Genomic DNA, 567142 nt, shown 5'->3' with positions numbered 1-567142 from the left:
AAACCACATTCCTGTTTATACCTTTGGGGAGAATTGCTTGGAAAAACTCCAAATATTATGGTGGGTTGGCTACTCTTAGCAAGATACTATGAAAGAGAAGAACTCAGGCAAGGAGAGTACAGTTTGCACAGAAAAGATGGAAATGAGTAGAGTTGTGTTAAGGGAGGTTAATGGAAGAATGAGAAAATGTCACCAAGGGCAAAAAGATGTCATTAGAGACAAGACGGAGATCATCCAACCCTATTATTCCCAATTACTTTGTATGGATGCAAAAGTTGGACAGTGAAGAAGACCTATAGGAAAAATATTGGTTCATTTGAAATACGTTGTAGGAGAGCGTTAGTGATACCCTGAACCACCAGAAAGACAAATAAGTGGGTTCTAGAGCAAATTAAGTTTGCAACATTGCTGGAGGCCAAAATGACAAGACCGAAGTTATCCTACTTCGAGTACATCATGAGAAGGCCCGGTTCTTTGGAAAAGACAATAATGCTGTGGAACACAGAATGCAGCAGGAAATGAGAAAGACAAAATATGAGACTGACTCTATAAAAGAAGCCAGAGGCATGCGTTTCCAGGGGCTGAGCAGGGCTGTTGAGGACAGGACACTGTGGACATCACTCATTCATTGGAATGTCACTCATAGGGACAGCACTCATTCAGAGCTGACTCATGGCACCTAACACACAAGGGAGTTCTCTGAATGTGGCCTGTGTTCTAAAGTTAATGTATATCCTTCCAGTGTTGGAAAAGACGAGAGAGAGGAAAGCACAAAACACAGGAAGCAGTAGACACACCAGATGGCACAGGAAAGGGGAGACATCTCAGATGGTTACAATGAATCCAGACTGGAAAATTCAACATGGTGTGGCCTGGGACAGGACAAGGCCCCATATCCCTGTTCTCTCTTTTATCCAGAATGAACACATAAGCATAGTGAAAGTCAATAAAACTATTGCTCTCTTGATGGAATCCACAATATTGATGGTGTGTGTATGATAATGGTAAGGAAGTGAAAAAGTGATTCCTTATATGAATGCTTACACTGATCAATGATGCCTCTCTTCGCAAGAGTCATCTGATCCCCATAGACTGTGACAGAAGAAAACTGTGTATCTGTTAAATTGAAATAATTCTCCAGTAGATATATCTATCATTTTTATATTATATATACACACATGCATGTTATATTGCTTGAAAAGATACACAAGAATCCAGTCACAGTGGTTGCTTCTGGAGAAGGGGATTCAGTGGCTGTAGAAAAGGAGCACGAGGGAGACTTACTTCCTTTTATTCACCTTTGAGCATATTATGAATTTAAACTATGTATATACATCACCAATACCACACACACAGAAAGAGAGAGAGAGAGAGAGAGAGAGAGAGAGAGAGAGAGAGAGAGAGAGAGAGAGTAAGAACAAAGTTTTGAATAAAAGTACAAATGCACATATCTTCTGACCTAGTTATTTTTCTCCTGGGAATGATTTCCTACAAATATAACCAAAAGTATGAAATGGTGAATGTTCAGAGTCACTGTGTCATTGCTTTTATAGCAAATAATGAAAACAACTTAAATGAAGTAACTTAATGTCCATCGATAGGGCACTGGTAAAATATTTGTGCAACTTAATACTATGCATCCACAAAAAAGAACGAAGAACACTATGTATGATAAAAAAAAAATGCTCCACAACATTATTAATGGAAAAGGGCAAGTGTTATTGCATGCTCTCATTTGAGTTTTTAAAAAGTGAGACAATTATAGTATATATAATTATGTGTATTTTTTGAGAACAAATATGTTCATTACTTTTACAAAATATTTCTGAAAGGTAATAAAAATTGCTAACACTGGCAGTCTCAGGAATGGAGGACTTGGTGGCAGAGGTTCAGGGGTGGGGTGGATACTTTTATTCCAAGAATTCCACAGATGCTTTCCACATCAGCAGCATCATTTATATCAGTGTATATACTTGTTCCATAGACAACACGCATGTGAGCGCCTAAATTAAGGCAGTCAAAAAATATGTCACTGCCCAGACTTACTTCCTATAGAAGCAGCATCCTTTAGAATAAAAATATCTGCATCTAAAAGCCATTTCTGCATGTGCAGTTTAAAATGAATATGTGCATGGCCTTTTATGTCAATCCTGTGAAACAATATATTCAGTTTTCAGAAATATTTAGCATTAGTCTTGCTAACTTCAGTTCTTTTTCATCAAGCACATTATGTGTGAATAAATGCTGCCACCTCTGACCTCATTCTGCAGTGAATCAATTTATTACGAATTTCTTTTATTTTTTTAATCACAGGTATTTTCTAAGAGCATAGAGGCTGTGGCATATCCAGAGAGATTGTTCTTCTATAATTAGAACCACTCTTTCCACCTAAAAAGATATCCAATTTCTTTTAAAAATTTCCTCCTGTCCCTCTCAACTTCCTTCTCTCCTGTTCTCTCCTCCTTTTTTTTCTCTTTCTTTCAGCACTAGTTTCCTAAAGAGAACATCTATTTAAATCCATAGAGTGAAGAACGCTCCATGGTCAAAAACCTCAAATGACTATGATTAAGAAAGTTTTCATCTAAAAAGAACTGAACACTGATGGTTTTTGCTCTATTTAACATTCTTTCTAGTATGTCAAAGGGCGGGTTGGTCTGATGAGGGTTGGTGGACATTGTTGGCTCTGGATCCTAGTGCTTATCTGCATTCTGATCAGTTTGGAGACCAAACTTTTGCTTAAACTAAGTTGAAAATAGTCATAGTTTTATAGTGATAGACCATTAGAATAGAAGGGAGGGTTGGACAAAATCTAGGTCAGTTTCTTTGTTTTACAGATGAAACTAAGGTTGAAGGACATTAAGTGATTTCCCAAAGGCCACGTAACTTACTATCAGAGTCAAATCTGCTGATTTTCTTCACCACGGCACATTTCAGCAGGAAGAAACAAACCCTCCAGGAAAAAGGATCTTGCTCTTTTTGTCCCTTATCTATGTTTGTCTCCTACTTGTAGTAACCAGTGTTTATGAATAAATCACCTTCTGGAGGTTACTAAGAACTAGAAAATTATTGCCCTCTTAAGAGCTAATTATGATATTAACCAGCATTAGCCTCTTTAACTACTGAAAATTTTCCTTCAGCTGATGAAAAGTTCCTTTCACTTTGGTGGTCAAATTATGTTCATGTGGGCTGTATTAACAGGCATATTAAGTCTCGTGCTAAAATCGTGACATTGGCCAATGGTATAAACATATCTAGAGAGAGGAAAAGAATTACAACAGAAGAGTTTTGACTGCAAATAAAACAGGAGCAGGGGAGTCAATGTAGATGTTGACCTGTAGCCTGCTCAGAGCTGGGGAAAAGGAGGCTAAGCCAGGGTGTTGAGAGTTGCATTCCCATTGTCAAGGTTCTACTTTAGGGAAAGGGTGTTCCTTTCTTGAAATTTCTTGGTTTTCTTCTGACCTCTTAAGACACTGTTTTTTGTTTTTTTAAAAAAATATATTTTTTATTGATTTCAGAGAGAAAGGGAGAGAGACTGACTCTATAAAAGAAGCCTCCTGCATGCCCCACACTGGGAATCGAGCCCACAACCCGGACATATGTTCTGACCAGGAATCAAACTGTGACTTCCTGGTTTACAGGTCGACGGTCAACCACTGAGCCACCCCGGTCAAGCAGGACACTCATTTTTTCATCTACTTGATCCTTCCTGCTCTCCCATCTGACTTCTAAGTGAAAGATTTGCTGAGACCTATACATTGTCTTCTCACTCAATATGTGTCCCAAGATGATCTCATTCATGCTGTTCAATTCCCAGATTCATTGTCCTACCTAGATCTCTTTTCTGACTGAATCTATCATCTATCTATCTATCTATCTATCTATCTATCTATCTATCTATCTATCATCTTTCTAAATTTCCAATTAGATATCACAAGACTGTCATAACCATGTCTATAATTGTGATTATATATATATATATATATATATATATATATATATATATATATTAGAGGCCTGGTACACAAAAATTTGTGCACTCGGGGGTAGGGGGCCCCTCAGCCGGGCCTGTGCCCTTTTGCAGTCTGGGACCCCTCGGGGCTGACCACTTGCTGGCTTAAGCCTGCTCCCTGGGGGATTGGGCCTAAGATGGCAATCAGCCATCCCTATGGCAGCCCGGCAGTCATCGGAAGATGTCCACTTGCCAGCAGGGAGCAGACCTAAGCTGCAGTCAAATATCCTTAGCACTGCTGAGGAGGCAGGAGAGGCTCCCACCACCACCGCTGTACTGGCAGCCATCAGCCTGGCTTGTGGCTGAGCAGAGCTCCCCATTGTGAGAGCGCACTGATAACCAGAGGGCAGCTCCTGCATTGAGCATCTGCCACCTGGTGGTCAGTGTGTGTCATAGTGACCAGTCATTCCCAGTCTTTCTGCTATTAGGGTCAGTTTGCATATTACCCTTTTAGTATATAGGATAGAGGCCTGGTGCACGGGTGGGGGCCGGCTGGTTTGCCCTGAATGGTGTCCCGGATCAGGGTGGGGGTCCTGCTTGGATGCCTGGCCAGCCTGGGTGAGGGGCTGATGGATGTTTGCAGCTGGTCACACCCCCTTCAGGGTGGGGGTCCCCACTGAGGTGCCTGGTCAGTCTGGGTGAGGGGCTGAGAGCCGTTTTCAGGCTGGCGGGCGACTGAAGCTCCCAGCCTCTTTTTCTTTCTTTTTTTTTTATTCTGGGATTTATTTACCTTCTATAGCTGTCACTGGAGCTGAGAGTTGGCTCCAGCTCTGAGGCCATTGCCAGCTGAAAGCAAGTATCTGGGTTTCTTTAGCTTCTATAATTGCAACATTGTTGCATCCGGAGCTCAGAGCTGGGCTGTGAGATGCGGGGAACCTTGGCTTCCTCCATCACTGGAGCAAGCAAGCCTCATGTTTGCTTCGGCTGCCTGGCTGCCGGCCGCCATCTTGGTTAGCAGTTAATTTGCATATCCTGCTGATTAGCCAATGGGAAGCATAGCGGAGGCATGGTTAATTACCATGTTTCTCTATTATTAGATAGGATATTAATATTATTTTTTACAGAATGGAAGGGAGAGGGATAAAGAGAAACATCGATGAGAGAGAAACATCGATCAGCTGCCTCCTGCACACCTCCTACTGGGGATGTGACCGCAACCAAGGTACATGCCCTTGACCGGAATCGAACCTGGGACCTTTCAGTCTGCAGGCCAATGCTCTATCCACTGAGCAAAACCGGTTAGGGCTATAATTGTGTTCTTGATCTCTCCACTGTAACCTCTCCCAATCTGCAATTCCTTTAGATTCCTCCAACTCAGATAATGGGACTTCCATTGTCCACTTGTTCAAATCAGAAACTTAGCTATCATCCTTGAAACCTCCCGTTTCTCGTTTCAATCTCTCACCAATTACATTTTTATTTCTTAAAGCCAACAGCTGCTTTTGTTTTCACTGTCACACTCTTGGTCTATGCCACTCACTTTTTCACCTGGAAGATTATGATAGTCTCCTAATTAGCCTTCCCATGCATTCATTCTTTCACTTCAATCTATGTAGCAAGTGAGTGCTTAAAAATATTGATTGCATCAGGCCACCTTTCTGCTTAAAACACGTCAATGCCCCCTGCTTCCCTCTTCATCTTCAGCTTGTAACTCTCTCAGTACAATCCCACCCCAATGCTGCCTTCCTCCTATGGACCGAGGGTTTCCAGCCTGAGATACTTAAGACACTTTATTCTTTCTGCTTGGAATTCTTTTCCCTCCACAACTCTTCTCTTCCCCATCTCTCCAAACTTCTAGTAATTCTCTAGTCTGTTTTGAAATGTCAGATCTCAGAAAGGCATTCTTAGAAAGTCAACCCCTTATCTATAAAATCTATTTAAGAATACCTTGATATTCTCTTGTATAGCTTACTACTTTTTCTTTCAACTCACTAATTTCAATATATAATTATAAATGTATTTGTGTGATTATTTCTGTCTTCCAACACAGCTATTTCATTTTTCTGTCCAACAGTCAGAATAGTTCCTGGCAAGCGGTAGACAGTATTTGTTGAATGATGAATGTTAGCTGTAGAAATTTTTATAGTTTAAATTTCATTTTTGTTTACATGGTTCTAGTCATAGAACCATGGTACCCTTTTGGTTTTGAGTTGTCTCTCTACATAGCTTGATAACTGGGAGAGAATGCGTTGATCATTCAAGTGAAAGATATTTCTTAGTTTAAAAATTGATGTTTACAACACACTTTCATTATAAAACACACACACAACCACACACACACACACACACACACACAAAAAAAAAAACTAGGAATAGGAGAAATTAACATAACAAAATTCATATATTAAAAACCCACAGCAGACATTATACTCAATGGGGAAAGACTGACAGCTTTTCTTCTAAGATCAGGAACAGGACAAGAAAGCCTGCTTTCACCACTTCTATTCAACATAGTACTGCAAGCTCTAGTCAGAGCAGTTAGTCAAGAAAAAAAATAAATAAAAGGCATTCAAATGAGAAAGGAGGAAGTAAAATTATCTATTTGCTCATTATATGATCTTATATGTAGAAAACTCTAAAGATTTCACATACCCCAAAATTCTGTTAGAAATAATGCATGAGCCCTGGCCAGTTTTCTCAATGGTTAGAGCATTGGCCTGCACATCATTGAAGGGTCCTGGGTTTGATTCCTGGTCAAGGGCATGTACTTGGGTTACAGGTTAGATCTGGGCCCTGGTTGGGGTGCATGCTGGAGGCAACCAATCAATGTTTCTTTCTCTCTTACTCTCCCCCTCCCTTCCACTCTCTAAAAATCAATAGATTAACAAAACAAAAAAAGAGAAAGAAAGGAAGGAAGAAAAAAAGAAAAGGAAAGGAAAGGTAGGAAGGAAGAATATGAATTCAACAAAGTAGCAGGATACAAAGTCAACACACAAAAATCACCTGCACTTTGCCCTGGCCGATATGGCTCAGTTGGCTGGGGTGTCATCCTTACACCAGAAGTGGCAGGTTCAATTTCCAAGCAGGGCACATACCAGGTTGTGGGTTCCACCTCCACTTGGGGAGTGTGTGGAAGGCAACTGATCGATGATTCTCACATCGATGCTCCTCTCCCTCCCTCCCTCCCTCCCTCCATCCCTCTCTAAAGTCAATTTAAAAATCCAGTTGCATTTCTATACACTAACAATGAACAGCCTGAAAATCACAAAACAACTCTCTTTAGAATAGCATCAAATATACTTAGAAATTAACTTAACCAAGTAGATGAAAGGCTTGTACAATGAAAATTTCAAAACATTGCTGAGAAACATCAAAGAAGACGAAAATAAATGGAAATGCATCCCATGTTCGTCGATTGGAAGGACCAAAAAGAAAAAGGAACATCCCATTTTAATTAAATACATAAAGTGAATTACAGAATTAAGCACCTAGAGTAGCAAAGTTGTTTTTTGTTTGCTTGTCTGTTTATTACTTATCCCCCCCCACCTCCCTCCACTCTCTGGAGGAGTAAAGTTTTTCAAAGTTGGATGTTAGGAAGGAGGCGGTTCTCTTTAATGATGCATTCTATAAGTTGTCTCCTTGATTTTATGTTATCTTCTTAATATTTCTTCCTCCAAATATAAGCTTTGCAGTATGCACTTGGGATATCATAAATATTTATAGTTGGGAATAGCTGCAAGTGACAGAGCTACCAGAGAATATATGCTGTTAAGTTTGTGGAACTCTGAAACAATATGCAGAAAACACTTTAGTGTAGTAAGAAAGGATATGCCACTATTTCCAATTCAAAACACTTAACAGAGTTTAATGTTGTGTTCCTCGAATCATGCAGTGTAGAAAAATGTAACGTTCTGAGTGCTGAGTTTATTTTTCAGGGCTCAGAAATTAATGGTTATGGGAAACAAGTACATAATAATAATAATACACTAAAGAGCTGGAACAGATAACATTAAATCTTAGTTTATACATGAAAATCCTGAAATTGATAAAAAAATGTTTTCTTGTGTAAGAAAAAATCCCATTAATTTTTAAACATTGTCTACACATTTTGGTAAAGACTATTTTTATTCTCTTCATAGCCTTTTTCCTCTTTGAAAAACTTAGTTTCATTTGTATGTTTTCCATGTTTTCTTTTTCTATATTAAAATTACTATCCTTTAAAAATCCATTGTTACTTATTGGCAATATAAATAATTTTGTGCTTTTCAATGACACCAATGTCATGTTCCAGTTGTTTCATTTCTTCTTCCAGCCTCTGCTTGCGGATCTTCTTTGGTAAGGAATCGATGAAGACGGAGAGGGACTGGAACTCCTTATGCACCTCTTCCCAGTTCTTTTTTAGCCCCTGCAAATGGTAAGGGAAACTGTAACTACTACCGTCAACTGCCAAAGTAAAGTACATTGTAAAGCAAACTAAATAATAAGAAGACTACACTGGCAAGCAAAATAGAAATAGGTTAAAAAACCCAACTGGCAAAAGTGACTTTTAAAATGATATGTATTTATCAAGCACTTGGCCACAGTAACAACAAATACTGTACAGAGGCCAAACCCTGTCCTGACTGTGTGCTCAGATCCCAGTGGGAGTATTTATTTGCTCTGTTTTTAATGTTACTGTACTTGTCTTACCAACAAATATGCACAGGCAGAGTTATGAATAGTATAAAACTAAGCTCACAGGAAATGCTTTTTGGTAAAAACAACAACTTAGAATTGATACCCTCAGACATTAAAAAAACATTTTTGAACAGAAAATTATTTCTTAAACATTTTTAAATTTTTTTCTTTAGAATTTTCTTTTCATACCACCATCCTCATTCTTCAACAGAAAAATCACATCAAAAGATTTGATTCTGACTTGCATGGTCTTATTTTCTTGTAAATGGAATTGTACAAAATACCAAAATTCAATTTCACAAGATATTATATTTTATGTCTCTTTCAATGAATTAGAATTCCTCCTCCATAGAGCCAAGGGATCTATACTTTCCAGTAATGTATTCTAGAAATTACTGAAATGTCATTAAATGTAACACACATGCTAATTTAATAATGTAGTTAATTTTTATATTCTCAGTAACCAACAAATTCAAAATTAGGGATCTCTTAGGAGCAATAACAGTTATTTCTATCTCAGTGTTGTTACAATTTCTTATCACAGTACACTGAGGCCCCACTGACAAAATGGTATTCAACTACTAATTGAATTCATGCAATAAAATTTTGTAAATTAACACTTTATTTTATTCACTCTGGATGCATGTTATTTTTTTTTTTTTACAAACAAAAAAGTAAAACTGAAACTACAATAAAAGTATTGTCTTGATAATATGGTCCTTGAAAATCGTGACCATGCATTTAAGTTTATGAGATTAGAGGTGTCTTATATAATAATGCCTTCATAATAAACCCTTATAGTAAAAAATTAATCTTATCCATCAATTAAATGACAATGTTCCTACAGCAGGAATTTTCACCTACCCTTCTTAATATCTTTGGGGCTTAGCATGATACTGTATGTGAAATAAACATTTTAAAAATGTTTATTGATGATTATTAAGGAATTGTTAAATGTTAAGAATTTATAATGCATATGAACCCATTTCTCAACAGAAATTAATGTGGTAAGAAAACCTTTTTTTCTGTTTCTAAAAGGTCACTAGAAATGACTTTGCAGAAAGCTTTCAAAAATAATAGGTTAAGTACTGTTTTTACTTCTATAAGAGATGGGATGACTATAGAAGAATACAAGTAGGTACATAGTTAATAAATACAACCATGCTCACATCCCTAATATTTTAAGTGCTTCAGATAAAATCTTGTATCAAACACTCCGATGTAAATATTATCTTTAAGTATTTTTTCAAAATAAGAAAAATACATGTAAAATCTAACATCTGGATACGTTAAAAATCTCAACATTTGTCTTATAGAAAACAAAATGATGGTCTGTAGAGTTTCAATTATTCTAGAGCTCCATCTAGTGAAAAATGTCTATTTTGTGGGTATTATTTTTAATAATTCAGGGACATGAGAATAAAAATAAAAATGTTTTTCTTCTCTGTAGGCATGTTTGTTGAAGAAGAAGGTGGGCTTCCTTACAACACTAACTACTTCAGGAAATAACAGACGCTCACCAAATTGGAAACAAATACTAATCCCTATTTCAACTTTTGGTTTTCCCTGAAGAGTCATCTTTGCTGCAAGGAGTTGTCACCATAACTAAAAGAGAGCCATCGAATTTGAAAGTCAAAGTGCCTGCTTTGTTAATCATTGTTAATCACTGGCGGCAGACCTTTCTTTAAGAGGTGTTCTCAAGAGTTGCATGGAGCCAGAAGTTTCAGGACCCTTACCTGCAGCACTCCTTCCCTCTCTTCATCGGAGAGCCTTTTCATGGCTGCTTTCCGGAGGCTTTCCTGGACGTACTTATCATACTCTTCCTGGGCGTTTTTCACTTCCTCGTTTCGCTTACATATATATTCAGGTGTGACACCGTAATCCTTACAAGAATTTTTCAGGGGGGAAAAAATCAGTATCCTGAATGCACTCATACACGTGGGCATACCAACCAATGAAATGGTATAGACTTAAAGCCTTTACTTACAACACCGCAAACTGGCAAAATTCAGCGACTTTCCCTCTATTGGGAACTAGTTGATTCTGGTCTTTTAAAACCATTTGAGCTGTTATTTGTGGCAGCTTGTTTTCCCTCTTCTGAATGTTTCGAGACCCTGCTCTTGGCTGATGACGCAGCCCTTACTTTACCCCTAAGAGCTGGCTTTTCTTTATTGCTTGTACTACTTCAGCTTTTACCTTGAAATATCTTAAATATCTTGAGGTCTCCTTCGCAAGGTTTTGTTAAATAAGATACTTACTTCCAAGGCATCATCAAAACCAACTCTTGAAAGATACAAAGCACATCTGCTTTGCCAGAAAATTGACTTGGGACCTGTTTGGGGAGATGCAAAATCCTGGGCTGCTTGCAAAGGCTGACAGTGAACTAGTCAGCTGTTATTCTCCCAGATCAGTGAATATGTGTGATAGATATCACTATTTTGAGAAACAGAACTACTCCTTGTTTATTCTTCAAAAAATTATTTGTACTTGGTGCTAGATATATTTGTGAGTAAAAAAGGCAATGTTTCTGTCCTCATGGAATGTGCATTCTACGGTGAAAGAAACTCACCAAAAACAGGGTATAAAATAGGAGATTATATATATGCTAGAGGCCCAAAATTTGTGCGGGGGGGGGGGGGGGGGGGGGGGGGGCGGGCAGGAGTTGGTGTCCCTCAGCTCAGCCTGCATCCTCTCCAATCTGGGACCCCTAGGGGGATGTTCGACTGTCGATTTAGGGCCAGATACCACAGGGATTAGGCCTAAACAATCTGGGACTACTGGCTCCCAACCACTTGTCTGCCTGATTGCCCCTAACTGCTTCTGCCTGCCAGCCTGATCACCCCCTAACCACTCACCTGCCAGACTGATCAATGTCTAACTTCTCCTCTGCCATCCCAATCGCCCCCAACTGCCCTCCCCTGCCAGCTCAGTTGCCCCCACTGCCTCCCCTGCTGGCCTGGTCGCCCCCAACTGCCCTCCCCTGCTGGCCTGGTCACCCCTAACTGCCCTCCTCTGCTGGCCTGATTGCCCACAATTGCCCTCCCCTGCTGGCCATCTTGTGGCTGTGGGTGCCACCATCTTTGAGGGCAGGGCAATCAATTAGCATATTCCCTCCTTATTGGCTGTGGATGCTGCCATCTTTGCGATGGTGTGAGGGCCAATTAGCATATTCCCTTTTTATTAGATAGGATATATATATATATATATATATATATATATATATATATATATATTCATTCCAAGGTAAAATAAAAGTTAAAAGGGGGAAAGAAAGAATAGGAGCTATTTTAGATAAATAACAAAAATCAGGAAAGACCTGTCTCAGGAAACAGTTGTTGAGAGAGAAGGTAGTCATTAAAACTATTCAGAAATATTCTGGTTCTTCTCCCTTTGGGCATTTGATAGGACAAAACTTTCCTGCTCCCTTTGAAGTAAGACATAGTCATGTTACCTGACTTGCCCAATGTGAGTGGAAGTGACCTCAGTACCTTTTGGGTAGAAGCCTGAAGAATTAATGGGTGACTTGCCACGTTCTGTTTCTCTGGAATAGTGATGGGAGATGTTTGGGGTTGCCTGGGTTATGATATGAGGATAATAAGCAGAGCTTTCAACAACCCTCAGTGGACATGTGGCACAAGGAAACTATACAACTTAGTTTGTTTTAGTTACTGAAATGTTGGAGCTTTACCACAGCATAACCCAACCAATTCTGCCTGAATAAGGGATAGAAATCCTAGTTGTGAATGTGTTCTGGAAAGTTGCAAAGCACTCGACAAATAAACTCTAAGAGCACAGTATTCTTGTTAATGAATAAACAGTCCAATCCATTCCAGAAAACACTGAGGGAAACACCTCATTATAGTTCAGTACAGTTACTGAGGGTCATAATAATGATTTTGTGCCATAAAAAAGATTAAGTTATATTTGGCATACTCTGTTTAATAAAGGGAATCATATGATACATTTTAGGAAAGTCAACTATCTCACAAATAGCTAAAAGCTTCAGTGATCTGAAATATTCCTATGTGTTGAATCATTAAAGAATAATGCATACTATTGATAATAATAATTGCAAATATTATAATATCTACCCTTCACTGAATTTTTATTAATGGCCAGGTCTTATGTCAAGTGCTTAATATATTTTATATCACTTAATCTTCACTCTAACCCTGTGATAAATTAATAACTTGTTTAAGATCATAGAGTTAAGTAAGTGGCAGAGGTAAAATTTGAAATAATCCCTTTACTACTATTGCTATGTGCCTCAGGCAATCATCCATGCCTCATGGCACAAATGGGCAAATATTTTATTTGGAACTAAAACATGAGATTTATTCACTTTTTACAAATGACCTTGCCCTTAAAAAGGACTTATGATCTCACTCACCAATAGCAGATTTTTAAAAAACATAACTGATAAGTGGAAAGTAAGTTGACACCAGTAATAGATTTTTAAAAAACATAACTGATAAATGGGAAGTAAGTTGAGTAAGTCCATCATGAGCCCTGATTGCTCAGCCAGCAACAAGGGGACAATAATATTGTGGTGTTTGGATGGCTTGGTAAACAAGCTCAGGTAGACATACTTAATATTTTTCTGTCTCTTTAATGTATTTTTACTTCTAATTTTCTGTTCAAGGCAGAAAATACACTGAAGTGGACAACTTAGGCAGAAGGCGCCAGAAGGAGGGGCAGACTATATGGCAATTGGTGGTATGACTATCAAAGGAGAAGGGTTTTTACGTGATGGTGGAGAAATAATGGACTGGAAATAGCTTTGAAGGGCCAGGAGAGTGAAATTTCTGTTTTCCACACCCTATGGGACAAGGGCTATGTGCAGGCTCCACGGCCTTAGGAGGAGGAAGTATCCGGAGAAGCCTAAAATAACTGAATCGGCATGTGCTACTAACTCCTAGATTCCTGCTAACATCTTCCAAAGGTGCCTTAGCCTATGGCATGGCAATTTCTCAGGGAACAAGCAGTGTCCTCTGACAACAGCCTTGAGGTTCCTGTTTGATTTTGAACAGGCACAGGATTTCTCATGGTAGATCACCGGATTACCTCAACACAAGCCCCCTCATACATCAACGCAATTTTGTTTCTCTTTTTTCTCTTCCTTCCTTTCTTCCCTTCTTTCTTTTTTGCCATGCCTTATTATTATTATGCACTAGTGACCCAGCGCACAGATTCATGCACATTGAAAGGAAATTAATTAGAAGGTGGCCAGTGGGGCGGGACTGGGTGAGATGGGCCAGACACACCCTGGAGCCAACCTCCTTTGGTTCCTCCCTGGCATCTGCGGAGTGAGCGGGGTCCTTCCAGCAGGTGGGGTGCCTCAGCATGTCCTGTGGGGATTGGGCTGAAACCAGCTCTCCCACATCCCCCGAGGGGTCCCAGAGTGCAAGAGGGCACTCTACAAAGTTGCTGTCGTACAGAGTGTGAAATGCAAATGCAAGTGTGCAGTAAACCAGATTTGGGGCTGACAGTGCCCCAGCAACAACATAACCCACGGCCGAAGGTTGAATCGTGTGGCCCCGCAAGGAATTGGGCTCCCTCCTCTCTGGTTTCGGGGTGCGTCATCCACAAACTGCCACTGCCAAGTCACTGCAGATTGGCAGCCCCTGCATTGAGTGTTTGACCCCTGGTGGTCAGTGCATGTTATAGCGACTTGTCGGACAGTGGGAGGGGAACTTAGCATATTAGCCTTTTATATATATAGATTATTATTTTTAGGGTTTTGCGCTCATATTTGCCATGTGTGTTTTGCACTCATATTACCATGTGTGTTACAAGTACCTTTATGCTCTATACTAGAGGCCTGGTGTAAAAAAAATTCGTGCACTTGGCGGGGGGGGGGGGGGTCCCTCAGCCTGGCCTGCACCCTCTCACAGATCAGGAGCCCTCAGGGGATGTCCAACTGTGGTTTAGGCCCGCTTCCTGTGGAGGGTGGGCCTAAGCTGCAGTCTGGCCTCCCTCTGTGGGGGGCGACCCATGGACCAATGGGGAGGGGTGGGATGGTTCTGGCTGGTTAACGGCCGGCCCCATCCCCCCGATGACCCCTCTGCCACCGCTGGTCACCGTCACCTCCTGATTGCTGTCCCCTCCCTCTGCCCGCTGGTACCCACTCTGGCTGGCCTGGTGCCACCTGCTCACCAGCCCTGCCCCCGCCGACCAGTCAGTCCACCATTTGGTCGATTTGCATATTAGGCTTTTATTATATAGGGAGTATACAAAGTAAAATAGGTTTTGTATAAGGTATTTTTTGGTAAGCTTTTTCAATTTTAAAGATCTTCTATATTTAAACAATTAAACCCAAGCTTCTATAATTTTCACTGATGAAATTATATGTTCATCTGATTAGTGCCTTTTCAAATAGAAATGAAGGTCCCAGAGGACTATTTTACTGGCCAGTACTTTCAAGGTCCGCTTTATTTCAAACTAAAAGCAAATGAATACATTCAAGTTGAAATAATGTGAATTAGCTACATTACGCTGATAGGATGGATGGCTCTAGAGTTGTTTTACTCTTCATTTCTCTCATTCTGCTACAAGACACTGAAACATCCTAACTAAATCTCAGGCTCTTCTGAAAGGTTATTCTTTTTAGATTTATAGTAATGACTGTCCTTTTAATGACGGTCCACCTAAAATTATTACATTTTAGAGGATGTTTGTTATAATTATTAAATATATCAAAAATTAAAATTAAAGAAAGATAATTAGTTTTCCTCTACTGAGCTATATGGTATTCATTTCAAGATTTGCACCAAACACAGATTTCAGGAGACTGAGAACTGGTAACCTAGATAACTTGTCCAGTGAGAGCACGATTACTGAAAATATGGACAATTATTGTGAACATTATATTTAAATTATTTGAATCTCAGGTCTAAAAATAATATATCACAAGGTTACCTTTTTATTGATGTACTTTGGAACTAGTCCAGAACTTTCAAGATCATGCTTGTCTCCAGTTCTTTTGTCAACGTAAATTGGTTTAGGCTTTTTAGCCACTCCCATGATGACATCGGCTGCGTTTGTATTGATAAAGTTTTTTCCACTCTGTACGCCCATGACTGGATGATCAGTCCTCAGTGGCACAGGAGGCTTTTTGGTCCCAAACCGATCAAATTTCTTTTCTGTGAAATATAATATATCCTTGTTAATATTAAACTATAAACATTGCTACTTAGTGCTATCTGTAACATCTAGATATTTTACCACTAGTATATTGAAGTTTTATTACAATATATTCAAATGTTTAAGATAAAAAATCAGTAATTGTAAGTGTAAAAATAAAGTGCAACTTAATATCTCGAAGAACAGTATAAAAGTCTAAGGAAGAAGATAAGCACCCCCCAAATATATGTTAGCTAACTATTTTAACTAGCTATTGTGAAAATATTTTCTTATAACGATTTCAACAACAAAAGTTCAGCTTTCCCATTGAAAAAAGTTCAAACTTTAAAACTTTTTTATGAGTATTGTCAGTATTATGAATAATTGTTTCTTCAGAGGAAAGTTACTGTAAAATCACCACATAAATAAAAAAACTTGATGTATTGAAAGCCCAAGAATCTATTTTTTTCTACTAAAACTACTATTAATATAAGGTACCTAACATACAGCTTAATAAATAAAGCATTACCAATATAATTGAAGTTTCCTATTCACTCCTCCCTGGTTGCAGCTCACCTAAAATAACTGCTATGCACATTTATTTTATTTCTCTATACCAAATTCTCTTCATTAGCTGCAGGTGAAATTGTCCATTTTTACATAGTCTCTTCAACCTGACCAATCCAACTCATCTTTTTTGACAGAGCCACATCAAAATGGCTTGTAAATATATTAAAATGTAAAATAATTACTCCCTCCCCCCCAAGGGCCAAAGGCAACAACTCTCTTGAAAAACCTTACATCTTAACCCCATCACAATTACTAGGGACTTTGACTTTATTTATTTCTGCATTGTTGGAGCATTTTATGAGCTTATATAACTTTTATTATTTATTAAAAAAATCCATACAGGGTGGGGCAAAAGTAGGTTTACAGTTGTAATACAAATAAATAATACAATCATTAATAAATAATAATAAAAGAATCATCTCTCAGTTTCATGTATTCACAACTGTAAACCTCCTTAGCCCTACCCTCTACTTATTACTAAAAACAAACCTATGGACTAGATTTACCTTTTGTTGTGGGCTGAATTGTGTTCTCCCAATATTCATACATTGAAGACCTAACCTCCAGTATCTCACATTGGGACTGTGTTTGGACACAGGATCTTTTTTTTTTTTAAAAAAAAAAATACATTTTATTGATTTTTTTACAGAGAGGAAGGGAGAGGGATAGAGAGTTAGAAACATCAGTCAGCTGCCTCTTGCACACTTTCTACCGGGGATGTGCCGGAAACCAAGGTACATGACCTTGATTGGAATCGAACCCGGGACCTCTCTGTTCGCAGGCCAACGCTCTATCCACTGAGCCAAACCAGCCAGAGCTAGGCACAAGATCTTTAAAGCGGTACTTAAGTTAAAATGAGGTCATTAGGGTGGGCCCTAGTCCAAGACACACTCAGGGGGAAGGCCACCTGGAGGGACAGGAAAAGACTGCCGCCTACAAGGGAAGAGACACCTTAGGAAAAAACACCCTGACAGCACCTTGGTCTTGGGTCCAGCCCTCAGAATTGTAGCAAAATAAACTTCTGTTACCATGAAAAAGAGTGATAAAACCTACTGGGCGGCGCAGCTTTTTCCTTTGAGTGTTTCTTCAGGAAATCCTTTGGAGAAGGTACTTCAACTTTTGGTGGCCCCATAGTCTTCATTGCAGTTTTAACTTTTTTCATGTCCTCTTTCACAGCTGTCTTAAAAACTGATATGTACCTAGAATTAAAAGACGTTGCAGCATTTATATGTCTAGTAAAAAGTATTTAAAGTTTAACATAGGATGTACATTTCTAATTTAGGTAAGTCTATATTCATTGGAAAATAGCCAAAAAGCATAATTATCTGAACCCTGTCTTCAGGTTTAGTCAAAGCTAGAGAGAAGCTTTGCCCTAAGGAAGAGTTGCTGGGCTAAGAGGTTCATAGTATTTCCTTATTATTCTTTGAACATATGAGGCACCAATAGTGATTTTCATCTGTGTGTGTGTGTGTGTGTGTGTGTGTGTGTCCTCCTCTCTCCCTCCACCCCCCCCCCTTTTTTTTCTGATCAGTCTGGCAAGGGGTTTATTAATTTTATTGCTCTCCTCAAAGAACCAGCTTTTCATTGATTTTCTCTAACGTTTACATATTTTCCATTTCAATAATTTTCTGCACTGATCTTTACTATTTCTTCTTATTTTGGATTTAATTTGCTTTTCTTTGTTAAGTTTTTAAGGTGCAAGTTTAGATATTTAACTTTAAACTTTTATATTTTCCTATTATAAGTATTTAAAGCTATAAAATTCCCTCTATGTATAGTTTTTAGCTGCATCCCACAAATTTTGACATGCAATCCTTTCATTTTTATTAAGCTCAGAATACCTTTTTAATTGCCTTCTGACATCTTTGACTTATGAGCTTGTTTAGATTTTTTGATTCTCAAATATTTTGGGATTTTTTCAGATATCTTAATGATTCCTAATTATTAAAAAAGTGTACTTTGCTATTGTTGGCTGGAGTGTTCAATAAATGACAATTAGGTCAAACTGGTTGGTAGTGTTCTATTAATTACTGAAATCTCTGACTATAATTGTGGATTTGTCTGTTTCTTCTTATAGTTCTACTAGAGGCTCGGTGCAAGAAATTCATGCATAGGTAGGGTCCCTAGGTTGGAGCCTTCTGGCTACCAGCCGGGGCCTTCCTTCCCTGGCTGCTGGCCAGGCTTCCTTCATTCCACACCACCCCCTGGTGGTCAGCACATGTCATAGCAAGCAATCAAACTCCCGGTCGCCAGGTTGAACTCCCAAGGCGACACTTTGCATATTAGACTGTTATATATATAGACTAGAGGCCTGGTGCACAAAAATTTGTGGAGGTGGGGGGGTCCCTCAGCCCTGCCTGTGCCCTCTCGCAGTCTGGGGCCCCTCAGGGGATGACCACCTGCTGGCTTAGGCCCGCTCCCCAGGGGATTGGGCCTAAGATGGCAATCAGACATCCCTCTGGCAGCCCGGCAGCCCTCGGGGGATGTCCACTTGCCAGCGGGGAGCAGGCCTAAACTGCACTCGGACATCCTTAGTGCTGCTGAGGCAGGAGAGGCTCGCACCACCACCGCTGTACTGGCAGCTGTCAGCCTGGCTTGTGGCTGAGCAGAGCTCCTCCCATGTGAGAGCACCCTGACCACAGAGGGCAGCTTCTGCATTGAGCGTCTGCCCCCTGGTGGTCAGTGTGTGTCATAGTGATCAGTCATTCCCAGTCCTTTTGCTGTTATGGTCAGTTTCCATATTACCCTTTTAGTATATAGGATAGAGGCCTGGTGCATGGGTGGGGGCCGGCTGGTTTGCCCTGAAGGGTGTCCCGGATCAGGGTGGGGGTCCTGCTTGGGTACCTGGCCAGCCTGGATGATGGGATGATGGCTGTTTGCAGCTGGTCACACCCCCTTCAGGGTGGAGGTCCCGCTTGGGTGCCTGGCCAGCCTGGATGAGGGGATGATGGCTGTTTGCAGCTGGTCACACCCCCTTCAGGGTGGGGGTCCCCACTGGGGTGCCTGGCCAGTCTGAGTGAGGGGCTGAGGGCTGTTTTCAGGCTGGTGGGTGACTGAAGCTCCCAGCCTCTCCTTTTTTCTTTTTTTTTTATTCTGGGATTAATTTACCTTCTATAGCTGTCACTGGAGCTGAGTGCAGGCTCCAGCTCTGAGGCCGTTGCCGGCTGAAAGCAGGTACCTGGGTTTGTTTAGATTCTATAATTGAAACTCTGTTGCCATCACTGGCCACTCTAAGCTCTGAGGCCGCGCTGGCTGAAAGCAGGTTTCTGGGGTTTGTTTAGCTTCTATAATTGCAACATTGTTTCATCCGGAGCTCAGAGCTGAGCTGCGGCAGGCGGGGAACGTTGACTTCCTCCATCACTGGAGTAAGCAAGCCTCATGTTTATGTTCGCTTCAGCTGCCTGGCTGCCGGCCGCCATCTTGGTTGGCAGTTAATTTGCATATCTCCCTGATTAGCCAATGGGGAGGGTAGTGAAGTTATGGCTAATTACCATGTTTCTCTTTTATTAGATAGGATTAGGTTTTGTTTTATATATTTTGACACTGCTAGTAGGTGTGTAGTATTTAGGATTACCATATCTTCTTGAAAAACTAACCACTTCATCATTGCTTTTTAATGCTTTTTAAACCTGCAAAAATGTTGTATTCTAAAATCTCCTCTGTCTGATATGAATATAACCACTCCACATTCCTTTGATTTGTGGTGACATAGTATTTTTCCATTCTTCAACTTTTTACTTATTTGTGTCTTTATTTTTAAAGTTTTTTTTTAATGGAGAGCAAAGAATTTTTATTCTTTCTAACAATCTCTTTTACATGACATGCTTAGACCGTTCACATTTAATATGATTTTTATATTCACATTTAAGTTTTCCACCTTGCTATTTGTTTTCTATATATCCCATTGTTCGTTCATCTTTTTTTAAAAATCCTGCCTTATTTTTATTTATGTTTGGATTTTGTTTTCTTTTGTGAAAATTCTAAGGTTTACTATAAATATATATGTTTAACTAATCACAGGCTACATTCAAATAATGTTATACCACTTCACATGTGGTATAAGAACCTTATAAAAGAATACTTGCATTTATCCCTCTCCCAATCTTTGTCCTAATGTGGTAACATATTTTACTTCTATATAGGTTATAAAACCCACAATCATTGTGGTAATTTTCCTTTAAGAATCTCTTTAATCATATTTTAAAGAAATTTTAAAAGAAAAAATATTTATACATATACAGGGTGTCCCCAAAATGTATACACACTTTGATAATTCATTCCAATGAATTAAATCTGAAAAGAAAGAAATGTCTGAGCTATCAGCTGTTAAAGTGTGTATACAGTTTTGGGGGGACACTCTGTATTTCCCATTTTCAGTGTTATTTCATTGTGTAAATTCACATTTCATTGTGTAAATTCACATTTCTGACTCAAACCCTTTCTTGTGCATTAAGAACATTTTAACTTCCGACTTCTATTGTTTCTGATGAGATATTTGCTGTCCTTTTTTTAATTTTTTTAAAATTTTTTTATTGACTTTTTACAGAGAGGAAGGGAGAGGGATAGAGAGTTAGAAACATCGATGAGAGAGAAACATCGATCAGCTGTCGCCTGCACACTCCCCACTGGGAATGTGCCCGCAACCAAGGTACATGCCCTTGACCGGAATCGAACCTGGGACCCTTCAGTCTGCAGGCCGACGCTCTATCCACCGAGCCAAACTGGTCAGGGCTGCTGTCCTTCTTTCTTCCTCTTTATGCAATGGGTTTTCCTTTCCTATGGCTACTTTTAAGATTTTGTTTCTTTATTATTGGTTTTAAGAAATTTGATTGTAATGTCCCTTGGTATGGTAATGTTTTTCTCCTTTTCTTTTTTTTCTTCCTCCTCTTTCTTTATTATGATTCCTGGATTTAGGGATTTCATTAAGTCTGCCAAATTTTTTTGCCATTAGTAAAATATTTATTCTGTTTACCCACCGCTCTCCTCCCTTTCTGCCATTCTATTTACACTTATGTTAGGCAGCTGATATTTTTTACAGGTCACTGATTCATTTTCCTTTTCCATTTTTTTTTCTGTTTTATTTGGTATTGTTCTATTATTATTATGACTTCACATTCCACAATATTTTCTTCAGTTTCTTGGATGCTGTTAATCAGTCTTCTATTGTCATTTTAGACATAGTATTCTTTATTCTATAAGTTATATTTGGGTCTTTTTCAAAATCCTTTCATTTTTCCCTGCATGTTGCTCATGTTTTCCTCCTCTAACTCTTTGAACACACAGAGAATATTTAAAATAGTGGTTGTCATATCCTTCTCTACTAATTCTCGCATTGATACCAATTCTTTGTCTGTTTGTATTTACTGACTTTTCTCTTGGTTATGCATTATATTTCTGTATCCAGAAGAGCTTTGGTCTAGTTCTAGTTTGGCTCCACTACTGAGGCAATATGAGTACACTCCTCAATGCCCTGTGTCTTAGGTGTTTCCACTCTGGCTGGTGGGAATATGAATTTTATTTGGCTCTGTTGCCTTCTGTTAGTTATTTCCCTGGCCTCGGTAGTTTCATCACATACTTCCATACCTCTCTACCTCTCTCTTTCTCTCTCTCTTCCCTCCCCCCCCAACCCTCCCACCCCCGCAGTGCTTTGCTATGAATTCTACATGCCTTGTCTTGTCCTTCCTGAACCTAAACTCTGTCTTCTTAACTCAGGAAAACTGCTAGATTTTGTTTCAATTCCTCTTCCCTGGGCTTTGCCCTATAAATTCTCTCCAGAGAATATGTTGGGGCAATTGTAGGGCTTCTTCCCCTTTTCTTAGGGATGACTGCTCTGTGCTGCCTATTGTCCAGTATCTGAAAACCATTGTTTTATATATATTTTCTGTTGTTTTAGTTGTTTAAGGTGAGAAAGTAAATTCCATCCTTGATTGGAAGCAAAAGTTCACCACATTTAGCAACTTGTATTCTTTTCGTGCTCATGTGGATACGTTTGTTGGAAGAAACATGAGGTGGTTTCTTTCTTTTAGGGGCCTTTCATCAATCTTGAACTCAATGCCCAGGAACCAATATGGTCCACACTGAACAAACTCATTAGATAGATAAGGTTCAATCCAAACCTGTGTCTTAAAATTTCCACAAAAGTTGGAATTATCAGATATGATCTTTTGGTTAATAAAATATTCCTTTGGGGGAAAAAAGAAGTAGGTGTACTTTCACTACTTTTTAATTTGCAGTCTTGTGATTCAATACATTAGCTTGTGTGAGCTCAAAGTTTACCCATCTGTTATAGAAAACAAGGTATTAATATACATCTTTATTTTTCTAAATTATAAAAAAGGGCAACTAATAGAATGTCAATTACATCTCAATTTTAAAAATTAATAAAAATCTAGGTTCCCCCTTCTCCTCAATCCATTTCCAGAATATATTTTGTTTTCTGTATTTCTATTTATGTATAAATTGTAACTTAATTTTAAAAATTTAACATAATGTGATCTTTTCCCATATTAGTACATGTAAAGCTTATACTTTCTTCTCAATAACTACATTTTATTCAGTTTTCTGGATGGTGTGGTTTTATTATAAAGATCTAGAAAATGACTTTATTAGATAATTGGCCATACATTCTACCTTTTATTAGATGTGAGTTATAAATTATTCTAAAACGAAAATTATCATCTTCAAAAAACATACCATAATTGCATTTATTTTATTGCTAATAATCACCACTTAGTGAGTCATATCAACTTTCTAGATATACATTTTAAGGCAGTTTATCTTAATTACCACTCAGATAAATACTGACCAAAATTTGGGACAGACCCTAACCGGTTTGGCTCAGTGGGTAGAGCATCGGCCTGCAGACTGAAGGGTCCCAGGTTCGATTCCGGTCAAGGGCATGTACCTTGGTTGTGGGCACATCTCCAGTGTGGGGTGTGCAGGAGGCAGCTGATGGATGTTTCTCTCTCATCAATGCTTCTAACTCTCTATCCCTCTCCCTTCCTCTCTGCAAAAAAACAATAAAATATATTTTAAAAAATTGGGACAGTTTGATAAAGCTTGATTGAGATTTTTTTTTTCCTAATTCATTAGCTTGTGTATTAATGGTTAACTACTTTTCTTTTCTTTCTTTTTTTAAATTTGGGCCAATAGTATTGCAACGTTTCTCTGTTGCATAGAACTTTAAAACCTAGACTACATTAGAAAATCCTTCCAATTATTTCTTGAAGAGAATTTTGTCAATATACATAAAAACATCTTAAGCCTATTTAAAGGCACTGAAGTGATAGTCTTCAGTTCAGCCTCATGACTATATCAAGTAATTCGATTTCCATAAATGGATGTCAAGTCTACTCCTAGCTTGGTGGGTTGTCAAAGCTATGCTTAGTTGACATCACATATATGTGTCATTGAATATAATTTTGATCTCGCTGCTGCTCAATACTTATTGCAAGCTGATGAGAGAAATAATAAATATGGTAGATTATCCAAAGGATATGTAGTTAATGTTTTCACTTAGATCTGTGCTGTACAATACAGTAGCTACCAACCCCATGTGGATATTGAGCACTTGAATTGTGGTTATGTTATATTCTTAAGTCATAGTATTTTAGATATATTGAGTTAAATATGTCATTAAAATTAATTTTACATGTTTTTTTTCTACCTTTTAAATGTGGCTATTAGGAAATAAAAAATTACACATGTGGCTCACATTTTATTGGATAGTACTCATGCAGAGATCAGAAAAATTACTCACTGAATCAAACAATATAGTGATATAATTGCATATATCATATCCAGACACATCATATTCATGCCTCTATGTTGCTTTTGTTATGTTTTGGCATGTGGCCACTGGTCAATAATGAGAATAATATTAGACCTATGAAACTCAGTGTATTTAATGTAAAGGTGCGGCTAAAATCTTTATTACATTACACACATCGTTTCTCTATGAACCAAGGAAGACGTATAATCCTGGCTTCATACCAAGATTACTTCTCAGCTACTGCTTTGCTTTCGTCTTATGGAAAATGTGACTTACACTGTAAGTGACCTTTAGAGGATCATGGGAAGCATGTTTTTCCTTTGTGGGTTGCCCAGTTTCTAGTTAGCACTGAATCAAATTTATACCAGACTTCAAGCAAACTTACAATATTTTAAAGCATACATTTCATGTACAGGAATTTCATGCTCATTTGTGGTATTATTTTATTTTTCTATCATTATTTTTTATTTGCTTTGATATCCTAATTTTAATAATCTTATTACATTATAATGTGGAAATGTGTAAATAAATACTAAACGCTATCTAATACATGTTAAATTATCTGAAGACTAAAATATAGATGCTATTGAAGCAATAGGTATTCATTAGGTTTGTTTCAATTAGTTACTCAGATTAAAAGCAGTGTGCAAACTGATTAAAGTTATATGCTTTGATGTCAGACTTATCATTCAATTTAGCTCTTGTTCATCCTAGCTGCCCTAATGTTCTGGGCCTGAGTTTCTCCTTTCCTACAACTGAGCTAATACTACTCATCTCATAGGGTTCTTGTGAAAATTAAGTAATGATTGTATAAAACAGACCAGTTCCTGGCACATTATAAACACTAATACATCGAACATATTATCATTATTTTTATTAGTGGTATTCTTATTGTTACTATTATTACTGGATATTCATCTTGCTTAAATAAAAAAACACACCTGTTTGACCTGGGGGATAGTCTACAACCAACAAGATGGCGGCCGGACGCCACGGAGCTGGAGCAAGCAGGAGGTGCTGTGGCCAGCCTGCAAATAGCCATCACCTCCTCACCCAGGCTGGCCAGGTACCCCAGGGGGGGACCCTCACCCTGAAGGGGTTGTGGCCAGCCTGCAAACAGCCATCAGCCTCTCACCCAGGCTGGCCAGGCACTCCTATATAATAACAGGATAATATGCAAATTGAACCTAACAGCAGAACAACTGGGAATGGCTGGTCACTATGACCCACACTGACCACCAGGGGGCAGATGCTTAATGCAGGAGCTGCCAGTACAGCGGTGGTGGTGCGAGCCTCTTCCACTGCTTCAGCAGCGATAAGGATGTCCAACTGCAGCTTAGGCCTGCTCCCCGCTGGCAAGTGGACATCCCCCGAGTGCTCCTGGGCTGCCAGAGGGATGTCTGACTGCCAGCTTAGGCCCAATTCCCCATGGAGTGGGCCTAAGCCAGCAGGTGGTCATTCCCCAAGAGGTCCCAGACTGTGAGAGGGCACAGGTCAGGCTGAGGGACCTCCCCGAGTGCACAGATTTTTGTGCACCGGGCCTCTAAATATATATATATACCTATATATATACATACATATATATATATATATATATATATATATACACACACACACACACACATATATATACATATATGTATATATGTTTGTCAAGAATGAATATATATATAAGCATGAGAAGTGCACTTGGGTAAAAACCCACAAGAGATGAAGAGAAGTATTATTATTGTGTAAGTCCGCAGAGAGAGATAGCCAGATGAAAAACCTGAATATTGACTTCCAGCACTAATTAAAAAACTGCCCAAGACCATATATTACAGAATGGGAATTTTAGCATAAAATTTCATTATGCTAAAACAAAAACATTTGGATATTCTAAATTTTCTGTGAATGTAAATTCACTTAAAAGAACTATTGTCTTCCCCAATTACTGGCTGTACTTAGTAAGCAAAGAAGGTAAGAACCTCAGAAGAAAGTTACTATGTCATCTAAAAATTTCATAATAGTCAAGATTGCTTAGCAAACTCAGATACATAACTGGACTTTAAACAAAAAGATGTTACAAACCTTCAGAAAATACAGTATAACAGCATTAAAATGAAATAAAATGAAAGGTAGTCCAAGAAAAATGCAAAGCTCCAAAAATGAAATTCTGACTACATGTCGGAATTATCCCAATGAAAACCAAAAAGGCATAAAAAAGGAAACAACTACTGGGTGCTTATGACATTAAATATTTCATTTTCAAAATGCATGTATACAGAAACTCCATGCTGGTGAGCCTGATGCCAATTTCAAAGAGCTTCTAAAAATTCGTAGAGCAGCAATGATAGCATGAGCCACTTGGAGTTTCAGATCACTGAAATGAAGATCTTTTGTTTTTGAAATGGGAAAGCAACTTTCTCAATGTAATTTTTATGTTTATTACTTATTTATTTAATATATTTTTATTGATTTCAGAGTGGAAGGGAGAGGGAGAGAGAGACAGAAACATCAATGATGAGATGGTATCATTGATCGGCTGCCTCCTGCATGCCTCCCAAGCATGTGCCCTTGACCGGAATCAAATCCAGGACTTTTCAGTTCACAGTCCAATGCTCTATTCACTGAGCAAAACCAGCTAGGATATGAAGATCATTTTTAAGAAATATAAGACTCAAAAATCAGGAAAATATTTTAGACATCATATACACCTTGATGTTAGTAAAGCCTCTTATTAAATCCTTACTGATAAGGTAGAGAAATATGAACTGATTAATGAATGCATTTGGATGACTGACTGAATCCTCAAAAACATTTATTGCTGCCAGTCTAGAAAGAAATATCTAGTGGCCTATTAAAGTGCAAGGTACTAGCCCTATTCAATGATGGATGGAGATATAAAAGACATTGGATCTGCAAATGTCACAAAGCTGGGAGGGATGGTTAAGAGAGTGTATGAAAGATTCAAAATTCAAAACTATCTCCATAGATTAATGATAAGTTTAGATAAAAAAGAACCAGCTACACAAGTATAGGATGGGAGAGACTAAACTTAGTCATAATTCATGTGGGAATTTCAATGTGAAACAATGATAGGACGTGACTGCCATCATGCTAATGGATGCATAAATAAAAGTATTGTGCATCAAGGAAAGCAGATCAGAAGTCAACATTCAGGCCATATTGGAATATTACTTTCAACAAAAGGGAAAGAGAGAATGATTAGAGATATTAAGTAACGAGTTATCAATAGAAGGGTCACACATTTGGTGATGATCTTGGAAACCATCTCATACATCATGAGCAACTGAAGTTTTGAAAACTGATTAATGGTTTCTCATTGACTTTAACATGTGTTGTTGTTTTTTGTTAATCATCACCCAAGGATATTTTCCATTGATTTTCTTTAGAGAGGGTGGAAGGGAGATAGGGAGGGGTAGAAGGAGTGGGGAAAGAAAGAGAGAAATAGAGGGAGAGACAGAAACAGAGAGAGGAGAGAGAGAGAAAAACGTCAATGTGTGAGACACACATTGATTGGTTGCTGAAACCTGAAACGCAATCATGCCTTCACCTGAGAATCCGAACCCGAGACTCTTCAGTGCTCAGGGCCAATGCTCTAACCATTGAGTGACACCAGTCAGGGCTGACTTTAACATTTTTATATCTTAAGTCCCAGCTTATAGTTCCACTGCAAAAGGTTGCCCTTCACCCCACTTTGGTTACATATATCTACCTGGTAACATTTATTTCATTTAGCATATCAATATTTTAATGTTTATATTTTTGTTTGCTAAAGAAACTAAACTCTGATGTATGGGAGAGCACAGTACAGTCAATTTTTGATTTCTCCCAGGAATCCAACTCTTTATGAAAGCTGGACAATCACCTTGCCAGTCTTGCAAAGAGCCACTGAGAGTTTTCTTGAAGCTGGATTTATAACTCAGTAATACAGATTAGCCTTATAGCTTAATACATTTCTTATGGTTATGTAATTTTACTATCAGTAAGGAGATTCAGACAAGTTTGTGTTAGTGTGGTGAGAAAAAAGTGTGATTAATTATGCTCTGTTTTTTTTTTTATGAATTAGCGGTTTTCGTGCATGCCATCAAATTAAAAACTCCTCATCACTGTTGCTGACAGTGTAGGCTGACTTAACAGAGAAAGTTGTGTGGCATCACATTTAGATGCCTTCTAGTCCCTTCACCATGAGTTCCTTTTTCCTACACACTCCTTCCGAGCAAACCAAAATGTTTGTGCTGTCACTGCAACACTCCCCAAGGGCAACATTATACACCTAATAGGGGCTCAGTCAATGCTTGCCAAATGAAGAATGATCGTTCCTATAAAATTTCTTGAAAAAATCACCTAGATGCATAGTAAAGCTTTTAAATTTACCAAAGGACAGAACACCTGTCTAATACCGTATCTTACCATTCAAATTCAGTCCTCTATAGAAAACACAACCTACCAGTGGGTTACAGAGAGGAGGAGCTTTATCTTGTACAATATATAGGAATTTTGGACCAAAAGTCCATTTACCAATAGTTAATTTGAACACTCCTCATAAACTGTGCACCAGTATCATATCTTCTTACTTTATATTCCCCTTTCCAATTTCTACTAGATTCGAAAAACTAATGGAAGTCAATGTAGGTACTGCTCTGGTTAAAACAAAGAAACTCAGGCTGGTGTTGCTCAATGATTAGAGTCTCGTAGGTGCACCAAAGGGTTTCCAGTTCAATCCCCAGCCCAGGTCATGGCACATTAGGGAGGTGATGTATCGTTCTCACATGGATGTTTCTCTCTCCTCTCTCCTCTTCTCTCTCTCTCTCTCTCTCTCTCTCTCTCTCTCTCTCTCTCTCTCTCCTTCCCTCCCTTCCTCCACTCCCTTCCACTCTCTCTAAAAAATAAATGGAAAAAATATCCTCGGGTGAGGAATAACAAAAATATAAAAATTAAAAAATGGAACTTCTTACTGAAGATGTAAATATTAGTAAAAATAATTGACCATTAGACTGAAAGGGGCCATAAAGACTCTTTTCTTTTACAGATAACAAGTGAAAATTTATTCATGATCCCAAAACCAATTAGTTGAAGCCCCTGTTTGTTTTTTCTCCTAGCCCAGCACTCTTTCAATGTGGTTTTCACTTAAATCAGGAAAAGGAGAAAGGTAAAAGACAGCCAAGTACTAGAAGAAATGAGATTTTCTCTATTACCTACTTCTTTTCTCCCCATAGACTTAAATAAGTTCTAAGTCTCTACACAGGAGTGTAAATGGATGTTTAGTTTGTGATGACCTTTTTGAAACTGGGGAATTTAAGAGGTCCTATCACCTATGTAAAATTTTTAACTGAGTTACATATTTTTGGTTCTCCATCCACTCTTCCTTCCATCTATAAGACCCGTAAAAGACCTTAGAAACTATCCAGTCTATTTTGTTTCACCGATCAAAACATTGAGGCTCAGAAGCAAATTTATATTTGACAATAATCTTGGGGGAAAAATAAGTACTACACCCTTAGAAAAAGAGCAGTCAGAAATAAAACAAGGAACTCCTGAAACCAAATATGAAATATCCTAACACAGGATAATAAAATTGTGATATTTTTCAACAAGAAATTTCACACTATTATATACCACCTATCATGTGTGAACAATCAGATAAATTATAAAAGTCACATGCCCTATTACAGGAGACTACCATAAAATGGCACTGGATTGCCCTCTCTGAATTTTGAGATACTGAGTAGCTAGATTTTGCAACCTTTTTTTAAAGAAGTTATCATTCAAGGTTACTTCATTGAGACAAAAGTATTTTTTATTTCTTTTTAAAAGTCATATGATGCTTTGATTAATCCTGAAATAGAAGAATTATTCCGCATTCTTGTTTCACGCGATAATCTTGTATTGCCCACATACCTAGGAGGCGGGGGAGGCTCCTTCCAGTCACTGGGTATGAGGTTGTAAATGCTCTCAGAAGGGCATGTTGGATCCATGGCCACCAAACGGCTCCTCAAAACTACTTTTTATTTTTTTAATGAAAATACCAGTATCTCTGTTCCTTTCTTCACTGCATCCCCTTTCCTTTCCTACTCGCTTGCCTTCTCAAGGAACTAAGGTTTCTCTCTTTCACACAGTTCCCCTTTGACCCCTTTTTGCCGTCCTCTCTTGGGAAGAGGATACTCTCTATTCCTCTTGGGGTTGCTGAGCGTCTAGACCGCGCGCTTGCCATGGAAACAGTTACTAGGCAACGGGGAAGTGGGCGGCCCCACTGCAAACCATGCTTCCTCTCTCCCGTCACTGCAGCTCAATTCTTCTAACTGGAAAGCTCCATGTGGAAACCACCGTTTATATGTGCCTTTGGGAGTAATGGGGTGAAAAACGGCGTCCCCATAAAAATGTTGCTTTTTTCTGTCTCTGTATATGTGGAGAAAGATTCAGACACAAAAGGACAGCGGGCGCGCTGAAGTCACACAATAAGGCTCTTGTGCGCAGGTCCCAATTCCGGCAGGGGCGGGGCCAGCGGCTGAGGCCACGCTGACGCACGGCCCACGTGGAGAGCCGACCAGGTAGGGGCGGGGCCGGGGTTGGCTCGTAGGTGGAGCCTGACGAGAGTCACGTGCCTGACGCTGGGCGGCTCCGGAGGTGGGTGTGGCGCGCGGGAGCGCAAGGCTGCACCGGCGCAGGCGCAGGCGCGGGGGCCGCGGCGTGGGGGCGGTCCTGGCGAGGTCTTGGGCCTGCGCTGTGGTCGGGGGGCCGGGGCCGGAGGTGTGGGGATCGGTCCCCGGTCCCGTAGCGACACTGACTGCTCCTGGACACGCCCTCCCATTTCTTTCTCTTTCCCCGTCTTCTCAGTGTGATTTTCTGGGTGAGTTATGAGAGGAGAAAGAAAGGGAGGCCATAGCCACGGGTCCGCTCCCATCGCATGCCTTTCTCCTCTCGCGCCCGCCCCTTTCCGCTCCTCGCCTGTCATCACCGCTCCTTTCTCGGCGGCCCCGGTGCTCGGCCGGCGGTGCTCGCTGTGCGCCCCGGGCCGCCAGGCCTGCGTCCCCCTGTTGCGCCCCGCCTCTCCCCGGCCTGCGCCTCCCCAGTTCTCTGCTCTTCGCCCGGTCTCCCCCGTGATCGGCCCTCCTCTTGGGTCTTTCCCCACAGTGTGTGGGCTTGTTAATAAACGAGCAGCCTGAACCGGAGGAAGCCTTTCATATGGGCCCTGTAATCCCCCCCCCCCTTTTTTTTTTGGTGTCCTTTTTTGAAAATCGTTTTTGTGAGAAGCGGTTTTTGTCCGTTCTCAACCCATTTGGTCTTCCATAAACCAGCTCATACATGTGTGGCCGCTGGGAGAAACTGGTTTAAAAGCTTTTGCCATCCCAGTCTCTAAAAGACATTTTGGCAGTGGGATGTGGGAAGGAAGACAGCCTGGACCAGCCTGACAGCGGCCACTCTGCCCGAAGAGAACAAGATGCTGGGATGGAGAGCGCGCCAGCTTGGGCCGTCTCCATCTCAATGTTTTTGTTTTTTTGCGTTGCATGCATAAAGAAAAGTTTTGTTCTCTATACATGTTAAGATTGAACGAAGGCCTCACAGTGATAATACCATTAGCCCAATGGATAGTCACTGGCCCAGACTTACAAATTTTCTAATTAGAAGGGACACTTGGGGTGGTTTATGGTAACCAGTTCCTTTAGGGGCCAGGAAGGGCAAAGGAAAGCGCTTCTTCAGTGAGTAAGTACCGACTGGCCTCAGCTAATTCCAACTTTCTGGAGTTCCTGAATACAGTATTTTCACTGTCAGTGTACTTATTGCACCCTTAAAATTACTAAATAGAATTTAAGATCTCCTCACTATAGTATATTTAGTTTACAATCATGATGGAAGTTGTTAAATCATCTGGTAAGGACCTTTTTTTTTCCTTAGATGCTTGATCTGTAATTCTGCTTGCTTTTTAAAAAAATATATTTTATTTATTTTTTACAGAGAGGAAGGGAGAGGGTTAGAGAGTTAGAAACATCAGTGAGAGAGAAACATCGATCAGCTGCCTCCTGCACACCTCCTACTGGGGATGTGCCCGCAACCAAGGTACATGCCCTTGACCAGACTCTAACCTGGGACCTTTCAGTCCGCAGGCCGAAGCTCTAGCCACTGAGCCAAACCAGTTAGGGCTGCTTGCCTTTTTTTTTTTTTTTTTTGAAAGTATGTTTACAAAGAATATATTTTTAATTTCTATATTTCCCTCAAAACGGCAGTACTGTTCAAGGAAATGCCCATGTCCAATATGTCCACAGGAAAGTAGTGTTGGTATACCATCAGAGATCATGCACTTTTTCTCTAAAGGGCTAATTAATCAATATTTAGGCCTTTGCAGGTCAGATGGTTTCTGTTGCAACTACTCAACTCTACCATGGTAGCAGCCAAAGGCAGTACTAAACAAAGGAACAAATGATAGCAAAGTTGTGTTGCGAATTTGGCCTGTGGGTTGTAGTTGGCACAGACCCTTGTTACAAATGGTTTCACATAAAAAGTAGGTGTTTTTTGTTTTTTCCTAAAGATTATTTTAATCTACTTAGATGAATAAAATAGGTGTAGGTGGGAATACGAATATGATAATTGGGAGGAAAATAAACGCTTTATAAAGACAAATATCTTTAAAATATTTTTCCAAGTTATAAAGTGGAAAAGTGGACTGTAAAGTCGAATTAAATACTCAAGACCATTGAGAGGATATCTAGCAGCAAAAGGAAACAACAGGAAATGCTTAGTTGGCTTTGATACTAAGATAAACGCAATGGTGAGTAGGGACCTTGTAAAATCCCTGTGATTACAGCATGGCATTGGATGTGCGCTCCTTTCACCCTCTCCACCTCACACTGTCTATGGAAGTGGGAGCTTGTTGAGAGGATTTTTGTTCAGAAGCAGCAGAGCTTTACCCCCACCCACCATTAGTTTATATCCTAGTGTATTTTCATTTGTTCTTATTACTTGGAAAATAATTCAATGCTATAAAATGCAGTACTTTTAAAGAATTTTTAAAAACCTCAATATCTTTCTTCATAAGATAGTGGACTAGTTTTAGTCATCTGAGAAATTTAAATAGAGATTGCATTAATATAGGATGACAAACAAGTTCATTGAACTGTATAGCCAGTTCTCATCAGGAGATAATTTTTGAAGTACTATGTCTTATTTTATTATGGAGGAGACTATAATAGCAAATATTTTAAATGGGTGAAAAATGTTGAATCCTTTTGACTAAGTAGGATTCTGACAATTTCCCAGAGGAATTGAAAACTAGGTAATTTTATAATGGCCAAGAGATTTGGTCTTTAAATGTTTTTGCTTTCTGACTCCTATGTGATTGACTTTCATTCAATTTCAAATAGTTTTGTCTTTTGGCTAAGGAAAAATGTCCTCTTCGTGACCATTATACTAAAAAACATGCTAACAGAAGTAAATGAAAAAAATGTCTAATAACATGACTTTCAATCATAAAAGAATGATATACAGTTGATCCTCACTTTTCACAGGTACCATATTTGTGGATTCTGGCTAAAATTTATTTATAACCCCAAATTAATACATGCAGCACTTTTGTAGTCATTTTCAGACATGCACACAGTGGTGAAAAATTTGAGTTGTCTGATGTGCATGTTCCATGCTGGAGTCAAACAAGGTGACCCTCTGCCTTCTTGCTTCAGCTCTCATACTGTAGACAAGTGTCCTTTTCATGTTCTATTTAGTGCCACATTTTTCACATTTTTGTGCTTCTCGTTGGTGATTTTGCTGTTTAAAGCCCAGTGCTGAAGTGCTGCCTAATGTTCCCAGGCAACAGTACTATCAGTGCCTTACAGAGAAAATGTGTGTTAGATTAGCTTCATTCAGGCATGAGTTAAGAGGCTGTTGGCTGTGAGTTCATTGGTAATGAATCAACTTAATGTTCAATAAGATGTCTTTAAACAGAAACACATATAAAACAAGGTTATGTATTGATCAGTTGGCAAAAAATGTTATGACCAAAGGCTCACAGGGACCTAATCCTGTATTTCTCAGAAGCAGTGGTTTAATATTCACTAATTCAATATTCCTGGTGACTTTATAGAACACAAATACCATGAATAACAAGAATTGACTGTATGACTTAAGTAAAATTCTATTTCTAGATAAAAGTTACATCCATCTTCTCTTGTCATCTGGATTGCTTGCAATGGATGTTGAAGTCCTAAAATTAGTTTGCGGCTAAATGTTACAAAAGCAAAATTAGTATGTAGCTTAAGAATTCATCTTCTTTATTTTGCTTTAAAAAGATAGTATTTGTTACATGTTCTAACACTTAACCGCAATTTTTTTTCTTTTTTTAAAAATATTTTTTATTGATTTTTTACAGAGAGGAAGGGAGAGAGATAGAGAGTTAGAAACATCGATAAGAGAGAAACATCGATTCAGCTGCCTCCTGCACACTCCATACTAGGATTGTGCCTGCAACCAAGGTACATGCCCTTGACCGGAATCGAACCTGGGACCCTTCAGTCTGCAGGCCGACGCTCTATCCACTGAGCCAAACCGGTTAGGGCTTAACAGCAATTTTTCTAGAGTCAGGGAGATTTTTATGATGAAATAATATTGATACAGAATTAATAAATTGAACGGTCATGATTCTTTTTTCCTTTTCTCTAATCCTCACCTGAGGATATGCCTTTTTTCTGTTGATCTTTAGAGAGAGAGGAGGGAGGGAGAACCATCATTGCCTCTTGTATGCACCCCTTTAGGTATGTGCCTGACTGGTAATTGAACCTACCACCTTTTGGTTTATAGGACAACACTCCAACCAGCAGAGCCACCCAGCCAGGACCGTAATTTTCTAATCTATTTATTTATTTATTTATTTATTTATTTATTTATTTATTTATTTATATACTTTTATTGATTTCAGAGAGGAAGGGAGAGGGAGAGGGAGAGATAGAAACATCATTGATGAGAAAGAACCATTGATTGGCTGCCTTCTACACGCCCCCACTGGGGATCGAGCCTACAACCCCAGCATGTGCCCTTGACCGAAATCAAACTTGGGACCTTCAGTCCACAGGCCAATTATTTTTCTGCACTTTAAATATTTCAATTGGGCATTGTAATAATAGAATAGTCTGCGTGGAATTTTGTGATACTGTATGCAGTTATGATTAACACGAGATTTCTTCCATTATAGACTCTACTTTTTTGCAAAGATTGACTTTGTCTCAGCATCTACAAACTCTTCATCAAGATTGGTACGTGTGTATCATATGTTTACAAGTCACTGGGAGTTAAGCACAGTACATAGTACAAGTTGCAAAGCCAAATAAGGAAATGTATTCCTTCTCTTGACAGTTGCAATTTAACTTGTAAATTAAATTCAGTGTTAGTTTAAAGTGACTTAAATGGTTAATTACAGAACAAAGTTTGAGTAGAATTGATAATCAGAATAGTAAATGATTGAAACTTTTCAGAACGTATTTAAGCCTATCATCTAACATTTAATATGGCTTAGTTGCATTTTGGTTCTACTATAGAATGTGTGAAAAGCCCCACTGTGTAGTGGTCAAATTATCTTCATCAATTTAAATGAATGTTGCAGAGGTTGTTAACTTGCATTTTACATGTGACTAAATTTTTGACTTGTCTGGCATACATTTGTGTTTAATGGTGAGTATATTTCTAAAAACAGGAATTTGACCAGTATCCAAAGCTGCTTTGGATTCCAGAATAATTTTCCCCTCTTGTCATTGATAACATTCTTGAGGTTTTTTTTCTATCACTCTGGAGTCTGGAATTTGAATTAAGTCTCTTCACTGATGATGTTTATGGGACAGAGACCAAAGTGGTGGTCTCATGCAGATAAGGTTATAGATATGTGGCCTTTGACCTTGCTGCTGATCATCACTTTAACTATTTGCAATATTATACCTTTCATTCTAGCTTATTTTAAAAGGTCTTCACTATGAAGAATATGTAAGAAAGATTCTTAATAGTATGCATAGAAAAGGCACATAGAAATAAAATATCATATCTGTGCCCTATAGTTTGGAAAATTATTTAAGCATTTTATAAGCAAATATTTTATTCTGGTTTCCTGTTGTGAATACTGTATCTAAGAAATGTATGAGTAACATAATTGTCTATAAACATGTTCATATAACTAAAGAGAAATTAAATATAAAAATAATAATCTTTTTGTGAATTCTAAGCAACCAGCATTTCAACTTTAAATAACCCTTATTATATGGGTTATAAACCATAAAACAATTTTCATTACAGGAAAAAGAAATACTAATTTGATTTAGTATATTTTTTCAAAAAGCACCTATGATAATGGCATTTTCTGAATAAAGTTTCTGTTGCTTAATTGCTACAAATTATTAAAGTTTGATTATTCAGTGTCTTGAGACTTGAAAAGATTTTTAAAGATGTAATATGCAGTATATGGAAAGTTGGATTCAAATATTTTTTTAAATATCCCATAAATTTGGAAGATTTTCAAATAGTGTATGTACTGTGGACATGGTTATATTCACTCCTGTGAGGATTTTAAGTCTGTTGAAATTAGTAACCAGATGTCCTTTTTTTTTTATGTTTTGAAAAGGATTAAAGCCAGTTTTTAGGTTGGCTTTGGCAAAAAAAAAAGTGAAAAGAGAATGCTCCACTTTAACCGATGTCAACATCTGAAACAAATAACCCAGAAATGTTTTTCTTTTATACATGTTAAAACGGATAAACATGCACAGCTATATCTTTCAAGAACCTTTGCACTTGCAGAATTAAGGAAGTCATGTCACTCAACTCACTCTCTTGTTGGAGACAAAAATATTATCCTGATGGGACTGCCTGGAGCTGGGAAAACAACAGTAGGCAGAATAATAGGGCTGAAACTAGGTTGTTGTGTCATAGATGTGGATGATGATATCCTTGAAAAAACCTGGAATATGAGTGTGTCTGAAAAATTACAGGATGTTGGTAATGAACAATTTTTAGAAGAGGAAGGAAAAGCTGTGTTAAACTTCACTACATCTGGAAGTGTGATTTCCCTTACTGGGTCTAACCCAATGCATGATACTAGCATGTGGCATCTGAAGAAAAATGGAATAATCGTATACCTGGATGTACCTCTAATAGATATAGTTAATCGTCTAAAATTAATGAAAATAGATAGGATTGTAGGTCAGAATTCTGGGACAGCTATGATAGACTTACTTAAATTTAGAAGACAGTATTATAAGAAGTGGTATGATACCCGTGTTTTTTGTGAAAGTGGGGCTTCCCCAGAGGAGGTAGCTGACAAAGTGCTTAATGAAGTTAAAAGATACCAAGATGTGGACTCAGAAACATTCATTTCAACAAGACACAGTTGGCCTAAAGACGGTGAGCAGAAGGTTTCGACAAAATTCTTCAGTGAAGCTGTGATTGAGGGATTGGCTTCTGATGGTGGACTCTTTGTTCCTGAGAAGGAATTTCCAAAATTAGACTGTGGGGAGTGGAAAAGATTAGTAGGAGCAACGTACATAGAAAGAGCACAAATACTGTTGGAAAAGTGTATACATCCTGCTGACATACCTGCTGCCAAATTGGGAAAAATGATTGAAACTGCTTATGGGGAAAACTTTGTCTGCTCAAAAATTGCCCCTGTCAGGCATCTTTCAGGCAACCAGTTCATCCTGGAGTTGTTTTATGGACCAACAGGATCATTTAAAGATTTGTCTTTACAGCTTATGCCTCACCTTTTTGCACACTGTATTCCACCCAGTTGCAATTATATGATACTTGTAGCAACTTCAGGAGACACAGGGAGCGCTGTCTTAAATGGTTTTAGTAACCTTAATAAAAATGACAAGCAAAGAATAGCTGTGGCCACATTTTTCCCTGAGAATGGAATAAGTGATTTTCAAAAAGCACAGATAATTGGCAGTCAGGAAGAAAATGGTTGGGCAATGGGTGTCAAGTCAGATTTTGATTTTTGCCAGACAGCTATAAAAAGAATTTTTAAAGATTCTGATTTTACTGGTTTCCTTACCGTGGAATATGGAACAATCTTAAGTTCAGCTAATTCCATAAACTGGGGCCGATTGCTTCCCCAAGTAGTTTATCATGCTTCTGCATATCTTGATCTTGTTAGCCAAGGCTTTATTTCCTTTGGAAGCCCAGTGGATGTCTGTATCCCCACAGGAAACTTCGGTAACATTTTAGCCGCAGTGTATGCCAAAATGATGGGAATCCCTATTCGAAAATTTATTTGTGCCTCTAATCAGAACCACGTTTTGACTGATTTTATAAAAACAGGACATTATGACCTAAGAGAAAGGAAATTAGCACAAACTTTTTCACCAGCAATAGATATTCTTAAATCTTCAAACCTGGAACGACATTTACACTTGCTGGCTAATAAAGATGGACAATTAATGACAAAATTATTTAATCAATTGGAAGAGCAGCATCACTTTCAGATCGAAAAGAATCTAGTTGAGAAACTTCAGCAGGATTTTGTAGCTGACTGGTGCTCTGAGGGAGAGTGCCTCGCAGCTATTCACTCCACCTACAATAATTCCGGGTATATTTTGGATCCACACACTGCTATTGCAAAAGTGGTTGCAGATAGAATGAAAGACAAAACTTGCCCAGTGATTGTCACATCTACAGCTCATTACTCAAAGTTTGCACCTGCTATCATGCAGGCCTTAAAGATTCAAGAAATCAACCAAACGTCGTCAAGTCAGCTTTATTTATTGAGTTCATACAATGCATTACCTCCACTACATGAGGCTTTATTAGAGAGAACAAAACAGCAAGAGAAGATGGAGTACCAGGTCTGTGCAGCTGATGTGAATGTCCTGAAGAGTCATGTGGAAAAACTAATACAAAATCAATTCATATAAGTTTTCTGAGTAAAATAATTTTTTTTTTGTTAATAACCATGCAATAATAAATCACAAGAATTGATTTGGAGTACAATAGCCTTTTTATTTAGCTATGTCTATATTATTACCTTTTGGAATTTCAATAGCCTAACCTCTAGGACTGAACTTTGTACCTCTACATGCTCCTTGGATCCTTAATCTAAAAGTGACAAAAAGGTAGCATAGTGCACGGACCCATTGTGCTATTGTGCTGTACTCTTTACTCATGAGGGATGCATCAGTTTCCACTTCCCAGCCCCACTTTTAGGTGGACCAAAATGCCTGGTATTTAATTTGGCAATTAAAATATTTAAACACAGTTGTTAATACTAGTAAACACACCATTACTAGTTCTCTTCTGATGAGAAAGATAATTTGCCGCTCAAATGGCTAATTTGTATGGAGGAAGTAGGTTATCTGCTAAGATAGAGCCAGTGTTTTTAACTCAGAATCCGTTTGGGCCACAAATAATTATGTGTATGTGACACCATCCAAATTAGATAAGTGTTCTGTTTTCCGTTCTCCTTTGGATGTTTATAGTTAGAGTGACGTAGTTTGAAAATCAGAACACATGATTTAAATCCAGGATGTAATAATCAACAGAACTACTTCAAAGTGGATTCAGAAATAAAATGACTTACCTATTTCAAGAGAAATTTTTTCCAAAATTCAGTGTATTTGGATAGTTTTATTAGAAGTATGTTTATAGTTATAGGTACCAGTTTCCCTATATTATTTGGAGTCCATTCTTCTATACCTATTGTCTCCCTTTTCAATGAGCATTGTTTTTTTTTTGACAACTAAAACCACACACAATTGATGCACATATTTACTTTTTCTTTCTTTGTAGTAATAATACGTTTTAACCATACATTTGTGAATTTGCTGGATGTTTGATTTCTGAATTAAAGATGGTCACTGAAAGGAACTATTAGTGTAAGGAACTGCTCTCAACCACAAGATGGCATTCCTAACATAATTTGTCTTTGCTGATGAACATTTTACCTCATTTTTTGGTAGAGCTAGCTCCATGAAAAAAACAACATAAAAATTGTAAGAAAAAGTAATAGCTTAATGAGCATGAATAATTTTTTTAAACATGCAAACCAATTATGTGTTAGTCTTGGCTCTCTGTCTGAACTTCTAAAAAAGCAGAGGTTTGTTGGAGCTGGGCAAAGGGGTGTGGAAATTAGGGACATCTGTAATATTGTCAACAATAAAACCAAGTTCTAAAACCAAAAACTGAAACCAGGAGCAGTTATAAGAAAATAATAGAGGTTTCAAAGTTTACTCTTAGTTATTTTATCATTTGCCTTTAAGGCTATTTGTTTCAGTAGATGGCATATTTAGAAAATACATCCAGATGTTCACTATGTGGATGAGAATACGCTTTTTCTGAAAGAGGGTAGGACAGTGTTTAATGAAAGACAATTTCTGCCCTCAGGAACTGTAGTTAAGGAGACAACATAAAAATTAAATCATGTACAACACAAAAGAGTTATTGCAAGACAGTCCATGAGTAAGTGAAACATGAGTGGTATAGTCAACTGTTGTAAGATTTAAGGAAAGGATTACCATGGGATAGAAAAGGTTTCAGAGGACATAGAAGATGTGGTGAGTCTTGAAGGATGGGAAGACTTTCTGGAAGAAAAGGAAGAGGAAATACATTGTAGGCAGAGACAAGGGAAATAGGTAAGGTAAAATGTCCAAGAAAGCATCTGCATTTACCTGTGGTCAGTTTGTTCTCAGATTCTTTCACTTTTTCTCAAAACCAACTTTGATCCTTTCCTCTCAGCTAATGAGCTTACCTCATTCAAGAGGAGGAACAAGCCATCAGATATGAAATACCTTGGTTTCCCATCACCAAATGTATAAATCTGCTCACCTGTTTCTATCCTTTTCTACTCCACTTTGATTGAAATTAGGTAGAGTCACACCTCCTTTCACAGGTTGACCTCTTCAGGTGTGCCTTGGACTCTGTCCTTCAGAATACTTAAGTAACATCAGTTTTAACTTGTTACATCAGTTTTCTCCTTTCCCGTTTTTTCAACTTCTCCTCTCTAATGTAAACTTTTTATGCCATTCAGCTCTCTTTTCCTGTCTTGAAAAGCATAAGAGCAAAACAAAATCTAAACTTTCACATATTTTCCCTATTTTTTATTTATGTCCCAATCAAGGTCAAGCCTCTTCAAAAAGAATTGTCTACATACAGTTCTCTACTTTCTTTACTCCAATTTTCTCCAGAGTATGTACAAAGTATATATTTAAGGATGAATAATACCCATGTAGTTACTGCCTCTCTTTAAGAATAAAACATTACTCATAATTTTGATACCCACTATAGCTCCTCTTTGATACATTCATTTCCCTCCCCAGAGGTACCACTATCCTAGATTTTCTGTTCATCATTCCCTTGTTTGTATTTGTAGTTTTGCACTGCTTAGTTTTGCATCCTTTTAAGTGTTACATAAATGGAGTCATACTATATGTATGCTTCCATCACCTTTTGCTGAAAAACTAAAATTCATCCACCCAGATGAATGAAGCCACAGTTCATGAATTTTTATTACTATATAATATTCTATTGTATGAGTAGCACAATCTATCCATTTAACAGTTAATGGACATTTAGATTGTCTGATTTTTATCTGTTCTTGTATCCAATAGGCATACTGTTTTTTTTTTTTAAATTTGTCTTGAAGGCTAATGAATATGGACTTCCAAACATTTGTCATTCTAATGACATGTAAGAATGGATTTCATAACTTATTATTAAAATAAAAATTTATGGTTTATGAAATGAAAATGATCAATTTTTAGGTTATGGTTATAATTTCTAGCTTTTACTACCTTAAATTATTTTTAAATGTTATAGTGAGTTTGTAAGATTTTTAAGAAGAAATTAGATTTTTAAATTATTAATGAAAATTGTAATATATGTTTCCATCAAAATAAAGTTTTGAAATAGGTAAATTGTTTCATAGCAATTCACTTTCAAAAATAGTTGGAGCAAATACTGTTAAAAGCCATGAAATCCTTTATAAAAATTTTATAATTCAGACTATTTAATGGTAGTGAAAAAGAGCTGTTTTTCATGTGAACCTCAATCCATAGAAACATAAATAATACAGTTTTTGTCTCAATCAAGGAACATGGATAGGACCTACAGAATAACTATTTGTGTGAGCCCCATCTGTGTACTCCACAACCATAAAATTGTTAGTTTTAACTCTTTGAAACTTTGAAAACAAATAGCCTCTTCAAAATCGAAGTTAGAATAAGCTCTCTGATTAAAAAAAAAAACCAATAACACAAAGTCAAGAAAGTTGCCAGTGTCTTGGGAAAGGTACCTGTCAAAAACAAGAAATCAGATTGTATAATGTATAGCAATACTCTGATCAATTAGCAATATTTTGACTGAAGCCCTACATACAAAATTTGAGTTTGTTTCCTAGAGAAGGTTGCATTGCTCAAGTTAGCTATTTTTCTTTTTAAGCTCTCGTTCTGAGTTCTTGTGACTTTCTTCATCTAACTGGCAATAACAATTGTCTAGAGATGTCACTGCACTGAAATTATGCAGATGTGGCATTACTTTTTCAGTTATCATTATAGACTTCAATAAGATGCTTTAGTGGCTATAAAATGCAGAATTACTAATACTGGTTAAATTATGTAAATATTAGGGGAAATTATAATTTTAAATTATATAATTCATAATGAATTGTTTTAAATAATTCCTCATATTTGTTAAGTCCTAAAAGTAGTCAATTTAATACCATCTAATAAATTTAATGGTATCCTTGTGAGAGTATTTGTTTTTTATTTGAGAGAGAAACATTGACTTGTTCCACTTATTTATGCATTCATTGATTGTGTTCTGTATGTGCCCTGACTGGGATAAAACTCATAACTTTGGTGTACCAGGATTATGCTCTAACTAAATGAGCTACCTAGCCAGGGCTTTGTGAGTGTTTTTTTCTTATTACTGATCGTATGAGTTTGACTAATCTAGATACCTCATATTAGTGGAATCATACAGTATTTAACTTTTTGTGACTCTCAGCACAGTGTCCTCAAATTACCATTCATGTTGTACCACATTTTGTTTATGCATTCATCCGTTGATGGTCATTTGGGTTGGCTCTACATTTTGGCTATTGCTATAAACTTAGGTGTACAAATATCTCCTCAGGATCCTGCTTTCAATTCTTTTGAATATATACTCAGAAGTGGAGTTGCTGGATTATATAATTCTCTTTTAACTTTTTTTTTCCATAGCAACTGCACCATTTAATATTCCCATCAATGGAAATTTGTGTTATTTTAAAATTATGTTTTAAAAAAGTTATATATACACCTAGTTTTTAAAATCCAATAGTTTTAAAAAGCTACAATGAGAGAACCAAGATGGCGGTGTAGGGTGTAGACCTGTGCGTGCTGCCTCCCACAACATCATTGAAACTACCAACTATAGGACAAACAACTACCACTCAGAACCATGGGAAAGTTGGCCCAGTGGAAGTTCTACAACTGGAAGGAAAGAAAGAAGCGCAGTGAGACTGAGTAGGAGCTACAGAGTCACGCACCAGGCGGGCTGCAACTGGATGCGCAGTTTTTTGGGTTTTTTTTTTCAATCGGAAGGGATTACAAACTCTTGAATCCACTGGGCTTGTTCGGGGCGGGTCTCTGAGGCCCCAGACCCCACAGGGAGAGGCGGCATGGCCTCGCAGTGGTTGGAAAGCAAGGGAGGCTCTGGCACGCAGCTGCTCGCTGACACTGGGGGATGCGAAGTCCCGGAGTCCCGAAGAGGCGAGGAGCCGCGGAGACACCACCATTGCTATTTGCTCTGCCCTGACGACTCCCTGAGACTGCGCCCTACTCAATTTACATTCCCATCCAAGCTGTGCCAGGGGCACAAGAGGAAACGCCTGTGCTTTTACAAACTCTCGAATCCACTGAGCTGGTTCAGGCGGGATCATGAGGCACCAGACCCTAGGGGGAGAGGCAGCATGGCCTTGCAGCGGTCAAAAAGTGAGGGAGGCTCTGTTGCGCAGCTGCTTGCCGGCACTAGGGGACGCGAAGTCCCAGAGTACCAGAGAGGCGAGGAGCCGCGGAGACGCCATTGCTATTTGCTCCACCCTGGTGACTCCCTGAGACCCCGCCCTACTCAATTTACATCCACATCCTAGCTGTGCCCGTGGCACAAAAAGACCCACCTGCGCTTTTGCAGCATAACCCAACAAATTGCAGACTTCAACTCCTCCCACCCATAAGAGACACACTCAAGAAGCAGATCCAGGAGAACCAAGAAGGCGGCGTAAGGCACAGACCCGTGAATGCTGCCTCCTACAACAACATCGAAACTACCAACTATAGGACAAACAGCTATCATACAGAACCATGGAAAAGCTGGCCCAATGGAAACTCTACAACTGGAAGGAAAGAAAGAAGAGCATTGAGACTGAGTAGGATGTGCAGAGGCACCAAGTACAGAGCCCAACCCAACAAACTGCAGATTTCGACTCCTCGAATCGAAAAGGGACACACTCAAGAAGCAGAATCAGGTTCAGAGGAAGCCGGAGCCAGACCCAGCTGGGCCGGCGACATGGAACCGCTGTACCAGCAAACGCACAAGCACGTCCACCAGATCCAGTCTCACATGGGACGCTGGGAGATGGCAGACAAGCAGTCTGTGCACTTAGTAGAAAACGAAATCCAAGCAAGCATACCAGATATTCAGCCACCAAGAACGCCTGGAGATTTTGTCCAGCAAGGAGCCGCCCAACAAAAGACAGAATGCCAAACTTCATGTTGCCCCAGTGAGGCCGGGATAGCCCAGGTGAGGTCGGGATGGTCCCAGTGAGGTCAAGATGCCCCCGGAGAGGTCGAGATGGCCCCTGTGAGGTCGAAATGGCCCCAGTGAGGCCGAAACGGCCCTGGTGAGGTCAGGACGGCCCCAGTGAGGCTGAAACAGCCACGGTCAGGTCGGGACGGCCCCAGTGAGGTCAGGACAGCCCCAGTGAGGTCGGGACGGCCCTGGTGAGGTCAAGACAGCCCCGGTGAGGTCGGGACAGCCCTGGTGAGGTTGAAACGGCCCCAGTGAGGTCGAGATGGCCCTGGTGAGGCTGAAATGGCCCCGGTGAGGTTGAAATGGCCCCTGTGAGGTTGGGACGGCCCTGGTGAGGTTGAAACAGATAATAAAGACCAATATAAACTGATGAACAAAAATAGATGCAGAGGTAGAGCAGCATTGAACAGACTGTCAAACTATAGTGGGAAGCCTGAGGAGGGTTTGGGGGGGGGGGGGGGGTTTAAGAGATCAACCGAAGGACTTATATGCATGCATATAAGAATAATGCAATAGACACAAGACACTGGGGGGGGGGGGGGTAAGGGAAGCCGGGGGAATGTCAAGGGGGGGGGGGAAGGAGACATATGTAATACTCTTTGTAATACTTTAAGAAATAAAAATTATTTTTTAAAAAAAGCTACAATGAATCAGTGATCCCCTGTATTTATCTTTCTCATACCCACTTCCCAGAGTATCCTTCTCATACCCACTTTCAAATCAGCTGTTTGCTCTGGGATTTTTTCTTATTTCTTGATAACATGCTTAACTGCTAATCTGAATTTTAGCTTTAGCTATTATCTGTTTACATTCTTGTATAAAAGATATTTCTCCTACTTCCACTGTCCTGCCCCACTAACCATTCATTTCCTTACCATAGCCTCTAAATATGAATATATTATCATTTTGGGTTAGATCAGTATTAGTGTTTGCATTATTACAACTATATTATTCACAGCTAAATTATATTATGTATTATAATTTTTGATTTTGTTTTATTTTTGGAGTTTATAATTATATTTATTTCATTTGCTTAGCTTCTTAAAGATACCCTTTTGGAGCCATCTGTTTTCCTATTCCAAAGCAAATTGGTTGATCTCTAGAGCTGTTACACAACTATTAACCATGGATCTCTATCTCTGCTGGGGTTCTTGATCTGGCATCTAGAAGAGTTCTGGAATCTGGAGAAAGCTGTGCGTAGATTAAATAGTCCAGAGACGAAATATAATTTTGAAAGGCATTTGGGGGTCAGAGGAGCCTAGTTTAAAGGAAACTAAGATCTCCTTGTCTCAGGACCCCATGCTTTTTTACTAACAATTTGTCCTGAGGCAAGGCAGAGATATACACTTCAAAGGGTCAGGATTTCGTATACAGAGTCCATTGTCAGATCTGGGGAGAATTAGCCTACGGCTGTTCAGGTGTTTGGCCAGTAGGAGGCAATAACATGTAGATTAAGATGCCCTGAGCTGTCTGGCAGCCAAGCAATCATCCCTTTTCAGGTTTGGGAAATGCCTTCAGCCATTCCCAACAGGTGACAACATATGTGACTCAGCCCTTGTTGAGTCCCCAAGTTCCATCAACCTTTTGATGAAACTCTTGTAATTATGACATGCTGGAATTGGCTTCTGGCATATCTCCTTTCTGTTCACATTGTCTTTTCATTTTTGTCCTTGTTAGATCCAATTTCTTACTCTTTCTTAGTTTATTTACTAATTTTGGTAGAATCTATCCTCCAGTAGTTCTGAGATAATATGCATGGGATTGTTATTATTTGAGAAATTGCTTGTCTACAAATATATTCCATTTCAAACAAGATTGATAGTTTTTCTAGGTATAGAATTATGGGTTAGAAGTCATTTTTCCCTCTTGGGATTTTGAAGCTATTGTTTCACTATATTTTAGGTTCTATTTTTGTTTTTGATAAGTTTACTGTTATTTGATTCTTAATTTTAAAAATACAACCTTTTAAAAGAAGCTTTTAGGATATTCTCTTTATGGTCTAACATTTCATGACAGTGTTTGGGTCTTTTTGCTTGTTTATTTTGCTATTGGAGCTCTGGTAAGCCTTTTCAATCTGGAAATTCACATCCTTCAGTTCTGATAATTTAAAAATATATTATTTTCTAACTTTTTTATTCCTTCCACACTGTTTCTGTTCTTTTTCCCTCAAACTCCTATTTTGGGGATGTTGGAAATCCTGAAGTCATCTTATGTGGTATGGAAGATTGATCATAAAGATAATGGCCAATAACCCCTCCAAACACTATTCACATTCTGAGCCTCACATTAACAGGTGAGCTCTATTATCTTTCTCATGGAATCTGGTTTGGTCTTATGAGTTGCTTTTCCAATAGAAAGTGGCAGAGGTGATGTTTGAGACATCACGGCCCAGGCTATAAGAGGATTGGACACTTCCTCTTTATTCTTTTTCTTCTGTAAATAAGCTTAGAGTAGAGTACTCAATAGTGAGAGGTGATGTGGAGAGAGGCCTGGAGAATGAGAGGGCATCTTGGACTACAGAGCCTCAAGCAGTTTTAAGTCAGAATGTACTTATGTGACTGACTGCCCTAAGCAAAAGAGGAAATACCTATATGCTGAGCCCAGTCAACCAACACATTTATGAAAAATAATAAATTGTTTTAATTCATTGTTTGGGGTGATTTGTTATGAAATAGTAAATAACTGATACATCCTCTAATTCTCTAATACCTTCTTTCCCATTTCCCACTTCTTTTCTATTATTTAAATTTATCCATACATTCTTTATAGGAGGATTCCACTTTCTGGGTTTTATTTCTCTTTTAACTCTTCTATTGAAAGTTTAATTTACATTATCATGTTTTTAATATTCAACAGCTCTTTTTTCTCTGGAAAATTTTAATAGCTTTCTAGTCTTATTTCAAGGATGTAAACATCTTTTATATTTTTAAGAAATTTAATTACGTTTAAAAGTTCTTTTGAAATTTGTTTTTGTTTCTCTTGAAGTCCACTTTTTGTTTTGGTTTCTGTCTTTTCCATTGATACATTTCTTAAGTGTCTGGTGATCCTTTTATGTTTAATTTTCAAGTAGTAAGAAACTGAAAATTATTTCCTTGATGAAACTTGTCAATTATTGGACTTCACTATAAGACAATCTGATTGGGTCATTTTAGTGGATACTCTCAACTCTATCTATAGGGCTTTTCTTTGGGCCTGATTAGATTTCCTGGAAAGGAATCCTGGAGGGAAGAATACCGTGCTCTAGAAGCACTCCCGTAATCTTGCCAGCCAGGTTTGAATGCATGGTTTGGATGAGAGAAAACAAATGTTCGCCCAGCATCTGCTTCTGTTCCTGTGTGGGGGAGGGGAGAGGGAAGAGGAGGGGTGCTGAGACCAACATGAAGGCAGGCAGGGGCTCCCGCCCCTGCACACGGAAAGCAGGCTGGGGTGCCTGCAGAGGTGGTATGGCAGGGTGAGGGCTGCGGACACTGGAGGCATACTTGTAAGGTGCAACAGCCCGAGGAGCAGCAGCAGCCACAGCAGCGCCAGGTGCTAAGTTCTGCACAGCTGTGGGAACACCTCCAGACTGGCAGCTGTCCGTCAGCCCCACCAAAGTCCATAGGCAAGTGGTCTGGGCACTCAGACCCGACTCTCTGAGCAGTAATAGGGAGGCCACGAGAGGCCGGAGCATTAGCAGTTGGAGCCAGATGGCAAAGAGTTGGATGAGGCCCAGACTGGTGGATAGCACTTGGCATTCCTTGGAAGCCTTGAGGTCTCCCACCTTGCTGCCAGCGTGGATTAGGTCTCATTTGTGCTAACTGTTTAGGTGTGTAATATGGAGGCCTTTCCTAAGCCTGTGGAACTACTGGCACAAAGTAGCCACCAGCTGCAGGCTGGAACTGACTTAAGATGACATTGGCAGGGAGTGCTCTCATTCCGGCCACCCGCTGCATATACTGGTTGGTCAGGTGAGCCTTTCCCTCTTCCTTCCTCTGGGCCAGGGTGACATACAGTGGCTTGGAGCCCACAGTGCATCCATTCATCTCAGTGACTGCCTTGGTGGTCTCTTCAGGAGATGAGAAACAGACAAAGCCAAACCCTTTGCTTCTCCCATCCTCCAGCATAACCTTAGCCCTGGTGATGGATCCGAAAGGAGAAAACTCTTTCCTTAACTTCTCATTACCAATGGTGTCATCCAAGTTCTTAATGTAGAGATTCACCCCCTGATACCGACTAATTCCCTCTTGCTTCAGCTGTTCAAATTTCCGTTTTAACTCGGCCTGCCGTTCCACTTTCTTCTGTGCACAGCCTACAAAAATGACTTTCCCTCTGATTTCTTTTCCATTCATCTCTTCCACAGCCTTATTGGCATCCTTGTGTTTTCCGTAACTCACAAAGCCAAAGCCTTTGGATTTCCCAGTGGGATCTCTCATCACCTTGACACTTAAGATCTTACCAAACTGGCTGAACAGCTCTTTCAGACTCATCATCATGCACCTCTTCCCCAAAGTTTTTGATATACACATTAGTGAACTCCTTGGCTTTGGCCCCAAGCTCAGCTTCCCGCTCTTTTTGAGACTTGAATCTGCCCACAAACACTCTGCAGTCATTGAGGAGCATGCCATTCATCTTCTCAATGGCCTTGTCTGCAGCTTCTTGGGTCTCGCTGCTGCTCCCTCTTAGGAAAGGGAAAAATGATTCAAAGCCAAATAACCCCTCATGAAATTCAGCTCAAGGTTTGAAGACTTCCTTGCTTGTCCTATGGATCTCAACGCTAAGAACCACAAATTGCAAATTTAATAGGTCATTTTGTATCAAAAGTTCAATTATGAAGCACCTAGAATTTTTCAATTAAAAGAATATATTCTCTGGGTTCTGCTATGGCTCAGACAGTGTTAACTTTTTTTTTTTTTTCCTGTTGTGGGTTTTGATTTTCCCCGCTCCCCCAGAAATTGGTTTTGTTTATCCAAGTCTTTAAGTTTCTCAATAAAGAAAAAACTCCATTAAAAAAAAAAAAGAATAACGTAATCAGATCAGAAAGAGGCTATGGGTTATTGCTCAAAATGTAGATTTTTTTTTTATTTAGGAACCTCTCCCTATTTTTAGAATCGTATTTCTGCCATCACCTGGGCCTGGTATGCCAGCATTTGAAGACTCCCTAGAATAAATTTATAGTCTTAATCAGCAATCACCCTGCTATATGAAATACAGTTTTTAAGACCAAATTGCTTTTTATACAGATTTTTTAATGAATTATCTTGTTTTTAGCTCCATATTACTTCCCCCCCACACCTACCCCCAGTTTCAGAGATAAATGGTGCTTCTAACTTTTGAACTGTTTGGGGGTCCTTATGTGCTAGTCAGCCTGAAACACATGTTCGATGTTCCCTAATCTCTTAAAGTAGTAAGCAGTAACTCACTTGGTTTCTGGGTTTCAAACTGTACTGCTGCTGGTGGTCTTTTTAATCTGCTGTTTTGTCAGTTTGTGACTTAAAAAAAAACACTGCCATTTTAGTGGTGCCAAAAAGCAACCCACTGATGTGACCTGGGTATTGTTCCTGCTAGTCTCTAAAGTTGATTCTCTGGCTTTTTTGGAAAATTTTTGTCTAATTATCTTTTAATAAATTTATTTTAAGCTTAAACTCGTTCAGCGGTGACTATTATTTGCAATGAACAACTTTGCCTAATATGGTATTAAGTGATGATTATAGGTAGAATTTGTGATATTGATACCAAGTGCTATAGAGTAGTTAATATCTCTCTAAATCAGGGGTGGGGAACCTTTTTCTTCCCAGGGCCATTTGGATATTTATAACATTATTCGCGGGCCATACAAAATTATCAACTTAAAAATTAGCCTGCTATATTTGGCCAAACATTTAATTAACTCAACCCTAATATCTTGGCAAGGCCAGACCAAATGATTTTTTGGTCCTTATATAGCCCTCAGGTTGGACATTCTCCACCCCTGCTCAAAATTGTTTCATAAAGCGTAAGTATTTTAGCCAAGAAAAAAAAAATGTGGTCAAATAGTTTTAGAAAATGTCATATTCCCATGTCTCCTTTTTATAGATTTATAATGCATATTAGCATATTAATCCTGCTTTAAGGAAATTTGTTCAACTTTGTTTAAGCCTGTTTTCCCAAACTTACTTTTCAATTGAAGTAAAACTTGTAAATATTTTGCTGGCTATGCTTCAAAATTGTTGAAATAGGTAAATATAGGTTGGGGAATTTGGAGAGGTTTAATGGGTCCAAAAGTAGTGCCTCTATACCATTTTTTTCTATAAATCAATAATTTGATCCAACCTATTTGAGAGACAAATAAAAACTAAACAATAAGAGAGTACAACATAAAATTTGCAGCTACAGTAAAACTTAGAAATGTAAGGCCTGAAATATATTTAATATGTGTTTATATGTCTACTTATGTCTATATTTATGTATCAATGGATATATATGAAGAGAAATGAACAGTTAAAGAAGCTAGAAAAAGAACAATTATCTCCACACACAATATTAAGTTAAGGAAAATATCAATCAACATTCATGATTGAAATTCATTCCTTCATAAATCATAACCATAAGTTGGCTATAGATATAAGAGGCAAAATTAATGCATTCTGTGAAAATCAATTGGTTATATAAAATTACAAGAAAGTATTGTATTTTTATTATTATTTATAATTTTGTGATACATTGTTTAATCAGCAAAATTCATAAACTTATGTATACACACAACTTTTTTTTCAAAGAGCCATTTACTGCTATTTCACTAAATATATGGCAATACATGATATTACCTTTCTAAAATCTGAAAATTCTTGAATTCCAACATGGGCCAAGGAGCATGACTCAATATCGCCATTTAACAAAATTTAAGATAATTTATATTTGTTTTGAATTTTACAAGGCTCAAGTCAAATAGCAGAAGTTTCCAGAAAATAATTTTACTTGCTCTTGATATTACCTTTTTTCTGAACTTTCCAATCTGCTTGGGATTTTAAATATAATTGATTGACGTAATATTTAAACAACTGCCAAGTCAACATGGGTCATTTTCAGAAAATACATCATTTCTTGTAATGGCACATCTGTGTAGGGTTCTCCTCTATTAAAGTAATGTTACTTGATCCTGAAAGACCTTAATAGCATTTTTAATAGTACTTTGTATATTTTCCAGAAAAAAGACTCATCAGGTCAAAGGTACCCCTTTCCCCCTTCAGTGTTGTAGGCTACTGTGAAGAAATACAGAACATATTTCTCTTGAGAAAAGTTGAGTATAATAATATTTTACTGGCAGCAGAGAGAAGGAAAATATTAGTTTAAATCAGGACAAGACCATGAACTTTCTACTGGCCAGAAGTAGTACCAAAATAAAATGATATTTTAGAGAGAAAATCAAAGCTAAAACATCCTTTGAAATATACAGGTCATTCTTGTCAAAAAGGAATAAAAATATCTGTATGAGCCTTATAATTTTGAAAATGATAACATATGTATTATTTTATTTTCCCAAGATCTCTGAAAGGGTGATGGTACCTTAATGAAGTCACCAGAGTGAGAGGTCCAGATGTTAAATTTTGTTCATGTACACATAATTGATCAGTTTTAGAGATCCTATCTCCTGCTAATCACACGTAAACAGAGCAATATATAAACTAGAATGTAAATGTATTGACTTACAATGGCTGATATATTTTTCCAGTGACTACAGATTTTGTCTTTTCCATCTAGGACTCTTTATTCCTTAATATCTAAGAAAGGAGCAATCTATAGTTTACTTGGTAAACATGAAGTGAAACCAAAGAGAGAAGGGTAGTTTTAAAGACTCTTTCACTCAAAATTATCTGTACTTATTCCACAATAAAGAATGCCTCTTTAGTAAACAGAATATTCTTATCTATTTGACTTGAATCATTAGTCTCTAGACAGTGCTAGATAAATATTGCTAAATCTTGAACTTTGGGTGTCAGTTCATTATACTTCAAGATCACACACTTTGACTAAGCATGCCCCTTTTTCAGATTTGTTACAACAAATTTTTTAAAAAGGTCTCAGTCTTGGTCCTTGGGAAGCATATGGAGGATCTAGATAAGGAATTTGACTTGTTACAGATTATGTGATAAATATGCTAATCAGAACCAGACAGAAACATGGTGTACCTTCGAGAAAGATAACTAGATATTTGGTTCCACTTCAAACTGATGTTCTTTAAGCATTTGTTCTGTTTTGGGGGAGAGGGGAGACCACAGTTTTGCAAAGATCACCACACCATTAGCACAGTGAGGGGAAGCAATGGAGAGGGACCTCTGAGGGCAAACGATACCCTCTCCTGTGTTGTCCTAATCAGCTCAGCTCTGACTATGAACTTGCAAACCCTAACCAGCAAAACAAAGACACAGAAGCTACCCAAACACCCTCTTTCCAAGGCGGTTTAGAAATCATTTATTACTATTCAAGCATATTCCTGATTTCTAGAAGCTTGTCAAAGCAGTCCTTCTAAACACATATAGTACTGATAAACACATTTTTTTCCTCTTTGCAATGTTCCTAATGACATGCTTTCTTAAAGATTGGTCTCCAGGACAATTGCCTGGGTGGCTCTCCCCTAATCCACCAGGATTGTGTGGTTTTTTTAAAAATTTATTTTATTTTTATTGGAGAGAGAGAGAGAGAGAGAGAGAGAGAGAGAGAGAGAGAGAGAGAGAGAGATATCAATGATGAGAGAGAATCATTGATTGGCTGCCTCCTGTGCGCCCCACACTGGGGATCAAGCCCACAACCTGGGCAGATGCCCCGACCAGGAATTGAACCATGGCCTCCTGGGCTGGGCCAGGATTATGTTTTAGACCTGAAGCTATAAGATGGGAGCCAAAAAGATAGATATGGAAATCAGGCTGAGGGATTAAAGAAGGCATTCTAGAGGAGATGATTGCATGTGAACCGAAGTTGAAAAGACAAGTGATAAGTACATAGGTAAGTTGGTTGGCAGAGGAAGTAATATGGCATGGAGTACAGTATGTATTGTTCAGTTTGCCAGGAACAAAATGTGTAGGTATGGGGTTGTCAGGATGAAGCTAGAAAACCAGGCAGGATCCATGAGTCTAAACTTTTCTAAAGCTATGAGGTGTCACTGAGAGATTTTAAGTAGAGTGCCATGATCAATGTTTTACTTTAAAAAGATCATGGTGGCAAGTAGGTGGGGGTGGAGGCATTAGACCAGCTGTGGGCAAACTACAGCCCGCGGGCTGGATCCGGCCCGTTCAGCTGTTCTATCCGGCGCGCGGAGCCGAAAGAGCGGAGGGTTCTCTTGCTCTCCCCTCCGCTCCTTCACCAGCAGCAGTGTTAACATGGCAACGTCGGGAAACACGGCCGCAGCTCCTTCTTCTGAGTCCAGTTTAAGAACCCATTGTGGCCCTCGAGTCAAAAAGTTTGCCCACCCCTGCATTAGACTCTTGGAGCCAAAACCTTTTAGGAGGCCACAGCATGGACTGAGGGTGTGGAACTAGAAGAGTGGGCAGTTTCAAGACATATTTAGAAAATTGCTTTTAAGATTTGATGACAGATTATATGAGAAGGGTGTGAAGAAGGATTCTGGGTTAGAAACTAGATGGGTGGTTTTACCATTCACAAAGATCAAGAATATAGAAGAAGGTGTAGATTGGTGATAAATAAAATGGAGAGGAGATGGTGATTGTTTTGTATGCCTAATTCTTTGGACATATAATTTTCACTTTAATTTGCCATCACATCTTAAAATAGTCTCTAAACCCTCTTCAAAGAAGAGAAAGTAAAATGACTCAATTATATGTGAAAGCATCTGGGGATTCTGAGTACTTTTACCTCTAAACAAATGCTTTTTTATTTCCTCCTTAATTTCTTGTCTTTCTCTTCTTTCCTCCTGCCTTTCCTTATCATGTCCTACAAAAAATAATTTCCTCAACCCTGCCCTTCTATTTGTCAACATTCCCACATTGCAATCAGGATTTACTTTGTTTCATTGTTCCCTGAGAAACCACCTGTTTATTCATAGTATTTATGTGCTATTTATAATCTTCTATAGTTAACTGGTTAAAATCCTGACTTTCTTTCTTACAAATGTTTATCATTTTAAAACTTAATTATAAATTTCCTTAGAAGTTCAAATTATTTGATACCTGCCAAGGTATCAATATTTTGTTGTCTAAAAGATAAATTCTTAATTAATTGACTTCTTGGTATACTTCATTCTGATCATTGGCAATAAACTAGGTCCCACAATAAATTATTGAATATTAAGCTTATTGGACAGCCTTCTTATGTAGGGACATTTTAACTTAACAGTCACTTTCTAAGGTATAGAATATTACAGGATATTTTATTTATTTTTATTTTTTAATATTATTTATAGTATTTCTTTTTTAAGCATTTTTTATTTTTCTATTGTAGTTGACATATAATACTATATTAGTTTCAGGTGTATACCCCAGTGATTAGACATCAAATACCTTACTAAATGATTATCCCAGTAAATATCATACCATCTGACACACGTATAGTTATAAGAATATTATATTATATTCTCTATGCTGTACTTTACATTCCCATGACTATTCTGCACCAACAAATTTGTAGTTCTTAACTCTTGTACCTTTCTCACCCATATCCTAAACCCCCTCCTATCTGGCAACTGTCAAAATATTCTCTATATCTATGAGTCTGTTTCTGTTCTCCTTGTATATTTTGCTTTTTAGATTCAATTGTTGATAATATGAGTTTATTTGCATTTTATTGTTCATATGTTTGGTCTTCTTCTTCTTCTTCTTCTTCTTCTTCTTCTTCTTCTTCTTCTTCAAGAAGACCTGTTAGAATTCACAACTAAAAGAAGAGATGCAGAGAGGAAGTTTATTTTACTTTTCCTGAAGGGAAAGGGCCGGTGCATTGCTAATCAATACAAGGGCAGGTAATAAATGGTGGCCTGCTCTTTTAAAGGGTAATAGCTGCTGTTGCTAGGTGATAAGGAAGGGAGGGAGATTTGGGGCTAAGATAGTCTGCAGATGTCCTAAGGAGGTGTCTTATCAGTGTTTTTCCCAAGCCAGAAAAACATGTTTAGAGTAAAAATTATTAAGAGTTCCAAAGTGGCTTGTTTGAAGAGGAGACAGGAAGGGAACTTTTTAACTAGAGACTTCTTGGTGCAAATTATCCCTGAGTTATAAAAATGGCAGGGAGGAGGGGTATGCAAGAATGTAGCCTTGAAGGTAGCTTATCTTGTCTTGCCAGCGTTTGAACAGAGGGCTGTTTGAATCCGAGGAGCTAACAATCTTGGGGGTTAATTACCAGGTGATTCTCATAAGTTGTGGAAGGCTACAGCAAGTAAAAAAGAGGCCTTTTTCTTATCCTCACACTCACAAAACCTTTTAACATTTCATGTAATACTGGTTTGGTGGTGGTGAACTTACTTCATCTGGGCTCTGATGCCCATTGAGTCCACCCCTTGAGTGTGTTGTTTAAAGAGGTGGATTGGTGATGCTTTGACATGGTCTGAATCTATCCACCAGGTGCACTGACTCTGGGGCCTCCCAGGAGGTACAGGCTAAGATCAGCCACTGCCTGTGCTCTGCCTGGGGCCATTGCAGCCACTCAGCATGAGCTACAAAGTGATCTGTAGATGGCTGCTTCTTGTGTTGGGTTTGTAGGTGCCGAGGTGAGGCCAAGTTTTGAACGAAGACCAGCTGCTGCTAGTGCCAGGGCTGGGGACTCTTAATGAGAGTCCAGATGCTTCTTGTTTAAGAGATTATAACCCTTTGAGTGCTGGGGAGCACGATTGCGCTCCTCCTGTCTTTTGCCAAAAGTGCCGGGAGCACTATTGGCAATTTTTTTTCTACTAGTATTTTATAATACAATCAGCAAACAATATATGTCAAAGATGAAAACAAATGTAGTAAAGGTTTCCTTAAGTTTTTGAATATGTAACTTCATTTACTTGCAATTCATAATTTTTTTTTCCTAAACTGCTGTAAAATCAGCAAAAATGCCTTGGCAATTTTAGCATAGTTCCTAGGATATTGGTTGGCACTCAAAGGGTTAAGAAAGTCTGAAGCATGAGCCAAGACAAGCCATTCATATGGAAACAGCTTGGGTGGGCCTGCAAATTGGGTTGGGGTGGGGGTCTCAGGGAATCACCAGTGAGGGACAAACAGTATGGGCCAGGTTGATGGAGACTCAGATATGGCACCTGCTTGCTAGCTCTGGGGGATGGGGTGAGGGTTACAGAAAAGGAACAATGGCCTCTGCCAGCACTCTTTTTCCTGGCAGAAAGCTGCCATCCCAACTCTTTCCCTGATGCCAGATAATTCAATTTATTCTCATATGTCCCTAGTTCCTTTCAAGCTTTTGTCCCAGTCAGTGGTTCTCAACTTTCTGGCCCTTTAAAACAGTTCCTCATGTTGTGACCCCCAACCATAAAATTATTTTCATTGCTACTTCATAACTGTAATTTTGCCACTGTTATGAATCATAATGTAAATATCTGATATGCAGGATGGTCTTAGGTGACCCCTGTGAAAGGGTCGTTCGACCGCCAAAGGGGTCACAACCCACAGGTTGAGAACCACTGCCCCAGTGCTGGAGCTCAGAGGGAGTAAGTCTGTGCATGGGCCCTTTAAGAGGAACTGCCTGGGATTCCAGCAGCCATATCTCACTGAGCCATAATCCCTGCTGGTTTTCACAGCCAGAAGTTATGAGGTACTTCTCTTCCTGGCACTGGAACCCTGGGCTAGGGGTCTGGTGTGGGGCTGTGATCCCTGCTCCTCAGGGGGGAATTCTGCATCTAAGATATTCCTCCTGGCTTTTATCCAACACACGTGAATGTGGGACAGGTTCATTCATGTCTCCACCCCTTCTGCCATTCTTGATTTTACTTCTTTTTTATATTCTTAGTTGTAGGACTTCTGTTCAGCTAGATTTTAGGCCATTGTGAATGATGGTTGTTCTGTAGTTTAGCTGTAATTTTGATATGATTGTGGGAGGATTTGAGTACTATATTTACCTAGAGTACCTATCTTGACTAGAAGTCTATATTATAGATTCTATTTTTGTTCAATATATACTTCAATTATTTTATAGAGCAAGGTATCATAGGAAATGATGGTTTCCCTTAAAAAAAAAAAGATGTTGTTTTACATCTTTGGTTATCAGGAAAAATGAAAGAAGTCTGGTAGTTGTCTGAAAGATTCCCATGAAATATATGCTTCAATCGACATAGAACAGTATTTTGTCCCTACTCCCCTGTGTTATCATGCTGATTGGGCCTACCTGTTGTGATGTCCATTTATAATAATACATGAATCAGGAATTAGACATTTGCTTAAATCTTAGGGAACTTGGGTTTACAATGTAAATATACTGTTACTACAGGGACAGTGAGCACCTTTCTCATCTATACAGGCCTCTTGTTTTTAAATCTGTAAAATGGATATATTCCTGTTATTAGGATCAAATAAAATAATGTGTTTGAGTAACTTTCAAAAGAATACATTACATTATACTTATAGGTGCTGTTACTTTTACTGTCTTAAATTTTGAGAGAAAATATTTTAAAAGAATAGTGGTCTCTAGTAGTAGTTTCCTTTTTGGAGAATGATTTTAATATATTCAAGAAGAATCCTTATATTAAGTTGATTTATAAAATGAATGCCAGTTATTGACACTGGAATGGAATTGGGAGAATATAATTTTAAATGCACACTTCGTTTCAAACTATATGATTTTTGTTTTTGTAGTTAATGAATGGTATCTGTTTCTAATAATATCTACTATGTGGAATGACCTGAACTTACATTGCTTGCTAAGAAATCGAGATGAGAAAGATTCCGTAGTTGTCAAAAACAGTATGAGTTATTTAAATAACAATGTGCCACCATTTTTCTTATGAGCTCATCCAGTGATTTTCTTATATCAGTTATTGTATTTTTCAATTCTAAATCTTCTCTTTGCTTCTTTTTGTTGTTTTTATTTATCTGCTGAGATTTCCCATTTTTTTGACGAACATTTTATATGATGCTATTCAAAAATGATAATATCATGAAAGACACAGAAGACTGTGGAATTGTTCCAAGTTAAAGTGCCGGGGTCCAACCCCAGCAGGTACAGGGGTCCCCAAAGGTGTGGACGGAGTCGGCAAAGAAGGAAGGACACGGAGACAGCGTTCAGTTGATCAGCAGCCTAGCCAGGATCTCCAGCCAGGATCTCCAGCCAAGTTCTGGTCTGGATCTCCAGAGAGGTTCTGCTTAGGATCTCCAGCTAGGTTCTGTGTCCATGTTCTCTTGCTAGGTTCTCCAGGTTCTCCAGCCAGGTTCTGTAGCCATGTTCCCTCGCTAGGTTCTCCAGCCAGGTTCTGTCCAGGTTCTCCAGCCAGGTTCAGTCACCAGGTTCTAGTCAGGTTCTTTTGTCAATTTCTGTAGTCAGGTTCAGTCCAGGATCTTTTGCCATGTTCTCTCCAGCAAAGTTCTTCTGTCTGTAGGTTCTGTGTGGGTTCTGTCTTCTAAGTTCTGTGTGTAGGTTCTGTCTTCTAAGTTCTGTGTTCTAAGCTCTGTATTCTAAGTTCTGAGTCTTGCTGTCTTGTTACATCTGTATTTATACCAGTTGATTCAATCCTATCAATCTCTATTACAAAGGTTAGGGCGTTTCTTATCTTCATTCCAGGGAGTAAAGATTATGTAGCTTAAGCACGATTGTTCATAGTTAAAGTGATTAATTACCCGCCTGGCACTTAGTTAAGAGGTTTTATTCCCTCCCTAACTTCAGGGGAAAATCCCTACCTGGGGAAACAACCTTTCTCAGAGACCTTGGTTAAAACACATAGTGCCAAGAAGGTGAGCAAACATTTTAAGAACAGTATGCCATATATGCCAGGTCCCTTGAAACAGCAAGCATGGACCGGCTCCCGGCATTAAAGGACACTAAAAAGATGTGACAACTGAATGCAGCCTGTAATCATAGATTGGATCCTGAACCAGATAATATTTTTCTTTTGATAAAACAAAACAAGACAAAACATTAGTGGGCTGACTGACAAAATTTGATTGTCTATACATTAGATAAGAATATTATGTCAAGGTTAATTTTCTGAGGTTGATCATTGTGCTGTGTTTATATAAGAAAAATAGTTGATAATAGAAAAATCCACACTGATTTTTTTAGAAGAAAGAGGCATCATATCTGTGATTTACTCTGAAATGTTTCAAAAAAATTTACTCTGAAAAAACAGAGATAACACATAGGGATAAAAATACCTGCCTTGTTGGGATGTGAGGATCAATCATGGCTAGTACATAGTAAGCACCACAATTCTTTACTGTCACCAAAAACATGGCCCTTCCCTAGGATGAGCCTAAGATAATTTATTCCATAAAATACTGAAATCTCACTGTAAATTCCTTTAAACAAGTTGACTTTTCACCTAATTTTTCTCTGTTGCAGTCTAGCCAAAGAGTTTACTTACTGAAGTACCTAACGATCTTTGTTAAATGGTTACTATACTTGAAATTCAGTCCTTATATGTTAGTTTCAATCTCCGAAAATTCAGTGTTTAAGTAGGTGATTTTTTTTATTTATGTGGAGAAAAAGTGAGAATTTGTTATTTGTAGGCTAATTTGAGGTTTGGGCCAAACAAGAAGACTCACTTTGCTTTTTACCAAATAAAATTAGTTTTGGGCAACAAGATTTGGGTAATTGTCTCGAAGCTGCTGACAGTTAGGTATTGTCTACACAAATTCTTATAGTTTAGGGAACAGAAACCCCCATTTTTCCTCTTATAAATTTAATCCATTGTAAACACAAACTTTCAAGGTTTGTTCGGGGATGCTAATTACTTTCTTCTTCTATTTTTCCATGATGAAGTTATTCTTGGATGTCAGCAAGCAAGATTAAACTTCAGGAGCATGTGAGGCCAAAGGGAAAATGCTTTTTTGTTTTCAGTCTTTCTGGGTCACTCAGTATTTGATTATCTAGACTAATAATGGGCAGGGGAAACATGAATAATTAAATTGTACAGACAAGCTCTTGTACCTTATTTTGGCTGAAGGCTTCACTCTTGTCAAACTTTTTTCCAGAAGAGCTAACAAGTAGAGTGGTTAATTTCCTGTCTTGTCTCTATTTCCTTTGTCCTTTCAAAAAAGTATCAACAAATGACAAAATGTCTCCATCCCAAATTTTTATTCCCTCTGCCATAAAGGTGTATTATTAATAATGCGAAAAAAGCCGAGATCCTTGAAAAGATAGACTTGGTTATTCTAGAACTTTCTGATTATAAAAAGGAAGACAGAATTTGAGCCTGAATTTGGCATCTGGCTTTTCCTTTTCTTGATCAGTCTCCAACCATGTTAAAGGCTATTTTCCTCTTTCTTCCCATTACAGGCTTTTTTTGGCACCTCAGAAGTAACGATGGAAATAAACATTTAACAGATGGTCCCAGCGGTTTCCCTGACATACACACATAGTACACAAGGAAAGCGTAGCCAATGGAGGCAATTATATCTTATTTTAATTGATTCTAGTTCCCTCAGAATATTCACCTAATCACATATTTTTGTTGTTGTTTCTGTCTTTTATCTCTGTGGTCCCTTGCATACAGTTTTTGAAACATTCTTCAAGGTCAACACTCTGTGTCCTTTTTTTTTTTTTTAAATACACTTTTATTGATTTCAGAGGGAAGGGAGAGGGAGAGAGAGAGAAACATCAATGATGAGAGAGACTCATTGATCAGCTGCCTCCTGTGTGCCCCACACTGGGAATCGCCCCACGTGGGGGATCAAGCCCACAACCCGGGCATGTACTCTGACTGGACATCGAACTGTGACATCCTGGTTCATAGGTCAACTCTTGACCACTGAGCCACGCTGTCCGGGCATCCTGTGTCCTTTTTATCCCTATGTCTACACCACGGAAAAGTGGTGTCATATTGTTAATACAAATGGCTTCACCACAGCAACTCCGCAGAGGGTCTGTGGAAAAAAAATTAGGAATATTCTCCACATCTGCATCTGGTTCTCTCATAAAACCAGAGGTCATAGGGTGGAAATGAGCCAAGAAATATTAGCAAGAAGTGGAATAAAGGAATGAGTTAAGGGAATATAAGTGGAAAAACGAGAAATTCCACTCAGGGACAGCCCAAGAGGTACTATGTTAACTGATAAGAACTGGGAATCTAACTTCTCCACATGGCCTGGAGAGGACATATGGGCTCAAGGCCAGGATGTCCACAAACATAAGAAGGGCACACAGTCTTAGCTATAGGAAGCAAGGCCAAATTCTGAATCTGAGCATTTCAACGCATGAAGGGACATGCAACAGGTGACCAGGCCAGGGTCTACATGAGGAAGAACAATCAAGCAGAAGGAAAACTAAGCAAGGCCCTAGGCAGGGGGCTCACAGGAGGCAGGAGATGCTGAGGAGAAGCAGAGTCCTGCCCAGGCAAAGGCCCAAAGCAGCAGCAAAACCAAAGCAGACCCATGAGCCAAGGTCTGAGATCACTCTTCTCAGCCCTGCCTTTATAGCTGGGAGCAGGCCAGGCAGGGCATGGTGGGAACCCAGGAGAGGCAAGGGATTCTGACAAAGTTGTTCTCAGCTGTAGGACCTCTTATGGTCTTGCTGGCACCAGTGACTTGAGTAAGGGTTAAACATAAATTTTTTATCGTGAAGATACAGACCCACTTGGAAATGTCCAGGGTCATAGGAGAAAGGGAGGAGATGGAAATGGAAATAGGAAGGGAGGAGGAGTGAGAAGGCACTCAGTGTTTTCTAAGAGGTCATTAAGAAGTCTGGCTTCCTGGGGTGATAGATGTGCTAACTAAACTTGTGGTAATCATTTTGTAATATGTACATAAATCACATTGTTATAGTGTACATGGAAAACATACATATTATGTGTTAATACTATCTCAGTAAAGTAGGGGGCGAAAGAGAAGGCTGGCTTGGAGTTACAGTAATTATATTTAAATCCCAACTCCACCATTTGCTAGCCAAAGTTGGATCCTAACTCATAAAAACCTGGGCAAGTTATTGAACCTTTGTATGTTCCACCTGTGAAGTGAGAATGATAGAGTATTGTTCCTCATAAGGTTGTTGGGAGGATTAACCATAAATTGCTTAGAAGAATGCCCTACACAGAGTAGGTGCTCAATACATGTTAGCTGCTGTTTTTTTCTTTAGGTGTATTCTCAGAAGATAGTTATTGATTATCCACAATGGGCTATGCACTTTGCTAGGCACTGGAAAAACTGTGGTAAACAAAATGCACATAATCTCAGCAGTTAATAAATGAACAGAGTTTGAAAATCTAGGTAAAAGTCTGTAAATAAAAAAATTATGGAAGGTAAAAAATGTTGATCTGACACAAGATGTCCAGAAATTATTTTTCCCATTAGTTACATCATGAAAATAGGAAAGAGTAAGAGTATTTTGGAGAGAGCTGTGTCATTATGAGAACCATATTATGGACAGCAGTCCCCCAATCCAAGACCCCCAGCAGATGCCTGAAATCGCAGATTGTACTGAACTCTATGTGTACTATGTTTTTTCCTATACATACATACTTATGACAAAGTTTAACTTATAAATTAGGCAGTAAGAAATCAACAATAACTAATAATAAAATAGAACAATTATAAAAATATGAAAAAGTAATTAGAATGTAGTCTGTCTCTGTCTCAAAATATCTTAGTGTACTATACTCACCTTTTCTTTCTTTTTTCAAAGAGATTTATTTGTTATTTACTAGGTACTGTTTTTTGTTTTGTTTTGTTTTGTTCTGTTAATCCTCACCCGAGGATATTTTTTCATTGATTTTTAGAGAGAATGGAAGGGAGTGGGAGAGACAGAGAGAGAGAAACAGCCAAGTGAGATAGACACACATTGGTTGCCTCCTGCACATGCCCTGACCAGGGCCGAGGATCCAGCCTGCAACTGAGATACATGCCCTTGACGGGAACTAAACCCAGGACCCTTCAGTCCCTGGGCCAATGCTCTATCCACTGAGCCAGGCCAGCCAGGGCTTTACTCACCTTTTCACATAAAGGAAGGAAGCGTTTTATGGCTTCTCTTTGTTATATCCAAATTGCCAGCATGACTATTTTTGCACTTTGGGGCCATTATTAAGTAAAATAATGGTGACTTGAACCAAGAACTTCAATAGTGTGATGGTTGAAGGGCATTTTATGATAAAGGTTGTCTTATTAAAATTAAATGATCATTGTGATATAATAAAATTATTTCTAATTTAGTTCAAATTTTGTACATACCTTTTATGATTTATATAGTCCTATATATACCTTGTAGATACAGATTTTGAAAACTGGGCATTTTATTTATAAACTGAATTTATAAGCTTCTACACTACAACACCATACTAAGGCTACATAAACAAAAGTATAAAGTTAAATATAATTGCAAGTCTTGCCTGAAGGATGAATGATTTAAATATTTTATAGTTCTTCCAACTTCTGAAATCTATCTCTTCCTTTGGCTCCTGGATTATTAACAGAGAATAAACATGTCAACAATTTCACATAAAATTTGAAATGCAAATACTCCTAGGAGAAGCAGTAAGTATGTTTATATTCCCACAAAGCCCTGTTGGGTCCTTTCCTAAAAGTTTCAGAAAGACTGCCACGCTGTTGAAGCAAGCAGGGCAGAAGCAGGGGTGTCAAGGTGCTGGAGACAAATCCAGCTCATCTTTCTACTTAAAACCCGCAGATCCACTGAATGGATTCTATAACTCACTCTTATGACACCTAGCGGCTGTAGCCATATCTGCATCAGCAATATACACATTTCTAAAATAACATTATTTTTGATTTTTCAAAATGGAAAAAAATTACTTTGAACTGAAAAGTCACAGTTTAATCACTGAGAACAGGGCAGAAAACCACTGTCTTTTGTCATTGATTTGAAAGCTACCTTCCTTAGAATTCTTTAAAAAAAAAAAATATATATATATATATATATATTTCAGAGAGAAAGGGAGAGGGAAAGAGAGATCAAAACATCAATGATGAGAGAGAATCATTAATTGGCTGCCTCCTGAACACCCCCCACTGGGGATTGAGCCAGCAACCCAGGCATATGTCCTTGACTAGAATTGAACCTGAGATCCTTCAGTCCACAGGCTCTATCCACTTAGCCAAACCAGCTAGGGGGCATTCCTTAGAATTCTTGAGTAGGTTGTGCAAAAGGGGATGGAAAGAATGATCAACTCCTTGATGAGGTCCATTGCTATATAACATCCATCAGAGAGCCTAATGAACAAGTGAGAAATGGTTCCCTTGGTTTAACAATTTAATAAGAGGAAAGAAACAAAAAGTCAACTGAAATCAACCCTTTTCATCTGCAAAGTAGAGGCCAGTATGCCACAGGCTGAGGTTTGCAGATTGCGATGGTAGGTGGACTCGCTTGGGCCTTTCAGATGTTTCCTTTGTCGTATCTTCTTGTTCAAGTACTAAATATTCTTATTTGTTATATAGAGGTGTACAATGCTAGCTGAACATTTTTAAATAATTAGTAATGCTCACTTAGTAAATACATTTTTACCAATCATGGGCTTAATAAAGTACTGGAGAAAATAAAATGGGAGGAATCAAAACTGCAATCCAGCAGTAATTTTCTATCATCGTCCACCCACAATAGGTAGATTCAGCAGACAGCTCTGTGAAGCTAGGTGACTTAAGGTTCATAGGACAAGGGTAGTAATATTAACAATATTATCTTGCTTTCTTTTACTATACCATAATTTATTTAACCAATTTCCTATTGTTAGACACTTTATCTAAAATATTTTGATTATTGCAAATAATTCTGCAAGGAGCATCCTTGCACATAAACCTTTGTACCCAGAACTGATATTTTGTTTTAAAATTATAATGAAAGTAGGGGCCCAGTGCATGAATTCGTGCACCTTGAAAGGGCCTGTGGGCTGTGAGGCTGTGGTAGGTACAGGGGTTGGTCTTGGCCCATCCTCCTGGCCCCCACCGGCCCCTCCCACTGTGGCCCCCGGTCCCCTGTCTGCCAGTAGCCCTGCCCCCGCCACCGCCGCTCCCACATGCTGATGGTGCCGGCCCCGCTGGCACCCACTGACGGCAGGGAGCAATTGGGGCCGGCGCCAGCAGCAGGTGCAAGTGGGGCTGGCACTGTCAGTGGGTGCGAGTAGCGGCTGCTCCCCTGATCACCCCTCAGGATCAGGGTAAGGTGGAGAAGCCCTCAAGGGCGATCGGGCCTGGCAGCCGCCGCTTGCACCCACTGATGGCACTGAGCAATCAGGGCCAGCAGCAGGTGTGAGTGCCTGGCAGGACTGTGGTGTGCGGGAGCAAAGAATTTTCAGTAACCACCAGAGGCTCACCCTGATGATAGCGAACAGTGCCCCGCCTTGGTCTGGCGCCCCCACTCACCTGCTCCACCATCCCTCCGCGGCCAATGCCCACCATGTTCCGCACTCTGCCGCCTGCTGCCGATGCCCGCCATGTTCTGCGTGCACCCCCTGGTGGTCAGTGCACATCATAGTGACCGGTTTTTCGGCCGTTCAGTCTATTTGCATATTAGGGTTTTATATATATAGATTAACACACACACAAAAGCATCCTATTTAATAAAAGAGTAATATGCAAATTAACCATCACTCTGACACAAAGATGGCGGTGCCATAGCCACAAGGTGGCGGCACCCAGTCTTCTCAGCCCTGCTGGAGTCCTCCAGTCCTGGGGGGCAGCCACTGAGAGCAGAGCCTGTTTGGCTGTCACTGCAGCGACCTGGGAGTGGCCAAGCAGGCCCCACAGACAGTGCACAGCAGGGCCCGCTTGGCCATTGCCAGCGGCGACCCAGGAGTTGTCAAGTGGGCCCCGCAGATAGCAGAGAACCATGGGGAGCAGGCCTAAGCCATCAGTAGGACATCCCCTGGGGGCTCCTGAATTGGAAAGGGTGCAGGTCAGGCTGAGGGACCTCCTCCCCGCCCCCTGTGCACAAATTTCGTGCACTGGGCCTCTAGTATATCATCATTAAAAACACTCTTGTACCTACCACTCAAGTTAAGACATTAACTTTTACTGATATAGTTAGTATCCCCATGCATTCTTCTTCATTCCATCTCATTTCTTATTCCCAGTGGTAGCCGTACCCTGGCATCACTATGTATGGTCCTTCTTCATTCCTTTATGCTTTCACTACATGGTGTGTATCACTAAGCAACACTTATATTAACTACTCAATATAAATTTCTCTGATTGCGAATGTAATGCATGTTCATTGTAGAAAGGCTGGCAATATAGCAAAGTATAAATAAAAATACAAACAAAAGTATTGCCCCAAATACAACATCATGAAATATTATCCATTGTTAGTATTTTAATCTACTTGGCTCCTCTTAATACATACTTTGAAAAATCAATTGGGTTCAAAAGAATTACTTTAAATTGAATGGTGCTTTTTCATTTATAAGATGCTTTGTTTCCCATATTAATTCCTGAGTATCTCTGTGAGTCAGGTGATATTTTTGGGTAATTTATTTTTACCTCAGTTCTAGAGATGAAGAACAGAAGTTCTGAGAGATGAGTTAATATCTCAACATCTGTTGGCTACCAAATGAAGAACTGGAACACATTTGTGGGACTTTCAAGTCCAAGTCACCACCATTTTCCCTCATTAAATTCCCCAAGAATCAATGCCAGTGATTCCTTCTCCTTTCCCTCTGTCACTTCTTGTCAATTAAAATGCCACCTTTCATGTTTATTTTAAATAGAGGTTGCATATGTGCAAAAGTTCAGTAGGAAGAAGGGATAGTGTGATTTACCTTAGATGTTACAACTCAAAAATAAAAATAAAATAAAAAAGTCTTGACCTAGAGCAGTGATATTGAACCTTTTGAGCTCGGCGTGTCAGCATTTTGAAAAACCCTAACTTAACTCTGGTGCCGTGTCACATATCGAAATTTTTTGATATTTGCAACCATAGTAAAACAAAGACTTATATTTTTGATATTTATTTTGTATATTTAAATGCCATTTAACAAAGAAAAATCAACCAAAAAAATGAGTTCGTGTGTCACCTCTGACACGCGTGTCATAGGTTCGCCATCACTGACCTAGAGGGTACTATGCTAAGTAAGATAAGATGAGAAAAACCAATACCGTATGATTACACTTACATGTGGACTCTCAAAAAGCAAAGCAAATGACAAACAAAGCAAAATAGACTCATAGATACAGAGAACAAACTGTTGGTTACCAAAGGGGAGGGAGGATGGGGCAAAATGGGTGAAGGGGAATAAGAGGTACAAACTTCCAGTTATAAATGAAATAAGTCACAAGAATGTAATGTATAACAGAGGGAATACAGTTAACAATATCATAATCACTTTGTACGGTTATTAGACTTATCATGGTGATCACATGATAAGGTATATAAATGTCAAATCACTATGTTGTACACCCAAAATTAATATAATACTGTATGTCAGCTATACTTTAATTTAAAAAATGATCCTGGGTCTTAGCCTTTACTGCCATGACCCCCTCCCTTCTTAGCTGAGGCCTGTATTCTGGGTCTAGGCATAGCTTTAACCAGATGCTGCCAGAAAGGTCTACATTTACAAAATGTGCAGAAATTGTTCTTATATAGTAGAATCTCTCTCCACAGAAATGAACTCCAGGGAGCAAATAAATTGGCAAAAAAGAGACTTTCATTAAGATGATTCTAGATTTGGTCTAAGTTGAAATAACTTTGTCAGAAGAGTCTACAAAAATACTGATGATAAAAAATTTGTATTTTAAAATTCATTAATATTCTTTTTTGAGTGGCTGATATAAGGACACAGCAAAGATTTTTATGCACCTTTGCAGCTGTTTTTCTTTTTGCTTTCATTAAAGATGTCTCAAAACATTGTGATTCATCTATTCCTGCAGTGCTATCAATCTTCTACTGTTCCATTAGAGAACTTCAACTGACGCAACTCCAGCATGTCAGGTGGAGGACAACTCTAGAAATTCTTATGGCATAGTTGCTTTCTGTTGGTGTTAGTTGTATTATATAGTTTATACATAGAAGTTGACGAGGATATGTCATCATCATCATCATCGTCATCATCATACGAGTCATACAGGGTAATTACCATATTCCTGGCACTATCTTTAGACTCCTTCAAGATAAATATTATCTCCATTTTAGAAATGAGGTAACTGAGGCTCAGGGCAGTTAATCAGCTAGCCCGAGTTCACCTTGTTAGTAAGGAACAGTCAGGATTTGAATCAAACCTGTGCTATGCAAGGAGGAATGCATTTGTGAAGCACTCTGTCACTTAGGCGCAGTTAGCTAAACAGAAATGACACCTGACCTGCCTTAGACCCCAGGAGTTCCCAGTTCAATGAGAAGAGGAAGCCACACATAGAAAGAGTTCCAGTGTGAAGCCAGTTGTGTGATGTTCATTTTGTCCTGATTTTCTCAGTGTAGGTTTATACTCTTTACAGCAGACCTGTACAAGTATAAAGAGATATTTATATTGAGGATGTGCCAGCTTTCAACCCCTCCCTCGTAAGGAGCTTTGTCTATTTCGTTCACAGCCGCATCTCCGATGCCTAGACCGCACATACCACTTGGCAAAATAAATGTCAGTGAACACTGACTGCATGAAGCTATATTTCAGTGGGAATGGAAGGATATGCTAGCTAATGTTGACACAGGAGAGATGGAAAAAGCCTGGATGAATTAGCCTGTTTCACCCTTTTGTCTCAGGCAGCCTTGGGTGAGTTTCACTGGGCTGAAATAGATAAAACCCTGTTACCAATATCTGGTTGTCCGAGGTGAGTGGGTCTTTAATATACACAACCTTTTATCTGCTGGGGCCTCTCTGCCTCCTGAAGGTGGGTAGCCTGGGAAGCCTGCAAAGCCAATTTGTCTACAAGGAGAAGCCAAAGTCTAGGATTCTGTTGCGTTTAATCCAAAGTGTTACCAAGAAGAGAACCTAAGGTGACTCAGAGTCTGTGGTGTAGCCCAGCCGGTGTGGCTCAGTGGTTGAACATTGACCTTTGAACCAGCAGGGCATGGTTCAATTCCTGGTCAGGGCACATGCCGGGGTTATGAGCTCGGTTCCCAGTGTGGGTCGTGCAGGAGGCAGTCGATCAATGATTCTGCCATCATTGATGTGTCTGTCTCTCTCTCCCTCTCCCTTCCTCTCTGAAATCAATAAAAATATATATTTTTAAAATGTATGGTGCAGCCCGGCCAGTGTGGGTCAGCAGTTGAGCATTGAGGAACCAAGAGGTCACCAGTTCAATTCCCTGTCAGGGCACATGCCCGGGTTTTGGGCTCAATCCCCAGTGTGGGGAGTGGGGGAAGGCATGCAGGAGGAGCCAATCCATGATATTTCTCTCTTATAGATGTTTCTATCTCTATATCCCTCTCCCTTCCTCTCTCTCTAAAAAATCAATAAAAAATGTTAAAAGGATATGGTGTATACAGACTGGGTGCCAGTCTCCTGGGTAATTTGGGCTGGACAAAGCTCCAGGTGAGGAATGCTGGTCTCCATTCTCAACACACACTCCATCAGGAGCCCAGTATACCCCACCCAGGAATTGGTCGAGGCTGTCCAATTTCTAAAAATAGATCATCAGCAGAAACACAGTGCTCATCCTCATCAAGTAAAGTCGAGTAATGAGAAAAATAACACTTGAAAGAACTGAATGAATTGAAAACCCCATTGCCCTCCTCCCCTTGTACTCACCACATCAAAAATATGATGCCATTTTCTCAGAAGGAATTTTTCCAAATTTTGTGACAATTTTTTTTCCCAAATTTTCAAACAGCTTGACTGGAGGTTGAACTCGAACTGATGGAAGGTAGTTGGCAGAGAAGACAGCATTGCAAAGGATGCAGTGCGACGATGCCAAACTTTCATGTTTCTTTCAATGAGACAGGAAAGTCTCTCATGTCCCCTGATAGGCTGGCTGCTTAGATGCAAAATCTTTGAGCTCAAGAATATCAGTATCACCTGGGGACCCACCCAGCCACCTGCTCTGTCTTCATGCCACATGACAACCAAGCACCATGGGAAGCTCACAGATGCCAGATTGTGCAGCAAGGCCCTGAGTCTGAGATCAGCTCTTGTTTGCAGATGTGTGGTGGACAGCTGCCAGACACATTCAGGTGAGGAAAATCAACCTTATTCCTGGGTCAGCACCAAGAGCCATGTCAGGCTTCCTCAGCCTGCTCCTCTCCTGCAGCCGCCTTCCCTTTTGGGGGCAGGGATTCTGTCCCTTTTTGTTTTCTCCATACCTGAGCTCTGGAAGGAGAAGGAAGAAGGCAGCAGAGAGCAACGCTAAATCCTCCCAGGAATTAGCATTCTGTTCCCCCTTCTGTTGCTCACTGTCAGGCCAAGTCTCATGCTCCCTCCCACATTTCCAATGCACAGAGGAAAGGAAAAAGCTTTGGTGATCTGCAAGCTGGGGGTGAACTTTCCTTCGGGTCAGGAGGACCTGAGCAGCTGGGTCCTTTTCCAAGTCCTGGATTTGGATTAGATGAGTCTCAAACAAAACGGTCATAACAACAAGTATCTCTTCAGATTCTCCAACTCTATTCTCTTTCCTACCTGCAGCCTTCCCTTCACCTGTCATCCAGGGAGCCAGTGACTTCTGACTGCAATACGCTGTCTGCACACTCTTCCCCCCCTCCCTTCTTATCTCTGCAGGATGAGAAAGTTAGTATAAGGTGTGGTTAGATGAATTCACACCCCTGGATTATAAACCAGCTGTTCACTGCTATGTTCCCAATATCTAGAATAGTGCCTGTCACATGGTAACCACTCCGTAAGTATTTGCTGAGTAAAAGACTGCAAATGTGCAAAATACCAAGAGATCTGTCAACTCTCTAGGGCAGTGGTTCCCAACACGGGGCATGTGGTTCCCACAGAGGGGCAATTTGATTATTAAGGGGGGCAATTCGAGAATGAGTTATTAACAGTGAATTTTTTTGCATTTCTTAAGATTCTAGGGGCCTCATATACAGTATATAAAAATATATATTGTGACATATTTATGCATTTCAGTTCTCTATTATATGTTTTGAAACTTTATTTGCTATTTTTTCATAACACTTCATAGAATTATTTTTTTAAAAACAATTCCTTAGTGATTTCTTCCTCAGTACTTCAACTTGTCCTTTCGTTCTTTTATTTTTCTCTTTCATGGATGCCATGTTCTCTGGAAGCTTGTTTAGACATAATGGCCTTTTAGGCTTCTTCCATGTGAATAGGAGTTCACTTTTTGAATAATAAGTATTACATGTCATGGGGGGTGGGGAGGCATCAGGATTTTAAAGATGCTTAGGTGGGGCATGGCCCAAAAAAGGTTGGGAACCACTGCTCTAGGGGGATATTTGCACAGCAGAATAACAATAACTACCACTGGTTAACATAATAACTACCACCCTTATCTGCTGTTTGTAAGTCATTTTTACATGCTCAAAGGACAGAATCTCTGCATTTCCAACAGCTCAGTGGTCTCATGTTTGATGTGTTCTTGTACCCAAAGAACCTCACAAATGATGCCATTTTGAGAAATTCCTTCACTGCTTACAAATGAGCCTATTCCTGCAAATCTAATCAGTCTCCTCTTGAGCAAATGGGCCTTTTTGCTCTTTCCTCACATTCCCACAGAGGTTCTTTCATGAAGGGACAGAAAAAGTAACTAAGCCTGTTGTGTTTTTTTTAATAGACTGCTCTGGAATGTTCACACAGCCACTCCCTGTCTGGAAAGTCTTGGGCCAGCCTGTTGCAGTTTTTTTCCTTCTGTTTTTCCTCTTGGTGTGTCCCTTCTGAGTGTGTTGTCCTGTTTCTGAGGCAGGAACCTGTCGGCAAGCAAGGTCGGGCAGTGATGGCACCTCTGGAACTGGCTTTCTGGTAGCTGGTGACCCAGCGGGCCTGGCCTCATCCATTACTAATTGTTGACACTTGTGCATGAAGGAATATGTTAGTGACTCACCTTCATCAGGCCACTCTCTGGCCTGGACAGAGAAGACAGGCAGTTCCTCACATCGTGGCAAAAGAGAGCCCCGCACCTGGGCTGCAGGAAAATGACACGAAACAAGGAGCCGGGACAGGAAACATCCTCTCTCTCTCCATCCCCCCAACATCCCACCACCTGCACCCTGCACCCTACCCCAGTCTGCCCTATAGCCCACCTCCTGCCATGCCCTCTCTTCCTGAAGCCAGCGCCCCTTCTCCCTCCTCGCCACATGCTCCGACCACATGGGAGATGTGTCTTTCTCTGTATGTAACTTGCTTTCCGCTCCTCTGTGCTTTTGTATGTCATTCCCTCTGCCTCGAATGTTCTTCCCTCAAGACTATTTTGGTTTTGTCTTACTTAGTTGCAAAGCCCAATTCAAATGATTTCTCTCCTTTGAAACTTTCCCAGCTCCCCTTTGTGACTGGGAAGTCCTTTGTGCGAATCCACACTCTGTAAGGCAATTATCATATTGTGTCACAGCTGCTCTTGTATATCTCAATTTCCAGTGGACTTGGACTACTTGTTCATCTTTGGATCCACTTTACCTAACCAGGGGCTAACAGGGGTGGGCAAACTTTTTGACTCGAGGGCCACAATGGGTTCTTAAACTGGACCGGAGGGCCGGAACAAAAGCATGGATGGAGTGTTTGTGTGAACTAATATAAATTCAAAGTAAACATCATTACATAAAAGGGTACGGTCTTTTTTTTTCAATAGTTTTATTCATTTCAAACAGGCCGGATCCGGCCCGCGGGCCGTAGTTTGCCCACGGCTGGACATATAACAGACGCTCACTAAGGGTCCATGAGCCAATTGTGGAAGGAAGCAGAATACTATGCAAGGGACACATGGCCCCAGCTCAATAGGTGGATGCATGCACACAGATGATTTGAGTCCAAAGTCTGTAATTTGGAAGGTTTCCATCCTCAGAGGTCTTCCAAATCTATTCACTCTTCCAAGCACAGTGTTGTCTGGAGAGTACGCTATTAGCAGGGCAGCAGATTTCCTCAGCTGCCATGCCTGCACTGTGTCAATAAGAATGTATAAAGTATCTACTCAGTGCTCAGTTTTACAACAAATGGAGATTCCAAAAAGTTAGGAGATGTCATCTCTACTCCTATGGACCATAAAGCCTAATCCCAAAGGCAGCATGGCTGAGAGACATATAAATCAACAGTGCGATTGCTTGGGAGGATCATTAAAATTCTTCAGATAAAAAATTCCCTCTTCTAATTTCTCTGGATCTTTCTATATAAAGTTATTCATGTTAGAAACAGCTTGACTGAAAATCAGTGCTTGCAGTTAAGAGCACCTGTTCTTGAATTTCATATTGAGGTGTTGATTCCTGGGGCAAGGTGGAATCACGTGATGGAAACTGGTTTTGGCAGCGTGGGAAGGATGAAACAGAGGCACAGAATAGTTAAGAGATTCTTGGAATAGTTGAGGCAAGAGGTCATAGCAATCAGACAGGACTGCTGCAGCAAGAATAAAATAGAAGGGGAGGGGGGTGCGGGGAGTGGGGAGAGACAGTATGGCTGTTGCCAACCTCTCCTAAAGCTACAACAACTCTTACAGAAGGAGGGAAGACTAGAATTGTGCCAGGATAAAGAGAGGGTATCCAAAGAGATGGAACCCCAAGCAAAATAGGGATTGTCTATCACTGAAGCTGCTATTGTATTTGAATGTAGGGTATAACATAATCACATTGTGTTTAGATTCTCCCTGGCAAAATTTAATTTGTTGAATGTTAAATTGCTTATGCTTCATGGCATTGGTGATTATCTCAAGGCATCCAAAGAAACCAAGAGCCCCAATTTACCAGAATTATTAAATCTGATCTTGAGTAATCCTCCCAGGCCTGAATCTAACAACAACGATGGGTGTATTTCTAAATAGAAACTTATAATATTTTTAATATTATTGCTTTTTAAATAATAGCCATAATGTTCATTGCAGAAAACATAGACAATCCTGCAAAGACGGGTATAAATACATATACCAAAATTACCTCTAAACTCACAACCCAGAAGTAATTACTAACATTTTTTTGTCTCCTTTAGTGTTGTCTAATGTTTTATATATCTGCATTTTTTTTTCCAAATAAGAATCTTTTAACCCTCTCTCTTTCCAGGGGGCTGGGAGTATGTGTGGGAGGAGGTGAGGCGGAAACCACAGGAAAACTGAACTTCTACTTTCTAAAAGTAGACCTCTAGACCTCAAATAACCCTACTACTCATCTCTGTCTTCTTAGTCCTGGAGGAAATTCGATCCCTATGCCTGCTGCCTGCTTCTTGATCTTCCCCACCCCTCGGTCCCATCGCTCAGTCCTTAATCTGTAGGTTACAGGAGTGTTGGGAATGATTAGACTTGATGGGAAGAGGCTACTGAACTCGATATGTTAGAATTGATCTTGTGTCAAAACCTAAAATCAGATAACCTTTGACCCACCTTTGGGGAGATGAATGCTCTGTGGCTCCTGGAGATTTTTCAGCACTCTCCTTCCCTGGCATGACTAAGGTGCCTCAAAAATGGAAGTTATAGGGTCATAAGAGTTGAAAGGTCCATGTGTAGGGCACTGTGCTGTTAAAAAACCTTCAAGACTGAACGGCTTTCTAAAAGACAGGGTTATTGAGCCACGTGCTCAAACTAAACCAGCAGCAGCAGGGCTAGATGGAGAAGACAACACGTCGGCTGTCCTGTGTTAACCGCTCCTCTATACATTATGCAGGGAGAAGAGAGATATAAGCTGTTTTGAAAGAATTGTCACTGGCTATAGATAAAGGGGGTGGGGGGAAAGAAGTGGGTTCTGGGATAGGTGCATAGTCTGTAGGGAGGAAGAGCTATTCTTTTGGATTAGTTGTGGTCAGTAGTCTGGAAAGTTCATGGGGAAGCAGATGTGGTGGTGCCTGGTGGTCTTTTCAGCTAGTCTCTCTAAATGATTGTGGAAATAGCCACCTGGGAGTTAATTCAAAGTTCCAACATACACTCAGGGAAGTTATCAGCATTTTGTTGTTAACTGATTCACCTCTGGTCTCTTCTGTCCACCCTCTGGCCTGCTGTAATTTAATTGAGGCCAATCCCATCCAGTTTAGGCATCTCCTCCCTAGCGTTACTGCCAGGTGACACCCAACCAGGACCAAACATGACCAGGAATAAGGAACTCAAGACTGTTTATGTGCCACTGCTGGAAATCCCAAAGGGCAACTAATTCTGTCTTTATTTTTAGCGAAAATCCAATTTGACATGAAGTGAAGTGATGGAAAATTTATTTACTTTATTGTGATATTTTTGCCCTCAGCGATAATTCTGTTTTAGGCTGCACTGAAAGATACAAGCATTTTAGAAAAAGGGAAGCTCCATGAGCCTTCTGAAATTGTATACAAAAGCATGTGAGTCTGTGCATATGTGCTCTCTTCGCCACCCCCCCACTCCCCCGGGAATTGGGGCCTGAACTTTTATGGGATTCTGTAAGTCCAAAGGTCCCATGCTGTTCTGTGTCATCCCTGCAGTGTGCTGTGTCAAGTTAGGATGCCACACTTACAAGAATTCAGACAGGATCTTGTTCAGATCTTGCTCATCGGGAGCACTCGTATCCCTGCCTGGTCAGCTTGTCACAGGGGTGCCAGGGCTTTGTCTTGGGTCTGGAATAAGCCCCCTTCCCAAAGAAGAGCCCAGGGGATATGCAATCTGCCTGAAGGCCGGCCAGGTGGAAGCATGATGCGATCAGGCCTTTGTTTCAGGTATGCTCTCATCTCTCAGATGTGTCAGCCTGTCTGTGCCGTGACTTCTCCACGTCAGCAACACCCAGCTATGGAAAAGGCATGAAGGATAATGGGCCTGTTTGTAGCTTCAGAGTGTGTCACAAGGGTTTCCAGACAAAGAGGAACAGAGGCTCACACATTCCTCACTCATCATCTGCACACCCGTCCAGGAAAAGGAAATGACTGGGGCCACATCACTCAGAGCGTGTCTCCACTTGTCCTTGTGACGATGACCTCAAACATACACAAAGGGACACTTTTCTCTCTTGTTTTCAGTAGCAAGCCCTTTCTAGGAGTTACATGTTATCTGTATTGATTTACTTTAAACTATTTTGGTATCACCTACATCCTGAGAGTAGTGAGGAGGCATTTGAACCCTAAGCATACATGGACATTCTAAAGGTGGTTAGTTAGCATTTGAAATACTAATTAGGGATCCACACTTCAGAGGGATCAACGCTTCAAATACTATTACTGAAATCTCCACCACAAAAGGTGTTTCATTAGCGTAAGGAATGTTAGATTTTCATTGGTGGTATTCAAGTCATGCAACTTGGCAACACCAGGTTTCAAATAAAATAAAAAATAAACTAAGGCCTACATGATTATACTCAAGTTTTTCCTGCCCTGTGTAGGATCCTTTGAGAGTTTTCATAGCTTTGGAGTTAAATCCAAAATTTAGCAATTCTGCATTGCTTGGCTGTGGTTACTTATGTAACATCAGCAACTCCCACTTCCGCTCATCTGGTTTTGCTTCCGGTACCCAGTCCCACCAGCATGGCTCAAGCAGGTCTGGCTATTTCCCTTCCTAAGACCTTATATACTATTTTCTTGGCTGGAAACTCTCTTAGGTAGAGCTCTGCTACTCGGTGTGTGACCTTGTGTCAGGCATTTATTTCTAAGTCTCCAATTTCTCATCTAAAATGAGGGAAAGATCATGCTCTACTAAATTACTAAGGATTAATAAGATTATATCTGTAAGAAATGTAGATCAGTGCCTGGCACATGGCAAATGTAATCACTGTTTTTATTGTTAGTCCAACCTGCTAACTCCAACTTGATCATCAAAACTCAGCTCAAGTGTCTTCTTTTCCAGTGGGTTCCTCTGGTCACATCCTAACCTGAAACCAAGATAACATTTCCCTGTTCTAGGCTCTCCCAAAGTCTGGCCAACCTTTATGGAAGTACATACTCTATACTAAATATCTTCTGTGTTTATCTCCACCTAAAAGTCATTAGTTCCTTGAGGGCAGAAACTATGCCCCCTCCCCTCTTTTTATGTCCCCAGTGCCTAGTATATACTAGATACTCAATAAATGTTTAATAAATGAATGAACAAATGCAAGAACTAATTAGGGATGTGTGGCTCCATGAAGATACATCTGGAAGGGGTCTTTGAGAATTACCATCCAAGAGGCGAATGGTAGTCATGTAGAAGAGAAGTTTGGCAATTACAGATAGGATTCAGCTCAATATATGGAAGCACTAATGTGCCTGTTCAAAAATAGAATGCGTTGCTCAATGGTATTGCTTTCTCTGACGTTATTTTAGCAGAGGTTAGCAACATGGTAAATTAGATTTACCCATGGGATAAGAGATATGCCTATAAGATGCCATCTAACATTCTGTGACAGTCCATGCCAATTCCATATAAGTAAAGCTTTGTGAAACATTCTCAGATGAATATTTAGTCATTATGGCATGTTGTTTCTATATCTTAATATCTTTAACTCTTCTCCTAAGTACATTTTTTAGTTTTCAGATAATCTGTATCTCTTTTTAATCGATTATAGTCTGTATACATGCATTTGTCTTTTTAAAAATTGGTAATGAAAATAAACTTTATTGCATCAAGCAATAAATACATACAAACATGCAAACAGTGTTAGTCATTTTTTTTTTCCAGATGTCTGGATCAACTTACAGGAAAGGCAGAATTGAAATCTACATACAGTCTTGGGGGAAATTTTCAGGGGTCCTTGTTAGGTGAGGTTTGGTAAGTTGCTCTTTCTTCTGTAGTATTTATAATGTTTACATTACATTTCAAAACACTAACAGTAATGTAAATGCTTAAGCAAAAACCATTAAGCAGAATTATACTGTATGGCAAATGGCTACTAGTAAAGCAAGCTGCAGTCAGTATGCACTAAAAACAAAACCCTTAAAAGTTGTATTATTTTATAATGACAAGCAAAGAACAATTCGAGTCATATCAATTTATTCAAAAGAGAAACACTGGTATGTTGGAGGCAAACTGCAGTTTGCTATAAGATAGGTAACTCTGTTGTTCATCTTTTAAATCAATGCTTTTAAAAAAAACACCTACCTAACTAATATGTAAACCCTACTCAATTGCAAAGTCTCTTCTCCATCTTAGTGACTGTAGGTTCAGGACCTAATGAACCAGGGAGGAGGAAGGGGAGAGAAACCAAACTGTTTCCATTTTGAAAACAAGTTTCATCTAAACAGGGGAGATGAACTGGAACTTCATGGAAGAGATGGAAAGCCTTCTCGGCTGAGAGGCAGCTGGGATCTGGCGATCTGTTCTCCTCTAGCATGGATGGTGCCTCTTGCTGCCGTGAACGTGGGTAGGATCTCTTTCCTCAACTCTTCCAGGATGGCCAGCAGCTCGGGATATTTGCTCTAGGACACCTGGCTGTTCCCAGTGTGTAGCCTAGAGATGGTGGCAGGTAGGCACTCAGAAGCTGGCGATACTGTGAGGACATTGCTATACGGGTGGAAGGCGGGTGGATGCTCCCAGTGGGGCAGAAGGAGGTGGCAGGCAGGTGCGCGGTCAAGTTCAGTTTGTAAGACAACCCCCAGTGGCCAGGCATGCAGGTGCAGCAGCAGCAGTGACAGGGCCAGGGAGAGGCAAGTCTACCCCCCTCCCACCACCCAACCCCCACACACCCATAGTCCTCAGCATCTGCAAAGCTACTGCACATTTTTGTTGTTGACCATTTGGGAGAACCAGCAAATATGGCTCTGTACTTACCTTATATGTATCTAACATTGGACAATCTACACTAATAAAAGAGAAACATGCAAATTAACCATCACTCCATCACTCTGCTACACCCATCAGCCCATCAGGAGTGAGTATGCAAATTAACCCAACTAAGATGGTGGCGGCTGCGGAGCTGGAGCGAGCAGGAGGCTTGGGTTGCCCTTGGTGATGGAGGAAGCCAAGCTTCCTGCCTGCCCTGGCCGGCCCTGGGCTATGCTTAAGGCTACAAAGTTTCAATTATAGAAGATAAATAAATCCCAGATACCTGCTTCCAAAAAAAAAAAGAGAAAAGAAAAAAAGGAGAGGCTGGGAGCTTGGGTCACTGGGGGGCGTGGCCAGCCTGAAAACGGCCCTCAGTCCCTCACCCAGGCTGGCCAGGCACCCCAGTGGGGACCCCCACCCTGAAGGGGGTGTAGCCAGTCTGAAAACAGCCCTCAGCCCCTCACCCAGGCTGGCCAGGCACCCCAGTGGAGACCTCCACTCTGAAGGGGGTGTGGCCAGTCTGAAAAAAAACCCTCAGCCCCTCACCCAGGCTGGCCAGGCACCCCAGTGGGACCCCCACCCTGATCCAGGACACCCTTCAGGGCAAACCAGCTGGCCCCCACCCATGCACCAGGCCTCTATCCTATATAGTAAAAGGATAATATGAAAATTGACCCTAACAGCAAAATGACTGGGAATGACTGGTCACTATGACACACACTGACCACCAGGGGGCAGACGCTCAATGCAGGAGCTGCCCCCTGGTGGTCAGTGAGCTCCCACAGGGGGAGCTCTGCTCAGCCACAAGCCAGGCTGATGGCTGCCAGCACAGCGGTGGTGGTGGGAGCCTCTCCTGCCTCCTCAGCAGCGCTAAGGATGTCCGACTGCAGCTTAGGCCTGCTCCCCACTGGCAAGTGGACATCCCCCGAGGGCTCCCGGGCTGCCAGAAGGATGTCTGACTGCCAGCTTAGGCCTGATCCCCCGGGGAGCGGCCCTAAGCCAGCAGGTGGACATCTCTAGAGGGGTCACAGACTGCAAGAGGGCACAGGCCGGGCTGAGGGCCCCTCCCCCCATGCCCCCAGAGTGCACAAATTTTTGTGCACTGGGCCTCTAGTTTTATTGAGAAAATGATATAGTCTGTGAGACTTTTGCTTGGCTGTTGGGAAAGAATTACAAATTATTTTAAATTGCTTATATTAAATAGTTTGAATTTGGGTCCATTTACTGAAAACACAGGGATGGCTGAGGAGGCCATTTGGGCTTTAAAACCAGAAAGACCTTTAACAAAAAATGGCTTTAAAATAAAAATCAGGTAAATTTTGAGCTGAACTAAACCTCTAAATTCACACAGTGTCACTGAATGCTAAAAACAAAGAAACAAACAAACAACAAAAACAACAACAACAAAAAAGCATTAAAAACTTCAGAGAATAGTCAAACCCAAAATAAATCCAGAGCCCAAACTACTTTTTCCAATTTGCAGCAGCCAATTAATCACTGAATATTCTCAGTCATAGCTTGTGTACAAACTTCATGTAACCAAAAATTTCCCATGTTGCCTCTGGGCAACTCAGGGAGGAACACAGAACAGAGCTTTGTACTAAGCAGAGATTTTGTGAAAAGATTAAAAAAAAATCTAATCTCCTCATCAAGAATGATCCTGTCATTTTTATTAGTTGGCAACACTGGATTAAACATTTAGCAATTTTTTTTCTGATTCTACTTTGGAAAAGCAGAGAAACTCGCATTGCCTTAGGAAAGAACTACATCATTCTAAGTATTTATATCCTATCAGCATTTTTTCTTCATTACTTCATGGTTTTTCTCTGCATCAATTGGGCAAGTATCTAAGATAGGATGAAAACTATGCCTTAGGATTAAGAAGAGTCTTTTCAGCACCAAGTAGAATGAAGACAAAAATAAGCAGCTGAAATATGACCCTTTCAGTAAAATAGGTTTGAATAGGTTTGAGAATTACCCAGTTTAGCTCCTTGCTTTGGTCAGATGAACAGAACGTTGGCTGTATCTTGACTCTACTTATCGACCTGTAGGTAAGGTTTACTAAGAAGTCTCCTTGGTTTTAACAACATATAAGTCTGCTATTGTTCTTTGTGATGAATGTGACAATTGGTTACACCTTGTAGATCACATTAGGAAGACTAAAATTCCTAGCAAACCTATAAGTAACTAAGAGGCTTTGTAGCCAGGCAAACTAAGCCATATAGGGTTTCTGCAGGTATTTCATTATTTGAAAATATGTACCATATGGTGCTTAGGACAGACTCACGATAAACTCTGCTAAGTTCTTTAAGAAATATCATGTTGGCCTGGCCAGTGTGGCACAGTGGTTGAGGGTCAATCATGAACCAGGAAGTTGAGGTTTGATTCTAAGTCAGAGTGCATGCCGGGTTTTGGGCTTGATCCCCAGTAGGGATCATGCAGGAGGCAGTCAATCAATGGTTCTCTCTCATCATTGATGTTTGTATCTCTCTTCCTCTCTCTGAAATCAATAAAAACGTATTTTTAAAAACATATCATGTACGTGAGTGTCTCCTTATTTGCTTTCCACAGTTTCAGTTTCCCATAGTCAACCAAGGACTGAAAATATTAAATGGAACATTTTAGAAATAACAAGTCATAAGTTTTAAATTGCAAGCCATTCTGAGCAGCAGGATGAAATCTCGCTTCTTCACGTGTAGCCCCACCTCCACCAGATGTAAATCATCCCTTTGTCTAGTGTATCCACATTGCAGACACTCCCCAACCATTAGTCACTGAGTAGCCCTTTTGGTTATCAGATATAGTGTCATGGTATTATAGTGCCTGTGTTCAAGTCACCCTTGTTTTATTTAATAATGACCTCAAAGCACAAGCGCAGTGATGCCGGCTGGCAATTTGGATATGCCAAAGAGAAGCCCTAAAATGCTTCCTTTAAGTGAAAAGGTAAACATTCGTAATAATGAAAGAAAAAAATTGTAGGTTGAAGTTGCTAAACTCTGTAGTAGGAACACATCTATCTGTGAAACTGCCTAATTTATCAATTAAATTTTATTTTAAATATACATGTATGTATAGGAAAAACACATAGTATTTAAAAAGTTGGTACTCTCTACAGTTTCAGGCATCCACTGAGGGTCTTGGAATATATCCCTCATAGGTAAGGAGGGTGGGAATACGGTATAAGGTTGATAAAATAATAACACTCTCAATCTCATTGTACTGAGATTCCATTTTCCTTTTCTAATACTCCATGTCAAAAATAGAGTGAATAAAATGACATCAAACATCCCAACATCTAGATAATGCAATTAATCTTATAAGGATGCCTCACTCACAACTATGTGTATACTTTTTTAATGGAATAATTTCAAGGAATTTTAAGTGAATATCAGGCTCACAATATTTTTTAACCAGAGAAGTAGTATGAACTATAAAAGAAGCCACAACTGTATTTTTATCAATTCTTCCTTTTTTGCATAGTATAGACTTAGAAATTCATTTGTTGTCTAAAAGTTTCCTTATTTATAAAAGCAGTAGGAGGAGAAGAATACCAATAGTCAAAGTCTGGCTGAAAATTTACCTTAAGATCTGATATAATTCTATATGAGGAATAATATATGTCTTTGAATTTAAAAAGTTACCTGAGGGTAATGCTTCAGATGTTAGAATTTTCTTAGATTAAGCAATCCTGTGAGAAAGTTAAGTATACAATTACCTGTCACCTCTCCTAAATACCGAAATCAAAATAGCCTTGGCATTTAAGAAGATATTCTACATAGCATAACATTTTGGGAAAAAAGCACATCAGTGTATCTTTAAGCAGAGACATATCCAAAATGTCTGCTGCTGGGCACTATCCCACAATGTATGAGTTACATGCTCTGCTCCTTCAGGACACTAGGATAGTGACCATACAAGCCATCTAGATCTTCCCAGTTTATTTACTGTTCCTCGAAAATATCTTAAGTTGAATACTAAGTAAGAAACCTAACCCCACTACTTAGAAACACTTTACTCTGTAGTAATTCTTTGTGTCTTGTTACCAATGTCCTCTATGGCTATAGTAGTATCCTTTTTACATTTTTAAAATTGATATTAGAGAGAGAGGAGGAGGAGGAGGAGAGAGAGAGAGAGAGACTTGTCGTTTCTCTTATTCATGCATTTACTGGTTGCTTCTTATATGTGCCCTGACCTGACCAGGGATTGAACCCACAACTTTGTCATATCCGGATGATGCTCTAACCAACTGAACTAGTGGGCCAGGGCTTCCTCTTTACTTTTAACTGTTTCTTATACATGCTTATTAGTGTCAAAATATTTAAAATAGAAACCTCAGTAAATTCTTTTCACAGAATAATTTCACCCCTAAAACCAGAAACATTTTTCAGGCTAGGGAAGGTGCAAGCTAAAATGTCTCTGTAACTGTAGAAAACCATAATGGCTCCCTAAGTCACCTATGTGGTTATATTCTTTAAACTAGAGGCCTGATGCACGAAATTTGTGCAAGAGTAGGCCTTCCTTTCCCTTGCTGCCAGCATGGCTTCCCTCACAGAGGGAGGCCCCGCCCACCTGTCGCAGCCTGCTGGTTGGTGGCCTGGGCCTCCCTCTGCCGAGTGATCATGGAGCTATGGCCGGGCCCCCGACCAATCGCATCGCACCCGCCTTGGCTGGCCTGGCACCAGTGGGTATCATAGCATGGTCCCGGATGGTTGTTATGCTGTTCAGCCATTTGGTCTATTTGCATATTATGCTTTTATTATATAGGATAGGGTTGGGGAAAAGGAGGTTAGAATGTGAAATCTTTGAACATAGTTTGGCGACTTCCACTGATTCTGGGAACTCTGGGCATACCCATGAACATGACTGTTCTATATGAAACACAATACATATGAAGTTACCCATAGAATTGTAAGATTCAGTGCATCCTTGTATATTTTTGGCACCAAATATCTGAATTCTCTTTCAGTCCTGCTGGGTAAGAAAACAAAAGGATTTGTTTCGGAAAACCACTATAGACTCTTGGGTACAAAATGGTGGCTGGGGTAGGGTTAAACTGTGTGTGTCTATGTAATTAGATTTTAATAATCCTTTCTTTACTTACAATGGTACATTGATTACTTTGTGTGAGGTAATTTTTTTTTTCATTTTAATGAAAGAATTGGGGATATTTTCTTTGAAGAAAATGAAGGTCTAAAGGATGGGGGCGGGGGAGGATGTAGGAGGGATTAGATGGCTGTTTCTAATAGGAAAGATCTGTCCCATTGCAGAGGGATTTGACTCTCCTTCAGAGATATAGGGATGTTAAGGGCAGAATAGGCATTATCATAACGAAGAATATTTTAGTTAAAAATATGGAAGAAATTTCTACCAAGTCTAGCTGCCCGAAGTTGATTCAACTGAATGATGACTTTGCAAGGATCCTGTAAAGAGAATTTATGTATGCATCAGGGGGAGATGGCCTCTAAGATTTCCCACCATAATGTTGGAGGATTCTATTATTCTAAATCTAAAGAATACTTGCTCTGTTGAATTTCATGTGAACGAATTTCTTTTAGAACTTGAGCCAGATATTAATCATGTGGCTATTAGAAGAGTGGCTTCTGGGAAGATTTACTTTTTCTCCTGTACATCCTAAAGCCTTGAGTGTGCTACTCAGTAACTAGTGTGCTCCAGACTAGAGGTGACCAGGCCAGAGATTCTTTGAATGACTCAAGGGAGACAAGATATATTTTTTGGTCCAGCGATGTCAATGACATTTATTATAGCAACACATTCAAAAGGGAAAATTAACAATGAGGAAGAAATATCTGTGAACTCAAAATGTTATATTGTCTCATTCATCACTAGAACTCAGAAGTGGCAGAAGAGTATGTAATGATAATAAAACTAAAGTTTATTCTAACAATCACTAATATTATTGTTGAAGTGTCTGTTATTTCAGAGTTTTGTTTCGTTCCATCTTTATAAAAATTTTATGAAATAAGTACAATTATTAACACTGTTTCATGAATACAGAGGTGTTAATTACTTCCCAAGTATGAATAACCAGTAAATGACATACCTGGAATTTGAACCCAGATCTGTCTGTCTTCACTCCCACTGTCTTAACCACTATGCTCAGAGGAGACTGGGGCCTCCCAGACATCCTGGGTGACTGACTCCCAGGTGGCCCTGGATCAGGCTCTCTGTGGAGGATCTTTGACCAATGACCAAGAACTTGAAAATAGAGCACCAATCCCAGATCACACAATCTCTGAACTATTTAAAACTTTGGAAATAATGAACATCATCTATGTATTAATAATAATGTATAAGGAGGAAATGAAAATATTAGGAATTCATGATTATTTAAATTATATGGAAAAAATTGAGAGATCAATATTTCACATAGGCAAAGACATTCTGTTCATTGTATTTAGTAATGTAATGTTCTTTATTTTATCTGTGGACAAAATAAGAGACAATTTTGAGAGAGATTGTCTGGGTCCAATATGCAGAATAAATTCCTGGAGGAGAACACTGTAAAGTTTAGGAATAGATTACCAAGGAAAATTGGGACTTAAAAAACATTACTAACCTCTGTGAACTAATCTGTGCTTTGACTATAGGAATGGCTACATGATAGCCAAAAAAAAATTCAGTAGAGGGGAAAAAGCAGGTGAATTGTTTTTTACTATCATGTAATTCAAAGATTTTTTAAAAATTATTTTTGCTTTTGAACTAGTTATTTGAAAACTATGACCCATCTCACTTTTTCCTAATGACTGTGCTGTGACGTCAATGGCACATTGCAGAGCAATGCATGTTCACATTTTAGTTTTTTTCACTGCTGTTAGCCAATTTCTGAGTTGGAAGACGAAGTAGAGGTTATTTGGGTTGTCTCCTGCGCCTCTTGCTGCTTTTGGATTATGGATCCCAGTTTTCAGACTAAAAGGTATGAATCTCTCCAGTCATGTGCTAAGCCCAAGTGCCTTAGGGTCAGCAATGAGCCTGCCTCTGCCAGCAACACAGACAAATCAGCATTTAAACCTTTGGGAAGCCGTTGAATATGTGATGTTCCCTTACTGATTTGATGATTCTTTCATTCCAGGATGGATGGGTAAAACACTAAGGAATACTTTCCAGCATGAAATATGGATGTCATCCAATCCTCTGGAAAAGTTGACAAATCTGCCCCCTAGGAGTTGTTGGAACTTGTGAGCGAAGGAAGTGAGATGTGCAGAAGGCCCTACCGCTAGTGGTAGTGGTTCAGAGCCTTTTCCTAATGTGCTTTCTGTTTCTTCAGCTGTAAAATCAGATCAATGCTAGGTGCTGGTATAGTTATGGGATTTCCCATTATGTGGCATTGTTTTACATTTCCAATCAAATACATATTGCTGGAGAATTGCCTTCCAAATTAATAATAATTAACTCCTAATTATGGAACATTTACTGTATGCCAGGTACTGGACTAAGTTCTTTAAAATACAAAATCTTGTTTAATATTTACCCCCAAACTAAAGTAGTATTATTATCTCTAATAATAAATTTATTTATACCGATTATTAATTTATAAACAAGAAACTGAGGTTTAGAGACAGTGAGTAACTTGCTCTATGTTAATGAAGCTTGGAAGAGCTAGTAGGCATCTGGCCCATATTGATCTGATTCATTAATGTGGAATATTACTATTGCTTTATCTTCTGCATTTCAAAAGAGAAAAAGGGAGAGGGAAGGGAGAGGGAAGGAGAGAGAGACAGAGACAGAGAGAGAGAGAGAGATCCTATCATGTCCAGTCACTGCTCCGCCTAGCCAAGCTCTTGCTCGATGAAGCAGGTCCTGGCCTGATGCTGTACTTACAATACTTGTTTTGTACAGTAGGTGCCATTGGTGCCTCACGCAGATCATCTTTACCAGCCAGCACACCCACCTTGTAGCTGCTAACAACTCACAGCTGCCCCTTTCTGGAGAATCTTCCCTCCTCACCCTGGGGTCCTTATGTAGCCTACTAATAGACCCTGGCAGATGACCAATGGGCACAGAGCGGCCCCTTCAACTCAAGGTGCAACTTGTGCTCCAGGGTGTCCCATGGGAACCATATGAAGCTGGGCTCCTGTTAAGACTGGATTCTTGCTTAGCTTCCCATCCCCAGACCCATTCTTTCCCATACCCCCCTGTCTGGAGAGCACAGTGATCATAAATCACTGGAGTAAGAATCCCCATTTAGGCTCTGCTAGAAAATCTGAGCTAGTTCTGCATTTTTCAGTTTTTCTCTTATACTCTTTACTTTTTATTTAAGGAATTCTATGCCTCTGAAGCCTTCATTTAAATAGAATTTCTTTCTGAGCTTATTTATGTTGATTTTGTTTGGAACTAATCCCGGTTTCTGCCTTTTCCGTTGCCTTGGGGTCATCTTAGTTTGAAGGTGTGCTACCAGGAACATTTGCTGTAATCTGGGAGTCGCTGGGAAGAGGTTGTTCCTGCTGTCTGAGTATGGACATAGACGTAGAAAACGGCTTAATACCTCTATTTGGGTCTCTGATTCTGCCATATGCTTACAAACGTATTGAGATCTCTTCCCAGAGAACCCATCATACAGTTCCTATTTAGTGTACTGTGGTTGCTAAAGCTCCAGTTCCCTGGGGTTGCCAGGCATATGAAGGATAGTTGTTTTCCCCCGTCTCACGGTGTCTGAATTGTCTTTTTTTCCCCTGGGGAAAGCACCTTCTGGTGGCTCCCTCTTTACCTGGCTGCACACTGGCTCCTCAGTCAGCCTCCAAGGGGACTGATAATTGCACCCAGGCACTGTGGAGAGGCTGTTATGCGTTACCCTGAAGCAACAACACAGACAGCACTTCTTTGAGCTAAAGAAATTATAAATAAAATAAAAGTGCACTTTCCAAAGGGACCATTCTTACAATTTGAAAGAAAAGTTTCTCTGAAAAAAAAAAAAAATCCCAGCAGAAATATTGGCTGTTGAGGGAAAGTATCTGTTTTGGGAAACTGCCAAACGGATTAGACATTTAGCTCCTAGCAGTTAATCATTGACGATTTCAAGTACAGGCAGATAAACAAGATCCACCACAAAGAGATAAGAAAGTTGGAGAGCAACACAGGAACATTTACAAGTTCAAAGTCTAGAGATTAAACTACCTGGCCAAAATGACCAATTTTATGGTTTCCATGTCCTCCACAGTGTGGGCCGTGGCTTGAGGCAATGTGAGGACAACAGGGAGAAGGCTTTCAGGATTCATCCTTGGATGGCACCAATCCTTACTAAGCTGTCAGGCCTTTTGACATTTATGATAGAACTCTGTGTCTTCTACAACTTTCTCCATGTATTTTTTTACTCATTACTTATAATCTTTGATTACTTAATCTCATTAGCTTCACAGGTCTGTCCATTGATAAATATTTAATTATTTCCCCAATTTTCATAATCTTTCTTTTCCCAGTCACCATATTTCAGACCCTGAGAACCATTTCTCATTTCACACAGCCAGATGAGATCCACAGGACTGGTAAAGTAACTGGTATAATTGTTATTTAGACTTCTGTGATTCGATAGCAAAATCTTAGGCATCATATGCATATTTTCAGATATCCCTAGTCAGCCATTCTAGTTTTCTCGCCTCTTCTCAGACCATTCTTCTTCCAGACATTTCTCTCTGGATTGCCCATACCCTACCCAAGGTCTTGAAAAGAAATGAGCTCAAAGAAGGACTTCTTACACCTGAAAGTGACACCTCTAAGCTTTCTTTCAAATAATAACATCTGTTTGAAATACCTCCTCATCCTGGTGCTATTTTCCTGCTAATATCACTTTACCAAGTAATGTTCCCTTTCTCCATGCCAAATATATCCACTCCATGGTATATGTCTTTCTATGTATAAAGTCAGCCATTAGTAGACATTTAAAAATGACCAAATGAAACCTATGAAATACAGAGAACCATTTAGAGCTTATTAAACATTATTTGGAACATTCATAATCTATGTGCATTGAGCTAAGCAGAATAAAACTTTAAATGGCGACTAATTTTTCTGATTTCTCTGCCTCACAAAGCCATCGAGCTAATATCTCAAAGTCCATATATTAATCTGTTTCTATTGAAAGGGCTTGTGTTCATTAGGCAATGTCTTTAATAATGTTGTCTTTTCTTTTTTTTTCTGATCCTGGAGAACAGTGACTGGCTGGGCCCAGTGCTGCCCTCCTACCAGGGAGGCAAGTGAAATGAGTCCTTAATATCCTAATGCCACCTGTTTCTCAATCTTCCATTCACTCCCTCTCCCCTCTCCATGTTGGCCGGCATTCTCCTTGTTCTTAAATCTCCCTTTTGAGGATTACAAAAAGTAAGCTATCACTTTTCTCAGGAATGTAAGATAAATTCTTTGTGATTATAAAATTAGTAAGTATTCATATAAACAAGTGTTTTTTGAAAATACAAAAAATTAAGACAAGAGTTATAAGTCCATTTGTAACTTTCTCTTTCAGAGATATGAGTCATAGCATTTTGGAGACTTGTTTTTTAAATTAAAAAGGTAAAGATAATTTTGTATATCACATCCACAATGTGCTATATTTTACTTAACACAAACTTGCAATCATTTCTCATGTCATTAAAGCTATAATTAAAGCATGATTTTAAAGGAGTCATCACATTGCATTCATGTGGTTTCATCAAGATTTATTCTACTGTTCCCTTGGTATGGAACATACAGTCTCTTTTTTATGTAGTATTGTAAGTAATACCATAATATACCTTTTGCCCACATATCTGTGGTGTTTTAATAGGGGATCGTGAAAGACCCAAAGAAATGTCTCTTTAACACTAAATTGCAGGAATTAGTTATAGGGAAGACTTATAATTTTTAGGGGAAAAGGGAATCTTGCTTGATTTGCTTGCTTACAAACTTAACTACCTTTGAATTTGGCCAAAGTCAGAAAGAGATGAAGCAACTGCCATTGACTTGTTACGCATGCTTAGGTTATCATTGAGGTCAGTTGAACGTGAGGTGACAGTTGACCAGTTGTCCACTAGTAAATAAAAATCACAGGTTCCTAGCTTCTTCTTCCCCACACATCACTCCAAAATGGATGTAAGGCTGGCCTTCCTGTGTGTGTTTATGTTGAGTGAGTGTTCCCTTTGTCTACTTTAGACATACATCATGTAGTCAATAACTGTGTGTTGAAGGAAGAGCTAAATCACGAACTAAGTGTTCTGCAAAGAGAGACATTTTTGAGGCAGAAGTGACATCTTCATCCCCTCCCAGCCCATCCTTCTGTTTGTATTTCAGAGGACTGCTGGTTTTGGTCATTTTGTTTTGTGTGTGTGTGTGTGTGTGTGTGTGTGTGTGTGTGTGTTTTCCCCTCCCCATAGCTTTCCAAAGAAGGACCCTGACTCCCTCTAGTGGATGTCAGCACTAGGCAAATAGGCTAATTCTGCTGGGCAAGGTCCTCAAGCCAAGAATCCGTGTCCTTAAATGCCCTCCTGAAATAATGGGAGCTGTGTTTCCGAAGGCGACTCGTCCCACTGTGGAGAAGTGATTGTCTCTAACAGGCCATCTGTGTCTGCTGCTGCCACAAGACAAGACATCAGGGAATATATTTTTTTTTTCCTTCAGGGAAGTGTCCCAGGCTTTTTTTCTTTTAATTAATTCAGTAATCTACTGAGTTGTGTGTTTTTTTCACCAGTGTTAGCAACTTGTCATGCTGTGTCATGGGCAAAAGGTATTGCTAATATGAACAGAGTCCAGAATAAAGCAGCAGGGAACCTGAGAAAGTCAGACAAACTATTGGAAAAAGTCATAAAATTACTTTGTTTTGCTCTTTTTGTAAATGTAAAAGTTTAGGAACATTGAAGAAAAATAAGAGATTATTACAAGAGTTACTGACAAATTACTTATTAGGGGCTCCAAAGTCTTGATGACATTCTTTTTCATTGGTTATCCAATTACCTCAGATAGCCACATTGCCATTTTAAGAATAAATTGAGAAGCTTTCATACAAGAATCGTCTAATTCTTGATTGATCTTGTTATGTGCATATAGAAAGAAGTCTATATCCACCTGAGGTGACCTGGTTCCTGACAGAGTACCCACCTACCTACTACCCACCTACCTACTTCCTCCCAGCTTCTTATCAGCTACGTACCTCCCTCCCTACTTCTTACCTCTCTACCTCCTGTCTACCCACCTGCCTATCTCCTACCTACCTACTTCCCTACTTCCTACCTACCTACCACCTAACACCGTCCCACCAATCTACCTACCTATCTACTACCTATCTACCTAAGGCAAGCTGCTCAAATACTCAGGTCTAGATTTTCTTATTTGTAAAATTAGAGGATTGAATCAGATGACTTGTAAGCAGCTCTTCCTGTATTAAGTTGGCATGAAAACAGCATTTAGCCTCTTCTCAGTGAGCAACCTAAAGGAGGATTCCCTTCCTCTGGCATCCACCATCAGTTTGCTAGTGATCTAAGGAGAGTTCCAACTACAAAGCAGGAGACATTTTCTTTTTCTAAATTGTAGCTGAAGTGTCCCCTAAATGTTCCATTGCTGTTACAAACAGGGCATCTGAGCATCTCAATCTGTACTCGCTGGAGAACAGATAGCCTTCTAGTATTCAGTGTGCAGTGGGGGAGAAAATGTCCCCATTTCGTGGGAATCTCAAGAATGAGCCTGCTGTACTGGAATTCTTTGCCGCTTATTTAAACTGAGATCAGAGTGAACACCATAGCTCTGACCTGTACAAATACAATAAGCACTTCAGCCCAGAAACAGTTTTGCCTCTTTTATTAGGTTGGGCTTTCATATGTGTTTGAAGAGGAGCTATTTATGGGCTTGCAAACAAAGTGCTGGAGGAAAGGAATTTAAAAGATGTCCTTGAGCGAATTCAGGGGGGTTATTTCAAGAGGCTAAATTGCACATTAACCCTTCACCTTCGGGCACACACAACCTCCATGCTGCCTGGGAGAGACAGTCATCCAGGGGCCAGGTGGAGACATACTCTGCGGCCTTGAGAAAGTCACTTCCTTAGAGTGCTGGCTCAGGCTTCGGAAAATAAGAAGGCTGATGGTGACCTCCTGACCAACACAGAAGGAAAAGAAGTTCAAGATGGGAAAGTCTGTTGTGGGCGAAGTAGGGGCCCATTGATGCTGACTAGCTTATTTTCAGCTTGTTCCTGGCTTGGTGTTTTCTGACCTTGGTCATGGCAGACCTGTAGAAAGAATGCATGACTTTTATTTTTTTTTTTTAAAGTAGCTTACTCTTGCTCTGATATGCCCAATGTAATGTAAAACTATAGCTGTATATTACATCATAAAATCAATCTGTTGGACAAAAAATGCAATTAGCCAGGATGGCGTTTATTTGAATGCTGACAGAACCAGTTTTCTGCCTCTTAGGTAAAGACAGTGGACACTGACTTAACAATGTCATCTTGTTTTTAGTTTTTTCTTCTACTGATCACAGTTTAGTCCTTTGACGACTCTTAAAAGGAAATCAATCTTTTCTTTGGTCGCTTGGTTACCTTTTTCATCGTGTGAGGAGTGAGATGGTTGAACTTCCTGTTAGAACAGGGCAGTACTGTGTTTCCCAAAATACTTGCACGTGATGTTAATAGATGTTACTCTAGAAAAAGGTTCGGTGATCAGATGACTTTAGTTAGCATTTCTCAGAGTGAACAAAGCGATCTCTGTTCTCTGTGGAACCTCAGTTGACCCTGCTGCTGTGCCATCCCATGACTGGTGATAGAAGGAATGAGAGCATCCTTGTGCCCCTGGCGCACGTAGACTTGGAGTAAAGTGGCTGATCTGTTGCTAGGGAGTATGTGTCCTGGTCAAATGATTGAAGAATGCTGCATTCAGAGGCACCGGCACCCACTTATGCTTGATCTCCTGCACTCCCAGGCTGCCTGGTATACATTCTGCTGCCACCAAGTTGCCCTGTGCTAAAGAAGACCCTGCTCCGGCTCTCCTCCAGCTGAGGCTCTCCCCAAAGAACAATGGAGCTGCCCATCGAGAGCCTGTGGTCCCTCTCCTTCCAAGACCAGGTCTGAGGACTGATGAACTTCCAGTGGCCCATAGCAGCTCTTGGAGGAAGTTGGTGAGCTTGGTGAGCTAGCATTGTTCAAAATTATACTTCAAATATCTATGCCATTATCAAGCACATTTTTCAAAGAGTAAGGATAAAACATTTTTAAACAGCTTGTTAACCCATCAGAGAAATGAACAGTTTGGGTCTGTACAAAGCATTGTGGTTTGTTTTTTTTTTTAAAAAAATATGTTTTTTATTGATTTTAGAGAGAGAGGAAGGAAAAGGAGGGCGAGAAAGAGAGAGAGAAACATTGATCCGTTGTGCCCTGATCTGGAATCAAAAAAGTGACCCCTTTCGGTACATAGGATGGTGCTCACACAACTGAGCCACAGTGGCCAGGGCCAAAGAATAGTGTTTTAAAGCATAGGTCTGTAATTTGCAACATTTAAAATAGATTAGCTTCCCTATAAAAGCAGCACCATTGTGACATTTTAACCTTAGTGTTCCTCTCCTTCTTCCTTACCCTCTCCTTCAACAGAATCCACACCAACCTCCTCATAATCCTTTTCAAGGGCAGCCATGTCCTCACAGGCCTCAGAAAACTCTCCTTCCCCCATGCCCTCACCCATGTGCCGGGGGACACAGGCATTTTGGCACACCTCAGGGCAAACTCGTGGCCCAGGCGAGCCCAGGCCTCAGCTCCAGCTGTGGTGTTGCCCAGGATGCACACAGCTCGCTGTACTTTGGCCAGGTCTCCACCAGGGACCACAGTGGGAGGCTGGTCATTAGTGCCAACTTTGAAGCCAATAAGTGGATGCTGCACTTAGTCTTGATAGTGGCAATGGCAGCACTGACATCTCTGGGAACCATGTCACCAGGCTACAATAGGCAGCAAACCCGGTATTTACTGTGGCGAGCGGCACATTTTACCACCTGGTTGGCTAGCTCACAGCACTCATTGGTGATCTCTGCTACAGAAAGCTGTTTATGGTGGGCTTTCTCAGCAGAGATGACAGGGGAACATGTAGCAGAGAGAGTGGATGCGGGGGTAGAGCACCAGGTTGGTCTGGGATTCAGTCAGATTAGCATTCAAGGCTCCATCAGACCTGAGGGAAGCAGTGATGGAGGACACAATTTGACCTATTAACCTATTCAGAGTAGTATAGGGTGGGCACTTAATATTGAGGTTTCTACAACAGATGTCATAGTTGGCCTTATTGTCAACCATGAAGTACAATCAGAATGCTCCAGGGTGGTGAGAATGGAGTTTTAGGGCTCAACTATAGCTTTCAAAACCTGCAGGGCTGGGTAAGTGGAGAACTCAAGCTTGGGCTTCTTGTCATGGAGACATTCCATCAGCAAGGAGGTGGGCCCAGAACCAGTTCCCAAACCAAAGCTGTGGAAAACCAAGAAGCCGTGAAGACCTGTGTATGGGGCAGCCGGTTTCTGAATTCAGTTCAAGATGAGGCCAGTGATCTCCTGGCTGATGTGTAGTGTCCATGGGCATTATTATTGGCAGCATCTTCCTTGCCTGTGACGAGCTGCTCAGGGTGGAAGAGCTGGTGGTAGGTACCAGTGTGAACTTCATCAATGACTCTGGGCTCCAGGTCTACAGACATTGCCCTGGGCACCTGTTGCCAGCACCTGTCTCACTGAAGAAGGTGTTAAGGAGTCATTTCCCTTTCAGTGGTCTTGTCACTTGGCATCTGCCCATAGGGCTGGATGTCATGTTCCAGGCAGTAGAGCTTCCAGGAGGCATTGCCAATCTGGACACCAGCCTGGCCAACATGGATGGAGGTGCACTCACACATGGTTGCTGTTTTGAGGCTGCCAAGAGGGTGGCGGAGAGGAAGCGGAGAGACTGTTGCTTCATACAGCACGGCTCTTAGGCATTTGATGAAAGAGAACCTGATTTAAAAATTTTAAATGTTTAGAGATATAGTAGACAGTCCTCCATTTTTACTTTTATCGTGGTCTCTGAAAACATTAGGAGTAGGCCTGCCGTGGAACATTTTTATTCTTTCATTTATTCATTCACATATTATTTATTTATTTATTTATTTATTTATTTATTTTTTTATTTAAATCTTTATTGTTCAGATTATTACATTTGTTCCTCTTTTTTTTCCCCCCATAACTCCCCTCATCCCAGTTCCCGCCCCACCCTCCGCCCTCACTCCCCACCCACTGTCCTCATCCACAGGTGCATGATTTTTGTTCAGTCTCTTCCCGCATCTCCCACACCCCTTTCCCCCCCAGGAATAGTCAGTCCATTCCCTTTCTATGTCCCTGATTCTATTATAATCAACAGTTCATTCTGTTCATCAGATTATTTATTCACTTGATTCTTAGATTCACTTGTTGATAGATGCATATTTGTTGTTCATAATTTGTATCTTTACCTTTTTCTTCCTCTTCCTCTTCTTAAAGGATACCTTTCAGCATTTCATATAATCCTGGTTTGGTGGTGATGAACTCCTTTAGCTTTTCCTTATCTGTGAAGCTCTTTATCTGACCTTCAATTCTGAATGATAGCTTTGCTGGATAAAGTAATCTTGGTTGTAGGTTCTTGGTATTCATCACTTTGAATATTTCTTGCCACTCCCTTCTGGCCTGCAAAGTTTCTATTGAGAAATCAGCTGACAGTCGTATGGGTATTCCCTTGTAGGTAACTGAGTTTCTTTCTCTTGCTGTTTTTAAGATTCTCTCTTTGTCTTTTGCTCTTGGCATTTTAATGATGATGTGTCTTGGTGTGGTCCTCTTTGGATTCCTTTTGTTTGGGGTTCTCCGCGCTTCTTGGACCTGTAAGTCCATTTCTTTCACCAGGTGGGGAAAGTTTTCTGTCATTATTTCTTCAAATAGGTTTTCAATATCTTGCTCTCTCTCATCTTCTCATCTTCTGGCACCCCTATAATTCTGATGTTGGTACGCTTGAAGCTATCCCAGAGGCTCCTTACACTATCCTCTCATTTTTGGATTCTTTTTTCATTCCGCCCCTCCGGTTGGGTGTTTTTTGCTTCCTCGCATTTCAAATCATTGACTTGATTCTTGTGCTCCTCTGGTCTGCTGTTGGGAGTCTGTATAGTATTCTTTATTTCAGTCGGTGTATGCTTAATTTCTAGTTGGTTCCCCATCATAACATCGAGGGTCTCATTAGTTTTCTTGTAGATCTCATTAAGTTTATCGGCGGCTTCTAAACAGTTCTTGAGAGACCTTAAAAGTGTGGTTCTGAACTCTATATCTTCCATTGACAATTTTGTCCTGTTTCTTTGTCTCCGCATTTTGATATGCTTTCTTGGTGCACCCCCTAGTGGTCTTTGTGCGCAGTCTTGTAGTTAAGCCTTGATTGTTGTAGCTAATACCAGGGAAGGTTTGACCTCCAGGCCAAGTGGCTGTGAGAGTCAGCTGTGTCTGCAGTGAGAGAACTTCTGTTCTCTAGGGAGGTGCTAATCTGGCGTTTGCCTGAGGCTATCCGGCAAATGCCTCTATGCAGGGCTTGGGCGGGGCGGGTCCCACAGAATCAACAGGGTGGGCCGGAGAGAGCAGTTATGGCGGCTCTCAGTCTTGTCCCCAGGGGCTCTGCCTCTCTGAGTCCCAGCACCCGCTGCAAAGCTCAGAGAGAAAGCTGCACTCGCTCTGACCGAAGCCAGACAGTCCCGCTTCTCCCGTTTTAGTCTGGGTCCCTAAAGACTTGCCCGTATCTGGAGCTCAGAGTCTGCGACTCCCTCCCGATTGAAAACGCCAACCGTGCCCTCCGCCGCCAGCCTGCTCCGCGCACTCCGCACCTCAGAATTTGACTTCAGCACTGCGCCTCCTCTGAGTGTCCGTATGCGTTTCTCTTTCCTCCTAGTTGTAGGACTTCCACTCAGCCGGTGTTCCTGTGGTTCTGGGTGATGTCCCTTCCGTTTTTTGGTTTCACTTTTGAAGTAGTTGTTCAAAGCAGCAAACTCCGGCGTTAACCTATGCCGCCATCTTGGTTCTCCCCTCATTCACATATTATTTGATGTCTCTCTCTTTATTGGTATCTCTATTTTCATCGTGCCTTTCTTTTTTACTGTTTTAATCATGGCTTCCTTTTGTATTTTCAACAGATTTATTCTGGCAAGTTTGAAGTCGTTTTCTGTTATTCCTACCATCTGTTTGCTCTCACAGGCTGTGTCCACTATCTGTCCAGCATATGAGTAATACTTTTCTATTTCTTAGTATGTCTTGTAATTTTTTGTTGGAAAGTGGATATACTTCTTCCCTCCCCCACCCAGAGCTTGTTATTATTATTTGCTTGTTTAGTTTTTTAGTGACTGGTTGGATTATTTAGAAGTCTCACTCCCCTTCTTCCTACCTCCACCTTCTTACTTCCCCCTCCACCAAAATATAAACACAATGTTAAGCTTCTGATGTTGCTCCTCAGGGAAGCACAGCTCTGGGTTTGCCCACAGTCACCTGGGATGACAGTGGATTGAGTAGGGCTTTAGTCTTCTTTTTCCCTGACCACTTCCAGCTGTTAGACTTCACTATTGCTGGCTGACTAATTGCTCTATTGTTTTCCACAGTATCCTAGAGACATAAAGTGCCCTATAGAAAAATCCAATTACATTCAGGTTCCCTTGAAGGAAAAGTTCCTGTGGTCACTGTTTAATCTTTCTTCTGACCCTATGAGGAGCCTGCCCACATCTCCTACCTCAGCTGTCTTCAGAAAATTAGCCTACAGTTTAACCTCTATCTTCACCAAATCCACAAACCTCCTCCTAATTTCCCAACCACAACATCCACTGTTCTTGAGAGCTCCCTTAGGCTTAAAATTCTCTACACTCTGTTGCAAATGAAGCTACTCGTTCATTTGGGAAGATATTAGGAGCTGTTTTATGACCTGTTTGTCCCCAGACAAAATCTCTGAGCCAGGGCTCTGGAGCTGGGAGTAGGAACAATACACCCTTTTTCATGAATGGGACCGTCCATTTTGGGAGTTGAGCACTGGGTGGATGGGGTGGTGGAGTTGAGGGGGTTAAGGAGCAGTAGTCTGAGGTGTTCTTAGAGTACCTCTCCTAGTGTGGGACTACTGCCGCACAAGCCAGGCGAGGAGTGATGGAGGACCCAGTATTCTCAGGAGTATTGTAGTGAAGGTAAAGCCTGCCTTCCACAGGTAGCTTAAGGGAGCTCCAGTCTCTCCAATGCCCGTGCCTACAACTTGGCCCCAGCAGCAGGAAGTTGAGGCAGAATGAGAAATGTTGATGTCCTGCTCCTCCTAGGAAACAAGCCCTCCAATCTGGAGCTGGGGGCGAGGAAGCCCTGTGTTCTTGGCTTCCCAGTGTGGAGGAGAGTCCCTGCCTTGCTGAATTGGGAGGGGGCAGGCAGGGAGTGGCCTTGGTAACATACTACAGACTCCCTTTTCTTATGGAATTTTTATAGAATTTTCTTACATAGACTAGAGGCCAAATTTTTGTGCACTGGCAGGGGAGGGGAGGTGGGGGGGGGTGTCCCTCAGCCCCACTTGTGCCCTCTCACAGTCTGGGGCCCCTCGGGAGATAACCACCTGCTGGCTTAGGCCTGCTCCTCTGGTGGCAGATGGCAGGCCCAATCCCTCAGTGCCTGCCCTGCCTCCCGGGTCACGCACAAAGCAGGGCAATCCGGGGGTTGGGGCTCCGCCCCGGGTCGGGTCACACACGGGACACCCCAGGCAGGTCTCACACGGGATGCCCAGGCAGGCCGCTGATCACTGCTGCCCCGCCCAACCACCCTGGGTAGGGTAGCACACGGATGCCTGCCACCCTGGGTCGCAGATAGCAGGCCCGGATGGCGGCAGGGCAGGCAGGATGACGCTGTCCCGCCCCACCGCCCCGGGTCGCAAATAGCAGGACCAGATGGCAGCGGGGCAGGTGGAATGGCGCTGTCCTGCCCTGCCTGCAGTATGCAAATTAGCTGCCATCTTTGTTGGCAGTTAATTTGCATATCACGCCAATTAGCCAATGGGAGGCATGGTCAATTACCATGTTTGTCTATTATTAGATAGGATGTTCTCTCATTTACATATGCCTTTAAGACCATCCCCAGGGGCTTGAATGACTTTAAAAAACTATTTTTTACAAATTTCACTGGTAAAATGTCTGGAGAACTCCTCAGTTCTTCATTTAAATTTATTTGGACATTTTATGGAGCATCTACTGTATGCCAGTTGCTATACTAAGTGTTAGAAATATAGTAGTAAACAAAAGGGACACAGTCTTTTAGCCAGGTGCTTGACATGTAGGGAACTCAATAAATGTTTGTCAGATAAATAAATGACTAACAAATAAAAGGTTTTGTTTGTTTGTTTTTATGAGAGATCTGGGATATTCTTGAAACATCTTGCTAGCTGAGTTTCTAGACATTCAGAGGCACTAGGAGTGTTATGAGGGCAATGCCTGTCTACAATAGCTTTGTTCTATTATGCTGTTTGCACAATTTTCTTTTAATCCCAACCTTATTAAAGGAGTATGGGTGGCAGTTGCTATCACTATTCTCTGTTTCCCTCCCTTTCCCTCTGCCTTTGCAGACCTTTATTAAAGATTAAAAGTGTGCCCTTACCACATGGCTGCAGACTAGGTGCTACAAGGCATATTCTTGGCATGGTCCTGGCCAAAAGAAACCCTATTTGAGGCTATGCAATTTCAGAAGACAAGTTTGTTCTCATTGCTGTAGAATTCTCTAAATCAACATTTCTGTAGATTTCAGAGAGAGAAAGGGAGAGGGAGAAAGAGATAGAAACATCAGTGATGAAAGGGAATCATTGATTGGCTGCCTCCTGCATGCCCCCCACTGGGGATCAAGCCCACAACCCGGACATGTGCCTTGACAGGGAATTGAACCATGATCTCCTGGTTCATGGGTCAACACTCAACCACTGAGGCTCACCAGCTGGGCTCTAATTCACATATTCTTGCAGCATCTGTTAGTGTCCTTTCCACAGATCCACAATGTTATTTCTTCCTAATTCTTATTGTTCTCTTAGGGAAACACTACAGAAATGCTGGGCTGATCTGTATAAGAGGAAAAGTATAGTATCCAGTCCCGGAAAAATTTTGCTGCCTCTGCTCTGACCATAGCACCAGCACTTCGTGAGTGGAGGGATAGTCTGGTCAGCTGCCCAGGAGGGTTATGTTTGGCTAAAACATATTTGAGTATTGGAAGCTTTGTCAAAATATATGTTCTTGCCCAGGTTGCAGGCTTGATCCCCAGGAGGGGGCGTGTAGGAGGCAGCCAGTTGATGATTTTCTCTCATCATTGATGTTTCTATATTTCTCTCCCTCTCTTTTCCTCTCTCTGAAATCAATTAAAACAATACAAGGAAATATATGTTCTTAACCCTGAGAACCTCTCAGAGTCAAGTAAGTGTAGAAGTGTGGGGTAGGAGGGAGGTGGATAGCTAATGGGACTGAAGGAGGACATGGGATGTGTATAGGTTGAAAAGCTCTCCCCAGAAACAGATAATGTTAATGTCTTGGAACCACATAGATATTCCTAGAAGTTTGCAGATCAAGACTATGATTTCAGTAAATTCCAAAACAAGCATGTCCTGTCTGAAGCTCATTTGTCTCTATTTTTTTTTTCATTTGTCTCTATTTTTGCTCTGAACTTAGGTGTAAACAGACCCAGTAAAAAGTTATTTCAGTGCCCATGAGAAGTGCTAAATAAGCAACCCTGGAGAAAAACATCCTCCATGCACAAGTTGGGGCAAGGAGTCTCTTCTTGGCACTTGAGAAAGCCAGGCTAGGAGGGATTGAGCTTGCTGTTGGGCCAACTTTCCTTCAAATTACCATGGTGATCTCATGCTCCTATGTCTTCATTTTTACATTAAAGCATTTCTTCAAATGCATAATAAATAAAACTTACTTTTAGATTTTCCTAATGTATACTTAAGTTGAAAAAACTATTTTGTCATTCACATATTCATTTACTTAATTAATTTATTCAACAAGCACTCATTAAATACTATGTGTCAGACACTGTTCTAGGCATTAAGATAAAGATGAATAAGATATAGTTTCTGACCTTAGGAATTCCACAGTCTAATAAGGTTAATAGGTCCTAATACACATTATTGCAATTGGACAGCATACAGAGAAAAACAGAGGAGTCTTTGAGAATACAGAAAGACAGAACCTAATTCTGACTGGGTGAGGAGTGTTTCCAAGGAGGAGGGGACAGTTAAATTGAGTTTTAAAAGGAGAGTAGGAATTAGCCAGTTAATAGAAGGTTGGGTAAAGGCATTATGAGCATAAAGTCGACCTATACAGACACAGCGGTGAAAAATCTCACCACGTGTTCAGAGAGCTACAAGAGCTGGGTTTATTAAGTGCAACATGAGGGACAAGAAATAGGCAGTTGCATCCTGGAGAGCCTTTTTATGGCCCATTAAGGAGTTTGAACCTTCCTTTCTAGGCAAAGAGGAGCTATTGGAGCATTTTATACAGTGAAGGATATGGTCTGATTATTGGCCTCAGGTAGAATAGATTGAGGGCTGGGGACAATATTAAAGTCAGGGAAACCAAAAGTCTGTTGGTTAATAAATAGATAGTAAGGGTTAGATTTGAGGAAGAGTTTGGAGTTTAATCTGTAAGAATTGGAGATTGATTGAATGCGGGCATGTGGGAGAGGAAGTAATCAGTGATTGTCAAACCTAGGGTCTTGCTGCCAACCTCACCTTAAGAGTGCTGTGATAAGCTACCCATGGTCCTTCCTACTCTCCCAAATAGCTTGTAACAAATCACAGAGCCTGGAACTCTGTCTTTCTATGTCTTTATGTCTTGAAGATTCTTTCCCTCCTAAGAACCCCATAATAAACTGTTAAAATGACTAAGAAGCAAATACCTTTAACACTTGCTTATGTGTTGAAAAAAAATTTTCACATTGTGGAACTAGATCTTTATAATTACTTTGGGGGCATTTTTCTTCCTCTGGGGACTTTTCACACATGAACCTTTAAAAGATCTTTTCTGTACTCTTTTTGAAAGGAGTAGATGGAGATGGAAAAGCAAAGGTATGTTGCCCTTAGCAACGTGACTTGAAATATCATAGCTCCACTGACCAAAAATAGTGACTTAATTAAAGGGTGCAGAACATTGGCAGCCTACAGGGGAAGGTCGACCCACTCTGGCTCCAAGTACCATAAAGAGGGTCAGCATTTCCAGACTGGAATAGAAATCTGCCTTAGGTATAGGTTGTTTAATTAATAAATAATTCAAAAAATGTTCTTTACATTACAAAGACAAACACAGTTTTTGTTTTCCTGAGGTCATATTTGAATTGAAGGAGAGGAGAGAGAGAGAGAGAGAGAGAGAGAGAGAGAGAGAGAGAGAGAGAGAGAGAGAGAGAAAGGAAGAAGAGGAGGAGGAGGAGAGGAGAATTTCAGATAGTGAAAAATGTTATGAAGAAAGTAAAAATCCTATATAATAAAAGCCTAATATGCAAATTGACCGAATGGCAGAAAAACCGGTCACTGTGATGTGCACTGATCACCAGGGGGCAGACACTCAATGCAGGAGCTGCCCCCAGCCCGCAGGCCCCAGGCCAGCCAAGGTGGGTGCCAGCGGGGGTCCCCCCAATTTCCCCACTGGTTGCCCCACAGATTGGCCCTGATTGCTGGCCTGAGTGGGAGCATTGCTTAATGGATGATTTTAGTGCCCTGGATTTCCCCAGTGACATTACTGGTATATTTGACTTTTTTTTTTTTTTTTAAAGCATGAATGACTTAAGTTCATTCATGGGTTCTTTTTAAAAAAATCTCCATTGTTGAGAGTATTACAGATGTCTCCCCTTTTCTCCCCACTGCCCCTGTCCACCTGGTTCCCATCCCACCCCAAGTCTTCACAACCCTATTGTCTGTGTCCATAGGTAATGCATATAGGCATATAAGTTCTTTGGTTAACCTCTTCCCGGCCCCGCTTCCCCCTTCCCACTGAAATTTGGCAGTCTGTTCCATGTTTCCATGCCTCTGGTTCTATTTTATTCATCAGATTGCTTGTTTGTTTATTATTTTTAGATTCAATTGTTGATAGATGTGTATTTATTGCAATTTGTTGTTCATTTTTTTTATCTTTTTTCCCCCTTCTTACTAATTGCTTTTTTTCTTCCTGATTTTTAAGGTTCTTTCTTTGTCTTTAACCTTTGGCATTTTAATTATGATGTGTTTTGGTGTGAGCCTCTTTGGGTTCCTCTTGTTTGGGACTCTGTGCTTCCTGGACTTGTACGTCTATTCCTTTCGCCAGATAAGGGAAGTTTTCTGTCATTATTTCTTCTAATAAGTTTTCAATATATTACTCTCTCTTCTCCTTCTGGTACCCCAATAATGTGAATGTTGGTATGCTTGAAGTTGTCCCAGAGGTTCCTTACACTATCTTGATATTTTTGGATTATTTTTCTTTTTGCTCTTCTGATTGGGTGTTTTTTGCTGCCTCCTATTCGAAATCATTGATTTGATTCTTGGAATCCTCTACTGTTCAATCCCTGTAAATTACTCTTTATTTCAATTAGTATACTAGTATGCTTAATTTCTGACTGGTCCTTTTTCATGTCTTTGAAATTTTCACTAAGATCCTTGAAAGTCTCACTAAATCCCTTGAAGCTCTTATTAAGATCCTTGAGCAACCTTATAATTATTGTTTTGAACTCTGTATCTAGTAGTTTGTTTGCTTCCATTTCATTTCCTTCTTTTTTCTGGAGATTTCTTCTGTTCTTTCATTTGTGACATTTCTTTGTCTCTGCATTTTGGCTGCTTCCCTGTGTTTGTTTCTATGTATTAGGTAGAGCTGCTATGTCTCCTGGAATTGGTAGAGTGGCCTTGTGTAGTAGGTGTCTTTTAGAATCCAGTGGCTCAGCCTTCCCAGTCACCTGAGCCGGGCACTCTAGGTGTGCCCCTGTGTGGGCTGTGTGCACAGTAGTTGGGTCTTGATTGCTGTTGTCATCACTGAAAGGAAATTACCTCCAGGCCAATTGGCTGTGAGAACCAGCTGTAACTACAGTAGAAGAGCTGCTGTGCAGGAGACACTCGTCTGGAGCAGGACTTGCTTCAGTGGGGTTTGATGCTCACTGAGTCTGCCCCTTGAGTGTGTTGCTCATTGATGTGTAGATTTGTAATCTGGTATGGTCTGAAGCTGTCCACCTGGTGCACTGGCTCTGGTGCCTCCTGAGAGGTGCAAAGTCAGCCACTGCCTGGGGCCACCTGGCAGGAGCTACAGTACGATCTTCAGGTAGCTGCTACTTGTGTTGGGGTTGAAAGTATTCGGTGAGGCCAAGCTTCTTGGACCTCTTATTGATAGACATGAGGCATGCTGATGCTAGCTGCTGTTTGTTTGAGAGATTTAAGAAAATGCTGAAGCCTGAGCGAGGACTGTCAATTCGTATGGAAAAGCCACTGCAAACAGCTTGGGTTGGGCTGCAAATTGGATGGGGCAGGGTCTCCGGGAATCACCAGGATGGATCAAATAGTGTGAACCAGGCTGATGAAAACTCAGATATGATTGTCAGTCAGCTCTGTAATGGGGGAGGTCTCAGCACAGGAACAATGACCCCTGCAAACAATGACCCCTATCTGGGAGAAAGTCGCCCCTAAGTTCTTGCTCCAATGCCAGGCAATTAAGTTCCTTTCCATATGTCCCTGAATCTCCCTGAGCCCTTGTCCCAGTGCTGGAGCTCAGAGGGAGCAAGTCCATTTAAGTTTGTGCACCAGCCCTGTCAAAGTAACTGCCTGGATCTCCAGCAACCTCTGTGTCACTCAGCCACAATCTCTGCTGGTTTTCACAGCCTGAAGTTATGGGGACTTTTCTTCCCAGCTCTGGGACCCTGGACTGGGGGGTTTGGTGTGAGGCTGGGACCCCTTGCTCCTCATAGGAGGCCACTGCAGCTGAGATATCTCTCCTGATTAAAAGTATGCCACACATGGGTTCAGTGCCTCCACCCTTCCTACCAGTCTTGATGTACTTTCTTCTTTACTTCTCTAGTTGTGGGACTTCCATCCAGCCAGCTTTCAGGCAGTTCTGAATGATAATTGTTCTGTATTTTAGTTGTAATTTTGATGTGGTTGTGGAAGGTGGCAAGTACTGGCATTTATCTATGCTGCCATCTTCGTTCTCTTATATTTGTTATTTGGAGTGGATCATATTTTAACTGCCTCCTTTATACAACAAAACTATTTTAACATTTATAAAATCAAAAGAAGAAGAATGCTTGGAAAAATATATCATAAAATTTCTCTTTTCATGAACATTGCTTATATATCCAGGCTAGGGAAATAAATAAAGCCTAAAAAGAAATACTACAGTACAAAAAAAGTAAGAAAATGGAAAGATCTACAAAAGTATAATTTAAGCACCTATGAAATAATATCACTAATATTAAGTTTTTCCAGAACTCATTGTGTAACTTCAAAGCAATCATCAATTAAACTGAATAAATTGTATATTAAAAGACAGTATTAATATTCAGTAAAATATTTCATATATGAATTAAAGTTTTCACCTACAAGAAATTATACTGCATAGTTTTCACTGTTTCACAGTTTTAAAATTGAAATATTAAATAAAATTTAAAAAGTCCTTACAGGTTGTCAAATAGAGTGACAGGATTGAAATTCAAATCCATCTTTGAAATTACTGTGCTATCACTGTTATTTATAACATACTGTTTAAATGCAAGAACATGTAGTACCTTGGAGATTGCGGACATGAACTTTACCCAAAGCAAACACAAGATATTCTGAACTGGGAGAAACTTACTCTCCAAAGGAACATGTGTAACTGTGTTGGCATTACAGGGCAGTTATATAACCAGGATTTCTCTGAATTAAATTATAAATAGAATACAATATGTATTAAAGCATAAGTTACAAAAATGTGACCATATGATACATATTATCAATATTAACAATAAACTGCAGCAATTGCTTGAAACTTAAACCAATTAAAGATTTTTTTTTAGGGGAGGGGTATTTTATCAATGACATTGTTTAAAATTGCTGATGCAATTTTACAATAAAAGTAATAATAAAAGTAAACTGATTTTGGTCAGATTTCTTACTGCTTTTATATTCTCTACAGACAATGTGTCACCTTTTCATCTGTACCCTGGGCTTGAGGGTTCTCTTGTTCTTCTGCCGGTGATGTGCCACTGAATTTTCCCCAAACTCCTCTCCCTCCTAACTACCTGATGCTTAAAATTCTCTAATTCCTTTGGTGAAAAGCCTTTAGAATGCAAATATCCTAAGTATCACTTGGACCCAGTGATCATTTTCACTTTAACCAGAGTTTATCAGAACTTATCTGAGAGTTCATTCGTTCATTTATTCAACATGTTGAATCATCCCACAATATGGGCCAATGAATATAGCCAGGCTGTGTCCTAAAGGAACACAGTTTTGTGGGAGAGAGACATGAAGCTGCACTTTTCATTCAGTGTGATCAGGGCCGGAGTCTGATTGGTTGTTCACAGAGAAGCCACAGCTCTGTGAGGGGCTAGTGGAGGGGAAGCTAATAGAGGAGAAATACCTGGGGAAGGAAGGGTCAGAGGCGGAGGCCCAGGCCTCTGATCACTGTGTTTAGAGCCTGTGTTTGCAGTCACAGTGGCTACGCATCACTGCAGAGGTGGGTTCTGCTGGCGCTGAATACTCTGAAAAGGACTCATTTCCGCCTCAGAGGAAGACAATCAAAAGGAAATTGTCTCATAGTGTGGGGAGGAGAGACAGAGAGATTGTGTTATCCTCTAGACCAGTGGTTCTCAACCTTCCTAATCCTGCGACCCTTTAATACAGTTCCTCATGTTGTGGTGACCCCCAATTTCATTGTTACAAATTGAACATAATTAAAGCATAGTGATTAATCACAAAAACAATATGTAATTATATATGTGTTTTCTGATGGTCTTAGGCGACCCCTGTGAAAGGGTCGTTCGACCCCCAAAGGGGTCTCGACCCACAGGTTGAGAACCGCTGCTCTAGACAAAGCAGAACCACCTCTTCCTTCACAAAAACCCCCAAGGTGCCGCATACCGTGACTCTTCTGAGCCCTGTTTCCTGAGAGGGGCTCACATACATTTTCCATTAATTAAAGCACTACTTCCTCTGCATGGATGCTGGCAAGAGTTTCCATGAACCGAGGTAACTAAACTCCTGCCAAACTGTTCATCTTGTACCTGTTTGCATAATGCGCCTCTTCTGAGGTCAGACTTGGGAGAACAACTGATTCTGTGACACCCACGCCCAGGAGCTGATGGTTAAGCTGTGGTGTGCGCATGGCTGATGTCAGGGAGCAAGGACAAACTCTAACAAGGAAGCTGGAGTGAGAGAGTTCACCTTGTTTTATGAATCTTGGAGCTGTTTTCTTAGAGGCCGCGATGAAGAGAGATGCGGAGGGAAGGGGTTTAAATCAGAAAAGTCTTGAGAAGTCCTGTGCCCAGTAATCTCAGGTCAGTGCTTGACTAGACTCTGTGACCAGGGGCCAAGCCAACATGGAGGAGCCAGGCTAATAAGCATCTGACAACACAGGCGGGACACATATCAGAAGCCAGGCTCCCCACGGCTTCCACAAAGTAGAGGAAGGTAACCATCAGACTGGCTTCCACCACTTTATCATAAAGCAAAAGGGAACCACCTGTTTGATAAAGCCACAGGGGCCAGTAGAAAGGGGGAATGCCACTCACTAGCCAGATGGTGTGGAGAGGGTGAAATTTCCTGGGACTTTGTTTCCTCTTCTGCAATATGGGTTGGTCTTTTTGATCCCTAAGGCCTCTCTTCCTGTGCTGAGAAGCTGGCCTTAACGTTCAGTCCTGCCCTGGGGTGGAGAGCAGGAGGGGCTTGTGGGGGAAAGAATGGGCCAGCTGAAGTCATCTGTGTATGTTCTGACAGGCTGATGAGCACTGAGAACCGTGTTGTCATTTGTTCATGAAGGACTTATTCTTTCAGCATATTAAGGCTTTAAAAAAAAAGAACAATATATAGTCCTTGCTCTCAAGGAGTTTATAACTGTGAGAACAAGACTGATATATATAGCAAATGGAAAACGAATATTCAAGATTTAAAAGCAGCTTCCGAGCACTCCCAAGGCAGCATCATATGGAGTAGTACCAGCAGAGTGTTCAAAAGAACAGCTTCTTAGAATTCGCAGAGGGACTGATTACTGTGTGCTGATTCATTGCTCTGGAAGCTCCCACCAGGTAACACTTCTAGAGCTCTTTAGAGAAAATGAAAGTGACAGTAGTTGGAAACTGGAATAAATGAGGCCAAGGTCATAAGAGCCATGCTTTATTGCAAGGATTTAAAAGATTGTTTCTCAGCCACACACTGTGTCCTCTGTGCTGGGCAGTGAAGAGAGCCTCTGTGCCCAAGGCAGGGGTGAGGAAATGCCAGAGGCCTATTGGGAGGCCCCCCAGGACTGCTTGTTGAGATGAATGGAATGAAACTGCAAGGTTGACAGATCAGTGCCCAGCCTCCTGGCCCTACACACCTGCTCCCAGGACCAGCCTTCCTCTCCCCACCCCCACAGTGCTATCAGCTTTAGCTCATTTAAAAGGCCCCTTGGCTCACTCAGTCTAGCCCAAGTCAAACTGTTACTGCTGTAAATTAATCCAGTTATTAATTAACAGCAAGGAGCAAAGGGAAGGCTGAATTTTATCGGCATGCCATTTGTGCAGCTTTGCCAGGAAGCTGCAAAGTCACCAGTCTATTCTCTGCAGATCCTTGGGGGGGAAGGGTCTAGACAGAGGAAGAGTAGACGCATGCCCAGTAAAGTCTAGGGGATATAGGGAAGGTACTTTTCTGTCAGTCACACCTGGGAATTGGTCATTGACCAGAGTAGGTGTGGCCACTGCAAGAGTGGGAAGATTTGAAATACTTAAACTCCCAAACAAAAGAGTTCTTTTTCTTGGTTTAAACTCTTGGGACTCTTGTTGCAGGGACTATATATACTCTCTTGGCTCCCCTGCATTCGCCCACATGGTCCACAGCCATTTGGACCCCCCACACAATGGACTGATGGACTGTAACTAGCCTAATGTTGTACGGGACCCAGCTCCACCACAGAACGGAAACTTTCGATGCTGGGTTTGCATTTAGCTCTGCTGAATCCCCAGCTGCACCTCTTCCAGGACTGGATTAAGGGAAATGGGACTTTAGAAAGCGAGGGATGTAATTCCATGCAAATAAAGCTTTCTACTACATCTCATTCTCCCAGGGGGCCTCTGGAAATTCTTATTCCAGTGGTACCCTCAAAAGCCCACTCTCACTAGCAACGGAGAAAGACCATTCACGATTTCTCCAATAACACAAGGACCTCACCATGGGAAGTACATCTGGTTCTATTGGGGCCAAACAAGTCAGAACCTGAAGTTTCTCCCCTGTCCCTGTGGTGGACCCAAAGGTAATCTCTCTCTCTCTCTCTCTCTCTCTCTCTCTCTCTCTCTCTCTCTCTCTTTTTTAATATATATTTTTATTGATTTTTTACAGAGAGGAAAGGAGAGGGATAGAGAGTTAGAAACATCGATCAGCTGCCTCCTGCACGCCCCCTACTGGGGATGTGCCCGCAACCAAGGTACATGCTCTTGACCGGAATCGAACCTGGGACCCTTGAGACCACAGGCTGACGCTCTATCCACTGAGCCAAACCGGTTAGGGCCCAAAGGTAATCTCTTATCTCTTCTTCCTTCTGGGTATTTGATTCTTTCTGCTCTTTTTCCATAGCCAGACATTCCCTGCCTACCTATCAAGGTGCATGTGGTAGGAAAAGGCTGTTCCAGCCCCAGCTTCTTGGATCTCTAAGTACAAGGCCCAGGATCATGTCTCAGGATTATGATTCAAATTCTCAAGACAAAGAATCTCTTAGCTCACCATGGGTCCCATTTCTAGCTTGGATCCCATCACCTGTGGCCAGAGGACATTCCAACCCTTCCCCAGGGCCTTTGGGGAGCGGCCAGTTTTCAGAGAAGGATGTGTAGATAGCCTTTCCTCCAAGAAGCCTCTACATATGCCTGCTGCCATCAGGGCAGATCTCATCTCTAATTACTCACAGGCAGAACAGTGTCCTCTCTGGCAACACTGAGGCCGAGAACTGGGCCTACAGCTGTTTCTGCAGTCCTAGGGTCTAGGACCCGGCCAGGAACACGATGCCTGCAGCATTTTAGATATTCCATAAGCTTTTGTAGATGGAGGCAGTGAATGATTGGTCAGTTCAGATCACCTGGCCAATGAAAAGGGCAAGGAAGTCAGCACAGAGTGTGTCTCATGGAACTGTGCTTTATTCCTAAGGTTCAGTCCCCCACCCAGTCCTACAGAAGACCAAACGCTACTGGCTTCAGAGCAGAGTGGCACTTACTGTGGTGTAATATTCTTTTCCTTTATACACATTTTCTATTTATTAACACAATTCTTCTTCAGCACATAAGTTGGCAGGGACCTGAAGAACCAGAGCACTTTGAATATCTGCCAAACTGTCTACCCTGTGCCTCCTTGCAGGCATGTAGGGAAATGACGCTTGGATTCTGCCTCCACAGGAATCTCTGCACCTTTGCTCTTCTTTCCACATCACGGTGTTCACTCGGATCCTGTCCCAGTGTTCAGTATGAGTCTGCAGTCAATGAGGAGCTTGTTATAAAAGGGAGGAGTTATCAGGATCCTATCACATTCAGCTCCTGTGTGGGTGTGTGTGTGTGTGTGTGTGTGTGTGTGTGTGTGTGTGTGGTGGGGGGAGTGTTAACCCCTAATCACTCAACAGAACCCTCCACCCAAGTTTTTTAGAGTTTCCATTGACAGAAAGCTGTCTCATCATTATAATGGTGTAGACATGGACACTTCACCTCAGCCTAGCCTGATTCCTTGATTCCTCTCTCTCATCCTTTCTGGCGAGTTGTTCTCATTTCACAGAGCTCATTTTGCTCAGAGTGAAAACTTGTTTTAACCAAGATGCTATAGTTCACATGATTTAAGTTTGGATTGTACTTAGGGGGAAGGGAATGGCTGGGTAGATTGAAAGCACCAATTCCTCCTCTTTTAAAAAAATGTAGTAAGTCCAAACTTATAGACATTATTCTCATTCCCATTCATTTTGAAATAAAGGATGTTGAGAAGTATTTGCACAGGACACTCAGTTCCTCCTCTGGGAGAATGCCCTGGTTTGGGGCATTTAAGGGAGATGAGGTCATGGTCAGGTGCTGAGATTCACACGGGGAGGCATCCTGTGACTCTCAAGGGTACTTGGCTCTGATTGCAGGTGCATTAAAAAAATCTCCTTCTAAAAAAAACCAATGTTTTATATTTATAAATAAACTATCAGAATTATTAGGTACAATCTAGCACTTTTGGGGATATGTTGTGGATGTTTTAAAATGGTCAGAATTCTCATAATTGTTGGCTGAAAAATCTCCATGGACATGTGGTTTTCATTAAGACAACTTCACACATCATCCATTCATAACACATTACTGACTCTGTTCCTTCTATTAGCAGCTGGAAAAAATAATGGAAAGTTGAACTTAAAATGAATTTACATGTTTATTTAGCTTGGCGAATCAGTTGCGGAAAAAATGTTCCCAATTCTTAATAGGTACTCCACTTGATGGATAAGGCAGGTGCCCAAGACAAGGTGACAACTCAAAAAGGCACCTGGCTTATGATAATGTTTATCAAAAACATGACAGGAAAAAACAGATTGGAATATTCTATCTGCCAACAAATTAGATGCTTTCAAGCCTGGAGGCAGCTGACTGACAGCCTGTTTAAACTGTGGCTGCTTATATAATAATAGGACCATTTTGTATTCTTGATAATGCATGTAAATTTACCAGTAATACATTCCTTAGGCTGTGGTGGACGAGAGGGCTAGCTTTGAGTACAAGGGAACCTGGAGAACCCTGGAATGGAATCTGAAGCTCTCAGAGGGAGTGCTCATGATGCTTATACATTCTCTTTTTATTGTAAACTAGAGGCCCGATGCACAAAATTCATGTGTGTGTGTGTGTGTGGGGGGGGGAGTCCCCTTAGCCCAGCCTACACCCTCTCCAATCTGAGATCCCTCTCACAATCTGGGACCGCTGGCTCCTAACTGCTCACCTGCCTGCCTGCATGATCACCCCTAAGTGCCCCCCACCCCCCGCAAGCCTGATCACCCCTAACCACCTCTGCCTGCCAGCCTGATTGCCCCTAACTGCCCCCCCTGCTAGCCTAATTGCCCCCAATTGTCCTCCTGCTATTCTGGTTGCCCCACGCAGCCTGCTATTGAGTCGTTTGGTCATCCCTCACTAATCTCCCTGCTGGCCTTGTTGCCCCAGGCAGCCTGCTGGTCGTTACTGTTACTGTGACAGCATCCAAGACAATTTGCATATTCCTCTATTATTAGATAGATTATCTACGTTGATCTTTCAGTTCTTTTAATTGACATTACAGCTATCAACTTTCTAGTTTATAATGGTATTTTTAAAAATTGAAGACCTCATTTAAATGGAATTGTTTACAGTTCTGGTCATTGAACGTCTGTCTGAAGTTGATTCAGAGTGCCTCCATTTTCTTTTCCCCAGATATTCCAGAGGGCCTCAAGTTCATTTTACTAAGTTGAAATCAGTGACCTTCCCAAGATTGCTTGGAACTGTGTTGAAGGTAGTATTAAAGGGGCGGGGGGGTGGGGAAGACAACGGATCCCAAATGGAGTCGCTTATACTGAGCCCCACATCAGCAAACCAAGACTTAATATATAACTGGCCAATATATGACAAGCCGAAAGGAGTCACTCACACAAATTTGTGTGTTTCCACAACGCCAGGGTTACTTGGAAAGACCTTCTCAATAAGCCAATAGAGTCATACTCAGGTTATACACAGAGAGGAGTGTTCACACAAAAGAAGTGAGCAGAGCAAGCATTGGGCATGAAGTCCCAGTCACTGGCGGCGTCTCAGGTGGAGAGACGGGTGTCATCAGTCTCAAGCCAGGTGGCCACAATGGTGGCATGTCCTGTGGAGTGGAGGTCTGGCAGGGCTCCGAGCATGACAGTGGTACAGCCAACCTGAGCGCTGGTGGTTGAGCTCTGAGTTCTTATAGCCTACAGGGGATGGAGGTCCCGCCCATATTCAGATGGAGTCCCTTATGGGAGTGCTCAGGCTTGTGGTTCCTGGCCCCTCCTAAGGGCACTCTGCTACACGATTACCTCAGTCCTGACATGGCACCTGACATAACTGTCATGCTGACAGTGACTCCATATTGGGTTGTCAAAAGTGGCCGTATGTCTGCTTTGCTCTTGTTCTCTACAGTAATCTAACTGCAGTTTCAGCCTCTCTTGGAAATGTGAGCTTTACCTAGTCAATCTGGAATATCCTAGTCAGGACTAGTGAGGTAATCTGTCTGATAGACCTCTTCCATCCCCCAAGGCAGCGGTTCTCAACCTGTGGGTCGCGACCCCTTTGGCGGTCGAACGACCCTTTCACAGGGGTCACCTAAGACCATCCTGAATATCAGATATTTACATTATGATTCATAACAGTTATGAAGTAGCAACGAAAATAATTTTATGGTTGGGTCACAACATGAGGAGCTGTATTTAAAGGTCCAGAAGGTTGAGAACCACCGCCCCAAGGGAAGACGAGCTCATCCACTCTTTCTTTGTCCCTGTCCCCTCTGCCTTCCATTTTTCAGCTCCTTATGGCTCCTTTCTATCTGCTAGATAGGATGCTGCCCTGTTCATGAATCGTCGAATAAAGACAGTCACATACATCTTCAAATTTGCTCCATTGAATTTTTGTTATTTAACAATAGATATTGTCATTCCCATTTTGTAGAGGTCACAGAGAAGTTGTGACCTCCATCCAGTTGGTTTTGGGAGCAACAGGTAGAATTTGCTTTTTTGATTTCTAGTTAAGTACTTTTTATATCCCTGTCGCTAGATTGCTACTTGGTGATGCTTGATAAGTGCGTAACTAGACCAGATGAACGTGGGGCAAATAGATGCAGTCATTGGTTGAAACTGGAGAAGGGATGTTGACAGCTATTTCAGATGTTGTCAGGGAAGGACCCAGCTCTGTTATCTTTTCTTCCAGTTCTTTTCCTCTGTCCCCACACAACACTATCACTAAGTTCCTGGTGAGGGGTTTTTATCCTTTCAGCCTGCTGCTGCTCTTTGAATACAACAGAATGTTAGAGATGACAGTCAGCTCAGAGAACAGCCAGTTAAAATGTTCCAATTTGTGGAAATTTTAGTAGGAATTAGACCCAGAGAGTTTAAGCCATTTGCCTGGTGAGGCTGTAATTCTCATATCTTGTTAGTAGCAGTGCCTGGGCCTCTATACACATCTTGATTCTTCACTGTACTTTATTTTCTAGTGATGGTTATTATTACTGCTAGTTTTGGTACTTACTACATGCCAAGTGCTACAGATGCATTTAGTTGCCACCACAATCCTTAAAAGGGGTCACATTGTACTCATTTTGAAAATGAAGGAGGCACACTCAGTGAGGTTAAGTAACTTGGTGCAACTGGCAAGTGAAAAAGCAGGCACTTCGGTTTATAGAGGAGGCTGGAGAGCTCATGGTCTTCGCACTTACTTTCCATCACGTTACACTCCTGTTTGGAAGAGAATGATACTGTCACTATCAGAATGGCCTACATATCTTATCACATATTTGCCATCTATTTATAGAGGACTATTTTGGAACAAAAACACTGAAGCCCAGGCCCCTCCTGCAGATATTTTGATTGAATAGGTCTGGGCTGGTACCCAGGGGAAGTTTCTAAAAGCTTTCCAGGTAATTCTAATGTTCAGCTAGGATTGCGGGCGACTGTGGATGTTACTACACTTGATCTTAGCCAAAAGGCCGAGAAGCGATGACTGTGGATGTTAAAGACAGAAGAAACCTTATTGTCAATGACTGTTCTGGAATCCCAGCTGATCATGGGTTCCTGGGTGGAGCTTGTCATCATCACCATCCTACTATTGGTATCAGCCATACTCATACAATTAAAAACAGGTTAGTGCTTTTCACCCTTTCACCATGATCTTTGCATGGATCTTTACTTTGTGGAGAAATCCAATGACGCCTGAATTTGTCACCTTCCCTGGCTAATCATAAGGCTCTGGAATGTGGTGTGGTATGCCAGGCTCGGTTGGAATCCTAAGTACCTCCTTCATCTGCACCTCCACTATTTTGCTGGTGACCGCTGGACACAGTTATGGAAAATCTAAGTGGCACTCAGGTCTCTTTTTAGGATAACTAGGGGAAAGCCCCCTTCCTTGGGATGATGGCGTGCTGAGTTTCAGGTAGCAATGGATGTCCCAATCTCTTCTATTTTTAATTTTGACCTTGACTGTTAAGCTTGTAAAGTCCTTATGGGCAGATCCCTTGACCCTAAAATTGTACTATGCATGTGTACCAGGGAACAAGTTAGGTTGTGATAGTGTTGAGCAGAAACATGACAGAAGCTATGAGCCATTGTTAACTTAGAACCTTAGTTCTAACCTTTTAAGGGAAAACTGTGCATTATGTAGCTTTCATTCAGCCTGCTGTGGGGAGGAACAAATGGCAGCTAGTAATTTTGTTCATCTTCTCCATTTCATTTCCACTTTTATCTCCAGCCAACCAGGCTAGAATTGGTCAGAAACAACTAGCAAAATGACCTGTGATGCAGAGATGCTGACCACCCATACTTCTAAATCTCTGGGCCAGTGTAGCCCAAAAAGGAAATCAAAATTACTCACCCACATCAAGATTTTAAAAAGTTATTGTAAAAAGAAAAACCAGACAAATGAATTTTCTGGTTCTCTTGGGCCACGCCCTAATAAAGAGCCTCGGATGGTTCGCCATGCCCCCATGCCCATTGGTCCAGGAGTGCAGCCTGGCATGCGAGACCCTCCGCCATCTGCCTCCTCTTTTCTCCAACTCTCAAACCCACACTCACTGTGGTTCCAGAACCTGTCTTGCTGCCTCACCCATCTTTGCCTTTACTCAAGATGTTCTTTCTGTTTGTACTTTTCTTGCCCTTTTTGTCCATGTTTTATTGAGCTTTTCGTCCTCAATGAAGTATTTCCTGATACTCCCTTGCCCTGTTGATCTTCCCTTTTAATCAACCACACAATACCCTATTCAGATTTCTATCTGAGTACTTTCTTATACATACTAGAGGCCCAATGCATGAAATTCATTCAGGAGTAGGCCTTCCTTCCCCTGGCTGTCGGCTTTCCTCTGGCACCCGGGACTTAGGCTTCCCTTGCAGCCCCCACTTGGTCTGGAAGGTCGTCCAGAAGGATGTCTGGAAGGACATCCAGTCTAATTTGCATATTATGCTTTTATTATTATAGATTGATTTAGATGGCTAGTTTACTTGACAAATCCCTGAGCTCCTGTGTTTGCATATACTAGGGCCCTATGTGGCACAGCCACTTTGTGTGACATCTTTTTGCCTCAGTTTTCTCATCTGTCTAAAGGAGATCATAATAGGATTGTGGAAGTGGTTAAAGAAGGTGATGCACATAATAATGCATAATAATATTAATAATGATAATAATTTCTATGCCTAGCACATACAACAAGAACAATAATAACTAGCACCACAGCACTTACAATGTGTCAGCTTCTATTCTAAGTGCTTTACATATGTTAACTCATTTAATGCTCTGAATAATCCTATTAAGTAGTTGCTAATATTATCCCTGTTTATAGGTTAGAAAACAGAAGCACAGAAATGTGTAGTTTTCCCCAGATCACAGAGCTGGTAACTGATAAAGATGGGGTTTGATTCTGGGCCATCTGGCAACAGAGCCCGTGAGTTTAGCAGCAATGCAATACTCCCTCAACTGATCAGTATATTTACTATTATAACTAAATTTACTATAACAGTAAATTGCAATTAGGTATGAATATGAGTAAAACCTATGACTCACTCTCATCCTGGAAACCAAGGGGCAATGGGTCAATCCACAGGGAAGCCTGCAGGGCTCGGTCTTAAAGGCCCGAGCCAGCCTGAGGCTTTCCCTCCAGTCCCATAGTAGCCTGTGGACCAGGAAATGGGAAGGAAGCCTCTTTCATTTCCAGGGAGGTTCCAGGTTGTTTCCAGTTCAGCATCTGCAAAGATTGTGTCTGTTACCCTGACCCAGAAACTGCTTAAGAGAAGGTTTGAATAAGGAGCAGAAGTTTACTTGAGAAAACAAGCAGGAAATCAGTGTGGCCTCTTTGCCTGGCAAGCACCTCATCCTCCCCCCACATTGTCTATCAGAGATGAGGTGACACGGTCTTTGGTACAGCAAACATTTGGCCTGTCCATTGGCGCCAGGGAGAGGAGAAGACACATTTCTAAACCTTCTTCCCATCACCTTTCTGGATCTTGCATCCCAGGTGGTGGTACTCTGGGCTTTACCACTAGGGAGTGCCAAAACATTTCAGATAGCTCCCAAGCAAGGGGCCTCTCCGCACATGAGCCCTGTTCTCTGATTGAATGGATTCCTGGTTATAAACTCCAGGTTATGGTTCTAGCTATACTAAGCATCCATACGGAGGAAATCCTACAGGATTAAGTGAGGCCAGCTTGAACCATTCCAAGAGACTCAATAACTCTTTTCCTCACACTGCTGCCAACCTAACGATCCCTCCCAATCCCAGTCTCAGACTCACCCTTGTATGGGCGGCTCTCTAGCTGGTGTGGGTGGGTAGGTTTGGGTCCCGACTTCGGCCCTGCTTGTTGTAGACTGGGTCACGGATGGGGCAGAGGTGCTGGGAGTGGACATCAATCACTCTTGGGATCTTTCGCTGGATGTAGCTTTACAGGATGTTTGGTGAATACCAAGTTGGCTAACTTTTCTTTATTTCTCTCACATATTTGTCCATATCCTGTCCTGTTTCATCAAAGATAATGGCAGGGAAACTCGAGGAGCTGATGCTAGGGGGAAACCAGTGGAAAGGCTAAGCAGAGCCAGAACTAGAGTGAGGCAAGTGAGGCCTCCAGGCAGCCCTGTGCTGGCACAGCCTGAGAGCAAGCAAATGCTTCCTGTTGTTTTGGGCCCCAGGCAACCTTTTCCTGCCCCCCAGTCCCAGCCCACAGTTGCCAATGTGGGAGGTACCCAGCAGCACTGAGAAACAGCCAGCTACTTGTTTTCTCTTATTCTTTTAACCTCTCACTCTACTTCTTTTTACCTCCATCCTCTTAAACCTGTATCTCATCTTGCTCATTCCTGTTAATTGGTTGATAAGGATTAATGAGGACGTCCTAATCAGGGGCTTCTACAGTCAAAGTAGCTAACATTTAGTCAGTGCTTAGTATGTACCAGGCACTCTTCTACTTGTTTTTCAAGTGTTGGCCCACTTGCTTCTCTCAGCTACGTATATTATGATCAGGGCATCTACTTTATAGATAAGAAGGTTGAGGCACAGAAAAGTGAAAACACTTGCCCAAGGCCACACAGTTAATCGCTGGTGGAGCCACAGTTTGAATCCAGGGAGGTTTTCACCCCGGAGCCTGTACCCTTAGGCATCTTACTTTACTTGAGATACTGAAAGCTTCAGGGATGCTCAGCACTGGACTGCAGGTTTCCAAAGGGCAAAGAGGGGCTGTGATTTGATGTTTTAAAATGGGAACCCAGAATTCACAAGTGATGTCTACTTGGCACACTGGCCAGGGCCGAGCTTTGGCTTACATTGGGGCAGATTGCTTCCTCCTGAACAAATGGTTTGGCATCTGTGCCATTGGTTTATTACAACCCTGCAGGCTGGGTTTGCTTCTATCTTATTCCTAGTCTGATCTGGCTCCCACCACATTGTGAACTGGAGCAGGAAGAAATCTCATTTTATTCATCTTGGTATTTCCCCAGCCCTAGCGCTTGTGCTTAGTAAGTACTCACTCAATGCCGGCCCATTAGCATTAAACTCCGTTAGCCTGTGCCGGCTTCCTTGAATTACGGGCCCTGATAAAGCTGCCCTTCTGGGACAGGCAGGCCGCCCTGTCCTGCTTGCCTCCGACCTTTTCTCTTTTTCCCTATCTACACCGACAGGCCGCATTTTAAAACATTTATATTTACCATGTGGGGGGTGGTTCTCTCTGATAACTGCAACGGGGAACATATGCATTTTTGATTACTCTGCTTCTTATGAAGGTATGTGAGTAGAAAGGACTAGAGCATCTACCTTTCATTTCTAATTGGTTGACTTCAATTTAAAGAGTGAACCAAACCCTATTATTTTACCTCAATCTATTTATTCGATCATTTCAGATGCTTTTCTCTGTCATATGCTTCTTCCCCACCCTCATATCCTTTTGTGAGCATTGCAAATTATTCATTTTGTTCTTCAATGTCTGATCCCCACCTTCTTGACAAACTGAATCCCCATCCAAATATGAATTTAAAGATCGAGACCCATGGACCAAATGCTCGAATCCCAGGCGCCTGTGGGTCTCTCCTAAGCAAGTGTTATCTCTGAGAGGCCATAGGTTCCTGGAAAAGGGCAGGCCCTGCTTCGGAAAGGAAATTCAGTCAGACCCAGAGCAACCTGGGGCCCCTCATCTGACGCAGAGCAGCGAGAATTTCAATGACAAGGCTGACTGAGCAGAACTGCTCCCTTGCTGATTTGTGGATAAAGTGGCCTCACCAGCTGCTTGCGATTGTTCTAGCCCATGCCTGCTATGGACAGCCACACTGTCTTCATCTCTCACTGCCAGTATGCTTCCGACACAATAAAATTCCTAAGTCACTGCCTCCATACGGTCATCTCTGATCAATCCCAAAGATCTCTGAGTCTTTCTTTATTCTGCATCCCGTCATCATCCAAATCCCAAAATGTAATTAAGGGCTTTTCCAGATTTCTTCAAAAGAACTGGAATATTTTTAGAGTCATTTCTGAAATGGCTGGATTTGTGAGGATCTAGAAGTCATACCTACGGTTTCCTACAGTAGTAGATTTTAAACGAAGTTTGGCTTTTAGATTATAGTAATACCTGTGAATCTGTTGCTTAATAAAAGCTTCCCAGACTCTCTGTGTATGATGTTTTTCTTTCTAAAGACACCGGCCTACAATTCCTGGTGTCCTCCCTTTTGCATAAGGCTGTGCTCAGGTGGACAGTTGACAGCCCAGAGTGAGAGTCTCCCAACGAGACCCTCGACATTTGTCTACATGTTAAAAGGCTCCATCAGAATCCAGAAACACTTCACCCTACCGCATGAGGCTTCACTTTTGCTGCTCAGTACAGACACATTCTTCTAGCTTTACTTATGCAACTTGCCTTATTGTGCACCTGCACTGCAGGCTGTGCAAACACTACCTGTGCTGGGATTTCAGCACCTAGGAATTTCCTACTATGTCCTTTTACAGACTTTCCACTGGCAGGCCTGGGCTGGCATCTCAAACAAAGCTAGCTTCTTCCCCCTAGGGCAGCGGTTCTCAACCTGTGGGTCGCGACCCCTTTGGCGGTCGAACGACCCTTTCACAGGGGTCGCCTAAAACCATCCTGCATATCAGATATTTACATTACGATTCATAACAGTAGCAACATTACAGTTATGAAGTAGCAACGAAAATAATTTTATGGTTGGGTCACAACATGAGAAACTGTATTTAAAGGGCCAGAAGGTTGAGAACCACTGCCCTAGGGCCTCTATGCTTCTAGAATCTAGAGGCTTTGCTGGGGTGCTCCACAAATGCTTCCACTGACCAAATTAAATCTGGCCAACAGGAATGCTGGAGGGATGGTTAAATCCACGAGAGCATTTAACAGATACTGCATTTGAAAATGATTTTTTTTTCTGATCTTCTCATGACAATGATTGACCTCTTTGAATGTTTCTTTATGTCTGTGAATAGGTTATCAAAATGGAGCATGTTTGTATACAAGTTCTTAATATTGGCAATAGAGTTATTTTAGTTTGTTATAGAAATAACCCCAATTGGGAAAGGTAGCTAAAAATAAAACCACAGTATGTAACCAAAGCATAATCAATTAGAAGTAATTTTGATTAATTCATTTATTTTTCTTCAGAGAGACATGGGAACTAATAGGAAACGGAAGGTGGGGAGGGCCACTCATCAAAAAATGTTTTATGAAATTTGCTAGCTTCTATTTTAGGAAGGTTTACAACGACACTGCTAACACAGACAAATGGAGGAAGAGGAAATGTGGCTCATTAGTTGGAATTTTTCAGAAAGGCTGATTGATAATATTTTCATGTATTTGAGATAATCAAGGACAGAAAGCAATGTCACAGGATATGAGTTACTCCCCATGACGGTGGGGAATGCAGTTGATAAATGGATGCCTGTTTCTGTCTGTTGTGCGGTAGGTCTGTGATGTCCCTCCCACACACAGTCCTTGATCTTTCTTCCTCTGACCCTTTCACATGAGTGACTCCTTATTGGTTAGGCCTTTTTCTCATACTCTTTGGCTGATAAGCTAGTCATGCTGTACTTACACAGAAGACAGTGCTAGATAGAGGCACTTCAGGGTAATGCATTCTCCTATTCTGAAGGGACTGTAATGTTATTCAAGACAGCTTATTAAGTTGGAGTGTTTCCATACAAGTCACCAGTGGTCTTCCTTTTACAGATTCTAGAGGGCAAAGTCTATGTCACCAAGCCCAGGTAGAAAAGTCATTGCATTTCACACAATAATGATGGCTGGTGCTTCCAAGTTGGGTGGCTCTTCCAAGCCTCAGTTAGCCCCATTTATGTGCATGAGATTAGATAGAAATTCAGGCTGTGAGTTGTCATAGCCTGGCTCATTTATTATTTTGCTTAAAAAAAAAAAACCAATCACAATAGCAACAACAACATATTTCTATTTCTCTTTTTTAAAAATATATTTTATTGATTTTTTACAGAGTGGAAGGGAGAGGGATAGAGAGTTAGAAACATCAATGAGAGAGAAACATTGATCAGCTGCCTCCTGCACACCTCCTACTGGAGATGTGCCCGCAACCAAGGTACATGTCCTTGACCAGAATCGAACCTGGGACCTTTCAGTCTGCAGGCCGACACTCTATCCACTGAGCCAAACCGGTTAAGGCCATATTTCTATTTCTGCTTGTAAAAGTAATGATTCTGATTGTCAAAAATATGGTGAAACATAAAATTAAAATCCCACAAAATGTCACTGCTATTAAATTTTGGTGCCTTTCCTCCCATACCTTATTGTCTGAAAACAAAAATATAAGTACTTGATAAAGTTTAAGTATATATGTATGTACATATACATGTAATTTCTATTAAAAGATTGGAATCATATTCTACATACAATTTTGTTTCCTGCTTGTTTTCACTTAGCATAAGTTGGCATTACCTGAAGTCTTTAAATATGTAGCAAAACCATAATTTTTAATAGCTGTATAATAGCTATTATATGTCCATATATGTCTGTACCAAGGTTCATTTATAACTGGTCTTCTATTGGTCAGTATTTTTAGAAAGATAAGCACTGGGCCAAGTTATAGAAGCACTTCTGGATGGAGATATATATATATATATTTACCTGTTTCTTTTGAGAAAGGTGATTACAATTTAAAAATTCCTCCTATTGTGTATGATAGTCCCACTGCACCAGTGTGTGTGTGCATGCATGTAAACATACCTATACAAATAGATAAAATGAGATACATAAAAATATCTGATATCTGATTTTTTAAATTAAAAGAATTTCCCCAGCTTTATTGAGATATTATTGACATAAAACTAATGGTGTCTGATATCAACTTGCATATTTGACAACTAGTAATATTGAGTACTTTTATATAGATATTTGGATAGATCAAATGATCAGATATTGACCTGAATTATTTTCATTTTCCCAGCAGTTTTGTAAGGATGTTAAAACAAGATTTTATATGTTTTGTCTTTATGGGTCTTCTTATAGCAGCTGATATAAAACTAGCTTTGCACAGACAACAGTAGGTACTCTATATGTATACTGGGAAGAAATGTAAATCACAGAACTATTGTAAAATTTAAGAACTAATCAGATCATTATAAGCAAAGCACAGAGCAGCTGACGGAGAAGCATGAGCATGATGGCCTAAAGCAGGGAAAGAAATCAGGGTATCATTAGAGCACTCAAGACTAAATGCCAAATGTGAGAAGGAAATTAATAATAATTGTCTCCATTTCATTTATATTATCCTATTCCAATGAATCCAGATGCCATGGTGAGGTAGGCAGTTAACCGCAGAAGCTTAGAACACAGCAGTTAAGAGTATGGGCTTTGCACCCAGGGCTGGCTTTGGGCCAGGAATTTTCTACTTATTCCCAAGTGACCTTAGGCAAAGATTGCTTAACCTCTCTTAGCCTCAGTACCATTCAATTCTGTATGAGAATAATAATATCTGGGTTGTGCAGATGAAAAGAAAGGATTGACATAAGCCCTGAGCGCAATGTCTGATATACATTAGGAAGCTGATGAATAGTAGCTGTAACTGTCATCACCTAGTACAAGATGCTAGTGGCACCATCTGCAGTGTCTCAGTGTCATTCCCGGACAGTAAAGTGATGGTGAAGTAAATCTAATTCATTCTCACACCTGTTAGCTGGTGTAACTCACTACACACACCCATGATGTTTCAAGTGATGCTATTTTTCTGAACCCACAAAGCAACAAAAATAACCCAACTAGAGGAATTGCAATAAAAAAAGACCAATCCAACAAGACACCATATACACCTGTAAGAATGATTAAAATTAAAAAAGACTGACCATAACAAATGTTGATAAGGGCATGGAGAAAATGAAACCTGTATACTCTCCTGATGAAATGATTCACTCTGGAAAACAAGTCAGCAGCTACTTAAAAGTTAAACATGTACCTATGATATGAGCCAATCATTCCACTTCTAGAATTTTACCCCCAAAACAAAGGAAATATATGTTCATACAAAGACTTGTACACAGAAGCTTCTTGGTAATAGCCTAAAACAAGACACAACCCAAATGTCCATCAACAGATGAGTGGATAAACAAATTTCAATACATCCATACACTCAGCGGGAAAAAGGAATGAAGTACTGGTACACAAATAACATGGATGACTCTCATGATAATTATGCCAAATGAAAGAAATAAGACTCTCAAAAAAGAATATACTGTCTAGTTTTTTAGAATAGAGTAGATGAGTGGATTAAAAAACTGTGGTACATCTACACAATGAAATACTATGCTATAGTAAAAAAGAAGGAATTCTTACCATTTGCAACAGCATGGATGGAACTGGAGAGCATTATGCTAGGTGAAATAAGCCAGTCAGAGAAAGATAAATATCACAGAATCTCACTAATTTGTGGACTATAATGAACAACACAAACTGATGAACAAAAACAGATCCAGAGACAGAGAAGCATCAAACAGACCGTCAAACCTCAGAGGGAAGGTAGGGGAGGGCGAGGGTAAGGGGGAGAGATCAACCAAAGGACTTGTATGCATGCATATAAGCCTAACCAATGGACACAGACACTGGGAGGGTGAGGGCATGAGTAGGGGGGTGAGGAGGCAATGGGGGGATAAGGACACATATGTAATACCTTAATCAATAAAGAAAAAATATACTCATTCCATTTCTATAAAACTTCAGAAAATGCAAATTAATATATGCTGACAGAAAGTAGATGCTGACAGCAGTTGCTTAGGTGTGGGGGCAGGAGAGGTGGTAGGAAGAAATTAAAAAGGGGCATAGGAGTCCTGAGGGTGATGGATATACTCATTTTATTGGATTGATGCTTTCTAGGGAGTATGCATCTGTATTAGATACATTACTTCAAGTTATGGGATTTACCAGAGGGAACTCAAGAAGAGAGACAGTGATAAGGAAAGTTATGTAGAACACATGCAGATCAAATGCCTCCCAATGACAAAGTCACTGTTGAGAGTGATAGCAGCCACCCATTTGCTTTCTTTATTCATGTTTTTGTCTTCCTGCTCCATAAACACTATCCCTTCATGGAAAAGAACTAATACCCATGTAGTCCTTCCAGAAACCACGAGAAAGGGCTGGGCTCCCAGAGATGCCTCTGACCTAAGAAGGACCCTCCCAACAGAGTGGGGGTGGGAGCCCAGAGCTGTACTGGCTCTTGCAGCCCTTCTGCAGGCCTCTCCCTCCTTCATAGCTTGGTGGGCAAGGGATCTGGTTGCCATGGTAACTTCTAGCTGCCATTTCAAGCTAGCGGGAACATTCCCTAAGACTCCTCTCCATCTGTGTGTCCTTGGCGATTTCCCTCCCTTGTTGAAGTAGGTGGGTGACTTTTTCCAGGGATCTCCCCTAGCTCATCAATGGTATAAATGGGCAGGGGAACTGTGTTCTCATGGAAGCAAGTCCTCTAGTTCTTCCAGTCAAAGAAAGTCTGGCTCAAGGGATGGGCCTGGTGCTCCCAATGGCAAAGTCAGCAAGGAATGCATTATCTTAATGGTTTCAATGCAGCTTTTCCAAGAGAAGGCTTGACATTGTGGGGTGGCCACTGGGGGATGGGCAGGGAGTTTGGCTGAAGCGTCCTATTCCCAGGGACCTCACTGCCATGGTCACCTCCCCAGTGGCACGAACTCAGGAAGGTCTCTCACCAGTTAAGCCCCAATGTCACCTTTCCAGTCTGTTCTTGCTCCTCTCTGCTCCCTTTTCTCTTTTTCACAAGCCGCAGGGATTCTGCTGGCTTTTCCTCTCCAAGGGATAATTCTGTGATTATCCCTTTCCCTGCTCAAGACCGGTTTCAGGGTAGGATGCTGTCTTTGTCTATGTTTACCTTCCCCTGCTGCCTGCCAGAATTCCACTCACACACACAAATTCCCCTTTGAAAAAAGGCAGGTATTGTATGCAAGATAATAGGGCTAGAGGGGAACTATAAGAAAAATAATCATGAAAGTCGAACCAATTTTATGTGTTGTAACTGTATTCATCCATGTGAGGGCACCCTTTCCCTTCAGCCCTCAGATTATTTTTCTATTTCTGGACTTGGAGCCTTTGATGGGAACAAAGGTGGCTTTGGTGTTCAAACACCTGGATTGGGATTCTGTTTCAAGCTATTCCTATTAACTGAGAAATCACAGGCGAGTCACATACCCTTTTTGGTTGTCCATTTTCTTCTCTGCAGAAGAAAAGAGTAAAGTCTTCCTTGCAGAATTGTGAGAATCGAGGGAGATAATAAGGATGAAAGTACGTTGCCAGTACTCAGGCATTTTACAAATCTTGATAATTTTGATAATTTTAATCCTCATGGAATATTCTTAACTGGTTCGTTCATTCAATATTCATTCAACGAATGAATCATGGAGCTCATTGTAATGAGCTCTGTTAAGGCAGATTACACAATCTACAGGAGGGTCATTTTCCTCATCTATGCAATGAGATAGCCACTGTCTCAAAGTATGATTTTGAAGATTACATGAGGTTCTGATCATAAATGTATACAACAGTGCCAGGCAGCACTGTTGCTCAAGTAATACCAGTTATTGTTATCGGCTGCCTGCTGCCTACTCCTCTAGGTTTCTCGTTGGAAGTCTTGAGTCATGCAGCTGTGACTCACATCTTCCTCTTTCTGATCCCTACCACTTTTAAAGGCTGAGAATTAGCAAAGAAGGGAGGGACGATCAAGTCCCCTCTGCAGATAGGGACTATGTCCAGGACCAGGGTTGTTTGAAATGACCAGAGAGGCTGTAATACTTCTCAATCCCCTTTACACTTGGACCTGAATTTTGAAGTAGGCAGATATTGTTTTGGGGAACCTTTCTCCTGGTTTCCTCTTCTTCCCTACTTTGAGCCTTTCTGTCCACACGGACTGAAGGTCAGTATCCCCTGGATTCTCGGCCAGGCCTGCCCTTCCTCAAGTGGTACCACCAGCTCTCTGACCTTCTCTGGGTCCTTTCTTTCTCTAAGCTCACCTGACCCACTGTCAGCTCTTCCTTTCAAGTATAACTCAGTGTTCAGCAGTCTAATCAATAATTTATAGATAAGGCATTAAAGAGTAATGAACACTCAAAACACTGTCCCCCCAGAAAATATATTTGCAGTTCAACTGGGGCTTTCAAAGGCTTCACTCCTAACCCTTTTGTAAAAGCTTTCATATCTACATCAGCCTGCAGGGACTGAGCCCTCCCCTCCCTGAGTCACCACTAAACTTAGAGCATTTTAGATTTAACTGTGCTTTAATTATTTCTTGTGCCAGTCTGTTCTCCCCAATGAGATTTCTCAAGGGCAAGGAATTTTCTATACTTCTTGATATACTACTGACCAGAAGTGTTGGGCATAGACTCTCAGAAAAAAATTACAATTGATTTATAATGGTGAGAATTTCCTCAGCTAGAATAATGTCTTCTAACACATAGAGTTATGTTTGGAAAGTTGAATTCAAACAACTATTTGGGGGCGAGGGGGGCGAGGAGGTTGTCTCTATATCCTTTCTAAACAGCCACCCAGGATGATTCTACTTAAATGAGGATATCATTTCAAGAGAGTTCTTGTGGTGGCTTTGTATAAATTTCTATCCATAGAGGCAGATATGGACCTGCAAATATACTTTATTCAAACTATATAATTATTTCTGATAAACCACTCGATAGCTTAGTTCCAGGAAGTCCAAGTTTAAAATAGGTCCTATTAAGGGAAGTGATGCGTAATGGAATTGCATCTTTCTTATTGATTAGATATATTTAAGACATGCTTTTTGTTCAAAACCAAAGGACAGAAATATAAGAAAAGGGTACTCTAAAATAGTTAAGTCAGAGAAATATAGCAGGTAAAGGAAAAAGAAATGTTAAAATTAGCTAGGCCATCTCAGTGTATAGAGAAGTTTTTTTCCCCCTCACTCTGAGCATTGGGAAGGAGAGAGCTCCTCAGACGTAGGGCCCCTCCAGAAAAAGACTGCTGGCCTCTAGTTCCCTGGGTATAAATTAAGGAAATGTTAATGATGTTACACTAGGTGCTATCAGCTGTCACAAGGATATGTAAGTATATAGCTGTTCTCAAACACTCAATGCATCAGATTCTTTTTTTCTGGGGATAAATTAAAATTCCCTTTAAAAAGCAGTGCATGAGTTCATAAGGGCCAAAGTAACAATGTTTTGTAATGCCAGGGAGACTGGCTTTCCTCTGAGGGCTGTTTGCATAATTGAGTTATGCTCAGTCACGTCATTGGATGAAAACAAGGTAAGGAGGATTCCAGGGTTAGTGCTCCCTCCAGGAAATCGCTTGGAAAAAAGCAGGTACCTTGGGTTATCACATGGGGACAGAGACTTGGAAAGGAAGAGACGTGGCCCCTGGTTGTCCTGGTCCCATATTCTGAAGGTGTGGTGATAGGACATGAAGTGGGTGCGATTGTCGGTCATTCAGATCCCCAAATCCCCCTCAGGACTGAGGCCTGCAGTCCCCTGATCTCCAGGAGTGTTGGCTGTTAAAAGTTCATGACTGAGCCCTTCTCAGGCAATCGCCAATAGCTTAAGAAAACTGCCTTGCTCAAGGCCAGGCTCTCTGTCTGGGGGAAGGTGCATCCAACTCCTTGTTGGCAGAAACCCAGACCCGACCCCTTTTCTGGCTATGAAGGGCCATGCAGCTCTGCTGCTCCCGGCATGAGCGTGGCTGAAGCCAGCGTTAAGACTGAACTACAGTTCTATCTGTTGTCCCTCTTCCTTCCCTCCATCGTGAGTGTTGATCCCAAGAGCACGCCCCACAAACTTCCTCACACAAATCTCCACGTGGGAGCCTGTTTTCTGGAGCACTCAAACTAAGAACAGTTAAAAATTTTTGAACTAGGATTGGGACTTTTCTGCCAGGGAAGTTTACCTGGGGTCATACAAACTTAGGATTTTAAAACTTGACAGGGCAACTGACAGAGGAGCAACTTAGACCCAGAGAGATAAAAGGACTGAGGCCACACAGTAGATACCACAGTATGGCCAGGTCTGGAACCCAGCTGAGATGACCCCCAAACCAGGGTTCTTATCCACGTGGTGTGGCCACCCTGATGAGAGGGATGTGGCTGATCAGCAACTGGCAATCGACTTGCTCCCTTCAGAGAAGAGAGTGATGAGAGATACTGAGTTCAACGAAGGGCCTGTTCATTCCTGGAGAAGTGTTCTTATTTGTGTTGAGGAGGGGCTGCAAGAAGATGTGCTAATTTTATTGCTGCTGACCTTCTTCTCCCTTTTTTCTTTTGATGCTGAGCGGGCTGTGTTATGAAATCGGTAATGACTGTCACAGAGATCAACGAGGAGCTAAATAACTCCCCAAGCTTCTCTGGCTCAGCTGGCCCACAATAACAGTCTTGGCAAGGAGGCTGCTGCCAGCCCCACAGCAGTGAAACAGTCCTGAGCCCAGGCAATCGCAGCTAGCATGTGTACCGAGCATTCCAATGACGACACTCTTGTTGTTTAGGGATCATTCTTACAAATGCTTTACAGGCACCGATTCATTTCCCCAGATATCACTTACCATATTGCTGCCTTCTTTTAGTGAATGAGTCGGAATCTTTCCACTTTGGGAGGGAGGGTCCCCCTGTGGTGTATGTTGTTGCTTTCCTTTCAGGCAAAATCCCCTCTTCCTGCTTCCTAACACAATGTTCATGGGCGGGGTTGACTCCAGACCACCCCAACCTCAGCCAAAGTGGGAGGAGGTTCTGGCTGACCTAAACCAATCAGCATAATCTCATTCCTGTTGCCATGGTGACTGGTTTGGAGATTACCTCCTTCCTATTTCTAAACCTAAGGCAGTCAGACCCTGACATTGCCCTAGTCTCAGTGATTAGTTCCGAGGGGTATGAGAATGAGAACTAAGTTGGGTCAGTTAGAGTGGAAGACTTTTGGTGGTTGGAGAACTAAAAGTTTCTTCACTTCCAAAATGGTGTGATGCGGATATTGGAGGCTTGAGGATGAAGTCAACACACACAAGAAGGCAGAGGGGAGACAACCACTAGGATGGTGCCAGAGTTTTGACAAACAGTAAGTGGATTTCACTCTATCTCTGGAGTTTTCAATGACACATGCAATATATATTATATTATTTCCTGTGAAGTTTGAATTGGGTTTTCTGTTTCTTGCCATCAAACACATGTCCCTTGATATGCTATAGAGGCCCATTCTGTACACAGGCCCCTCTACTATGCAGTCCTAATCTGGACCTTCATAAGGAAGACCAGTTTCAAATGGGAAATAAAACCCTTATCAAGAAGAAGTCAAAAGGCTAGCTCAAAGAGTCTCCGTCAATGGATTTTTACCCAATACTTTCAGCTCAATTTAACCTGGGACTCAAGGCCTCAAGTTGTAGGTTACGTGTATTGTTGGCCTGTCTAAATAGTGAGCTTTTCTAAGTAGTTTGTAGTATCTGTGAGGGCAGGGGCAATGTATTTTGTAACTAGGATGTAATCCTTCAGTGCTGAATAAAATGTTTTGCATCATGTAAGTGCTCAGAAAATGAGAGATGAACTCAAGTAAATTCAGCTTTTGTCACTGTAATCAGTACAACTTTTAGAAATTGGGGAGAAAGGACACTGCCATTGTCAAGTTTTGGAATATAAAGTAATTGTCCTTGGCCAGACTCCTCCCCTTTTAAATTACCAACAACTTGCACAGGGTCTGGCCCAGAGCAGGCAGTCAAATATTGGTTGAGTGAATTTGCTTTGACTTTGTAACCACAGGCTGAACCGGTCACTTAACAATTCTACTTTTCTATGTCTTCACACTCCTATTTTATGCCTTAACCTTTTTTTCTCTTAACATATCTTTCTTACAAACTAATTCTCCTCCAATAACTTTGAGACAAAAGTGACACACACAAAAAGAGTGAACCTCCTTTGTATTTCTACCATCAAATCTTTACACCTCCTTCCATCTACACTCATTTATTCATCCATGTAACAGATATTTACTGAACATTTACAATAGCCCGGCCCAGTGGATTCAGAGGCAAAAACTACAGACCAAATCTCTTCCATGTGTATTCTAAAGGGAAAGTGGATACAAATAGTTAAATAAACAAACGGTAAATACATGTTCAGTTAGTGATTATGTACTATGAAGAAAATATATTGGGGTAGGGACCAGATAGGAAAAAGGGTGTGTGTGTGTGTGGGGGGGGGTGTGTGTGTGGGGGGGAATTATCTGGGGTAGTCAAGGAATGTCTCTTTGAAGAACTAATATTTAAACAGGGATCTGACTAATAAAGAAAAGCCATATTAAGATTTGTGACAAGAACAACCTGGCAGGTGGAATAGCAAGTATAAAGACTCCGAGGTGGAACACGTGTGGGTTGGTGTAGGAAGAACAATGTAACTGGAGCACAGTGTGGTTCTCTCTCCAAAGTCTCAAACCTGCCCTTTTAACTCTATCGCTACTGTCACTAACCCTTCAACCCTCACATCTGTTTCCATCTTGTTTTCCCACCTTTAGAAAATCTGTCCTTCATAAAACAAACAAAATGATCTCTAAAAAATACAGTAATTAAAATAGCAAGAATTCCTGTTTAAAGCTCTTCAATACCTTTTAATTTGGCTTTGAAATTGTAGTAAGATGCACAAACATAAAATTTACCACTTTAATAAATTTGAAGTGGGAAACTCAGTGGCATTAAATGTATTCACATTATTGTGTAACCATCACCACTATCCACTTCCGGAATTTTTCATAATCCCAAACTAAAACTCTGTACCCATTAAACAGTAACTCTTGATTTTCCTCTTCCCCACAGCCTCTGGTAACCACTATTGTACTTTCTATGTCTATGAATTTGATTATTATGGGTACTTTACATAAGTGGAATCATACAATATTTGTGTATGGCTTATTTTATTCAGTATACTGTTTCCAGGTTCATCCATGTTGTAGCATCTAGAATAATTTCATTTTTTAAGATGAATAATATAGCACATTTTGTTTGTCCATGTATATGTTGGATATTTTGGCTGTTTCCATCTTTTGGCTATTATGAATAATGTTAGAATGTTGGTATACAAATATTTATTCGAGACCTTACTTTGTTCTTTGGGGTACATGCCTATGAGGGAAATGCTGAGTCATATGGTAATTCTATGTTTAATTTTTTGAGGAACTGCCATACTGTTTTCCATAATGACTGTACCACTTTATATTCCCACTAGCAACGTACGAGGATTTCAATTTCTCCATATCCTTGCCAAGACCTGTTCCTTCCTTTCCTTATTTTTCTTTTTAAATAATAGCCATCCTAATGAGTGTAAAGTAGTATCTCATTGTGGTATTCATTTGCATTTTCATAATAATTACTTATTTTGAGCGTCTTTTTTAATGTGCTTATTTGTGTATCTTCTTCAGAGAAATGTCTACTCAAGTCCTTTGCCCACTTTTTGAATTTGGTTGTCTGTTTTGTTGTTGAGCTGTAGTTCTTTACATACTGTAGATATTAATCTCATCAGATACATGATTTGTAAATATTTTTCCCATTCTGTAGGTTGACTTTTCACTCTCTTGATAGTGTCATTTGATGTACAAAATTTTTATTTTGGTAAAATCCAATGTACCTACTTTTTTGTCACCTGTGCTTTTGGTGCCATATGCCAATATGACATGAATAGAAATTATGTCATATTGTTCTATAAAAATGCTTTTTAAAATTAATTGTAATATGAATATTCATCTTGTTCATATTTCTTATGATTTTTAATAGAATAATCTAGCATATGCCCTATGATTTATTGAATAAATCCTTCAGCTATATACCCAGAAGTGGAATTGGTAGAGTCAAATAAAAACCACTGCTTCCTCCTTCCAAGTCAATACACAGTGGATCATATGGTAGGTCTATTTTTAACTTTTTGAGGAACTTCCATATTGTTTTCCATAGTGCCATTCCCACCAACAGTGCACAAGGGGTTCCTTTTTCTCCACATCCTCACCAACACTTTTTTCCCCCTTACATAGTATTTCTTTTATTTATAGAATACTTTTTCAAAACTTTAAAATTGTTTGACTCATAAGCTATATTTATTTTTAATATTAATACTAGTAATGTCAGATTATTATCTTCTGTCTCCCATAAAGTTACCAGCCATGAATTAGCACTTGAATAGTTCGAGAACAGTCTTCCCAGACTGAAAAAGCCCAGCCTCTAGGGGTCTTCTTCACAGATGTTGACCCAGGTTTTGGTCAATTTCTATATAGTCCTCAAAAGGATATAACAAATTTTAAATTAAAAGGTGAATAAGGTCACATTTGGTACTGAGCTTCTGCTTATAGCAGTTTCCCCCGTTATCTGCCCTCTTTCCCTGAGAGGGCTCTACCTCCTTGGAAGTCCCTGCATCTATGGTATGTCCCAAGTCAGTTTGCAGACTAAGGCACACCAGCCAAAAATTCACATCCACACCCAGAAAACAAGGAAGTAAAGAAAGGAAGGAAGGAGACAGTGAAGAACAGGGGAAAGATGGGAGGAAAGAAAAAGATGGCTGAAAATACTCTGAAATGCCTTTGTTCTCTTGTCTTAGTCTGTAAACTCTTCCCAAGACAGGATCTATTCTGTCTTTTCATCTTCCTTTGTAGCACCTTGTAAATACTCTTGATTAAAGTCAGCTCTTCCCTTTTCCATGTTAGATTTTTCTTATCTTTGCCTCCTGAACAGCAATGTTTGGGAAGCTGGTGCTAGAGCACCCCTTAGTACTGAGCAGACATAGGGGAGCTTGGGGGCCCCAAAGAACCAGAACCCTTGTCATCCTATACATCTGCCTTTTGTCTGCCTGCTTTTGATTGGCTGGAATACTGCTAGTTCTTTGTCATAGCTTGGATATTCCTACTTCTGAAAATGTTTTCTCATGTTCAATTTCCAAATACATGGCCAGAGAGTCCCCATCTGTAATTTCCCTGAGCCATTCCTTTCTTTAATTTTCACATTTCTCTTAGTTTCCAGGATCATTCATTATTGTGCGCTTCCCTGCCCCTCCCCCACACCTATTCTTCCTCATTCTGGGGTGTGAGCAATGGCTCACGTCATCCCTGGTCCCTCATGCCATCCCTGGCCTCTGATGCATCACTCTAATGACATTGCCAACACCTACACAATTCTCCTATATTCCCTCCATTAGTCATTCCTTTGGTCAGGGCTCTTAAGGTCCTTCTAAAATTCATAAATGCTCTCTGGGAAGGTGGTACATCTAGCCACTTTTTAGTTATTAGTTTTTATCATCAGCTAGGTCCAGAGTGTAGGGCTATGAGGTGACTTATAATAAAACGGTTGGGAAGTATGAAGCAATGCTTTGGAAGAGATGCTTCAGCAAAGATTAAGCAGCCTTGAAGTGCTTCCAAAAGGAAGTAGGAGATGCTGACAGAGGTAAAGAGTGACTTCAAAGCCAACTGCCTAATAACATGGGTGGGGAGAATGGGGGGGTGATCATTCCATTGTTGCCCTTCATCTCAGACTGATTGATTTTGGCAAGGCGGGTTCTAGTTGACCACATAACTTATTGCCCAAACTAGGACACTTTTAAGAAAAAAACAGGGGAACTCTTAAGAATTATACAGGATCAATAGCTGTAAACAAGGATTGTTCTGGCCAAACGAGGACACGTGGGTCCCCCTAGTTACGGGAGGCAGTGGTGAGGAATCTCTGCAAGGTTTACTAAGGCATTTTGCATTTTCCACTAGGAGTCAAATAAAAACCACTGCTTCTTCCTTCCAAGTCAATACACAGTTGCAAGACAATTACTCATTTGAATTTTTAAAATGCACTGATCCATACTGATATATTCTTGGTTCAAAGTAAAAGGTGAAATATTTTTACTCCAAATGGAGAGGTAGATCAGGGCATATTGTGAAAGGCCTAGAATGGCATGCTGAAGAACATCAACTTAATGCTGCCTGCAAAAAGAAACTGCCAGGGAAGGCTGCAAAATGACCTGGGGTTTACAAACACCATCCTCGGGGCAGTGGAGAGAATGGGTGGGTATAGCTAACACATTAGAAGTGCAGACACTTTTGACAGAAATTCCAGCATGACCATGGTCCAAGTGAAAGTGCTAAGGACTGTAGTGAGAGCAGTCATAGAGGCCACAGAGAGAGGTGGCTGTATTTGAAGGACACTGTGGAGCTAGAATCAATAACATTTGGTAAATTACTGGATGTGGGGAATGAGAAAGAAGAAGGAATAAAAAATGACTCAGGTTTCTGGAAAGATTGACTAGATGAAGGGCAATGTTATTGGTCCAGATCAGGGACCAAGGAAGAAGAACCAGATTGGAAACAAGATACGTTTTCTTTTTTTATATAAAATTTAAAGAATGTGTATTATGTACCACCTCACTTAATCTTCTCAACAGCCTTCGGAAGTCAGTCTTGTCATTTCCTCCATTTTACAAAGGAGGAAACTGAAGCAGAGAGAGGGGTTCAGTGCCTTGCTCTGGTCATCCGGCTTATGCATGGTGGAGATGGGATATGAAGGAAGAGCGCTTGCTTTCCATCACTGTGCCCACCTCTCTGAGATGGATTTTGAATATGTTGAGGTGGTGGCAATCTGGGGCTATGTATTTGTTGATATAAATAAGGTGAATGAAAATCCATCTCTTTTTCTGATATTTTTTTTTTTCCATTTTATCTAAGTGGGCGCATTTATCAAGGCTTGACACAGAGTACCATTCTTTTCTCTTTCTAGATTATGTCCACTTTCATGGCTGCAAATGCCACATTGATGGGACAACTACAGAGCATTGATCTCAGTCCTGTGCAAACAGTTGCATATCGTCAGTTGCCAGTTAAACTTTCCTAATTGCCTTACTGCTGTCATAAAAATATTTAAGCCTTAATTGAGGATCTGTAACTAACGTGTTAGGCTAATCTGGAACAGTCACATATCTGTTCAAAGCTTCAGTTTTTCCTTCAATAGAACAGGTGGCTTAAAGTTGAATATCTATAGTACAAGACTTTAAGGCCCGAGAGGAGCCTTAGCTATCTAATTATTGACAGGACCACTTTACTCTGCCTGAGGTCCCTATAGTTAGTGTTGTGCTGGGCTTTCCCCCTTATTATATGTTAAGTTGCCTGAGAGCAGAAACTTATCTTTCTAACCACTTCCCACCAGTCCTTTTTAACATACCAGACACTAAAAAAATGGTTGTGATGTTGAATTAAATTCCCGCTATCCTTGGCATATCCCTGTAGTGGAAGGCTGTATAAGATCTATAATTCCATTTCCCCACTTTGAGTTCCACCCTAAACCAGAAGAGAGAATCTACAAAAGATTTAGGGACTAAAGGAAGTTGGTGTAGGAGACAGCAAGTCAGGAACCAGAACCAGGCGGTGGTTCTCAAAGTGTGGTCCCTGGATCCACAGCATCAGTTTCACCTGGGAACATGCTAGAAGTGCAAATTCCCAGGCCCCTCCCCACACCTACTGAGGCAAAAAGTCTGGGAGAGCGGCCCAGCAATCTATATTTTTTAAAGCCTTGGCAAGATTCTCCGCTAGAGAATAATTAGTGAATCAACCTTAGGTCTGGGAAGGATTTCTTGGAGTTAGCCAGAGGGAAGAAACTGTAACCTTAGGATATGCCTTGTTCAGTAGCAGAGCTGAGCAAGCCTGACCTTGGGGAATGTGGTTCTATTACAGAAAAAAATTGAAATCTAAGATACTTTTCACATTAAAGAGAAGGGCTTAGTTTATAGAGGGTTTCAATCTGTTGAATAGAAACTTAAAGAAAGAAGAATCCTGAAGAAATTGGAATGTCAAGAAACACTCAAGATGACACAGCCTCCTCAGAGGACAGCCAGATGTTACAGCTGACACAAAAGCAAAGCAGGGGCCAGCACTTTGCACAGATATACAACACGTGCATAAAAACGCTGATAGTCTTCAATTTGGTCCCTGTAAAGACACAGAAGAAACGGGGTTGGAAAGACTGGGAGGGAAGAACTGTGAGTTTCAAGAGAGAATAGAGGAACTTACATGGCAGGCTTCACTTAGGACTAGGATGTAATGAAGCCAGTTATATTCATGCCAGGTTCACCCAAGTGCCCATGTCGGGGAATTGACTTTTCACAGATATTAGGCCTTGTATTAGGCTTCTCCACAGAAATAGAACCAAGGGTGTGTGTGTGTGTGTGTGTGTGTGTGTGTGTGTGTGTGTGTGAGAGAGAGAGAGAGAGAGAGAGAGAGAGAGAGAGAGAGAGAGAGAGAGAGAGAGATTTATTATAAGAATTTGGCTCACTGATTACAGGGCCTTGATAAGTCCAAAAATCTAATGGAATAGGCTGGCAGGCTGAAGACTCAGGGAAGAGTTGTAGAGTTGCAGTTGGAGTTCAAAGGCCATCTGCTGGCAGAATTCTTTCTTGCTCAGGGGAGATCAGTCTGTTCTATTCAAGCCTTCTACTGATTGGATGAGGACCACCCACATGGAGGGCAATCTGCTTTACTCAAAGTTCATCAATTTAGATGTTAAAACGTTAATCTCATCCAACATCCAGCAATATCCAGCAACATCCAGCAACATCCAGGATATTTAACCAAATATATGGGCACCATGGCCCAGCCAAGTTGACATATAAAATTAACTATGACAGGCTTACACCAGGAAAGCTGCCTGATTCCAGGCTGGTGGCAGTGGTGCTAGTGGTAAGGAATGCTATTACTGCATGGGACAACTGAGGGGAGCAGAGGTCTGCAAGGGAGCTCTTCATGAAAAGGGTAAACTACTTTATTTGTGTTCTCTCATTTCTTTTTTTTTTTTTTTTTTTTTTTTTAGAAAGAAGGGGTTTGTAATTTTATTCTTTCTCATTTCTAATAATAAGCTATCTAGTACATTAGAGAAAAGGAATGAATTATATTAATGTCTACAAATAAATCGAGGATTATTTCTTAACTAGAGGCCCGGTGCACAAAAATTTGTGCTCTGGGGTGGGGGGGGCGTCCCTCAGCCCAGCCTGTGCCCTCTCGCAGTCTGGGACCCCTTGGGGGATGTCCACCTGTTCCCCGGGGGATCGGGCCTAAGCTGGCAGTCAGACATCCTTCTGGCATCCCGGGAGCCCTTGGGGGATGTCCACTTGTCAGTGGGGAGCGGCCTAAACTGCAGTCTGACATCCTTAGAGCTGCTGAGGAGGCGGGAGAGGCTCCCGCCACCACCGCTGTGCTGGCAGCTGACAGCCTGGCTTGTGGTTGAGCAGAGCTCCCCCTATGGGAGTGCACTGACCATCAGGGGCAGCTCCTGCATTGAGTGTCTGCCCCTTGGTGATCAGTGTGTGTCATAGTGACCAGTCATTTTGCTGTTAGGGTCAATTTTCATATTATCCTTTTATTATATAAGATAGAGGCCTGGTGCATGGGTGGGGCCGGCTGGTTTGCCCTGAAGGGTGTCCCAGATCAGGGTGGGGGTCCCCACTGGGGCGCTTGGCCAGCCTGGGTGAGGGGCTGAGGGCCATTCTCAGGCTGCCCACATCCCCTTCAGGGTGCGGGAGTCCCGCTGGAGTGCCTGACCAGCCTGGGTGAAGGGCTGATGGCCATTTTCAAGCTGGCCATGCCTCTGGGGACCCAAGCTCTCAACCTCTCCTTTTTTTCTTTTTTTTCTGGGATTTATTTATCTTCTATAATTGAAACTTTGTAGCCTTGAGCAGAGCCTAGGTCTGGCTGAGTGGAGCCCCTGGCAACCCAGGCTTCCAGCCCCTCCTTGAGCAGAGGCCATGGCCAAGTGGAAGCAGGTATCTGGGATTTACAGTGGGGCCTTGACTTACGAGTTTAATTTGTTCTGAGACCGAGCTCGTTATGGAGCTTCTAAAGGAGCTCGTTAACTCAAATTACTCTATCAACTCAATGCAAAAAATTGGCCGAGAGATAGCTGGTATCTCAAAAAACTCTTTAGTCAGGACACTCGTAAGTCAAGGCCCCACTGTATTTATTTTCTATAATTGAAGCTTTGTAGCCTTGAGCAGAGCTGAGGGCTGGCCAGGGCAGGCGGGAAGCTTGGCTTCCTCCATTGCCAGGGGCAACCCAAGGCTCCTGCTTGCTCTGTGGCTGCCACCATCTTAGTTGGGTTAATTTGCATACCTGCTCCTGATTGGATTGTGGGTGTGGCTTGTGGGCGTGGCTTGAGTGTAGTGGAGGGATGGTTAATTTGCATGTTTCTCTTTTATTGTATAGGACTAGAGGCCTGGTGCACAAAAATTTGTGCATTCAGGGGGGAAAGGGGGTCCCTCAGCCCGGCCTGTGCCCTCTCGCAGTCTGGGACCCCTCGGGAGATAACGACCTGCTGGCTTAGGCCTGCTCCTGGGTGGCAGAGGGCAGGCCCAATCCCTAGGTGCAGCCCCTGGTCGGGCTCAGAGCAGGGCCAGTTGGGGAGTTGGGGTGCCGCCCCCTGTCATGCACAGAGCAGGGCAGATCGGGAGGTTGCGATGCCACCCTCAGTCACGCTCAGGGTAGGGCTGATTGGGGGGTTGGGGCACTGCCCCCTGTCACACTCAAGGCAGGGTCGATAGGGAGGTTGCGGCGCCACCCCGTCACACACAGAGCAGGGCCGATCAGGGGGTTGGGGCTCCTTACCCTGTCATGCACAGAGCAGGGCCCATCAGGGGGTTGAGGAGCTTCCCCCTGTCACTCACAGAGTAGGGCCCATCAGGGGGGTTGGGTACCGCCCGCTGTCACACACAGAGCAGGGCGGATCAGGGGGTTGGGGCGCCACCCTCTATCACCCACAGAGCAGGGCCGATCAGGGGGTTGGGGCGCTGCCACTGTCATACTCAGGGCAGGGCGGGTGGGGAGGTTATGGCTCTACCCCATCACACACAGAGCAGGGCCCGTGGGGGGGGTGGTTTGGGGCACCACCCTCTATCACCCACAGAGCAGGGCTGATCAGGGGGTTGGGGCGCTGCCACTCTCACACTCAGGGCAGGGCCGATGGGGAGGTTATGGCTCTACCCTGTCACACACAGAGCCGCAGGGCGATTAGGGGCTTGGGGAGCTCTCCCGTATCCGGCACAGAGCAGGGCTGATCAGGAGGTTGGGGCGCCTTTCCCTGTCACAAACAGAGCAGGGTGGATAGGGAGGTTGTGGCCCCACACCCTGTCACACACAGAGCCGCAGGGTGATCAGGGGGTTTGGGAGCTGCCCCCTGTCACGCTGATCCCGGTGCCGGGAGGCCTCTTGGCTCTGCTGATCCCGGTGCTGGGAGGCATATTACCCTTTTACTATATAGGATAGAGACCTAGTGCATGGGTGGGGCTGGCTGGTTTGCCGGGAAGGGTGTCCTGGATCAGGGTGGGGGTCCCCACTGGGGTGCCTGGCCATCCTGGGTGAAATTATGGCTGTTTGCAGCTGGTCACACCCCCTTCAGACTGGGGGTCCCCACTGGGGTGCCTGACCAGTCTGGGTGCCTGACCAGTCTGGGTCAGGGGCTGAGGGCTGTTTTCAGGCTGGCGGGTGACGGAAGCTCCCAACTGCTCCTTTTTTTCTTTCTTTTTTTTTTTATTCTGGGCCAGCTTTAGCTCTGAGGCTCCAGCTCTGAGGCTTCCGCTGCTAAAAGCAGGTATCTGGTTTGTTTCGGTTCTATAATCGAAACAATGTGTAACTCCAGCTCTGAGATCCCGGCTCACTGAAAGCATGTTTCTGGGGTTTTGTTTAGCTTCTATATTTGTTACAGTGTTTCTTAAACTGCAGGCTCAGAGGCCGGCAAGGCAGGCGGGGAACGTTGGAGTCCTCTGTCACTGAAGCAAGCAAGCCTCATGTTAGTTTCAAGCTGCCTGGCTGCAGGCCGCCATCTTGGCTGGCAGTTAATTTGCATATCTCCCTGATTAGCCAATGAGAAGGGTAGCGGTTGTACCCCAATTACCATGTTTCTCTTTTATTAGATAGGATTGTCTGAGACACCATATCTAAATTTTAAATTTATTTTCTCCTACTATTCTCTCACTTAAGACTGTCCCAATTTCTAGATCTTCTGCCTCACTACAATCTGATGACTTTTAGGCATTTCCTAATTACTCTTCATTTGTTTTGACTCTATTTTCCCTGCGTTATTTCTCTCTTTATTGCCTATAAAAATTAACAGTGATTTGAACGATTTTAATTTTTGGTTATTATGAATAACGCTGCTATGAAAATTTATTTGCAAGTTGTTTGTTTATGTGTACACTATGCCTTTGGAGATATTCCTAAAATAGACATACATGGTATATACACATGCTCAATTTTGTGAGCCTATCTAATACAAGTTTCCTCGAGCTGTGTCTCAGAATTCAAGTTGCTCTACATTCTTACTAATACTTGGTATTGTCAGTCCTGCCATTCCTGTGAGGTTGAGGTGAGTATTTTATTGTGGTTTTAATTTGCATTTCCCTGAGTATCAACAAGTTTGAATTCCCTTTTATATGTTTGCTAGCCATTTTTATATCTTGGGGGGGGGGCAGGAGTTGAGGAGGGGGAAAGAAGTACCTATTTTAGTCTCTTGCTCTTTTTTCTTTGGGGTTGCCTACATTATTATTAAGTTTTGTCTTTATATACTTTGAATATAAACTCTTTGTGGATTATACATAATATATACCTTTTCTCGCTGTATTTCTTGCCTTTTTACTCTTAATTCTATCCTTTGATATACAGAAGGTCTAATATTTAATGTTGTCCAATTTATAGTCTTTTTCTTTATGGTCAGTGCTTTGTATCCTGTTTAAAAAAATCTTTCTCAACTCCAAAATAGTGGAGGCTCTGTTATATTAGAAACCTTCTTAGAAATGTTATGTTTTACCACTCACATTTAGATATACTCTCCCATGGAAATGATTGTATGTAAGGTATGAGGAAGGGTCAAGGTTAATTTTTTCCAATGTGCTCCAGGTTGAGGTCCCTAGGAAACAGAATTATAGGCATTGAGATTTGTATGCAGGAGTTTTGCTGGGGTAAAACTCTTAGGGACAACCTGAGAGGGAGCAGAGGAAGCAGGGTTGAGTGGAGGGAGATGCTCAGCAGGGAAGATACAGTTGCATTAGAGACCTAAATTATTCCCAAGAAACATTCTTGAGCTGGAATCATCCTTCAGAGACAATCTAGGCTAGGGTCAGGATTTTGGATGCTTGCATAAGTCAGTCATTGGTTTTGGGATAGCCTCAGAAGGAGAGTATAATCTTAGATGAAGCAGCTTCATTGGCTAAGTGAAATTCCTGAGAGAGATGCAGATGTAAACCACCATAGCCAACCTTCCCAGCAACGGGAGAATGAGGATCTCAGTCCTAAAGGTGGCCCTGAGTAAACCAGTTGACACAATTTATTGTTTTGCAGTGCCACCTTTGTCATACATTAAGCGACCATATGTGTGGCTCTGATTTTGAACTCTATTCTGTTTCATTGATCTCTTTGTCAATCCTTGAGCTATTACCACAGTGTCAATTAATGCAGCTTTATCATAGGTTTTGATATCTGGGGACATTTAGAGGAGAATTGACATTTAAGAAATATTGACTCTTGTAATTCAGAAACTTGATATATCCCTTCTCCTATTTGGTCTCCTTTAATTTCACTGATGTATTCCTTGCCTTTTACTCGTAATTGTATCCTTTGATATACAGAAGGTCTAACATTTAATGTTTTAAATATTAAGGTTTAATATATGTAATATTTTGCAATTTTCTATATAGAGTCCTTGAAAATATTTCTCTTCCATTTGCTGCTATAAATGAAAATTTAGTTTTAAGCTATTTAAGTTGGTATAAAATAGAACTGATTTTTTATTGCCCTTGTATCTGGTAAGCTTATGAAATTTATTTATTATAATTCAAATAATTAATCTAGATTATTTTGGATTTCATACATGCATAATTATTTTGTCATTGAAAATGACAGTTTTATATCTTCTTTTCCACTCTTTATATCATTTAACTTCTTATTTTAGAAACTCAAATATAATGATGAATATCAGGTTTAATAACCAGCGTAGGTAATTATAGCACAATTTACTTAATTAATATTCAATTGAAGGACACTTACATTGGTATTTTTTTCATAAATAATGCTGCAATGAGTATCTTTTTTTTCCACATATTTTGGTGCAGTCATCTCATTCATTCATTTGAATGTATTTGGAATAATCCAGTCAACAATAAAATTAAATGCATAAAAAGTAAATTTAAAATATTTTTAAAGCAAATATATGTAGTTGTCAGAAACTTTTCATTTGAGTTACAATGAGATCACACTTTTATGGAAAAAAGTCTAAGGTCTTGAAAGTCTAAGGTCTTGAAAGGTAAATTTAGAAAAAAGATGTGGGCATGTTTACTTCTTTGTATTTGTGTTCTAAGGGACACTGACTTCCTGGGATTCTAAGAATCTTATTGTATTTTTATAAATCTCTTTTATAGTGTAAGAATTATCTGATCTCTTGACCTAAATAAAAATATGTTTTTTTCAACACTTTTTTTGATATTGCAAAAAGAAAGCAGAAAGAGGAGATAGAGAGAAAAGGAGAAAGAGAGGGAGAGAGAGAGAGAGAGAGAGAGAGAGAGAGAGAGAGAGAGAGAGAGAGAGAGAGAACTAAATAAAAAATGTACATAAACATTGAGACTTTCATCCCATCCCCCTCCTCCATTTCAAGGTAACGGCCGATAATTCATAGCCTCAGGGCAGGTATGTGGCAGGTGAAAAGCAGTATCATCTGCAGGACGGTCTCAGTTTAGTTTAAAAAATGTAATTCCAATGAGAACAATAATTTCCCAGAAACAAAAGTTCCCCTGGTCTAGTATTAGAAGAGGTTTCTAATCCCAGAGCAAACCTGGCCCAGGTCCTGTGTTTGGAGATGCCCCACATTGGCAACAAGATCTGAGAGGAACGTTGGCAGGATGTTCACAGAAGGGTTGTCAGATTTTAAAACACAGGACATCCAGTTAACTCTGAAATTCACACAGACAGTGACTCACTTATTTTTTAAGCAGACTTAATTCACTTTATTTTTCTTGCATAAAATTATGGTGGCCACAGCTGGAGCCTGGGCTCTCTGCACAGAAACTCTGGTGTGGGTCTTTACAAGAGGGTCAGTGAATTCCTGAAAGGAAGACTTGGTGAGCAGGGTCTCTTTCCAGAGGTCAGGGGTGGGATAGGCACAGGTCTTTGAGATGGCATCAAAGGTGGCCTTGGCGAAGTTGCCCAGGGTGGCAGTGCAGTGCCTGGCCGAGGTATAGCAGTCGTCAATACCGGCCATCAGCAGCAGCTTCTCGGGCACAGGGACCGAGACAATGCCAGTACCCCTGGGGGCAGGGATGAGGCGCTCCAGTACAGAACCACAGCGCCTGCCACCTTGCAAGGAATGGTGTGGGGCTTGCCGAGCTTGTTTCCCCAGTAGCCTCGCGGCCCGGGGACAATAGAGAGCTTGTTCAGGATAATGGCTCCACAGATGGCAGTGGCTACTTCCTTTGAGCACTGAGCACCCAGACCAACATGTCCACTGTAGTCCCCAATGGTGACAAAAGCCTTGAACCGGGTCCTCTGTCCAGGACGTGTTTGCTTTTGCACAGGCATGATCTTCAAGACCTCATCCTTGAGGGATGCCCCCAAGAAGAGGTCAATGATCTCAAACTCCTTGATGGGCAAGGAGAATAGATAGATCTCCTCTAGGGATCTGATCTTCATGTCCTTGACCAGGAGGCTCAGCTTGGTGACGGGGATCCACTCCTTGTCCTTGTCCTTCTGCCAGCTCCGCGGCCTCGGCCCCTGCCCCGACCCCAGCCTCAACCCGGGCCCTGGATGCCGCTGCCAAATCCTCCACAGAAGCCACCTCGACCTCCTATTCCAGCCTTCCGCTCCGCCCCCCATGCCTCTGGGCCCTCCCGCAGCACCAGCGTTATCCATTTGGTGTTTCCTCTGAAAAGAAGCCAATGACTAACTTTTTTGGTACGTGTTCTAAATATTTCATGGAGCATACTTACACTACAAAATTATTTGTTTATCTGAATTTTGTTTGTTTGTTTTTGTTCCATCTGGGAACCCTAGATCACAGGCACCTCTGAGTTCAGCTTTGCGTAGAGCACAGAGTCCTGTGGCCCATGGATGCCTGGCAAGTATCAGAGAGCTCTTGGGTCCATACAATCAGGAACAGTGGGAATTTGGGTGGTAAGTAGAATAAACAGATGACTGAGGATTAAGTACCCACACTCTGTCACTGTGTGAAGCCCTAATGCTCAAATCCAACCTGGTGTGAGAGAGGTAGATCTTTCCAGAATGTCTGAGGGTAAATTTCTGATTTGTTTATGAGGTAAAATATTAAAGTAAAAATTATTCTTTCCCCTAGAATATTTAAAAACCATATTCCATTTACATCTGAGTGTATACACTAAGATTCTTACCTTGTGATACTATAAAAACAAAAAAGTTTGGGGTTTCAAAATGTGGGTGATTAGCTTCTTGACTCCTGTTTCCCAGTGGTCAGACCTCAGGAAAAGGCTGTTTGTGTAGGGCAGGAGCAAAACTAAGGATTGAGGATGGAGGCCTGGCGACAGCTGCCTACTACTGCGTCTGAATATGTCCTCATGTGGCTCCTCTGAGAACCCGAGGTTTTCCCCTGAGTTGCTACTGAATCACAGAGAGATCTGCCCAGCTCAGACTCACAGGGCATGGACCCTGGCTTACCCTGCTTAGTCACAAGTATCCCTCCTCCCTGCCACCTCTGAGCTGTGTGATGGCAGTAGGAGATATTAGTCAGTCTTGGTCCTAACGAATGATCAGGATCTGCAAATTCAGCCCAACCGAATGAGGTTCCCCAGGGAGCCGTCTGTGTAGGAGGTGAAAAGCAACCTCCAGCCGTAAATAGTATTTATTACTACAGAATTTCACTCAGCCTCTATGCAGCTCTTCTGATCCTGGTGAGTTTAGCTGGACCACAAGCTGTTGCAAAGACTTCTTTTGTTCCAATGCCTTAGAACCCTAGCCTAAAGGTAGCCAGGTTGTTTCCTTAGCCATTTTCTTCTTGGCTCACACCCCAAACTTTAATGCCTTACCACTCCTATAGTAAGAAAAAAAATTCCACAAAAGTGAAACCCAACCAGGAAAAGACAGCTTATGAGAGATAACTTTGAGATCTTAGAAAGATCTAGAATGACTAGGCTGACAAGCCTACTCAATGCCACTTTTTCCTTACCTCCCATCTGATTTCCTGTTGACTTTTGATTGGAAACTGTTTTAATAGATTTGTTTTGGTGAGGATGTTGTGTAGGAGGTGCTTCTCTCACTGAGAGGGGGATCCTGAGCTCATATTTCTACTTCAGTTGCTCAAATGACAAGTTTAAATAAGGAAAAAGAATCTTAAAAAAAGAATTTAGTCCTGACCAAATGGCTCAGTTGATTGAAGTGTCATCCCATGACCAAAAGTTTGCGGGTTCAATTCCCAGTCAGGGCACATACCTAGGTTGTGGGTTTGATCCCAGTCCAGACATGAACAGATGGCAACTGATCAATGTTTCTCTCTCACATGTTTCTTTCTCACATAGATGACTCTCTCTCTCTCTCTCTTCCACTCTAAAAATCAATAAAAACATGTTCTCAGGTCAGGATTAAAATATACATATATATTTAAAACATGAATTTAGGGGGTACATTGTGCAGAGACAGATTTCTTTAAATCTTCTTCACTCTTCACACTTCAAAAATCAACCATAGGCAGCAAAATCTTAGACATTTCTCATAGCAATATTTTTATAGAGACATCTCCTAGGGCAAAGGAAACTAAGGAGAAAATAAACAAATGGGACTACATCAAAATAAAAAGCTTCTGCACAGCAAAAGAAACCATCAACAAAACGAAAAGGGAATCCACTATATGGAAGAACACATTTGTCAATGATACATCTGATAAAGGGTAATATCCAAAATATATAAGGAACTCATGCAACTTAACAAAAGGAAGACCTAAATAGACACTTCTACAAAGTGGATATACAGATGGCCGAGAGACATATGAAAAAAAGCTCAAAGTCACTGATCATCAGAGAGATGCAAATTAAAATGACAATGAGGTATCTCCTCACACCTGTCAGAATGGCTACCATCAACAAATCAACAAATGACAAGTGCTGGTGAGGATGTGGAGAAAAAGGAACCCTAGTGCACTGCTGGTGGGAATGCAGACTGGTGCAGCCACTGTGGAGAACAGTATGAAGTTTCCTCAAAAAATTAAATATGGAACTAATATTTGACCCAGTGATCCCACTTCTAGGAATATATCCTAAGAAACCCAAAACACCAATCAGAAAGAATATATGCATCCCTATGTTCATTGCAGCACAATTTACAATAGCTAAGATCTGGAAATAGCCCAAGTGTCCATCAGTAGATGAGGGGATACAAAAGGTGTGGCACATTTATATCGTGGAATACTATGCAGCATAAAAAAGAAGAATCTCTTACCCTTTGAGACAGCATGGAGGGACCTGGAGAGTATCATGCTAAGTGAAATAAGTCAGTCAGAGAAAGACAACTATCACATGATCTCACTTATATGTAGAATCTAAGTAACAAAACAAAATGATGAACGGAGTGGATCCATAGACATGAAAGCATGGAACAGAGTGCAGTATCTTGGAGGGAAGGTGGGAAAGGGTGGGTGGGTGGTAATCAACCAAGGACCTTGAGTGCATATATGCTTGGCCTATGGACACAGACAATGAGGTGGTGAGGGCCTGGGGCAGGGGGCTGGGGTGGGGGTGGGCTGGAGGTGGTCAATGGGCAAAAACAGGGAACATATGTAATACTTTCAACAGTAAAGAATTATTTTAAAAAATCTACTCCTTAGCACTGTGGCTCAGTTCTCTCCTGATCCTGTCCCAAATCTACCTTCATCCCAGGAGGGAATTGGCATGAGGATGGGAGAAACCCAACTCCCCCGATAAAAATTGTAACACAAAGCCAATAAACTGGAGGGGAAAAAATCATAATTTGCAGAAAGCTCTGTTCTGATTTTTAAGATTATGCCAATTCAGAAATCATTTGGCAATGTAGAGACTATTCCTGGGCATTTTTTTTTTTCCTGTGAATGACTCTTTCCCATGATCTGCAGGTCAAGTTTAGAGACAAATTTATGATGATCAATGAATGAAGTCTAAAGTCCTCTACTATTTTTAAAAATATTTTATTGATTTTTTACAGAGAGGAAGGGAGAGGGATAGAGAGTTGGAAATATCGATGAGAGAGAAACATTGATCAGCTGCCTCCTGCACACCTCCCACTAGGGATGTGCCCGTAACCAAGGTACATGCCCTTGACTGGAATCAAACCTGGGACCCTTCAGTCCGCAGACTGATGCTCTATCCACTGAGCCAAACCAGTTAGGGCTCTACTATTTTTTAAGAGGTATTCTGTGATCTGGCCTTTCTCACTTCAATTCTTAATTTACTTGAAATGAGTTAAGTAGTAAAAAGTTATTAATAATGCCTAAACATTATTATGTTGTACTATATCTAAACACTATTATGTTGTACTGAAAATATGGCTATTTCTCTGGGTTGCTTAATACATCTAGTTGTCCTTCCCACCTTCTCTCACTAAACAGTAACTTGTTTCAAGTTTCTCGATGTTTAAAAGAAGCCCCCAGGCAGTGCTTATCTCTGCTTGTCTATTGTCAGAGGGACATGACCTGATACTTTTGACTTCTAAATGAAGACAGAATGAACACAGAAATCAGGCTTTCCATGTATCTGGCTATTCTCTTCTCCCAAGAGGACTAAAAGAAGGCTCTCTAACCCAGGTTCTGTGGGAGGTCAGCCTTCTTCCCTGAGTTCACACCTTACATCCTTTTTAGGGAAGGAGAACTGAAGCAGTGTCCTGTGCCCTTCTGGCAGGAGAGAAGCTCATAAACTTTATTTTTTTCTCTTTCCCATCTTTGTCTGAAGGAATCCAAGAAATTGCTATTATTGTCAAATATGTGAATGGCTTATTTACTACTTATATGTACTCTTCAGGTGCCATAATTATCATAACACACATCATGAAATATGTCAAATTAAATTTGTGATAAGTCTTAGAATTTCAATATTACTGTTTTTGTTTGAAATCAGGATAATTTCATCTGGAACAGGGCTGCTCTGTCACTAATTAAAGCTGGCTTTCTGGAGAAAAAACCATTTGTTGTGCCTCTGCGGTTTTGGTGTGCACCCCATGCTGGAAGCTGCACTCCTCCCAGTGGGTTCACAGCTTCTCATTTCCTCACCTTCTGTTCATGATTTATGAATCAGATAGAAGATGATGTTGGCTCCATCTGGAAAGTGGGCCAGCTGGTCTTTGAGGTGACACAGTTTAGAGACTGATATGGAGGGGAAAACAGACTTGACTCTCTTACAGGGAAATCAAACTTCAGCCTGAAGAGCTGCCATCAAAGATGAAGGGTCAGTAGAGCGCGAATAACGCTTGTTATTATCACAAAGACTTGGTTGAAGGTAGGCACTGAAAACCTTTCCTGATCCCAAATACCTCCTCCAGAGGCCTGTCAGGGCACTGACACTTCCCACAAGTGGACTGTTGACCACTGGGGAAAGTCAGCCAGAAAAGATGACTGTGTTCTGAGTAATATATTGGCACCACTGGAGCATTTGCACCATTGCTTTGTCAGACTTGTCAGCCCAGTGAATTGTAAAGGGGGAGGGGGTTATACAGCCCACAAGGATCATTCATTTGAGGACAAGGCCATAGACATATGAAAATTAATAGTTATTTATTTTATTCCCTCCCTTTCCCTTTCCTTTCTTCAGCTTCTTTAATAGAGCGTAGGATCTACCATAATCTCTGTTCAATACCCTTATACCTTCAGTCAATGGAAGGCCTGATCGTCTACTTAATTATTTAAAATAGCCACTTGTGAATCTGCCACCTAGTAACCACTATTCTGTTCCAGACATCAACCAACCTAAGGTGCTCAGCCATCTCCCTGAATCTTGTGTTCATGATTTCCTTGCTTTCATGTTCATATGTGTGAGTATTCACCTGTTCTCATGTTGAGGAACACTTAGGTTTATCCAGGATTTTGCTATTTAAACTGTGATGTTATTAAAAGTCTTGTACATATCACAGGGTATACATGTGCTAGAGTTTCTTTTGTGTGTCTATTAAGAGTGGAATAGCTGGATCATAGTCGAGGTGAATTTTTCACTTTATAAGATAATGCTAGATTATTTTCCAAAATGATCACACTAATTTACAATTTTACCAACAGTGCATAAGAAATTTTGTGGATCCACATCTCTTCCATCCTTTCAACATCTAGTGACAATAACTTAGCATTATTAGACTTTTTAATTTTTGCCAATCATATAGATTTAACTTGTATCTCATGTTTTGATTTGCATTTCCACAGTCACTATTGAGGTTGACCATTTTCTTCATATGCCACATATGTTTCTACTCTTTTGAAATTTCTGTTAATATCTTCTGCTCATTTTCCAATTAGGACATAACCACTTTTACACTGGTAGGCAAGAACAGTGATTTTTCTAAAAGTAGAAATAGCTTTTAACCTAAACTTGGGATTCTACTCCCAAATGGAGGTTGCACAAATTATTTTATATATTGATATTATTCTGACACTAGAAAAATCTTATTTGCATCCAATATACAGAGGGTGTTAATGGGTAATGTTCTTGACTCAGAAAATGACAACCCTGATTCAACAACTTTCAACCATCTTGACCATTATCATCCTGCTTTCCCTCCACTTCCAGTTCAAACCACTGCCATCTCTCACATTGACTACTGCAATGTGACTAGTCTCTCTGCTTCTATCCTTGCCCTCTCCCACTCTATATAGCAGCCCCCTTGATTTTATTACTCCTGTTAAAATTCTCCCATGACTTCCAATTGTCCTTGTAATAAAACTGAAACTCATTACCACAGTGCACATAGCCCTATGTGATTCGATCCTTGTGTTCTCTTTCCCTCCTTCTTTTCTTGGCCTTTAACCACACAGTCACTTTTGCTGTTCCTGGGACAGACGAGGCTTGATTTTCTTTCAGGGCATTTATGGTCATTATTTTATGTTGGGAAAGTTGTTTTCCTGGTCTTCCCATGCATCAGTCTTTCACACCATTCACTTTTCTATTCAATGCCATTTAACCAGAGTTGGTTTCCCTGACCTCCAATCTCTAGAAATTTTCTAATCCTACTTTGTTTTTTCCTCACAGAACTTATTAAATTTGAAAATTCTGTTATTTTTCATTTGCTTACTGTTGGTCTCCTCTGTGGAATGTAACCACCATGATGGCAGAAATTTGACTGCCATATCACTTTTATCTAGAGCAATGTCTGGCACATAGTAGACCCCCAATAGCTATTTATTTGTTAAATAAAATAAAATAATGAACTGTATCAATGAGGAGGCCATCCACTCATAGATGTTTACAGATAGCATTAAATCAGTAAACATAAATTGTATCATACAAAATAGGTCTATAAGAAGTAAGATGATTCTGGAGAGAATCAAAGGATGATTCTAGAAGATCAAATGAATTGTGGAGAAAAGGTAGAGATGGTGTTTCTTTGAAAACAAACTTCATTGAAGTACATTTCACACATTACTCATTTCAAGTGTACAATTCAATGATTTTAAGAAACTTTACTCAATAGTATAGCTATCATCATCAGTTTCAGGACATGTTAATCCCCCCTGCAAAATTCCTTATGACTATTTACAGTTGATTTTTTTTCAGACTGAAGATTTTTTTGAAATGTAAATTCTTTATTGTTTAAAGTATTACATAAGTCTCCATTTTCTGCCATTGACCTCTCCCCAGCCACCCCCATGTCCCAGCACATGCCCTCCACTGACATCAGTGTCCACTGGTTATGCTCATCTGCATGCATACAAATCCTTTGGTTGATTTCTTTCCCTCTCACCTCCTGCATTCCCTTATAGGTTGGACAGTCTGTTCGATGCTTCTACATCTCTGGTTCTATTTTGTTTATCAGGTTATGTTGTCCATTATGTTTCACAAATGAGTGAGATCATGTGATATTTATCTTTCTCTGACTGGCTTATTTTGCTTAGCATAATGCTCTCCAGTTCCATCCATGCTGTTGCAAATAGTAAGAATTCTTTTCACTCTCTCACTCACACTCTCTCCCTCACTGCCATCCTCCTGGCCATCATTTTGGAATCCCCTGGAGATATTTTTTTAGTGTGAAAATATCATACATATAAGATACTCTATAATGTATATGAATGTCTTAAAAAAGAGTATCTACATATTTATTATGCAGTTTAAGAAGAGAACATTCTTGTTTTGCATTTTTCATTCCCTTACTTTACTCTATGGTTTTATGGCACTTGGATGTGCCCTAAGTAATATATTTTCTAAGTTTTCATTTTTTTAATTGAATTTATTGGGGGTAACATTGGTTCATAAAACCATACAGGTCTTGCTCCCATTTCCAGGTTCAGGCAATCACTGAACCTTTTGTTTCTATAAATATGCCTCTTCTGGACATTTCATAGAAACACAATATGCGGTCTCATGTGTCTAGTTTCACTTAGCGTAGTGCTTTTGAGCTTTGTTCATGACATAGCTTGTGTCAGCAGCTTGTTCCTTTTTATGGCTGAATAGTATTCCATTATATGGCTGTACCACACTGTGTCTATTCACTTCCTAGTTGATGGACCTTTAGGTTGTTTCTAGATTTGATACATTATGAATAATGCTGCTGTGAACATTCACATGCACATCTTTGCATTGGATGTACATTCTTAATGCTCTTGTGTAAATACCTGTGAGCAGAATTGCTGGGGCATATGGTAGTTTACATTGAACTTTTTTGAGAAATTGCTAATCTGTTTTCCAAAGTGACTATGTCACTTTTCATTCCTACCAACAGTGTAAAAAGGATCCTGCTTTTCCACATTTTCACCAACATTTGTTATTGTCTTATTTATTATTAGAGGCCTGGTGCATGAAATTCATGCACAGCGGGGATGGGGGGTCCCTCAGCCTAGCCTGCACCCTCTTTTTTTTTTAATATATTTTATTGATTTTTTTACAGAGAGGAAGGGAGAGAGATAGAGCGTTAGAAACATTGATGAGAGAGAAACATCGATCAGCCGCCTCCTGCACACCCCCTACTGGGGATTTGCCCGCAACCCAGGTACATGCCCTTCAGTCCGCAGGCCGATGCTCTATCCACTGAGCCAAACCGGTTTCGGCAATAGCCTGCACCCTCTTGCAATCCGGGACACCTCAGGGGATGTCCAACTGCGGGATTGGGCCTAAAGTGGCAGTCAGACATCCCTCTCACAATCTGGGACCACTGGCTTCTAATCACTCGCCTGCCAGCCTGCCTGATCACCCTTAATCACTCTGTCTGCCTGCCTCATCACCCCTAACCACTTGCCTGCCTGCCAGATCACCCCTAACTGCTGGCCTGCCTGCCTGTCTGATCGCCCCTAACTGCCTCTGCCTTGGCTCCTCACTGCGGCTTCATCTGGCAGGATGTCTGAAATGACATCCAGAAGGTGATTCGGCTGTCCTGTCTAATTACCATTTTACACTTTTATTATTATAGATGCCCTTCTAGTGGCTAACTAATGGTATCTTATGATTTTCATTTTCATTTCCCTAAAGACTAATGATGTTGAACATCTTTTCATGCACTTAGTAGCTATTTGTATGTCTTCCTCGGAGAAATGTCCATTCAGAGAGTTGGTAGTTTTTAAAGGTTGGAAAGGAGAGGAAACGTGTGCTTTTGGAAAGTTTCTCAATAGACAGAATTAACTTCTACAAATGTTGACTAGAGTGTGTAAATTACTTATAAAGAAAGAGTGCAAACAGCATAGCTTTGTTATAATGGAAGCTCTCGAAAGGTAGTAGAGAACTGGTGAGATGGGCAAAAACATCAGTAAAGATCCTGGAGTGCCAGGATGAGTAACGAAGCCTGAGAGGAGCAGTAGTAAAAAAGAGACTACATTTTGATGCCCCAAAGAGGTATTTGGGTTAAATATGTAGGTGCTAGTATTTCTGTTTATGGAGATATAACAGGCTCTATTCCTCAGTCTTTCACAGTACTGTAGGAAAGAAACAGATTCTAATCTCATATGTTTAGACAGGCAGGATTAAATGTAACTAGTTTCTGATACATGGATATTGTTTCTACTGGAGATCACAAATTATTCTTCAAATAAAGAGATTCTCTTTAGTTCTTGCTTAACCCATTTTCATTAAACACAATATCGACATTCAGAAAAGTTTTCTTATTTCTTTCTTGAGTTTTAATTTTTTTTACTCTAAAATATCTGATCTGAGATATAAAAACAAACTATTGAAACAGCTACTTTTCATTACATTTGATACTTAGGATACTGCAGATTCCTGCAAATTGTTTCTCTTTTTAGCTTTCTGTTCTCTAGTCTGCTTGCTCTATGCAATATTTAATAACTTGTTATTTCTGTAGAGAACTCATGATGAACCCATTCCTCCCCAGCTACTGTAATAAGTGATGGACATGTATACTTAAAGTCAGACCCATTATTGAAGAACATTCATTGACACCGTGAACAAAAAGAGCTGAAAGCTTCTTGTGCCAAAACTTCTCTTAATTCTCCTTTGTCTGAATAGGGAGCTGTTGATAAGGATCAGGCAATATTTTCCTTGAAACTATTCATTCCAAATGGTACATCAAAATGACAAGTAGAAATGATTTATATATATCACAGGATTTGAGCTTCTGCATCAGACATACTAAAATGTTTGCACCAAAAGCAATCAAAAGTAAATTTCAACAACTACCTCACAGGTGTGGAAGTTCTTTCTTCTCTTTCTTTGGGGACAATTCAACCCTATAGCTAATTTGTCACTGAGCATTTGATGAATATCAAAAGAGGAGAAGGAAGAGGAGAGACCAATTGAGCAGAGGTTGAATAGGAAATCTTAAATTAAATTTCCTTTGCCTCCACATTTTTTTTCTTTAGGGATAGCAGAGGTAACTAACACACACACACACACACACACACACACACACACACACACACACACACAATCTAGGCATGCATATTACTATAAAAAAGTCACAGATCTGCAAAACTGTTTTGTACCTAAACTCATACTTACGTTCATCATTTTCATTCCTGAAAATATTTCCATCAGAACATGTGCAGTAATTTTCTTCTTTCATTACATTTTGTTGAGATATATTTCTGCTATATTTCTTTGTTTTTCTTTTTCTTTTTTTTAAAATATATTTTATTGGTTTTTTACAGAGAGGAAGGGAGAGAGATAGAGAGATAGAAACATTGATGAGAAAGAGACATCGATCAGCTGCCTCCTGCACATCTACTGGGGATGTGCCCGCAACCCAGGTACATGCCCTTGACCGGAATCGAACCTGGGACCTTTCAGTCCGCAAGCCGACACTCTATCCACTGAGCCAAACCGGTTTCGGCTCTTTGTTTTTCTTTTTAAAAATTTATCTTTATTTTTGAAAGTATTACAGATGTCCTCCTTTCTCCCCCCTCCCCCACCATTAACCCTTCTACCTGCTCTCACTTCCTCCCCCAAACTTCACTGCACTGTTGTCTCTATCCATGGGTTATGCATGTATGCATGTAAGTTCTTTGGCTAATCTCTTCCCGTCCTCCTCCCCACATCCCTCTGAGATGCCTCAGTCTGTTCCATGCTTCCATGTCTGTGGATCTGTTTTGCTCCTCACTTTATTTTGTTCGTTAGATTCCACATATAAATGAGATCATGTGATACTTGTCTTTCTCTGAAGGCTTATTTCGCTTAGCATAATACTCTCCAGGTCCCTCCAGGCTGTCTCCAAGGGTAAGAGATCCTTCTTCATTACAGCTGCATAGCATTTCATGCAAGTGTACCATATCTTTTTTTTTAAAAAAAAGTTTTGTTTTATTGCTTAAAGTATTACAAAGAGTATTACATGTGTCTCCCCGCCCCTTGGCATTCCCCTGGCCTCCCCTATCCCCCAGTGTCTTATGTCCATTGGTTATGCTTATATGCATGCATACAAGTCCTTCGGTTGATCTCTTACCCGCCCCCCCTCCCCGCCCCCAACCCTCCGTACCACATCTTTTTTATCTACTCATCTACTGATGGACACTTGGGCTGTTTCCAGGTCTTGGTTATTGTAAATAGTGCTGCTCTGAGCAAAGGGCTGCATGTATTCTTTTTGATTGGTGTTTCAGGATTCTTTTTTTTAAATTTTTATTAAATCTTTATTGTTCAGATTATTACATTTGTTCCTCTTTTTTCCCCCCATAACTCCCCTCCTCCCAGTTCCCGCCCCACCCTCCGCCCTCACTCCCCACCCACTGTCCTCATCCATAGGTGCACAATTTTTGTCCAGTCTCTTCCCGCATCTCCCACACCCCTTTCCCCCCCAAGAATAGTCAGTCCATTCCCTTTCTATGTCCCTGATTCTATTATAATCACCAGTTCATTCTGTTCATCAGATTATTTATTCACTTGATTCTTAGATTCACTTGTTGATAGATGCATATTTGTTGTTCATAATTTGTATCTTTACCTTTTTCTTCCTCTTCCTCTTCTTAAAGGATACCTTTCAGCATTTCATATAATCCTGGTTTGGTGGTGATGAACTCCTTTAGCTTTTCCTTATCTGTGAAGCTCTTTATCTGACCTTCAATTCTGAATGATAGCTTTGCTGGATAAAGTAATCTTGGTTGTAGGTTCTTGGTATTCATCACTTTGAATATTTCTTGCCACTCCCTTCTGGCCTGCAAAGTTTCTGTTGAGAAATCAGCTGACAGTCGTATGGGTATTCCCTTGTAGGTAACTGAGTTTCTTTCTCTTGCTGTTTTTAAGATTCTCTCTTTGTCTTTTGCTCTTGGCATTTTAATGATGATGTGTCTTGGTGTGGTCCTCTTTGGATTCCTTTTGTTTGGGGTTCTCCGTGCTTCTTGGACCTGTAAGTCCATTTCTTTCACCAGGTGGGGGAAGTTTTCTGTCATTATTTCTTCAAATAGGTTTTCAATATCTTGCTCTCTCTCATCTTCTGGCACCCCTATAATTCTGATGTTGGTACGCTTGAAGCTATCCCAGAGGCTCCTTACACTATCCTCTCATTTTTGGATTCTTTTTTCATTCCACCCCTCCGGTTGGGTGTTTTTTGCTTCCTCGCATTTCAAATCATTGACTTGATTCTTGTGCTCCTCTGGTCTGCTGTTGGGAGTCTGTATAGTATTCTTTATTTCAGTCGGTGTATGCTTAATTTCTAGTTGGTTCCCCATCATAACATCGAGGGTCTCATTAGTTTTCTTGTAGATCTCATTAAGTTTATCGGCGGCTTCTAAACAGTTCTTGAGAGACCTTAAAAGTGTGGTTCTGAACTCTATATCTTCCATTGACAATTTTGTCCTGTTTCTTTGTCTCCGCATTTTGATATGCTTTCTTGGTGCACCCCCTAGTGGTCTTTGTGCGCAGTCTTGTAGTTAAGCCTTGATTGTTGTAGCTAATACCAGGGAAGGTTTGACCTCCAGGCCAAGTGGCTGTGAGAGTCAGCTGTGTCTGCAGTGAGAGAACTTCTGTCCTCTAGGGAGGTGCTAATCTGGCGTTTGCCTGAGGCTATCTGGCAAATGCCTGTGTGCAGGGCTTGGGCAGGGCGGGTCGCACAGGATCAACAGGGTGGGCCGGAGAGAGCAGTTATGGCGGCTCTCAGTCCTGTCCCCAGGGGCTCTGCCTCTCTGAGTCCCAGCACCCGCTGCAAACCTCGGAGAGAAAGCTGCACTCGCTCTGACCGAAGCCAGACAGTCCCGCTTCTCCTGTTTGAGTCTGGGTCCCTAAAGACTCGCCCGTATCTGGAGCTCAGAGTCTGCGACTCCCTCCCGATTGAAAACGCCAACCGCGCCCTCCGCCGCCAGCCCGCTCCGCGCACTCCGCACCTCCGAATTTGACTTCAGCACTGCGCCTCCTCTGAGTGTCCGTATGCATTTCTCTTTCCTCCTAGTTGTAGGACTTCCACTCAGCCAGCGTTCCTGTGGTTCTGGGTGATGTCCGTTCAGTCTTTTAGTTTCACTTTTAAAGTAGTTGTTAAAGGCAGCAAACTCCGGCGTTAACCTATGCTGCCATCTTGGTTCTCCCCCTCTGAGTTCTTGATATTTCCTCTTGGATGTTAATCTGTTTCAGGATTCTTAGGATATATTCCTAGAAGTGGAATCACTGGGTCAAATGGCAGTTCCATTTTTAATTAAAAATATATTTTTGCTGATTTGAGAGAGGAAGAGAGAGAGAGATAGAATCATCAGTGAGAGAGAACCATTGATTGGCTGCCTCTTGCAGACCCCACACTGGGGATCTAGGCCACAACCCAGGCTTGTGCCCTGACCAAGAATTGAACAATGACCTCCTGGTTCATAAATCAGTGCTCAACCACTGAGACATGCCAGCCTGGGCATTTTTAATTTTTTCAGGGAACTCCATATGTTTTTTTGTTCTATGAAATCTTGATGTTAAGATGATATCTGGCTCTGGCCCGGTAGCTCAGCTGGTTAGAGCATTGTCCCGATACACCAAGGTTGCAAGTTCCGTCCCCAGTCAGGGCTCATACAAGAATCAACAATGAATGCATGAATAAGTGAAACAAAAAATTTCTCTCTCTCTAGAAAAAAATTAATTAAAAAAAGATGATATCTGAAATTTTAACAGAATCGACATTACTGGAGTAATTTCCCTCAAGTTTTTTTTAAAAATAGAAAAATATTTTACAGGAAACTTAATATTATTCTAACTTGTTTTTTATAAGTTTGTTTGGATTTTAAGTTTATGTTCTTTATGAATAAGGAATTGTCATTAATTAGTGTCTCTTACATGTGCACACATGCACTGCAGGCATAGTCCTCAGCACTTGAAGTTCCCAACTTTCTTTTTATATATAGCGTATTTATACATTGATTTCAGAGAGCAAGAGGGAAGGAAAGAGAGATAGAAACATCAATGATGAGAGAGAATCATTAATCAGTTGTCTCCTGCACAACCCCCACTGGGAATCAAGCCTACAACCTGGGCATGTGCCCTGATGGGGAATTAGACTGTGACCTCCTGATTCATAGGTCGACACTCAACCACTGAGCCATGCCAGCTGGACAGAAGTTCCCAACTTTCAAAAGCTCTGGTGTTAAGATGAAAATCAAGCCCTAAATTGGTCATCAAGTAAACTCCCATTACGCCCAAGATGATGTGCTAATAAAAACAAAATCACAAACTATAAAACAACATATGGATACATATGGTATGAGGCGCTTCCCTCTAGTAAGGGGAGCAGACAGAATTGAGCAAACAAAATAATCTATTTTACATTTCTTCCTATCCACAAAGACTCTTTACGCCCCCCCCCCCCCCCCAGTAAACTTCACTTCAAATTTCTTGTTACTCTTATGTGTTAATGAGAAAGGGAGCCAGTCCTTGAAATGGAGTTGGGCTTTCTAATTTGATGTGATTTTTTTTGTACATGCCATATTGGTCCTTTCTTGCACTACCGAATGTCAGGGAAGTGCATGGAAAGTGGTTCAGGAAAGTACTTTATCTTGGCACAGTCAGGATTTTTCTGCATACATGCTATTTCCTGGTGTTTTCTTTTCTATGGTTAGGAAGTTCTCCAAGTGTCTCTAGGTTTACACAGACATGGGAGGGGTTAGGGAAAACTAGCATATTGGGTTGAAGCCCTAGGGAATCTGTGGTTAGTCATACTTAAAAAATGCATTTCATTGGGAATACAAGTACAGCCCCAAGTCATGCCTTCACAGTGAAAATCAGAGGAGATAACTCTAGAAAGAGATGGAATGATGATGATAGGGAGGTTAAAAGTTTTAAGGGTAAACTGGAGGCAGATGATAATAAACTGCTAAGTAAAAAACATAAATACCTTGGGTAAGGAAAGAGAGATAGAAACATCAATCTTGGGTAAGCTTTCTATGTTAGAAATAGCAAACCAGAGAGATGATTTTTCTTAGAAGATTTCAGGCATCTTTCATCCATTAATGAGGACATTCTCCTTTTTCATATATTTTACATGGGAAAGCATCATGAGCAAGGGAGCATCTCTAAAAGGAGCCACACACATTGTGTCTTTCCACAATGCCAGGTTTATTAAGGGAGACCTCCTCAGCAAGCCAATAGAGTCACATGCAGGTTTCACATAGAGAGGGAAAACTTACGCAATAGAATTGAGCAGAGCGAGCATCTGGTGAGAAGTCCTCAGGTGGAGAGGTGGTGTAGATCTCAAGCCAGAAGGCTACAGTGGCAGCATGCATCTGGTGGAGTGGGGATCTGGCAGGGCTCTGGGCATGACTGTGGTACAGCCAAGCTCCACTGTTGGGTGATGGGTAAAAATAGGGAGGGATATCTCAGCTGTGGAGTCCCCACTGAGAAGTGAAGGATCCCAGCCCTAGATCAGGCCCCAAACACAGGGTTCTAGGGGTGGGAAGAGAAGTCCCCATAACTTCTGGCTACAAAAACCAGTGGAATTGAGGCTGAGTGACATAGAGGCTGCTGGAGTCCCAAACAGTTCTTAAAGGGCACATACACAGATTTACTCTGATTAACTCCCTCTGAGCTCCAACACTGGGATAGCAGCTCCAACACCAGGGACATATAGGGAGGAACGGAATTCTCTGGCATTAGGGTGAGAGTTGGCAGTTGGGGTAGGGGGAGCAGCTTTCTCCTGGACATAAGTGTTGGCGGAGGCCATTGTTCCTTTGATGAGCCCATCCGCCACAGAACTGGCAGGCTGGCACAATATCCGAGTCTCCATCAACTTGGCTCACACTGTTTGCCCTGCCCTGATGATTCCATAAGACCCAGCCCCACCAAACTTGTGGGCCCACTCAATTATTTTCAGTGGCTTTTCCATACTAATGGCCTGCCTTGCCTCATTCTTTGGACTTTCCTAAAATCTCTCAAACAAATGGCATCTGGCCTCAGCGTGCCCTGTACCCCTTGCTAAGTGGACCCAGGCCCAGCACTAGCAGTAGCCAGTCATGGTTCATATCTTGTCCTCCTCTGGGCACCTCCAAGCCCAGCAGAAGTAGCTGCCATCTGCAGATCATTCAGTAGCTCAAGCTGGGTGGCTCAGGGCAGAAGACAGGTAGTGCTGACCTTGGCCTGCAGCTACTGGGAGCCGAAGAGGCAGTGAATACTTGGTGGACAGTTTCAGACCATATTAAAGCATCACCCAACTACTTCCACAATTGACACACTCAAGGGGCAGACTCAGCAGGCAGCAGAGCCCCACTGAAATAAGTCCTGCTCTGTGGGTTGGGCTCCTGCAGTGCTGATCCTCCATGGTAGTCAGTGGGTGCATCCAGTCCTTGAAGCCCATCAACCTAGGGCTAAATACCTCCCATTGATGTGCTAACAGCAATCAAGGCTCAACTACAATAGGAAAGTTGTACACAGTCCATATGGGGAGAGGCACACCTGTAGCGCCCAGCTTGAGTGAATGGGGAGGTTGTGCCACTGGACCCTATAGGACGCCTATGATATTAGGCCACTCTACGAAGCCCAGGAGATGTGTCAGCTGTACCTAAAACATAGAAACAAACACAAAGAGGCTGCCAAAATGAAGAGACAAAGAAACAGGTCCCAAATTAAATGACAGAGCAAAATGTCAGAAAAAAACTAAACAGAGTGAAATTTGGTTGAATAGAAGTCCTACAACTAGGGATTCAAAGAATAAGCAATCTACTTAGATGCAGAGTTCAAAACACTGGTTATATGGATGCTCAATGAACTTAGGGGAAGAGTAGCTGAGCTTAGCAGAGAACTTAAATAGGCAGATAGGAAACATAAAACCAAATCTAGTAATCATAAAAAAGAAATGAAGAATACATTAACTGAAATGAAGAATACATTACGGGGACTCAAATGTGGAATAGATGGAGCAGAGGATCAAATCAGAGATTTGGAAGCTAAAAAAGCAGAAAACATGCAATTGTTACCAGATAGGATCTGGGCCTGGAGTGGGTTTGCCTTGGGTGGCAGTGTGTGCGTTCTTAATTTTGTGTAGGAAAGATTTCATAGCATGATTCCAGGTGATTTTAAGACTACGTTTATTAAAGCCGAGGACAACGAAACAAAGGAAGGGCTCAAGGTAGAAGAAGTGCCAGGAGAGAGTCTAGGAGGGGCTGCATTAGATCTCTAAGTTACAGTTAAAAAAGTGAGCTCACTGAGAAGTCAGAGAAAAAGGAGGCCCTGGAGACAGGTTTAAGAGATAAGCTCAGGATGAGTTGATGCTCCCTGCTGCTCCCTTGGTGGCAAGTCTCATGGGGTCCCTTAGAGTTTAGGATAAAAACAGCAGAGATATAAGGCATGGACATGTTTTAACTAGAGCACTTGTGGATCATTTGTCTTGAGGCTTTTTTATCTTTCTTTGGCCAACTGGACTCCTAGGGAGGTCTCAGGGGAGGGTTTCAACAGAATATTCATTAGCTTTTCTGGTGTGTCCTTTAATATGTTGATTCATCAAAATGTGTATATAAAGGGGCCAGGGTTATTTCCTAGTTAGTGTTATTTTTAAATAACATTATTGAAGAGAGACTGTCTGGAATGTGTAAACCATTTGCTCTTAGTAGTCCTTGGTTAGGGAAAATAAAATCTTGTGATTCATTAGCTGGCTGTAAACTGCTCAAATTATTTGGCCTTGTCTAATTATTTTCTTAGTTTTCCTTATTCCAATTGTTAAGAAATTGCCCTAGCTTCTTACTATTCTGCCTAACAATCAGAATAGCAAAAAGAAAAAAGATTCCAGAAAATGAATATAGTGTAAGAAGACTCTGGGAAAACTTCAAGCATATAAACATTCAAATCATGGGGATGCCAGAAAGAAGAGAGAGCAAGGAATTAAAAACCTATACAAAAAAAAAATATTGACAGTAAACTTCCCTGTTGAAGAAAATAGATACACAAGTTCAGGAAGCCCAGAGAGTCCCAAACAAAATGAATCCAATGAGACCCAAACCAAGACACACCATAATTAATATGCAAAAATTGAAAGACAAAGAGAATCTTAAAAGCAGCAAGAGAAAAGCAGTTATCTACAAGGGAGCTCCCATAAGACTGTCAGCTGATTTCTCAACAGAAACTTTGCAGGCCAGGAGGAAGTGTCAAGAAATATTCAAAGAGATGAAAAGCAAGGAACTACAACCAAGATTACTCTACTAGTATTTAGCAAAGCTATCATTTAGAATAGAAGTTCCACTTAAGAAGAAAATGAAAAAAGATCTATAATATGAACAATAAAATGACAATAAATACATATCTATCAACAAATGAATATATAAAAAACAAAATAAATGAAGAAGCAGAATAGAAACAGACTCACAGATACAGAGAACATTCTGATGGTTGTTAGATAGGATAGGGGTTGGGGGGATGGGTGAAAAGGTGAAGGGATTAAAAGTACAAATAGGTTGTTACAGAATAGTCAAAGGGATGTAAAGTACAGCATAGGGAATCTATACTAACAAAAGAGTAATATGCTAATTAGACCTTGAGACCTTCCAGAGGTCCTTCCGGACAAAGCCAGGGGCTTGGCTGGCCTGCAAACCACCCCCAAATGGCCCTCATCCCTCGCCCAGGCCAGCCATGCCTCCCAGCAGGGACCCTCACCCCAATGGGGGCATGGCCAGCCTGAAAATGGCCCTCAGCCCCTCACCCAGACTGGTCATGCCACCCAGTGGAGGCCCCCACCCTGAAGGGGGCGTGGTCAGCCTGCAAACTGCCCCAGGCCCCTAGCCTAGGCTGCCCCTGCCCCCAAAGGGGACCCCCACCCTGATCTGGGACCCCCACCTGTGCACCAGGTCTCTATTCTATACTAATAAAAGGGTAATATGCTCATTAGATTGGGAGGCCTTCCAGACATCCTTCTGGACAAAGCCATGGTGGCGGGGCTGAGGCAGAGGTGGTTAGGGGTGATCAGGCCAGGAGGGGAGGGCAGTTGGGGTGACCAGTCTGCCGGGGGGGGCAATTGGGGGTGAGCAGGCCAGCAGGGGGTCCAGTTAGGGATGAGCAGGCCGGTGGGAGGGGGGGCAGTTGGAGGCAAGCAGGCTAGCAGGGGGGGAAGTTGGGGTCAAGCAGGCTAGTGGGGGGGGGCAGTTGGGAGCAATCAGGCTGACAAGGGGGGCAGTTGGGGGCAAGAAGGCTGGTGGGGGGGCAGTTGGGGGTGATCAGGCCAGCAGGCAGAGTGGTTAGAGGATATCAGGCAGGCAGGCAGGTGAGCAGTTAGGAGTCAGCATTCCTGGATTGTGAGAGGGATGTCCAACTGCCGGTTTAGGCCTGATCCCACAGGTCCCAGATTGGAGAGGGTACAGGCCGGGCTGAGGGACGCTCCCCTCGCCCCCCCCCCCCCGTATGAATTTCATGCACCGGGCCACTAGTATAGTCAATAATATTCTAATAACTATGTATTTTGTCAGATGAGTACTAGATTTACTGGGATGATCATTTAGTAAGTTATATAATGCCTAATCACTGGGATATACACTTGAAACTAATATGATGTTGTATGTCAACTGCAATTGAAAATAACAAATGACTTAAATTAAAAAGAAAATAAAAGAATGAGTTCCTGAAAAATATTCCTGGACCATTATCCATCACTCACCTGCGATTGTTCCAGTTGTGATGATTCTAATACATCATGCTTATGTTACTAATGAAGCAAAAGGGCTTAGAGAAGTTGGAGAAAATTGTCAAATGTCACATGACTAATTAATGGCAGAGACAAGAGTAGAGCTGAGTCTCCCAACTGCAAATCCCATGTACTTTCACCACACCCTACTGTCCTAATCCTTGTTTATTTAAACAATTTAAAGCAGCACTGAAAACTTTTTTTCAAATATGTTTTTATTTATTTCAGAGAGAGGAAGGGAGAAGGAGAGAGAGATAGAAACATGAATGAGAGAGCAATATCAATCTGCTGGCTTCTGCACGCCCCATCCTGGGGATCAAGTCCACAACTCTGGGCATGTGCCCTGACCAGGAATCAAACCAGCAACCTCCTGATGCATAGGACAATGCTCACCCAGCTGAGCGACACTGGCCAGGCTCAGCACTTAAATTTTTAGAATAACTATTCCTGTTAAAATCTGGTTTCAGCAGTTTTTGACCTCCTTTAATTTGTCTTACTTAAAGATATGCTAACATCACATCTTTCATTTTAAAATAGTGCTAAATCGACCATATAATAACAACTAATAACTCATAACTCCATTGCATATTGCTTTTTTGTCAATGCAGATTTGACTGTTCTGAAGCAACTAGATTGACTTTTCAGGTTGTGATGAAAAATCTCTGAGCCTCTACACACTGGGCTTAAGATCTTGTATATATTATTCTATGCTAGCCAAGCTCCTTCACAGTATTAATATGCATTTAGATAACTTTGCTCTTAATTTTGAGGTCACACCGACAGTTATCTGCATCTACAAATCAGGTACTCGGTGGTAGCAGGGTGCTATTCATGCTAGAATCACTTGATTATTTTATAAAATGATTTTATTTTGGTTTCAATTGTTTGCACTTTTCATATTATACATGAACTTCCGCTTATTGCAGTTATCTTTTCCAGTCCCCTTTTCTGTTAAGAATGGAATATTTATAATCTTAATACTTATATATTACTTCCTCTACCTAGGTTAAGCTTCTCTCCTATTTTACCCTTAAACTGTTCACTATTACTGTCTAACCACTTCTCATTCTTTACGTCTCAGCTCAGTTGTTACCTCATTATTAAAATGTTTTTTTTTAATCTATTTACATAAGAAGCTCCCTTACCCACCCCTCTACCCTGAACTTTTTATCACTTTATAGCATTTATTTCTTCGTGGTACTTATCACAATATGCAGTTTTAAAATTTATGTGTTGTTGTTTTTTTCTTATGTTTCTCTACCCACTTGATTATAAGGTCCATATGTCTACTGTGTAGAAGTGGTCAATACTAAGCACAATGCCTGATGCATAGTAGAGGGTCAATCAACATTTGTTGAATGAGTGATATGTCTTTGTGACTTGGTGTGGAATTTCATAGTCTGTTTAGAAGTGTGTGAATATATGTTAAATCTCTCTTAGATTATTTCCTTTATTGATGCACACTAATAGACATGCAATGGTCTACCGACTCAGTTACTTTGACTCCAATGTACCAGGCCTCCAAGAGAAATTGAGACATTGTGCCTTATCTTGAGTGGACCTAACCTTTCTGGAGCATTCTAGACCACAATGTACTACCTTCTACAGCTTGCCCTTTATGCTAGCCTCTGGCCACAGATGGTTATTGAGCACTTGAAATGTGTGAAGTGCCATGTGCTGTCAGTATAAAAGCCACATTAGATTTTAAAAATTTAGTATTAAACATGTAAAATATCTCATTAATAATTATTACATTGCTTTCTTATTGAAAATATTTTGGGTACATTGGACTAAGTAACATATTAAAATTAATTTCACTTTTTTATTTTTACTTTTTAAAGGTAACACTGGAACATTTAAGATTATATATATACTAGAGGCCTGGTGCACAAAAATTTGTGCACTCAGGGGGGAAAGGGGGGTTCCTCAGCCCGGCCTGTGCCCTCTTGCAGTCTGGGACCCCTCGGGAGATAACGCCCTGCTGGCTTAGGCCTGCTCCCGGGTGGCAGAGGGCAGGCCCAATCCCTAGGTGCAGCCCCTGGTCGGGCTCAGAGCAGGGCCGATTGGGGAGTTGGGGAGCCACCTCCTGTCATGCACAGAGCAGGGTGGATTGGGAGGTTGCGATGCCACCCTCAGTCATGCTCAGGGTAGGGCCAATTGGGGGGTTGGGGCATCACCCCCTGTCACACTCAAGGCAGGGTCGATAGGGAGGTTGTGGCGCCACCCCCTATCACACACAGAGCAGGACCGATCAGGGGGTTGGGGTGCTGCCCCTTGTCATGCACAGAGCAGGGCCTATCGGGGGGTTGGGGCTCTGTACCCTGTCACGCACAGAGCAGGGTCAATCAGGAGGTTGGGGAGCTCCCCCCGTCATGCACAGAGCAGGGTTGATCAGGGGGTTGGGGAGCTCCCCCCTGTCACCCACAGAGCAGGGCCGATCAGAAGGTTGGGGCGCCGCCACTGTCACACTCAAGGCAGGGCCGATGGGGAGGTTATGGTTCTACCCCGTCACACACAGAGCAGGGCCTGTGGGGGAGGGGGGTTGGGGCTCTGCACCCTGTCACACACAGAGCCGCAGGGCGATCAGGGGGTTGGGGCACCTTCCCCTGTCACGAACAGAGCAGGGCCGATAGGAAGGTTGTGGCCCCACCCCCTGTCACACACAGAGCCGCAGGGCGATCAGGGGGTTTGGGCGCTGCCCCCTGTCATGCTGATCCTGGTGCCCGGAGGCCTCGCCGCTCCGCTGATCCCGGTGCTGGGAGGCATATTACCCTTTTATTATATAGGATAGAGGCCTGGTGCATGGGTAGGGCTGGCTGGTTTTCCCTGAAGGGTGTCCTGGATCAGGGTGGGAGTCCCCACTGGGATGCCTGGCCAGCCTGGGTGAGGGGCTGAGGGCTGTTTGCAGCTGGTCACACACCCTTCAGGGTGGGGGTCCCCACTGGGGTGCCTGGCCAGCCTGGGTGAGGGGATGATGGCTGTTTGCAGCTGGTCACACACCCTTCAGGGTGGGGGTCCCCACTGGGGTACCTGGACAGTCTGGGTGAGGGGCTGAGGGCTGTTTTCAGGCTGGCGGGTGACTGAAGCTCCCAACCGCTCCTTTTTTTCTTTTTTTTATTCTGGGCCAGCTTTAGCTCTGAGGCTCCAGCTCTTAGGCCTCCGCTCCTGAAAGCAGGTATCTGGTTTGTTTCGGTTCTATAATCAAAACTCTGTATCAACTCTAGCTCTGAGATCCCAGCTTGCTGAAAGCTGGTTTCTGGGGTTTTGTTTAGCTTCTATATTTGTTACAATGTTTAAACTGCAGGCTCAGAGGCCGGCAAGGCAGGCGGAGAATGTTGGAGTCCTCTGTCACTGAAGCAAGCAAGCCTCATGTTAGTTTCAAGCTGCCTGGCTGCTGGCTGCCATCTTGGCTGGCAGTTAATTTGCATATCTCGCTGATTAGCCAATGGGAAGGGTAGCGGTTGTACGCCAATTACCATGTTTCTCTTTGACTAGATAGGATACTAGAGGTCCATTGCACAAAGATTCGTGCAATAGGCCTTCCTTCCTCTGGCTGCCAGCACCAGTTTTCTTCCGGCACCCAGGACCCAGGCCTTTGGTCCGGCCGCAGCAGAGAAACTTTGCTTCTCTGCTCTGGCTGCAGTGAGGCTTGGCTTCTCCACTCCAGCTGCAGTGGAGAAGCCAAGCCTCTTCAGTCTTCAGTCATCTTCTGTCTTCAGTTGTCTTTAGTCTTCTTGAGTCTTCCCTCCATGCGTGCATATGCAAATTAACTGCCATCTTTACTTAGTTAATTTGCATACTCATCCTGATTGGCTGGTGGGTGTAGTGGAGTGACACCAATTTGCATGTTTCTCTTTTATTTGTGTAGATATACACAGTAGAGGCCCAGTGCATGGATTCATGCACATTGAAAGTAAATTAATTAGAAGGTGGCCAGAAGGGGGGGACTGGTGAGATGGGCTGGACACACCCTGGAGCCAACCTCCCGCAGTCCCTCCCCGGCCAGCTGAACGTGGGGTGGTGCAGGGGCTCAAAGGGTGTCTGCAGAGTGAATGGGGTCCCTCTGGCAGGTGGGGTTTCTCAGCCTGGCCTGTGGGGATTGGGCCAGAAACTGGCAGTCCGACATCCCCCAAGGGGTCCCAGGGTGTGAGAGGGCACTCTGCAAAGCTGCTATTTCTCGACAGCTCCTGTGTTGAGTGTCTGCCCCCTGGTGGTCAATGCATGTCATAGCTACTGGTAGGACAGTCGTTTAGCCTTTTATATATGAACTAGTAGCCCGGTGCAAGAAATTCGTGCACTGGGGTAGTGGGGGAGGAAAGGGGCCCCTCAGTCTGGCCTTCACCCTCTCCAATCTGAGACCCCTCAGGGAATGTCCAACTACCTGTTTGTGCCCACAGTTTTAACAGATAACAGCTCCATTGTTGTTTCTTTCTTATGCTCAAAACCATTGGAATTAGTAGGTATTTAAAGTGTGTATACATTTTGGGGGGACACCCTGTATATCTATAGTCAGCGGTGAAAGAAACCAACAGCAGATTTGGAACCCCCAGACAGGGAAACTCACTCACTCCCCACATGTCTCCCCACTTCACTTTCCACCTTTGTGGGCAGCAAGAGAATCAACGTTTTCTCTCATTAATTTGGAAAAGCATGTCCTGTCACCCACTGCCCAGCAGGAGTGTGCTAGGCCCCAAGCTAGCAAGGCTCAGTCAGAGCAGCCTTCGCTCATGGGTGCTGGCACCCAAAGTGCATATTCCTCCTCTACAGTCACCCCGACTGTCCCACTGGTTCACTGAGAGGACAGAATTCCTCTCCGCCTCTGGGTTCTTGATCTTGAACGCTGACCGAAGGCACCTCAGTGAGGGCCGCCCGCGCCCACCAGGTGTGTCTATCTGTACCTGCACCTGCCTCAGCACCTGCATTAACCCCCCAGAGGTGATCTCGTAGCTGCACTGGCCTCCATGAGAACAGGGCATCACCACTCCGCCCTCTCACTGTCATCTCACAGGCGCCCACCCTCAGCACCCAGAACACCCAGACACTCTCCAAAGGACGTGAGCGCATCAGAGGGGATGTGTGCACATCCTGTGGGGGTGTTAGGCATGCTGGGTTGATGGAAGTGCGGTGGAGAGGCGGGGGGAACTTGTGCATGCCTTGGTTTGCAACTGTTGCAGGCGTGGGAGGGTGACAGTGTGCTGGGAGATGTTCGCATGCCAGGGGGGGATGTGCACACTGGAGGCCTCTGGCTTTGCAGATCCGCAAACCCCTGTGGTGCGGCCAGGAGGATGTCAGTCTGGCCCACCATGGTGGCTGTCCCTGTGATCCTGCACCTTCTGGGCCAGGAGGAGGATCTTGCGCAGCCACTCATGGGCGCTGATGGCCTGCAGGCACTACTTCAGCACAGCCTGCAGGCTCCGCTTGGCGCACTCACAGCCGTCACGACCACCATGTGTGGAGTACAGGCTGCCCTCGCCAGCCTGCCTCCCCTGTCCAGAGGCTCTCTGCGCTGCTCACCTGCCCAGAGTGACTGGGGCTGGGCGGAAGCCAGGCGTCCTGCCCTGCCCAACCCTGGCTAATCTGCCCCTGTGTGAGCTGCCGCCCCTCCAGAAGGGTCACAGATCCAGGTCCCGGGACTGCGGACAGCCTCAAGCGCTGTCCTCTGCTCGGCAGGATCACAGATCCATGTCTTGGTCCCATGGAAAGCCTCAAGTGCTGCCCCCTGCCTGCCAGGACATGGATCCAGGTCCCAGACTGCGGACAGCCTCAAGCACTGCCCCCCGCCTGGCAGGGTCACAGATCTGGTCCCGGACTGTGGACAGCCTCAAGCACTGCCCCCAGCCTGGCAGGGTCGCAGATCCGGGTCCCAGACCGCGGACAGCCTCAAGCACTGCCCCCCGCCCTGCAGGGTCACAGATCCTGTCCTGGACCGCAGACAGCCTTGCCCACTGCCGCCCGTCTTCAGTATGCAAATTAGCCGCCATCTTGTTGCTTCAAGGTGGGGGTCCCCACTGGGGTGCCTGGTCGACCTGGATGAGGGGATGATGGCTGTTTGCAGCTGGTAACACCCCCTTCAGTGTAGGGGTCCCCACTGGGGTGCCTGTCCAGTCTGGGTGAGGGGCTGAGGGCCATTTTCAGGCTGGCATGCGACTGTAGCTCCTCTCCTTTTTTTCTTTTTTTCTTTTTTATTCTGGGATTTATTTACCTTCTATGGCTGTCTCTGGAGCTGAGAGCTGGCTTCATCTCTGAGGCTCAGCTCCAGCTCTGAGACCTCGGCTGCTGAAAGCAGGGATCTGGGTTTGTTTGGGTTCTATAATTGAAACACTGTTGTGGTCCTGCTGGCTGAAGCCCGGCTGGCTGAAAGCAGGTTTCTGGAGTTTGTTTAGGTTCTATAATTGCAACATAGTTGCTTAGAGTGCAAGCTCAGAGGCCGGCAGCGGCAGGCGGGAACCTTGGCTTCCTCCATCACTGGAGCAAGCAAGCCTCCTGTTCCCTTCAGCTGCCTGGCTGCCGGCCGCCATCTTGGTTGGCAGTTAATTTGCATATCCTGCTGATTAGCCAATGGGAAGGGTGTTGGGGTTATGGTCAATTTGCATATTTTTCTGTTATTAGATAAGATTACATTTATGGCTCTCATTATACTTCTATTGGGCAATGCTGTTCTACACCCAAGTAATGCACCTCAGTTTGGAAATTTAGACTGAAGGTGACCCACTGAAGGGAATGCTAAATGTGCAAGGGCTTCTCATAGTGTCCTTTTATTTCTTTACTAGATGTAAAAATACACTAGATGTGCACCATGGGAAGGACAGGCACTCCTGGAGAGTGGCTCAGATGTGTGAGGTATTTCTGTGTTTTCTAGGTGCCCAAGATACTACAGTGATTGCCCTAGCTGGTTTTTCTCAGTGGTTAGAGTTGCGGGTTCAATTCCAGTCAATAACAAGTACCTTAGTTTCAGGCTTGATATTGCTCTCTGTCTCTCTCCCTCCCTTCCACTCTGTCTAAAAAAATGAATCAATGGAAAAAATATCCTCTGGTGAGGATTAACAACAACAAGAAGAAGATACTACAGGGATCAACAGTAGTCAGACTTCTGTTCTTTGGAGCTTACATTTCAGTGCATAGGTATTTTCTCAATGGGGAGAATAAAATAAAATGATAAAGTAAATCTAATCAGTGATGTTTTAGAATGCTCCAAGTGGCATTTTTATTAGTTCGGATTTGAAGTGAATTTGAGATTTCTCATTTGTCTTTCTTGGGGAATTCGAAAAATTGAAAATGGAGGCGCATAAAGCACTACATCTCTAGTACTAATTAGTATTTTCAGAATGTCAGAAGACATTTTTAAAGTTTCAAATAAAAGAATTAGACACTGTTAAGGGAATTCCCAGCAATTGGGGAGAAGTCTTGGCATACTTTTCAGCTCTTCTTTCTTCTGTTGGGATATCCTAGTCTGCAGGAATGACTTCCCAATCTCTAGGGATGACTTCCCTTTTCACTCAACACGGACGCACTCCTTCTTATTCTCTTACAGACCAAGTCCTGCCCCTTGCACAGGTTCTCTCTCTGCTACATCTTCACTTGCATACCTTCACCCCTTCCCTTCATCCTGGTGCCCTTTCAAGCACAGGTTCTTTAAATATGGCATTTCCCCCCTTAAAACTCAGCCAGTAGATGTCTCTATTACTCTCTAATAGCCAAGACCTCTGCAAGTAGGTTTTAATCATTTCTTTAAGCAACAAGAAGGAGGATTTGATGATTTGCCAAAAATGAGCAGATGCTGGGGAGCACACGTCTCCATCCTACGTCCTTCCCCTCTGATTTAAGTCAGAAATGAAAACTCCTTTCTCCCTCTTTTTCAGGCAAAAGAAAAGGCTGATTGAACTAAGCAGGCAAGACGCCAACACCCTCCTCCTCAGTACGTTCAAGTTTCCTTTGCTCTGAGCCACAAAAGCTCTGCTCTCCCCACCCTCCCGCCCACCTCATCCCATCCCCTCAGCTTTCAGAGTCATCGGGGAACGCGAGTGGGTGAAAGGACTCGGCGCTGCTGCATCTCGCGCCACCGCCTCCTCAAGCGCCTCCTCTGTGCCGCCTCGGATTCAGCACTGGACAGCTCCCGCCCCATGCCCAACCACTAGCGGTCGGCTGATTGACAGAGGAGTCGACCACACAGGGAACAGGACGACTTGAAGCCGCCCTAACGAGGGTTTGGTTGCGGCCAAGCTGCCTCTTTCAACAAGCTTTCCTCCCGATAGCAGGGAGAGGCAGGAGTGTGGTTTGTGGGCAAACCTAAAGCCTCAACGAACCAGCTGCCTGGCCCTCTGGACCCCAGAGGACATTCGTCTTAAAAGGAATCTTCGCTCTGTGAGGCTGGCTCCTGCGCTCGCGGTACCGGTCTGTGTGTGCGCGCGCTCCGCGCCTCGGGCGAAGCGAACCGGGAGGAGGAGCCGAGCCTGGAGGCGGGAACGACCTGCCGCGGGTGAGATGATGGAGCAGCGTTTTAGGCGGCCGCGGCGGCAGCATCAGCAGCACCAGCTCTTGAGCACACCTCGATGAGAACGGCGGTGGAAGCGGCCGAGCAGAAAGACGTAAGCAGGCTAACTATAGCTGCCGGGAGCCAGAAGGGAGGTAACCTGTTCGGCTCTAGGCTGCGAGGTGCGTAAATCCCCAGCCGACGCACCGCGGAGCGGCTGCAGCCAGCGTTGCCACAGGTGATTCGATTTCCTGTGACGGTAGCTTAGCCAGTGGGCCAATTTCGAGACAGTCTTATTTTCAAGTCCTTTTCGACTGGGTGCCATCTGGAGAAGGGGGAAGACTCCTAGGCAAAGTCTTACTGTGGATACACTGACGACCAAAATTTAAAAAGTGACTCCTCCCTTTACCTCCTCTCCTGTTTGAGAGAGAGGCAGATGGGAGCCATGGCTTATCCTTTACTTTTCTGCTTCCTGCTCGCTCCTCTGGGACTGGGAGCTGCTGGTGGCAGCCGCGACCCTGCGGGACGGCCGGGTTTCCCTCGAGAGAGGACCCTGAGGGCGAAGCAGCACGCCCAGCAGCCGGCTCGAGCCTCTGCCTCGGACCCCTGGGCTCCCGGGAGCCGCTCCACCGACGGCACCATCTTGGCGCAGAAACTCGCCGAGGAGGTGCCCATGGACGTGGCCTCTTACCTCTACACCGGGGACTCCCTCCAGCTGAAGCGAGCCAACTGCTCCGGCCGCTATGAACTGGCGGGCCTGCCGGGGAAGTCGTCAGCTCTAGCCAGCTCCCATCCTTCTTTGCACGGGGCGCTGGACACGCTGACACACGCCACCAACTTCCTCAACATGATGCTGCAAAGCAATAAGTCGCGGGAGCAGAACTTGCAGGACGACCTGGAGTGGTACCAGGCGCTCGTGCGGAGTCTCCTGGAGGGCGAGCCCAGCATCTGCCGGGCGGCCATCACCTTCAGCACCCAGTCGCTGTCCGCGTCCGCGCCCGCGTCCACCCCGCAGGTCTTCCTCCAGGCCACGCGAGAGGAGAGCCGGATTCTGCTCCAGGACCTGTCCTCCTCGGCTCACCACCTGGCCAACGCCACGCTGGAGACCGAGTGGTTCCACGGCCTCCGGCGCAAGTGGCGGACCCATGTACAACGGCGGGGCTCCAATCAGGGCCCCCGGGGCCTGGGCCATAGCTGGCGGCGCAGAGACGGGCTGGGAGGGGACAAGAGCCCTGTCAAGTGGTCTCCGCCTTATCTGGAGTGCGAGAATGGGAGTTACAAGCCCGGATGGATGGTCACTCTCTCCGCTGCTTTCTACGGGCTGCAGCCTAACTTGGTCCCGGAATTCAGGTAGGGAGGGATAAAAAAAAAATGCCCCAAGCACATCCTTCCTTCCAGTTTCGTGGGTGGGTGCGCGTGTGGGGAAGGGACACTTGGATGTGACACTGACGCCTCCCCACCCTCACAGCAGAGACTGAGGCTGAGCGACACCCCACGCGGGCTCCGGTGCTTGGGGACTAGAAGCGCAGTGAAAGCGTCTCTCAGATCAGTTTCCCTGCAAGGAGCTAGGGACTGGGGAGTGGCGAGAGCAGGGGTAGAGCTGAGAAAAACCTCTGATGTCCCACCCTTTCCTACAATTCTTGGAAGAGCTGAGAGCGGCTGTGAGTTCCCAGTCAGGGGTGAAGCTAGGAACCTGGGGGGACCTGGGGAGCTCCCGTGTGCCTGCCAGGCACCCAATGGCCAGCACCGGATGCGAGAGAAAAGGGACCTAGAGGAGAGAGAGTCTTTAATTTCTGCCACTTCAGGGTAGCTTTGCCTGCTTCCTATGCGTGTCCTTTAGGGCTCCGGTCTCTTGTAATTAAAACAGCGCAACCCCCTTGGCAGTTCTGTTCCCTCAGCAGTGAGTCAGACGCAACAGCTCAGCTGTCTTCAGGATCCAGACTTTGCATTTTGGGGGGTTCCTTTTCCTCATTTCCCTGCTCCCCACAATCCACATCCCCTTCCTTGATCTCCTCTCTCCTGTACTCTGTTCTCGGTGTCAGGCATACCTAAAAGTTCCCCTGCCCTTCACATTCCCCTGCATGTCATGAAGGAACCTGGTTGCCTTATTTTAGGGCGGTAGGGAGGGATTCTTCTGACTGAACTGACTCAGGGACCTAGGAGGGAACTTATTATGTATTTCCTGCCTCAGGGTATTGCATGTGTGGGAAGATGAGAATTTGCAAATTAACAGGTGGTAACTTCTGCCCTGGGAAGAGCCTGATCTTTGAGGTGAGAAACTTCTAGAAGTAGCCCTTAAGAGTTCATGTGAGGAAGGAACAGAGAGAGCAGAAACTCCAAAGAGGGCCACAGATTGACCAGGATCCTCCCCAAATCCCACAATGTGAGGCTCTGGAATGGGTGGTGGTGGTGGTGGTGGTGATGGTGGTGGTGGTGTGTGTGTCAAGGTTGCTTCTGTATTTTTCTGGGAACCTGGGCAAAAGTGAGAAACGTGTGTGTGTGTGTGTGTGTGTGTGTGTGTGTGTGTGTGTGTGTGTGTTCTAACGCTTTGTTTGGCACAACAAGGGCAGGATGCTGACTGGGTGAAATATACCAGGCTGAGTACTGGGTTGGCAAATGGGGGAGTCAGAAAGCTTTTTTGTCTTGGTACTGTCATTTACTGCTGAAAGACCTCAAGTAAGATACTTAACCTTTCTGGGCCTCAGCTACTTATCTATCAAGTCAGGAAGTTGAACTAGATGGTCTCTAGGAAACTAGCAGTTATAAAATTCTGTAGCTTTTAGTGCTGGCAACACTTGAGAAGGCCTAAATAAAAACAACCCCCTTTGATTCTGTATGACCATATTAGGTGTGTGTGTGTGTGTGTGTGTGTGTGTGTGTGTGTGTGTGTGTGTTTTCTATCTCTTTTAAAGATCTTGTCTTAAACCAGAGTAAATCTTTCCTACTTTCAGGATAATCTCATTTCTTCCTGACTTCTGCAGGATCCTATTTCATAAAAGCTGATACATGCTTTGAATCTTTGCCATGTTATTTGCTCAGAATAGAAAAGCTCAGCAGATGCCATTCACTGCCCAAAAATTGTTTGTGACCTTCAGATAAACCTGAAAAGGGGGTCCCAGATCCCAGGATCAGTCAACCAAATTCATTCTCTCCTCCCTCCCTCCCTTCCTTCCTCCCTTCCTTCCTTCCTTCCTTCCTTCCTTCCTTCCTTCCTTCCTTCCTTCCTTCCTTCCTTCCTTCCTTCCCATTTTCCTCCCTCCCTCCTTTCTTCAACATTTACTTTATGCCAGGCTCTGTGCTAACTGCTTTATATATATCATCTTAATTAATTCACACAACAACCCTATGAGTTACGGTTTATTAGTTTCTCTTATTTTACAGAAAGAGAACCTGAAGCACAGGGAGATTAAACTTTTTTCCCAAGAAGTTAAGTAGTAGAGCCAGTGGTTACATCCTTGTAACCACTATGCTAAATGCTGTCTTTTGAAGGAGTCCTAGGTTTGCTACATGTAATATAGTTGCTGCATAAAAATATGTGTATTTTAAGCATCAGACATGAGACTGGGAATGAGAGCCATTCATTTTCAGAATTATTTCTCTTAAGGCTCAGAAAGCATAGGTTACCTAAATCGACTCAGTGCCTCTGCCAGCCAAGATAAAAGGCAGAGGATTCAAAGGGTCTGAGACTGCGAGGACTACATGCCCCCTACCTATTTTTTGGACTGCATTCAGAAAATAGTTTCCTCTTGTGGAGCCTCTAAGTGCTTTCATAGTCATCAGTGGTGTTCTTTAGCCAAGGCATGAAGCCAGGCCATTTAGTGTCTGGCTTTCTACAGAAGCTGGCTTGTCCTGGCAGCATGCATGAAGGGCAGAATAAGTGCTCTCATGTGAGTGCTTTTGCCCCATGTCCTCTGCTTCTCAAATGCTGTATTGAGGATACACACAGATGTTAATTATAGGAACTGAATGAAGAAACCTTAAAGAGATCATCAGATGGTTCCTCTGTTGTTTCATAGATTAAGACACAGAACCAGAAAGGTGAAGTGCTGTGTCCAAAACTCATGTAGTAACAAAAGAAACAGAACGCAGCACCCTGGTTCACACTAAGATTGATATGTATATATCTTAATCATATTTTTTTGGCTCTCTGGACTTTTTTACACAAAGTATGTTGGGGGACATAGTGTACTCTATCATCTTTTAGGGTAAAAATGAACCCATATAACATAGCTCTTAAGTTTTAGGGAAAATATTACATTACTTCACACAATAATATTTAAATGGGTCATTTTTGTTTTTTCATACTCACAAAAAGCAAAGGTTTTTTGTTGATAACATCTTATCATCTAAGATGTGTACTCTAATATTCTAAAATACGGATAAATAATATTGTATGGGTCTGCCAACAGTGTAAACCTGAAATGAATTTTTGGGAAGTCATAATTAGGAGCTCTGCTCATGATTTTAAATACATTTGAACCTGTACAGTTATTTGTAAAAAACCTTATCTGTAATGAAAAAATTCCATTAATAGTGGCTTCCTTATGGAAGAAAACAGGAGGAAAAACTTCATAGTTAAAATTTTTATTTAAGATCAGTTAATATTTTCCCAGGTCTTGCTTACAGGATTCAATCATTTAAGTTACATTATGTTTTATTTTTTGAGAATGTAAATCCAAAACACGAAATTCAAAGGCAAGGTGAGAACATGGCCAACTACCTTCTTATATTAATGTTCATCACTGTAAAACGCCTCTCAGAGGGTTTATTCCTCTCTGTTCCAGAATGACACAGTGTCTTAAATTTTGAAGTTTAATGTGAGACTCACATGGAAAGAGAAATTTATTGTTCATTTCTTTCTTTTCAAAAATGCTATTAGTTGCTCTCACTAAATGCCTCTTGAGTCTTTTGTTACAATCCTATAGTATAAACATTTTAATTCTCATCTTCAATCCTAGCCAAAAAAACCAACCAAACAAAAAACAACCCAAAACAGAGTAATAATTTAAGTTATATTCTAAATTATTTGTATTTATTACATTAGGTTTCTGATGTCCCGTGTAGAGTTTTCCTTAAAGTTAAGCGTTTTGTTTTGCATAGAATTCTTTCTTTGTGTAACTTAAAATACTATGCAGTTGGTCCCATTCTGCTGAAATCATAGATACTTTCCCTGTGGTAGTTGGAATTGTTCAGTGCCTAGGATGGGTATAAGGTACTTAAGTGTTTGCTGAATTTAAATTAATGTGAAGGAATCTTTGGGAATTATTATTTATTGATGAACTGAAAGGTTCTTTGGAATTCACTTGTGTTATTTTTTTTCATCTCATTTTATTTTTTTAAATATATTTTTATTGATTTCAGAGAGGAAGGGAGAGGAAGAAAGAAACATCAATGATGAGAAAGAATCATTGATTGGCTGCATCCTGCATGCCCCTCACTGGGGATCGAGCCCACAGCCTGAGCATGTGCCCTTGATTGGAATCAAACCCGGGACCCTTCAGTCCTCAGGCTGATGCTCTATCCATTGAACCAAACTGGCTAGGGCTTATCTCATTTTACAGTGGAAGAAATGGAGAGCCAAAGGGCTAAAGGAATTTGCTAGAGTGGCACAGTTCTTTAGTGGTAGTTTGGAAACAATGGAAACAATTATATATTGAGCACCTATTATATGTTTGGTGTTTTATATATACCAGTACATTTAATTATTAGTACTCTCTGGTAGTTAAACTTCAGAAAAGTTGAGCAATCTGCCTGACTGGCATGGCTCAGTGGTTGAGGTCAACCCATGAACCAGGATGTGGGGCGTGCAGGAGGCACCCAATCAATGATTCTCATCATTGATGTTTCTATCTCTCCCTCTCCCTTCCTCTCTGAAATCAATAAATAAAAACATATATTAAAAAAATATGACCAACCTGACCAAGGTAACATAGCTAGTAAATTCGGGAGCCTAAATAAAATTTAGATCTACTTAGCTATGAAGCTTGTATTGTCTTCCTACTACCTTATGCTGCTATGTCTTAGCAATTTTGTTTTCACCTTGTTATTAAAAATATAATATGATAATGGCTTCAAACAATTAACATATTTGGCCTAAATAGGCGATATGCACATTCTTTTTAGGCCAATCATAAAAGCAAATATGTTGTATAGTGAGAAAAACATTATACTTAAGTCAGCATTTTGACTCAAGTCCCAGTTTTGTCTCTGACTGGCTGTATTACCTGTCTGGAAATCAGTTTCTACGTAATTAAAATGTGAGAATGAACTTGGTTATATCCAGATACCTTTATAACTCTTTGTTCTGTGAATTCTTAAGTGGTCTATCCAAATGGTCAACAAGTAAGCGTTGGAACAGGTGATACACATAAGCACAGTGCCTGGGGACCTGATATTGATAGGGGAGTAACAGGTTGAGGAAGAGGAAGCTAAACAAATGTCAGACCTGCTGTTTGGTAAAAAGGCCATCGGGCAATGAAGGAATGATCACAATAGTGTGAAGACCCCTTTTTAGATGCTAACAGAATGAACATCCGGTGTCACTGATTTGTTGATTCCTGAGGGGATCACTTTATCTCCTTTACACACAATACACCCACACACTTCATCATTGATTCCAATACAGGTATCTGTTTTCAACAAAACAGAGCAATTTGCACGATATGACCATATTGCTCTAGGCCAAGTATTTCCTATGTCTCTCTTGTAGGTCATGGTAGTGGTGAAGAGGATACCTATAGGGACATCACAGAGATTTTACCTGTGTGATAGATCAATGTGTTTTTAGATAACTTCTATCGAGGCTTTTGAGTCTCAATTATTTCATCTCTAAATTGAATAGTAAACTGTATCTCCTTTGCAATTTCCTACAAACTAAATGAAGACTTGTCATCACATAGGAAGTTGAGTGAATATGCTGTATTGTAGTTTCTGTCTTCCCAAATATTGTCTGAACATAAATGTTCTTAGTTTAGCTGTATTTATAGTAATTTATAATTTAAATGATGGTTTTGTTTCATCCTTAATGATTGTGAAGGCTTATAAGGATTGTGGATCCTGGTGGAAATAATGGCCTTAGAAACAAATGTTGGCACTAGCCTGGGCCACATCCTTTACTTATGGTGTTACTATGGTCAGCAAGTGCCTTTTAATCCTCAGCTTGTTCATCTGTAAGTTGAGGGGGTTGGACTAGGGGACCTGTAGGGCTCCTTATAATCCTGAAAGTCTATGATTATGCACATCATCAAATGTGTCACTTTAATTTTTAAGTTTTGTTTGATTATACTGCTGATATCCATTTTATATGCTCATTTAAATGCAGATCATGTTTATATATGTACAGAGTTTGACTTTATCATGGTCATTTATTCATAGAATATTTACAGACAGCCTTCTCAATGAACACTGAGTGAAGTAAACACACACAAACACACATATGCACACACATTAAAATGAGAACTCCATTTCAAAATAAAAATAAGCATGATCCGAGTTTCCAGATCTTAAAAGATCCCCCAAATTACTTAAAGTCAACATACTGCTGTTTCACAGGTTTTCAAAGAAAGGTCCTCAGTATACCTGTGTTATTTCCCACAGGATAATCAATGTTTAGGCATTTTTGAGCGCCTTAGTTACTCTTAATAACAACCTGTTTTAATTCTCCTCTGTAGTTGTCCTTAAAATTTCAAAAAAGGGTATTTATTGTGGTGCAGCAGTGGTACAGCCTTGCCATTTTCTAGAACAAGCATTTGGAAGCAGATATGGGCTTTTGAGGACTGCTAAATAAATAATAAGAGTATATGCCTACCTTATGGAGAGGGAACGGGTGCCCTCACTGGACTGATTTTATAGCCTCAGCTGCTGGATAACTTAAATTTTATTTTCAACTTCAGAAAGGCAGCAGTCTGTTGCTCCCTGTTCAGGATTTTAAGGCTACTCTTTTCCAACATGCACTGTGTTTTTGATTATATTGTAACACTAGAGGCCCGATGCATGAAATTCGTGCAAGGGTAGGCCTTCCTTCCCAGGCTGCCAGCACTGGCTTCCCTCTGGCACCTGGGACCCAGGCTTCCCTCGCAGCCCTGGCTTCATTCGGAAGGTTGTCTGGAAGGACAGTTGGTCTAATTAGCATATTATGCTTTTATTATTATAAATATTGAGATGACAAGAAGTGTGTTGTTGATTTATTTTCACTTGATTGGTACAGAATCATTAGGGCTTTGTTTTCTTTTCAGTTCTGAGTTGGTATTCACAGCTAAACTACTAAAACAGTACATTGAGATTTTGATAATGTTGGCAGCTTGATGGCCATCATGTCAAATAGGCAGTCCACTGGTTGTGGGGAGAGTTTGTAGCCAACAGCATTATTAAGCTTCTTGCCCAGCACAACTATGGCATATGTATTGGGGTTGGTTTTACTGGTCTATAGCTTTATTTGCTTTTCAGCTTCTAGTAAAAACAAACAAACATGTCCATATGTCATTTCTGCTTTGGCTGGGCATTTATGCATCTTAAGTTTTTCTTTGCACAGGGAAAAATTTGACCTGTAAAAATGTTTAGGTGGATAAGCTGTTCTATGAAATGCTTTTCAATTTAGGAAAGGATTAATTCTTTTGGCTAAAAGTCTTTCTTAAGTCACACACTTTTTCTACAATGCCAAACTTAGTATAGGAAAAAGACTGGCTTTTCCCCCCAAAGGATATTATAGTGCCTCAAAGCAATCACAGGATACATCTATAGTTGACCCTTGAACAACACGGATTTGAACTTCATGTTCCACTTATACTTATATTTTTTTCAATAAATACCATAAATGTTTTTCTTTTCCTTATGATTTTCTTCATTTTTTTTAAAAAAATGTACAAACACAATATATAATACATATAACATACAAAATATGTGTTGCCTTGGCTGGTGTGGCACACTTGGTTTAGTGTGGTCCCATGCACCAAAAGGTCACCAGTTCAGTTTCTGATTAGGGCACATGCCCAGGATTGTGGGCTTGATCCCCAGTAGGGGGCATGCCGGAGGCAGCTGATCAGTGTTTCTCTCTCACATTGCTGTTTCTCTTCCTCTCTCCCCTTCTCCTCTTCCTATCTCTATAAAAAAATCAATAAGAACATATTTTAAAAATGTGTTAATCAACTGTTTAGGTTATAAGTAAGGCTTCTGGTCAACAGTGGCTATTAATAGGTAAGTTTTGGGGAAGTCAAAAGTTATATACAGATTTTCTTTTTTCTTTTTTTTTTTTTTAAATTAAATCTTTATTGTTCAGATTATTACATTTGTTCCTCTTTTTTTTCCCCCCATAACTCCCCTCCTCCCAGTTCCCGCCCCACCCTCCGCCCTCACTCCCCCACCCACTGTCCTCATCCATAGGTGCACGATTTTTGTCCAGTCTCTTCCCGCATCTCCCACACCCCTTTCCCCCCCAGGAATAGTCAGTCCATTCCCTTTCTATGTCCCTGATTCTATTTGTAATCAACAGTTCATTCTGTTCATCAGATTATTTATTCACTTGATTCTTAGATTCACTTGTTGATAGATGCATATTTGTTGTTCATAATTTGTATCTTTACCTTTTTCTTCCTCTTCCTCTTCTTAAAGGATACCTTTCAGCATTTCATATAATCCTGGTTTGGTGGTGATGAACTCCTTTAGCTTTTCCTTATCTGTGAAGCTCTTTATCTGACCTTCAATTCTGAATGATAGCTTTGCTGGATAAAGTAATCTTGGTTGTAGGTTCTTGGTATTCATCACTTTGAATATTTCTTGCCACTCCCTTCTGGCCTGCAAAGTTTCTGTTGAGAAATCAGCTGACAGTCGTATGGGTATTCCCTTGTAGGTAACTGAGTTTCTTTCTCTTGCTGTTTTTAAGATTCTCTCTTTATCTTTCGCTCTTGGCATTTTAATGATGATGTGTCTTGGTGTGGTCCTCTTTGGATTCCTTTTGTTTGGGGTTCTCCGCGCTTCTTGGACCTGTAAGTCCATTTCTTTGACCAGGTGGGGGAAGTTTTTTGTCATTATTTCTTCAAATAGGTTTTCGATATCTTGCTCTCTCTCATCTTCTGGCACCCCTATAATTCTGATGTTGGTACGCTTGAAGCTGTCCCAGAGGCTCCTTACACTATCCTCGCATTTTTGGATTCTTTTTTCATTTTGCTTTTCCGGTTGGGTGTTTTTTGCTTCCTCGCATTTCAAATCATTGACTTGATTCTTGCGCTCCTCTGGTCTGCTGTCGGGAGTATGTATAATATTCTTTATTTCAGTCCGGGTATGCTTAATTTCTAGTTGGTTCCCCAATATAAGATCGAGGGTCTTATTAGTTTTCTTGTAGATCTCATTAAGTTTATCGGCGGCTTCTAAACAGTTCTTGAGAGACCTTAAAAGTGTGGTTCTGAACTCTATATCTTCCATTGACAATTTTGTCCTGTTTCTTTGTCTCCGCATTTTGTTATGCTTCCTTGGTGCACCCCCTCGTGGTCTTTGTTCGCAGTCTTATAGTTAAATCTTGATTGTTGTAGTTAATTCCAGGGAGGGTTTGACCTCCAGGCCAAGTGGCTATGAGAATCAGCTGTGTCAGCAGTGAGAGAACTTCTGTCCTCTAGGGAGGTGCTAATCTGGCGTTTGCCTGAGGCTATCCGGCAAATGCCTGTGTGCAGGGCTTGGGCGGGGCGGGTCGCACAGGATCAACAGGGTGGGCCGGAGAGAGCAGTTATGGCGGCTCTCAGTCCTGTCCCCAGGGGCTCTGCCTCTCTGAGTCCCAGCACCCGCTGCAAAGCTCAGAGAGAAAGCTGCACTCACTCTGACCGAAGCCAGACAGTCCCGCTTCTCCCGTTTGAGTCTGGGTCCCTAAAGACTCGCCCGGATCTGGAGCTCAGAGTCTGGGACTCCCTCCCGATTGAAAACGCCAACCGCGCCCTCCGCCGCCAGCCTGCTCCGCTCACTCCGCACCTCAGAATTTGACTTCAGCACTGCGCCTCCTCTGAGTGTCCGTATGCGTTTCTCTTTCCTCCTAGTTGTAGGACTTCCACTCAGCCAGCGTTCCTGTGGTTCTGGGTGATGTCCCTTCCGTTTTTTGGTTTCACTTTTGAAGTAGTTGTTCAGAGCAGCAAACTCCGGCGTTAACCTATGCCGCCATCTTGGTTCTCCTCAATGCTTCTTTCTATACAGATTTTCTACGCATGGATTTGTGGGCGTGGTCATGACCCCTACCTCCATGTTGCTCAAGGGTCAACTGTAGTTTCATTACCTTTATTATAGGTAAAATGTATAAAAAACACAGAATTAAATGTGATTTGACCTTCAAATCATTTTCCCTAAACAAAAATCCTATTACCTCCCTTTTTGTCAAAGGCAGTCTCTTTCTCATAGTTAACTAATACTTCTAATTTAGATCGAGTTAATTTTTATTCATTACTAGAGGCCCGTTGCTTGAAGAGATTCGTGCAATAGGCCTTTCTTCTCCTGGCTGCTGGCACCGGTTTTCTTCCAGCACCCGGGACCCAGGCCTTTGGTCCGGCCACAGCAAGGCTTGGCTCCTCCCCTCCGGCCGTAGTGAGGCTTGGCTTCTCTGCTGCAGCCACAGCAGAGAAGCCAAGCCTCTTCAGTCTTCAGTCTTCAGTCCTCACTCAGGCTAGAGCCTTCATTCTTCGCTCTGTGCCTGTGTATGCAAATTAACTGCCATCTTTGTTGGGTTAATTTGCATAGTCGCTCTGATTGGCTGGTGGGCATAACGAGTGACACCAATTTGCATGTTTCCCTTTTATTAGTGTAGATAATATCTGTTGTAACTTTCCCCCATTTAAAATCTATAACTAGTTATCTGTCGCAACTTCCCCCTATTCAAAATTATAACTATAATTTTCCCCATAGAAAAACTATATAATAGATTTTTAAAAAATCCTGTCTAGTCAGAAAAGTATGTAATGTATCTATAACTTGAAAGGAACCTTAGAATTACCTAAGATTTTGCTTTATTTCTTTAAGCTAGTTTTTTCACCATTTATGTGTTTTGTGCGATGTGTATACCTTTTAACATTATTATGGAAGGACTTTTATAGAATAACATAACACATGGCTTTTATCTGAGGAAGAGGAAAAGGCATTATAATATAGAATAATACATTTTGTTTTCAATTCTAAGATGCACCTTTTTTATATTTGATGTCACTCAAATTGAAATGTTTTATGATTGAAGGCATGTCATTTTCAATTGACATACATTTTCTTTCAGTGATATACAATAAAATAGTGTATCAGTTAATGGCATTTTATATTTGATTACTATGGTATTAGGAAATGGGAGAATAAATTTCAACGTCTCTCCAACTATAATTTACCCTCTATAAGTTATCAAGGTGCAGCAAAATATGCATATAAGGAAATAAAATCTAGACCTTCCTGCTGTATATGAATTAGATTGCTACTTATCTTCATAATTTTCCTTAGAAAGACAAGCTATACTAAAACATGTAACCACATTTTTTTTAAAAATATATTTTATTGATTTTTTACAGAGTGGAAGGGGGAGAGATATGGAGTTAGAAACATCGATGAGAGAGGAACATCGATCAGCTGCCTCCTGTACACCTCCTACTGGGGATGCGCCCACAACCAAGGTTCATGCCCTTGACTGGAATCGAACCTGGGACCTCTCAGTCCATAGGCCTACGCTCTAGCCACTGAGCCAAACCGGTCAGGGCACATTTTTTAATTTTTTAATGGTTTTATTGATTTCAGAGAGAGGAAGGAAGAGGGAGAGAGAGATAGAAACATCAATGATGCAAGCCCCCTTCTGGGGTTTGAGCTCACAACCTGGCATGTGCCCTGACTGGGAATCGAACCATGACCTCCTAGTTTGGGCCATGTTTTCATTTTAATGTATGTGAAATATATAAAACTAGAGGCCCATTACACAAAGAGATTTGTGCAATAGGCCTTCCCTTCCCCTGGCTGCCGGCACCAGTTTTCCTCTGGCTCCCAGGACCCAGGCCTTCGCTCTGGCCAGAGCCTTCAGTCTTCACTGCCCCAGCCGGAGCCTTCAGTCTTCACTCTGCTGCTTTGCGAGTATGTATGCAAATTAACCGCCATCTTTGTTGGGTTAATTTGCATAATCTCCTGATTGGCTGGTGAGTGTAGTGGAGGTATGGTCAATTTACATGTTTTTCTATTATTAGGTAAGATATCAGGCCAGAAAAGCTTCAGAAACTTTTATCTTTATAATAGGTGAGGTAAGGATTATCAAAATCTTTCCCATACCAAGTGGCAAAGCATTTCACTCACACTGTGGGAAAATGCCTAGGAGAGTGCGAGTAAAAGGTCACTTATAGATCACATATAGCAAGGAATGGCTCTGTCTTTCCTTTTTAAAGTGCTTAGAAGTGTCAGGGTGGAAATAAAACTTTATGGTATAGCCATGGAATTAGTTTTGGTTAATGAGATTTATGTGGAATCGTGGAGGTGAGAGATTTTTCCTTCCTCTTTTCCAGTCAGCTGCCTGGAATGGAATATAAAGAGTTTGGTTTTCCCTTATTTGATACTTCAGACCACTGTGTAGAGTAGTGTTTCTCAACCTCAGCACTACTGGCAGTTTGTACCAGGCAATCTTTTATTGTGCGGTCTGTGTTGTTCATTGTAAGATGTTTAGCAGCACCCCTGGCCTCTACCCACTAGATGCCAGTAGCAACCTCCCTGCCCAACGTGCAATCAAAAATGTCTACAAACATTGCCAAACAGCCTCAGGAGGGCAAAAATGCCTATGGTCAAAAGTTGCTAGAGTAGAGGGGACACATATAATTATTCTATTCTAGGGCTATCTTTATTTCAAGGATTCTGTATGTATGTGTATGTGAGTGTATATGTCTGTGTATAAGTTTGCTGAATCATATTTCTATTTACTTATTCATTTATTTACATACTTGTTTTTTTTTTTTGTTTGTTTTTTTTGGAACATAAGATTAATGCACATATAGAACCTGAAAAAAAACAGAATGTGAACTGGAAATTTTTCATGGATCAATGGAATGTTAAATAATTTAAATTTATACGTCATCAAGGCTCAAAAAGAACTGGCCAGATTATTTGCAGAATCTGTTGCTAACATGGTTTCACTACTTCTATGGTTACAAGTTTTATATTTCAGGCTTCCCATTAAAGTATTCATTTTGGAGAGAAAATGTGTGTGTGTATGTGTTTATACATTGGGGGTGATGGCATTTTTGAAAGAAGCCATGTTTTTTTACTCAATATTCTGGAAACGCTCCTTTTTGGAGAATTAGAATTTTAGAAGTATACAGGATTTTAGAGATCATATAGTCCAATTTATTTTTGCTTTTACAGGTAAGGAAATTGAGACCCAGCGATGTGGTGACCATTTTTTATACTAGCTATGGCTGCAATGAATTGGTAGTTTATTAACAGGCACAAATAAAATGATTCTGAGTCACCAAGTAAATGTTAATTTATGTTCTTTATTCACTGGTCCCAAATCTGGCTGTGCATCAAGCTCACTGGAAAGTCCGATAATATATTCACAGGCCCTCCCCAGGCCATGTGAATGAGATAATCCAAGAGATGGATTCAACAGTCTTATTAAAGACCAAGTCTTTATAATTCAGAAGCAGCTTAAACACAGACTTGGGAAAAAGTAAAAGTATTTGAAGTACTTTTAATCCATTTTACAAGATTTTAAGAATAAAAATTAAACACTGTAAATACTTAGCAACTTCAGCTGCAGGTCATTCTGGATAGCAGAAGCATTCCAATATTGTGAATAATCCTATTGATAGGGGTAGAATGACTAGCAGGTTCTTTATGAAGGCAGGGAGATCACAGGCACTCAGCCTTGGAATGCTGAGTCACTTTATTTTGGGTTCTTCTGTGTTTCCTCACCTTTAAGATAGGTGCATTCATTGGAGCGGCTGCCTCTTATTATTATTTGTCTCTTTATGAAAACACTAGAGGCCTGGTGCATGAATTTGTGCATGGGTGGGATCCAGCTGGCCAACCCTGATTGGGGCCGATTGGGTGGTGCTGGCTGGGAGGAGGGGCCATAGATGATTGGCGGGCCGCCCCAAACCCTGGTTGAACTCCTGGTTGGACTCTCGGTCAAGGGGACAATTTGCATATTAGCCTTTTATAATATAGGATCCTATGTCCCCAACCAGTTCTACATGTCCTTTAAGTTGCAAGGACCACATTTTATGAAATCCCATACTCAGTGCCTTGCAAATTTCAGGGAGGTAGTATGGAAGAGAGAAAGGGTTTGGGATTATAAATTTAGATTTCAATCCATGAGCTTCCACTTTCACTTACTGTGTGACACTGGGCAAGTTATTTAACTCCCCCTGTGGGTTAGTTTCCTCTTCTGTAAAGGGTGTAGAGTACATTGTCATAAAGAGTAAACAAGCTTATGTAGGTAAAGAGCTTAGCATAATGTCTAAAATGCACTATTCCTTTAAAAAAATTATAGAGTATATATGGTGATGGGGATATAATACTGAAAAATGATAGACAAAAATCCTTGTCCTCATGGATTTTTTTGTGTGCACTGGGAGGAAGATAGACAATAAACAAGCAAAATAGATATAAGAAATAAGGTTTGATAGAAGCAAGTGCTATAAGTAGATAAATAAGGTAACGTGGCTGAGAGGTAGGGTGGCCTTCAGACCTCTCTGAAAAGACTTCACGTTATGAAATAAAGGGTGAGAAGGACACAGCCGTGGCACAAACTGAGGTAATCATGTTTCAAACAGAAAACAGAAAAGAACAAAGGCCTTGAAATAGGAATGAGCTTTTTAAAAAATATATATATTTATTGATTGATTTCAGAGAGGAAAGGAGAAAGAGAGAGAGATAGAAACATCAATGATGAGAGAGAATCATTGATTGGCTGCCTCCTGCACACCCCCCCACTGGGGATTGAGCCTGCAACCCAGGTATGTGCCCTTGGCTGGAATCGAACCTGGGGCCCTTCAGTCCAAAGGCTGATGCTCTAGTCTATCCACTGAGCCAAGGAATGAGCAGGAATGAGCTTTTAAGTGCTCTAAGAATAGAAGAAAGTCAGTGTTGCTGGAATGTAGTGAGAGGTGGGTGATGAGGCAGAAGAGGAGAGTAAGGTATACAGAAGGTGTTCAATAAATGGTTAAAATGTTGTGGTAATATAGAAACAGGTTAAGTGCTTAAAAATTTTCTACCTCTGTAATAATATGTAAGTTGTGGATGTATTTTTATTTTTTTCTCTTTGGATGATTTTATTATAAAGTTCTTGTTTTATTTTGTCTGCCTACTTATCCTTCCTTGTTTCAGCCTTGGCCTTCCTGCCCTGGACTCCCCCAGTTTCTCTGATGAGATTTTAGTCAAAGAATAAGCTATTTCTTGTTGTTCCATTCTCTCAAATGTGAATAGATTAACTGGAATATTTGAAAGGTAAAAGAGGTAGAGTTCGAAAACCCAGAATTTCTTGCAAAAATCAGTGGGATGTTTTTCTTGCTCCCTGACTTAAACCTGTAAAGTGAACCACTTTCCAGACACAGACAGCAGGAGAATAAGGGGAGAGGCACAGCAGATAAACTCATGGGCGAAACTCTGCCGCCCCCCCCCCCCCCCCACACACACACACAGCTTACCTAGGATGACACCCTGCAGGTCCTTGGCTTCTCTCAAGCTGATGGCTGGCAGTCCTATCATTTGGCATTCTCTGACACACTCTTCGTTGTCTTTTATGGTGAGGTCTAAGATGGTGAGGTCAGGGGTAGTCCAAAGAACTGCCAGCAAGAGGCACAAGGCACAGAAGTCATATCAGAAGAGCCAGAAGCAAGACCATGAACATTAGGGACATGAGTTTGGAGGAGGCAGTCTTTGTATGACAGGAAAACAAGTACAGGCAGAAACATATCTCTAATGAAGCGTATTAACAACAGGAAAATAAGATTATGGGTTTTAGGAAATAAAATCACCATTAGTTTCTCCAATCTGATAAGTGTGGAATTTAGCTTCTTTTTATTTCATTTTTCCTTTCCCTACTCTCTCCATCGTTTTATTAATTATACTAGTGGCCCGGTGCACAAAATTTGTGCATGGGGGAGCGGCTGTCCCTCAGCCTGGTCTGCACCCTCTCCAATCTGGGATCCCTCGGGGGTTGTCCGACTGCTGGCAGTTGGACACCTCTCTCCCAATCCAGGACCGCTGGCTCCTAACCGCTCACCTGCCTGCCTGCCTGATTGCCCCTAACCATTCTGCCTGCTGGCCTGCTTGCCCCCAATTGCCCCCCCCCGGCATTCTTGCCCCCAACTGCTCCTCCTTGCCGGCCTGATAGCCTCCAACTGCCACCCCTGCCAGCCTGATCGCCCCCAATTGCCTCCCACCAGCCTGCTCACTCCCAACTGTCCCCCCACCAGCCTGCTCACCCCCAACTACTCCCCACTGCTGGCTTGCTTGCCCCCAACTGCCCCCCCCGCCAACCTCATCACCCCCAACTGCCCCCCGCCCTGCCAACCTGATCACCCCCAACTGCCCTCCCCTCCTGGCCTGATCGCCCCTAACTGCCTCTGCCTCGGCCCCGCCACCATGGCTTTGTCCAAAGGACATCGGGAAGGTCTCCTGGAAGGTCTCCTGGTCTAGTTAGCATATTACCCTTTTATTAGTATAGAAGATTTTACTAGCGGCCTGGTGCATAAAAATTCGTGTACTCAGTGAATTCACTCAGCCCAGCCTGTGCCCTCTTGCAGTCTGGGAGCCCTTGGGGGATGTCCACCTGCCAGCTTAGGCCCGCTTCCCGGGGGATTGGGCCTAAGCTGGCAGTCAGACATACCTCTGGCATTCTGGGAGCCCTCAGGGGATGTCTGACTGACAGTGCTAAGCTGTAGTTGGACATCCTTAGCACTGCTAAGGAGGTGGGAGAGGCTCCTACCACCACCGCTGCACTTGCAGCCATCAGCCCGGCTTGTGGCTGAGTGGTACTCCCTCTGTGGGAGCGCACTGACCACCAGGGGGCAGCTCCGGCATTGAGTGTCTGCCCTCTGGTAGTCAGTGTGCATTATAGTGACCGGTTGTTCCCGGTCCTTCTGCCATTAGGGTCAATTTGCATATTACCCTTTTATTATATAGGATTTTTTTCTATTGGTTACCTTAATTTTTGCATCCATAAATTTTAAATAGTATATTCTATTCTTTTTTTTTCTTCACTCTCTTACTGCTGTTGCCTATTCCAATATTTTTAGATAGTTAAAGATGATAACATTTATATTCTGCCAATATAGTAAAAAGCAAAACAAAAAACTTCTATGCTTTGTTCATTAGTTGCCTCTAAGAATTGAAACTTAAGTAACTGATTCTGTGCCATTTTCAGAACACTCAACATTTCAAGGTCTAATAGGATTATCTCTCCTTTTTATTTGTTCAAAACTATGCAACCTCAGGTCATGCAGGTCTGCATCGAGACTTTTCAAATGTTTCCCCTCCTTGCAGTTGCCAGTTGCCTTTATTTTTTATGTAAGAGAAACAAAAAGGGACCATATGTTTTGCCTATTTCTAGGATCATCATCATCATTCCATTTGTTAAGGAATAGTTACATTTTTATTGATAACATTCTTCTTGGATACCCATAATTTGTACAAGTTGCTTTAGGTCTTCTGCAGAATGTTTATCATAAAACTATTTTCCAATTTTTGAAATTTTAGATCCAACTATGTGTTAGATGTGGGTTCTCTTATTTCTAGAATTTTTTTTTTCACTCCCTGGAGCACAATTTTAAATACATTTTTGGAAAGGATCTGTGGAAGGTAAAATTTTAAGTCTTCCCAAGTCCAAAATGTCTTTGTCTTCATGCATGATTGATTGTTTGTCAGAATATAGAGTTATGGGTTCAAAGTCATTTTGCCTGCAGAATTTTGAAGACGTTATATTGTTGTTAGCATTCATATTGATGGTAAAAAGATTGATGTTAACTTGATTTATTATATCTTTGTAGCTAATCTTTTCTCTTCATGGAAACTTTTAAGATATACTTTCTATTTTGTTGAAGTTTTGAATATTCATGATGATGTGCTCTGATGCAATTCTTTTTATTCATCAACCTTACCACTCAATTGGCCCTTTTAGATTTCTCCACTTAGAAATTTCCTTTTATGACTGCTTATAATTATTTCCTCCTATCTATTTTCTCTTTCTGGAACTCTTACAGTTAGGCATTTGGCTTCCTGGACTGATCTCTATATTTCTTAACTTTTTTGGAACTTTCCATCTTTCTCTCTCTTTTTTTACATTACCTTCCAGGAGATTTTCTTATTTTCTTCTTCCTTTTGAAAAATTAAATTAGTTTTCATTTGTCAGTCTCTTTTAATTTCCATTAACTCTTTCTTGTTCTAATTGTTTCCTTTTCACAACTGTTTGTTAATTTTCTCAATTTTTGTTAATCTCATTTTTTTTGAGAATATAATAAAAATATCTATTAAGTTATCATCTCATCCCTGATTTATTGCTGTTTGTTCCAGATTCAGTTATTTTGCTTGTTCATACAGGTCCTTTTCCTTTAAACTATCAGTTCACTCCAGTGCGATCCTTACTCATCAATTTCTGATTACAGGACTAGATTAATTTATATAGCCAGACGGCATGCATTCTTGTGACAGAGGTGGAGGCCTCGTTCCTCAGGAGACTCTCTCTTGACTCTCAGGCTTCATTCACTTTTGATGCCCGAGAAGAAAGTTGGCAATCTCTAGCTCATTCTAGACCTTTACTCTATGAGAACTAATAACTGTTCTAGAAGTTTTAGCTCTTCCCAGGAATTTTTCCCCCCAATGTCTTTACAGAACAGCTCTTGTTTCTTAGCTTGGGAATAAATGCAATCACTGCACATAGGAGAGGGTATGCCAACTCGTGTAACTGCATAGGAAAAGTCCTTCAATTCACCACCAACTCTCCTTGGAAGAGTAGTTTCCACCTCTGTCCCCACCTTCTCCCGGGTGTGTTCTGGGTTTAGCCACTACTACCCTGGTTTATCATTAGTATGATCCTAGAGAATTGTGTCAAATATTTGGTCAGCTCTTTCTCCTCATTCATTTCCTCTTGTACTTATTTACAGCTATTACAGTTGAATGTGGACCAAAGAGGTAGAGATACATATGCTTAACTCACCAACTTGAATAAGAACTCGAACTCAGATCTTTTGACCAGTCTTCTTACCCTTACTCCTATGAGATGGACATCATATTCAACTATTTGACTTAGTCAGTGTGTGTCCTTAGGCAAATCATTTCACCTCTTTGTGCCAAACATTTCTTAACTATTATTTAGGGAGAATGATATCTACCATATATTGTTACAATATAAATTGGGGATGATAATATCAGTCACATATAGTTTCAATGAGAATTTTTAAAGGGAATTTAGCATAATGTTTGACACATAATGAGCACCTAATAAATGATAACTTAAAGCTAGGGTTAAAAGCATACAAATGAAGCTACATTTAGTTTCCATCTTGGATATCTAACTAAAACTCCTTATTTTAAACTTTCTTAAAAATTTTTTATTGATTTTTACAGAGAGGAAGGGAAAGAAAGAGAGAAACATTGATGTAAGAGAGAAACATGGATCAGTTGCCTCCACACATGCTCTGACTGGGGAAAGAACCAGTAACTGGGGTATATGTCCTGACTGGGAATCGAACCTGCCATCTTTTGGTGTACAGGATGATGCTCCAACCAACTGAGCCACACTGGTCAGGGCTAAAGCTCCTTATTTTAAATTTCAACTGGGAACATTTTTTATTTACTTTATGGCCTTACTTATTATTCTTTTTGGATCAGAAGTGTCCACTGGCACGAGTTATATATCTTTCTCTGAAAAATTACTTGTAAGTACCGCGCGCTAACCGATTGCGCCACTGGAGCTCCTGAAAAATTACTTATGTACAGCTGACTTGGTTTTATTGTATAAAATATTAGCGCCTAGAAAAATGTCATGTAGAATTTTAAAATAACTGCAGATTATCAGCTGGGTAACCTGACATGAAGAACTATATGAATAAGCCAACAGAAAAAAAGAGAGAAATTTAAGAATTTGAGATTTAACAAAAGATATGTTTTCCCTTAGATATTATAGTGGAACACTAACATAAATGGCATGTTTAATTAAATTATGAAGAAACTCAGAGTATGAGATTATTATATATTTTAAAATAGGTTACAATATTCACATTAGACATTTATGTTGGCTGACAGACTATACTTTATTACTTTTTCTTCCTTAGCAATTAATAAATTTATGACTTAGGACATATTATATAACTTTCCTGAACCTTATTTTTTTCCTCAGTAAAATGAGAAAAGCACTTCCTCTTTTATAGGATTGTTATTTGAATAAGATGAGTTAATATAGGTGATCTCTTTGTATTGGGTTCCCTGACAAGGGATTGTCTTATCCCATTCAGAAAAGCTCATATTCATAGAGGTGATGTAAGGGACACTGGGATGTGTTTGCTAAAATGTCCTCTTGTTATTTAAAATTTAAATAAAATGTACTTCAGAATTATTCTAGTGAAGGGAAACCACAGAATGAGATAGACATGAAGTCTGCTACCTCTGCAAAAACAGCAGACTCAAAAAATATTTTTGAGGAAAACAGTCATCTATTATCACATTCTAAACCCTAATAATTTTACAAGATGTGCTGCACTTTGAAAAAAGTATCACCTTCAGGGGCCCCCAAATATAAAGCTTATATTTGTAGATGTCCCCTCTGATTGACCTTAGTTCATTTTATATTTATTGAATCTTTAAAAAAAATCAAACTTGAGTTATTATTTTTTTTCACACAAAATGTACAGATCTTCCCAATGAAGGTGTGACCCGAATTCTAAAAGTCCTTCCAAGAACAAGAAGCCAGACAGATGGAAGACGTTTGTCACTATCCAAAGTTTTGGCAAGCTTCTCTGGACATGTCTGCTGCAAAATAGTGAGGGGGAGGAGAACATTTTCTTGCTTTACAACAGACTGTTGTCAAATTCTTCTAGACCAGTGGTTCTCAACCTTCCTAATGCCGTGATCCTTTAATACAGTTCCTCATGTTGTGGTGACCCCCAATTTCATTGTTAAAAATTGAACATAATTAAAGCGTAGTGATTAATCAAAAAAACAATATGTAATTATATATGTGTTTTCCAATGGTCTTAGGCAACCCCTGTGAAAGGGTCGTTCGACCCCCGAAGGGGTCACAACCCACAGGTTCAGAACCACTGTTCTAGATGTTCTAGAGGGGATTGGACTGTGTTCTTGGCTCTTTTGCACTTCTAATAGTGATGAGCTTGAGCTAAACGACAGAAATATTGGGTGTTGTGAACAATGTTTTCTGAGGATGAGAGTACCCAAGTGAAGAAGTCACCCAAAGATGACTTAAGTCACTGAAACAGCAGGAATCTAGACTCTTCTACAGTTAGATGGCAACAGAAAGTAAATCACTCTTTTTCCCCTTAAAAAAAGTCTCTTTTCTTTTCCTTGATCTCATCTCATGTTCATGTTATTTGTGTGCAGCTTTAATTATATAATTCCTATATATTTCATTATTTTGCTCAGTTTCTATTTACACAAGTATATTTTAAAAATCTTTGCATGCTGCTACATAAACAGCCAGGCAACTTTTCTATTGCTCAAAGTATTCTAATGCTGCATAGGTGTAGAAACTGCCCAGTCCCAGATGGGTACCCAGATTATCTTCAGTTCCCTACCATTACAATAACGCTGGGCTAAGCTTACTAGTACAATATGCTCCTTTATGGGCTTGAGTGAGGATTTCTTTGAAAGATAAACCCTAGAGCAGGATTTCTGGGTTATAGGGAGGAGTAAATATAATTTTATGAGATATTGAAAGATTGCTCCCTAGATAGGCTGTATCAGTCCACATACCCACCAGCAAGCCTCATTTTCCTATCAACACTTGGCATTATATGGCTTTCACACTTTTGCCAGTTTAATGAATGTGCAGTAGTCTCCTCTAATCTTAGGGGAATATATTACCCCAGTGGGTGCCTGAAATTGCAGATAGAGCCAAACCCTATATATTCTGTTTTATTCTATACATACATACATACCTATGATAATTTAATTTATAAATAGGCACAGTAAGAGATTAACAACAATAACTAATAATAAAATAGAACAATTATAACAATATAGTGTACTATAAGTTATGTGAATGTGGACTCTCTCTCAAAATATCTTATTGTGTAGTACTCACCTTTCTCATGATGATGTGAGATGATAACATGCCTATGTGATGAGATGAAGTGAGACATAATGAAGTAAAATAAGGGTGACTTGAATAGAAGCACTGCAATACTGCGCCAGTCAATCTGATAACTGAGATGGCTACTAAGTCACTAATAGGCTGGGAGCATATACTGCATGGATATGCTGGACAAAGGATTGATTCACGTCCTGGGAAGGAGGGAGCAGGACGGCACAAGATTTCATTACACTACCCAGAATGACATACAATTTAAAACTTATGAACTATTGCTGGAATTTTCCATTTAATATTTTCAGACCATGGCTGACTGTGGGTAACTGAAACCACAGAAAGTGAAACTGTGGATAAGGGGGACTATTCTACAGTAATATCTAACTATTGTTTTAATTTGCATTTGTCTATACTAATAAACTTAAGCATCTCTTCATGTGCTTTAAGTTTGATGTGTTTACTTGTTAATATCCTTTGTCCATTTCCTAATATGATTCCCACATTTCTGTTGCATAGAAAAAGATCCTGGTGTATTCTAGATAGTATTTCCTTATCAATTTTAGACATTGTAATATCACACAACATGTCATCTTTCAGTTAACTTTGCCCACAATCTCTTTCCTTGAAAAGGGTATTTGATATATTTAATCAAAAACTTGCCTTACACTTTTGGGTTTAAGAAGTTTTTCAATACCTTGTCACAAAAATATTCTCCTTTATTTATTTTTATTTATTTTAGAGAAGGGGTGGGGGGTGAGAGAGAAAGAGAGAAAGAGAGTGAGAGAGGAGAGAGAGAAACATTGATTGGTTGCCTGAAACCTGGGTATGTGCCCTGACTAGGAATCAAAATTGCCATTTTTTGGTGTACTGGATAATGCTTCAACCAAAGGAGCCATACCAGCAAGGACACAAAAATATTATGTTATATACCACTAACTTTAATGTTTTAACTCTCACAGTCAGATCTTTAACATCTAGAGTTGTACATGGTATTGGATAGAGATCTAGTTATTACTTTTATTCATTTACTGAGCCAGGTTTTCAAAACTATCATTCTTTATCATATCTGTAAGTGCATTATATGAATACTAGAGGCCCAGTGTATGGAATTGTGCACTGGTGGGGTCCCTCAGCCTGGCCTGCACCCTCTCACAATCTAGAACCCCTCGGGGGATGTCAGACTGCCGATTTGGGCCTGATCCCAGCAGGCCTGTGGGGATCAGGCCGAAATCGGCAGTCTGACTTCCCCTGAAGGGTGTAGCAGTGCGCAAAGCTGCAGGCAGCTGAGGAGGAGCCCGAGCCAGGGCTGGGTGCTGCTGCCGCTCATCCTGGCCCTGTTGCACCTGCTGCCGCCACTCGGTTCATGTAATGTTTGCCAGGTTTCTCCACTCTGACGTTACTGTTTTTCCCTTTCCATACTTTAAGTGAATCACTATGTTAAGCCCACACTCAAGGGGAGGTGGAGTAACTTTCTCCTGGAGAGGAGAGTATCAGAGAATTTTTGACATATGGTAAATCCATTATATAATAATGAATAGATGTTTTGGGAGAGATGCTTTGAGTTTATTCAAATACCCTGTTTCTTCTTACATTTCCCCCACTAATTTTAGGACTTATCAGCAATTCTTACCTGCACCAATTGCTAACATGTTATTCTAATGATAATTTTATAATTCTTCATTTCTTCTAAATTTGTCAATTGGAATTTTTTTGAAAAAGAGTTGTCTTTTCTTATTTATTTATTTATTTATTTATTTGAGTATGGACTTATTATTTCTTTTTGGGGTTGAATCCAAATTATCATTATTTATTATTTTGTTGCTGAAATTGCTTCAGCTTTGGCAATTGGGAACTCTTGTAAGTTGGCTTGTGTATTTATTTTTTTTATTTTTATTTTTTTAAATATATTTTATTGATTTTTTTACAGAGAGGAAGGGAGAGTGATAGAGAGTTAGAAACATTGATGAGAGAGAAACATCGATCAGCTACCTCCTGCACACTCCCTACTGGGTATGTGCCCACAACCAAGATACATGCCCTTGGCCGCAATTGAACCTGGGACCCCTAAGACCACAGGCTGAAGCTCTATCCACTGAGCCAAACCAGTTAGGGCGTGTATTTTTTTTTTTAATGTTCTTATTGATTTCAGATAGGAAGGGAGAGGGAGAAAAAGACAAAAACAGCAATGATGAGAAAGAATCATTGATTGGCTGCCTCCTGCACACCCCCTACTGGGGATTGAGCCTACAATCTGGTCATGTGCCCTTGACTGGAATTGAACCTGGGACCCTTCAATCCGCAGGCCTATGCTCTATCTACTGAGCCAAACCAGCTAGGGCTGGCTTGTGTGTCCTTTTGACATTCATTTGTCCCTATTTCCTGAAGATGATGCTTTAGGTGTATTTTCCCTGCCTCAGGCCTAGGACCATTTATTTCTCTAAGGAACCTTTATTTATTTTACTGGAGAATGGCATTTGGAAACCAAGATTTGGGTGCTAGGTTTGCTGGCAAAGAATTATTTATTTATTTATTTATTTTTTCCCTCCATGATTTTGTTTTTCTTCATTTCACCAACTTCTGCCTCTACCTTTGCTATTCACTCATTTATTTTATGTGGGACTTCCTCACTTTCAACTTCTTGAATTAAATATTTAGTTTTTTAAAAAAATTTTCTTGATAAATGTACAGTATTTAAAGCAACAAAATTTCCTTCTATTTTTTATTTTTTCTATGTTCTAAAATAGATTTTTACTTGTACTGTTTTCACTGCTGTTCAATTTTAGTATTTATTAATTTCTTTTCAACCTAATAGTTACTTAGAAATTTGTCTTTATTTTCCAAACATATGAGATGTATTTAAGCTATCCTTTTAAGAAACTTAATTTATTATAAGTAAAGGACATCATGTGTATGACATTGATACTTTGGCATTTGAAGTTACCTCTGAAATATAATCTCTGGTTTATTTTGGTAAATATTGATATTCTGTGTATGTTAAAACAGAAAGTGAATTATCTGTCATGTGAAATGTTCCTACTTATGCTATTCATAGAAAAATGTTGTGAGTTTTCTATGAAGCTTACTTGATTTCATTCCATTGGACAGTAGCCACATTTACAAATCTCTTTTTAAAGATATGCAGTTTCCTATATTGGGACCTGTGACTACTGTGCAATGAAGCCTTGAGAATCTTAGAATCATTATTGTTTAACAGTGAGGGTTAAGGTCTGTGACACTAACCGTAAGACCATTTGAAGTCCTTAAGTCAAGCTGAAAGGTTCTGTTGGACACTACCTTAGATCGTTCTGAGGTCTTAACAAAGGATTTTACAGATTCACCCTGAGGTGATTCTTTGCCATGAAGCCATTTCATATTCGAAGAATCTTTTGCTAGAAGAGACTGGAGATGTGCAACAGTTTTATTTTCAAATCCTGACTCTTTAATATTTGCTTTACATTTTACTCAAAAACTGAGTTGCTCCACAGCATTATTCACAATAACCAAAAGGTGGAAGCAACTCAATGTCCATCAATGAATGAGTAAAGAAAATACAATCTAAGCTAATAAAAGAGAAACATGCAAATTGACCGTACCTCTGCTACACCACCTGCCACGCCCACCAGCTAATCAGGGGCAAATATGCAAATTAACCCAACTAACATACAGGTGGCCATGGAGCTGGAGCAAGCAGGAGGCTTAGGTTGCCCCTGGTGATGGAGGAAACCAAGTTTCCACCTGCCCTGCCAGCCCTGAGCTCTGTTCAAGGCTACAAAGTTTCAAATATAGAAGATAAATAAATCCCAGATACCTGCTTCCAGTCTGTGGCTGTGGCCAGCCTGAAAACAGCCATCAGCCCCTCATCCAGGCTGGCCACACCCCCATGGCGTGAGGGTCCCTGCTGGGGGCTTGGCCAGCCTGCAAACAGCCATCAGCCCCTCATCCAGGCTGGCCACACCCCCATGGGGTGAGGGTCCCTGCTGGGGGGCTTGGCCAGCCTGAAAACAGCCATCAGCCCCTCATCCAGGCTGGCCAGGCACCCCAGTGGGACCCCCATCCTGATCCAGGACACCCTCAGGGCAAACTAGCCAGCCCCCACCCATGCACCAGGCCTCTATCCTATATAATTAAAAGGTAATATGAAAATTGACCCTAACAGCAGAATGACTGGGAATGACTGGTCACTATGACACACACTGACCACCAGGGGGCAGATGCTCAATGCAGGAGCTTCCCCTGGTGGTCAGTGCGCTCCCACAGGGGGATCTCTGCTCAGCCACAAGCCAGGCTGCCAGCTGCCAGCACAGTGGTGGTGGCAGGAGCCTCTCCTGCCTCCTCAGTAGTACTAAGGATGTCCGACTGCAGCTTAGGCCTGCTCCCCACTGGCAAGTGGACATCCCCCGAGTGCTCCCGGGCTGCCAGAGGGATGTCTGACTGCCAGCTTAGGCCCAATCCCCCCAGGGAGCAGGCCTAAGCCAGCAGGTGGACATCCCCCGAGGGGTCCCAGACTGCGAGAGGGCACAGGCCAGGCTGAGGGACCACCCCCCTCTGAATGCACAAATTTCTGTGCACTGGGCCTCTAGTATATACATACAATGTAATATTATTTCATTAAAAAGGATGGTAATTCTGATACATGCTACAACATGAATGAACCTTGAGGACATTGTACTAAATGCAATAAACCAGCCACAAAAGACAACTATTGTATGATTCCACTTACATGTGGTACCTAGAGCAGTCAAATTCTTAGAGAGAGATATTAGAATGGTGGACTAATTCAGGAGCTGGGTGGAGTGGGGAATGGGAAATTCTTGTTTAATGGGTATAGACATGTAGTTCTGCAAGCTGAAAAGAGTTCTGCAGGTCAGTTACACAACAATATGATTATAATTAACACTAGTGAACTGTACACTTGAAAATGATCAAGATGGTAAATCTGTGTTATGTATACATTATTTTACCACAACTAAAATTTTTTAAAATTCAAAAACAAAACAAAACTAAGTAGATCCTTCTTTATCCTATGTCTCCATTTTATATTCATTCTATCATAGTTTCCTAGAAAACTCCAGGTAGTACTCTCTGTATTTTGCCTAGAAACTTAGCCAGATCCACAAATTCATTTAAGAGGTGACAGTGTTGGCAAAGTTTCCACCTACTATGTAACAAACGTCCCTTTTTCTTCTGCCTCCAATATAGTTTTCCTCATTGCCCTTCACAACACACCAGCATATTCCTATTTTTCTGAATCATCTCTTTGAGGGCCTTTTAGCTTCTGGTCCTGAACCTAGCGCCACATGTTTTAGGTTTTAGATATGTCAGCAACCCACTTCTAGGCACCAGCTTCTGTGCTAGTTATCTACTGTTAGGAGTAGATGACTGATGGCATTTAGTCTACCATCATATTTTTATTTTATTTACCATCATATTTTTAAATTAATTCTTTATTTCAGCATAATTTCTGCCCTGGAACCCCATCAATATTGACTATATATGATATTACTATCAATTTTTTTGTAGTTATGGAGCAGGAAATTATTGTCTAAGGTAACATGGGTAAGAAACAAAAGCAGAATTGCAAAACTTGCCTTGAACCTCTTCAATCTTTCTTTCCATCCATTCACCCATAGCAGTTCATGACAGTTTTCAGATTACTAGTGCTTGGGTGTTCTCAATCAATCTCAATCAATCAATCAATCAATATCTCCCACCCTCCCTCCCTCTTTTTCTCCCTCCCTCCCATTGTTTATTTAGCTACTCCTTGCTTCTCTCTATTATCTGCAGTTTCTTTAAGGTTAATAATGGGAGTGTGTTGATTTAGGAGCTAAGGGAAAATGTGAAGACATAGGCCATGGAATTTTAGTCTGGCAGGGAAAAATCATTAAAAATAAAGTATTATAATATAGTGTACTAAGTGAGTTATATGAAGAAGCTAAGCACAGTGTATTATGGGGATGATAGGGAAGTGGCTTTTAAATCAGACTTGGAGTTCATAGAAGGCTTTATAAAGGAGATAGGTAGGAATTATCCTATATAATAAAAGCGTAATATGCTAAGTGTCCGACTGAGCAGTTTGGTCGACCACTTGACCAGTTGCTATGACGTGCACTGACCACCAGGGGGCAGACACTCTGACTGGTAGGTTAGCTTGCTGCTGGGGTCCAGCCAATGGAGACTGGGCAAGAGGGCTGGACACACCCTGGAACCTTCCCTGGGTCCCTCTCTGGCCGGCTGGCCCCCATCAGCCCCAATCAGGACTGGGTGAGACGGCCTCGATCGCCGAGGGACCCCACCCATGCACAAATTCGTGCATCGGGCCTCTAGTAATAGATAAAGGTATAGTTTAGGCCAGGGGTGGGCAAACTTTTTGACTCGAGGGCCACAATGGGTTCTTAAACTGGACCGGAGGGCCGGAACAAAAGCATGGATGGAGTGTTTGTGTGAACTAATATAAATTCAAAGTAAACATCATTACATAAAAGGGTACGGTCTTTTTTTTTTTTAGTTTTATTCATTTCAAAGGGGCCGGATCCGGCCCGCGAGCCGTTGTTTGCCCACAGCTGGTTTAGGCCAAGGGGCTTCAGATATAAAAGGATCTAGTAAGGAATGGTTTTGTGAGGTAACACAAATGTTTAGGACCCACATGTAATTTTGAATGGTCTGGAACAAAGAATGTGTTCAGTAGAGTGGTTGGAAAAGTTAGAGGTAGGAGAGGCCGGATTTATACCAAGGAGTTTGGATTTTTATTCTTCAGGAGAGTGGGAAATGTCAGGATCACATTCTACAGTTTCGAAGAAAGCAGTGTTTGATGCTTAGGGCCCCGTGCTTGCATTGTGGCCTCTCTCTAGAGTCTTGGAATGGGCATTATCAATGAGTTCTGTGGTCAACTGTTTCTAGTAAAATTTGCAAAAGAAAGCCATTTTAACTATAACTTGCCTCCATTACCGTTTAGCCTAGGTTGTGCGCATTTTTGGAAACCAGCTAAGGGGAGCTTCAGGATTATTTAGTCTGTGTGTAGCAATATAAATTAAAGTCCTTTGTAGTCACTTCTGTGTATAGCTAGCTTATTGCCAGCCATCCTGGTATAGAAATTATGGTAATAATCTTACTAACCACCCAGCAGTATAGCACAAAGATATAGGTCCAAAGGCCATATTGTGATATAAGTGTGTGTTCATGATTTTGTATTTGTTTCTTAAAGCAGGACCCTAATATAACTTTAGGACCTACAAACTAGGATCTTCACTTGTAACAATGCTAGAAACCACATTAGTAAGCTATTATTAAACATGTGTAGCCCCATGAGATGGAGGTCTGACCCAAGGCAGTGGTAGAGGAAATGGAGGGAAGGGTCACCAGACAAAAAACATGCTGGGAGTCCAGTGTAGGTGACCTGGCAGCTGTTTTGGTGGGTGGCGAGTTTCATAACAAATGAGTTACCACCTTGGATAATTGGAGGATGGAAGCCCATTCACAGAAAGAGAACATGACCGGGATTGCAAGGTTGAGCGTTTTAGATGTCAGACAAGAAGAGGAAAAGGCTGGTCTGCGGTTTAGTTAAGCACCCAGGTAGGTGTTTGAGGGATATTAGTTGCTATATTTCCCACTCTCTGGCCACAATTTACCACGCTTTCCTGTGTTTAGTCCAGGAAACAGCAGCCACTTCCTCGCCCTTGGATCTTCCCAGTGGCACCTGCTCACTGGATGTGGGAGCCTCCATTCCAGCTCAGAGGTGCGAGCTCAGAGGCAGCCCCCCTCCTCACCACTGGTCCTCCCCCCTCCGCCCCCCCAGGGGGCTCAGCTGGTCTAAACTCAGTCCACACATGGGGGCACTTGCGTGTGTCTGAGCCTCTGCGTCGCTTTTGGCAGTGTACTTTTCCCCACAAAGAGAGCTTTCTCATCCCACTTCATCTCCCAAACCTCCAGTTTCCCCGCAGGAAGTCAACACACCTGCCCCGAGGGCTTTGTACGTCCCCAGGCGCAGAGGCAGAGGCGCTAATGAGGATGAGTCAGCGCTGACATCCCAGCTGGTAAACGCAAGCCTCATTACCTTGGGTGGTTTTGCACAGCGCCCAGAAAGCTTCCTGAGCTTTTAGTCTGCGGTGACTTTTTGGTTTTCATATATGAACCGGGAATTAAGAGGGAAAACCCTCAGCGATTAAGATTTCTTCAGCCAGTTTTCTCAGGGAAGGAACCAGAGTAATCGCAGCCCCCTGGAATTCCAAATTAGCCATGTCCCTGAGCTAGCTGGGAGATGACAAGATTTTCACTGTCATGCAACCAAACTCTTTCTAGTGGAGCAGGATAGTTGAGGAGAACTTGACTTCATTATTACTAACACTTGTGGAACAAATAGACATGCATCTTTTTATTAGATGCTTTCTAAATAAGATGTTCACAGAAGAATACCAAAATGTTGTGGACAATTGTAGTCCAGTGAGAAATTTATGTCTCTGAAGATGACTGATAATGTAAGTGTGTGAATACCAATCTGCTGTAATGATACCTGGAATGCTGAGTTAGAGCTTTCACTTCCCTGAGTCTTATCCCGACCACTCTTTAACAGTTTAATCCACCTGTCTCATCACCTGCTTCAAGGTTATTTTTTTTCTCCATAGTACTTTTTACTTTGTAATATATGACATAGTTTGTTTATTTATTATAGTCATCTTTTATAAGTTGTCTATCCCACTCTACCGTTAAGCTCCTGAAGGGCAGGGTTTTGTTTTGTTTTGCTCTGCTTATTAATGTATTTCAATACATTAATAAAATTAATAATGTAATAAAATACATTAAAATAATTTTGGCTCATAGTAGGTAGTCAGTAAGTATTTACTGAACTAATAAAAGAACGAATTTGCTGTTTCTCAAAGAGCATAAAGTAGAGCCTGACTGGGCTTGCATGATTGTCATAACCTATGTGGAACATTATTCTATGGAAATTTCTGGTAGTGATGGTGGTCATCAAGTCAACAAATGTTTATTGAATCCCTACTATACTACCGATTCCCCAGAATTTAGCATCCGTTCTCCATTCAACATACCAGTACTTTAAAAAACATGCTTTTTGGTGTTACTTGAGGGTAGGGCCTATGTGGTTCTCCTACATAGCATCTGTTACAGTGATATGTACATAACAGACAATAAATATTTGTTGAAAGAGCAAATAAAAACTGGGTTAAGGTTGTAGGTTACCTTGGAATCAAGTTATTTTTCATATGAACATGTGTTTTGTGAAATTATGGTCTACGTGAGTAGTATTTTGCAAACTGAGGTCTGTTTCTCTGAAGGATTACTAAGTTTTCTTTGAGAAATTCTGGGTTTTCGTTTCAGTGTTTACCTGAAAAATAAGCTTACACACACTGGGTTATCTGGTTCACAAAAGACCGACAGAAGTTTTGGTGTTCCTGTTTGCTTTCTGTCTCCTTTTAACATATTAGCACTACATAGTGTAGTGCTTTGGCATAGGTTAATAAGAAAAGATCAGAGGCAGTCTAAAAAAGTAATGATTTATTCACCCGAAATGAAGCCCAAATGACATAAAACCACTGTGTTGGTAGATTTTACGTAGTTTAAAAGGAGAAAAGAGAAGAAAGAAGTGAGTCATGACATGGTAAAATAAGCTTGCTTGAACTAGCAGCCAGTACCATATTCCTGTTCTGAGAGATGATTTAGTTTGACAAAACATATAATCACTGGTGTTTATAAATCAATACTTTTAGATTAAATTTTGTTGACTTTATAGTTTTATTTGCATTCATTTTATAATTTTGTGGGTTTTTTTTATAGCTATGAGAGCTATGACATTAAAAAATTTAAGCCTACCTTTATATTTGTGCATATTTAATAACTAGAGGTCCCGTGCACGGATTTGTGCACTGGCAGAGTCCTTCGGCCTGGGCTGCACCCTCTCGCAATCCAGGACCCCTCGGGGGATGTTGGGGAACCAGTTTTGGCCGGATCCCCACAGGTCAGGCTGCGGGACCCCACCAGTGCACAAATCCATGCACCGGGCCTCTAATATGCATATAAGATCTTTGGTTAATCTCTTCCTGCCTTCCCCCTTCCCCTCTACCCTCTGAGATTCATCAGTCTGTTCCTTGTTTCCATGCTTGTGATTTCTGCTCCTGTGTTGAGTGTCTGCCCGCTGGTGGTCAATGCACATCATAGCTACCAGCCGGTCACTTAGGCTTTTATATATGTAGATATCATAATGAAAATAGTTTAATATGGGGTTGTAGGGCCTTAAAGATGTTTTTTGTTTTTCACTTTTAGTGGGTTTTAGTGGGGTGTTTATATTTTACTCATGTGTGAAAAACATCAGCAAATCTCAAGCTTCAGGGTCTAGGACACAGAATATTGATTTTATTTAAGTCCAGGTGCAACAGTTCAGTGCAGGACAGATATTTCTGCTGCTCTTACTGATAGTGGTGCTGGTGGTAGTGAAAAATAAACAAGAGAGACCTTAGGAAATTGTACAGAGTTTGGTTGGAGAAAATGGAGGAATTTTAGATACAGTTGTAGCTTTCTTTGCAGTTGTGCTTTTGGCTCTAAATTTGTGAGTTCTCTTTTTTAGGGACTTATCTCAAATGGCTAAGTAAAAGCAGTGTTTTTGTTTCTAGATTTTCAAGAAAAATGCTAATCAGCATATATGTAGGTAATACAAAACTCTGCTTGGTTGGAATACTTTGAGACCTAAAGAGCTGTTTAAAGTCATTGCTATAGAAAATCAGAGGAAAGAGATGCTTAGTTTCTGATATGGTCCTCCCTTCCTGATTAACCCCCCCCCCACCACCAACCTTCATTTTCTACATCCTGACTCTGCAATGGGAAATAGGAGTAGAAAGAAATAAGATGAGAACTTCGTATTAATTTACTTTATAGAAGAGATACTAGGAGCAGGTGTTTTTTCAGAGTCAACTTTGCTATCATGTCCAGAGAAATACTGTCTGGGGTTTAGTCAATCAATAAATATTTATTAGCACCTACTCTGTGCCAGGCATTATATGGGGGGCTGAAGACAGTGAACAATAGATAATTATTATTATTCTGTTCTATTGTACCTTTATCTTCACTTGTTGAATATGAGTGAGAGATTTTAAAATTTATAGTACATTATTTATGCTAATTTGTCTGATTTCCAGGACAGAATACAGTGTTAGAACTTGTAAAGGCTCAGCTTAACTTGTTCTTTTTATCTTTCTCTATTTTTAAGGGGTGTCATGAAAGTGGACATAAATCTTCAGAAAGTAGACATTGACCAATGTTCGAGTGATGGCTGGTTTTCAGGAACTCATAAATGTCATCTCAACAATTCAGAGGTAAGAACATGGAAATAGAGTCCCCTGAAATCAGAAGCCCAGAAATGTATTACTTATGATCTATTGTATTTTTGTGGGTAAGTGATTATGAGACGTTTTACTGGGAAAATACCTCCTATGCAGGTCTAAATGTTGCCAAGTGAACTGAAAAAGGAGTAGGAAATTAAATTTGTGCAGAGTAACTGTTCGTTTGGAGACTAAGAGAAGGCTGAAACTGAAATTATGTCTGAAGTTTGGCATTAGTCAAAGGCTGATCCTATTTTTCAAAAGGGGCTGGAAATTAAAATAGCAATGAAGTGAAAAACCAGTCCTGGAAGGGCCAACTAGATTATGCATATTTTAATGGAAGATGATGCTTGGTGAAACCTTGATGCTATTCACTCAGACACACTGCCATCTGCCAGAAAAGCGAGAGAGAGAGAGAGAGAGAGAGAGAGAGAGAGAGAGAGAGAGAGAGAGAGAGAGAGAGAATGGCAGGGAAATATTAAAAACAAGGAGAAAACTAACAGGGACCTGTAAAGGAAATGTATATGTTGGCGCATATATTCCCAATTTCCAGTTTTTTATCCGTTCCTTATTTCATGGGACTGTGGATGGTTAGGGACAGGCATAGAGATTATAAATCTGGAAATATGACTATCACTTGTCTTTTGTAGTTTCAGACAGGAAATGTGATGACATCCTGGTTTCCTTTTCAGTAATCTACTTCTGAGGTCCAAAATGTTAAGAACAAATGTACAATAAAGTTCTTGATATTAAATACTTGGGCTATCCCAACTTTCAGTCCATGAATGTGTGAGGAAAGTCAGCTTGGTTTATTTAAAATAGAGGGAATATTCCCATAAAGGTAGTGATCTACATCTTTAATCCATTTTTTGCCCTTTGTGAAAGATGGTTATACATAGTACAATTTTAAGGTAAGAAATTATTAATCACAGGGAAAATTAAGAATAAGCACTTCTTTGTGCCATTACTAAAAAAAAAGTGCACAGACATGTGCATAGCTCTACATGCCTGTATATGTGCCCATTGCATATTTCCCTTGTGCATCCCCCACATATTCTGCCATACCCAACCCACACACTTTCATACCCCTATGACTCCCCAAATAATCATCTGCACTTCCCCACTTTCCCCTTACACTCCACACACTCCTCCAGGTGCCCCCATACTACTTATCACAATATCCCTCAACTTTGCCACCCTCTAAACCCTCTAATTCCCCCATAATTCTCCACATCTTTCTAAATCCATCGCAGATTTCCACCATATATCCATAATCCCCAATTCCTCAATATCCATGCACATCGCTACATATCCCAACACCGTAGCCCACATCTCCATATACCTCCACATGGCCCTCAGGTCCTTCATTCCTCTGCTGGGACCCAATCATGCAAGGAACTGTTTTTGTCTTGTCAATTCATTTAAGATCCTCTTTCATTTCCTTTATGTATTCTTATAGCTTTGAACATTTCTGAGCATCTACTTCCCTGTGGATGATTCTGACATTTCTAAAGATATGAATTTCAGTCATCGACCTGGTGAATATTTTAGCCTGATTATTATCTCCATGCCAATGGTATATAGCCACTTAGCTTCGTCTTTTAGCCGGAGTGGGTTTTTCTGCATGGTGTCATCTGTAGGTGCTCATTTCTGTACAGCCTTGTTTCAGTGGTGCTCCCGGGTGGTGCAATAAGCATTCTCTTTAGGAACAAAGAGATGTTTATTTTTCAGTGTTTTACAGTTGCTTCTTGCTTCTAACAATCTTAGTGTAGTTTTTGTTTCTTTATAGCACACCTATTTACCTATTTGTTTGACTAGATGATCATAGTGGAAGAACCTCATTCTCCTTTTAGAGGATTGATTTATTTTTGTTGCATCAGAATTATAAACTTTCTGGGTATTGTTTCTTTTTAAAGCTTTCAAATAAACTAAGTTATTTCTAGATAAAATATTATCCTCTATTCTGGTTAACAAAAATTAGGTTTAAATGTGTGATTTTGGGAATTATATATGAGAACATTATATTTTTTTCGATTCCTATAGGAAAAACTGGAAAAACATATCCTAAAAGACAACCCACAGTTCAATAACCCTCCGTGAAATGTGTTATAGTAAGAGGTTCAGTGGTATAAAAGTAACATCATCAAACACTGAAATGTCTATAAGACAAGTACTCTGGATCTCTCTACCTCCTTTCCTTGCTCAGGTGCTGGAGCTGAGAGTAGGAGATCTTGGTGTGCCAGGCTGAGCCCATAAGGCCCTTGGGGCTGGTCTGTCTTAGCCACGCCTGCCATGGAACTCTTCATTTTTTTTTTTGTTGGGCTTTTCTAAGGTCCTGCTGGTGGTTCTGGTCACTCAGGGCACCTGCGACAGTTTCATACCACATCTTTAGTCTAGGCCAGCCGTGGGCAAACTACAGCCCGCGGGCTGGATCCGGCTCGTTTGAAATGAATAAAACTAAAAAAAAAAAAAAAAGACCGTACCCTTTTATGTAATGATGTTTACTTTGAATTTATATTAGTTCACACAAACACTCCATCCTTGCTTTTGTTCCGGCCCACCGGTCCAGTTTAAGAACCCATTGTGGCCCTTGAGTCAAAAAGTTTGCCCGCCCCTGGCTCTAGGCCGTGGTCGGCAAACTGCGGCTTGCGAGCCACATGCAGCTTTTTGGCCCCTTGAGTGTGGCTCTTCCACAAAATACCACCAAATACCACGTGCAGGCGCGCACGTACAGTGCAATTGAAACTTTGTAGCCCATGTGTAGAAGTCGGTATTTTGTGGAAGAGCCACACTCAAGGGGCCAAAGAGCCGCATGTGGCTCGCGAGCTGCAGTTTGCCGAGCCGCAGTTTGCCAACCACTAGTCTAGTGACTAGCAATAGTCTTTCAATTCCTTCCCTCTACTGAGGTTAACTGGCGACTAGGAATTGGTTTTTCTTGAAGTTTCTACTGTGTGGAAAAACAGAAAGAAATGTCTCTTGTTCAGGGTATTTTTTATCTGCACTGGCTCTCCTTTGTTCCTTGTCACAAATCTTCTGTTATGGACTCCAAGAATCACTGTGTAAATTGGCTAATTTTGGAAATAGTTAACATGAGTCTTCTCTGTAGGGTGTGAATATCCATATTATTAGAAAAAGAGACGCTCATCATGTTTATTGTGAGTTCTTTCTTGCAAGTGTTTAGCACCCTTTCTTGTAAATACTAGAGGTTGTTAAAAATTTCAAATTTATAACTGAGGCAAACTTTTCACTTAAAACTTTTTTTCCAGTGTGTTGACTTTTCAGCTTCCAAGTTATCTTAAACCAGAATTGTGAGTCTGATGTTGGAAACAAGCGATATGTAGACCATTTTAGAAAGGTATGGAGTGGTTCGTGAGGAAAATAATTACTCAGTGGGTATGGGTTGTTACAGGCTCTATGAGGCCACTACCGTAAGTGTTTTTTGAAGGGCAGAGTAAAACAAGATCTGAATCAGCACCCTGAACTGGATTGCAGGATTATTCTGTTTTTGCAACTGATTCAGATCATTCTAGCATGGACTTGATCATATCGTTAGCCTCCATTGAAATAATTCTTTACCTATTCTCATATCATTGTTTGCTTTGAATATACAAAATCTTCTCTTACATAAGAGTTTATTTAAAACATTAAAAATGTTACTTAATTATGTTTTAATGGTATTCTTTTGCTTTGTTTCCATTATAAGAAAAATCTTTTAATCATTGCTTGAGCAGGAAATATTAGGAGAGTGTCTTTGAAACTTTTTTATTATATTCTATTAGTAAAAATGCATTATGCATCCACCCATAGTATGTGTGTGTGTGTATGTGTGTGTGTGTGTATATATATATATATATATATATATATATATATTAACCTAAAAATTATGCATGCATCTTTTGTTATATGTTCTACATATTAAAAATCAGAAAACTTAATCAGGTTGAAGATAAAGATGAAATAATATTTTAATGTAGATATTTTATAAAAATAAATGCATATGGGGAGGTAAATGGGGGAAGCAGAGGGTGACATAATTCTTTCAACAATAAAGATAAATTAAAAAAAATGCATCTAATGTGGGCAATGTAATTGATCACAGTGTTTGAAAAAAAATATTAGTGAGAGTGCTTTGATTGATTATACTTTAACATTTAAAAAAATCTTAGTTTAATACTTAGTAATGCATGATTCAGAGGTCTCTAAGTTCAGTTTATTTTTATACTTAGTTTTCATGTCTATCATAGTTAAATATATACCTCACAAGGATGTGTCATTTCAAATTGAAGAAATAAATTGTTGACTATATTTGCTACATCACAGTGCTCATTTTTCAGTTCCATCTACCAATGTTGCAAAGGTTTTTACAGAATTACAGCTGGAAATTTTTCATTCTCCCTGATGTCAATTAATTGGTCCCTGCAAACTAATGGGCATTTTAATATTTTAAAGGAAGAGGTTAAAAATTCACTCAAACTTTCACAAGAAATATTTTCAAACGGATTAGGACATTTTATTTCCAATTTTAACCTACATGGCTACGTGAGTATTTATAGTTTTTGGCAACAAAAAACGCATAGCACTGAAAACCATTTCCAGATATCCATTTTCAAAATGTTCACTTCAAAAGGCTTACTCATGGATTACTTAAATGTCACTTTTACTTTGAAGGAACAGCTTAGATTTTTAAAAAGCTACCTGCTGCATAGACACTGCTAACAACCACTAGCCAGCATAGAGCAGGTCAGCAAATTGGAAACATTTCTCTCTCCTCTAAAGAACAATGTGTAACTAATCTTTGAATTCAGAAACAAGTAGTTCACTTTGAGATAATCAGGAAATCTTTATGTACGAAAAGATTTTTCAGGTCACACATCTCATTATGAAGAAGTATAAATATTTTACCATTTACAATGATTTACTCTATAAATTCACTCAGGTGGTCAAATGGAAATGGTAATAAATTGCAATTTGAAAGCAAATTAAGGAACCAAGTAACCACTGCCAGAATTTCTGTCTTGAAACTCTCAGTTTTCCTTTAGGAATTCTCAAGTGCCTTACCAACAGTGTAGTCATATGAGATGTGGACTGAGTGGGGACATTATTGTCAATCCAAGTCTTAAATATTAGTAAAGCTTAATTTATTTCTTATTTATTTATGAAAAATTCAATGTAAGTAGAAGTTCCAGTATTTTCTTCTCACTCTTGTGTTCTCTGCTTTGATAGGTGGGTCATCAGCTCAGCCAATAGCTTTATATAGCTCCAAGGCAGTTTTCCAGTATCTTTTTTTTTTTCTATTGAGCATATTAGATATGAATCTACTTATAACTCCTTAGTACTCCATTAGAGATAAGTTAATGAATCTCTGAAGATATACTTTTAAAAAGTTAAAAATGTAAGACAGGATATAATTTAGAACACAAGAAAAAAATTTAATGCAAAAATCTAAAGAGGACAGAAGTTAATTGTTCTCTTTTGAAAGCCCTCTTATATACAGAATATAGCTCACTCTGGCTTATAGCAGGGTTTAGAGTAATCTTCCTAGAGTGATTAAGTGAAATTACTTAGAAATAGCTGTATATTACTTTTCATCTGCATTCTCACCATTCCTTTTCTTTTCTCTAGAGTAGAACTGTTCTGTCCAATATGATAGCTACTAGCCAAATATATCTATTGAATTGTACATCTAAGGCTCTACATAGGAAGTGATTGCATGGATTGGTATTAACTTGCAGTGAAGGTTGTCATAGTTTATTACAGAGTTTTATTCAGGCCCTGTGTTGATTGAAACACTCATCAATTCTTTGAATAATGATATAAGAGACAAGTAAGTAGTAATAACTAATTCACTGAAAGTTAAAAATCAGAAACTAAAAATATATTGCTGAGTTGGAGAAACGGACATCTATCAAGATGAAACATAATAGGAATAAAGGTAAGATCCTGAATGCGAATAAAAACACACACAACCCTATCATTTTAAGCATAGAAAGAACGATGTGGTTTAGTTGTAGCACTTGTGAACAGTATTTGTGAGAATAGTTGAGTCAACAGTGCAACATGACTGTAAAACAATAGCAAAAGCCAGCTTAATCTTAGGTTGTTCTCTACATCTTCAGAGATTCGCGTCACTATTCTAAGCTTAGCAGAAAATACCTGAAATAGTGTGACAAGGAAAATATAAGTTTAATATAGAATATGTTCCATATATTTAATATTCTATATTTAATATAGAATATATGTAAATATTGAATATATTGTATTGAAATTCAATATAAAAATTGAACCCCATTTAGAAGAGAAAAAAATAGTATTACTAAGAACTTTAAAACCTTGTTTTTTAATGAATAAAAGAAATGGAGTTGGTTTTCCAGGGAAGAGAAGACCCATGGAAAGATTTGTCAACTGTCTTTAAATATGAAAATAGCTATTATATGGATACTAGTAGCCTGGTGCACAAAATTCATGCACATTAAAAGGGAATTAATTGCCCTAACCAGTTTGGCTCAGTGGATAGAGCATTGCCTGCGGACTCAAGGGTCCCAGGTTCGATTCCGATCAAGGGCATGTACCTTGGTTGTGGGCACATCCCCAGTGGGGAGTGTGCAGGAGGCAGCTGATCGATGTTTCTCTCTCATCGATGTTTCTAACTCTCTATCCCTCTCCCTTCCTCTCTGTAAAAAATCAATAAAATATATTTTTTAAAAGGGAATTAATTAGCAGAGATTTTAATATTGCTATTTGCCCTTTCTCTATAATAGAAGTGTGAGAGATGAAAGGAAATTAGTAAAATGTATATGAAAAGAATATATAAATTTATTAATAAATAAACAGTAACAAAAGGATATAACAATAACAGAGGCATGATATAAAAACAACAAAAACATGATATGAAAACAACAAAAACATGATATAAAAACAACAGTGATGCAAACAATGACTGATAAAGTGATTAAACTTATTCTATTATCTCCCTGTACACCACATTAAGAGTGAAAACAATTTCAGAGTGCTTGACTGATTTCCCTTGTGATGAAGTACTTAGAACTTTACCTGTAACATGACATGCTCTTCAAACTCGAGAGAAAGCAACATATAACTGACCATGTGCAAAAACGGATTCAGGTAGGAATATGCCTACTTTGTCTAGAGTTTTTCCTTGTGATTTATTAATAGTCATCACAAATGCTGGCATCACGGGAAACCGTTGTCGAATCAATTTAAATGGGAGGCCAGTGTCAGATGGGGACAAATTAATTCTTGGAATCAGAACAGCCTCTCCCTCTGCAGATCCTGTTAATACTTCAGCTTCAATAATGTTAGGTCATAATCTTTTGATAATAAATCTGGTACTATTACAAAGACCCCATTTACTATTGAGATTTCTCAATAGCATAATGATTGCACCCACTTTCAATTTTAATTTATGACATGGCATTCCCGAAGGAGTAATACTATTAAGAAATTCGATGGGAAAATTTTCCTTTTCAGCATCATCTGTGGAATCAATCGAATCCTCACTCAAATATGTGTGAAAATCTCCATTGAGTATATCCAAATTTTCTTCATTTAATTTTTGAACATGCTCATTTTTTGGACAAAGAATTGCATGTTTAGATATATTTTTAATATTATCTATAGCAGTGGTTCTCAACCTTGGCTGCACATTAGAATCACCTGGGAATCTTTTTAAAATCCTGATTCCTGGGCCTCATCCTCCGGAAATTGTTTCTTTGTTATGGGGTGGGGCCACAACATTAGTAACAAAGAAACAGAATTAAAACTTTATTGTGGGGAGTCACTACAGTGTTTTGGACAGGTTCAAGCCTTGGACTAATGAGAGGGCACAGTCCTCTCATTGCCATGAGCAAGTCCCAGCTTGGAGGGCAGGGCCCTCCCAGCACAATTATAGCCAACAGCTGTAGTTGTAAGCTTGAACCTATGTTCTGAACACCTGGCCCCACGTGCCTAAGTGATGTAGGCTTGATAGAGTTCAGGTGCATGTAGTTGAGTAGGATTGAAACCCAGGAGAATGTTGTAAACATCTTGGTCATGCCCTTACTTTGCCTCGTAGCATCTGCTATAAAATAAAGGCATGGCTGTAGGCATGGTCGCTGTCTCTCAGAGAAGCAGTGTCCCACCGAGACCCAGCTTTCATTCTCTTGTCTGTCTTTTCTAAGCCTTTCAGCCGCCCCTACTCAGGTTCACCCTTGGCTGTGCTGGCCTGAAACACTTTGTAAAGATCTGCCTCCATGCTCCCAGGGCGGGTTCCTGCCTCAAACCCCGCCCTTACAGGAAACAGCTCCGGGAAACAGTTTGGGGGAGGGTGCAGCCATTGCCAAGGCAACCCCTACAGGACTGACTTCCTTCCGCTTGGTCGCAGTTCTGGTCTGGTCATGATGAACACCACTCAGGGTTTTTATATAAGTAGATTTATACTTTTCCTGAAGGGATCCAAGGGTTAGGCTGTGATTTATTGGTAAATCAACCTGAACAACAGGAGGATCTGTTTAGCTTAATGTAAGTGGAACTTTTTAACAATCAGAATAGTTAAAATATTGAGAATGAATATTTTAAAATAGGAAATTATCAGATTAAATATCAGATTTGTTTAATCACATATTACCAGGTGAAGGTGCTATAGGTTTTAGTATTTTCAATAGTGAAAAGTACCACTTGACAGAATTTTGCAGGACCCATCAAAACTTTATGCAACATTGGCTATAAGTGTCTCTGCAACCCTAAGGTATACTGTAAGGGGAACCATTGAAAGGTGTTTCCATCCAAAAGCAATACTCGTGTTCTTGCACTGGCAATACCTTGAAGTCTAACTCTGCATGTGGGTATGTCTGCCATACCTGATATTTTCTCTCCATGATAATGATAAAGCATTGATATTTATCATTGCCACCTTTATTCAAGCTAGCTTCTGGAATTTGGTTTCCATTTACTCATTAAGCACTTTGGGAGTGGTGATGCAAGGCTAATTAATTTTGATGGAAATGAGAGGAAAAAGCAAAAGGTTAGTTGACATTAGATTGCAAATCTGGGATAATCTAATCCAGAAAAAAGGCAATATAAGGGAGTGTCATTAGTTTTTTTCTTTAATCTAACTTGCTCCTTTTGCTTATGAGGAAATGATATACTTTACAGTAGTAGATAAGCCAATATTTCAGCTATGAGAAGGTCATGATATCTGCTGAATGACATTTCTATGTATATATTCCATGTATACATGTATATATGTCACTGGATTGTATCATCAATCTTCTAGAACTTGTTGATCTAATGTTTGGCCCTATGAAGTATTTGAATTAGAATATAAATGGAGAGTACTGTGTCTGTTAAAGGTAAATAAATTTTATCTATCTATCTATGTATCTATCATCTATCAATTATCTATCTATCATATGAAACTTTATCAACTTTGTGGACTACATTAAATGTTTAAAAATAAAAGCTCTTACAGGATCTTATTCATGAGTGGTGTAGGTGAAGGCACAAATACCAGTATAGGATGTCCCAAAAATGTATACACACACTTTGAGTAATTGTAAAGGCAGTGTTTACTAAAATACATTTTCAAAAATGAGCTATCAGCTGTTAAAGTGTGTATACATTTTTTGGGATACCCTGTATATTTGATAAACTGTGCTAGAAATTAATTTTTCTCTAGTCCTAGGCTGAAGAGTTTATGAAATCCTCAAAAGCCAAGTGTCCCATTAATACAAATTGTTTTTCAACCTATATATATGGAAGTAATTGTTTAACAACATAAAGATGTATTGATTTTTCTAGATCTAGAGTGGTTTTAAGTAATTTAACTAAGGTCATAACACTAGCAAATGGTAGTTCAGGAATTTGAACTATCAGGAGGTAGTTTGGGTGATAAATGATTGTTTGGAAAGAAAATCACTGGTAGAGGCCCATGCGATGATCTTGTTAGTCTTGTTGTGGTTCTACCTATGGGAGCTCAGTAAAGAGCCAAGCTGGGATCTTCCTTATATGGGAAATTAGGTGTAGACCAAACAAGAACTGATCTAGCTCTTGGATGGTTAAAACAAAATTTCAAGAGGACATGGTAAACTCACGTACAAATTTGGGTTAGGGATCAATTTCCATCTTCAGGTGTAGGTAGCAGCAGTTGAAGTTTCTAACTAGTGGTGGTCTGTTGGTTCAATGTATAGCAGTGACTTGGAATGGTAGGAATGTCCACTTTGAAACTGGACCCAAGGGATAAGATCCATCTCCTTAGATACAAGTTGATGAGAGCTGTATTCCTTGTCTGGACATCAGGTAAGAGGGCAGGTGTTAAGGAAAGGGACTGACTCCCAACAGGGAATTAGAATACAAATAAGAATGTAGGAATCAGAGAGTTGAATATGGAGAATTGCAGCTCATTTGGTAGAGGGAAGTCAAGGGGATTCTCTCTGGTTATGATAATCTATAAATGCATTTTAGATTCTGATCATTGCTGAAGACAAAACACCTAAATGCTGCCAAACTTCTCTGAGGCATAGGGTTAGAGCGGGGCTGAGCTTAAAGGTGAGAGATACACAGCATATGAAGCTGGGCTAGAGTGGCAAGAGGATTGGCTCACATGCACCAATAGTATCAGGCTTTCTTGATCTTTTCAATTCAGTGAAGAGAACATCTGATGAAATAAGAAGTTAGTGAACAGATTTGGAATATGTAGCTAAATTTATAATGGAGCCAATCAGGAAAAGAAAATCTCTACCTATTAAACCTTTGCTTTTGTCACATTAAGTAGCAGAAAAATTGCTACTTGTCCAATTCTAGATATGAGAAGCAATCAGAATATACAGTGAGTGCTTGAGGGAGACTTTTGGGGGGTTAAATATAGCTTTGCATCATTAGCTTATGTGGAAAAAAAATCCCATTATGACAGCAAATCAGATCTAATCTGGCACTCCCTCTGCTACAATTATATCAAATATAGTGGAAACTTGTCAAAGCTTTCAGTGAAAAATGAGGCTACTGATGCTCGGCAGCCCCCCGTTTAGTGCAGTGAAGAATCATGTTGCTTAGTTACAGCCCTTGGCTGATTTAGGAAGATTTAACTGACTGTATTATGCAAGAGTTAAACTCCATTCCTTGATATCTTTTTTTTTTTTTTCCTTAAAGGAAGAGGCTTATTTACCACCTTCTTATTTTCTTGGTATCTTCATCCAGAACAAGTTTTGATTCATCATTGTTTTTCCCTTCCCAAGGCTTATAGATTGAGAGAGAGAGAGAGAGAGAGAGAGAGAGAGAGAGAGAGAGAGAGAGAGAGAGAAAGTGGTTAGTTGATGATACAAGCAGAACATAAAATATTGAAATAGCTTAAATACTTTGCCCTCAAAGTAATGTGCAAGTGTTCATTTCAAAAATTTTTTTTGTCATTTTAAGTCATTGTGCTTTTCTTCTCTCTTTCAGCATATTCCTAGTTTGGGTTGCTATTGTCTTTATAATGCAAAGGAATGTGTAACATTTAATTATGGTTTTGCATTTCAAAATACAAACTCAGGTGTTGGTGTATGGAGAGGTGTAGGAAATAGTGAATGTAATTGGTGAAACAGGAATAAGCATAGGGGCGGGAATTGGAACCAAAACAATGAAAACAGAAGAATTGAGAGAGAAAAAAACAAATAAGGAAGAACTGTGAATGGAGAAAATTTAGGGCAATTATTGTACATTAGGTAGAAAAGTGTGTAAAGGGAGAAATGTTAGCTGTGTCAGAACTAATTTCAATGGGATGAAAATACTAAAGGACTCAGAAATTTGGAGGAGATTTTAAGAGGCTTTGGATCCATGCTCTGTCTCCAGAAAGGAGTATTTTATAGTATTCTAAATATGTGGATATCCACTTTATTTTTATAGCTCCTCAAGAAAGAGAGCTGTTTCTCAGTAATGCTTTTTTATTATCTTACCATAATTATTGTAAAGAAGTAAACCATGACCTAATCTTGATTATGTAATTATTTCAGTAGATTTTACTATTGACTTGTCAGTACAATCTCTGTTTTATGCATGCAAAAGCAGTTTTTCCTGCTGCTGCTTACAATTCCATGATCACCTGGAGGAAATTCTATAGAGCTGATTCTATATTTACTTCCATAAATAGAATAATGGATAATTGGCTCTACAGTCTTGTCCCCATTAAAATTCTAGTTCTAGTGAAGCCCAGAATTCATAGACTTAGAATCTGAACCACCCTGCTTATGGGCTTTGTTGTCATGCAGACCTGCATATCACCTTCATTTTCCACCTTTTAAAATACATTTGTCTAAGTGTAGTCATTTTCAAAGTATAGTCCTGGGTCCCTGGGGTTCCTCAAGACCCTGTCAAGAGAGTCTGTAAGTTAAAACTATTTGCATAACAATTCAAAGACATTATTTACCTTTTGAACTCTCTATTCTCTTATGGGTATGCAAAGGCTACCTAAGATATGATAGATTCAATGCAGAAAGAAATATGAGAATCTAGTCTAATAAGCCAGACTTTGAAAATTATAAAAATGTAAAGCAATGATACTCCTTTTGCTATTATTTTTTATTTTAAAAAATATAATTATTTTTTCATAAGTATATTATCTATGTTAACATGTTATGAGCTTTTTGTTATTTTTAAACAATTAATACACATTTTTTATTTTCTCTTTTAATATTTAAAATGGCAAATCTCAATAGATATAGCTAATATGAATAAATGATCTTTGGGATTCTCAGTAATTTTCTAGTGTAAACTGGAAATTTATACTCAGAGGTCTGATCCAGTGTGCTCATCAGCTACTGTATGATTCTGACCTTGACTCCACCTCCTGGATTTAATGCTTTTCTCTCTTTCTTACTTTGATGATTCTACTGATATACTTCTACACCTCACTTCTCTTCTCCATCTTCTCTCCTAATAATTTCAGCCTGAGACTCCACTGAATTGTTAGCCCAATGTCATTCAAATTGTTGGATGACACAAGGACAATAATAACATTATTTAAAATAGCAAAATAAAATAAAATGTTATATATTAACTTTGATATGTATTTCTAACTATAGTGGATGCATGCAGGTAATAATCTTTATATATTATTTTGCTTATTAGATAATGTGAGTAAAGAAATTCATTTTAAAACAAATTTGACCAAAACATCAAAGGATGGAATATACTGTATTTTACCTTTCAAACTGGAATTTTCAATATAAATTGAAAATAACTTGAATACTGCAGCCCAAAGTATGTATAAAGATCAATGTGTCTGTTTAGTTAGTGCTATTTATTATTAAGTGAAATATTCAGGTAATGCCTTCTTCTGAAGATTGGTCTGCTCTTTTACTCCTATCATTTGGAAAGCTGCTGAGCAGCTATTTCATGTTTCTTTTTAATGAATGGATTGGGAATTCAGTAAACATTATTTTTTGGGTGTGTAATCAATCTGTATCTCATCAATTTGTTTTCTTTCATTCTTACTACAACTGACTTAATTCTAGACCTAATCATTTCTTGCCTGGACCTTTGCAGCACTCTCCTGTCTTCAGCTTTATTCCTTTCCAATTCATTTTCTTCACTGCTGCCAACCTGATCTTTTTAAAAAAATCATATGATGATTATATCATCCTGCATTTTTTTATTGAGACAGTATTACATAGCAGTTAAAAGTGTTGGCTTTGGACTCAGGCTGCCTGTGTTTCTTAACCTCAATATTTTTAAAAAAGGGAATGATTCTGTGTTGTATGTAGAATATTTTGCACAGTACTTTCTCCAGAAATATTAGCAATTTTTCATAGCATTTTGTATACTTGAAATTATTCATAATTATTTATATCTATCTTCTGTGCTTCACTGTAAGCTCCATGAAGGCAGAAACCACATCAGTTATGTTCTGTTATATCTCAGGAGCCATAACAATTTCCATAATAAAAGTGCTCCACAAATACTTATGGTTGACTGCTTAATATTATTCAGACTTTCCTTAACCTGTGGGATAAAGGCCACCTTATATGTATGGCTTTCTAAATCTAAACTTCTTCTAATTTTAGAATATCCAGCTGCTTGCCTTCCATGATTTGACCATGGTGTTTCATGTCTCCATGCGTTATTTGCACGTGCTCTTTTTATTGCATAACATATAATTTCCCACTTTAACCACCTGACAGATTCCTGCTTATTCTTTGAGTACTGGGTTTTGCTCCTCTGTAACCCCTTGGCAGCCTATTTCCCACTTCATGTAAAGCAGTTTCTCTCCTATGTGCCGCTATAGTACATTGTACCTATTTTTATTTTAACATCTTTACTGCTATATTAAAATTATTTGAGTACTCTTAATAACTGCATTTATCAGATGTCTGCCCTTTCACTGTCATATATGTGTATATACACATATGTATATAAATATATATAAAAGTATTTAATGCCCAAACAGTCCTCGAAAATACCTATTATGTTTTCAGTTTTACAGATGAGGAAACTAAGGCTTAGAGATTTTAAAAAATTAATATAATTTATATCTCAGTTAAGAATTTGGACTGATCAATTACTGACGCAAGACTACTCTAAGACAAGGGCTGTGACCCACATATATCTTATTGGTAAGGCTGCCATTGTAGTTTAAATTAATGTGTAATATCATATTCATGTGGTAGAGTATCTCTTATTGTCACTGATTTCATTACTATATCATACTCATAAGAAAGATTTAGATGAATTCTACCATAGTTTGCCAGGTACTCCATCTTCTTTCAGGAATGAAAATTCCAGGTAGAGCCTAGTTCAGTGATGGCGAACCTATTGAGCTCAGCATGTCAGCATTTTGAAAAACCCTAACTTAACTCTGGTGCCGTGTCACATATAGACATTTTTTTATATTTGCAACCATAGTAAAACAAAGACTTATATTTTTGATATTTATTTTATATATTTAAATGCCATTTAACAAAGAAAAATCAACCAAAAAAATGAGTTCGCGTGTCACCTCTGACACGCATGTCATAGGTTCGCCATCACTGGCCTAGTTACTCATGATGCTCTTTCTAGTATCTGAAAACCTTGGATACTTCTATTGTAGGTCTAATGTTTAATTTGTTTTATATTATGCTTCTATTAAAATTTACTTCATTTATTTCATTTACTCATTGCAAGTAGATCTAATTAAAAATGAATACAGGTTTAATTAAAATTGATGGTTTTAATTCTCATTAGGGAACTTCTATTGCCATAAACACTATAATAAACTTCTATTATTTTTAGAATCAAATAAAATCTCTGTATATCCCATAATGACTTAGTTATGTGCTTTAGTTTCTATTGTTTTTCCCTTGTGATAAATGCATTTTATGAAACGGGTATAAAGAGTTCAGAGTAGGTGGCTCTACAAATTGACTAGTGATTATTCTCAATTCACCATTGTCATGTATTTTTGTCACTTCTCTAGATTTGAAAGAATGAATGAGCACATGATGCTTTTAAAAATGGTATCTTTTTCTTTGACACAATAATAGAAAGATTTGCAGATATTCTTCAGCTAATATCATATAAATCCTCCTTCATAACCAAACCACCAAATTAAAAATTAGATTATTTCCTTGGCATCAAGTTTTGCAATCTATATAAATGTATAATTGGAAAAACTCATCTTCATTAATATTTAGCCTTCCCTTTCAACTTCTCCTTTTATTCCTTCCTTCCTTTGTCCTTTCTTCCTTATTTCTTTGTCTCTCCTATTAGTCTGCTTCCTTTTCCTCTACTCTCTCTTTTTTTGAGGTGTCATATTTAACCACTGCTCTAACAAATGTTCATTGATCACATTAAAAAACATAGAGAATTATAATTCTTATAAAAAAAGCTTTGGCAAACACTTAAGCAGAGAGAAGGAAGATGGTGGTGGATTAAGTAGAAGCTACAGTGACATTCTCCCAAGACCAAACTGGAGTTATAACAAAATGTAGAAGAATCATACTGAATAACCAAATGAAGACTAGTTGTAGAGGACCCTTATAACCAAGGATGGAAAGAAGAGGCTACATTGAGATGAGACTGGTAGGAAACCTGGAGGTGCAAGAGGGCTGGCTGGGCTCATACAGGCAGCAGTTTAAGTTCCAGAGGGATATCTCAGCTGCAGGGTGTTCCCCCGAGAAGTCTGTGGTCTATACTCCAAGTTTGGCTCCCCATCCCAGAGCACCAGAACTGAGAAAGGTACCTGGTTAATATCTAGCTATGAAAAGCAGTGGGGTTTCTGTCCACTAGAGAGAGACAGCTGGAAATACAGGCAGCCTCTTAAAGGGCCAATGCACAAAATTTTATGTGTAGCCACTCACCTTGGGCTCTGGCAGATGGGGGCACAGTGGACTAGAGAATCCAAGGTTTGTGGCTCTGGACATAGAGCTCAGAGGGCAGTCCTGGATTCCCCCATACTGCATTCCCCCATACTGCAAAGGAAATCTTTCTCAGGCAGACCTTTTTTTAAAAAAAATATATTTTATTGATTTTTTACAGAGAGGAAGGAGAAGGATAGAGAGTTAGAAACATCGATGAGAGAGAAACACCGATCAGCTGCCTCCTGCACACCTCTCACACTTACATTCATACACCAGACAGTCCAAGTTTTTGACTTCTACCAAATGTTTACTCAGAGTTTAAACAATCCAACCAATTTCTGACTAATTGCCTCAGGGAGCTCTATGGCTTCCCGGGAGGTGATCAAGCTCCCCTTCCACTCACTTGGAGTGGGCCTGATTGATAGGGGGTTGACGAAGATGACTGACCCTGACCCATTTTGACAAAGACAAAGACAACAGACAACAAACACTAGACAACAAACACCAGACAGACAAACCCAGTACAGCCTAAAGCCGAACAAACCAGGGACGCCGGCCACCGTCGTGGCCGTGGGTCAGGACCAGGAGTACCGCTGCGTCCAGTCCTCCGTGGTCCTTCCGTGGGACGTCCCAATTCCAGTTTAACGACCGGTCTTCCTTACCTCTCTCCAGAGTCCAGGTGGCTCGGTTTCCAAATTGAAAGTTTTGGGTAGACTGGAGTCCTCCTTGGTAGTCGTTCTCCACAGGTGTGGGGTATCTCGCTGAGTGCCCGGTGACAAGTGGGGGAGAGCCTCCTGCCTTGAATAGGAGGTCCCTTTCACCCCTGCCGGGGGAGAGCCTCCTGCCCTAAACAAGGGGTCCCTCTCACCCCTGCTGGGGGAGAGCCTCCTGCCTTAAACAGGGGGTCCCTCTCCTCCCTGCCAAGAGAGAGCCTCCAGCCCTAAATAAGGGGTCCCTCTCACCCTGCCTGGAATCTCACTGGAGCTTCCAAATGTTATGGGTTCACTCAGCGAGATAGACCACCGACTCAGAATTTAAATTTAAGAGCCTTTATTAAGCTGGCCAGCTGACTACAGTTACAGCACCCTGCTAAAGCAGAGGCTGAACTGCAGCCTACTACAGGAGTTACATTTTATTATTAAATTCTGTGAAGGCCCAGAGAAAAATGTGTCTTTCAAATTCTGGGCCCCCCAATATGGAGGAAACTCTCTTTATTTATTCTTTTTCCAGTCTTTTGTCTCCCAAATTTGGAATGAGACTTCTGGGCCTTCTGAGAAAGAAGAGGCCATGAGACCATATCTCAAGGCCTGACCTGATGTCAGTACCTTCCTATCTATGTGTTTTAGGAACAGATAGCACAGCATGACCCGTCTGGCCGAAGAACCAGATATGCAGCCCAGCACAACTATAATTCAAAATAGATGGTGAAGCAAAGAGCTTCACAAACAAAAGAAGGCTAAAGGAGTTTCTTACTACCAAACTAGCATTACAAGAAATATTAAAGGGACTGCTGTAATAATAATAATAATTATATATATGCATAAAGAATAAAAATATAAATAAATAAGTACCTATCAATAACAAGATTGAATGTAAATGGATTAAATGTTCCAATACAAAGACATAAGACAGCTGAATGGATAAGAAAATATGACCCATATAGAAACTGTCTACAAGAGATCTTCCTCAGAACAAAAGACTCACATAAGATGAAAGTGAAAGAATGGGGGAAAAAATTCCATACAAAATGAAATGAAAATAAAAATAGACTTCAAAATGAAGTTCATAACAAGAGATAAGAAAGATCAATAAATAATACCAAAGGGATTGGTACAAGAAGAGAATATAAATGTGGTAAATATATATGCACCCTATATAGGAGCACCTAAATATATATACCACTATGAAAAACAGTATAGAGATTTCTCAAAAAATTAAAAGTAGAAATGCCATTTGACCCCATGATCCCACTTCTAGGAATATATTCTAAGGAACCTGAAACACCAATCAGAAAGCATATACGCACCCCTATGTTCATAGCAGCACTATTTACAATAGCTTAGATCTGGAAATAGCCCAACTGCCCATCTGTAGATGAGTGGATTATAAGCTGTGGTACATTTACACAATCGAATATTTTGCAGCTGTGAAAAAGGAGGATCTCTTACCTTTGAGACAGCATGGAGGGACCTGGAAAGCATTATGCTAAGCAAAATAAGCCAGGCAGAGAAAGACACCAAAAAGTTAAAAAATAAAAAGGTGAACTTGGGGTGGTGAACACACAATATAATATACAGATGATATATTATAGAATTCTACACCTGAAACGTTTATAATTTTATTAACCAATGTCACCCCCAATAAATTCAGGCAAGAGCCCAGCTGGGTTGCTTAATGCACTAAATGTTTGCTGGTTTGATTCTCCGTCAGGGCAAATACCTGGGTTCCATCCCCGGTTGCGGCCCATAGAGAAGGCAACTGATTGAAGTCTGTTTCTTCTCTTTTCTTCTTCTTCTTCTTCTTCTTCTTCTTCTTCTTCTTCTTCTTCTTCTTCTTCTTCTTCTTCTTCTTCTTCTTCTTCTTCTCTCTCTCTCTCTCTCTCTCTCTCTCTCTCTCTCTCTCTCTCTCTCTCTCTCTCGCCATGTCCTTGGGGAGGATTAAAAAAAAGGAAAAAAAAAAGGGTGAATTGACATTCACTCCATAAAAGTTCTGTGAATCCTACATGAACATGCCCTTTAAGAATTTCAGTCATTCATGGACAAATAAAGTCCCACCTCATTTTCTTTTTTTTAAATTAAATCTTTATTGTTCAGATTATTACATTTGTTCCTCTTTTCCCCCCCCATAACTCCCCTCCACCCAGTTCCCACCCCACCCTCCTCCCTCACTCCCCACCCACTCTCCTCATCCATAGGTGCACAAGTTTTGTCCAGTCTCTTCCCGCATCTCCCACACCCCTTTTCCCCCCAAGAATAGTCAGTCCATTCCCTTTCTATGTCCCTGATTCTATTATAATCACCAGTTTATTCTGTTCATCAGATTATTTATTCACTTGTTGATAGATGCATATTTGTTGTTCATAATTTGTATCTTTACCTTTCTCTTCTTCTTCCTCTTCTTAAAGGATACCTTTCAGCATTTCATATAGTACTGGTTTGGTGGTGATGAACTCCTTTAGCTTTTCCTTATCTGTGAAGCTCTTTATCTGACCTTCAATTCTGAATGATAGCTTTGCTGGATAAAGTAATCTTGGTTGTAGGTTCTTGGTATTCACTTTGAATATTTCTTGCCACTTCCTTCTGGCCTGCAAAGTTTCTGTTGAGAAATCCGCCGGCAGTCGTATTGGTATTCCCTTGTAGGTAACTGAGTTTCTTTGTCTTCCTGCTTTTAAGATTCTCTCTTTGTCTTTTGCTCTTGGCATTTTAATTATGATGTGTCTTGGTGTGGTCCTCTTTGGATTCCTTTTGTTTGGGGTTCTCTGCGCTTCTAGGACCTGTAAGTCTATTTCTTTCACCAGGTAGGGGAAGTTTTCTGTCATTATTTCTTCAAATAGGTTTTCAATGTCTTGCTCTCTCCCATCTTCTGGCACCCCTATAATTCTGATGTTGGTACGCTTGAAGCTGTCCCAGAGGCTCCTTACACTATCTTCGTATTTTTGGATTCTTTTTTTATTTTGCTTTTCCGGTTGGGTGTTTTTTGCTTCTTCGCATTTCAAATCTTTGACTTGATTCTTGTGCTCCTCTGGGAGTCTGTATAATATTCTTTATTTCAGTCAGTGTATGCTTAATTTCTAGTTGGTTCTTTATCACAACATCGAGGGTCTCATTAGATTTCTTGAGGATCTCACTACATTTATTGGCAGTTTTTAGAAAATTATTGAAATACCTTAAAAGAGTGGTTTTGAGGTCTATATCTTCCATTTCTGACATTTGCGTCCTGTTTCTTTGTCTCCGCATTTTTTTATGTTTTCTTGGTGCACCCCCTAGTAGTCTTTGTGCGCAGTCTTGTTGTAGTTAAGCCTTGATTGTTGTAGGTAATACTAGAGGGGATTTGAGCTCCAGGCCAAGTGGCTGTGAGAATCAGCTGTGTCTGCAGTGAGAGAACTTCTGTCCTCTAGGGAGGTGCTAATCTAGCCTTTGCCTGAGGCTATCTGGCAAATGGCTCTGTGCAGGGCTTGGGCGGGGCGTGTCCCAGGGGATCAACAGGGTGGGCGGAGCAAGCAGTTATGGCTGCTTTCAGTCCCGTCCAGGGGGCTCTGCCTCTCAGAGTCCCAGCAACCGCTGCAAACCTCAGAGAGAAAGCTGCCTTCGAGTTCTGACCGAAGCCAGACAGTCCCGCTTCTCCCGTTTGAGTCTGGGTCCCTAGAGACTTGCCTGGATCTGAAGCTCAGAATCTGAGACTCCCTCCCGATTGGAAAAGACAACCGCACCCTCAGCTGCCAGCCTGCTCCGCGCACCTCCGCACCTTTGTATTTTCCGCACTGCACCTCCTCTGAGTCAGTATGTTATTCTCTTTCCTCCTAGTTGTAGAACTTCCACTCAGCCAGCCTTCCTGTGGTTCTGGATGATGTCCGTTCTGTCTTTTAGTTGTACTTTTGAAGTTGTTGTACGAGGCAGCAAACTCCGGCGTTAACCTATGCCGCCATCTTGGTTCCCCCTCTAGAAGTAGTTGCCATGGAGGCTCAATTAGGGTCTAAGTTAGGTACATTTTTCTTTAAGTGACAATCATAGGAACATCTCTATCCCAGTTTTTCTGGCTAAGATTTAAGCAGTTAGGACTGATCCTAAGCTGAGAGAATGTGATAGCTTTAGGAAAGCCAACAAATTCATGGGATCCAAAGCAGGTACTAAGTTCAGGACCCATAGAGAACGTTTACATTTGGTCCCAGGGTCACATTTAGATCATAACCCACCTGCGATTCCAGGTCATTCCTGCTCTTCAACTCTTGCAAACTTTTAGTCAGTTTTCCACTTAACACACATTTAATTTCTCTAAGCAGAAGTAGTTTAACCTTCTTTGTATTGGCCACCTATATTTACTACAGATAATAAAGGATACCCTGCACCCACAGACGGGAAGAAGATGGAGGTTTTAGAGGCATACTATTATAGACACACAAAACACAGTGTGGTCCCTGAGACAAAGCAGTCAAACACACAACACAGATACTGATGATAAACTCTTAAAAGTTAATATTTGCCTGATGCTTCAACATCCCCACAAACAGGCTGGGAACACCAGGTGACCAAATGCCCCCTGTGATAAGGCTGGCCCCTGCCACACGTTTCCCTCTTGACTTCCAGTGACTGTCCCCTGCGTTTGCATCTGGCTTTCCTCCTCCAGGACCTGTAAGTATAATGCGTTTTTAAATTTATATGCATCTTCAAGGGTAATTTCTTTTGGAAATATCTTTGAAACCCAAAGGGCATCCACTCCCCCATTTACAGTGCCACTGGTGACCAGGGTGGAAAGATTTGGAACTCTGGCCAAGTCCCTGTGAGACGCCCTCGTGTGCTCCTGGTGACTGATCGGCTCCACCATCTGTGGAGTCTCCCTTCTCGTCCGAGTTCCAAGCTCTGCTCTGAGCTTTGCGCCGCTGCCCTCAGCCCAAGGGCTGCCACGATGTCCATCCTCAAGTTCAGATCATGTCCAAACCCAACAAGGCAACTGGGATGCTGCTGCCCAGACATGATCCAGCAGGAGGGGTGGTCATCCTTTATTTACATCCTCTGGTCCCAGTCCCCACGCAAGTGAACCCATACTTCTCTCTGTACCTCTGGTGACTGTTCTTTTGGGAAGGACCCCTGCAGATATAAGCCAAATGTCCTGCTGCATCGTCATCTTCCTGGTACGCCCCAGCGCGTGCTAGCTGGAGCACCATGTGTCCTGGAATGGCACCGGGGAGAAGGAGAACTTGCCCACAAAAATTGCTTCTCCTTCACATTGGCAGAGTCCTATGGTGTTTTCAAACTACCCACACAGTGAACAGAGTTTCTAAGATGAAGGGTGTTTAAACAAATGGCCTTTATTATTGCACAAACCAGAGCAAAGTGTGAGAGGCAGTTTCTGGTTTGGTGACTTGGAAGCTGTAAAGCACTCCCTGAGACCAACTACTATCACGTCCCTGAAAAACCTAGTCCTCCTCTGCAAGCCGCCAGCAGAACTCAGAGTTCTGTGGGCCAACACAGGCTCAGGCCCACGCCCTAACTTGTCGGAGAGAGGTGCTCAGGACACTCATGATTTCCTCCAACCAATGGGAGAGCACAGAGGTCAGGCCTGCTGAACACGGGGGTAGTGACTGAGGCCCCCTGTGTGGACCCGTCAGGTGGTAGAGGTGAAATGGCTTCTGCCACAGAAACTGGCAGTGACGTGAATCTGGCAAGGACCCTGGGAAGGTTAAACATGCTTCCCATGTCACCGAAACTCACAGGTAATCTCCAGTCTGTGGAGGTCCAGGTATATGAGTCAACTCAGGCAGACGGCTGCTCACGGAGGTTTCCTCCAAAGCCGCTAAAGCAGGTAAGGAAAGAGCACATTTCCTGTGTATCTAGGCCTTTTCCCAGTGTAAACTCTTGGTTGACATTAGGTTTGCAGCTAAACAATCTCCCACATTCACTGCACTCATGAGGCGTAGCTCTATTATGAACTTTCCTGTGTCAAATGTGGGTTTTGTGCCCTGACTGGTTTGTTTCAGTGGATAGAGCGTCGGCCTGTGGACTGAAGGGCCCCAGGTTCGATTCCGGTCAAGGGCATGTACCTTGGTTGCGGTCACATCCCCAGTAGGGGGTGTGCAGGAGGCAGCTGATCGACGGTTCTCCCTCATCGATGTTTCTAACTCTCTATCCCTCTCCCTTCCGCTCTGTAAAAAATCAATAAAATATATTTTTTAAAAAATCTGGGTTTTGTGGTTAAAGAATTTCTCACATTCACTGCATTCATGAGGCCTTTCTCCGGTGTGAACTCTTTGGTGTTGAATGAGGACAGATGTTTCACTAACACACTCCCCACAGTCAGTGTGCTCATCAGGTTTATGCCAGGGCTAACTCTCCAGTGTCAAACCGGGTGAGTTTTACAGGGAAACGACTTCCCTTGCTCAGTGCACTCATAAGGCCTGGCTCTCACGCGTGCTCTTTTGTATTAAAGAAGGACAGGACTTTGGCTAAACGATTTCCCACATTCAGGGCATTTACGAGGCCTTTCATTAGTGTGAATTCTCAGGGTTTAATGAGGATGGATTTCTGGATAAAGGATTCCTTGCATTCCCTGCACTCACAGGGCCGATCTCCCATATGAATGAATGCTTTGGTGTTGAACGAGGTCAGATTTCTGACTAAAAGATCTCCCACGTACAATGTTCTCATCAGGCTTTGTTCCAGTGCGAACTCTCCAGTGTTGAAGGAGGTAGATTTGCGGTAAAGAACTGCTCACATCGCTCATACAGCTTCTCTCCAGGGTGAGTTTGCTGGTCCTGAACCCGCCATTGCAGCTGAAGCCTCCCCCACATGAGCTGCACTCATCACAGCCTTCTTCAGTGCAGACTCTCTGGTGGGGAAATGGGTGTGCATTGCTGAAAACTCTCCTGCGTCCAAACCACTTATCATGACTTTCCCACCATCAAAGGGCACCCCACTCTCAGTGCTGCCCTGTGGCTTCTCACCATCGGGAGCGGCCTGACGGAGAAGGCCCGAGGTGGCTACAAAGTCCTTCTCCACCTCCCCTCCGGTGAATGCCTTCCCTGCCACATGGAATCTGCAGCTCCTGACAAGTGAGTCCCTGTCCACACCCGTTGTGAAGATGTTTTTCTCCGCTGTCACGCTTTCATTTCTGGTGAAAGTTTTCACTGAACCAGAAGCCTCCGATTCCCCCGCCTCCGTATGGCTTCTGCCCAGGACACATTGCTTGCAGCTCAGTCAGGTGCAAAATGTCTTTCAAGCCTGGGACACACTTCTCACAGGGGTGAGTGTTCTGGGTCAATGGAGCTGCCTTAGAAGTCCTGGGCTGGAGCTTTTCTAGCACAGAAACGCCGCTCAGAAGGGGCCTCCTTGTCCTCGGCTCCACATCAACAGCTCAGGGATGCTGTAAGTGCAAAATGCTGCAGCATCACATTATGGCCCAGGGAACTCCGTGCCTTATCAAGGAGCCCCCACTGCCCCCAGGGCAAATACATAATCCCATCTTCAAAGGACATATGGCCCTCAGGTGGGCGCCTCAGTGTGCTGCCGCCCTCAGACTCCGGGCAGAGCGGGCAGGGGTGGTGAGCGACTGGGGTGGGAACCAGGCAGTAGAGTTGCTTCAGCCCAGTGCCTCAAACCTGTCTCTGAGAAGCGGGGACAGCTCCTCCCCCACCTTCTCATCAGGTCACCTTTGCCCCCACCCAGGGCTCCTCAGCCTGAGAGCCACAGGCTGACCCAAGAGCGGCCAAAATGACTGCCTATCGGAGGATGCCGGAGTCCCACCTTCCACTGCTCTCTTACTTTTTAAAATGTCTATTCTTGTCTTTCTTTTCCTTTTTAAAATTTTTTCTACTGCCTCTCAGAAAGAAAAAATGAAAGTTGGAAGCTCTAATTTCCAGTAAGCGTTAGAGAAATGGCACAACTTAGGCCAAGGTTCTAGGAACCCCAAACATTCCTAGAGTAGTGGTTGCATATTTAAAGTATGATTATACCGGCTATTTGAAAACAACATAAAGGATTAATAATTTTATTACAATAGCTTTCATATACATTTGAAAAATGAGACAAAAATCGTCAAGATATGTTTTTAATTTAAATTAAAATGATGGCCCGGTATAATTTCTTGAATATTTTGAGCCTAATGAGATAACTCTAGCATTCCCCAGAAGTTTATGAGTGGCAGGTTGTATACTATTTTCAGAGAGTCTGGAATTTTCTTTCTGACTAATCTAGTTCTGCTTGAAAAGGCCTGTAAGACTTCAGCCCAACCAAATCAAGAATAGAATGTAATAGATTAGAAAACGGGATTTGGCTCCATGCATGCCATATCAAATGCCCGTCCAGCAGGAGACTGTCGGTGAGCCTAGCAATTTGCGTCCAGAACATGACCATATTGAGGCCTCTAGTTCAGGACGCCACAGTTAGGCTATATTTTGTTGAATTGCTTCACATGTTTAGTTTAGACATCTTACCGGTATCGTAGGCAGGAAGATCAAGGAAAGCTGATTCTCCCTGAGCTTTATCACTGAAAAGGAACCCAAGGGACATATTATGAGGCCAAATGATATGTGTCAAATACATAATTCAGACCCGGAAAGATTGTTTTCAGAGACGGTAGGTTCATCTGTGTGTTGGGAAGGTGAGGGTTAGTGGTGAAGGGAGGGTGTGTAGAATGGTTATGGAGTAAAGGGACGGAAAGGGAAACTGGAAGTTTCGGAAAGCCTGCCATGGACGTGGACTCATTTTGACTTTCTTTACCTCTTGCTAATAAAGGCCTGATTTTGATTTGGGGTGGGAGAGAAAAGAGGAGGTAAGCTCCTATGGAGGTTTCTTTTCCTTCATCAAATTCAAGGAGTTATGAGAGATAGGGGTGAGAGAACCAGCAACCAACCTCGATGGACCAGTTTTGTTTCTAGAAATATTGTTATCGTCTTGTTTAAATGTTTCTGCCAGTAAACTTTAAAACATCTTTCCAGAGTTTTAAATTCTGGCATGCTGTGATTAGTTATAATTAGATTTATTGCTAATTTGTAAAAGAGTGTTTAAATTGGTCTTTCTCTTCAAGCTATTTTTGTATTATTATTCCAATGTCAATGTTTAGAGACATAAGTGTGATTTAAAAATCAATTTATTAATCTAATAAGGTATTAACCATAGTTAATGACATAATTAAAATTTTTTATCTTTAGAAACATTTTCCAAAATTAAAATAATTATTTATTATAATCTTGAAAACAATACAAAGATGTAAAAAGAAGAAAAAAATTATCCCTTACATTTTCTCTTTTGCCAGCCTTGGATTTCATCCTCTTTTCCTGCACCATCTCTAGTACTGGATGCTATTTTTTGTTAATTCGATGGGTAAAAATACCTACTTAATTGTTGCTTCAATTTGTATTTCTTTGATAACTAATAAAATTAAGTGTGTGTGCATATGTATGTATGTACGTGTACATAATTGTAAGTAAGCAATTCTGTGAATATGATGAAATATGTACTTTATGTAGATTATATTATATCTGGGTAGTTTGGACTAGGTAAAATATATTTCAGTAAGATTTCCCAGTTATGCTATCTGTAAGCCTAGAAATTAAGTCTGAAAAAACATAGGAGTGGAAATGTAACATTTTATTGGTAAAATCTGAAGTGAATTTAGTTATATTTTATTATCCTTTTATCTTAAGCTAAAAGAGCTCTACTTTTTCTCGGTGAATTCCCACACTGAATCTTCTGTCAGGAGTGGAAATCAAGAGACTTAAGTTTTATATACTTGTTATATAAGTTATCCACTTATTTCGTCACTGCAGATCCATCCTTCTTTGCCCTCCCTTGTGTGACTGGAGTTGAGCCCTGTAAGATTTCCCTTCTGCCAGCTGGGACAGGATTAGGCTTTTCAGTAGATGGCATTGGAGAAGAGAGTGCCTCAAGGAGGGCTTTTCTTCCTGGTTCCAAAATGCTTTTTCATTTTTGCTCTGAGAGTGAGCTGCAGTCAGTGGCCTGCGGGATACCCAGTGTCACATGCACACTCTCCTGGGAGTTTTCAGGGCACTGATCAGCAACGGGGGCAGCCCGGGGGACCCACCTTCCAGAGAGTTTCACTGACACCCTCCCAACACCCCTTCCTCATCTCAGGAGGCTCCTTGCACTTTTTGCAGCATCTTTTATGCTTTTGAACATATGAAGTTTTATTTTTCATAGCTTGTTTAACAACCTTTTCTACAAATTCTACCAACTATATACTTCCTTGGAATTCTAGCTACTTTGGTTTTCTTGAATTCTGAAGTCTGTCTTTTCAATTCAGGGAAACTGGTTTCCTCTTCCCTGAGATGCAGCCTGAAAAGTCCCTGCAGGCAGTAATCATAGCAATGACCGCCTTTTTATTCTCTTGGGAATATTCTTTTGCTTTGCCTGTTGTCAATGTTTTATTTATTTTCCAGTTTTTTATTTGTTTAAGGAAGCAAAGTAAATCTGGTACATCATGCTTGGAGAGGTAAATCCACTTTTGTTCCTTTAAATATTAAAAATTAGATAGCATTATGATAATATATTTGTGAAGTGTTTGCATTAACATACATGTTACCATAATCATTGCTACACATTAGATTGTCCTTCTGGGATCCTTTTTATTCTTCCTGAAGTGTATCCTTGTGAGGATAATTTACTAAAGTCTCTTGGTGGTGACACCTGTTTTTATTTGTAAATAATTTTATCATCATTTTTAAAAGATACCTTTGCTAGAAAACCAATGTTTCGAGAATATTATGATTTCACTCAGATGTGGGATATAAAACTGAAACTTATAGACACAGAAAATATATGGTGGTTACCAGAGAGAAGTGGGTGGGAGGCGTGAGAGAGGGTGAAGGGGACCAAATACATGGTGACGGAAGATGATTTGACTTTGGGTGGTGGATACACAGTGCAATATACAGTTCACCTATCAGTGATGTACACTTAAAACCTACATTAATCAATGTTAGCCTGATACATTTAATTAAAAAAAATACGCCAGTATTAAGACTTTAAAATCTAATTCTGGGTTTTCCCTCAATCCTTTAAAAATACTATTTTTCTGCCTTCTGATTTTCATTGTTTTTGTTCAGAAGTCTGCTGTTTTTCTAATTAACATGATTTTGTATGGTGCTCTCCCTTGTCTCTGTAGGTGTTTTTAATTTTGTCTTTTTTATTACCAGGGTGTTTTTAAAAATAATATGTTTAAGCACGGACTTTTTATTTTATTCTGACTTGTTTAATTTATACCACCTGGGATATGTTGTGCTTCCTGGATTTATGGATTCACATTTTTCATCAATTCTGGACATTTTCATTCATTATCTCCTTAGATAATACTTTTTTTCTCTCCATTCATCCACTTTTTTTTTTTTTTTTTTTTTTTTTTTTTTTGACAACCCATGAGAGGTATGTTAGACCTTTCCTTCTATTCTCTGTATCTCTTACCATTCCGCTCACACTTGAATCCCTTGTTTCTCTGCTGTATTGAGTGTACTTTTTGGACATATTTTCAAGTACAACTAATTGTTTCTAATCATATTTTTAATCATTTTTTTCTATTTTTTTAACCTTTCAACAATTACAATTACAATTACCAAAGGTAGGTGATTTTTTTCCCCCTCCAAATATTTTTTTTATTTCTAGCAGTATTGTATTGATTGGCCAATTTTGTGATTGTGTCCTTTATTTCTTTTTCTTTGAATTTTATTTTTCAAATACAGTTTGCATTCAATATTATTTTGTATTAGTTTCAGGTATACAGCATAGTGGATAGACAATCATATACTTTACAAAGTGTCCCCCCAATATTTTCAGTACCCACTTGGCACCATACATAGTTATTATAATAGTAGAGGCCCAATGCACAAAATTCGTGCAAAAGTAGGCCTTCCTTCCCCTGGCTGCCAGCACTGGCTTCCCTCTGGCACCAGGGACCCAGGCTTCTCCCTTCTGGGTGCCGACAGGGACCCAAGATCCAGCTGCTTTCCTCCTCTGGCCACCCACAGATACCCGAGACCCAGGCTTCCCTCCTCTGGCCACTGGCAGGGACCCAGGACCTGGCTGCCTCCCTCCTCCACCTGCCCATAGGCACCTGGGACCCAGGCTGGTTTCCCTCCAGCCCCAGCTTTGTCAGAAAGGATGTCTGGAATGAAGTCTGGAAGACATCCGGTCTAATTAGCATATTACCCTTTTATTATTATAGATTATTAATTGTATTCCCTATGCTGCACTTCACAATCCTGTGACTATTTTGTAATAACCAACCTGTACTTCTTTTTTTAAAAAAAATATATTTTTATTGATTTCAGAGAGGAAGGGAGAGGGAGAGAGAGAAATATCAGCGAGGGACAATCATTGTTGGGCTGTCTCTTGCACACCCCTTACTGGAAATGACGCCTGCAACCGGGCATGTGCCCTGACTGGGAATCAAACCATGACCTTCTAGTACATGGGTGGACACTCAACCACTGAGCCACACAGGCTGGGCAACCTGTACTTCTTAATCCTTTCAACTTTTTCACCCAGTCCCTCAACTCCACCTCCCCCTGGCACCATCAGTCTGTTCTCTTACCTATGAATCCATTTCAATTTTGTTTGTTCGTTTATTTCACTCTTTAGATTGCACATATAAGTGAAATCATATGGAATTTGTCTTTCTCTGACTGGTTTGTTTCAGTTAGTATAATACTCTTCAGGTCCATCCATGCTATTGCAAAAGGTAAGATTGCTTTCTTTTTTATGGCTGAGTAGTATTCCACTGTAGATGTAACACAGCTTTTTTTAACCACTCACCTATTGATGGGCACTTGGGCTGTTTCCAAATCTTGGCTATTGTTAATAGTGCTGCAAAGAATATAGGGGTGCATAAGGCAGTTGCATTTAAAATTTTTCCTTTTTATTGAATTTATTAGGGTGATATTGGTTAACAAAATTATACAGGTTTCAGATGCGCAATTCCACAGCATATCATCTCTACACAGTATTGTACAGTCTCCTTCCATCACCATTTATGCACCCTATACTCTCCTCTAACTTCCCTCACCACCCCTTCCCCTGGCACTATTGTCTGTATCCATGAGTTTTTTTCTCTCTTTTTTCCCCACTCAATCCGTCTACCCCTGACCCCCGAAATGACCCCCTTCCACAGCTGTCAGCCTGCTCTCTATCTATGAGTCTCTCTCTATTTTGCTTGTTAGTTCATTTTATTTACTAGATTGCACATATGAGTGAAATCATTTGGAATTTGTCTTTCTCTGACTGGCTTATTTCATTTAGCATAACATTCTTCAGCTCCATCCACGCTGTCACAAAGGATAAGATTTTCTTCCTTTTTACAGCTGAGTAGTAGTCCATTGTATAAATGTACCACAGCTTTTTCATCCACTTATCTACAAATGGGCATTTGGGCTGTTTCCAAATCTTGGCTGGCTATCTATCTATCTATCTATCTATCTATCTATCTATCTATCTATCTATCATCTATCATCTATCGAAGCCTAATTGACCATTACGACCGACTGAAGGACCAGAATGACTGGAATGACCGGTCGACCAGTCGCTATGCGCACTGATCACCAGGGGGCAGATGCCCAATACAGGAGCTGCCCCCTGGTGGTCAGTGCACTCCCACGGCTAACCTCCCATGGTCCTGTCCGGCCAACCTCTCACAGTCTCCCCTCTCAGCTGGCCACGGGGTGATCGGGGGACCCCACTTGTGCATGAATTCATGCAGTAGGCCTCTAGTTGTAAATAACTCTGCATGAATACAGGGGTGCATATTCTTTCTGATTGGTGCTTCAGGTTGCTTAGGATATATTCCCAAAAGTGGGATCACTAGGTCATAAGGCAGTTCCATTTTTAATTATTTGAGAAAACTTGATACTGGCTTTAGCAATCTGTATTTCCACCAGCAGTGCATCCTCGGCAACACTTGTTGTTTATTGATTTATTGATGGTAGCCATTATGACAGGTGTGAGGAGATATCTCACGGTGGTTTAATTTGCATTTTTCTGATGATTAGTGATGTTGAGCATCTTTTCATATGTCTATTGGCCATCTGTATGTCCTCTTTGGAGAAGTGTCTATTCAGGTCCTTGGCCCATTTTTTAATTGGATTGTTTTCTTGGTGTTAATTGTTTGAGCTCTTTATAAATTTTGCATAATAACTCCTTCTCAGATGTGTCATTAGTGAATATCTCCCCCCATTCAGTAGGCTGTCTTTTTGTTTTATTGATTTTTTTGCTGTGCAAAATCTTTATAGTCCCATTTGTTTATTTTTTCTTCTGTTCCCCTTGCCCAAGGAGATATAGGAGAAAAAATATTGCTAAGAGAAATGTCAGAGAGTTTTCTGCCTATGTTTGCTTTGAGGAGTTTTATGGACTCAAGTCTTACACTTAAGTATTTGCCCCATTTTTAGTTTATTTGTGTATATGGTGTAAGAAGGTGGTCTAGTTTCATTTTACAGTATTTGCTTCTGCTTTTGTTGTTGTTGACTCTTACCCGGGGATATTTTTTCCATTTATTTTTAGAAAGAGTGCAGGGAGGGAAGGAGAGAAGAGAGAGAGAGAGAGAGAGAGAGAGAGAGAGAGAGAGAGAGAGAGAGAGATTGGTTGGCTCCTGTATGTGCCCTGAGCAGGCCTGGGAATTTAACCTGCAACCCAGGTAAGCGCCCTTGACTGGGAATCAAACCTGTGACCCTTTGGTGCCGGGGTGGACACTTTAACCACTGAGCAACATTGGCCAGGTTTGCTTCTGTTTTTTGAATCCAAGGGGTACGACTGACTTAGAATTGTAGCAGCCCCTTCTGAGGGTGTCTGATCAGTAAAGGAGCCTGAGGGTCCTTTTTATTCACTTGTGGCTGGTCAGTCTTAGTTTCATTTCTAGATCTCTACCTTCGGGCAATTTTCCCCCTCAGGCTGTCCATCGTTGTAGCTCTGGTTTGATCCCATAAATACAATTTCTCAGACCCTTTCTATTTTTTAAAGGGGCCTCATTGGAGATCTTTTGTAGACCAGTTATGTCTCAAAGCTTATGTGCTTTCTGGTGTTCAGCTATTCTGAAGCAGGAGGATCCCTGTAAGGTTTCTCCACCACTTGTTGCATTAGAGTTATACCTTTTGAAAAATATATATATTTTATTGATTTTTTACAGAGAGGAAGGGAGAGGGATAGAGAGCTAGAAACATCAATGAGAGAGAAACATCAATAAGCTGCCTCCTGCGCACCTTCTACTGGAGATTTGCCCACAACCAAGGTACATGCCTTTGACCGGAATCGGACCTGGGACCTTTCAGTCTGCAGGGTGACGCTCTATCCACTGAGCTAAACCAGTTAGAGCTAGAGTTATACTTTTAAATAAAGAAGTAGCACAGATTAATATGTATTTCAGGGGTCAAACCACAATGTAAGCAGAAAGGATTGCTCATTGTCTTTATACAAGAAATATTTCATATGATTTCATAAATGTTTGAGATATAATTCACTGCATGGATGTAACTCTTTTCAGTCATTAGTTATTAGTACTTGACACATACTCTGTTGTACTATTATATATGTACAATAATAACTATGCTAGAGGCCCCAGTGCACAAAAATTTGTGCACTCGGGGTGGAGGGGGGGTCCCTCAGCCTGGCCTGTGCCCTCTCGCAGTCTGGGATCCCTCGGGAGATACTGACCTGCTGGCATAGGCCTGCTCCCTGGTGGCAGAGGGCAGGCCCAATCCCTAGGTGCAGCCCCTGGTCGGGCTCAGAGCAGGGCCGATTGGGGAGTTGGGACGCCGCCCCCTGTCATGCACAGAGCAGGGCGATCAGGAGGTTGTGATGCCACCCTCAGTCACGCTCAGGGTAGGGCCGATTGGGGGGTTGGGGCACTGTCCCCTGTCACACTCAAGGCAGGATCGATGGGGAGGTTGGGGCACCGCCCCCTGTCACGCACAGAGCAGGGTCAATCAGGGGGTTGGGGCTCTGTCCCCTGTCACTCACAGAGCAGGGCCGATCAGGGGGTTGGGGCGCCGCCACTCTCACACTCAGGGCAGGGCCGATGGGGAGGTTATGGCTCTACCCCGTCACACACAGAGCAGGACCCGTGGGGCGGGGGGGGGGGGGGGGGGTGGGGGTGCCGCACCCTGTCACACACAGAGCAGGGCCGATCAGGGGGTTGGGAGCTCCCCCCAATCAGGCACAGAGCAGGGCAGATCAGGGGGTTGGAGCGCCTTCCCCTGTCACGAACAGAGCAGGGTGGATAGGGAGGTTGTGGCCCCACCCCCTGTCACACACAGAGCCACATGGAGGTCAGGGGGTTTGGGCGCTGCACCCTGTCATGCTGATCCCGGTGCCGGGAGGCATGTTACCCTTTTACTATATAGGGTAGAGGCCTGGTGCACGGGTGGGTGCTGGCTGGTTTTCCCTGAAGGGTGTCCTGGATCAGGGTGGGGGTCCCCACTGGGGTGCCTGGCCAGCCTGGGTGAGGGGATGATGGCTGTTTGCAGCTGGTCACACATCCTTCAGGGTGGGTGTCCCCACTGGGGTGCCTGGCCAGCATGGGTGAGGGGATGATGGCTGTTTGCAGCTGGTCATACACCCTTCAGGGTGGGGGTCCCCACTGGGGTGCCTGGCCAGTCTGGGTGAGGGGCTGAGGGCTGTTTTCAGGCTGGGGGTGACTGAAGCTCCCAACCGCTCCTTTTTTTCTTTTTTATTCTGGGCCAGCTTTAGCTTTGAGGCTTGGCTCCAGCTCTTAGACCTCCACTGCTGAAAGTAGGTTTCTGGCCTTTGCTTACAATGTTGCGATCCTGCTGGCTGAAGCCCGGTGGACTAAAGCAGGTTTCTGGGGTTTTGTTTAGCTTCTATATTTGTTACATAGTTGCTTAGAGTTGCAGCTCAGAGGCCTGCAGAGACAGGCTGGGAACGTTGTAGTCCTCCGTCACTGAAGCAAGCAAGCCTCATGTTAGTTTCAAGCTGCCTGCCTGCCGGCCGCCATCTTGACTGGCAGTTAATTTGCATATTGCCCTGATTAGCCAATGGGAAGGGTAGCGGTTGTACGCTAATTACCATGTTTCTCTTTTATTAGATAGGATAATGTTGTATATCCCCAACCCCCTGATTGGCCCTGCTTTGTGCGTGACAGGGGGCAACGCCCCAACCCCCCTGATGGGCCCTGCTCTGTGAGTGACAGGGGGCGGTGCCCCAACCCCCTGATTGGCCCTGCTCTGTGCATGATAGGGGGTGGCGCCGCAACCTCCCCATTGACCCTGCCTTGAGTGTGACAGGGGACGGTGCCCCAACCCCCCAATTGGCCCTACCCTGAGCATGACTGATAGTGGCATCGCAACCTCCCTATCCACCCTGCTCTGTGCATGACAGGGGGCGGCGCCCCAACACCCCAATCGGCCCTGCTCTGAGCCTGACCAGGGGCTGCACCTAGGGATTGGGCCTGCCCTCTGCCACCAGGGAGCAGGCCTAAGCCAGCAGGTCGTTATCTCCCGAGGGGTTCCAGACTGCGAGAGGGCACAGGCCGGGATGAGGGATCTCCCTCCCCCCCGAGTGCACAAATTTTTGTGCACCAGGCCTCTAGTAATGTTATATAAACTTCTACCCAAAAATCTGAAAACCAGAATATTGAGTTGAAATAATCTGATAAAACAGATTTTTATATAATAATTATGAGTGTACAGTTTGTGAGCAGGTACCTGGGTTCAAATCCTGATTTTACCATTTACTAGCAGTGGAACTTTAGGCAAGCTATTTAATCTCTATTCCTCTACCTTTCTTCATGTGTAGATAAGATAGACAACAAAAGCACCCACTTCATATAATTGTTAAGAAGATCTAGCTGTGAATGGCTAAGTTTAAAATTAAATTAATTCATCTGAAATAAAATTAAAATTCAGTTTCTTAGTTACACTAGCCTATGTTAAATGCTTTATAATTATGTGTGGCTGGCTAGTGACTATATTTATTTCACCGTGAAGAAATGAACATTTTCTTCACTGCATAGGTGAGTGCATCCTCAAATGCGTAGTCATGAACACAAAGCCACTGGAAACATGAAAAAGCAAGGAAACATGACACCACTAAAAGACCACAATAATATTTCAGTAAATAATTTCAAACAAGTGGAGATATGCAAATTACCTGCAAAATAATTCAAAATAATTTAAAGGACGCTCAGTGAAATTCAAGAGAGCAAGATAGGAAATTCAATGAACTCAGGAAAACAATACATGAAAAAAAGAAGTTCACTTTGACCCAACAATCCCACTTCTGAGAATATATCCTGAGAAGCCTGAAACACCGATCAGGAAGAATATATGCACCCCCATACTCATGGGAGCGTTATTTATAATAGCTAAGTACTGGAAAAAGCCCAAATACCCTTCAGTAGATGAATGGATTAAAAAGATGTGGCAGCCCTAGCCAGTTTGGCTCAGTGGCTAGAGCATAGGCCTGCAGACTGAAGGGTCTTGGGTTCAATCCTGATCAAGGGCACATGTCAGGGTTGTGTGCTCAGTCCCCAGTGGGGGTATGCAGGAGGCAGCCAATCATGATTCTTTCTCATCATTGATATTTTTCTCTCTCTCTCCCTCTCCCTTCCTCTCTGCAATAAAAATAAAGTGGCAAATTCACACAATGCAGTGTACATACTATGTGGCTATAAAAAAGAAGGAGTTCTTACCCTTTGAGACAGCACGAATGGACCTGGAGACTTTTATGCTAAGTGAAATAAGCCAATAAGAGAAAGACAAATATCACATGATCTTGCTTATATGTGGAATCTAATGAACAAAATAAGCTGACAAACAAAATAGGTCCAGAGGTATGGGTGCATGGAACAGAATAACAAATATCAGTGGGGGGCCAGGGGGTGGGAGGGACAGGAAGAGATAAACCGAAGGACATATACGCATATATGCATAATCCATGGATGCAGACAATAGCATGGGGAAGGCCTGGGGTGGGGCAGGGGTTGGGTGGAGAGGGGCAGAAAAAGAGAAAATGAGAGATATCTGTAATACTGTCAAGAATAAAAAAAAAGAGAGAAGTTCCCAAAGAGATAGAAAGTGTAAAAATAACCCAACAGAAATTCTGGAGCTGAAGAATACAATGAATGAAGTAAAAAAAAGCCAAAACCGGTTTGGCTCAGTGGATAGAGTGTCGCCCTGCGGACTGAAAGGTCCCAGGTTCGATTCCGGTCAAGGGCATGTACCTGGGTTGTGGGCATATCCCCAGTAGGAGATGTGCAGGAGGCAGCTGATCGATGTTTCTCTCTCATCGATGTTTCTAACTCTCTATCTCTCTCCTTTCCTCTCTGTAAAAAATCAATAAAATATATTAAAAAAAATGCAGTGGAAATCAACATTGGGCTCACTCAAGCAAAACAAAGAATCTGCGAATTTCAAAATAGATCTCTTGATATTATCTACTCATAGGAGAAAAGAGAAAGGAATGGAAAAGCGTGGAGAAAGAATATGTGAATTATTGGATTCTATGAAGCAAAACAGTATTGTATCACGTAAGTCTCAGAAGAGGAAGAGAGAGAGAAAAGGGCAGAAAACTCATTTGAAAAAATGATGGCTGAAAGCATACCAAAGCTGGAGAGAGATATGGCCATCCAGTGAAATGAAGCTCAAAGACTCCTAAACAGATTAAGCCAAAGAGATCTTAAGGGAGACATCTTATAATCAAACTCTTGGAAAAAAATCAATAACAGAATTTTGAAAGCAGCAAGAGGAAATCACTCATATATCAGGGAAAACAGTATTTTCAATCTATGCCTGGAAATCCACAGATCCAGAGGGCCAACTCTATGTTATTACACATAAGAGTCTTAATCATGCATGGATTTGGGTGTTCTTGGGGGTGAGCAGGAGTCTTGAACCCAATCTTCCACAGATACTGAGGGACAACTGTATTTGTCTATAATAATAAAACCATAATATGCTAATTAGACCGAATAGCCAAACGACCTTCCAGATGTCATTCCGGACGTCCTTTTGGATGAAGTCGCCGTGGCGAGGGCTGAGGCAGAGGCGGTTAGGGGCGATCAGGCAAGCAGGGAGTGGTTGGGGTGATGAGGCAGGCAGGCAGAGTGGTTAGGGGTGATGAGGCAGGCAGGCGAGTGGTTAGGAGCCAGTTGTCGTGGATTACCAGAGCGATGTCTGACTGCCAGTTTAGACCCGATCCGATCGGGCCTAAACCAGCAGTCAGACATCCCCGGAGGGGTCTCGGATTGCGAGAAGGTGCAGGCTGGGCTGAGGGACCCCCTCCCCCCATGCACGAATTTCATGCAGCGGGCCTATAGTATTATATAAAATAGACTTTAAGTACAAAGCTATAACAAAGATGGCCTTTATATAATGATGAAGGGTCAGTTCATTAAAAGGATACAATAATTGTAAATATATACATACCTAATATTGGAAGACATAAATATATTAAATAATTATTAACATATCTGAAGGCAAAAAAGCAGTACAGTATAAGCAGGGGACTTCAAAACCTCATTTTCAACAATCCAGATGGAGAATCAATAAGGAAATAAATGAGTTGATGATTCTTTAGATCAAATGAACCCAAGAGACATATATAGGAACATTCTATCTAACAGCTTTTAGAACACATATTTTTCTCAAGCACACATGGAACATTTTCCAGGATAGATCATATAGGAATTTATAAGACAAGTCAACAAATTTAAAAAGATTGAAATAATATCAAGTATCTTTTGCAACCATAGTGATATAAAACTATAAATCAATAATAAGAGAAAAGCTAGAAAATCCACAAATATGTGGGAATTAAACAACACACTTGCACACTTATGAACAACTGATGGGTAAAAGAAGAAATCAAAAGGGAAATCAGAAAATATCTTGAGACAGACAAAAATGGAAACAACATACCAAACCTCATGGTATTCAGCAAAAGCAGTTCTTAGAGGAAAGTTTACAGTGATAAATGCCAGTAAGAAAAAAGAAAGATCTCAAATAACCTAACCTCAAGTAACTAGGAAAAGAAGAACAAATGAAGCCCAAAGTTAGCAGAGGGAGAAAATAAAGATTAGAGTGAAATAAATGAGAGACAATAGAAAAGAAACTAAGACTTATTTTTTCTTGGAAAATATAAACAAAATTGACAAATCTTTAGTTGGACATACTAAGAAAAAAAGAGAGAACTCAAATTAATAAAATTGTAAATGGAAGAGGAGACATGATAGCTAATTCCACATAAACATGAAGTATCATGAGACCAGTTACTAGTAAGGAGGTTGACTCAGTAATCAAAAACCTCCAGATGGCTGCATCAGTGACTTCTACCAAACATTTAAAGGAGAATTAACACAAATCCTTCTCAGATTCTTTCTAAAAAATTGAAGATCAAGGAATACTTCTAAACTCATTTTATGAGGCCAGTATATCCTGATACTAAAGGCAGACAATCAAGAAAATAAAATTATAGGCTAATATCCCTGATAGTAGCAAAAATCTTTAACAAAATACTAATAAATCAAGTTCAAGAACATAAGATCATATACTATGACCAAGTAGAATTCATCTTTGGGATGCATGGGTGATTCAACATATGTAAATCAATAAATGTGATACATCACATCAACAGAAGGATGGGTAAAAATCATATGATTATCTTAAAAGATGTGGAAAGTGAACTTGACCAAATTCAATATCCTTTCACAGTAAAACAAAACAAAAACCACCCCTCAACATATTAGGTATAGAAGGACTGTACCTTAACATAATAAAGTTCATATACAACAACCCAACAGCTAACCTTATAATTAATAGTTTAAAGCCTTTTTTCTAAGATTAGGACTAAGAGAAGGATGCCTACTCTTGATGCTTCTAGTAAACATAGTACTGGAATTCATAGCTATGCAAATAGGCAAGAAAAAAGATATAAAAAGCAAATACTTGGAAAAAGAAGAAGTTAAATTATCTGTTTGCAAATGACATGATCTTATGTATAGAAAACTCTAAAGATTCCACGAAAAAACTGTTAGAACTAATAGATGAATTCAGTAACATTGCAGGATACAAAATCAAATACAAAATCAGTTGCATTTCTATACACCACCAACAAAATATCTGAGAGAGAACTTAAGAAAGCAACCCCATTCATGATAATATCAAAAAACAATAAAATACTTAGGAATAAATATAACCAAAGAAGTGAAAGACCTATAGACTGAGAACTGTAAGATATTGATGAATGAAATTGAAGAAGACACAAATAATTGAAAAAATATTCTGTGTTTTTGGATTTGAAGAATTAGTCCAAATAATTAATACTGTGAAAATGTCCATAGTACCCAAAGCTATAAGAAATTCAGTGCAATTCCTATCAAAATTCTAATAGAAATAGAAATTTTATAGAAATAGAAAAAAACTATCTTAAAACTTATATGGAACCAAAGCAATCTTGAGAAAGAAGAAGGGATCACATTTCCTAATTTCCAAGTACATTACAAAGCTCTACTAATCAAAACAGTATGATACTGGCATAAAAACAGATATATAGGCCAGTGGAACAGAATAAAGATTTCAGAAATAAATCCACACATATATGGTAATTTTTGGCAAGACTGTCAAGAACACACAATGGGGACAGATACTCTCTTTAATAAATGGTGTTGGGAAAACTGAATATCTATATGCCAATGAGTGAAAATGGACCCCTGTCTTTACACCCCTGATAAAAATTAGCTCAAAGTGGATTGAAGACTAATTGTAAGACCTAAAACCATAAGATTCCAAGAGGAAAACATGGGGGAAAATCTCTGACATTGGTCTTGGCAATGATTTCTTTGATAAGACACCAAAAGCAGAGGCAACAAAAGCTAAAGATAAACAAGTGGGACTACATCAAACTAAAGAGGTTCTGCATAACAAAGGAAATAATAAATTGTAAAGGCAATCTGTAGAATGGAAGAAAATATTTGGAAATCATATATTTGATAAGAAGTTAATATTCAAAATATATAAAAACATTAGTAATATGCTAATTATATCTGACAGCCAGACGACCTTCTGGATGTCCTTCTGGACATCCTTCTGGACAACCTTCTGGACCAAGCTGGGGCTGCAAGGTCTGAGGCAAGCCACTGTTGTTGTGAGGGCCAAACCCCTTACATGAATTTCATGCATTGGGCCTCTAGTATGTATATAAGATATTTGGTTAATCTCTTCCAACCATCTTCCCCCCTTCCCTCTGAGATTCATCAGTCTGCCTTGTTTTCATGCCTCTGATTCTATTTTATTCATCAGTTTATTTTGTTCATTAGATTTCTTGTTCATTTACTTTTATATTGAACTAGTATCTCATCGTGTGATATCACATGCAGTAGGCCACCCACCTCTTCTGTGGGAGCTGGCAGGAACCACAGCGCACTGCCAGGAGCCACGCTGCTTCCACAGGAGCAGTGCTGCTTCCATGGTAAGCGGGCCCAGTGTCTCCTCTCCTGGCCTGTGCTCGGCCGCAGAGGCTGCGGGCCGGTTCCCCTGTCCCTGAGAGGCCCTCTGCAGCTGAGGCATCACCGCAGTGATGAAACAAGCATCCCGCCCCAGCCACTCTGTGCCTGTTGCCCAGAGGCCCTCTGTCGCCGCAGCGAAGCAAGCATTCCGCCAGGCTGCTCACACTGCCTGCTCTCAGTGGCAGCTCCCCCAGGACTGGGGGACTCGAGTGAGGCTGAGGGGTCTAGGCACTGCCATCTTTGTGACGGAGTGATGGTTAATTTGCATATTACCCTTTTATTAGATAGGATAAAATAATAACTTTCCTCTGCTTCCTTCATTTGTTATAATGATTTGTTGCACTTCAGTAACTTAGAATACACAACTAATTTTTGAATTTGGTACAATTGATTTCTTATGGTGCTCTGGTAGTTGGTGGACAATTCAAGCACATTTTCTGTACCTAGGCCCATTAGGTGAGACATCTCATTGGAGGCATTTTGAAGTGTTTCATACTTAATGAACTGAGCACTATTCCCAAGTATGTACTTAACAAATATTGGCTGAATGAGTAAATGAAGGGCTTAAAAGAATTAAATGTTATATGAACTAAACATGGCAATTTTCCAAGGAAATTACCAATTCAAAGGACCTCTCAGTTGCCATATGGGTTTGTGGAATTTGCATGGAAACCCAAAAGATGAGGCAGCAGCTGTTGATAGCCTAAAACAACCTAAGCCACACTTAGTATAATTAATCCACAGATGTAGACAAGTAGTGGAAGTAGACATGATGATTCTTCATTTTGAACATATCAGAAGCTTGATGGAGGATGCCAAATGTTGAAATAAAATGAAATTTAAAAATCTGGCCAGTAGAAAAGGTGACCATGAATTTCATAGAAATATATAATTGGATTAAAATCGTAGATTTTAAAGATGATATAAAATTAGAAATTAAGTTATATAAATAAATAGTATCCTTAGTATTTTCTGAGTGTTTTAATTCCACAGGGGAAGCTGGATTGAGAGTAAGATTTCTCTATATAACTCTTTATCTCCTGTGTCTCTACTGACAGATAAATGAATGAGGTATATGGACAGAGTTAATGCTAGAAAAAATGCGTCATTTATTAGAACTAAATGTTAACAAAAACTTTGAGGTTGACTTTTGGATAAGATCTCACCCACTCTCTCTATTTAGATAATGTTTTCCTTTGTTTGATTTGAAATGTTTTAAATATACACTACATTTTTCTTTACTTAAGATTAATACTTAAACAATTCACTGAAGAATAATTTTTTCTTTTAACTCTGTAAGTCTCTTATATTCTCTGTCTCCCTCTTTCCCCGTCATAGTTTTTAATCAATGAAATTAGAATTAGTGGAGACTTACTGATACATACAGGAAATCTTATAGAATATAATTATGTGGGCAGTTTTAAGACTTGCCAAAATAGAAATAAAGTCAGCAGGTCTGCTCATTGTTCCTCATTGTATCTCCCAGAATTTAACCAGTTTTTAATTTGTTACTCCACTGGATGCTGGTTCTTGGCCATATCTATTCCCTGTACCAGATCTGGAATTTACAGCGCTGATAATGTGACCAGGTTCCAGGCATAGTTCACAAAACTGAAGTTGAGACAGAAGAGAGTGGGAACTCATTATATGAAGTACAATTGTGTCATCATGACCCTGAAGGCCATCTATAATAATTTAATCTAATTTAGCTGATTAACCCCTCTCCTAGTACCTTCTTGTCTCACATATATCATAAAAATCCCACCCCCCCTTTTTTTTTTTAGCTCTTATTGTGTTCATCTTGCCTAAAATGTTATTTTACCCTTGTTAAATTTATTAGTTCTTCAAAGACCAATTTAAGGCCTATTGTTGCATTGATCATCAGTAGAAGCAAGCTATGTTTTACTCTAAAATGGAAGTTTTTTACATTACGGTACTCAACTTGGTTTTTTATCATGCATTCTGCTTATAAATCTCTGCATATGTTTCAAAGTCCATCTTAAATGGGTCTTTTTTTTGCAAGACCTTTCCCAAATTGCCTACCCCTCATGTGACCTTCTTTAGCAAGAATCAATTAGCCCAACCTGCTTGGCTCAGTGGTTGAGTGTCAATCTATAAACCAGGAGATCATGGTTCTATTCCTGGTCAGGGCACATGTCTGGGTTGTAGGCTCCATCCCTAGTAGGGGGCATGCAGAAGGTGGTTGATCAATGATTCTCTTTCATCGTTAATGTTTCTATCTCTCTCTCCCTTCCTCTCTGAAATCAATTAAAATATATATTTTTTAAAAAGATTCAATTAATGTCAGTTGAATGCATATGATCCCGTGTCATTCTATACCTAACATCTATCTATTCATGGTTCAAAGCTAGGTTAAATAGCACACACTCTGGGAAGAAATATTTTTTATTTCAATGGGAGATTTCCTTAATATAAGTTCTCATAGCACTGAACATATTTTCATAGCACATATAATTTTAATTAGTTTGTCTGTAATTGCTCTTTAATATCATGATTTTCAAGCTGGACTATGTTATTTATTCATTAAGTTGTCCTCTGTGCCAGCCAGGGATATGTTGCTTGACACAAAATGGATAACCAATATATTGCTTATTTTGTGGATGCTTAAAACTATGAATCCTTTATCTCCAGTAAGAGTACATTACTTGAGGGTTTCTTTTATGTGGCCTTTATGTTTAGCATAGATGTTTATATATAGAAGACATAATACAGTTGACCCTTGAACAAGAGGGTTTTGAAGTGCCTGACTCTACTTATACATGAATTTAAAAAAACAAAACAGTAAACGTATTTTATCTTTTATGATTTTCTTGATAATATTTTCTTTGTTTTTTCTAGCTTACTTTATTGTAAGAATATAGTATATACTGCCGAACTGGTTTGGCTCAGTGGATAGAGCGTCGGCCTGCGGACTCAAGGGTCCTGGGTTCAATTCCAGTCAAGGGCATGTACCCTGGTTGCGGGCACATCCCCAGTGGGGGACATGCAGGAGGCAGCTGATCGATCTCTCTCATCGATGTTTCTAACTCTCTATCCCTCTCCCTTCTTCTCTGTAAAAAATCAATAAAATATATTTTTAAAGAAAGAATATAGTATATAATACATATAACATACAAAATATGTGTTAATTAACTGTTTATGTTAATGGCAAGGCTTCAGGCCAACAGTAGGCTGTTAGTAGTACATTTGGCCTTTCAGATCCCTAGATTCCCATCTGTGATTGAAAATACTATTTCTGAACTACATTTGGTTGAATCTGCAGATGTGAAACCCACAATTACAAAGGGCCAACTGTAGTTAAGTTTTTAGGAGTCAAAATTTATATAAGGATTTTCTATTGGGGAGGGGTCAGTACCCCAAACCCTAACATTGTTCAAGGGCCAACTGTAATTTATTTATTCCCTTGTTTCCATGGGACTCTACCTAAGGAAAGGAAGAGAAGAGGAAATGATAAATACCATTAGATGAGACTTGATGGGTAGTAAATGTTTCCAGGCTTTTAGAAGCTGAATTTTCCTGTGCTAGGTCCCAATAATTTTGACTTGCTCAGTCCACTTAGAAAAAGAGTCATCCTTTCTATCTACATATTTATAGACATTTTATTTTGAGAAAGTGAATAAATATGTCCTCCCCCTGCTTCGCTCATTATCAAAAGGATCCAATGGTTACTTTAGTCTGCTATTATCACTACTCTCTCAGCCTTCATGTATTTGGTAGCCACTCTATCTCTTTTTATGTTATTACTAAGTCATTTCCTGGGGCTCCGTGCCCCATTTCTAAGTAAAATCAGATATACCCTAGGTCAGAAGCTGCTGCTTTTTCTTTATCTGATTTTTTTTCTGCCCATCAGCTCTTTATAATTCCATGAGTACAGTATATGTGCTAGAACTTAAAACTCTATTGTGCTACCTATGTGGGTTTAATTAATATACTAGAATGCAGAACGTGACCTCCCACAATGTGTGTAGAAATCCAGAGGTATCTAGAAGTATCCTCTGTTGCTTGCTTCCTTGTTTTCTGTGAGTTGCTCTTCAAAGTGGCTGAAGTGCAGACCTGAAAGCACATCTGAATTCTCTTTTCACATCTAAGGCTCAGCCTCAGGCATGCCAGACAACCCTGCCCTCACCCCTGATACAGTGAAACGCTTCAGAAGAGGACGGAAGCCCTTGGCCCCAACACCATCTTGCATAAATATTGGAGGGTCAGGGACAACAATTATCAATTTTGTTATTCCTCACAATGGAGATAGTCATCAACTTTGGACTTTACCTCTTTACACCTTAGATATTTTTTATTCTTTAAGTCAGCAGCTCTTTATTTAACCTCTTTTCTCTTGGATTTCTGGTTTCCTCAACTAGAGGTGCATGTTTCTTTTGGCTGGCACCCATGATGCTGGGCCTGCTCTGGTCACCTGGATTCATTAATGCTATAGCTCTTGGCAAATTGTGGAATAACATTCCACCTTTAGTGGTTCCTTGAGCATTACTTATCTCAGTCATTGCTTCAGAATTCTTATTTCTAAACTGCACTTTCTCTCAACTACTGCAGTTGCTCCTGGGGAAAAACATGAAAATGTCTTTAAAAGCACCTTTGTCCACTAAGAAATTTAAGTGGAATGTCAAATCAACTGAAGGGGAAGTGAAGGAGGAGCCTGAGAAGGGGATTAGTGCAGGTGCTAGCTAGCCAAACAACCTGTTCCAAACAGCACGTGGGAGAGGCCCATCCAAGGTTAGGTCTTCAAGGGCGGCCCCAGCTCAGACTGAGGCTCCTGTGGGTGAATCTGGTGAATGTCATCGGATCATGGGATTCGATAATTACTTTTGTTTTTAGCACTTAAGGTAAAATTCAGAGAAGAGGCAGAAATGATTTTTAAAAATCCCATAAATAGTAACCAACAAATAGTTGATCTATTTCTGGAATATGACCCTTTCCTCAACTGAAACGGAATTCTAGCTCCATTGTGTGTGTGAATGTGTGTGGGGGTGGGTGGATCTAAGCCTGTAGTTCTCAGCGTTGGTTTGTGACAACTTTGACAATCTCTAAGATTGTGTCAAAATTCTTTCTTTTTCTTCTTCTTCTTTTTTTTTTTTTACAAAAGCTTGTAAATTTAAAAGTTTGATTACTAAATGCCTACCACAGAACTTTTTAAAGAGTAGACAAACCTACAGTTTAATAAATCTCACTTAGACTCTCCTCTCTCCTGAGATTTTGGAAATTATATTTGAAACAAAAGTAGCAGGCCTGACTTTAGTAATTTTAAAAAATACTGAGAAGTATAGGGAATGGTATTTATTGTGAAATCAATTCTAAATCTTAAAAGCATTGAAGAACTAACTATATCAGATATGGATAAAATTATGAAATATTTTATAGTAGTTATTTTGACATTAAATTAAGCATTATCTGAGATATTATTGAAAGATATACCAAAGCTATTATGAACTTTTGTTTTAAAATAGAACTGTGTTTGCTTCAGTTACCCCATTTGAAAGCAAGTAGGGCTACTGTTGGTACACAACCCTGTGTTTCCTGATGATAAATCAACTATAAATTGATACATTTTTTGAGTGTCAGCCCGTTAATAAAGGTGATGAATGGATTCCCTTTGCCCCATTTAAAGTCTAATATAATTTGTCCTTGGGAAAAGCTCATTACAGTGATTTTTGAAATAGCTACAAGGCCTTTAACTTTTTTTTAATTCAGTTTTAATTTTAGAAATTATTTCTCAATTCTTCAGTCAGAACATCTCACTGAGACACTACCTACTGAAAAATTAAAAACAAAGCTTTAGTATTCACTGTTATGTATGATCTGAGCATTATGGAGGAGGGGGAGTAGAATGATAAACACATGGAACCTGACTCCAGGGAGTTTGAAGTTTCACTTGGAGTTGGGGAGGGAGCATATATGGAGTAAACAATGCAGAAGCAAGTAATGATCAATAAAGAAATGTCTGAATACGAGGAGATCTGGCACTCAATGCTATACATATCAGCAGTGACTCCTTTGAAAAAATATGATTTTTTTAATAAGTCAAATAGTCACTATTTTATGAAACTGATAGATAAATGAGGATATTTGGAAATGGCACTTAGCAAGCACAGGTTACTTTCTGTAGTGCCTTTATTATGCACTAATATGTTCAGAATAGGCATTACAAGTCAGTTAATGAGGAGATTGTATATGTTTGTTAATAGCTATAAAGAGTGGTCTCCAAATTAACTGATTATTCTGAAATTCCTCTGGAAGCCTGATGCTTCTATGAGGGTCAATGATGCCTTTTAGATAATTTGAGGATTTTGGGGGATGTATAACAAAAATGGTGCCAGACATCTGATTTGGTTTTCCACCTTTCTAGCACTAGCTGGCACCATTCTCCTCTTTCTGGGAAGGTCATTTGTATTCTACCTTTTTGTTTCTGGAGGATTGCATGAGTGGAACTCCTCTGTTGCTAGTGGGAGTGAGGTTCTTACAATATCTTGAGAAAAAGAATTTTCTAAGACTCACACAAGGGAATGAATGATTTTTATTTGTGTAGAGTTACATCCCTCGGTTTGCAAAGTCCCAGTTCCCTTAATCCAGTCCTGGAAAAGGTGCAGGTGATGCTTTAGCAGAGCTAAAAGCAAAGCCAGTGTCCAGAGTTTCTGTTCCATCCATGGTGGAGCTGGGTCCAAAGTAGCATCAGGCTAAGCTCCATTAACCTATTGTATGGAGTTCACATGGCGTGGGTCATGTGGGTAAGTGCAGAGCATGAGATCCCCACAAGCCAGGAGTCAGGCACAAACGAGAGAGACAGACAGAGGGAAAGGGAGAGGGAGAGGGTGGGGGAGGGAGAGAGGGAGAGAGAGAGAGAGAGAGAGAGAGAGAGAGAGAGAGAGAGATACAGAGGGAGAGAGAGAGATATCCTTTGTTCAGGAGCTTAAATATTAAATCTTACTGTGCTTGCAGTGGCCATACCTACACACCTAAATTGGCCAATGTCCTGTTCCCAGGTATGACTGACAGGTAAGCACCTTCCCACATCACCCAGACTTTACTAGGCATGCATCTAAATTGCAGCTTTCCTTTGCTCCTTTCCAGTTATTAATTAATAGCCAGGTTATTACTACTGTGTCATTTTTTATTAGATGAAAATGTTATTTATTGATTTTAAAATTATTGTTGCATCAACTATAATACCAAATTATTACCTTAAATACTTCTGAATTGTGAACTTATATAAATAATTTCCTCAACAACCTATAATGATTTTAAAGTTTAATTTCTTCATTAGAATAATAGAAAGGGGCCCCTCTGTGAGGAAATTACTTATTGGAGCTAATACCGTAAGACATTGTATTCATGTTTCAAAGAACTACTAGGTATGAAAAATATTCAGATTTGTGGAAGGCTTAAATAAGGGAATTCTAAATCTATGATTCTACTCTCCACTTTAAAGAGATTGGAAGGAAGTTGATTATTATAGTTAATGTCACTCAGAATTTCCTTGACATCGGCAAGAATATAATTATAGAAAACTAGAGACCTGGTGCATGAAATTCATGCATGGGGGGCGGGGGTGGTGTCCCTCAGCCCAGCCTGCACCCTCCCCAATCTGGAACATCCCTCTCACAATCCAAGACTGCTGGCTCCCAACTGCCCAACCGCTCGCCTGCCTGCCTGCCTGATTGCCCCTAATTGCTTCAGCCTTTCAGCCTGATAATCCCCTAACCACTCTCCTGCCAGCCCGATTGCCCCTAACTGCCCTCCCCTGACATCCTGGTCGCCCCTAACTGTCCTTCACTGCAGGCCTGGTTTCCCCCAACTGCCCTCCCCTGCAGGCCTGGGTCCCCCACAACTGTCTTCCCCTGCAAGCCTGGTCGCCCCTAACTGCCCTCCCCTGCCAGCCCGGTCACCCCTAACTGCCCTCCCCTGCAGGCCTGATTGCCCCCAACTGCTCTCCCCTGCCGGCCATCTTTTGTCCATATGGGGACAGCCATCTTGTGTGTTGGAGTGATGGTCAGTTTGCATATCACCTCTTTATTATATAGGATATGCTAATTTTCACAAGCCTACTGTGGAGAAGACATTGGCAAGATGTGATACATTTTTCCAATGTATGATGGTTTGTAGGCATATGAAGTATGATAAAACCATAATATATGTATATTTTGCTTTGATGGTTTCTGGGCTGTGCTTCAATTAATGATGTGTAAAGTGCTTCTGATTTGTTGATGGATAACTATCTGAAAAAGAGAAGTTTTCCTTTTGGGAGCAAATTACAAAATTTTCCTTGACACAAAAATCAGCAAATGGAATATGGTCCACTGTTCTTTGCTAATTCAGTAATTATAAAATAAATATATCAGAGTAGGAAAATAGTAGAAACAATAAAAGTGGTTCTATTCTTGATATTTTCAAATATTGTCTCAGGTCTAAATTAGCATTTAGTTTGTTCTTTCAAGTGAAAGGGTAATGTTTGTATGAATCCAAAAGCTTGATTACTGTATACCATTCACTTATGGATCATTAAGGACAACTTACGTGGCTAAGAACAAAGGAACATTTTTTTTTAATGTTTATGCAACCATAAACATTACCTTTGTTTGGGCTTTGCCTCTTTGCAGTGTTTATGAAACACTACCTAAGAGAAGCAAGGCTGCCTATACCTCATTTTCTCTTCTCTTCTCTTCTCTTCTCTTCTCTTCTCTTCTCTTCTCTTCTCTTCTCTTCTCTTCTCTTCTCTTTTTTCTTTTTCTGTTGAAGCATCCACAAAGATGCCTTGATAAAAGTGTTTTTCTTCATGGTAAAACAGGACACATCCTATATAATAAAAGAGTAATATGCAAATCGACCGAATGGTGGAACAACCAGTCGGCAGGGGGCAGGGCTGGTGAGCAGACTGCACCAGGCCAGCCAAGGCACATGCCAGTGAGCAGAGGGAGGGGACGGCAATGCGGGGGAAGGTGGCAGTGACCAATGGCGGTGGAGGAGCAATGGGGGGGGGGGGCGGCTGTGGGAGGCCAGACTGTGGCTTAGGCCCACTCTCTGGGGGGAGCGGGCCTAAGCCCTCAGTAGGACATCCCCCGAGGGTTCCAGGACTGTGAGAGGATGCAGGCCAGGCTGAGGGTCCTCCCACCCAAGTGCACGAATTTTCATGCACCGTGCCTCTAGTTGATTTATAAAACCTATGAGCTGATAAGAACTCTAAAAGTGGGTTTATGAAAATACTGTCTGATGTAGTAGATCCTGAAGAGCAAAGCTTCTTGACACATGAAACATAACTGATTTAGTTTAAAACAGCATTGCTACTAAAGAATTCTGGTTTGCTTATGTTTTCAAAATGGCTGGTATAAGTTTTCTTTAAGTATTTTGGCATAGTCTCTGAATCACAAAGTGCTAAAAGGCTCATAAAGGAATGCATTCATAGGAGATTATTTATTTATTTTTTAAAAATATATTTTATTGATTTTTTACAGAGAGGAAGGGAGAGAGATAGAGAGTTAGAAACATCAATGAGAGAGAAACATCGATCAGCTGCCTCCTGCACATCTCCTACTGGGGATGTGCCTGCAACCCAGGTACATGCCCTTGACCAGAATCGAACCTGGGACCTTTCAGTCTGCAAGCCGACGCTCTATCCACTGAGCCAAACTGGTTCCAGCAGGAGATTATTAAATTATAAAATAATAAAGTTAGAAATGAAAAAAATAAATTCTACTTCTAATAATATTATTGCATTGATATTATTACATTTGATTATACACAATAAAACAAGGAATTTAAAGAATCCCCTCTAACTTTCTCCTATTTAAAAAAAATTCCAATTTCTAGACAATTTTTAAATCTACTGTTTTAAGAGAGTTAGCTAATTTGGAGGCTCAACTAGTTTAATACTCAGTCTTTGAAATCAACATAGAAAGTCTTAGGTGTACGCCTAACTCTTAAAACAGTAGATTTAAAAATGTCAAACAGACTGTCAGACCTCAAAGGGAAGGCAGAGGAGGGTGGGAGAGGGGTGGTAAGAGGTCAATCAAAGAACTTGTATGCATGCATATAAGCAAAACCAATGGACACAAATACCAGGTGGGTGAGGACATGTGCTGGGGTGTGGGAACAGCCGGGGAGAGGTCAATGGAGGAAGAAAGAGACATATGTAATACTTTCAACAATAAAAAAAAAAAAAAAAAAAAAAAAAAAAAAAAGTAAGTCTTAGGTGTAGTCCTGCTGAGTCTGTTACTTTCTGGAAATTCTTGCTGCAGGTTTTGTAATGACCTCAAGTGCTCTATGGGTCTGGTATCCCTGTTATTATTGGATGCTATTTTCATCAGCCTCTCCAGTTATGTAAATGATTCATTTTCATTCTACCCCCCTAATTCCTCCCTCTCCCATTTCTCCTTCTTCCTCTCCCTCTCCCTCTCTCTCTGCAAATAGCTCTTGTACTGAGAGCAAGGCTAACTAATTCAAGTAGATGATTTTACAATTTTAGCTGAGTTTTGTTTTTCTCTCAGGTTCTCTTACAGCCTTCAATATATCTCAGCTCATCATTGTGCAGCAAGTCACCAAATACATTGTATGACAACAGGTCTGGAATGACTGTCTTATTTCTTATTTGATGTGTTAATCTTGTATAGCTGCATAACAGATTACCACAAAGTTAATAGCTTCAAACAACAAGCATGTATTATCTCAGTTTCTGTATGTTTGAAACTGGGCAACCAATGGGTCTGGGCTGCTTGTCACTACTTAAGCCAATTAAGCCAAAAAGCCAGTAAACCAATCATAAACGAGGTTTTAATCCAATAATGCTGGCAGTATGGGAGAGCAGCAGTTCAACCACAGAAATATGCTCTGCAGCCCCCCATAAGCCAGCTGGTTATATTGGATATAAAGACAAAGATTACATGGGGCAGTGGGCAAAAGGAATAAGACTGGGCATGCAAAATAAAAATGGGTATTGCAGGCATAGGGAAGTAAGAAAAAGGAATAAGAATGGGTATAATGATTACAAATTACAGGCATTGTAGGCTGGGGGTTTGCAAAGGGGAGGGGGCATTAGGATTCCATTGTTTCCTTTCCACAATAAGGTTATTCATCTTTCCATGATAATAGACAGTTTTTGGATACTCCCATGTCCCAGGGCTGCATTTCCAGGTTAGCTCCCAGGTCCCACAGAGAACTCCCAGCCAGGTTAGAATGTGCTTTCTTTAACCAAAACAAAACAATCATGGCTAACAGAGCATGATTAATATTTCTTATAATTATAGCTACTTCCCAATATTCTACTTCTGCCCCTAACAGGTTTAGCCTATCTGGGTCGTCTTCTTAGGGTCTCGCTAGGTCTCAAGGTGTCAACTAGGGCTGTGGTCTCATCTGGAGCCTGGGGTTGTATACTAAGCTCATCTGAGATAGAATTCACATCTTTGTGGTTGTAGGACTGTGGTCCCTGGTTTTTTGTTTGTATGTTTGTTTGCATGCTTTCTGCCAGAGGTCACTGTAAGCTCTGAGGGGAGCTGTCTCAGGGCCCAGCCAGGTAGCTCTCTCACTACATAAAGGCATCCTTCTATGAAGCCAGCAGGAGAATCTCTTTTATTTCAAACTTCAGTCCCTTTTGCATAACTGTCACCCAATTAAGTCAGGCCCATCCAGGTAAATCTCCCTTTAAATTCACTCAACTATTTTGGGATTATTTCAGCAAAATTTCTTCATTTTCATGTATGTTCATAATGGAAGTAAAATCCATCATATTTACAGACATCTCCATACTCAGGGGAGGGGATTATAGAGTGTGTGTAAAAGGGTGTGGGAATCTTGGGGACATTTTAGTATTCTGCCTACTACACATGCCATGTCTTTTCAGAATGGGGTTCTATTTTCAGCATTGGCTCAGGATCAAAGTGCTGAGTTGAGGTGTATCAGTGAGTGCTGCGGGTCCATCCCTAGGGGTCCATCGCTGCAATAACCCATCTGCATTCATTACCTTGTAGTCCTTACCATACAATTAGTGAATACTCTAGGCTTCAAAAAATGTTATTTTTAGCAATGAAATAATCATTAACCAGCTTCTTTAATTACTACTATAACCTGAAAATATTATGAAGATATTTAGAAGATATGTGTATTTGTGTAGAGATAACTTCCAACATTTACTATGGGAACTCAGTATATCTTTTCACACATTGCATATGGAGAATCTGATCTTTAAAAGCAGTGTGCTTTAGTTCTCATCCTTGGATGTCCTCTTCCATGTCCTAGTAAAGCATATACATATGCTCAGCAAATCTGCAGATGGAACTAAGCTAATAAATAGCATTAGTAAATGTATTACAGTTACAGAATTGCAACCCCAAAAAAGATTCTAACAAAATAAATCAGCTGAAATTAGGATCAATTTTCATAGTGACAAATATAAAACCCTGTATTACTGTTTTCCTTAAACAAAAAACATTATCTCAGGTACAAGTTGGTGAATAGATGGCTTAGCATATCTATTAATAGGTGAGAAAAAACTTGGAAATTTTGAGTAACAGTGACTTCCATGTGGGCCACTAGTAGTTTATGGCTGCCAGAAAAAATGATGAGCTATTTAGAAATAAGGGAGGTAATTCTGTTCTATCTTCTAACCAGCAGTGTTAGTAAACTACATCTGCTACCTTTTTTTCCCTTTTATAATTTATCCAAAATAATTTCTCAAGGTTTAAGACATTTTTATACCTATTTATTTATAATTTCTCATTTTACTTATTCTACTTCTTAAATATGTCACTCTATATTCATATTACGTCAATTTTATCAACATTTATTTTGAATGACCCTTAATTTTTGACTACAGTTTACAAGTCATATAGCTTCATTTTCATGTGAACATATCTACGTATACAATTACAATTGCTTTTCAAGGTTCCCACCCTTGAATTAAGCCTTGTCTCTAATCCAGGAGGACTAATCAAAGTGAAAAGGATGAAAAATCTTCCCCTTTGTTGCTCCTCCTTTCTCTCTTATATGCCTCCTGACTCTTCAGGATGTGAGGCTCTTTCTTCTACAAAATAGAAATAAAATGTGGTTTTGCCATTTGATTTTAAGGCTATACACTTAAGAAATAAAACCTAGTCTAGTTTCTAGGAAACTAATTCTATGAGACACTTTTAACTACCAGAGAATTTCACTTAGTGCCCAAAGCCAAATGAAGGGGTCTAAGACATTTAAGATAAAAGCCTTTAAGCAGATTTTATTTATTTATTTATTTATTTATTTATTTATTTATTTGTCTAAAGTTTTTACATATATCTCCTTTTTCCGCAATTGACCCCCCTCCCCAGCCATTCCCATCCCAGGCAGGACCCCACTGATCCAGTGTCTGTGTCCATTGGTTATGCTAATATGCATGCATACAAGTCCTTTGGTTGCTCTCTAACCCCCAACCCCTGCCTCCCCTGCCATTTGTCTCTGAATCTATTTTTGTTCATCAAATTATGTTGATCATTATATCCCACATATGAGTGAGATCATGTGATACTTATCTTTCTCCAGCTGGCTTATTTCGCTTAGCATAATGCTCTCCAGTTCCATCCATGCTGTTGCAAATGGTAAAAGTTCCTTCTTTTTTATAGCAGCATAGTATTTTATTGTGTAGATGTACCATCATTTTTAATCCTCTGATCTGCTGATGGGCACTTAGGCTGTTTCCAAATCTTAGCTATTGTAAATTGTGCTGCTATGAACATAGGGTTGCATATATCCTTTCTGATGGGTGTTTCTGGTTTCTTGGGATATATTCCTAGAAGTGGATTACTGGGTCAAATGGCAGTTCCATTTTTAACTTTTTGAGGAAACTCCATACTATCTTCCACAGTGGCTGCACCATTCTGCATTCCCACCAGCAGTGCAGGAGGGTTCCTTTTTCTCCATATCTTCACCAGTACTTGTCGTTTGTTGATTTGTTGATGATAGCCATTCTGACAGGTGTGAGATGGTATCTCATTGTAGTTTTGATTTGCATCTCTCAGATGATTAGTGACTTTGAGCATGTTTTCATATGTCTCTTGGCCTTCTGCATGTCCTCTTTTGAAAAGTGTCTAGGTCCTTTGCCCATTTTTTATGGATTGTTTATCTTCCTTTTGTTAAGTTGTATAAAGCAGATTCTTGAACTAGATGTAATAAACTGCTCATTCGGGGTACTAGATTACCCCTACAGAAAGCATGCATGCCTGCATTCATTTATTCATTTATTTATGCATTAAACATTACTTCATATAGAACTTATCTGCATCATAGGCACTATCATGATTCCAATATCTTAATTTTTCCAGCTTAAAAATAAAATGCTGACAATCAATGTCCATTGAACCCGAGGCCTCTTTTAGCCTTTGAACTTGGCTGCTGGACTGGCTGACTTCCTCCCTCTCCCTTCCTTACCTTTTTTTTAAAAATTTTTTTTATCCATTTCAGAGAGGAAGGAAAAGGGAGAGATAGAAACATCAAGGATGAGAACCATTGATCGGCTGCCTCCTCCACGCCCCCCACTGGGGATCGAGCCCACAACCCAGGCATGTGCTCTTGACCGGAATTGAACCTGGGACCATTCAGTCCATAGGCCAGCGCTCTATCCACCCAGCCAAACTGGCTAGGGCCCTTCCTTTAACATTTTTATCACGAAATATAGCATGCATACAAATGAGTGTATATTGTCAGAATAAATGGTAATAGTAATAGAAGACCCACATAAATACCATTCAACTTCTAAAATAGATGTTGAAAGCTTCCTGCTGGTTTCTCCCAAAATGCATCTTTCTGCTACTGCTTACCAATTAAACACGTTTCTTTTAAGAGGGATTTTTAGAAGTCTTTAAAATATCATGTTTTCACTGTTCATAGTTTTACTATGTATGTATGTATCTCTAAACAATAAAATTTTTAGTTTTGATTTTTGAAATATTTTATAAATACAATTTATCCTTCTTTTTCTTAATATAAAGTTTTTGATATTTATCTTTATGGATGTGTTGCTGCATGAGGTTCTTGGGGTGCTGCTGAAATAAGCATTTCCAGTAGCCTTCACAGGAGAATGAGAGGTGGTAAAAGACTTTATTTGCATGGAGTTATATTCCTTGGGTTGCAAGTTCCATGCCCTTTAACCCAGTCCTGAAAGAGGGGCAGCTGTGGTTCTAGTAGAGCCAAAATGAGGGCCAGTGTCCAAAGTGCCCATTCCAGGTTGGAGTTGGGGCCAGTACACTCAGTTCAGATTCAATCCATTAATCCATTCTGTGGGTCCCACGTGGCCATGAGCCCCATGGGTGCCGGGGAGCGCAGCCCAGACAAGAGCCCAGTGCACAAGAGGCAAGAGAGGGAACTTCCTTTGTTCAAAAGTTTAAATATTCAGGTTTCCAGCTCTTGCAGTGACCACACCTATTCTGGCCCCTAATTTTTTCCCAGGTGTGACCTACAGGTTACTTCCTGATTAGATTTGATAGCTGGCAGGGCAAAAACTCCTTCCTGATTCTTCTTTTAGATGTGTCTTGGCCTTTCTTGGCTACCCCTCTTCTACACACATCTTAAAATTCAGCTTGCCATGTTCCACAGAAACTCCATTTGGAATTTGATTGAATTGTATTACATCCAATGGGGAGAACTGAGATTAGAATATTGTATTTTTATTTTGAGCACATTATGTCTCTCCTTTTATTTGGGCCATCTTTAATGTCTGAAACTAAAGTTTATAATATTCTCTATATTTTACACATCACTTTTTAGATTTATTCCTAGCTACCTTACTTTTGTGTCACTATGTCACATGGATTCTTTCTAAAAATTGCATTTTCTAACTCTTCATTGTTGATGTGTAGAATTTCAAACAGAACTTAAGTGCAGATGTGATATGCCTTTTCCTGACTAAATTATCTTAATAATTCTCATACTTTTCTTTAGGGTTTATTCTATTGTCTATGTACAATGACAGTTTTGTTTTTTCCTTTCCATTTCTCACATGTTTTATTTCATTGAATACAACCTATAGTATAATGTTGGATAGGAATATTGAGAGTAGGAATCCTTGTATGCTTCCTGATTTTCAAACAGTGACTTAACTGTTTCACTACTGTATATGATATTTGTGGTAGATTTTTGTTGTGTGAAAGATATGCTTTATTAGGTTAAGGAATTTTTCACCTAATAATTACAGATTTTGGTTTGATTCTTTGTTTTTTTTCTTATGACTCTCTTAAAGTGGCTTATTTTTTCATGTGTTATAAGACCATATTTCTCAGAATACCATCTGCATAAATCTTTTAAGCCTGGATTAAAGTGTCTTTTTCCAGAGAGGAATTGTGACTGCTTCTGCTAGTGTGGTCACTACTTTCTCAGGACCTTTTTAATTTTGGCCTGACTCTTTTTAGGCCACACATTTAGTTATTATGATTCCTACAAGGGATAGGCTTTTTTTTTTTTTCTTCCAAAGAATCAGCGTTAAGGCGAAGAATGACCTGTATTATTCTGTTGGCGGGACAGTTTTTTTTTTTAGTTTTTGCCCTTCCTCCCCCGAATCTTTCATGTTCTGAGGATGTCACCCTTCAAAGCTGTCGATTTTAAGGAAACAACTCTAATCTGAACTTCTACTTTAAAAGGGCCTTTGACTTGGTCTTCTGTTCTTTCTACGTAGCTGATTAAAACTCAGGTCTAGTTAGCAAGAATTGCAAAGAAACTCCCAGTTGCCAAAACTACTTAGTTTTGAGAATTTCTGCTATTTTCATTCTGGTATCTGAGTTCTCTTAATTTCTTGTCAGTTGGGCAATGCATTAGAAAAAAATTTAAATATTTTATCTAGCATTTTAATTGTGCTCTACCATGAGGGGATTCTGTGACCATCTGTCAGAGCAGCAAGAGCACAGTTGCTCTGAGTCCGTATCTTTTCCTGAATTCTGCTCAACTATGCCAACTGTCTGCTCGAACCCTGCCCATTGCACCAACTGTTAGGGCCAAGCCCCTCTGCCAGGGGCTGGGCCATCTTGGGACACTGGGTGGTAGACAGAGAAACCATGAGAAATTGTGGGTATATAAGAATGAGTCTTTATTATAGGAGCCAGTGGCCATTGCCATCAGACAAAACAGTTCTTTACAACAGTCCTATACAGGCAGCCACACACTGGCTGATAAACAAACACATCTTTTCCACAAGATAGCATCAGTCTCTGTACCCGCAGTTCTTATCTGAGCAGCCTCATGCTGCCCCTAAACTCACCACCTCACATAATAGTGGCACCTGAGTTCTCTGCCTCAGCAGCTTCTCCAACCTCTCCAGCCTTTCCTGCACTCCTCTCACAGCAGCGGCAGTACACTGGCTGGCCAGTAATGTATTATACCACTTAGATGAAAAAGGCCAGTTGCCAACAGTGACATCAATCATTTGGGCTATAGAAGGGCACAGTGTATGGTGAGATTGTTGTGCCCTTGCACCTGTGTAGGGCATCTTAGCCTTGAACATTCTGATTAAGATTCCCACGTTCAGAGTGGCCTTGGCTGTCTGGCGTACTATCACCAAGGCCTTTTACACTCTGAGCTGCTTTGACTATCTGGTGTCTCTGGCATGGTTCCCACACCATCTAATTGCTCAAACCAGTGTTTCCCCTTGATGACAGCCTCCTGTCCTGAGCTATATCTTACCTGACCATGGGTAACTTTTAAATTATGACTCTCTGCCGAAACCGGTTTGGCTCAGTGGATAGAGCATCGGCCTGCGGACTGAAGGGTCCCCAGTTCGATTCCAGTCAAGGGCATGTACCTGGGTTGCGGGCACATCCCCAGTAGGGGGTGTGCAGGAGGCAGCTGATCGATGTTTCTCTCTCATCGATGTTTCTAACTCTCTATCTCTCTCCCTTCCTCTCTGTAAAAAATCAATAAAATATATTTAAAAAAAAATAAATTATGACTCTCAAACTTTGCTGTACATTAAACACACCTGGGAAGTTTTTAAAAATCCTGATGTTCAGGCCACACGCTAGATAAACTAGATTGGAAAATCTGAGGCATCAGTAATTGTCCACGCTCCCACAGGATTCCATTGTGCAGTCAGGGTTAAGAACAACTCCTTAAAATCTAGCTGCTCATTTTGATTCATGTCTATTTCTGCCCACTTGCCTTTCACCGCTTACTTTCCTCAGCTAAATAGTTTGCTTCAGAGTCAGGTGACTACATTCACATAAAACACTAAGTTTCTTTCTAATACTCCCGAGCCCCTTCTTCAAACCAATATGCTTTTCGTGTAATCAAATTTACTCTACCTGTGGTCATCTGAAGAGGAAAATGTTCTACTTATTTTATTTTTCTTTACAATGTCCTATTTTTTTACAACTTTCATAGTATGCTAATGCAATTTTGGTTTCCTCTGCTGAGAAATTTTTAGTGCAGAGGTTCTTAATTTGCTAATTAATTCTGATAGACTAGTTTCATATTCTCAGCAGATCAGTGTATGATATGCTTGGATTATGAATAGCTTAGCAGGAAAAATGATGTCATGTCAATGGGATAAATTAGAGTCAATTAACATGGCAGAGTCAGTTAACTTTTTGAATAATGCAGATTTGTTCATAAAATCACTCTATGTTATTTGTAAAATGATCTATACTTTTAACTATTATTACTGCCATAGCCCGTTTGCCTTTGGAGCTAATAGAAAAGAAGATAAATGACAAGAGCAGCTAGATATAGCAAACAAAATGCCAAGGCAGATTGTCACCATACTTTGTTCTAGGTCAGAGTATGTTAATCGATCATAAATGTTATTAAAAATGCCATGTTTTATGGCTATCTTTAATGTAATGCTTAGAGTATCTAAAAATGTGGCACAATTATAAATTTATAATAATTTCTTTGGGTGCGGTAATAATGATATTTTCCGGCAAATAAAACAAGTTGTTCACTTTCTGGAGCTTTCTGATGTATCTTTTAGGGCTCAGGACCAAGTAGGGTAAATCAAGATCTAGCTATAATGGTAGCTAATGACTAGTTTAACACATTAATTTTGGTGTCTGCAAGATAGAAGATGTCTCCCCCAGTGAACAGATGGTTTAACCAGAACAGGCAGACTTCTCATGATTTAACGGTGAGAGTTGAGGTCTGGAAAGCTTTAGAGAAAAATCACCTTCTTTGGGTATGCACTTGAGCAAGGTTGTCTTTAGAAGCCTGCTATTGTTTTCCATACTAGTGAATAATTATCATTATTTTCCTTGGGGGAACATTGTTTGGAATAACTGAGTAATGATTTTAGTGCACTTTGGAAGACATTCTTAGTAACTTTTCCATATTTTGCATTTCCATATCAGAGAAAATGAGTATGGATAAAGGAAGAAAAAGCTTTTATTTCCAGATTTTTTGAAATAATTTTCTGACATTTTATTTTCTTAATAAGTTTACTTTCTTTTCAACAATGCTATTATAATTTTATTTTGTGTTTAAAGATGCTGCTTTTTACTATTTTTCAAAAACTCTGTTGCTGTGTGATGATTGTATGTGCCTAGGAGTGGCTATAAGTTCTAATATATGGCACAATAATTTTTGCAAATGTCATCGGTTGGCTAATGCCATCTTTTGGTATTTGGAGACTTGAATTCTTACGTTACTGCTTATATTACACACTTGTTTTCAAGAAAGCTATTCCTAATTTCCACATATCAGGTGTCTTTTTTACTATGGCTCTTATTTCCCAAACCAATTGTGTAGTAACTAGTTTCCAAAGACACTTCCCTCCCTGGTATTCATGCCCTTGTCTTTTACACATTGAATCTGGTCTGGCTCCTTGTAACCAGACTGAGGGTGCACAGATTTCAAAACCCTATCATGAGAAGCCCTGCAGCTTCCACCCTGATTTCTTGGGATGCTTGCTCTGGGGAAAGCCAGCTGCCATGTAAAAAGTTCAACTAACCTGAGACTTCCATACTGCAAGGATGTTCAAGAGAGGCTTTTGAAAAGGTAATGTGGAGAGAAGAGAGGGAAGAGGGAGAAAGGGAGACAAAAAGAGAGAGAAGGGAGGTGGAGGGACAAGGAGGGAGAATAGAGAGAGAGATTGATTTGGTTTGGCCCATCCACAGCTGTTGCAGCCATCTGACCTGAAATGCCAGATATGTGAATGTCAAAACACCTTGGGTGTCCAGACCAGTCAAGCCTTCATGAATCCAGGCCCAGCTGTCATTTGATCGCGTTTGCCTAAAAGAACCCAAGCAAGAGCTTCTTCGCTGTCTCTCATCCACACACTGAACTGTGTGAGAAACAACTTTTCTTTTAATCCCCTAAACTTTGGGGTGGTGTGTTACACAGTACAGAGAACCCAAACAAGGGGCAATGATGGCTCCGACACTGATTACTATCCTGGCACCAGTGTTTCTTCATTTTGATTACCTTTGATGATAGTATCAAGCGGATCCTTCACGTGCCAAAATGATGTTCTCGAAACTTGTCACCATGATATCTAAAAGACTATCTTTCCCAGTCTCCAGTGCTATCTATGTGGTTCATGTTTGCTTAATAATAGGATTGACACTGTGACCCATTTTTAATATTTCAAGAAGCCTACCCCAAATGGTACATTTACCCACGATAAGGTTGCAAAGTTAGTACAAACACATTTCTTTGCTTTTGGTTGGGTATTTACCAACCTCTCAGTATATCTCATTGAAATGAATTATACTTAAATAAAGTTTCATTTATTTATTTGTTTTTGTAGATAAAATATCCTAAAGTAATGAGATTCTTGTGAGGAGAATAAAAAGGCCGTTCTTAGTGTATATCAGGCTTTACAAATGTTTCCCAATACCTAGTTTGTTTCTTCTAAGCCCACAGAAGACTGCGCTTTCCAACCCTTTTACATTTGGGTTGGGCTACATGGCTGATTCTGGACAATAAAAAAAATGGGCTATGAACAGAAATGGCTGGGCTTTCTTTTAGATCCCCCAATGTTCTGTACTGTTTAATACCTCAGGACACTTATATGGCCATTTAACTCTGGTTGGATCTTCCTCTCCTATTTTTACCTCATTAGCTTATTCTTTTCTTCAGTAATGTGTTCAAACAGCATTTCCTTAGAGAAACTTCTGACATCAGACTAGGCTCAATTCCCCTGTTATCTGCTCTTATGGCAAATATTCCTTCATTGTTTTGTAATAGTTTTTATTATGTATTTATTTATGTGATGTTCTTTTTTGTGCCTCTTTTATTAAACTCCAAGTTACATGTGTCTGTTTTACCCCTAATTTTATTTTTAATTCTTAGCATAATGCTTAATATATCAAACACTGAATGAATGAAAAAATTGACATTATGTAAACCATCTTATTTACATACTGCCTGCTTTTTAGTCATCATTTTTTAAAGTATTTTTTTTTTTTTTTAATTTCAGAGAGGAAGGGAGGAAAGAGAGATAGAAACATCAATGATGAGAGAGTATCATTGATTGGCTGCCTCCTGCGTGCCCCCGGTGGGGATTGAGCCTAAAACCTGGGCATGTGCCCTCACCAAGAATTGAACCATGACTTCCTGGTTCATAGGTCAATGCTCAACCACTGAGCCATTGGCTGGGCCAGAATTGCCTGTTTTAACTTGTGTTCCTTGAAGTGGTGATGGACATACTCTGTTCCATCCATCCTGATCACACATTTGTTATATGTCAAATGAAGTTAAGGGTTTATAATGTGGCTATAAGAAACCAAGGATTTTGAATGCTGCCTATACAAGGTTCTATTCCAGAAGAAGTAAGTTAGAAACACGATATCACATTATTATAAGTTTCTTTGTGGCCCTCCAAAAATGCCCAGTAATGTTCTCGATTGATTCTTTGGTGATGATGACAAATGCCTCTTGGTTCATCTTATGCCTGCTCATATACTTCTTGCCATCAGAGAATGAAGAAGGTAGCTGTCTAAAATTCAGACCAGCACTGGTGAGTGAGGGCATCTGATACTCAGAAAACAAAGAAACATTTCTGAACTACAGCATAATACAGCCACTTAGTCCAATGGCATTAATGTAATTTAGTAATGTTGTCAAACAGTTAAAATTGTTTAGGCTTGAGTTTTCCAAATTCTTGCTAAATTTCAGAGGTGTAATTTTTTACTCATATGTTGTTTGTTATTTGCCTTTTTGATTCTCTTGTCTCATTTTCTTCACCAGAGAAATTTTTGATTTGGTGCGTATTTTTAGATAATAGAGATGGCATAATGTTTCACTGCTCTGGGAGATGATTTATTTTGTATTTCTCATATTTTCTATTTCATCTCTTTTGATTTCCTTCTTTGTTCTGCTCTCTTTAGCCTCTTTTCAAATTCGGTCTCAAGACCCCATCTCTTATTTACATGCCTTCATGCTCAAGTCAAACCATAAATGTAGACAGAAAGACATACAAATGTCAGCTTTCTATTTTGAGCAGAAATTACCTTCCCAGAATATTTATAAAAATGGATTACTTTTCTCAGGAGATTCATTCATCAAGACAGAAATTGGTCCTCCTGTATAAAATGGAATGGAAATAGAAACAGTCAAAATATACTAGGATAAACACAGCAATCAGCAATTTCACAGGGAGGGGGAGCTTAATTTGAATGAAAAATGTTGGCTGCTTAGAGGCAAAGAAATAGAATAGCAAATGTTCCTTCAAATTGCAATATGAAAGGAAGGTTATCCATGGATGTACTAGACTTTTAAAATTTCATCTATGATGACATTGAATCAAGGTTGAGTTTATAGAATTATAGGTAAGATCCATGCATATATCAACATCATAATTTCATGGGATTCTAGAACCTAAGAGCGGGAAGATTACCTAAGAGACAAGAAAGCCTATGCATATGTTACCCAAAATCACACCACATGTCATAGCTAGGACTAGAATTCATATATACTGATTCCCAAGCCATTTTTAAATGTCATTGCTTATAAGCACTTTAATTGTTTTCTGGTTCTTGGACATGCACCTCGCTATATCACCTAAGTTCTTCCCAACCCTCTCTAATGTGCTCTATGGCATGTGCTGATCATTAGGCACCATTTCAGTCATACCTCAGTCACTGGCAACCTTATTTTCAGAATGTGACTCATCCTTTTAATATATCTTAATAAACCATTAATGTAGATACTAGTATTTTAACAGCCAATGTTGCTGATGCCAACAAACCATCAAAGCCATTTAACTTTGTGGATAGGCACTAAAGAGATATTATAAAATATTTTAATTCTACCAGGGGTTATAGAAATGAGCTCAACTAACTATATTATATTCTTTGATGCATTATAATAAATTGAATAAATCTCCAATTGTAAATATAGATTCTTCTTCATCTTCCATCTTCTAAACTCTGGCTTTTGTGTATGCTGAGAAGTAAAGCTTTATAAAAGCTGAGTTATGGTGACAAAAAAAAAGGAATTAAATAGTCAGAAAAACAGTATTGCTAGAATTATAGAGCATTATCCTTGTTTGAAAAAGTGGTTGGGGGCCAGTTGCTTAGGAAAATTGTATTAAATTATGCTAACTTAATAACATTTTAAGTTCTAGAATGCTGCTTATATCCTCTTGGTATTATAGGATTGTTTTCTGGGATATTGTTTAAACCATCTTGAAAAGTTGCCATAAATTTTAGTTCCATAGGCACTGTTCCACAGTTCCATAGCAAATTTTACCATTTGAGTTTTGTTGAGAGACGTGTTTCTAAAATATAGCCCATGACTGCCTTCATCGGAATCATCTGGGTGCCTGTCAAAAACACAGATTTGAGGCTTTGCCAAACCTACTGAATCTTGCCTTAATTCCAGGTGATTCCAATACACATTCACATTGAGAACTGTTGCATTATTAACTAATAACCCTTTTTCTTTACAGGCATACTTCATTATGTTGCACTGTACTTTATTATGCTTCAGAGATGTGGTGTTTTTTACAAAATGAAGGCAAGACCCTTCACCAGCACAAATATTTTTACTCACTTTATTGCAATACCCACTTTGTTGTTGTGGTCCGGTGCCGGGGTCCAGCCCCAGCGGGTCCAGGGGTCCCCAAAGGCGTAGACGGAGTCGTCGAAGAAGGAAGGACACGGAGACAGTGTTCAGTTGATCAGCAGCCTAGCCAGGATCTCCAGCCAGGATCTCCAGCCAAGTTCTGGTCTGGATCTCCAGAGAGGTTCTGCTTTGGATCTCCAGGGAAGTTCTGGTTAGGACCTCCAGCCAGGTTCTGTGTCCATGTTCTCTTGCTAGGTTCTCCAGGTTCTCCAGCCAGGTTCTGTAGCCATGTTCCCTCGCTAGGTTCTCCAGCCAGGTTCTGTCCAGGTTCTCCAGCCAGGTTCTGTCACCAGGTTCTAGTCAGGTTCTCTTGCCAATTTCTGTAGTCAGGTTCAGTCCAGGATCTTTTGCCATGTTCTCTCCAGCGAAGTTCTTCTGTCTCTAGGTTCTGAGTAGGTTCTGTGTTCTTCGTTCTGTCTTCTTCTGGTTCTGTATTCTAAGTTCTGTGTTCTAAGTTCTGTATTCTAAGTTCTGTGTTCTGCTGTCTTATTACATCTGTATTTATACCAGTTGATTCAATCCTATCAATCTCTATTACAAAGGTTAGGGCGTTTCTTATCTCCATTCCAGGGAGTAAAGATTATGTAGCTTAAGCATGATTGTTTGTAGTTAAAGTGATTAATTACCCACCTGGCACTAGTTAAGAGGTTTTATTCCCTCCCTAACTTCAGGGGAAAATCCCTACCTGGGAAAACAACCTTTCTCAGAGACCTTGGTTAAAACACATAGTGCCAAGAAGGTGAGCAAACATATTAAGAACAGTATGCCATATATGCCAGGTCCCTTGAAACAGCAAGCATGGACCGGCTCCTGGCAGTCCGGATCTGGACCCACAGTATTTCCAAGTTTGCCTGTATAGATGTCCTCCCACTGAACTCTTGAAACATCTCCTTGTTCTCTACCTTAGCTTTTCATTAACAACTAAGACAATAGCAGAAGAGATAAATGACTTTCATACCAATAACAATCTTCTTTTTAACTGCCTTCTCTCACATGCTACCAGGAAGAGAGAGATTGGGGAACTTCTCAAAGGGAAAATTGAGAGGTGGATGCTTGATACTTAAATGCTGCCAGGCCTCTTTATCCATCTTGCATTGCTGCAACTCAAACATCGGCTCAAAAATGATCATAATATTGACTTTTATTCATATAGTCATCTACTATTAAACAAGCACTTAAACATTTTTTTAAAAAAATTTATATTACTTGCACCTAAAAGGACACCTAGATCATTTTGCTCAAATCTGTAGTACATGTTTCCCTCCACGTCCCGCGTGGTTCAGGGTTCAGGATCTGGAAGAGGAGCCGCACACAAATGAAAGAGAAGAAACAAGAGATAATTTGGGAATAGTGGGGGGCCAGGCGGGCAAGTCCAACTCAAAGAGAAGGACTTCCACTGGTGCTCAGGCCTCACCAAGCTTTTATTGATCTGGGATACACCCATAGCATAGCCCTTAGGCAGGCGATGACCCCCCCCCCCCCCCCGCCCCCCAACAGGCAGACTAGCCCATCAACAAGGATTTACATAATAATAGATGGGGAAGTTGCTTCAGCTACCACTGTCTGGACAAACAGAGGTGGCGCCCAGCTCTGACCTTTGCTAGGGCTTCAAAGGTACTTAGCCTTCCGGGATTCTCTGTCTACACTTATCAGCTAGTGAGGACAATAGGTTGTCTTCCACAAAGTCTATCATTTTATAAGTAAAAAAATGATGCCTAGAGAAGTTATGTGATTTGTTTAACATCATACTCCTAATTGTTGGCAGAGCTAGAATAGGGATGCAGGTATCCTGATATTGAGGCCATTGATCCTTTTAGTGCATGTTATTACAAAAAATATTGCATATTATAATTTTTTATTTGTAGAGCACATTATTTTATAGGTAGAAAATCATGATTTGTTGTTCTTAATAGTCTCACTGCTTTTCTAGGTCTGTTTCTATGCTTTACCAGGTCTGTTTCTACTTTTTATATCTTGTACAAAATACAAAATAGCACATTTCTTATTTAGTGAGTTTTATACAAATTGTAGCTTTCAAGGGAATCAGAACCCTGTTGCCTGAGGTTGAATTCAGTAATGCTTTATTTTGTATGTCAAGGCATGGTACATTTAATTAGCATTCCCTGTAATAACACTGATCAGTGTGAATTCTGTTGATTAGTATTACTGTACTTTGAGCAGAATCTACCCACGTCTTGTTATATTCACTAGACTCCTCTTTCTCTTGCTCAGTTTTGAATTACCACACACAACACACACACACACACACACACACACACCTCCCTGCTTTCTGTTTTTTTTCCTTTGGAATGTTTAATTGATGGTTGTTGGATATATTCAAAGTATCTAATGAAATGTGAACAATAATGAGGTCTTGTGCCCTTCTTGAATATGTGACAACACAATTCAGTGGTTATTTAAATTTGGATTTAAATAATGAAGTCATTTTATATAACTTACTATTGTGATAAAATCTAGACAAACAGTTAAGAAACACGGAGTATTAGTCCAAACAGAGCAGTAGAAATAATTGTAATCAGACCTCTGGATAGAAATAAGGCAAGAGGAACACTCTGACATGAGTAAGAGAAGTTTTATGTTCTGCACTTGAAAAATGGCAGTCCAGGAGAAAGAATTTTCTGAGCACAGAGACCATTTTGAATCAAGAAAAAAATTCTTTTCCTATTACAAACCTAAGCAAGAGACTCAGCCCCATTAATTCCAGAGATTTTGAATCAAGAAATATAAATTCAAGTAGAATTATTTGGGAACAGATTTGTCATAGAAGCAGCAAGAGCTGCTTATATATCCTAGGACTTTTCCCCCTCCACACCGAGAGTACTAAAAGTATCCATCTATTAATTTAATTTTAATTGAAGCTTTTCAAAGAAAGTGAAAAAGTAACAGGAGTGTTTGGGGCAGAGTTATAATGAGCAGGATAGCTCTAGCAGCTCCTACAGGGAAAAAAGTTGATGAAAAGACTTCTGCTTCTGGGGGAATGATAGATAAGGTATTCGGAAAAGCTGGAAAGAATACGTAAACATAAATTTCACTGAATAGCTGACATTCTAAAAAAGTAGGGAAATCCCCAAATGCCAAAAACAAAAAAGGGAAACAAAATAAAAATCTCAAGCAAATATAGCATCAAAATCAGGGAGACAAGAAAATTAGGGATCAAGGGTTGCTGTGGAAACAAATGTTGGAATGAGGAAACTTGTCTTGGGGCTTACTAGTGGAGAGTTCTGGTGGAGAATTCTCTGGAGCCTACACCTAAGGCCATCAAAAAAATGAATAAACCTGGACTCTCAAAGGGATAAGATTCTTCAGAGAAGGTGATTTAGAAAAAAAATCCACATGGCTGGCAAATGGAACAAAATAACCTGTTAGACACTTCGGTGACCCTGGTTTGGGAACTGGGGGGTTGAGGAAGCTCTAAGGAGAATTTGCAACTGCAGGCTTCCGGCCCACCCTTATCTGAGTCTGGAGCTTGAATTGAAATTATCTGCTTAGTAGGACAAATCTAAGCCAAGGCATTATTTTAAAGCAATTCTTGTTTGAAGGCCCCCTGTGGTGCCCAGCAGAAACAAGTACAAGTCTTTCCTGAAGAATCACCACCACCCAAGACCTCAGAATTCCAGAGGCTGTAGTTAGTCAATAGTATATGACAAAAATGACAGCAGCATTAGGAAACTATGAGCAATTTAATGAAAATGACAAGAGATTTAGATTTCTAACAAAATATTGACATGACTAACAAATTAATATAATATATTTAAAACATAAAACATAAAGATGGAAAGAAACATGAGCCATACCTAAGAAATCACCAAATATGGCATACAGATTTAAAGGAAGACCTCTAGAAATGAAAATATAAGTAATAATTTGAAAACTCATAAATTAAATATATTAGACTCAGGTGAAGAGAGAATCAATGAACTGGAAGATTGATAATAAGTTACCAGAATGCAAACTTAGAGAAATAGGAAATATGAGAGTTTAGGATAAATGGAGAATTAAATAAGAGGTGCTGACATATGGCTATTCATATTGGGAGATTTAAAAAAATAGAACGAGGAAGAGGTAATATTTGAAGAAACAATGCTTTAGAAATTTTCAGAACTGATGAAAGATAAAAATTCTTAGAACCAGGAAAAGCCAGTATATCTAAGTTAACAATAATTTTAAAAATCCTCATACTGAGACACATTATGGTAAAACTATAAAATAATTTTCAAAAGTAGAAAATGTCAAAAGTGGTCTGAGTGAAAAGTGACTAGTACAAAGGAATAATAAATAGAACATTAATATTTTCAAAGTGCTAAGATGAAAGTTTGTAAAGAATTGTGTGTCTAGCAAATCTATATTTCACTAATGAGTGTTAACTAAGCTGAGAGCACTTAGTTTTAGCAGACCTTCACTAAAAGAGCTTCTCAGGGATGTGCAGTTAAACAAGATGGATTTGAACTGTGCGAGTCCACTTTTATGCAGACTTTTTTCAATGAATATACAGTCAGCCATCTTATTCACAGGTTTTGCATCCATGGATTCAACCAACTGCAGATCAAAACCAGTATTTTCAATCAGCAGTTGGGACTCTATAGATGCAGTGGACTGATTGTATACATTGTTCTATGCCATTTTTAATAGGGTTCTTGAGAACCCATGGATTTTGGTGTCTGCAGATACCAAGGGATGACTATACTTAAGAAGAAGAGAAAATGATCTGAGAAAGATGATCTGAGATTAAAACAAATAAAAGAGTGGTGAGCAAAGAAAATACTACATTACCCTATATAATAAAAGCCTAATATGCTAAGTGTCTGACCTTTTGTTCGACTGCTCTACCAGGCGCTATGACATGCACTGACCAACAGGGGGCAGATGCAAAAAGGGCACAGCTTAGATTTACCTCCAGATTTTGAACCACCACATGTGGATGTGAGACTAGCCAGTTCCGTGATTCCATCCTGCATCTCCGCCTCTCCTCCCAGTCTCCATGTGCTTCTTCTTTAATTCCCTAGTTGTAGGACTTCCATTCAGCTAGCTTTAAGGTGGTTCTGAATGACGGATGTTCTGTATTTTAGTTGTAAATTTTGATGTGGTTGTGGGAGGTGGTGAGTACTGCATTTAACCACACTGCCATCCTGACCAGAAGCTCACAAATGATAAACCTTAAAAGATGATTTCAAGGACTTATCCAAGGCTAAACATACAGTTTGTATGTGCTCTAATCTAGAGTCAGGTTCTTCCGTTTCCCATTTTTAATTTAATAATAATACATGAGTGGGAGTATAGCCCTGGCCAGTGTGCCTCAGTTAAGTGTTGCCCCATGCACTGAAAGGTTGCTTGCTGGATCTATTCCCTGGTCAGGACACATGCCCAAATTTGAGCTCCATCCCTGGTAAGGGATTTTCAGGAGGCAGTGAATAGATGTTTCACTTTCATATGGATGTTTCTCTCTCCTTCTCCCTTCCTCTTTCTCTAAAAATCAATTATAAATCTTTACAGAAAATAAAAGTAGGAGTACAGTTTCAGTTTCCAATACTCATTCAAATCGATCCATTTGATTCTCCTTTAATTTGTGTTACTAAGAAGAAATGTGATCAAATACAGAAACTTAACTCTTCTAGATTTTTCTAGACCTTTAGATCCAATTTTGAATGATGCTTTATTTAGGCTATAATTTATTTATAGGTTCATCTCAAATGGTTAGGGAAGAGGATAGTTTTCTGACTTAATTATATCACATCTACTTATATATGTCCAAGAACAGAACATATCCAAAGTTAAAAAATCCATCTTTGTTCAGACAGGGAAAAAGGTAAATACTCATAGACTGGAATTTTCTATCGAAAGGCTGTTTCCCTCTAGGTATTTCTTAACTAGTATATCCTATATAATAAAAAGCTAATATGCAAATTGACTGAACTGCAGAACAACTGGTTGCTATGATGCGCAATGACCACCAAGGGGCAGAAGCTTAACACAGGAGCTGTTCCCTGGTGGTCAGTGCATTCCCACAGGGGGAGTGCTGCTCAGCCAGAAGCCGGGCTCATGGCTGGCACGCGCAGTGGTGGTGGCAGGAGCCTCTCCTGCCTCCGCAGCAGTGCTAAGGATTTCTGACTGATGGACATCCCCTAAGGCAGTGATTCTCAACCTTCTGGCCCTTTAAATACACTTCCTCATGTTGTGACACAACCATAAAATTATTTTCGTTGCTACTTCATAACTGTAATGTTGCTACTGTTATGAATTGTAATGTAAATATTTGATATGCAGAATGGTCTTAGGCGACCCCTGTGAAAGGGCCGTTCGACCGCTAAAGGGGTCCAGACCCACAGGTTGAGAACCGCTGCCCTAAGGGCTCCCAGACTGCAAAAGGGTGCAGGCCGGGCTGAGGGACACTCCCCCCCACCCCCGAATGCACGGATTTTGTGCACTGGGCCTCTAGTTTAATTGTAGAAATCATTTGTTTCACTCAGGCTTTTCCATAGTAATTAACTTGCTAGTTCTGTGAGTTAGTCATAAATGTAGTTCATTCATTATCCTAGCTCTATTCCTAATTCTTCTCTTCTACTTAATGCTATGATTAGAGAAATTCATATACCATTTTAGGCAGAGTTTTTATCTTATACTAGAGTTCCGGTGCACAAAATTCATGCTTTGGCGGGGTGGGGAAGGTGTGTCCCTCAGCCTGGCCTGCGCCCTTTGCAATTTAGGACCCCTTGGGGGATGTCCCACTGCTGGTTTAGGCCTCTGAGGGGTCCAGGATTGCGAGAGGGATGTCCAACTGTCGGTTTAGGCCTGATCCCCACAGGCTGATCGGGCCTAAACCATCAGTCGAACATCCTCCAAGGGAAATAGCAGTGCGCCAAGTGGCAGGCGGCCAGGGAGGAGCCAGAACTGGGGCTGGGCACCACACCGTTCAAACTCATCCTAGCCTGCTGTGCTGCTGCTGCCACTTGGTAGTGCTGCCATGGAGTTGGGAGAGGCTCCCGCTGGCACAGCTGTGCTTACCAACTGTGAGCCCAGCTTCCTGCTGAACAGCGCTGCCTCTGTGGGAGTACACTGACCACCAGGGGGAAGTTCCTGCATTGAGCGTCTGCCCCCTGGTGGTCAGTACGCATCATATCGACTGGTAGACTGGTCATTCTGGTTGTTCTGGTCGTTTTGTCATATAGGTCACTTAGGCTTTTATATATATAGATAACTTATTTTCCTTCTTCACATTTCTAAGATAGTAAAGTGGGACAGGAATTATTAAACATATTCCTTATGTTCTGTGACTTATTAGCAATTTGACCTCTCACAAATATTTTGATATTTTTGAGCCTCTGTTTTCTCACCTTCACCTTGTGATATATGAGGATCAAATTAAATCATTAATTCACCTACAAGCATTTACTGAACTTCTGTTATATGCTAGATACAATGATGGGCACTGGGGACACATAGTTGAATAGTACATAGCTGCTGCTTCCCAGTGAGTTTATGTTCTAGTATGGAGATTGATGTGTAAATAATTGTGACTTGCAATGAAATGTATGAGTGATATAAGAGAGGGAGTTCAGAGAGAGTCAGAATATTCACAGGGGGTGGTTTTAACATGTGCATAAAATTCCACCAAGCAGGTGAGGAGAAAACATTCCAGGCAAAGGGAAAAACATTTAAATATTGTCTACGTGTGCATCAAGAGCTAGTATAAGCCCACAAATGTGAGGGATAGTCATTATTTTTTAAAAACTATATATCATAGGATTATGAAAATTGTAATATAAAGTTTGAAAACTATTTTGTTATGGTTGTTGATAATAACCTTGGAGAAATACTAGTTTTAAATTCACAAATAAGATATGGAGATAGAATGACAAATCAAGTATATAATTAATTGTAAGAAATTAGATCCTGCAAGTCTTCATTATCATGAGCCATGTTAATTAATGCTTTCATTAATTACCTTGACAATAAAATCATCACAGACATAGTGACCCTATGAGGTCACAAAAACATAACAAACACAAATTAACGTTGCTTAGAAGGTCAAGGTTAAATAATTGAATGTAGGAAGTTGAATGAATTGAATAGATAGCAAAACTTATTTTCAGTATGGCTCTTTTTATCTATTATGTCAATGATATTTCATAACATTGACTTTTTGAAAAGAATTCTATGTACTATCTCTGATTTTCTAACACAATGGAATTTCAAATACTATTATCCTCTTATATAGTTATTTAGAATACTCTAGGCCAGTGATGGCGAACCTATGACACGCGTGTCAGAGGTGACACGCAAACTCATTTTTTTGGTTGATTTTTCTTTGTTAAATGGCATTTAAATATATAAAATAAATATCAAAAATATAAATCTTTGTTTTACTATGGTTGAAAATATCAAAAAATTTCTATATGTGACATGGCACCAGAGTTAAGTTAGGGTTTTTCAAAATGCTGAACACCGAGCTCAAAAGGTTTGCCATCACTGCTCTAGGCAAATTTTGTTTTTATAGGTTAGAATTTAAGACAAAATATATAAGGCAAGCTAGTTAATAACATGTAATCCAATGTTTAATGATGTACTAACAGTCTACATAATCCACTGGTAAAGTTTAAAAGCAAAATAGAAAATTTTATATGATGGTAAAACCTTAAAATAATTTATCATTGCAAGGGGGGAAATGTGATTTCAAAAGGAAAGGCAAGGGCAATAGAAAGCATCCAAGGAAGAAGTAGATCAACACTCAGATAAAATAATGGTCAGAAAATGTAGCCTTTTTTGGTCATTAGCAATAGAAATATACTAGATAAGCATGTAAATGACTTTGTAGCAGGGAGATTTTCATGTGTATAACTCAACACATTTCATGGATATGGATATTTTCTTGGATTTATCTGTCTTAGGATCTATTCTCTCAGTTTGAACCTAATTAGGATGACTTTTGTTTATGTATATTCTTCTACATACCTATATGTTATGCAAATAAAATTGCCTTTTTAAATATTTAATTAAAATACAATCTTAACTGAAGCAAATGTACTATATATATTTCTTTGGTTGTACAGGGGCACCAAAGTAATGCACATTAAAAATAAAATTTTACTGCAATAAAAATTTAACTAAAATATAAAAAAAATTAATGAAAAGAATATTGCATAATTAGAACAAGTGAAACATTTATAATACTAATACCGTCATGCAATTGTCTTAATACTTGCACATTGCTGTCTGCATGCAACCATCTTTTTAACATAATTGCACTCATAATATGTATCTCTATATTATAATTTTTGTATTGTGAATTGCCAGCTTTGTTCATCTTATAAAAAAATTTATCAGCTTACAAAGATATGCACAATAGAACAAGGTAATATTAAATAAAAACCAGTAGTCAAATAAAGGATTTAAGAAAGAGAGAGAGGTGGAATGGTAGGGAAAGACACATGTGAGATATTATGCAAAACAGATGCTATTAGATTGTAAATGTAGGCCACAGATTTACCTTTGAGCAGCCACACAAAGAGGGAAATAGGATCAATTTTAATTTATTTGTCTAGTACATTTAAAAAGGTCCTTTTTTTAGGAGAAGCAACAAATATTCTTAATCATGAGACCACAGATAAATTACTTTTGTTTGTCATGGTAGAGAAGATACAATGGTTTCAACGTCACTCTGGTATCAAATATACCCACTAGTTGCATGTGGCTGCTTTTTATAATGTACGAATTTTTATATTTAGTATTGATAAATACAATAGAACGAAGTTAAGATACCATATACATTTTTAGGAAACATTAAAAATAATAAGTCTCTTTGCTGTAGAAATTAGAAAGTCTATTTGAAATGAGCTGGTTGCTTCTTTTGTATTGAAAAAACTATCAAGGTTACTTTAGATAATTTGTCTCCTATTCTTTCTTTTAGGTAAATTTTCCTATGATGAGCAGACAATTTTGAGCATTTAGTTGACTTTAGATCTAGTTATGATTTTCAATGCAACCTTCCTGTGCTCCGTTTTCATCACCGGTTTATTATGTCTATATCTCAGAATCATTGAATGAGGGAGTAAAGGGTTTGGCAACCAGAAATAGATAGAACTAAGTTTAGTATTAATGACTTGTGAATTGAGAACAAAATTTGAGGCCAATAAAGAAAATAATGGATTTTAAAGATATTATATAAACTTGAGCCAACTTTCATACACAGTTGCTTTTATTTCTCTACACATACATGCACACACACATATGCACACACTACACATACATGTGGAAAGAGGAAGAAATTTATTTCTTGAATAAAACTTAATATTTTTCTGGTTAGACTGACATATTTTCTCCAAGAATTACTGTGTTATTTGCTACAGAAGACACTTATTTGTCTAGAATTATGTGGCTCATTAAGAAAGTAAAAATGATAGATGATAAAAATAACAAGGGTTATAAGATGATGGATGGAGAAATCAGTCCCAGTGAGTTGAATATGATTATTTCCCATCAGGAAATGGATGAGAGGTTTGATCAATTACAAAGACAGTTTACAAAAGATATGTTATGCTATTAGTAAGAATTATCTGTGTTCTATCGTTTCTGACCAAGGATATAAGCTCATTGATTTCTAAATGCCCCTTGAGATTTTGCAGTTTTTTCTTTGTGGATTAATTGTATTAGTTATATCCTCCATACACTGCTGCTTCATGAGTGTTCCTTTTCTTTTTAAAAAAATATATTTTTATTGATTTCAGAGAGGAAGGGAGAGGGAGAGAGAGAGAGAGAGAGAGAAACATCAATGATGCGAGATAATCATTGATCGGCTAACTCCTGTATACCCCCGATTGGAGATCAAGCCTGCAACCTGTGCAAGTGCCCTGACCCTGAATCGAACCGCGACCTCCTGATTCATAGGTTGACACTCAACCACTGAGTCATGCCTGCTGGGCGAGTGCTTCTTTTCTAATAGAGAACAGAGGAATTTGGACAAAATTATTTATTCTCTACATTTTATTATTTTTCCATTATATATTTTAAAAAATCCCTGCATTATAACATGGGTGCTATGTGGAGTCCAGGGAAATATCTGACTATGAAACTGAGACTAGTTCCTAACTTTCCTTATTTATATAGTAGGTGTAAGCCACCTAGGCTCAGTAGATGTTATGTAAATGGGGACAATCCTCACAATGTGCTTAATCCTTATTTAGAAGCTAGAAGATAAAACATTATGCACCTAACACAGTGACTAGTAAATATTAGTCTCTCAAAGAGTGGTAGTCATACTATTATTGCTGGTGGTGTTGTTTTTTGAAACAAATTGGCAAAAATTGTGAGCATCTTATAAACACCATACTTTTCTAGGTAAGTGTTTAGGATTGGACAGAGAGAATCTTAGACATTATTTCAACACAGCAAGTTATATTCTTGATTCAATTGGATTATCCTACCTTATTGATCCTGGCTTAGAGAATTTAATAAAGTTCTATAATTTCTCATATTTTAAATGATGTTGGTTTACTTACAAATAAATTTTATTTTATCCTGTCATTGTTACATCAACTACATTTATATTGCAGTCTATTAATCAATTAATAAAACACGAATGAGATTCCAGGTATCCAAATCAAGGGAAGAAACTTCTGACTGAAAGTAAGCAAACAAAACATCTTTAGTTTTAGGGAGGGCAGAGGGAAAACCTGTGAGTCATCACCATTTAACTGAAATTTTAATCAATATTAAAATCATGTCTTAATATGCTGTTGTAATTATAAGAGGAGTGGAAATCCCTCTTTAAATCAACTTAGTTTGTTCAGCAAGATAATTTCAGTCCATAGAGGCATTTTCTTGCTGACTTTTCTGAGTCATGCTTATGATTCACTGGGTTCTCTTTGATGGTAGTGAGTCATCTCATATTTTCTAGAATAAGGCTACCTGACTGTCATTGTTTTATCTTTGGTTTCCAATGGATTGAGAAAGTTCACTATTATAGGTGACAGAATAGCAAGGGGAATCTATAATAATAAAAGGGTAATATGCTAGTTAGGCCAGATGTCTTCTGGATGTCATTCTGGATGCCCTTCCTGATGAAGCCGGGGCTGGGGGGAAGCCAGCCCAGGTCCTGGTGCCTAATGGTGGCCAGAGGAGGGAAGCTTGGGTCCCGGGTGCTGGAGGGAAGCTGGTGCCAGCAGCTGGGGAAGGAAGGCCTACTCTTGCATGAATTTTCATGCATCAGGCCTCTAGTCTATAATAATAAAAGCATAATTTGCAAATCGACTGAACAACTGAATAGCAGAACGACCATCCAGATGACCTTCTAGATGCCCACGCTATGACACACACTGGTGCCAGACCAGCCAAAGCAGGTGCAATACAATTGTTTGGGGGGTCCTGCCATCACCCCATGATCGCCCCACAGAGGGAGTCCTAGGCCACCCTCTGTGGGGTAATTGATGGGGTGGGGGTGGGCTCTGTGATTGATAGCCCCAAAGAGGGAGGCCCAGGCCACCCTCTGTGTGGTGATCAACCGTGGAGCCCTGGCTGGGTGGGCAGGGTCTCCCTCTGCTGGGCGATTGATTATAGAGCCCCCCACATTGATTGCCCCAAAGAGGAAGGCCCAGGCTATCTAGCCAGTGGTGCTGCAGTGGGTGGACAGGTTCTCCCTCTGCGGGGCAATAGATGTAGGGGCCCTGTGATTGATTGCCCTACAGAGGGAAGCTCAGCCCACCAGTCAGTGATGCTGTGGCAGGTGTGCAGGGTTGGCCAGCAATCACCCCACAGAGGGAGGCCCAGGCCAGCTAAGCGATTGCACCCCACACCTGTCACCCGCAGAGGGAGGCGACCGGTGGTGGGGTTGGAGGCAGGTAGCGTCACACAGATGGCAAGTAGTGGCAGTGGTGGGGGCAGGGCCAGCTGCTGGCAACTGGGGGAAGGAAAGCCCTGATAGCCCCTGATCACCAGCCAGGCCTAGGGACCCTACCCAAGGCATCCTGGAGTGTGAGAGGGTGCAAACCAGGCTGAAGGACACCCTTCCTCCCCTCATGAATTTCATGCACCAGGCCTCTAGTATGGAAATAAAAACCAACCTTTAGGATTTGGGTCTAATCTCATCTCTCAGTAAAAGGGTCAATGGTTTGTGTAGTAAAAGAGATACTATTATGGCATGTTTTTTAATATTGCCAAGAACTTCCTTCTTGGCATCCTGACTAAGAACATGGAAGCAAAATTATTACTTTTTAATTATAATTGACCCAGGGTCACTGAGTCTATGTTTTTACATTTTATTTGTATTTATTTTAAAACTAGAGGCCCAGTGCACAAAAATTTGTGCACTCGGGGGTGGTGGTGGGGGGGGGTCCCTCAGCCCGGCTTGTGCCCTCTCACAGTCTGGGACCCCTCGGGAGATGCTCCCTGGGGGACCAGGCCTAAGCTGGCAGTCAGACATCCCTCTGGCAGCCCAGGAGCCCTAAGGGGATGTCCACTTGCCAGAGGGGAGCAGGCCTAAGCTGCAGTCGGACATCCTTAGTGCTGCTGAGGAGGTGGGAGAGGCTCCTGCCACCACCGCTGTGCTGGCAGCCATCAGCCTGGCTTGTGGCTGAGCAGAGCTCCCCCTGTGGGAGCGCACTGACCACCAGGGGGCAACTCCTGCATTGAACGTCTGCCCCCTGGTATTCGTTGTGTGTCATAGTGACCAGTCATTCCCAGTCGTTCTGCTGTTAGGGTCAATTTGCATATTACCCTTTTATTATATAGGATAGTTTTTAATTTTTCAATTATAGTTGACATACAATTATATTAGTTTTAGTTGTGCAATGTAGTGGTTAGACATTATATACATTACAAAGTGATCACCTCAATAGCCTGGTACCCATCTGAGACCATACATAGTTATTACAATATTATTGACTATAGTAGAGGCCCAGATGCATGAAAATTAGTGCAAGAGTGTAGGCCTTCCTTCCCCCGGCTGCCGACACTGGCTTCCCTCCAGCACCTGGGACTTGGGCTGCCGGCACCAGCTTCCCTCTGCCACCTGGGACCTGAGCTTCACTCCTCTGGCTGCCAGCAGGCACCCAGGACCTTGGCTGGCTTCCCTGCAGCCCCGGCTTTGTCAGGAAAAACGTCCCATCTAATTAGCATATTACTTTTATTATTATAGATTCCCTACCTTATTGTACTTTACATCCCCAGAACTGTTTTATAACTGGCAAGTTGAGCATCTTAATCCCTTCCCCTTCTTCATTAATCCCTTCCCTTTAATACTTTTCCTTTTTCATCCATCCTTCCACCCCCTCCCATCTGGCAACCATCAAAATGTTCTCTGTATCTATGAGCTGTTTGCTAAATTATTTTGTTTTTAGATACCATATACAAGTGAAATCATATGGTATTTATCTTTCTCTGTCTCACTTATTTCACTTAGCATAATACCCTCTAGATCCAGCCATGTTGACAAATGGCAAGGTTTTATCATTTTTATGGCTAATATTCATATATCCTATATAATAATAGAGAAACATGGTAATTAACCGTACCTCCAACACACTTCCCATTGGCTAATCAGTGAGATATACAAATTAACTGCCAACCAAGATGGCGGCTGGCAGCCAGGCAGCTGAAGCGAACAGGAGGCTTGCTTGCTCCAGTGATGGAGGAAGCCAAGGTTCCCCGCCTGCCGCTGCCGACCTCTGAGCTTGCACTCTAAGAAACAATGTTTCAATTAGAGAGGCTAGACAATCCCCAAAAACCTGCTTTCAGCCAGCCGGGCCTCAGAGCTAGAGCTGAAACAGTGTTTCAATTATAGAACCCAAACAAACCCAGATCAGCAGCCGAGGTCTCAGAGCTGGAGCCAAGCCTCAGAGCTAAAGCCGGCTCTCAGCTCCAGTGACAGCCATAGAAGGTAAATAAATCCCAAATAAAAAAAAGAAAGAAAAAAAGGAGCGGTTGGGAGCTTCAGTCACCCACCAGCCTGAAAACAGCCCTCAGCCCCTCACCAGACTGGCCAGGTACCCCAGTGGGGACCCCCACCCTGAAGGGGGTGTGACCAGCTGCAAACAGCCATCATCCCCTCATCCAGGCTGGCCAGGCACCCAAGTGGGACCCACACCCTGATCTGGGACACCCTTCAGGGTAAACCAGCTGGCCCCCACCCGTGCACCAGGCCTCTATCCTATATAGTAAAAGGATAATATGCCTCCCAGCACCGGGATCAGCGGAGCCGCGAGGCCTCCTGGCCCCTGGAGCAGCATGACAGGGGGCAGCGCCCGAACCCCCTGATCGCCCTGCGGCTCTGTGTGTGATGGGGCGGGGCAACAATCTCCCTATCCGCCCTGCTCTGTCGTAACAGGGGAAGGCGCCCCAACCCCCTGATTGTCCCTGCTCTGTGCCTGATAGGGGGGAGCTCCCTAACCCCCTGATTGGCCCTGCTCTGTGTGTGACAGGGTGTTGTGCCCAACCCCCCCCATGGGCCCTGCTCTGTGTGTGATGGGTTAGAGCTGCAACCTCCCCATCGGCCCTGCCCTGAGTGTGACAGGGGGGAGTGCCCAAACCCCCTGATGGGCCCTGCTCTGTGTGTGACAGGGGGTGGTGCCCCAACTCCCCTATTGGCCCTACTCTGTTCGTGCCGGGGGGGGGGGAGCTCCCCAACTCCCTGATTGGCCCTTCTCTGTGCATGACAGTGGGGAGCTCCCCAACCCCCTGATCGGCCCTGCTCTGTGTGTGGCGCCCCAACCTCCCCATAGACCCTGCCTTGAGTGTGACAGGGGGCGGTGTCCCAACCCCCCAATCAGTCCTACCCTGAGCATGACTGGGGGTGGCATCGCAACCTCCCGATCAGCCCTGCTCTGTGCATGACAGGGTTGGCACCACAACTCCCCAATCGGCTCTGCTCTGAGCCCAACCAGGGGCTGCACCTAGGGATTGGGCCTAACCTCTGCCACCCGGGAGCAGGCCTAAGCCAGCAGGTCTTTATCTCCTGAGGGGTCCCAGACTGCGAGAGGGCACAAGTGGGGCTGAAGGACACCCCCCCTCCTGCCAGTGCACAAATTTTTGTGCACCGGGCCTCTAAGATATATATATATATATATATATATATATATATATATATATATATATATATCACATTTTCTTTTTCTATTTATCTATTGATTGAAACTTTGGTTTCAATCTGTAAATAATGCTGTGTGGAGCATTATTTACAATAGGGATGAACATAGGGATGCATATGTCTTTTTGAATTAGTGTTTTGAATTTCTTAGGATTAATATCCAGAGGTAGAAGTGCTGGGTCCTTATTTGTGTCTTGTTATAGCCTCTGTCTTAACCAGTTAACTACCATGCGTCTAAAATGGAAACCATCCCCACATGCCACGATATTTTGAATTTAATTTAAAAAACCAATTTGCAAATAATATTATACAAATAAATATATTACTCACAATTTGGGTGTTCTTGTATATTTTCTGCTGAAAATTCTCATGAAAAATGATTTTAAAGTTGGTCAGGGCTGCCACTTAGGGAATTTTTTTTTTTTTTTTTTTTTTTTATTGATGCACATGGCGTGTGGGGAAGGTCCGCCACTTGCATCTACAGATACTTATGATATATAATGGGTTAAAGTCTATTTTGTCTGATATAAGTATTGCTAACCTAGCTTATTTTAATTTTCATGAAAAACCTTGTCTCTCACTTTACTGTGGTATCTTTCCATCTGAAGTGGGTCTCTTGTAAATAAAATTGGGTTAAAGAAGAAATAAAAGGTGAGATCAAAAGATATATAAAGACAAATGAAAATGACAATACAGCATATCAAAACTTCTGGGATGCAGCAATAACAGTCATAGAAGGAAGTTTATATCATTGCAAGCCTACCTCAAGAAATGAAGAGAAATCCCAAGTTAACAACCTGACATTACATCTTAAAGAACAGGAAAAAGAATAATATAATCAACCCAAAGTCAGCAGAAGAAAGAACATAATAAAAAATAGAGCAGAATTGAATTAAATAGAGAACAAAAGACTATACAAAAATTAATACAACAAAGAGCTGGTTCTTTGAAAATATTAATAACATTGACAAACCTATTGCTAAACTTACGATGGAAAATAAGAAAAAAGACTCATATAAATAAAATCAGAAGTCAAGAGGGGAAGCTACCACAGACATCACAGATATACAAAAGATCATACTGAAATACTATGAAAGACTATTGCCACCAAATTCAATAACCTAGAAGAAATGGATAAGTTCCTAGAAATATGTAACCTTCCTATACTGAATCATAAAGAAGTGGAAAAATCTCAATAGACTGATAAACAGTGAGGAAATTGAAATGACTATCAAAAATCTCCACAAAAAATAAAAGTCCAGATCCAAATGGCTTTACCAGGGAATTCTGCCACACTTTCAAAGGTTTGATATCTATTCTTCTCAGTCTCTTCAAAAAAAATGAAAAAGTGTTAATACTTTCTAACACATTTTATGAGGCCAACATAACCCTGATACCAAAACCTGGCAAGGATAACACTAGAAAAAAAAACTACAGACCAACGTATCTGATGAATACAGATGCAGAAATCCAAAACAAAATAGTAGCAAATTGAATAAAATAATATATTTTTAAAAATTATATATCATGATCAAGTGGGGTTTATTCCAGGGACACAAGGATGGTTCAATGTATACAAATCAATCAATGTAATAAACCACATTAACAAAGGATAAAAATCATGATCTTATCAATAGATGCAGAAAAAGCATATAAGATAAAACATCTATTTTTGATCAAACCACTCAATGAAATGGGTATAGAAGGGAAGAACCTCAACATATTAAAGGCTATGTATGACAAACTCTCAGCCAATAGTCATACTCAATAGTGAAAAACTGAAAATTTTTTCTCTCTAAAATCAGGAACAAGACAAGGGTGCCTGCTCTCACCACTCTTATTCAACATAGTTTAAGAAGTCCTAGCCAGAGCAATCAGGTAAAGGAAAGCAATAAAAGGCATCCAGATTGTGAAGGAAGAAATAAAAGTATCACTTCTTGCAGATTATATGATTTGTATGTAGAAAACCCTAAAGACTTCACCAAAAAAATATTAGAAACGATAAACAAATGCAGTGAAGTTGCAGGATACAAAATCAATGCACAAAAACCCACTGCTTTTCTATATATTAACAATGAAACTAGGAAAAGAAATGAAAAAAAAAATGCTTTTAGTAATTACAACCCAAAAAACAAAACAAGGAATAAACAGGATGTGCAGGACCTATATACTGAAAACTACAAAGCATTATTATTTTTTAAATGTATTTTTTATTGATTTTAGAGAGGAAGGGAGAGGGAGAGAGAGATGGAAACATCAATGATGAGAGAGAATTATTGATTGGCTGCCTCCTGCACACCCCCTACTGGGGATCTAGCCTGCAACCCGAGCATATGCCCTTCACCAGAATCAAACCTGGGACCCTTCAGTCTGTAGGCCAAAGCTCTATCCACTGAGCCAAACAGCTAGGACACTACAAAGTGTTATTACAAGAGATTTAAAAAGACACAGTGAAGTGGAAAGATATTTTGTGTTCATGGATTGGAAGAGTCAAAATAATTAAAACAGCCATATCACCCAAAACAATATACAGATTTAATACAATCCCCCTAAGAATCCCAAATCTTAAAAAAATCCATTTTTTAAAGAAATAGAGCAAAAACACCTCCAGATTTGTATAGAACCACAAAAGACCCCAAATATACAAAGCAATTTTGTGAAAAAAAGAATGAAGCCAGAGGTAACACATTATCTGACTTCAAAATATACTATAAAGCTACAATAATCAAAACAACATGGTATTGGCAGAACAGGCACACAGACTGGTGGAACAGAATTGAGAGCCCAGAAAAAACCACAGGTATATGGCAAATAATTTTTGACAAAGGAGCCAAAAATTCACAATGGGAAAAAGAAATCTCTTCAATAAATGGTGCTGGGAGAATTGGAAAGCCACATGCAAAGGAATGAAACTAGATTACAGTTTGTCCCATTGTATAAGTATTCAAAATGGATCAAAGATTTAAATATAAGATCCGAAACAATAAAGCACATAGAAGGAAACATAGGTTATAAACTTACGGACCTTGGTCATAGAGAACATTTTATGAATTTGACCCCAAAGACAAAGGAAGTAAAGACAGAAATACTATATCAAACTAAAAAGCTTCTGTAAGCAAAAAACAAACAAACAAAAACACACACACACAAAACAACAACAACAACAACAAAAACCCAACAACAAAGCATAAAGGCAACCAACTGAATAGGAGATGTTATTTGCAAACAACAGCTCAGGCAAGGGTTTAATATCTAAAATATATAAAGAACTCATGCAACTCAACACCAAACAAACAAACAATCCACATTAAAAATGGGCAAAGAGCCCTGGCTAGTGTGCTCAGTAGATAGAACATTGGCCAGTGCACTGAAGAGGGGCAGGTTTGATTACTGGTCAAGGGAACGTACTTGGATTGCAGGTTTGATCCTTGGTGTGTGCAAGAGGCACTCACTCAATCTTTCTCTCTCACATCGATGTTTCTTTCTTTCTGTCTGACTGTATCTACGCATGTCTCCCTCTCTCTCCCTTCCCCTCTCTCCTCATTCCCTTCCACTCTCTCTAAAAATTAATAGAAAAAATATCATTGGGTGATGATAACAAAACAAAAAAAATTAAAAATGGGCAGAGAGCCCTGTCCAGGTGGCTAAGCTGGTTTGTGTGTCATCCTGTACACCAAAACGGTTTTGGGTCAATTCACAGTCAGGGCACATATGGAAGGCAGCCAATCAATGTTTCTCTCTCACATTGATGTCTATCTGTCTATCTCTCTCAAAATTAATAAAAACATATTAATAAAAATTAATAAAAACAGAGGATTTTAAAAAAATGGGCTGGTGACCTGAACAGACACCTCTCCCAAGAAGACATATAAATGTCCACCAGGTATATGAAAAGATGTTCAACCTCACTAGCTATTTGGAAAATGCAAATCAAAACTATGAGGTATCATCTCACACCTGTTAGAATGGCTATTGTCAACAAGACAGGTAATAACAAGTGCTGGTGAGACTGTGGAGAAAAAGGAACCCTCATTCACTGCTGGTGGGAATATAAACTGGTACAACCACTATGGAAAACAGTATGGTGTTCCTCAAAAACTAAAAATAGAGTTACCACATGACCCAGCAGTCCCTCATATGGTTATCTACCCGAAAAACATGAAAACATTTATTTGAAAAGATATACACTGAGTGGCCAGATTATTATGACCACCTGACATTTGTAGGCAAATTAGCTATAATTTTAGCTAAAGTTACTAGAGGTCCAGACTATTATAAATAGGGAAGCAGGTTGTTTACCACGATAGTAGAAGTGTTTTTTTCTGAAGATATGGGTAAACAATGTGATTTAACAGCCTTTGAATGTGGGATATATATATATACACACACACACATATATATACACACACACAGTATGCTCCCCTATGTTCATTGCAGCGTTATTCAAGGTGGCCAAGACATGGAGACAATCAAACTGTCCTTTGACAGAGGACTGAATAAAGAAGATGTGGTACATATATACTAATCAGCCATACAAAAGATTAAATATTGCCACTTACTACAACATGGATGAATCTTGAGAATATTATGCTAAGCCAAATAAGTCAGTTAGAAAGAGTGAAGAACCATATAATTTCACTCCTAAGTGGCATATAAAACTGAAACTCAGATACACAGAAAACAGTATGGTGGTTACCAGAGGGAAGGGGGAGGGTGGTAGAGATTAAACCGGGCCAAATATATGGTGATGGAAGATGATTTAACTTTGGGTGGTGGGTACACAATGCAATATACAAACATTTATCATAGTAATATATATTTGAAATCCAATATAACCCAATTAACCAATGTCATCCCAAAATTTTTAATAAAAAAAGAGAGGGGCGTAGAATTTGACTGTCTTGCCAGTGTTTCATTTGCAGATTACTTTTACTTATTCCTTTCTCAACCTGCTCCTTTCCTGTCTTCATAATGTCAATACTTCTCATGTCACCCACCTGTAGCTAAAATCCTAAGAATCAAAATTAACCCTAACAGTGAGATACCATCTCATACCTGTCAGAATGTCTATCATCAACAAATCAACAAACTACAAGTGCTGGAGAGGATGTGGAGAAAAAGGAACCCTCATGCACTGCTGGTGGGAATGCAGACTGGTGCAGCCACTGAAGACAGGATGGAGTTTCCTCAAAAAACTAAAAATGGAACTCCCATTTGACTCAGTAATCCCACTTCTAGGAATATATCCCAAGAAACCAGAAACACCCATCAGAAAGGATATATGCACCCCTATGTTCATAGCAGTACAACTTACAATAGCTAAGATTTGGAAACAACCTAAGTGCTCATCAGCAGATGAGTAGATTAAAAAACTGTGGTATATCTACAAAATAGAATACTACAGAACTATAAAAGAGAAGGAACTTTTACCATTTGCAACAGGATTGATGGAACTGGAGAGCACTATGCTAAGCAAAATAAGCCAGTCAAAGAAAGATAAATATCACATGATCTCACTCATTTGTGGGATATAATGATCAACATAATTTGATGAACAAGAATAGAGCCAGAGACAAATGGTTGGGGAGGGGGGGTTAGAGAGCAACCAAAGGACTTGTATGCATACATATGAGCATAACCAATAGACACAGGCACTGGGGCGGTGGGGGCTTGCCCGGGGTGGGAATGGCTGGGGGAAGAGGGTCAATTGGAGAAAAAGAAGACATATGTAAAACGTTAGACAATAAAAAAAAAAATTAATCCTTGTTTCTCCTTACCTTCTCATTTTTATTAACAAACTAGAGGCCCAGTGCACAAAATTTGTGCATGGGTAGGGTCCCTATGCCTGGCTGGCAATCAGGGCCAATCTGTGAGGTGACCGGCAGTGTGATCGAGGCCCCCGCTTGCATCCACCTTGGCCTGGTGCAGCCCGCTTGCTGGCCCCGCCCACCACTGCAGCCACTGCCAGTTGCCTCCTTCTACAAGATGACTGGTGGGGTGGCCAGGGGCCCTTGCTCACACCTGCTTTGGCTGGCTTGGTGCCACCTGCTTGCCGGCCTCACCCTCTGCTGCCACTGCCGGTTGTGGCCTGTAGGCTCGGGCAGCTCCTGCGTTGATGGTCTGCCCCCTGGTGGTCAGTGCAGTCATAGCAACTGTTCATTCCACAGGTCATTCTGCTGTTTGGTCGATTTACATGTTAGGGTTTTATATATATAGAAGATTCTGTCTCTCCCTTCAAAATACATCTTAAATTCACACACCTCTCATAACTTTCACTGTTAATTCCATAGTCCAAACCATCCTATATAATAAAAGGCTAATATGCAAATTGACCAAAGGGCGGAACGGTTAGTTGCTATGATGTGCACTGATCACCAGGGGGCAGACCCTCAACACAGGAGTCACCCCCTGGTGGTCAGTGTGCTCCCACAGGGGGAGCGCCGCTTAGCCAGAAGCTGGGCTCATGGCTGATGAGCACAGCTGCAGTGGTGGGAGCGCTAAGGATGTCTGACTGACAACTTAGTTCTGCTCCCTGTGGGTTCCTGGACTGTGAGAAGGCACAGTCCAGGCTGAGGGACCCCCCTGAGTGCACGATTTTTGTGCACTGGGTCTCTAGTGGTAATATATAATGTGGCGTTCTATAGTGCTCTCCTTACTGGCAGTTCTACTTATATGCTTGCCCTTTCTACAGCCTATTCACTCTGCTACTAGGATAATCAATTTAAAAACCAAATGAGATCCTGTCTCTCATCTGCTCAAAATCACCCAATATCTTCTCTTCCCTTTAACCTTCAAACAAAACCTGAAACATTTTTTCATGTTCTACTAGGATGTTTTTGTTCCTTGAACATGCTAAATTCTCTTCAGACTGAGGGTGTTCAATTTGCCTAACACACATATAGTCTTCTTTGGGTGTCAACCTCAAAGAGGCCTTCCCTGACTTTCTTTTAAAAAATAACGTCTCAAATTCAGGACATTGGAATCAGAGACTCCAATAAATATTTTTGTGAAAGGCATTTATTGAAAGTACTCTCAGGTAGTGGGAGTAGGAGAAACATTATAGGGTAGAGGAACAAAGCTAAAAAAAGACGTGTTCTCAGCTGGGGACTTGGCTTCAGTTGTATGAGGAGTAGTGGAGCACAAAGCACAAGATAAAGCTAGTCCCACCTGAAGGCAAAGAGACTGGCCATTGTACACCACATCAGTCCATAATTGGCTGCTCCCGGAATGGTGATAATAGGCTGTAATCTCCAGGAGGAGGCAGCTCCTATCCAGCTGAGTGCAATTTTCTAGAGAAAGAGGCAGCCCTTAGCAGACAACCTTCTCAGGAGGTGAGGGTGGGCATGTCACCCGGTGAAGAGGGATCTGAGGGAGCTTCTTTAATTATGTATTCTGCTAAACTTTTCATTACACTTATTCTTACCTGTCATAAGAGTGTCTACATGTGTGTGTTGTCTATCTCCCCCTCCAAGATTAAAAGAAAGCTTCATGAGGACAGGGATTTTTGTCTTGTTCATTGTGATAGGATTTCTAGTGCCAAGATAAGTACTCGATATATTAAAAGTATCAAATACAAGTAATTGCGACTAACATTTATTAAGTGCTTACAACATGCCAGATATTAATTCATTTACTTCTCGTAATTTTATAAGAAAATACTATCATTATTTACATTTTACAGATGAAGAAACTGAGACAGAGGGACCAGCAATTACATTTTTAGGAAGAGGCGGGCCTAGAATTCAACTCCAAGCTGTCTATACCTCTCCATGAATATCCGTTAAGTGTTGAAGGAATAATTCAATTGAGTTCCATTCACCAAGCATTTTCTCGGTAGTTTCTATATTTCTGTCCTCTTGTTTCAACATAGTCATGAAATGGAAGTTCAGTAAAATCCAGTCCTCAGTGTGTTTCTGTGCCCATGTCCTGCAGCACAGGCGTGGGTCGCAGGAGGCCGGCACTCTACCCATTCTTCTCATTACTTGTGACCTTGGCCTATATTTTAATTAGCTCTTGATGACCTAGTTACTTGTTTATTGTGTGGTGGGCTCTACATCATCATAATTTTTCTTGGCGTTTAAAGAACTAGATTCTACTTCTAGATCTGATATTGCTATTTTTGTGGACCTGGGCAATTTTCTTAGTCTATCTAGCTGCAGTTTCTTGGTGTGTAAAGTGAGAAGTTTGACCCAGATGAATACATTCATAGGTCTGAGACCTAGCATATTTGCTACTAGTCTTGAAGAAGTATTGTGAGAATGAATGAGTAGATAAATAAGTGAATGAAACAAATGTTATTTGAAATTTCAAATAACTATTTTGTGCTATTTTAGCTATTTGGACCAGAAAGCATGAATAGATATGGACCTAACCAGAAACACAGCATTTCTTATTAATTGTCCTTAATACATACTATCTCTTTCACTTGTGTCACCTGTGTGTAATTATTTCAGAAACCAGGAAAAATGCTCTGGTTTATCTCTTAACCCCCATATTCCCTTCAGGATAATATTACCAAAGCTCAGATGGATATACAAACTTTTGGGATGAATCAGTGTAATAACCAGGCACATAATCTATAGAAAGAAAACTAGATTTGGGGGCAAGAAACATAGATTTGAATTTCTATTAAAAATGTGTTTATTTTAAATTTATTGTTTAGAGTATTACAAATGTCTCCCATTTTGCCTCCTTTGCCCCCCTCCACCCAGCTCCCACCCCACCCCAGGTGTTCCCCTGTCTATTGTCTGTGTCCATGGGCTATGCATGTAAGTTCTTTGATTAATCTTTTCCCATCCTCCTACCCACCTTCCCTCTGAGATCTGTCAGTCTGTTCCATGTATCCATGCCTCTGGTCCTATTTTGTTTATCAATATTTTGTTCATAAGATTCCACATATAAGTGAGATCATGTGATATTTGTCTTTCTCTAACTGGCTTATTTCATTTAGCATAATAATCTCTAGGTCAATACAAGCTTTCTCAAAGGGTAAGAGATCCTTCCTTTTATAGCTACATGGAGGCCCAGTGCACGGATTTGTGCACCAGTGGGTCCCTTGGCCTGGCCTTTGGGGATCGGGCTGAAACTGGCTCTCTGGCATCCCCTGAGGGGTTCCAGATTGCAAGAAGGTGGTTGTCGGGTGACGCACCCCAGAATCAGGCTCCCTCTTCTCTGATTCTGGGTGTGTTACGTGAGAACTGCAGCTGCCAAGTCACCACAGCTCAGCAGCTCCTGCGTTGATCGTCTGCTCCCTGGTGGTCAGTGCACATCATACCTACCAGTTGGAGCTTTTGCCCCTGGTGGCCATTGCACGTCATAGCTACCAGTTGGATGGTTGGATGGTTGGACGGTAGCTTAGGCTTTTATATATATATAGACTAGAGTCCTGGTGCAGGATCGTGCACTGGTGGGGTCCCTCGGCTTGGCCTGTGGGGATCAGTGGACCTCTGTGCTGTTGCAGCCTGGCATTACCTGCCAGCTCATCAGGCTTCAGCCCGCTGTTAGCACCAATCCCACACAGCACAAAGTAGTGTGTGAAGTGGCAGGTGGCTGGGGAAGAGCTACGCAGTGCTACGCTGCTCCTGCTCATCCTGGCCCTGCTGTGCCTGCCACCACCGCCACTTGTTAGGCTTGCTGCTGCTCCACTGCGGTCTCTGCATGTCCATCCTAGGGCGATACCAGCATGCCCATGACCATGCAACTGCCACTCATCATTGCAGCCTCGCTCCTCACACGGCACCAAAGAAGAGGCTGCGGGCTTGCGCCCGGTCAGTCCTGATTCCGGGATCAGGAGTCATGAGCCTGTTGCCCGTTGGTCAGCTGAATGGGTCTCCTACTGTGGGAGTGCACTGATCACCAGGGGGCAGCTCCTGCATTGAGCGTCTGCCCCCTGGTGGTCAGTGTGCAGCATAGCTACTGATTGACTGGTCACTTAGGCTTTCATATAGACTAGAGCCCCGGTGCACAAATTCGTGCATGGGTGAGGTCCCTCGGCCTGGCTGGCAATTGGGGCCGATCTGGGGGCCAGCCGGCCAGGGGGAGGGATCATGGGAGGTTGGCCGGCTGTGGAGGTTGGCTTGGGAGCACACTGACCACCAGGGGGCAGCTCTTGCATTGAGTGTCTGTCCCCTCGTGGTTAGTGCATGTCATAGCAACCGGTCGACCGGTCATTCAGTTGTTTGGTCGCTTAGCTTTTATCTATATAGATAGCATTCCACTGTGTAAATGTACCACAGCTTTTTAACCGCTCATCCACTGATGGGCACTTGGACTGTTTTCAGATCTTAGCTATTGTAATTAATGCTGCTGCTATATTTGTGTTTTGAGACCCCTTCCAATGAGCTGGCATGCATATGGCAAGAACAATGTCTCAGAATTTTTTTATATAACATTTGCTGTCTTATATATTAGGAATAACATACATAGACTTGGGAGCCAGTTATAGCCCAGTTAAAATCCCTGTCCCTTAGCAGTGGAGGGTCTTGGGCAAGGAACTTAATATTTCTAAATGTCAGTTTCTATCTGTATATGTGGGGATATTATATGAATTATGCCTAAAAGAGTTGTCTATTGAGAGTTATAGACACTCAATAAATGCTAGCTAACAATAACAACAATAATGATTTGGATCTATAATATTATTAGGTATGTCTTCCTGGATACTGTTCCTATAATTTGACTATGCTCTATAGCAGTGGTTCTCAACCTTCCTAATGCCGCGACCCTTTAATACAGTTCCTCATGTTGTGGTGACCCCCAACCATAAAATTATTTTCGTTGCTACTTCATAACTGTAATTTTGCTACTGTTATAAATCGTAATGTAAATATCTGATATGCAGGATATATTTTCATTGTTACAAATTGAACATAATTAAAGCATAGTGATTAATCACAAAAACAATATGTAATTATATATGTGTTTTCCAATGGTCTTAGGTGACCCCTGTGAAAGGGTCGTTTGACCCCCAAAGAGGTTGTGACCCACAGGTTGAGAACCGCTGCTCTATAGTAAGGCTTAACTCTAAGGGCCCAGATATTAGAATCTGTGCTTGAATCTAGCAGCTTTAATTCTAATTTCCTATCTTTTTTTTATTGCTAAGTATGTTTTTAACTTAGCAAACTTTTGATATTAAATATCATTACCCAACAAGGACACTGTGATTATGTGGTGCCCACCTGGAAAATCCAAACTAATCTCTCCATTTTAAGGTAAACAATTTTAGCTGTATTAGCAACCTTAATTCCACCTGCAACTGTGTTCTTCTTTGCCATGTAGAGTAACATTCACAGTTCTAGGGATTAGGAAATGGGTCTCTTTGGGGGCAGCATTATTCTATTTACCACACATTCTTAAATTTCTTTGTTCCATTTGAGTAGAAATAGGCTAAGGAAATTTTGTCAGGATCCTCACCATAACTTATTTTACTGAATAGATAAAAATGATTTTAATATGCAAATGTTCCCTTTTGGTAAAAGTAGCCAGTTTATTTTCTTAAATTGTTTTAATCTCAGGTAACCTCTTCTCCTCCAAAGAGAAACATGGAAATAAAATAAACTTCTGGGGGGTAGAGAGGAAGAGAGAGAGACAGTGTGAGAAACTGTGAGAGATTGTGTGTGTGTGTGTGTGTGTGTGTGTGTGTGTGTGTGTGTGTGTAGAGAGAGAGAGAGAGGAGGGGGAAGATTGTATTGTATAGAGTGGTTTAAATAGAAGAAGTAAAACCACTTGAATTAATTTGGATTTGTCCAAATGAGGCACCATCATATAGGACAACCTCATTGATGGTCTTTTTCATGTAGAGGCTTAGACTAATGTGGTGGTTTAGTGGTCTCTGAGCTTATCTCATTCAGCTATTCTTTCTGAGTTTCACCCATCCCTGTGCTCTCAACATAGCTTTATATGTATCTGTAAATTGGAGAGTTGGGAAGGGGAGGAACTGTACAGAAGTGTGTTTTTCAATAAAATTTTCAATAAATAAAAACTATGTCACATAACTTAATCTCTCCATTTCTAAAATAAGATTGACCTTTGAAAATCCTAGTTGACTTTTTAAAATCCTAGTTCTAGCTTTAGAAGTCTGATCCTGTCTATTCATTAGAAATGAAATAGAAAATGTTAGTGTCTGGGCCCTATCTTGAGACACTGATTTAACTGGTCAAATTCCTCAAATTTTATTTGCATGCAGTATTCTTTCCCAAAATAAAGGTCTTCATGCTAAAAGTTACAGTAAATATTAGTTAAAAAAATACCCTGTATGAGTGAAGAACTTATAAATGAACATTTATTTGCTTTGAATTACTTCTTGTTCTAGATAAATCATATCCTATGTATTGGGGTTTTGAGGTATTTGTGAAAAGTGGAAAGATATTGATAGATTGGAGGGTGCAAATGTCTTCATTTTTAGAAAGAGAAAGTAATTGAATACTGTGTATTGCAAATTGATGTCTTTGGCATTGATTTCTTAAATGAGATTCTAGAATAACTTTTTAAAATCAACCCTATTAGGATATAATTTGTTTATACATAATAGATAAAATATAATATCATCTACTTTGGACAATAGTATATACCTGTGTTACCACCACCTGTGTTACCACCACCTGTGTTACCACCACCCGTATTCTTTTTTTCTCTCAAGAATATTTTCTAGTATGTCTTTGCCATCAGTTTCTCCCAACCCCTATACCAAGGAATTATTGATCTGATTTTATCACTATAGGTTTAATTATTTTAGAATTTCATATTAATGAGATAATAAATTATATACTCTTTTGCCCCACCAGCATGGCTCAGTGGTTGAGCGTCGACCTACGAACCAGGAGGTCACACTTTGATTCCCCGTCAGGGCACATTCCTGGTTTTAGGGCTCGATCCCCAGTAGGGGGCATGCAGGAGGCAGTTCATCTACCACTCTTACCGTCGTCATGAGCTTGAACATGCTTACCTTCTCTGTGTCCCAGTTTTCACATTTGTAAAATAAGAGCCATCATAGAACTTGCTGCAGAGGTTGTTGTGAGGGCTAACATAGTTAACTCCTGTGTGACACTTGGACAGAGCCTGACACATGGCTAGTGCTCCATGGAGGTGTTAGTTCTTGTGATTTCACAGTGTAGCCAAGCCTAAATTTACTATTTGCTCACTCTTGTGCCTGCCAATTATTAATATTCCGTCTATACCAATCTTTTGACCCAAAATACATACCTTTACTCCAAAGCTAGAAACAGATTATTTTTGTTAACAAAACTTGTTGACATGAAACAAATTTTCTCTATGTTGATCATATGGCTAATACTACTATCTTAAGTTATCTAGGGAGGAGAATGTATGTCTAGTCTTGAGTTGGAAAGTTTTTAGTAATATGTAAAACTAGAGGCCTGGTGCACAAAATCATGCATGGCGGGGGGAGTGTCCCTGAGCCTGGCCTGCACCCTCTCCAATCAGGGACAGAGTAGTCTGATTTTTTTGCATGTGGCTTCCCGATTTTCCTAACACTATTTGTTGAAGAGACTTTAGTTTCTCCATCATATGTTTTTGGCTCCTTTGTTGAAAATTAATTGCCCATATACACTGGTTTTGTTTCTGGGCTCTGAATTCTGTTCCATTGGCCTCTATGTCTGTTTTTCTGCCAATACCATGCTGTTTTGATTATTGTCGTTTTCAGTACAGGGAATATGATACCTCTAACTTCATTCCTTTTTTTTCTCAGGACTGCTTTTGCTATCAGGGTCATTTGTATTTCCAAAAAAATCTGATTTTTATTCTATTTTTAATGTCATTAGGATTTTTATGAGGATTGCAGTAAGTCTGTATATTACTTTGGGTAATATGGCCATTTAAGCTATGTTGATTCTTCCAATCTATGAATACAGAGTGTTTTTCCATTTGTTTGTGTCTTTTTCAATCTCTTTTTAATAATTTTTGTAGTTTTTGTTGTATAGGTTTTTTTTACATCCTTTATTAACTTTATTCCTAAGTATTTTATTCTTTTCGTTGCAATTGCAAAAGGAATTGTTTTTTCCACTTCTTTTTCTGAATTTCATTGTAGTGTATAGGAATGCATTGGATTTTTGTACATTGATTTTGCGTCCTGCAACTGTACTGTGTTTATTTTTTGTAATAGTTTTTTGGTGGCATATCATTTTCTATAATATTATGATAATTATCAATCTTCACATTTGATAACAATAATGACAGCAAACATTTATCAGGTGCTTACTGTGTGTGAGCACTATGTTTAGCATTTAAAATTTAAGGAACTCCTATTAAGTCTTCACAGGAAGTTTTTTAAGTATTACTGTTATCTCCCCTTTTATCATTGAAAGAACAGAATCACAGAAAAATTCTTTAAATTTCCCAAGGTCATACACTAATAAATAGTGGATACATTTTGTCATATTTGTGAAATATTCCACAGGACCATACACAATAGCAGTGGAATATTTTTATAACATATAAGCCAGGAATACAGAGTATTTTTCCATTTGTTTGTGTCTTTTTCAATCTGGTTATCATTTGATATATTTTAGATCAAATTCATGAGTAAAATTTAAAAGTCAACAAGTTGTTTATAAAAACAAGATTCTGACATTAATAACATCAACAAAAGAAACTCTTATTACATCACCTCATAGTACTAGAAATTTGTATTCCTATGCAAAAAGCTATTAGTGAGTAATGAAATATTAACAGCAAGAATGAGTTGCATCTTTGGCATCTACCCAACTTTAATCCATTAGTAATCCATCTATTTAGGCCAAAAAAATCCAAGGATAGCATTCATTTGCTCTCTCTCTCTCTGTTCAGTACTAACTCAAAAGTTTTGTTGGATTATTCTAGAAACCTAACATTGCAAAAAATAAGTAGATTGCACTTATATCCTAAATAATTTAGTTATTTGTAACAATTGAAGTTTCTTGGTATTCCAGGGGTTTGTGCAATATTGCCTCTAAAAATAATGTGGAGAAAAATTATCCTATCTGATAAAAACCTAATATGCTAAGTGTCCAGTCATATCCAGTTGTCCATTGAACCAATCAAAACATAATATGCTAAGGCTGCTCAACTGCTCGCTATGATGTGCACTCACCACCAGGGGGCAGATGCTCTGACAGGTAGGTTAGCTTGCTGCTGGGATACGGCTGATCAGGATTGAGCGAGACAGGCCAGACATGCCCTGGAGCTCTCCCACGGTCTCTCCCTGGCTGGCCAACCTTCCGCATCCCTGCCTGGTCCTGATCATGCACCAGTGGGTCCCTCAGCCTGGCCTGCACCCTCTTGCAATCCAGGACCCCTTGGGGGATGTCGGAAAGCTGGTTTCGGCCTGATCCCGCAGACCAGGCCGAGGGACCCAACTGGTGTACAAATTTGTGCACTGGGCCTCTAGTTTAAAATACAAAAGATTAAAAAACAAAAAAAACAACAAAAAAATAAAATACAAAAGATTTGCATTGACCTTTTTCATCTACTCAATTGCTCACCACTAGATCCTCTTGTCTTGACCTTTCCTTAGCCTCAAATTGATTCCTGCCCATTTGCACATCAGTAATGAAGATATATTTTAAATAATTATTTTTAAAAAAACTTTTTTGGGGGGAAAACAGTTTAGGATGAAAAAATCAATATGTAAAAACAGTGAGTCAAAAATCTCATTTCCTATTGGTCTGGTACTCCCTTTTCACAATTTGTATCACATTTTCTTCTCACAAGGTCTTTATACCATGGTAAGGAAGGTAATATGTATACATTATAGGAAGAACTGAGTCACATACAAGTTGCATGCCTGAAGTGACTGAGCTATTCAGAAACAATCATAACTAGAACCCAGGCTCAAGTTCCTCTCATTCAGACCTTGCTTCCTTCAGAGACCACACTTTTTGGCTCTGGCTGCATAGTCTGAATGAAAGTGCATTGCTTATTTATAACTGTACTTAACCTGTCACAAGTGTTCTGGACTTCTCAGGACTCCTGATGCCAACTTTGTTGTCAGATACATCGGATCTCCTTCACCATGACAGGAGACTGAAACAAATAGGGGAGGATATGTTTCCAGTAGGACAAAATTGATAATTATAGATTTTAGGTAAATGACAATAATAGAACCAGTTGACAATGAATTCCACTTTGGGTTCTCATTTTAAAATTTCTGCCAAATTCTACTCATAATATACTCCCTGTTTAAATTCATAAAGTTTTACCAGCCTCAAAGTGACTAGTTTAATACCTAAACTTTGGAGATAATTATCATTAATGCCAAAATTTTAAATAAAACTACTTTCACTTCTAGTTATTTTATACAAGTTGCCTATTGTCTTTCAATTATTCTATTTTAGCTTTTTATAGATAAAACTAGAGGCCTGGTGCATGAAATTTGTGCCCTGCGGGGGTTCCCTCAGCCCTTACCGCACTCCTGCTCACTCCTTACTGCTTGGCTCACTGCACCTTAGTGGCAGGCTCCTTACCACTCGGCTCACTGCTCCTTAGCGCTGCTGTGGAGGTGGGAGGGGCTCTCGCCACCATTGCTGCACTCACTAGCTGTGAGCCTGGCTTCTAGCTGAGCTGCGCTCCCCCTGTGGGAGCGCACTGACCACCAGGGGGCAGCTCCTGCATTGAGCGTCTGCCATCTGGTGGTCAGTGCACATTATGGCAACCAGTCATTCCGGTTGTTCCCCCATAATGGTTGCTTAGGCTTTTATTATATAGACTAGAGGCCCGTTTCAGGAAGATTCCTGCAAGAATAGGGCTTCCAGCGGCTGGAGCGAAGCAGAGAGGGGAGCGAAACCCGCTGATGCGGGCTTCACTCCCACTCCGAGCCACTGAGGCTGGGTTTCCCCTCCCGCTCCCAGGCGCTCCTGCTGCATTTCCCCTCCCTCTCCCAGGTGCTCCTGCTGCATTTCCCCTCCCGCTCCCAGGTGCTGTGGCCAGTATCCCCTCCTGCTCCCAGCCACTCCCACTGGGTTTTCCCTCCCTCTTCCAGGTGCTGTGGCTGGTTTCCCCTCCCTCTCCCAGGCGCTCCTGCTGCATTTCCCCTCCGGATCCCAGGCCCTGTGGTGGGTTTCCCCTCCTGCTCCCAGACGCTCCTGCTGTGTTTCCCCTCCCGCCCCCAGGTGCTGTGGCGGGTGTCCCCTCCCACTCCCAGGCCCTGTGGCGGGTTTCCCCTCCTGCTTCCAGGCGCTCCTGCTGGGTTTCCCCTCCCTCTCCCAGGTGCTCCTGCTGCATTTCCCCTCCCGCTCCCAGGTGCTGTGGCCAGTATCCCCTCCTGCTCCCAGCCACTCCCACTGGGTGTTCCCTCCCACTCCCAGGCCCTGTGGCGGGTTTCCCCTCCTGCTCCCAGATGCTCCTGCTGGGTTTCCCCTCCCTCCCCCAGGCGCTGCCCCTTCCCCTCCAAGCCGCTGCCCCTCTGGCTGGCAGCCGCTGTGGCTGGGCTTGCCCTCCCACCTCCCGCCTCCCACCTCCGCAGCCTTGGCTCCGTTTCTGTCCTCGAGGCCTCTACTTAGCTCCCTTCTGTATCGCTTGGCCTCCATGTTGTCCTCAGTCTTCCCTCGCAACTGGCATATGCAAATTGACCACCTCTTTTAGCGTCTATAATTGAAACATTGTATCTTTTGGAGCTGTTTCTTCAGGAGCTCAGAGCCGGGCGCCAGCAGGTGGGGAACCTTGGCTTCCTCTGTCACTGGAGCAAGCAAGCCTCATGTTTACTTCAGCTGCCTGGCTATCTGCCACCATCTTGGCTGGCAGTTAATTTGCATATCTCGCTGATTAGCCAATGGGAAGGGTAGCGAAGTTACGGCTAATTACCGTGTTTCTCTATTATTAGATAGGAGGATAGTCCCCTTGGTTCTAGTAGGAAGACACTCTCCTTTAAATGTTTTTTTTTTTTTTTTTTAATAAATGGAGTTAATGCATTTCCTCCACAGGAACCCTATTATATTTGAACTACAATGTAAATGCTTAAAAAGTAAAGCAACACCTGAGAAACCCTGTCAAGAGTAGAGGGAGGAGGCTGTCTGTGAATTGTCTATATTTGGCCCAAGACACTTGAAATTAAACCTAAATGATGTCAAATAAGAAGTTCAGTCATTCTCATTCTGTCAAAGCTCCAAGATTTCACCCTGCAGTTAGATGGTTGGTACTATCTTCTCGTAGCAAAAAACAACAACAACAACAAAAAAAACCCCAGCAAACTAAAAAAAACAAACAAAACAAAAAACCCAACTACCTGTCCTTTGAGAGTAAAATATTTTAATATAAAACTTCTGCTTATATGTTTAGTTAATATGGCTTTAGCCTCTTCTCATTTTGGAAAGAATTTAGAAACTAGTAAATAATTATTGTCTTCTTGAATGAAAATCCATTTTTAGTCATTTATTCTCCCTTCTCCATTATATCATGGCCAATCACTTAGTTACAGTGGGAAAAGTATTTTACTATACTTCACATCTTATATTGGGATGAGCTCTAAATTTACTTGCAATCAAATGTTACATAATTTAAACCAAGAAAATCCCTTAAATCTAACTTAAAAGAATATATATATATATATGTATATATATTAGAGGCCCAGTGCACAAAATTCATGTATGGTGTGTGTGTGTGTGTGTGTGTGTGTGTGTCCCTCAACCCAGCCTGAAACCTCTCCAATATGGGATCCCTCTCACAATTTGGGACTGCTGGCTCCCAACTGCTTGCTGGCCTTCCTACCTGATTGCCCCTAACTGCTTGCCTGCCAGCCTGATCACCCCCTAACCACTTTCCTGCCAGCCTGATTGATGCCTAACTGCTCCCCTGCTGGCCCGATTGCCCCTAACTTCCCTCCCCTGCAGGCATGGTGGCCCCTAATTGTCCTCCCCTGCTGGTCTGGTCACCCCAACTGCCCTCCCCTGCTGGCCCAGTCACCTCTAACTGTCCTCCCCTGCCAGCCTGGTCACCCCAACTTCCCTTCCCTGCAGGCCTGGTCACCCCCAACAGCCCTCCCCTGCAGGCCTGGTCACCCCCAACTGCCCTCCCCTGCAGGCCTGGTCACCCACAACTGCCTTCTCCTGTTGGCCTGGTCACCCCTATCTGCTCTCCCCTGAAGGCCTGGTTCCCCGCTACTGCCTTCCCCTGCTGGCCTGATCGCCCACAGCAGCCCTCCCCTGCCAGTCATCTTTGGTGGCCATCTTGTGTCCACATGGGGGCGGCCATCTTGTGTGTTGGAGTGATGGTCAATTTGCATACTACCTCTTATTAGCTAGGATAACTTGTATGATAATTATTTTACATATAAAACTTGAGAGCTGCTGGATACCTAAAAAACTAACCAAGAGAAAAATTATATGCAGAAGTATAGGCATTCAAATCACTTTGCATTTAAGACAACTATGAAATTCCTAGTTAATAGGCAATGTGTAGAAATTCCTAACGTCTTTGTGCTTGCCTACAGTGTTTACTTCATTCTCGTTGGATATTAGACTTCTATAATCTCAAATAACATAAGTTTTTTTTGATGTTATAAGTATTAGAGGAAACAAAAAATTTATATGAGGAAGAGTTATATTCTAAAACAAAGCTTGTTAAAAAATAAAACCAACTGAACCCCAACATTCACTTGAGTGCCTCTTGCCTGGAAGGTCCTATGACCCAAAGGACACTAAGAAAGTGAGGTTCTTTTCTGTAGTGCTTCTCTAAACGTACTTTCAAATGCCCAGTTCTCCCTTGAGAGTCCAGCTAATGTCAAGCAAGGATTTATAACGCAGATATCCCATCTTCCTCCTGCTGCTCCAAGCCATTTTTCTTCTTTAGATGCTGATGCTGGGGAACCCTAAAATGTATTGGAATGATTCTTAACTAGAAAGTACCTATCTTTCCTTAAGGGTAAACAGATGTTATTTTTAGGATTAGCAGTGATTTCTTTAAGTTATAAAGAGAAATCCTAAGAATTAGAAATAATTTAAATGATCTTTTTGAAGTTAAATAGATTTACATAAAGTTAGAGGAAAGATGGGAAAAAAGCAACATGGTGTTATAAAACAATGAAATGAAAGTGAGAAGATATGGACAAGTTTCTCCAGGTCAGAAAATAGCTTTTTGTAATTCTGTGGTCCAAGTTCTTATACAAACACAATGCCTGGCTCTTATAAATTTTTAATAAATATTTCCTAAACTTAGTTATTGAGTTTTGTGCAATATCTCTCTAGGCCTCAATTTTTTTTATCTCTAATATAAAGTGCTTAGACAAGAGGTGTCTAAGTAAAATTTTAGCTATAATGTTCTATGAATTCTTGCTAGATCTCAAACTAAGGCAGCCAACATCATAACCAACAAGCTATGAAAAGGTGCCATCGTTCTACCTTAAGAACTTTACCAATTTTGTCATTTTCTATCTTCATCTGTTTTTAGCAAAATGTATTTCATGAAAACATCCAGCCAGATAACAAAGGCAGTAGTTCTCAAACCCACCAGCATATCAGAATCACTGCAAAGATCTTTCCATCCCCAGATTTACTGAATTGGAATCTCAGAGGTGGGACCTCAAAAATGTATTTGCCAAAAGCCTCCCCCACCCTGGGTGATTCTGATAAACACATTTGCAGAATCTCCATGTTTAAAACCATAGAACTATATGTATATATTCTTTCTCCTTGGATGTCATATTTTTACAAAGGATGTTTTCCTTTATCATCATTTTTGGATTTCATTTTTGTTTTCATATTATTTTGTTTCAACCACTTACTGGAGAATATTTCAAACACACACAAAGTAGAGCAAATAGTAAATATCTTTATACCTCTTAATGATGATCAATTCATTGTCAGTCTTATTTTATCTGTACTGCCACTCCTTCATGTTATGTTTTAAAAATATTTTTTTAATTGATTTCAGGGAGGAAGGGAGAGGGAGAGAGAGATAGAAATATCAATGATGACAGAGAATCATTGATCAGCTGCCTCCTGCACGCCCTTCACTGGGGATTGAGCCTGCAACCCAGGTTATGTGCCATAGCCAGGAATTGAACCGTGATCTTCTGGTTCATAGGTCAACGCTTAACCACTGAGCCATGCCAGCCTGGCCCACATGTTATCCTATATAATAAAAGCCTAATATGCTAAGTGTCCAGTTGACAGGTCAGCTGTTCAACCAATCAAAGCGTAATATGCTAATGATATGCTAAGGCAGCTCAACTGCTCGCTATGATGTGCACTGACCACCATGGGGCAGACAGTTGACCGGTCAACCAGTAGTTATTACATACACTGACCACCAGGGGGCAGACGCTCTGACCAGTAGGTTAGCTTGCTGCTGGGGTTTGGCCAATCGGGACTGAGTGAGGTGGGCCAGACATGTCCACCTCTGACAGTCCTTCCCCAGCTGGCCAGCCTCCCACATCTCTCCCTGGTCCCAATCGTGCACCAGGTGGGGGCCCTCAGCCTGGCCTGTGCCCTCTCGCAATCTGGGACCTCTTGGGGGATGTCGGAGAGCCAGTTTTGGTCCAATCCCACAAGCCAGGCAGAGGGACCCCACTGGTACATGAATTTGTGCACCAGTTTTAAATGACATCCCAGAGAGCAAAATGGGTGCTTCTCAAAATAGTGCCACATTCTAACACTGTGGAGAACATGGCTTGCATGACCCAAGTCTCTAGTCTAACCCAAGCAAAGAGCCTAGGATGAAACAGGCCAGATATGCTGATGAAAGCCACAGGCAATGGTGGCAATTGCTCTTTGGAGTCACTAGGTTCGTTTTATTCGGTACACTTTGACATGCTAGCACACCTCTTGAAGAAATGTATTAGTCCATTTTTCTGCTCTGGTTCATAGATAGAATTTTCTTGTTCATCTTCACCTCTAATCACGGTAAAGCTTACATAAGTCCAAACCAGTAGATCACTCCAAAACAATTGGTAGAAAAGTGTGACGCTTGTCTAACTAACTTGGTAACTAAAATTAAGTCAGTAAAGAAAAAAAAATTGGAAATACCATTAAATACGTCATATTACATTGTTAAAAAAAAGGTCTTCCCTTTCCCTTTCTTTCTCTTTTCTGTGGATTTAAAATCAGTATTTATTCAATAGAGAGAAAGTACCTTTTCAAAATTAAATATATACATTTATTATTATATTCCTATTATATTACCATATTTATTGTAATTTGGGCATTCAACATAGGACCACACATGGGATGCTATACTCATGGTGTCCTTCTAACAAGGAATAGATTGCTGTATTCATTCTACTTGATTTTATTTGGTAGTTAAAAAAATGGTGTTTTATCAAAAACTAAGTTAATCATCCAGATGTTGATTAGTCAAACTGCAATGACTGACCATTGAGTCAACTTGGTTTCATTTATAAAGGCAAACACGTTTTCTTAATGAAAGATGTCAGCAAGTAAAATCCAACCCCAACAGCACAGATCATAAACTGTTTCCTAAACATTGCCAGGCTCTCATTTCTAAACATCATCCTATCAGAGATATAATAGGACCAGTGTCATAAGACTGAAAACCCTATGTGGTATGCCTGCTATATCCTGATGTCCTTTGATTGTGGTCTGTCTCTATTATGCAGCTACTTATTAAACTGTCCAAGGAGCAGAAAGAAACACTGACATGCCTCCCCACATTTGCGTTCCCTTATGTACATTTCAGTACATGTGGCTTTGATTCTGTCTCTTTCAGCGACCATGAAAATTCTAGTTCAATAAGTGTGAGCTACTACTGTAGGGGACAATCATAAAAAGAGGGGAAATAGTTGGAATGTAAAAAAGAAGCAAAAGGGTAGTTTAGCTAGAAGCAAATGGTTTAAAAATTAAAGGGAATAAACAGATGACATGCAACCTACATTTCTACATCTGTTAGGAAAGTGGGGCTAGATAATGTGTGTGAGAGGCAATAGCCTGCCCTTCAGAGGCACCTTGGGAGAGACACCGTGGGACCCAAGAGCTGGGTTCCTAAGTGCAAATCATAAGCTCTGAAAACCACAGAATATTTGTACAACAAGCTGGGTCATAGGAATAAAAAGCTTCTTAGCATGTACATTACCTGCAACAAAGGAAAACAAATTAAAAGCATTTCAATCAAACTGCCAGGAAGAATGATCCTAGAAGATTTCAGTGAGCTAGGGATAGTCATGGAAGGCAATCACATATGGAATCATCACTAAATGAAGATGTATAAAATCTCATTTTTTCTTTAGTATGCTACATTAATTGTTTCATATGAGTGGATAAAAGAACTCTTTATAATAGCTTTTTTGATTTACTGGATATATTGGCTTTTAAATCATTAAAGATTGTTTTATGCTATCAATATATTCTCCAGGCTTTCCAGAGGCTAAGGAAATGCTCCAACAAGACAAACATTTGGTACTAAATATTCACATAGAGGAAAATATTTAATACGGTAATATTACGGACATTTTTTTCAATAAGTGCCTATTAAAATAAATAAAGTTTATCAATAAGCCTCAGTCTTTCTGAATCTCTATGAGACCTCCACTTCAACCACAGTCCCAAATGTTGTCATAGGTGGATTTTAGGATTAAAAGTTGTGAGAAAGTCCTGTTTTCATGTATTTATCTTCCTTCGTTATCAAGACAGGAATTAGAGCCTTCTTATTCAGGAATATTTGAATGAATAAATTCCCAGACCCAATGCCCCAACCAAATTGCAGGGACAAATTGTATGGGTTTTAGTATTATTCAAAGAACACATTGATAATCTTGTTGTTTTTTAAAATCTTTGTCTTGAGTTTCAGAAAATGGCTTCTTTAGCAACCAAACTATTAGTTACTGTAGAGGATTACATTCAACACGAATTATCACTACAGATGTCCCCCTTTTTAAACCCATTGAGCCCTTCCACCCCGCATCAGCCCCTCCCCAACCCCCCCCCCCCAACCAGGCCTTCACCACACTATTGTCTGTGTCCATGGGTTATGCATATATACATGTAAGTTCTTTGGTTAATCTCTTCCCATCCCCCTCTCCCTGCCTTCCCTTGGAGATTCATCAGTCTGTTCCATGCTTCTATGACTATAAATCTATTTTGTTCATTAGATTCCACATATGAGTGAGATCATGTGATACTTGTCTTTCTCTCTTTGTTTTTTCACTCAGCATAATACTCTCTAGGTCCCTCCATACTGTCTCCAAGAGTAAGAAATCCTTCTTTTCTACACCTGTATAGTATTCCATGGTGTAGATGTAAAACATTTCACATTTTTGTTATCCACTCATCTACTTATGGGCACTTTGGTTGTTTCCAGATCTTAGCTATTATAAATATCACTACTGTGAACATAGGGGTGCATACATTTTTTCTGATTGGTGTTTTGGGATACTTAAGATATATTCCCAGAAGTGGGATCATTGGATCAAAGGCAGCTCCATTTTTAATTTTTTGAGGAGACTTCATATTCTTTTCCAAAGTGGCTGTACTGGTATGAATTCCCATCAGAAGTGTACTCGAGTTTCCTTTTCTCTACATCCTCCCCAGCAATTGTTTGTTGATTTGTTGATGGTAGCCACTCTGCCAGGTATGAGGTAATACTTCATTGTCATTTTAATCATTTTCCTATGCCAATTTGAGCTGGGATTCTGTTTGCTTCCCATAGCTTCCTGATTATGATAGTATAAATACATCATGTCATTTTTTAAAATCAGAAATAATATATGCACCCTATGTTCATAAGAGTGCAATTTATAGTAGTTAATATCTAGAACAGCCTAAGTGCCCATCAGTAGATGAGTGGATAAAAAAACTGTGGTACAGCCTGGCAGCATAGTTCACTGGTTGAGTTTCGACCAATGAACCAGGAGGTCACGGTTTGATTCCTGGTCAGGGCACATAGCCAGGCTGCAGACTCCATCACTAGTGTGAGGTGTACAGGAGGCAGCCGATCAATGATTCTCTCTCATCACTGATGTTTCTATCTCTCTCTCCTTCTCCCTCCCTCTCTGAAATCAATAAAAATATTTTTTATAGCTGTGGTACATTTACACCATGCAATACTATGCCATTGTGAAAAAGGAGGATCTCTTAACCTTTGAGAGGCTGGGAAGGACCTGGAGAGTATTATGCTAAGTGAAGAAAGCCAGTCAGAGAAAGACAAGTATCACATGGCCTCACTCATATCTGGAGTCTAATGAACAAAATAAACTGATGAACAAAATAGATCCAGAGACAAAGAAGCATGGAACAGACTGATGAATCTCAGAGGGAAGCCAGGCATGGTGGAGGTGGTAGGGAGAGTTGAACCAGGGACCATATTTGGAGGAACTAATATGCATATATGCTTAGCCCATGGACACAGAATAGTGTGGTGAAGGCCTAGGATGGATGGGTGCAGGTGGAGGGAGTCTATCTATAGACTATACTTGCAGCAATAAAGATAAATTTAAAAAAAGAATGCACCGGCCCATCCTATGTATAAGAAGAATTTTAAAAAATGTTATGAGGTATTTACTGTAGTGATCTTCTAACCTTTTTAAAAATTTTGTCAACTTTTCAGTTTTCAGTTAAGCCCAATAGTTAAAAATGAAATACACAGGCAATTAACTCCCCTATCAATAGTAAGTTATAAAAGCCAATGCTGCAGTTTACATTTGGTTAGTGCTTCATTGCTCCTGCCTTCCATCTCAAAGAATCATAAATCCCCGAATCCCTTCAGAATGCAAGTCTAGCACAGATGGAGGAGTTTTGTTTCACTTGGGAACTGACGAGGTGAAGTCATTCCGAAGTGGGAGAGAACACAGCCAGTCCAGTGCACAATTTAATTCAATGGATCCCCTGTGAGGTACTTCACTTGCTGGTGCACTGCTGACAGCAGAAATGCTGCTTAGTGCAGCAATAGATTAGACATTTGTGAGGCATTATGTTAGCAAATACTTAAGGCCATGGAAAAACTAAGGAAGTCAATGAAATCAAGTTGCCTGGGTGACTCTGAATCAAGGCTTCAAAACACCAGTTTTAAAAAATGTGCCCAGGAGCGTAAGGTAAAAATGGCATTGCAGATACTTCAGGGAGGTTTTTCTTCATTCCACACTTTGGAATTAATAAAACAAAAGTTAAATGCCAATCACAGGTTTTATACCCTAATTCTCTCCCTTCTGCCCTATCCCTCCCCTTTTTGCCTTCCTTTTGCTGTGTAGACTTACCCTTGGAAGTTGTAGACAAGAATGGAAGAAAAGTTATAAAAATAATCCCATCCTCATGCCGGACTTCCTATCAGCCTCTCCTGCTTTACTGTCTCCAGAGCGCTAATGGTCACGTGACATATTTTACTTATATTCTTACCCAGATGTAGTCGGCACTCAATAGAAAACAGATTTCTTGACTAAACAAACATTTGTTTGCTGAACGTGACATTGTGGTATAGGAGGAAAATTGAGATTTTAAGTGTGTAATAATAAAGAGTGGGAAGTTGTGGCCATAATTACCTCCAGGGAAGACTGCATGCTGTGGAATTTATCTGTAGTGTTCCTCCATTCTCCTTGTATAGCCCATGCGTCCCCTGCAGCCACACCTCTTCTCTGCCTCTACACCCCTGGTTCCACTAGCCTCTTGATGAGGACGATAATTATGATTAATATTTAATAAGTGCTCAGTCTGTCCCAGACACTGCAAAAGACATTTTATATATTTTATCTAATCCTCACAACAATCCTATATGGTCAGAATGTTATATAGAAATAAGAAAATCTCAAATGATTTTTGTGAGGATTAAATGAGTTAACACATATTACGTTATTAAAACAATACCTAGCTATAAGTGCTACACAAGTATTTGCTACTACAAGAATTAACAGCATCATTGTTGTTTTATCTCCATCTTGGCGATGAGGGAACTGAGACTCAGAGTAGAATTGAAAGAACCTGGATTGTAACCCAAGTCAATGTGATTCCCCATCTGTGATTTTCCACCGCATGGCATTGATACTTGCTGGATGTTCAAGCTCTTGGCCCAGTGTTACTAACTAGTCTGCCCTCCACTGGAATAACCCATTGCTTGGGTTTTGAGAGCAGAACTACTTCCAACTTCTGGAGCAGTATTCTAGAACTACGTTGCTGATGTAATAAATGTGAGCTACGGTTTCATACGTGATACTGGTTCATTTACATTGTTCTCTAATAATGTACTTTGTCTTTATCCAGCTTTTTCCAAAATGTTTTTCATAAAACAATACTTCTACAAGGTGTGCCTTGAAAAAGTTGTCCTGGGCAATTTAGCTTGAGAAACAATAAGCTATATATTTCTCTTATAGAGTCACAACACTTTTTGGTGTTTTAACAGTTTTGAAAAGTCTAGATAAAGAAATCAGTTTAACTCAGTTTTCTAACATATTTGACAAGATCCTTAAAAAAAAAAAAAAAAAAAAGGACCTACTACTACTCTCTGAAAGACATTTTAAGCAATGTTGTCTTAATCCAATGGACTAGATTTAATACTGGAAGTTTCAGACCACCAGGAAAAAATGTTGTTGCTAGGGTGTTTTCTTTATGGTGACAAAATCATACCAGACTCCAGTAGTTCTATCCATGAGCCCTGGGAGAGGGTGACACTGCAATCTACTGTCACAAATCTGGAGAATACTTTAATCAAAATCTCACTTTTAGAGGAGAAATAAAGGACCAGAACTATAAAGGTACTTTCCCACAATTTTAAGTTAAAAAATACTTTAAGAAATTGCTTTGAAAATGAGAAAGCCAATATTTTACTTGTAGCTGTAAACAATAATTTGAAGCAGAGAAAATCAATTAAACTCCCTATAATTCCGTTTTCCTTCACTGCAAAGTGCGTTCTCTCCCCTTTACCACCTCTTTACTAGAGAGGCTATTTTCAGAAATAGCCCAGATAGTTCAAGGCTACTTAAAATTTTTAGGAAAAAAATCATTAGGCATCTTAGAATAATGTTAAAATCAGCCAATAGCAGAACTGAATCAGAGTAGATTATAACTTTGATGTCTTTGTACAGACTTCTTTTATTTAACATGTTTAAAACATTGAGTTTTTAATCATAAAATTGTAGGTTCAATACAAGGAACTTTCTCATCCTGAAACATTAATAAAAGACTTAGGTGTGATTGGGTACCTGAGTAGCAATCTTTGTCCCCATAATTTTCACCATAGCAGAAAAATATCTGAATCATGTTGTTTATGTCTAAGTCCCCTTCAGTTTATAATAATTTCTCAGTATTCTTTTAACTCTTAAAATGAGCCTTGATCCTTTTTGAAAAAAATGGGTTAGTTATTTTGTGGAAAGTAACCCAATCTGGGTTTAGTTGATGTTTCAGCATGAAGAAATTCTCCTTACGCAGATCTGGCAGGAATATTACAGAAGTGATTATGTGTTCTTCTCATTGTATCCAATCAGGTGGCACACGGGTTCCACTGTCCCATTACTATGACTGCGTATTTAAGTGGTATCTTCAGGCTTCTCCCCTGTAAAGTAGCTCTTTCCCCTTCGTAATTAAGAAATATTTTGTGGGGAAGTATTGTGAAACTATGTTACCATACCATTTCTCATCCAATTTTTTATGAATATATTATATTATATATGTATGTATATATCATTCAACTCCCGATTTCCTATATTATTTAATGGGTTAAATTAAAATAGATAACTATCATTACATACTCTGACGGAAAATTGAACCAGCTATAGAGAGTGGTAAGCTAGGTTCTACAAACTTAGACATATCCCATCATTCTTTCAGAACTTCCTTGATTTCTGATATAGGATATTCCAGTCGCATCTTGTACTTTGACTGCCCTTGTCCCAGAATCAGCCATTTCCTAAAGGAGCCCTGGTTTCTTTTAGTGGAAAATGGTATTTAAGAAGGAAAGTTCTGGATGTTAGGTATGAATTGCTATTAGTATTTTGCTATTCCTAGACCCTCTTGGTGGACAGAACAAGAAGATATTCACCACACCCATGAACATATACACAACCATACATAGAAATACATATTTACATTAATATTTATTTCTTTACCTAATAAAACTATGAATTCCAACTGACATTTCTAATCCAATATGACAAGTATAATCTGGTTTTCTTCCTTTCCAAATTTGTATGTCTTTCTCAGATAGTGAGAAACCTGGCTATTGTCATTAATTGATTAATTAGATCAATCCCCCTCTATATATACTATCTCCTGTCTCTGGCACCACCTCTCCCCATGCAGATGTCCTCCTCACCCCACATGAATTATAGTAATATTGACAAAGTAGTTTTCAAGGCAAGCAATATTTCCCATGTTATAGAAGTAATTTTATTATGGTAAAGGAGTCAATTCCTCACAAAGATATAAACTTTCTAAAAATTTATGAACCTAATAATACAAGCTTCCGAATACCTGAAGCATATATGTCAACTATAACTCAATAAAAATATATACATGAAGCAAAAGTTGCTAGAACTGCAAAGAAAAAGAGATCAGTCCATAGTTACAGTCACTAACTTCAATACCTCTCTATTAACAATTGATAGAACAAGTAGAAAATCAAGAAGGATGTCTAAGACTTGAGTAATGCTATCAAGTAACCTGACCCAATTGACATTTATAAAACACTCTACCCAGCAACAGCAGAACACACATTCTTTACAAGGGAACATAGAACTTTTCCTAACATAAACTATATCCTGGGCCATAAAATAATTCTTACTAAATTTAAATGAATTAGAGTAATACAAAGTGTGTTCTCTGATAACAATGGAATTTAGAAATCATTAAAAGAAAAATCTCAAATACTTGGAAACAATAGTCAAAGACAATTCTAAAAAATAATCCATAGGTGAAAGAAAGATAACAAAATGAAAATTAGAAAAACCTTTGACCAAAGTGAAAATAAAAACCAACCTATCACAATGTGTGGGTGTCAATAAAGCAATGTTTAGGGAAATTGATAGCAGCCAACATCTAAATCAGAAAAGAAAGGATGTCTCAAACCAAGGAGTGTTGCTTCTACTAAGGAAACTGGAAACAAAGAACAAATGAAACCCATAGAATGCAGGAAAAGGATATAATAAATACCTGAGTAGAAAAAATAAAAGTAGAAAATAAAATAGAGGGGAAAAAAATCAATGAAACCAAAAGGTAGCTATTTGAGAAAAATCAATAAAATTTATACCTCTACTCAGACTGATTAGAAAATAAAGAACAAAGTCACAAATAACAAATATGAGAAAATATAGGAATATTAATATAGATTGTACAAATATTAAAAGGTAAGAAAACATCTTGAAAAACCTTAGTCTAATAAATTCAATAACTTAGATAGAATGCACAAATTCCTTGAAGCATAATACCAAAGTTCTGTTGGGAAGAAATGGATAATCTGAATAGCCCTATATCTATAAAAGAATTAAATTTATAGTTAAAAACATTCCCACAAAGAAAAATCCATGTCTAAGTGGCCTCATAGAGAATTGTAACAAACTTTTAAGAAAGATTAATGTCAATTCTACACAAAATCTTGCATGATAATTAAAGAGGAACTATTTCTTCATCACGTTGAGATCAGCATTACTCTGATACCAAAATCTGAAATAAAGAGAAAAGAAACTGTAGGCCAATACCCTTTATGAATGAATATATAATACCTGATATCACAAAAAGAATATTATAGACCATAGGAAAATTTTATCAAATCAAATCCAACAATACACAAAGAGGATTAATATATTCAGACCAATTAGGGTTTAACATTTGAAAATTAATCAATGTAATTCACCATATTACCACATTACATAGGAAAATTCATATAATAGTATAAAGAGTTGGAGAAAAGTCTTTGAAAAATCCAAAACTCCATCCTATGTAATAAAAGGTTAATATGCAAATTGACCAAATGGTGGAATGACCAGTTGCTATGATACACACTGACCACCAGGGGGCAGATGCTCAATTCAGGAGCTACCCCCTGGTGGTCAGTGCGCTCCCACAGGGCTCATGTCAGGAGAGCACAGCGGTGGTGGCTGGAGCCTCTCCTGCCTCTGCAGTAGTCAGACATCCCCCAAGGGCTCCCGGACTGTGAGATTGCACAGGCCAGACTGAGGGACCCTTCCCTGCTGAGTGCACAAATTTTGTGCACCGGGCCTCTAGTTCTTAATAATATCAATAATAAATCTTTTGTCAAATAAGTAATAGAAGAACACTTCCTTAACTTGATATAAACATCTATGAACAACATACAGTGGACAAAACATCTTACTTAATAGATAAAAATATGAATGCTTTTCCTCTAAGATCAGGAAAAAGAAAAGAATGTTCTCTTTGATCATGTCTATTAAACATTGTACTGGAAGTTTTGAACAATAAGACAAGCAAAGAAAATAAAATGCATCCATATTGAAAGGAAGAAGTAAAATCATCTTTATTCAGAAATGGCATGATTATTTAATTTAAAAATCCTATAAATCTCAAAATAAGGTACTAAACTAATATTTGAGTTAATAGAATTTCAGGAAAAGGTCATTATACAGAACATAGCAATAAACAACTGAAATTGAAAGCAAAAATAAATGTCATTTAAGATAACATTAAAAATGTGAAACACTTAGAAATGAGTCTAACATAAGATATGCAAGGCTTGTACACTGCAAACCACAAAACTTTTCTGAGATAAATTAAAGAACACCTACATGAAGAGATGTGTCAAGGGACTCACTATTATTAAGCTGTCAATTACCCCCAAATTAAGCTGCAAGCTTGATGCAATTCTGATCAAAATCCTAGAAAATTTTCTCACAGAAATTGACAAAACTATTCTGCAATTCATATAGAAATGCAAAGAAATGAGAATAGCCAAAACAACTTTTTAAAAAAGGACTAATACTACCTAATTTCAAAACATTAATTATAATGTATAGTTATCAAAACAGTACGGAATTGGCAGAAAGATAGACAAATAGGTTAATGTAACAGAATAGAGAATCCAAAAATAGACCAATACATTTATGAACAACTGATTTTTGACAAATATACAAAAACAATTTATTGAAAAAATAGGATAATTTTATTCCAATACAAATATTAACTGAAAATTGATAAAAATTCAGAAGTAACATTTAAACTATAAAATATCTAGATAAAATATTAAAAAAATATTTGTGAACTTGGGTTAGACAAAGATTTTTTTATATAGAATACCAAGACCAAAACCCTTAAAAATATATAGATAAGTTAGACTTCATTGAAATAACTTCAGCTATTTAAAACAATCCATTATTATCATGTAAAGACTGGGAGAAAATTTTACAAACCATATATCTGAAACATATTTCTATCTATAACATATAAACTTCAAGAGTCAACAATTAGCAAAGAAACAACCAAATTTTGAAAATGGGAAATTAAATAAAAGAGGCAACCCAATTGGTTTTATATTTTTATTGTTCATACTATTAAGATGTCCCCCACACTCCCCATAAAGCCTGCCTCCAACCTACCTCCACCCCCACCCCTCCCAGCCTTCACCACATTGTTGTCTGTGTCAATGGGCTTTGAATATATGTATATACATTCTTTGGCAAATCTTTCCAGTCCCCCCCCACTGCCCTCCCCTCTGAGATCTGTCAGTCTGTTCCATGTATCCATTACTCTGTTCCTATTATATTCGTCAGTTTATTTGTTTACTATATCTCACATATAAGTGTTATCATATGGTATTTGTATTTCTCTGACTAGATGATTTAGCTTAGCATAATAGTCTCCAGGGTCCTCCATGCTGTTGCAAAGGGTGAGAGTTCTTTATTTCTTTTTTTTTTATTTTTATTTTTACAGCTACATAGTATTCCATTGTGTAAAAGTAGCTTTTTTATCCACTCATCCATTGATGGGCACATGGGCTGTTCCAGATCTTAGCTATTGTAAATGATGCTACTATGAACATAGGGCTGTATATAATCTTCCTGATTGGTATTTCTAGATTCTTAGGATATATTCCCAGAAGTGGGATCGCAAGGTCAAAAGGCAGTTCCATTATTTATTTATTTTAGGAAACTCATACTGTTTTCCAAAATGGTTGCACTAATATGCATTCCCACCAGCAGTGCATTAGAGTTCCCTTTTCTCCACAACCTCACCAACACTTTTTATTTGTTGATTTATTGATGGTAGTCATTCTGGCAGGTGTGAGGTGATACCTCATTGTCATTTTAATTTGTATCTCTCTGATGATTAATGAACTTGAGCATTTTTTTCACATGTCTTTTGGACATTTGTATGTCCTCTTTGGTAAATTGTCTATTCAGGTCCTTTGCCCAATTTTTTAACTGAGTTGTTTATTTTCCTGGTGTTTAGTTTTATAAGTTCTTTATATATTTTGTAAGTTAACCCTTTATCAGATGTATCATTGGCAGATATGTTCTCCCATGCAGTGGGTTCCCTTTTTATTTTGTTCATGGTTCTGTTTGCTGTACAGAAGCTTTTTGGTTTGATGTAGTCACATTGTTTATTTTTCCTTTGTTTCTCTTGCCTGAGGAGATATATCAGTAAAAATATTGTAATGTGAGATGTATGAGATTTTTCCGTCTAGGATTTTTTCTTCTAGGATTTTTATGGTTTTGCGACTTACATTTAAGTCAAGTATCCATTTTGAATTTATTGTTGTGTATGATGTAAGTTGGTGGTCTAGTTTCTTTTTCTTTTTTTTTTTTTATGTAACTGTCCAGTTTTCCCAACACCATTTATTGAAGAGACTGTTTTTACTCCATTGTATGCTCTTGTCACATTTATCAAATATGAATTGACTATTTAAGCATGGGCTGATTTCTGGACTTTCTGTTCTTTTCCATTGATCTATAAGCCTATTCTTGTGCCGGTATCATGCTGTCTTTCATTACAATGTCTTTGTAGTGTAGTTTGATATAGAGTATTGTGACCCCTCACACTCTGTTCTTCTTTCTCAAAGTTGCTGAGGCTATTTGGGATGTTTTTGGTTCCATAAAAGTTTTAGAATATTTGTTCTAGATCTGTGAAATATGATGTTGATATTTTAATAAGAATTCTGTTGAATTTATAAATTACTTTAGGTACTGTGAACATTTTAATGATGTCAATTTTTCCAATCCATGAACACAGTATATGTGTCCACTTGTTTGTATCTTTCTCTATTTATTTCTTCAATGTCCTATAGTTTCCTGAGTACAGGTCTTTTACTTCCTTTGTTAAGTTAATTCCTAGAAACTTTATTATTTTGGTTGAAATGGTAAATGGGATTATTTTCTTAGTTTCTCTTTCTGAGAGTTCATTATTGTTGTACACACATGCCACCAATTTCTGGGTATTCGTACAGGAGGTAACTGATCCATGTTTCTCTTTCACATTAATGTGTGTGTCTCTCTCTCTCCTCTTTCTCCTCTCTCTCTCTCTCTCTCTCTCTCTCTCTCTCTCTCTCTCTCTCCCTCCCTCCCTCCCTCTCTCCCTCCTTCCTTCCCTCCTTCATCCCTCCCTCCCTCCCTTTTTCAAATTAATGAAAACATATTGTCAGGTGAGAATTGGGAAATTTTTTTTTGATCATTTGCTTTCCAGTCAAGATGGTGGTGTAGGTAAATGTGGTACTTTAATCCTCCCACAAACTTCATCAAAATTACAAATAAACTACGGAACAACCATCAATAAGAACCACCTGAAATCAAGCTGAATGGAAGTCCTACAACTAGATATTTAAATAAGAAGCCACATCAATATGGATAGGAGGGGTGGAGACTTGGAAAGGGCTGGTTCCACACACATGTGTGGTAGATAAAAACCAGAAAGAATACCTCACCCGTGGATATCTCCCTTGAGAAACAAGGGGCCCCAGCCCCACACTGGGCCTCCCAGCCCAGGATTCCAGTGACAGGAAGAGAAGTCCCTGTAAGTTCCAACTGTAAAAACCAGGGAAATTATGGCTGAGACAAAAGACTGTTAGAATCTCAGGCAGTTCCTTTTAAAGGGCCTGTGAATAGATTTACTTGGAATCATTCCTTCTGAGCTCCAGCACTGGGGCAGCAGTTTGAAAGGAACGAGGGACATATGGGGAGGAATTGAATTGTCTGGTATCAGGGCAAGAACTGGGGTGTCAGCTTTCTGCCAGACAAAGGGGTTAGGAGAGGCCATTGTTCCTTTACTGGAACATACCCCCACCCCAATACACACACACACACACACACACACACACACACACACACACACAGAGCAACAGACAGGTGTCATATCTGATTCTCCATCAACCTGGCTATCACAGTTCACCTCATCCTGGTGATCCTGAGACCCAGTCTCACCCAACTTGTGGGGCCAACTGAAGCTTTTCCAGTGGTTTTTCCATACAAATGCCTCTCTTGCCTCATGCTCTGTTACTTTCCTAAAATCTCTCAAATAAGCAGCATCTGGCCTCTGTGTACCCTTGTGTACACCTCTTGCTAAGTGGTCTCAGGCCTGGCATTAGGGGCAGTTATCTTTGGTTCTCAGTTTGGCCTCTCCTGGGAACCTCAAAGCTTAGGACAAGTAGCAGCCATCTTCAGATTGCTCCGTGGTTCATACTGGGTGGCCCCAGGCAGGGCACAGGTGGTAGCTGACCTTGCAACTTTTGCGAGGCCCCAGAGCCAGTGCACTGTTAGATAGCTTCAGACAACAACTGGTTGCAATATGACCATCTCCATGAGTGATACATTCAAGTGAGCAACAAAGCTCCGCTGAAGTAAGTCCTGCTCTGTAGAGTCAGTTCCTGCACAGCAGCTCCTCTGCTGTAGTCACAGCCAGTCTTCCCAGCCAATTGGCTTGGCAGTCAATCCCAAGAGCAATCAAGGCTCAGTTATAACAGGACAGTACATATAGCATACACAGGGGCACATCTGGAGCATGAAGTTTGGGTGACTGGGGAGGGTGTGCTAATGGGCCTATATTACATCTACTATACAAGGTAACTCTCCCAAGGCTGGGAAATGTAGCAGCTCTATTTAATACATAGGAATAAATATATGGAAGCAGCCAAAATGAGGAGACAAAGAAATGGGTCCCAATGAAAGAACAGAATAAAACTCTAGTAAAAGAACTGAACAAAATCAAGACAAGCATTTTTTAAAAATACATTTTTATTGATTTCAGACAGGAAGCGAGAGGGAGAGAGAGATAGCAACATCAATAATGAGAGAGAATAATTGATGGGCTGTCTCCTGCATGCCCCAGACTGGGGATCGAACCCGCAATCCGGATATATGCCCTGAACTAGAATCAAGCCATGACCTTCTGGTTCATAGGTCAATGCTCAGCCATTGAGCTACATGGGCTGGGTGAAGATAAGCATTTTGATATAGAGTTCAAAACACTGGTTATAAGGATGCTCCATGAACTTAGGGGGAGAATTGATGAACTTAGTGATAACTTCAAGGAACTTAGTGAGAACTTCAACAGCATGAAAGAGGACATAGAAACCATATAAAATACCAGTCATATATGAAGGATACACTAAATAAAATGAAGAATAATTTACTGGGAATCACAAGTAGAGTAGATAAAGTTGAGAATCTAATCAGCAATTTGGAATATAAAAAAGCAACAACAATAACAATACCCAATCACAACAGCAAAAGGAAAAAGAATCCATCCACTAAAATGAAGATAACATAGGAAGCCTCTGAGACAACTTCAAGTGTACCAACATTCACACCATGAGGTGGCAAAAAGAGATGAGAGAAAGAAAGAAATTGAAAACCTATTTGAAAAAATAAAAATGAAAAACATCTCTAAACTGGTGAAGGAAATAGACATACAAGTCCAGGAAGCACAGAGTTCCAAACAGATAAACCCAAAGAGGCTCACACCAAGACATATCAAAATTAGAATGCAAAGGGCTAAAGACAAAGAAAGAATCTTAAAAACAGCAAAAGAAAAGCAGTAAGTTACCTACAATGAAGCCCCCATAAGACTGTCAGCTCTTAGCACAAACTTTGCAGGCCAGAAGTGAGTGATAAGAAATATTCAAAGTGATGAAAAGTAAGGTCCTACAACCAAAGATGTAATTTAGGATGTATAAAGAGCTACCCAGACAAGAAAAACTAAATGGGTTAATCACCACCAAACCAGCATTACAAGAATTGCAAAGGGTCTTCAAGGAGGAGGAGGAGGAAGAGGAGGAGAAAATGGCAATATATACATATCTATCAAAAATTGAATTTAAGAACACACACAAAATAAACAAACAAGAACAAAAACACACTCATAGAGAACATTTTAAGCGCTGACTGATGGGAGAGGGGCTCAGAGGGTGGGAGAAAAAGGTGAAGGGATTAAGAAGTTAAAATTGTTTGTTAAAGAATAGTTATGGGGATGTGAAGTACAGTATGGGAATATAGTCAATAATATTTTAATAACTACACATGGTGTCAGATGAATATGAGATTTATCGGGATGAACACTTAGAAAGTTACATAATGTCTAATCATCAGGGTGTACACCTGAAACTAATATAATATTGCATGGCAATTTTTAAAAATTCAGGTCATGTTCATTTTCCTCCCAGAATATTCTGCATAACTATTGTTAAAGAATGTATTCCCAACTTTTTAACTAATAATACATAAAACAAAATTTCAGTCAAATAAAAAATAACACTAAAATTTTCTTTGCAAAAGAGGGATCTTTGGATGTGAAACAATTTCCCCAAGGTTAAGTCCATAAGGTTCTCTGTTTTTCTAAGAAATTTCCAATAAGTATATAGCTACTAAGTGGTAAGAGTATAGTTGAATTTTTTAAAATATGTTTTTATTGATTTTAGGGAGAGAGGAAGAAAGAGGGAGAGAGAGATAGAGAAATGTCAATGTGGGAGAGATACATTGATTTGTTGTCTTCCATTGAAACTGCAACCCAGGCATGAGCCCTGACCAGGAATCAAACTAGTGACCTTTTGGGGCATAAAACAATGCTCAACTAACTGAGCCACACCTATAGTTGAATTTTAACAATGCATTAAATGATAATTTCAGACATGTTTGTCTTATTTTTAAGATTTCAAGAAACAATAATGTGATCTAAACATTATAACTTCTTCTTCTCCTAATGGAGGTCTTAGCAATTGAAATAGGGCAAAGCATGAGCTAAGAGGAAAGACAACACTAGATTAGCAACAACTTGCCACTGCAATAGGACCTGCAGAACTTTTGCCCAGCTGAATGGTCTACTGATACCATTCTTAAGCATTCACACAAATTGTAATGCAAATACAATGCAAAAACTAGATGCTTTTTAACCAAGTTTTAAAACTATAAAGATGTAAAATAGGCTGAAAAAGCTGTCACTCAAAATTGACCTTCTATTTTTTATAAATACAGCCTTTTGCAACAGCATCGATGGACCTCGCAATTATTACCAAAATAAGCAAGTCATGAAAGTGATACATCACAGTCTCACTTCCATGTGGAATCTAATGAACAAAATAAACTGATGAACAAAAGAGGACCAGAAGCATGATACATAAATCGGACGGACAGATCTCAGAGGGAAGGGGAACTGGAAGAGATTAACCAAAGAAAATACATGGATAGATGGCTAGCCCATGGATGCTGACAACAATGTGGCAAAGGCCTGAGGAGCATGGGGGCTTGGTGGAGGCAGGCTAAGAGGGGGAAATAGGGGATAGCTGTAATAGTGTCACCACCACCACCAAAAATAGATATTCACCTTCATATTCATTAGAGAATTATTTACAATAGCCAATATATAAAATTAATCTGTGTCCAAAGATGAATGAATAGGTAAAGAAAACCTGATATATATATATATATATATATATATATATATATATTAATAATTCATATATATTATACAGCTAATGTATTCAAATATCAAATCATGTTGTATACCAGAAACATTATATAATGTTATATGTAAATTATTTCTCATAAAATGTGTATGATAAAAGGTATTGAAAAATATATAATTATGCACATGGACAAAAATGAAGTCATACAATGTCACACAAAGTCATGGTATTCAGGGAATAGTAAACACAAAATCTCAAACAACCCACTAAAACTAGTATTTTTCACAGTGAAAAAAACAATGCAATAATGTAACCCTTTGGTATTGAATTAAATTGAATAGTAAGTATGTTTATAGAGTTAATTTATCTAATTACAATTTCTCCATTATAATAATTCTTTTACACCTTGTTACATGAATGATGTGCTCCTTCAAGTCTTTAATCAAGCTCCCTAATTCATTTCATCAACATAGTCTAACATATGCCATCAAAACATAATTTGCCATAGATCATTCTACAGACAGAGTTTCATAAACCAGAGTCTGAGAAAATAAATCACATTGTCTTCCATGTTGCCTTGAAAGTAAACAATGTCATAAAATGTAAGTATTAAAAATGATTTCTGACTAAAAGTAAATAAAGCTAAAAATCTATATAATAAAAGTCCAGCGACCATTATAGTGGAACGACCAGAATGACCAGTCGCTATGATGTTCACTGACCACCAGGGAGCAGATGCTCAACGCAGGAGCTGCCCCCTGGTGGTTAGTGAGCTCCCACAGCAGGAGCACTGCTCAGCCAGAAGCAGGCTCACAGCTGGCGAGCACAGCAGCAGTGGCGGGAGCCTCTCCTGCCTCCATGGCAGCACTAAGGAGCAGCAAGCCACACAGTAAGGAACAAGCAGGCAGGCAGTTAGGAGTGAGCAGGTGGGCGGTAAAGAGCGAGCAGGCAGGGTGGTTAGGAGCGAGGGGGTCCCAGATTGCAAAAGGGCGCAGGCCGGGCTGAGGGGCCCCACTCCCACTGCATGAATTTTGTGCATCGGGCCTCTAGTTAATAATAAAATAATATACAAAAGGCTGAATATTAAGGAGGTAAAAACCCTCCTACTAAACAACTTTTAGGTGATGGGAAAAAAACAGATAGCAATTTGAGAATTTCTAAAGATAATGATAATGAAACAAAATGGAACGGAAATAGAAAAGGAAAACCACAATTAGTGAATAAAATGTAAGATATTATTAAAGACTTTAACATTATGCACTTCATGTAAAAATAGTCTATCACAAGTTTATTTTCCCCCCTTTAAAGACTTGCAGGAGTAATTCATGATTATTACACATTTCAATTCTGTGACAATATTCAACTGTCTTAATTCTACAGTGAAGATGGTTAAAGAAGGAGGGGTTGTGACCTTGCTATCAGATAAAGTATAATTCAAGCAAAAAACATTAAATTGATTCTATATATAAATGAAATCATATGTATCTGTCTTTCTCTATGTTGTATACCCGAAATAAATATTAAAAAGCATTAAATATAAGAGAGAACTCTTTTAAAGCTAAATGCCACAATTCATAATAAAGATGTTACATTCATTAATACTAATGTACCAATTAATACAGCAACTAACTTCATACAGCAGAAATAAAAAGATATTCAAGAAGGGATAAAGAAAAACATAATATAAAGACACTTTAACACACCACTCTCAGTACAACACAAATTAACTGGACAAAAACTAAGTAAAGATATAGCAGCCCAAAGCTCTATAATGAATAAAGTGGGCCACATGGATATATAAAACTTTTTATCCTCATGAGTTATTAGGTACACCTTCATCTTAAGTGCATATGAAATATCACAAAAGTTTACCGTATATTAGTTATACAAGAAATCATGAGTAAGTTTCATAAAATAAAAGTATTAAAAATGGTTTCTGACTAAAATTAAGTAAAGCTAAAATTTAATAATAAAATAATATACTAAAGGCATTTACTCCTAAATATTAAGTAGGTAAAAACCCTTCTACTAAATAATTCTTAGGTGATAAGAAAAAAAAACAGATAGCTATTAGAGAATTTCTAAAGATAATGATAATAAAAACATTACATATTAGTATGAATTATATTTAAAACAATCAGAGGGAAATTTACAGTATTAAACACTCTCTTAGATAAAAACAAAGAATGAAAATAAATGTGCTAGATAAAAATCAACAAAGTAAACCAATGGAAACAAAGTAAGAGAAATAATAAAGATAAGCACATAAATCAAGGAGGTAGAATACACACACATTGATTTAATTAATAGATCAATATCTTGCTTTCTTGAAAAAGTGAAAATATACTCTTTTAAAAAAGTGTGTGTGTGTGTGTGGGGGGGCAAACATACAACACGAAAAAATAATGAGAAAACAACAACTGAGAATTTTAAAATAAAAAAGAATAGATGTCAATAAATTTGAATACCTAGATGAAATGAATAATTTCAAAGGAAAATAAACTCTACAAAATTTACCCAATTTGAGATAGAATGTTTTCAAAAACAGGTTTACAACACATAAATATAGTATATTTAGAGAAAATTCCCAACTAAAAGCTCCAAGTCCTGATGATTTCACTGGAGAATCCTACCAAACCTTTAAAAACCAAATCATCCTATTGCTTCATAAATTATTCCAGAGCACAGAAAATAAAATTTTCTAAATTCTTTGTATAAAGCAAGTATAACATTAAAAGCTAAATATGTAATACAGTAGAAAAAAATTATAGCTCAACATTATCATTATCATTACAAATATAAAGTATTACAAACTAAATCCAATGATCCAATTCTATGTTAAGAAATGTATACATCATGATCAAGTGACATTTATTCCAGGAACTTTATTAATAGGTTAGGGAGCCCATATACACTAATCTACACTAATAAAAGACAAACATTCAAATTGACTGTGCCTTTGCTATGCCTTAAGCCATGCCCACCAGCCAATCAGAGTGACTATATGCAAATTAACCCAACCAAGATGGCGGCCGGCAGCCACGGAGCTGGAGCAAGCAGGAGGCTTGGTTGCCCAATGATGGAGGAGGCCAAGCTTCCCGCGGCCGGCTCTGAGTTCTACTCAAAGCAACAAAGTTTCAATTATAGAAGGTAAATAAATCCCAGAATAAAAAGAAAAAAGAAAAAAAGGAGAGGCTGGGAGCTTCCATCGCTGGGGGGCTTGGCCAGCCTGAAAACGGCCCTCAGCCCCTCACACAGGCTGGCCAGGCACCCCAGTGGGGAAGGCCCACCCTAAAGGGGGTGTGGTCAGCCTGAAAACAGCCATCAGCCCCTCACCCAGGCTGGCCAAACCTCCATGGGTTGAGGGTCCCCAATGGGGGGAGGCTTGACCAGCCTGCAAACAGCCATCAGCCCCTCACCCAGGCTGGCCAGGCACCCCAGCGGGACCTCCACCCTGATCTAGGACAGCTGGCCCCAACCCATGCACCAGGCCTCTATCCTATATAATAAAAGGGTAATATGCAAACTGACCCTAACAGCAGAACGACTGGGAATGACTGGTCACTATGACACACACTGACCACCAGAGGCCAGACGCTCAGTGCAGGAGATGCCCCCTGGTGGTTAGTGCACTCCCATAGGGGGAGCTCTGCTCAGCCACAAGCCAGGCTGACAGCTGCCAGTACAGCGGTGGTGGTGGGAGCCTCTCCCACCTCCTCAGCAGCGCTAAGGATGTCCGACTGCAGCTTAGGTCTCCTCCCCGCTGGCAAGTGGACATCCCCCGAGGGCTGCTGAGCTACCAGAGGGATGTCTGACTGCCAGCTTGGGCCCGATCCCCAAGGGAGCGGGCCTAAGCCAGCAGGTGGACATCCTCCGAGGGGTCCCAGACTGCAAGAGGGCATAGGCCGGGCTGAAGGACCCCCCCAAGTACACAAATTTTTGTGCACCGGGCCTCTAGTTAATACAATAAAACATCTGAGGAGAAAAATGACAGTATTACTGTAGGTTACACAAAATCCAAACAAAAGGCAGAATTTATCATCTATTTCTAATTAAAAAGCACTCAAGAAAACAAGAATTGATCCTTAGTTTTTAACATAATAAAATGTATACACCTTAGTCTTAAAACTAGTATCTTACTTAATCAGGTAATTTCTCTTAAGATTAGAAATAAGATAAAGATATCCACTTTCTCCACCACTATTTCTCTGTTAGAGGCAACAGTAAATACAAATAGAAAAGAAAAATCTATTAAGTCAGTGGTTCTTAAAGTGTGGTCTCTGAACCTCAGGTGACTCCCAAGACTCTTTCAAGATTTTGGCTGTGGGTTTTTCATATAAGGCCTTTATTATTTTGAGGTATGATCCCTCTACTCCCACTTTGCTGAGAGTTTTTATGAAAAAAGGGTATTAGACTTTGTTGAATGCATTAATTGATATGATTACGTGATTTTTTAAAAAAATATAGTTTATTGATTTTTTACAGAGAGGAAGGGAGAGAGATAGAGAGTTAGAAACATCAATGAGAGGGAAACATTGATTAGCTGCCTCCTGAACACCCCCTACTGGTGATGTGCCCGCAACCAAGGTACATGCCCTTGACCGGAATCGAACCTGGGACCTTTCAGTTCGCAGTCTGACACTCTATCCACTGAGCCAAACCGGTACGGCTGATTATGTGATTTTTGTCTTTCAGTTTATTTATGTGATGTATCACGTTTATTGATTTTCAAATATTGTAGCAGCCTTGCATCCCCAGAATAAATCCCACTTGGTCATGGTGTATGATCTTTTTAATGTATTGCTAGAAGTTATTTGATAATATTTTCTTGAGGATTTTAGCATCTATATTCATCAGGGATATTGGCCTGTAATTATCTTTCTTTGTAGTGTCTTTATCTTGTTTAGGGATTAGGTTAATGCTGGCTTCATAGAAAGAGCTTGGAAGTATTCCTTCCTCTTGAATTTTTTTGAATAGTCTGAGGAAGACAGGGTTATTTCTTTTTGAATGTTTGGTAAAACTCTCCTATGAATCCTGTGAAGCCATCCAGACCACGACTTTTGTTTGCTGGAAGTTTTTGTATTACTGCTTCAATTTTGTCAGTAGTTATCACCTTATTCAGGTTTTCTGATTCTTCCTTTTGAGTTTTGGAAGATTGTATTTTTCTAGGGATATATCCATTTCATCTAGGTTGTCCAGTCTGTTGGAGTAGAGTTATTCATAGTATTCATAGTATTTTTTTTCTTTTTTCATAATCCTTTGTATTTCTGTGAGGTCAGTTGTTACTTTACTTCTTTCAATTCTGAATTTATTTATTTGGGTCCTCAATCTTTGCTTGGTGAGCTTGGCTCATCAATCTTGTTTATCCCTTCAAACAACCAGTTCTTGGTTCTATTGATTTTTTGTATTTTTGTATTTTTTTACTTTTGGTCTCTATGTCATTTTTTTCTCCCTGATTATTATGATTTCCTTCCTTCTACTTTGGACTTTTCCTGTTGCTCTCTTTCTAATTCATTAAGTTGTAGGGTTAGATAACTTATTACCAGTTTTTGTTTTGTTTTCTGAGGTAGGCCTGTAGTGCTATGAACTTCCCTCTCAGGATTGCTTTCACTGTGTCCCAGATTTTGGATTGTTGTTGGTGTTGTTGTTGTTTTTTTTTTATTTCTTTATTAAGTTATTACATATGTGTCCTTATCCCCAAATTACCCCCCAAAACCCCAACTCATACCCTCACCCCCCTGTTGTCTGTGTCCATTGGTTAGGCCTATATGCTTAAGTCCTTTTGTTGATCTCTCCCCTTTACTCCCATCCTCCCCTACCTTCCCTCTGAGGTTTGAAGGTCTGATCAATTCTTCTCTGTCTCTGGATCTGTTTTTGTTCATCAGTATATGTTGTTTATTATATTACATAAATGAGTGAGATCATGTGATATTTATCTTTCTCTGACTGGCTTATTTTACTTAGCATAATGCTCTCCAGTTCCATCCATGCCCTTGCAAATGGTAAGAACTCCTTTTTTTCTGCAGCGTAGTATTCCATTGTGTAGATGTACCACAGTTTTTTAATACATTCATCTGCTGATGGGCACTTAGGCTGTTTCCAAATCTTAGCTATGGTGAATTGTGCTGCTATGAACATAGGGGTGCATATTCCTTTCTAATTGGTGTTTCTATTTTCTTGGGATATATTCCTAGAAGTGGGATCACAGGGTCAAATGGGAGTTCCATTTTTAACTTTTTGAGGAAACTCCATACTGTCTTCCATAGTGGCTGCACCAGTCTGCATTCCCACCAGCAGTGCATGAGAGTTCCTTTTTCTCCACATCCTCACCAGCACTTGTCATTTGTTGATTTGTTGATGATAGCCATTCTGACAGGTGTGAGATGGTTCCTCATTGTTGTTTTGATTTGCATCTCTCAGATGATTAGTGACTTTGAGCATGTTTTCCTATGTCTCTTGGCTTTCTGAATGTCCTCTTTTGAAAGGTGTCTATTTAGGTCTGTTGCTCATTTTTTGATTGGGTTGTTTATCTTCCTTTTGTTAAGTTGTGTGAGTTCCCTGTAAATGTTGGAGATTAAACCCTTATCGGTGATAACATTTGCAAATATGTTCTCCCATGCCGTGGGCTTTCTTGTTGTTTTGTTGATGGTTTCTTTTGCTATGCAAAATCTTTTTATTTTGATGTAGTCCCATTTGTTTATTTTTTCTCTAGTTTCCATTGTCCTAGGAGTGGTATTGGTGAAGAAATTGCTTCATGTTTTCTTATCCATTCAGCCACCCTATTTTTTTATTAGAGCATTTAATCCATTTATGTTTAAGGTTATTATTGCTAGATACTTGTTTGTTCCCATTTTTATCCTTTATGTCTGTGTTTCTCCTTCTCTTTCTATTCCTAGTTCTTACAACAGTCTCTTTAGGATTTCTTGCATTGCTGGTTTGATTGTAATAAACTCCCTTAGCCTGTTTTCATCTGCAAAGCTCCTGATTTCACCTTCAATTTTGAATGATAGCCTTGGTGGGTAGTTTTCTTGGATTCAGTCCCTTTATTTTCACTACTTTGTATGTTTCATTCCATTCCCTTCTGGCCTGATATGTTTCTGTTGAGAAATCATTTGATAGTCTAATGGGAGATTCCTTTTAGGTAACTTTCTGTCTCTCTCTTGGAGCACTGAAGATTCTTTATCGTTAACGTTTGCCATTATAATTACGACATGTCTTGGTGTGGTTCTTTTTAGGTTCATCTTGTTTGGGATTCTCTATGCTTGTGTGACCCATCCAGTCAGGGTAGTTTTCCATCATTATTTCTTCAAATAGGTTTTCTATTCCTTGCTTAGCTGCTAGTCCTTCTGACACCCCTATTATATGGATGTTGCTTCATTTCATGTTGTCCCAAAGCTTCCTTAAACTCTTCTCCTGCTTTTAAATTTTTTTCTCCAATTGCTATTCAGATTGGATGTTTTACCACCCTGTCTCCTAAATTACTGATTCGGTCCTCACTTCTAGTCTACTGTTGAAACCTTCTATTATGTTCTTTATTGCAGCCATACCATTCATTTCATCTTGATTCTTGCATATGTTGGTGAATTTCCATCCAGATATTTGAGCATCCATATAACCATTATTCTGAATTCTTTCTTTGACAAATTGCTGGCCTGCATTTCATTTATTTCCCTTTTTGGCAATTCCTCCCTTTCTTTCCTTTGGGGATTGTTTACCTTTTTCCCTATTTTTACTGTCCCTTTGTATTTGTTTCTATAAAAAGTGAGTTGCTGTCACTTTCTGGCCCTGAGCAACCTGCTTGAGGTCCGAGAAGTTGAAGCCCCCAGCAGTCCAATGGTCCTGGACTCCTTAGCCTCGCGACTCAGTCTTCCTTAAGCCTCATGCCTTTATTGTCTCTGCTCTGAGATGTATTCCCTTCCTCCATGGATCTGTTCCTTCAGTTGTCTGCTGCAGGTGCTCGGAGTTGGCTGGGGCATGTGCACAGTTCCTCTGGTCTGTAACTCCCTGTGAGGTTCCAGAGCCCTGTAGCATGCAATTCACTGCATGGCTCCAGCGCCCAGGGCAGGGTAGTGTCCTAGGTCCCTCTGGCTTCTCCCATCAGGAGGCTTGACAAGGCATGTCCCAGGGCTGGGTGTAACCATCTAGCACTGTTGGTTTGGTTCTGGGGGCTAGGTGGGGGGAGGGGGAAGGGCATGAAATCCCTCTGGCTTTCACTCACAGTTCAGGGTCCAAGAGCCCAGGGTCTGGGAGCTGGGCAGGAACATGGGGTGTGGGAGGTCTTTCTGGCCTGTGGTCATTGCAGACGTCTGGAGCCTTCGGCGAGGTAGGGCGCCACTCACTGCAGGGGTGTGGTGGTGGTCCCGTGCGAGTTACGGCTGGCGAGGGGCTCACTGCTCGGGTTGGGGTGGTGTCTGAGGACAGTCTACGTGTTGATGTGGCTGAGCTCCTGGCCTCCACTGCTCTCCCCTTCAAGAAGGCATGGGCTCCCAAGAACTAATTATTTTAATTTTAAAAAAAGAGTTTGCAGAATCTCAGACTCTACCTGCTTTCTGGTTTGATTTATTCCTGCATGAAATATTCCAAATGCTTTATATTAAAGAATTAAAATGTCTAAACATAAAGCATTCATAACATTAAGCATAGTAACTAGAAACACTGATTTTATTCATAGTTATTATACCACATAATGCAGCTGCTCTCTCCAAAGTGAATGCCATTTGCTTTACTTGACCCTGTCTTGAGGTAAAAGCCAGTGTCCATTTTCCATGAAGCTGAGGACAAACTCCAACTGCTCTCTAAGCCACACAGAACATCTAACCTGTCCCTCAGTGTCCCATAGGCAATATTCTGCAAACAGAGACGAAAAGGACCCTCCTGCTGGCTGACCAGTGGGAGCTCTACTAAGCTTCTCTCTGATGGAGGCCTTTCTCTTGCCCATCTTACTGTGTGGCAAGGCTCTTGACAAGATTTCTGACTTCTATCCTAGAACAAAAGATAAAGACATCTTTGTAGTACTTTGATCTGTTAGGAAGTCAGGCAACAAGAGTCCCCTGTGTGAATTCTAAACTTAAGTTTGGAAACTATCCATATTTCTAGTAATTCTATAATGTAGCCATTTGTATTTTTATAAATAAAATATTTAAACATAGCCAGATTAAAATGTGCAATGAAAAGAAATAAAAGTTTTGTTGATTAAGCATGGTGAGTATTAGCTCCATTCTCATAATCCTTATAATTTATGGCCATTAATAATGCAAATGTACAAATGATGTTATAAATCTGCTTTTTTTGGAGGTTGACATTATTAATATTAGCTAAATTTCTCTTCTGAAAATTGAAATCTGCTAGCTCATATTGGTTTCACCAGAGTTTGTACTTCAACTATATAAGATGTCTTAAAAAGGGCTTTTCTTATTTTACAGATAGGGAAACCAAATTTTATTCCATAAAGCTCCCAAAGGAGGTATAGGGTATCTTAAATCCATGTTAATGAGGGTAGGGCATTGGGCAGCAAGACATTTGAATGCAGGGAGCCTGAGAGGTGGGACAAGTGATATGGTACCCAGAGAAATGTTGGATTACAATTCTTTTTAAAAATATATAGTTTATTGATTTTTTACAGAGAGGAAGGGAGAGGGATAGAGAGTTAGAAACATCAATGAGAGAGAAACATCGATCAGCTGCCTCTTGCACACCCCCTACTGGGGATGTGCCAGCAACCAAGGTACATACCCTTGAGCGGAATCGAACCTGGGACCCTTCAGTCTGCAGGCGGATGCTCTATCCAGTGAGCCAAACCGGTTAGGGCTGGATTACAATTCTTAATAGCAATTAATGATGCTTCTAGAGTATATTGAACACCAGAAACCCAAGACAATGAGGAAACTGGAGTTTAAATATAGCATGTTGAGCTATTGACCCAGGAAGCTCCTAAATGGATTAACAAGGCTGTGTTTAAGTATGTCATATATTTACAAGTGTTTTCTGTAAACAAACTTTTCTCTTTTGTGGACCTGAAAGAATTCATAACTTTAAGAATATTTCTTAATGGTAGAATCAAGCAGTCAAGGCAGCACTTTTCATTTTTGTAAGTATCCTCAGGTGCATATTCAACCTGTCTGACTCTTTCCAGGCATATATGTTCCTTATAGGTTTCTTGGGCATTTTCTAAGGTATTCCATTCTTCCTGTGGCACATCTAGGTAAGAAATAGAAATGTAGTTTGTGATACAGATATAAGATTTTGTTTCTAATGGCAAGGTTGAATTAATCATTGTTTTGTTTCCTATGAGGATTTCCTGCGGGGGGAAATTCCTGCAAAAATAATATATATTTGCAGGAATTTCCCCCCCAAATGGTGGAACAACCAAACAAATGAACAACCAGTCGCTATGATGTGTCACTGACCACCAGGGGGCACGTGTGGAACATGGCGGGCCTTGGCAGCAGACAGCAGAGCGGGGAACATGGAGGGTGTCGGCCACGGTGGGATGGTGGAGCAGGTGAGCAGGGCGCCAGACCAAGGTGGGACACTGGTCACTGTCATCGGGGTGAAACTCTGGTGGTTACTGAAAATTCTTTGCTTCCGTGCACCACGGGCCCGCCCGGTGCTCCCACCTGCTGTTGGCATCTGGCACCAGCCCCCATCACTTGGCATCGTTAGTGGGTGCAAGCATCCCCTGCCAGTCCTGATCGCCCCTCAGGTCTTCTCCATCTCCCCCTGCCTCTGACGGGCAATCGGGTCAGCAGCTGCCTCTGGCACTCGCTGCTGGTGCTGGAGCTGCTGCTTGCACTTGCTGCTGGCACCCAGCACCAGCCCTGATTGCTCAGCACCGTCAACATGTGAGTGGCGGCTTCTGGCCCCGATTGCTCCTGAGGGCACCGGCCCTGCTTGCACCTGCTGCTGGCATTGGCCCCAACTGCTCCGCGCCATCAGCGGGTGTGAGCTAGGCTGGCATCGTCAGTGTGTAGGAGTGGCGGGAGCAGGGCTGCAGGCAGACAGGGGACTGGGGGTTGTGGCAGGAAGGGTCGGCCAGGGGCGGGGAGGATGGGCTGAGACCTGCCCCTGTGCCCACTGCAGCCTTGTGGCCCACAGTTCCTTTCACAGTGCACGACTTTGTGCACTGGGCCCCAGTACTTTAAATAAAAGCCTGTCTGGAAAATTGGAAGATACTGTCTATGGGGTATAGATAATGGCATAGGGTACATATTTTAATAACTCATTCATGTGTTATGTATTTCCCAATATTTTAATGTGTTTTTACTTAGTATTTTGAACTTTTCAGAAGAACTATGGCATGTAGAAGTAAAAAAATAATGTTGCTAATAATATGCTCCAATTTGAATTTTACAGATAAAAAAGCTGAAGAATAGGCAAGCTGAACCCCTGACTACACTAATACAACTTATTAGCAGCAGTGCCAGTGTGACAAGTATAGTTCTTATTCCACTCTGCCATATCGCTCCCACCTGGCATTATCACTGTCAACACCCAGCCCTTTTGTGGGCCCTACTTGGCTAAGTCTTTGGTGCAAATGTATATTGAAGGACCTTGGTGCTACTGTGTTATGTGCCTACATTCTTCTTCCACACTTCTTGGCTCTCATTTAGTGCTCTGGGTCTGTGCTCACCTAAAAGCCGCCAAAGAGTTAATGCAGCTCTCTGAATTATTCTATTCTCTGGACTATTATGTTTTTCTTTGAATTTTTCTTCATGAATTTTCCTATCCTATGACTGCTTTATTCTTCAAAATTGTGACATATGATAGGTAGGTTATATAATTTTTATGGTTCAAGTGAGTAGACAGGTTTCAAGCTTATTCTTGAAAATCTTTGTAGAAGACATTTGTAGGTAGATGTTTGTAGATAAAAGAGGAAGCTTCAATTACAGACCTCTTCATGTGACCTGAAACTTGATCTGAAGATTCACTCTAGTCAGATAGCTATTTAATTTACAAAATATTAAGTCCTAGTTTAGAGCATAAATAAAACCAATCAACCTGAAACGTGATGTTTCCCACTATTTCACTGTTATCCCAATTCTAGTTGTCCACGAAGAGGTGTATTTGTTTCCTATTGCTGCTATAACAAATCACCACAAACTTAGTGACTTAAAGCAATGCAGATTTATCATGTCACCACTCTGGAGGTCATCGTTCTGAAATCAGTCCCGTTTGACTCAAGGTAAAATGTCAGCAGAACTGGTCCTCTGGAGGTCGGAGGAAGGAGCCCGCTCCTTTGCATTTTCCAGCTTCTAGAGGTTGCCTGCATTTCTTTGCTTGTGGACCCTTCCTGGCATCACTTCCACTTCCACTTCTTTTTTGTCACATTTTCTTTTTGGACACTGTCTCTCTCTGCCTCCATCTTACAAAGAACCTTGTGATTCTATTCGGCCCACTTGGATAATCTAGGACAAACTGCCCATTTCAAGATCCTTAACATTTGCAAAAATTTTCTTTTTCCACATAAGATAACATATCCACATGTTTTGGTGGTTAGGATATGGTCAACTTTAAGGAAGAGTCATTATTAGTCCACAGGAGGTAGCTACCCTAGTGTCAATGAGGTTGGGCTACTGATGTTTTCTGGTGAGACTAAAGGAAAGCTGTATATGCCAAACTTTCATCTGGAAATTTTGCTGGTAGAATTATACCATGGAAATCTGTCTTGCCTGCTTTGTGGAAATAGTTTCGCTCTTGTTGCAGAGATGATCCTGATGGCAATAAAAATTGAATAAGGTTGAACTGTGGAGTGATAATAAGATAATAGGGGCTGAATTTACATCTATAGCTAGTTGAACTCCTTTCAAGTATGACTGACAAAAGGATGAATTAGAATAGGCTTTATCTTAATTGCCAAGATCAATGGGACATGGAGGGATGATCTCTTCTGTTAGTGATTGTGTGTTATGAACACCCAGGAAATCATACTTTTTAATAAAATTCAATATTTTTAATAAAATGGAGTAATTGTTATTAAATTTTGTTGGTAGGATTACAGTCAGAATAGGGCTATTGGATGAATGGACTAAAATCACCCTTGGGCCCCCTTTTATTAGCCAGCATCATACATTGACAGTATTCATCTAAATCAAAATTGCTCTCTTTTATTTCATTTCTCTATAACCTGCCCTTCACGTGAGCATAGTAGTGAATGTGCTATTTGTAGAGCTACAATAACATTTTATTTACTTTAACAATTTTATGTACTACTTTTAAAAGGATTATGGCCTGGATGAGAAGTAGGGATAATGGGGAAGGTGAGAGAATGGAAACTTTTCCATGTTCATAATCCAGGGAGGGATGTATTGACAGGGAAGTTAAATTTTATTTCCTAAATATTTTCTGAGAATTGGTTGCCTTGGAAACAGGATAGTTATTTCAAGATTAGACCTGCATGTTGGAGAGTGTGTCCATTTGGTGACCTCTCCTCTACCTTTCCTCGGTTTCGTCTGCCTTTCCTTCCCTGTCCTCCTATATAAAACAAGAATATATACTTTTATGTCTATGTGCTCATCAAAGTGTTTTTATTTCCTGGGCTTCAGTTTATTTAATTCATTATTTTTTTCATTTTTTTATCCACCAATTCACTCAACAAATGTGTGGCTGTCAGGTACTTCTTGTCCAGTTGATTATAGATAAGTGAGTTAAAATGAGTATTATCACATGTATAATAGAAATGCTACCAATGATAAAAGAAAATAGTTAACTCTCCCAGGTGAGATGAGTATCTTTCACCAAAGAGGTGCCACCTGTGAAGAAGTCTATGAGATTGAGCAGGTGTTTTACAGAGACAACCTAGCACCCTACCTGTGCTCTCACTCCACTCTGAATCTTTCCTAAGTACAAGGTATGTGTGTGAAGAGAAGATATTCTGTTTAAAACTTTGTTTTATTTTTTCAAGTAGCATATCTAACATATGAAATAAAAATGTGGCTTTCAGAAGTCTCCGACCAAGACAAAAAGAGGGAGGGAGGGATAAACCAATCTGTGTGACATTTTGAACAGAATGCCAGTGGGTGGCAGTGATAGCAAATAAGGGACTTTATTTTCCTGTTAAGCTGTCCTGGGGAGCTGGGGTCAGGGGTGGCAATGCCTGTCCTGGGACAACTGATAAAACATCAAAATCAGACAAAACAGGGTATAATGAAGATGTGAGGGGACTTCAGGCTTCCTGAGCTGAACCAAATGGAGTCATCTATAATAATAAGAGCATAATATGCTAATGAAACTGCACATCCTTCCTGACGACCTTCCAGATGAAGCAGGGGCTGCGAGGGAAACCCCGGTCCTGGATGCCAGAGGGAAGCTGGTGCTGGCAACCAGGGGAAGGAAGGCCTACTCTTGCATGAATTTCGTGCATCAGGCCTCTAGTGTGTGTATATATATATATACACACACACACACACACACATAAAAGAGTATGAGATAAAGGAGTAAAAGTAGCTAGTAGCTCCTTGTATTTGAATTTTTATTTTTTATATGAACCAGGTGGAGTTTTCTCTTTAGGGTGACATCCAAGCCTGTTATTCATCAAAGATTTCATATCAATATTTTTGTTTATTTGATTGTGGTTTTTTATTTGTTTTATATATTTTTATTGATTTCAGAGAGGAAAGGAGAGGGAGAGAGAAATAGAAACATCAATAATGAGAGAGAATCACTGATCGGCTGCCTCCTGCACTCCCCTCACTGGGTATCGAACCCACAACCCGGGCATGTGCCCTTGACCAGCATTGAACCCAGGACCCTTCAGTCCACAGGCCGACATTCTATCCACTGAGCTAAACCAGCTAGGGCTGATTGTTTTTTAATTGTGGGTAAATACAACCAGCCACTTCCCAGAACCACTCAACTACCTACTTCACCCCCCTCTCAGTCCTGGCCCCTCCATCAGAATCAGAGATTTTCCCCAACTAAAAGAGGACCCCTGGAACTGCAGGGGACCCCAGGACCATGCTCTAGTACTGGGGCCAGCATTTGTTCTGATTGGTGTTGTTTAATGACCAGAGTGGTCACTAAGTATTTTGACTATTACTCCAGTGAAAGCCCTAGTGATAAAGTTGAGGCTATTCGTTTAGTTAATGAAAAACTAACACTGCTGGCTTCTCAGCAAGCTCAGCATTGTACTTGTGCTGAGTAGGGCAGCGCTTGAGTTGTTTCAGATACAAAGTGAATCTTTGAGGTAGCAATCAAAAATAAGCAGAAAAAGAAATTTGTGCAAAATTATAGGATATTTCTTGGGACTTATTCTTGTTTAAAAATGGCATCTCATGCCAAAACCGGTTTGGCTCAGTGGATAGAGTGTCGGCCTGCGGACTGAAAGGTCCCAGGTTCGATTCCGGTCAAGGGCATGTACCTGGGTTGCGGGCACATCCCCAGTGGGAGATGTGCAGGAGGCAGCTGATCGATGTCTCTCTCTCATCGATGTTTCTAACTCTCTATCTCTTTCCCTTCCTCTCTGTAAAAAATCAATAAAATATATTAAAAAAAAATAAAAAATAAAAATAAAAATGGCATCTCAAATTCTAGAAACTTTTTTTGTAAAGAGAATTTTTTATGTGTTTATGCTATACTAGAGTCCTGGTGCACAAAATTCATACACTTAGGGAGGGGGTTCCTCAGCCTGGCTGTGCCCGCTCGCAGTCTGGGAGCCCTTGGGGGATGTCTGACTGCCAGCTTAGGCCCAATCCCCACAGGGAGTGGGCCTAAGCTGGCAGTTGGACATGCTTAGTGCTGCCATGGAGGCGGGAGAGACTCCCACTACCACTGCTGTGCTCGCCAGCCAGGGGGCCTGGCTTCAAGCTGAGCAGCGCTCCCCCTATGGGAATGCACTGACCACTGGGAGGTAGCTCCTGCATTGAGCGTTTGACCCTGGTGGTCAATGCATGTCATAGTGACTGGTCATTCCACCATTTGGTCTATTTGCATATTAGTCTTTTATTACATAGGATTATTTTAATGAGTTTATAATATTAAAATAAAAGTCAAATGTGGCTTTGCTGATTAGTTGCTTCTGCCTTTTCAGTTATCAGAGCCTACCTGAATATCAAACAATCAAATTTTTACATCCTTATAAACCTACCCTGCCATTATGATGCTTATCCCAGATTAAAGGCACAAGTTCAAAAGATCTCTTCCTTTTCTAAGAGGATAAATCTGACTAATGGTATAATTTCAGACTGTGTTAGCCACTGAATTTGGTTTATTGGTATCTGATGTATCTGACCCATCTTTTTATTATTTCAGAAAACTGAATATGTATTGAAAAGGCACTTTACTTTCCTGATTCTTCCTGAACTTTCTTATTATTGAACATGGCCATTGTAAGAATATAACAGAATTAAATATATGCTCAAAGAAATAGATAAAAATATACAATATTATATGTACAGGGCTAGAAAGAAGATAAGAGGTAATATGAAGTAGTTGTCTTTAAGTTAATATTCCGTAGCTTTGCTTATATTTCTTTGTGTTCTCAGTATTACAGTGTTGTTCTGATAATACCTATTGCTCCTACAATTAAGCAACCTTGTTAAAATTCTTCAGGAGCAATAATGACTACAACTCTACCTACAATTTAGAGGAAACAGATTACTGCCATTGAGTGCTTTGTTCTCCATGATAATTCAATTTTTATTTAATAGTTAATTTTTATAGTACTTAAGTTTCTTATTTAACACTTATGTAGTACTTGGTATTTAAAAGTGCTTTACCATGATTAATTATGTCCTACACCTCACTTTTGTAAGTTGGACTTAGCCTAATTAGAACTGTCAAATATAGCACAAAACAGAGGCCATGTTTTCAGTTTTAAATCACTAATAGTTTCCATTAATGATTTTTATAATTAACGTTGGTACCATAGCCAATGTTATGAAATAACGTTGAAATATTTATATGAGCTTTGAACATCTGCCTCTATGTATCTTCTAGTGAGGATCTTCCCCTCTATTAAATCACAGAATTTTCCTCTCTAAAGGAAGGCTCAAAAATGTTAAAGTTTTTATGTACCCATGTCCAGTTAAAGCGGTGATTTACCAATGTTCACTTAATCTTTTTAGGTGCACAAAGTAACACATTTTACTTCAATAGTAAAATGTTTACATTTATGAAAATCCCTGAATGTCTTGCTTCAAATTTCCACACTCTCCTAGGCTCTCTCTAGCTGGGAAATTAGGTATATGTCTTTATGTAAGTAACTGAATATTTTCTTTCTCTTATTATTATCATGTTAAAATATATAGTATTTAACAACTATTTTACTTAAAAGTTATCATGATCATATTTGCTTTCTGTTTCTAACCCCAAATATAATTTTTTTATGTGAGAAAAAAATTGGTGTAATTAACTAACATTGGTGGCCGATTATTATTTAGCCGGCTCATAGTATTTATTTACACTTACCAAATTTAGTTTTTACCTACTATTATTGGAAGCCTACTACCATTTTGTGCTAACAAATTGTCAGAAATAACCCGTGTGTTCTCTTCATGAAGTTTAACATCATTTATAAGAATTTTTAATAATAATTGATGAACTATACTTTATTATTTTTCAAATTTTGGATCTTCCTCATTTTCTAGGAAAACACATTGTTGACTATAGTTAAATTACATTATTTGGATAGACTAGTGAAATAACCAATCTAAACTGGAGAATACTTTGATCATGAATTATTTTCTCGAATTAAAAATCAGGTTGGGAGTTACACAAACGTTCTTCTAGTCCAAACCATTTATCTAATTGCTGCTCCTTTTTTTAGAGCATCTTTGCTTAGTGGTTGTCCACCAAAGCATGAATACTTATTAGGACAGACAACTCACTAATTATTTGTATTTGCCCGCCTTTTACTATTAGACTTTCTTTTATATTGAGCCAAAATATGCTTTTAATCAAAAGATATAACCGCTTCGTGGTGAGTAGGAGGATCTGGGGACAGATCAAAGAAAAAAATCATGCATGTGCTTTATCTGGATGGCTCTTGGGCAGGTTGCATGAGAGGGGAAGTCCTTCACAGCTGACCTCTAAAGTCAGGGGGGGCAGGATCACCACTCATAAGGAAAGAAGAGGACTCCTTGGAGAGAGGGGAATTGGAGAGAGGGCTTATGTGTCTAGGTGTTGTCACTCAGTAGCAAGATGGGGAGTTTTGATCAATATTTAAAGTGATGGGTGTATAAAAATTGGAGTTTGCTGCTGGTGGATTTTTGAACTATTGGTGAGCCTGTTGTAAAGAAATATAACATAGAGCCAATATACAGGAGCTGTCTTTGCCTCATTTGAATTCCATATGATTTTAAAATGTTTTAGACAGTGTTCATATCTTCAATAAGTCTTTACCGTTTGCTAAATATTTCTGGTTTCTCCAAATCTAACTTGTACTAGTATAATGTCATCTTGGTCATTCTTTTATTTCTCATCTTTAAAGTTTATTTTTTCTAAAATGTACAATTCAGTGGTTTTTAGCATATTCACAGAGTTGTAAAACCATTACTACCATCTAATTCTGGAGCATGTTTATTACTCCAAAAGGAAATCCTGTAAGTATTAGGATTTCTCTCTCTCTTGAGCCTTTGAAACTACAAATCTACTTTCAGTCTCTATGGATTTATCACTTCTCGTGGGTATATATCTAGGAGCAGAATTGCACACTGTTACATGCTTCCATGTCTTTTATTTTGGTATCAGAATAATACTAGCTTTATAAAATGAGTTTGGAAGTATTCTCTCTTCTTCTAATGGTGAGAGGTGTTTGTCAAGAATTGGTGTTCATTCTCCTTTAAAGGTTTGGTATAATTTCCCAGTAAAGCCATCTTGGCAGGTGCTCTTTGGTGTGGAAAGTGTTTTTGATCATTAATCCAATCTCTTTTCTTGTTACAGATCTATTTGATTTTCTATTTCTTTTTGAGTCAATTTTGGTAGTACTTGTCTTTCTAGGAATTTTTCTATTTTATTTAGGCTTTCTAATTTGTTAATGTATACTTGTTCAGAGTATTCCATTATGCTTTTTTTTTTTATTTCTGTGAGGTTGGTAGTAATGTTTCCTTTTTCCTTTTTTATTTTACTAGTTTTAGTCTTCTCTTTTATTTAATTTTTCAGTTAGCATTTGCATTCAATATTATTTTGGATTAGTTTCAGGTATATTACCTAATAATAGACAAACATGCAAATTGGCCATCCCTTTGCTACACCCAGCAGCCAATCGGATGAGTGTGCAAATTAACCCAACAAATATGGCAGTTAATTTACATACATAGGTGCCCAGTAGTGATAGGAGTCTGCGATTGGAGCTGAGGGGTCCCCTGCCCAGGCCTAACGCCTCTACTAGAGGCGTTAGGCCTGGGCAGGGCTGGAGCTGGTGATGGTGGGAAGCAGGGGGGGAGCAGGCGATGGCGGGGGGCAAAGAGGGAGCCAGCGATCGTGTGGAGCAGGGGCGGAGCTGGTGATCGTGGGAGCTGGGGGTCCCCTGCCCAAGCCTAATGACTTGGCCACAGGCATTAAGCCTGGGCAGGGGCGGAGCCGGTGATCGTGGGGAGCAGGGGCAGAGCTGGCAATCACAGGGAGCTGGGGGTGCCCTGCTCAGGCCTAACGCCTCGGCCAGAGGTTTTAGGCCTGGGCAGGGGCGGAGCCGGTGATGGCGGGGAGTAGGAGTGGAGCCAGCGATCACGGGAAGCTGGGGGTCCCCTACCCAGGACTAACGCCTTGGCCACAGGAATTAGGCCTGGGCAGGGGCAGAGCCTACGATCATGGGGAGCAGGGGTGGGCTGGTGATGGCGGGGAGTAGGGAGGGAGCCGGCGATTGAAGGAGCTGGGGGTCCCCTGCCCAGGCCTAATGACTCGGCCATAGGCGTTAGGCCTGGGCAGAGGTGGAGTGGGTGATCACAGAGAGCTGGGGGTCCCCTGCCCAGGCCTAACCCCTTGGCCAGAGGTGTTAGGCCTGGGCAGAGGCTGAGCCAGCAATTGGTGTGAACTACCGAGGAAACACCTTTTCTGACTGCTCATTGGCTAAGCTCCCTGTATGCCACTGGAAATATTCTTAGTTACTTGGGTAATAAGAATCTAATAAGGTGATCTAGGGTTTTTCACCACACTCCTGGAGAAAACCAGAAAGGTCCGCTGCTAGAGGGCTAAGAAATGTCATATCCTGCCCTAGCCGGTTTGGCTCAGTGGATAATGTCTTGGCCTGCCCACTGCAGGGTCTGGGTTCCATTCTGACTAATAGCATGTACCTAGGTTACAGGCTCCTCCCTGGCCTGGGCCCAGGTCAGGGCTCCTGCAGGAGGCAACCAATCAAAGTGTTCCTCTCACTTTGATGTTTCTCTCTGTCTTTCCCTTTCTCTTCCACATTCTCTAAAAATCAATGGAAACATATCCTCAGATGAGGATAAAAAAAAGAAAGAAAGGTCATATCCCATGAGAGAAACATCTTGAAAATGCCTAAAGAAAGTTGTCATTTTTTCATGGTGAAGGGAACGGAGTCCATGTTGATGAAAACACGTTGGTGGCTGCGGTGACTGGCAGTGGCTGCAGCAGCGGGGTGATGGGACTGGTGCCTTCCCCTGATCAGCCGGGTCGCCTCCCACAAAGGGAGGCCAGACTGCGGCTTAGGCCCGCTCCCCAAGGGGAGCAGGGAATGGGCCTAAGCTGTCAGTAAGACATCCCTTGAGGGCTCCCAGTATGTGAGAGGGGGCAGGCTGGGCTGAGGGGACCCCCCTCCCCCCAGTGCACAAATTTTTGTGCACTGGGCCTCTAGTGTAGCATAGTGTTTAGACCAGGGGTGGGCAAACTTTTTGACTCGAGGGCCACAATGGGTTCTTAAACTGGACCGGAGGGCCGGAACAAAAGCATGGATGGAGTGTTTGTGTGAACTAATATAAATTCAAAGTAAACATCATTACATAAAAGGGTACGGTCTTTTTTTTTTTAGTTTTATTCATTTCAAAGGGGCTGGATCCGGCCCGTGGGCCATAGTTTGCCCAGGGCTGGTTTAGACAATCATATACAAAATGGTCCTCCTAAAATTTCAAGTACCTACCTGGCCCCATATATAGTTATTATAATATTATTGACTATATTCCCTGTGCTGTAATTTACATCTCTATGACTATTTTGAGACTACCAGTTTGTACATCTTAATCCCTTTAACTTTTTCAACCAGCCCCCCAACCCCCTTCTCCTCTGGAAACCATTAATTTGTTCTTTGTATCTATGAGTTCATTTCTATATTGTTTGATCAGTCTAGCAAATGTTTTGTCAATTTTGTTGATCTTTTCTAAGAACCAACTTTTATTTTCATTGATTTTTTTAACAAAATTTGCTTTATTTACTCTAATGTAATATTTATTTTCTTCTTTCTGCTTGTTCTGTGTTTAATTTTCTCTGCTTTCCTAGTTTCTTAAGTTAGAAGTTTAGGTTATTAAATTGAAATCTTCATTTTTATTTTTAATATAGCCATTTACACTACCCTAAGTATATCCTCTGAGTTTTGGTATGTTGTGTTTTTACTTTTATTCATCTCAACTTTCTATTTTCTTTGACTTGTTGCTAAATTAAGAGTGTGTTGTTTAATTTCTACTTATTTGTGGAATTCCCACATTTTTGTGTTATTGTTTTCTTAATTTTATTATTATGGTGCTTTACATTGATTTTTATGTTTATATAAATATACTAAATATGGTCATAGAACATATTTAATGCAGTTTTCATTATTTTAAATTTATTGAGGCTTTTTTTTATGGCCTAGCATATGGTTTATCCTGGAGAAGGTCTCATGTGTACTTGAGAATAATGTGTATTCTACTTTTGTTAGATAGAATGTTTTCTAGATGTCTGTAAGAGCTGGTTGGTTTATAATGTTGTCCAAACCTTTTATTTTCCTGTTGTTCTTCTATGTAGTTGTTCTTTCATTATTGAAAGTGGGCTATTGAAGTCTCTGATTGTTGAATTTTTTATTTCTCCCTTCACTTTTGTCAGTTTTTGCTTCATGTTTTTTGGGGCTCTGTTTTTAGTTGCATACTTGTTGATAATTGTTATATCTTACTTATGAATTAACCTTTTAATCCTTATAAATTGTCCATTTTTTATTTTTTCTTTGTTTTTTCTATGGTTTCTTGGAGTTCTTACATATTATACTACTGCTACCAATTCAAGGTTTGTGTGCCCAATGCTTCAAAAAAATGCCAATATCCAAATGTCAGAGTTTGGCCCTAGACAGTTTGGCTCAGTGGATAGAGTGCTGACCTGTGGACTGGAGGGTCCCAGGTTTAATTCAGGTCAATGGCACATGCCTGGGTTGCAGGCTCGATCTCCAGTAGGGGGCATGCAGGAGGCAGCCGATCAATGATTCTCTCTCATCATTGATGTTTCTATCTCTCCCTTTCCCTTCCTCTCTGAAATCAATTTTTGTGTAAGTTTTTTTTTTTTTAGAATTTTTTTTATTGCTTGAAGTATTACAAAGAGTATTACATATGTCTCCCCCCCCCCCTTGTACATTGTTTCTATATCAACTTTTATTCTAAATCATATAGTTTCTGATAATAGTGTAGCCACACCAGTTCTCTTTGGTTACTGACTTCATTGTATATATATATTTTTCTGTCCCTTTGCTTACAGTGTATTTGTGCTTCTTGAATCTAAAGTGTGTCACATATATTCAATATATAGTTGAATCATGGTGTTTTTTTGGGGGGGTTATTATCCCTTTTATATCTCTTCAATTTGACTGTAGTCTCCTTATACTGAGATTCTAAATATCCATCCATCTTTGAATGATTATTCATTCTAGATTACATAATTAGCATAAATGCAGCCAAAGGTTGTTTTATTATTTTGAGGACAGCCATATCATAAATTTGTAAATTTGTGGCTGTTGTCTTTTTAAATCCAGTTACAGGACCCTATATTTTTGTGTTAAATTTCATTTTGTTTTAATTAACCAATCATCTTTTTAATTTTGGCTTTTATCATCTGGTATATTTATTATCACTCCAATGATGATAATTACAATGTGTGCTAACATTTAATGAGTATGACTGAGCATTCTGTTTATCTTATCTAAAACTCCATTCTTCTACTTGTTAGATTGTTACCTGGTACAAGTTATTTAACCTCTCTACCTCGGTATCCTCATCTATAAATTGAAGATGATGATAATAAATCACATGTAGCTCACTGGGTTGCTATGAGGATTAAATGAAGTAATATTTGTAAAGTATTTAAAAATAATGCCTAGCATATAATAAATACTATGTAATCATTTGTAAAATAAGATAATAAATTCTATTAAATAAGAAGTATTATTATTCCTATCTACACTAATAAAAGAGAAAGATGCAAATTGACCATACCTTCATGACACCCACTAGCCAATCAGGAGTGAATATGCAAATTAGCCCAGCAAAGAAGGAAGGTTAATTTGCATACACAGGTGCCAAGCGGCTGGGGGTGGGGCGCGATGCTTGTGTCATGATCACGGTGACAACACAGGCGCTTGCACTGCCCCAGCCGCTCCAGGCCTCTGGGCAGTGTGGAAAGGTGGAAAGGTGGCTCTTGGCCAGAGCGAAGGCAGAAAGGTGGCTCCGGCCAGAGTGAAGGCAGTGCTGGCAGCCAGGGGAAGGAAGGCCCATTCTTGCACAGATCTTTGTGCATCAGGCCTCTAGTTTTATAATAAGGAAAAAAGGATTTAAAGAGATTAAGTAATTTTACCAAGGTTTCATTGCTACTTCATAGTGGATCTGGGACTTGAACTAGAGTGTGTCTCATTCCAAAGTCTATGTTCTTGACCACTGATTCTCCCATACCCTCATCTCAATGCTTTATGCAACCCATTATTAAACACAGTAAAGATTAGAATGCCAAAAGCACTTTTGAAATGCACTACCATAAATTTCCCTCTATTAATCACAGACTTTTAAAAAATTATCTCTATATATAAAACCCTAATATGCAAATAGACTGAATGGCAGAACAACCAAACAACTGAACAACCGAACAACCAGTCGCTATGACGTGTGCTAACCACCAGGAGGTGCGTGCAGAACATGGCGGGCCTTGGGAGCAGGTGGCAGAGCACAGAACATGGTGGGTGTTGCGGCAGTGGGATGGTGGAGCAGGTGAGCGGGGGTGCCAGACCAAGGTGGGGCCACTGGTTGCTGTCATAAGGGCGAGCCTCTGGTGGTCACTGAAAATTCTTTGCTCCTACACACCATGGTCCCGCCCAGCATTTGCACCCACTGCCAGCACCAGAGCTGCCGCTCGCACCTGCTGCCAGCGCCCAATGCCAGTCCGGTTTGCTCAGTGCTGTCAGCAGGTGCCGGAGGTGGCTGCCGGCCCAATGGCCCCTCAGGGCTTCTCCACCTCTCCCTGCTCCTGAGGGGCGAATGGAGTTGGCAGCGCCACTCACACCCGCTGATGGTGCTGGCCCAGCTTGCCCTTGCCTGCTGCTACCGCCAGCCTCAATCGCTCTGCGCCGTCCGCGGGTGTGAGCGGAGCTGTGCCGTCAGCACGTGGGAGCTGCTGCAGTGGAAGTAACAGGGCTGCCAGCAGGGAGGGAACCAGGGGCTGTGGTGGGAGGGGCTTGGTGGGGGCACAAAGGATGGGCCAAGACCCACCCCTGTGCCCACTGCAGCCTTATGGCCCACAGTTCTTTTCAAGGTGTATGAATTCGTGCACCAGACCCCTAGTTATTCAATAATATCTTCAAATCTTTTTACCATTTCTCCATGCATTTTAAATATTTTAAATAAAAATCATGAAAAACGCTACAGTGAAGTCCATACTCATGCCTTATTTATATATACACTGGGGCCTTGACTTACAAGTGTCCTGACTAACGAATTTTTCAAGAGATGAGCCGTCTCTTGGCCAATTTTTTGCTTTGAGTTGTGAGCTAAAATTCAGGTTACGAGTTAGCTTCAGATACCCCACTGCTAGTTGGCGCAGTGAACGTCACAGTGAACGCCACAACATCAGCTCAGCATCACGTGTCTCACTTGTTCACAATTGATTTGTCATACGAGTAATTTGAGTTACGAGCTCTGTCACGGGACAAATTAAACTCGTAAGTCAAGGCCCCACTGTACCTGATTGGCCATTGCAGACTCTTCAAAAAGAAAATGAGGGTACTTTAAATTTTTTAAACTTTTAGTGATAATGCTTATTATGCCTTGTGTTTCTTAACTGGTTTATTTCTTAAATAGTTTTTTTCTGATTCTGTAATCAAAATGGTACTTTTAAGATATTTTCAGTGTTCCTAAGTACCTTTATTTTCTGGATTTTGTGTGTTTTATTGCTTAATTTTATTCTTGTTAAAAAACAAAACAAAACTATCCTCTTAAAGTGTAGGGCTCATATCAATTATAGTTGACATGCCTACTCACAGATATTAGGAATGCTAAAATGACATATTTTTACTTTATATTTCCATCTAAATGTTTTCGTTCGTCAGAATAGTTGTAGAGTAGTAGGTAAGACAAAGCATACTAAGGATCTATGACTTTTAAGAATCTGTGCAGGACTTTGAATGTTATGCTACAGTAGAGGGTGTGGTTCTAATGATAAAGTAGAGAAATGTAAAATCAGCATATAACTATCTGTGTAAAACTACATGTTCCTGAAGTACTTTAAAACATTTTATATGGTATGTATTTCCTCAAAATGTGTCCTATTAAAAACTTTCTGTGCTACAGTGATGAACCAAGGACATTTATTCATGTTGAAATTGTTTTTAGAATGAGATAAATTGTTTTAAAAATCTTGCACGTTTGTTAGTTGAAAATGATAGCAATTATACCAATTAAAATGATTTTCTTTGTGAGTAAAAAATATTTTATTTTCCCCATAATAAAAGAAAAGCCCAGTGTCACTTGAGAATATAGCTTTTAGTTTTGAGTTAGCATTTAATAGGCAGTGTAGTTCTTGGCTTTTGGGTTAGCCCTATGCCCTTTGTTCTTTAGCTGATTTGATAATTACTACTGAAAATCCCTCTAAAATTTCTCTGGGGAAATGCAAATGTACATTCAGATTCTAAATACTTGAGAGGCAGCCAAGTACTGAGTGCATGCAAACACATTTTGAGTTTCACATAATTTTTGTTATAATTACTTTTTATGTCTAGAGGCTTTCTCCTTCAAAATTAGTACATAGATCCCTTCTCAATCAGCAAAAATGGAATGAGTCTTTCAAATAAATCAAAATAATAAAAAGTAGAATTTTTATAATAGGTGAGAAAAAGGAGCTAAAAAGGTTCTCGGAGGGAGGCAGAAATGTGGCATATTAATGTCATTTTTTATTGAAGTAAAAATCTATAATAATAAAAGTGTAATTAGCCTGGACAGATGAACAACCTTCTGGATGTCATTCCAGATGTCCTTCCTGATGAAGTTGTGGTGGCAGAGGCTGAGACAGAGGCAGTTAGGGGAGATCAGGTAGGCAGGTGGGTGGTTAGGAAGTGATCAGGCAGGCAGGCAGAGTCAGTTAGGGGTGATCAGGCAGGCAGGCGAGTGGTTAGGGGCTACCAGGCAGGGAGAGGCAGTTAGGCGCCGGTAGTCCTGGATTGCGAGAGGGATGTCCGACTGCCGGTTTAGGCCCGATCCCACAGGGAGTCCTGGATTGCAAGAGGGTGCAGGCTGAGCTGAAGGACTGCTGCCCCCTTGCACAAATTTTGTGCACTGGGCCTCTAGTCATTACATAAAAGTATAGACTCATAAGTATAGCAAAATGAATTGTCACAAGGAGAATACACCTATATAACTACCATTCAGCTCAAGAGAAAAAACATTACCAGGATTCCAGAAGGCCTTCTTGTACACCTACCCATCACCACCTTCTCACTGTTCTCCAAATTAACAAATACTCTGATTTCCAACCCTACATACTATTGCATTTCCCTGTTATTCAACATTTTATAAACAGAATAATGCAGCATACATGACTTATTTTGTTCAATACTGAGAGATTAAGAGATTCATCCATGTTGTTGAATAAAGTATTAGTTTATTTGTTTATTTATTTATTTATTTATTCATTCATTCATTCATTCATTCATTCATTCAGTTTTATTGAGAACGGGAAAGGGGGAGAGAGACAGGAAAAGAGAGAGAGATTTATTGTTTTGCTTATTTATGCATTCATTGGTTGATTCTTGTGTGTATCTACTCTGACTTGGGATATAACACACAACCTAGACATATTGGGACAATGCGCCAAACAATTTAGCTATCCAGCCAGAGCCTAGTTTATTTATTCTCATTGTTGTATTGCATTCTATTATATAAATAGAACATAATTTATTTCTCCATTCTATTTTAGATGAACATTTGGATTTTTAACAGTTTGGGACTAGTGAAAACAGTATAACTATTTTTGCATGCCTTTTGGAACATGTTTAAATACCTTTCAATTGGGTATGTACTAGGATTGAAATTGCTGGATAATAGGATATGTTATTTTTAAATTTAGGAAATAGTGCCAAATTTCTTACCAAAGTGATTGTACCAGCTCCTATGTCTGCCAAGACTATTGGAGGGTCCTACATATTCCATATCCTCACTAACACTTAAATTGCCTTTTAAAAAAAATTTTAGCCACTTTGGTGGATATAGATTGATTATTTTTAATTTGCTCTTCTCTGATGACTGATGAAGTTAGAAACTTTTCACATGTTTGTTAATTATTGTGATATTCTATTAAAACCTTTGCTCAATTTTACATTGCAGTGTCTTTTTCTTATTTATGTGTAAGACCTCATTTATATTTGAGATCTGAGCACTTCTTTTTTATTATATGAGTTGAAATACTTTCTCCTTTTGACAACTTGACTTTTTACTTTATAATTTGTATCTGTTGATCAAAAATGGTTTTTAACTTTAATGTATTTCTTTATATTTAATACTACTGCCAAATCATGAAGATGTTTTTCTATGTTATATTCTGGAAGCTTGTTTTATGTTTTATATTTTAGATCTACAATCAAGCCAGAATTTATTTTTATATATGCTGGGAAGTGGGAGGAAATTTCATATTTTCTGTATAAATAGCCAAGGGACCCAGAACCATTTATTGAAAAGACTATTTTTTTTCCTGCTGCTCTGCAGATCCATCTTTATCATAAATCACATGTTCTTGGGTTTGTTTCTATATTCAATATTTTGAATCATTGTACAATTATTCTTGACTTATACCAATACCACATTGTTATTTTTACTGATGCTTTGCAGAAAGTCTTGACACTCTATAGAGTAACTCCTGGAATTTTGTTGTTCTTTAAGTTCTTTTTCTATTAGTGTATTGTTTTGCATATTTCTTTCCATATTTTTTATCTTCATATAAATTGGGAAGTGGATTATATTCAAAGGTGAATTTGTTGAGATTGGATATCTTGACAATAATTAATCTATCAATCATGAACATGGATGTATCCTTCCATTTATTTATATTGTCTTTAATGTTTCTCAATAAGGTAAGCATTCTGTGTGTGAAGAGGCCTCTCATTTGTCTTTCATTTATTACTTTATTTTGAAACTATATCTTTAGATATAGATAAATTTAGATTGTGATATATTCTTGAGAGATTGACATCTTTATTATTATGAATGTTCATTTTCATCTCTGGTAATGCTTCTTGTCTGATATCAGCATAGTTATACAAGTTTTCTTTGGTATATGTTGGTATGGTGTATTCTTTGCATATGTGTCAATGCCCTAAATATATTCCTTAAGATCTTACTGTTTGGCTGGTGTGTCTCAATTGTGTGGATGTCATCCTGTGCACTGAAGGGTTACCAGTTTGATTCCCAGTCAGGGCATCTGCCAGAATTGCAGGTTGGATCCCCTGTGGGGGTTGCAGGATGCAATCCATCAATGATTTGCTCTCACATTGATGTTTCTCTCTCTCCCTCTCCCTTCCTCTCTCTTAAAAATCAATAACAAATATTAAAAAGATCTTGGGGTTGTTTTTTTTTTAAAGTGTAAATTTAGGTCAAGGCTTTGTTTTTATTTTTATTTTTCAATTATAGTTGACATTCAATATTATTTTTATACAGGTGTACAACATAGTGATTAGACAATCGTGTAATTTATGAAGTGATCCTCTGATTATTCAAGTACCCACCTGGCACCCTACATAGTTATTACAATATTATTGATTATATTCCCTATGCTGAGCTTTATTTACATCCCTATGGCTATTCTGTAACTATCAGCTTGTACTTTTTAATCTCCACATTTTGTACCCAGCTCTACTTCTCTTCCATCTGGCAACCGTCAGCTTCTTATCTGCATCTATGATTCTGTTATTGTTTTGTTCATTTATTTTGCTCTTTAGATTCCACATATAAGTGATCATATTGGTCTTTCTCTGACTGACTTTTTTCACTTAGCATAATACACTCTAGTTCCATCCATGTTGCCACAAATGAAAGATGTTATCCTTTTTATGGATGAGTAATATTCCATTGTATATATGTATCACAACTCCTTTATCTATTCATGTCTTGATGGGCACTGGGTTGCTTCCTTATCTTGGTACTTGTAAGTAATGCTGCATTGAATATGGGGATGCGTATATCTTTTTGAATTAGTGTTTTGGATTTCTTCGGATATATACTTAGGAGTGGAATTGCTGGGTCATAAGGTAGATCTATTCTTATTTTTTTAAATATATATTGTATTGTTTTTTTACAGAGAGGAAGGGAGAGGGATAGAAGTTAGAAACATCGATGAGAGAGAAACATCAATCAGCTGCCTCCTGCACACTCCCTACTGGGTATGTGCCCACAACTAAGGTACATGCCCTTGACCAGAATCGAACCTGGGACCCTTGAGTCCACAGGCCGACGCTCTATCCATTGAACCAAACTGGTTAAGGCAAGGTAGATCTATTTTTAAGTTGAGGAACTTGATTACTGTTTTTCATAATTGCTGCATGGATTTGCATTCCCACTAACAGTGCACAAAGGTTCTCTTTTCTCTATATCCTTGCCAAAATTTCTTATTTGTTGATTTATTTATGTTAGCCATTCTGACAGATGTGAAGTGATATTGCATTGTGGTTTCAGTTTTCATTTCTCTGATGATTAGTGATGTTAAACATCTTTTAATGTATTTATTGGCCTTCTGTATGTCCTCTTTGGAGAAGTGTCTATTAGGGTTTTCTGCACATCTTTTAATTGGATAGTTTGTTGTTTTGTGTGTTGAGCTGTCTGAGTTTTTTTTATAAATTATGGATATTAACTCCTTATTGGATATATCATTGGTGACTATCTCTTTCATTCAGTAGGTTGTCTTTTCATTTGTTGATGGTTTCCTTTGTTGTGTAAAAAATTTTTAGTTTGATGTAGTCTCATTTGTTTATTTTTTCAGTTTCCTTTTTACTGAACAATTCCTTCTTCCATTTATATCTCTCCTCTCACATTTTTTTTCTGTAAGCAATCAGGAGGACCCAGACTGCAACTTCAACATTTTGCTTAGGAATCTCCTCAGCTAAATATTCATTCTCATGGCTTGCAAGTTCTCTCTTCCACAAAAGTGCCTTCCCCCTGTATAATAGGGGATCATCATTCATCCAGTTTAAAGTAATGTTTCTCATTTCCATCTGAGAGCTCCTGAGAATGGCCTTTTAATATACTGTTGATGTAAGAAACGTCCAAATCTGTAGCGAATTTTTACAAGAGTTTGTTTGAGCCACATGATGATATATGGGTAAGCAAGGTCTCAAGTGTGCTGGAGAATAACAGCCTTGTAGTTTCTCTTATACATTTGGAATTTAGGAGGGAACTCAAGGAAGATGACATGAAGGTGTGAGAAAGCAAGGTATAGGGTAGTTAAAATTATATGTTCCCTTGACGGTGGTTATATCTCCCAGAGCTCTACAAAAGAGGATTACTCTCACATTTCAAAGGTATGTTACTCTAGAATCTAGAGTCTCTAGATGCACAAGAACAATGAAGAGACCTTGCTTAAGTCAGAGATAAATAAACCTTTTATTAGGCCTGGGTCATCACCACCACCATAACCTGCCCAGTAAGGAATTTATGGTCATTTCTGCATCCTGTGAGGTTACTATAGAACCCCTTTTCTTGTCCATTATCCATACATATACAAACATTCTGTTCATGATTATTTGTGTATTCTCTAAGAATTTTCTCTAACTCTACTTTTTTTCTTTCTGAGCTTTCACCAACAGTCCCTTCACAGAAATCTAGACTTTTGCTAGTAATGCACTTCAAAGCTCCTCCAGTTTCTACCCATTAGCCAGTTCCAAAGCTGCTGCCACATTTTTTAAATTTTAAAAAATTGTTTATAGCAGCATCTTATTGCCAGTACCAAAATCTTTGTTAGTTTGCTAGGGCTGTAATACGCAGGTTGGGAAATAATTAACTTACTGGTTATTATTGTTAATATTTCTTGAGTATATGTGTGACTCATATTTATTTCAATATTTAATAATAGAAGTATTTGGGGTCTTTATTTAGAAGTTGTTGATGATTTTATAACCATAAGTATGTCATTAGAACTAAACCCTTCTTTATATCAATTAGCCCATGGTAAAATTGATTTTGTTCTACACTGTTTGCTTAAAATCACAGTTTCCATGAACTTATTGATGAGGTTAAGTGAGGACTTAATGTAGATGATCATATTTTATTTACCCATTCATCAGCTGATGGGCACTCGAGTTGTTCCACATTTTGGCTATTATGAATAATGCTCCTATGAACTCTGTGCACATGTTTGTGTGGACATATATTTTTAGTTCTCTTGGGTATATATTTAGGACTCGAATTGCTGGGTCATATGGAAACTATGTTAATATTTAAAGGAACCAATAAACTGTTTTTTCCAAAGTGGCTGTACTGTTTTACAATCACTCCAACAATTTATGAGGATTCTAATTTCTCTGTATCCTCACCAACACTTTAACATTTTATTTTATTTGACTTTTTAATTTTATCCATTTTAGTGGGTGTGAAGTGGTTTCTCATAGTGGCACTTGATTACTTTTAAACACTTTAACTGGTGTGCAGAATACATATGGAATTGGGCAGAAAATTCCCAGGCTTGTTTAATAAGCCTTAGATGGTAAAAGATAATATTACCAGCAAAAAAGTCAAGTTTTTCTGTCTTGTGATCACTGTCCCACTCATCCCATTTCAAAGGTAATGACTGTCTTGATTTCTAACAGCATACATTAGTTTTGCCCATTTTTGCTTAAAAATGTAAGCATACATCATAAAAGTAAATGGCCTCAATAAAAAAATGAAATTGCTTTCTAATAATCAATATAAAGACATTGAAAATTTTATTATTTCTTAACTTTTTATTATTATTTTTTAAAGATTTTTAAATTGATTTTAGGAAGAGGGAAGGAGAAGGAGAGAGAGAGAAAGAGAGAGAGAGAGAGAGAGAGAGAGAGAGAGAGAGAGAGAGAGAGAGAGATGAGAATAAAACATCAATCGGCTGCTTCCTGCACCCCAACCCCAGTATGTGCACTGACTGTGAATTGAATAGGCAACCCTGTGCATGGGATGACACTCAACCACCGGAGCAACGCCGGCCAGGGCATAACAATGATTGCAAATTTTAAAAGAAATCGCTGTTAGAAATCAGATCGCCCACTTCTGCTATTTTTCTTCTTCCTTTCCTTTTTTATTTTATGCATACAGAATATCTTAATATTCTCTCTCTCTCTCTCTCTCTCTCTCTCTCTCTCTCTCTCTCTCTCTCTCCCTCCCTCCCTTATTTGGCATTAATCTAATATTTCTTTTTACTATTATTCCACTTTTTTTCTCTTTGCCTGTTATACACTATTTTTTCTATACTTTAGCACTTATTCTATGGATTACAGCATGCATCCTTGGTTTATTATAAACTGGTATAGTTTATCCCTTTTACCTTTTTCTGACAAAATAGGATATCAGCACCTTTTAATTGCATTTACCCTTCCCTTGCCTTTTGCCTTGCACTTAATTGAAAATATAGTAAAAGCCCGTAAGACATTATTCTTACTATTACTGTCTTTTACAGTATATATTAATTTAGATTTAGCCACATATTTAATTTCCATTGCTATTCAATCTACCCTGCATTTTTGTGCTCTGACATGATTTTCCTTCTGCTTGAAAATTCCTTTAACATTTCTTTTGTTATAGATTTGGTGATGAGGAATTTTCTTTAGGTTTTGTTTGACTTGAAATACCTTCAATTTCATTAACATTTGAAGGGATAGTTTTTACAGTTCTAGTGATTTTACTTTTTTATTCTTGCCCCTTTTAGCACTTTAAAGATATCAGTCCATTATTTTCTGGTTCCTATTGTTTCTATGCTGAATATAGTTGTCAAACTTCTTGCTACTCAGTTATAAATATGCTTTTTTTTAAAAAAAAAACTTTATTATTGAAAGCTAAGTATGCTTGTTTTGTCTTCTGGTTATTTTAAGATATTTTGGTGTGTTTATTGTTGTGAGTATTACAGATGTCCCCCCTTCCCCCTCATTGTCCCACTCTACCCAGTTCCCACTCCACCCCAGGCCTTCACCATCCTATTGTCTATGTCCATGGGTAATGCATATATGCAGATAAATTCTTTTGTTAATCTCTCTCCTCCACCCCCTTCCCTCTGAGATGCATCAGTGAGTTCCATGTTCCCATGTCTCTGGTTCTATTTTATTCATCAGTGTATTTTATTCATTAGATTCCACATATAAGTGAGATCATATGATATTTGTCTTTCTCTGATTGGCTCATTTTGCTTGGCATAATAGTCTCCAGGTCCCTCCATGTTATCTCAAAGGATAATAGATCCTTCTTTTTTACAGGTGCATAGTATTCCATGGTATAAATGTACCACAGCTTTTTTATCCACTCATCTACTGATGGGCACTTGGGCTGTTTCCAGATCTTAGTTATTGTACATAATATTGCTATGAACATAAGGTCTCATATATTCTTTCTCGTTGGTGTTTTGGGATTCTTACTAGAATATATTCCTAGAAGTGGGTAATGGAGTCAAATGGCAGTTCCATTTTTAATTTTTTTAGGAAACTTCACACTGTTTTCCATAGTGGCTGTACCTGCATTCCCACCAGCAGTGAACTAGGGTTCCTTTTTCTCCACAACCTTGCTAACACTTGTTTGTTGACTTATTGATGGTAGCCATTCTGGCAGTGTGACGTGATAACTCATTGTAGTTTAATTTTCATCTCTTTGATGATTAGTGACATTGAACATTTTTTCATGTCCCTTAGCCACTTGTATGTCATTTTTAAAAAAGTGTCTATTTAAGCCCTCTGCTCATTTTTTAGTTGGTTGTCTTCCTTCTGTTGAATTGTATGAGTACTTTATATATTTTGGAAATTAACCCTTTATCACATGTACCATTGGCAAATATGTTCTCCCATACAATAGGCTCCCTTTTCATTTTGCAATTAGACTGGAATGTCTATCCACTTTATTTTATATAGCACTTCTTGAATTGGTAGCTAGATATCTTTCATCTAATATTGCTTCTATATTCTTCTTTTAAAATACATATACATTAGGTCCCTTCTCTGTGATCCATATGCCCCTTGCAGTTCTTTTATATATTTCCATTCATTTTTTTTTCAAGCTGTAGCCTGGATATTTTCTGCTAATCTGTTTTCTGGTTGGCTTATTCTTTCTTCGCTGGTGTCCAATACTCGTTTTGTTAGTTCCAGAATATCTATTCTCTGGAAATTCTATATTATTGTCCTGTACTTTCTTGGACATACCGGTTATAGTTTTTGAAAATCTGTGTCAGTAACTTGAGTACCTGCTCATTTGTGAATCTGTCTATATTGTCAGTTTTTTCTTGATGTGTTTGGTAATTTAAGATTGTGTGCCAGACATTGTGTTGTTATAGTGATTTTGGATGTGTTACTTTTTTCCAAAGAGGGTTTACCCTATCTCTGATGAGTAACCATATAGAGACAGATCATATCAATCCAACCGGTACTTGAGCTGTCTCAAAGATGGAGGGTAGTCTGTGAAAGGCTAAGACTACTTCATGCCAAAACCGGTTTGGCTCAGTGGATAGAGCGTCAGCCTGCGGACTGAAGGGTCCCAGGTTCGATTCCGGTCAAGGGCATGTACCTGGGTTGTGGGCACATCCCCAGTGGGAGATGTGCAGGAGGCAGCTGATCGATGTTTCTCTTCATCGATGTTTCTAACTCTCTATCTCTCTCCCTTCCTCTCTGTAAAAAATCAATAAAATATATTTAAAAAAAAAAAGACTACTTCGTATTCACTCTCACTTATAGGATATAGCATTCTAGGGGGATCACTGAGAACCTTAGATGTTTAGTAGAATCCTTTATCCTGGGAAGATCCTAAACTCCAATTTAGGATTTTAACATTGTGATAGGGCCAAAAACTCAGCTAAACTCCTGTCAAGTTTCTGCTTTGTTTCTTTGACTTTTACCTTAGACCACTTAAAAAGTAAACAAAAAAATTTGAGGCTCAGTCTCATTTCTTTGAACTTCTGTTCTCTCTTGGATTTTTGTCCTTAGGACTTGAGTATTTTTTAAGCCCCAAACTTGATATTTTTCTCCTCATGCCTATGTGATTACCAAAACTTTGTTGTCTACTCTATTTCTTACCCACTTCCATCTGTCTGGATTCTCATTCTTCCCTCAATGCCTCATACCCGCAAGTATTTAATTTGATACAGAAATACAGAATGTAAAACTTCTATACATTTTCTTCTTTTTTTCTTGGATTCTGGGCCCCTTAATTTGGCTCCATTGGCAACTTTCTGATGCCTTCACATAGGTCTTCCTCCCTCCCTCCCTCCCTCCCTCCCTCCCTCCCTCCCTCCCTCCCTTCCTTCCTTCCTTCCTTCCTTCCTTCCTTCCTTCCTTCCTTCCTTCCTTCCTTCCTTCCTTCCTTCCTTCCTTTTATTCATTCATTCATTTATTTTATCCACATGTTCTAAGTGATTTGGGTGGGAATTTCAGCCTGTTACAAGGTAATGTATCGTAGCCAGAAACTAAGGACAGTTTCCTTCCCTCCATTCTTCCCTTATTTCAGTAATATTTATTGAGTACCTATTGTATTCCAGGCACTGTGCTAGGTGTTGTGAATATTTCAATGAAGAAGATTTTACCCACTATCCAACTTGAAAAATACATTGTTATCAGTATCACAAAAAACCTCTACATGTCCTTTCTTCATCCTATACTCATCTGCCCCACCAAGAGATAATTATTATCCTGAATTTTATGTATATCACTTTTATTCTTTATCGTTTCACATATGTATATATTCTTAAAAAATACTTTATAAAACTTTTACATTTTTTAATTGTATAAAATTGAAAATCATATTATATGTATCCTATTAACATTTGTTCATAGGAATAGAAAAATGTCTAAAGATGGACTTCTCAAAAACAAACATACATTCATGAAGCCCTTTAGTTGTGAACAGGGTAGAGCACCGTATAGCAGCTCTGATTTTGCTTTTATGCTGGTGGATTGTAAATTCTCTGAGAACCAGACCACGGCTTTGTTCCTCTTTGTTGCTGCAGCAAATGGCATAGAGGGAGGTTAGTGAGCTGGAGCTTAATTAAGAAAAGGATGACAAGGAAGTCCCCAGTGCTCATGAACTGTGACCACAAAAGGCATGGAGTGTCAAAAGCAGAGCATAGATGTGTCATAGTGAGTTTGTGGTTTAGTGAAGGACAGTGTTTCATTTTTTAAAAGTTGAGCATATTGAGCATTAGGTTTATAAAGCTATTTCTGCAGGAGGGTCTGGAAAAATGTGTTTGCTCAGGTAATGAGATATAATCCATATATTTTCTTTAGTCAGTTTCAAACCCCCACAAAGCATCTTTCTCTTCATCAGTGTGAAGTTTGTAGATATGTAATGTGTCAGTCAGATACTGTTTTGTCATCCTTTAGCCCTGCTTTTCTGAGAGCTGGTTCCACTGACTATAACAGAAATATTTTAAAAATCAATAATAGCAAACAGTTTCTTTTTTACTTTAACTATATCATATAAGAAAACATACTCTCATTCCCCTTTCCCCACTCTCACCCCTCCCCCCCCAATTTTATTCAGTCTTCATGCTTTCTAAACCAGGTTCTGGAATCTAAAGAAGAATAGAGACACAGTGTAGTTTGGTTTTTCCCTGGTGAAATACTACATTATCTGTTATTCATGAGATTTTATTTTTCTGGAATATTGTTTGATGAAATAATTGGGTGATGTGTACCCTATCATTGCCTAGAGGCCTTTTAGATTTCCTCTGTTTGAGTGTTTTCCTTTTGTTTTTAATAAACTTGCAAATAGTTGTAGAGAAGAGCCACTGGATATTAGCGTAATTCACCTGTTTTAATACCAGTTCCCCCTAAACTGACTCCCAAATTAGCAGATTCAGCTTTTTACAGTATTTCTTCACAAGTTGCATGGAAGGAGTAAAAGGTAAAAGGTGATGTATTTTAAAAATATTCTAGTAGACCCAGTTACTACTTCATCTTGCCAGTATGAAGCCTTTTATCTTTCTTTATGCTTCTGTGGTACTGCTGTCTGCTTTTTGAATAAGGCTCAGTAAATGCATTATAGCAAGAAATCCCTTCTAGAATTAGATAGGTCTGTCAAAGCAGGGCAGAGATGTGTATTTGCAAAGAGAAAGAAGTGACCATCTGGACTGCCATGAAAGCCCCTGGTCCCTACTGCTATCCTTGCTGAGTTTAATTTGGGACTAAGCGTCATGATTCTCCTTAGACACAAAGGGGTTTCTGTTTTTAGAATTCAAGTAGAGAAGAGATACTCCACGGGTATCCCTGCTATGAAGGTTCATTTTCTAAGACTTGAGCTGGGAACGCTGGGTTGGAAAGGGAGAAGCTTATTATTATTTTATTAATTTATCTTTATTGTTGAAAGCATTACAGATGTCCAACTTTTTTCCCCCCATTGACCCCCTCTACCCCACCCTGCAACTCCTCCAGGCCTTTGCCATACTATTGTCTGTGTCCATGAGTTACGCATATAATTTTTTAAAAATATATATATTTTTTATTGATTCTTTACAGAGAGGAAGGGAGAGGGATAGAGAGTTAGAAACATTGATGAGAGAGAAACATCGATCAGCTGCCTCCTGCACACCCCTCACTGGGGATGCATCCGCAACCAAGGTACATGCCCTTGACCGGAATTGAACCTGGGACCTTTCAGTTCACAGGCCAACGCTCTATCCACAGAGCCAAACCGGTTAGGGCTGCATATAAATTCTTTGGTTAATCCCTCTTCCTCTCTGCCCTCCCCGCCCCCAGCCTTCCTCTGAGATTCATCCATCTGTTCCATGCTTCTATGTCTCTGGATCTTTTTGTTCATCAGTCTATTTTATTCATTAGCTTCCACATATGAGTGAGATCATGTGATACTTGTCTTTCTCTGACTGGCTTATTTCACTTAGACACAGGTTCTCAACCTGTGGGTCGCGATCCCTTTGGGAGTCAAATGACCCTTTCACAGGGGTCACCTAAGACCATCAGAAAACACATATATAATTACATATTGTTTTTGTGATTAATCACTATGCTTTAATTATGTTCAATTTGTAACAATGAAAATACATCCTGCATATCAGATATTTACATTAAATTCATAACAGTAGCAAAATTACAGTTATGAAGTAGCAACAAAAATAATTTTATGGTTGGGGGTCACCACAACATGAGGAACTGTATTAAAGGGTCGTGGCATTAGGAAGGTTGAGAACCACTGACTTAGCATAATACTCTCCCGGTCCCTCCATGCTGCCTCAAAGGGTAAGAGATCCTTCATTTTTACAGCAGCATAGTATGCCATGGTGTAAATGTACAGCTTTTTATCCACTCATCTGCTGATGGACACTTGGGCTGTTTCCAGATCTTAGCTATTGTAAATAGTACTACTATAAACATAGGGGTGCATATATTCTTTCTGGTTGGTGTTTCAGGTTTCTTAGGATATATTCCTACAAGTCGGGTCACTGGGTCAAATGGAAGTTCCATGTTTTATTTTTGAGGAAACTCCACACTGTTTTCCATAATGGCTGCATCAGTCTGCATTCCCACCAGAAGTGTACTAGGGTTCCCTTTTCTCCACAACCTCTCCAACACTTGCATTTGTTGATTTGTTGATGGTAGCCATTCTGACAGTTGTGAGGTGATACCATATTTATTTGCATCTCTCTGATGCTTACTGACTTTGAGCATTTTTTCATATGTCTTTTGGCCATCTGTATGTCCTTTGCGAATTTTTAAATTGGATTACTTTTCTTCCTTTTGTTAAGTTGTATAATTTCCTTATATATTTTGGAAATTAATCCCTTATCATATGTATCATTGGCAAATATGTTCTCTCATACAGTGGGCTCCCTTTTTGTTTTGTTGATGATTTCTTTTGCTGTGCAGAGCTCTTTATGTTTTTGTAGTCCCAGTTGTTTCTACAAAGCCACTGTAATCAAAATAGCCTGGTACTGGCACAAGAACAGGCATATAGATCAATGGAACAGAACAGAGACCCCAGAAATCAACCCAAAACATTACGCTCAATTAACATTTGACAAAGGAGGCAAGAGCATATAATGGAGTAAAGACACTCTCTTCAATAAATGGTGTTGTGAAAATTGGACAGGTACATGCAAAAAAAAAAAAAAAAGAAACTAGACCAACTTACACTATACAGAAGAATAAGCTCAAAATGAATAAAGGACTTAAATATAAGTTGTGAAACCATAAAAATTCCAGAAAGAAACCATAATCAGCAAAATCTCAGATATCTCTCATAGCAATATATTTGCCAGGAAAGGCTTATTTTTAAAATTTGTAAGAGGTGTAGGAATTAACTGCATTTCTTTCTTTTTTTAAAACAATTTTTTTTTTATTGATTTCAGAGAGGAAGGATGAAGGAGAGAGAGAATCATTGATTAGCTGCCTCCTGCATGTCCCCTACTGGAGACTGAGCCTGAAACTCAGGCATGTGCCCTTGACCAAAATGAAACCCAGGACGCTTCATCCACAGTCCGACACTCTATCCACTGAGCCAAACTGGCTGGGGCAACTGTGCTTTTTAAATTATATTTTACTAGAGGCCCAGTGCACGAAATTCATGCACTCAGAGAAGGCAGGGGAGGTCCCTCAGCCTAGCCGGCACCCTCTGGAAGTCTGGGAGCCCTCAGGGGATGTCTGACTGCCAGCTTAGGCCCGCTCCCTGAGGGCCTAAGCTGGCAGTCAGACATCCTTAGCGTTGTCACCATTGCGGCTGCACTCGCCAGCCATGAGCCTGGCTACTGGCTGAGTGGTGCTCCCCCTGTGGAAGCACACTGACCACCAGGGGGCAGCTCCGGCATTGAGCATCTGCCTCCTGGAGGTCAGTGCTTGTCATAGCAACAAGTTATTCCACTGTTGGACAGAAACCAGCTCTCCGATATCTCCTGAGGAGTCCTGGATTGCGAGAGGTGCAGGCCAGTCTGAGGAACCCCACCAGTGCATGAACAGGGCCAGGGAGGGACACAGGAGTTTGGCCAGCCAGCGAGGGACCATGGGAAGGCTCCAGGGTGTGTCCAGCCCATCTCACTCAGTCCCAATAAGCTGGACCCCAGCAGCAAGCTAACCTACTGTTCAGAGCATCTGCCCCCTGGTTGTCAGTGCACATCATAGCAACTGGTCGACCAGTTGACTGTCTGCCCCCTGGTGGTTAGTGCATGCCATAGTGAGCAGTTGAGTGGCCTTAGCATATCATTAGCATATTACACTTTGATTGGTTGAACGGCCAACTGGATGACCTGTTACTTAGCATATTATGCTTTTATTATATAGGATATGTACATTTTAAAATTAATAACTTTCACTTACTTGAAGCTTAATGCTCCAGCAAACTGATCCATTTGCAAAATTGCCTGAAAGCAAGAATGGAAAAATAAAGGTCTTGGAGCAATAAAATAGATTCCAAAGTGATCAATGTAGCATCTGCTCCCACATATGGAGTTCTCTTATGTAGCTATACTTTGTGCAGGTAGTCATTACTCTTGTTGGAACCAGACCACTGGGATTGAATCCTCACCCTGCCAGATACTTGACTTTGGGAAAGTAACTTTAGCAGTCTGTACCTAAATTTTCTCATCTTTAAGATCCAGATAATAATAGAGTTGGTATAGGATTCAATGTGTTAATACTTGTACAGTTCTTAGAATAGTGCCTAGCATATAGTAAACAATCGTTAAATATGAACTATTTATTATCTTATTCACTCTTTCTTATTTATTATCTCACTAGAGGCCTGGCGCACAAAATTTGTGCACAGGTGGGGTCCCTAGACTGGGCCAGTGATCAGGGCTCATCAGATTCCCCATCTCCCTGCCTCCCTGCCTCCCCGCATCCTCTTTTCCTCGCAACCCGCGCACTGCCACCGTGTGGTTCCTTGCCTCCCCACCTCCTCCTTCCCTTAATGCCTGCATCTACCACCACACACCCCCAGTTCTCCATCCCAGCCTGGGGCCCGGCCTTGATTGGGCAATCAGGACCTGCTGGCCATGGGGAGGAATAAGGGGAGGGACGCAGGAGGTTGGCTGCTGGCCCCAGGGAGGGAGCCGGCCTTTGGTCCCCGTTGGGAAAGGGGCCATGTCTGATGCCATCCACCCCTGGTTCCCTGTCCCAGCCTGGGGGCCTGGCCCCAGTTGAGCACTTGGAGCCTGCTGGCTGGGGGGAAGGACCAGGAGGTTGGTCGGTAGTCCCCACAGGTGATTGGGATCTGTGGGCTGGGGGCAGCTCCTACATTGAGTGTCTATCCCCTGGAGGTCAGTGTGTGTCATAGTGACCAGTTATTCTGGTTGTTCCAGTCATCCCATCGTAACATTTCTTAGACGTTTATATATATAGACTAGAGGCCGGTGCACAAAAATTTGTGCACTGGGGGGGGGGGAGAGGGGGTCCCTCAGCCCAGCCTATGCCCTCTCGCAGTCTGGGACCCCTCGAGAGATAACAACCTGCTGGGTTAGGCCTGCTCCCGGGTGGCAGAGGACAGGCCCAATCCCTAGGTGCAGCCCCTGGTCGGGCTCAGAGCAGGGCCGATTGGGGAGTTGGGGTGCCGCCCCTTGTCATGCACAGAGCAGGGCAGATTGGGAGGTTGTGATGCCACCCTCAGTCACACTCAGGGCAGGGCCGATGGGGAGGTTATGGCTCTACCCCGTCACACACAGAGCAGGGCCTGTGGGGGGGGGGGGGGCACTGCACCCTGTCATGCACAGAGCAGGGCCGATCAGGGGGTTAGGGCGCCACCACTGTCACACACAGAGCAGGGCCAATCAGGGGGTTGGGGAGCCTCACCCTGTCACACACAGAGCCGCAGGGCGATCAGGGGGTTTGGGCGCTGCCCCCTGTCACACTGATCCCACTGCCAGGAGGCCTCGCGGCTCCGCTGATCCCGTTGCTGGGAGGCATATTACCCTTTTGCTATATAGGTAGAGGCCTGGTGCATGGGTGGGGGCCAGTTGGTTTGCCCTGAAGGGTGTCCTGGATCAGGGTGGGGGTCCCCACTGGGGTGCCTGGCCAGCCTGGGTGAGGGGATGATGGCTGTTTGCAGCTGGTCACAAACCCTTCAGGGTGGGGGTCCCCACTCGGGTGCCTGGCCAGTCTGGGTGAGGGGCTGAGGGCTGTTTTCAGGCTGGCGAGTGACTGAAGCTCCCAACCTCTCCTTTTTTCTTTTTCTTTTTATTCTGGGCCAGCTTTAGCTCTGAGACTTGGCTCCAGCTTTTAGGCCTCTGCTGCTCAAAGCAGGTATCTGGTTTGTTTGGGTTCTATAATCGAAACACTGTTTCAACTCCAGCTCTGAGATCCCAGCTGGCTGAAAACAGGTTTCTGGGGCTTTGTTTAGCTTCTATATTATAACAATATTTCAAACTGCAGGCTCAGAGGCAGGCAGCGGCAGGTGGGGAATGTTGGAGTCCTCCGTCACTGAAGCAAGCAAGCCTCATGTTCACTTCAAGCTGCCTGGCTGCCGGTCGCCATCTTGGCTGGCAGTTAATTTGCATATCGCCCTGATTAGCCAATGGGAAGGGTAGTGGATGTATGGCTAATTACCATGTTTCTCTTTTATTAGATAGGATACTAGAGGCCCGGTGCACAAAAATTTGTGCACTGGCCGGGGGTTGGGGGGGTCCCTCAGCCCTGCTTGTGCCCTCTCACAGTCTGGGACCCCTTGGGGGATAACAACCTGCTGGCTTAGGCCTGCTTCCGGGTGGCAGAGGGCAGGCCCAATCCCTAGGTGCAGCCCCTGGTCAGGCTCAGAGCAGGGCTGATTGGGGAGTTGGGGTGCTTCCCCCTGTCATGCACAGAGCAGGGTGGATTGGGAGGTTGCGATGCCACCCCCAGTCACGCTCAGGGAAGGGCCGATTTGGGGATTGGGGCACTGCCCCCTGTCACACTCAAGGCAGGCCCAATGGGGAGGTTGTCGCACCACCCCCTGTCATGCACAGAGCAGGGCAGATCAGGGGGTTGGGGCGCCTTCCCCTGTCACACACAGAGCAGGGATGATCGGGAGATTGTGGTGCCATCCCCTGTTACACACAGAGCCGGCTGATCAGGGGGTTGGGGTGCTGCCCCCTATCTGGAACAGAGCAGGGCCGATGGGCGGTGTTGGGGCTCAGTCCCCTGTCACGCTCAGGGCAGGGCCGATCAGGAGGTTGTGGAACCCCCACTCTGTCACCAACAGAGCAGGGCCAATGCGGGGCGGGGGGGGGGGGGGTCCGCGTTGGGCACTGCCTCCTGTCACTCACAGAGCAGGACCAATCAGAGGGTTGGGGCACTGCCCCCTGTCACACACAGAGCAGGGCCCATGGGGGGTTGGGGTGCCACCCCCTGTCACGCACAGAGCAGGGCCGATCAGGGGGTTGGGGAGCTCCCCCCTGTTACACACAGAGCAGGGCCGATCAGAGAGGTGGGGAGCTCCCCCCTGTCACACACAGAGCAAGGCTGATTAGGGGGTTGGGCCGCCACCGCTGTCATGCACAGAGCTGGGCCGATCAGGGAGTTGGGGCACCGCTGCTGTCACACACAGAGCTGGGCCAATAAGGGAGTTGGGGTGCCACCCCCTGTCACCCACAGAGCAGGGCCTATCTGGGGGTTGCGGCGCCGCCCCCATGACACTCCTCCAGGGGCCGGGAGGCCTTGCAGCTCCACTGATCCTGGGGCTGGGAGGCCTCGTGGCACTGCTGATCCTGGGGCAGGAGACCTCCCAGCTCCGCTGATTCCAGGGCCGGGACGCATTTTGGCTCTGCTGATCCCGGGGTTGGGAGGCCTCGCAGCACCGCTGATCCCAGGGACAGGAGGTCTGCGGCTCTGCTGATCCCGGGGCGGTGAGGCCTTGCTGCTCTGTGACTTCGGGGCTGTTTGGCTTCGCTCCACTGCTTGGAGCCTGTGTATGCAAATTAACCGCCATCTTTTAGCTTCTATAATTGAAACATTGTATCTTTTGGAGCTGTTGCTTCAGGAGCTCAGAGCTGGGCGGTGGCAGGCGGGGAACCTTGGCTTCGTCCATCGCCGGGGCAACCAAGCCTCTTGTTCACTTCAGCTGCCTGGCTGCCGGCCGCCATCTTGGTTGGCAGTTAATTTGCATATTGCCCTGATTAGCCAATGGGAAGCGTGTCAGAGGTATGGTTAATTACCATGTTTGTCTATTATTAGTTAGGATACTCTTGATTTGTTTTTTTATGATCTTGTTTCCATGTATACAGGCAATTATAACCATAATTTAGGTGGGAAAAGATGCTTCTAGAATAAAGTCCACATTTATAATTAAAATATGACAATAGGTTGTTCAAAATAAAGAAAGAAAAGAAAATAAAACATAAAAACTAAGCATAAGAACTCAAGAAGTATAGCAGTCTGGGCTATTTAGTGTATGAGAAGTAGCCGTGACTCTTAAATAGCTACAGAAGTTATAGTTTAGTACCTGTTGTTCAAATGATTCTGACTCGTGAAGAAAATGTTAAATTCTGTTCATGGTGTTCAGAGAAGATAGAAAGTGTTTTATGGTTTAGGAAGATTCCAAAACAGAGTTTTTTTAAAAAAAATTAAAGAAAAAAGGTATTTAAATGTCAATTTCTAGAATATTTTGAGTTACATACATTTTATTGTATTTGCATTTTTTTCCTCCTCCTTTCAGTCCAAATTAGTTTTTAAAAAAATCATATGGAAATATGATCCTTAGGCACAAATACTGTTTCCATTAACTGCCAAACATGATTCACCCTTTATATATCTAATTTTAGCCATTCCACTGCTCAACAGTAGTACCTCCATACAAAATATTCATGACTGCCAAGTTTTGCTCTGCAATTACGTTCATCAGCAGTTCAGATGAATTATATGTCATGCCAAGTATGTGTTGCAATAAACCTGTAGTGTTTACACACACATCGTTGAGTAGTTGAGGAAGAAATTTTACTCTAAATTCTTTCTTTAATTTTTGTTGTTGAAATTATTGCATATGTCCCCCTTTCTCCTCCATCAACCTCTTCCAGCCCACACCCACTCCCCAACCCAGGTAAACTTTTTTTAATTTTTTTTTTTAATTTTATTGTTGACAGTATCACAGATATCTCCCATTTTCTCCTTTTTTGCCCCCCCCCCATCCACTCCCTGCCCCACCCCAGAACTTCCTTATGCTATTGTTTGTTTCCATGGGTTATGCATATATGTTCTTTGATTAACCTCTTCCTGTCTCCTCCCCACCACTCCCAACCCCTCACTGGGATCTGTTATTTTGTTCCATGCATCCATACTTCTTGGATCTATTTTGTTCATCTATTTATTTTGTTCTTTTGATTCCACTTATAAGTGAGATCATGTAATATTTGTCACTAATCACCTGAGAGATGCAAATTAAAACTACAATGAGGTATCACCTCACACTTGCCAGAATGGCTACCATCAATAAATCAACAAACAAGTGCTGGAGAAAATGGAACCCTCGTACAGTGTTGGTAGGAATACAGACTGGTACAGCCACTCTTGAAAACAGTGTGGAGTTTCCTCAAAAAATTAAACATGGAGCTGCCTTTTGACCCAGTGATACCACTTCTGGGAATATATCCCAAAGTATCCCAGAAAGAATATATACACTCCTATGTTCATAGCAGCATTATTTACAATATCTAAGATCTGGAAACAGCCCAAGTGTCTGGAAATCTCTTTATTTCTGCTTCAGTTTTAAATGATAGCCTTGCTGGATTGAGTAGTCTTAGATTCATGTCCTTGTTTTTCAGTACTTTGAATACTTCATGCCAATCCCTTCTGGCCTACAGTATTTCTGTTGAGAAATCAGCTGAAGTTCTAATTGGTACACCCTTGTAGGCCCCTTTCTATCTCTCTCTTGCTGCCTTTAAGTTCTTGCTTTGTCTTTAATATTTGTTATTTTGATTATGATGTGTCTTGGAGTAGGTCTCTTTGGGATCATCTTGATTGGAACTCTCTATATTTCCTGAACTTGGTTAGGAAAGTTTCCTCTCATTATTTCTTTAAACAGGTTCTCTATTCCTTGCTAAATTTCTTCTCCTTCTGGTATCCCTATGATGCTGATGTTACACTTCCTGTTGTTTCCAAGTTTCCTTATACTATCCTCCAGCTTTTTAATTCTTTTTTTTCTTTTTTTCTGCTCTAATTCTCTAATTGGGTGTCTTTTTTCTACTTTATCTTCCAAGTCACTGATTCAATCTTCTACCTCATTTAATCTACTTTTGATTCCTTCCACTATATTCTATATATATATATATATATATATATATATATATATATATATATATATATATTTATTTCAGAAAGGAAGGGAGTGGGAGAGAGAGATAGATGCATCAATGATGAGTGAGAATCATTGATTGGCTTCCTCCTACATGCCCCATACTGGGGATTGAGCCTGCAAATTGGGCATGTGCCCTGACCAGGAATTGAACCATGACCTCCTGGTTCATAGGCTGACATTCAACCACTAAGCAACAATGACCAGACCAACTGATTCTTTTTTTTTTTTTAATCATTATTGTTCTGATTATTACAGATGTTCCTCTTTTTCCCCCCATAGATCCCTTCAACTGGTTCCCACCCCACTCCAGGCCTCCCCCCGTCCACTGACCTGTCCATAGGTGTAAGCTTTTTGTCCAATCTTTTCCCACACCCCCCACAACCCCTTCTCCTCGAGAATTGTCAGTCTGCTCCCTTTTCATGCCCTTGAGTCTATTACATTCACCAGTCTGTTCTGTTCATCAGGTTTTTTATTCATTTGATTTTTAGGTTCACTTGTTGATAGATATGTATTTGTTGTCACTTTGTTGTACATAATTTTTTTATCATTACCTTTTTTTTTCTTCTTCCTCCTCTTCTTAAGGAATACCCTTCAGCATTTCATATAATACTGGTTTGGTGGTAATGAACTCCTTTAGCTTTTTCTTGTCTGTGAAGCTCTTTATCTGACCTTCAATTGTAAATGATAGCTTTGCTGGGTAAAGTAATCTTGGTTGTAGGTTCTTGTTATTCATCACTTTGTATATTTCTTGCCACTCCTTTCTGGCCTGCATAGTTTCTGTTGAGAAATAAGCTGACAGTCGTATGGGTACTCCTTTGTAGGTAACTAACTGTTTTTCTCTTGCTGCTTTTAATATTCTCTTTTTGTCTTTTGCCCTTGGTATTTTAATTATGATGTGTCTTGGTGTGGTCCTCTTTGGATTCCTCTTGTTTGTGTTTCTCTGCACTTCCTGGAATTGTAAGTCTATTTCTTTCATCAGGTAGGGGAAATTTTCTGTCATTATTTCTTCAAATAGGTTTTCAATATCTTGTTCTCTCTCTTCTTCTGGCACCCCCATAATTTGAATGTTGGTATGCTTGAAGTTGTCCCAGGGGCTCCTTACACTATCATCATATTTTTGGATTCTTTTTTCTTTTTGCTTTTCTGGTTGGGTGTTTTTTGCTTCTTCATATTTCAAATCTTTGCCTTGATTCTTGGGATCCTTTAGTCTGCTGTTGAATCTCTGTATATTATTCTTTATTTCAGTCAGTGTATGCTTAATTTCTGATTGGTCCTTTTTCATATCCTTGAGGGTCTCACTATATTTCTTGGAGGTTTCTAGAAGATTCTTGAGTAACCTTATAACCATGGTTTTGAACTCAATATCCAGTATTTTGCTTTCACTCATTTCTTTCATTTATGACATGTTTGTTTATCTCTGCATTTTAGCTGCTTCCCTGTGTTTGTTTCTATGTACTGGGTAGCTGCTAAGTCTCCTTGAGTTGATAGAGTGGCCTTGTGTGGTAGGTATTCTATAGGGCCCAGTGGCTCAGCTTCCCCAGTCACCTGAGGTGGATGCTCTTGGTGCACCGCTTTGTGGGCTGTTTGCACAGTCTTGTTGTAGTTAACCCTTGATTGCTGTTGGTATCACTGGGAGGAATTGACCTCCAGGCCAATTGGCTGTGATGACCAGCCTTGTCTACACTGGAAGATCTGTTGCACAGGAGACACCCTTATGGGGCAGGACTTGCTTCAGTGGGGCTTTGGTGCTCATGGAGTCTGTCCCTTGAGTGTGTCTCATATGGATGTGAAGAGTTATAGTCTGGTATGGTCTCACTCTGACCACTGGGTACACTGGCTCTTGGATCTCCAAGGAGGTGCAAAGTCGGCCACTGTCTGGGGCCACCCAGCAGAAGCTACAGAGTCATCTGCAGACTCCTCCTCTTTGTATGGGGTTTGTAAATGCCTAGACGAGGCCCAGCTGTGAATCAAGGCAGGCTGATGCTGCCAGGCCTTGGGCCTTCTTTTGGAAGCTCTGAGGCTTTCTGAACCCAGCTGCAGTTGGACAGGTTTTAGGCGAAGAAAGGACAAGCCATTCATATGCAAAAGCCTCTGCTCACAGCTTCGGTGGGGTTGTAAATTGAGTGGGGCATGGTCTATGGGAATCACCAGGGTGGAGCAAACAGCAATGGCTGCCAGTCAGCCCTGCACCGGAGAGGTCCCCAAGTCTCCCATCCCTCTGTGCAGGAACAATGATCGCTGTGAGCACCTCTGAGAGAAAGCTTCCCTCGCATTCCTGTCCTGATGCCAGATACTCCAGTTTCTCCCCATATGTGTCTGGGTCCCCCAGAGTCTCGCCCAGAATTGGAGTTCAGAGCAAGCAGAAGCTTGTATCTCCCTCCCAATTAAAAGAGCAGCACATCCAGGTGCCAACACTTTCCGCACCTCCACACCTCTTACCAGTCTCAATGCCCTTCCTTCACCTCTCTAGTTGTGGAACTTCCACTCAGCCTTCTTTCCCGTGGTTTTGGGTGGTGGTTGTTCTGCCTTTTAGTTGTAATTTTGATGTGGTTGTGAGAGGCAGCAAGTATAGGTGTTTACCTATGCGGCCATCTTGATTCCTCCAGGCCAACTGATTCTTATGTATGGTTTCTATTTCTTGTTTCATGCTGTTGTAGTTCAAACTAGGTTTCTTGAAAATATCACTAAGTTCCTTGAGCATCCTTTTAACCATTACTTTGAACTCTATATCTGATCATTTGCTTTCCTCCATTTTATTTAGCTCTCTTTTTGGAGTTTCTTCCTTTTCTTTCATTTGGGAGTGGTTTCTTTGGCTTCCCAGCTTCCTGTCCCTTTGTATTTGTTTTTATGTATTAGAGCTAATTGTTATGCCTGTCAGTCTTCATAGGGTGGTCTTATGTAGTCATTGTTTTGTGAAACCCAGCTGTGCAGTCTCTTAAATCTCCTGAGAGGGCTGCCCTAGGAATGACCCTTGTATGAGTTATTTGTTCTCTCCTGGTGTAATTTGGTCTAACCGACCTGCGTAGCCAAAAGAGCGGAGGGTTCTCTTGCTCTCCCCTCCGCTCCTTCACCAGCAGCAGTGTTAACATGTATTAGTTCACACAAACACTCCATCCATGCTTTTGTTCCGGCCCTCCAGTCCAGTTTAAGAACCCATTGTGGCCCTCGGGTCAAAAAGTTTGCCCACCCCGTCTAAGCTCTTCTAATAGATTATATTGGGAGAGAAAAAGACAAGAAATTTCAGTGATGATTTGATTCTTGAAACACCTTATTTTCTGATTTACGTTTGTATTTTAATGGAAGTTATTTGTGCTTGTGTAATCCCATGTAGAACAAATGAAGTATGTTCAGCTGAATTTTGCTGTAGTTAATTGATATTCTTGAAAGAAGCCAAGATTAAGCTTTTGGGAGATGTACATTAAGCTTTGAGGGCAGCCATTAAGAGCTAAGAGCTAAGGGCAGCCAGCAAGAAAACAGGAACCTCAGTCCTACTGTCTATTGATGTGACATATTTTGAAAGCTGATCATTGTTTTTCTTCTTTTTATCTACATGTAGAACATTTATCTGCATAACAGGTTTTAGGTAAAGAACCTTTGGGATCATTAACTTATCTTTTTTTCCCCTCTTCTAAATTTGCATTATAATTTTTTGTTTTGTTATTCTATCAATTTGTGTTATTTTGTTCCAAGAATGAACTTTGATGAATATTTAATCCATAAAAGCAACTTCACATTTCAAATTCTGTATATCTATTCATCTACTTACCTACATACCTTTGCTTTAATAAAAATATATAGCATGGAATCACTTTTAAAATATCTTTATAGGCTTTGGAAATACCTCTTAAAGCAATAAGATGATATGTGTGGCATTGAAAACAGAAACTATGTCTAGTCATTACTCCCTATGATGACTGAATGAGTTAAAGATGTATGGTAACTGAAGCTGTAATGGCATATATTTAGAAAGAAAATCTAATTTGCTACTTTTAAAAAATGTAGGTTGGCAAACGAACCTAAAATAAAAGTAAAAAAAGATATATTTTTTATTCCTGGATATGTGTTAGTTCTGTTACCATTTGCAATGATGGATATCTGTGGGACTTTATGCTATAAAATAAACTCTGATCAACGATATGGCTGTCTTTTCTCTTTTACAGTGTTTGCCGATTAAAGGCCTTGGATTTGTGCTCGGCGCCTATCAGTGCATTTGCAAAGCAGGATTCTATCATCCCCGAGTCTTTTCAGAGAACAATTTTCAAAGTAAGTGCTCTTTGCTTTTGTACATATATCTGAATACAAATATCTACCATTATTAATTATTCAGATTTTCTTTTAACCTTGTTGGAGTTGTATGGTTAAATCTCCACTGGTTTGGCATTGGCATTCTTTCATCGCTTAAGGAGTTTTTACTTTTGTTTGTCATCTTCAATATTCTGGAGTACCACAGAAATACGGGGGGGGGGGGGGGGCAAAAGTAGGTTTACAGTAGGTTTACAATATGGAGTTAATAAAGCTATTGTAACAATCATAACCTGGATGTCTTTTGTCATGCGAACAATTGTAAATCTACTTTTGCCCACCCCCGTATGTTTATTTTTTGGTGTATTTTAGTTTTCAATACATTTTAAAGGTCTGAAAATTCTGTAGTTCCTTGGTAAGACCAATTGGGATTCTGTATAAAGAGCTCTTGCTACAGAAAATTTCTATAACTAATTTTGCTAGTTTGTTTATTTTATTTATGAATTTGTTTATATATTACTGTTCTATGCTGAATAAAGAATTACCATGGAATTAACAGCTTAAAGCAACACAAATTTATTATCACCCAGTTTTCATTGGTTAATCTTCCAGACAGGCGTTAGTCTGATCCTGTGCTCAGGGTCTCACCAGCCCAAAATCAAGGTGCCATCTGGGATGTGATATGGTCTGAAGCTCAGGATCTCCTCCAAGCTCGTTCAGGTCATTGGCAGAACTAAATTCCTTGCAACTCTTTCCCTGACGTCCCCGTTTTCTTACTAGCTGTCAGCTTGGGCTTATTCTTAGCTCCTGAAAGTTTCCTCAGGTCCTAGCCACATGACCCTCTCACAGCACTGCAGCTAACCTTTTCAAGGCTAGCAAGACAATCTCCCCAGTCTGCTCAGATGGGGTTTTACATAACATGATGTAATCATGGGAGTTACTACTCTGTAATTTTGCTGTATAAAGTAACCTAATCAAAGGTTACATTCAAAAAGAGGTGATTATACAGAGTGTATAGCCCAGAATTAAAATGTGGTCATCTGGTTATTTTATTCCTACCCCAGAAAATGTCAGTGTTACAATTTGAATACTGATTTTTTTTTACTCTCCCTACAGATAACATAGTATTGCCAAATTGCTTCTAGCCTGCAACTGGATATAATAATTAAGAAGGAGATAGTGGTAAAAGAGGATGGTTTCATGGAAACTTAAAGTTTAGGGTTGCCAAAAATGAGCAATAGGTATCTTTTAGAATTAGATAGTCACCCATACGTCTTTGCCAGTCTCATTATTGGTCTGTATGGGAATTTGCATCTCTACTAGGTATAGTTCAAAGGTATATTGAGATTGAGACCTGAGTGTCTTATTTTGGTAGACATATATAGTTTGTTTTTTCTCTTGAAAAACATTATTCTTGGCCTTGAGACTGTTTACATTTAACTTTTAGGTTCTGTAGGTGAGTAACATTTTGTTCTCTCCTTACTCGCATAGTATAGAGTTCAGCTCATGTCTTGAGTGATAGTTGAGATAGGCCTGATTCTGAGATGGCTTTCAAGATTCCCCTCCCCTTAAGTGTGGGTGGGACCTGTGGATGCACTGGACAGACACTCCCTTGTTTAGGCTATGTTGTGTAGCAAAGGTGATAGCATAGTCACTCTTGTGATTACATTGCATTAAGTGTGACTCCTTCCCATAGTAGCAGAGTGTAGAGAGATTCTAGCACTGGCTTTGAAGAAGTAAACCATCTTGTCATGAGAGGGTTACATGGCTAGGATCTGAGGGAGGCCCTTAAGAGCTAAGAGCTAAGGGCAGCCATCAAGAAAACAGGAACCTCAGTCCTACAACTGCAAAGAACTAAATTCTTCCAACAGTCTGAACACTTGGAAAAGAACCCTGAACTCCAGATGAGAATATGACTTTGCCAAAACCTTAATTTCAGTCTAGAGCAAGTGTGTCAAACTCAAGCATGTCAAACTCACAAGGTTTAAGTTTAGATGGGCCACAAGAAAACAAAAGCTTCAATTTTCATAGAAACATAGGTTTATTTCTATAGAAACAAGCTGAATACAAAAGGCTGAAATGAGAATTGTTAAGATAAAATAATAGAACATTTTAATAAAAATTAATATTTTTATTGAACATTAACTTACTAGACACCAAATAACTGCACAAATTAATAATTGTAACGCAAATAAACTTATTTTTCTTGTTCTTCGAAAGCGAAATATTTCCTGTTGCACACACCAAACAAGTCAGTCCAAGACTAATTACATGGCAATCGGCTGCTAAAATATTCGCTCCTAGTATTAGTGGAGAGAAATGGTGCACCTGTGAGTAAGGTGTGTAAGGGAGATGAATGCAACATGATTATAGTAACCAGTCATTAGCGAACGTTGTACTTCATTATTAAAAATTATGTATAACAGGATATTGTAAAAATTAAGTTACAAAATTTTTATTAAAAAGTTCCTTACATACCGTTATATTGGCTGGGCCACAAAAATATTTGTTGTGGGCTGTGTGCGGTCCTGGGCCGCGAGTTGACATGCTTGGTCTAGAGTAGTGGTTCTCAATCTTCCTAATGCCGCAACCCTTTAATACAGTTCCTCATGTTGTGGTGACCCCCAATTTCATTGTTACAAATTGAACATAATTAAAGCACAGTGATTAATCACAAAAACAATATGTAATTATATATGTGTTTTCCGATGGTCTTAGGTGACTCCTGTGAAAGGGTTGTTCAACCCCCAAAGGAGTCGTGACCCACACGTTGAGAACCTTTGGTCGAGACACCCTGAGCCCAGAACCCAGTTTCACTGTGCCCCACCTTCTGCTCAACAGAAATCTGGAAATAATAAATAGGTGTTTTAAACCCTTAACTTTCCAGTAATTTATTATATAGCAATAGAAAACTAATACAATAGCAATGATGATAGCATACTTCTAGGATGGATATGCTTTTCCTTGCATGTATGTGTGTAGCAAACTATGGCAATACTAGAGCTACTTTGGCATTTTTCACATTTATGGTCCAGTCATAACATATGATTCAACACTGAAGGATTAAGGAAATAGGTTTTAGCTTATGTTCTGTGAAGGTATTTTGTATTTGGTTTAACCCACATTTGTTCTCAGCTCCCACTATGTGACTGAAATAAAACATCTAAATATTGTAGAACCAGAGAATGACTATACCATTTGCTTATCACACCACCAAGAGGAACTAGTTAACCTTTAACAATTTATCTTTATTTAATTTGCACACTCCTACTTTCTTCCTTATTTTGAAAGCCAGTGTTTTTCCCTGGACTTACTCTCTCTAAGAAAAGGCTGCCCTGAAGGGGGTGTGACCAGCCTGAAATGGCCCTCAGCCCCTTACCCAGGCTGACCAGGCACCCCAGTAGGGCCCCCCACCCTGAAGGGGCTGTGGTCAGCCTGAAAACAGCCCTCAGCCCCTCACCCAGGCTGGCCACACTCCCATGGGGTGAGGGTCCCCACTTAGGGACTTCACCAGCCTGCAAACAGCCATCAGCCCCTCACCCAGGCTGGCCAGGCACCCCAGCGGGACCCCCACCCTGATCTGGGACACTCTTCAAGGCAAACCAGCCAGCCTCCACCTGAGCACCAGGCCTCTATCCTATATAATAAAAGGGTAATATGCAAATTTACCCTAACAGCAGAATGACTGGGAAAGACTGGTCACTATGACACACACTGACCACCAGGGGGCAGATGCTCAATGCAGGAGATGCCCCCTGTGGTCAGTGCACTCCCACAGGGGAGCTCTGCTCAGCCACAAGCCAGGCTGCCAGCTGCCAGCACAATAGTGGTGGCAGGAGCCTCTCCCGCCTCCTCAGCAGCGCTAAGGATGTCCGACTGCAGCTTAGGCCTGCTCCCTGCTGGCAAGTGGACATCCCTCAAGGGCTGCCTGGCTGCCAGAGGGATGTCTGACTGCCAGTTTAGGTCCGATACCCTGGGGAGCAGGCCTAAGCCAGCAGGTGGACATCCCCCGAGGAGTCTCAGACTGCGAGAGGGCACAGGCCGGGCTGAGGGACCATCCCGAGTGCACAAATTTCTGTGCACCGGGCCTCTAGTCTATTATAATTTTGTATTCCATTGGACAGAAGAGCTAAGATGTGGTGCTGATCTATGAGAAAAAAATATAAATGTGACTGTTAAAATATGAAGTGATTTCAATGCTTTATTTAGATGGAGGTCCACAGTAAACAAAGGCTTGCAAAGACCAACAAGGATATTCCTGGCATCTCTCTTGACATTGAGAGCTAATAGGATCTGATGTCTGAGTAGTAGCAGGATTTCAAAATAACCAAGTGCTGACATATAACTGTCCCTTCAAATCCAGGTTGTTCACTTTCTGGTTGATGAAATACAAGCTTATGAGAAGCTCATCTTCCTTAAATCCATCTATCTTAGCACAAAGTCTATTTTCAGTGAAATTTCTTTTCTTTTATGTAGACACATTATCAACCTTTCAGTCTTACCTCTAATCTTGGGATTGACTTCAGCTCATGTACAGTTCCAGATACATCCAACTTACAAATGACCCACACCTAAAGAAGACAATTCTTGGTTTGCCAGCTCTGGTTGCTATTATTGGGGGTGGGGAGAGGAAATACAAAAACGTAGAGTTTTTAAAAACATATAGTCTTTGGAAAAAAGGAAGGGAAGCTCTTTGAAAATAGAGGCTTTGAGCTATAAGCAAACTTTTCAGCAAAGCTAACCTATCTTTTTGTTGTTCTTGGGTTTCACACTCCCTATCTCTCTTCTGTTTCATGACTAGAAAGTTTAAGATATTTGACTTTCAGAGAAAAAGAGCTTGAACATCAGATTCTCATAATTGGCATAATCACTTTTGCTATTGGTCTTAAGTCTTGTGATCTGGTTCACTTTTGCTGTATTGTAGAAACCTAGTCCGAATCAGTTTTACTCTAGGTGTAGTAGCAAAATTCTTCATCTAACTACTGGGCTGATGTTTCTCTCAGTCATTTCCCTAATTTTCAATCTTCACAACCTCTTTCGTTTTTCCTGCTTGTAGGGCTTGGGGATCAGTTAGTAAATGTAGCTGGCAGATGGAGTTAGTGCCAGCAGAAAAGTACTCAGTGCTGCTAATCTTCGTGGGCTATTGACAATTGCACTTGCCTGTTTATCTCTGACTATGTTCTTTGCAATTATTGGAAATTCCCCAAACACATTAGACTTCCCTAGTTTCTAATCTCAGAACTAAATAGCTACCATGTTTTCACACACTAATTAAGAACAGGATCTTTGGAATAAGTCTTACTTAGGTTTGAACCCTGGATCTATTATTTATTTTCACTGTGCTAAATAATTTATCTTCCCTAAACTCTATGCCATATATAAAATTGTTATACTATCACTTGCTTTAAATAATTTTGTTACAAGGGTTAAATGAAGTAATCAACATAAATTCTAATTATGGTAGTTGTTACATATCATATGTTGAAAAATATTGTTATTTTTTTATGATCAGTATTTAAAATCTTGTGTTTATTCTGTTTACCCATTTTCTCAAATAATATGCCCATTTGCATACTTTCATCTAGTATCTGCTCCACTTCCCAGCAGAGAAACATATTTCCAAGTCCTAAATATTTTTAGTTCAGTTTGTCCTTAATATAGGCCCGGCTCTGAGATATAATACTCAGCCCTCCAACATCTTTCTCTTCACCTTCTAGCTAAAATTTTACTTTATTAGGTTTGTCCTTACTTATTTTATTATTTATTTACCTCATTTTAATCCATTATTACACTGTTATTTAGACATTAGAACATTTGCATGTTGGTGGCCTCAAGAAGCTGGAAAAGGCAAGGAAATAGATGCTTCCTTAGATCCTCCAGAAAAAATGTGCTGACCTGCCGGGATCTTGATTTTAGCCCAGCGAGACCCATGTCATATGCTTGAGCTACAGAAATATAGAATGAATATTGCTATATTACTCTTTAAGTAGGAAGAAACATAAATTTGTGTAGTTTTAAGACTCCAGGGTTTTGGTAGTTTGTTACAGCAGTAATAGAAAACGAGGACCACTCAGTGAGTGTGTTTCCCACTCAACGATCATCCCAGTGTTCACAATAGGCCACAGTGTGTGTGTTTTTTTTTCTAGAGGAAATTGTTCACAACTCCAAATAACTGACTCAGATGAAATTATACTCTGGTGGGCTCTGTGTATTAGGTTGGCCTTTGAGTCAGACAGATAGATCTTGTCTCTACTTACTAGCAGGAGACCTGAGCAAGTTTTTTCATGCATTCTGAGGCTCTCTTCCCTTATTCATAAAGCACAAATAGTAAAATCTATTCCTTTGGTAGTTGTGAGTAGTTGATGAGATAACATATTATATTCCCACAATTATAGTGATTATTATACTAAGGTGAATATGGAGAATCTAGTCCTTTTATTTATGTACTAGGGGCTCAGTGCACAAATTTGTGCACCTTGAAAGGAACTGTGGTCCGTGAGGCTGAGTGGGCACAGGGGTGGGTCTCGGACCATCCTCCGCACCCCCACCCGGTCCCTCTCACTGTGGTCCCTGGTCCCCTGTCTGCTAGCAGCCCCACTCCTGCCACTGCCACTCCCCTCCACTGATGGCACCAGCCCTACTTGCACCTGCTGATGGCGCAGAGTGATTAGGGCCGGTGCCAGCAGTGGGTGCGAGCATGGCTGGCACCATCAGTGGGTGCGAGTGGCGGCTGCTGCCCCATTCGCCGCTCAGGAACAGGGGGAGGTAGAAAAGCCCTCAGGGGTGATCGGGGCCGGCAGCTGCTGCTGGCACCCGCTGATGGCGCTGAGTGATCGAGGCCAGCACTGGGCGCCAGCAGCAGGTGTGAGCACTAGGCGGGACCACAGGGTGCAGGAGCAAAGAGTTTTCAGTAACCACCAGAGGCTCGCCCCTATGACAGCGACCGATGCCCCACCTTGGTCTGGCACCCCCACTCACCTGCTCCACCATCCTGCCATGGCTGATGCCCACCATGTTCCGCGCGCTCCCCCTGGTGGTCAGTGCACATCATATCGACCAGTTGTTCAGTTGTTGGGTTGTTTGGTTGTTCTGCTGTTCCGTCTATTTGCATATTAGCCTTTTATTATATAGGATTGGGTGTTGTGCTGATTGAATGAATGAATTGCCAATAGGCAAAAATCTGTTTATTAATTTTATAATTCATATTAGAATCTTCCAAAAATCTATGTAAGGTGGTATTTTTATTTTTAAAAATATCACTAAAGTCATTTGTAATGCATAAAAATCTAAAAGTAAATAGAAAAGTGAGTGTAAGATACAGAGGTAAGCATGTAGAAATACGTAGAAAGATTGAGCTCTTAACTACAGTCATAGTGAGAGTTATAAATTTTAAACTTTTGCAGTGGGCTTCAGTTTGAATCTATTTTCACAGTTAGCCATTCATGATGTAAGTATATGAAAGTATATTAGCTAATCCTGATTTTAAGATATGCAAGTATATATTCATGTTCTAACAATAAAAATATTTTTGTATAGCAGTCTATGTCTGCTAACCACAGTCTGCTAACTGTTCTCTCTTTTCAGATATTATAAATATTGAAACAAATATCCACAGAAATCTCTTTAATGTATTAGAGCTACTCATGTGCATGTGGCTTTTTTTACTTAATTTTTGGATGTGGTTTTACCTATCTGAAGACTGGAGGCAGATTACTTCTTCATTCTAATCAGATGAAATAACAAATAACAATTAATCTTCCCATGGTTAGTTCATTGCAGCATTTTAACTTCAAATTTTGATTGATGAGTATGTTCCCTCCAATTCTAATGAAAAAGCAAATATGTGTATGGGAAAGAAGGATATGTTTACCCTAATATGAGTGTTATTTATACCTAGAGCTAATGCTGGGCTCTCCATGTCTGACTCAATTCTTTGTTACTTCCAGATGAGCTATTTTCGTTGTCTATGACTCACCTTTTTTTCTGCATGCCTGTGGAATGGAAGGAGGAGGGGGTCATGATATATTAAGCACATGGGCGTGGTCTTGCAAAGGTCCAGGCTATATCCTCTGCTAGAACTTATTCTTATCACCAAGGGCCACAACATCCCCCAAAAGGCACCTCTGATCAACTGGTTTCTTCATTAACTTATATGTCTGAAAATTCATCTGTCCAAAATATCACTTAGCACTGACTATGTGCCAGATATACTTTTAGCAATGGAGTAAAAGAAGTGATTTAAAAAGTGAGGTTTCTAACTTTCCAGGAAAGACCCACATCTTCCCCAAACATATTACAATACCCACAAATAACAAATGAGGGCAGTCTGGAGTAAAACACAATTCTGTCCAATATTAGCAAATCAGGTCAAAGAGTTTTAAGATTTAAATGTCCTTAAAGGATGAACGTCTAACCATATATTCAAATGTCCAAATGTTACATTTTTGCCCTTGTGAAGACACAGTTTTATACAACTGGCATTTAAAAAACTTAATCAGCAGAGCAATTAATATTATGGTGATAATTCTATATAAAGTTTATACTATGAAGACATGACATATATAACTTCTGTTTCAATCCACACTACTCCCTTCAACTAACTCATTCTCTCCTAAATCAGACACTGAGTATTTTCTTCAATAAAACATAGGAAGAAAACTTTCTGGGGTACATTTTCACAATATGTGCCTCAAATCATAAAAATATAGTTACATTTGATACTTCTATAATTTATTCCAATGAAATATCAACCTAAGTGTTTAATAAAACATGTATGTTTTTAATTAAAAAAAAGGAATAGGATAAAAGTGCCCCTTTAATTTGTTCATTAGTTGAAATCTTCAGTTAAGAAAAGCAAAATAAAAAGATATTTTAAGAAAATTTCTTGAAAGTTCTAGTGTTTCATCAGCAATGTCACTTGGGTTTTCATGGTGGATGACAAAATTTCTCAATGTACACAAATGTAAATATTTTTGGAAGTAGGCATTCAAATAGAATTTTTCCACAACGTTACCTTCTAATTCCACTTGCAATTCCCTTCAAAGGAAAAAGGATGATAATACCATATTCAAGGGAAAAATTTAAGATACTAATACATAACATTATTTATAAGGACAACTTTTAGTTAATGAATAATGTATTTTATTATTTTCTGGTGTGTGTGTGTGTGTGTGTGTGTGTGTGTGTATAAACAGGTATGGTTAGGAAGGAATGACAACATTATTAACTGAAATTCAGATTAGTAAAGTGATAGGATGTCTAAGCAAACTATTTAAAACTGTATCTCTGTATTGTTTTTAGTTATTTTGAATTGTCTAACTTATTGCAGTAGATTTTTTAAAAATTCCCAAATGGGGTGAAATATTTAGAAAGGCCTTGTTAATAGTGTTAACTATTCTAACCCTATTAGAATAACAATAAGCAATTCAGAGTTTAAAATAACAACATAAAAATGAGGGACTCATTAAGAAATCATCACCATTTCCTAGTGTAATGATGAAAAGTGAAGTCAAAGTCAAAGTCAATAGTAAAATACAAGTACACAATTTACTATTTATTATATGTATTTAATACACACTATTTTTCAACAACTGTGTGTTTGCTATGTGATACATTCTTAAAAATTTGCTGATTTTTAGTTTGCAAAACAAAAGCCTTACAAAACTCATCAAAATGCACAACCTGATCAGAAAAACATTTTGGAAGATGAGAAAAAGTACTTTATTATCTTACTCATGTTCCAGATCAGAGATGAGAGACATGGCACCTAAATGCAAGGCATGATCCTAGATTTCATCCTGGGTGGATAGAAATAGCTGCAAAGAGCATTACTGTGAGAATTGATGAAGTTTTAATATGACCTATTCATTAAAAATGATTATATCAATGTTAAATTTCCCAACTTTGATAATCATAATGTGGTTTTGTATGAGAATGCTTTTTTCTTAGGACATATAAATTGAAGTGTTTATGGGAAAGGGACAATATCTCTAACTTCATTCTCAATTGATTCAGAAAAAATACTACACATATAAATTTATAAACATCTATTTATCAAGAGAAATAATAAAGTAAGTACTGTAGGATGTAAATAATTAATGAATCTTAGTAAAGGGTATATGGGATCCTTTAATTGATAAATTTGGCCTATGATATTTCATAAATTTAAGGTATATGGTGTGTTATTTTGATACATTTACATATATATTGTAATATGATTGCCATTGAAGCAATGTTTATCACATTGTCATTATGGTGCAATATTATTGTCCATATTTATTATACTGTGCTTTAGATCTCTATAGCTTATTTACTGCTCATTACAAATTTGTACCCTCAAATACCATCAGTCTTATACCCTCTACCTCCCATTCCTTGGTAATAACCACCATTTTACTCTCAGTTTTTTATAGTTTTGATCTTTTTGTATAAGTGATATCATGCAGTACTTGTCTTTCTCTGTCTGACTGATCCCACACAACATCATGTGCTCAAGGTTTATCCATATTGTCACAAATGGCAAGACATCTTTTCTTAATGGCTAAATAATATTTCATAATATCCTATCTAATAAAAGAGAAACATGGTAATTAGCCGTACATCCGCTACCCTTCCCATTGGCTAATTAGCGTGATATGCAAATTAACTGCCAACAAAGATGGCGGCTAATTTGCATACGTAGGCTCCAAGTGGCAGAGCAAAGCCTGGTGACGACACAGGCGTTCTGTCTCAACCCACTGGTGGAGGGCCTCTGGGCCTGCTTGGTCAGCGCTGCCAGGGGGATGGAGGAGCAGAGACACAGCCCTCAGGGGGGCCGGCACCAAGCACCCCCAAGCCGCGCCTCAGCGCTGGGGTTGGGGGAGCAGAGACACAGGCCACAGGGGGACCCGCACCCAGAAGCCCCAATCCCGCCTCAGCGCTGGGGTTGGGGGAGCAGAGGCACAGCCCGCACAGGGCCCGCACCCAGCTGCCCCAAGCCCTGTCTCAGCACTGGGGTTGGAGGAACAGAAACACAGCCCTCAGGGGTCCCTGAAGCCAGCGGCCCCAAGCCTCGCCTCGGCCCTGGGGTCAGAGGAGCAGAGGCACAGCCTGCAGGGGGGCCGGCACCCAGCTGCCCCAAGCCCCATAGCCGCAGCAGGGCTGGAGCCGCTGGGGTCAGAGGAGCAGAGACACAGCCTGCAGGGGGTCAGGCACCCAGCAGCCTCAAGCCCCACCTCGCTGCTGGGGTCAGAGAAGCAGAGACACATCCTGCAGGGGGGGTAGCACCCAGCAGTCCCAAGCCCCGTGGCCGAGGAGGCTCTGGGGCTGCTGGGGCCACTGGGGCCGCTGGGGCCGCTGGGGCCAGAGGAGCAGAGAGACACAAGCCTGCAGTGGGGCCCAGCACCCAGCAGCCCCAAGCCCCGCCTTGGCGCTGGGGTTGGAGGAGCAGAGACACAGCCCTCAGGGTGACCTGCACCCAGCAACCTCAAGCCCCACCTCGGCACTGGGGTCAGAGGAGCACAGACACAGCCTGCAGGGGGGCTGGCACCCAGCAGCCCCTAACCCAGGGGTGGGCAAACTTTTTGACTCAAGGGCCACAGTGGGTTCTTAAACTGGACCCGAGGGCCGGAACAAAGGCATGGATGGAGTGTTTGTGTGAACTAATATAAATTCAAAGTAAACATCATTACATAAAAGGGTATGGTCTTTTTTTTTTTAGTTTTATTCATTTCAAATGGGCCGGATCCAGCCTGCAGGCCGTAGTTTGCCCACGGCTGGCTGCAGCAGAGACACAAACCGGCAGGAAACCTGTGGAAAGAGAGATAAACTATCATAACTTTATCTCCCTTTCCACAAGATGAGAAAACTGACCCTGATTATTTAGTGATATGGCCCACACCTTTCTACAAGCACAGGGTATGTTATGATCACCCCCAGGAAGTGATCAGAATACTGGTCAGAATACTGTTTCCAGGGAATAACGCTACTGTGGCAAATCATCTAAGAGAGGAAACAAGTTTTTGTTGGGTTTATTCTGAAGGTCAGAGAACAGACCACCCCAACATATGCCATCCTATCTAATAAAAGAGAAACATGGTAATTGGAGTACGACCGCTACCCTTCCCATTGGCTAATCAGGGCGATATGCAAATTAACTGCCAGCCAAGATGGCGGCCGGCAGCCAGGAAGCTTGAAACTAACATGAGGCTTGCTTGCTTCAGTGATGGAGGACTCCAACGTTCCCCACCTGCCTCTGCAGGCCTCTGAGCCTGCAGTTTGAAACATAGTTACAAAAATAGAAGCTAAAGAAACCCCAGAAACCAGCTTTCTCAGAGCTGGAGTTGATACAGAGTTTCGATTGTAGAACCTAAACAAACCATATACCTGCTTTCAGGAGCGGAGGCCTAAGAGCTGAAGCCTCAGAGCTAAAGCTGGCTCAGAATAAAAAAAAAAAGAAAAAAGAAAAAAAGGAGCAGTTGGGAGCTTCAGTCCCAGCCTGAAAACAGCCCTCAGCCCCTCACCCAGACTGGCCAGGCACCCCAGTGGGGACCCCCACCCTGAAGGGTGTGTGACCAGCTGCAAATAGCCATCATCCCCTCATCCAGGCTGGCCAGGCACCCCAGTGGGGACCCCCACCCTGATCCGGGACACCCTTCAGGGCAAACCAGCCAGCCCCCACCCATGCACCAGGCCTCTACCTATATAGTAAAAGGGTAATATGCCTCCCAGCACCAGGATCAGCGGAGCCGAGAGGCCTCCCAGTACCAGGATCAGCGTGACAGGGGGCAGCGCCCAAACCCCCTGATCGCCCTGCGGCTATGTGGGTGACAGGGGGCGGGGCCACAACCTCCCTATCGGCTCTGCTCTGTTCCTGACAGGGGAAGGCGCCCCAACCCCCTGATCAGCCCTGCTCTGTGCCTGATAGGGGGGAGCTCCCCAACATCCTGATCGCCCTGCGGCTCTGTGTGTGACAGGGTGTGGCGCCCCAACCCCCCCACCCCACGAGCCCTGCTCTGTGTGTGACGGAGTAGAGCCATAACCTCCCCATCGGCCCTGCCCTGAGTGTGAGAGTGGCGGTGCCCCAACCCCCTGATCGGCCCTGCTCTGTGGGTGATAGAGGGCAGCGCCCCAACCCCCCCACCCCACGGGCCCTGCTCTGTGTGTGATGGGGTAGAGCCATAACCTCCCCATCGGCCCTGCCCTGAGTGTGACAGTGGCGGCACCCCAACCCCGTGATCGGCCCTGCTCTGTGGGTGATAGAGGGCAGTGCCCCAACCCCCTGATCCGCCCTGCTCTGTGCATGACAGGGGGGAGCTCCCCAACCCCCTGATGGGCCCTGCTCTCTGCGTGACAGGGGGCAGCGCCCCAACCCCCCAATCGGCCCTACCCTGAGCATGACTGAGTGTGGCATCGCAACCTCCCAATCCGCCCTGCTCTGTGCATGACAGGGGGCGGCGCCCCAACTCCCCAATTGGCCCTGCTCTGAGCCCAACCAGGGGCTGCACCTAGGGATTAGGCCTGCCCTCTGCCACCAGGGAGCAGGCCTAAGCCAGCAGGTCGTTATCTCCCGAGGGGTCCCAGACTGCGAGAGGGCATAGGCCGGGCTGAGGGACGCCCCCCCCCCCGCCCCCCGAGTGCACAAATTTTTGTGCACCGGGCCTCTAGTGTTGTTATATTGACGATCTTGACCTGCAGATGCTTGAAAAACAACAAATGCAAGGAGATGTTTTCACTGAAGTCTCCTTCTCTGCCTAAAATCGGACCCCCCCAAAAGGTTCCCTTGATAGGAAAAGTGCCATCAGCCAGTGAAGACTGACTCCTGTCACAGGACAGGAGACTAGAAGTTGACATCACATCCAAACTTTGTTACAAACTATCTCCCCCACCCCCATTCATCTTTCCTAAAAATCATGTACTCTCCTCTAAGAGGCCTACATATCCCATCCCCTTTCCCTAGAAAGAAGGTATTTAAATCTGGATTCTAAGCCACTTTGGGAAGTTATTCATTTTTCCCTGGGATCTCGCACATATACACGAGTACACATGTTAATGAACTTTAGTTTTTCTCTTGGTAATCGGTCTTTCATTACAAGGGCCTCCGCTAAGAACTCAGAAGGGTAGAGGAAAACTATTTTTCCTCCTCCATAATTCTATCTCGGGAAATCAAGTCCTGGGCTGAACAGTGAGTTTGGCTCAAGTGCCAAGCAGTCCCGGCTGAGGGGAGGGGAAGCTTCTTGGGGAAAATCAGTGATACTGGCATCAAAGTAGGACAGAGGGCACATGAATGATTGCTGGTGGGAGTTTAAAGTGATTCAACATTTTTGGAGGATGATTTGGCAAAATCGATAGAAATGTTCAAGGTACATCCAAGAGTCTTCTAGGAATCTCATCTGCTGAGATAAAGCATGAGTGCTTAAGCCCTGGTCAGAACCCAGGATGCTACTGCGGGCTCTCCTTCCATGATGAGAAAACCTGCTAACAACCTGCATTTTTAGGCAAGGTGGCATCTATACTTATAAAAAGGTAATATGCTAATTAGACTGAACATCTTCCAGACGAGGTTCCGGACGTCCTTCTGGACAAAGCCATGGTGGCAGGGCTGAGGCAGAGGCGGTTAGAGGTGATCAGGCAGTCAGGGGAGAGCAGTTAGGGGGATCAGGACGGCAGGGGAGAGCAGTTAAGGGTATCAGACCATCAGGGGAGAGCAGTTAGAGGGATCAGGCCAGCAGGGGAGAGCAGTTAGGGGGATCAGGCCAGCAGGCAGGTGAGCAGTTAGGTGCCAGCAGCCCTGAGGGGTCCCGAATTGGAGAGGGTGCAGGCCAGGCTGAGGAACTCCCCGCACCTGTGCATGAATTAGGGGCAATCAGGCAGGCATGCAGGTGAGTGGTTAGGAGACAGCGGTCCAGGATTGTGAAAGAGATGTCCAACTGCTGGTTTAGACCCGATCCCGGCAGTCGGACATCCTGGGATAAGGCCTAAACCAGTAGTCAACATCCCCCAAAGGGTCCGAGATTGGAGAGGGTGCAGGCTGGGCTGAGGGACACCCTCCTCCCGTGCACGAATTTCGTGCACCGGGCCACTAGTATATTATATATGATGTATATTATATACTAGAGGCTCGGTGCACGAAATTCATGCACATGTAGGGTCCCTAGGCCTGGCCAATCAGGGCCAATAGGGGCCTTCCTTCCCCTGGCTGCTGGCTGCCGGCTGGGGCCTTCCTTCATTCCGTGCTGCCCCCTGGTGGTCAGTGCACATCACAGGAAGCGGTTGAACTCACGGTCTGTCAAACTCCTGTGGGAACAATTTGCATATTAGCCTTTTATTATATAGGATTAGTATTTTTTAACCATTTATTTGGAATGTTTGTAATGTTCTTTTGTAATTATATCAAAATTAAAAGCTACAGAAACCTAATTTTATCTATGAATAAGGTAAGAATATTACATATATTCAAAGTCTGAAATTTTTCAATAATGTAGCCTTGGTGATTTGATTCGAACTTTGGAGTTTGGAGCAAAAATTTACTTTAATATATATAGGGTCCTGGGTTTAAAATATTTGTTTTTATTATAGAAAAGACACATGCTTATTAGAGAAACTTTGGGATGTATAAAAAAATAGAATTTAAAGAGCCATTTGAAAATTTGTTGGTCACTTAAGTTTTTTTTTATACAAATATCTGTATATATGATATTTCTAAAACCTTCGTATTACATTCATTTTGAATACCATACATAGTTTTCTTAAACATAATTTTAATAGTTACATAGAATTCCATTGACTAAATACACTGTGGTTTCTTATCCATTCTAAAGCCTATAGTTTTTACTAATTTATATAAATACTAGAGGCCCAGTGCACAAAAATTTGTGCACTCGGGGGGCATCCCTCAGCCCAGCCTGCCTCCTCTAAGTCTGGGAGCCCTCACAGGATGTCCTACTGATGTCCCTGTGGGAAGCAGGCCTAAGCCACAGTCTGGCCTCCCTCTGTGGAAGGCAACTGGCCGATCAGGTATATTGATACTTGCTGAAGGCAGCACAGACTCCTTCTTTATTTCTTTCCTCTGTGGTTGGAGAATAGGGGACTAAAAGGTGGAGACAGAACTGTGGCTGGCCCTGGGGCTCTTGTAGGCAGCAGAAAGAAGGAGAGGGCTGGGGAAAGTCTAGACACAGTTTTCTTAAATTGTCCTCCCTTCCTCCAGGCCCCTTGCTCTGTTCTTTCCTTGTCATGGTGGACGCTTGGGCCTTGGACTGACAGGAGCCCAGCGATGGTGGAGTTCAGCCCCCTCACTTCTCAGCTGAACATACAGCCGCCTCACATTCCAAGTGGAGCTGTTTTCAAGTGGCTAAAGTGCTGGCAATTCATGCCTCCCGGCCTTTCCCCTCTCAGGTTTCCTCCTTGGGTCAGTTGCAAACTTCACCGAGACACCGAAGCAACTGTGCCCTGGTACTTCTGCACCGGCCCCTGGCAGGGCCCACACCAGGAGGATCCCAGCTGAGGTCCCCTCCCTGCACCCAGCGCTCTCCTCCCTGTTCTACCACTGGGGGAAGGGAACAGCTTACCTGCTCTGGACCCTGCCAACCTGTCAGGCTGAGGCACAGGCCAGGCGGTGCAGCCTAGGGTGCTGGTAGCTGTGAGCCTTCTCCCCCTCCCTGAAGCAGGGGTGGGGGGGGTTGCAGCAGCTTACAGCCACCCCTGGGCACCATGCATGGAGATACCACTCTCCACTGAGCCACCCTCTGCCCAGGACCTGTGGGGGTTGGGGTGGCCTCGGGCTCCCACTGGCCCCACTGAAGCCAGACTCGGCTTGGCCAGCTACCCCCACCACCAGAGGGCTGTGCATGCCCCATGGGCCTCATCGCCCTCATGAATCCCCGTGGTCTGGCCATCCCATCCCAGGAAGTGGCCATCCTGATCTCCATGGCTCACTCCCTGGTGCAGTTAGGCCTGCCCAGCAAGCATGTAGGCAGGAGCTGGCCCTCTGAGGGGAAGGAGGGGAAATGCAGGCCAGGGCAGAAGTGGGGAACTTGGCGCTGTAAACACAGCCCCCCTACCCAATGTCGTGCTGTCCCCTTGCGCTGCATTCCCGAACCCCTGGGTGCCCCTTCCCAGCATTGTGCTCTCAGGCCTGGGGTGGGGATGAGGGACCTGGAGCTGCAGCCTTAAGGAAGCCCTCGCTGGCTTGGAATAGCAGTGGTCAATCAGGGAGGGATGCGGGGTGCCAAATTCCTCCTCTCTCTCTCTTCTCTCTCTCTCTCTCTCTCTCTCTCAGAAGGCCCCATGTCCCCGGTGGGTGGGCAGGGCTCAGGCCCTGCTCATCATTGTATTGCTGCCCACTCTGTTGCTGCTGAGGCGGCAGCGGCAGGGGCTGCTGACCTGGCCCAGAACCCTGGCCAGCCTCCTGTGCCTTGACCCCAAGCAGCAGCGGAGCTTCCAGCAACCAAAGCAGCAGCAGTAGCCATTGCACCAAGTGCCTAGAGCCAGCTGGGGGGTGGCAGCGGTGGTGGCCAGAGTCCCAGCTCCCCTCTGCCACCAACCTCGCTGGAAGCGCCCCGGCACAAGCCCTGGCACAAAGTTCCCAGCTCCTGGCACCAGAGGCCGGGGACTTCTTAGGTGCCTCCTCCTCTCCACCGCCCGCTCTTCATGAATCCCAAGTTTCCGCAGAGGCAGCGACTGCAGGATGCAGAGCGGGAGACAGGGGAGCAGGCTGAGTGCTGCTCAGGCTTGACAGAGGGCACCAGCACAGAGATCTCCCTGGCAGCAGGCGCTGGGGAGATCTCCTCCATGCCGGTTGGGATCCATGAAGCATGGACAGTGGGGAGAGCCCCGGTGGCTCCAATGCTCCAGGGCCGCCTCCTGCCTTCCTGACCCTGGGCTGGCTAGCTCCCGGCGGGTGGGCGGGGCTCATGCTAAGGCAAGGGATGCCACTAATCCCCTGCCCGCCCCCAGATCACACACAGGAGTGGGCCCCCTGTCTCCGGTGGGTGGGCGAGGGCTCCGGCCAGGCGATCGGCACCGCTTGCTTTTGCCCCAGCCCCGACCACCCCCCGGTCACACACGGAGTGGGCCCCCTGTCTCCGGTGGGTGGGCAAGGGCTCCAGCCAGGCGATTGGCACTGCTTGCCTTCGCCCAAGCCCCTGCCCACACCCAGGTTGCACACAGGGCCCTGGATGGTAGCTTACGCTGTCCTACCTTGCCTGCAGTATGCCAATTAGCTGCCTTCTTTGTTGTCGGTTAACCACCATCTTAGTTGGCAGTTAATTTGCATATCTCCCTGATTAGCCAATGGGAAGTGTGTCGGAGGTATGGTTAATTATCATGTTTGTCTATTATTAGATAGGATAAAACCACAAGGTGGGGCAAAAGTAGGTTTACAGTTGTGCATACATGAAACTCAGAGTTTATTCTTGTATTATTACTTATTAATTATTGTATTGTTTTCCATACAAACAACTATAAACCTACTTTTGCCCCACCTGCATATTTATGTAAATGAACTCCAGAGATATTTTTTTCTTAATGTTACTGTAATAAAGTTACAGTAAGCAAATAGGTTAACATATTTTCCACAAATTGTCACAATTTATCTTGATAGGTGCACACTTACAGGTGAGTGTTTTAGATTTCTCAGCTGTCCTGTGGTGCTCCTGTAACCTTCTCCCAATGTCCTTCTCTATATTTATGCTCTAGGCCAGTGGTTCTTAACCTGTGGGTCGCGACCCCTTTGGGGGTCAAACGACCCTTTCACAGGGGTCGCCTAAGACCATCAGAAAACACATATATAATTACATATTGTTTTTGTGATTAGTCACTATGCTTTAACTATGTTCAATTTGTAACAATGAAATTGGGGGTCACCACAACATGAGGAACTGTATTAAAGGGTGGCAGCATTAGGAAGGTTGAGAACCACTGCTCTAGGCAGCATACTCAATCACCCATATAATAATCTGAAAGCTGCTACAGCCAAAGCTCATAACTCTTCATATTTGCCTTTATTTTCAGGAAGTATTTGTTTTATCTGAAAGTTGCAAATATCACCTTCATTTTCAAACTTGAGCAAAGCAGATTGGGATTCTGTGGATGGTGGATTATTTCAAGTTACTCAGCGCTGACATTTCCAAATCAAAATATCATCCACGATCATTTCTAAACAGATTTTCACTTATATATTTGTACTACAGATCAATTAATGTATTCTTTTGGGAGAATACATTCATCATTAGCAATTATTTGATGATAATCAAATATGGAGAAAATACTATGTTCAGTGTTGAGTGTGTAAATAGGTATATAAACCATGGCCCCTGACCACTAGGGTCTTAAAAATTTAAACCATCATAAATTTAAGGTACCCTTCACTAGATTAAAAACCTCATTATTATTAATTAGTAGTAGAATCATTTTTACTAGCTGAATATATTCCCTTGTCCTAGAGACATAATTAATCAGCATAAATTGATAAAATATAGGGTGTCTCAAAAATGTATACACACACTTTGAATAATTTATAAATGTATAAATACATTTCATTCTCAAAATTGAGCAATCAGCTGTTAAAGTGTGTATATGTTGCCCTAACTGGTCTGGCTCAGTGGATAGAGCATTGGCCTGCGGACTCAAGGGCCCCAGGTTCGATTCCGGTCAAGGGCATGTACCTTGGTTGTGGGCACATCCCTAGTATGGATTGTGCAGGCGGCAGCTGATCGATGTTTCTCTCTCATCTATGTTTCTAACTCTCTATCCCTCTCCCTTCCTCTCTGTAAAAAATCAATAAAATATATATATTTTTAAAAATTGTGTTTATGTTTTGGGGGGACACCCTGTATTTTTGGAACTAGAAGATTATATCATCATGCTTTGAGCTCTACAGGAAATAATGAATGTAGAAAGCTCTGTCTTTAATTTTAGCTTTTTTGAGCTTCAGAAATCAGGTCTCCAATATTTTGTTTTCTCTCCATTTTATCACTTTGTGTACCTTATAGAAACTCATAAATTTCTCATAGTCAAAAAACATTCAGGCAATATTAAAGAGGAAGTTTCTCATTATAGCACATTAGTATTTGACATTTGTGAGTTGATCTGGCAATACTTTTATGCATGAAGAATAAAATGTGATCATATTGTATTTTCTAACAAATTGCCTTTTATTCATGAAAAGTAAAACATTTATCTAACCAACATAATTTAGTATTACTCATATCAGGAAACATAGAATGGTTGGATTATGTCAATTTCCCACATTATATCTAGCTGTTACTACTTCAGTAGACATAATACCTATTAACTATTATTTTTGTTCTACCTGAGAAAGATAATGGAGTGCATGAGCTTTTTCCATTGTATGTTCTGCAGTCATTATTTTACTTTATGGCCCAGTATATTGGCTCTTTTGTAATTTTAATCTAGGTTGCAAAAGGAGGATATAAAACCATTTGTTTTATTTTTAGGGAACATACAGTTTATATATATGTTATATATATGTAGCCCTGCGCCAGTAGCTCTCTGCAGCGCCTGGCCGCTGTGTGCCTGCTGCCCAGAGGCTCTCCGCGGCCCAGAGGCCCTTCTGCGGCCAGGGCGCGTATCGCAAGCATTCCATGATCTGGCCTGGCCAGAGGCCCATCCACAGCTGGGAAATGCAAGCGACTTCCCTCCCTGTTCTCAGGAACTCCAATAAAGGGCTTCCTTCTCTTTCTGGGCTGGCTTTCACCCCTGTGCCTCTGCCACCAGCCCCTCCTGTCACACTATCCTCCACCCCCTCCACCCTCTGGCCACCCAGACTTGACCTTGCCTGGGATTCAGGGGCCACTTGACTCTGCTCAGCTCGCTGGTTCCTTCTCTTCTTATGCATGCATTCTGCACCCTAGCCTGGCCAAACGCTCATCTGCTGCCAGGCGCAGAATGCTTGCCTCATCGCCGCAGTGATGAAGCAAGCATTCTGCCAGGCTGCTCATGCTGCCCATTCTCAGTGGCCGCCCCCCCCAGGACTGGGCGACTCCAGCGGGGTTAAGAGGACTGGGTGCCACCATCTTGTGGCTATGGGCTCCACCATCTTTGTGATGGTTAATTTGCATTTTACCTTTTATTAGACAAGATATATATATACTACCTAATAAAGAGTGAATATGATAATATTGACCCTCACACCATTGCAAAGATGGTGGCACCCACAGCCAATAAGGAGAGAATATACTAATGACTGCCACGCCCTCAAAGATGGTGGTTCCCACAGCCAATAAGGAGGGAATATGCTAATTGACTGCCCTGCCTTCAAAGATGGTGGTGCCCAGAGCCACAAGATGGCAGCGCCCAGTACCCTCAGCTCCGCCTGGGGCAGCAGGTGCATGGCAAGGCTGGGCCCACCCCCAGGTAGGCCTGGCAGCTCTGCTTGCCTGCCTCCAGAGTCCCCCAGTCCCCTCAGCCCCCCAGCCACCCAGGGCCGGCCCGAGGTGCAGGCACGCCTCAGATGGCAGCTTCCCAGCTGCCCACGGCTGCCTGAGGCTCAGGTACAGGGCCGGCCGAGGCTTGCGCTACTGGAAGTGGCATCAGCAGAGGTGTGATGGGGGCACGCCTTCCCCTGATCGCTGGGTTGCCTCCCACCCCTGAAGGCTCCTGGATGTGAGAAGGAGCAGGCCGGGCTGAGGGACACCCACCCCCCGTGCATGAATTTCATGCACCGGGCCTCTAGTATATATATACACACACACACACACATATTTATATATATATATATATATATATATATATATATATATATATACACATATATTTATATATATATATATATATATATATATATATATATACACACACACACACATATATTTATATATATATGTAACACTCTAGTAACTATCAGAGTAGAACATTGGCAAATAAAGATAATCACAAGGACTTGGAACATCAATAATAGTGAACAGAGATAGAGTGGATCAGTCATGAGAGGTTCTCTAAGTTGGTATAGTTCTCTGGATAACAGGTTGGTGAAGAAAATGATGGGCATGGTAGGTGCAGTTAAGTTCAGCTTTGCACAGTAGGAATAGGCCATTCAACAGGACTGACTGAAAATCTGTGTTCCTGAATTCTACCTCCCAGTCTCTACTTCATTAGGTAGAATCTAGACAAGTAACTCAGTCTGTAGTATGTTAGAATTGGGGGACCTTGATTTACATGAATAACAAAATATATCAAGGTAGAGGGGGCCATAATTGGGATATATGGATGAGCAACAAAAGTAAAACAATGATCCTGAAAAGAGTCAGGGTTAGGTTAGTTTTTCTCCTAAGCAAAAAGAAACTCTCACATTTTTCTTGGTTAAAAATGAGTGAAAAATTTTACAAAGGACACGTCAAATGTACCTAAAATGTGACTAAAATTGCTTGCCATGGTCATATGTTACAAAAACAAACAAACAAACAAAAAACCCCAGATAACACTGTGCTGTTAACATACTGAGTATTTTTCAGATTTAAGTGACTCAGGATGCTAAATAGTCTCTGCTTACAATGTTATCGGAGGAGTTCACGAGTGGAGTGCCGCTGTTGTTCATGGGAATGAGGTTCTTGGGGTGTCGCCAAAATAAGCATTTTCAGAATTCCCCACTGGACAATGAGAGGTGGTAGAAGACTTTATTTCCATGGAGCTACATTTTTTGGGTAGTAACATCCCATGCTCCTTAACCCAGTCTGAAAGAGGTGCAGCTAGAGTTTTACTAGAGCAGAAGTAGGGCCAGTGTCCAGAGCTTCTGTTCCATGGTGCACCTGGGTCTGGCAGAGTTATTGTCCTTTAGTCCATTGTGTGAAGCCCACATGGCCATGGGCCACATGGGTGCATGCAGGGGAATGTGCCTTCTGCAACAGGAGTCAGGGGCAAACTGCAAGTGAGCAACCCAAAAGAGGGAGCTCCCTTTGTTTAGCAGTTTAAATATTCAGGTTTCGTGCCCTTACAGAGGCCATGCCTATTCTCGCCACTGACTCACTTCCAGGTGTGACTGATGAGTAAGCACCTTCCCATGTACCTAGACTAGTGATGGCGAACCTTTTGAGCTCGGCGTGTCAGCATTTTGAAAAACCCTAACTTAACTCTGGTGCTGTGTCACATATAGAAATTTTTTGATATTTGCAACCATAGTAAAACAAAGACTTATATTTTTGATATTTATTTTATATATTTAAATGCCATTTAACAAAGAAAAATCAACCAAAAAAATGAGTTTGCATGTCACCTCTGACACGCGTGCCATAGGTTCGCCATCACTGCCCTAGACCTTACTGGGCTTGTGTCCAATTGCTTTTTCCAGTTCCTTCCCCCATGGATCAGTGGGGAACAGACTTTAGAGAGTGTTAAATTACACCTTTTTAGCAAATCTGTAAAAATGGCATGCCTATATTATCTAGTCTTCCCTTTACTCTTTTTCTGTTAAATAATAACCAGATTAATGCAACAGTATCATTCCCCCCCCCCTGAGAAAAAAGAAATCTCTTTACCTATACTAATAAAAGCCTATGTGGTTGTCACACCCTCACGCTGTGATGCCCTCACGCCATCACAATCCATCACCGGGAGGCTACGTGCATGGCAAGGCACATGTGGGTGGACGAGGACTTGATGCTGCATGTGTGACATGGAGGTGGCGGGTCCCAGCGGCTCTGCACAGCTACGCCAGAGTCCCACGGCTCTGCGTGGGCTGGAGGCGGGACCCCCGGCTCCAGCTTACTTCTTTGGGGCAATCCATCGAGGAGCCCCAGATGGATGGGTGGGGCCTACCTCTTTGGGGAGATCGATTGTGGGGCTCCTGCACTGTGAGAAGGCTCAGGCCAGGCTGGGGAACCCCCCCCCCCACCACCACCCCAAGTGCACGAATTTCGTGCACCGGGCCTCTAGTAATAGTATAAAGGAGAGATAGGCAAAGGTCTCTGATTTATGTAACTGCTTCCTGCTGTCAAGAGGCGGAGATCTGTCTATCCCAAGGCTTAGAAGTTCTGCCTATCTGACAGAGGAAGGGGGAAGCAAAATGGGAAAGGGTTCTTCATGCAGGGAAGAAGGATTCTGCAAAGTCCAGTTAGTCTGGTGTCCCCGGGAGGTGGCGATGTCTAGGAAGATGAGTAGAGAAGCTGGCATTCTTGTTGTATTCTGTTAATGACAAGAAGGTTAAAAGGCAAAACTTAAAAGTGAGGAGACTTATAGCAACTAAAGGTTCTGTGAGAGGCAAAAACCCACATGACAAAGGGGAAGATTAACTTGCAGTGCCCCCATTAGGTTGGAGGCAGGTGTGTCACACCTGTCTGAAGTCCTTTTGACCCATTACTATTTCTATTAAACATGAGCTTTCCTAGCTTTTTTTCATTCACTGGAACACTTATGGAAAGAATATTCTACTTTATCACATATTTATTTCTTAAGGACTGACAACCTAATTTCATTCTACCACTCTGGAAACTACTGTCTAAAAGGTAAATGAAGGATAAAATAATCATTAAACTTCATAGCCTTTACTCATTTATTATCTTTGATCACATTCCAGCATGTTCCTGTAAATCCAAGTTTTCTTGTATGATATTGTAAAAACGTCTGCCTATCTAACTTCTTCCCCTATATATTCCCTTAATTGACCTCACCCATGCCCGCGGCTCTCTGTAGATTCTTTCTCTGACTCTGATCCTTCTCCTACAATCCATTTTTGTATTGTTTCTCACTTCTTAATGCATATTTCTCTTGGACAATATAAGTTGGACCTCAAATTTAATTGGTCTAAAATGGAGCTTATCCTTCCACTCCTTCTCTTCCTACTTCAGCTCTTTCTTCTAGCTTCCCTGCTTTTGAACAAGTAGTGCCTTTCCTTAAGACAGCAATAGATTCCTAGTTCCTCTTTGCACCTCCCATGTTTGGAGAAGAGAAAGCTGGGCAGCCGGATTTACAGGGTGGGGCAAAAGTAGGTATACAGTTGTGAGTACACAAAATAAAGCTTATTGTTGTAATATCATGTATTAAGTATTATATTATTTTCCATACAAGCAGCTGTAAATTACTTTTACCCCACCCTGTATATACATTATCTCATATAAAACCCACAGCAATTCACATTTAATACATGAGTAAACTAAGACTCAAAGTGGTCAGGAGAGTTACCTAATGCCCTAGAGCTCTCCAGCGATGGGAGCCATATCTGCTGGACACTTAAATTCATACACTTTTCACAGGACGATGGCTCTGACAAAGCAATATATCCTGAATCATTAAAGAAGATTCAATTATGTTTTTGCTATTATATCTATTAAGGAAGGAAGGCAGACAAATGTATTTTCAAAGAATTACGAACCTTTTACAAGAGTTGAAAGTAATAAAGATTTTGTGTTAAATTTTGTGTGATTAAAATGCTATTAATCAGAATAACCTTTTTCCCAAATTCGTTAATCAATCAAGGTTGTGGTATAGATCAAACTATGTGGTTGGGTGATATACTAAACTGGTTATTTATTCACTGATGTCTTTCATGTTGAGTTCAGCATTGGAAAAGGTTTTCTTTTTTTGATTTATTTTAGTATATGGTGTTAATTGGATCGTTTTCAATGGTATACTCAACAATTAAAGAGAATCTTCACCTGTGGGCTTCAGAGCAAAGTTTGATCACTGAAACAGAAGAATCTAACATTAAAGGGAGGATCATAGCAGCAGTTAGTTAACAGTGCAGAAATATCCTATGGGCATGCAAAATGGGAAATTACACAGTAGCCTGTAAGTATGGATTATACCCTGGGAAAGGATACACTATCATTATGCAATTGCACACTGAATAACTGTCCATTAAGTACCATTTTATCCAATTTAGATCTAATGAACCTGATAGATGAGGATCCTTCTAAATTAAGGAGCAATCAAAGTCTCACTTTGGATTTTGTGCCATCTAGATGTGTTATGTGTATTTATTTGGTGCAGGAAAGACACAACTTTCTTGTCCTGCCTTATGGTTAGCTCTTGAACAAATATTTATGAATATTATTTGTGCCCTAGGGAGTATCTGTTGGTGATTGGTAGATAATGATATAAAAGATTTAGAAGACTATTTCCTGCATGGAGTTTTATTTTCCATGTTTGCTAATTTTCCTTAGTTACTTTGAATGACAATTATTTTTTAAATCAAAGGGGTAAAAAACTTTTGTTTGAGTCTAAAGTCAAAATAATTCTATTCTCTAGCAAAAAGGTTGACCAAAGGTCTTTAATAAAAAGGAAAATGAACGAAGAGGTGAAAGATGTGTTTTGACTCTGTACTAAGTCTCACCTACCTCAGAAATGCAATGACAATGTAGTTTTATTTGGAAACTTTCAGGAAGGGGTCCAGATCACCATTTTGCAGAACGAGCAAAAGATGTGTCAGAAGAAGCCCATGTCTGCCTACCCTGCAGGGAGGGCTGCCCCTACTGTGCTGATGACAGCCCCTGCTTTGTCCAGGAGGATAAATATCTGCGACTTGCTATCATCTCCTTCCAAGCCCTGTGTATGCTGCTGGACTTCGTTAGCATGCTGGTGGTCTACCACTTTCGCAAAGCAAAGGTAAACCCAGGTACCCTGGTTATGATCTTTCCTACTATTGTCAAGTGACCTCTTCTTTTTTCCAGCAAATGAAGTTTTTCCAAATCCCAGTGGCTTCTTTATTAAGCAGAAATCTTTATACAATAGGATAGGATTAAAGTATGAAATTTATATTTTTAGCTTCTCAGGAGAAATAAGGATTAAAGATAAGAGATTTTAACATTTTCTTCCACAGAATGTTTCCCGCTATTTAGCCTGGAGCTTGATTTCACCGATGTCTTAAAGGACTCTCTTTTACACTGTCTCTTTGGCTTCCTGAAGAATTTACTCTGCCAGTACCCAACATATTGTTAATTTTTCCATATCTAGAAGGCTTTGTGATGTTTATTATATTTCATTTTTATTTCTTTCAACCATATTTGAAGATGGTAAATAGACTTAGCTATTTTTTGAGCACATTATACTTTGATGAATTTATTCATGACCTTATATTTGGTCTTGCATTAATATCCCAGAGTAATAGTGATATTGCAAAGAACTTAAATGGATTTTGAAAGAGTCTGTCCCTCAATTCTGTTCTGAGAAATCCAAGAGCAGTATAAGTATTTGTATGCTTCATAGGCAGGGGTGGATGGATGCTCAAATGTTTAGGGCACAGCTTTCTGGAGAGCTGTCTACAGTTGGCCACCCATCCTATATAATAAAAAGCTAATATGCAAATTGTCCCCTCGACTGGGAATTCGACCACTCACTATGATGTGCGCTGACCACCAGGGGGTGGCACGGAATATGGTGGGCGTCAGTGACACAATGCTGGCAGCGGGCGGCAGTGGAGATGCTGCTGGCTCCAATAGGCCCTGAAAAGAGCAGGACCATAGCAGGATAGTGGAGCAGGTGAGAAGGTGGTGTCAGGCCAAGGCAGGTGCAAGTGGGGGACTGATTGCCCCACCGATCACCCAGGAAATGGTGACCAGTGGCTGGCAGGCCCTGATTGCTTGATCAGGGCTGGTCCCCAGGCTGGGATGGGGAACTGGGAGTGGGTAGTAGTGACCAACTCCCATGGCGCCCAGGTGGGGGGCTGCGACCTTTCACCAGCTACCTGGGGGTGGGGATGATGGGGACGGAGGTGTGGTGAGAATGTGGGGTGTCCACCAAGTTCTCTCTCAATCCCCCTGCTACCCTCCCCCAGGACACCAGGGCTCGTGTGCTGGGGAAGCCCCTGTGGTCAGGTGATGGATGCCCGTGAAGAGCCCTCCCCGCACCTGCATTGCCTCTTCTGGGTGAGCTGGGCTGCAGCCACTGGGTCCACAGGGGCTGGTTGCGCTCCCCGTGGGTTCACGCAGAAGCCAGTCTGTGAGGACGACCGGGAGAAAGTGTGCTGCCCGCCCAGCTTCCTTGCAGCACTGTGCCCCGTCCCACAGCGTCCCACCACACTCACCGTATCTCCATGTGGGGACTTGGGCACCATGACTCAGGCAGAGGGGGACACGCTGGGGCCCAGGGACCCAGGTGCTGTCCAGGGCCCAGAGGTCAGCTGGGACCTGCCCTTCCACACCAGACACTCACACTTCAATTGCCAGCCAGGCCTGGAGACTGCACCCATGCATGAATTTTGTGCACCGGCCCTCTAGTTTAATTATATGTAGCCAGTGTTGTGTCAGAATCTGTGGTTCTTTTGCTTTCAGAAACTTATTTGTGCCATTGGAAAGAAAAACAAAATCTAAAGTTTCCATGCTTTCAGAATTCAAATGACTCCTTGTGTTAGCAAAGTTGTACAGATTGGTTTAGAGATCAATGAAAATTTAAATTGTTCTAATTAGAAATTTAAAAAAAAAGAGAGAAAATAACTTTTTGTGATTGTCATCCATTACAAAGCTTTAAGTTAACAAAGAAAAAACACTAGCAATATCTGTTGAGATTCAGGGAAGATGTATCCATTATGTTAATGTTATAGCCTTAAATAGTTATTTTAAACTAGAGGCCTGGTGCATGAAATTCATGCAAGGGTAGGGTCCCTAGGCCTGCCCAGCAATTAGGGCTGATTGGTGCCTTCCTTCCCCTGGCTGTGGGCTGCCGGCCAGGGCCTTCCTTCATTCCGCACCCCCCGCCCCGCCAGTGGTCAGCACATGTCATAGCGAGTGGTCGAACTCATGGTCGGTCAAACACCCGAGGGGACAATTTGTATATTAGCCTTTTATTATATAGGATAATTTTTAACATGAACATACAACACAAATTAATATTAGGTTTTTAAGTCAGCAAAAATTTACTGGCAACTTGCTCTTAATTTAAACAATACTTATCTTTCTTTTGCAACAAAATATGTGCTAAATTGCACACATAGTAAAGTAGCAGGCAAGTGGAGTCGGGGAATATCTAACCACTGTTACCTAGTAAAATTAATTGTTTTTTTTTAAAAAAAAGCCTATCACTGGCAGAGAAGGTAGAATGAAAAGTTTATTTAATAAACAGCTCTGAAATCTGTGTGTGTAATGTAATTCATTTACATAGTGTATAGCACATAATTCTTTTTGCATTTGAATTGATTTTGCTCATTAATGAGTGCTGTGCTAAATGCAGTTAGTGATATATGATGGATTTCATATTACATTGTATAATGAAACTGATATTATTCTCACTAGACTGATGTCTATCTATGTAAATGTTACTTAACATTTCCAAAGTTATTAACTTTGTGAATTTCTCTGGACCTTCATATGAAATTCTACTTTTTTGGTACTATCATGAGAATAGATATCTTTACATGTCATTTGGTGAAATTTCTCTATATACACACTAGTCAGAATACATAAATTAGACATTATCTAGTTTAAGATGGCCACCTTTTGAAGAATCAGTGAGATTTCACTGATTGTGATAAAATATAAAGGTGGATTGTTTTAAAGAAATAAGTTAAGTTATTAAAGGCAGTGAACCTACAAGTAAATTTATGACTGATTCCTAGCTTTAATCTAGAAATATGACAAATTTTCAGAACTAGAATGGAACAACCTCTGGTTTTATAGAAAAGAAAACCCAGCTTCTGAGGGATTGTAAATTGCCATGCAGCACAGTTAGGCTGGGATATTTATATACAGTCATTCCAGCAAATAGAATAAACACTTCTATAAGATTAAAAGCATGAGTGACTAAATTGAGGGTAAGTAAAAATGAAGATGGGTAAACTTAGTTGAAATCAAGGGTGGGTTTAAGATGTGAAAAGGATTCTGTGTGGGCAGGGGTACTGTTCTAGCTCAGTGCTAGGAAGTAGAGATTTTTTTTTTTAGTTTTTTTAGAAGCAGTGCCAAGAGTGAGCCATTGTCCATGAGATAGAAACTGACCAGTTATGCCTTGGCCAGTGTGGCTCAGTTGGATGGCCATTGTCCCATGCACAAAAAGCTGGTTTGAATTCCTGTTCAGGGCACATGCCCGGGTTTCAGGCACTCTCTGGTAGGGGGTTTTCAGGAGGCAGCCAATCTATGTTTGCTCTCACAACAATGTTTTTTTCTCTCTCTCTTTCTAAAAAAATAAAAAGAAAATTTCAATTAAAAAAAAATCTTAAAAAAACAACAACAGGTGACTGACCAGCCACTGAGGTAAAGCATGAATATTCCTAGCAGTAAGTCTTGAAAAAAATTTCTCTTGTGGATTCTTATGCATAGAATGTACTTAAATGGAGCAAATGATAAAAATCCTTACAGGAAATAGAATACTAATTTTCATAGCTTTGTTTCTGTTAATTTTCCTGAATGCATTCTAGAGTTTTAATGCTTAAATATAGCCCAGGCAAATTATTTCTGTGTGGGTATCACAAAAGTGGTCCCAGTACACAGTTCTTTACTGTTTAGTGTGAATGCAGGGATATATTTGGAATATCAGATTAGAGTTGGCCAGTATGCAGCACACATGCCCCCACCACAAGACCATAATAGACATGCATGGTCCTCTTTCTCATCTAATCCATATTCAGCCTCCAAACCCCTCTCATCCGGTAGAACCCTAAACTGGTTCTAGGCATGAAATCTGTTTGCCATCCTGGATCTAGAAAAATGGGATGACTGCAAACTCTTCACATAAACTTTCTTAAATATAGTTGCTCATTACTAAGTTATTAAAAGGTATTCACTGCCCTGTCCAGTGTGGCTCAGTTGGTTAGAATGTCATCCCATACACCAAAAGGTTGTGGGTTTGATTCCAGTTCAAGGCACATACCCATATGTGGGTTGATCCACTGTCTGGGCACATATGGGAGGCAACTAACCTATGTTTCCCTCTCACATTGATGTTTCTCTTTCTCTCTTTTGCTCCCTCCATCTCTCTCTCAAATCAATAAAAACATATCCTTGGGTGAGAATTAAATTTAAAAAAAAAGGTATTCACTGAGTGACACCAATATAATCCCTGTCAAGATTGCATGTCAGCTTTTCCATATTGCTATTAAATGTGAAGCTGTGTACTATAATCTATCTACACTAATAAAAGAGAAACATGGTAATTGGCGTACGACCGCTACCCTTTTCATTGGCTAATCAGCAAGATATGCAAATTAACTGTCAGCCAAGATGGTGGCCGGCAGCCAGGCAGCTTGAAACTAACGTGAGGCTTGCTTGCCTCAGTGATGGAGGACTCCAACGTTCCCCGCCTGCGGCTGCAGGTCTCTGAGCAGGCAGTTTGAAACATTTTAACAAATACCGCCAGACGTCAGCCAGCAGATTTGCAACATTGTATGCAAAGGCCAGAAACCTACTTTCAGGAGCGGAGGCCTAAGAGCTGGAGCCAAGCCTCAAGTTAAAGCTGGCCAGGAATAAAAAAAAAAAAAAAGGAAAAAAGGAGCATTTGGGAGTTCAGTCACCCCCAGCCTGAAAACAGCCCTCAGCCCCTCACCCAGACTGGCCAGGCACCCCAGTGGGGACCCCCACCCTGAAGGGTGTGTGACCAGCTGCAAACAGCCATCATCCCCTCATCCAGGGTGGCCAGGCACCCCAGTGGGGACCCCCACCCTGATCCAGGACACCCTTCAGGGCAAACGAGCTGCCCCCACCGGTGCACCAGGCCTCTACCCTATTTTGTAAAAGGGTAATATGCCTCCCAGCACCGGGATCAGCGGAGCCGCGAGGCCTCCCGGCACCGGGATCAGCGTGACAGGGGGCAGCGCCCAAACACCCTGATCGGCCCTGCTCTGTGTGTGACAGGGGGTGGGGCCTAACCTCCCCATTGGCCCTGCCCTGAGTGTGAGAGTGGCGGCGCCCCAACCCCCTGATCGGCCCTGCTCTGTGGGTGATAGAGGGCGGTCCCCCCCCCCCCCCACGGGCCCTGCTCTGTGTGTGACGGGGTAGAGCCATAACCTCCCCATCAGCCCTGCCCTGAGTGTGACAGTGGCGGCGCCCCAATCCCCTGATTGGCCCTGCTCTGTGAGTGACAGGGGACGGTGCCCCAACTCCCCTATCGGACCTACTCTGTGAGTGACAGGGGGGAGCTCCTCAACCCCCTGATCGGCCCTGCTCTGTGCATGACAGGAGGGAGCTCCCAACCCCCTGATCGGCCCTGCTCTGTGCATGACAGGGTATGGAGCCCCAACCCCCCTGATGGGCCCTGCTCTGTGTGTGACAGGGGGCAGTGCCCCAACCCCCGGATTGGCCCTGCTCTGTGCATGACAGGGGGTCATGCCGCAACCTCCCCATCGACCCTGCCTTGAGTGTGACAGGGGGTGGTGCCCCAACCCCCCAATTGGCCCTGCTCTGAGCCCAACCAGGGGCTGCACCTAGGGATTGGGCCTGCCCTCTGCCACCCGGGAGCAGGCCTAAGCCAGCAGGTCGTTATCTCCTGAGGGGTCCCAGACTGCTAGAGGGCACAGGCCGGGCTGAGGTACCCCCATTCCCCCCAAGTGCACAAATTTTTGTGCACCAGGCCTCTAGTATATATATAAAGCCTGTGGCCGTAATGCCGTAATGACCAAAGATCGGTCACCAGGACGTGCATGGAACACCTCTTGGTCCCGCGGCCCACAGGCTCCAATAGCAGCAAGGTGGGCGGCAGGTGGGCCTATATAATAAAAGCCTAATATGCTAAGTGTCTGGTCGTTTGGTCATCCGTTCAACCAATCAAAGCATAATATGCTAATGATATGCTAAAGCTGCTCAACTGCTCGCTGTGACGTGCACTGACCACCAGGGGGATAGAATTGACATGTACTAAGGAAGCTTGAGGCATCTACTCAGACACACACCTGAAGAGAAGTTCACTCTTCCACCTACGGGGAGACATCCTGAGGGAGGGTCCAGGAACATGTGGCTAAAGGAGCCTGACCTAGAACCTGTGACTTGTTCCCTCTTTCGTCTTGTCCAGCTTGTGAACCATGTTCTTTAATCCAGTTTCATCAGAATTCATGGTATGTGGCATCTTAAATACTTTTAGTGTTGAACTATATTTCATTTAGGGCTCATAGGAATTGGTCATTTGGAAACTAAAGCCTCTTTTATTTATGTTAGACTTTTTTCTGTTAATTGACAAAAATAATCATATTGACAAAACACAATAAACAAAGTGATGACAATGTCAAACCTAGCCACTGATCCCGTACATCTAAGCATGAAAATATGGTGTAATGGTAATAGGCAATTCTCTGTTGTGAAATGAAATATTAGGTGATTATGGTAAGAGACATAAGGTGATACAGAAATTTATGTCTTTCAGTTCTGATTCCTTGAGGGAAGTCTAGTTATGAGTGCCTTTATTGAAATGCTTAAAATTTCAAGTTTGTAGTTGTTCAGTAGCAGCAATCATTGATCAAAGGTTATATTAACATTTTATCATTTTAAACAACACAAACTAGATTCCATTATCTTTTGGGGTGAGGCTTGTAGTATGACGCCACAAAGGGCAAGTTAAATTTCACTCCAAACAATCATTTAGGAAACTAACTTCATATATGTGTTCTTGTGCCCTTGGTTAAAGATTATACCTGTCAATAAACTGTGAATGATTCTGAACCCAGTGAGTTCTTCTAAAACAACAGCAATTTTAAAATAGTATTTTAAAGATCCTAAATATTAAATATTTTGAAATTATTTTCACCAGATATTATGACAAGTAACATTTTTCTGTTAGCTATTCTGAAGACAGAGTGTGGTTTCTTGTGGCTTAATGTCAAGTGTGTTAGTACAGTTTATTTTCAAATGAAAATGTAAGAGAAAATATTGACTGGAAGGAGCATGAAGTGCTTTTACATCATGTGCAACCATCACCACTATTCATTTTCAGAAGTTTTCTTTATCATCTTAAACCTAACTCTGTGCTTTTTAAATAGCTCCTCATTCCCCCAGCCTCTGCTAATCTATCTTCTACCTTTTGTCTTTACAAATTTGTCTTTTCAAGGCACCTCATATCAGTGGAATTATACACTATTTATCCTCTGTGTTTGGCTTATTTCACTTAGTATAATGTTTTAACAGTTTGTCCATGTTTTTGCATTTATTAGAACTTGATTTCTTTTAGTTGCTGAATAATATTCCATTGTGTGAATTTAGCACATTTTGTTTATCAGTCCATCTATTGATGAATATTGGGGTTATTTCCACTTTTTGTATTATTGTAAATAATGCTACCATGTACATCTGAATACAAGTATCTACTTGAGTCTCTGGTTTCAGTTCTTTGACTATAACCTGGATGTGGAATTGCTGAATCACATGGTCTTTCATTTGATATTTGATATTTTCACTAACAATTCATGTTCCTTCACAACTTATTATTATATTCAAAATATTTTTATTCAATATCTAGTGCTTGTGACCTGGGTATTAAGAAACTAAATATTCTGCTGCTAACTATTCTTTCTCTTTAAAATGATGGATTTGACGAGGTAACTTCATAAGAAATTTCAAGCACTAAAATTCTATGATTCCTTGAATCTGAGGGATTCATATTTCTAATTTGATGTATTCATTGTATAAAAAGATTAGCTAGCATGGATGAGACTGTCATTCTATTTGCTAATGAATTGTGGACATGATATCATTGGATCCAGAGAAATCTTTTAATGGGTCCAAGAGTTTGGAAAACAACAACAATAGTAATAGCAGTATATGTACTCTAAAATCAAGCCTGATTAATGTAGTAAGCACTTCAGAGGAGTATTTAACTTATAAATAAGAATCATATCATACTAGCTAATGTGAGATTAAATTTTATGTCTTACATGTATTATTGAAGGGATATCTGGACCATTCCAAGAGTTACCAAAGGGGAAAGTATCACAACTTTTAAATCTACAATGTTGTCCTTATAGGGGGTAAGAAGATGAGAACTACATAAAAGTTATACTAACTATAGTGAAATGTTTGGTTTTGATTATGATGCCTGATATTCTTTGTATAATTTTTTCTTTCCATAAACTACATTTAAACATATGTATGAAAAAAAATCCAGAAACTGGAGTGCTAAGCTTGAAAGTTATAGAAGTATAATCAGACTTTCTGAATTAACTTTCAAGGGATCTTTCCTAAGACAGAAGAAAGCTGAACAGGGCCAGCCCCAGCATTACAATTAGGTGCAGGGCAGAGTGAGATTAAGAAAGTGTGAACTAGGCCTTCCTATCCCAAGCATCAGTACCTTATCCCTAAAGTGTTAGGGCTTCACATATTTGGGTCTTAAAAGCTTTCCAGCATTTAGGGGTTTCCTGTTTAAAATACAGATGCTGTTTAAATAGGGTTGGCTAAGTTGTCATTGTAATGATAAGTAGAGCTTGAGCTAAAAGGTGATTGCCACCTCCTGTCACTTTATGGAACACTCGGCTATAAAGATCTGAGGCAGTGAGTGGATTCATTCTGAAAGGCAATTGTTATTGGCTAACTTCAGCAGCCATATGTTAGCAGGGAAGCTAGGGATACACCTGCCACATATTTACCACTCCTTTACTAGGAGTTTCAGGCTCAGGGGAAATAGTGAGGGAAGAAAAACTACTGATATAGGATGTGAGAGGGCCTTGGTGATAAGCATGAAACTGTTTTGTCTAGGGAGAGCCCACTTCTTGAAGTATTACATCAGATCCAGTTTTTCTACAGATGATGAACTGCTATAGGTAGCCAAGATGAAATAGATTTACTAGAGCTATCCCATTTCATAATTTATTAGCCAGTTCTCAAGTATTTAGAACTTAACACAGTCTGAAATAAATTTTGACAGGTGCTTTTACCTAAATATATGATAGTAAGTGTATTTCAAACAAAATGTAATGCTTTCAATTCTTATTAATTTCTGCTTTTCTTCTGACAAATATGTGTGGTATATGTTAATAAAAGTGTCAGAAGAAATTGGATCGTAAAAATTATGGCCTCTATGTTAGCACACAATGTATAGTCCCCAATGTATTTTGTCAATAAGAAAGTGTTTTTATATGTTTTTATTGATGGTGAACAAAACAGGCATGGTCTGTGATCCTGTGAATGGAGTTCATAATCTTGGGGTAAAGATAGGTAAGTAAGTAAGTTAGTAAATGCCAATACTAATAAGTGCTATGAAGGGAAGTAAAAGAGTAGAAGAATATGGGGTTGTTTAGGAAGACTTCTCTGAGGGGGCATCATTTAATCTGAGCTCTTAAGGATAACTGGGGAATGGATGGGGTGGGAAACAGGGACGGAATAGTATTACAGGAAAAGAAAACCACGTCTGTGAAGGCACCAAAACGTGAAGAAGCTTAGAGTGTTCTAGGGGCTGAAGGAAGCCAGCAGAGAGAACAAATAGAAGCAGAGCCAGAGAGTGGAACGAGGAAATTAGAGAGGGAGTTTCCAGTCCTTCAGAGGTCTATCGACCAGAATAAAGAGTTTAATTGCATTCGATGTGCAATCAGAATCTGCTGAAGGATTTGAAGCAGGATAATAAATGATTCCATTTAGGTATTAAACATTTATCTCTCTGCCCTGATGAGAATGGATTAGGAAGGGACACATGTAAAAGTGGGGAAAATGATAAGATGTCTATTGAATTAATTCAGGTTAGAGATAGTGGTGGCCTGGAGAGAAGTGATGAAAACTGAGATACACTTGGAGATAAAACTGATGGGGCTTGATGAATCTGATGTGAGATGTGAAGAAAAGAGAAAAATTAAGTTTGACTCCTTCAGATTTATAGCTTGAGGAACTAGTTGAAGGAAGAGTTGTGCTATCTACTAACATTAGGAAAGTGTGAAACACTGGAAAGAGACTGGTTTTAACAGTAGGAGAAGGATAAATCAGGAGTTTCATTCTAGATGTAAGTTTAAGTAGGATTGCCAAAGTTAGCACATAAAAAACAGGATGCCCAATTAAATCCAAAACTAATAGATTTAATAAAGGAATTTTGCAATGTAGGAGGATACAAAATTAACACTCAGGAATCAATGGTATTTTTACACATAATGAATTCTCAGAAAGAGAAACTAAACAAACAATCCTATTTACCATAGCAACAAAAAAATTAACATACCTAGGAATAAACTTAACCAAGGAGGTAAAAGAATTATACTCAGAAAACTACTGGATGCTGAAAAAGAGACAGAGGAAAATATAAACAAGTGGAAGCATATACTGTGTTCATGGATTGGTAGAATTAACATAATTAAAATGTCCATATGACCCAAAGCAATCATAGATTCAATGCAACCCCTATTAAATTACCAAAGGCATATTTCACAGACCTAGAACAAACTCTACAAAAATTTATATGGAACCCAAAAAGTCCATAAATAGCCACAGCACAGATTGAATTGAAAAGCACAGATGTTTTTCTGAAGTTATGTTGAAAGGAAGAAAAGCAGGAAGTTGAAGGTAAGAATTAGCATAGGTAGTTAGGTTTACTAAATGGTTATCATTCAAGGAACTACAAATATTTTGCAAGTGACATTTTTCTTTATGTCCATTTGCTTTTTGTTAAAGTAGATTTACAAAAGGTTCACTCTCCAAGTTTCTTAAGCATTTACAGCATTAATATGTGTGACCATTAATTTTAAAGGAATCCCACAAGGGAGAGAAATAACAGTAATTGGCATCTTCAGTTTACAAATGGAGAAAATGATTTCAATGGATACTCCTGAGATCATAATGCAAACCACTGCTTACTCATAATTAAACGAACTTCCTTCAAATTCAATGAAAAGAGCATATTTTATAAGACTTTAGTGGGTGTATAATAGTTGCATGGCATTTTGAGCCAGTTCTGCCAAAGGAGTTCAGTCTATAGTTAGTTAGGCCTATCCCAGTTAAAACTGAAACAGGAAGATTTATTTTGTGAGTTTTATTTCCTAATACAGCAGGAGTCAGCACACTATGATCTGCCTGTTTGGAAAAATAAGTCAAAATGAAGAATATTTTATGACAGTGGGGATTATATGGAATTCAAATTTCAGTATCTATCTAATAATAGTGTTATGCCCAGATTTCAAAATCTCCCAAGACAGACCACTAGGGAGCCAAGTCCGATGCAAAAGCAAAGAGTCTTTATTCAAGCTAGCTTGGTCCCTCTGCCTCCATCGGCGCAGTGGCAGGATGCGAGAGAGCCCCGAGTCCCAAGAGAACAAAGGATTTATAGGGCTTGGGGAGAAGGGTGGAGGCACTTGGTCGATTCCGGTTGGTTGAGTGAGGGCCGGGGGCTAGTTTCCCTTGCTTTCCCATTGGCTGAGATAAGGGCAGGCTGAGTAACTGATACATTCTGTGGCTTTCCTGGGAGAGGAGTTAGGGACACAGCTATCAGTTCTGTTCTGTCCTTTCAATAGGGTAATATGCAAATTGGTTGGGACACCATCACGTAACGACTTATCATCAGGCTGCATGCGCAGCAGGGGCGGGTGGGTGGAGACTTGCATCATCGGAGATGGGGGTGGGGCTGCGGCGGAGGCCTCCCTGCACCTGCACCAGGGGTCCACAGGTCTCTGCCACAGCCCGACCTACAGATCCGCGGGCCTCCCCCGGCTCTGGCCTACCTTTTGAGGGCAATCCATTGAGGTGCCCCAGATGGGTGAGCAGGGCTTACTTCTTTGGGGCGATGGATCGCAGGGCTCCTGCATTTTGACAGGGCACAGGGTAGGCTGGGGGACCACCCCCCCCCCAAGTGCACGAATTTCATGCACTGGGCCACTAGTCCATATGTAAAGTTTTACTGGAATACAGCTCTAGTCACTTGTTTCCATGTCTCTGGCTGACTTTATATTACAATGGCATAACTGAATACTGTGATGGAGATGGCATGATCTAGAAATCCTAAAATATTTATGATCTGTTCCTCTACTGAAAATATTGGCTGTCATTTAAAATACAGCTCCTGCCTGGTCCAGTTTCCATCCCTATCTCTTCATCTTTCAGTGCCTCACTAATTGGTCCTATACATTCTAGTTGTATTTGCCTTTTCTTAAGAAACTCTTAAACACTAAAAAGCCTACACCCAAATGAGAGAATGTACAATGTTGTAATTTCAGATTCAGGTCAGGATCCCTGAATACATTTTGGCTAAAAGGTCATCTTGGCATTTTGGAACCCTCTTGCCTCCCTCCCCCATGCAGTCAATTTTGTCAGCTACAAACAAGATTCTAATTTGGACCATTTGCTAGTTTCTTGACCTGCTATTTTCTTTATGACATACCAGGCCCTTCAGATCCTGAAGTTAAAACATTTTTAAAACAATGTTCACAGGCAGAATGGTTTGAGCAAGAGGGCAGAATAATGAGGTCTCAATCGGTATTTTAAACATCGATCCTGGGAGCCCAGTCCATTGCCTGGTTCTGAGTTCTGCTGGCCTAGAGAAGCATGGCTTGGCTGCCTTGGTCATAATTTTAAATTTTATTACAAATTTTACATTGCTAAAACAAGATTTCATTTGGGCCATGAGCTCTTGGCCCACTGCTAATTTGTATTCAGTTTAGCTTTGTCAGTACTTTGGAGGGTGGATCTTGCTCAGCTAGAGTGCAGTGTATCTCCTAAACATTTTGAAGCCTCATGATTTCCTGGATCAGCCTTTCTCCAACTGGGGGTCGGGCAGCATCCCTGGAGGGGGTTCCAGAGCTCCCGTCATTGTTTCTGTGTCTACAGTACTTTCTGTCCTCTGGCTTGTTCTCTTTATCCAGACAGGATCACAGGGCTCTAGAGCGGCAAGAAGGGCAACCATGGCAAAGAGTTACATATTTTTGCCCTAACTGGTTTGGCTCAATGGATAGAGCGTCGGCCTGAGGACTGAAGGGTCCCAGGTTCGATTCCGGTCAAGGGTATGTACCTTGGTTGTGGGCACATCCCCAGTGGGGGGGGGGGGGGTGTGTGTGCAGGAGGCAGCTGATCCATGTTTCTCTCTCATCGATGTTTCTAGCTCTCTATCCCTCTCCCTTCCTCTCTGTAAAAAATCAATAAAAATATATTTTAAAAAAAGAGTTACATATTTTTTTCTTTCTCTTGGAGACGTTTAGAGATGAGCTGTCATGAAACCAGGTTCTGTTTTATCTTCTTCTTCCACCTCTATAAAAATCATGCTCTCCTCCACACACCTATGAATCCTATATATAACCTGGCTTCCTGAGGGCAAAAGGTGAGCCTGTTCTCGCTCGGCTTTCCCGTCAGCAGTATTTCAAAATGATACACTCCTCTGGGGCTTCACTCCTATCCTCCTGATGTCCCCTCTTGCCTCTGGACACAGATCAGAGAAGAGAAATGGATTGAATGCTAGCTGAGCACGTGAGCCTTGCCCACCATTTGCAGACTGAAGACAACTCTGCTTAACCCTGAGGAGTGATTAGGCTGTTAAAAAAAAAAAAAAAAAAAAAAAAAAGACGCTATTGACTGTTCCTTGATCTGGGCTCCTTTGCAATAGCCGGTAAGAGAGAAAGCAAGGTTCTCTCAGACAACACCTCCATTCATTGACTGCTTGCTGGTTAATGTTTGTAGAAGCAAAGCATGGCTTTCCATGTTCCCTTTTAATTATCCATAATAGCGCCCTGCCAATACTGCCTAATACACACCCCACAGGGGGACATTTGTTTCATTTGAGAGAAAGCTGGGTAGGTGTGAGGAAAAGTTTAACTTCAAGAGAAGCAGGATTCTTGTTGACTTCTTTTCCTTAGGAAAGTCTGTGAGACTTGAATTACCTTTATCATGCTAATTGGCAAAGGGACAATTTCTTATTTATCACAGGTCCTGGAAATGTGCACAATTTTTGCAAAATTCAAATGTCTTTAAAGCTTGTTTACTCATTCTCATGACTTCTCTGTTTATTTTATCATTTCTTCATACACTATTACTAAATTTAAGTTTATAATACTTCTGAGGACTCTTAAGGATATATGTTATTTTCTATTTCATAATATAATATTCAGATAGGATCATTTCTGACATTTCAGTAATGTAGTCAAGTTTTAGCTCTGGGACCCAAATTTAAAACAGATTAGAGGTAGCATTCATAGTCTCATTGCTATAGCATTTGCCCTCATTTTCCTTATGAAAAATAAGAAGGATAGGGGAACAAGGCAAATAACAGCAGAGAAGCTTAAAATAAATAAAAAGGGTCATAACCCTTATTGGCCTATGGCAGTCCAAATTTAACACATAATTATAAAGGGAGCCATTATCATCCATGTTTACATTGAGCTTCAGGACTCTTTATCTCTAGAATATTTTTTTCTAACTCAATTCCACCCCCTTAACTCAGCATACCCCAATACGCTTCACTAAAGCTGTGGTTCTGCTCCTCTGTCCCACTACCCTCTTCTATTTAAAGGTGACTCTACACCTGATTCAGACAGGGATTAGAATAGCGTGTGCTGGCATGGCAGTAAAACCACTTTGCTCTACAATTTGGGACTTGACCTTTCTGCTTCTGAATTCATTCCATGATTCTTATCCTCCTGATGACTAGGCCCTGGCTGGCCTATGTAGACACTATTATCAGGCACTCATTGCTAGTGGGTGACTATCCTATATAATAAAAGGCTAATATGCTTATTGTCCCCTTGGGAGGTTTGTCTGGGAGACTGGGAGTTTGATCACTCGCTATGACGTGGGCTGACCACCAGGGGGTGGTGTGGAACATGGCGGGTGACCAGTAGCAGCTGCAGGGCACTGAGGGAGGGAGGGAAGGATGAGGTGGGGAGGCCAGGAGGCAGGGAACCTGATCGGCCCTGATTGCCAGCCAGGCCTAGGGGCCCTACCCATGCATGAATTTCATGCACCGGGTCTCTAGTTATCTATAATAATAAAAGCATGATATGCTAATTAGACTGGATGTCCTTCTGGTCGTCCTTCCAGACGAAGCCGGGGCTGCAAGGGAATCCTGGGTCCTGGCAGTCAGGGGAAGGAAGGCCTACTCTAGCATGAATTTCATGCATCAGGCCTCTAGTTTTTAATGAAGTGTCATGTGCTTAGGTTGGGTGGGTGTCACTTAATTCCATTAAGCAATCAACTTCAGAATCCCCTGTGCAGCCTTTTAAAGTTTGAATGAACAGACCCCTTCTCAGATTTTGTGAATAAGTTTCCTGGAAAGGAGTTTCCATGCATGTATAATTGTAAAAATTGTCATAGGTGTTTCTAATATACCTCTCAGGCTGGGAACCATTGACTAATAACCTTAAAAATGATCCTTTATGTCCTCTTCAATGGCTGGGTGTAAAACCTAAAACCAATATCTGGGGAAGCAGAAATGACACTTTTCTATATTAATCTTGTGCTTTTCAGTATCGCATAGATACTGGACCTGCTAGAAATCACAGTTAATCTTCTTGGCTTTCCTCAGTCTCAGAGAGATAAAACCAGGGGCTGGTGTGTTCCTTGAGGGCAGGGGGTTTCAGGGACAGTGGAGCGCAATGGAGAGAGAAGGGGCTGTTTGGACTGTGTAGGATTCACTTATCAAAATTAAATTCCTGGACAGTTCACCCCAGACTGTGAAATAGCTAAAGGGAAAATTTACTTTAAAATGTCTGTGAATCGTAGAGAGGGCACAAATGCGAACGCTGATTCTAAAAGAAATCAAGTATGGAGGAAACCCTCCTAATGGGATGAATGTCCTTTGGGCGTTGGCAGCATGAAGTGACTAACAGAGACAGGAAGAGCTGCACACACACAAAGGAGATGGTGGGTTTGGTTTTTGTTTTTTGACACAAACAAGACAACAGAGAAATGCTTGCCTGAAAGTAAATGAGCAGTTAGGCACCACAACAAATGAACCAACAATGCAGAAGGCGAACACGGGCGGCTCACTAGTGAGATAAATAGAGGAAATCAGCTAAAACACATGACTCCGTGAGGCAGATGTAGCAAAAACAGGCAGCAGATGAGAATCACAGATACAGACTAGAGGCAGCTGGAGTTCAGTTGAAGCCTAGACCCTCTCTCTCCTATGGCTTCTGCCTAAACAATTGCAGACGTTTTCTCTGTTCTTTGGACCCATAGTCCCAACTGCCTTATTGATCTTTCTGTTTGTGTTTCAACACATCAGCATGTTTAAAACCAACTTCCTCTCCACATCTAATCCTCTTTCACGCTTTTTTGTCGCAGGGAATGCCACCACCATCTATCTGAGAGTAAGCCACACCACAACAGCCTCTCTTTCCTAACTCTCCATAGCCAATCCATCACACATTCCTCAGATGGATTCACTTTTTTCCATCTCTACTGCCACCATCCTGGTGCAAGATACCATTATCTCTTCCCTGAGTTTTTATGGTATTCTCCTGCATCTGAGTTCCCCTTCAATATCTTCTCTATCCAGCAGCCTGAGGTTGTTCTAAATTCAGTTTTATCATTTTAAAACCTATCCCTTTACTCAAAAACTCTGTAATATCTTGTCACTGCTTTAGGATAGAGATCAAAGTCTTGAACCGCACTTATAAGTATCAGCATAATTGGCATTGTCTCTCTACAACTTCACCACCGACTTCTCTCCCCTCCCTTTTGGCACTCCAGTCATATCCGTCTGTCACTTGATGAGACACGCACCCCAGGGACTCAATACCTGTGATTCCTCTATTTGCAAGATTATCTCTTTCCTTTCTTCATCACTTCCCACCTACTCAGCATTTTTTTCTCCTTCTAATCTTTCAGATTTCAACTCATCCATCACTCTCCCACACTCTCATTCCTGACTGAATTTCTTTTCTTTGTCCTATTGCAGTTCTGAGAAGTTTTCCTATAGAACAGGGTTCCTCACCCTTTGCACAACTGACATTCTGGACTAGGTAATTCTTTGTCGTGGGGGAGCTGTCCTATGCATTGTAAATAACACCCGTAAACTTTACCCACTAGATGCAAGTCATAACAATTTAAAATATGTCCAGACATTGTCAAATATCCCATGGGGGGTTGGGGAAGCAAAGATAATCCCATTGATCATCACAACCCTAGAGCAATTACTTCTACCTCAGCGTGTGATATATGTCTTTCCTAAGAAAACGAAGCACTCCATATAACAGGAACTCTGTGTGTGTGTGTGTGTGTGTGTGTGTGTGTGTGTGTGTGTGTGTGCACGCACGCAGCGTTGAATGAAAGAATGGGGAAAAACACACCAAACATCATGGGGTACAATATCACTATTGATAAACAACACCACCAAAACACCAAACGTTTTGGGGAATTTGATTTTAATTGATTCTGTTTGATCTCCAAAGTTTATGCTTTCTTTTCATCCAGAAGGAAATTTGAAAACTCCAACCATAATATTATCAAATTTCAAGTCAGCATAATGTTGAGGTAGAGTTCACTAGAGAGCATTAGTCATGGAATCGATGCTCCTGACCCACCACTGGAAGCCCCAGCCCACTAAGCCTCTTGAGGAGGAGACTCGGCGTTTCTATGCCTAAATAAGCCTCCTAAAAGTCATATACATTTTTCATGTAGTTATGTGGCAACTTGATGTTACTATTTGAGGAGAAACTATACCTACAATGTAGCTAATATTTAAGCTTGAAATGGAGATGAAGGACAAAGCCTTTCATAGATTTAACAGGGCTGTTCTCTGCCTTCTGGGAGCTGTTTTCTAGCAGCTCCAACTGGCTGGTGAAGAAGGTCAACATAAACACATTAGTAATCTATCTATCTATATCTATCTATCTATCTATCTATCTATCTATCTATCTATCTATCTATCATCTATGCCTAAGTGACCGAAAGACCAGAATGACCAGAACAACCAGTCACTATGATGTTCACTGACCACCAGGGGGCAGACACCCATCACAGGAGCTGCCCCCTGGTGGTCAGTGTGCTCCCACAGCAGGAACACCACTTAGCTGACCAACCCATCCTGGTGGGCCATCAGCCCCGTGGCAGCCACCCACGCCCTCAGTAGTCCTGCAGGTCCAATTTCCAGAGAATGGGCCAGGCACCGATGAGCCAGCACCACCACTGGCATGATCCTGACAGCACTGCCAGGCTCCTGGAAGTCAGGCACTGCAGCCACTTCCCCTCCCTAGATGCTCTGCAAGGAAAAAAACAATATGATAGCGGCCGCCAGGTGGCTCCCAACAACCAGCACAAATTTCACCCAGCTAGCAAGGGCATCCCACTGCCCACCAGTAGGGTCGATCACTTCGAAGCTACCCTCCACCCCCTGGGGACCCCATCCGTGCAGGAATTTGTGCACCAGGGCTCTAGTAACTGAATAAGTCGAGAGGAGTCAATATACAGATTCTATATGGAAACATCAGAATATCTTCCCAGGGAAGAGAAAATTTTGATGGGCTTTGAACAAAGAGTAGGAATTTTCTAGGTAAAAGAACAAAATCTGCAGTTTGGGGATTAAAAATGGGCATGATGCAACCAGTATGAGGTTTACGGAATGTTTAAGTTGAAGCTGGGAAGATTGGCTGGGGCTTGAAAATGAAGAGCTTTAAATGCTGAAATAAGAAATTTAGGCTCACGTGTAACAAACCATCACAGGATTTAAGAAAAGAAATGACATGGTTACATTTGTATCTCACAGAAATCTCTAGCTGAATGTGGAAGGTAACCTAGAATGTGTGAGACTGGAAATATAGAGACCATTTAGGAATCTGTGATAAAAGTTTCTTGGAGAAATCAAGAAAAATATGATTTAAGACAGTGATTCTAGGAGTGGGAGAAAGGGAATGATTTCCAAAGATAGGAAGTAGAAATTACATGATATCAACTGAGGGATGAGAGAGAGGGAGAAGAGTCTATGACTCTCAAGTTTCTAATGTGATTTTTTGGTCACACCGTGCAGCCATTATCAGAGAGAGGGATTTTGAAGAAATAGATTTAAATGGACAAAGGTGAGTTTGGTTATAAACATGCCGAGATTGTCACTCATGAACCTCTAGTTGGAGTAGCCACATCTGGTCCTAAAAAGAGAGGTCAGAACTAGAGATAGGTTTGATTTACAACAATGAGGTGGTAATGAAGCTATATGAACAAAAGAGGTGTCCCAGAGAAAGGATCTGAAGAAGAAAGGCAGACGCCTATTATATATCACCAAGAAAACCCTTCTTTCTTAATCTTTATCCAAAACTTGAATCACCTAAAATACTTGTATTTTGAGATTCAGGAATAGAAAGTAATCAATTACCCTCCTGTCCATTTGGACTGATTTATTTATATTGCTGGTATCAGGCGGACTAGTGTTGAAATGCCTTAAGGTAAGTTTTTCTCTATTTACAGCTCTCTGTGAGTCAGGAAGCCAGAAAATCTTTGTAAATTTTGCAAGTCTTTGAGAATAGCCTTCACTATATATGCTTTTAGACCACAGGCATATGATGAGAGTCTTGCTTTCCAAAAGGAGTGATTGAAAAATAGGAGAGTTGGAATATAGTTTAGACCATTTTTGAACTGATTTAGCTTTAATGGATTCATTTTGTTTTAATGTCTATCTTTATTCTCTTGGCAGCACTCAGTGTTCAGGGAAAAAATGACAGAAAAATGTCTATCATTTTTATGTATATTATTTCAGAACTTTTAATATTTTATCTGGCATATGGCCCATTCAGGTTAATGGCTGGACATGTGATGATGGTCATTTTAATTACAAAGTTAAAAACATTCTATTTAATTATTACAAAATGGAGGTGCTTAAATCAAGTTCTAGACTATTTTTTATTGAAGTATACTTGACATATATTATATATATATATATATATATATATATATATATAGAGAGAGAGAGAGAGAGAGAGAGAGAGAGAGAGAGAGAGAGAGCTAGGGGCCATCGCAACCAAACAGATGACTGAATGGAGAACTGAACAGGCTGAGTAGGGCGACCAGGCCACCAAGGGGCTTAGTGAGGGACGAGCAGCAGACTGCATGGGGCAGTCAGACATCCCTCAAGGGGTCCCAGATTGGAGAGGGCACAGGCTGGGCTGAGGGGGCCCTTCCCTAATGCATGAATTTCATGCACCGGGCTCCTCTAGTCTATATATATAAAGAGCTAGGGTCCATAGTGACCAAACACTGGAAGTCAGGCATGTTTGGTCACCATGGTGACCCAGGACTGACTGCCTGCAGGCACCTCAGCTAAGCGACCCAGCACTGACTGCTGAAGGGGCTGTGATCAGGCCCGGACAGAGGCCGGAAGAGAAAAGCAGGGTCTGATTGCAGCCCCCATAGCAGTCAGTCCTGGGTTGGTGTGGCAGAAGTCAGTTCTGTAGTCAATGAACATAGGGTCAATTAACATTAAGTGAACATAGGGTCAATTAATATCTCTTTGAGAGGAAATGAGAATATAAAGTACAGTATAGAGCAATTATATTATTTCATATAAACTCTTTTCAACTAAGGTATTTTCCTTTATTTAAAATGTATCTTTATTGATGAAAGTATTACAGATGTCCCTTTGTTTTAGGTTTTCTTTTTCCCCATTCATCTCCTCCACCCTGTACCCACCCCTTCCAGGCCTTCACCAGATTATTGTCTGTGTCCATGGGCTATTCCTATCTAATACATACAAATCTAGAAAGATTTAGAGAAAATAAAATGAAAGATATGCCAGGTAAATATTGAACAGAAGAGCTGAAGTTGCTGCATGAATACTGGATACAGGCTTGAAGCCAAAACACAACTCATGAGGTAAAGTTAGTCATTGTAACATAACAAAAGGTTCCTTTCACTAAAGAGATAAGATGATTCCCAATACTTATACACATAATAGAACAGTGTGGGAGTTCAGAATGAGCCTCACCAAAATGTGTCTCAGTGGTATGCAGACTTTTGAGCTAAGGGCAATTTTAGCTTCAGGCTCAAGTGAAAATTCTGCCCCTCCCTTTAACTACCTAAAAAAAATTGAATTAGAGGCCTTGCCCATAATAACACATTTCCTGTATAATAAAAGGCTAATATGCAAATCGACTGAACAACAGAATGACTGGTCGCTACGACATGCACTGTCCACCAGGGGGCAGATGCTTAATGCAGGAGCTGTGTCCTGGTGGTCAGTGTGCTCCTACAGGGGGAGCGCCGCTCAGCCAGAAGCCAGGCTCATGGGTGGCTAGTGCAGCAGCAGTGGTGGGAGCCTCTCCTGCCTCCGCAGCAGCGCTAAGGATGTTCGACTGATGGCCATCAGCTGGACATCCCCTGAGGGCTCCCAGACTGCGAGAGGGTGCAGTCTGGGCTGAGGGACCCCCTCTCCAAGTGCACAAATTTCGTGCACCTGACCTCTAGTTGTATATATTTAAGGTATACAATATTTGATACATTTATGCATTATAATACATAGTGGTATATTGCCATTGGAGTGATAATTAGCACCTTTTTCACATTATATTAAACTAGAGGTCCGGTGCATGAAAATTCATGCATAGGAGGGGGTCCCTCAGCCTGGCCTGCCCCTCTCACAGTCCAGGAGCCCTCAGGGGATGTCCTACTGCTGAATTAGACCTGAGGGGAGCAGGCATAAGCTGCAGTCTGGCCTCCCTCTGTGGGAGACAACCGGGCCTTTCAGGGGAAGGTGCTGCCCATATCACCCCACTGCTGCTGCTGCTGCCACAGGCTGCCTTGGCTGTCTGCCCTCGACCCTCGCAGCCACCAAGGCTTTGTCTGGAAGGACGTTAGGAAGGACGTTCAGCTGTCTGGTCTAATTAGCATATTATGCTTTTATTATTATAGATACCATTTCTTTTTAGTGATTAGTATAATTAAGATCTAGTCTCTTGCCAAACTTGTTGATTATAATACAATATTGTTGTCTATATTCTAGTCTATTTTCTTGTTACATTTGGTTACTATAAAAAATGTGTCTGTCAGAAAAACAATTGTAACAACTAGATTCTGATATGAATTGATTTGAATGTTCACCAGCAAATGGATACAATTTTTTTCTCTGTTAGCCATAAGACAAATCAGAAACTATTTGTAGTTGTAGTGATATTTTAAATTGGTACATAAGATCGGGAAGATAATCCAACAAAATCTCTGTCAGTTTTAATAATGGCAAATGGTGTTTTTATTGCTTTACTTTTACTTAGGGTGCCCTTTTGAAGAAAGACCAGAGAGAAGAGTGACTTACCGACGGAAAGGTCATGAAAAATGTTATTTCAAATTTAAGCACAATTGAAATATATTAGCAGAAACTTACTCATATCAGAATTGATTTTAAGAACTCCTTACATGGCAAAAGGGTTCATATCCAAGGAGAACCCACAACCAACGGAGCTACCCAGCCAGGGCCTAGAGTTTGAATTTTGAATTCCTATCTCCATCATCTTTGCATCTCAAGTAGCAGTTTTTGCCCCACAGCCCTTTATAATCTACCTTTGTTTTTTGCTTGTCAAATACAATACTGCTTCCTCTACTTGCAAATAGGGAGCATCTCACACACCTCATTAATTCACTTATTACTGAAATGCTCATCATATTTTAGAGTGGAAACTTTTTTTGTGTTAAAATGTGGAATATAAAATAAGACATATAAACAGGTCCTAGAATGTTTAGACTATCAAAATAGTAATGCCTCTTTGTTTTACACATTGTCTGGTCATTCCATACACCTCCAAGCATGCTAGAGAGGACAAATAATGTGTGAAAGACAAGCTTAACAGTCCTGAGCAAATCTGTTCCTGTTCTCACTTTTTTTCTTCCTGTTTAAGAAGATAAAAGAGATGCTGATGTTATTTAGCTAATGTTTAATGGTATTCTAGTGCCTGTGAGTGAGCAGTGGTATTTTAGAGCAGTTACTTTTGCAGATCGCAGTTTTCAATATACCAAATTTAAAAAGAGAAAAATAAATTATGAGATTAGACAATGTTCAAACTATAAAGAAAGATTGCTTAGGTCTGCTTCTACTTAGTAATCAGATGAAACCAAACAATGATTTGTGAAATCTCTTAAATGTCTCCAAGTATGGGGTACATTTATGTTAAAAAACATGATAAATGTGAGACTAAATTATGTTTATTTTGAGTGTAACAAAAAGTGATATTTGAAAAAGTATGCAAAGTGTTTTACCTCTGAAATGTTAAATTATAAAATATTTAATATTTTATATATTTATTATTACCACTAGAGGCCCGGTGCACAAAAATTTGTCAACTCAGGGGGGAGGAGGGGGGGCTCAGCCAGGCCTGTGCCCTCTCGCAGTCTGGCACCCCTCGGGAGATAACGACCTGCTGGCTTAGGCCTGCTCCCGGGTGGCAGAGGGCAGGCCCAATCCCTAGGTGCAGCCCCTGGTCGGGCTCAGAGCAGGGCCGATTGGGGAGTTGGGGCACCTTCCCCTCATACACAGAGCAAGGCGATCGGGAGGTTGTGATGCCACCCTCAGTCACGCTCAGGGTAGGGCCGATTGGGGGATTGGGGCACCATCCCCTGTCACACTCAAGGCAGGGTCGATGGGGAGGTTGCAGCGCCACCCCCTGTCACGCACAGAGCAGGGCCCATCAGGGGGTTGGGGTGCCGCCACTCTCACACTCAGGGCAGGGCTGATGGGGAGGTTATGGCTCTACCCCTTCACACACAGAGCAAGGCCCGTGGGGGGGGGGGGGGTTGGAGCGCCGCACCCTGTCACACACAGAGCAGGGCTGATCACGGGGTTGGGGCACCGCACCCTGTCACACACAGAGCCGCAGGGCGATCAGGGGGTTTGGGCGCTGCCCCCTGTCACGCTGATCCCAGTGCTGGGAGGCATATTACCCTTTTACTATATAGGATAGAGGCCTGGTGCATGGGTGGGTGCCGGCTGGTTTGCCCTGAAGGGTGTCCTGGATCAGGGTGGGGGTCCCCACTGGGGTTCCTGGCCAGCCTGGGTAAGGGGATGATGGCTGTTTGCAGTTGGTCACACACCCTTCAGGGTGGGAGTCCCCACTGGGGTGCCTGGCCAGCCTGGGTGAGGGGATGATGGCTGTTTGCAGCTGGTCACACACCCTTCAGGGTGGGGGTCCCCACTGGGGTGCCTGGCCAGCCTGGGTGAGGAGCTGAGGGCTGTTTTCAGGCTGGGGGTGACTGAAGCTCCCAACCGCTCCTTTTTTTCTTTTTTCTTTTTTTATTCTAGGCCAGCTTTAGCTTTGAGGCTTGGCTCCAGCTCTTAGGCCTCCACTGCTGAAAGTAGGTTTCTGGCCTTTGCTTACAATGTTGCAATCCTGCTGGCTGAAGCCCGGCAGGTTTCTGGGGTTTTGTTTAGCTCCTATGTTTGTTACAATGTTTAAACTGCAGGTTCAGAGGCCTGCAGCAGCAGGCGGGGAACGTTGGAGTCCTCCGTCACTGAAGCAAGCAAGCCTCATGTTAGTTTCAAGCTGCCTGGCTGCCGGCCGCCATCTTGGCTGACAGTTAATTTGCATATTGCCCTGATTAGCCAATGGGAAGGGTAGCGGTCGTACGCCAATTACCATGTTTCTCTTTTATTAGATAGGATTTCATTAGACTTTCTTCATGAGGAGGAATTTATAATTTCAGTGATCTTTTTATTTGAAAAATATATCAACTAAATCAATACCTTTTTATCAATAATAGATGTCTAAGCAAATGACAGATTCTTTTTTCAGTAATTTCATGCCACTTTATTTAAGGATGTACAGTAATTCTTCCCAATGCAAGATCTTTTTGTAATATCTCAGTATGTACCATTCACTTCTATATGCTTTTTTTGACAGTTAGAGAATTTATCTCCATTAAGTGAAGTAAGAGTTATTCTATTTAGTAATACAGTGGGGCCTTGACTTACGAGTTTAGTTTGTTCCAAGACCGAGCTCGTTAAGGAGCTCATTAACTCAAATTACTCTATCAACTCAATGCATAAAATCGGCCGAGAGACCGCTGGTATCTCAAAAAACTCGTTAGTCAGGACACTCGTAAGTCAAGGCCCCACTGTATTGAAAGGAAAGGGGAATTAAAAGTTTCAAATAGATTACAGAGAAGTAACAGCTATTTTTGCAAAGAAGCCATGAGGGAAATGAGGACAAATAAGGACATGATGATCCACATTTTAGGAATGCATTTTAGTCACATCTTAACAGAGGAAAGGGGCAAAGAAATGAGGAGAAATCTGTTGGAAGCGCTTTGGTATTAAATTGTTTTGGACATAAGCACAAAAGATGAGTCTGGGTAAGAAAGATTGTCCAGCCTGGCTGGTGTGGCTTAGTGGTTGAGCATTGACCTATGAACCAGGAAGCGACAGTTCAATTCCCATTCAGGGCATAGGACCAGTATGTACCTCAGTTTTCTGCAACTTTGCCTCTGCAATGAGAGTCAGCAACATTAAGCCATAAAATCAGGCACTGAACTTGTGAAAGATGAGACACTAGAGGGAACACCTCTTTGTGTTCACATTATCTGAGACAAAGCAAAGAATTGGCAAGCATCTTATGTAAATACTACAAAAACAACCATGAGAAGTTTCTGCCAGAAACAAATGATAAACCATATTAACAATGAATACTTGTTATTTCTAATTTCACATGTATAAAACATCATTAATTTTTCACCCTGGCTAGTATGACTTAGCATTTAGAGTATTGGCCTGCACACCAAAGGGTCATGGGTTCGATTCCTGGTCAAGGGCACATACCTGAGTATGTGCAGACTTGATCCCCAGTCCCAGTTGCGGGTGTATGGGAAAGCAATCAATCAATGCATCTCTCTAACATAGATGTTTTTCTCTCTCCTCTATGTCTCTCCACCTCCTTCCTTTCCATTCTATCTGAAAAGCAATGGAAAAAATATCCTCGGGTGAGGATTAACAGATGTGTGTGTGTGTGTATGTATCCTATATAATAAAAGCCTAATATGCAAATTGTTTAACCGGGAGTTCAACTGCTTGCTATGATGTGCACTAACCACCAGGGGGCTGCGCGGAACATGGCAGGCATCTGTGACGCAGCGCTGGCAGTGGGCGGCAGTGGAGGTGCTGCCAGCCCTGATGGGTCTCAACAAGAGTGGGACCACAGCGGGATGGTGGAGCAGGTGAGCGGGCAGTGCCAAGCCAAGGTATGTGTGAGCAGGGGCCCAATCGCCCTGCTGATTGCCCCGCAGATGGCAACCAGTGGTGGTGGCAGGGGGTGGGGCTGCCACCCAGCTCCCAGGTGCTGAGGGAGCTGGGGGGGGGGGGGAACTGGCCCCAACCAATCGCCCTGCAGATGGCAACCAGCAGCTGGCAAGACCTGATCATCTGATCGAGGCTGGCCCCGGGCTGGGATGGGGAACAGGGGGTGGATGGTGGCAACCAACCTCTTGCGGCATCCAGGCAAGGGGCTGCGACCTCTTGCTGGCTGCCTGGGGGCGGGGGTGATGGGTACGGAGGTGCAGTGAGAATGTGGGGTGTCCACCGAGCTCGCTCTCACTTCCCCTGCTTCCCTCCCCCGGGATGCCAGGGCTTGTGCTCTGGGGAAGCCCCTGTGCTCAGGTGCTGGATGACCGTGAGAAGCCTGCCCAGCATCTGTGTGGCCTCTTTCGGGTGAGCTGGGCCATAGCTGCCAGCACCGCAGGGGCTAGTCGGGGTCCCCCTTGGGTTCATGCAGGAGCCAGCCTTCGAGGCCGGCCAGGAGAGAGCACGCTGCCCGCCCAGCTTTTGTGTGGTTCTGCTGGGTGGCCCAGAGGCCCACACTGTGCCCTAGCCCACAGTGTCTGGCTGCGCTCACCCCATCTCTGCGTGGGGACTCGGGCACTGTGACTGAGGTGGAAGGGGGTGCGTGGGGGCCTGGGGACCCAGGTGCTGCCCAGGGCCCAGAGGTCAGCTAGGACCTGCCCTTCCATGCCAGACTCTTGAGCTTCCATTGTCAGCCAGGCTGAGGGACCACACCTGTGTACAAATTTCATGCACTGGGCCTCTAGTAATTACATATATGTGTGTGTGTGTATAATTATATATACACTAGAGGCCCGATGCATGAAATTCATGCATGGCTAGGGTCCCTAGGCCTGGCCACTGGTCAGGGCCAATCTGTGGGATGACCAGTGGGGCGACCAGGGGGCTCCCACTGGCACCCGCTTTGGCTGGCTTGGCACCACCCACTCACCAGCCCCGACACCTGCCGCTGGTGCTGGTTGGGGCCCACGGGAGGGGGGCAGCTCCTGCATTGAGTATCTGCCCTCTGGTGGTCAGTGCATGTCATAGCTCCCTGTCGTTCAGCTGGTCATTCCACTGTTCGGTCGATTTGCATATTAGGCTTTTATTATATAGGCTACATATATATAATTATAATTTATTTTTCTATTCACTTAGTGTGCTGTACTGTTTTAAAGAATATGAAACTATGTATAAGTCACTTTGGACTTTATTTTTGGATAAACTTATTTTTCCAAAAGGTCTGAAAGTGCTCTGCTACAAAATGACCCTATCAGATGAAAAATGGACTTTCTTGTAATGTCTTAGAAATTAGAAAGAATTCCTAGTTACGGCAATGTTATAATATCTTTCAATGTTTTACATAACACTTTCAAGAATTTTAAATTGACTGTTAAATTTTTTAGAATATCTGAACCCAACCCCTTACTTGTGGTTGATTTTTAAATACTTTAGTAGTGCTACATGTTTTGTTATTATACTATAACTTCCTGGAGGCCTAGTGCATGAAACTTGTACACAGGTAGTGTCCCTAGGCCTGGCCAGCAATCAGGGCTGATCAGGGCCTTCCTTCCGGCTGCTGGCTGGGGCCTTCCTTCATTCCAGGCCACCCTCTGGTGGTCAGCAGACGTCATAGCGACAATCGAAATTCCAGTCTCCCAGTCAAACTCCCAAGGGGACAATTTGCATATTAGGCTTTTATATATATAGGTAGTTCTGTTCCCTTTAGTTTGGGTAAGGACACAACTGAGGGTCAGGTAGGATGTACAAAGGAACTCAAACTGACTTGGAGTCACTCACCAGCTGAGTGAGCTCAGGCAGCCGATTAACCTCATAACTTCTATCTGCCCATGAAAGACTGATGCTGAACTTCCATTAACTGAGTGCCTGTTCTTTGCCAAGTAGCATCATTTCCACTCTTTACAATGCTGCTGCAAGGTGGGCATGGTTACATCCATTTTATAAATGAAGACTGACGCTCAGGAGGTTAAGCAGTCTGCTCAAGGTCACACAGGTAATAAGCGACCGATGCTGATATTTTGAACCACCTGGATATAAAGCCCCTGTGTTTTATTCCATGAATTTACAATTTTCTGAATTATTTATGTTTAACTTAGGCGATCTCTCTCCTGATCATATTCCTCTGCTTTTTGGACCTTTTTCATTCTTCTGAAAAATGATATTGGGTTTAACTAACCATATTTTGGGAAATTGTTCCTTGACAATTTTTTCTGAATTCAATTGGATTGTCTATATTTCATCACAGATCTTCTTCAGACAAACTAATTGCATGCAGTCTGTCAAACTATAGATGTAGTCTATACTTACTCATTTATTTATATAATTATAAATAAAATTCTTGAAAAATAATATTTTCCTATCTCTCAATGTTAGGATTCTCTTCAGGACCGTCTTTTACATCTTGCTTCCAATTTGTTTATGTGTAATTATTTAGCCAGGTGTTTTTCAGCTTTTATTTGTAATTTTTCAGTCCATGAATTTCTCTCTAGAAACAGGAGGGTTAAAAGAAAAAGCATAGCTCATGAGTCTGTTCTCCCCTATTGTGGCTAATTCTTTTTGTAAATGATAAAGATTTATAGTCTTGGTTAATCATCCAAACCTTTGCTACTCCGTTTCTTTCAGAGTCTTACTCTGTTCCTTTCTTATATTCTCATCAGACATTCTGAGGTTTAGCTATTTAAAAATATCTTCATATTGTTCCTTTTGTAATAGAAAGACATTTTAACTGTTACAAGGCTAAAGAAATTGACTATGATCCAAAATAGCTGCACTGTTTTAGCAAGATATACATTAATTTCCCCGGTGGTTAAAAAACGTTAAAAAATAAATGAAGAAGTTAGTGAATACAGAATCCAGGAAGTAACAACAAACCATTTTAATTATTTTTAAAAATTCATACTTCAGCATTTTTATTATTTATTACTTCTGGTGACTTAGCTTCCTCTGGGTGCTTAAGTCCCACGTAAATCTTCTTGTGACAATTGTGTTTCATCTTATGCCTCTATACTTTGCATCTAAAGGTTATAGAATTTAGAAATTGGCTTTGACATAATTTGGTAAAATTGGTGTAATAAGATTAACCCTTTTCTTTGGTCCACAGGTTTGCTCTCTAACTATCATAAACCTTCATAAGTCAGTTCTGTAAGTTTAAGAAATGAGGAACATGGAATGGAGGTGTCATTTATTCACCTCTATTGTAAATTCTGGAATTATATTTATTGGGCTTTATGGAGTCTAAACTAACAGGTTAGGCTGAAAGATAACTCCCTCAGTTTTCTATTCATCTCTAAGTATCATAAATATGCTGTTTGATAATTTTGTACATGTAGTTGACACTGAGTACAAACTTATTAAATAGGAATTAGTTAGAAAGGGCTTTACTCAGACTTTTTTGCATGTTATGATACCTAATATAGAATTTTCTAGTTCAGTTCACATATTTTAGATAATTTTTATTTAATTTTATTTATTTAATTACTGAAATGTATATTGCACAGCAGTGTATGATAACATCTAAAAAGAAATTAAAATATGTGCACAATATTTCCAAAGCTATTCACTTCTCTAGAAAAAAAGACATGGTTATCAGCTTGATTTATATCCTCCAGACCCATATCTGATCCTATCTAATAATAGACAAACATAGTAATTGAGCATATCTTCACTACGCTTCCCATTGGATAATCAGGGCAATATGCAAATTAACTGCCAACAAAGATGGTGGTTAACTGCAAACAAAGATGGCAGTTAATTTGCATACGTAGGCGCAATGCTGGGAGGTGAAAGGGGAAGGATGGAAGAGGCCGCCTGCCACTGATGGTGATCGGACACCCAGGCAGCAGGCAAGAGGTGGGAGAACTGGGGCTGCCTTTGCCGCCCCTCACCCCACCCCACCGGGCCGGTGTTCGGAGAAGTACCTGTATTTTTTTTTTCAAAGTACCTGTATTTTTAATAATTTCTTGACATGGTAAAAGAATTTCACATTATGATCCAAGGGTGGTGGGGTGAGGAGAAGGAGCAGCAGAACAATCCAACAAACAAAAAGGGAAACAGAAATGCATGGTGAAAGGGATTTGAAGGGTGGGTAGGGTCATTGCCCAACTAAAATGCAATTGGTTTGTTACTGAGTACTATTCATGGGAAGACAGCATCCTGACTCCTTCTCTATACAGCATATTGGGAGTAAAAATGATGCATCCAGGTGGAAATATGATTAGGGGTTGAAAGAAGGACAGGGAAAGAAGAAGTCAGAAGTAGACACTGAGAGAGTCACTGGCTGGCTGGCTGCAAATACTGACTCTCCAGTAGTGATAGAATAAAAAAGTGGGGGAAATCTCTGGAAGATTCAAGAGATAGGGGGCAACTCTTCTATGGTTTAGACTTGCCCAGAAGATTTCCACATACACACATATACATGCCTATGTTTGCATGCACACACATATACACATAACTGACTGCCCTACCTGAAAGCACAGAAGAAGAAGAAGCCAGAAGAAGAAGCCGCTGCCCACCTTTGGTCCAGGCTGCAGCCCAGGAGAGAGACAAGCCACCCGTCCGAGGTCCCAGGCTGCAGCCACCTGGAGAAGCTGCCAGCCCTGTGGTCCAGGGCGCCAGCACCTGTGGCCAGGGAAATAGGTTCCCTCGTCTCCTACTGCAGTCATTACTTCAATATTCCCCTTCTGAATTTCTCTCCTGTGCTGCAACACAACTCCACTTTTCATCAGAAGGATATGGAACAGAGAGAGCAGTGTTAAAAGCTTACATTTTTAAGCCAGTAATGTTGGTACTTAAACATATAAATGGAAAACTAGAGTTCTTAAGGTAACAAAGGCTACAAAGGACAGGGACAGTGCATGGCCTATTATATCCAGCAATCCATATGGGGACTGAAAACTTTGCAATGACAATTAGTGAAGATATGAATCAACTAAAATAGTTGACAGGGACAATTCTTCCATCTTTGAAAATATCTACATCAAATCTGTTTAAATAGATTTTCATCTGTATAATATTACACATTCTGACAAGACCACCACCACCACCAATGTGGTCAGTGTTGTGCTGATAAATGTTTAATAACTGAGGGACCCCCCCCCCACCCCGCCCCGAGTGCACAAATTTTTGTGCACCGGCTACTAGTATATTTATATAGAGAAAGAAAATTTATGGTGTTGATTTGTGTGTATGTATTTTACATAAGTAGTACAATACTGTACATTGTTGATTATCTTCAAGATAGTTTTTCAAGAGTTTCCCAGTTAGTAACTCTTGTTAAAAAGAGTTATATGCTACCATTTCTATCTCAGACAAAACTATGATAGAGATGCTTCTATTATTTTGCTCATTATCTCTCTCATCCATCTTCATTTTTCTCTCCTTCCTCTCTCCCGTACATATTTAGTGCCTCCCCTCTCCTTCCTATCCTATTACTTCAATTGCAAGGAAATTATTCCTGTTCTTTACTTTGAACTAATGTCAGTATATTACTTACATATTTATTGTTTGGCAACAAGTAACAAATAAAAGGCCTTGTTCTACCTAAAAGAACTTCCAGTACCAATATGAAAATGGGAAACTGTTTCAGGAAGCATGAGGTGTTTTTTTCTTTATCGCTAAAGTCTCACCTATTAGGTACCTACTCATTCTGTGAGGCCATGAAGCCAGCTCTGCCCAAAAATATTTTAAAAGGAAAAGTCCACATTTTTAATAGGCCTTACTTACTTTTGATTATGGAACCACTTAGTGGAGTTTGGTTTATAATTTGTGTTAGGTTAGGTGGCTCAGGAGGCGGCGCAAGAAATAGAGTCCAGTGAATCAGAAAAGAAAGGAAAGGAAAAGGTTTATTCTGCGTCCCCGGGAGACCCACGTACCCCAAGGACAGGGCACGTGGATTCACGCCAACAGGGAGGGGGGTGCTTTTTTTATACTGCGGTTAGGTGAGGGGTGGGGACATGAGCTGAGGAATTCTCTGCTGCAGGGAATGGGTGGAATATTCAGGACGAAGTTCTTATCTGTGTGGGGGTATGTGAATTCAGGGAGAAGAAGCTGGTATCTGTGTCTGGCACCTTGATCTGTGAGAAATTCCAGGGGAAGTCCATTATCTTGTCATGTCTGCATGTATCCGATCCTGGGCTCTCTCCAACCTAACAATTTGTAGTTTTGAGCTCTTCTGCCCAGCCAGGAATGAGGCAATGAAAGTGTTAGGTAGATAACTCGGCATTTCCACATGAAAAATAGATTGGTTACTGTATTTGCTCTGAGAATACGTAAAAGCAGGCACCAGTTTCATGTGATTTTGATGGTTATAGCAAGCTAAGAACCAACTGGCACTGAACAAAGAATGACTGAGTTCCCTCCCCCCAAGGCTTTGACACTTTTAGGGCCATTTTGGATCCCAGCATTAAAATTTTTTGACAAATACTAATATGTACCTCTGTGGTTTTTAAATTTATCATACTGGTGCTGCTTTCTACCATTGAATAATACATACCTACTTATTAAGTATCTGGCATGACGCTACCTATTTTGCATACTTCATACTTTATTAAACCTGTGAGAGTTAATAAGGTAAGGATTAGGAAACCCATTTTATGAATGAGGCGATTGAAGTTCAAGTGGTTGTTTTATAATTCAAACTGAGATGAAGTTAACGCTAAAGTCTGTTACTTCCATTAAGCTTGCAGCTTCTTTTCATATCCCTTTTTTCCAAACAATATAGATTGTTTCACAAGCAATCATGTATAACATTTTAGACTCTCACTCTCAGTGTCATTTTCTTGGAAAGTTTAAAAAATAAACCACAGATTATTCATAATTAGGTATGAATATATTTTGCCACCTTGGAAGTTCTGCCAGCACAGAACTCATTGTAAAGTTTGCTGATAGAAATTGCATTTTCAATAAAAAGCACCTGCTAGCAAAAATAGCAACCGATAGTGAGAAGCCACTTGAATAATCAAGTTTGTTCACGGACTAAACTTGTTTCTTTATTCCCAAATTCTTTTTTTTAAATATATTTTTATTGATTTTTTACAGAGAGGAAGGGAGAGGGACAGTTAGAAACATCGATGAGAGAGAGACATCGATCAGCTGCCTCTTGCATACCTCCTACTGGGGATGTGTCCGTAACCAAGGCACATGCCCTTGACTGGAATCGAATCTAGGACCCTTCAGTCCGCAGGCCGACGCTCTATCCACTGAGCCAAACCAGTTAGGCCCAAAATTCTTAAATTAATGGAAATCCTAAGTTCTTTTGAGGGATTACATAAAGTCTTTCCTATTTGTCTAACAATGTCCTACCAGGGTTTTGGAAGAGGAATTAATTTTTTTCTCTGACTATCCAGTTAGCTGATATATCTTTTTTAAGTAATGAGCTGTTGTGGTTTGGTTTTTCAGCTTTTTGTTGTTGAAAAACTAATTGCTGCTACCTCAAATTATTTCCAGTTAAGATATCATATTTGCACCAGGTGTATACATTTTATGTGGCATTTAGTGAAAACACAGGGACCCTCAAATGACCTGTTTTTGATGTTTGTATTCTTAATCGATATATTTACCCTATATTAATATTTAAACTCACTGAAGCAACATTTATTATTACAAGATAAGATTGACTTTTTGTCATTTTTTCATTTCATCTCACAGCTCAAAGCATTTTGCTTTGGGAAAATAATGCTATTTGGAGTCTAATAAAATATTTTATAAACTTTAAGTATTCAGAACATTTATTTGAAAAGCAACTTATTCTTTTGAGTTGAGAATAATTTAAGCATGTTTACAAGGTGAAATTCCTCTGTTATTTAGGGTGATTTCTATTATTCACATAGTGGAGCTCTGTTAGTGAGTCTGGGGACTATATTTTATCACTGAGGTGCCAAGACCTTGTGCATATGTTTGTTTTATGCACTGAAATCATCATGTGGGTATTTGTGAAGAGGCTTAGGGATAGAGTTCAATATGCACTTGTAGCTGATGTTTCAGAAATACAGGCAAGATCTAATGAGTCAGTGAATCAGTTAGTTTGAAAGGATTTTCTAGATAGCATTTCCAGCTGCTTAGACTGCTCAATAATTCAAATTTTAGAGAATAAAATTCCATGAAGACATGAGAAAAGTTATTAAGTCTACCATCACCTTTGTAGTCCGTCTTTGCTTGTTTCAGTTATGTTCTCCTGCCTGAAATATTAGCCAGTTTTTATTTATTTTCCCTCAAAGAATGCTGTTCTACTGGTTGAGGAATTGTCCCAATAGCATAAATTCTTCCATGCCTAGAAATGTAAGCCTAACAATGACACTTTTATTTTATTTTTTTAGAGCATCAGAGCATCGGGCCTTATCCTGTTGGAAACTATCCTTTTTGGGTCTTTGCTTCTATACTTTCCGGTAAGTAACATGTTTGTGTTTTAAAGTATCCATTTATTTTATTTTGCTTATATACCTATATCAAGCTATATAATATAGATAGATAAACAAGGGTTTTATATATATATTTAAACCCTGTCTTGTACATATTGGATTCCTTTGGATAAGTTACTTAGCATTTGTAAACTTCGGTTTCTTCTTATAAAATGGAGCTAATTATACATTCCTTCCCAAGTTTGTGAGGAGAGTTAAATGCTTAAATTAATTACCATATGGAAGTCATGTTTGGTGTATACACTTGGTTATATACATATACATATTCATTTCTCCTTTGCTTGAATTAGAACCGTGAGACACACCAGCCAGTTCATGCTGGAAAATAACAAATGGTTACACAGAAAAAGAAACCTAATAAGATAAATGTATGTGTGGTACTCATGGTACAGAGAATCACCACTCGTTCTCTCTATCACACTGGTAACATGTCTGTAAACAGAAGATAAGTATTGATTTTACTAATTTAATTCAGTCAGTTGGTATTCAGCAGTTATTGTGTATCAAGTGCTGTGCTAATTTCTGGAAATGCAGTGTGAGAAGATAAACTTGATTTCTCCTCTAAAGAAGCTTACAATTTAGAGGAGGATGTAAGTACAGGCAATTATAATAAAATGTGGCAAAAGCTGAGAGTGTAGTAAGGGCAGGATGTTGTGGAGGCACTTAGGAGAGACTTACCAAGTCGAGGGAATAAAATATCATTCTCTTCCTCCAAGCTTACCCCCTACAATCTGTCTATTTTCAAAATATCAGCCAGTTTGAACACCAAAGTTAGACCACGATGCTCCTTTCATCAAAACCTCCAAAGGTTCCCATTTAACCTACAGTAAAAGCCAAAATCCTTAAGATGACCGCAAAAGCCGAACATGACTTGGATTTTCCTCTTCCACTACCTCATTTTTCAAATTCTCTTCTCTCCCTCGGTGTTTCCAAGCACTCTTAATCTATTCAGGTTTTCTACTTCATTAAATACATTTCATATTTCTACTTAAAATAGAAATTTATTTAAGTATAATCAGTTTTTTCTACAAAATCATTCATATCATTCATATTGCATGTTTTCTAATTTACTAGCATCGAGTTATGCATACTAATAATAGAAGCAATATAATAATGCAAAGCTCTGTTTATCATGCGTGCCTGGCACTGCTCCTATATAAATGGCATGTTGTGCCTCATAACATTTAATCTTCCCCGTAGATCTACTAGACAGGTCTTTAACCAGTCATAGAGTCAGCCAAATAGAAGTGAAAGATCTGAAATGACTTCAGTCATTTGAATAATTTTAATCATTTGAATATCTGTTGTTGCTGCTACCATCATCTTTTTCCTGAACCTCTGCTATTTTAAAATACATTTCTACCCAGTAGCTAGAGGGATATTTTAAAATATCAAGTGTAATCTGTCACCTCTTCGAGGGCTTCTCAGTGTTCTTAGAATAAAGATCAAAACTCTCAACATGGTTTATGATGTAATAAATACTGTGGTCCTTGCCCACCTCCCAGTCTCATCCAGTACCCAATACCACTTTTCTCCTGGTTTTCTGCACTCAGCACATGACCGAACTTCTTTCATTTGTTAAATGGAACATGATGTCTCTTATGGTAGGCTCTTTAAAGATGTCCACAGTTCTAATCCTTGGAACCTGTGAATGTGGCACTTTACACGCTAAAAAGTACTACGCAGTGGACTACTGAGTGAAGCTATACTGGGTAAACTTAGAACTATACCCTAAATTAGTGGCTTTTTCCCTTTGGAAGTGGCCTCCAAAGAATTTGCTTGGAGAGCCACGGCAGAGGCTGAGGCGGTAGCTGGGGAGGTGAGACCCGCTCTGCCCTGCTCACCTCCACTCGGCGGAGGCTAAGATTCAGGTGTGTGCCTCTGCCCTGGCACCTGCTGAACCCTGGCACCAAGGACCTATGGCCGTGGGACTGTGTGGGTGGGAAGGGCCCAAAAGACGGCGCCTGAGAGCATGGATGGGCACCTTTGGCTGGATACCAAAAGAACAACCTACTTCCCCCAGTTGGCAGGGGATTCCTCTAAGAAGCCTTCCTGGATTGACTGAAAGATGAAGCTAAATTCTAGCAAGTTGACTGCCTCCTCCAAGAAGCCTTTGAGCTGGATGGAAGTGGGGAGGCCCCAGCCTCAGCCTGGGCAGCCCGTTACACTGGAGCTACCGGGGTTAAGACTTGGCTTCTCCATTACTCCCTTCCTGCTCCCACCTGGTTTCTCCTGTTCAACTGAGCTGCAATTCCTCTGAAATGGAAGTTCTCTCTCCTAACAGAGACCATTTTCATTTAAAAACAATCTGCTTGATTGTGAAAGATTAAGAATGATGGTCCTTATTTATATTACTTATGTAGTGCTTGTAGTTAGGCAATAAAAACACACTGGTGTTATTTTTGAAAAATATATATTTTTTATTTTTAAAGAGAGAAGAAGGGAGAGTGAGAGAGAAAGAGAAACATTTATGTTAGAGAGAAATATTGGTGTTAGAGCAAAACATCCATTGGCTCATTCTACACACCCTACTGGGGATGAAGCCTACCACCCGTGCATGTGCCCTGACTGGTAACTGACCCAGCAATCTTTCCGTGAATGGGATGATGCCCAACCAACTGAACCACACCCACCAAGGCCTTTGTAGTGTTATTTTGAAGTGTTAGTTAAAGTTCAGTTTATTTTTATTTATGATTTATATTTATTCAAATCAAGTGGTCATATTAATGAGCATGTGCCTAAAATCTGTGCAAGAATTTTAAAGTCTCCTAAATAGAATAAGTACTCTAGAAAAGAAGGACATTTCAAAAAATGTAAATGTTAGGCTCCTAAATGTTCACAGCAATTATTAGAGATCCATGCATTGGCTGGGATCCAGTTTTGAAATACATCTGATATGCCTGTACCTATGATGATATCAGATACAGATAAAAATGGAAATTTAAAAGGAATATAAAGATAGCACTTATGCTTGATAATTGTAATATGCCTGGGAAGGGAAAAACACACACACAACAGAAAAGAAGACTTACCAAATAAATTTTGTCCAACAGAAACATTAGGATGCCTCATCATGTTGACTTTATGCTTCATTGGCTTTGTTTTATCTTTCACAACATAAATTTTCTCTGTAACTGCTGGGATATTAATGTGTATCTCTCAAGTTCTCACTATATACCTTGGTTTCAAATAAGTTCATGTGCATGCTTTGACGACAGAAAGGGCCAAATTATATAATGATGATTTGAATGTAGCATAAGATATAGGGGGAGAAAGGAGGTTAAAATAAACTATTGATTGAGTCTGGAAAGCAAAGTGATTTTATTTTAGATGACAGAATGGGAGACAATGTCTCAGAAATTGACAGGAAAGTCTGGCTACATGGGGTGTGCATATGTGCATGAGTGTACGTGCATAAAGCATTCTTGACAAGAAGAGTAACTTGGACATTGGACCAGGGCTCATTGGCTTCTTTGGGTTTTGCAGAAATTAAGCTTATAACTTTTGGCTCAAGTTTTTGCAACAAGAAGGGTCTCTTTATTACATGATAAAGGTGACTAAGTAAACCTAATATAGCCAAAAGTTCTAATCATTTGCTTGTGTAAATGTGACCTATACATTTCTAATTTGTTAAATATATTACCTACTTTCTCTATTCCTGGTGTGGAATTGCTCATGAAAGTTTTACTGGGGGTTGCTGTTTTTGGAAAAAATGTACTTGAATGAAGTAGAATTATTTTTAGGGCCTGGTAACTCCGTGGAAGGAGACTGTGGGGATAGTCGCTGTTCTACTTTGTTGTTATGCAACCATCCTTTTCTTCTTTCTAGGCTGCATATTGTTGTTCAGATTTGCAAGAATTAAGTTTATTTTTGCCTTTTCTAAGCAATCTTAGACTACAGACTATTTTATAACAATGCTTATATTAGAAAGTCTAAATTAGAGATTGTCATCATTGTGCAGATGAGGACAAACCAAAACCTGACTAAATTTAGTGTCATTATAATAGGACAGCACAGAGCCAAAGCATTTAAAACATTTTCTTACAGTTCTCAAGAAATTTATGATTTGAAGTCCATATATTTGTGAACAAATGATTAATCTTCATAATCACTTAAGACTTTCATACAATTTATAAAAGAAGAAACAACTTTAAAATCAACTAAAGTATATTTTCTTGTTAAATTACACAAAATGACATTTTATGGATTAGTAAAACATATTAAGTAATATAGAGTCTAGAATTTTGTTTTTGACTTGACTGAACCAAAGGTTTCAGCAAATAATGTATATTTCCCCCTCTAACCTTGGTTATCTATTTGGTTGGCTGATGTATCTTTCAGTAAAGGATACCAGTACATGTATAAATACAGTTAAGTACTTACAGTACTTTTTCTAACTCCCACCTCTCAGTTCCTACAAAGAAAACCTGCAAAATATTAGAGCTGGTAGGTACATCAGACACAACTTAGTTCTTATTCAGCCCCTATTTTGCAAATAGAAAAAGAGAGGTTGAGAGAAGTTACAGCTCATCCAACTTTTCACTAGGTAATAAGAGCACCAAGAATAGAATCTAGTCTCTTGATTCCTGGCCTATCACTCTCTTCACTCTATGACAGAACTTCTGACAGATGGTATGGATGTGAGATTCAGATGTCATTATTCAGGGTAGTGAGAGCGGCCCATGCTCTATACCTTGGTCAGTTATCCTTCCTCATTAAGTCTCCAAGGAAATAAAAGGCACAGAAGATAACACAGGAAACCAATTAAAAATATCTTGAGGTTTGGCTCTAAGACCAAATATAAAATTCCTAGAAGCTTGGCTGGACGATGTTGTTGAACCTTATGAAATATCTGATATTCAAACATTTTACCTATGAAAATGGCAATTTTTCCCTAGCCTTTTGGCTCCATGTTTAGAGTGTCAGCCTGCACAGCTAAGAGTCACAGATTCATTCCCAGTCAAGGGCACATACTTGGGTTGCAGGTCCAATCCCTGGCCAGGTTGGGGGCGCATGCAGGAGGCAAACAATTGATGTGTGTCTCTCACATTGATGTTTCTCTCTTCCCGTCCCCCCTTTCCTCCATTGCACTCTCTAAGAATCAATGGGGAAAATATCCTCAGGTAAGGATTAACAACAAAAAAGGCAATTTTATGTTTCAAACAAATAAATAACCTTGTTAAACCATATCAGATTGTTTTCAGTGGCACAGGGCCTACTGGTAAGTCAGTTAAGAGGCCACTTTTTCTAAGATCACCCCAAAACCTAAAGCCAAAACTCAGATTTTTTTTTTACTCCAGTGTAGCACACATGCATCATTCAGAAACAGAGCAAAAACAAGAGTATATTGCTCCCATGCATAGACATTGAAGGTAAAGAAATAAAGAAAAGAATGTTAAAAGTGGGGAGGAAGAGTGAAACTATGAGAAAATAACTAAAACAGTAAAGTTTTTAATCCATTACTACTATTATTGATTTTGATGCTCAAGTTAAGCCAGTGGGAGTCTTTTAAGCTAGCTCCTGCATTCCTTTGATATGATTTATTCTTTGAGTACTTCCCTACTTCCTAGCACAATAGAGTATACTTTCCATATTCCAGCCCTGGAATCAGCCTTTTCTCCAAAGAGCCATGTTTCTTTTTTAGGGTGAAATGATATCAATTCAGTTCTGTGACAGATCACATCCATTGTGACCAACATTGGAGAGAAAGGTCCCAAATTTACAATTAGGTCAATGTTTCTCAGACCTGTTATCTAGGAATCTTTGTAAAGAGAATTCTCTTTAAGTCTAAGATTTCATCCTTAGACTTATCTATTTGATCTCATTTGGTCCATTTGTATTGATGGATATCAGAGAAAAAGAGAGAAAAACAATGGGAGGAATGTTCAGTAGTCATGTGTGTAACAGTACCATAGAGAAAATAATAGTTGTTTCATTCCAAGGTAGCTTAGAAAGTATGGGAGTAGAAGGCATTTAATCTCCAAACTGCTGGAGGGTTTCAGGGATTTGGGATAAAATATTGAGATCAAAAGACATCACAGAACTAGACACACTTCTTTATGGGAATTTGAAGAGTGTGAGGATAAGACACTTGGCTTTCTTCTATAGGGTAGGATAGAGTAAGAGAAGAAATTGTAAATATCCTGGAAAGCTGTGCAGTTCCATTTACCCACTTGTTCCTGTGCTCCTCTCCCCTGTCAGCCTGCCAGAGAGAAGTCTGACGGTGAGGGTGGCTGTGTGTGGTAAGGCATTAAGGTTATCAAGTATGCGTATCTGGTTAAGAGTCTTGGGTCACTGATGTGTCAGGTGTAAGGAATTAACTGTTAATCTCCCTTTAGCTAACAGAGGGATTGTATATATTTACTGAATTTATTGGGGTGACATTAGTTAATAAAATTATGTAGACTTGAGGTGTTTATTGTATAGTGTGTTCACCACCCCAAGACAAGTCTCCTTCTGTCACCATTTGTTCCCCGTTTTATCCTCTTCTACCTCCTCTCACACCCCCTTTCCCTCTGGTACTCACCATACTGATGTCTGTGTCTATGGATATGTTTGTTTTTTGCTTAATCCCTTCACCTTTTTCACTCAGCGCCCCACCCCAACACCCTTCCCCCAGGACAGCTGTTAGTCTGTTCTCTGTATCTATTAGTCTGTTTCCATTTTGTTTGTTAGTCTATTTTGTTCATTAGATTCCCAGCATAAGTAGGATCATGTGATACTTGCTTTCTCTGACTGGCCTATTTCACTTAGTATAGCACTTTCCATGTGCCTCCATGCTGTCACAAAAGAGTTAAAATTCATTCTTTCTTACAGCTGAGAAATATTCCATTGTGTAAATGTATCACAGCTTTTTTATCCACTCTACTGATGTGCACTTGGGCTGTTTCCAAATCTTGGCTATTATGAATAATGCTGCAATGAGCATTGGGGTGCATATATTCTTTGGAATTAGTGTTTTAGTTTTTTTGGATATATTGCCAGAAGTGGAATTTCTGGATCATACAGCAGTGCCTTTTTTAATTTTGTGAGTAAATGCCATACTGTTTTTCCACAGTGGCTGCACCTACCTGCATTCCCACCAATAATGCACAAAGATTCTCTTTTTTCCACATCCTCACCAATATTTGTTTGTTGATTTATTGATGATAGCATATTCTAATAGGTATGAGGTGATATCTCATTGTAGTTTTAATTTACATATCTCTGATGATTGGTGATGTTGAGTGTATTTTCATATGGCTATTGGCCATCTCTATCCTCTTTAGAGAAGTGTCTATTCTGGGTATAATCTCCACAAATCAGTAAATGTGATATACCTTATAAACAGAATGAAGGATAAAAAGCACATGATCATATCAGTAGATGCAGAAAAGGCATTTGGTAAAATTCAGCACCCGTTTATGATAATAGCTTTTAGCAAAGTGGAAATAGAGGGAATATACCTCAACGTAAAAAAGTCCATATATCACAAACCCATAGCCAACATCATACTCAATGGGAAAAACCTAAAAGGGTTGCCCTTATGATCTGGAAAAAGATAGGGATGTCCACTTTCACCACTCTATTCAACATAATGCTAAAAGTCCTAGCTACAACTGTCAGACAAGAAGGAATAAAAGGCATCCAAATTGGAAAGGAATAAGTAAAACAGTCATTATTTGCAGTTGACATGTTACTGTATAGAGAGAAACATAAAATTCCACAAAAAAACTACTAGAACTGATGAATGAATTTCGTAAAGTAACAGGATACCAAATAAATATTCAGAAATCAACTGCATTTTTATATGCCAATAATGAACTATCAGAAGGGGAAACTGAAAGAACAATTGCATTTACAATTGCATAAACACTTAAATACCTAGGAATACATTTAACTAAGAATGTAAAAGACCTATACTCAGAAAAATATAACACACTGAAGAAAAAAATTCAAGAAAATACAAATAAATGGAAGCATAAATGCACTCATGGGTAGGAAGAATTAACATCCTCAAAACGTTCATTATTTCCAAAGTAATTTATAGATTCAGTGCAATTCTATCAATACACCAATGGCATATTTCACAGAAATAGAACAAATATTCCAAAAATTTATTTGGAACCACAAAGACCTTGAATAGCCACAACAATATTAAGAAAGAAGAACAAAGTTGGAGGAGTCATGTTACTAGATATCAAATTATACTACAAGGCCATAGTAATCAAAACAGCATGGTACTGGCATAAAAACAGACATATAGATCAATGGAACGGAATAGAGAGCCCAGAAATAAACCCACAACTTTATGGTCAATTAATATTTGACAAAGGAGGTAATAATATACAATGGAGTAAAGATAGTCTATTCAATAAATGGTGCTGGAAAAAGTGGATAGATTCATGCAAAAGAAATGAAACTAGACCACCTTCGTACACCATACAAAAGGATTAACTCAAAATGGATTGAAGACTTAAATGCAAGGCTTGAAACCATAAACATCCTAGAAGAAAACATAGCCAATAAATTCTCAGACATTTTTTGTAGCGATATATTTTTTTCTGATATATCTCTTTGGGTAAGGGAAACAAAAGAAAAAAGTTAACCTGACTACATCAAACTAAAAATTTTTTTGCACAACAAAGGAAATCATCAACAAAATGAAAAGACAACCCACTGAATAGGATAACATATGATACATCTGATAAAGGGCCAATATCCAAAATTTATAAATAAGTTATAAAACTCAACACCAAATAAACAAACAATCCAATTTAAAAATGGGCAAAGGATCTGAACAGACACTTCTCCAAAGAGGACATATAGATGGCTGAGTTTTAGTAAACTGGAAGAACCTTCAAGACTTGAGAATTGGACTTTTGACTTTATCATTGAAAAGAAAGAGTGTTTCCATTGTTGCTAAAATAAACACCAATTAGACTATATGTCTCTTAAAATGTACTTTGATATTTTTGTGAAATTTAATAATTACATATTTATAAACTAGAACAAAATTGAAAACACAAAGAAAAAGGTAAAAGATCAAAAATCAGCCAAAGGTAAAAACATCATCATTCAGAAATAACCATCATATACATTTCAATGTATATGATGGTTATTTCTGGATGATGATGCATTTATTCATCTATATATGCATGTATTGAAATAGAAAATGGACATATGGTTTAAATTGAGATACAGATAGGATTACTCTATGAGATTTTTATTAAATAATATTAATTGGAATCACAAAAACAATTGAAAATAAAGATATTACTTAATTTTTAGATAAATGAATCTCCACAACAAGCATTATTAGTTCTGAAAGCTCTTTCTAAAGTGAGTAAAGATTATAAAATGCTTACAAGGTTGGGTTAATTTTTTTCACTTAGCTATATATTTCAATTTAAGGCAGTATCACTTGACTTCAGCTATCTATACTAGTATATGTAAAATCCTAATATGCAAAGTGTCCCCTCGGGAGTTTGACGAATCAGGAGTTTGATCACTCGCTATGATGTGCGCTGACTACCAGGGGATGGTGCAGAATGAAGGAAGGCCCCAGCTAGTAGCGGGCAGCTGCTAGGAACCCTACCCATGCACGAATTTCGTGCATTGGGCCTCAGTGCCAGATAAGAATCAAAATCGAATACAGTTTATTTTGTCCCCTTCTCCCACTTTTTTATGTTTGTTATTTATTAATTTTTGAATTGTTAAAATTTATAGTTCATATAAAACATGCGATTTCAAAGCTATAATTCACTTAGTTGTTCAACCTTAGTTTTATATTTAATAGATTTAATGTTTTCCACTAATGTCTGTAGCATGCTTTCTTCATTCCTCAGCTGATATTTTGATTTATGCCTTGGTTTTCATTAACAGGTGTTTCATGAAGGAATAATAAGTTCTATTGCTCTTGAGTTCTTATATGCTTGAGAATGTCTACCCATTGTCCTAATATATGAAGACTAACTTCTCTGGATATAAATATTTCATGACACACTTTCTATTACTCCGAACTTTGTATTCATTTTCTGAATTTTCCCAGCACTTGAAACAGCCTGATTTCTTTCGCCTATGAATTACTTGATATTTCTGCCTAGATACCAATGCCATTCTTTAGTCTAGCAATAAAATAATTAAACTCAGAATTATCTTGGAATTTGTCATTATATATCATTCTTTTCTTGGATCATGGTGGTGGTTTTTTTTTTTAATATATAGATGTAATAACTTTTATATCGCTGGAAAATTTTTTAATTATATCTTTAATTTTTTGTCTTTTCTTCGAAAGCATGAACTATGTATACATTGGATTTTTCTCTTCCCTCTGTACCTCTATTGTTCCTAGTTATTTGCGTATCTTTGTCTTTTTCTATTTTGTTTTGTGTGTTTGCTCTAAGTCTTTATTTCATGATCTTTACACTATTCTCAATTGTGTTTATTATGCTTGAGTTGATTCTAATATTCCTTTAACCTCTCTAATGCTTTGCTTTTCTTTTTTCTTTTTTTCATTTCTCCCTCTTTCCCCAGCTTTCTTGGGGCAATTCTATCCCTTTATCAGTTTTTTTTTTTTATCTCTTCTTTCATTTCACTTCCTTTTCTTTGACCTTTTTTATGAGAGGTAACATGTTTTTGTTTTGCTTTTAATATATTTCTGTTGATTTGAGAGAGGGAGAGGGAGAGATAGGAACATCAATGAGAGAGAATCATTGATTGGCTGCCTCCTGCATGCCCCCCACTGGGAATCCAGCCCACAACCCTGGCATGTATCCTGACCTGTACTTGAACCGTGACTTCCTGGTTCATAGGTCTATGCTCAACCACTGAGCAACACCAGCCAGGCGGAACATGTTTTCTGTAATTTCTTTGATGCCATGAGTACTGCTTATTTAAACTTTTATTAATTTTCTTGATTAATATCACTTCTGTTATTCTTTTTGCATCTGCTTTTTCTCTCAAGTATTTAAATAAAGAATCTATGCTGATACTTTTCTGATTTTTATCATGGTAATTCTTTTTTATTTTGGTAAAATGTATATAAACATAAGCTTACTATTTACATAACTATTAAATGTCCAATTTAGTGGTATTAAATACATTCACAATGTTGTGGAACCATCACCATTACCCATTTCAAGAGCATTTTTATCATCTCAAATAAAAGCTCTGTGTCCATCTATAATAATAAAAGCATAATATGCTAATTAGACTGGACAACCTTCTGGGCGACCACACTATGACACCCACTGGCACCAGGCCAGCTAAGGCAGGTGCAGTGCGATTGGTTAGGGGCCCGGCCATCGCCCCATGATTGACCTGCAGAGGGAAGCCCAGGCCACTGGCTAGTGGGGCAATCAATCGCGGGGCTCCATGATCTCCCCAAAGAGGGAGGCCCAGGCCACCAACCCAGCGGGCTGCGGCAGGTGGGTGGGGCCTCCCTCTGTGAGGGAAGCCCAGATCCCTGGTGCCTGCCAGCGGCTGGAGGAAAGCTCAGGTTCTGGGTGCCAGAGAGAAGCTGGTGCTGGCAGCCAGGGGAAGGAAGGCATGCTCTTGCACGAATTTCGTGCATTGGGCCTCTAGTGAAATAATAAGTTTCCATTCCATCTTTACTACCAGCCCTCACTTTCTATTTTCTTCCTCTATGAACTTGCCTATTCCAGGTGCTTCATATGAGTGGAATCATACAATATTTGTCTTTTTGTGCGTAGTTTATTTCACTTAGCATAGTGTTTTCAGGGTTCATCCAGGTTATGGCATGTGTCAGAATTTCATTTTTTTATAACGGAATAATTTTCCAATATATGTATATACAATATTTTGTTCACCATTCATCTGTTGATAAAAATTTGGGTTTTTTTACATTTTAGCTATTGTAAATAATGCTGCTATGAACATAAGTGTACAAGTATTTGTTTGAGTTCCTGTTTTCAGTTGTATGGCTATATAAGTAGGAGTGAAATTGCTAGATCATATGGTAATGTTGTGTTTAACTTTTGAGGAACTGCCACAGTGTTTTCCACAGTGTCTTCAGCAATTTACATTCTCACCAGCAAGGTATAATGGTTCCAGTTTCTTTACATCCTTTCCAACACTTTTTATTTTATATTGTTTTATTTTACAGCCATCCTAATGGGTGTGAAGTAGTATCCAATTGTGGTTATGATTTGCTAGTTTTCTTTTTTAAAAAAATATTTTTATTGATTTCAGAGAGGAAGGGAGAGAGGGAGAGATAGAAACATCAGTGATGACAGAGAGTCACTTATTGGCTGTCTCCTGCACACTCCCCATTGAGGATTGAGCCCACAAGCCAGGTATGTGCCTTGACAGGAAATCAAACCATGACTTCCTGGTTCGTAGGTTCGATGTTCAACCACTGACCAACTTTACTTGGATAGTTTTCATTTTTTAAATTACATTTATTGGTGTGAAATTCATTAATAAGATGTTTCAAGTATACAATTCTATAATGCATCATCTATATATTAAATTGTGTGCTCACCACCCAAAGTTTAGTCTCCTTTCAACACCATATATCTGATCCCTTTTTCTCTTCAGCTTCCCCCACCCTTCTTCCCCTCTGGTAACAATCGTACTGTTATCTGTGTATATGAGTTTGTTTATTTATTTTGTTAGTTCATTTGTTGCTTTCTGTTTTATATCTCACAAATGAGTGACTTATTTTGCTTAGCATGATATTCTCAAGATCCATCCATGTTGTCACAAATGGAAATGTTTCATCTTTTCTTATAGCTAAGTAGTATTTCACTGTCTATATCTACCATATCTTCTTTATTTAGTCATTTGTCAAAAGACACTTAGGTTGTTTCCATGTCTTGGCTATCATGAATAATACTGCAAAACACATGATAAAGGGGACAATATATCAAGAAGCCATAACACTACTTTTAATTTTTGAATGAAGCATTTTTTTTTTTTTTTTTCCAGATAGCTGTTTTATGAAGAGTCATGTGGACAGCAGGAAGAATAGTTTTAGGCAAGCTACCTCTTCATTTTGAGATACATAAACACCCAGATTTAGGCTGAACTATAATCTGAGGCTTTGCCTTTCTCTTTCACCGTGCTTTAGCTCTGGCTGCCTTCCTATGCTAGGGTGCTATTTAGGTTCATCAAAAAAGATGACATGTCTCCAAATCTCTCTCCAATATGGATGACACTGAGTTTCTATAGGAAATTCTCTAGTTCTCCTTCAGCCCTCCCATGTTCTAAAATTTATTTTCCATTTAACAGATTGCCATTTTAGGATTGAAACAATCCTTCTAACTGAGCTCTGAGATAGAAATATAACAGCTATCAGTGTCTTCATTTTGGTAAACTATACTATATTTCTTAGTTCTTCTCTTTTCTCCCTCAGTGATTCTCATTCATTCTTATAGCTTAACTAGGGGCCCAGTGCATGAATTCGTGCACGTTGAAAGGAACTGTGGGCTGCGAGGCTGTGGTAGGCACAGGGGTGCGGGTCTTAGCCCATCCTCCGCGCCCCCACATGGCCCCGCCCACTGCAGCCCCCGGTCCCCTGTCTGCCAGCAGCCCCACTCCCACTGCCACCACTCCCATGCACTGATAGCACTGGCCTTGCTGATGGCATAAAGAGATTGGGGCTGGCGCCACCAGCAGGTGCGAGCGGGGATGGCACTGGCAGCAGGTGCGAGCACCAGGTGGGACCGCGGTGCGTGGGAGCAAAGAATTTTCAGTAACCACCAGAGGCTCGCCCCAATGACAGTGACCAGCTGTCTGGCTTGGTCTGGCGCCCCCCCCCCCCTGCCCCACCTGCTTCACCATCCCACCTTAGCCAATGCCTGCTGTGTTCCTCACATGCCCCCTGGTGGTCAGCACACATCATAGCGACCGGTTGTTCAGTTGTTCGGCCGCTCTGTCTATTTGCATATTAGCCTTTTATTATCTAGAAAATACTAGTACTTTCTACACTTTAATTAATAGCTCCAGCTCAAATTGTTTTCCTAAATTCCAGATTTGTATATCTTCTTATTCAATATTTCTACTTTGCTGTCTTATAGATATTACAAACTTAATAAATCCAAATCTTAACTCCTAATCCCATCACCACCACAAAACCTGCACTACCAGAAGAATGCCCCATTTAGTTGGGAGCAACTCCATCTTTCCATTTGCTCAAGGCAAAAACCTTGGAATCATTCTTGTCTTTCTTCTATCTCTCACATCTCACATTTAATAATTCATAGAATCCTGTAGGTTTCACCTTTAAAACATCTCCAGACCAAAACATTTCATACCACTTCCACTGTTGTCACCGTGGCCTGAGTCACCATCACTGAGCATTTAATTATTAATAACCTAACTAGATTCCTTGTTTTCCACTCTTGGCCTCCTACTCTATTCTCAACACAGAAGCCATAAATCTCTTTTTAAACCTAAGTGAGCTACTATTCCTCCTGCTCAAAACCAGCAATGGCTCCCCATTTCATTCAGACTAAAGCATAATGGCCTAAAAGATCTACATGATCTGCTCACTGAATCTCTTCTCTCTGCTCACTGTTTTTCGGGAATACAGGGCTCTTTACGTTCTTAAACAAGCCGGGCAGACTCCCATCTGAAAGCCCTTACAATGACTTTTTCCTTTGCCTAAAACTCACTCTTCCCATTATCTATGTGAAAACTTCCCCACTTTCTTCATGTCTTTGCTGAAATATCATCTTCTCAGTGACATTTACCTTGTTTAAATTGCAGCTTACCCTACTCATAGTACTTCTGATGGTTTTCATTCTGGGAAATTTTATTTTTGGATAGAATTTATCACTTTACACATATCATATAACTTTTGTAATCTTTATTTCTTACACAAATTTATTTCTTATTTCCTATATACCCCCATTATATTTTGAGTTCAAACCTGTGTTTTAGCATCTGGATTAGTGCCTGGCACATAGTGGATATTAAACAAATATTTTTTGTATATATAAATACATATTTTCAGACATTAACATGTAACATTTCTACATTAACATAGAGCATATGGTTCTTCTCTTGTATTATTATCTTTTAATTTTTTAATTTACTTTAAAGAGGAAGGGGGAGAAAAGGGGGTGGGAGGGAGAGAGAGAGAAACATCACTTTGTTGTTTGAATTATTTATGCCTTTATTGATTGATTCTTGCATGAACCCTGACTGGAGATCCAACCTACAACCTTGGCATACTGGGTCAGCATTCTAACCAGCTGAGCTACCTGGCCAGAGCTTCCCTTGTATTATTAATTATGGCTGTTCATACCTTTTAAAAATTTTTTATATTTTAGCTATAATAATTTTTATTATAATCCTTTCAAGAGCTTGGCCATGTCTGATTATTATTTCCATCATTGCACACTTAAAATTTGTTGAATTTGCCCTAGCCAGTTTGCCTCAGTGGATAGAGCATCAGCCTGTGGTCTGAAGGGGCCTAAGCTTGATACCAGTTAAGGGCACATGCCCAGGTTGCGCACTCGATCCCCAGTAGGGGGCATGCAGGAGGCAGCCAATCAATGATCCTCTGTCATCATTGATGTTTCTTTCTCTCTCTCTCCCTCTCCCTTCTCTGAAATCAATAAAAATATATTTTTTAAAAATGTGTTGAATTTTAATAGAATTCTAAATAAAGCAATTGCATGCACATATCTATACTAATAAAAGGGTAAAATGCTAATTAGACTGGATAGACCAGACATCCTTCCTGACAAAGCCAGGGCCCGGGCGAACCCAGCCCTGGTGCCTGAGGCTGGCCAGAGGAAGGGAAGCCTAGGTCCCAGTTTCCTGTGGTCGGTTGGAGGAGGGATGCCTGGGTCCCAGTGTGGGGGCCACGGCAGAGATGGTTAGGGATGATCAGGCAGGCAGGGTAGCAGTTAGGGGCAATCAGTCAGGCAGGCAGAGGTGGTTATGGGCGATCTGCAGGCAGAGGTGGTTAGGAACAAGCAGGCAGGCAGGTGAGCAGTTAGGAGCCAGTGGTCCCAGTTGCAAGAGGGATGTCCAACTGCTGGTTTAGGATCGGGCCTAAACCGGCAGTCAGACATCCCCTGAGGGATCCCGGATTGGAGAGGGTGCAGGCTGGGCTGAGAGACGCCCCACTCTGTGCACGAATTTCGTCCACTGGGCCTCTAGTACATATATAAATGAATAGCCATATATCTGTCTTTATCTTTTTATCTCTCTGTTTCGAGAACTCTGCCTTTTTCTCTAATTTCCCTATAGGGAGGTAGAAAGAAATCTAGGCCAATAATGAGACTTGAATAATAGCCTACATAGTCTTACATGACCTTGGCCCCCTCTTTACCTCAAACTCCACTGCTCTCTGCCCCTCTCTTCCAGTCCAGTAATACTGGCTTTGTTGCTTTTCCTTGAGCAGGCCTGCAATATGCCTACCCTACACCTTGCCATTGGTTGTTTCCTCTTTTTGGAGCATTCTTCATCCACACATCTCCATGCTAGCTCCCTTGTTTTCTTTAAATCTTTGCTCAAATATCAACTTTTCAGTCAAAGGAAGCTAAAGGAATTATTATTTTGGAGTAAACGGGAAGAGGTTAACTAAAAAATTATGACATTAATAACTCATGGACACAGACAATGGTCTGGTGAAGGCTTAGGGTGGGGAGGTGAGAGGCGGGTGCATGGGACCACCGGGGGAGAAGGGGGACATCTGTAATGCTTTCAACAATTAAGATAAATTAAAACAATTATGACATTAAAGTGAGAATGAACCACTACACTTGCAGAGAATTTCTAGTGAAACCACATGGAGACTGATTCAGCGATGATGTGGAGGCAGAAATGTCATAATTTGGCAGTAGACTAAGAACATAATAACTTATCCTGAGAATGCTTTCACAAGAACAAATAAGGAGATGCTGCCTGGCAGTGATAGAGAATTTGACAGTCAGATGGTTTGAGTAGAACAATAAAAAAATTGTACCTCTGCAGCAATGTCATAGCTAGCATGTTTTAGCTCTCTAGTAAAAAAATATGAAGTGGGTAAGGTATCAGTTCATTTCCAGTTCCCTTGCTAGGGTTTGTGGGTTAATGTCTTTGCTGATGGGAAAAACATGGCAGGAACTGAATCTCTTTCAATGGTTACTATTTCTCCCCAATTATAAAACTCTATCTTGAATTATACTTCCAAGGTCCAAGACACATAAGTATTAGTTATTTCTGAAGTTTGGTAAGTAATTTTTAGTTAATAAAAAGGCTAATAAATTTATGCTTTAGATTATATGTATTTTACGTGAGCATGTGATTTTAGAGGACTTTCATAGTCTTTGGGAAATAGTTTCAGAATTGTCAGGCATTTATATTAACATCCTATTAATCTCTGTGGTCTTACACTTGTAGAGTAGGAAGTAGTTATGTCTCCTGAAAAATAGTTTATTCTTCAAAGCTATTAGCGGGGAGGGTATTGTAGAAGATTTAGAAATAGTTTTTTACTATTTAATATGGTAGCAAGTATTCTTTTGTAAATGACAAGAAGATGATGTTTTGACATGCCAAATTATACCTTCAATGTCAGAGGCTACATAATGTCATTAAAGAGTCACAATTCAATAAAGCAGATGTCTTACTTAAAGAAAATAGCAAAAGAGGAAAAATATAAAGGCATAATACTTTATGGAATTATGTTATTAAAAACTGAACCTCAGAATGCCCAGACCCTGGTAAAAGCCTGACTGAAGCAAGCATTTAGACTGTAGCCAAAATTAGAAAGGTCAATGTGAACTTTTAGGAGAAAAAACAGATTGCTTTCCTAGAATATATCAGAGTGTTATGTCAGTTAATGCCTATTTTAGTCATATATTTATCTAAAAGCTGATATTACTGTATTTTATAATTTCTGTAAAATGAAGAAAACACACATTTTATAAAAATACTAGAGGCCCAGTGCACGAATTTGGGCCTGTTGGGAGGAGGAGACTGCAGAAGGTTGGCTAGCTGGCCTGGCCCTGATTGGGCCCCAATCAGGGCAGGCCAGCTGGGGAGGGGCCTTGGGTGATTGGCCAGTGGGCCCTGCCCCCGATTGGGGTGGGGGGACCAATTGGGGGTGGGGCCGGCCATGGGGAGGGGCTGTGAGTGGTGGGCTGGCTGGTAGGCAGATGGCACGTGGTGCAGCCTAGGGCACCGGTGGCCAAAAGCCTCCTCCCCCTCCCTGAAGTGTGGGACAAGGTCGCAGCAGCTTGGGGCCGCCCCCAGGTACCATGCATGGAAACACCACTCACTGCTGAGCCACCATCTGGCCCAGGACCTTTGGGGGCTAGGGTGGCCTCAGGCTACCCCTGGCCCCACCGAAGCCAGACTTGGCTTGGCCGGCTGCCCCTGCCACCCAAGGGCTGCGCATGCCCTGCAGGCTTCATTGCCCTCATGAATCACTTCGGCCCAGCAGTCCCATCCCAGGAAGTGGCCATCCCGATCACCGTGGCTCACTCTTAGTTGCAGTCTGGCCTGCCCGCAAGCACATAGGCAGGAGCTTGGCTACCGAGGGGAGGGAGGAGGGATGCATGGGCCAGGGTGGAGACAGGGAACTTGGCAGTGTAAGCACAGCTCCCCTCCACTGGCCTGTTGTGCCACATTCCCGGACCCCCATGTGCCCCTGCCCAGTGCTGCACTCTCGGGCTGGGGGTGGGGGTGCGGGATCTGGGGCTGCAGCCTAAAGGCGGCCCTCGCTGGCTTGTGGTCGCAGCGGTCAGTCAAGGAGGGATGCAGGGTACCATGAGGCAGCCTCACACAAGTCCCCACTGCAAATCCCCGTGTCTCTCTCTCTCTGAGAGGTCAGCAGTTCAGCCTGCTCTGCATGCTGCGTGCGTAGCCTGGCATTCGGTGGAGCCTTTGGTCGTTTGGGATGTTATGGACACTGGCTCTTTATATATAGAGATTCTGATCTATGTGGACAAATAGTACAGATCTTTGGGGCTAAGACTGAATTGATCTGTGACATGAGCTGGGATACAATTTTAGCTAAAAATGGATTAAATATTTAATAGCTCAGGCTTTTGGGAAGCTCGTGACAACACTGAGTAGTGCTTGAATTTTTTCCCTTCACCTGGTCAATCTTGTGCCATTTTATTCCACGTTCTTGTCCTACTCTGTTTAAACAGAATGTTGAAATTAAAAGTTAAATGCTGAACTTTGGCAAACTGTATAATTTTTAGGTAATGTTTAAATGGCATTATTTTCACCTTGGAAATTTTGGCGTTGAGAAAGTGGCTCATTTATCTCTAGGTGTCTTCTCAGTTCTTCCCTAGGAAGATATATTTATTTCTGCACCTTTGTATTTGAGAGAAATGAGCCCATGATTTAGTTCTGAGAAAACAATACCTTATGGCGACATCCTAAAAACATTAGGAGATGGAGTCAGCATTCAGAGTCCTGAAGTTCAAGGAGGTGAAGAAGGAAGGAGAAAAAGAGAAAGGGAGGGAAGAGGTTCTCTCTCTTCTTATCACTGTTAACAAAATTGGGTAAAAGTATTAGTATTACAGATTTACTAAATATTATAACTTTAATTTCTCTACTACAGTGTTGCAGTGTTCTGTTTGCTTTTATAGTTGAGTTCCTGTGTTTCACCATTATAAGCAACAACAGAAGGATAAACTTAATGACAATGAGAGCTGATATTTATTATAATTTCTCATCCTATATATCACATTTATATCCTAGGTTCTTTATGGGTGTTATCTTATGTCTTACACCTCTTTGCACACCCCAAAATGTGGCATGGTGCCTGGCATATAGTAAGAATTCAATAAATATTTTTCTAGTTACCTGTAAAAAAGGAATTACATGCATAAACAATGCAGAGCTTTGACATGATAAAAGGTGCTGCCTGATAATCTATACTAACAAAAGGGTAATATGCTAATTAGATCAGGTGGACTGGACATTTTCTGGATGCCCGACTTCCTTCTGGAGAAAGCCATGGTGGCGGGGGCCGAGGCAGAGGCGGTTAGGGGAGATCAGGCTGGCAGGGGAGAGCAGTTGGGGGTGATCAGGCTGGCAGAGGAGGGCAGTTGGGGGCAATCAGGCCAGCGATTGAGGGCAGTTAGGGGTGACCAGGCCAGCAGGGGAGGGCAGTTAGGGGTGGCCAGGCTGACAGGGGGCCAGTTAGGGAGCAACCAGGTCAGCAGGGGTGCAATTAGGGGGCAATCAGGCCAGCAAGCAGAGGCGATTAGGGGTAATCAGGAGCCAGTGGTCCTGGATTGTGAGATGGATGTCTGACTCCTGGTTTAGGCTCCATCCTGCAGGGATCAGGTCTAAACCAGCAGTTGGACATACCCTGAGGGGCCCCAGATTGGAGAGGGTACAGGCCAGGCTGAGGGATCTCCCCACCCCATGTGCACACGTTTTGTGCACTGGGCCACTAGTATGATATAAAAAGCTCTGTCATAACCATATTACCAAATATGTCTTCTTAGTTGACAAGCTAACAAAATTAGAATTATTCTTAACTTTCTAGAGATACATGATTGATTTGTTTTAAGGCAGTTGTTTCCTGAAAAGTTTAATACACTAGCTACTGAACACTTTATCTCTTATTTACTTGTCTAATCAATCTTGGGTATTATAGTGTAACTAGAGGCCTGGTGCACAAAAATTTGTGCACTCGGGGGGGGGGGGCGGTCCCTCAGCTGGGCCTGTGCCCTCTCGCAGTCTGGGACCCCTCGGGAGATAACAACCTGCTGGCTTAGGTCTGCTCCCGGGTGGCAGAGGGCAGGCCCAATCCCTAAGTGCAGCCCCTGGTCGGGCTCAGAGCAGGGCCGATTGGGGAGTTGGGGCGCCGCCCCCTGTCATGCACAGAGCAGGGCGGATCAGGAGGTTGCGATGCCACCCTCAGTCACGCTCAGGGTAGGGCCGATTCGGGGGTTGGGGCACCGCCCCCTGTCACACTCAAGGCAGGGTCAATGGGGAGGTTGTGGCGCCACCCCCTGTCACGCACAGAGCAGGGCCCATCAGGGGGGTTGGGGCTCGGTACCCTGTCAATCACAGAGCAGGGCCAATCAGGGGGTTGGGGCGCTGCCCCCTGTCACACACAGAGCAGGGCCGATCAGGGGGGTGAGGAGCCCCCCCCTGTCACTCACAGAGTAGGGCCGATAGGGGAGTTGGGGCACCGCCCCCTGTCATACACAGAGCAGGGTGGATCAGGGGGTTGGGACGCCACCCCCTATCACCCACAGAGCAGGGCCGATCAGGGGGTTGGGGCGCCCCCACTCTCACACTTAGGGCAGGGCTGATGGGGAGGTTATGGCTCTACCCCGTCACACACAGAGCAGGGCCTGTGTGTGTGTGGGGGGGGGGTTGGGGCGCCACACCCTGTCACACACAGAGCCGCAGGGCGATCAGAGGTTGGGGAGCTCCCCCCTGTCATGCACAGAGCAGGGCTGATCAGGGGGTTGGGGCACCTTCCCCAGTCACGAACAGAGCAGGGCCGATAGGGAGGTTGTGGCCCCGCCTCCTGTCACACAGAGCCACAGGGTGATCAGGGGGTTTGGGCGCTGCCCCCTGTCATGCTGATCCCGGTGCCGGGAGGTTTATTACCCTTTTACTATATAGGATAGAGGCCTGGTGCATGGGTGGGGGCTGGCTGGTTTGCTCTGAAGGGTGTCCTGGATCAGGGTGTGGGTCCCCATTGGGGTGCCTGGCCAGCCTGGGTGAGGGGATGATGGCTGTTTGCAGCTGGTCACACACCCTTCAGGGTGGGGGTCCCCACTGGGGTTCCTGGGCAGTCTGGGTGAGGGGCTGAGGGCTGTTTTCAGGCTGGTGGGTGACTGAAGCTCCCAACCGCTCCTTTTTTTCTTTTTTCTTTTTTAAATTCTGGGCCAGCTTTAGCTCTGGCTCCAGCTCTGAGGCCTCTGCTGCTGAAAGCAGGTATCTGGTTTGTTTGGGTTTTATAATCTCGAAACACTGTATCAATTCCAGCTCTGAGATCCGGGCTCGCTGAAACTTGGTTTCTGGGGCTTTGTTTAGCTTCTGTATTTGTAACAATGTTTCAAACTGCAGGCTGAGAGGCCGGCAGCGGCAGGCGGGGAACGTTGGAGTCCTCCGTCACTGAAGCAAGCAAGCCTCATGTTCGCTTCCAGCTGCCTGGCTGCTGGCTGCCATCTTGGCTGGCAGTTAATTTGCATATCTCCCTGATTAGCCAGTGGGAAGGGTAGCAGTCGTATACCAATTACCATGTTTCTCTTTTATTAGATAGGAGGATGGGTAAGAGCATGAACTGTGGAGCCACTGTAACTGGCACTTACTAGCTGTGTGTCCTTAGGTTAATCATTTAACCTCTCTGGGCCTCCACTACCTCATCTTTAAAATGAGAATAATAATGTATCACTGGATTATTTTACACCTACAAAATGCTAGTAATACTGCCTGCCACATGTTATAAGTTGTATGTTAGCTAACAAAGCAGCGTGTCCTAAAGCAGTGGTTCTCTAAATTTACAAACATCAGAATCACCTAGGACTTATTCAATCCCAGATTGCTGGGCCCTCTTCCTGAGTTTCTAATTCAGTCAGTCTGGGGAAGGGCCAGAGAATTTGTATTTTGAATAAGTTCCAAAGGGATGCTGATACTGCCGGTCCATGGTCCTTGGACCACACTTTGAAAGCCATTGGTCTATGGCAGATCTTTTCCAACTGTGTGATGAAGGAATGGTGTTTTTTACTTGTTTTGTTTTGTTTATTCCATTCTGTCATAGACAAATTCTTTTGTAAAATACAATAAATATGAATTACCAGTACATGGGAATGGAAAAGAAAAAGTATTATTTGGGTTTTCCAGCTTATTTTATTTCCAGGTAAATAGGAGTCATCTCTTTATACCTTCAAAAAGGAAGAGAACTAATATACCAAATAAAGTGAATATGTGCCCTTAGGCTCCATGTTAGCCTCCGCCCTTCTGGTATTTTAGAAATCCTTTCTTTGACCCTCTTTTAAATGGAAACCACAAATCTGAGACACTCTAATTACAACTATTAATTATAATCTTTATATAGCTCTTCCTTATTGTTTCTTTCACCTGCTTGGAAAATAATTATGTAATAAATGTGATTCACACAGGAAAGTCCTGAAGAATTGATGGAGTTATTGGATAACTATTGAAGAGGGACTCAACCTAAGATGGATTTTCTTAAATGGGTTTTTCTAGTGACAGCTCAATTTCTTTTAGGGTGCACTAATTTCAGTGGCTCAAAAACCTTTGGAAGTTATTTTAAGTGATTGTGTAGGCACACTAATTATAGTGTTAAAACTTTGGGAGTGGGGGGGGGGCTATAGTTTTATTTTAAGTTTTAGCCTTTGCTATGAAGACTTTTATAAGAAAGACTAGAGGCCTGGTGCATGAAATTCATGCACGGGGGTGGGGGTCCCCTCAGCCCAGCCTGCACCCTCTCCAATCCAGGACCCCTCAGGGGATATCTGACTGCTGGTTTAGGCCTTATCCCAGGAATCGGGCCTAAACTGGCAGTTGGACATCCCTCTCACAATCCTGGACTTCTGGCTCCTAATCGCTCACTTGCCTGCCTGCCTGGTCACCCCTAACTGCACCCCTCATGCCAGCCTGATCACCCCTAACTGCCTCTGCATGCCAGCCTCATCGCCGCTCACTGCCTCTGCGTGCCAGCCTGATACCCCCGCCAGCCTGGTCACCCCTTACTGCCCCCCCTGCAGGCCTGATCACCCCTAACTGCCCCCCCGCTGGCCTGGTTGTCTCTTATTGTCCCCTCCTTGCCAGCCTAGTTGCCCCTAACTGCTCCCTCCTGCTGGTCTGGTTGCCCCTCATGCCCCCCTTCCCCCCTGCCGGCCTGGTTGCCCCACACAGCCTGCTTGTTCAGTCATTTGGTCATTTGGTCATCCCTTAATAACCCCCCTGCTGGTCATAAGCAGCCATCTTGTGAGGGTGTGAGGGTTAATTTGCATATTACCTCTTTTTTATATAGGATAATATTTATACAAATTGCTATTTTCAGAATAAAACAAAATGTTTAGAATTTATTTGAAGTCAGAAGAGAAAAGGAGACAGAAACTTTTGTTGCCCCTTATATCATAGCCATAAGGGAAATAATGAAATAAAATGTTTCTTCCAAGTGATTTTTCTAAAATAAGATAAATGCCTACTGAAATGTCTGCCTATCTAGAAATTAGAGATGTCTCAAATGGGAAAGAAGTTTGTTTAAGGAAGCTTCATATTTAACTGGAAATTCTACAAGAACTAGGGCTAGGACTGACATTTGGCCAGTGGTGGTTATCATCATATGTATTTAGCCATTGCTTCTATTCACATTCCATGCTTCTAATTTTCTTTGTAATCACTAATAGATGACCATGGAAAAGTTTCATACTGTATAGAGTGATGATAGAAATTTTTAAAGATTTAAGAAGACATTCTGACAAGCCACTTACAAATTGAATTCATATATATTATGAAGCACTAAAATGAGGTACTAAGTTTTCAAAGAATATAAGGATTCCACACCAGACTGCCTCTTTGAATCCATCCTTGGTCACCCCTTACATTCCACCTCTGTCTGCACTCTACCCTTTTCATCTTTTTAATTTCTCATTATCTTTCTCAAGTTCCCAGGGAAGACTTTCTTAAGCTACTGTCCTCCCTTCAATCACCTTCTCTTTCTTCACTTGTCCCCACCTCACATCTATCTGAAAATTTAATATAAAACAGTGAGGAAAAGAAAGAGTCTTCAGTGAATGCTATTAAGACAAGGACTGCTATACAGATAAAATAAAATCAGATACTTACCTCACACCACATGCACACACAGAGGCATTTTAGATAAATTAGAGATATAAATATGAAAATAAAAATTAAACTATTAGGCCTGGCCTGTGTTGCTCAGTGGTTGAGTGTTGACCTATGAACCAGAAGGTTATTATTAAATTCCTGGTCAGGGCACATGCCCAGGTTTCAGACTTGGTCCCCAGGTCGGGGGCGTCAGGAAGCAGCTGATCAATGATTTTCTCTCATCATTAAGTTTCTATTTCTTTCTTCCTCTCTGAAATCAATTAAAAAAAAATAAACTATTAGGAGAAAATATAGAGGACTGCCTTTGTGATCTTGAAAAGATATCTTGACTAATAAACAAAAAGCAAAAATTATAAAAGCAAATTTTTAAAAAAATATATTTTATTGATTTTTTTACAGAGAGGAAGGGAGAGAGATAGTTAAAAACATCGATGAGAGAGAAACATCGATCAGCTGCCTCCTGCACAGAGCCCTTGACCAGAATCAAACCTGGGACCTTTCAGTTCACAGGCCGATGCTCTATCCACTAAGTCAAACCAGTTAGGGCTAAAAGCAAATTTTTATTATCAAAATTTGTAAATTCTGTGTGAAGGAATACATATAGACAAAGAAAAGTATATCAAAGGAAAATTTATGGAAGAGGAAACCCAGTTGGCAATATACTCATATAGAGATGATCAATCTTAGGTGGAATTAAGGAAATGCAAATTAAAATGGATATGTCATTTCATATCCATAAGCTCTGGGGATATGTAGGAACCAAAACTGAAATTCTTGCATGTGTATACACAGCCACTTTGAAATGCAAATTGGCAGCATTTATACAAATTAAAAATACATATAAATACATTTTCATGTATATAAAAATACATATAACGCCCCAAAAAAACATACAACCCCAAAATAGTTTTTCTAAATATGTACTAGAAAGACTCACACTTGTTTATAAGCAGACATGTTTAAGAATGTTCATAGTGAAAATTTGTGGGAGAGATCCTAAATACTAAATATCCACCAATTTGGAAATTAAACATGTTCATTTTAGAAACTTTGTAAACCAAAGAAAGGCAAAAACATAAAGATTTGAGTTTTGTGATTCCAGATAAATTTTCAAAATCTATATGTATAATATATGCACAGTCTGTACCAAAAATTATCATGACTAGTTTTCCTATAAACCAGTATAGCAGAGATTATTGTCAACCCAACACGTGTGTTTCTCTGCATTTCCCAGTCTGCCCTGTAGTAAGTTTGAAAGCCATATGAGTAGATCTTACAATGAAATATGCACAGTGATTTGTGAAATGGATTAAGAGCCAGTGTATCTCCTCCCTCTCATTGGACTTTATAAGAGTGAGATACAGGCTTTCAATCACTGGGATTTCGGAGTTTATTTGTTCCTGTCACTTAGCCTTATTAAACGTTGACTAATAATTCTCTCCAAATTGATATACATTTCTCAAAATCATTGAGATAAATTATCATTTATCACTCACTGTAATCCATATGTGTTCTTTCTAGATCCATAAAGTATTCCAATTTATTCTCTAATTTTTAATGTGATTGTAATGTTTTTTAAATAGAAAGTTTGTTTTTAGAAAAGTTAGGAATTGAAGATAAGTAGAAAGATAATAAAAATTACTTATAATTCTGTTATAAGGATAACTTGTTGACAATTTCATTATTATCTTCTCTTCCTAAATGTATATTTGTTCTTTATATCACTGAAAACATTCTATTTAATAACTAGCTTAGCCCTGACCAGTTTGGCTCAATGGATAGAGCGTCGGCATGCAGACTCAAGGGTCCCGGGTTCAATTCCGGTCAAGGGCATGTACCTTGGTTGCGGGCACATACCCAGTAGGGAGTGTGCAGGAGGCAGCTGATCGATGTTTCTCTCATCAATGTTTCTAACTGTATTCCTCTCCCTTCCTCTCTGTAAAAAATCAATGAAATATATACAAAAAAATAACTAGCTTACCATTACATGATGGATCAAAAATGCATTTAACACATTTCATGTGAATTTCTTCTACAAAAACTACCCTTTGTTTCCTGACTTTTCTTCACCATTGCTAGCTTTTTCAGTGGTGCTATATTTTCATTCTGTCACAGTAGCACTATTTTTTTTTTATTATATCACTGTTAAAATATACACTTGCTGTTTACTGTGAGCGGGCTGTAAGGAATGAAGGAGTTGTTCCTACACCACTCTTTCTCATCCTTTAATCTCCTATTAAACACTAGCTTGAAAGGAAAATATTTGGAACCCTTCAGTCCCAGCCAACGTTCTATCCACTGAGCAAAACCAGCCAGGGTGGAAAACAGTTCTATGTTTGCACTTTTATACTGTAAACCAAATCATTACAGACTTTTTGATTATGCTTTATCTGCGTATGGCTGAGGCTCTTTCAGCATTCAGTGGGAAAGCTGTCCACACTTAAGAAAAAGCTAGAGCAATAAACCAAGGCATTTCTCATGAAAGGATGAGAATAAAAACATCATAATGAGCTTATTTCACTGGACTTGTAAAATGATAGACAATTCAACCTATCCTGTCAATGAAAAATGAACCTTTTCTGTTTTGATACTAATGATATTATTCAATACAATTAATTTGTAGATAACAGACTTTATAAATTCTCCTTTATGTTTTTTATATTTAAATGCCCTGATCTGGTGGCTCAGGTGGTTGAAGTATCGTCCCATACACCAAAAGGTTGCAGGTTCAATCCCCAGTGGGGACACTTACAGGAGGCAACTAATCAATGTTTCTCTCTCACACCTCTCTCTCTCTCTCTCTCTCTCTCTCTTTCCTTTCCTCTCTAAAAAATCAATAAACATCCTCAGATGAGGCTTTAAAAAATTAAAATGCTTTATCAGATTTGAGTAAAAATTATCATTTACAAAGAGTGAAATCACAATGATTACAAAAACTTTAATTTACAGACTTGCAACTTATGAGAAAACCATATTTCCTGGTAGATTTTTTTAAAAGTTATTGACATAGAGCTCTTTCCATAAGAGAGGTTGAGATGTATTTATTGTTGAATCATAGGTGCCTTTGTTCAAGCAGCAGTGAAGAACTGGACTTTGAAAGGCCCCCTAGTATGGGGTCCACTTCAACACAATTGCAGCAAAAGCCCTGTGCTCTGCCTTTGTCCTTTCTGCTCTGACTTCCACAGTATTCACTCAGTCCGTCTCCCTTTTATATAATCCAGTGCCATTGATGCTAGCCAAGTATATAGATAAGCCCCATGCTGCTCTTCTGAAACAATTATTTTTAAAAGGGCTCTCTGACTGAATCCACTCTGAAGGGTAGTTTGGGTAAGGGGCTGTTTTACTGTTTGTTGTTTATTTTGTTTTACTTGACCTTTTAGGAGAGCATCTCCTGGAGACAGAGCAGGCAGTACATTATTAACTCAGGAATCTCACTAAACATCTTAGGTGGATAATAAGAGTGAAATAATAGATTTGAGTAGATAGATGTACCTGCAGTGTCTGATGCAGGCTCAGGTTTCTTAGTGACCTCATCTGTCACAGATAATCAGTATCTGTATTGGGAAATTACTCAAACAATGTTAACCATTTAGACTAGCGAATTATATGTTGATACTATTACTTGTAATTTAAATCTCAAGGCGATGAAATGTATATTTTGTCACAATTTGCTCAGATTTAGGTTGTTTAGTCAGAACTGAAAAAAGAGACAACCTTGAGAGATTTCTTCTTTTTTTCTTTTCTTTTTAAAAAATATTCATTGTTGAAAGAATTACATATGTCCTTCCCCCCCCTCCCCTGCCATTAACTACTTCTAGCCTCCACTCACACACACACACCCCTCGCCCCAGGCCTTCACCACCCTATTGTCTGTGTCCAAGGGTTATACATATGTGCATATATGTTCTTTGGTTAATCTCTTCCCACCCATGCACCTACCCATCACCATCTTCCCTCTGAAACAGAACACTTTGTTCTATGTCTCTGGAAATATTTTGTTCACCAGTTTATTTTGTTCATTAGATTTCACATGAGTGAGATCATGTGATACTTGTCTTTCTCTGACTGGCTTATTTCACTTAGCATAATACGCTCCAGGTCCCTCCATGCTGTCTCAGAGGGTAAGAGACCCTTCTTTTTTACTTCCACATAGTATTCCATGGTGTAAATGTACCACAGCTTTTTTCCCACTCATCTACTGGTGGACAGTTAGGATGTTTCCAGACCTTAGCTATTATAAATTGCACTGCTATGAACATAGGAGTGCATATATTCTTTCTGGTTGGTGTTTTGGATTTCTTAGGATGCATTCCTAAAAGTGGGGTTACAGGGTCAAATAGTAATTCACTTTTTAATGGTTTCCCTTTTCTCTATATCTTCACCATCACTTGTGGTTTGTTGATTTGTTGATGATAACCATTCTGACAGGTGTGAGGTAATAATACCTCATTGTTATTTTCATTTGCATCTCTTGGATGACCAGTGACTTTGAGCATTTTTTCATATGTCTCTTGGTCATCTGTATGTCCACTTTGGAGAAGTGTCTATTTATGTCCTTTGTCCATTTTTTAATTTGATAGTTTGTCTTCCTTTTGCTAAGTTGTATGAGTTCTTTATATGTAATTTTCGATATTAACCCTTTATTAGATGTATCATTGCTAAATATGTTCTCCCATACAGTGGACCCCCATTTTATTTTGTTGATGATTTCTGTTTTTATGCAGAAGCTCAGAAGCTTTTTATTTTGATGTAGTCCCATTTGCTTATTTTCTCTTTTGTTTCTCTTACCCTAGAAGATGTATCCACAAACATATTGCTATGAGATAGGTCTAAGATTTTACTGCTTATGGTTTCTTCTGGGATTTTTGTGATTTCACATCTTACATTTAAGTCTTTTATCCATTTAGAGTTTATTCTTGTGTATGGTGTAAGTTGGTGGTCTAGTTCATTTCTTTCTTTCTTTCTTTCTTCCTTTCTTTCCTTCTTTCTTTCTTTCTTTTTTCATGCACTTGTCCTATTTTCTGAGCAACGTTGTCTTCATTCCATTGTATGTTCTTATCTCCTTTGTCAAATATTAATTAAGTGTAATGGCTTGGGTCAATTTCTGGGGTATCTGTTCTGTTACTCTGATCTATATGTCTGTTCTTGCACCAATACCTTGCTGTTTTAATTACAATGGCTTTGTAGTATAACTTGATATCTGGTAATGTGATCCCTCCAATTTTGTTCTTTTTTCTCAAGATTGCTGTGGCTATTCATGGTCTTTTTTAGTTCAATATAAATTTTGGAGTATTTGTTCTAGATCTGTGAAATATGTCATTGGTATTTTAATAGGGATTGCATTGAATCTATAGATTGCTTTGGGTAGTATGGGCATTTTAGTGATGTTAATTCTACTGAGCCATAAACACGGTATATTCTTCTACTTGTTTATATCTTCTTCTATCTCCTTTTTCCAATGCCCTGTAGTATTCTGAGTACAAGTCTTTTACTTAGGATAAGTTTATTCCTAAGTACCTTAATTTTTTGTTGCGGTGGTAAATGGGATATTTTTTGTTTTTCTTTCTGAAAACTCATTATTGGTGTATATATTAGTAAATGCCATCGATTTCTGGGTGTTAATTTTGTGTCTTGCTACATTGCCTAATTCATTTTTTTATACCTAGTAGTTTTTTGGTTGAGTATTTAGAGTGTTCTATGTACAATATCATGTCATCTGTGAATAATGAGAGTTTTATTTCCTCCTTTCCAATTTGTATTCCTTTTATATTTTCCTCTTGTCTGGTCACTGTGGCTAAGACTCCCAACACTATGTTGAGTAAGAGTGGTGACAGTGGACACCCCGATCTTGTTCCTTTTCTTAGGCAAAATGGTTTTCCTATGAGTGGGTTAAAGAATATGTACTCTTTTATGTTTAAAAATATAACTACTTTAAGACTAATTTACTATTTCAAAATAAGTTTTACTTATTTTAAGAATAATTTATTTTCATTCATAAGAGCCTAAAGCTGGAAACAACCTATATGCTCACCAACCTGAGCATATTGCCACTCAAAAGAGTATATACTGTGTAATTTCATTTATATGAACCCTTAGGTAAGACAAATCTAATATACAGTAATGGAAAGTAGTGGTTGCCTGGAGCCCCAGGTGAATGGTAGGAATTGATTCACTGTAGAAAATTTAGAAAGTATAGATGAGGAAATTGAAGGAAATTATCTTACCATTTAGGTACTTGTATACATGCATTTTTTTAGATGCATAGGCATATGAGAATGAAATGCAGTTTATTTGGGCATACTTATTGACTTAGTCAACAAGATTTCATGAGTAACTCGACCACTTGTGCTATTTTTTGAGATAATTTTAAGCTATTTTTTCTGATGTTTAAATATATTTATTTTACATATTGTATGGTGTTATATCATTCAACAATAGGAGAAATTGCCAAATGATAATGAGCTGTATGCTAAGTCTATTCTTTCTTTTTTTAATCCTCACCTGAGGATAATTTTCCATTGATTTTTAGGGAGAGTGGAAGAGAGAGCGAAAGACAGAGAAAAATATCGATGTGAGAGAAACACAATGATTGGTTGCCTCTTGCACACACACTTACCAGGGCCTGGGTCAGGGGGGAGCCTGCAACCAAGGTAGGTGCCCCTGACCAGAATTGAACCTGGGACCCTTTGGTCCACAGACCGATGCTCTATCCAGAACCAAACAGCAAGTCTGATTCTTAGTGTTTCTGTGGCTTTGATCTCTATCAACACAGAAAACAGTGGAGATTCCTTAAAATAATTAATAATTTGCATTATAAAATTACTAATATGTTTTTAAACAATAACCTTTTTTCTTCTCTTGTTCAGCTGAGGCATGTCCATGCTTCCTTGGCTTCCATTATTTGTTTGAGAGCAGGGTTTCTCAACTCCACGCTATTGACATGTTGTGGTGGGGCTGTCCTGTGCATTGTGGGATGTGTATCAGCACCCCTGGCCTCATTAATATCTTAGCTCCAGTTCTGTCAACCAAAAATGTCTCCAAATGTCCTTTGGGCAACAAAACCACTTCCAGTTGAGGACCACTGACTTAAAGATAGTCCAGGAGCTTAGTATTATCTGTATTTCCTTTATACACATTTCTCCCCCTCAATCTTTTATTTTTTATTTTTATTTATTTATTTATTTATTTATTTTTAAAATATATTTTATTGATTTTTTACAGAGAGGAAAGGAGAGGGATAGAGAGTTAGAAACATCAATGAGAGAGAAACATCGATCAGCTGCCTCCTGCACACCCCCTATTGGGGATGTGCCCGCAACCTAGGTACATGCCCTTGACCGGAATTGAACCTGGGACTCTTCAGTCCACTGGCCGATGCTCTATCCAGTGATCCAACCCAAATTAGGGCCCCCTCAATCTTTTAATCCTCCTTAAGTATTCTTTTGACTATTGGGCTCTGGCCTTTCTGACCTGCTGTGATTTTCAGTTAGTGAGGTAGACTTTGAGAGGCCTTGGCTATCATATGTCCATATGCGCCCAAATCACTTCTGAACGTCGACTGCACTAAAGCATCCTTTGGAATACCGCTGTCTTGGACCCATGAGAAACAGAGATGCTTTTCAGATACAACCACTGTTCTTCTTACAACGGCACAGCAGGTGTTTAACCGCACATGACTCTGATAGACCTTATTCAAACAAATGAAGCAGGCTTAATTTTACTTCTACATATACAGGTGTTTAACAAGGTTAAAGTAAAGGACTCTGAGGACTTTTCAAGTTAGTGGAAATCATTGGTGCTTTTCCAACTACTTAAGAAAGAATGCTTGAAAGAATTTGGAGGCATTTGAGAGGAAGAACTTATCCTTTTAGTTAGATAAGGATTATCTTCCTGGGAAGCTAAGGGAAGAAACATTTATTAACTCATGTTCAACAACCACTGTGCAAAAGACGCTGTGCCAGATCATTTGGGGGAGAAATAATGAGAGAGCAGAGTGGTGCTAGTGGAGCTTATGGGAAATTGGCGAAATTGCACACAAACATTTTTACAGTTGGGTAACGTTACTATCAATGAGAAACATTATTTCATCCATTGGCACTGTTTCATCAGTTGCAAATGAATCATACAGACAGTAACAGCAGGGGTTCAGGAGAGAGGGAATTTTGAAGACTGGGAAGGTCAGAAATGTGGGGTTGGTAAAGCTAGGGTGGTCTGAACTTGGAGTAGAGATAGGCAAAGAGGTAAAGAAAATACCAGTTAAGGAAAATGGCCTGTGTTAAGAGGCTGAGAAAAGAGAATTCAAAGCTTATTTGGTATGTAGAACTGAGATAAATAAAGCCAGAAGGACGGGGTGAATTCAGCCAGACCCTCGGGGTCCTTGAATATCAGGTTAAGGAACTTTAATTAGATGGAAGCTAATGTTTCCCAAACTGGGTTCTGTGAAACAATAATCCCAGGAGATGGCCTTTGAATAAAGTGTTCTGTGGTTAAATAAATGTAAATGGTAAGTGTTGCATGCTAAGTGTGTATGCCTACTGGTGACTTCAAATGCATATTGGTATTTAAAGACCATGCTTAACTTTGTGTAAACCAGCATTTATAAATGCATCTGATAGCAAAATATGGGGGCAGGGTTGTGAGAAAAAAGAACATAACATACCTATTAACAGTCAGTGGAACGACTTAGATAGAATTGTAATTTCATAATAGGAAAAATTCAACCATGTTTGTGAAACAGGAGGTGAGAGAACTCTGTTCCAGGTATTCATTAATTTGTCCTTTCATTCTTTCATCCCTCTACAAATATTTATTAAGCAAATACTATATGCTTTGTGCTAAGCAAAGTGAATAAAATAGTGAAGAAGGTGGTTTCTGCCATCATGGAGTTTAGAATAAAGGAAGAAGAAAAATGTAGATTTAAATTTTTTGTGAGTAAAGTACTATTTAAAAAAAAGAAAGAGAGAGAAAACGTGCCCCACTTTTTTGTTGAACAATAATGCTAAAAGAGACCTTTTCATTTCCTCTTAAATATGTCATCAAGAAATATCTATTTGATTATTAGTAATATCACTAAATCTTGTTAAAATACTTTTTTAACATTGCTGGAGTCAAAGTTTAATTTAGCCTTATTTAATATTTAACCAGTTTAACATTTTGGAAATAACATTAAAAATATTAATTAGGAGGAAAGAAGAAGGTGTATAAGGTGGAAAGAAATAGAAGGAATTTTTATTCGTTTTGTTTTTACTTTTGTTTGATGTGTTATATTTGCAGCTTGATTACTTTTCACAAACTGAACACACCTATATATATAATCAACAAAAACAACGTTAATACCCCCCCACACACACTCTAAACTCCCCTCAGTTACCTTCCGGTTATGACCTTCCCTGCCCACCAGAGTAACCATTACTATCCCAACTTCTTTTACCATAGATTCAATTTGCGTGTGTGTGTGTGTGTGTGTGTGTGTGTGTATGTGTGTGTGTGTGTGAGTGTGTGTGTGTGTTGGTGTATAAATGCAATATTTCATTATATAGAAGGTTTTAAAGGAAGCCAAGAAGGCACATTTGATTCCAAATACGGATCTTTCTGTAACTCATTGGTCCTCAAACTTGGTGATACACTGGAAGTACCTAGGAGCTTTAAAAATGACTCACATCTCAATAATAATAAAGACTCACATCTAAGTTCCACGCAGAGATACTAATGTAATTGGTGTGATGTGGAGCCTGGGAAATGGCATTTTAAAAGCTCCCTGATGATTCTCATGGGCACCCAAGGTTGAGAATCACTACTGTGACATGTTATAAGTAAAGCCATAGATGTTTCCATAACATTGGAGTTAGCTTTGCGCCCAACTGTCTGACTAATGTTTGTAAATCTGGGCTTCCTGTATCTAGATTTTAGGTTGCAGTTTGGCAGAAGCAGATATTAAAAGTGACTAATAACCCTCCCACGATCTGTCACCTGGGCAGCAAACCATTTTTTAAATCTGGGCCTGTGTGGGAGGTAAATAGGGTTGCCTTGCTTTAAACAGCCTCTGCTTTTTTTAAGATGTTGGAATGTCATCAGGTAGTGGATGGCAGAGCTGTTGGATTTGTGTCCAAAGGCATTACATCCGAGACATTGAGCCTGGGGAGCAGTGACTCATTTGCTTGGGAACTTTAGGGACCCCTCGAAGCCTGTAGGGCCTGGGGATGGCCCTGGGCACTGGAGATGATTTTCTTTTGGGGCCTAAGGAAGCCTTTAGGGGCTAAGATATTTCAAACTTAGAAGAATACAGTTGGATTCCCAGGGATTGGCATAAATCAGAATTGCAGAAGCATCTGAATTTTATTACATTTTTATTTTAGCCTGAAGACTGACTCAGCAACAAGCTGATAAAACTGGATATATTTAATTTCCTTTTCTTCATCTTTTCCTAAATATTTTCTGATGTTAGTAAAACTTTGAAAGAATTTTATTTTACAAATGATAAGTTGCAATTTCAAGAGTCTGGAAGAGGTTCATTAAGATTCAATGAAAGGGCTATTTACCTTCCCTGAACTACATTGGGATCTGCAGTTCCATAGTCAGAAGCTCCAATTCATTTTGCACTGTCTCCTGATAAATGCTCCCCCTCACACCATTCAGAAGCGCTGGTGCTGTGCCATCCTGGCGTGTCTGTGTACCACGGTGATGTGTGGAGTCTCAGCCATTCGTGAGCCTAGGATGTTCCTTCCTGTTCTCATGTGTTGTTTGTTCCTTGCTTCTATCTATTTCCTATGGTCTGAGCTGGTTATCTGTTCACTCTTTGAGGATATAGTAGTTAATGAGAGATAAGACCCCTGTGCTCACAGATCTTATAATCTAGCTTCGGAGACAGAAAATAAAGTTAGCTAGTAAGCCATCAGGATTTCAGTTATTGATGGATGTTTTTGACAATAAAAAACAAGCGAAGCAGCATTAGAACACTGTTTTGAGGAGGTAGTGTTAACGGGCATTCTGAGTTCTTGCCATCTCCCAGGATAGAGATCAAAAGAGACCACGAGAGACCAATAGAGGGCCTGGTGCATTGTCCAGGAAAGAACCCAGATCTCTTGCATGACAGGCGCAAATTTAACATGGAACCATCCTCGGTTCTTGGACACTTCTGAGATAGAAATCAAGAGACAGCTTTTAAAGAGAGAAAGAGAAATGTTGCTCTCCAAACAAAAGGCAGGGAACAGTTTTACAGAAGTTGAGGTGGGAAAGATGACATCTAAGTATGGTGGGAACTCTGGTGCTTGTGCAGTATAACTACATGCTTTTTCATGTGTTTCATGTCTCATTAGCATGTTAAATCTCCCTCAGGGGTTTTCTTTTTAGCATTTAAATAAGAGAGGGTCACTGAAAGGACAGTCCTTCTTGTTAGCATGCACTCATGGGTGAAGGGAAAAATCATAAGTCCCCCTCTCCCCACATCATGTAGTAAATCTTATGACAGCAGCATCCTTCAGTCTAGTTACTGATTGTCTATAAAAGAAAGGGAAGACACCAGGGACCTGGAGCACGATGAGCAAGGGGAAGAGCTCAGGAGGTGGTCTCAGAAGTAGATTGCCTGAATAATGGAAGGTTTTAGTAGTCAAAGGAGTTTGGACTTCATTGTTTTTATTTCCCACTTGATTTTTAAAAATATTCTCACTATTTTTTTAATTGTAGTTGACATACAATATTATATTAGTCTCAGATTCACAATCCAGTGATTAGACATTATATGACTTACTTATAATGTAATCAATATTACATTATAATATTGATAATATAATATAATATAATCGGGTATAGACTTACCCGATAAATCTAGTAGCCATCTGACACCATACATAGCTATTACATTGCGAGAGCCCCGGTGCATGAAATTTGTGCACAGGTGAGGTCCCTAGGCCTGGCCAGCTATAGCAGTGCAAGCATCTGGCATAGAAGGGCTGACCTCTGGGCCCTGGGCAGCACCTGGGCCCCCAGGTCCCCACGCACCCCCTCTGCCTGAGTCACAGCACCCGAGTCCCCACACTGAGATGTGGTGCACATGGTCAGACACCGCAGGCCAGGGCACAGTGTGGGCCTCTGGGCCACCCAGCAGCACTACATGAAAGCCAGGCATCCAGTGTGCTCTCTCCCAGACGGCCTCACAGACCAGCTTCTGCGTAAACCCATGGGGAGCTTGACCGGCCCCTGTGGTCCCAGTGGCTGTGGCCCAGCTCACCCGGGAGCCTATTGGGGCTGGCAGCACCTCCACTGCAGCCCACTGCCAGTACTTCATCACCAACACCCACCATGTTCCACGCTGCCCCCTGGTGGTCAGTGCACATCATAGCAAGCGGTCAAACTCCCAGTCTAGGGGAAAATTTGCATATTAGGCTTTTATTATATAGGACTAGAGGCCCATTGCAGGAAGATTCCTGCAAGAATAGGGCTTCCTCAGGCCTATTCCTGCAAGAATAGGGCTTCCTGAGGCCGGAGCAAAGCAGTGGCCTCTCAATTCCTCCCCACCTCAATTCCTCCCATCTCTGCTGCCTGGCTCCCTCCTGTCTCTGCTGCCTGGCTCCCTCCCGTCCCTGCTGCCTTGCTCCCTCCCTTCTCTGCCGCCTGACTCCCTCCGTTCTCCGTCACTTCGCTCCCTCCTATGTCTGCTGCCTCAGCTCCGCTCCCGTCTCTGCTACCTCTGATCCGTTTCCTTCTTCACCGCTTGGCTCCCTTCTGCAGTGCTTGGCTTCCTTCTACACTGTCTTCAGTCTTTGCTGGGTGCCTGTGTATGCAAATTAACCGCCATTTTTGTTGGGTTAATTTGCATACTCTTCTGATTGGCTGGTGGGCATAGCAAAGGTATGGTCAATTAGCATCTTTATCTTTTATTAGTGTAGATTATTGACTATATTCCGTATGTTGTACTTTACATCTCAGTGACTATTTTATAACAATCAATTTGTATTTCTTAGTCCTTTCAATATTTTTACCTTTCTCCCAACCCCTCATCCATTTGGCAAGTATCAAAATGTTCTCTGTATCTATGAGTCTGCTTCTGCTATGCTTGTTCATTTATTTTGGGTTTTTTAGATTCCTCATATAAGTGAAATCACCTGGCATTCCTCTATGCGTCTTATTTCACTCAGCGCAATACCCTCTGATCCATCCATGGTTTTGAAGATGGCAGGATTTCATTCTTGTTTATGACTGGGTCATATTTCATTGTATATATGTGCCACTTCTTTTTTATCCATTCATTTATGATGGACACTTAGATGATGGCGATTGTAAATAATGCTACAATAACATATGGATGCTCATGTCTTTTTGATTTAGTGGTTTGGGTTTCTTCAAATAAATACCCAGAAGTGGGATTGCTGGGTCCTTCTTCATCTCTTGTTTAAGCTTTTGTTTTAAAGCCTATTTTTTCTGGTATAAGTATTGCTACTCAAGCTTTTTTGTTTCCATTTTCTTGAAATAACTTTCTCCATCCCTTTACATCCAATCTGTGTGTCTTTCAATCTGAAGTGAAGTCTCTTATAAACAGCATATGTATATCAGACATTTTTGAATTTTCTTTTTAGCTCTATATTAACCTGGGGAGGATTAATACCATGATTTCAGAGGAAAACATGAGAGAGACCTGTTTGAATTCTAGTGTGGGTAACAATTGAGCTTGTGGTCTGTGGCAGTTATGCCTTTAATCATATTGGGGTTGTTAAGAGCTGGAATTTTCTTGAAAAACCTGTATTTTATAAAATTTCATTCTGTATGTGCTAAAGATAAATATGGAAGGAAGCACTAGTGTGAAACCTTCATTAGGTTTTAGAATGATATTTGCTTTTAATTTGATGGTCCACTTTGACTTTTTCAAAACACCTGGGGAGCATTCCATGCCTTTTGGCAGAAGAAAAGTAAGAAACAAAATCATAGATTGAATTCCTATTACTTTCACATCCTGAAAAAAGTCAGTCAGGACCCTTATTAAGTTACTCTACAATGTAACACAGATAACCTTTACATGGTGATTTATTTAAGATGATCGATCATAATTAATGATCAAGTTTTTACTTATTTGTTTGGAATGGAAGCATTAATGCTGGTGGATTCATTTCTCTGCAAGTTTCCTTTACTGACACATAGAACTGTTTGGGCTTATATTGAGGCAGATGGAGGCATTTAAATCTTGGAGAGGTACACATAGAGTGAAATGACTGATAAATGAACATGGCTCACAATTACAGTTATTGCACATCAGAGCTTATTGGCATATAAATTAAACTGCTGCAAGGTAGAAGAATGGAAGAAAAAATTAGGTTTCTGTGTGAGATCAAATTAATTCAGGAATCATTTGGACATTTTATTCCTCTGAAAACAGTTTGCTTAGAGGTCTCCAGCTGCGCTTGGCATCAGGCCATATTCACAATGAAAGGACTGTGCTTTAAGACTTGAAGTTATACAGCAGACAGTGGTTTCCATCTATCACACACATAAATCGATGGGTGCTTTTTGGAAATCATTTCTAATTGGGGGCGGAAGCCAGAAAGGGGCGGAGGGAAGAACAAAGACATAGACCCCGCCTTGAGAAACTGGGCTTGAGAAATCCCCCGGCCATGGCTCAGAGCAGAGAAAGGAGAAAGTCAAAGGCAGTTTTGGGAAGTGAATTGCTTTGTGGGGGACAAGGGAGATTAGCACCAGGCAATATAGGGATTCCTCACGGGGAATTACACTGCACAGCCCCACTAGAGAGGAGCAGCGTCCAAGTATTAGCTTAAATGCCACTTCTTCAGAGGGACCTTTACTGACCATCTTACTAAAAGCCTCTTTTAAAAAAAAATGGGAAAAAACCTCTTCTTCCATTATTTTCTACTACTAAAACTAGTTTTTATTTCCTTCATGATAATTTGAAATTATGTTTTTTCATGCGCTTATGTATTTATTGTCTCTCCCCCTTACTAAATGAATCATAATTTGCACTAGGGCAAGGTCATGTTTTCTTTGTCAGTGTAGTTCCAGCAATTAATTCAACACTTAACTCAGCCTGGCAGATAGTAGGCAGGTTAGAAATGTTTGTTGAATGAATATGCAGAGCCTGGAGGAAACAATCTGAAAACTGCTGTGGACTGGGTTGTATCCCTCATGCAAGAGCCTTGGGAATGCAGCCCTGGTCAGGGCGCACTCAGAGACATGAAAATTCCACACTCCAGCAGCCTGAGGAGGGGAACTTGCTGAAGATCCCGCTGGCTGGTGAGGGTACCTGAGGGTACCATCTCCTAATATGCTGTGAAGTAAGCTGGGGAAATCATAGTTCCCATTTTAGTGTTGAGAAAATAGGACAAATGTGAAAGAAAGTGCCCAACTTGCATAGCTGATAAAAAGCAGAGCCAGGATTTAAACTCCAAGACCAGGCCCTGTGTTCCCCCTCCGTCTTGTCTCCTGACACTGCTCTCCATACGCTTGACGCTCTCCTGCAGAGCTGCAAACTATTGTCTTTCTCTGCACCAAGTGCCAGGAACTTGCCCCTGAATTTTATAAAGCTTCAAGCTCCAAAGCCAATCTGCTGACTCACCCCAGGCACTGCTGTATCACACACCCTTTGCCCTGGAAGATTACCAGCTCTTATTACTGCTTCTTGCAAAGAGACAATGTAGCCCAGGGCTGGTCCCAAAGAAGGAATGCCTGAGTCTAAGACTATTTTAAGTTCCCCCTAAGACAGAGATAGGCTTATATAACTGCAGATGTGTCATAATTTTCAAAGCTAACTGCAGAACAGATTAAAGTAGATATATAACCAGGGTGTTTCCACAATAAACTACCCTCCCTAGAGCCCTCCACAGGGGAGAGCACTACCATGTACTGAGCACCTGTCATATGTCAGGCACTTTACATCGATTATCACATATGAAGTGAACCTAGGTAAGTGTGGGGTCCAACCGAAGTTCTGAGTGATGCTCTAATTTAGAACCCTATTTATAGAGTGCTCTGATACTGGCATTGTGACTAAGGGTCAAGGTGGGACCACTCTGGTAGTCTACCAAACACTGGCAATAAGCCGGCTTGTTTTCGCTGCTCCTGCTAGGTCATGATTCCCTATTCAGTTGGCAGTTTCCCAATATTGGGGGTCTGGCCTGCAAAAAGTATAGTGTGCAAACTAAGGCCAAGAGGTGGAAACTTCCAAGCACATGGTCTATAGGCAGGTAGATGCAATATTGAAATTCTATTTAGTCCTAATTTAATATTAATTGAAAAATCTAATCTTTATCATGGATATCTAAGTATCTATGGACATGTGGCTCTTAGTCTTTGTAACAGATTCTACATTATTAAGAGTGGAGAAAACTGGAAGTGGAATCAGTACCTGTGTAGTTGGCATGGGGAAAGAAATTTATCTTCCTTACTAAAGGAAGATCTTCAGCATGTTAGTATTAGGAGGAAATTATGTGGGGTTTTTTTTATCGCTTCCCAGTTCCTCAGAACACATCAAACTGCAAAACATAGACATTCTATAATCTCTGCCTGGAACTATTATTTTGTTGTTGTTGTTAAACATCCCTGGGGGATATTTTTTCCGTTGATTTTTAGAGAGAGTTATAGGGAAGGAAGGAAGGAGGGAGAGATAGATAGAAAGAGAGACACATTGATGTGAGAGAGAAACATTGACCAGCTGCCCTCCCACACACACCCTAGCCAGGGGAAGGCATTGAACCTGTCACCCAGGTAGATGCCCTTGACCAGGAATTGAACCTGCAACCCTTTAGTGTATGGTCCACACTGCCAGGGCTCTGCCTGGAATTATTGTTTATGACTCACTACAAGGCTGAAGCCCAATTTCTGTCCAGCCTTACTGTAAATGCTAATTCAAAGAGGCCTACTTTCCCCGAGTAACCTCTCTCACTGTTGTTTCCTATTCTCGCATACTGTTTGTTTCTTCAGTCACATTTATAATAATTTGTAACTCATACTATTTGCTTACTTACTTAAGTGTCTCTCCTTCATTTGGTTTCAACTCCATGAGTTCAGGGACTACATTTGTTATTTACTAATATATTGCCCTTTGCCTAACACAGTGCCGGTCACATAAACTCAACTATTTGTCAAATAAATGATTGAATGCAAGAGAATAAATGAACTGGTGTGACAGAGTAGCCAACAAAGTACTTTTTCCTTTTCCTAAATATATTGAATTCCCAACTTAACTTGCTTTGATCCTCATTAGCTCTAAGAAATTTACCACTTTAGTCCTGTGGCCCCAGAATGGACCCCAATCTTAGCCTTGCCTAGTTTCCTATTTCCTAACCCCTGGCCAGCCTCCATGTGGTGGACACCATCTTATGATGTTATTACATTTTTATGATGGCTTAAAACCTCAGAGCCAAAACTAACAAAGGCAGATGTCAAATCTGTGGCTTTCTAGGGCATTCCTACTGAGTTTTCCTCTCTGTGAGAAGGTCTTCTTCCCAGAATGATTGACGTTATTAAGGACCTAGCTCTTTAGATGACACATCACCTCTAGCAGACAAGAATGTGGCGATATATATATATATATATATATATATATATATATATATAGCCAACCCTTTTATTATGGCTAGATATTCTTACTCTAAATTAATATAAAAATGTTTTATCTTTGTTTTTTAAATCTCACCTGAGAATATTTTTTCCATTGATTTTTAGAGAGAGCAGAAAGGTGGAAGAGAAGGAGGGAAGGGAAAAGGGAGAGAGAGAGAGAGAGAGAGAGAGAGAGAGAGAGAGAGAGAGAGAAGATTTTGACTGTCTCTATATGGCGTGTCCCCTACCAAGGATCGAGCCTACAACCTGGGCATGTGCCCTGACTAGGAATTGAACCAGCAACCTTTTGGTGCATGGGAGGATGCCCAACCAACTGAGCCACACTAGCCAGGGCTACAACACTTTATTAGAGTTATAGTTATGCAGAGGATATTTAAAAACTATCCTCCAGAACATGGATCCACAACTCATGCCGAAGGAGTAGGTATCCATTGGTATATCCCTAATTTAACCCAACAGTAGAATAGCAAAATAAACATTAAAATGTAAATGAAGAGGCGGTAAATTTTGAAGTATCCTATTCCATTTTGGTGAAGCAAGAAGTTAACAGTGTGGACTATTTATTGTTATGCAGGCTTAAAATATAAGTGGGATTTTTCACTCAAAATGTAAGTGTATCAAGCAACAATGAAAGAGCTATACTGATAACTGATTGATTTAATTTTTAATCTGTGACATACAAAAAAACCCCAAAGATTTGAAAAGACTTACAGAAATCTTTAAAAAAAATTAACCAAATAGTCCAGAAATTATAAAACACGAGCAAAAATGCTATTTTAAAATGTTTAGAGAGATATCTAAAGACCAAAAAAATAATAAAAATATTTCAGAAATTAAAACAGCTGTTTAGCAGAAAAAAAGTAATTACAACTTTGTTAGTCCCTTAGATATATTACACATGTTATATGGTTCTATAATGACTAGAAATGGACCACAAATCTCACTTGAAACTTGCTAACGGGTAGCACAAAGTGAGAAACACAGTTACATGATCTAGAGCAACCCTGGACACAGGGACCTACCCCCATAAACCTGCCCACCTCAATGGGTGCCCTTGACTGCCAGGCTGCTGAAATGGGAAGACAAAGAAGCAATACCCAAAGGAAAGGAAAGGAGGAATCACCAGGAAAGGAACTAAATGAAATGGAGGTAAGCAATTTGTTAACACCTTAATGAGAATTATAAGGAGCTAATGAGAACTACATCATCATGAAAAAACAGGTTGAAACAATGGCTAAGAATCAAGTGGAAATGAAGAATGGCATAGCTGAAATAAAGAACACCCCGGGAGGGTTCAGCAGCAGTTGACTAGAAGAAGCTGAGGACCAAATCAGTGAATTAGAAGACAAGGTAGAAAAAGACACCCACTCTGAGCAGCAATTGGGGAAAAAAAATTAAAAAGCAGGAGGAGAGTTTAAAGGAGCTTTGGGATAACATGCAGAGTAACAACATCTACATAATAGGGGTAACAAAAGTAGAATCTGAGCAAGGACTAGAGAACCTGTTTGAAGAAATAATGACAGGAAACTTCTTTGACCTGGTAAAGAAAAAAGTCACACAAGTCCTGGAAACAGAGAGTCCTAATCAAGATGGACCATAAAGACTCATACCAAACACATCATAATGGCAAATGTTAAAGACAGAGATAATCTTAAAGGCTGCAAGAGAGAAACAGAAAGTTACCTACAAAGGAGCTCCCATTAGACTGTGAGCTGATTTCTCAAAAGAAACACTTCAGGCCAGAAGGGAGTGGCATAAGGTATACGAAGTAATGAAAAGCAAAGATTTTATACCAAAGCTAGCAAGGCTATCATTCAAAATTGAAGATGAAATTAGGAGCTTTGCAGTCCAAAAAATAAAAAGGCTAAAGGAATTTATTACCACCAAACCAGAATGCAAGAAATGCTAAAGGGACTGTTGTAAAAAAGAAGAAATAGAAAGAGAGGGGGAACACAGGCATAAAGAATAAAAATGGCAACAAATAAGTACCTATAAATAATAATTTTAAATGTAAAGGGATTAAATGCTCCAATCAAAAGACATAGGTGAATGGATAAGCAACATAACCCATATATATGCTGTATACAAGAGACCCAGCTCAGAACAAGACTCACACAAGGTGAAAGTGAAGGGATAGAAAAATGTTCCATGCAGATGGCAATGAACAAAAGCTGGAGTAGCAATACTCATATCTGAGAAAGTAGACTTCAAAATGAAGGCCATCGCAAGAGACAATGAAGGCCACTTCATAATACTAAAAGTATTGATCCAACAAGGGGATATAACCCTGGTAAACATTTATGCACCCAATTATAGGAACATCCAAATATATATTAAAAAAAACCTTCTGGATAACTTAAATGGAGAGATTGACAGCAATATGGTCATAGTATGAGGATTTTAACACCCCACTGATATCACTGGGTAGCTCTTCTAGACAAAATATCAACAAGGAAACCATGACCCTATATGACACACTAGATCAAATCAATGTAGTAGACATTTACAGATCATTTCACCCCAAAACTGTAGAATATACATTCTCCTCAAGTGGATATGAGACATTCTCAAAGATAGGACACAAAATAAGTCTCTAAAAATTCAAGAGGATTGGAATCATATCAAGCATATTCTCAGATCACAATGTCATGAAACTAGAGATCAACTACAATAAAAACACCCCAAAACATTCAAACACATGGAGGCTAAATAACATGTTATTAAACAATGAATGGGTTACCAATGAAATCAATGAACAACCCCAAAGCATTTTGGAAACAAATGAAAATGAACAAAAAACAACCCAAAATCTATAGGGTGTTAGAAAAGGAGATCAGAGAAGATATGAACAAGTGGAGGAATATACAGTTTTCATGGATTGGTAGAGTCAACATCATTAAAATGTCTATGAAAGTACCCTAGAAACCCAAAGCACCAATAGTAAGAATGTATTTACCCCTATGTTCATAGACGCACAATTTACAATAACTAATATCTGGAAACAGCCCAAGTGCGCATCAGTAGATGAGTGGAATACAATGTACACCATGGAATACAATGCAGCTATAAAAAAGAAGGATCTCTTACCCTTTGAGACAACATGGATGGACCTAAGAGTATTATACTAAGCAAAATAATCCAGTCAAAGAAAGATATGTATCACATGATCTCACTCATATGTGGAATCTAATGAACAAAATAAACTGATGAACAAAATAGATCCAGAGACATAGAAACATGGAACAGACTAATGAATCTTAGAGAGAAGGCATGGGTCGGTGGGTGGGGAGAGATTAACCAGGTAACTTATATGCGTATATGCACAGACAATGGACACAGACAATAGTATGGCAAAGGCCTGGAAAGGGTGGGTTGGGGGTGGAGGGGGTCACTGGGAAAAAATGGGGGGCCATCTATAATACTTTCAACAATAAAGATACATTTAAAAAAATAAAAAATAATAAGAAAAGGAATTCTGAGAGGGTTGAATAGGAAAGTTTCTTTCAATTCCATGATGCCTGAAACCTCTGATGTGTAAGACTTAAGGCTTGGTGTGAAGTTCCCTGAAGGCTTCTCATTCATACATCTATCCTTGATGCTCACTATCAATTGGAAGACTGTAATGGCTGGAAGTGTGTCTGAAACATTTACACCTGGACTTTTCAAGTGGATGCCTGGGTTCTTAAAAAATGGTAACAATATTCCAATGGCAAACATCCAAGAAAAAGAGAGCCAGTGTAAGCTCTATTACTTTTATGACCTAACCTCCAAGTCCCATAAAATCACTTCAAGCATATCTATTGGACAAGGTAGTTACAAGGAGGCATATAAACATCCTATCTAATAAAGAGGGCATATGCTAATTGACCCTCACGCTGTTGCAAAGATGGTGGCACCACAGCCAATAAGGAGGGATTATGCTAATTGACTGCCACACCCTCAAAGATGGCAGTGCCCACAGCCTCAAGATGGCAGCAGCCAGTCCCCTCAGCCCCACCAGGGCGCCTGCCTCCAGAGTCCCCCAGTCTCCTCAGCCCCCTGGCTTCCCAGGGCCGGCCCAAGGTGCAGGCAAGCCTCAGATGGCAGCTGCCCAGCCACCCAGGGCCGCCCGAGGCTCAGGTAACCAGGGATGGCCGAGGCTTGTGCTGCTGGCAGTGGCAGCAGCAGATGTATGATGGGGCATCTCCTTCCCCTGATCACTGGGTTGCCTCCCGCCCCTGAGGGCTCCCAGACTGTAAGAGGGGGCAGGCCGGGCTGAGGGACCCCCCCTCCTGTGTATGAATTTTCATGCACTGGGCCTCTAGTCACATTATAAAAAGAGTGTGTAGGCTGGACCAGAGACCAATGTACTCATCTTTGGAAAACACAGTATACTACAGGCCCTTGAATAATATCTGAGTTCTTTTAGTAATGAAGAAGAGAGTTTTGTTCAGATAGACAACCAATAATGTTTACTAATGTACCTTATTTGATAAAATAGTCCAAAGGAGAATTTTAAAACTGTATGTCCTAGAGAGTTCAATTACTTCCAAGATGATTATTATGTAGAAGCTTCATATTTTTAACTAGACCAAAATAGCCATGTTATAAATTCCTCCATTTTACTTATTTTAACACTAGAGGCCCGGTGCACAAAAATTTTTGCACTCGGGGGGAAGAGGGGGTCCCTCAGCCCAGCCTGTGCCCTCTTGCAGTCTGGGACCCCTCGGGAGATAACGATCTGCTGGCTTAGGCCTGCTCCCGGGTGGAGCCCCTGGTCGGGCTCAGAGCAGGGCCAATTGGGGAGTTGGGGTGCCGCCCCCTGTCATGCACAGAGCAGGGCGGATCTGGAGGTTGCGATGCCACCCCTAGTCACGCTCAGGGATGGCCGATTGGGGGGTTGGGGCACCGCCCCCTGTCACACTCAAGGCAGGGTCGATAGGGAAGTTGGGCGCCACCCCCTGTCATGCACAGAGCAGGGCGGATCAGGGGGTTGGGGCACTGCTCCCTGTCATGCAGAGAGCAGGGCCCATCAGGGGGGTTGGGGCTCCATACCCTGTCACACACAGAGCAGGGTTGATCAGGGGGTTGGGGCACTGCCCCCTGTCATGCAGAGAGCAGGGCCCATCAGGGGTGTTGGGGCTCCATACCCTGTCACACATAGAGCAGGGCCAACCAGGGGGTTGAGGAGCTCCCCACTGTCACTCACAGAGCAGGGCCCATCAGGGGGTTTGGGGCACTGCCCCTCGTCACCCACAGAGCAGGGCCGATCAGGGGGTTGGGGTGCCGCCACTCTCACACTCAGGGCAGGGCTGATGGGGAGGTTATGGCTCTACCCCGTCACACACAGAGCAGGGCCCGTGGGGGGGGGTGTGTTTGGGCGCCGCCCTCTATCACCCACAGAGCAGGGCCAATCAGGGGGTTGGGGCTCCATACCCTGTCACACACAGAGCAGGGCCGATCAGGGGGTTTTGGCGCTGACCCCTGTCACGCTGATCCCGGTGCCGGGAGGCCTCGCGGCTCCACTGATCCCAGTGACGGTGCTGGGAAGCATATTACCCTTTTACTATATAGGATAGAGGCCTGATGCACGGGTGGGGGTTGGCTGGTTTGCCCTGAAGGGTGTCCTGGATCAGGGTGGGGGTCCCGCTTGGGTGCCTGGCCAGCCTGGGTGAGGGGATGATGGCTGTTTGCATCTGGTCACACACCCTTTAGGGTGGGAGTCCCCACTGGGGTGCCTGGCCAGTCTGGGTGAAGGGCTGAGGGCTGTTTTCAGGCTGGGGGTGACTGAAGCTCCCATCCGCTCCTTTTTTTCTTTTTTATTCTGGGCCAGCTTTAGCTCTGAGGCCTCGGCTGCTGAAAACAGGTTTCTGGCCTTTGTTTACCATCTGTATTTGATACTATGTTGCAGTCCGGCTGGCTGAAGCCTGGCTGAGTAAAGCAGGTTTCTGAGTATTTTTAGCTTCTATATTTGCAACATAGTTACTTAGAGTTGCAGCTGAGAGGCCGGCAAGTCAGGCGGGGAACGTTGGAGTCCTCCGTCACTGAAGCAAGCAAGCCTCCCTGTTCGCATCAGCTGCCTGGCTGCCGGCCTCCATCTTGGCTGACAGTTAATTTGCATATCACCCTGATTAGCCAATGGGAAGGGTAGCAGTCGTATGCCAATTACCATGTTTCTCTTTTATTAGTGTAGATGATATGTAAATGAATGCAAATGTGATAGTAATACTACTTAGTAACTTGTCCCAGGAAAATCTAAATATTCAGATGAAAATTTGAGGCTCCATTAAATTGAACTTAGCACAAATAATGGCATCTTGCTGATGTGAAAGCAATGGTATAAAACATCAAAAAAATAATAGCTCATTTGAAAACTGTTGCCAACATGCATTTAAAGAGTCATTGCATCTGACATAGACAAATAGTGAGACAATGGCAACAATTATTGAAAGTTGAGGCATCCTCAGTGAAAGGAGATACAGGGGCCAGAGGCTAACACGCATGCTCTTCTCCTTTGAGCCCTGCGAATAACCCCTGGGATGCCTCCACGAGCTATTTTAGTAATCAGTAATTGGTATAAAGAGCATGGACTAGGAATCAGAAGACCTGAGTATACTCCAGGTTTGGCTAACTGCTGGACTTTGCACAAGCCACTACATCTTTTTGTGTCTCAGTTTAATACTTTGTAAATTAAAACAATCTGCATAGGGGATCACAGAAAACCTTCTCACTTCTGTCATTTCTTTCCAGTTTTAAGAAAATGTCCAAAATATTTAAATGAGCATTTTAAACTCCTTTTTCTAAATTCTGTTATTCTCCAAGTGGAAGGCCAGAGTTTGGCATGTCACGCTATCTAACAGATCCTTTGTTTGTTATTTATTTACTTAATTTTCATTTTTTAAAATGTTATTTGGTTTTACAGAGGGAGGGAGAGAGGAAAAGAGAGAAAAAAAGAGAGAGAGAAAGGGGAGCATTGATCAGTTACCTCCCAACCTCGAATCCACAACCTAGGTTCCCCGATGGGGAATTGAACCTATGGCCTTCTAGGGCATGAGACTGAGCCACCCCGGCCAGGCCACAGATCTGGAAATCTATCTCGGTCCTGTTTTCAGGGGAATTATATCCTTACTTTTTCACAAAGAGAGATCATCCAACATAGGTAAGGCCTTCTTATTCCTTGTAACCTTGTTGGGGATAATGCCAACTTTTTTCAAATTCTCCTTGGTTTTAGTAATGAGATACGGGAGCCTAGGGAAAATGAATAATAGAAAAGAGATCTGGATTTAACTTTGCCTTGATGTAAATTGCATCAGTTTTCTTTATCTCACTATAAAGGCACGCCTGTGAAATGCAAAGGCTGATACACAATTTATCACTCATACACAATTTTTAAAATTCAATTAAGGTTATGTAGTATTTATGGATACACATAAATGGGAGCAAAGTGGAAAAACATATCCTGGATGTGCAGACATCAGATTCATTTCTGTACTTGCCCCTGGAGAAGTTAGGAGACAGTGGGACTCTGCAGGGGAGTTGGGAAGCTTCTTCTACTTGATATAGGTAAAGTTTTAAGTTTTATTTTGAAACCCCGGGAAATTAGTAACAAAGCTATGCACACTTATTAATTTGTGGGGCTGCAATTGGCAAGGTTATTTTATTCTCAGTCAATTTCTGTATTTTTAAAAGCTGTTCACGAAATAAAGGGATACCATTGTGGTAAGGAGCCCATCAAGCACTGAGCTGAGCTGGAGTGCTTGGAGCGTCCGGGTATCAGAACAGCTGACTGAGGCAACAAGACAAAATGGAAGCCTTAATTACTTACTGCAGTGGTACAAGTAGGAGGCTAACCCAGGTATAGATCTGGCATCTCCACAGTTCCATTTTAGGTCGTAGAGTAAGGGTCAGGGATTGGGTGGCAACCATGGGTCTGTGTATACATTCTCTCCTCCCACCTCTGGATGGTCTCCCTCGCTGAGCCAAAATGGAACTGTAACTATGTAGCTTTTAAATTTCGAAAGGCTTTCCCAAGTCCTGGGAGTATTCTAATGCCAGTGTGCAGCTGGTTACTACACCAAGGAGGTGATATTCCGCCAGCCTCACAAAGTCTCAGCACACTTAATGATTCCATTTCTATGAAGTTCAGGAACAGCCCAAACTAACCTATAGCCCCGAAATGCTATTACTCATGTAGAATCCACAGAACTTAGCACCTGACTAGACATTGTGGAAGGGAGGAGGCCCATGTGACAGCCCTTTGAAACTTTCTGCCTCACCTCCCATGATGCATGCTGCCGCAAGAGCACTCTATTGCTAGGGAGTCAGCAACAAGCAGGAAAGGTTAAAAATGTATAAAAGAAGCATTGTGCTGAGTTATTCAGATAAATGAGTACCTATGCAGAGAAAGTAAATGCATATTAAAATTCTGTTTAAATTAAGCGATTTTGATGTGACAACATTGCTGAAGAGATAAGACATCTCCACAGGAAGAAACAGGAAGCAGACAAACTCTGGCCCTCCCTCTCCTACTCAGTCTCTCTGCCTCTCTTTTCAGCACTGCTTCCTGCATCAGTACCAAACCCTTTCCAACCTCAGTGCCAGCTCTCTCTGGCCTCCTGGAGCCTGCCACACTGGACTCTCCCCACAGGAGCACTAGATCCATATCCTGAATAGTTTCTTCCCGCATGCTTCCTACCAAAACATCCCTATCCTGTGACTATTCCTTCAAGAACTTATTCTGACCTAAGTGGCTTTCAGTTCCTTGTCTTCACTTTAATCCTTTCAGGTACATTTCAGTAGGAATATAAAAAGTGATTTAATGGTAGGTGTTTGAGTCATTTTGACAACCAGTAAGAAAAACGTTTTAAAGTAATGTATCTTTTTACAGGCACTTTTAAAACTATACTGTTTAGAACATATCCTAGTTTCACCTGCTTTATGAAAATATAGTGGCAAATAGTATGCAGTAACTTTTACTGAAGTTTATTCCAAGAGCTATTATTTTTCTTTGTGACTTTGGGCATGTTTTCATGATTCTGAGTCTATCTTAGTGCATTTAGTTCTTAAAACCTAAAAAGGCACCTATATTTGGAGCTGATGACTTCTAATGGAAAACACTTTTAGTCATTCATTCAATAAGCATAAATTGAACATACTGCCCCATGGAGGAGAGAGATATCTAAATAGGGTGTTGTACTACAATGTAATGTATTCCATAATAAAGGTATAAGCAAAAGGCTCTGTGAGCACAGAGAAAGATGCTACTACCCATGTAATACAGGAAAGGCTACAGAAAGAAGTAAATATTTGCTCTCAAAATGAGTAGGGAGGTTGCTATGCCAAAGAGGAAAGAATATTGTAGGATTAATGACACAAATACAGGCATAGAGTTATGAAAGTTTGAGCTTGTTTAGGACTACACAATTTTATGTGGCTAGATAGAACATGGAACACATTAGATGGTATTGGAAGAGAGGACTCAAGAATGGTGGGAAAATATAGGAAGGGGAATGCGTATGCTATTATAAGCAATGTAAACAGTAGCTAATAAAAATAATAAGAAGCCAAAAGTGGTCTCTAAGCAGGGGTGAGATATTATCAGATTTGTATTTTAGATAGAAAACCAGTAGCAAAATATATAACAAAACTTCCATTTACTGAGAAGAAGGTGTTCTCATGGTAGCAAGCAAGTAGCATTTTTAAAAACATCTTTATTTTCATGGCCTTGAGTTTGGGGATTATGGTCCAAAAGACAACTTTTCCAGGTGATACCAACTTTTCAGGTGACTCAGGTCATGGTCATGTAGACTTGTTCTAGTTTGAGCAAGACCAGAGATGAAAGACAATGGAGTAGAGGAGGTAGAGGAATTGTGCATTTACAGTGAATGGAAGTGTGGAGGAAGATGGCAGGAGTTGACAGAAGAAATACCTTAGAGCAGTGGTTCTCAACCTTGGCTGCACATTAGAATCACCTGGGAATCTTTTTAAAATCCTGATTTCTGGGCCTCATTCTCTGGAAATTCTGTTTCTTTGTTACTAATGTTGTGGCCCCACCCCATAACAAAGAAACAGAATTTCCGGAGGATGAGGCCCAGAAATCAGGATTTTAAAAAGATTCTAATGTGCAGCCAAGGTTGAGAACCACTGCCTTAGAGTTTAGTTATTGTAGAAACAGGTTGAGGGGTGGAGGAGTATATTGTAAGAATTTCAAAGGGAGAAGGTCTGTGTCTAAATGTAGAAGTATAATTATCTGAAAAACACTGACTTTGAAATACTTAGGTTGTAGAGCAATTAGTAACTTGACTTTACCAAGAAGGAAGTGCAATTTTGAAGGCCAAACAATTTTTCATATAAAAAAAAAAAGAGGGAATGTTATTTGAAAATTTTGACAATTTAGAGTAATTCCACCTTTGACATCTTTAAACTGTCATCTTGGTCAAGTAACTTAACCTCCTAAGTTTTTCAGTTCAGTTAAAGAGATAATCAAGTATGTAATAAATAGTAAAAATCCCACATACAGGTTGATTTTATTATTGATTATATGTTACACAGAGTACTCCAGAACAGGAAACTGAGTAGAAATGGGATTAAAAATATAGTGAGAAAATGCATTTGCTATTGCTCACTGACAAATTCCAAAGAGCTTTTAAGGTAACATATAGTTAAACTTAATTATTTTCAGCCCCTTCATTTGGAACTGAATAATAAGAATGGGTCCTCTCCAAAAGGGGTGAGGCAACGAATGACTCACACTGAATCAGGCTGGCAAAGGAGTTCCCTCCTCATAGGAATCTGATATTTTTTATGTTACTTTGCCATTGAGGAAGAATTTACAAGGGTCAGAGAGAATCGCCTAATGCTCACCTAAACAAATAAAAAGGATATTGCATCAATCTTTAAGAAAGGTTTATAGGAGAAATAATTATGCCATTTTAATTGGCATAGTGCGTTTGCATACATTTTATCATTCTGTGAGAGGAGGGAGAGAAGGAATTATTAACTCGCCTTTCCAGATGAGAAAAGAGATGGTGAGAATGCTCTTCTCAAGGTCCTGCAGGTATTAAGTGGCTGAGCAGTCCGTGGGTCTTCAAATATTACAATCTTTCCAATATGCACCTCTGTTTCTCAAGATATATGCTTATTCTGCCCAGGGTATTGAAAGGTAACACTGGCAATGGTGACTCTGCAGAGGGAGACACATGGCTAACAGGCCAATTCTGAAACTGGGTTGTGACTGTAGCTTGAATAATCACTATTTTAGACTTTAAGTTGTGGTTTATAGAACCTATTGTTTTGTATGGTCTGCACACTTTCTTCAACAAACTGGGAAGAATATTTGAATTCTGAATAGAAAGATCATTTTTTTTCCAAAGAAGGGTCTATACAAGACTCTCCATGAAAAGGCTGACCCACAAAGCTAAGGTAAACAGATGGGCCATTACCAAGGGACAAGGGCCTCCTAAGGACCAGGAAATGGCACACTGTTCAAGTCTTTTGTGTATTCTGTTCTTGGCTTTTAAAAAAAGTTTTTGCTTGTTATCATCTTATTACGCTGTATATTATGTCTCTTCTTTATTTTTCTTCTTTCTTCTCAAAATGCTATACTTTGAATCTATTTCCCTTGTACCTTTGTATTTTTATGGAGGTCTTGGGTTCTTAAGACCCTCTGAATCCCAGTGAAAGTAACTGCAAGCTATGTATCACTTAAAGCTTTGAACAGGATGCTGTGAGCCAAACTTGGACAACTTCTGGCATTGACTGGCACAAAAGTACCTCCCAGGAGGCCTGAAATAAGCATACAAAAAAGTTGGCATTAAATCTGCTGAGATGAACTTCGCTTGGTGGTTGTTGTTTTCCCCCCAAATATTTTATTTTTTATTGATTTTGTATTATTATTATTATGTTCCTTCTTTTCTCTCATGTCTTTAATAGTTCTTACTTGCCTCCTTCCTTTTCTCAATCTATTTTTTCGTTTTTTTCCATTCTTTTACTTTCTCCTATTTTTACCTTTCAGAATATTTTTCTTTCTCTTTCTTCTTATACTTTTTACTGTTTTCCTTTTCCTACTTTTTAATTTTTTCTCTCCCTTTTTTCCTTTCAGAATCTCTTTTCTACCCCCTTTCTCATCTAGTGTTATTTTTATTTTATTAGTAGTATTATTATCTTTTTCTTTATTTCATTTTTATTATTCTTGTCTTTTCTCTTTCCTAATTCTCTTTTCTTTTATGTATTTTTTGCTATTGTTGGTATTTTTGTATGCTTGGGTTTGTTCCTGTTTGCTTTGTTTGGTTTGGTTTTACCCTGTCAGTATCTGTACAACAGCTCATATGCAATGGTTGGGGCTGAGCCTCACAGTCAGCCAGGCTGAGACAATATCCCACCCACCAACAGGACAACAATAATCAAGACCCAATTACAACAGGAGAGCCCAGACAACCCACAAAAGTGTCACTCCTAAAGCATACAGCTGAGTAGTTCAAGGAGAATATACAACTGGGTTCCACAGAACATTTACTACAAAAAAAAAAAAAAAATACCCCACAAGGACTAGGAGTCATAGCTAATGTGTCTAATATATAGAAAACACACACAAAGAAATAACTAAATTGGAGCAACAAAGAAACAACTGCCAAATGAAAGAAAAGGAAGAATCTCCAGAAAAAGGCCTAAATGAGGTGGAGTTAAGCAATTTATCAGACAGAGCTCAGAGTAATGGTTATAAATATGCTCAAGGAATTTAGTAATAATTAAAAGGAACTTAGGTAAATTACAAGGAACTTAGTGGGAACGACATCAGCATGAAAAAGTACATAGAAACCATGAATAAGAACCAAGCAGAAATGAAGAATACTATAACTGACATCAAGAATACATTGAAGAAGATTAAAAGCTGGCTTGATGAAGCTGAGGATCATGTCAGTGATTTTGAAGACAAGATAGAAATAAACACTCAACTGGAGCAGCAAAAAGAAAAAAAATACTAAAAAAGCATGAGCAGAGTTTAAGGAACATTTGGGTAACCTGAAATGGAACAATAACCACATCACAGGGGTAACAGAGGGAGAAGAAAGTGAGCAAGGGGTAGAGAACTTATCTGAAGAAATAATGACAGAAAACTTTCCTAACCTGGTAAAGGAAAATGTCACACAAGTTCATGAAGCACAGAGGGTCCCAGTCAAGAGAAACACAAAGAGACCCAGACCAAGACACATCATAATTAAAATGGCAAATGTTGAAGACAAAGAGAGACTCTTAAAAGCAGTAAGAGAGCTCCCATAAAACTGTCAGCTTATTTCTCAACAGAAACACTACAGGCCAGGAGGGAATGGCATGAAGTATTCAGAGTAGTGAAAAGCAAGGACCTGGAATCAAGACTACTCTATCTAGCAAGGCAATCATTCAAAATGGAAGGTGAAATGAAGAGCTTCCTAGACAAAAAAAAAAAAAGGTTAAAGGAATTTTTTTTTCATTCCCACCAAACCAGCATTGCAAGAAATGCTAAAGGAACTGTTATAAGAAGAAGAAGAAGAGAGAGAGAGAGAGAGAGAGAGAGAGAGAGAGAGAGAGAGAGAGAGAGAGAAACATAGGCATAAAGAAAAAAATGCAACAAATAAGTACCTCTCAGTAATGACCTTAAGCATAAATGTATTAAATGTAATGTATATATTTCTATTTATTCAAAATCAGCATTGCTTATACATGTTTTCAGTAAGGTGACCATTTTTTTTTCATATTAACAAAAGAAAATGTTAACTGTATACTTTGGTCATAATCTCACCACTCTGCTCGCTAGTGTGTTTTTTTCTCTTAGAAGAACATGGAGTTTGTTTGTAAAAGCATCAGGAGAGAAAATAGGAAGCAGAATAATAGCCTCAGGGTTTTTTATTTCATTGTTTGTTTTTTGCTCTTATATAATTATAGATAGCATATTTTTGGATGGACTTATTAATAGAAACAATACAGTTTTCCCCATTGGTTTTTATGCATAGCCCCTTCATGCCCTGTTTTCTAGGATAGGTTAAGAATAATAAATATGAAATAGGTATACTTTTATTGATGTGTATGTGTGTACATATATATTTTTATATACAAATAAAATTTAAGCATAACCACTATTACACTTTAAACCATATATATAATATATATTATATATAACCATATATATATATATATAAATATTATATGTGTTGCCTGTTTTTTTCACTTAACATAAATTCTGAGAGCTTTCCCATATTCATTAAGATTTTCAAGAACATGATTGTCAAAGATGGTATAATCTTCTATCATAAGTCATGCACCATAATTTATTATCGACCAAAACTATTTCTTTTGAACACTTAAACTGAGGTGGTAAAAGTTCACCACAAAAATAGTCATGCATTTCTATGCTTATTACTAGAGGCCCAGTGCATGGATTCATGCACCAATGGTGTCTCTCAGCCTGGTCTGCGCCTTCTCGCAATCCGGGGATCAGGCTGAAACTGGCAGTCCAACATCCCCCAAGGGATGTAGTAGTGCATGAAGCAGCAGGCACTATTCTGCTCATCCCAACTCCACTGTGACTGCCGCTGCCACCACGCAGTAAGCTCACTGAGCAGCCCTCCTGCTTTGAGTGTCTGCCCCTGGTGTTCAGTGCGCATCATAGCAACTGGCCGACCAGTCGTTTGATTGTTCAGTTGTTCGGTCACTTAGCCTTTTATATATATAGATGTTTGCTATGATGGGTATTTCCACAAGTACCTTTTCTTGTGGAGAGATGGAAAAAAGAGACAAGGGAGGATCCCTGTACTATTTTATCATTTTAGTCTATTAGTTTATCCCTTATTTTGTTGCTTTATAGTAATAGGACCCAAGTGCAAAGTGATAGGTAAGACCATGGTTGTGTAAAGACATAGTCATCACCATAGCCCTTTCATGTCTGTGGTAATCTCATAAATGTAAAGTTGTATTAAGTATTTTTTATTTTATTTTTTTAATCCTCACCCAAGGATATTTTTTCCACTGATTTCTACAGAGAGAGTGGAAGGGAGGGAGGAAGGGGAGAGAAAGAGAGAAAGAAATATTAATATGAGAAAGACACATCGATTGGTTGTCTCTCACATGTGCCCCTACTGGGCTAGGGAACCTGCAACTGGAGTATATGACCTTGATCGGAATTGAACTTATGACCCTTCGGTCTGAGTGCTGATGCTCTAACCATTGAGAAAAACTTGCCAGGGCTTTTTTAATATTTTGCTGTTTGTATCCAACTTTAGATAATTAGTTAAACATTTATAGGGCATGCATTTCCATCCTAAGTATTTTCTTGCATGGATCATATCTCTTACCAGATATAGAAATAATAATTTTGTAATAAACCCAAAGACATCGAATCTACATATTTTTAAAATGTTTTTTTTTATTGATTTCAGAGAGGAAGGGAGAGGATAGAAACATTAATGATGAGAGAGAATCATTGGCTGCCTCCTGCACACTGCTTACTGGGGATTGAACCTACAACCTGGGCATGTGCCCTGAACAGGAATTGAACCCCTGACCTCCTGGTTCATTGGTCGACGCTCAACCATTGGGCCACATCTATATATTTTTAAAGCAAATCCTGTCTACAAGTGCTTTCATATATATATATATATATATATATATATATATATATATATATATATATAGTTCTGCCTAAATGATTCATTTACAGCCACCCTACTTCAAAAGATAGCAAACCTGGACAGACTAAGTACTAGGTTTTCATATTGGCTATTTCCAAGTGTACCTTTATGCACTGCTCTTTATTGAGATAAGATATCTGTTCATTCTCCTCTTGTTCAGTAAGGATTTTGGGAGCACAGTAAACTTGAGAGGGGTGAGAAACCTGGAAAGTATTTGACTAGTGGGACTTTCCTTGTACAAAGCAGAAGGGCATTGCAGATGTGGTAAAGAGAGTCCTTAAAGCCCCAGAAGTCCTTCAAATCCTTACCAAAGGACAGTTTCATTGACAAATGTCTCATCACTGGGATCTGTCACTGTGCTCCCATTACCCAGGCGTCTTTTTTATAAATAAAACTGTTCACATACACCTACCAACAGAAACCCCAAAGCATGTAACACCTCCTTCACCTATAAAAGTGGTCGAATTCACAACCAGCTTCAGTGAACTGAAGCAAATAGCACTTGGCGAGTCAAGTAGGAAAGTAGAACTGCTGTGTCAAACACTATTGGAAACTGTTGCTGAGATCCTTACAATATCAGGCCAAACACAAGAGCCTCAGACCTTTTACTCCCGGAGAACTGGAACAGCATTGAATTGTGCTGGTCTGACCATTCTACCTCCTAAGCATTCCTCTTCTAAAATCACTGGACCTTGTACCATGAGCAGCCATCATAGAGGTTAATTTTCTATCACTGATGTTGTGTCTATTATTTGCAAAAGAAAGTTATTCTATTTAATAATGTTCCATTTTGTGCATATTTTAAAAACCTTATATTATTTTCTTTTGTGGATTCTCTTTTCTTCCCGATTAGCTATGTTCAGTATACAAAGAATATAGGCAATCAAGCTGACCTCAAAATTAGCTAAAAAATTACATATGCTGAAATGGATGGATAATCTGTGCAGATTTGTTTGCAATGAGGCAAAGGCTTGGAAGGCTGCCTCCAAAACAGCAATGCTTTTTTAAAGCACAATGCCCAGAGTATTCCGCCACTAGGATCATCTGTATTTTGTAAGAAGCTAAAAAACCTTCCAGAGTTGCAGAACCAAATCCTTAAAACATACATAGAGATACATCCACCTTAGACCTTCACACTTCGAGCCTTACTCTCAAGCAGAAAGGGGGAACACACCTCGAGGCAGATTATAGTGAATTCCCAAAAGGACTGTTGAAGATGAAAGAAGAGTGGTGGGGTTTGGCGTAGCACACTTCCTCCTGCTGACCCTGAACGAGTCTCTTTTCCTCTCACTCCCCTCCCAAACCTACACCCTGTGCTAATTCAGCTATTGACTATATATGCACTAGGTCTGTAGGTTACGTAATGACAGAATTGGTACACTTATATCCTGCTTTTCACACATTAAATAAAATATCTTTGTATCTATCATTAGCCCCTAGTATTGGAAAGAGAATGAGGAAAGTTTTCCCTTGAAATATTTACTTTGAAAATATACCTTAGGCAATGCTTTCAGTAAAGAAAGGTTTTATAGGTTCTGATTTAAAAACTTAGTATTTGATAACCAAGGGAAATTGAATTAACCTCATTAGTCTGTTAATATTTAAAATGAGGGTATTAAAAAGTATTTGTGCCAGGCTGGCATGGCTCAGTGGGTTGAGCATTCACCTGTGAACTAGGAGGTCAGAGTTCAGTTCCAGGTCAGGGCACATGCCTGGGTTGTGGGCTCCATTCCCAGTGTGGCGTGTGCAGGAGGCAGCCAATCAATGATTCTCTCTCATCATCGATGTTTCTATCTCTCTCTCCCTTCCTGTCTCTGAAATCAATTTTAAAAAAAGGTATTTGGACCCTAAGTACAGGGTGGAGCAAAAGTAAACTTACAGTTGTGAGTACATGAAACAAGGAGTTTATTCTTGTATTATTATTTATTAACTATTGTATTATTTCCCATTCATACAACTGTAAACTGACTTTTGCCCCACCCTGTATAAGTAATGTATCTGGCATAGTGATCAGTGATGGGAGAAGGCATAAGTAGCTATTATTAGTGGTACATAAAAATGGCAGCTATTTTAGTATTATCATCATCATTTATAAATTCTTCAGGTCAGTAGATTAGTTTTTCTCTATTTCTTCTCCTACCAAGGTCTTATGATAAAATGTGCTTTAACTTGAAATTTGGGAATGAATATGTATTTTATAAGAATTAGTTAAACTATACATTTATGTAAATTATATTTCATAAGAAAAAATAGATATTGGGATTTGAAAGACATGAAACTTCTTAGTCTTTTATTTTTCTCACTACAGAGTGTATTAACTACTACAAAGCTAGATTTGTATTAGATGTTGTATAGACAACTTTCACTCAGTATATCCAAAAATGGACTCACTCTATCCTTTCTCACTTCCTCTCTCCTTCTCATATTCATTTTTTTACCTCATTTATTCTACATACATTTATTGGTTACCTACTATTTCCAGGTACAATACTAGGGGATGAGCAAGCAATCATGAATAAGATAGTTACAATCCTTGTTCTCATACAACTTACAAACTAGCTAGTAAGACACATTCAACAAATGAATTACAGAATTATTCAAAATAGAGTTGATGAATGTGATGAAGGAAAGCTCAGAATTTCATATAAGTAAATAACATGCAAATAAGATGAAAACCTTTCTTAGTGTAGGGATTGATGGGAAGAGTCATGGATGCCAATCCTGAGCTGAGACATGAAGGATGAGCTAGGGGTGGAGAGGTTTCTAAGCAGAGATATCAGAATTTTCCCCAGACATAGCCACTGTATATATTTCTTTCCAAACACAATCATCTTCCCAGTCACCCAGGCCTAAAATCTTCACATTGTCTTTGACACTTTATTCTTTTTTGCCTCAACAAATAATCAGTGTCACAATTTTCTTGATTCAGCACCTTCTTTCCTCTGTTCCCATGAATAACTGAATTCCCATTCTCACCACATCAGTTAAGTTTCCTTTACGTTTTCCCTACAGTTTGATTTTGGGGTGGTTTTATTTTCCCAAACTCATCTTTTCAGCTAACAACCTGGAACACACTTCTGATATCAACTCAGAGAAGTATAATGGCATGTCAGCTTATAAAATAAAATCTGAATTCCTCAGCATGCTATTCAAAGCTGACAATGCACTGACCCCCGTCTCTGTTTCAAAGTTTGATTTTCAGTCCTCCCTTTTATGTCTTCCTGCTGGAACCACACCCTCCACATTCTAAAGCTTTCCCACAACCAGGCCTTTGTCTTGGACTCCCTTCCCCTTTTCTCTTTCTTATCTGCTTAAGCCTGTTTTTTCTCCATGTTCTTGCCCAAATATCCACCCTCCAGGATAATTTTACATCTTTCCACTGAGGGTAATTTTCCTTTTCTCTGCATTCTCAGTATGACTAGATTCACAATATGATAGCCTTTGTCATCTCCCTCACTGAGTAGAACAATTTAGAAAGAGGCAAAGGTGTAGCCCTTAATGAGCATGAACTCTAGAACCAAAATGCCTGGATTCAAATCCTAGCTCCAACACTTCCTACCTGTGTGACCCTGAGCACATCACTTCAATTCTCTGTGCCTCATTCCTTTTCTGTAAAATAAAACTCCCTACCTTATAAGGTAGTGTGAGGATTAAGTGAATAAATTATGCCCAAAAATGCTTTAGTGTTTGGCAGTAATACTGTATAAATATTGGTATGATCATACCATTATTTTTATCATTTATATGTAACATCTACTCTTCTAAATTACAATGAGGTCCAAATCCACACCTGATGTGTTTTTATAACTTCTAAATCTCTTACTGCCTCACACAGGGTAAATTAATAGTGAATGTGTGAGTTAGAATCACAATGATTAGTGAATACTAATTGGACATTTCAAGTAGTTTATTTTGAAGATAACATTTTCTTTATTAAATTAGCTAAAATAAGTCATTGAGCAAAAATTTAATTATAGCCAGAACAGGTTTGGCTCAGTGGATAGAGCGTCGGCCTGCGGACTCAAGGGTCCTGGGTTCGATTCTGGTCAAGGGCATGTACCTTGGTTGCGGACACATCCCTAGTGGGGGGTGTGCAGGAGGCAGCTGATTGATGTTTCTCTCTCATTGATGTTTCTGGCTCTCTATCCCTCTCCTTTCCTCTATGTAAAAAATCAATAAAATATATTTTTAAAAAATTTAATTATATAAATTTTCTGTGTGTAAAGCACACCGAATATATGGAGAAGTGTGCCTTCTCTGATTTTACATTTGATTCAAGGAGACACTCATATAGATAACTGTAATATAAGGTAATATAGAAAAAGTGTATACTCAAAAAGTGATTATAGGAATTCAAAAGGATTGGCTAGAATGATCAGATAATAATTTATTGAGATGATATGGAATTATAGTCCAAGGAAAATGGAACGTTTAAAACACAGTTTACATAAATCAACTCTCCTGATAATATTAGCCAATACTTATTGAACATTCACTATAACAGACACAGTGTTTATTGTATTTAAACTTCAAAACAGTCTCATATAGAAGCATTGTTGTGTTCATTTTGTAAGTGGGAAAACTGAGGCATAGCAAGACAATGTCATATAATTTGTCAAAGTCACGCGGCTAATAAAGAAGAAAGCCAAGATTGGAACTCAGGTGACTGGATTCAGAACCTGTGTTAACCATCACATTGCAAAATTAGAATTTTTACTATTTTCTGAACTGTTTCTAATAATACATTTTATTAAGTTCACTGGATTTTATTTTTTTATTAATTTTTAAACTTGGATGCTAAAAGTTTTTTATTTCATATCTGATCAACTCAGTCTTTCATTTACAGTAAAAATTTCGCAAATTCTTCATGTGTGAAATAAAAGTTTGAAGCTATATCAGTAGTCCCCATACAATTCAAGAGCAATTCTTTCTTTCAAAATAAAAAGTTATGCCAACTTCTATGTTATAGTTGTTCACCTTCTCTTATTCACTGTTAGGTGTGCAGTAGAAAACTTCACAATAAGTTACAGGATTTTGCAATCCCCAGAATCCACTGTGCTAGAATAATCTCTAAAGCCATTTCTAGTTCTCAACACTAGGTCCCTATCTCTCTAGTTCCCAATCTGTCATGTCTCTCTGCCATAAGAAGGAATGCATATGCTCCCTCAATCCCTTAAAATTCTTTTAAGTTTTCCCTATTTGTTTTTCCGCTAAGCTTTCTCTTCTTTCTTTAGCTCAAATTCCTTAGTAAACAATACAACTTACTTTGCAGAACTCATAATTAATATTCGTCTATTGTGAAAGGAACTCTGTCAAAAATACATGAGCTAAAATAAAGCAATACAAAGTTACAGAACTTAAACTTGTTTTCTGAAAATAGTTAATAAAAGAAAGGTTTTTATATCCATTTTCTGGTAGATTAAATTCTAAAATTAAATCTTTACCCGAGTGTTCAGCAGGTAACTAGTGAATTAGAAAAATAAGAACAAATACCATATATACACAGAGGAACATTATCTTCTGTTCACACTTATGTTTACCTTTCTTTCATTTATTTCTGACACTTTTGCTCAGTATTTTTTCTACTCCTTGAGAATTTAACCCTAATATTGACAATGCTTAGTTTCATATCTTCATATAGTAGAAACATTTCAAAAATACCAGCATGGAATTTTAGGGATTATCATTCTTGGCACTGCTGGAGACTGGACTTCATTGGCAAGACATCAGCAAGAAATTGTCAGCACTCAACCCATGTCCCAAGTTATGCTTTATGTTTTCTGATATTCAGATCTTTGGGATGCAAAGCCAAAATAACACTCTGGGTTTTAGGAATTGGTATATTTTTCTGTTATGATGTCCTTGCTTTCAACAAAATCAGTTCAAGCTAGCTGCGTCAAGCAGAAAAGAATAAGCCTACATTTTCAACAGCATTAATCCTTTGGCACTGCATAAGACTCCTTCCACAGGCCAAACCAATTCCTATTCTGTGCGGACTGGTTCAAAACCAGGGGGCAGCATCTGAAAGGTAAAACATGCAGTGCCTTGCTTATACAGGGTGGGGCAAAAGTAGGTTTACAGTTGTGATTACATGAAGCAGAGTTAATTCTTGTATATTATTTGTTAGTTATTGAATAATTTATTAATTGTATTATTTCCCATACAAACAACTATAAACTTACTTTTGCCCCGCCTTGAATATACCTTTTGGCCATGCCCCGGAATTGGCCCCTTGTTCCTTTGTGTCCCACTGAACTTGCAGAGGTGTTTAGCACAGTACCTATGCTACTTTAATGCAGTTTCTTGTTTATATGTCTCTCTTCCCTTTCGCATTGCCTTTGTATGCAGAGCATCTAGTATAGTTCCTGGCTCATAATAAATGCTTCATTAATGTTTGCGGAATGAGAACTCTGGAGTAAGAAGCAAGAAGTTAGCAAAGTGGTTGAACCAAGTCCTAAGTGAAGTAATAATTATGGAGCGGTGGACTGATTGGGGGTGTGCCCTACAGGCTAATCCTCGCAGGGCTCTTTCACACCGGGATGGGTGTTGCCAGAAGTGTGGAGGCAGGAATGTGAAAGGTTTCAGATGGAAGACAATGGAAACTAGCCTGGTTGTCCCATCTTAGAGAGTAAAAAGAATTAAGTTTCGACATACCAAAGACTTAGAAACAATTACTAGAAACTGCTAAAAGTTCGAATTAAATAATTTAGAATTGATTTGAAAGCAATAGGAAGATTCCATAGCTCTCTAACTTGTCCAATGAATGATCCAAATAATATTTTAAAGTTTTAATTAAATGGATGTGTACTTATGTTACCATTTATGTGTATTAAACATCAGATTATGAAATATTGATTTTAGTCTGTGGGTCCTCAGTTAATCCTAAGGTTTCTTTTTTTCTCTTCTCATCCCGCAGGTTGTTATTTTATACTTTGAGCCGAGCACATTTCGTTGCATTCTCCTAAGATGGGTCCGTCTTCTCGGTTTTGCTACTGTTTATGGAACTGTCACTCTCAAGCTTCACAGGTTAGTATGTTTTTTAGTTTCCATCATCATGGGAGGATCAGAGTGTTTGGCTTAGCATGTAATTGCAAGCTGCGTCAGCCAATTGAATGGTTTCATTTCAAGGATTTAATAATAAAATGATCTATATTTTTTATTTTTGAGGCAATACATTTAGGATTCCCTAGGAAAATATTTAATATAGCTGAATTTGATCTATATTTTTTATTTTTGAGGCAATACATTTAGGATTCCCTAGGAAAATATTTAATATAGCTGAATTTGATCTATATTTTTTATTTTTGAGGCAATACATTTAGGATTCCCTAGGAAAATATTTAATATAGCTGAATTTGAATAGCATGCTTTAATCAAATGTGCCATTGGTATTGGAAAGGTTAATTCTGAATAAAAATAAGTTTAGAATGAATGCAAAACGGTATGGACTAGCTAAGAAAGGAGTAAATACAGTTAAAATAATAATGCAGGTGCAGAGCTACCAAAGAACCTTATGTAATACAAATCAGTCATATGCTTATTTGACTAAAACTGCTGTCCTCCATTCTCAAGTTCCCTGTCCCGGAGTAAGCCTGCTGATATTCTGTGGGTCAAATTGAAGAAAAAAATAGTGTTTCTGGCTTTCCTCCTTGACCAATATGTTCTAGTAAATGGGAGAATACAGTACTGTAAATTACCTTATACTTAATTTCAAAGCCACCTACGTTTTAAAGTGTATCTGACAAATATGAGGAATAAAGAAGCAATAAAGTAAATTACTATCCACAAAAACTAGGGCTGGCTGGAAATGATTCCAGGGCCTCCCCTTGTCCCTCTTTCCACGTTTTCTCGATGTCGTGGTGCCAAAAATCTTAGGACAGAAAATGTTTCTCCTGGAGGATAAAATTGTAGTTCTATAGAGGAAACCCTTTATTCTGATCGGCTGTAAAGCTGATTCGACTACCACAATAAGCCACAATATGACCATAAGTTTTTCTCAATAAAAGTATTTTAATGTGGCTCACCCCACAATTTATCTTAATTGCCATAATATGTGTTATATTTGTCTTTAAATGTATCCCCTTCCAACTTTCTTTAAATGCGATTGTGTGCTATCTACTACATGCTCTCCATTTTATTTCCTTTTGAAGAGGGCTGTACTTATTTCCTGGGAATGCTTCAGATTATCTTTTTGGAAAAACTAAATATCCTTAACTCTCAGTATATCAAATAGTACAAAGAATGTGGGATTGGATTTAAGAAATCATTCCTCTGAAATCTATATAATTGTATTGACCAATATCCCAATAAATTCAATAAAAAAGTTAAAGAAATCTTAGGCCCCTATTTCCTAGAAAAGGAAAAGATTAGAGCAATCTCTAATGTTCTTTCTGATGCCCACTTTATTCTTTCCACTTCACAGCACACTTAGCTCTTTTGTCCTTCTATCCTTCAAGTGCCTACCGATTTCCGTTCCTCACATGAAAGCTCTTTTTCAACTGGTGCTCATTCACAAAAGAGAGAAATTGACCACTTAAAATAGACAATAAGACTTCTAGAAATTCTGAATGAATGGGTGGCCTGTTGAGACATGAAAATGACCTCTGTCCCTATGAGTCTAGCACTTAGCATTTATTGGGTTTGCTTATTTAATTATGTTCTTCATGTTTACCTAATTTATTTTCTTTTGGAAGTGTGGGTCTTACCATTGGATCCCCAGAGCACAGTGACTGACACATAGGAGGTACTTAATACATATCACTTGATGAGTGAATGAATAAAATATCAGTTGCAGACTTAGAAGCTGCTTCCATCACTTCTCTACACATGTAATACATCCATATTCCCTTACCTCACTATATGTCCTCAAGTAACTGGAACACTATGGTTTGCAAGATGCGGTTTGGTGGGATGCAAATACAGTATTCAATAGCAGTGAATCGTGTAATGAGAAAACTACTTCTGTTCAGGTTCTCTTTCCATCCTTCTGATTATTTCCAGGAGAAAAATTAGTGTGGAGCTAGTAGGTCTTTAACACCTGCCAAGCAGTTGCTAATCTTCCTTTGCAACCAGGAGCAGATCAAGTCAGACTCAGAGCTTCCCAATGCAATGCTATCTAGATGAAATTTATTAATTTTGTTTCACTGTATTTATTTGCATAGTTATTTTCTATTTATAGGCTTTCAGTTTTTTATTGAAAGTAGCAATATAGAGTTTTCTTTAAAATATTTTAAAGCAATAAATAAAAGTTGATTTAAAGTATATATTAGCTGGTGTGCAGATATAGAGAGAAATCTTGAGGGAGGTAAGCTGAGGATTAGAATTTAGGAAACTAGATTATTTCATCATTTTTTTTGTTTGTTTATTTTAAAGACAGTAAATAATCTCTTTTCTCTGTGTGTGTGTCTAGAAGTCATTGCAGTGAAGAATTACCCAATTGTTGGCTTAAATCGAGTAGAAACTCTTTCTAATTTAATGAGCTGAGTTATTCTTATCCTGTCAGAACCATATGGCTTTATATTATACTCTGTTCTTTTCTACATTGCTTAAATTTATCTGATTCTTATATTAAGTCTATTAACTGAACAGTCAGCTTTTCAGAGGAATGTGAACAACCTGATGGAAGTGACTGGCTGAGCCAGCTTTGTATCCCCTGTTCTTAATGATGCACCTTGCACTTCTTATATACAGTTGACCCCTTGAACATTGCTAGGGTTAGGGGCACTGACCCCATGAAGTTGAAAATTCAAGTATAACTCTTGACTCCACAAAAACTTAACTACTGATAGCCTACTGTTAACTGGAAGCCTTACCAATAACATAAAGTCAATCAATACATATTTAGTATGTTATATGCATTATGTACTGTATCCTTATAGTAAAACAAGCTAGAGAAAGGAAAATATTATTAAGAAAATAATAAGAGAAAATATATTTACAGTATTTGATGAAAAAAATCCAGCAATAAGTGGACCCATGCTCTATAAACCCATGTTGTTCAAGGGTCCATTGTATTCAGGCACTTGTTAAGTGAATAAATGGGTGGATGGTCATAATGAATGGGACTACAAGGAATGTTCCTGGTTGGGGTCTCTCTGAGAGTCAAACAACCTATGTCCCTGAAGAATGAACTTCTAAAATTTTGTAGTAATCCTAGAGGCCCAGTGCATGAAATTCGTGTATCGGGGGGAGGTCCCCTCAGCTCAGCCTGCACCCACTCCAATCTGGGACCCTTTGGGGGATGTCCAACTGCCGGTTTAAGCCCGATCCCTAGGATCGGGCTTAAACCGGCAGTCGAACATCCCTCTCACAATCCTGGACCACTGGCTCCTAATCGCTCACCTGCCTGCCTGGTAGCCCTTAACTGCCCCCCTCCCCCTGCCAGCCTGATTGCCCCTCACTGACACTGTGTGCCAGCCTGATCACCAATAACTGCCCCCCCTGCTGGCCTGGTCACTCCTAACTGCCCCCCACTGGCCTGGTCACCTCCAACTGCTGCCTTCTGCCAGCATGGTCACCCTTAACTGCCCCCCCTGCCAGCCTGGTTGCCCCCAACTGGCCCCCTGCCAGCCTGGTTGCCCCTCACTGCCCTCCTGCCAGCCTAAATGCCCCCAACTGCCCCCCTGCCAGCCTGGTCACCCCTAACTACCCCCCCCACTGGTCTGTTTGCCTCTTACTGCTCCCCCTGCCAGCCTGGTCACCCCAAACTTCCCCACCTCTGCCAGCCTGTTCACCCCATGCAGCCTGCTTGTTTAGTCATTTGGTCATCCCTCACTAACCCCCCTGCTGGCCTGGTCACCCCACGCAGCCTGCTTGTTCAGTCATTTGGTCGTCCCTCACTAACCCCCCCCCCCCCCACCAGCCTAGTCGTAGGTAGCCATCTTGTGAGGGCATGAGGGTTAATTTGCATGTTACCTCTTTATTATATAGGATGAAAGGAAGACACAAATCCTAACAAGTCTGAATTTGTATTCTAATTCTGCCATTAACTATCTATTCAACCAAGAATAAATAACTTGAACATCTAAGAATCATTTTTTTTTTCACCTCACCTCCAAGGTTATTATAAAGATTAAGCATGATGGGGATATATGTAAATATATCAAATTGGGGGTTTTATTAAAAACCACAGGTAGTGACTATGTCTAAATTAAGCAAAAAGCAAATTCATTGGAAAGACATGAGAAAGTCACAGAATTAAAGGGAAGCTAAAGAACCAGGCTTTAGAGGACTTGACTCAAAGTAGATTGGGGGATTGGTAGCCTGAACAAAGATAATGTGTTGTGAATTCCATAGGCTAATTTTCACAGGAACTTCATTTCTTATTTCAAGATTTTTAAAAAGTAAATCCTACCTCTCTAGGCAGAGAATTCTAAGGGAATTATCAGTTGTGATATATAAAATGACAGTTAAAGTCCCTTGAGAATAGGATAGATAAGAAAGACTTGGGTTTTCTTTTAGTTCACTGAAGGCTTAGTAAAATTATTGATCATTTCTTTCTTCATCTCCTGGTCTCTCACTGACTGATTGTAGTGTTTACAGAATCCCAGTAGCTCTGAAAACTTGAAGCAAATATGAAAAAAGAACAGGCCCTCACTCTGTCCCACAAATAATACTATTAGACATGGGAACTTTAAGGTTTCATTCACTTTTACCAAATCTCCCACTTTTGAGAGTCATACAGCCAAAGACTATCATGCTAATCCAAAGGAGAATTGCAAAAGAGCCCTTTGTTAATTAACAGCGCAATATGGGAGTGTCATGAGATGGGGGGGGAGTGAGAGAGGCCCTCCCCTTCAGGGAGGAATATTTTATCACTGACATTTAGGTCACCATCCCATGGTGGTAATAAAAAGTCAACCAACTTTTAATTGTCTTTATTATTGCCTAAATTATTTTACAGACAAATGGGCCACTTTATTACCTGTACCCAGGGCAAATCATTCCCACTGCCCTGCCTCATTGACAGGCCATTCATGTAAAACAATTTATTTTAAACTTATACTGTTTATTCCTCTTTGGAAAAGGAAAGAAGGAAGATTTCAGTAGCTCATTATGGATCATAAGGAAAAATAGACTGAAATAGGCAAAAATGAAGAAGGTTCCTTTATAAAAGGGAATTTCATTCAGTAGCCATAGATATGTTTGATTTAGAACATTAATGATGGAGGACAGATCTAAATAAACGCCTAGCACCTGCCTGGATAGATGGATTCACAGAATACTTGCTAAGCTGGGTTGGTTGCTCAGTTGTATGCTGGGCAGGTGGGTTGTTTGGTTAGTTGGTTATCAGTTGGTTTTAAGAAACTTGGAAAGGCAATAGGCTCAGAAAAGCCATGTATATTTTCAGGAGGCAAAATGAGAAAATGTTTTAAATGAAAGGGGTAGAGAGAGATTAAGAAACAATCCTAAAAGAACATTTTTCTATTTCTTTTAATACAGTTTTTAAAAATAGATTGCCTTTTTTGTTTTCTAAGGTTAATACAAGGGGGAAAAATACTTCTGGCTCTATATTTAAAATGAATATTTAAGCAAGCTGTGAAAAAGCCTTCTTCTGGCTCTAGACTAGGGATTTTCATTTTATGCATTATTCAGTACATATTGCTCTGGATACAGCACAATACATGGCAGCTTTCTCTACTGTGTTCATTAGCACCAAATAGTTTACACTTTGTGGGAATGTGTGTGTATGTGTGTGTATATATACTTATCCCTAATAAATAGTATATAAACAAATAAATATATTCAGTTCCTAATAAATTTTGAAAAGTAACTGGAAGATATTTATTTATTAAGTATATTCTTTAAGGATACATAAAATACAGCAAGATATCCTAAATATTTAAAAGGATAAAATAAAGAAAAATAAGTATGCTGCTATATAGAAAAGCTAAAAGTTCATAGTAAAATGAAGATTGTCTCATTTACCTTAACTTGTGATAACCACTGAGTGGCAGGGAATTTGAGATGGAGCTTGGGGCAAATGCCTGAAAAACAGTTATTAGATTTTGTCTATTAAATACAGGTCATCTGCCTTGACATACCATTGATCAAGGTGTTAGTTAGCCCTTATTTATTTAGAAAGTCAAACAAATAACAAACTTTGTTTTTAGGTGTCTAAGCCAGTGCCTATGGCATACAAGAGTCTTCTAAAAGACTTCTTGCATTCATCCTACCACACCGATTAAGGCTTCAAATCATGACCCAGAGGTTTTTTAACATGAAACAGTTTTAACACTGTTTTAGCCAGTTACCCACCTCAGTCAAAATAATATATCAAGAAAGTGGTCTTTGAACATGTAGCTGTGTACATTGCTTTTGACTAGGAAATGGGAAGACTTTGCCCTATGGATGCTGGTAATGATATGCACTTCAGGCATATCCTCTACTGAGCTCACTGTGATTTCTCATCTTTACTGGCTGCCTACCTTCAAGTGAAGAATTTCTTATAGTGACATTTCTTAAGAATCACACTGTCCCAGAGAAGAAGATCTCATTCTTCATCTTCTGAGGAAAGTCTCTTCCCCTGCCAGCAAGTGTACTATTTGGACAGTGTTAAAGAAAAATTCATTCTGACACTTCTCATAGAATTCTTAAAGAATTCAGGGGAACAACCATAATGGGGTTTTTTGAATAGGGGAAAGAGATTGGGCTCAACTCTGAATACAGGGAAAAGTGGGGATTTATAGTCAAGGAGCAAGGAACAGTTCAGTTGATGGAAAAGTAAGAGGAACCATCAGGTAGAAAAGAAAATTTCTGGCTAAACCAACTTGTCAGGCCAGGGTGATTTCAGATATAAAGGTCGGGAGATTCTTGCTAAACTGACTTATTTATCAATGTCCTTGTTAAAATTGGGCAAAGACTGGAAAGAATAAAGGTTGGGAGCAGCTGAGGAGAGGGCTTGGAGGACCCTAAAGTTTAGTCAAGAGAATCTTTGTCAATAGGAAGCTAAGTAAGTTCCAAAGGCAAACAATGTTATTTAGATAAATTAGAAAATATCTGAACCAGACCTCATATACCCATGTTTTGCATATATTATAAAGTAACTAGATACCCTAGAGAAAAATGACATGCTTACCATAAAACTGTAGAGAACAAAGGTTTTAAATTCATGTTTCAGAACTGTCTACCTTTAATATTGGCATTTTAAGAAATTTGAAAAAAATTAGATATGTAAATTACTTTACTTTCTCTTTTTGTTTGTTTGTTTTATAACTCATTAAGTATCAACCTGGGCTTTGTGAGATTGAGATTTAAATAATTTTCCTAGTGATATTTTACCACTTTAAAAATTGTTAATGAAACAGGAAAGATGCAAAGTTATTGGACTGTTAACAATGAGTTATTGGCTAGAGGTCTGTATTCATATAGAACCATTAACATCAATGAGTGCCTTTTTAAAAATTATAGATAATAGCAATATATTTATAAATTGTCCTTTTCATGTTATCTATTAGACATAAATAAAAATAGGAGTGTATCTCACTCAGAAAACTAAGGAGACATAAAGCTTTACTAATTTTGTCTGACTTGATTTTTGTTATGACTCGGGCAGTAGCAGGGATGGACGTAGGACACTATGTTAAGTGAATAGTCAGACAGAGAAAGATAAAATAACATATGGTCTCACTTTTATGTAGAATCTTAAAAAACAAACAAACAACTGAACTCATAGATACAGAGAAAAGATTAATAGTTGTCAGAGATGGGGAGTGGGGATTTGGCAAAATGGGTATCAAAAGGTACAAACTTCCAGCTATAATATAAACAAGTCAAGGGGCTGTAATATACAGTATGGTGACTATGATCTATATATATAAAAGCCTAAGCTACCAGTTGACCAGTCGCTATGATGCACACTGACCACCAGGGAGCAGATGCTCAATGCAGGAGCTTCCCCTGTGGTCAGTGAACTCCCACAGCCAACCTCCTGCGGCCCCTCTCCCCAGCAGGCCCTGATGGCCCAATCAGAACCTCCCACAGCCCCTCCCCCCAGCCAACCTCCCGCAACCCCCCCCTCCCCCTGGCCAACCTCCAATGGCCCCGATCAGCCCTGATCACTAGCCAGGCCAAGGGATCCCACCCATGCACGAATTCGTGCACCGTGCCACTAGTTAATAATATTTTATTGCATATTTGAAAGTTACTAAGAGATTATCCCTGGCCAATATGGTGCAGTTGGTTGGAGCAAGCTATGGAGGCAACCAATTGATGTAGCTCTCTCACATCAATGTTTCTCTCTCTCCCCTGTAATACTGCTCTGGAATCAATAAAATGAAATTAAAAAAAAAAAGAAAGTTAATAAGAGATTAGATCTTAAAAGTCCTCATCACAAGAAAAAATGTAATTATGTATGGTGACAATGTTAACTAGACTTATTGTTGTAATTATTTCACAATATACACAAATATCAAATCATTATATTGTATATCTGAAACTAATATAATGTTATTTGCCAATTATACCTCAATTAAAAAGTAAAAAGGAAAGAAAAGCCAGTCACAGAGAAATATTTACTATACACTGAGTGGCCAGATTATTATGACCACCCCATCATTACAATAAAGTGAATTAGTTATGCAAATAATAATAATAATAAAACCTTGAGAGTATTTGCTTAGGAAGTTTTCAATATTCAGTATTTTTGGAAGTGTCAATGAAATACTGATGGGGTGGTCATAATAATCTGGCCACTCAGTGTATATAGCTGACAAAGGTCTTTATTCTTAATACATAAATTTTTCTACAAATTGTAAAAAGACAAACATGATAAAAGGATTGAACAAATACTTCGTAAAAGGACACTTCATAAATGGCCCATAGCACATTGAATAAAAAGCTAAACATAAATGGCTACATATTCTATATTCTATAATTCCATTTATATGAAACTAGAGGCCCAGTGTACGGATTCGTGCACTGGTGGGGTCCCTTGGCCTGGCCTGTGGGGATCGGACCAAAACCAGCCCTCTGACATCTCCTGAGGGGTCCTGGATTGTGAGAGGGCAGTTCTTGGGTGACACACCCTGAAATCAGGCTCCCTCTTCTCTGGTTCTGGGTACATCACCTAAGAACCCAGCTGCCAAGTCACTGCAGCTTGGCAGCTCCTGCATTGAGTGTCTGCCCCCTGGTGGTCAGTGCACATCATAGCTACTGGTCAGAGCATCTCTCCCCGGTGGTCATTGCGCATCACAGCTACTGGTTGGATGGTCAAATGGTCAGATGGTCGCTTAGGTTTTTATATATATAGATATCCAAAATAGAAAAATTTATAGAGACAAAAAATAGATTAGTGGTTACCAGCATCTGGGGGAAAAGAAGAATGGGAAATGACTGCTGATGGGTATTAGGTTTCTTTTTAGGGTGATGAAAATGTTTAATAGTGGTTATTATTGTACAACTTTATAAATATACTAAACCACTGAATTTTATAAATCCATCATAAGATTGTGAACTTTATGGTATGTAAATTATATTTATAAAAATATGCAAATAATCATGAAAGTTCAATTAAGAAAATGTCAGCAACTTTTATAGGTTTGTATGAAAATCGATAACTTTCTAGTTATCTTTAAGATAGAGAAGATAAAGAAGAAAATATCCTATTCACATTCTTAAATATAAACCTGAAATACCCTAGGAATAATCCTAAGAGATGCTATGTGTTACCAAGATGAAACCCCTACAAAATTTTAAAGAGATTTGTAAGAAAATTTAAATAAAGGGAAAGACACTTTGTATCACTGAATGGGAAGATTTGAGGTACAAATTCTCAGCCTATAAGAACACAAGCTTGAAGCTGGGTTCATCTGTATCCTGAACACTCATTGTAACTTAATGCTTCATGTGCATTAATGTGCTGAGTAAATATTTGTTGAATGGATAAGCCAAATGATAGAACTTAGCAAAAAAAAAAAAAATCCTAATATTCATCTTTAGAAATAAAGAAAAGCTAAGAGCATTTGCACAAAAATAAGAGCAAGAAAGCAAGATTACAGATATTTTAATGTATCATCATAAAACAATGTTTAAGAGTAAATCAGTAAATCAAGAGGACAAGGTAGAGAACCCAAAACCAACTTTTATACCAGAAGATCTGCTATGTGGTAAAGAAAGATTTTCAAAACAATGGGGTGAGGGGACAGTGGCCAATTCAACAAAGAAGGTTTGGAAAAATAGGTATCCTATCTAATAATAGACAAACATGGTAATTAACCATACCTCCAACACGCTTCCCATTTGCTAATCAGGGCGATATGCAAATTAACTACAAACCAAGATGGCGGCCGGCAGCCAGGCAGCTGAAGCGAACAGGAGGCTTGCTTGCTCCAGTGAAGGAGGAAGCCAAGGTTCCCCGCCTGCCACTGCCGGCCTCTGAGCTTGGAGTCTAAGCAACTATGTTGCAATTATAGACGCTAAACAAACCCCATGCTTTCAGCCAGCCAGCTGAGCTGGAGTTGCAACAGAGTTTCGATTGTAGAACCCAAACAAACCCAGATTCCTGCTTTCAGCAGCCGAAGCCTCAGAGCGGGAGCCGAGCCTCAGAGCTAAAGCCGGCTCTCAATTCCAGTGACAGCCATAGAAAGTAAATAAATTCCAGAATTAAAAAAAAAAAAAAGAAAAGAAAAAAAGGAGGGGTTGGGAGCTTCAGTCACCTGCCAGCCTGAAAACAGCCCTCAGCCCCTCACCCAGACTGGCCAAGCACCCCAGTGGGGATCCCCACCCTGAAGGGGGTGTGACCAGCTGCAAACAGCCATCATCCCCTCATCCAGGCTGGCCAGGCACCCAAGCGGGACCCCCACCCTGATCCAGGACACCCTTCAGGGCAAACCAGCTGGCCCCCACCCATGCACCAGGCCTCTATCCTATATAGTAAAAGGGTAATATGCCTCCCGGCACTGGGATCAGCAGAGCCACGAGGCCTCCTGGCACCGGGATCAGTGGAGCCGTGAGGCCTCCTGGCACCAGGATCAGCGGAGCCGCGAGGCCTCCTGGCCCCTGGAGCAGCATGACAGGAGGCAGCGCCCAAACCCCCTGATCGGCCCTGCTCTGTGCCTGATAGGAGGCAGCTCCCCAACCCCCTGATCAGCCCTGCTCTGTGGGTGACAGGGTATGGAGCCTCAACCCCCCTGATCGGCCCTGCTCTGTGCATGACAGGGGGTGGCACCGCAACCTCCCCATCGACCCTGCCTTGAGTGTGACAGGGGGAGGCGCCCCAACCCCCCAATCGGCCCTACCTGGAGCATGACTGGGGGTGGCATTGCAACCTCCCAATCCGCCCTGCTCTGTGCATGACGGGGGCGGCACCCCAACTCCCCAGTCGGCCCTGCTCTGAGCCCGACCAGGGGCTGCACCTAGGGATTGGGCCTGCCCTCTGCCACCCGGGAGCAGGCCTAAGCCAGCAGGTCGTTATCTCCCAAGGGGTCCCAGACTGTGAGGGGCCACAAGTGGGGCTGAGGGACACCCCCCCACCAGTGCACAAATTTTTGTGCACTGGGTCTCTAGTATATCTATAAAAATTACTTAGTGTCTCATCTCAATTTATAAGAATTTCAGTAAATTATAAAGTTAAATAAAAAATAAATAAAACAAAGAGAAATTATAGATTAATATTTAATTTATTTCAAGATAGGGAATGGAAGATATCAAAGAGAAATTGTCAATTGATTGGGTTACACATATATTTTAAACTTCTACATAACAAAAAACAAAAACAAACTATAAATTAAGAGTCAAACAAACTGGAAAATATGGATGTAGTATATTTTATAGACCAATGCTGTCCAATAGAAGTATAACTGAAGCTATTAATGTGAGCCCATATATATACAGTGGGGCCTTGACTTACGAGTTTAATTCATTCCATGACGGAGCTCGTAACTCAAATTACTCGTATGTCAAATCAAAAAGTGAACAAGTGAGACACGTGATGCTGGGCTGATGTTGTGGCGTTCACTGTGACGTTCGCTGCGCCAACAAGCGGTGGGGTATCTGAAGCTGGATCGTAACCCGAATTTTAGCTTGCAACTCAAAGCAAAAAATCGGCTGGGAGGTGGCTCATATCTCGAAAAACTCGATAGTCAGGACACTCATAAGTCAAGGCCCCACTGTAGTTAAATTTTCTAATAACCATATTAAAATAAGAAAGAGATGACATTAAATGTAGTGATATATGTTTTTAATCCACTGTATTTGAAATATAGCCATTCTAACATGTAATTAATATGCAAAATTATTAATAAGATACTATCTATTACTTGGTTTGGACTGAGTCTTAAAAATCTGATTTACATTTGGCACTTACAACACATCTCAATTCAGACAGCTACTCAATGTCCACCATGTCAAATGGCTACCATATAGAGTTAATAGAAGTAAAAAAGGCTAAAAATAATTCAAAGGAGAAGAAAGACAATGGAAAAAACAAGACAAAACACAACACCTACGTTTTTAAAATTTTTCAGTATAACTAGTAATTAAAAGAGAAAAAAAATTGAAGCACTGTGGCCCAATTTTGCATTAATTCAAATAGAAAAAATATTTATTAAAAATTATAATTGTCAATATTTTGAAATTTCCAGGCTCAAGTTCTGTTGAAAAGAGTGTAAGTTGGTACACTCCACTGGAAATATTTGGTAATATGTGTCAAGAATTTTTTCAAGACTGAGTTATCTCATTTTTACAAATCTAAAGGAAAATTTGGGTATGCACGAAGATTTATCTGGAAGAATATTCATTCTTAAAATACTGATGAATAGGTAGAGCAAACATATGCATAATCATGATGTATGTAGAATCTCTCTAGTTGTCAGCAAGAAGATATAATATTTAGTCAGGCAGTTGGAAGGTGACCTGAAAGTGGAAGGTTTTGAGATGATATCAGTGGATGTGCAGCATTTTAGAATGTGGTAGAGAGAAAAACACAAAAAGAATATATCCAGCTCTTGTCTAGTCATAAGTAAAGAATGTTATGAAGCTGGGTCCCCTTTTTTACATTGTTATTGCCACACATTAAAATTTTAAACATTATGTGCTCATCAGCATAGATTTATATTCTTGCTTTATATAGTTGTCTTTTAAATCATATAGGAACAACCCAAAGTACATTAGTACTCACTTTCATATTTACTTCTAGTTACCTTTAGTGCAGAATTTACCAGGCGACCGGAAAACACACAATGGGTACTCAGAAGATTAGGGAAAAACCCTTTATTGCAGATGCATTAGTGTGGTGACTCAGGGGAGTCATTTTTCCAAAGCCTGAGCACCAAATGCAGAAGGGCTCTCCCATTTATCCTCTTGGTTTCTTTGTCTCCCAAATATGGACCAGGCTTCTGGACTTTTCGTGAGCTTTGCAGTCCCTCTGACAGTGGTAAGGGGGGAGGGAGATTACAACCAATGGCCCAGGCTAGCTGGCACCAGCAGTTGACCTTCTGTGGGGCTTTTTATGGCCCCTGCAGATACACAGGTTCTGCAAGACTAGCTAGGACACAAGTGGATAGGGGGTGGGGGGATTGGAGCTAGCAAGCATATGCATCAGAATGAGGTGGGGGTGGCTAAGGCTGCCTTCACTCCTTTACCAATGTTCTTTTTTTTTCTTCTTTCATGTGCCCTTGAATTACTGTCTAGTGTCCTTTCATTTTAGCCTGAAGGACTCCTTTTAGCATTTTTTTTGTAGGACAAGTCTACAATGACAAACTATCTCAACTTTGTTTATCTAGGATTCTTTTAACTTCTCCTTCATTTTTGAAACAGAATTTTGTCAGATATAGAATTCTTTATTGATAGTTCTTTTTTTCTTTCAGTGTTTTAAATGTGTCATCCTACTGCCCTCTGGCTTCCATGGTTTCTTATAATAGACTAGAGGCCCGGTGCACAAAAATCTGTGCACTCGGTGGGGGGATGGGGGGGTCCCTCAGCCATGCCTGTGCCCTCTTGCAGCCTGGGACCCCTCGGGGAATATCCACCTGCTGGCTTAGGCATGCTAACTGGGGGATCGGGCCCAAGCTGGCAGTCAGACATCCCTCTGGCAGCGCAGCAGTCCTCGGGGGATGTCCACTTGCCACCGGGGAGCAGGCCTAAGCTGCAGTCGGACATCCTTAGTGCTGCTGAGGAGGCGGGAGAGGCTCCCACCACCACCGCTCTACTGGCAGCCAGCAGCCTGGCCTTGTGGCTGAGCAGAGCTCCCCCTGTGGGAGCGCACTGACCACCAAGGGGCAGCTCCTGCATTGAGCGTCTGCCCCCTGGTGGTCAGTGTGTGTCATAGTGACCAGTCATTCCCAGTCTTTCTGCTGTTAGGGTGAGTTTGCATATTACCCTTTTATTATATAGGATAGAGGCCTGGTGCATGGGTCGGGGCCGGCTGGTTTGCCCTGAAGGGTGTCCTGGATCAGGGTGGGGGTCCTGCTGGGGTGCCTGGCCAGCCTGGATGAGGGGCTGATGGCTGTTTTCAGGCTGGTCAAGCCCCCCCCGCAGTGGGGACCCTCACCCCATGGAGGTTTGGCCAGCCTGGGTGAGGGGCTGTTGGCTGTTTTCAGGCTGGCCACACCCCCTTTAGGGTGGGGGTCCCCAATAGGGTGCCTGGCTAGTCTGGGTGAGGGGCTGATGGCTGTTTTTAGGCTGGCCATCCCCCTTTAGGGTGGGGGGTCCCCACTGTGGTACCTGGTCAGTCTGGGGAGGGGCTGAGGGCCGTTCTCAGGCTGGCCAAGCCCCCCGGCAATGGAAGCTCCCAGCCTCTCCTTTTTTTCTTTTTTCTTTTATTCTGGGATTTATTTGCCTTCTATAATTGAAACTTTGTAGCCTTGAGAGGAGCTCAGAGCCGGCCAGGGCAGGCGGGAGGGAAGCCTCCTGCTTGCTCCAGCTTCGTGGCCTTGGCCAGCTGAAAGCAGGTATCTGGAGTTTGTTTACCTTCTATAATTGAAACTTTGTTGCTTTGAGTGGAGCTCAGAGCCCGTCGCGGCAAGTGGGAAGCTTGGCTTCCTCCATCATTGGGGCAAACAAGCCTCCTGCTTGCTCCAGCTCTGTGGCTGCTGGCCGCCATGTTGGCTGGGTTAATTTGCATATAGTTGCTCTGATTGGCTGGTGGGCGTGGCTTAAGGCATAGGGAAGGTATGGTCAATTTGCATGTTTGTCTTTATTAGTGTAGATTAGTTCTTTTTTTAAAAAAAAAACCTTGTGAATTGTTTATTTCTGGAATTTTCCACTTACTATTTAGTTCTCACTCTTACTGACAATGTCTTGTACATGCTAGGTGACTCTTCTTTGGCTGCTTTTTAGATTTTTTCTTTGTCTTTAGTTCTCAATGGTATGATTATAATGTGTCTTACTGTGAATCTCTTTGATTTTATCTTACTTTGAGTTACTTGATCTACTTGGATGTGTAGATTCATGTATGTCTTCAAATTCTGGATGTTCCATTATTTCCTGTGTTTTTGTGGGGTTTTTTCTCCTATCTTTCTTGAACTCCCATCATGTGTATCTCAATATTTGTAGCAGTTTATCATAGGTCCTTTAGGCTTTGTTCATTTTATTTTCTTTTTTGCTTCTCATATTGGATAATCTAAATTGACCTATCTTCAAGTTCACTATTTTTTTTCTTCTACCTAGTCAAATCTCTTATTTAATCCCTTTAATGAATTTTTCATTTCAGTTATTGTACTTTTCAATTACAGAATTTCTGGGGTGTTTTGGTGTTTGTTTGTTTTTAATAAATTCTATTTCTTTTCAAATGTCCTCTATTTGGAGATATTTGAAAATAAATTGAATACCATCATTCTCTTGGTATACTTTAGTTTCTTATGCATGGCTTTTTTTATTTAGCTCTTTGAGCATCTTTAAGACAGTTGATTTAAAATATTTGTCTAGAAACAGTGAAGGTTACTCTACCCAGCAAAGCTATCATTTAGAATTGAAGATCAGATAAAGAGCTTCACAGATAAGAAAAAGCAAAGTTTATCAACACCAAACCAGTATTACATGAAATGTTGAAGGGTGTTCTTTAAGAAGAGGAAGAAGAAGAAAAAACAAGATAAAAAATGTGAACAATAAAATGGCAATAAATATATCAACAATTGAATCTAAAAGTCCAAATAAACAAACAAGGAATCTAATGAACAAAATAAACTGATGAATAAAATAGAACCAGAGGCATGGAAACATGTAACAACCTAAGAAATCTCAAAGGGAAATGGGGGAGGGAGGACAGAAGAGATTACCCAAAGAATTTACATGCATATATGCATTACCTATGGACAGAGATAATAGGGTGGTGAATTCCTGGGGCAGGAACAGGCTGGAGGGAGGCAGTAGGAGGGGAGAGGGACATCTGTAATACTCTCAACAATAAAGATTAAAAAATAAATTAATAAAATAAAATAAAATCTTTGTCTAGTAAGTATAGTGCCTGGGCTTCCTCAGGCATAGTTCCTATTCATTTCTTTTTTTTTTTTTTTCATGTGTATGAGCCATACACTTTTTTGCATGTCTAATTTAAAACAAACAAACAAACAAAAAATGGGACATATTATAATGTTTTAAATCTGGAATTAGATTTTCCATCTTCCCCAGGAGTTGTTGTTTGTTGTAGTTGCTGTTGTTTGGTGACTTTTCTGAACTAATCCTGTAATATCTGTATTGGTTGTTATGTATAGTCACTGAAGTCTCTGTTCTGTTTACTTAGTGCTTTAGCTAGTGATTCAAAATAGATTTTCTTAAAGCCTGGAACAAAAATAACTTAAAATTTTCTTTCCTTGCACATGGATTGTATGTATGTATATGTGTGTGTTAGGGCACGACTTCACCAATCAGCCAAGCACTTTACAACTTTGCCTTAGGCTTTACTTCCTGCTTGTGCAGAGCCTCGAGTCAGCAAGAGATGAGAGTTTGGGGCCTTCTCAGATCTTTTCTGAGTGTTTTTCAACCTTCTAGTTATCCAGGATATATGGCAACGGTTCTCAACCTATGCGACCCCTTTGGGGGGTCGAACGACCCTTTCCCAGGGGTCACCTAAGACCTTCGGAAAACACATATATAATTACATATTGTTTTTGTGATTAATCACTATGCTTTAATTATGTTCAATTTGTAACAATGAAATTGGGGGTCACCACAACATGAGGAACTATATTAAAGGGTCACGGCATTAGGAAGGTTGAGAACCACTGATATATGGGATCTTTTCAAAGCCCTTACTTCCCAGTATATCTCATTCCCCAGCCTTCCCTCCTATTTTTTTTTTTAGGCTTTTTTTTTTGTCCCAACCATTATACCTTGCCCCAGGTGGTTCAGCTACTCCATTCGCCTTTAAAATTTTTAGACAAATGACCCCCATATAATTAACCTCAGCCCTGAGAGAGTTTCTAGTTGGATAAGATAAAGGCAGGCCCTTTGAACTAGTCCTATAGGGAGCCACCAGAGAGGTCAAAAGGAACAAATACAATTCTTGGAGAATAAGGTCCATTATGTTTTCTAGTACTAGGTACCTGTACTGAGAACGTGGGATGTTATCTTCAAGGGCACCACTGAACTGGGGAGTGGAAGATAGGACCAGTTTATGTTAAAATGCCATAAATCTCTGTTAACTCAGATTCAGCTATTTTTCTCTTGGTCAAATATCTTGCTGGATTAAGCATAAAATATATAAGCTTTTAATTAGTTTCCAGGGTTCCAAAAAAGGTTGATTCTAATAGTTTTTGCTAATTTATTCATTGCTTTTAAAGGTGAATGAACTTTTGGAGGTTTCTATTCCAATATTTTTGCTGACACCACTCCACAAGAACTAGCTAATAGAAAGTTCTATTTTGGTAAGATATAACTGAAAAAAACACTCAACCGAGAGAAAAAGATAAGAGTTTTGCAGGGGTTCTGCTACTCACTGACTCTGTGACTTTGGCCAAATGACTCCCCTCATGGGACTCACATTTCTCTTCTATACATTAATGGGATCAGAAAGATAATCCCCAAAGTTTCTTCTAGCTCTGACCATAGAATATTTGACTTGTGACAGTCTTTTTTTTTTTTTTTAATGTATTTGTATTGTTGAAAGCATTACAGATGCACCCTTTGCTTTTTTTCCCATTGACCCCATCCACCCCGCACTTGCAACCCTCCTTCCTTCTTTCTTTTTTCATCATTCCTCCTTATTCCATTTACCTACAATCAGGGGGAAAGAAAGATCAATGTGAAATATGAGAGCTCCAGCAGGTAACTTAAGTTGACAAAAATACCTACATTGGAGAAACTGAGCTGTGAGTTTTCTTTTTTATAATAGCAACAACTTAATATACTAACAATAATTTTGCTTTATAAACTTCCTATGTCTTTGACATCTTTCCATGTCCGTGCACAATTTATATCATTCTTTTAAAAGTTAAAGTATTTGACTTTATATATGTATTATCATTTAAGTCAGACCTCCCCCCAAATATATATATATACACACATATATATATATACATACATATATACACACACACACATATATATACTCTAAATAATCTTACTGAACTTCATATCTGATAAATGTCAAAATCAATTTCTGTCTAGGTGACACCAATTCTTTTTAATATACATCCAATCTATACAGTGACCAAGAAATAGCTTTAGTTTACTTCTGAAAATGAAATTTTGAGAAATTGATGAAACACTTAATAAACATGAGGACTTGTGACCTTTGAAAGCAAACTGACTCCAGCTTTTTTATGTGTAGTTCACTCTCAGGGTTCTTTTGTGCAGAATTGAGTTTTCATCACAAGCATTGATTCTCTGGAATTTCTTGGAAGGCAGTAAAATTAATAGAAATTTGATTCTGATAGGGAACTTTCGGACTTTAGAATTATTCCAATTAAATTAATAGGACAGAAGATGGGTGGCTTGAAGATGTATATGTGCATCCCTTTTTAGTAAATAAAAGAAATACAATATCACAAATGCAAATATTCTGAAAATCAAAACTTTCTATTACTAGAGGCTTTAAATTTTAGTGTCAGCATAATAAAAACTCAAAAATGTATCTAATAGGTTAGAGCAGTTAGGCCATTGGACAGGCACCTGCACCAATCTTAGGCCTGCTGGGAAAAACTGTTTAGGGTAGCAGTTCTCAAACTGTAGCCTTCTTCAGAATTTACCTAACAGATTTGTTACAGTAAGATTTCTGGGCCCTACTCCTCCAACATTTCTGAATCAGTGAGTTTGGCTGGGACCCAAAAATTTGCATTTCTCACAAGTTTCTGGGTGATGTTGATACTACTGGTTTGGAAACCACTGGCCTAGAGCAAGCAACATCTGAAGGACTGTAAACAGGAGCGACATAATTTAGGAAGATCGTTGTGGCATCGCTGGAGAGTATGGCTTGAAGGTGGGTGAGACTAATAAGGAGACTGATTACTCAGGGAGCTACTACAGGAGCAGGCTGATGGCTAGGATCTGTGGCAGTGGCTGTTAAGATGGAACAAAATAGAAGGGTTTGAGAGATATTTAAGAGGTAGAAATTGAATTCCTCATTATTCTTTGAATATCTGGGATATGGAAGAGGGATAAATATCAACATTCATTCTGAGATTTCTGCCTGGAGCAATTAGATGGTACCAGCCATTGAGACAGGTAACACAAGAGCAAAGTGGGTTAGAGGAGGTAGGAGGGGAGAGAGGGAAGATTTTATTTTGGGACCTGTTGATGTTCAGTACGTATACAGATCTTGGACTCAGGAGAGTGATCTAACCTGAAGATACTCACCAGCCTGTAGATAAATGAAATGGGAGTAGATGAGATTTCCTGGGTACAATGTGTAGAGCAAGAATAGAAGGTGGCTACATTCAGGAAATCATTGAGGAACACTGCCATTTAAGGGGAAGACTGAGGAAAAGGCATCTGCAGTAGAAACTTAAACTGTCAGAGGAGTAGGAAGAAGATCAAGATTATGTGATAAAATCAAGCACATGGCTGAAGCCATGCCAAAAGCTGGAGTGAGATTAAGTAAAATAATGAATATCAATATCAATTAGATACTGTATTTGAAGGAGGTAATTGATAACCTAAGTACAAGTTCTTACAGTGGAGTTTATGAGCTCAAACCAGACATGGTGGAAAGTGGAAACAGAGATAGACAATATAGTGGCAGCCATTTCCTGGGTTGCCCCTTTTATTTTCATCATTTCAACATAATTTCCATGAATTTATCTACTATTAATAATGAGAATTGAATATATACTTTAATATGTCTTTTTATATTAAGTTCTGGGAATTTCTTGCAGTCTTCTTGTATATTACTGCTAGCCTTCAGAAATAGTGCAAACTTCTGAACAGATGGTAGCCTAAAAATCTATGAAAAAAATAGTAGAAAAGTAATCTGCATAAGAAGTTTAATGATTGTATTTTTATACAGCTATATTTCATATAAATGCATGCCTAAGGATTTCCTTTTTAGAACTTGGTTTCTAGGGAGTGAGCCCATATTAACTAACAAGAATTCACTGTTTAAAGATATAGCAACATTTTCTTATTTTATTTTAAGCCAATGCTAGAAAAATGCATCTTATTCCATTTTACAAAAACCAATATCCTGAAATACTTAGATCAAAGTGTAGTTGTGTTATTGTGTGTCCTAGTACTTAAAAGCCAGTAAAATCAATATAACAGGAGACTCATGAGGATTTTTGCTTTGGTTTTTCCTGTCTGGAAATAAGATTATGGGATCTATGACAATCATGAAATCTCAGGCTTTATAATAAATACCCAGAGTCATCTGGGAGACATAAAAATTTCTGATAATTTAGAAGTGGAATTTCTTGATTAAAAGTTACCAGACCGGGATCACATAGATTTCCTCTGCAAAAGACAAACTCATCTGGTTTTGACATCCTTTAAAATATTTTAAAGAAATTTTTAAAGTCATTTTTAAAATCCACTATTAGCTGTCTTTCAGGTTTAGAGTTTCAATGTAGATAGTGAAAAATCTTCAAGTGTCAGAAAAATAAATGATTTTCTACATCTTGGCCATGGAAAAAGGATTCTTCTCTGAAGCATTGGTTCTCGCAGTAATTTGAAAAATCCCTAGGAGTTCCTGTGGGTTGAGGAAAAAACTTTTTTCTTGCCAGAGGGTTCAACCCACTATTCCCTCAATTGCAACTTATAATTTTCTGCTTTATACTTTGTTATGTCATTTCCCTTCAACTAGAATCTCTTTTTGTCTTCTCTACTTTCCTCCATTTTTATCCATTGATATCCATCAAGGCCCAACTAAATACCATCTATTCTATTAGTTTACTAAACTTAGTAGCTACAGACAACATATAGGGCTGTTTATTATGGTAGGTATTTGCACACTTATTTCTAGGTAAATTGTTAGCTTTTGAAGACAAGAACCATGACTTATGTCTCCCATGTTGCCTAGCATGATAACTAGCATATGGTTGTTACTATATAAATGTTAGTTCATTATAATTATATTTCACATTGAGTCAAGGTAGAATGTGAAACAATTATTTTTCTGCCCTAGCCAAATATTGAAGGTTAAAAAAATGGGTCAGAATCCCTTTTTTGAGATCCTAGTCATTCAACATTTAGAATTCATCCAGGTACAACCAGAAATAATTATGTGTGTGTAGTGGCTACACGACCCTAGCCAGATTGGCTCAGTGGCTAGAGCATCAGCCTGTGGACCAAAGGTCCTGGGTTTGATTCTGGTCAAGGGCACAGACCTCTGTTGCAGGCTCCTCCCCAGCCCAGGCCCTGGTCAGGGTGCATGCAGGAGGCAACCAATCAATGTGTTTCTTTCACATCAATATTTCTTTCTGTCTTTCCCTCTCTCTTCCACTCTCTCTAAAAATCAATGGGAAAATATCCTCTGGTGAAGATTTTTAAAAACGCACACACACACACACACACAAAAAAAAACATAGTGGCTGCACGTTTCTCCTACATAAAATAAGATTGGCATTGGCAACTATTACTTTTCCAAGAATTTTCTCTCATTGCTAAGATAGAGTTCTGTGAATCTTTTGATTTGCTGATAATAGAAGCCTTTTTATGGGATTAGTAATTGGTCAATTAACTGTTAACATTTAAAGGAGAGAGACATTAAAGAAGTGTATAGAAACTGTAATTTAAAACTCACAAACAATCATTCATCAATATTTTTTAACACTAGATTGCCCAAGGAAGTCGTTTTTACTGCTTTTTAATTTCAATTAGAAAAACAATTATGTATATAAGGACACAATGTCTTAGAATTTTGTGACTTTTTGTACAACATATAAATGCGTTTATTAATAATTGTAGTTACCTCCCCCCTCCTTCATTTCTGGTATATATATATGTGTTATACCTATATTGCCCAAAAACAGTCATTTTGACTGCTTGGGAAATTTTAAATAATCAAATGACTCTTATTATTGAATTGAGTAAATTTCTTATATGACCAGTTCGGCTCTGTATTGAAATAACAGTTTTCATTTTTTTTCGATTACCGTCACATGATAACATACAAGTACATGATAAATTGTCGATACTTGATAAGTTGCAGTTGCTCAATAAGCTAAACTAGTACTTGTTATTCGAATCTTTATGCAGTGATACTTGTTCTAATAAGTTGTTTATTTTATTTCTTTTGCGCCCTAAATTCATGAAAGAAATGTCGAATAGAAGGGAGTTATTGGAAAAGCTAAGGAACATAAGTGAAGAGTGCTCCGATATCATTCTTTCACAATGCAGTCATTTTGACCGCTTTTGGGCAATATAGGTACATACTACGTTTCAGTCTTTCTAGTGCTAAATAAGATCTCTTCTTTGACGCTGGGTCCGATGTTTGGGAAACATTGTTCTCTTTCTAGGATAAATCACCACAGTGCATTATTTACTGTTCACACTGTTGGTTCTTTAAGTAGTAGTGGAACTCTAAGGAGTTTTTTGAGGTCATTTAAAGAATAGCCTCTTTCTGGTTTTGATGTTTATTGACCACCTCAATATCTTAAAACTTCCTCACTTTTCTCTAAGTTTACAGGTCATATTAGTGACTAAGCTTTATGGAATCTTATCAAAGTAATCAAAATAGATTGTATACAGATAAGTCTCCTTTTCTTTAACAGTCTTGTATAATTATTTTATTCATGATTTAGTTCAATTAAATACAATGATAACAATGGGTATAGTCTGGGGACAAATGCAACTAATTCTAAGGAAGTAGCAATAGCACTGGCTGGAGCAGCGGTGTTTGAGACATACTAGAGAGAGAGGTAGCATTTCAGCCGCCAGTGCTAGCCTGGCAGTGCTCACTGTGTCTATACGGGGAATGAAGAATAATTGCTAATCTAGTGAGCTAGTTAAATGGGGAGTAGTTAATGAGATCCTCTGTTGTCCTCTTATTTGATACTAATACCTTTCTGACATTGTTCCACAGAAAAATTGAGGATGTTTTTTATTTAGATATAACTTCTTGCTGAGTGTTAGCTGAAGAAAAATGGAGTTAAAGACATAGGAAATGAAGGGTAAAGATTTAAACAAGAATCTTCTAGAAAATAACTATCTTTATTGGATGTATTGTATTAATTCAGAAAGAGCTACCAAGGTCTATATGTAGAGAGAAATAGCATAATACATCTAGACTATTTCAGGTACATTTGTCTCATTTCTAGATTTACAATGATGTTTTTTTGAAGAATTCATATGAACACTTCACAAAAAATGTTGAAAGAATGAGATGGAATAGGGAATAGAAAAGTTTGGGAAATGAATTTATTTTAGATTTAAGGGAATTGATTATAGATACCCACATAGTATTATAAATCACTCATAGTGGTTCAAATAAATTTTATAATACAAAATATCAGAATGAGAGTGGGAGTTAAAATCAGCTAAGAATATTCTGGAAGTGAAATTAAAATAAGGTTATAGTAGGTTAGATTTTGTCCTCACAAAATCTTTAGAGATGGAACAGTTCTTAGATATTATCTAATTCATCTCAATCCTATTTATTTGAGTCATATATATAAGAAAACAACCCAAAATTTAAAAAATCACATTTCTTATAGGCCATCCAAATCCTCTTACTTAATGCAGTGATCTTATTGAATTACCCTAATATTTTAAATATGCCATCATTGTTTTCAAACTTATTTCATTTTTATTTTTGGTAATGTGATCAGATGGCTATAGAGGGGCATCATATAAAATTATTTTCAAAAAAATACCTTATAAAGTTTTATAGTAAAAATATAACTGGTACAGTAAAAATATTGTAAAAAACAAAATATTATAAAATCCAACTCTCATGTTCAGGATTATTTTTTGATCCCTCAGAAACCCTGTTTAAGCAATGTTGCCTTTCTACCGATCTTTCTACACTCCTGATAATATTTCTTAAAATATTAAGACATATTCAAAAGAATTCCATTCTAGACAAATCTATTTAATCACTGGTCCCTACTGTAGGATATTTTTTCTGCTGTTGGAAGGTAAAGTAGAATGAAACTGAGTGAAAATAAAAGTAATACTGTTTCTGGTTTTCTACTCTGCCTAAGTAGATTTTGATGGGTTTAAACTTCACCAAGAAAAATAACGTATTTTAGAATTTTACTCATTTTTAGTTTTCCCTTAACATTTTGATGTCTTGCTTTTCTAGGGTTTTGAAAGTGTTTCTTTCGCGAACAGCCCAACGGATTCCATATATGACTGGTGGCCGGGTTATGAGGATGCTGGCGGTAATACTCCTGGTAGTATTTTGGTTTCTTATTGGCTGGACTTCGTCTGTTTGCCAGAAATTGGAGAGGCAGATTTCACTTATTGGCCAAGGGCAAACATCTGATCACCTCATCTTCAATATGTGCCTCACTGAGCGCTGGGATTACATGACAGCAATTGGTATGTGGTCTCTCGTTTTGTGTGATTATCTTGTCCTCTTTTCCAGTGGCATTAAAATAGACTTATTTAGAAACCCAGTGAAACCCTTTCACAAAACCTAAAGGAATTTTACCTAATATGGTTTTGGTAAAACAATATTATGAAAAGGACAATAATTATATATGGAATGACAACGTTTTCTGAAAGTTTCCATTCTTTTTCAAAGGTATGTAGCTTTGTTGTGAAAATATAGTCAAGTAAATCAGGAAGGAGGTATGCAGTTAATAAAGGCAACTTCAACTTCTTTGCATAGAAAGACTGCTTTCCATCTTATCAATATGTTCTCATTTGATTAACAGTAGCCATTCTCTTGAGTTATTTCTTTGGTTGAGAGAAAAAAGAAAACATGCTGGTATTTTTTGTATAGTTTGGTCCTATGATATATCAAAGTTAGTGTCCTAGAAACTACAGGAACACCTTAGTTTCAATAATATGCTTTTCCTGCAGTGACAAAATTCTCTAAAAAACAACAACAAATCAAGACATGATTTATCTAGTTGTCTGTGTGGTGGTTGCTGGAGGAGCCGGGGGGGAGGGAGGGGCGGAGACAGGGGGGCAGTGGGGGGAGAGGTAGAAAGGGTAACAGAGGGCTAAATGGTGATAGAATGAGATTTGACTTGGCATAGTAAACATACAATACAATATGCAGATGATGTATTGTATAATTGTATACCTGAAACTTATATAATTTTATTAACCAATGTCATCCCAATAAATTAACTAACATTTAAAATAAATAAATTGTTGTAAATTTATCAATATGCTTCATATTTACAAAATTAAAAACAAGGTAATAACTTTTTACTAGCTAATTGTCTTTGAATTAAAATTAAAATGTTCCTATTTTTAAAAAAGACACATTATTTAACAGTAGGAACAGGTATTTGAAATTAGGACTGTCTTGAAAAATCAGGGACATATGGTTGCTGTAATTTTTTAAAACTGCCTTACAGCAATTTCATTTATTTATCTTTCAGCATGTAGCATTTGACATTCTGTATTTAATCACTCTTAATGTTTTCTAATGGGTAGCATATGCCTCTTTGCAGTTCTCTTTATATATTTCTATAACTAACATGTTTACCACTAGATTTTTTATAGTCTGGTTCTTATTCAAGAATAAATTCATATCTCTTCAGTCAGCCAAAAAGCAACCTGTACTGAAAGCTAAATTATTCCCTGTTTCCTAAGCAGAAATGTTTCTATGTAGGGGAGATGCTGTGCAGAGGGAGCAGGTAGGCTTATCTTGAGATTGTGGGATTGTTTTTGTCAAGAAGCTGTGTATGCTTACATTTGTAAGCATATGAAGTCAATCTATTAAAAAAGGAAGAGTGAATATTATTGCCACTAATTTCATTTTAATGGTAAAAGTGTATGTTCATATTTGGAGAGGTGTTTTTGAGCAAATCATATAAACTAAATTGGTAATCCTCATATACATTGATATATTGATAAGCACGCAATCCTAATATATTGATAAGCATGCACTCTGGGTCAGCTATTCCTGTCAAAAACAATTTTTAAGACAAAATAAAGAACTATTTGAAAGAATGCGATACTAGTGTTTCCACTTAAATATAACTCAAGTTAGAAATATGGGTAATAATTTTTAAAAATGAGTCCATTCTATTTTTGCTTACTGCTCCAAATCTGCTCAAATAGTGATTTTCTTACCATAAGTGCTAATGAAGAGAACAGCTTGGAAGAATCTCTGAGCCTCTCTGAACTTCAGTTTCTTCTTTAAGGAGGTATTTGAAAACATAAAAAAGGAAATAAAAGTGACTTTCAGAATTGCATTGTTATTTATGTGTATCTATAATTTTTAATATCTATTGTTTGTCCTATATAAAAATATGTGAGGTGAGCTTTAATAGAAAACAAACAGACATATAAACATTGCAACTATGGAAGACAGATGAATATTGGACAATGTGAGAAGCATTTTACAGTAGTCTGGTGGTTTTTTACTGGCTTTCCTTTATCTGGTGGAAAGAGAATTTCAAAATTGAATGTTCAGAATATTTCTAGATTGGACTGGAATTCCTATAGAGACTTAACTGTCATCCACTATTCATTATATAACTCAGCACTTTGAATTTTTCTGAGTTCAATATATTATTGTAGCTCACTGAAGGCAAAAGAAAGAATTCTTACATCTGCTCAGCCCTCTTTTCTCTCCCCACCTAGTAACTGTGCTCCTCGGCAATATTGACCCAATTGATCACACTGTGCTCCTAACACCTAACAAAGTGTCTGTTACTTGTAGGCTCTTGATAAGTATTTTCTGAAAGGATAAAAAATGAGCTCGACTCCCTTTATCTTGTGTATTTTCTATGCTCAGAATTAGACCACTGTAAGGAAACATGTTAAATCTAAAAATCCTATAGTAACACAATTGTCACTAATTTCATTTTAATGGTAAAAGTGTATGTTAATATTTGGGGAGGGGTTTTTTTTGAGCAAGTTATATCAACTAAATTGGCAATCCTCAGCTCTTTTATGAAAGTTTACCTCCAACTTGTCCAATAGTCAAAATAAGAGATTGATACCAATTTGGTATGGCAAATCAGAATTACCATTTTAAAAATATTTTATAATGCATTTATAAATATTAAAGTAGAATAAAACTGATTTGCTTTTTTGTCTATCAAATTTCCCTTTATTATTAGTAGTAATAGTAGTAATGGTAGTAGTAGTGGTGGTAGTAGTAGTGGTAGTAATAGTATTTGAATCATCACCCGAGGAGTGAGGATATTTATTTTATTTGTAATTAAATCTTTATTGTTTAAAGTATTACATATGTCCCCTTTTCTCCCCCATTGACCCCTTCTAGCCTATCCCAAACTCCTGCCCCAGGCTTTCACCACCCTATTGTCTGTGTCCATGGGTTATGCATATATTCATACAAGTTCTTTGCCTGATTTGCTTATGATAAAATAATTAGTTTTTCACCATTCTCCTAATTAGAGCTATGTAAAGAGTAAAGAGGTTGATTCTAGGAAACATTGTCCTAATTAATAGAGAAAGCAAATAAATATCCCAAGTCATACTCATTTTGAAAATTACTGGTTGTAGAATTACCAAGGTTTTTTGTTTGTTTGTTTGTTTGTTTGTTTGTTTGTTTGTTTCTAAATCAAGTTACCCTAGTTGGTAAGTTGGTAATCATTTGTCCATGTTCAGGATATTTTAAAATAAAATTAAAATTTGTCATATTAAAAAAGGCAAAACAATTGGCGGGTACAAATGAATAAATGAGTAAAATTAACTTCTCATGCATGAATTAACCTTTATAATTTCCTAGGTTCAAGAAGACCACATCCCCACACCTAGATTTAGAGTTGACAGCAGGGCACCTAAGTATATGGCTTCCACATTTGGAATACAGAAATTTAGTAGTAGCCGTGGTAATACAGTAGAGTTTATTCTTTAGTATATTTAGTTGGTTAGCAGTCAATTTCTGACTACTCATTCAGAACGTAATCTAAACTTACTGTCCAGTGAGCAAGATACATTAGAATAAGTGGACAAATTCTTAACTTACAGGAAACAACAGTGCTGCAGAAAAATGAGTGATAGGTGGTGACATCAGGGACATTTAGGACTCGGTTCTAAGTCTGCCATGGCTATGTCCCTGTGTCCAAATTCAGTGTAGATCTAGGCAAGCTCTGAGATGCCTCCTCAGTTTCTTCCAGAAGTTATGTGATGATATTCTAATATGATAGAAAAGGGATATAAATGAGAATAAAGCAATTTTGCTGCTTTCTCTAACCAAGCACCAGAATTTATACAAAAGTTCTATCCAGGTTTCCATTTCTTTCTTTTATCTTCTGTTAGCCAGTATATCTTTCTATGTCACTAATTTGGCTAACTCTTCTTGACTGCATTTAGATGATCTAATGACTAGTCCCTGACAAGGACTCTTTTATAAATTAATATTGCCCTTCATCGTTTCGTATTTGTGAAAAGTTCACCAATACATGAGGTATTTGTAGTTTCTGAAACTCTGCAGAGGTCAACACCCCTTGCTATATATTTTATTCACTAAGTTTGAAAGAAAGACACAAATAAATCTAAGCAATAATTATACAGGTATGATAAGCTTGTTTTCACATTCCATTTAGGAATTTTAAAATATTTATCACTTTCAGGATATAACAACATTGATTACCCCACTGTTCAAAAGTACTAATTCATTTCTATGAATTTTACATGGAATATTTTTACTAGATAAAATAATCCTATATAATAAAACCCTAATATGCAAATTAACTGAAAGGTGGAACAACTGGTCACTATGAAGCGCACTGACCACCAGGGTGCAGACGCTCAATGCAGGAGCTGCCCCCTGGTGGTCAGTGTGCTCCCACAGGGTGAGCACCACTCAGTCAGAAGCTGGACTCATGGCTGGTGAGCACAGGGGCGGTGGCAGGCGCCTCTCCCACCTGCGCTGCAGGCGGATGGTAAGGAGTGAGAGGGATCCTAGATTGTGAGAGCCCTGGACTGTGAGAGGGATGTCTAACTGCCAGCAGGCAGACATCCTTCTAGGGGTCCTGGACTGCGAGGCTGAGGGACGCCCCCCTACCCCCAGTGCACGATTTTCGTGGACCGGGCCTCTAGTATCTTTATATTTCTCTTCTTCATTGACATGCTCTCCTTGTTTATTCCCCTCCTTCCTGGTAAAATATTTTAAACACACAAAACAGACAATGTGTTTAGTATCTTAATTAGTAATATGTAAGTGTTTATAAGAAACTGAGAAGAACACAGTGACTCTTACTGAGTTATATAGGGAAATTCTAAAATAGCAATTGTTTCTAAGGATATAAATACTTAATTATCCTAGAAGATCAAGCCATGTTATGACAGGTGAAATGCAATAGAAGCACCATTAAATGAGTATTGGAGAAAATACATTTAGAATTCCTCTCCAGCTGAGTTAGTTTAATGTTCATTATTCTAATGCACCACATGCCTTAATCCATGCTGCATCACTTGGTCCCATTTTAAAATCTGTTTTTAATTTTTAATTAAAGGATAAAAGACCTGACTTGGGCTATAGCACTAGAAACACACACTCTTTGAAGGTCTTGCTTCAGTTTTTAGAAAGATTGAAGTGAGGGTTGTTTTCTTGTTTATTTATATATCTCCCCCTTCCAAAAATATTTTACTTCTTTGAAGAGTATCTATATAATGAAAAAGACAGTGGATAAATTAACTTGTATCTTAATTTTATACTCTAGTGCCAGTTTTCCCTTTTGGAAGTTCAAGAAATGTGGTAATAAATGTGGAGATTGTCTTGGGACAACATGTGAGGAACATGGAGCAAGAGAAATTGACAAGTCTGTGGTGACTTCCATTTCTTCTAAGGAGCTTTCATCTCCCCTAAGAAACCCTGTGATTTTAAAGGGGGGGAAACATCTAGAAGGAAAAAAAAGCTCTCTTTTGTGACTTGAACAACTCAGTTGTCAAGAAGATTGTGGCAGATCTATTCCTTGTATTAAGAGGACTCTCGTTCACAGAGACCTTTTGGCCAACAAAACAGCAGATTTGTAATGACCACATGAATCCTTATTCAGTGGTCAGGTAATGTCCCAAGCCAAGCCTAACTCAGCAAAATTGTCTCTAAGAATTGATAAGCTAAAATTTAACAAGAAAGTTAAATTTGTCCCACCTTCCCAAAGAGAAAATGACATTATAAGTATAAAACCAAGGTATAAGATAAATCAAATTAATTTATTCTTTCTCTTTGCTCTTTAGCATCATACAAATAACTATACCTCAAGGAAGTAAAATATTTTCCACAGAGGTGGAATATAATTAAACAAAAATATAACACTCCCTCCCCCCCCACACACACACTACCATTATTCTAAAGGCACTCAAGCTAGCCCTTCAAAAAAGAATGTCTGAGTAATGGAGCCCAAGCTGAGGTGAGCTGTGTCAATGCTGACAGCCATTCATAAAAGGTTCAAATTTTAAAGTAAATTTTAAAAATGTTTACAAATAATCTCAATCCCAACCCCTACCCCAAACAATACGCATGCAAACAGCAGGGAGAGGGGGTGGGAGGAACATCACTAGAAGACATAGCAGGCTGCCCTGGCATTGATCCCAGGACCCCCTAAGAGGTCTCTAATCTTATGCTTTGTGAACTCTGCTCACATTCGTGAACTTTAATGTAGGTCCAAAGCTCTGAAGTGTATGGGCTTCACTAAATTTCTGTTGTCCCATATCAAACTTTACAAATCTTAAGTGTATTTACCAGAGAGAGGGAATCAAGTATACTTTCTCTAAGTTTCCCATCTGAGATGCTGAGGAGATTTTGCAGAACTTGACCCAAGTTCTAGAGATGTGTGAGAAGAAGCAATAAAGAAAAGCCAGCATCCAAATGTGTGACCATTCATGGCAATTCTTACCTTATAGAGTCCTTAGCAGTGAGTAGGTAAGAGAATAATCAAGTCGCTATATGATCTGTAGAGCTCTTGTGACTAACAGTATTATCCTATCTAATAATAGAAAAACATGGTAATTGACCATACCTTCGCTATGTCTCCCATTGGCTAATCAGCAAGATACGCAAATTAACCCAACCAAGATGGCGGCCGGCAGCCACACAGCTGAAGCGAGCAGGAGGCTTGCTTGCTCCAGTGATGGAGGAAGCCAAGGTTCCCTGGCTGCCGCGGCCTGGCTCTGAGCTCCAAAAGCAACAAAGTTTCAATTATAGAAGCTAAACAAACCCCAGATACCTGCTCTCAGCAGGCCGTGGCCACAGAGCTGGAGCAAGCAGGAGCCCGGCTCTCAGCTCCAGTGATGGCAACAAAGTTTCAATTATAGAAGGTAAATAAATCCCAGAATAAAAAAAAAAAAAAGAAAAAAAGGAGAGGCTGGGAGCTTCAGTCACCGGCCAGCCTGAAAACGGCCCTCAGTCCCTCACCCAGACTGGCCAGGAACCCCAGTGGAGACCCCCACCCTAAAGGGGATGGGGCCAGCCTGAAAACAGCCATCAGCCCCTCATCCAGGCTGGGCAGGCACCCCAGTGGGGACCCCCACCCTGAAAGGGGTGTGACCAGCTGCAAACAGCCATCAGCCCCTCACCCAGGCTGTCCAGGCACCCACACAGTGCGCTCAGCCAGGATGGAACAAGGTTCTCTTCATGTCTGTCCCAGGGCCCAGCTCTGTCCATCCCTGGGGCTCACTACTCCCAGACATTCTGCCCTCCATTGTCCTGGTTGTGAAATATGTTGCAACATCCACCTTATGCTTCTCTATCCCACGCTGACTAAACTGACTTCATGACAAGCAGAATGACAGCAACTCACCATCACCCCCTTTGTGGCCATATACATACTCAGAACTATACCCCAAGACTGTATGGTCTGATAAAGTCACTTTCAAGTTTAAAATGCTTTCAGAAGTTATCATTCTCATTGTTTTAATCATCGTAACTCTCATAATTGTCATTATAACCAAAGAAAAGGCAAGTAAGCCCCCAGAACACCAAGGCTTCCTGCATGCCAGTTGAATCCGAGAACACTGGGATTTGAGCTGTTTGGAAGCGTTATGGAAGTTGTTTGATTTAATACTCAATGATAACTTTGCACTGCCCACTATATTATTACAATAAAAGCATAACAGAAAAGAACGTTAAAAAAAACACTTAGAAATCAAACCTGAAAGCCTCTTCATTTATGTATTTATTTATGCCATGAAAAAATAATTTTCAAAGGGGCTAAGAAGGGTAAAATGTTATTAACACAAAATGTTTCTGCAGCATGGCAAAACAGGGCACTACAGCGTGAGAGACATTTGTACTTTGAAGTTTTTTCCTCCGCCCTCCTGTGTGGTCTTAGATCCCAGAGCAGAGTCATCTTCAGGGTCAAAGAACTGATATTCCTTCTCACTTCTTTCTTTGACCTTTTGGAAAGACAACTTGAGATTACTTTCATTATGGTACATTAATTCATTAAAGGTTATGGTAGTTAAGTTTTAAACTGAGTGTTATCCTTTATAGATTAAAAATAAAAAATACATCAGTTTTCTGAGAGTCCTATTTGGTTCCCTTTTTAACTGTACTTGTGCCTTCCATCAAAATAATTTCACACCAGAAATTATTTTCTAAAGCAGAAGCACAACACATATTTCAACTCCCACGTAATAGCACTGCAAAATTTGGTAACATCTGCATATTTTCTTTACTAATTGCAGTGTTAGTCTGAAGTTAATTATATGAAACTGATTTTTTCCAACACAAATTTTACATATCACATTTAGTTTAATTGGTACTTTGAATAATAAATTGTTTTTCAGCTAGAGCATATTGTTTGATATTGCTAATGAAATGATTTTTAATGTTCAGCTTAGCTATTACAGAGTATTATTTTGTTTTATACTTTTAAATATAATGCTCTATTGTAGCACACTAACCTTATAACTACTTTTCTTTTTCAAAATCTTCAGTATAACATTATATAAAAGCACTGCAATAACAGATTGGAGATAGTTTTTATAATTCAGCTACATATGAATCCTTTAATTACAGCATATTTTTGTGCTAGTATTGTGTAATATTTTTGCATTCACCATTCTTGAGTGCTATGAGCAGTACCATGCACACACTTAGTGGTTCTATACACACATCCATAAATGGGGTTTGGGCCCTGAAATGTGAGATGGAATGGCAAGGTAACAAAGTCTACATCTCAAAATCATAAAGTTGATGTCATTTCTATTCATTCAATTCAACGAATATTTATTATATCATGTATATATGTGCTCAGTTCTGGTACTGTCATCTATGTGGGCAAGGGTAGAAAAAATAATTAAGAGACTCAATTCTTGCCCTAGAGGAGGTAATAACTATTTGAGGTTGAGATGAGGAACAATATTCTTCCTTCCAATTATATAGATTGTCCCAAAAATGTATACACACACTTTGAATAATTATAAAGGTGGTGTTCATTAAATTTCATTTTATTTTCAAAATTGAGCCGTCAAGTGTTAGAGTGTATATACATTTTTGGGGCGCCCTGTACATTGTGTGGCATTATTCTCTGCATTGTGTGGTATAGATAGTACAAACACTGTGAGAGACTAAAGGAAGGAAAATTCAATGTAAGCCAGAATCATTTCAGGTGGCCTTGTGATGAAAGCGTGACCTTAATTGGACGTTAAAAAATTGGTTAGTATTTGGAAATGAGGGTGAGAGGAGATTTCCTGTGTGAGCAGTAGCTGGAACAAAGACACAGAAGCAAGAAGGGCCTTTGAAGTGTTCAGAGGACAATGAATCTTGCTGGGTCAGCTCAGAGTTCATGTTGGGGAGCACTGGGAGATCATGTTGGATATATAACATAAAGTCATAGAGGGCTTGGAATGCCAGAACCAAGCATTTATAAAAATAATAGTGCACCACTGAAGATTTCTGAATGAAGATGCATGCAATACCTGACCAAAGGCTGGCTTGAAGGTCAGAGACTAGACAAGAAGTCAAGGTCTAAGAAATATAAAGCACAAAAGAGTAAAGCCAAGGAATGTGGGTGGATAGCATGAAGCCTGAGCTTCAAGAAAGTCTTAAAAGTGAGGCTATGCCTGCTCTGGCAGGAATCCCTTGTAGTCCTACTTTTGGGTCAGGAATTATTTCCATGCTCATAAGTGGGTATGAATGAATATTCTAATGGAAGTGTGAATCAGTTAACCAAAAGGGAGTTGCAGAGTTTTGGATAAATCCTGATATGATCAAAGTGGACTTTTAGAAAAATGAACCTGTTACTGTTAGGAAGGAAGGATTAACACAGGATGAAGCCAGGTTTATATAGGGTGGTTGAAAAAATGGTCATAACAAATACGTAAACTGATAGGGGCTTAGGCAGGGATTGTAATTGTGGGCACTGAGAGGAATGATAAATATTAAAAATAACTCAAAGTAGAGAAGTGTCAATAAAAAGCAGCTCTGAGGTTTTAACCCTGGTACAGATGCAATAGTAGTACCATGGACAGAAATAGAAGTTAGGAAAGGACGTTATAAATGAAGACCTCAGCATTTCCTGGTTTGCTTTTCCTGACCCAGTAGAGTTTGACTGGAAAGAACATTCCTAGTGCACGGTAGGGGGGTAGGGGTGGGGGGTTGCTAACATCCTATATAATAAAGGGGTAGTATGCAAATTGACCATCACTCCAACACACAAGATGGCCACCCCCATGTGGTCAAAGATGGCCACCACAAGATGGCCAGCAGGGGAGGGCAGTTGTGGGCGATCAGGCCTGCAGGGGAGGGCAGTTAGGGGTGACCAGGCCAGCAGGGGAGGGCAGTTGGGGGCAATCAGGCCTGTAGGGGAGGGTAGTTAGGGGTGACCGGGCCTGCAGGGGAGGGCAGTTTAGGGGCTTCGGGCAGGCAGGGGAACAGTTCAGCATTGATCAGGCTGGCAGGGGAGTGGTTAGGGGGTGATCAGGCTGACAGACAGAAGCAGTTAGAGGCAATCAAGCAGGCAGGCAGGTGAGCAGTTAGGATCCGGCAGTCCTGGATTGTGAGGGGGGTCCCAGATTGGAGAGGGTGCAGGCTGGGTTGAGGGGGACACACACACACACACACACACACACACACACACTCATTCACACACCCAGTGCACAAATTTCATGCACCGGGCCTCTAGTACTGAATAATTGGGACCTCCACTAAATTCCATGGAGATCTTTTTTCTCCATTAAACTGTGTGTTAATGAGTCTCAAAATTCTGTGATAGATTTCTGGTCAAGTTTTTTAGAAAAAAACTAATAACTTTAAAACATACACACAAACACACACATACACACACAAAAATGAAAAAAAACAAACCCCACAAAAACAAAAGAGAATGGTCCACAAAACATTCTTCTTTCCTTCTGAAGGATTTTATGATGCATTGTAATTATCAACCAGACTTTTATTCCAAAATTTAAATGGCCAATTGAGACAAATAGTTCTGAGACCGTTCTTCCACCACTGATTAAGAGTGGGATGGCAGGTATTGGGATAATATTTATTTAACCTTCTGAGCTTTCTGGGCAAACCTGTGACTTTCCCAGCTCCAGATGCCTTCTTGCCCACTGCTCTGGGGATGCCCACAGAAACTGTCTTACATTGCGAACAGCAAAACAGCCCAGAGGAGGGTGGTCAGAGAAGCTCTCAGCACACATGGCCTTGTCAGGAACCATACCAGTGATGACAGCATCACCAGATTTCAGGAAGTTTGGGCCATCTTCCAGCTTTTTCCCAGAAGGATGATCAATCTTCTCAGCTCAGCAAATTTGTGAGCACTGTGAGCTGGGTATCAACCCAGCACAGGTGCATATCCAGCGCTGATTTGGCCTGGATGGCTCAGGGCAATCACCTGAGCTGTGAAGCCAGCTGCTTTTAGGGGTGGGTCATTTTTGCTGTCACCAGACACGTTGTCAGGAGAAACATCTTTGACAGACACATTCTTGACAATGAAGCCCACACAGTCCCAGATGAGCTTCATTCAAAGCTTCGTGTTGCATTTCAACAGGCTTTACTTCAGTTGTAGCATTGACTGGAGCAAAAGTAACCACCATGCCATGTTTAAGACCACCATTCTCCCCTCAGCCCACAGAGACAGTACTAATAGCACCAATTTTATTGAAACCCTAGACCAGTGGTTCTCAACCTTCTGGCCCTTTAAATACAGTTCCTCATGTTGTGACCCAACCATAAAATTATTTTCGTTGCTACTTCATAACTGTAATGCTGCTACTGTCATGAATCGTAATGTAAATATCTGATATGCAGGATGGTCTTAGGCGACCCCTGTGAAAGGATCATTCGACCGCCAAAGGGGTCGTGACCCACAGGTTGAGAACCATGGTCCTAGAGCAGTGATGGCGAACCTTTGAGCTCGGCGTGTCAGCATTTTGAAAAACCCTAACTCTGGTGCCGTGTCACATATAGAAATTTTTTGATATTTGCAACCATAGTAAAACAAAGACTTATATTTTTGATATTTATTTTATATATTTAAATGCCATTTAACAAAGAAAAATCAACCAAAAATAATGAGTTCGCGTGTCAACTCTGACACGCGTGTCATAGGTTCGCCATCACTGTCCTAGAGGGACAGATGCAGGGGCTTGTCAGTCGGATGAATTGGTGGTAGGATGCAATCCAGAGCTTCAAGCAGTGTGCTTCCACTGCATTGCCATCTTTACGGTTGACTTTCCATTCCTTGAACCAGGGCACGTTAGCACTTCCGCTGCAGCATGTTGTTGCCATTCCAATCAGAAATTTGGCACAAACGCTACTATGTCAGGGTTGTAGCCAATTTCCATATGGCAGGTTCTTCCTTAACAATTTCCTCATATCCTTTCTGACTATAGAGTGGCTCAGTGGAATCCATTCTGTTAATGTCAACAACTAGTTGTTTCACACCCAGTGGTGTGTAAGCCAGAGGGCATGCTCACAGGTCTGCCCATCCTTGGAGAGAGATACCTGCTTCTAATATACCAACACCAGCAGCAACAATCAGGACAGCACAGTCAGCTTGAGAAGTGCCTGTAATCATGTTTTTGATACAATCTCTGTGTCCTGGGGCATCAATGATGGCCACATAATGGTTGCTGGCCTCAAGTTTCCACAGGGAGAGACCAGTGGTGATACCACGCTCATGTTCAGCTTTCAGTTTATCCAAGACCGAGGCATAGTACTTGAGGGAGCCCTTCTGCGTCTCAGCAGCCTCCTTCTCAAATTTTTCCATGGTTCTTTTGTTGATCCTGCCACATTTGTGAAAGATGCTGGAATCTACATGTGCAATGAGATGTTGATATGAGTCTCTTCCTTTCCCATTTTGGCTTACATTTAGCAGTGGTTTTTAGGACACCTGTGTTCTGGAGGCAAAACCATTGCAAAAATAGCCTCATGGAGATCTTGGAGTGAATTATTTTTTTTTCCTTTCGCTTCTGACCATATCAGGGCTTTAGACTAACTCCTGACAATGTGTTTGAAGGGATTTTCAATAACTGGGGCACTACCTATTGTTTAAATATTGGTGGAAATATGCTAAAAATTGGGCAGGTAAAACACAGAAGAATGGATATCAGTGTTTCAGTATATAAGTAGTTACTTCTAGGTAATGCATTGATAAATGTTTTCTTCAAATTAGAGCTTTCTTCTTATTAATTAGATATTATCTTTCAATGAGGTCATGTCAGTAAGACAAATAAAATGGGCTGTAAGGGTACTGGTCATAAGTAGTTAAAACAGCAATGTTCAGTTTGTAAAAAAAAGGTCAAGTGGGATGTTAAACGATAAGAACCATGTATTTAATGTTTATGGTTTTTTAAATTTATTTTTCTAACTTACTATGGCAGACAGTATGTTAAATGCTTTATATACATTATTTGATTTCATTAGAATGTAATCCCATGAAATATGTATTTTTATTATCCTCATGTTTCAGATAAGGAAACTGTGGCCAGAGAGGTTAAATTCAGATTATGCAAAGTTAATTGGGGATTGAGCCAGGATTCCCACCCAGGTCCAGTGAGGTTCTGAAACCCTTCTTAACTGCTACACTGTGTTAGTCTCTTCTGGTTTATGCCGACAAACAAGGTGGTTGTGAATTTTACTAAGCCCTCAGCACTCCACTTACCTATCCTGTGTGAAGAAATAATGGTTCATTTACAAAACATTCCACTGAATGTTTAGCAGCCTGTTTTCTCACATTTCTGGAAATAGATTTTGTAATATATTAAACCAAATTCAATGCAGTAATAACCTAAATGTCTAGAAGTTGCATAGAAACACATTAGCATGCTTTTGTTGCCTGATGACTTTATTTTGACTCAGATATTCTATGAACGTCTTAAACTTTGGTTGGCAATGTAGAAAATTATTTTACAGTTGTTTTAGGGAAAAGCCAGGTATTAACAAAAAAATTAATCTGAGACAACAAACACTGTTTTAAAAAATAATAATAATAAAGTATACCTTTGAAAAATCTTCTATACACTGAATACAATTTTAAATTTAATTTATAGCATATATTTATATGTGAATGATATTTATATGCATCTATTTCTAAATTTATGTTTTTATAATAGAAACAACGTGCATGCTAAAGAACTTAAATTTTACTTTTTTCTTCACCTTTAAAACTAATGGAAAGTTGTTTGTTTGTTTTTGTTCTCACAGCTGAATTTTTATTCCTCTTGTGGGGTGTTTATCTCTGCTATGCAGTGCGGACAGTCCCATCAGCATTTCATGAGCCACGCTATATGGCTGTTGCAGTTCACAATGAGCTGATTATCTCTGCTATATTCCATACAATTAGGCAAGTGATCTGTAGAGCTAGAAAATATTTGTTTTATTCTTCTGATGTGTTGCAGTTTAATTTAAATAGCAAAATTTGGTTAATGGAAATTTGAATAATAGAAAGATTTAGGAAGATGATATTTTATAATTTTATTAATTTCTTTGGGTCAGAAATAGCAAATGAATATAGTTTTTAAAAAATATCTATTTTTATTGATTTTAGAGGGAGGAAGAAAGAGGGAAAGAGAGATAGAAACATCAGTGATGAAAGAAAATCATTGGTTGGCTGCCTCCTGCATCAATGGGGATCAAGCCGGCAATTCCAGCATGTGCCCTGACTGGGAATCAAACCATGACCTCCTGGTCCATGAGTTGACACTCAGCCACTGAGCCACACCGACCGGACTATAGTTTTGTAACTCTGCTGTTCTTAGTTCCTTCTGATAGGATATTTATTACCTTCATTTATTTTGAAGGTTAACTCACTTATGTTAAGGCCCTTACAGAGATGTCATTGAATATCATTTATGATATGTAATACTTTTTGTTCTGAAGATATAAGGCAATACATACATACATTACAAAGTAGATTTAAATTGTCTATGTTTTCAGTCATGTTTAATATGCTGATTTATACTTTCAAAATTTTAGTACTCAGAGAGACAACATATGTGTGTGAATTCTGCTGAATTCAAAACAAACAAAAACCACTTCAACCTGATGACTCTATTTCTGTGTGCAATGAAGTTTTGTCATCATTGCATTTTAGCAGTGATGTTCAGTGGTAAGAATGTATGGCACGGCCTGACATTTTTTGATGTCACAAGTATCTCTCTAGTCAATGAGTACAAAGGAAGAAAAAGGTGGCTTATGATAAGTGAACAAAATGAAATATGTATGGCTTATCTTCTGGGAATTTTCACCTGATTCATATTTGAAAATGAATTGAAAAATTCAGAGAGGACCAAAAATAAAAAAAATAAAAAGAAAGAAAGAAAAAGAAAAGAACAGGAACATTATAATTTAAAAAAACATAAAAAAATATGTCATTCAATTTCACATCATTATTAAAAGTTAGGATACACTAAAAAATGTAATTAGAAACTTTGAATATTTGTCTTTATCCTCAATAGAAAAATAAAGATTGATAATAATGGAAGTCAGGGTGGCAGGTTATGAATCTGTGGAAGTTTTGTAGGATCATTATCATCTTTCACTTTAATAAATAATCATAAAATGATATCTTGCACTTCTAGAAATAGCTGACGCCAGAGAGGAATAGGGCCACAGGCATAATGTACTTTTAAAACTTTTAGTAAGAAACAGAGGTATTTATGATGACAGCCCTGAAATGCCATCAAAGAGCCAGAATCAAGGTAATTTGACTTCTCACTTTTTCTTGCCCCCTAACAAGAGAGAAAGAAGAGACAGAGCACAAGAGGAAGGAAAGATGAGAAGAAAAATATGAAATTGCAAATAGACAAGGAGGAGAATTCTACTCAGACTAAAGATTCAAGGCTCCGAGAGCAGGTGCCCTTGTCCAAAACGCAGTGAGCGCCTGAGCGCGCTTTTCCTGGGCGCCTGAGCTCCACAGCCTCTACTTCTCTCCCAGGCCTTCTCCCAGGAAAAGCTGCATTTAGGTCGTTGCCAAGATATCAAGCACATAATTTCAAGATCTAACAAACATGCTGCTCTAAAAACATCTATAAATTAAATGTTACATTAGCAAACCAACTAAAGAGTTATAATCATTCAAGAAGGCTTATTACAGATGAGTTTAAATGTCTCCTATTGTCAGTGTGTAACTGCCATGCAAAGGGTTTCCCACTTCAACCCTATAATTACCTGCTATATTTCTTAGAACCAAATTAATTACCCCAAAAATTAAATCTGTTCAAAAGTTAAATAAAATGACCTATATTCTTTTCTATCTTGATTTACTTTTCATCATTAAATATTTTTTCAGTGAATTTTAAACTCTTAAGTAGAACACTGATTTTAAGGGGATGAGTAGAAAACAATAGGCAGTAATAATTAAGCCATGGATGCACAATTTATTATTTACACATGGACTGAATTCATAAATGCTTGGCTCTAATATTTATATAGTCCAAGTATAAGGAAACAATAACATAACAATTTAAATTAGGCAGATCAATTTTAGTAATATTTTCCTGGAATAAACTATTAAATAAGGCTTCTGAAATCAGCAAGGGTATTCCCTATCATTAGGACATATATACACTTTTTTGTCTGCTTAAGATATAAAATTATACATATGCATATAAATATGAGTATATATGCATATATGTATACATACATAAATGAAAATTATGACTCCATCTTATATACACATGTACTCTCATTCTTGCCAAATTGTCAGCTTGAACAAAAATAAATTACAAGGATTAAGTCTAGCAGGTGAAATAATGCAGAGGGCGGTTGCCCAGTCTGTTCTAATCCTTATTTATTGTTACTACCAGGCATAAAGCAAAGTTTTGAGAAAGTATAAAGATTTTTTATAAAGTTTGCTTTTATTCTTGAGCTCAATTTTCAAATATTCCTATGTTTCTGACTTTTGGAACTATCTTTTAAAAGTTGAAATACTCTTTTTAAAAATGAAGCTTTAAAACTACTGCAAAACCCAGTTTCTCTTGAGATATTTCTGGTCAGAACTGCAACCCGAAAACCCAGGTAGTAATTAAAAGTTAATTTAAGAATAATTGATATCAATATATGTCAAAATTATTTTTAAAAGATTCACCATTTTAATTCTAATTAATGCTTTTAAATAAAGAATGTAGACGCTAGAGTTATTTGGATATGTTTTACAACCCAATTTTGCCAGAAACCTTCAGTCAGTTTGTAACAACTCTTTTATTGAGTTAACATATGTTTGCTGCTTTTTCTTTGTAGATTAAACCTACACACAAAACAATTATCTGAGGAAATGCTTAGTACATTATATTTGTGCTGTCTTTCTAACTGGATAATAAATTATAGAGAGTTCACTATTATGCATTCAATTAGGGTTGCCTAGACCCTTGTTCTTCTATGATGAAAATATGTCATAGAAACAATATAATTTCTTTTTCCTGCTTCTTTTTATATTTTTCTTAATATATGGAGTTATAGAGCTTCCAAGCTTCTAGTGCTTTATGAAGAGATCTTGGTAGATTGCTAACTTGGTGAATTCTCATTTCAGATTTGTCCTTGCCTCAAGGCTTCAGTCTGATTGGATGTTGATGCTGTATTTTGCACATACTCATTTGACTGTGACGGTCACCATTGGGTTACTTTTGATTCCAAAGGTATTCCTCTGACATTACTTCTCTCTTCCAAGACAATTATCTTATGTGAGCCTCAAGTTGTTTCTCCTTTAAAACGACCTGGCAATCTAGGCAAAGGGAGGTGTGGAGATTTGCTTGACATCTAAAGTGTTTTTAAAGCTCCCTCCTCAGGAAACTAGGTGTCTGTTTGTTTGTTTTTTTGGGGGGGAGGATTTATTAAATATATCACATAGTTGTTAAATGACAATTAGTACAAAACCCATCATCTGCTTTAGTCCTTTTCCAAGTATTTTGATATCCAGTTATGTTTTAATTATTATGGATTCAAAGTGGCTTTCATAGTAGCTATAACATCAAAATAATTTTTAAAGATAATTATACTGTTCTAAGAATTCTCTTATTTTGGATTTATATTCAGAGAAATAATTTTAAACATTTGGACAATTTTTATTTAAATAGAAATAATTATAATATCATACATAGAAGAGTCTTGCTTAATAATGATAGATTATGACAAAGACTTATGTAGGCAGCATAATGAAGCAGGGAAAATGGGCCACGACTCAATACCTGGATCCTAAACTCAGACGAGCTATATAATATGATATTAGCCAAGACTTTTTATCTCTCTGAGTTTGTTTCCCCATCTATGACATGATCGTAATAGCAATAAGGTTGCCTGGAATGAAATAAAATATCAGAGAGCAAACGGATTATATAAATGACAGCATCATCATTATTTTCCTCTTTTCCAAGAGCTCAGTCTTGGCCACTGCCACACAATACTACATTAGCAGGGCTGAAACAAGAACTGTGATCTCTTGTCTTTCACCCCAGGCTTTACCTCAACCCTCAGACTTAACCAACACATTGAGATGCAGCCTGATTGAAAAGGCCAAATGATTATTTTTAAAAAGCAAATACCTATTTTATTCCTTATTTCAATTATACCAAAAAGCCACAATGTTCATGGATTAGTCTGTTACTGCGACTTATCTTAACCATTTTTATACATTGCATAGTATGATAACATTAGATGGATGCATACTCAGACTATTTATTCATTCATTCAATAAATTGTTATTGAGGTCCTAAGAAAATTGAAAACATAGGTTCATACAAAAACTTGTACATAAATATTCATAGTTGCACTATTGATTCTAACCAAAAAGTGGAAGTAACCCGAATTTCCATCAACTGATAAATGTATAAATAAAATGTGGTCTATCCATACAGTGGAATATTATTCAGCAATAAAAAGGAATAAAGCACTGATACATGCTATACCTTGTACAAAACTTGACAACATTTTGCTGAGTGAAAGAAGCCAGACACAAAAGGCCACATATTGTGTGATTCAATTTATATGAAAAGTCCCGGTTAGACAGCTCTATAGAGACACAAAGCACTTTAGTGGCTGTCATGGGCTAGGTTTAGTGGAGGACAAATGGAAATGACTGCTTAATGAGTTAAAGGTTTCTTTTAGGGGTGTTGAAAATATTCTGTAAGTCAACCTTGCAGATATACTAAAAACCATGAATTGTATAATTTTATGGTATGTGAATTATATCTCAATGACAGATAATTTAAAAAAAATTATTGAGGGGCTTTGCTAAGCACTGTTCTAGATCCTGGAATACAGTAATGGATAGATAAAAATCTGTGCTCTTGTGGTAATTATATTCTGAAGGACATTATGAGAAACAGAAAAGATAAATATCTGAAATAATATTTTAGAGAGAAGTACAAAGAAAGATTAAAAAGCAGGAAGTGGACCATATCTGACAAATAACTGTTTCTTAAACTCATGATAGTCTCTAAGCCTTTGCTCGAGAAAACAAAACAAACAAACAGACAAACAAAAAACACAAACAAAAAACACCTCCACTCTCATAAATAAGCTCCAGGTGATTTGACTAGTAGCATGGGATAATTAAAGGACAGGGACTATACTTTACTCATCTTTATGGCCTTAAGTTGATGGTACATGTTGGAACCACAAACATAAGTAGAGCAATGAAGGAAAGTCTCATCAGTTTCTGTGGTTTCTCAGCCAGTCCCAATTACAAAACAGTCATTGTTACTTAAAAAGAGAATTATCATTTCACATGGTATCTCTATTTATGTCTATTTTCCTACCCAAATATTTTAATGGACAATAACATTAAAATATCTTTATTATCAAAGGGTGATCTGTTAATTTTTTAAAAATATACTTTTATTGATTTCAGAGAGGAAGGGAGAGGGAGAGAGAGATAGAAACACCAATGATGAGAGAGAATCATTGATCTGCTGCATGCTCCCTACTGGGGGACCTAGGGATCGAGCCTGCAACCGGGCATGTGCCCTGATGGGGAATCAACCCATGACTTCCTGGTTCATAGTTCGACACTCAACCACTGATCCACACCTGCTGGGCAATGATCTGTTAATTTTGTAAAGGAACATTTGTAAAGGACTTGATGACAAGCTGGGAAAAGAGCACCCATGTTCTCTAAACTGTTCTCTCAATTTTCATAGGACAATCACTTGGTTTACATATTGTGTAAAGAGTGGCTGGGTTGTTTTAATTCTCCCTGCTTTCCATCATTTATCCAATTCACTTTTCCTCCCTTCTCCTTTTGAAGAATAGAGATAGTAAGAATACATGAAACTGAAAAATATCAAAACACCACATGAAAAATAATAAAAATATGTCAAAATATGATGAAGGAGGGGCTTAAGAAAAAAAATTAGGTAACTTCACTGACTCTTTTAATTTTGAACTTAGATACCATGTAGCCGAGTCCTTTGGGGGAGCAGTGCTGTGCTGAGAGGTCCATGCTTGCTTAAGACCTCACTGTCAACACTGCGAGGCTGGAATTCAGATCTCCTGCTCCCCGAGTCTTAAAAGAAACCTTTAAAAAATACTTGAAATTTCTTTTTAAATTACAGTGACATACAACATTATATTAGTTTCAGTGGCACAACATAGTGATTAGACATTTATATAACTTACAAATTGATGCCCCCGATAAGTCTAGTACCCACTTGGCACCATACATACTTATTACAATATTACCATGTATATTCCCTCTGCTATACTTTACATTCCTGTGACTATTGTATGACTACCAATTTGTACTTCTTACTCCCTTCACCTTTTGAAAGTAGACTTTTTTTGAAGCTCTGTGTTGTAGACTGAAAGTCACATTTCTGTGATCAGGGCCAATTGTGCCCAGAGGTGAAATACGGCCTCCCCTATGTGAAGCAACATGATAAACATGAGGCAGACCCTACTGTTCCAAAAAAAAAAAAAAAAAAAATTCCATCTGCTACTCTCAGAGAAAATTTCTGTGTATTCTTTACTTGTTTGCAAAGTGCAGATATTGTGGAAGAGGAGAAATATAAGTTGACACTGGGAGCCTAGATAAAAATCAAACAGGGAACAAAGTACCTCAAGTGTGTGACATGGAAAGCAAGACACTAATGTAGTGCAAAATTTTGTAAAGAGTTCAGTGAACAAATTCATCTAAGTTGAAGAAATGATAATAACGTTAGGACTTTTAGAAAATTTGTATTAAAATGCTATGTCTTACAGTAATGCCTAGAGCTCAGATTGAATATCTATTTCAGTTTTCACATTCAAGCAATAACCCACGCGATGACATTGCTACAGAAGCATATGAGGATGAGCTAGATATGGGCCGGTCTGGATCCTACCTGAACAGCAGTATCAACTCAGCTTGGAGTGAGCACAGCTTGGATCCAGAGGACATCCGGGTAACACCAGTATTTCTCTTCTATTTCAGATTAGTCCCATTTATACAGGCAAGCATGCGTGGGTTGGTGTTTATGTATGTCCATGCATGTGCATATGTGTGTTAGAAAGAAAGTGAAAAAATGTGTGCTTAGGTACAAACTGAAGACATAAAGTGCAGAGTTAATCCTGTTCTAAAACATGTAATCATGGTATAAATTAGAATGCACAAACCAATCTTGATAGTCTCAACTGACTTTTTGTCAGTCATAACGATAAACTTGTTATACATGTTCCATAATATGGTTTGTGACATTTTGCTGTGCGCAGAGAGCCTGGATTAATTAAAATAATCTGTGGCGATATGTCAGCATTTGGAGGAAGAAGATGCTTTTAGTATTTGATGGCCTGCCATCCCCTAAACGTAATCTAACATTAGGTACAACTTTATCAATGGCTACATGTTGCTTCCAATATTGTTGCAGGGATATGTTTTATCAGTAGACAATATAGTGTGTTTTATTATGGTCCAGGCTCAGTCTGGCCCACAAAACTTGCAAGTTCAAAATTCTTGCTCCATAAAGCAAGGCTAGCATGCATGGGTTTATGTCTTAAAGTGTCAACTCTGTGTGAAACCAAACACGAAATAATCAGAAAGTAAGAATGTGGAGAAAGTTGATGAGTAGAAGTGTTAGGTAGAGCTAAACAATTTCCATAAAGGGCTCAAGCTTATTGAATTAAAGTGACCATCAGTGATATTATTTGGGTGAAACACTAAATTCCACACCTCTGTGAATTTCCTCTTGTTCTGGCAGGATGAGCTGAAGAAACTCTATACCCAGTTGGAAATATATAAAAGGAAGAAGATGATCACAAATAACCCCCACCTCCAGAAAAAGCGGTGCTCAAAGAAGGGCTTGGGCCGATCAATCATGAGGCGTATAACTGAGATCCCAGAGACGGTCAGCAGACAGTGTTCCAAAGAAGACAAGGAATTCACAGATCACAGCACCGCCAAAAGCACTGCCCTCGTTAGGAAGAACCCACAAGAGTCGTCAGGTAACACTGGGAAACCCAAGGAGGAATCCCTGAAAAACCGAGTCTTCTCACTGAAGAAATCCCACAGCACTTATGATCATGTGAGAGACCAAACGGAAGAGTCCAATAGCTTACCCACTGAAAGCCAAGAAGAGGAAGCCACAGAAAAATCCACACTGGAGTCTCTGTCAGGTAAACAACTAACACAGACACTGAAAGAAAACAGCGAGGCTGAGTCCACGGAGTCTGTGCCTTTGGTGTGTAAGTCAGTGAGCGCTCACAATCTCAGCTCAGAGAAGAAGCCCGGGGGGCATCCCCGAACATCCATGTTACAAAAGTCTCTCAGTGTCATAGCAAGTGCCAAGGAGAAGACTCTTGGGTTATCTGGGAAAACCCAAACATCAGGTGTGGAAGAACGTGCTAGATCCCAGAAACCTCTGCCAAAAGATAAAGAGACCAACAGAAAACCCTCAAATTCAGATAACACAGAGACTAAAAATTCTGTCCCCCAAAACTCTAATAATTTGGAAGAGCCGAGAAAACCTCAGAAATCTGGGATTATGAAGCAACAAAGGCCCAACCCCCCTACTGCTAATTCTGACATGAGCCCAGTCACCACCCAGATGAAGGAAAACTGTGACATAGGGGAAGTGTGCCCTTGGGAGATTTATGACCTGACCCCTGGTCCTGTGCCTTCAGAATCAAAAGTTCAAAAGCATGTATCTATTGCGGCTTCTGAAATGGAGAAAAACCCAACCTTTTCCTTAAAGGAGAAATCTCATCACAAGCCCAAGGCATCGGAACTATGTCAGCAATCCAATCAGAAGAGCATAGACAAGGCTGAGGTCTGCCCTTGGGAGAGCCAAGGTCAGACCCTTTTTGAAGATGAGAAGCGTTTGATTTCTAAGACTCAGGTTCCCCCAGGGAGAGCAAAGGATGAGAATGGTGGTCAGCATTGTGCAGCCACTGTGTGTGCTGGGCAATATGAAGAACTGCCCCCCAAAGTTGTAGCATCAAAAATAGAGAATGAAAATCTCAACCAATTAGGAGACCAGGAAAATAAGACATCTTCCTATAATTCAAGTAATAATTTTCAGCAGCCTTTCACATTGCGAGCTGAGGTGTGTCCTTGGGAATTTGAGACCCCAGGTAAGCCAAATGCCGAAAATAGTGTAGCTTTACCTGCCTCTTCGACTTTAAATGCGAATAAGGTAGCAGGCTCTCGAAAATAAGAGATCTGGGATACTTTTCAAAATAGCATTCCCAGAAAGAAAAAGAAGAAACCCTGAATTTGATAAGACTGAAGATAGAAAGATCAAAAGTTCCCAAAGAGTATTTGTCAATCAGGGAAAACATGGAAGGCATGGGTGGAGGAAAACTAAGGGGGGGAGAGAGAGATCATCATGGGGAAGTTAGACTGGCCCCAAAGTCTTTCCCTGTAACACTAGGAAAATCTTTACATTCAGCATGTTTAGAGGAAGTAGCCCTCAGTGTCTGCCCCGACCAATATTTACCCATGGGACTTTGGAGATCCTAAGCCAGGCAAACCAGAAGACACAGAAGAGGTATGAGATTTGCAAAGAAGAAGGTATAAATGAATATGACGGAAATTCTAAGTAGCTGACGGAAAAGAACTTACTTTACCTATATAATCTTGATAGCATTGCTAACTTAATGCATCCCAGAATACCTTTTATATCAATGATTGCTCTCATTTTCTTATAAATGTATGTTTCAGTACATTGTTGTGTCTCATATTCAAGCATTCCAGATTGTATAATTTTTGCAAATAACTTTGATATTATGTGACACACATTTATGCAATCTTCAGCTACTCAATTGTTCTTGCAACTTACAGAATACCTGTTATCTATCAACTTTAATTGATTCTTGAAGTATAGTAAGCTTTCTCTGGCTTGGGAAGTCATAATTGTTATGAAAAAAATATTTCAGTTTTGTGACTTATATATTGCAAATTTGGATTAACTATTATTTCACTTCATGGTTTGTTATACTGTCTTAATCAGGGTTTTTAATACAAGTCACGTTACTTGTTTTGCACTTCTCGTTAGGACTGAGAAGCTTTATTAATATCGAAGATCAAATGGTCCTACATAGTCTTATGTCTCAATTAGTTAAGGACAACTTATCTATTGTTTGAAGTCAGAGATAGATGATGCCTTCATTCCAAATAATTATCCCTTTTAACTCTTTCAGTATTTCACACTTAGCAGCATTTTATAAGGAAGAAACTAAGAGTGAGAACAATATACTGTGCATTATTATTACCATTGGAAAGGGAAGACTCTAGGAATGACATGAGAATTACTGTAGAGCCAGGAAATTTGCCTTTCAAAGCAGATGGAAAGGGAGCTCCTGATAGCACTTTCAAGGGGTTATTTTTTTAAAGAAAAAAATTATGATTACATCAATATTATTATATGGTGTATTTTTATTGTGCATACTAAATATAGAATATTTTCAATGACCTTAAAGTATTTATTCTCATAAACTCTTATTCATTGCTTCAGCTAGGGCTAGAACTTGCTGGGCTCAGATCCCAAAGAGATTTATAACCCGGTTTATCCCAAGCCTATAAGGTGGTATGGGCTCATCCTTCTCCCAAGCACTTGAAAACGTACAAGTCCTGCAAATGGCCATTGTGAACCGTCTAGTTCAAAATGTAAAATGCAGAGGTTTATTTGCAAGGAAGAACAATCCCCAAAGCATATTTCATACAATTTATTTCACTCCACCCTGGTCACTTGCTGTGAAAATCCTAAGTTGCTGACTTGGCCCTGTTGGTGTGACTGTACAAGGGAATTCTATTTCAAAGCTCAGTTTCACTGTATTTAAAGATGAGTCACTTAAACATGGGACCCAGACTTCCCTTTCTCTCACCCTAAACACTGACATCTCAACGGCTTATCTGGCCAGGACACTTCCAGCAGAAGTAACTTTTTGATTTCATGAGCAACAAGGGACACATGCTAGGAGGATAAAAGATGAGAAAGGGAATCAGAGATGGATACAGGGTTTTTCTTGGAGAATAGCATTCTCAGTGGATGATAAAAATGAGGACTTCTTTGCATTCATTATCAAAATTTCCTCAATGGTTTTTATTCAGGAGTAAGTGAGCCCTTCACCATGTTGCAAAGCTGTGCACAAATCTCCCTCACCCGGTTCCTCACTTTGTGCATTACTCAGGTTTGTGGGTAGGTTTGAAGACAGGAATTCTATTTTTCTGTGTGTTTCCTTCATTTATTTTCTCTTCCCTTCCTTTTCAATCAAGGCCTATCTACTTGGTAACTTAGAAATACAATGTTATGGTGTATTTGTGTACCTGTTTCTAGATCCACGTACTTGTTTATGTCTGAGATCAGTTAGCACTTTATTCACTTTTTGAGAAATAAGCAGTCAAGCATCAGTGACTTTTTATTGCACTTCAGAGTAATCCTGCTTCAGGTGTGGCTTAAAGAAGATTTGCCAAAGTTCACCTTAGTCTATAGATTTTTCTCCACCAGCATAAATCAGCAAGAGTGCTTAGGGTCTTTCCTAGAGTTTCATTGTCATTACTTGTCGCCGAGAGAAGTTGAAATCTATAATCTATAATTCTTGAGTTTATTTTCCCAGATTGATAATAAGGAAGTGATATAAACACTAATAAGGTCACAAACACTTGCTAGGTTGTCCTTCTCAGTGCATGTGCGAGCTGCATCCTGTCCTTGTTTTTAAGCCAGGGTTTATAAATAATTAGATTTATACCAATTTAACAGAACTGTATATTTTATGCCAGAATTAAATGCTTTACGACATGAATTATAACTCAACCCATTGTAAACTTTGGTGGCAATATGGATTTGAAACTGGACAGTTCTCTTGTATTTGCTTCATAAGTTTCTGCATGCAAGTGATGACAGGTAGGACTGAAAAAACACTGCCTTTGACTTCTAGCATTTAGTAACCGAGAGCTGTAGAGTCTATAAAGCTATAAGTCTCTTCACTCACTCTGTGGTTATTCTGAAACTATTATCTGAAACCCACCATGAAATGTTTGGTAAATTTATGTTGTGACATGTTGCAGCATGTAAATAATTATAACATCTCTGCAATAAAACATTTATATGAAAGTGATTTGTGGTGATTTGTATGTTCATCTATTGAAAATCAAGTTGATTTTCCCTAGCCAACTTTAGAAAGAATCCTATATATCTTTGGCTTTGGCACACTTATGTACATACATTCTCATATTGCCTATTTATAGGAATGTATGATGAGCCAAATGTGGTCTCAAACATACAGGTAACAATTTGGAGCCAATAAAACCTGTTAGGACCAGTGCTTTTGACTTAAAAAAAGCTCTACCTACCTTAAGCTACCTTTTTTTAATTTACTCAACACATATACCAGGCAATCAGCTAAGCAATGACGATGATCTTTAGATGAACAAGAGATCCGGTAACAGTCAGTCCCATAAGAGTATCCAGACACTGCTGTGATAGTAGAGAGGAGATTCTGACAAAGTCACTGAGTCGGTGCAGGCTCAGTAGAGAGGGCAGGTACACCAGGCTGAAATTCTGCAGAGGCTTTAGGTATGAAAGGGAAAGAGTACAAAGCTAGAAAGGTAATTGTGCACAGCCTTGCATGCCATGCTTCAGGTTAACTACAGCCTCATCTTGATATCCTGGGAACTGTCAAAATCGTTAAACAGGGCAGTAATGAAGTCATGTATGAGAAGGATCATTTGGGAAGCAACCCAGAAATGGACTGAAGTGGAAAAAGACTAGAGGCAGCTAGATCAGTTAGAAGACTAGTATGGGAGTCAGGGTAAGGGAAGGTCTAAGGAAGAGAGGAAAAGATTATTGGTTATTTCATCAAAATAGCATCTTCAAATGGGTTTATTGTTATCTTATACTCCTATGAAGTCAGAACAATCGGAGTAACTAGATAACTATGTCGAATATACACATTCCCCTTAAGTTTGTGGACATTTTGGATAATTTCCAAAGTTTTAAAAGCCCTTACTGAGGATCAAGAGAACTCATGTCATCTTCTCTGAGAAAAGCTGTGAAATAGGATACCAGCTGCATGCCATGGGAAACCTTGATAAGCAAACTGGGCTAGGAAAGAAGCAAAGGGCTTGCTGCAGCATGGACTTCAATTCCTATCTGCAAGTGGCCACCCTCTGAGGCAGCTCCAGGAAAAGAAGCCCTGTGATAAGAGGGCAGAGGAGGGAGCTGGATCTACCTTATCCCTGCGATCTTTGCTTTTAAGGATTCCTAGTGAATGCCCTTTCCCCCCTCTTCACAGCATTGTGTATTCCACAGCCTATGAAGTCTTGGTACTCACACACAGAATCAGCAGTTTCAGCTCTTTGAGTGAGCCTAAATGGCAAAGACAAAAAGTGTGTGGGGATTAACAAATCATGAACATTTTATTGTGCTTTCGTATATGATGATCAAATGGAGTTTTTTCAGTGTTTGTTAGAATTGTTAATTGTGTGATTTTTTCATAGATTTATGAATAAAGATAGACATTGTTTATTTACTCTAAATTTAGAACTTTTATGTTAAAAATACCTAAGGAAAATATTTCTATCAGAAATTGACTTTATCACACACAAAATAAGCGTGTAAAAGTAACTTAAGAGTTTATTATATCAGCATATTCCATCCTTTTCCCCTTGAATAGTTACGAAGACAGAAATAATATCCTTCCAGTTTTTGGTCATTTTCTCTTTAAACATTTGTTTCTTGGAAATTGCAAGGCCAACTTCAAGCACATTGCGTGTTCTAATTCAGTGTTAACTGGTTGAAAGGCAGATAATGGAATGTATGATTTTTAATTCCCCTCTCTTATCTTGGTGATGTGAAAATAGTACTTGTCCAAAATAAAACTGTTTGAACAAATTAAAATGGAAAATGAGAGAAAAATATAGGAAAAGGTCCATTCTGCTCAGTAGTCACATTTCTAGAAAGAAAAGTAAGCTAAATATGCAGATACAAGGTTCATGACAGTTGTTATAGAGCACACGCCCATTTCAGTTCAAACAGCCACAGGAGAGAGGATGGGAATGCCCGCTTTTGAGCATACAAGAGAAAGATTTTGTAAAGAGTTTTCCCCCAAACATACCATGGGGATTTGTTCCTCCTGGCCTTTTGTCTTGCTGTTTGGTTTCTGTGAAATTATTTCCCTCCTCCTTCTCCCTGTCAATGTCTTCTGCATGCTTCCATACCAGTATGTTCATGTAATTTATTGTTCATGTAATTCTTTCACACATTCCCAATTCCAAAGTGTGCCTCGCTCTGAGTTCAATCATTATTTGCCAAATTGAAAATGTTAATTAGTAATCGCTGTCTAAAGTACACTCAAAGACAAAGAGAAATCCGGGGGTTGTGAAAATTTGCCGTAGTTTCTAAAATGGGCTTCCATCTACCTCCTGGCCATTCCTGGAAAATGTACCGATGATGGTTAAACCACATTAACTGTGCTCCCAGCATAGTGAGGTATTGATTTGTCAACATAAGGAGAAAGAAGCCTAAGGTTTGGGCCATGGCCCCGTTTGTTGGAACTATACAAAAACATTTCCATATGTCATAAAAAAATAAGAAATATTTACATTGGCTGTAGGAATTTGCTTGCAGTTATTTGAACTCTTTCTGGAAATAAAGCATGGGGATATTTATAATATTTATACCCACATAAAAATTGATCCTGCCAAAACCGGTTTGGCTCAGTGGATAGAGCGTCAGTTTGTGGACTGAAAGGTCCCAGGTTCGATTCCGGTCAAGGGCATGTACCTGGGTTGCGGGCACATCCCCAGTGGGAGATGTGCAGGAGGCAGCTGATCGATGTTTCTCTCTCGTCAATGTTTCTAACTCTCTATCTCTCTCCCTTCCTCTCTGTAAAAAATCAATAAAATATATTAAAAAAAAATTGATCCTGATACCAGCCTTTTAGGTGTTCTGAGAAATGAGTAGTTTGAACAAAGTATTGGGATATTTGACTGACGTTAGAATTGCTCATCCATATAGTGCATGTTGTATAGAAGTAGTCATAATATGCACACACATACTTTGTTCTAGATGTGAACAAAAATATAAAGGTTGCATGTACATGCGCACACTACTTATTTATAACTTGAAAGATCATAAAAGGCATTCGAATTTTCCAAATTCCTAAAGATCATAAAAATATTTTTATTTTTCTCACATCTCAAAGAGTATATGCTTCCTCCAAGTGAATGGGTCTGATCCCTTAAAGCTGAAAATATTTGTGTTCTCAAGATTCTGTTCTCCTGAGCTAATGCTTGACCTTTGGGGAGCATCTTCAGTATCAAGGGTATAAAAATAACCTGGCATTTACAGAGCACTCGCTCCTCCTCAGCTCAAAGAGCTCGTTGTTACAGGACTTCTTACAGGCACTTCACTCACCAGTGTGTACTCCTTAAGGCACATTCCACTCTAAGACCCTATTTTATTTATGTATGTATTTATTTTGGTTTATCAAGAACGTACTTATATTTTCTGATTCATTTAAAATATCAAAATTCTGGTAATCCATTTTCTTCATTTGTATCCCAAACATAAATAGAAGTCAATTCTTTATGTAGATTACCATTTAGCAGCGCACTTTCTTGATTTTTAAAATTCTCCTTTTAAATTTCATCTGAAAGATGTTCTGGTTTATTTGCCATAACTGTTTTCCTGCATTATAATACCCATGTTTTTCATGTATGGGATGTCTCACAGCCTCAGTGTTTAGGTACAGACCCAAACCTGGAAGTAAATTAGTGCTTGACAATGATTTGTAGCCAAAATGGGCAAGATATGCTGCAAACACAGAGGCCCACTCTGAACGAGGCCAGATGTAACTGGGAGAAGGTTGTTAAAGCCTAGTGCTAGTAATGCCAAATTGGAGAAGTGTCAGAAAAGAACAACAACAAAAAAACAAACAAACAGGGGGATAAGGGTCAACAAGAAAGAAATAAAAACAATTAATAGCAAAAGCTGAAGCTGTGGATTGAACAAATAAGAGCAGAGATTAATAGTAATGGGGCCAGCAAAATACAGACTGACAATTGTGCACCAAGTGTCCTCAATAAGTGGGCTGTCTAGGGTCCTGAAGTATAAAGACGAAGGAAGGAAGGAAGGAAGGAAGGAAGGAAGGAAGGAAGGAAGGAAGGAAGGAAGGAAGGAAGGAAGGAAGGAAGGGAGGGAGGGAGGAAGAAAAGCAGGGAGGAAGGAAACTGTGAAAAGCACAATGCTATAGTACAATAAATATACTAATACTCATATACTCAACACAATCATTTCATTCATCTTTAAAACATATACCCTTAATATCCCTGGTGAATAAAAGGACACTCCATTCCCAAATTCACACTGTGACCACAATAAATTGTGTTATGTTCACTAAAAGAAAATATACTCTCTTCCATTCAGGAGTTTAAAATCCAGCAAACATAAAACAAATCTAACATGATAGATAGTTCATAAAAAGATGTTCTCAAGGTAGTTAAATTTTTTCTGAATCTCTTGACAAGTGGTTCTAAGGGAACGTTTAAAGCAGATTTCTAGGAAATTACCTTCATGAGATGGAAAAATCCAGTTATTACCCCTAACATCAACTTAAAATTTTTATTTTCACTTAGAATAGTTGGTTTGCTTGAGGGGCTTCTAAAACAACATACAGTAAAGAACAAACTGTAAAAATCAAGTCGGAATGACCCTACACTTAGACACACAGAGAAAATGCAGCTCCAATTTTCCAGCGTGGCTCTGGTTTTCTTACCAGGCCTTCTCCCCTTTGGGAGAAGGGCCCAGTTTTGATTTGCCAGTTGCCAGTATTTCAGTCTCTTCTTAGTTTAAGCACTTTCCTTTCTGTTTATGAACATTCACTCTTCTTTTTTTAAAAATGTGCTGGTAAGAATCTATAATAATAAAAGCATAACATGCTAATTAGACTGGACAGTCGAATGACCTTCCAGACGTCATTCCGGACATCCTACTAGATGAAGCCATGGCAGTGGGGGCCAAGGCAGAAGTGATTAGGGGTGATCAGGCAAGCAGGCAGAGTCAGTTAGGGGTGATCAGGCAGGTAGGTGAGAGGTTAGCGCCAATCAGGCAGGCAGGGAGGAGTTAGGGGTGATCAGGCAGGGAGGCGAGTGGTTAGGAGCCAGCAGTCCCAGATTGTGAGAGGGGTGTCTGACTGCCAGCAGTCTGACATCCCCCAAGGGGTCCCAGATTGTGAGAGGGTGCAAGCCAGGCTGAGGGACGCCCCCACCCCCCGCATGAATTTAGTGCGCTGGGCCTCTAGTACTTAATATGAGATCTACCCTCTTAACAGCATTACTGCCTGAAGATGCTATGTTGTACAGCAAGTCTCTACAACTTACTCCTCTTGCATTACGGAAATGTTATACCCATTGATTAGCAAATTCTCATTTCCTCCTTCCCCCAGCCCCTGGGAACCATCATTTTATTTTTTGTTTCTATGAGTTTGACTATTTTAGTTACCTCATAGAAGTAGAATTAGGTAGTATTTGTCCACCTGTGATTGGCTTATTTCACTTAGCAGAAAGTCTGTCTTTCGTATGACAAACTTATATGTATTTGATGTCATATTTTGACCTTCCCTTTCTCCAGTGCATCTGGGTGGAGAAGGGGCCTTGCTGGGTTCTTACGGTGATAGAGCTAAACAGGGTCCTTGGGTCTGCTTGGTTTGCTCCCTGCCTGTGACTTCTAAAGAGCTACTTCTGGCTAGTCTTTGCAATCTCTGTTGCTGCCATTGCTGGAGCCTGTTTCCCCAGAAACTTACCCCCAGATTTTAAAACCTCCATTCCTGTGGACTTTGACAAATTTTCACCCCTGGATCCTGCAGTCTACTGGTATGCTTAGCACCTCCACATCTCACAGTTAGGGCACAAGGAGTCATCTCACTCTCTTGCACACCAAGTCAGGCCATGGGACTCAAAGTAGGTGCTCTACTCAACCCTCTCTTACCTGCTACCACTCTTCTGCCATTACCCAAAGCATGCTGGAACTGCCTGTATTTAGAGTTTCTCCCAAAGGCTTACAACCTTCATCTGGCCCCTGTGTCAAGGGAAGTATGCCATGAGCCTAAATATTCATGGAATCTCCCATGCTTCTCTGTGTTTCCTAAAGCCACTCCTCCCACTCAATAGTTGAACCCAGAAGTTTGAATTGGTAGAGGGATGAGAGCCTGGTACCTGAGCTGCTGCTTCTCCCTCTCTCTCCCTTCTCTGTCCCACAATCCCACCAGACCAGAAGGGATAAGCTTCAAGGTTTTCCCTCATCATATTTTCTTTCCAAGTCCTTATGAGTGGAAGAATATCTTCTCCACATCAAGGCATACACTCTATCATCCCAGTTGTCAAATCCTAATTTAGAAAACCCTCTTTCCTTATAGAAAGCCAGGCATGCAAGCCTATTGTTTCATTGCAAAATCCTACTTGGGATGATAGGAGTTAGTATTAAATACTCTTTCTTTTTAGATTCCTGCTATACAATCTTCATCCAGACCACTGTTTTAGGAAGATAGCTATATGAGACTTGCTGGGAAGATGGTCATTTTCAAAGAAGTACATAAAAGAAAAAACATATCAATTTGGAAAAAGTTATGTAAATATTGAAAGCATATTACATAAATGAAGTTACAAAGAACTTAATGAGTTTTGAGTTCAGTGTTCAGAACTTGGAGTGAGCAATACTGTTTGGGTAATGCTGAAGGGGCAAAGACTTTGGAGCTGGAGTGCTTGAAAACCTCTGGAGGACCAGTCTGACTCACCTTATTTTAGGCGCCTTCCAGTTCCATGTTCTCCTGGTCCTCTATGCTCCTCTCATTTACCTGTTACAGAATCCCTGCACTACTTATTTTGGTGGGATAACTCTGTTTGGCACATTCAGATTTTTTCTAAATTTTCCATGAATATTTTTCTCAGAGATGGCATTGCTATTTCTTGAGTGCTTCTCTGTTACATGGCTTTCCTTTGTTAAATATTTATAATTTATCCTTATATCTTGACATAATAGTCCCCAAAAGTGAATTCTTACATTGCCTTCCCATAGTTCAGCCTCTTAGTTCACATAGACACACAGACACAACACGCATGCACACACACACACACACACACACACACACACACACACACTTTTGTCAATTTCCATGCTCCATAAATTCCACTTTATTTCATAATAATAACTTATGTATAAAAATTCATTTTTAATAATTTCTCATTTAATAATAAAAAAGAATTTGTAATTTCTTCCCAAAGGCTGGGTTGGGAACTTAGCCATTTTATTCCATTTCCCTTGAGATTATAGGTGTTTTCATTAAGAAAATGCAAAGAAATGTGTCACAAATGTTTGGACCAGCAGCTTTGGTCAGGGACAAGTTTCAGAAGGTTTAATTGGGGTCATATTTTATTTTTTTTTTTTTTTTTTTTTTTTAATATATTTTATTGATTTTTTACAGAGAGGAAGGGAGAGAGATAGAGAGTTAGAAACATCGATGAGCGAGAAACATCGATCAGCTGCCTCCTGCACATCTCCTACTGGGGATGTGCCCGCAACCCAGGTACATGCCCTTGACCGGAATCGAACCTGGGACCTTTCAGTCCGCAGGCCGACGCTCTATCCACTGAGCCAAACCGGCTTCGGCTGGGGTCATATTTTAAATGCAGCTAAGGGTTCTTTTTCCTCCCCACCTTCTTGACTACTCCTAGGAATCTACAGAATATATGGATTTTGATATTAGAGTCTAGACCTGAGATGAAATCACAGCTCTACAAAATTGCTATGTCATATTTCATGTTACTTCATTATCCTCATCATTTTAATGGAACTGGAAAACATTTATGATACTGACCAAGGTGTCCAGCACCTTACATGCACAATAGGTAAATGTATATTCTCTATCTTACAGGGGAGAAATTTGAAGCCCAGAGAGCTTAAGTTGGCCTCAGTCTTCAGCTAAGTTATATTTCTGTTCCTCATCTCACTCCTCTCAAGACTAGAAATAATATTCCAAATTGCCACCACACATACACACAACTCGATGGTATGAAGAGAGTGTCCTGAGCTTGCCAAACTTTAATGATCTCTGGAAAATAGAAATCTCAGTCCAAGGATCCCCTGGCCACCAGGTTTGATCAACTTGCTGAGCTTTCATTTATCTATCTGAAAAGGTGAGATCTTAAACCAGTGGTCTGCAAACTCATTAGTCAACAGAGCCAAATATCAACAGTACAACGATTGAAATTTCTTTTGAGAGCCAAATTTTTTAAACTTAAACTATACAGGTAGGTACATTGTTATTAACCTACCTGTATAAGTACTGTTGATATTTGGCGCCTCCCCCTCGCTGTGTATCCCGCGGCCCGCCTGCGCCATGTCTCCTGTCACCCGATCGACCAATACCCCCCCACATCTTCTAACACCACTTCTTCAAAATAGACTCGCCCAGGCCAAAAACCGACTTCTGAGTATGGGCCATGAAGTTTCAATCGCATTGTATGTGCGCACCCTCACGTGGTATTTTGTGGAAGAGCCACACTCAAGGGGCCAAAGAGCCGCATGTGGCTCGCGAGCTGCGGTTTGCCGACCACTGTCTTAAACCCTTAAGGTAATTGTGTGGGGTAGACAGAATAATGACACCCAAGGATGTCCCCATCCTAATCCTCAAAATCAATGAATACCTTAGGTTACAAAACAAAGGAGAATTAAAATTATAGTTTAAATTAAGGTTTCTAATCAGCTGATCTTAAAAAAGACAGATTCTCTTGGATTAGCTGAATGGGCAATCACAGATCAACTACAATGTGGATGAGGGAAGCAGAAGAGAATGCCAGAGTGATGCAGCCTGAGGACTCCGGCGGCTGTTGTTTGCGTTGGTCGAGGACAGGAGCCAAGGAAGGCAGGTGGCCTTTAGAAGCTGGAAAGGACAAGAAAAAAATTTTACCCCTAAACCCTCCAGAAGGGAACTTAGTCCTAAGTGTTATGCCCAGAATTCAAGATCCCCAAGAAACCATGCCAGGGAGTCAGTCCGATGCAAAAGCAGAAGGTCCTTTATTGAGTTAGCTAACCCGACCCGGGCCTCCAGTCGACGCAGCGACCGGAAACCGAGTCCGACCCGTGTGAAAATCAGGGCTTTAATAGTGAGGGGAGGGGAGCTGGCTGTGGCCCTGCCGATTGGCCGGGCGCAAGTCGGGTCTTGTTACACAGGATGTGGTCATCTCTATGGCATGCACATCCCTTGCTTGTCATTGGTTAGTTCAAAGAAATCCTGGGCGTGGCCAGCAGGGGCCTGGGCTCGGGAAGAAGGCACTTTTCTGAGCACATGGCCTCTGCCCCAACATGGAGAATCCAGGGTCAGATGGAGGGCGTAGCCCTCGCCCTTTCATTCCCCCCTTGTCTTGGAACTCCCGGCTCAATCATGAGACGGACTGCACTTTTATTTCACCGTCGCTAGGGGCCCGTAGTGAGCACACAGAACTATCAACTGAACTATTTTATACACTTAACAAATGGTCCGGTGGAAGGGAAAGAAACCATTTTAGCTTTAACAACTTCTATTGAAATAGGATTTTTCTTCTTAAAATTCCTCCATGGCTATTAAAAAGCCAAATAAAGATTAATTTATTTACTGTCCTGATGTTTGCATAAACACAGCAAGAATGGTAACTGACTACCTTTGCTGGAATTTCATGGTTGAACCTTAATGTGCCCTGTAGGGCCAGGAAGCCAAGCCATCCAGCTGCCATCAGGCCTGCCTGCAGTATCTGCTGAGTTAGGTGAATCCCTCACCTGTAGCAACTCCACTTGAGCCCATGCTCCAGGCTTTAAGGCCCATCTCAGTAGCCCTCCTACTCGTTGCGGCCCAGAGTGTGTGGGGGTTCTGCAGGGATGCAGAGGCATCTTTACTGCTCCCCTTCTACTCTTACCAATCTCCAGTGATGGTAGGGCATGGGCCTGACGCTCCAGCGCCAGCCGTCTTCAGGGCTCCCAGGCAGGATACCAGGCTTTCTTCGTGGCATTCTTAGTGGCTTCAAGTCTTTAGAGCTCAGATAGGGCTCTTTAAAACATGATACTCCAGTCAAAGTTTTCCGTTAATAAAACCACTACTAGGCACCAGTCTTACTGAATCTATGCAAAGAAACGTACTTACTTAGCATTGCCAGATTTTGGAGGAATTACATAAGGAGAAAAACATACTGATTTACTCTAAGATTTTCTGACTTTCCTTGCTAATTTCTTTTCATGGATTTAAAACAAAACAGTAATTGTTGGTCCATGCCTCGGACTTTCTAGTCTAAACAGGCTTTTTCCAGCTTTACTACCCCTGACATGGGCATGGTGACTCAGGCCTGCAAGACAGTATTACAGGCTGTCAACTGTTAGCTGTCTCTCAACAGAGACCAAAACCTGATGGGCACCCTTCCCTGCCCAGTTGGGCACTTGTCCTCTTGGCAGCTAGACACCCTTTACTTTTGGGGGTCACCCCACACAGCTCCCTTCCAGGACAGCCAACATACATTCAAACCTGCAAAAGAATCAAAGGTTAATATAACATATCAATACAATGAAACATAATATTGGCATCATGGCCGCTTCAGGTAGCCAAATCTACCACTAAACATGTGATCCTATAAATGGTCCTTGTCTCTTTGGAGCCATGTCCATGAAGATGCAGGCATTATCTAAGTGTATTACACAGTATTGTGGGGGGTCCTGGTGACAGGAGCGATCGCGAGTCATGTTACTGGCATCAGGCAGGTCAAGCACTCCGTAGCTTGAGCTTGAGCGGGTTGCGTTGATCTTGATCGATCGATGCTCCATTTGGTGATGAAGTTTTTCCGGATGGACCCAGGTCGTGACGCCGTCTACCTTGAGAGCGGTGGGGGTCTTCAGCACCACAGTGTAGGGACCCTTCCAACGTGGCTCTAGGGTCTCCCAGCAGTGCCTTCTGATGTAGACCCAATCTCCTGGTCTGTGCTGATGAGGAGTTGGGGTTGGGCTGGTCCCGTAGATGGCGAGGAGGCGTGGCCAAATGTCCTCGTGCACCCTCTGGAGCCCTCTCAAGGAAAGAGAT

At 40.4% G+C, this 567142-nt stretch overlaps 3 protein-coding genes and 3 pseudogenes across 4 annotated transcripts; 2 read left to right on the top strand and 4 right to left on the bottom strand.

Moving 5' to 3' along the window:
* Nucleotides 1–8141: 8141 nt before the first annotated feature.
* Nucleotides 8142–30664, bottom strand: ENKUR (enkurin, TRPC channel interacting protein). The gene is made up of 5 exons (XM_036344926.1): nucleotides 29994–30664; nucleotides 17372–17517; nucleotides 15545–15768; nucleotides 10363–10509; nucleotides 8142–8354 (listed from the first exon to the last, which is right to left on the bottom strand). The coding sequence occupies exons 1-5, from the start codon at nucleotides 30068–30070 to the stop codon at nucleotides 8181–8183; spliced, it is 768 nt and encodes a 255-aa protein (XP_036200819.1). The 5' UTR covers nucleotides 30071–30664; the 3' UTR covers nucleotides 8142–8180.
* A 144-nt stretch (nucleotides 30665–30808) lies between these two features.
* THNSL1 (threonine synthase like 1) lies at nucleotides 30809–39033 on the top strand. 2 transcript variants are annotated; one of them, XM_036344914.1, is made up of 4 exons: nucleotides 30817–30942; nucleotides 32735–32859; nucleotides 35272–35332; nucleotides 36685–39033. In XM_036344914.1, exon 4 carries the CDS (start codon nucleotides 36737–36739, stop codon nucleotides 38966–38968), a length of 2232 nt encoding a protein of 743 aa, XP_036200807.1. In that variant the 5' UTR covers nucleotides 30817–30942; nucleotides 32735–32859; nucleotides 35272–35332; nucleotides 36685–36736; the 3' UTR covers nucleotides 38969–39033. The 2 variants fall into 2 exon arrangements, with proteins under 2 accessions (XP_036200799.1, XP_036200807.1); XM_036344906.1 differs by lacking the exon at nucleotides 32735–32859 and having other exon boundaries at nucleotides 30809–30942.
* A 9000-nt stretch (nucleotides 39034–48033) lies between these two features.
* Nucleotides 48034–68952, bottom strand: LOC118665961 (annotated as a pseudogene).
* Nucleotides 68953–94101: 25149 nt separating this feature from the next.
* On the bottom strand, nucleotides 94102–95415 carry LOC118673739 (annotated as a pseudogene).
* A 48969-nt stretch (nucleotides 95416–144384) lies between these two features.
* LOC118665920 lies at nucleotides 144385–145295 on the bottom strand (annotated as a pseudogene).
* Nucleotides 145296–173114: 27819 nt separating this feature from the next.
* On the top strand, nucleotides 173115–556159 carry GPR158 (G protein-coupled receptor 158). The gene is made up of 11 exons (XM_036344876.1): nucleotides 173115–174888; nucleotides 207993–208098; nucleotides 378371–378473; nucleotides 404761–404984; nucleotides 439733–439801; nucleotides 504695–504804; nucleotides 529391–529629; nucleotides 543845–543983; nucleotides 547170–547275; nucleotides 550870–551016; nucleotides 551809–556159. Exons 1-11 carry the CDS (start codon nucleotides 173975–173977, stop codon nucleotides 553261–553263), a joined length of 3612 nt encoding a protein of 1203 aa, XP_036200769.1. The 5' UTR covers nucleotides 173115–173974; the 3' UTR covers nucleotides 553264–556159.
* The last annotated feature ends 10983 nt before the right edge of the window (nucleotides 556160–567142 follow it).

The sequence above is a fragment of the Myotis myotis genome, unplaced genomic scaffold (assembly GCF_014108235.1).
Source record: "Myotis myotis isolate mMyoMyo1 unplaced genomic scaffold, mMyoMyo1.p scaffold_m19_p_1, whole genome shotgun sequence".
NCBI lineage: Eukaryota > Metazoa > Chordata > Mammalia > Chiroptera > Vespertilionidae > Myotis > Myotis myotis.
The sequence above is the reverse complement of the archived record's forward strand: the minus strand, read 5'-3'. Positions and strand labels throughout refer to the sequence as shown.

What these genes read in the sequence shown, in the direction of transcription:
- ENKUR (XM_036344926.1), bottom strand. Translation starts at nt 30,070, where the DNA reads ATGGATCCAACATGCCCTTCTGAGAGCATTTACAACCTCATACCCAGT. An exon ending in GAGCCTCCCCCGCCTCCTAG is followed by an intron (nt 17,518 to 29,993) that starts GTATGTGGGCAA and finishes TTTTAATTCTAG; the next exon opens with GTACATATCAGTTTTTAAGA. An exon ending in CAAAGTACATCAATAAAAAG is followed by an intron (nt 10,510 to 15,544) that starts GTAACCTTGTGA and finishes AATTCTTGTAAG; the next exon opens with GATTACGGTGTCACACCTGA.
- THNSL1 (XM_036344906.1), top strand. Translation starts at nt 36,737, where the DNA reads ATGCTCCACTTTAACCGATGTCAACATCTGAAACAAATAACCCAGAAA.
- GPR158 (XM_036344876.1), top strand. Translation starts at nt 173,975, where the DNA reads ATGGGAGCCATGGCTTATCCTTTACTTTTCTGCTTCCTGCTCGCTCCT. An exon ending in GTCACTCTCAAGCTTCACAG is followed by an intron (nt 504,805 to 529,390) that starts GTTAGTATGTTT and finishes TTGCTTTTCTAG; the next exon opens with GGTTTTGAAAGTGTTTCTTT. An exon ending in GCTATATTCCATACAATTAG is followed by an intron (nt 543,984 to 547,169) that starts GCAAGTGATCTG and finishes TTCTCATTTCAG; the next exon opens with ATTTGTCCTTGCCTCAAGGC.